The sequence below is a fragment of the Muscardinus avellanarius genome (assembly GCF_963383645.1).
Source record: "Muscardinus avellanarius genome assembly, chromosome: 21".
In the NCBI taxonomy this organism is placed as follows: Eukaryota; Metazoa; Chordata; class Mammalia; order Rodentia; family Gliridae; genus Muscardinus; species Muscardinus avellanarius.
Genome location: NC_137807.1, coordinates 17,997,003 through 18,566,713, shown reverse-complemented (window position 1 = coordinate 18,566,713; position 569,711 = coordinate 17,997,003). Strand labels below are relative to the sequence as shown.

General features: G+C 49.3%; 11 protein-coding genes across 18 annotated transcripts in view; 6 read left to right on the top strand and 5 right to left on the bottom strand.

Moving 5' to 3' along the window:
* CCDC117 (coiled-coil domain containing 117) overlaps positions 1–892 on the top strand; it is a gene marked incomplete at both ends in the record, with an annotated part of 13,113 nt that extends 12,221 nt beyond the window's left edge. For all 3 annotated transcript variants that reach the window (XM_080717351.1, XM_080717352.1, XM_080717350.1), the window contains one exon: positions 655–892. In XM_080717351.1, coding sequence (XP_080573477.1) covers positions 655–892 — 238 coding nt within the window. The remainder of the gene's footprint in view (positions 1–654) is intronic.
* A 9,761-nt stretch (positions 893–10,653) lies between these two features.
* XBP1 (X-box binding protein 1) lies at positions 10,654–17,274 on the bottom strand (the record flags this gene model as incomplete). Its single annotated transcript, XM_080717619.1, is given in 6 exon segments — positions 10,654–11,211; positions 11,480–11,587; positions 11,590–11,625; positions 14,155–14,289; positions 15,719–15,815; positions 17,075–17,274. Coding segments are annotated over 6 exon segments (1,134 nt in total).
* A 67,553-nt stretch (positions 17,275–84,827) lies between these two features.
* ZNRF3 (zinc and ring finger 3) lies at positions 84,828–255,818 on the top strand (the record flags this gene model as incomplete). Its single annotated transcript, XM_080717792.1, has 12 exons — positions 84,828–85,121; positions 184,581–184,706; positions 245,026–245,100; positions 245,930–246,061; positions 247,311–247,421; positions 248,536–248,703; positions 250,345–250,447; positions 251,502–253,202; positions 253,497–253,600; positions 254,139–254,208; positions 254,665–254,807; positions 255,732–255,818. 12 exons carry the CDS (start codon positions 84,828–84,830, stop codon positions 255,816–255,818), a joined length of 3,114 nt encoding a protein of 1,037 aa, XP_080573918.1.
* A 2,551-nt stretch (positions 255,819–258,369) lies between these two features.
* Positions 258,370–273,674, bottom strand: LOC308278165 (uncharacterized protein C22orf31; the record flags this gene model as incomplete). The annotated part of the gene is made up of 4 exons (XM_080717791.1): positions 258,370–258,807; positions 261,336–261,785; positions 271,740–271,842; positions 273,475–273,674. The coding sequence occupies 4 exons, from the start codon at positions 273,672–273,674 to the stop codon at positions 258,370–258,372; spliced, it is 1,191 nt and encodes a 396-aa protein (XP_080573917.1).
* Positions 273,673–338,683, top strand: KREMEN1 (kringle containing transmembrane protein 1; the record flags this gene model as incomplete). Of its 2 annotated transcripts, none has more annotated exons than XM_080717739.1 (9): positions 273,673–273,763; positions 300,378–300,540; positions 307,612–307,703; positions 327,664–327,788; positions 330,180–330,333; positions 333,377–333,709; positions 334,465–334,623; positions 337,300–337,384; positions 338,515–338,683. In XM_080717739.1, 9 exons carry the CDS (start codon positions 273,673–273,675, stop codon positions 338,681–338,683), a joined length of 1,371 nt encoding a protein of 456 aa, XP_080573865.1. The 2 variants fall into 2 exon arrangements, with proteins under 2 accessions (XP_080573865.1, XP_080573864.1); XM_080717738.1 differs by having other exon boundaries at positions 334,465–334,674.
* Positions 338,684–376,679: 37,996 nt separating this feature from the next.
* On the top strand, positions 376,680–424,706 carry EMID1 (EMI domain containing 1; the record flags this gene model as incomplete). 2 transcript variants are annotated; one of them, XM_080717740.1, is made up of 16 exons in its annotated part: positions 376,680–376,780; positions 384,591–384,704; positions 385,052–385,155; positions 396,162–396,245; positions 398,067–398,128; positions 399,721–399,841; positions 400,102–400,152; positions 401,792–401,881; positions 402,615–402,761; positions 404,652–404,750; positions 404,893–404,945; positions 406,522–406,584; positions 406,684–406,719; positions 409,625–409,669; positions 420,182–420,272; positions 424,579–424,706. In XM_080717740.1, the coding sequence occupies 16 exons, from the start codon at positions 376,680–376,682 to the stop codon at positions 424,704–424,706; spliced, it is 1,389 nt and encodes a 462-aa protein (XP_080573866.1). The 2 variants fall into 2 exon arrangements, with proteins under 2 accessions (XP_080573866.1, XP_080573867.1); XM_080717741.1 differs by lacking the exons at positions 400,102–400,152; positions 420,182–420,272 and adding an exon at positions 419,257–419,341 and having other exon boundaries at positions 396,168–396,245.
* A 1,075-nt stretch (positions 424,707–425,781) lies between these two features.
* On the bottom strand, positions 425,782–428,779 carry RHBDD3 (rhomboid domain containing 3; the record flags this gene model as incomplete). Its single annotated transcript, XM_080717413.1, has 5 exons — positions 428,601–428,779; positions 427,452–427,835; positions 426,424–426,586; positions 426,051–426,335; positions 425,782–425,956 (listed from the first exon to the last, which is right to left on the bottom strand). The coding sequence occupies exons 1-5, from the start codon at positions 428,746–428,748 to the stop codon at positions 425,782–425,784; spliced, it is 1,155 nt and encodes a 384-aa protein (XP_080573539.1). The 5' UTR covers positions 428,749–428,779.
* Positions 428,780–431,022: 2,243 nt separating this feature from the next.
* On the top strand, positions 431,023–468,670 carry EWSR1 (EWS RNA binding protein 1; the record flags this gene model as incomplete). Its single annotated transcript, XM_080717566.1, has 19 exons — positions 431,023–431,454; positions 431,555–431,798; positions 437,591–437,627; positions 437,757–437,808; positions 441,353–441,476; positions 441,863–441,880; positions 449,259–449,445; positions 454,117–454,284; positions 456,387–456,598; positions 458,643–458,823; positions 461,518–461,552; positions 462,081–462,113; positions 462,917–463,035; positions 464,851–464,980; positions 467,120–467,242; positions 467,562–467,724; positions 467,963–468,060; positions 468,273–468,525; positions 468,631–468,670. The coding sequence occupies 19 exons, from the start codon at positions 431,023–431,025 to the stop codon at positions 468,668–468,670; spliced, it is 2,649 nt and encodes an 882-aa protein (XP_080573692.1).
* An 8,948-nt stretch (positions 468,671–477,618) lies between these two features.
* On the top strand, positions 477,619–481,414 carry GAS2L1 (growth arrest specific 2 like 1; the record flags this gene model as incomplete). Its single annotated transcript, XM_080717909.1, is given in 6 exon segments — positions 477,619–478,251; positions 479,747–479,854; positions 479,948–480,044; positions 480,116–480,290; positions 480,533–481,371; positions 481,374–481,414. Coding segments are annotated over 6 exon segments (1,893 nt in total).
* Positions 481,415–482,149: 735 nt separating this feature from the next.
* On the bottom strand, positions 482,150–484,363 carry RASL10A (RAS like family 10 member A; the record flags this gene model as incomplete). The annotated part of the gene is made up of 3 exons (XM_080717505.1): positions 482,150–482,417; positions 482,668–482,792; positions 484,157–484,363. The coding sequence occupies 3 exons, from the start codon at positions 484,361–484,363 to the stop codon at positions 482,150–482,152; spliced, it is 600 nt and encodes a 199-aa protein (XP_080573631.1).
* Positions 484,364–491,453: 7,090 nt separating this feature from the next.
* On the bottom strand, positions 491,454–527,279 carry AP1B1 (adaptor related protein complex 1 subunit beta 1; the record flags this gene model as incomplete). Of its 4 annotated transcripts, XM_080717323.1 has the most annotated exons (21): positions 491,454–491,528; positions 492,447–492,601; positions 492,701–492,787; positions 493,473–493,557; positions 493,693–493,822; positions 495,304–495,449; positions 499,263–499,406; positions 499,919–499,939; positions 500,667–500,868; positions 501,423–501,682; positions 502,143–502,241; positions 504,009–504,174; positions 505,093–505,208; positions 506,116–506,211; positions 508,787–508,907; positions 512,394–512,615; positions 513,354–513,544; positions 515,522–515,767; positions 516,500–516,635; positions 522,011–522,116; positions 527,243–527,279. In XM_080717323.1, the coding sequence occupies 21 exons, from the start codon at positions 527,277–527,279 to the stop codon at positions 491,454–491,456; spliced, it is 2,841 nt and encodes a 946-aa protein (XP_080573449.1). The 4 variants fall into 4 exon arrangements, with proteins under 4 accessions (XP_080573449.1, XP_080573450.1, XP_080573451.1 ...); XM_080717324.1 differs by lacking the exon at positions 499,919–499,939; XM_080717325.1 differs by lacking the exon at positions 499,919–499,939 and having other exon boundaries at positions 495,304–495,389.
* Between the last annotated feature and the right edge of the window lie 42,432 nt (positions 527,280–569,711).

The window sequence follows — 569,711 nt, the reverse complement described above, 5'->3', positions numbered from 1 at the left end:
TCTATTTTTTTTTAATTTATTTATTTTTTGGTGGTACTGGGGATGGAATCCAGAGGGTTTTTTGTTTTGTTTTGTTTTAACCTCCAGGCTATACCCCCATACCTATTTTATACTTTATTTGGAAACAGGGTCTCAGTAAGCTGTTGAGAGTCTCACTAAGTAGCTGAGGCTGGCTTCAAACCTGTGCCATCCTCCAGTCTCAGCCTCCCAGGCGCGGAGATTACAGTGTGCACCACCACGCCCAGCTTTTTGAATGGCCTTTCTAAAAACCCATTTGTATTGTTCTAAATCACCTATTTAGGTGCCACTATCCATTAGTTCGTGTGTGTGTGTGTGTGTGTGTGTGTGTGTGTGTGTGTGTGTGTGTGTGTTGAGGATTAAACCCAGAAGCATTCTACCTCTGAACTACACTCACCCCCAGCCCTGCTTTTCTTTTTATTTCAAAACATGGTTTTGCTGTGCTGCTGGCTGAGTCTCACTGTTGCTGAGGCTGTCCTTGACCCTGCCTGTCTCACTACTGGGATTACAGGTGTGTGCTGCCACGTCCAGCTCCCATAGTTCTTTATCTGGGTATTAGATAGCAGATACTAACTTTGCAAGCTTGTATTTTCATGTCCTGAACTTTTTTATAAATATTTGTATTTTATATCTTAGGAGTCGTCCTTCTATGGAACTTGTGCTCTGGAAACCTCTCCCAGAACTCCTTTCTGACAAGCCAAAGCCATCATCTAATGCTAAGAACTACACGGGTGAGAGCCAAGCTAAGCATGCAGCTGCTGGGACTGCCTTTCCACAGAGAACTGAACTGTTCTTGGAGCCTCGGCAAACAGGGATGCCTCTTTACAGTAGTTTGGCAACAGCTGCTAGCACAGAAGAGGAAATGGAACTCTAGAAACCAGTTTCTACACTACAGCTGTCAAGTTGTAGAAGGCTTCTTCCTGTGCTTGTAATGAGCCTACTTGCGTAGCATAGGGACTTGAAAGTCATGTGAAACGGGTGTAATAATATCTCCACCTGTGATTTGGGGTGGGACTCTCTTTTTGGGTAGCCATGTATTGACTTCAACTTTTTGCCAAGGAAGCTTGTCTGAAGGGAAAAACAGTTTTCTAGCAGGCTTGTTCAAAGAATGTTATAGTGTCTTCAAAGGCAAGTAGAAAAGCTCTGCGGACAAGGTGACTCAAGTCACCTGTCTCCTTGTCTAAGGCATTGTATACCTGGACAACATTCTTGAGTTGGAGAAGAAGGGAGTCATGCTTTGTAGCTTTGAGCTTTTGTCGTGGTGACTGTATGAACGGAGAGCAGAAGGGAAGAAAATAGTAACATAAGCCTCCTGAGAACTCTGACAGAGGCCGTGAGACGTGTTTGTCAGTTGTCAGTCCAGTGTGGCTCTAGCTGTGAGGTTGTGGTCTGGAGTGCAAAGAAAAGGTTTTCCCCGAGGCTTTTGCCAAGTGCTCCTGTTGCTCCTTGGTCTCCTTGCATAACTGATGAGCCTGGCTCGGCAGTGTTTACAGCTTAATTAACTTTGAGTGGTAGTTTAAAAGATTGTGAGTAACCCATCTGCAGATTGCCTTTGGGAGAAGCATCCTTTTAATTAATCCTAAGGAAGTGCTGTGTCAGCCCTACCCAGCGTTGATAACCTGTGTAGTTAAAAAAGAAAAGGTTATGTTAGCAAGTTCAGTTTTTAAGTGTTGATTTCAAAAACAATGAGTGACTGAGAATATATGGGTAAGTGATATTGAGATTTACTGAAATAGCCAATTTGTCTGGTGCTTAAATTATTGTGCCGTAAGCCTAAGTTAGTAGAGAATAGTTTCCTGCCAGCAGGAAATCTTTACCTTCTTGAGTCCCTAAACCAGGCTCAAGATGTCCTTTGAGAATAACCAGGATTAAAGTTTTTAACTTCTCAGGAAGAGCTGTTCTGCGTGGCAAGGACTCACAGTGCAAAAGTAAACTGACAGTTCCTTCTTGCTACGGAACATCCACTCTAAGTTACTAATGAGGATGATCGTCTAATACTGGCCCTTTGATCACACAGCAGGAGACCACCCCAGTTCTTTTTGTATTCTAGGTTTCTTTTCCCTTTGTAGGAATCAGATACCTTTTGTAGAAAAAAAAAATTTGGTGTATGCCAAGTGGAAGTGAATTTATAGAAAAGAGCTTCCAGGCATTTATAAAACCCATGCTGAAAGCCCTCCCCATGTTACAGATGGAGAAGTCACAGTCTGTTAATTAGACTGTTTCTTCTCTTGCCTGTTCTGCTTTCTCTTTTTCTGTCTGGAGAGTCAGGAAAGGGATTAATGTTTAATATTTAAACAAAATATTTAATGTCTACACAGTAAAATTATTCAAACTTCAAACCAGTATTGAAACCAGTTGGAAACCAGCTAATAGTTTCTTAATCTCAAACTTAGAGATGAATGTAAACTGTATTCTGTTGAAATGTGCAAGTGTTTGATTCATGCCGTTTGAACAACTTTTGCCTTGAGGTCATTGTTTAATGGGACCAACTTGTAAAGTTTGTAGCCTTAAAGAAATCCCTGCGCTAACAGTTTGTTTTAGTACAACTCAAATATGTGAAGGGACTGCCTGGAGTTGAGAGTTAGTTCCAGCATTAGGGCGAAAGGGAGATGGCAGCCTTCCAAAGAAGGATCCAAGACACACCGAGACTTGCTGCTGTAGGAATTGCTGGTAGGCCTCTGATCGGAGGTCTGCGTGATGAAAAGGAGAGCCCCCAGCGAGGCTCCCACACAACAGGTGAATGGAGGGAGGTTACAGAGCTTGCTCCTGGTGTCGAGTTATCTACGTGGTAGTCACAGCTGCAGGAAAGTGGATGCTTAAGGCTCCTTTTGGACTTTATCTTCTTGCATATGTTGTACAAAACGTTCTTCATTCTTGTGGTGCTTACTCCTCTGAGCCGTCTCCGCAGGCCCACTGCCTCTGGGTATGGTTTTCTCTGGTGGCAAAGGCTTTGCTTTTGCCTTGAGGTTCCCAAGGGTGAGCAGATCTTTTCATTTGCACAGTTTTGCAGCATGGATCAAACATTGGCTTGATGGGCTAATGTGTGAAGAGAAAAGTATCTAAAGCAGGTGAGCTCTAATGAACAAATGTATATTTTCTCTTGAGTTTGAGTAGAGTGTATGTGTGTGTGTTGTTGTTTTTTTTAATAGAAGAAAGTAAATCCAGTTCTCACAAATACGAATCAGTTTAAAAAATATGCTACTCATTCTTGGACAGGTACAAATGTAGAGCTTAGAAAAATAACCAGGATAGGGCTTAAAACCATGAGAAAAATGTTTACCAGCAGGTTCATTGGTTATTTTGGACCTGGAACTTGGTTTTATTTTGTAATAGTGATAAAAATGTTGAGGTCTGGAAGATGCTGTCAATTTTAGTTTAAAATGAGAATCTGGTGTTTCTGTATTTTATCATTTTCAATAAAACTTAAGTGTTTTGGAAGTTTGGAGGCATTTGTATTCCTGCCTTCCTCTAAAGTGTAGTCGAGCTGGGCGTGGTGGCGCACACCTATAATCCCAGCGCTTTGGGAAGCTGAGACAGGAGGATCCCACAGGTTCAAAGCCAGCCTCAGCTATTTAGTGAGGCCCTGTTTCAAAATAAAGTATAAAATAGCCTGGGAGCATAGCCCAGAGGTAGAAAGTCCCTGGGTTCCACCCCTAGAACCACAAAAATAAAAAAAAATAAAGTGTAATCGAAGCAGCATTCATATCAGTGAGGGACTTTAAACTAACATGAAAGGATTACTAGGTTGAGATTAGTTATTTTTCAATATAACAGACTATGTTTTGCTATTCTAAAATCCAAGGGAGCTGGGCTTAGTGGTAATGCACACCTATGATCCTCGTAGCTTAGGGGCTAAGACAGGAGGATCCCACATTTGAAGCCAGCCTCAGCAACTTCCAGGCCCTCTGAAATTTACTGAGACCATAAAATAGGGATGGGGGTGTAGCTTGGATGTAAAATCCCCCTGGGTTCCATCCCCAGTAAATCTATGAGATGTCTTCCATTGAGAGCAGCTCACTGCCATAGAGTCAGTGTTGAGATGGTAGTCATGACAGTTAAAAATTGTTCAAAGGTGTAATTGGAAATGTATAAAGTCCACAGAGAGGGTTTAGGGGCCTTTAAGAATGGGGAACAGGAAGCCGGGTGCAGTGGCACACGCTTGTAATCCCAGCATTCGGGAGGCTGAGACAGGAGGATGGCGGTTCTCAGGCTGGCTCACCTACTTAGGCCCTGTTTCAAAATAAAGAATAAAAAATAGGGCTGGGGATGTCGCTAGGAGGTAGAATGCCCTGGGTCCCATCCCCAATACTGCAAAAAAGAATGGGGGACAGGAAAATTTATGGTGTCCAGTTACATGCTTCCTTTCTCAGTGTTGACAGATCACTGGGTGGCAGTATTGCTTACATATTTACAGTTGTTCTTTTTTTTTTTTTTTTTTTTTTTTGTGGTACTGGGGTTCCTGGAAGCCCTTCTACTTCCAGGCTACACTCCCAGACCTATTTTTATATTTTTATTTGGAAACAGGGTCTCTTATGCCAGAGCAAGCGGCTGGCTTTGAACCTGTGCGATCCTCCTGTCTCTGCCTCCCAAGCACGGGGATTACAAGCATGTGCCACCACACCCGGCTACAGTTGTTCTTTGATAAATGTGGATCCTGGCTTGTTGACCAAGGGGAGAGTTGAATTGCAGTTATAGAAAGCAAAGGGCATTGTTTGTTTTTTAACCAAAAATTGGAAACGGTCAGGTATGGTGGTGGACGCTTGTAATCCCAGTACTTGGGAGGTTGAGGATCTCAAATTCTTGGCCATCCTCAGCAACTTACTGAGGCCCTCTGCAACTTGGTAAGACCATTTGAAATAAAGAATTAAAAAAGCCAGGCGTGGTGGCGCACACTTGTAATCCCAGTGCTTGGGAGGCTGAGACAGGAGGATCGCACAGGTTCGAAACCAGCATCAGCTACTCAGTGAGGCTCTCAGCAACTTAGTGAGATCCTGTTTCCAAATAAAATATAAAATAGGTCTGGAAGTATAGCCCAGAGGCAGAAAGCCTCTTGGGTTCCACCCCCAGCACCACCAAAAAAATAAAAAATTAAAAACTAAATAAAAAGTGCCCTGGGATTCAGTCCCTAGTAACACACACCATACGCATGCACACACGCACACATGAATAAAAATAGGGCTGGGAAACCAGGCGTGCTAGTGCACGCTTGTAATCCCAGCATTTGGGAGGCTGAGACAGTATGATCACAGTTTGAAGACAGCCTCAGCTACAACTCAGTGAGACCCTGTTTCAATATAAAGAATAAAAAATAGGGCTGAGGATGCAGTTTGGAGGTAGAATGCACCTGGGTTTCACCCCCAGTACCGCAGAAAGAAAGAAAGAAAGAAAAAGAATAAAAAATAGGGCTGGAGGCGTAGCTCAGAGGTAGAATGCCCCTGAGTTCCATCCCCAGTATCATAAAGAAAAAAATTTTTTTAATTAAAAAATAGGGCTGAGGCCGGGCATGGTGGTGCACGCTTATAATCCCTGCGCTTGGAAGATGACAGGAGAATCGCACAGGTTCGAAGCCAGCTCCGCTGGCTTAAGAGACCCTGTTTCCAAATAAAAATGTATAAAAATAGGTCTGGGAGTGTGGCCTGGAGGTAGAAGGGTTTCCAGAAACCCCAGTACCACCAAAAAAAGGGGGGGGGGGGGCTGAGGGTGTAGCTTGGAAGTAGAATGCCCTGTTCAGTCCTCAGTATTGCAAAAATAAATAACTGGAAATGATAGCTGTGAGTTATTTAGAGGTCTAAAGCAAAAGCCTGAGTAGGTAGTGATGGCTAGTATATAAGCCAGTTCGCCAGCCCACCATTCTTTCCTTGATCAGTTCTGATATTTGTTTTTTGGTACTGGGGATTGAACCTAGGGGCTTTCTAGCTCCAATCTACAACCCCAACCTCCCCTTTTTTTTATTTGCAGTACTGGGGAATGAATCAAGGAGCATTTTACCTCTGAACTACACCCCCAGCCCTTTTTTTTTTTTTTTTTTTTTTTTTTGGTGGTGGTACTGGGGTTCCTGGAAATCCTTCTACCTCCAGGCTATACTCCCAGACCTATTTTATACTTTTATTTGGAATCAGGCTCTCTCAAGCCAGTGAGGCTGGCTTGAAACCAGCAAGATCCTCCTGTTTCCGCCTTCCAAGCGCGGGGATTACAAGCATGCGCCACCACGCCCGGCCTTATTCTTTACTTTGAAACAGGGTCACACTAAGTTGCTGAGAGCCTCACTAAGTAGCTGAGGCTGACCATGAACCAGTGATCTCCTTTCTCAGCCTCCCAAGTACTGGAATTACAAGCATGCACCACTACGCCTGGCTTTCCCCAACCCTTTTTAGTTGTTATTTTTAAATAGGGTCTAAATTGATGAGGCTGGCCTAAAACATGCAATCCTCCTGTCTCAGCTTCCCAAATACTGGGATTACAGTCCTGTGCTGCCATGTCCAACCAAGATTTAATTGAAATAATAAAATGTGGTTGAGAGCTGGATGCCTTGACATATGCCTGTAATCCCATCTACTCAGGAAGCTGAAGCAGGAGGATTGCAAGTTCAGGGCCAGCCTGGGCAGTTTAAGAAGACCCTGTCTCAAAAAGATAAAGCCAGGTGGGTGGTACATGCCTATAATTCCAGTACCTGGGAGGCTGAGATAGGGTCACAGGTGTGAAGCCAGCCTCAGCAATTTAGTGAACCTTACATCAAATTAGCAAGACCCTGGTTCCAAATAAAAAATAAAATAGGACTGGAGATGCAGCTCAGAGGCAAGCACCACAAAAATAAACAAATAAATGGCTAAGGATATAGCTCAGTGGTAGAGTATTCTTGGGTTCAATCCCCTGTATTGCAAAAAGGAAAAAGTACAGTTAAGGCAGTACAGTATTAAACTTCCTTGAGGCAGTATAGTTTTGTATATACAGTTTGATTTATCCTACCTCTGTTCATTCCTTCCTTGTCAGTGGCATTTTATTTTTTTATTTTCATTTTTTTTAACACTGGGGATAGAACCCAGGGGAATTCTACCTCCAAGCTATACCCCTAGCCCTATTTTTTATTCATTATTTTGAAACAGGGTCTCACTGAGTTGAGAAGCCTCACTAAGTAGCTGAAGCTGTCCTGGAACCGTGATCCTGCTGTCTCAGCTTCCGAATGCTGGGATTACAAGCGTGCGCCACCACACCCAGCTTTTGAAACAGGGTCTTTCTAAATTGCTGGGGCTGTCCTCAAACCTGCAGTCCTCCTATCTCAGCCTACCAAGTACTGGAATTAGGGAATTAGACATACACCACCACACCTGACTACCCCAGCATATGTGTGTGTGTGTGTGTGTGTGTGTGTGTGTGTGTGTGTGTGTGTGTGTGTGTGTGTGTTTTACTGGAGATGGAGATGGAATCCAGGGGCCTTCTAACTCCAAGTTACACCTCCAGACCTATGTTATATTTTATTTGGAAATACGGTCTCCCTAAGTTGCCAACAGCCTCATTAAGCTGCTGAGGCTAACTTTGAACCTGTAACCCTTCTGCCTCAGCCTCCCAAGTACTGGGATCACAGGCCTGTGCCACCATGTCCAGCTTCGTTTTTATTTTACTCTATTTTATTTTTTTGCAGTACTGAGAATGAAACCCATGGGCATTCTACATCTGAGCTACCCCCTCAGCCCTTTTTTTTATTCTTTATTTTGAACCAGGGTCTCACTAAGTTTCAGAGGGCCTCACTAAGTAGCTGAGGCTGTCCTTGAACCGCAGTCCTATCTCAGCCTCCCAAATGCTGGGATTACAAGCATGTACCACCACACCAGGCTTTTTTTCTTTTTTTAATTTTGAAACAGGATCTAAGTTGCTCAGGGCCTCCCTCCCTAAATTATTGCTAAAAGCCGGGCGTGGTGGCGCACGCTTGTAATCCCCGCACTTGGGAGGCTGAGACAGGAGGATCGCACAGGTTCGAAGCCAGCCTCGGCAATTTAGTGAGGCTCTCAGCAACTTGTGAGACCCTGTTTCCAAATAAAATATAAAATGGGACTGGGAGTATAGCCCGAAGGTAAAAAGCCTCTGGGTTCCACCCCTAGTACCACCCAAAAAAAAAAAATTTGCTAACGCTGAACTCTGACCTACAAGCCTCCTGTCTTAACCTCCCAAGTGCTGTGGTTGCAGGAGTGGACCTCCATGTTCAGTGGCAGTACTACTTTCTGCCTACCTCCCGCTCTCGCCTGTCTCCAGTAGCATATCTAGTAGATGAGCAGGGAGGCAGATGGATGTCTGCGTCACAAGCCTGGGAAAATGGCATCCACGCATCTTGTCACTTGCATCTTCTGTCCTAAGTATGGGACAACCTTTTGCATTTAGTAGAGATCTTGCTTTGGTTTTGTGAAAAGACCTTGATTTCAAGTTATAACCATTCAATTTGGTGTTTCAGTATGAAAATATTCTTGAATAGCAGGTGTTTTCAAGGCTTAGCACTGTAGTTAGTAATTTTTACCCATCTGTTCAGGAAATGAGAACGCTGACAATATACACAGTTACGTCTGGCTTGTCCTGTTAGCACAGCTGCCCCTTTCATATGCTGTCCCTGAATGTAAAAGACCCGGACCTCAACCTCCAGACGCCTGTGCTATTGCAGAAGAGACAGGAATGCATCTGTGTCTGCCTATTCCATCCCTAAATAGATTCCTGGCCCTGAAGTTCTCAGAATGTATCAGGTAAGATCATTTTCAAGCTTGGGGCAACTGGAGCGTCACAGAAACTCAGCCTAGGGTTGGGCTCTGCTTGCACCTGGGACTCTCCCTGACTTTTCTTCAAGTATGCTGGTGACACACTTCCACAACCAGCACTTGCCTTTGTGCTTGCTTTGCCTTGCTGTATGAGATTTTCTGAACACTTTTCCTTTTGTCCATTCATTCACTGACCTCCCCAGAGGTAGTATTAATAAGTAAGGAACACGTTTTATTTTTTTGGGGGGTGGTACTGGAGATGGAACACAGGAGCTTTTCTACCTCTGGATTATACTCCCAGACCTATTTTATACTTTATTTGGAAACGGTCTAAGTTGCCGAGGGCCTCACTCAGTAGCTGAGGCTGGCTTCGAACCTGTGCCATCCTCCTGTCTTAGCCTCCCAAGCGTGGGGATTACAAGCGTGCGCCACCACGCCCGGCTTTATTTTTTTTATTCTTTATTTTGAAACAGGATCTCACAGAGTTGCAAAGGGCCTAAGTAGCTGAGGCTGTCTACAAACCTCAATCCTCCTGTCTCAGCCTCCCAAATGCTGGGATTACAAGCATGTGCCACCATGCCCGGCTTTGTTGGAGAAAATCTCTTGAACAGATTTATTCTTTTATGAAACAAGCTCTTGTACAAATACAGCTCTATAAGAGATTGAAAACTTTCCAAAGTGGATTAGGAGATAAAAGCTAACATCCTCGTGCCTGGCTTATACCAGGTGCTTATAAAGCATCCTCTCTTGAGTCCTTTATAACCTTTAGAAGACGCCATTACTCCTCTTTACAGAGGAGGAAATACATGATCTATCTACCCAGGGTTAAACCCATCTCACCAGTGGCAGAGTTGCAATCAGGGAGTTTGAATCTAGAAAATGCTCTTAATCCCTATGATAATAGTAAGAGAAACCCAATATTTGATGGCATGTCCTACTCTAACATTTGTAAGATAGTGTAATAGGGTTCTAGCTCTGCCACTTACTAGCTGATACTGGTCAAGTAGGATAAAGAAACTCTCAGAAACAAAGTCTGCCCCGTTGTTGACACAGCATTTCGGCAGCCAGGAACCGAAGCAGGCGCTCATTGCAATGGGAAGCCTTAGCCACCCGACAAAGTGCCTGCTCGAGCCGGGCGTGGTGGCGCACGCCTGGAATCCCAGCATTCGGGAGGCTGAGACGGGAGGGTCGCAGATTGTGGACAGCCTCAGCTACTTAGGCCCTTCGTAATGCAGTGAGACCTTCTTTCAAAGATTAAAAATCAGGGCTGGAGGCATAGCTCAGAGGTAGAATGCCCCAGTACCGCCAAAAAAAAAAAAAAGTACCATGCTCACTTTAGTTGGATAAATTACTACTACAGCAAACAGTGAAAAAGTATCATGGCCCTAGAAGAAGTCAAAACACAGCACACTGCATTGCACTTTTTAATTGCGTGGGTAGTTTTAAATAAATGGAGAAAGCACCTTCCAGAAGCTACACTAGCAGAAGATTCCATCAAGCATTTACATAGTAAATTTCTATAATTTTACAAAAGATTCCTGATCTTTACTTGTACTGTACATGAGGGAGAAGCCCCTCAGGCAGTCGTTTTCTCTGCTTGCAGAAGCAAACTAAGGACCTGAAATGGGGGCAAGCCTGGGGTGCCGGGGGGAGAGAGATGACAGAGGGCCGTGAACCCATGTCTATTTTAAGACATGTCAAGCGAGTTATAGTAATATGTCTGAATACCTTGGATTGCTGGGTGTGAAAAGACAATACTCAGTCACCTATGAGGTTTTGATAGACAAATACTTTAAAGGAATCGTCTAGGGCCGTGCGCCCTCTGCTTTGGCTTTGGGGTCTCTGCTGTCCTGGGGTGATATCATCATGGGAAAGGGCAACGGTACTGGACCACGCCTTAGACACTAATTAGTTGAGGGAAGAGTTCATGGGCAAAAGTGTCCTCCCAAGGATGGTTTACACCAAGCGGGGAGGACATGTCGCTGAAGGGGGACGGGGCACCCTCGTATCCACAGTCACTGTACGCATCCAGCAGGCCGCAGGAGGGCTTCGGGCAGTGGCTGGAGGAGAGCAGGTCTGAGATACCCAGCTCTGGAATGAAGTCGTCTTCTGCAGGTTCTTCCTTCACTGACACAATGAATTCAGGGTGGTCGCTCTGTGAGGGGCTGGGAGGTGCTTCCTCGATTTTCACTACCACACTGCTTTGGCTCTCTGTCTCAGAGGGGATCTCCAAGACTAGAGGCTTGGTATACACGTGGTCAAAACGAATCAGTTCATTAATGGCTTCCAGCTTGGCTGGTGACGTCCCCACTGACAGAGGAAGGGAGGCTGATAAGGAACTCGGGCCTTCTGGGTGGGCCTCTGGGAGCTCCTCTGGGCTGGCAGACTCTGGGGAAGGACATCTGAAGAACATGACGGGGTCCAGCTGGTCCAGAATGCCCAACAGGATAGCAGACTGCAGGAGGCAAAACAAAACTGAGTGTGATTATGAGAGTGCATCTGGGAGTGTTCAGAGCACCGTCCGCACCGAGTTCCAGGAGATTAGTGTTGTGCTGTAAGGTGACCTGCTCTCTACGCCTCAGTCTTACAACCTGCTTCCCCAGGAACTAAGGAGGTGGTTGACTCCACCTCAGGCCTCCAAAGCTAACCTCCAGCCCTCCTCTGCCTGGTTAGGAATGTGTTGCCCATGGAGTGAACCAGTCACACACCTCTGAGGTTCCTACCTCAGAGTCTGAAGAGTCAGCGCCGTCAGGATCCACGGAGAGATGTTCTGGGGAGGTGACAACTGGGCCTGCACCTGCTGCAGAGGTGCACGTAGTCTGAGTGCTGCGGACTCAGCAGACCCGGCCACCAGCCTCGTTCCATTCCCCTGGGTGGAGAATGCAGGGTGAATAAAGAGCCCAGCATCCACACGGAAACACTCATCCTCTCAGCTCTCAAGACAGCTGGAAAACTTTTCCCTTATGGTACTGGGGATAGAACCCAGGAGCATAGTGAGACTCTGTTTTCAAATAAAATTAAAATATGGTTGGGAGAGTAACTTGGAGGCAGAATGCCCAGGTTTAATCCCCAGAATACCCCTCCCCTGCCACACACAGCCAGCCTGGCAACTTAGTGAGGCTCTCAATAACCCAGTGAGACCCTGTTTCCAAATAAGAAAGAAAATCGGGCTGGGGGAGCGTAGCTTGGAGGTAGAATGCCTCTGGGTTCAAACCCTAGTACCAAAACACAAAACCCATCAGCGCTGGAGCTGGGAATGGTGGCACATCCTATAATCCTTGTACTTGAGAGGCTGAGACGGGAAGACTGCAGCAAGTAGTAAGACTTGTATTAACATAGCAAGACCCTGTTTCAAAATAAAAAATGGGGCTAGTGTGTAGCCTAGAGGAAGAGTATCCCTGGGTTCAATCTCCAGTAACACATTGGACTGGGGAATAGCTCAGTGACAGAGCACATGCCTCACATGTGCAAAGTCCCGAGTTCAATCCCCAGCACAGCAAAGAAAAAAATAAAGATAAAATAAAGCAGCACTAAGTTACCATGCACTGGCCTCATACCTCTGATCCCATCTCAGCCTACCACGTACAGGGATGATAGACGTGTGCCGCCTTGCTTGACTTAAATAATATGTTTTGGAAGGGTTTGTTTTTGAGTACTAGGGATTGAACTGAGGGGGCATTCCATTTCTAAGATATATCCTCACCCAATTTTATTTTTTAGTGTGAAACAGGGCCTCACTATGTTGTAGACGATCTCACGAATCTGAGATCCTCTCATCTCAACCTCCCAAGAACTGGAATTACAAGTGTGTGCCACACCTGGCTCAATAGTGTGTGTGTGTGTGTGTGTGTGTGTGTGTGTGTGTGTGTGTGTATGTGTATATATATATTTTGTGTGTGTGTGGTACTACGGATGGAATCAGGGGCATTCTACCTCAGAGCTACACCCCCTGCCCTATTTTCTTCTTTTTTTTTCCTTTCTTTTTTTAATTTATTTTTATTGGTGCATTGTAATCATATATCACATTGGAATATAAGACTTGAGAGGATATACAAGCACTTTCTTTTTTTTTTATATTTTATTTGGAAACAAGGGTCTCACTAAGATGCTGAGAGCCTCATTAAGTAGCTGAGGCTGGCTTCAAACCTGTGCAATCCTCCTGTCTCAGCCTCCCAAGCGCTGGGATTAAAAGCCCACCATGCCGGCTTTTCTTTATTTTGCAACAGGTCTCACTGAGTTGCAAAGGTCCTCACTAAGTAGCTGAGGCTGTCCTTGAACCATGATCCTCCTTTCTTGGCCTCCCAAATGCTGGGATTACAAGCATGAGCCACCATGCCCAGCTCAATAGTTATGTTTTTAAGTTCTTTATCAATGCTTTCAGTTGGGCGTGGTAGTACATACCTGTAATCCCAGTATTTGGGAGGCTGACAGGAGGAGGTTTGAGGCCAGTCTCAGCAACTTAGCAAGACCCTTATTCCAAATAAAAAATAAAATTGGGCTGGGGATATAGCTGGGAGGTTGAATGCCTCTGAGTTCAATTCCCAGTACTACAAAAAAAAAAAAAAGCCTTAGCAAGTAGTGAGGCTCTCAGCAACTTATTAACACCCTCTTCCCAGATAAAATAGATGTAGCTCAGAGGTAGAAGGCCCCTGGGTTCTATCCCTAGTACTCCTCAAAAAAAAAAAACTTTTATAGGATAATAAAACTGTCCTGTTGCCAATCTTAGACCCCTTAAGTGCGGAGACTGAATTTGTCAATATCTGTAGAGGGCCGAACATCACGCTTCTCTCATCATCAGCAACACAATGAATTCTCTATTCATTCAGATTCGTCAACAAGTGCTAAAACCTCAGTAGCTTCCCAGGCCTGACCCGGCGGGCTTGCCTCCTCTGGCTCTCCTTGGTGTCTGCACAGCACATCTTGTGGGCTATTACTGTTGGCTGGAAAAGTCCTTGTTCTCAGGGAGCCATGCAGTGTTTTAATTGTCAGCACTACTATTCACTGCACACTGGAAAACTGAGTGTCACTAAAACAAAAGACATGCCGCCTGCATAGAAACGTCAGAAAATGCCAGGCACCGAAGTGCTGCCTATAATCCCAGTACTTGGGAGGCTAAGGCAGGACGATGGCAGATTCAAAGCCAGCCTCAGCAACTTAGTGAGGCTCTCAGCAACCTAGCCTGTTTGGAAGCCCTATTTCCAAATTAGAAATAAAACTAGCCTGGGGGGTAGCTTGGACTAGAATGCCTCTGGGCTCAATCCCCAGCACTACAAACAACTAGAAGAAATGTTGGAAAACCAGTCTCAAGAATGCTCCTGATAAGAGATCCAGAATGCAAAGTAATCTGAGTCCTGTCCCTGAGAACCAGGTCTCACATTCCGCACCAAAGGTGACTTACCTTGGCTTCTGCCTCTGCCTCCTCTTCAGTAACCAGGGCATCCATCCCCAAGCGCAATCTTAACTCCTGGTTCTCAATGACAAGGCCATGGGTTTTCTCTCGTAAAAGCTGATTTTCTAGCAAAAGTTTTTGGTTCTGGAAGAAAGTTTGTAAGAGGCTATTATTAGAACATCTAATCCTTTGACTTAATCTATGTAAGTTTAATCACAACTGGTATCTTTTTTCTTTTTTTTTGGTACTGAGGATTGAACCCAGGGACATTCTACTGAGCTACACCCCATGACCCCTCCACCCACCCACCCACCCCCATTTACTTTTGGTATGGGGATTGAGCCCAGGGACACTCTATCTTCAAGCTACGCCCTCAGAATTTTTATCTTGAAACAGGGTATGCCTAAGTTGCTGAGTTTAGCCTTGAACCTATGGTCCTCCTGTCTCATTCTTCCAAGCACTAGGATTACAGGCATGTGTCACCGCACCTGGTGGTTTCCTTCTTAAACTTCTGGAAAACTATATTTATGTAGTTGTTTTTGGTACATATTAGAAGGCTAAACTATCATTATGAGGAGGAGTTCCTTAGGAAGTGTCATTTCACGGGATCAAACAACATGATGCTGACAACTACAAATACAGACATCAGCACTGGGTGGCTTATACCTTTAGGTAGAATTTAAAATACCCTTTTTTTGCCGGGCGTGGTGGCGCACGCTTGTAATCCCCGCGCTTGGGAGGCAGAGACAGGAGGATCGCGCAGGTTCGAAGCCAGCCGCACGCGCTGGCTTAGGAGACCCTGTTTCCAAATAAAAAATGTAAAAATAGGTCTGGGAGTGTAGCCCGGAGGTAGAAGGGCTTCCAGGAACCCCAGAACCACCAAAAAAATAAATAAAATAAAATACCCTTTTTGAGAAAAATAAAAATGTCCCAGACAGGTGTGGTGACACACGCTTGTCATCTCAGCATTTGGGAGGCTGAGACTGGAGGATCACGGTTCATGGACAGCCTCAGCTACTGAGGGCCTCCACAAACTTAGTGAGACCCTGTTTCAAAATAAAGAATAAAAAACAGGGCAGGGGGTGTAGCTCAAAGGTCAAATGCCCCTGAGTTCCATCCCTAGATCCCCCCCCCAAAAAAAGTCCTATCTTCAACTGGCAAGTAATGAAGTCAAATTGGTAGTGGTAAACTATAATAGCTATATATTATTTATTGGGGGGGGATACTAGGGATTGAATACGGGGACATTCTACCACTGAGCTACATCCCCAAACCTATTTTATTTTATTTTATTTTTATTGTGAAATGGGGTCTAGGCCAAGCGTGGTGACACACGCCTAGGAGGCTGAAACAGGAGGATCACAGGTTGGAAGCCAGCCTCGGCAACTTAGCAAGGCTCTCAGCAACTAAGAAATAAAATCAGGTTGAAGGTGTAGCTTAGAATTAGAATGCCTCTGGGTTCGATCCCCAGTACCACAATTAACAAACAGACAAACTGGGCTGCATGTGTAGCTTAGAGGTAGAACAACCCTGGGTCCCATCCCTATTACCATAACCCTATCAGTGGTTTTACCTCTTCTTCCAAATCGACCACCTGCTGCTCTAGCTCACTCATCCTCGCTTTCTTCCGGTCTCTGGCGGTCTGTGCTGCCACCCTGTTTTTCAGTTTCCTGAGAAGAGAAGGAACAGCAGACTGAATCATCTCAAACCTCACTTAGGTCTACTTTTGAAAACTTGGACAGCTGGTGCTTTCATTTTACAATTTAAAAAAAAAAAAAGCAATGACATAACACACTTCGGATTCCTTCCCTCAATAAAAAACAAACAAGAAAGTGCAGCCTTTTGCCCGTCTAGCTTAAAGACTTGTGTTACTCTCTCCCATATGGTGACATCTACCTCTGTCATCGGATCACAGCACCCGGGCTGAATGCAAACAGGATGCATCTTGCGTCATAAGAATTTTTCCTCCTCCGCTACCCGCCCCCAACAGGATCCAACCGGGGCTGATTAAATCTAGGGAAGGTTGCAACAGCACCATGACTCGAGCCCAGCTCATCCTGCCAGCGGCTGCTAACCCGGATCTGAAATCCCAGGCAGAGCCAGGCGAGGTGGCACAGAAGGATCACAGCTTTTGAGGCCCTCCTCAATTTAGACCTAGTTTAAAAAAAAAGGGGGGGGGAGGAGGGGGTGTGACTCAGAGGTAGAATAGAATACCCCTGAGTTTCATTCCCAATGCAAAATAATGGTGGCACACACTTGTAAGCCCAGCATTCTGGAGGCTGAGACCGGATGATCGCGGTTCGTGGACAGCCTCAGCTACTCAGCGAAGCCTTTTCACAACTCAGACTCTATTTCAAAAATTAAAAAAAAAAAGACTAAAAAGTAGGGCTGGGAGTATAGCCCGGAGGTAGAATGAATGCCTCTGGGTTCCATCCCCAGTACCGCAAGGGGAAAAAAAAAAAAAATCCAAGCGGTGCCCTGACCGGCGGGCCCAGGTGTGCTGGAGGAGACATTTCATAAAGCATTAAAAAAAAAAAAAGCACAATTATCGCCCCAAGAATGGACATCTGCGAGGGTAAGCGCGGGGCACGTCCGCACATCCTCAGGAAGCGGGGACATTTTAAAAACTCCGAGACTGAGCCTGACCAGTGGGGTCCTACGGGGCTCTGAGCTTGGCAACAGCTGGCACTCCGGCCCTGAGCCTCTGCGGGGGTCAAGGCGCGGCTGGCCCGAGCTCAGAGGGGCCAGGCCACGCAGCAGGGCCCCGCACCCCCAGCTCGGGCCACCGCCAATGAAACCCATAAAGAGCGGTGCAAATCCTGCCGGCGGCGCGGACCCCACCCGGCGCCGGCCAGGCCTCGGCCGGCCTTCCCGCCCCGCCCTGCCCCGCCACGCCGGCCGCCGGCGCCCCCGCCCGGCCCTCGCCCACCTCCGCAGCGCCTTCTCCTCCGGGCTCAGGTGCGTGAGGCGCTGCCGCTTGCGCGCCTGCGGCGGGCCCCCGCCCGCGGCCTCGGGGCCGGGCACCATGAGCGGCACGGCCCCGGCGGCAGCCGAGGCGGGCTGGCCGGACAGCAGCAGGACTTTGGGGGCCCCAGCCGCCGGGCGCGGCGCCGCCGCCACCACCACCATGGCCTCGGTGCGTCTACGCCGCCGCCGCCGCCGCCGCCTCCCGGCCTCCAGCCCCGCCGCGCCCGGCTTTCTAGGGTCGTGGCCAAACGCGATTGGCCAGCGCTGAGTGACGCGCGGCCCATCTCGCCTCCCATTGGTCCGCAGGGGCGGGCGGGGCGGGGCCCGGGCGGCCAGCGTGGCAGCCGCTGACCGCGGCGCAGGGAGCCGGCCCTTTCCGCCGCAGGGAGCGGCTGTGAGCCTGGCGGGGCGGGCGGGGCCCGGGGCCTGCAGGGGGGGTCCTCTGCAAACCTACGGCCCCTCCCCAGGCGGACGCAATTTATGACCCAGAAAACCAGACGGGAATTTCAAACCCAGAGATGTGGGGACGGAGGGATTTTATTTTATTATATATATTTTTTTTTTAATTTTTTTTTTTAACCAAGACTAGGATAACAGAAGGTGACCTCAACCTGACCACTTTCCATATCTTGCGTCACTTCGGCCCCGTGGAGCGGAAAACCGAGACGGCGCAGATCCGGTCTTGCGTTAGGGGTAGAAAAACAAGAAACGGCAAAAAAATTCCTCGAAATGAGCATTTAAAAAGATCGCCCAGTACAAAACGAAGTTTAACATAGAGTGAGGGCTTAATAAGATCATCACCGGATAGTGGAAGAATAGTTTGCTTTATTTTGCATTTTTAAGCATAGAAATGAACATATATTATAACTTTTATTATTTAAATATTACTTAAACGTTTACTTTTTTTTTTTTTGCGGGTCTGGGGATGGAACCCAGGGGCATTCTATCTCAGAGCTACACCTCCAGTCCTATTTTTTAGTTTTTATTTTGAAACAGGGTCTCACTAAGTTGCAAAGGGCCTCACAAAGTAGCTGAGGCTGTCCGCGAACCGCCATCCTCCGGTCTCAACCTCCCTAATGCTGGGATTACAAGCGTGCGCCACCACACCCGGCAAATGTTTACTGTTAAAATCATAATTTTACCCAGACGTGGTGGCGCACGCTAGTAATCCCAGCGCTTGGGAGGCTGAGACAGGAGGATCGCACAGGTTCGAAGCCAGCCTCAGCTACTTAGTGAGGCTCTCAGCAACTTAGTGAGACCCTGTTTCCAAATAAATTATAAAATAGGTCTGGGAGTATAGCCCAGAGGTAGAAAGCCCCTGGGTTCCACCCCCAGTACCACAAAAAAAAAAAAGCACATATAAGCTATTATGGTGGCACATACCTATAATCCCAGTACCTGGGAGGCTGAGACAGGAGTATCGCAAATTCAACGTCAGCCTCAGCAACTCAGTGAGACTCAGCAAGCTAGCAAGACTCTGTTTCAAAACAAAAACTAAAATAGGGTTGTGGGTATAGCTTGCGGGCGGAATGCCTCTGGGTTCAGTCCCCAATAAAACATACACACCGCCGGGGCTGGATTCAAACCTGTGCAACCCTCCTGTCTCAGCCTCCCAAGCGCGGGGATTCCAAGCGTGAGCCACCACGCCCGGCTCATCCACACTTAAAAAAGGTTCCACTAGCCGGCCGGTGGCGCACGCTTGGGAGGAGGAGACAGGAGGATGGCGCAGGTTCCAAGCCAGCCACACTGGCTTAAGAGACACTGTTTCCAAATAAAAAAAATATATATATATATAAAAACAGGTCTGGGAGTGTAGCCCTGAAGTAGAAGGGTTTCCAGGAACCCCAGTACCACCAAAGGAAAAAAAAAAGATCTGAGAAGTCATGCAAGTATGTTATGCTCCCTTTTATCTATTAATTTAACACTTATTAATGCCATGAAAATAGCTGGCACTATGTAAGAAATCTCAGGAGAAAAATAAAAGAAATTTAAGCCTTTTAGGCATAAAACAAAAATACATACGGTTCTTTTTTTCTTTCTTTCTTGTGGTGCTGGGCATTAAATCCATAAGCATTCTACCTCTGAGCTCCACCCCAACCCTATTTCTGTTTGTTTTTTTGCTTTTCTTTTCAAACATGGTGTCACTGGGTTACTGAGATTCTTGCTAAATTGCTGAGACTGGTCTTAAACAAGCGCTTCTCCTGTCCCAGCTTCCCAAGTGCTGGGATTACAGGTGTGCACCACCACGCCCTGCACTGTGGTCCCTTTCATTTTTATTTTTATTTTTACTTATTTATTTTTTTTAGGTACTGGGGGTGGAACCCAGGGGTATTCTTCCTCTGAGCGACACCCCCAGCCCTATTATTTTTTTATTCTTTATTTTGAAACAGGGTCTCACTGAGTTAGTTGCAAAGGGCTTCACTAAGTAGCTGAGGCTGTCCCTGAACTCCAATCCTCCTGTCCCACCCTCAGGTCCCTTTTAACCCGGCAGGGTGAGACGGAGCAGCTCTGGGGGGAGGCTCAACTGCAGGGGCAGAGGAGGAACTTGATGGACCACATTTCAGTCCTGGCTAATGGGCTGAAATGGAATGTTGAGTTGTACTCACCAGCTTTTCTCAAGGCTTATCTTTATGACACTTTTTTTTTTTTTTTTTTGCAGTAATTGAAATTTACTTTTGTGTGTGTGTGTGGAGGGGGGTGGATCTGGGGATGGAACCCAGGGGCATTCGACCTCCAAGCTACACCCCCTGCCCTATTTTTTACTCTTTATTTTGAAACAAGGTCTCACTAAATTGCGGAGGGCCTCACTAAGTAGCTGAGGCTGTCTGCAAACTGCGATCCTCCAGTCTCAGCCTCCTGAATGCTGGGATTACAAGCCTGCGCCACCACGTCCGGCTGGAGTATTGGGAACTTAATCTAGGGGCATTCTACCTCTGAACTGCCCCTCAACTCTATTTTTCATTCTTTATTTTGAAACAGGGTCTTGCTAAGCTGCGGAGGGCCTAAGTAGCTGAGGCTGGCCACAAACTTGCAATCTTCCTGTCTTAGACTCCCAAGGACTGGGATTACAAGCGTGCATCACCATGCTCGGCTGACAAACATTTAAAATCATATTGCAAAGCCGGGCGTGGTGGCGCACGCTCGTCATCCCAGCGTTCGGGAGGCTGAGACCGGAGAATGGCGGTTCACAGACAGCCTCAGCTACTTAGCGAGGCCCTCCGCAGCTTAGTGAGATCCTGTTTCAAAATAAAGAATAAAAAACAGGGCAGGGGGTCGAATGCTCGGAGGTCGAATGCTCCTGGCTTTCATCCCCAGACCAGCAGAAAGAAAGAAAGAAAGAAAGAAAGAAAGAAAGAAAGAAAGAAAGAAAAGAAAAGAAAATCATACTGATCCACTGCAAATTGCTGTCCATGAAACTTTTTACGGTCAACTACAAGCCCTTAGCAGTTTCATATTTTCTGTGCAAGAGTAATCTGATAATTCTTGCGTCAGATGCCGCTAAACCATTTACTAGGCACCTGTGATAAGAATTATACAATATATATAATGCAAACTTCTCAGTCTTTTTTTGTTTGTTTGTTTTTTGTTTTGTTTTGTTTTGCTTTTGGTACTGGGCTTCCTGGAAGCCCTTCTACCTTCGGGCTACACTCCCAGACCTATTTTTTTATATATATTTTTTAAATTTGGAAACAAGGTGTCTTAAGCCAGCGAGGCTGGCTCCGAGCCAGCGCGATCCTCCTGTCTCCACCTCCCAAGAGCGGGGATTACAAGCGTGCGCCACCACGCCCAGCTAAATTCTCAGTCTTTTTACATATGAGAACAAATAAACCAGTAAAACGCTAAGTCTAGGAGCTGGGAGTGTAGCTCAGCGCTAGCGCCGTGCCTCGCATGCCCTGGACCGGAGGACCCATCTCCAGCCTTAAAGGAGAAAACAAAGCCATGCTTGGTGGTGCACACCTGTAATCCCAGTACTTGGGAAGCTGAGATAGGAGGTTTGAGGACAGCCTCAGCAACTTGGTGAGACTGGCAACCCTGTTTCAAAAAAAAAAAAAGGCTGGGATGTAACTCAGAGGTAGAAGAATGTCCTTGGTTTCAATTCTCAGTACAAAAAAAAAAAAAAAAAAAAAGATCCAGAACTAAATTAAGGAACTGCTCTGTCTTCTATGATATCCAGTAGCTACTGAGCATTTGAAATGTGGCCAATCTGAGTTTAGCCGTGCTTCACGGTTGCCCAATCATACAACAGTGTGACTACACATGTGAATATCACTGAAACCTACACCCAAAAGTGGTTAAGATGTTAGTGAGGCCTGGTGGCACACGCCTATAATCTTAGTACTTGGGAGGCTGAGGTAGGAGGATCACAAGTTTGAGGTCAGCGTAGGGCAGCTTAGAAAGACCCGGTTTCAAAATTAAAAAAATAAAATAGGGCTGTGATTGTAGCTCAGAGGTAGAATGACCCTGAGTTCGGCCTCGAGTACCAATGAACAAACAGACAAACAAACAAACATACACTAGAGCGACCCGGCCTCCAGGTTCCCTTGAGGCTGCGGCTCGCCATGTAGCCCGGTGCAGCCCTGTGTATAACTGGATGTTCTAGGCATAGAGGATTCCAGGAAGGTTCTTTCGGCGGGGAAGCCTCGACTTTTGCCTCTTGGCTTTATCCTCTTTCCTGGAGTGATGACGCAAGTTCCCAAACTCGAGAAGACTCGTTAGCCACATTGCAAGTATGAAGAAGAAAGTCACATGGTAAAGATGGGAGATGGGAGAGGGAGGAGGACTCCGCGGGCAGCCTCGGCAACTCGGAGAGACTGGCAGCAATCCAGCGAGACCCTGTTTCAAAATAAAAAAATAAAAATAGGGCTGGGGGTGTAGCTCGGAGGTAGAAAGCCTTTGGTTTCAATTCAGCTACTTAGTGAGGCCTTCCGCAACTCAGTGAGACCCTGTTTCAAAATAAAGAATAAAAAATAGGGCTGGGGGTATAGCTCGGAGGTAGAATGCCCCGGGGTTCCATCCCCAGACCCGAAAAGAAAAAAAAAAAAAGGATTGTGAAGACACCAAGGGCCTCTCACCCTCTCGAGGCAGCCCGCGTTTTCCCTTGAATGTGTGTCCCCACTTGTCCTAAATAAAACCTCTGTCTTTGTCTCTGATGTGTGCTGAAATTCTTTTCTGCCGAGGTAGACAAGGGAGCCGAGGAGTCCAAACCTGGGAACTCCTCAGCCCTCTCCACGGAATTATCCTGTTCTCCCATGACGAAAGGGGAGAAACAATCAGCTCAAGGCTGTGGACCACTCTCCAGCTTTTCACTGTCCCACACTGCAGTCCTGCTTCCTGGAATGTGCTTTTCCTCTTTTTTTTTTTTTTTTTTTTTTTTGGTGGTACTGGGGTTCCTGGAAGCCCTTCTACCTCCGGGCTACACTCCCAGACCTCTTTTTACATTTTTATTTGGAAACAGGGTCTCCTAAGCCAGTGCGCGTGGCTGGCTTTGAACCTGCGCGATCCTCCTGTCTCTGCCTCGGGGATTACAAGCGTGCCCACCACGCCTGGCTGTGTACTTCCTTTCTAAAATGCCACTGGTGGCCAGGCGTGTGGCACACGCTTGTAATCCCCGCGCTTGGGAGGCTGAGACAGGAGGATCGCACACAGGTTCGAAGCCAGCCTCAGCTACTTAGTGAGGATCTCAGCAACTTAGTGAGACCCTGTTTCTAAATAAAGTATAAAATAGGCCTGAGAGTGTAGTCCAGAGGTAGCCCCTGGGTTCCATCCCCAGTACCACAAAAAAATAAAAAATAGCCGGGCGTGGTGGCGCACGCTTGTAATCCCCGCGCTTGGGAGGCGGAGACAGGAGGATCGCGCAGGTTCGAAACCAGCCGCGCGCGCTGGATTAGGAAACCCTGTTTCCAAATAAAAATGTAAAAAATAGGTCTGGGAGTGTAGCCCGGAGGTAGAAGGGCTTCCAGGAAACCCAGTACCACCAAAAAAATAAAAAATAAAAATAAAAAAATAAAAATAAAAAATAAAAAATAAAAAAATAAAAGCCAGGTGTGGTGGCGCACGCTTGTAATTCCTGCACTTGGGAGGCTGAGACAGGAGGATCGTGCAGGTTCGAAGACAGCTTCAGCTACTTAGTGAGGCTCTCAGCAACTTAGTGAGACCCTGTTTCCAAATAAAATATAAAATAGGTCTGGGAGTATAGCCTGGAGGTAGAAGAGCCTCTGGGTTCCACCCCCAGTACTCAACAAATAAATAAATAAATAAATAATTGATTAATTTTAATTAATTTAAATGCCACTGGTAGTTCAAGGATGAAGGGAATAAACAGAGCTTGAATGTTTGAGTCAAACTAATATAACCTACAATCCTAGTACTTGGGAGACTGAAATGAGAGGATCACAGATTGGAGGCCAAATTACCAAGAACTTTTTTTCTTTTTGTGGTTCTGGGGATGAAACCCAGGGGCATTCTACCTCTAAGCTACACTCAGCCCTTTTTTATTTTTTATTCTTTATTTTGAAACAGGGTCTCACTAAGTTTCAAAGGCTTCGCTAAGTAGCTAAAGCTGTCTGAACTGCAATCCTCCTGTCTCAGCCTCTAAATACTGGGATTACAAACCTGCGCCACCACACCTGGCTTAGCAAGACGTGTGTGTGTGTGTGTGTGTGTGTGTGTGTGTGTGTGTGTGTGTTACTGAGGATGGAACCCAGGGGCATTCTACCTCTGAGCTACACCCCCAATCCTATTTATTCTTTTTTTATTTTATTAAAAAATTTTTTTGACGCCGGGCGTGGTGGCGCACGCTTGTAATCCCCGCGCTTGGGAGGCAGAGACAGGAGGATCGTGCAGGTTCGAAGCCAGCCGCGCGCGCTGGCTTAGGAGACCCTGTTTCCAAAAATGAAAATGTAAAAATAGGTCTGGGAGTGTAGCCCGGAGGTAGAAGGGCTTCCAGGAACCCCAGTACCACCAAAAAAAAAAAAAAAATTTTGGTACTAAGGATGGAACCCAGGGGTTTTCTACCTCCAGGCTACATTCCCAGACCTATTTTTATATTTTATTTGGAAACAGAGTCTCACTAAGTTGCTGAGCGCCTCACTAAGTAGCTGAGGCTGGCTTTGAACCTGTGTGATCCTCCTGTCTCAGCCTCCCAAGCGCTGGAATTACAAGCATATTCCACCATGCCTGACTTTATTTTTTATTTTTGATACAGGGTCTCACTGAGTTGCAAAGGGCCTCACTAAATAGCTGAGGCTGTCTAAGAACCGCACACATATCCAGCCTAATGCCATAATTTTGACACCCATTTTATTTATTTGTTTTGATTTGGTTCTGAGATTGAACTCAGAGGTGTATTACCTTTGAACTACACCCCCAGCCCTTTTTATTTATATATTTATGTATTTATTTATGTATTTATTTTTGTTTAGAAAAAAAGGTTTTGCTAAGCTGCTGAGACTGGTCTTGAACCTGCGATCCTCCTGGGTCAGCCTCTCAAGTACTGGGATTACAAGCCTGTGCCACCAGGACTGGCTCCAAGGTTGAATCCTAATTTTGCAGAAAGTGTTGTGCACACCCTTCTCTGTTTCCGTTTCCCCTAACATCAACTCTTCTGCCGGGCGTGGTGGTGCACGCATCCCCGCACTTGGGAGGCAGAGACAGGAGGATCGCGCAGGTTCGAAGCCAGCCATGCGCGCTGGCTTAGGAGACCCTGTTTCCAAATAAAAATGTAAAAATAGGTCTGGGAGTGTAGCCCGGAGGTAGGAGGGCTTCCAGGAACCCCAGTACCACCCAAAAAAAAAAAAATTAACTCTTAAATCATTATGGTACAGTTGTCACAACTAAGGAACCAACGACCTTCTAGAACCAGATGAAGTTGCCGGGCGTGGTGGCGCACGCTTGTCATCCCAGCATTCGGGAGGCTGAGGCAGGAGGACCCTGGTTTGCGGACAGCCTCGGCTACTTAGTGAGGCCCTCTGCAATTCAGTGAGACCTGGTTTCAAAATAAATAATAAAAAATAGGGCAGGGGGTGTAGCTTGGAGGTCGAATGCCCCTGGGTTCCATCCCCAGACCCACAAAATAAAAAAAAGAAAAAGAAACGGATGAAGTCATTTTGACTTGCAACAAATAGTGATCCTAATGTGTTTGATTTTACTAGTATGTTTTTACCTTATTTTATTTATTTTTCTTTGCAATGCTGGACATTGAACTCAGGAACTTGTAGATACTAGGCAAGTGATCTATCACTGAGCCACATACCCAGCCCTGGTATGTTCTGTGTGTGTGTGCGTGTGTGTGTGCGCGCGCACGCGCGCGTGTGTGTGTGTGTGTGTGTGTGTGTGTGTGTGTTCGTGTGTGGGTGTGTGGTACTGGTACTGGGGGTGGAACCCAGAGGCTTTTCTACCTCCAGGCTATCCTCCCAGACCTATTTTATATTTTATTTGGAAATAAAATAAAATATAAAATATTTTATAATATTTTATATTTTAAAATATTTTTAAAACTTAGTGAGGCTCTCACTAAGTTTCCGAGAGCCTCACTCAGTAGCTGAGGCTGGCTTCGAAACTGTGTGATCCTCCTGTCTCAGCCTCCCAAGTGCTGGGATTACAAGCGTGCCCACCACGCCTGGCTCCCTGGTATGTTCTTTTTTTTTTTTTTTTTTTTTTTTTGCGGGTCTGGGGATGAAACCCAAGGGCATTCGACCTCCGAGCTACACCCCCCGCCCTGTTTTTTATTCTTTATTTTGAAACCGGGTCTCACTGAGTTGCAGAGGGTCTCACTAAGTAGCTGAGGCTGTCCTCGAACCCCGATCCTCAGGTCCCAGCCTCCCTAATGCTGGGATTACAAGCATGGGCCACCACACCCGGCTTTGGTATGTTCTTAAAGAAGGGCAACTGAGAACTGTTTAAGTAATGCTGAGACTGTCATTATGACAAATGTGTACTTTGGTACTGTGGCTGCCCACCCCTTTCGGGAAAAGAGTTGCAACACTTCCTGAAGTTCCCTGGTGTGCATTAGGGTTCTAAGAAACACAGGCCTCCTTTGGCTTCTGCAAAGTGTCAGGAATTGAAAGAGCATACAGCAAAAGAAAAGATTCGTTGGAAAATTGCAAGCCCATAAGGCCAGTACTTGGGAGGCTGAGACAGAGGATTGAAGGTTTGAGGACAGCCTCAGCAACTTAGTGAGACACTGTACAAGTTACTGCAATGCTGCACTGGAGCTGGGCGTGGAGGCGCACGCTTGTCATCCCAGCATTTGGGAGGCTGAGACAGGAAGATCACGGTTCTTGGCCAGCCTCAGCTACTTAGTGAGGCCCTTTGCAGCTCAGTGAGACCCTGTTTCAAAATAAGAATAAAAAATAGGGCTGGGGGTATATCTCAGAGGTAGAATGTCCCTGGGTTCTATGCCCAATACTGCAAAAATAAAAAAATTAATGAATTATTTTTTTTTAGGTTGTCGAGCTTTACAGAGAATTCCCACACATTCCTCACTCAGTTGCACTTTTTCTTAACATTATTATCTTACATTACTGTGGTCTGTTTGTCAAAGACTAAGAAATCAACACTGACACATTGCTATTAATTAAATTAGCCTTTATATGAATTTTTCCAATTTTTTTGTTTTGGTTTGTTTTGTGGTTTTTTTGTACTGGAGATTGAACCCAGGGGCATTCTACTACTGGGCTACCCCCACCCCCGTCCTATTTTATTTATTTATTTATTTATTTATTTATTTATTTTATTTTGAAACAGAAGCAGAGCATGGTGGTATACACTTGTAATTCCAGTACCTGGGTGGCTGAGACAAGAGGATCGCAGGTTTGAGGCCAGCCTCAGCAAAGAGTGAAACTCTCATTAACCTAGCAAGACCCTGTTTCAAAATAAAAATAAAGATGGGTTGGAGGTATAGCTCAGGGGTAAAATGCCCCTGGGTTCAATCTTCAATGCCAAAGAAAGAAAGAAAGAGAGAAGGAAGGGAGGAAGGAAGGAAGGAAGGAGAAAGAAAAAAAGAGGAAAGAAAGAAAGAAAAGAAAGAGGAAAGAAAGAAAGAAAAAAAGAAGAAAGGAAGGAAGATAAATCCTGCATTGCTTTGATTACTTAGCTTCTAGATAATACATCTATTGTGGCAAAATGTTATGTGATTAATGTCAGTAAATGGTATTTATCTGAGTCAAGCTCAGTGGTGCAAGCCTGTGACCCCAGTATTTGGGAGGTTGAAACAGAATGATCGCAGGTTCAAGGCCAGCCTCAGTAACATGGGCCCTCAGCAACTTAGTGAGAACCTGCTTCAAAATAAAAAATAAAATAGAGCTGGAGATATAGTTTGGAGGTAGAATGCCCCTTGGTTCAATCCAAAGAACCAAAGAACCAAATTTTAAAAAATATATATCTTTCTCTGAAGAGCTGAATTGATACAAGTTCACTTTCTAGACAAAGATGACATTTCCTTTAGGTAATGCCAGGAGTGTTTGCTTGACCTGTCTCAAGGGAGGCTGGATTTCCTGAGAATGAAATGTTCAGCCTTTAAAAACAAAAGTTCCCCTTGTTTGTAACTGTGCATCTGATACTCACGGGGAGAAAGACAGCAGATGATATATTTTCAATTCTTTCATAGCTGGTTTTTTGGGGTCTTGTTGTTGTTGTTGTTGTTGTTGTTTTGCAGACATAGGGATTGAACCCAGGGAAATTCTACCTCTGAGCTACACTCCCAGCCCATTTTTCATTCTTCATTTAGAAACAGGGTCTCACTAAGTTGTGGAGGGCCTCACGATCCTCCCATCTCAGCCTTCTAAGTACTGGGATTACAAGTGGGCACCACCACGCCTGGCTTCCTTTGTAGTTTCTTAATGAAAACACCCAGGATTTATGTGGGTTTAAGAATTAGATGGTAAAATATAGACCAAACTCTGGCTTTGTTGACTCAAGGAGCAATGAGAAGGGAAGAATTTCAGGTTCAGAGGAAGGAGAATTGTTTGCTTCAGAGGAAACTGGAATAGTATATGATCCCTAAAGAAAAGGGGACACTAAATCATCACCTACTGAATGCTCCCTTTCTTGGCCACAAAAACCTCACCAAGATCAGGGGTCAGTGAGAGCAAGCTTGTCCAGATTACTATTATCGTGTGTGTGTGTGTGTGTGTGTGTGTGTGTGTGTGTGTGTTTCTGGGGATGAAACCCAGAGGGGATTCTAGCTCCAAGCTACACCCAGCCTATCTTATTTTTTATTTCGCAATAGGGTCTCCCTAGATTGCTGAATCTAAATTGTAGAGGCTGGCCTTGGACCTGTGGTCCGCCTGTCTCAGCCTCCCAAGTACTGGGATTCCGGGCATGCACCATGGGGCCCTCCCCTGGCTTTCTCCCAAGTGCTGGGAGTGAGGGCCAGGCAGTGCTGTCTGCGGAAAGCTGCTTCCTTGCGTGTGCGCCAAGAGAGACGCTCCTGGGGGTGCTGGTCAGACCCGCAAACTGAGCAAGCCGGTGTGGGTGACGTCGCTGCTTCACAGCCTAACCTGAGCCCTCTCCAAGCGGGGACAGGTGTGGAGCTGAGGTGCTGTGGGAAGGACGTGCGCCACCTGTCCGACAGCTGCCACTGGACGAGGCGCTGCTTGGCAAAGCACAGAACTCTTCCTGGAGCCGGCGTTCCCCAATTAAGCCCGGGTCTCGCAAGCTGTCTCTGCATACTTTCTTTGGCCTGTCTGCAATCTACCCACTGTCCTAGCGCAACTGGGCTGTGGAGGTGACAGACTTCCCTGCCCTCTGTTCTGTTCATGTTTCATTCCCAGATTTCTCTCTCTCTCTCTCTCTCTCCTCTCTCTCTCTCTCTCTCTCTCTCTCTCTCTCTCTCTCTCTCTCTCTCTCTCTCTCTCTCGCCATACTAGGGTTGGAACCCAGGGGCATTCTAACTCTAAGCTAGCTACACCCCCAGGCCTATTTCTTAGTCTTTATTTGGAAACAGGGTCTCACTGAGTTGCAAAGGGCCTCACTAAGTAGCTGAGGCTGTCCACAAACCACGATCCTCCTGTCTCAGCCTCCCAAGTACTGGGATTACAAGCGTGCGCCACCACGGCCGGCTAGTTCCCAGATCTCATACAAGTATTCACTGCTGCAAGATGTGGGCTGGGAGCTGGACCTGGTGACACACACTTGCAAATCCCAGTACTTGGGAGGCTGAGGCAGGAGGATTACAAATTTGAGACCAGACGTCAGGCGTGGGCACGCTTGTAATCCCCGCGCTTGGGAGGCAGAGACAGGAGGATCGCGCAGGTTCGAAGCCAGCCGCGCACGCTGGTTTAGGAGACCCTGTTTCCAAATAAAAATATAAAATAGGTCTGGGAGTGTAGACTGGACGTAGAAGGGCTTCCAGGAACCCCAGTAACACCAAAAAAAAAAAAAATATATATATATATATATATATATATATATATATATATATATATATATATATATTGAGACCAGCCCTAGCAACTTAGCAAGACCCTCCATTACTTAGTGAGATCGTTTTAAAAATTTAAAAAGGTAAAAATAGGGCTGAGGGTGTAGCTCAGAAATGGAATGCTCCTAGGCTGAATCCCCAGTACCAATAAAAGGAGGAAGAAATGTCGGGGGGGGGATGATACACAGTTATAATCCCAGTACTTGGGAGGGTCACATGTCCATGGCTCAGCAACCTCGTGAGGCCAGCCCCAGCAATTTAGTGAGCCCCTGTTTCAAAATAAAAGATAAGCCAGGTGTAGTGGCGCACACTTGTAATCCCAGCATTCAGGAGGCTGAAACCAGAGGATCGCGGTTCGCAGACAGCCTCAGCTACTTAGTGAGCCCCTCTGCAACTCAGTGAGACCTGGTTTCCAAATAACGAATAAAAAATAGGGCAGGGGGTGTAGCTCGGAGGTTGAAAGCACCTGGGTTCCCTCCCCAGACCCAAAAAAAAAAAAAGAATAAAAATAAATAGAGCTGGGGGTGCTTAAAGGTACAATGTCCCTGGGTTCCATCCCAGGTACCACAAAAATTAATTAAATTATATAAATAAAATAGGTCCAGGGGAGTAGCTTGGAGGTAGAATGCCCCTGGGTTCAACCACTCAGCACAAATAAATAAGTAAATAAACAAAATAAAGTATGTCTAAGCAGCTGGGTCCAGGGCACACACCTATGCTCCCACCTAAACTGAGAAACTGAGGCAGGAGTATTGCTTGAGCCCAGGAGTTCGGGCCAGCCCTGAGCAGCATAGTGACACACGGTTAACAGCAGCACGCTAGGCCGGGCGTGGTGGCGCACGCTTGTAATCCCCGCGCTTGGGAGGCGGAGACAGGAGGATCGCGCAGGTTCGAAGCCAGCCGCGCGCGCTGGCTTAGGAGACCCTGTTTCCAAATAAAAATGTAAAAAGAGGTCTGGGAGTGTAGCCCGGAGGTAGAAGGGCTTCCAGGAACCCCAGTACCACCAAAAAAAAAAAAAAAAAAAAAAAATACAACAGCACGCTGAGTACGGTGGTGCACACCTGTAATCCCAGGGATTGGGAAACTGAGACAGGGGACAACCTCAGCAACTCAGCCCCTCAGCAACTTGGTGAGACACTGTTTCAAAATAAAAAGAGGTCTGGGTGTGTAGCTCAGAGGTAGAATCACACACACACACACACACACACACACACACACACACAGTGAGTATAAATCACGATCATAGCTCACAGAGTGAGATGAGGTCAAGCAAGCGTGAAGCACACCTGAGCAGTGATACCTACTGGGCTTTCTCAGCCTCCCACAGCCTGAGAACAGAAAAATGCCTGCCTGGGTGGGCCAGACCTGGGACAAGCTGCCACTTATCTGCTCTGTTACCGTGACCTGAAATCAAATTCCCAGCAGAGGACTGTAAACATTAGCTGAGCACACAGGCCTGCGATTGCAGGGCGGGGCTTACTGAATGTCGGTGCTTGCCCCGCTGCTCTGCTGGGCAGAGTGTGGGAGTGTGGCTGTCATTTTGGGAAAGAAGACGGTGGGATCTGCAACTTTATTTTAGTTTCTCTTTTGTGGTACTAGGGATTGAACCCAAGAGTACTATGCCTCTGAACTACACCCCCAGTTCTTATTTTTTATTTTTTGTGGTGCTGGGGATTGAACTCAGGCACATTCTACCTCCGAGCTACACTTCCAGCCCTATTTTTTATTCTTTTGTGTGTGTCTGTGTGTGTGTGTGTCTGTGTGTGTGTGTGTGTGTGTGTGTGTGTGTGTGTGTGTGGTACTGGGGTTCCTGGAAACCCTTCTACCTCCGGGTTACATTCCCAGACCTATTTTTATACTTTATTTTATTTGGAAACAGGGTCTCCTAAGCCAGCGCGCGGGGCTGGCTTCGAACCTGCAAGATCCTCCTGCCTCCGCCTCCCAAGCGCGGGGATTACAAGCGTGCACCACCACGCCCAGCTATTTTTTATTTTATGTTTTGAAACAGGGTCTCACTGAGTTGCTAAGTAGCTGAAGCTGGGCCGGGCGTGGTGGCGCACGCTTGTAATCCCAGCATTTGGGAGGCTGAGACAGGAGGATCGCGCAGGTTCGAAGCCAGCCGCGCTGGCGTAAGAGACCCTGTTTCAAAAATATAAAATAGGTCTGGAAGTGTAGCCCGGAGGTAGAAGGGCTTCCAGGAACCCCAGTACCACCAAAAAAAAAAAATAATAATAAATAAATAAAAATATATTTAAAAAAATAGGTCTGGGAATGTAGCCCGGAGGTAAAAGGGCTTCCAGGAACCCCAGTACCACCAAAAAAAAAAAAAAAAAAACAGGTAAAATGTGACTGAATGCCTTGCATGCTCAAGGTGCTAGGTTTTATTTCAAGCACTACAAAATATTTTATCATTATTATTTTTAATATACTTTTATTGGTACATTATAGTCTCACATCATAATGTAAATCATGTTGACATACATGCACACAGCACTTGGTGGGCACCCCCAATAATATTTTCAAAATTTGACTCTGTTTAATGGGGCGTTGATGGCGCATGCCTATAATCCCAGTACTTGGGAGGCTGAGACAGGAGGATCGCAGGTTCAAGGCCAGCTTCAGCAATGTAGCAAAACTTTCAGCAACCTAGGAAGAAGACCCTGTGTCAAAACATAAAGGTCTGGGGATGTAGCTCAAAGGCAGAATGTCCCTGGGTCTCTGGGTTCAATCCCCAGTACACACCAAATAAATAAATAAATAAATAAATAAATAAAGCTGAGCATGGTGGTGCACACCCGTAATCCCAGCTATTGGGAGGCTGACACAGGAAGATTGCAGGTTTGAAGCCAGTATCATCCACCCAGCAAGATCCTGTTTCAAAATAAAACATTAAAAGGGCGGAGGATATATAGCTCAGAAGTAGAATTCCTCAGGGTTCAACCTTTAGTACCAAAACCAAAAAGAAAACAACCTAAAGAATGTATTATAGCCCAAAGGACTCACAATGTGTTCCAAAACTACCTGCCAATGTTTGTATTCTTGGTGGTTCACAGCCTCCTGAGTAGCAGAGAAATGGAAGATTAAATATTGATTTTGAGCTGTAAGATGTCGACTCTTAACTCTGCTGGATAAAGCAGTAATCTCTTCAAGGACTTTTTTTTTGTGTGTGTACTGAAGATTAACCCCAGGGACATTCTACCTCTGAGCTCCACCTCCAGCCCCGTTTTATTTTGAAACAGGGTCTCACTCAGTTGTTGAGGGCCTCGCTAAGTTACTGATGCTGCCTGGAACCTACCATCCTTCGATTCTCCCAAGTCCTGAGATTATACATGTGCACCATCACACCCCACACCCACCTCGCTGCTCGCTCGCTTGCTTGCTTGCTTGCTTGCTTGCTTTCTTTCTTTCTTTCTTTCTTTCTTTTTTTTTGTGGAACTGGAGGTGGAACCCAGGGGCATTCTACCTCCGAGCTACACTCTATTTTGAAACAGTCTCACTAAGTTGCAGAGGGCCTCACTAAGTAGCTGAGGCTGGCTATGAACCTGCGATCCTCCCGTCTCAGTCTTCCTAGTAGAGGAATTACAGGAGTGTATCATCCGCCTGGCTTTCATGGGCTCTGAAGGATGAGTACGAGTTTGGACAGCCAGGTGTGGCGGCACATGCTTGTAATCCCAGTACATGGGAGGCTGAGAGAGGAGGATCACAGGTTCAAAACCACCTTCAGCAGTTACGGAGGCCCTGAGCAACTTAGTGAGGCCCTTAGTGGGTAAAATAGGGTGATTTTAAGGAATAATTGTAATTGTATATGGTTAGGTTTTGGGGGAAGAAGGAGGGAGAAAATGGTCATTCCTTGCCTAAGTGAACTTTTATAGGCAGCTGCTTTAAAAAGGACTGAGATCTGATTATAGTCACATTTTCAAAATGTGCTTCCAAAACTTTAGACCTGACTCTGGTCTGTGCTGGGTTACAACCGCATAGAATTGTAACCAAAGACACTTGTGTCCATAAACATTAAAGAAATACATTTAAAAAAAAGAGCTAGGGGCCGGGCGTGGTGGCGCACGCTTGTAATCCCCGCGCTTGGGAGGCAGAGACAGGAGGATTGTGCAGGTTTGAAGCCAGCTGCGCGCGCTGGTTTAGGAGACCCTGTTTCCAAATAAAAATGTAAAAATAGGTCTGGGAGTGTAGCCTGGAGGTAGAAGGGCTTCCAGGAACCCCAGTACCACCAAAAAAAAAAAAAAAAAAAAAAAGAGCTAGGAGTATAGCTCAGAGGTACAGTGCCTCTGGGTTCAATCCCCAGTAACACACACACACATACACACACACACACACACACACACACACACACACGTTTGCACTGTTGGACATGGTGGCACACACTTGCAATTCTAGTACTTGGGAGGCTGAGACAGAAGGATTGTGAGTTTGTGGCCACCTCAGCAACTTAGTGAGACTCTGTTTCAAAAATAAAATAAAATAGGCCGGGCGTGGTGGCGCACACTTGTAATCCCCGCGCTTGGGAGGCGGAGACAGGAGGATCGCGCAGGTTCGAAGCCAGCCGCGCTGGCTTAAGAGACCCTGTTTCCAAATAAAAATATAAAAACAGGTCTGGGAGTATAGCCTGGAGGTAGAAAGCCCCTGGGTTTCACCCCAGTACCACTGAAAAAATTTTTTTAAATTAAAAAATAGCCAGGTGGGCTGGAATGTAGCTTAGTAGCAAAGATCTTGCCTGGCAAGTGCACCGCCCTGGGTTCAATCCCCAGTACAAAAAGACAAAAAAAAAAAAAAAAAAAAGACTCCCTTTAAATGTTATGGCCAGGCGTGGTGGCGCACGCTTGTAATCCCTGTGCTTGGGAAGCTGAGACAGGAGGATCGCGCAGGTTCAAAGCCAGCCGTGCTGGCTTAAGAGACCCTGTTTCTAAATAAAAAAGTATAAAATAGGTCTAGGAGCATAGCCCAGAGGTAGAAGAGTTTCCAGGAACCCCAGTACCACCAAAAATAAATAAATAACAAAATATAATAGGACCAGGGTGTAGCTCAGAGGCAGAATGTCCAGGGTTCAATCTCCGGTACCATCACACTTAAAAAAAGAGTTTGCATATGACTTAGCCTTCCTGCTCCTTCCTCCTTCCCCCTTCTCCCTGCTGAAGAAGCCAGATGCCACCTGGCACCTGAAATAAAACCTCAAGAAGGCAATAATGGTTCATCCGGTGCTAAAAATGACCCGAAACCAACACACACACACACAAACTGATTCAGCCTCTACACCTGCTACTGTCCCCAAGACTGTAATAGCCTTCTGAATGTCTGTAGACTTAAACTCTTAGCTCCTTAGCCCTGTCCCTTTCCTATGCGAACCTCTTCAAGAGCTCCAGCTTCTCTCTCTGTCTCTCTCTCTGTCTCTCAGTCTCTCTCTCTCTTTCTCTCGTACTAGAGATTGAAGCAGGAGACATTTATTTTACCTGCAAGCTACACCCCTAGCCCTAGGCCTTAGGGGCTTGCTACGTTGCTGAGGCCGGCCTCGAACCTGCAATCTTCCCATCTCAGGATCCCAAGAACTGGAATTACAGGCATATGCCACCACACCACTTCTCTTTTAACCAACAAGTTTTTTGTGTAAATATGGTACTGGGGATTGTAGCTAGAGGCATTTTATCTCTGAGCTATACCCCAGCCCTATTTTATTTTATTTTATTTTATTTTGCAGTACTGGGGATGGAACCCAGGGGCATTCCACCTCTGAGCTACACCCCTAGCCCTATTATTTATTTATTTATTTATTTATTTATTTATTTATTTATTTATTTATTTTTGGTGGTACTGGGGTTCCTGGAAACCTTCTAACTCCGGGCTACATTCCCAGACCTATTTTTTATATTTTTATTTGGAAACAGGGTCTCTTAAGCCAGCACGCTGGCTTCGAACCTGCGTGATCCTCCTGTCTCCGCCTCCCAAGCACAGAGATTACAAGCATGCCCAAGCGTGCACCACCACGCCCGGCATTTATTCTTTATTTAATTAATTTATTTATTTATTTATTTTTGGTGGTACTGGGGTGGAACCCAGAGGCTTTCTACCTCCAGGCTATACTCCCAGACCTATTTTATACTTTATTTGGAAACAGGGTCTCACTAAGTTGCTGAGAGCCTCACTAAGTAGCTGAGGCTGGCTTCGAACCTGTGTGATCCTCCTGTCTCAGCCTCCCAAGCACGGGGATTACAAGCGTGCGCCACCACACCCGGCGTTTATTCTTTATTTTAAAACTGGGTCTCACTGCGTTGCAAAGGACCTCACTAAGTAGCTGAGGCTGCCCACGAACCAGGATCCTCCTGTCTCAGCCTCCCAAATGCTGGGATCGCAAGCATGTGCCACCATGCCTGGCTTACTTTTTATTTTTGAAACTGGGTCTCAGCCGGGCGTGATGGTGCACGCTTGTAATTCGAGCATTCAGGAGGCTGAGACTGGAGGATTGCGGTTCGAGGACAGCCTCAGCTACTTAGTGAGGCCCTCCGCAACTTAGTCAGACACTGTTTCAAAAATAAAGAATAAAAAATAGGGCAGGGGGTATAGCTCGGAGGTCAACTGCCTCTGGGTTCCATCTCCAGACCCGCAATTAAAAAAAAAAAAAAAAAAAAAAGAAAGAAAGAAACTGGGTCTCACTAAGTGAGAGGACCTCATATGAGGTCGTTGAGGTTGGCTGTGATCCTGCAAGCCTCCTGTCTCATCTCCCAAATACTGGGATTACAGGCATGTGCCACCATACCCAGCAACAAACAGCTTTAAAGGGAATGGGGAGGCAGGAATAACAGGGAGAGAGAGAGAGAGAGAGAGAGAGAGAGAGAGAGAGAGAGAGAGCAGAGAGTTGTCCTCTCTTTCCCATCCCTTTTTGTGGTACTGAAGATTGACCTACAGGCCTACCACTGAGCTACACCCCAGCCTTTTATTGTTGGTGTGTGTGTGTGTGTGTGTGTGTGTGTGTGTGTGTGTGTGTGTCTGGGGATGGAACCCAGAGGCATTCGACCTCCAAACTATACCCCTGCCCTATTTTTTATTCTTTTATTTTGAAACCGGGTCTCACTGACTTGCAGAGGGCCTCACTAAGTAGCTGTCCGTGAACCGTTCTCCTCCAGGTCTCAGCCTCCCAAATGCTGGGATTACAAGCGTGCACCACCACGCCTGGCTGTTGTTACTAATTTTGGAACAGGGTCTTGCTGCTAAGTACCTGAGGCTGACCTTGAACCTGCTATCCTCCAGTCTCAGCCTCCCAAGTACTGGGATTACAGGCTTGGCCACCACGCCCGGTTTCTCCCCACCCCTTTCTTTGGCTTTCAGTTCTGCACCCTGCCACCTCCCCACATCTCTGCTTTGAGGGAGCTCTGGGTCTCTGGGCTTGGGCAGTTTTGTTCTTCTCCTAGAGGTCCCTGGAGAGGTCCCATCGGGCGCTGGAGACGTGGAGCCAGGCCCCGGGACCAGAGGAGGCTCGCTCCCCAGCCATCCAGCCCTGGCTTTGCTCAGAGAGACCTTTCTCACGGTTTCCTCTCTGCACCCCACTTGGCTCGGCAGGCCCAAGTCCACACCACCTCCTGGCCTTTCTCTCAGGTGCCGCCAGAGTGAGAAACGCACACGGAAGCACCTGGTGGACCTCAAAGGCTCGGCTGGCATCTGGCCTGGCAGCTCCTCTGACAGGTGTCACCCGGCTCCTGAGAGAGCAGCAGCTGACGAAATCCGGGGGCCCTGAAACCTCCTGCCAGGAAGCGCCTTGTTTGCAGATCCTGGTTCAGAACAGGAACTGCAGGTTGGACGCTGACCAGGGAGGTTCAGGGACCGGTTGTATGGATCTGCTTCTGCCCCCTGAAAAAGACGGCATCTGTCAATGTTTATACAGGGTGTGTGTGTGTGTGTGTGTGTGTGTGTGTGTGTGTGTGTGTTAGGGGTGTACTGGAGATTTTGTCCAGGGGCATTCTACCTCTGAGCGACACCTCCCAGCCTATATATATATATAGTTACTGAGAATGGAACCCAGGGGCTTTCTACCTAGGACTACACTTCCAGCCCTATTTTATAATTTGTTTGTTTGGAAACAGGGTCTTACTAAGTTGCTGAGAGCATGCGCCACCATAACCAGCTTTTATTTATTTATTTATTTTTTGAAGTAGGTTTTTGCTAAGTTTCTGAAGCTGGCCTCAAACTTGTGATCTTCCTGTCTCAGCCTCCTAAGTACTAGGATTGGATTATAGACATGCACTACGGCACTCGGCTTGTTTTTACAAAGTTAAATCTCCTTTATGTTTAGTATGGTGGCTCATGTTTGTAATCCCAGTACTTAGGGAGTTGAGATAAGAGGATTGCAGGTTCGAGACCAGCCTCAGCAACTTAGTGAGGCTCTCTGAAATTTAGTGAGACCCTGTTTCAAAATAAAAATATAAAGTAGAGCCGGGGGTATGGCCTTCACCTGGTCCCTGATTACATTTTTAGATGGAAACTGAAAACTTAAGTCAGGGTGTCTGAAACCAGCCAAAGAACGTCTCTTTCAGTCTCTCTTTCCACACCTCGGTTGGGGGTGTAGTTTACTGGAGCCTGGGTGACATTTGCTTTGCAAACAACAGCCCAGAAGCCAGGCAGAGTCCACACCTAGCGGAGTAAATAGCCCGGGACGCCCTGGCAGGACTCACCAGCTCCCCAGCGAAGCCTTGCGAGAGTCCGGCAGGAGAAGGGCCCAAGCTGGGAGCCCAGGACCCAGAGGTTCTGGTGCTGCTGTTATTAACACCTCGCCTCCCTGCTCCTGTCTGCAGAGTGCAGGAATCCAGCTTGATGGCAACCATGGTCCGAGGAGGAAGAGGAGGAGGAGGAGGAGGAGGAGGAGGAGGAGGAGGAGGAGGAGGAGGAACAGCCTTGTTAAGTTGCTGAGGGTCTTGTTAAGTTGCTGGGGCTGACTTCAAACCTGTAATCCTCCAGTCTCAGCCTTCCAAGTCCTGGGATTCCAGGCTGTGCCACCACGCCCTGGCTAGCACTGGGTAATTATTGACGAAACTGGTTCCTTCGGGCAGAGCACCTGGCAGATGCCTATCGCCTCCCTGATCAGTTGCTTGTGGGCAGCATAGGAAGGCTAAAAGTGACTGAGCCAGGATCCATCAGCAAACCCCGGGTCCAGCACCAGGCCTGCCCGGCTCCTGACAGTTCTCTTGGCCATGTCTGCCGAGAGGCCGGAGCTCTGAAGACCCCAGAGCGATGGGTACAGGCCCGGTTGCTAAGTCCTGCCCCGGGGCTGCACGAGCTTTTTGAGGGGGTGGGGGCACTCGACCTTTAGAAACCTTTGCACTTTGGACACAAATGGCCATTCTAGAATCACTGTGCTATGTCTTCAGTTGGAAACAGAACTAGGGACATTGTAGGCAGGCCACTAATGGGCTGTCTCCGTCACCTGGGTTAAGAGCCCTGACGGCTTTGAAGCTCTGGCTCCTCAACTTTCAAATGAGGCTTGGACTCCATGTTCTAGGAGAGCAGGGTGCCTCTGTGCCTATCAGTTTCCTCATCTGTAAAACTGGCAACATGGTGTGTGTGTGTGTGTGTGTGTGTGTGTGTGTGTGTGTGTGTGTGTGTGTGTGTTACTGGGGATTGAATCCAGGGCCGTTCTACCTTCAAGCTACACCCCCAGCCCAATTTTTTCTTTTCTTTTTTTTTTTTTTTTTTTTTTTTGCGGGTTTGGGGATGGAGCCTAGGGGCATTCAACCTCTGAGCTACAACCACATCCTATTTTTTATTCTTTATTTTGAAACAGGGTCTCACTAAGTTAAGGAGGACCTTACTAAGTAGCTGAGGCTGGCCACGAACCGCGATCCTCCAGTCTCAGCCTCCTGAATGCTGGGATTACAAGCATCGCCACCACACCCGGCTCCAATTTTCTTTCTTTCTTTCTTTCTTTCTTTCTTTCTTTCTTTCTTTCTTTCTTTCTGGGTCTGGGGATGGAACCCAGGGGTATTTCACCTCCGAGCTACATCCCCTGCCCTATTTTTTATTCTTTATTTTGAAACAGGGTCTCACTAAATTGCAGAGGCTGTCCGCAAACCATGATCCTCGGTCTCAGCCTCCCAAATGCTGGGATTACAAGCATGCGCCACCACGCCCGGCTTTATTTCTTTATTTTGAAACAAGATCTCATTAAGTTGTGGAGAGCCTCACTAAGTACCTGAGGCTGGCCATGAACCCATGATCCTCCTGTCTCAGCCTCCCAAGTGCTGGGATTACAAGCGTGCCCCACCATGCCTGGCTTCATTCTAAATTTTTTTCGGTACTGAGGATGGAACCCAGGGGCATTCTACCTCTGAGCTACACCCCCTTCCCTATTTTTTATTCTTTATTTTGAAACAGGGTCTCACTCAGTTGCAAAGGGCCTCACTAAGTAGCTGAGGCTGGCTTCGAACCTGCACGTGCAATCCTCCTGTCTCAGCCTCCCAAATGCTGGGATTATAAGCGTATGCCACCACGCCCGGCTTCATTCTAAAATTTTTAATTGCTCACTTACTGTGTGCCAAATATTACACTAGGTTGTGGGTACTAAGGATATGACGGTGAGTAGAAACCTGGTAAGAAAACAGCAGAAATTGTCTAATCCCAATACTTGGGACGCTGAGAAAGAAGGATTTTAGGTTCAAAGCCAGCCTCGGCAACTTAGTGAAGCTCTCAACAACTCAGCAAGACCCTGTTTCAAAATAAAAAGGGCTGCGGGTATAGCTCAGAGGTATAACGCCCCCAGGTTCAATTCCAATACCAAAAAAAAAGGGGGGCCTAGCAAAGAGACTACCTCATGACAAAATGTACTGCGAATCAGAAATCACATGTTTTACAAAGGTCTCAAAGGAATTCCTAGATTTGGTCCCCGTCCTCCCGAGTGTCGGTCTTCCTGTGGTTGAAACACCTGCTGCTCTTTCCAGGATGCTAACAATTACTTTGGTCTGTGCGCCACTGTTATTTGCAGAGGGATGCCAGCTGCGGGCTTCTCTCCTTCAGCACGGCCCACGCGTTGTGCTTTGTTGACAGGAGGATAAACCCGCCTGCGTCGCACGGAGGCCTTCAAGACGGTAGGCACGGGCGCCCTCTGCTCAGGAGGCAGCCAGGCGCCATCCTCGTTATCTTTAGCGATGCTTTCTTCCAGGCCCGGTCACCGGCTGACTTTTCATTTCATCTCGTGTTGTGTTTGGTCCTCCTCCCTTTCCTTCTCCGAGCCCAAGAGTCCTTTTAAACGATTCCTTTCTGCCCAGGAGACTTTACCAGACAGTAAAAAATTGATGAACCATAAAAAAGAAAAGGTTGGGCTGAAAGCAGATTCATGATCGCCAGGTGCTCCGGTCAGGGTGAGGGGAGATAATTGCTGTCATTGGGATGAAGTCACTTTTGGGGGTGTTAAAGGAAAATTTCTTAGACCAATTAAATTTAGTAGTACGTACGTATGAATGTGCTGGAGATCAAGCCAAGAAGCATTCTACTTGTGAGCTACACTCCTGGTCCTATTTTATTTTTATATTTGGAGACAGAGTTTCACAAAGTTGCTGAGGGCCAGGCATGGCGGCACATGCCTATAATTCGAGCACTTTGGAGGCTGAGACAGGTTTGAAGCCAGCCTCAGCAGCTTAGTGAGGCTCTGAGGAACTTACCGAGACCCCGTTTCCAAAAAAAGAAATAAAAAGGGCTAGGGTGTGAAGTTTGGAAGTAGAATGCCCCTGCATTCAATCCCCAGTAAACCTCCCCCTCTAAAAAAAAAAAAAAAAAAAAAAAGTTGCTGAGAGCCTCACTAAGCAGCTGAGGCAGGCTTCAAATCTGCGATCCGCCTGTTTCAGCCTCCCAAGGATTGGAATTACAAGTGCGTGCCATGATGTCTAGCTCCTTATCTATTTTTGGAGATTGGTATTGGAGATTGAACCCAGGGGCATCTGCCGCAGCCAGCCGGCAAAAGTACGGGTTCTGAAGAGAGGCGTGAGGATGAAGAATTCAACTCTTAGAATTCGATTCTCAGAATATTTCATTTTAATTCTAACGTGGGGGGCTGCCAGCCTACTTTACCCCTACTGGCCGACCCCTGCTCCTGGGTCAATATCTCTACTGGTCGACGACTACTCCTGGGCCAGTATTCTCTATTGAGCCGATGCTGGGTTTGTTTTTCCAGAGGTATTGATACAGTTACAGGTCAATCAACATCCTTGTGCTACCGCCACCAGAATACAATAAAGACCAGTCCAAAGCACATAGGTTAATCAGTATCCTCCTGCCATCACCATCTGATCTTTTCCCAGACCTTTTACTTTGAACTTTCCATGACCCCAAACCTTGTTGACTCTGGGCGAAGGACAGTCAGCAGAGTCAGAAATATTCAGGGGAAAGCCTTAATGGCTCCCCTCAGGCATCCAACCTCAGAGCTACATCCCAGCCCTGTTTTTTATTTCTTATTTGGAAACAGGGTCTCACTAGGTTACTGAAAGCCTCGCTGAATTGCTGAGGCTGGCTTTGAACCTGCCATCCTCCTGTCTCAGAGTCCCAAATACTGAAATTACAGAAGTGCGCTACCATGCCCAGATAATTTTGTTGTTGTTGTTGTTTTGAAAGAGAGTCTTGTTAGGTCGCTGAGAATCTCGCTATGTTGTTGAGGCTGTCCTCAAAACTGCAATCCTCTTGTCTCAACCTTCCAAGTATCAGGACTACAGGTATGCACCACCACACCCAGCTTACTAGAGATTATTTGAGCCAAGGGAAAGAAAACAAATAATTTGTGAATCGGGCAGTTCCCAGAACCAGAGGAGGTTCTGAGAACTCTGGCCAACAACATGAGATATTGTTTACAGAAAAAGGGAGGTGAGAGGAGCTGAGGGTGTAGCTCACAGGTAGAGCGTTTGCCCAGCGAGTGCGGGACCCTGGCTTCTATTCCCAGCACGACAAAACAACAGAAGAAGCAAGACAGAGGCGAGAAGGAGAAAAGAACTGGGCTGGCTATGGCCTGGCCAATCAACCAATCAGTTACAGCTTAGGTAGTTAATTGTTTACAGCCTCATTAGTTCATTGGCTACCGAGTCTTCCGCAGCCAACCGCAAGTCAATTACTACGACTGAACTGTACGGGATTGGTCTGTGGGTTCCCAGTGCTGGTGCCCGAGCCAAAGCCGTGCCGTCCTCCTGCAAAATACTAACCAGGGGCGATGAAAACCTTTTGGTACCGGAAACAGCAGTGGTTACACAATATCGTGGGTGTGCTTACTGCCACCGACCTACAGGTTTCACATAGATTGCTTTGGTTATGTGACTTTTGCTTAATTAAAAAACAGTTATGAGCTGGTGGTACACGCTTGTAATCCCAGCATGTGGGAGGCTGAGACAGAAGGACTGAGGTTCCCAAACAGCCTCAGCTACTTCGTGAGGCCCTTTGCAACTCAGTGAGACCCTGTTTCAAAATAAAGAATCAAAAATAGGGCTGAGGGTATAGCTCAGAGGTAGAATGCCCCTGGGTTCCATCCCCAGTACTGTAAAAAATAAACAACAACAACAACAACAACAACAACAACAACAACAAAACAAAAAAACAAGTACACCAGGCTTGGTGGTACACCCTTGTAATCCCCGTACTTGGGATGCTGAGACAGAAGGACCGCAGGTTCACAGCCAGCCGCACCTGCTTAGTGATACTCTCTGCAACTTAGTGAGACCCTGTTTTAAAATAAAGAATAAAAAATAGGGCTGGGGATGGAGCTCAGAGGTAGAATGTCCCTGGGTTCCATCCCCAGTACCACAGAAGAAAGGAAGGAAGGAAGGAAGGAAGGAAGGAAGGAAGGAAGGAAGGAAATCTTTTTAAAAGGGGTGGGGAGCTGGGCATGGCGGCACACATCTCTAATCTCAGTACTTGAGAGGCAGAGAGAGGAGGATCACAGTTCTCAACCAGTGAGGCAGGGTAGAGGACCTGGAAATAGGAGGAATTAAAAAGGCCATCTGCAATCCGGGTGTGGTGATTCACACCTTTAATCCCAGTACTTGGGAGGCTGAGACAGGAGGACCGCAGGTTCGAGGACAGCCTCAGCAAGCAGTGAGACCCTCAGCAACCTAGCAAGACCCTGTTTCCAAATAAGAAATAAAATTGGGCTGGGATGTAGCTCGAAGGTAGAATGCCCCTGGGTTCAGTCTCTGATACCAAAAAGATAAGTAGCCAGACGTCGTGACACACATCTGTAAATCCCAGTGCCACACACACACACACACACACACACACACACAGCCATTTGGGAGAGTTGAGAGACTGGTGCGGGGCAGGAAATCAACTCACCCACAAGACAATAATTCTAATTAAGAATTGAAATTCAGCAAAAGACATTGGTTCCCCCCAAACCCAATTGTGACAAATTGTAAAAGAGCAGATGCAGAATCTCAGTAGGTTTTTGTTTTTTTTTTGTTTTTTTTTTGTTTTTTTTGGTGGTGGTACTGGGGGTAAACCCAGAGGCTTTCTACCTCCGGGCTATACTCCCAGACCTTTTTTATATTTTATTTGGAAACAGGGTCTCACTGAGTTGCTGAGAGCCTCACTCAGTAGCTGAGGCCGGCTTCAAACCTGCGCGATCCTCCTGTCTCAGCCTCCCAGGCGCGGGGATTACAAGCGTGCGCCACCACGCCCCGGCGAGCTGTGTGCTTTATGGACGTTACTAATAGCTCACTTTATTTATTTATGTATGTATTTATTTATTTATTTATTTATTTATGGTGTTATGAATTGAACTCAGTGGCATTCTACCTCCAAGTTACACCCCCAGCCCTATTCTATTTCTTATTTGGAAACAGAGTCTCGCTAAGTTGCACAGGCTCACCGCGAACCTGCAATCCTCCTTTCTCAACCTCCCAAGTGTTAGGATTGCAGGCATGTGCCACGACTCCTGGCTATACCTCATTTTAGGGCCGGGCGTGATGGTGCACGCTTGTAATCCCAGCATTCGGGAGGCTGAGACAGGAGGACCGCGTTCGCAGTCAGGCTTGGCTACTTAGGGAGGCCCTTTGCAACTCAGTGAGACCCTGTTTCAAAATAAAGAATAAAAAATAGGGGGTGTAGCTCAGAGGTAGAATGCCTCTGTTTTTCATCCCCAGTAAAAACAAACAAAAACAAAATACCTAATTTTATTTTATTTTTATTTTTTATAGACCTCAGTTTTTGGGGGGTACTGGGGATGGAATCCAGGCATTTTATCTCAAAGCTATACTTCCAGCCCGATTTTATTTCTTATTTAGAAACAGGGTCTCACTAAGTTGCAGAGGGCCTCATTAAGTAGCTGTGGCTGTCCGCCAATTTACAATCCTCCTGTCTCAGCCTCCCAAGCACTGGGATTACAAACGTGCACCACCACGCCCTGCTTGGGACTTTTCTACGTCAATTTATTCCAGAGAACTTTATATGTATTGAGAGGAACAGGCACCCTCCCTAACGTAACACTGAGTGCCACCTCGCTCGGAGGGACCTTAACAAAGCCGTCACTGGCCCTGGCCCTGGATTCACATCCTGCTACAGCCGTTTGATTCTTGCCCCATCTATCTGCCTTGGCTGTGTGACTGGGTAAGTCGCTTAACCCTCATGGCAGGACTTCCTGTTAGTATAAAGCAAACGTGATAAGAGCACTCCTTATCTGGCCCTGTGCCAGAGCAGAGCATAAGAAAAACTGGCTGTACAGCATGGCACAGTGATCAGTACCCGAGGGTCGCAGGTTCAAGGCCAACCTCAACAGCTTATCGAGACCCTCGGCAACTTTGCAAGAGACGCTGTTTCTAACGAAAAATAATAATAAAATGGAAGCCGGGCGTGGTGGCGCAGGCTTGTAATCCTAGGGAGGCTGAGACAGGAGGATCGTGGTTCGCAGACAGCCTCAGCTACTTAGTGAGGCCCTTTGCAACTCAGTGAGACCCTGTTTCAAAATCAAAAATAAAAAATAGGACTGGGGGTGTAGCTCAGAGGTAGAATGCCCAATACAAAAAAGAAAAAGAAATTCTAGGATTAGAAATTATCAAATTGGGCCGGGCATGGTGGCGCAAGCTTGTAATCCCCGCGCTTGGGAGGCGGAGAGGCGGAGACAGGAGGATCCGGCTGGTTCCAAGCCAGCCTCCTTGGTTTAAGACACCCTGTTTCCAAATAAAAATATAAAATAGGTCTGGGAGGGTAGCCTGGAAGTAGAAGAGTTTCCAGGAACCCCAGACCACACACACACACAAAAGATCAAATTGCATGCCTTTTTCCTCTTTAGTAAAACTGATGAGCTGGGCGTGGTGATGCACGCTTGTAATCCCTGCGCTTGGGAGGCTGAGACAGGAGGATCGCGCAGGTTCGAAGCCAGCCTCAGCTACTTAGTGAGGTTCTCAGCAACTTAGTGAGACCCTGTTTTCAAATAAAGTATAAAATAGGTCTGGGAGTGTCCCCCAGAGGTAGAAAACCCCCTGGGTTCTACCCCAGTACCACAAAAACAAAACAAAACAAAACAAAAAAACTGACATTGATTTTGGAGCTCAGAGCACACAGCAGAAAGCAGGAAGAAAGCGGGGCAGGGGTCTTCTCCATGTCTACCATCTCCAACTCCTGGGGTTCCTGAGGAGCCACGATCCTGGGCCAGCCTCTTTTCTTGCCGTCCCACGTGATACGAGGCTGTGGGTTCCGGGAACCACACGCTGGCACCTTTCCAGATTCTCATGGCCCTTGAGCCCTGTCTCTGGAAGCGTCCAGCTCTCCTTTCCAAGTCCACACTGGTCCATCTTGTTCCCAGCCGCTCCCTCTGGCTTCCTGTAGGACTGCTTTGTGTTGGTGCTGGGGATGGAATCCAGGGCCACTCTATAGCCAAGCTACACCCCAGCCCTTTTTATGTTCATGTTGGAATAGAGTCTCATTAAATTGCCGAAGGTCTCAGTAAATTGTTGAGACTGTCCTCCAAGCTGTGGTCCTCCTCTCTCACACTCCCAAGTACAGGGATCATAGGGCTGTGCTACCTTGCCCAGATTATTTTATTTTATTTTGTTGTGGTACTAGGGTTTGAACCCAGGAGCATTTTACCCCCAAGCTACCCCCCAGCCCTATTTTTAATTTTTAATTTTTTTTTTTGTTTTTTTTTTTTTTGGTGGTACTGGGGTTCCTGGAAGCCCTTCTACCTCTGGGCTACACTCCCAGACCTATTTTTACATTTTATATTTGGAAACAGAGTCTCCTAAGCCAGCGCGCGGCTGGCTTCGAACCTTCGCGATCCTCCTGTCTCTGCCTCCCAAGCGCGGGGATGACAAGCGTGCGCCACCACGCCCGGCTTAATTTTTTATTTTGAAACAGAGTCTCACTAAGTTGCTGAGAGCCTCACTGAGTAGCTGAGGCTGACCATGAACCTGTGCGATCCTCCTGTCTCAGCCTCCCAATTACTGAAATTACAAGTGTGCGCCACCACACCTGGCTCTTGCTTTTTATTTTTATATGTTGAAACAGGGTCTCGCCAAGTTGCTGAGGCTGGCCTCGAACCTGTGACCTTTCTATCTCCGCTTCCCAAGTCCTGGTTGTTACTGGTGTTCCAGGCGTGCACCACCATCCTGGCTCTGGTCTGACTCTTGCTCAACACCTCCATTCCTGAACGAGACAGTTGGGCATTTCCCTGGATTTCCCCATCCAGAGCTCAAATTCCAGTTCCCCTGTACTGTGCACCTTACACCCCACAGCCGCAGGCCACCCACGCCCAGCCCAGCTCCTGAAACCTGGACAGAAACCGGGATCCACCTTGCATTACCAAAGGGGAAAAAATCACATTTTTAGAAAAATGGTCATACCTTGGCAATCTTGGCTTCTTTTTTATTGATCACTTGGGAAAAATTACTTATATTGTATAGACCCAAAGTGTTCACCAATTAGAACTGTAACTGGCACATAGTGGGCCTAAGGAAATAGTTCAAGAAACACAGAAGCCAGGCATGGTGGCACAGGCTAAGATGTGAGGGTAGCAGGTTGAGCACAGCATCATCAACTTAGTGGAACTCTCAGCAAGCTACGGAGACCTTGTTTCCAAACAAACAAACAAAAACAAAAAGGGTTAGGGGTGTAGCTTGGAGGTAGAAAACCTCTGAGTTCAATCCCCAATCGCCAGTACCAAAAAGAGAAAGAAATTCAGAAGTAAAATTTTAAGCGAGCCATAAAAACTATAGCAGTCATCTGGCGCGGTAAGTCAGGAAAGAGTTCTGTGAGCACCGCCGAGCTGTGGAGGGCAGATTTCACAGTTCTTAAGGATGAATAAAACTGCTGCACCCAAGAACCGGATGGTCCATGCTCACCACCAGGCCTGGACGTCTTTTAGCCATATCCAGAGATACAAACAAATGCTAGATTTTTCTCTGTGTACCATACTGGGGGTTGAACCCAGGGGCATTCTGCCTCTGAGCTACACTCTTAGCCCTTTTTATTTTGTATTTTGAAACAGGGTCTCACTAAATTGCAGAGGCCGGCCTCCAATCTGTGATTCTCGGGTCTCAACTTCCCAAGTACTGGAATTACAAGCATGGGCCACCACGCCCAGCTTTTAAATAAATTTAGAACTGAAATCAGGGCGTGGTGGCCCAGGCTTGTGATTTCAGCATTTGGGAGGCTGAAACAGGAGGATCCAGGTTCTCAGACAGCCTCAGCTACTTAGTGAGGCCCTTTGCAACTCAGTGAGACCCTGTTTCAAAATAAAGAATAATAAAAAAAAAATAGGGCTGGGGGTGTAGCTCAGAAATAGAATACCCCTGGGTTCCATCCCCAGTACTGCAAAAAAAAAAAAAAATTAGAACTGAAGACTATTCATTTGAGATTCCTCCTCCCCACCCCTCCTGCCCACTTTGGAACACCCCCAAGACTGCTGGTCTGAGCTTTTCCAGCCAACAACGCGGTCGTGCCATGACCTGAGATGCACTGAAACTTACTTTCCTCTCTCTGGAACCGCCTGCCCAGGATTCCTACCTTCTCGCTGCCCCAATATTTCCTAACGGATGTCAATTTTCCCCTGGGAAATTCCTGCTGACTCTGCAGCTCCTTGACTTGAGAAGTCTTTTAGCAACGTCTGTTCATTTTACTGTCTTAAAAAAAAAAAAAAAAAAAAAAAAGCTTCCAAGTCGGGGTTGGGGGTGGGGTTGGCTCACGCTTGTAATCTCAGTAACTGGGAGGCTGAGACAGAAGAATCACAGCCTCCCAAATACTGGGATTACAAGCAGGTGTCATCATGCCCAGCTTGTTTTTATGGTATTGGGGATTGAATCCAGGGATATCCTATCTCTGAGCTGTATACCCCCCTTTTTTTCTTGAGGTACTAGGGATGGAACCCAGGGGCATTCTACCTCTGAGCTATAACCTCAGCCCTATTTTTTTTTTGGGGGGGGGGGTGGTACTGGGGTTCCTGGAAACCCTTCTACCTCCGGGCTACACTCCCAGACCTACTATATATATATTTTTTTTTGTTTGTTTGTTTGTTTTGTTTTGTTTTGTTTTGTTTTGTTTTGTTTGAAACAGGGTCTCTTAAGCCAGAGCGGCTGTCTTCGAACCTGTGCAATCCTCCTATCTCCACCTCCCAAGCGTGGAAATTACAAGCGTGCGTCACCACGCCCGGTGCCCTATTTTTTTATTCTTTATTTTGGAACAGGGTCTCAATAAGTTGTGAAGGGCCTCACAAAGTAGCTGAGGCTGGTCAGGAACCTGCAATCCTCCTGTCTCAGCCTCCCAAGTACTGGGATGACAAGCGTGTGCCACCATGCCCGGCATACCCTGACCAATTTTATTTTTTATTTGGAAGCAGGGTCTTACTAAGTTGCTGAGGCTGTCCTAGAACCTGCCCTCCTCCTGTCTCAGCCTCCCAAGTGCTGGGGCCACAGGCGTGGGCCACTAGGCCCGGCTTATCTATGTGGCTTGAGCGGGCCCCTAGGTGTGATGGCTGGGTACCTTTACAGCACCGTAAGAACCTGGACCTCGCCGGGGCGGGGCTCAGTGCGCCGCGCTCTCTCATCTAACATGTGCGGAGTGCTCAGGCCGATCCTCAGGACCCAAAAACATACAAATAAATAACAAAGCAATAAAAAATTAGAGCTGGGTCCTTTTTTATGAGAAGTTGGTCCTTTATGGAATTCACAGTTGAGTAAGATTTTTCTTGTGGGGGGGATGGTCACTGGGGATTAAACCCAGAGGTATTTTAGCTTTGAGCCAAAGAACTAGTCCTTTTTAAAAAAAAAAATTATTATTATTATTTTTTGTACTAGAGATTAGACACAGGGGCATTCTACCTCCAAGATAAACCCCCAGTCCTTCTTTTCTTAATTAATTGACTTATTTATTTATTTATTTATTGGTACTGGGGATGGAACCCAGGGGCATTTTACCTCCAAGCTACACCCCCAGCCCAATTTTTCTGTCTTTATTTTGAAACAGGGTCTCACTGAGTTGCAAAGAGCCTCACTAAGTAACCGAGGCTGCCCATGAACCACGATCTTCTAGTCTTAGCCTCCCAAATGCTGTGATCACAAGTGTGCACCACCACGCCCAGCTATTTACTCATTTTATTTATTTATTTTTATTTTTTGTGATGCAGAAGATGGAACCCAGGGGCATTAAGCCTCCTAGCTACACCCCCCAGCCCTATTTTATTTTATTCTTTTTTTTTTTTAAACAGGGTCTCACTAAGTCAAGGAGGGCCTCACTAAGCAGCTGAGGCTGGCCACGAGCCCGAATCCTCCTGTCTCAGCCTCCCAAGTACTGGGATTACAAGTGTGCGCCACCAGGCCCTGGTTATTTTTATTTATTTATTTATTTATTTTAATTTTTTATTTATTTGTTTTTGCTAGTACTGGGGTTCCTGGAAACCCTTCTACCTCCAGGCTACACTCCCAGACCTATTTTATATTTTATTTGGAAACAGGGTCTCTTAAGCCAGCACGGCTGGCTTCGAACCTGCGTGATCCTCCTGTCTCCGCCTGCCAAGCGTGGGGATTACAAGCATGCGCCACCACGCCCGGCTTTATTTATTTATTTATTTATTTATTTATTTTGTGTGTGTGTGGTACTGGGGGTAGAACCCAGAGGCTTTCTACCTCTGGGCTATACTCCCAGACCTTTTTTATATTTTTTTTGGAAACAGAGTCTCACTAAGTTGCTGAGAGCCTCACTAAGCAGCTGAGGCTGGCTTCGAACCCGTGTGATCCTCCTGTCTCAGCCTCCCAAGCGTGGGGATTACAAGCGTGCACCATCACGCCCGGCTCTATTTTTATTTTTTGTACTAGGAATTAAACACAGGGGCAAGCCGGGCGTGGTGGCACAAGCTTGTAATCCCAGCATTCGGGAGGCTGAGACAGGAGGATCGTAGCTCACAGACAGCCTCAGCGACATAGTGAGGCCCTTTGCAACTCAGTGAGACCCTCTTTCAAAGATAAAGAATTTTAAAAAAATAGGGCTATGGATGTCGGTCGGAGGTAGAATGCCTCTGAATTCAATCCCCAATACCGCAAAAATAAATACACAATAAATAATAAAAGAGGAAAAAAGTTGGGAAAGGGTGTGTGTGTGTGTGTGTGTGTGTAAAATACCTCAATTTTGCCAAACAAGAATATTTGCCAAGGAAAATCATTTATTACCACTCGAAAGGGTAGAAGAACATGATCTCAGAACATAGGATTGTCTTTTATATTCAGTACATTAAGCTGTCTGGAAAGTGTCCTACATTGCCTTTAATTTCTCTTTTCTGGGGGGGGGGGGCAAAGAGCTGCAGCGCCCCCTGGTGGCCAGTCACTCACACTGCACACGCAAAGCGATGGCTAGTCCTATTACGCAGTTTCCCAAAATGGTTGGTTCACACACAGGTTTGGCCCAGTAAGAATCAAATTTGCCATTTTGTCAAACTTTTAAAATTTATCTTACAAATGTTCCTACAATTACACTAAGTAGCTGAAGCTGTCTGCGAACCATGATCCTCCTATCTCAGCCTGGTTTCTTTCTTTTTTATTTTTATTTTATTTTATTTTATTTTTTGCGGGTCTGGGGATGGAACCCAGGGGCATTTGACCTCTGAGCTACACCCCCTGCCCAATTTTTTATTCTTTATTTTGAAACAGGGTCTCACTGAGTTGCAGAGGGCCTCACTAAGTAGCTGAGGCTGTCCGCGAACTGCGATCCTCCGGTCTCAGCCTCCCGAATGCTGGGATGACAAGCGTGCGCCACCACGCCCGGCTCTTAATTTTTTTTTTTAAACAGGGTCTTTCTGGGTTGTGGAGTCTCACTACTGGCTGAAGCTGTTTTTGAATCTCTCATCCTCCTGTCTCAGCCTCCCAAGTTCTGGGATTTCAGGTGTGTACCACCATGCCCAGTTTACAATTTACTTTATTTTACTATATGTGAAGCCGAAGCAGGCACATAACTTACTTTCTCATTGGTGCTTGTGAGCCAGGTTTGGTGGCGCTCCCCTGTAATCCGACTTGGAAGGCTGCAACAGGAAGATCGCAGGTTCGAGAACAGCCTCAGCAAGCGGTAAGACTCTCATTAACCTAGTGAGGCCCTGTTTCAAAATAAAATAATAAAATAAGGCAGGGAGCCGGGCGTGGTGGCGCACGCTTGTCATCCCAGCATCCGGGAGGCTGAGACAGGAGGATCGTGGTTTGCGGACAGCCTCAGCTACTTAGTGAGGCTCTCTGCAACTCAGTGAGATTCTGTTTCAAAATAAATAATAAAAAATAGGGCAGGGGGTGTAGCTCGGAGGTCAAATGCCTCTGGGTTCCATCCCTAGACCCACACACACACACACCAAAAAAAGCTCATGGTCACATTTTTTTTTTTTTCCTTATTGTACTGGGGGGTTGAACCCAGGGGCATTCTACCTCCAAGCTGTTTATTTTATTTTATTTTATTTAGGTGGTACTGGGGTTCCTGGAAACCCTTCAATCTCCGGGCTACACTCCCAGACCTATTTTATATTTTTTATTTGGAAACAGGGTCTCTTAAGCCAGCGGAGTCTGGCTTCAAACCTGCACGATCCTCCTGTCTCCACCTCCCAAGCGCGGGGATGACAAGCGTGCGCCACCACGCCCGGCTTATTTTTTATGTTGAAACAGAGTCTCTTAGGTAGCTGAGGGTCTCTGTAAGTTGCTAAGGGTGACTTCAAACCTGTGATCCTCTTGTCTCAGCCTGCTGAGTACCACACCTGGATATAGCTTCATTCATCCTTCTCTGAAGGGTTCTCTTACTAAAGGAGGCTACGTTGCCAGGAGACGCCGAGGAGGTTAAGGAGTAAGCGTCCTAAGAGGCTGACTTAGGCGGTGGGGCCTGAAGCCCAGCTTCCTGGCATCAAGGTAGGACAAACTGTAGTGTAATAAGTTCTCCTGCCAGGTCCACTGGTGTACACCTGTGATCCCAGTACTTGGGAGAGAGAGACAGGAGGACCACAGGTTTGAGGCCAGCCTCAGCAACTCAGTGAGACCCAGATTAAAAAAAAAAGAAGTCTGGAGGTTTAGCTTAGAGGTAGTTCAATCCCCAGCACCAAAAATAAAAACTCCTGAACCCTCTGTGGGATAGGCTGGTTAGACTCTCCTGAGAGCGCAGTTTGCTAGGTTTCTTCCCGTCCTGCTTCTGTACTTCCCTGAAGGTCTCTCCCTGCGGTCTTTTCTCCGTGAATCAATTGCTTAAGAGTTCCTGTTCCTTCATTCTGAAAAACTAGCAAAGCCAGGCCTGATGGCGCACACCTGTGATCCCAGGACTTGGGCGGCTGAGACAGGAGGATCGCAGTTGGAGGACAGCCTCAACAATGTATTAAGACTCTCCGCAACCTAGGGAGACCCTGTTTCAAAGCAAAAAAATTATTTATTTATTTATTTATTTATTTATTTATTTAGTGGGTCTGGGGATGGAACCTAGGGGCATTTGACCTCCAAGCCACACCCCCCACCCTATATTTTATTCTTTATTTTGAAACAGTGTCTCACTAAGTTGCTGAGACTGTGAACTGCGATCCTCCTGTCTCAGCCTCCCGAATGCTGAGATTACAAGCGTGCACCACCACGCCTGGCAAAGCAAAAAATTTAAAAAGGGCTGGAGGTGTAGCTCACAGGTAGAATGCCCCAGGGTTCAATTGCCAGTACCCTCCCCCTTCAAAAAAATTTCTGGAGCCAGGCGTGGTAGCGTGCACTTGTCATCCCAGCGCTTGGGAGGCTGAGACAGGAGGATCGCACAGGTTCGAAGCCAGCCTCAGCTACTTAGTGAGGCTCTCAGCAACTTAGTGAGACCCTGTTTCCAAATAAACTATAAAATAGGTCTGGGAGTATATAGCCTGGAGGTAGAAAAGCCCCTGGGTTCCACCCCCAGTACCACACAAAAAAAATTCTGCCTTGGTCTTTGCTTCTAGGGGACCTGACCAGGCCTCTGCTATTTTTATTTTATTTTGTTTTGTTTTGTTTTATTTTATTTTTGGTACTGGGTGTGGAACCCAGGGACTTTCTACCTCCGGGCTACAATCCCAGATCTACTTTATACTTTATTTGGAAACAGGGTCTCACTAAGTTGCTGAGAGCCTCACTAAGTAGCTGAGGCTGGCTTCGAACCTATGAGATCCTCCTGTCTCAGCCTCCCAAGCACGGGGATTACAAGCGTGCGCCACCACGCCTGGCTGCCTCTGCTGTTTCGGATGTGGTTTTAGTGTGTCCCCCAAAGGCTCATGTGCTGGAAGCTGGGTCCCAGGGAGGCGACGTGCAGAGGTGGCGGAACCTCGAGAGCAGGGCCTGGAGATGCTGATTATGGCATCAGGACGCTGTGCTACAGAAGGACTGTTGAGGTTCCCTCAGGACCCTGGTGAATTCCCTCAAGAGGGGACTGAAGATAGGCATGGCTGCCCACCCCTATAATCCTGGTACCTGGGAGGCTAAGACAAGAGGATCACAGTGTTTGAGGCCAGCCTCAGCAACTAGTGAGGCCTCTGCAACTTAGTGAGACCCTGTTTTAATGTTTTTTTTTTTCCAGTACTGAGGATGGAACCCAGGGGCATTCTAACTCCGAGCTACAACTCCAGCCCAATTTTTTATTCTTTATTTTGAAGCAGGCTCTCACTGGGTTGCAAATGGCCTCACTAAGTAGCTGAGGCTGTCCACGAATAGCGATCCTCCTGTCTCAGCCTCCCAAATGCTGGGATTACAAGTGTGTGCCACCACACCCGGCTTCCTGTTTCAAAATTTAAAAGATGAAAATAGGGCTGAGGGTGTAGTTCAGAGGTAGAATGCCCCTGGCTTCAATTCCCAGTAATGCAAAGAAAATATAAAATAAAATAGGGCTGAGGGTGTAGTGTAGGTTGGAGGTAGAATGACCCAGGTTCAATCCCCAGTGCCACACAAACAAACAAACAAACAATTAAAAAAAAATAGGTCCAGGCGTGGTGGTGCATGCTTGGTACTCAAGAGGCGGAGACAGGAGGATCACTGGTTCACGGCCAGCCTCAGCAGCTTAGTGAGGCCCTCTGCAACTCAGTGAGACCCTGTTTCAAAATAAAGAATAAAGCCGGGCGTGGTGGCACAGGCTTGTAATCCCCACGCTTGGGAGGCAGAGACAGGAGGATCGCGCAGGTTGGAAGCCAGCCGCGCACGCTGGCTTAGGAGACCCTGTTTCCAAATACAAAATGTAAAAATAAGTCTGGGAGTGTAGCCTGGAGGTAGAAGGGCTTCCAGGAACCCCAGTACCACCAAAAAATAAAATAAAATAAAATAAAATAAAATAAAGAATAAGCTGGGCGTGGCGGCGCACGCTTGTTATCCCCGCACTTGGGAGGCAGAGACAGGAGGATCGCGCAGGTTCGAAGCCAGCCGCGTGCGCTGGCTTAAGAGACCCTGTTTCCAAAAATAAAATAGGTCTGGGAGTGTAGCCCAGAGGTAGAAGGGCTTCCAGGAACCCCAGTACCACCAAAATATAAAAAATAAAAAAAAAGAATAAAACAGGGTTGAGGGTTGTAGCTCAGAGGTAAAATGCCACTGGGTTCCATCCCCAGACCTGCAAAAAAATTTAATTAATTAATTAAATTAAATAGGATGTGGAGTGTAGTCCAGAGGTAGAATGCCCCTGGGTTCCATCCCCAGTAACACACACACACACACACACACACACACACACACACACACCTCAAAAGAGTAAGTTGTTCCAAATTGCGCTCACCCTTCAGAGACAGTTCGGGGGCTCCATGACTGTTGTTAGCTTGTGGTTTGAGAAGTAACTGTAGGTAGTAAGGGGACTGTATTATTCTGGAGTATTTTTATTTTAATTATTATTTGATTTTATTTTATTTGGTACTGGGGATGGAACCCAGGGGCATTCTACTTCAGAGCTACACCCCCAGCCCTTGTTTTAGTCTTTATTTTGAAACAGGGTCTCACTGAGTTACAGAGTGCTTCACTAAATAATAGCTGAGGCTGTCCTCGAACCGCAGTCCTCCTGTCTCAGCCTCCTAAATGCTGGGATTACAAGCATGCGCCACCATGCCCAGCTTTAATTATTTTTGTTTTGTTTTACTTTTACTTTGTCATGCTGAGCTACATCCACAACCCGGTTTTTTATTCTTATTTTGAAACAGGGTCTCACAAGTTGCTGAGCCTGGAGCGAACCTGTGATCCTCCTGTCTCAGCCTCCCAAGGACTGGGATTTCAGCTGATTATTTCTGTTTTTTGTTCTCTTTGTGGTGCTGGGGATTGAACCCAGGGGCATTCTACCTCCAAGTTACACCCGAGCCCGATTTTTTATTCTTTTTTATTTTTTATTTTTTTGGTGGTACTGGGGGTGGAACCCAGAAGCTTTCTACCTCTGGGCTATACTCCCAGACCTATTTTATATTTTATTTGGAAACAGGGTCTCACTAAGTTGCTGAGAGCCTCACTAAGTAGCTGAGGCTGGCTTCGAACCTGCATGATCCTCCTGTCTCAGCCTCCCAAGCACAGGGATTACAAGCGTGTGCCACCACGCCCAGCTTTTATTCTTTATTTTGAAACAGGGTCTCACTGAGTTGCAGAGGGTTTCACTAAGTAGCTGAGGCTGTCCGCGAGTCGCGATCCTCCCGTCTCAGCCTCCCAAATGCTGGGATTACAAGTGCGTGCCACCACGCCCGGCCCCCCCAGCCCTATTTTACTTCTTATTTTGAAACAGGGTCTCACTAAGTTGCAGAGCGCCTAAGTAGTTGGCCATGAACCTGCGAGCCTCCTTTCTCAGCCTCCCAAGTGCTGGGATTACAAGTATGCGCCACCACAGCCGGCTTATTATTATTTTGAAACAAGGTCTCACCAGGTTCATGAGAGTCTCACTATTTGTTGAGGCTGTCCTCAAACCTGCAATATTCCTGTCTCAGCCTCCCAGGTACCACAATGGTACTTGGGCCCCACTTCTGGGTTCTGGTCAGCATCTTGAGTAGGAAGATGTCAAAGTTTAGGACTCGCTCCCGTCTTGACTTCACCACTGAGGGGCCCATTCCCTGGTGGTTCCCTTCCCCCAGTCTGGATCTTGCTTTTCTCAACCATAAAATAAAGGGTGGCAAGTCCCCATTCTTTGGCGCTGGAAAATGGAGCGACTTGCTTAATGCGTTGTTCTTGTTTCTACCACTAGGGGGCAGTAGAACCTGCACTTTGGAATACTTTCCCTATTAGCAGCCGCTGCTCTTAGATATGCAATTCCATGCAGAATGGTTCCTGCTCTCCGCTCTGGTTCCCTGACCTCTCCCCGCATCTTGAGCTCATGAACTCTAGCTGCTGCTAAGCCAGAGACTCAAACTTCCATCAGCGAGAACAGGCTGAAGTGCCCGTGGAATCCTCATCTCCTGCTCTGGGATGGGTCATGGGTCATGTCTGTGGCTGGGAGATGGCAGGCAGCTAATACAGTGTCTGTCAACGAAAGGAGAGGAAGGAAGATGAAGCCCGAGGCTTTGTTTAGAAGAGAGAAGCAGTTTAGTAATAGGATCTTACTAAGTGTCCCACCGAGGCCAGGATGTGGTCGGAAGCTCATGGAGGCTGCGTAGAGTGGAGCCCAGGCCTGACTGCGAGGCCCTGTGCTGACCCAGCTTGCCCGGTGGTGTGTTGTGGGGCCTAGGGCAACCACTGCCCTCGCTAGCTCGCTCTCCTCTCCTCTCCTCTCCTCTCCTCTCCTCTCCTCTCCTCTCCTCTCCTCTCCTCTCCTCTCCTCTTCTCTTCTCTTCTCTCTCTCTCTCTCTCTCTCTCTCTCTCTCTCTCTCTCTTTATCTCTCTCTCTCTGGTACTGGTGATGGAATCCAGGGGCATTCGACCACCAAGCTACACCCCCGGCCCCATTTTTTATTCTTTATTTTGAAACAGGGTCTCACTAAGTTGCGGAGGGCCTCACTAAGTAGCTGAGGCTGGCCATGAACCCTGATCCTCCTGTCTCACCCTCCGGAATGCTGGGATTGCAAGCGTGCGCCACCACGCCCGGCTTGTTTTTTGTTTTGTTTTGTTTTGTCTTTGTGGTGCTGTGGATTGAACTGAGACATTCTCCCTCTGAGCTACACCGCCAGCCCGTATGTATGTATGTATGTATATATGTATTATGTATGTATGTATGAATGTATGTATGTATGTATTGTGGTACTGGGGATTGGACCCAGGGGCATTCTACCTCAGAGCTATACCCCCAGCCCTATTTTTATTCTTTATTTGAAAACAGTGAGGCAGGGCAGAGCCCTGGGAACAGGAAGAATGCAAGCGGCGTCTGCACCCCTTTCTGGGAGGCTGGGGGATGAGAGACTGGTGGGTGCCAGGGAATCGGCCTGAGCAGCCCACAGATAATCCTTCACATTAAGGATCACTGTGCAAAAGCCACTGGTCCCCAAAGCCCAATTCTGACCAGCCATAAGAGAACAGATGCAAAACCTCAGGAGGTTTCTAAGCCATTCCCCACGGGCTTCAAGATCACTTTCTTTTCAGGACACCCCTTTTTAGGGTGAAGCTGTTTCATCTTCTATCTTTTCCTCACCTAAAATAAACCTTTCACACTGGGCGTGGTGGCGCACGCTTGTAATTCCAGCATTTGGGAGGCTGAGACAGGAGGATCACGGTTCACAGCCAGCCTCAGCTGCTTGGTGAGGTCCTTATGCAACGCACTGAGACCCTGTTTCAAAAATAAAGAATAAACGCCGGGCGTGGTGGTGCGCGCTTGTAATCCCTGTTCTTAGTAGGCGGAGACAGGAGGATTGCGCAGGTTCGAAGCCAGCCTCACTGGCTTAAGAGACCCTGTTTCCAAATAAAAAATATAAAAAAAAATAGGTGTCTGGGAGTGTAGCCTGGAGGTAGAAGGGTTCCCAGGAACCCCAATGCCACAAAAAATAAATAAATAAATAAATAAATATAAATTTGAGGATGTAGCTCAGAGGTAGCACACCCCTGGGTTCAATCCCCAGTACTGCAAAATAAATATAAATAAATAAATAAACAAACAAACAAATAAATAAATAAGCTGGGTACAGTGACACATGTCTGTTATCCCAATACTTGGGAGATTGAAACTGGAGAGTCATAGGTTCATGGCCAGTCTCAGCAATTTAGTTGAAACTCTGCAACTTAGTGAGACCCTGTTTCAAAAGAAAAAATAATAACAGGCGTGGTGGTACACACTTGTAATCCTAGTACTTGGGAGGCTGAGACAGTAGGAGCGCAGGTTTGTAGCCAGCCTCAGCTACTTAATGAGGCCCTCAGCAACTTAGTAAGACCCTGTTTCCAAATAAAATATAAAATAGGTCTGGGAGTATAGCCCAGATATAGAAGGCCCCTGGGTTCCACCCCCCAAAGAATAAAAAATAGGACTGGGAGTGTAGCTCAGAGGTAGAATCCCCCGAGTTCCATTAAAGGCACCATAAAATAAAAAGTGTCAGCCAGCAGTGGTGGCGCACACTTGTAATCCCCGCGCTTGGGAGGCTGAGACAGGAGGATCAAAGCCAGCCTCAGCTACTTAGTGAGGCTCTCAGCAACGTATTGAGACCCTGTTTCCAAATAAAATATAAAATAGGTCTGGGAGTATAGCCCGGAGGTAGAAAGCCTCTGTGTTCCACCCCCAGTACCACCAATAAATAAATAAATAATAAAAAGTGTCATTTTACAACAGGTTTTGAATATAGTCATTAGCTCCCTTTTCTTTCTTTTTTAAATTGTTTAATTTTTTAGCCAGGCGTGGTGGCGCAGGTTTGTAATCCTCGCGCTTGGGAGGTGGAGACAAGAGGATCGCGCTGGTTCGAAGCCAGCCTCGCTGCCTTAAGAGACCCTGTTTCCAAATAAAAATATAAAATAGGTCTGGGAGTGTTGCCCGGAGGTAGAAGGGTTTCCAGGTACCCCAGTACCACCAAAAAATTAAATAAATAGTTTAATTTCTTAGTACTGGAGATTGAACTCAGGTTCTCAGGTATACTAGGCAACGTGATCTACTACCAAGCTAATTCCCTAGCCCTTTTATTTTTATTTATGTATATGTTTGTTTATTTATTTAGCGGTATTGGGGATGGAACGGGGGATTCTACCTCCGGGCTACATCCCCAGCCCTAATTTTTATTCTTTATTTTGAAACCGGCTCTCACTGAGTTGCAGAGGGCCTCACTAAGTAGCTGAGGCTGGCCGCAAACTGCGATCCTCCTGTCTCAGCCTCCCAAATGCTAGGATTATAAGCGTGGGCAACTATGCCCGGCTTCCCTAGCCCTTTTAATTTTCAGTTTGACACAGGGTCTCACTAAGTTTCTGAGGCTGGCCTCAAACTTGCAATACTAGTATCTCAGTCCCAAGTCCCTGAAATTACAGGCCTGTGCCACCGCTCCCAGCTTTGACTTTGTCTTATAATTACGTGGGATTTTTGTTGTTGTTTGTTTTTGCAGTACTGGGGATGGAACCCAGGGGCATTCTACCTCCCAGGTACACTCCAAACCATATTTTTTATTCTTTATTTTGAAACAGGGTCTCACTAAGTTGCAGAGGACCTCACTAAGTAGCTGAGGCTGGCCGTGAACCTGCAATCCTCCTGTCTCAGCCTCTCAAGTACTAAGATTACAAGCATGCACCATCATGCCCATATTACTTCTTATTTTGAAACAGGGTCTCACTTATTTGCGGAGGGCCTCACTAAGTAGCTGAGGCTGGCCACACACTTGTGATCCTCCTGTCTCAGCCTCCCAAGTACTGAGATCAAAAGTATGTACCACCATGCCATTAATTAATTAACTTATTTTTGGTAGTGGGGATTGAACTCAGAGGCATTCTACCTCCAATCTATACTCCCAATAAATTTTATTTCTCATTTGGAAACAGGGTTTCACTAGGTTTCTGAGAGCATCGCAATTGAGACTGGGTTTGACCCTGTCCGTGAACCCTGTTCCTCCTGTCTTAGCCTCCCAAGTACTGGAATTACAATCGTGTTTCACCACACCAGGCTTTTTTTCTTTTGTGCTACTGGGGATTGAACTCAGGGACATTCTACCTTTGAACTACACTCCCACCCCTATTTTATTTTTTATTTTGAAACAGAGCCTTGGTAGGTTGATAAGTCTTACTACTTGCTGAGGCTGTCATCAAACCTGTGATTCTCCTCGGATCGAATGCATCTGCGTTCCATCCCCAGACCTGCAAAAGAAAATTAAAAAAAATATTTAAAAATAGAGCTGGGGTATAGCCAGGAGATAGAAGGCCCTGGGTTTTATTCCCAGTAAAACACACACACACACACACACACACACACACACACACACACACACTACTCTACCTAGCTTGATTTTTATTATTCCCATAATAAAACTTTATAATTTTATTGCATCTCTGTATGTCTTTAAAAGAAGTGGTATTTTGTTTTGTTTTGTTTTGTTTTGGTGGTACTGGGGATGGAACCCAGAGGCTTTCTACCTTTGGGCTATACTCCCAGACCTATTTTTTATATTTTATTTGGAAACAGGGTCTCACTAAGTTGCTGAGAGCCTCACTAAGTAGCTGAGGCTGGCTTCGAACCTGTGCCATCCTCTTGTCTCAGCCTCCCAAGCACAGGGATTACAAGTGTGTGCCACTGTGCCCAGCTCTCAGTGAGACCTGTTTAAAAATAAAGAATAGCCGGGCGTGGTGGCGCACGCTTGTAATCCCCGCGCTTGGGAGGCGGAGACAGGAGGATCGCGCAGGTTCGAAGCCAGCCGCGCGCGCTGGCTTAGGAGACCCTGTTTCTAAATAAAAATATAAAAATAGGTCTGGGAGTGTAGCCCAGAGGTAGAAGGGCTTCCAGGAACCCCAGTACCACCAAAAAAAAAAAATAAAAAAATAAAATAAAATAAATTTAAAAAAATAAAATAAAGAATAAAAAATAGGGCTGGGGGTGTAGCTCAGAGGTAGAATGCCCCTGGGTTCCATCCCCAGTACTGCCAAAAAGAAAGAAAAGAAAAGAAAGAAAGAAAAAGAAGGAAGGAAGGAAGGAAGGATGGAAGGAAGGAAGAAAGGGAGGGAGGGAGAGAGGGTAAAAGCAATCAAGCTTCCACCCAAGGCAGAGAACTGGAGTGGGGACTCAGCCAAGCTGAGGGCAAGATGGCAGGTGTGCTAAGCATGTTCAGCCCGTGCCAGGAGCGGGGCAGTCCTGTCCCTGAGAAGCATGGCACTCTTCCAGGTCCGGGACGGTAGACAGCGGCCATGAAGGGCCAAACTGGAAGGCCCCTCGCTCCCAGTGTCCATGGTGGAGAGAGGCGGGAGCCCAGGAGCAGCCAGGGGCAGTGGGGAGGGCAAGGGAGAAGGAAGACAGTGGGTGATGGAGATAAGGAAGCCTGGGACCCAGAGGCTCAGGCTTTTGCAGTGGCCCCAAGGGAAATGGACTAATCTCAAAGAGACCGGCTCACCAAAGGAGGTGCCCCAGAGAGGCCCGCAGACTAAAGGACAATTCCAGAGGGGCAGAGGGAGGGCCCTGCGCTGTGGGCTGCTTTGATCTCTGAGTCACTTTGGCAGGAACAAAGCCTTGGGCACCGACTGGGTCATGTCTGTTTAAATAAAATTAAACACTGGGAGTAAATCATTAACTCACGGGAGAAACAAGCAGAGGTAGAGGCCAGATCTGCGGCACGGGACCTGAGAGCCGCAGGGATGTTGGGAAGAACTCTTGCCTTAGCTGGTACACCCGTAGCCCCAGTACTCGAGAGGCTGAGACAGGAGGATCACGCAACTTAGTGAAGTGCGCCACAATTTAATGAGACCCTGTTTCAAAATAAAAAATTAAATAAAGCGAGAGGTGTATCTCAGAGGTAAAATGCATCACACACACACACACACACACACACACACACACACACACACACACAACCAAACACCAGATCTCTCGCTTGTCAAAAGCTGCTGCTCGCGGCTCTCCTTGGCTAGTGCCAGGTGTTTGCTGAGCGCCTTCTCTGAGCAGGGTCAGTGCAGGTGCTGAGGGAACCGATGCCCAGTGACGATCAGAACCGAGCCTCGGCTCAGAGATGGGCAGGTCAGGGCTCGATCACCGTGAGCATCCACGTGCCAGCCCCCTGCCCACCGTGGCCTGTCTTTCCCTCTGAGGAAGGGAGAGGCTTATCTGCGCTCCACAGGCTCCTAGCTCTGGGAGGGGAAAGCAACTTGCCTCGGTCACACAGCTTGTCGGCAGTGGAGGAAAATAAACAGAAGCTGGTTTTTGCAAAAAGGAAGAAGTTACTGGGGTTTGAGGGTGTGTGGGTGTAAGCACAGCTGGGCCTTTTAAATATTTATTTATTTATTTATTTATTTATTTATTTTGTGGTACTGGGGGTGGAACCCAGGGGCTTTTCGACCTCCGGGCTATACTCCCAGACCTATTTTCTATTTTATTTGGAAACAGGGTCTCACTAAGTTGCTGAGAGCCTCACTAAGTAGCTGAGGCTGGCTTCGAACCTGTGATCCTCCGGTCTCCGCCTCCAGAATGCTGGGATTACAAGCGTGCGCCACCACACCCGGCTGATATTGTACTTTTATGCAAATCATTAAATTCCCCCTTTAGTCCCCTAAAGGCATTCTAAGTTGTTTTTCTATCACCATAAGTGAAAAGGTTCAATACGTCCTGTCTCTTTCCCATCCCAGACCTTCAATTTTTCCTTTCTCCAAACAATTCTGATAATTTTCATCTGCAACATTCCAGGAAAAAAAGTTGTGTGTGTACCAAAAGAAAAAAAAAATCGGGGAAAAATGTGTATGTGTACTTCCACAAAACAAATTAACTAAATAAGTAAAAGCAGCCCATATGTGGGTCGATGATGTGAACGTGCTGTGACTAATCTAATTCTACACACTCCAGGTTCATGGGAAAAAATACACCGGGAAATACTACATGGGTTGTGACATATGGGTCTGTATGTGTTGCCGAGGATCTCTTAAACTGCGGAGGCTAAACTGATGTGCCGGACCAGGCCTGTGATCCCAGTACTTGGAAGACTGAGACAGGAGGATCGCAGGTTTGAGGCTAGCCTCAGAAATTTAATGAGACCCTGTTTCCAAATGAAAAGAGCTGGGGGTATATCTTAGAAGTAGAATGCCCCTAGGTTCAATCCCTAGTAACACACACACACACACATTGCGGAGGCTGGCCTGGAACCTGTGATCCTCCTGTCTTGGCCTCCCAAGTGCTGGGATTATAGGCATGTATCACCATGGCCAATTTACTCTGTATTTTGTATATAGCAATGTTCTGGAATGTGTGTGTGTGTGTGTGTGTATTACTGGGGATTGAACCCAAGGGCATTCTACTCTGAGCTGCACCCTCAACCCTATTTTTTATTCTTTATTTTGAAACATGGTCTCATTAAGTTGTGGAGGGCTTCACTAAGTAGCTGAGGCTGGCCGTGAACCTGCGATCCTCCTGTCTCAACCTCCTACTGGGATTACAAGCGTGCACCTGGCCTGGAACTCTGTTTACTTCTATACCACAGATCTATATACTCTTAGGTGTATGTCTATTTTATTTCTAATTTTTGTAGAGTGTTCCATTAGTAGACGTATCATAACTTAAGATTTTTAAAACGTTACCTTGGAAAATTTCACCCACGTACAAAAGAGCGAATGGTATAATGGAGTTCCACAAACCCAACACCCAACTTCAATAATGAGCATCTGCCGATTTTGTTTCATTTTTCCTCCACCTGTTTTTTCTTGCCTATTTTATTGTTTTTATTCACTTATTTATTTTGTGGTACTGGGGATCGAACTCAGGGGCCTCCGACCAGTGGGATACACTGCAAGACCGATTTTATTTTTTATTTGGAAACAGAGTCTCACTAAGTTGCTGATGCTAGCTTCAAACATGCCATCCTCCTGTCTCAGTCTCCCAAGTACTGAGATTACAAGTGTGTGCCACCACGCCTGGCTCTCCATTTCAGCAGCATCATCATTATCATTATTATTATTATTATTATTAATTATTATTTCGCAGGTCTGGGGATGGAACTCAGGGGCATTTGACCCTCGAGCTACACCCCCTGTTCTATTTCTTATTCTTTATTTTGAGACAGGGTCTCACTAAGTTGCAGAGGGCCTCACTAAGTAGCTGAGGCTGTCAGCGAACGCTGCGATTACAAGCGTGCGCCACCACGCCCGGCTTCCATTTCATTATTTTGAAGCCAATTTAGGTTCAACGGTTCATACCTTGTCTTCTATTGGTGAATGCAGGCTGTTTCTACTTTTCAGGTTTTATGAACAATGGTATAATGAATGACTTTGTAAATAAATTTTTGCAGGCAGTTGTGAGGGGATCTATAAAATAAATTAACAGTCGAGCATGGTAGTATGCACCTGTAATCCTAGTACTTGGAGGATTGCAGATTTGAGACCAGCCTCAGCAATTTAGTAAGACCCTGCTTCAAAATTTATTTTATTTTTTTTTTAATTTTTGGTGGTACTGGGGGTGGAACCCAGAGGCTTTCTACCTCCGGGCTATACTCCCAGACCTATTTTATATTTTATTAGAAACAGGGTCTCACTAAGTTGCTGAGAGCCTCACTAAGTAGCTGAGGCTGGCTTCGAACCCGTGCGATCCTCCTGTCTCAGCCTCCCAAGCACGGGGATTACAAGCGTGCGCCACCATGCCCGGCTCTGCTTCAAAATTAAAAAAAAAAAAAAAAAAAAAAACCCGGGCATGCCGGGCATGGTGGCACACACTTGTAATCCCAGCATTTGGGAGGCCAAGACAGGAGGATCCAGATTCGCAGACATTCTCAGCTACTTAGCGTGGTTCTTTGCAACTCAGTGAGACCCTGTTTCAAAATAAAAAATAAAAAATTGGGCCGAGAGTGTAGCTCAGAGGTAGAATGCCCCCGGGTTCAATCACCAGTACCATACACACACACACACACACAAAAGCTGGGCATGATGGCACACACTTGTAATCCCAGTACTTGGGAGGCTGAGACAGGAGGATGGATGGCAGGTTTGCAGCCAGCCTCAGCTACTTAGTGAGGCCCTCTGAAATTTTGTGGAATCCTGTTTCAAAATAAAGAATAAAAAATAGGGCTGGGAGCCAGGCGTGTTGGCACACACTTGTAATCCCAGCATTCGGGTGGCTGAGACAGGAAGATCACGGTTCACGGACAGCCTCAGTTACTTAGTGAGGCCCTTTGCAACTCAGTGAGACCCTGTTTCAAAATAAAGAATAAAAAACAGGGCTAGGGGCTTAGCTCGGAGGTAGAATGCCCCTGGGTTCCATCCTCAGTAACACACACACACACACACACACACACACACACACACACAAATAGGTGGCACATGTTTGTAATCCCAGCATTTGAGAGGCTGAGACAGGAGGAAAGCCTCAGCACTTAGACCCTTTGCAACTCAGTAAGACCCTGTTTCAAAATAAAGAATAAAGAGCCGGGTGTGGTGGCGCACGCTTGTAATCCCAGCTTTCGAGAGGCTGAGACCAGAGGATCGCGATTCATTCGCGGACAGCCTCAGCTACTTAGCGAGGCCCTCTGCAACTCAATGAGAACCTGTTTCAAAATAAAGAATAAAAAATAGGGCAGGGGATGTGGCTCGGAGGTCGAATACCCCTGAGTTCCATCCCCAGACCCGCACACACACAAAAAAAAGAATAAAAAATAGAGCTGGGGGTGTAGCTTGGAGGTAGAAACCCCCGCGTTCCATCCCCAGTACCCCCCCAAAAAAAAGGATTGGGGGTGTAGCTTGAACATAGACTGTCTCTGTTTCAATTCCCAGTACCCATGACACACACAAGTTAACACTAATTGTCTTGTTTCACCCAAAGGATGCACAAATTCTCCAGTCGGATAGGTTTTGACAGACTGCAGTCTAAGATGCTCCCCAGTCCCCACGGTGCATTGTGGATTCTTTGGCAGTGTTCAAACCCCTTTCTCCTCTTTTCCCTTTAGGTTTGCTGTCTCCGGATTTTTATCTTCTTTCTTCTATCTTAGACGGAAGACCGAGAACTCGCCTAGAGCAAGGAAAAGTGTAAGAGCAAGAGATTAAGGCCACTCACATGGCCATTCTTGGGGAGGGATTGTCATCGACCTGGCAGCTGCGGCTACCCCGCGCCTGGAGGCTCTCGAGGACCAGGACCAGAGAAAGTGAAACTGCCCCAAGGCGGTGCTCCAGACACAAACAAAGCCGACCTGCAGGGTATCTCTCTGGCGTATCATGTTCCTGATCAGGGTTTACCTGTGGCCAGGTAGCACCTGAGCATAAGGGAGAAGGTATAGGCACATTTTTTTTTTTTTTTTTTTGGTGGTACTGGGGTTCCTGGAAGCCCTTCTACTTCCAGGCTACACTCCCAGACCTATTTTTATACTTTTTTATTTGAAAACAGGGTCTCTTAAACCCGGGGCTGGCTTCGAACCAGCCCGATCCTCCTGTCTCCGCCTCCCAAACGCGGGGATTACAAGCGTGCGCCACCACGCCCAGCATGCTGTATAATTTCAATAATCTATTAGTTGCAAGATCTAAGTCTTGGTTTTCTCCTTTTTCAGACAAATGGCAGTAATAAGAACACTGTTGTGTGATCTTTAAGATATCTCTCAGCGATAAAATGTGAGGCCTATCTACAGTCCAAGCACATTTGGAGATTAGTTTGTTGTCTTCTACATAGTATTTTTTTTTTTTTTTTTTTTTTTGGTGGTACTGGGGTTCCTGGAAGCCCTTCTACCTCCGGGCTACACTCCCAGACCTATTTTTGCATTTTTATTTGGAAACAGGGTCTCTTAAGCCAGCGCGCGGGGCTAGCTTCGAACCTGCGCGATCCTCCTGTCTCTGCCTCCCAAGCGCGGGGATTACAAGCGTGTGCCACCACGCCCGGCTACATAGTATTTTTTTAAATGCCTTCAAACTTAAATCATAAAGAACACTAAGTATTCATTGATTCACTTTTTTGTTATGGGTGAGTACTAGGGATTGAATCCATCCTCTACCTCCCAGTTACACCCCCAGCCCTTTTTTATTTTTATTACTATTTTTATTTTTTTGGCGGTATGGGGATGGAACCCAGGGGCATTCTAGCTCCGAGCTACACCTCCAGACCTATTTTTTATTCTTTACTTTGAAACAGAGTCTCACTAAGTTGCAGAGGGCCTCACTAAATAGATGAGGCTTTCTGGGAACCGCGATCCTCCTGTCTCAGCCTCCCAAGTGCTAGGATTACAAGCGTGGGCAACTATGCTCGGCTTCCCTAGCCCTTTTAATTTTCAGTTTGACACCACACCCAGCTCAGCAGCTGCATTTTCTATCTGGCTAAGTATAACAGCCACATTGCCCGGTGTAGTGGCGCACGACTGTAATCCCAGCATTTGGGAGGCTGAGACTGGAGGATCTCAGTTTGCAGACATCCTCAGCTATTTAGTGAGGCCCTCTGCAATTTAGTGAGCCCTGTTTCAAAATAAAGAATAAAAAAGCCGGTTGTGGTGGTGCACGCTTGTAATCCCAGCATTTGGGAGGCTGAGACCAGAGGATCGTGGTTCGCAGACAGCCTCAGCTACTTAGTGAGGCCCTTTGCAACTCAGTGCGACCCGGTTTCAAAATAAATAACACAAAAAAAAAATAGTGCAGGGGGTGTAGCTCGGTGGTCGAGTGCCCCTGGGTTCCATCCCCAGACCCGCAAAAAAAATAAAAATAAAAATAAAGAAAAAAAGAATAAAAAATAGGGCTGGGGGTGTAGTTTGGAGGTCGAATGTCCCTGGGTACCATCCCCAGACCTGCAAAAAAATAAAAATAAAAAATAAAAAATAATAGGATAACAGCCACACACAACTGAAAATCACACAGTCCTTGAGACAGGAGGATCGCAGGTTTGTGGACAGCCTCAGCTACGTAGTGAGGCCCTTCACAACTTAGTGAGACCCTATTTCCAAATAAAGAATAAAAAGAATAAAATGTAGCTCAGAGGTAGAATGTCCCTGGGTTCAATCCCCAGTACCACAAAAAAAAAAAAAAGAAAAAAACTTACACAGTCCTTATAGCTTGACACGCTAAAGCAGAAGACAAATCATAAATAATTTTCTCCTCCTCCTCCTCCTCCTCCTCCTACTCCTCCTTTTCCTTCTTCTTTGTGATACTAGAGATTGAACCCAAGGGTATTTTTACCTCTGAGTTATATCTCAGCCCTATTTTTTTTTAATTTTTATTTTGAAACAAGGTCTCACTAGTTTGATGAGAATCTCACTACTTGCTGAGGCTGTCTTCGAACCTGCAATCCTTCTGTCTCAGCCCAAGTACCAGGATTATAGGCATGTCCCACTACATCCAGGTGACAGATCTTTTTTTTTTTTCAACCTCCGAGCTACACCCCCTGCCCTATTTCTTATTCTTTTTTTTTCTTTTTTTTTTGGGGGGGGGTGGTACTGGGAATGGAACCCTTCTCCGGGCTACACTCCCAGACCCATTTTATATTTTTATTTGGAAACAGGGTCTCTTAAGCCAGCAAGGCTGGCTTCGAACCTGCGCGATCCTCCTGTCTCCGCCTCCCAAGCGCAGGGATTATAAGTGTGCACCACCATGCCTGGCTTACTTTTTATTTTTGAAACAGGGTCTCACCGAGTTGCGGGGGGCCTTACTAAATAGCTGAGGCTGTCCGTGAACCACGATCCTCTGGTCTCAGCCTTCCAAATGCTAGGATCGCAAGCGTGTGCCGCCACGGTAGCTCGGGGAATAGAGCTCTCTTTTGGCCATTGCGGTCCACGTGCCCATTTATGTTAGCATGTTAGGCTTTGTGACTGAGAGGCCCAGCCAGCAGAATGGGCAGGAAGGGGTGATGACCAATAGAAGCTGATACTCAGCCAATAACGCTACCTTCCTGCAAGCTGATATTGTTTTCCAGGCCTTTGGAATGGAGTCTACATTTCTACATTATCACCCAAACTCTTTTCTATCCTTAATTTGCTTCTGTGCCAAACCACCCGGTCCAATACAGCTGAACAAAAGCAAGTAATTGGCCTGTATTTCCTCTAGAGTTTTCTCCCAATTCTTTTTTTTAAATTTTTAATTAATTAATTTATTTATTTATTTATTTTTGGTGGTACTGGGGGTGGAACTCAGAGGCTTTCTACCTCTGGGCTATACTCTCAGACCCATTTTATATTTTATTTTGAAACAGGGTCTCACTAAGTTGCCGAGAGCCTCACTAAGTAGCTGAGGCTGGCTTCGAACCCGCACGATCCTCCTGTCTCAGCCTCCCAAGTGCGGGGATTACAAGCGGGCGCCACCACGCCCGGCTCTTTTTAATTTTCAAATAGAGGTATGATCAGCATAAAAGCAACCTGACTTATCAATCTTTTAAGAGTCCAATGACCCCTCATCCATCATTGGCCTTTCTTGGCCAAGCAGACATGTGATTACGCTTCCACTTCAATTAAACACTGCATCCTAAAGACCTGTGCCTCTCGTGGTGAAGGTGCTGCCCACAGGTACAACCGTCTCCTATAGATATTGCAGTATTTATACTTCCCGGATCCCGGAGCTTCTTTACCCGAATAGCCTGGAAGCAAGGGTTTTACTACTTGGCACAATCAGTATTTACTCTGTCGGATTTTTCTTCTGTGTCTCCTGAGCCAAAGTTGGTCTACAGATGTGTTTATTTAGCCCCCACACCAAACAAATCTCTAAAACCTATTGTGAGCCGGGCATGGTAGTGCATGCCTGTAATCCTAGTACTTGGGAGGCTGAGATAAGAGGATCAAAGCTTTTAAGACCAGCCTTGGCAATGTAGCAAGGCTCTCAGCCACCTAGTAAGACCCTGTTTCAAAATAAAACATAAAGCCGGGAGTGGTGGCGCACGCTTGCTACCCCAGCATTCGGGAGGCTGAGACCCGAGGATCGTGGTTCGCGGACAGCCTCAGCTACTTAGTGAGGCCCTCTGCAACTCAGTGAGACCCTGTTTAAAAATAAATAATAAAAAATAGGGCAGGAATGGAACCCAGGGGCATTCTACCTCCAAGCTACACCCCCTGCCCTATTTTTATTCTTTATTTTGAAACAGGGTCTCACTGAGTTGCGAAGGGTCTCACTAAGTAGCTGAGGCTGGCTGCGAACCGCAATCCTTGGGTCTCTGCCTCCCGAATGCTGGGATTACAAGCGTGCATCACCACGCCTGGCTTGGTCTCAGCAATTTAGCAAGATTCTCAGCAACTTAGTGAGGCCTGTATCAAAATAAAAAATAAAAAATATAAAAAGGACTGGGGGCATAGCATGAAGGTCAATCCCATTCACACACACACACACACACACACACACACACACACACACACACAGGGGTTTGGGGGTATAGCTGGAAGGTAGAATGCCCCTGATCAATCCTTAGTCCCGCGCATGCACACACACACACACACACACCTATTGTAAACATTTAAAATCCAGTAGATGAGTAAGCCTGGTGGCGCACACGTGTAATCCCAGTACTTGGGAGGCTGAAACAGGACGATCGCAGGTTTGCAGCCAGCCTCAGCAACCTTGTGAGGGCATCTTCAACTTAATGAGATCCTGTTTCAAAATAAACAATAAAATAGAATTGCTTCTTGGTCTTTCGACTAAAATCAAGTGCAGTAACAATAAAAGAATTAGTAACAAAAAAAGACTGAGGGTGGAGTTGTAGTCGAGAGGTAGAACGCCCTTGGGTTCAGTCCCCAGTACCACTACCACCAAAAAAAAAAAAAAATTCAGTAGATGCTGCAAATGAATCTGGGTTTTCTGGGTTTTCTCCCCCTCCCCTTCCTTCTTGTTTTCCTCCTCTTCTCCTTTTGTTGGGACACTAAGAACTTAGCTCAGAGGTATTCTATTTCTGAGCTACACCCCAGCCATTTTCTAATTTTTTTCTTTCTTTTATTTTTATTTTTTTGCAGTACTGGGGATGGAACCCAGGGGCATTCTACCTCCGAGCTACACCCCAGCCCTATTTTTTATTCTTTATTCTGAAACAGGGTCTCACTGAGTTGCAGAGGGCCTCGCTAAGTAGCTGAGGCTGGCCGCGAACCCAGATCCTCCTGTCTCAGCCTCCCAAGTGCTGGGATGACGAGCGTGCGCCGCCACGCCAGGCTCTACTTTTTTCATTTTGAAAGAGTGTCTTGCTGAGTTGCTGAGGGTCTCACTAAACTACTGAGGCTGGCCTCGAACCTGCGATCCTTTGTCTCAGCCTCTTAATTATTTGGATTACAGGTTTGAGCCATCATAGAAACCGGAAGGTCTGTCTGTGTATCCTGGGCCCGCATTCTCCTTAGCACCAGCATGCTGGAATAGTCCTCGAAGGCCATGTGGCCACACTCCCAAGGGGTTCTTATTGGAAGCCCATAGCCATTTCTCATTCATTGGCTGGTTATTTTTGCGTACACCTGGCCCACCTTAGCCACATTCCCTGCCCAGCCCCTGGAGCATTGTTTTGAGTTTGACTCCTGGTTGGGTGGCCATTGCAAATCAGGGACAGGTTGAAGCAAGGCTAAAACCACTGATGAGTCGGGGCCTAGATTGGCCTTCTGCCTCCAGGCTCCAAGTAGACGTAGATTGATGGTTATACTTCAAAGACAGAAGAGAGACTTCTAAGGGCTTTGAAAGAACTGCCGCTACTTGTCTGTTTAACAACTATTGTACCTTTCAAGAGAATTATATGATGTTTAAATACAATAAATGAAAGTTTCCAGAAATAGATTTAAATGTTGTGGAAGAATTCTAGCATGTCTTCAATTTGAATCACCTTATAGAAGCACGAGGAGATTCAAAGTCTTAAATTATTTTGCAAAATACTTAATGTGTACTTATATTTCATTGAAATCTTTTACTGACTTCTTTGTCTGTCTCACATAGTAATAAATGTTTGCAGAAGGAAGGACGAAAGGAAAAAGGGAAGGAAACTACTTGAATACAGGAACTGGCTGATCCATTTCTAAATTTATTTATTTATTTTTTTTCTGGGTGTGTTGTTACCTACTTGTAATTTCAGTCCTTGAGAGGCTAAGAGAGGAGGATTTCAGGTTTGAGGCCAACTTCAGCAACTTAATGAAACCCTGTTTTAAAATAAGAACTAAAGTAGGGCTAGGAGTGTAGCTCAAAGGTAGAATGTCCGTGGTTCCAATCTCTAGTATCAAAAAAACCCAAACTTAGCCGGGCGTGGTGGCGCACGCTTGTAATCCCCGCGCTTGGGAGGCTGAGACAGGAGGATCGCACAGGTTCGAAGCCAGCCTCAGCTACTTAGTGAGGCTCTCAGCAACTTAGTGAGACCCTGTTTCCAAATAAAATATAAAAAATAGGTCTGGAAGCATAGCCCGGAGGTAGAAAGCCTCTGGGTTCCACCCCCAGTACCACCAAAAAAAAAAAAAAAAAAAAAGTTCAAAAAAACTCAAACTTTAATTTTTAATTATTTTTGCACTACTCAGGATGGAACCCAGGGGCCTTCTATCTCTGAGCTACATCCCCAGCCCTATTTTTTATTCTTTATTTTGAAACAGAGTCTCACTAACTTGCAAAGAGCCTAAGTACCTGAGGCTGTCTGCGAACCTGTGATCCTCCTATCACAGCCTCCTCAATGCTGGGATTACAAGTGTGTGCCACCAGGCCCAGCCTAATCCCCCCCCCTCCCGTACTAGGGATGGAACCCAGGGGCATTCTACCTCTGAGCTACACCTCAAACCCTATTTTTTATACTTTATTTATTTATTTATTTATTTATTTATTTTGGGTACTGGGGATGGAACCCTTTTACCTCTGGGCTACACACCCAGACCTATTTTATATTTTTATTTGGAAACAGGATCTCTTAAGCCAGTGAGGCTGGCTTCAAACCTGCGCGATTCTCCTGTCTCCGCCTCTCAAGTGCCAGGGATTACAAGCATGCGCCACCACGCTGGGCTTTATTCTTTATTTTGAAACAGGGTCTACTGAGTTTCAAAAGGCCTCACTAAGTAGTAACTGAGGCAGTACACTTATAATCCCAGTACTTGGGAGGATAAGATAGGAGGATTGAAGGTTTGAGGTCAGTCTCAGCAATTTATTTATTTTTATTTTTATTTTATTTTATTTTTTTGCAGGTCTGGGGATGGAACCCAGGGGCATTCTACCTCCAAGATACACCCCCTGCCCTATTTTTATTCTTTATTTTGAAACAGGGTCTCACTGAGTTGCGAAGGGTCTCACTAAGTAGCTGAGGCTGGCTGTGAACTGCGATCCTTGGGTCTCAGCCTCCCAAATGCTGGGATTACAAGCATGCACCACCACGCCGGCTCCTAATTTTTAATTTTTTTTTTTTTTGGTAGTACTGGGGGTGGAACCCAGGGGTTTTCTACCTTTGGGCTATACTCCCAGACCTATTTTCTATTGTATTTGGAAACAGGGTCTCACTAAATTGCCTAAGTAGCTGAGGCTGGCTTCGAACCTGTGCGATCCTTCTGTGTCAGCCTCCCAAGTGCGGGGATTACAAGCATGCGTCACTATGCCCAGCTAATTTTTAATTTTTAATAAATTAGAAGTTGCCAAGATGGTTGGGTGTGGTGGTGCTTGCTTGTAAACCCAGCATTTGGGAGGCTGAGACAGGAGAATCTTGGTTCACAGACAGCCTAAGCTACTTACGCAATTTGCAACTCAGTGAGACCCTGTCTCAAAATAAAGAATAAAAAAATAGGGCTGGGGTTGTATCTTGGAGGTAGAATGCCCCTGGGTTCCATTCCCAGTATTACAAACAAAACAAAACTGAATGTGGTGGAACACACTTGTAATTCCGGTACTTGGGAGGCTAAGGCCAGAGAATGGCAGGTTTGTGGCCAGCCTCAGCTACATAGTGAGGCCCTCTGCAACTTAATGAGACCCTGTTTTAAAATTAAGAATAAAAATAGGGGTGGTGGAGAGTGGTGGTGCACGCTTTTAATCCCAGCTTTTGGGAGGCGGAGACAGGAGGTTTGCAGTTTGCTGACCGCCTCAACTACTTAGCGAGGAGGCCCTTTGCAACTCAGTGAGACCCTGTTTCAAAATAAAGAATAAAAAATAGGGCTGGGGGTTTAGCTCGGAGGTAGAGTGCCCCTGGGTTCCATCCGCAGTACTGCAAAGAAAAAAAAAAAAGGTCTGGGAGCTTATCGTGGGGGTAGAATGCCCCTGGGTCAATCCCCAGTACTACCAAAAAATAAACAAATAAATAAAAAATAAAAGTTGCAGAAATAGGACAGGAGGTCCTCTGTGCCCACTACCCAGCTTCCTCCAGTGTTGACATCTTTCATAACTACAGACCAATTTCTTTTTGTCTTCTTCCAATGGCCCAACTTCATCGGTGGTTAAAAAAGTTTGTTGACGCCGGGCGTGGTGGCGCACGCTTGTAATCCCCGCGCTTGGGAGGCAGAGACAGGAGGATCGCACAGGTTCGAAGCCAGCCCTGTTTCCAAAATGAAAATGTATTTGTTGAGTAGATTTGTTTGCATTTAGAAAATGAATGTTGGGTGCATTCATTTTGAGTCACCCCCTCATGCCATTTTGGCATGGGGCTGTATTTTTATTTTCTGTATTTCTATCTTTTAATAAACTTCTTTAAATCTTCAAAAAAAGAAAAAAGAAAATGAATGTTATTATCTGTTGACTTATCAGATTAAGCTCTTTATTTTATTATTACTTTTGACTACTAAATATATATGTGCATGGAGTAGGATTCAGTAAGTACAAAGCATAAACTGGGAAAGTAGATTTCCCTCCCTTCCCTGTCCCCCAGTCCCCCAGATACCTCCCCAAAAACCCTCATTTAAAGCCGGGCATGAAACTGTGCGTGGTGTCGCACGGTTGTATTCCCAGCACTCAGGAGGCTGAGGCAGGAGGATCCTGGTTTGAAGACAGCCTCAGCTACTTAAGTGAGGCCATTTGCAACTCAGTGAGACCCTGTTTCAAGAAGAAAAAATAGGGCTGGGGGTATAGCTCAGAAGTAGAAGGTCCCTGGGTTGCAACCCCAGTACAGAAAAAAAGCTAACTAATGTGTCCCATTATATATTAAATGAATATGGATCTACTATAATTTATTTAATTATTTCCTTGTTGATGGACACTTAGGTTGTTTATTTGACTTTTATTATTAAAAGCAATCCTTCAGCCGGGCATTGTGGCGCATGCTTGTAACCCCAGCATTCGGGAGGCTGAGACCGGAGGAAAGAAGGAATGTCTTCTCCCTTAGTCTCCAGAGGAATTCAACTCTGCCACTACCTAGACTTTTCTCCTAAGACTCATTTTGAATTTTGGACCTCCAGAATAAAAATACAATTTTCTCCTTGATAAAAAGGCACTTTTTAGTAGGAAAAAGATAAAGATGCAGGAACTATGGGCTGTCAAGAAGAACCTGGGTGGCAGGAGGATCGAGGTTCTCAAATAGCCTCAGATACTTGGTGAGGCCCTCCACAACCTAGTGAGACCCTGTTTCAAAATAAAGAATAAAAAATAGGGCAGGGGATATAGCTCGGAGTAGAATGCTCTTGGGTTTCATCTCTGGTATTGGAAAAAAAAAAAAGGCAATAATCCTTCAGTCAAGGTGTGTTGGTGCACTCTTGTAATCCCAGTACTTGGGAGGCTAAGACAGGATTGCAGGTTTTGGGGCGGCCTCAGCTACTTAGTGAGGCACTCCCACAGTTTAGTGAGACCTTGTTTCAAAATAGCTGGGCGTGGTGGCACTTGCTTATAATCCCAGCATTTGGGAGGCTGAGACAGGAGGATTGTACAGGTTCAAAACCAGCCTCAGTTACTTAGTGAGGCTTTCAGTAACTTAGTGAGACCCTGTTTCCAAATAAATTATAAAATAGGGTCGGGGTATAATTTGTAGTACCACACACACACACAAAAAAAAAAAAAAAAAAAGAAAAGAAAAGAAAAGAAAAAGAAAAAATAAGGCTAGAGATATAGCTTGGAGGTAGAATGCTCCTGGGTTCCACCCCCAGTATAAATAAATAAATAAATAAATAAATAAATAAATAAAACAATTCTTCAATTAATATATACATATCTGCTTTTGTTCAGCCCAGATTAAGTCTCTTTAGGTACTAAAGCATATATTTGTTTGTTTATTTATTTATTTATTTATTTATTTATTTACTATTGCTAGTAATGGAGGTATTCTATCTTTGAGCTCTGCCCCCGGCCCTAATTTTATTCTTTATTTTGAAACAGGGTCTCACCAAGTTGTGAAGGGCCTCATTAAGTAGCTAAGGCTGGCTGAGAACCTGCAATTCTCCTGTATCAGTCTCCCAAGTACTGGGATTGCAAGCATGCACCACCACATTTGCCTGCCATATTTTTATTTTTATTTGAAACAGGGTCTTGCTAGGTTGATGAAAGTCTCACTATTTGCAGAGGCTGTCCTCAAACTTGTGATCCTCCTGCCTCAATCTCCTAAGTACTGGGATTACCAGTGTGAGCCACCATGCTCAGCAGCCCTCAGCCTTATTTATTTATTTATTTATTGATTGATTGATTGTCATACTGGGGATTGAACTCAGGGGCATTCTGCTTCTAAGCTATATCCCCAGTCCCAAGTTTTATTTTTTATTTTGAAACAGATTTTCACTAAGTTTCAGGGGTCTCACTAAGTAGCTGAGGCTGGCCAAGAACCTGTGATCTTCCTGTCTCAGCCTCCCAATTACTGGGATTACAGGTGTGTGCTAGTGTGTCTGGCTTACTTATGAATTTATTTATTTATTTATTTACTTATTTATTTATTTTTGCAGGTCTGGGGATGGAACCCAGGGGCATTTGACCTCCGAGCTACACCCCCTGCCCTATTTTTTATTCTTTATTTTGAAACCGGGTCTCACTGAGTTGCAGAGGGCCTCACTAAGTAGCTGAGGCTGTCCGCGAACTGCGAACCTCCAGGTCTCAGCCTCCCAAGCGCGGGGATTACAAGCGTGCGCCACCACGCCCGGCTCTTTTCTATGAATTTAAATTGCTGCAACCAACTGCCCTATTTGGTCAAATAGGACTTTTTTATGGTACTGGGGGTTGAACCAACTCAGGGGTATTCCACCTACAAGGTACACTTTTGGCTATCTAATCTATCTATGTATCTATGGCTATCTAATCTATCTATCATCTATGTATTTTTTGTGGTACTGGTGATTGAGGGTCATTCTACCTACAAGCTACATTTCCAACCCTAGTTTTTAGTTTCTTTTTCTTTTTCTTTTTCTTTTTCATTACTGGGAATGGAACCCAGGGGTATTTGACCTCTGAGCTACACCCCCTGCCCTATTTTTTATTCTTTCTTTCTTTATTTATTTATTTTTTGGTGGTACTGGGGTTCCTGGAAGCCTGTCTATCTCCGGGCTACACTCCCAGACCTATTTTATTTTTGGAAACAGGGTCTCCTAAACCAGCGAGGCTGCCTTCGAACCTGCGCGATCCTCCTGTCTCTGCCTCCCAAACGTGGGGATTACAAGCGCGGGGATTACCACGCCCGGCTTTTATTCTTTATTTTGAAACAGGCTCTCACTGAGTTGCAGAGGGCCTCACTAAGTAGCTGAGGCTGTTAGCAAACAGCGATCCTCCCTTCTCAGCCTCCCAAATGCTGGGATTACAAGTGTGTGCCACCACGTCCGGGGTTTTCCTAGTTTTTATTCTTTATTTGAAAACGAGGTTTCACTAGGTGTCTGAAAGCCTCGCTACATTGTCAAAACTGGCTTTGAACCTGCAATCCTCCTGTCTCAGCCTGCCAAGTATTGGTATTACAAGAGTCCCGGCTTCTTTATCTCTTATTTATTTGAGATTATTTTCTCTTTCTTCCTTCCCTTTCTTTCCTTCTTGTATTGGGTAGGAACCCAGGGGCATTCTAGCTCTGAGCTATACTCCAGCCCTATTTTTTTTTGCAGTACTGGGGGTGGAATCCAGGGGCATTCTACCTCTGAGTGACATCCCCAGCCCTATTTCTTTTCTTTTCCTTCTTCCTTCCTTCCTTCCTTCCTTCCTTCCTTCCTTCCTTCCTTCCTCCCTCCCTCCCTCTCTCTCTCTCTTTCTCTCTCTTTATTTTTTGGTGGTACTGGGGGTGGAACCCAGAGGCTTTCTACCTCCGGGCTATACTCCCAGACCTTTTTTTATATTTTATTTGGAAACAGGATCTCACTAAGTTGCTGAAAGCCTCACTAAGTAGCTGAGGCTGGCTTCGAACCTGCGCGATCCTCCTGTCTCAGCCTCCCAAGCGTGGGGATTACAAGCGTGCGCAACCACTCCCGGCTTTTCATTCTTTATTTTGAAACAAGGTCTCACTGAGTTGCAAAGGGATTCACTAAGTAGCTGAGGCTGTCCAAGAACCAGGATCCTCCTGTGTCAGCCTCCCAAATGCTGGGATTACAAGCATGAGCTACCTCTCCTGGTTCTATTTTTTATTCTTTATTTTGAAACAAGGTCTCACTAAGTTGTAGAGGGCCTTACTGAGTAGCTGAGGCTGCTGCAAACCTGTGATCCTCCTTACTGTCTTAGCCTCCCAAGAACTGGGATTATAAGTATGCGCCATCATGCCCGGCATTATTTGAAGTTCTTTTCTATCTCCTTTTATTGCCTGACAGACTTTGGTGAAACTTCATTACTTGGTAAATACCTTGTTTTCTAGTCAGGAGAGGTGGCACATGCCTGTAATCCCAGAACTTGGGAGGCTGAGACAAAAGGATCACAGATTTGAGTCAGCAACTTAGACCCTGTTTCAAAATAAAATAGCGGGTCATAGTGGCACACGCTTTTAATCTAGTACCTATTGGGAGGCTGAGATAGGAGGATCGCAGGTTCACGGCCAGCCTCAGCTACTTAGTGAGGCCCTCCGAAATGTAGTGAGGCCGTTTTAAAACTAAAGAATAAAAAAAAAAAAATAAAGGCTGGGGTGTAGCTCAGAGGTAGAATGCCCCTGGGTTTGATCCCAGGTACCGCAAAAAAAATAAATACAAAATTAATAAATAAGCCGTGGTTGCGCACGTTTGTAATCCCCGCACTCGGGGAGGCGGAGACAGGAGGATCGAGCAGGTTCAAAGTCAGCTGCATTGGCTTAGGAGACCCTGTTTCCAAATAAAAATATAAAAATAGGTCTGGGAGTGTAGCCCGGAAGTAGAAGGGCTTCCGGGAACCCCAGTACCACCAAAAGGTAAATAAATAAAATAGAACTGAGGGTTTAGCTCAGAGTTAGAATGCCCCTGGGTTTAATCTCCAGTACCAACCAACCCAAGCCAAACCAAAACCTTTTCTAAACGTGTCTACAGTGCTGAGCAATGAATTATGGTGACCCCTGTGTTTCTGGCCATTGTCTCATTCACCATATCTTTCTTTAGGCTGAATTTTAGGAATCAAAACCAGTATCTTTTTTGACTGCCAGCTGGGTTTTCATCATAATTCTTGAGGGAAGTCGTCTTCTTCTTCACATTCAGAATTTATTTTGGTCCCAGGAAGACCAGTACTCCCAAGCAGCTGTCAACAAGCTGCTCCACATGTGTGCAAAATGGGAGGGATACACGTTGATGAGCTTATGGTGCATTTATTTTGCCATTCATTCATGCAACAGATATTTATTGAGAGTCTACTCTGGGCCCGGCAGCTTCGGCCAGAGTCGGCTAACAAGACGAAGGACCTTGCCACCATAGGCTTCTTTTCTGGCATGTATGTCTGTGGGCGTAGAGGAGAGACAGAAATAAGTAAGCGAATTATTTAGTATGTTAGAAGGTGATGAATGCCAAAGGGGTTGGAGGAGGCAGCCGAGGGAGGCTGGGAGTGGGGACGGAGAGCACACGGGAGTTTTAAATAGTCAGGGCAGGGCTTGGTGAGAGTGTTCGGCACTTTAGAGCAGAAGATAGCCTTCTGCAGTCGCCTCTGGACAAGTGTGTGTGAGTGTGGGTGTGTGTGAGTGTGGGTGTGTGTTTGCGTGAAAATACTATGGAAGCCCCTCCCCATTGAACCCTCATTTATTTGTTTGTTTATTTACTTACTTGTTTTGTGGTACTGGCGATTGAATCTGGGGGCATTTTATCTCCCAGCTGTACCCCCAGACTGGAGATGGAATCTAGGGCTTTCTATCTCTGAGTTATATCTCAGTCCTATTTTATTCTTTTATTTTGAAACAGAGTCTCACTATGTTGCTGAGGCTGGCCTTGAACCTGTGACCTGCTGTCTCAGTCTCTGAATTACTGGGATTACAGGTGTGTACCACCATGCCTGGCTTTTTATTATTTATTTATTTATTTTTTGTGGTACTGGGGTTCCTGGAAGCCCTTCCACCTCCAGGGTACACTCCCAGACATATATATATATATATATATATATATATATATATATATATATATATATTTTTTTTTTTTTTTATTCGGAAACAGGGTCTCTTAAGCCAGAGAGGCTGGCTTCGAACCTGCGTGATCCTCGTCTCAGCCTTCTAAGCACGGGGATTACAAGCGTGCGCCACCATACCCGGCATTTATTTTTTATTTTAAAACAGAGTTTTTCACTTAGTTGCTGAGGGCCTTACTAAATTGCTGAGGCTGGCTTAGAATCTGAGGTCCTCCTATCCCAGCCTCCCAAATTCTAGGGTTATAGGCATGCACCAGCACCACACCTGGCAAAGATGTGTTTTCTTTTCCTCTTTCTTTTTTGTGGTGCTAGGAATTGAATATAGGGGCATTCTACCTCCAGACTGCAACCTCAGCTCTATTTTATTTTTTATTTTGAAACAATGTCTTACTAAGTTGCAGAAGGCCTCAAGTTGCAGAGGCTAGCCTTGAACCTTCTATGCACCTGTCTCAGTTTCCCAAGTACTGAGATCACATGCATGCACCACCAAGCTTGATGTGTGTGTGTGTGTGTGTGTGTGTGTGTGTGTGTGTGTGTGTGGTACTGGGGATGGAACCCAGGGGCATTCTACCTCCCGACACTCCAGTCCTATTTTTTATTCTTTATTTTGAAACAGGGTCTCACTGAGTTGTAAAGGGCCTCACTAAACAGCTGAAGGTGTCCTTGAACTGCAATCCTTCTGTCTCAGCCTCCGGAATGCTGGCATTACAAGTGTGCGCCAACACGCCCAGCACTGATTTTTTTTTTTTTTTTTTTTTTTGGTGGTGGTACTGGGGTTCCTGGAAGCCCTTCTACCTCGGGGCTACACTCCCAGACCTATTTTTATATTTTCATTTTGGAAACAGGGTCTCCTAAACCAGCGCGCGGCTGGCTTCGAACCTGTGTGATCCTCCTGTCTCTGCCTCCCAAGCGCAGGGATTACAAGCGTGCGCCACTACGTCCGGCTTTTTTTTTTTTTTTTAAAGATGGGGTTTCACTAAGTTGCCCTGTGTGGTGCTCTCAATCTCCTGAACTCAAGCAATCATCCTGCCTCAGCTCCCCCAGTTTCGAAAGTATACATTTTAAAGCAGGGTGTGGTGACGCACTGTCATCCCAGCATTTGGGAGGCTGAGACTGGAGGATCACGGTTCGCGGACAGCCTCAGCTACATAGTGAGGCCCTCTGCAACTCAGTGAGACCCTGTTTCAAAATATAGAATAAAAAAATTGGGCAGGGGGTGTAGCTCGAAGGTCAAATGCCTCTGGGTTCCATCTCCAGACCAGCAAAAAAAAAAAAAAAATACAGTTTAGTAGTTTTCAGATATTTACAAAATGTACAACCAGCCAGATGTGGTAGCACACACCTGTAATCCCAGTACTTGGGAAGCTGAGACAGGAGGATCACAGGTTTGAAGTCAGCCTCAGCAATTTAGTGAGACTCTGTTTCCAAAAAGTAAGGGCTGGGGGTATAGTTTGGAGGTAGAATGATCCTGGGTTTAGGGGTATAGTTTGGAGGTAGAATGATCCTGGGTTTAATCCTCAGCACCATAACAAACACAATGTACAATCATTGCCATGATCTAATTCCAAAATTCTTCCTCCTCCTCCTCCTCCTCCTCCTCCTCCTCCTCCTCCTCCTCCTCCTCCTCCTCCTCCTCCTCCTTCTTCTTCTTCTTCTTCTTCTTCTTCTTCTTCTTCTTCTTCTTCTTCGTGATATTGGGGATTGAACCTAGAGGCACACTACCTCTTAGCTACACGCCCTGCCCGATTTTATTTATTTGAACTAGGTTGCTGAGAGCCTCACTAAGTTCCCGAGGGTGACTGGAACTGTGATAGCTCTCTCTTAGCCTCCCAAGTACTGGGATTACAGGCCTGTGCCACCACGCCTGGCTCCAAAATATTTTCAATACCTCCAAAAGAAACCCATTAGCAGTCACTATCCTTTTCTATTTCCTCCCGCCCTCTGGCAACCACTAACCCACTTTCTATCTCTATAGGCTCTGGGCATTTCCTATCAATGGAAACATAACTGTATGTTCCACTTCCCCTGTTTTCAGGGTTCATCTATGATGCGGTAAGTATGGATATTTCAACTCTCGGTGAATACGATCTCATTGTATGGATAACCATTTTTGTTTATTCATTCAGTAGAGGACGAGAGTGTCGCAAATGGGCTGAAGTAATTTCCTTCCCCCTTAAGGACTGGATGGAGTTTAGATGGGGACCGTCAGCACACAGTGCTCGAAGCAATCTCCCCGAAGGAAGGCTCGTTTTGGAGAAACCAAGAAGCCACTCACCCCAAAGTCCTACTTTTCCAGGAGCCTCCCCCCTGAGCTCTGGGTGGTTCAAAGGTGGTAACACAAAGCAAGCCGCGGACTTCTTTTCAAGTGTATTTTCTCCTCCACATTTTGAAGATATTTTTTCTTTAAAATGCGACCTTGGTAAGTTGTTGACTCAGGGAGGTCTCAATGACTTTTCCTTTTGTCTTTTAAGTATTTTGGGTGTGGTAGCAAGCAGAAGCAGAGCCCCCTAACCAAATATTTGCAAATATCGGAACAAATCTTTTCTGTCCGGTGAAGGAGTGCTCCCGAAGGAAGCAGGAATTGAACGTGACTTTCGAAGGAGGGCTTCGATCCTCATAAATAATATGAGAAAGAAAAAAAGGCCTGTTCGGCAGAGGGGCAGGGAATTAAGTTTTTCTGGTAGGTGACGGGAAACCCCAGGGTCCTGGCCTTTGGTATGTTAATTTGGCAGCCACCAGTCGGTGCGTGAGAAGAGGTTCTGCACGTGGTAAGACTCAGTTTCAGAACTCTCTGGAGGGGGTGGTGCATGACGTGTGGTCGCCAGGGCTGCAGAAAGATGAACTCCGGGAGACCCCCCCACCCCCCGGCTCCTCCCACTGAGAGCTTGGGGGTGGGGATGGAGGGCCTGGGGCCGGAGCCCAGACCCGCGGCAACTCTGGCTGAAGCTCCGGGGAGCCAGGAAGACCGAGGCCTCTCGCTCCCGAATGGCTCCAGGCTCCGGACCCCGGACCAGGACGCTCCTCGGCCGGGAGAAGGCTGCGGGCTCGGTTCCCGCCGAACCGCGGCCCCCTGGAGGAGCAATGTCGGCCGCGGGGCCCCGAGCGCGGCCGAGGGGGCGGAGCAGAGGCGGCGGGCGGGGCCGGAGCGCGGCCGAGGGGCGGGGCAAGATGGTGGAGGGGGCGTGGCGCGACGCCCGGGGGCGGGGCCTGGAGGGGCGGGGCGCGCCGGCCGCCGGCCCCGCCCCCGCCGCCCGAGGCGCGCCCGCCCCGCCTTCCCGCGCCCTGCAGCAGCGGCGGCGGCGGCGGCGGCGGAGCTCGGGGAGGGCGCGAGCGCGGGTCACGACGCCGCGGGGGCGGGGATAACCCCTCACGTGGAGCAGATGAAAGGGCCGCGGCGCGACGGCCGGGGGAGCGGAGCGCAGCCTGCGACCCACAAAGCCGCCGCCGCCGCCGCCGCCGCCGCCGCCGCGATGGGGCCGTAGGCGCCCGCCCGCCCGCGCTCGGTCCCGCCGGCCCGCGACTATGCCCGGCCGCGCCCGCCCTCCGCGCCCTCCCGCCGCAGGACCATGAGGCCGCGCTCGGGCGGGCGCGCGGGGGCCCCGGGCCGCCGCCGCCGCCGCCCCCGCCGCCGCCCCCGCGGCCCCCGCCGCCTGCCGCCGCCGCCGCCGCTGCCGCTGCTGCTCGGGCTGCTGCTGGCGGCCGCGGGCCCCGGCGCGGCGCGGGCCAAGGAGACGGCGTTCGTGGAGGTGGTGCTGTTCGAGTCGAGCCCGAGCGGCGACTACACCACCTACACCACCGGCCTCACGGGCCGCTTCTCGCGGGCCGGGGCCACGCTCAGCGCCGAGGGCGAGATCGTGCAGGTAGCTGCCGCCGCGGCCGCCACAAGATGGCTCCGGGGGCCCCGCGACCCCGCGGCGGGCGGGCGGCGGGCGGGCGGCGGGCGGCGGGCGGGCGGCGGGCAGTCCCGGGGCTACCTGTTGAGCGCCAACTTTGCAGAGACCGCGTCGCGGGCCGGGGCGCTCCCCGCGTGCACGCTGCGGCCCGGGGGCTGCCGACCTGCAGCCGCGCACCTGGGCGCCGACCCCCGGGTGCACGCGCGCGCGGCCGCGGGCGGGAGGTGGGGTCCGGGCGCCCCGGGTGGCGGTGCCGGGCAGCCCCCGCTGCGCGCCCCGGGCTGCAGAGGACGGAGGCGACCGCCTGCGCGCCCCTCGGCCCAGGACTGAGGTGGAGGCTGGCAGGTCCCGAGCCCGCCCGGTGACAGGGCCTCCACCCAGCTCCCCCGGGAGGGCACCGCGTTCCTTGTCGAGCCGGCGGGGGAGAGCCGGACCCCGTGCCCACTCGGTGGAGGAGGGATCTCCCTGGAAACCTCTGCCACGGGGAGCTGGCAGGTTTCCCGCTTCCTCGGCCACGGGCTTATCGACTTGTTAGACGGCCGGGGCACTGGTGGCCGCTCTTAAGCGCGCCTCTGGTGGGGGTGGTTTGAAATGGTCGGCTGGCCCTTCAACCATCTGGGGAGATGGGCTGGCTCCTGCGGGGCCTAAGCATTGGGCCTTGTGTACTTCACTCTGCGGCGAGTTATGAAGAGAACGGGACTGTAGGGAATGACCGCATAGCTGTCCAGGGTGTAGACAGCCTCTTCCTTTCCTCTTCTGATGTCGACTCAGAGCCCTGCCAGAGCTAATATAGCTCGGCTCCTTAGAGGTGTGTCCGTACAAAGTGAGAGGAGGTATCTCCGCTGCGATTAATCAGCCTTGCCGCACAGGGCTCTTATTCCCGTCTTAAACTCGTGCCTGACAAATGGAAGGGACACAGTTGATTGAGTTCTGTGACTACGGATGTTGGCACAGGCTTTCGGGCTTATTTCCTCCCCCCCCTATGTTCTGATCACCATCTCCAACATAAAAGCTTCAGAGCACATGCTTTGCAGAAGATTCCCAAACATTTCTATTGCAGCCTTCAAGAATAGTTGGAATCTTTTAAATCTCCCTTCTTGTGACTCCTTGTCTCCGAGGCTTTCACTCTGCCCTGATGGCTTTAGAAAAGTTTGATTTGCAGCCTTCCAAAGGGGAGGGGAAAGATGTTTTAGTGTGGCACTTCACCACTGGAAGGAGACTTTTGAAGTTTGTGATTTTTATCTGCAGTGTTTTAACTTGTACTCTTTATCCACGGTAGTTTGTCTGGCCAGCTCTCCATTAGGAGTAGGGCTATGCTTTGGAGTTCACTGTTGGGTTCACTATTTAATACAAAATTAGCAGTTTGAAAACACCATTCGTAACTACTTTATCCTTGTGAGTAGAGAGATAATGTATGCATTTGGCAGAAAGGAAAATATTCTCTTTCGAAACTTCTTGAAGTGCTTATCTAACTCTTTGTGGTCCAGTAGCCTAACCCCCCGCCACCCCCCCCCAAAAAAAAGAAATTAAGTCAACAGTTGCTAAGGAAAGAAAAATGACTTAATGATATTTAATAAGTTTACCTGTTAAGCAGTCACTAATAGCTGCCCCTAATTCTCTTACAACTGGAGTAATATTGGTGAGTTTATCAGCTGTCTGAATAGTCATTCCTTGGTGACTCTATAGCTTTAATAACTTTATTGTAACCAACTTGTTGAACTCTCTGTGTCCACAGATGGAGTGCAGTGTGGCTTTCAGCGTGTACAAAGGCTGGCATGCTTTTATTCTTCAAATACTGCCTATTTGAAGGAACTGTTGTGGCCCCTGTCTACCAGCCTTGAAAAAAAAATTTTTTTTTTTTTTAATGTAAGGAAAGCTGATGTTTTAGGACTGTTGAGAAGGAATATAAGGTGTGTGTGTGTGTGTGTGTGTGTGTGTGTGTGTGTGTGTGAGAGAGAGAGAGAGAGAGAGAGAGAGAGAATGAGAGTAGAAACAAATAGGTATCACCTTCAGGTTAATCAGGATTTCTAAGTCCTCTTGAACTTCTCAAAGCCTTTGACTTACTCTCTTAAAAACTTTGTGTGATTTTATGAACTTCAGAGTTTATTTTTTGATAACTAAAGCCAAATAGTAGCAATATAGCATTGCTTTTGTTATTTTCCGCGGGGGTTTTTATAACAATACTGTTCTTGGTGGAGAGGAGAAAAAAGCCTGTTTGAAAAGTCCCTCTGCTTTAAGAATTTTAAGATAAGACATTGGTTTGTAGTGCTGATTTTTTTTTCTTTTTCTATTATATACTAATGGAAGTATCTGTGTGTATATGTACATTTACACAGTAGATACCTTATCACGGGCTGGCTTGCTCAGCCACTTCTAATTAGAGTACCAGTTTAGTCCTTTGCTGGTTGGGGTAGGAAGAAGCCTGTTTGTGTGTATGGGGGATAGTAATTCAAATCTTGGGATTAGTCACTAAGACTATTGGTTCTCCCCTAGTACATTTTAAGCTTAAATAACTATCCCAGGTCACCAGTATAGTCTCTATGAAGAGACACTTTTTTTTTTTTTGATATGTCCATCTGTGAAAGCTGTAAGTAAAATATGTGGGTATGAGATTCTATTAATTACTATTATCTAATGCATGCAGCATTAAAGCTCATTTGCATGTATGAGTGTCAGGCATGTAGTTTTGAGTGCTGGAGGAGTTAATTATACTTTTGTAGGGCCGAAGTGTGGAACCTTAAAGGGTTTTTAGACATATTGATAACATATTTCATCTTTGAACCAATTTGTGGCCGTTAATGAGATCATTATCTGAAACTTTTAGACTTGGCTCTGCAGCCCACATGGTTGGAGATGTTACATAAAGGCCCGATTAAACACTGGCTAGTGGTATGTGGACTGGTTAAACAAACAAAGAAAATTTGCATTGCTAGAGATGAAAGATTGTTTTAAAGTGGAAATGCATTTTTTTCCCCCTTAAAGTCAAATATTTAGAAATGCTTGAGAAATTCATTTGTCGAAGGAATCCAGTGGTAGTAGGTTCTGTGTAACTTTAAAATCAGTCTTTCTGGATCCTAGGTTAAGAGCTTAATGGACATTAAGGAGGAAATCGATTCTTTTAGCTCTTAGGGGTGGGTGGAGAGCTGGGTGGCAGGTTAGTGAGGGTGATTGAGGTTCTTAAATATCCACTTTGAACCAAAAGCATCGCAGAGAATAATTTTGGGAAACTAATTCCTCTGCCTTGTTTCCTTGTCAGTGAATTTTTGCAGTTTTAGCATTTGATCAAATGCTTTCTTTTCATCTCCATTTTAAGTTAACAGGCCTGCCTCTAAAAATTGACTTGGCCTAATAGAACAATTACAGGCTGACAGCTGAACTGGATTTATGCAGAAAGGGATTGCTGACTGTCTTTTCTGATGGGCCTTCATGGGTTAAAGCCAAACATTTTGATTTTTTCGGGGGGGGGTAAATTAGGGCCATTGTTTGGTGACCTTATAAATTCTTAGGGGCTCTTATTTTTGGTGCTGTACCCTAGGATCTCATGGGAGTTCCTAATACAATTCTGAATATGTATGAAGACACACGTGGGAGGTAAATGTGGGGGTCTGTGGACTGAAGGGAAGGCAGCAACGGCTCCCGTTTATGAGCCTTTATTGTGACCATGGCACTGTGCCATGCATGCCACTTGGTAGCTCATCTTGTCCTGACATTAACATGAAATTAGCAGCATGGTTAGCCCATTTCTTGGAGGAGGAAACAGGCCGAGAGAGGTAAGTTCACTTCCTTAACCTCATACAGCTAGAAAATGATAAGACCTGGATTGAACCTGATCAGGTCTATCTGGCTACCTTGGTCTTACTTTTGTCAAATAAACAGAACTTGGCTGGTTACGGTGTGCGTGTCTATATGTTACTGGAGATTGGGCCCAGGGTATACCCCTAGTACTTTTTTACTTTGAAACAGAGTCTCACTAAGTTGCAGAAGGCTAAGTTGCTGAGGCTGGCTGTGAACCTGCGATCCTTCTGTTTCAGCCCCCCCCCCCCAAGTACTGGGGTTACAAGGATGCACCACCATGCTCAGCATGGTTAGGATTTTTTTTTTTTAATTTTTTTTAATTTTATTTTATTGGTGCACTGTATTCATACATCATAGTGGGATAGCATGGTTAGGATTTTGACATTAATTCAATCTAATTTTTTTTTGTTGTTGTTGTTTGTTTGTTTGTTTTTGGTACTGGGGATGGAACCCAGGGGCATTCTACCTCTGAACTACACCTACAGGCTTTTTTTTTTTTTTTTTTTTTTTGGTGGTACTGGGGTTCCTGGAAACCCTTCTACCTCTGGGCTACACTCCCAAAACTATTTTTATATATTTTCTTAAATTTGGAAACAGGGTCTCTTAAGCCAATGTGGCTGGCTTCGAACCAGCGCGATCCTCCTGTCTCCGCCTCCCAAGTGCGGGGATTACAAGCGTGCGCCACCATGCCCGGCCTATTTTTTATTCTTTATTTTGAAACCGGGTCTCACTGAGTTGCCAAGGGCCTCACTAAGTAGCAGCTGAGACTGCCCTCGAAACACGATCCTCCTGTCTCAGCCTCCTGAATGCTGGGATTAAAAGTGTGTGCCACCACGGTCATAGGAGTTCTGAAACCTGAGGGTCGCAGATTTCCAGAGATGGCCCATGAACCTTTGAAATGATACACATTCATTCTTGTGAATGAGCACTTTTTTCTGGAGAAAACATACAGCTTTACTTCTTGGGTAGTTTTATAGTGCTACCCCTCCCAAGATGAAAAGAACAGCTTCCGTCTAATGCTCGAATAGTCCAGCATGAAGAATTTGAGTGGCGTGGCATGGGGCTTAAATTGGCAAGAGTAGGCGGGAAGAGGTTTGCAGGTCCGCATGCCTCCCGAGCACATTCGTTTGATAGACCATTAACAGAAGCCCTTTTCTGTGTTGCTGTTGTATTCTGGTTTCTCATGGAGGCAGATGTGTACACGGGTAATTGATAATCTTTCCCTATTGGTTTTCCCATACAATTGTGTCCTTAGGCCCTAAGGCGTCCATTATCTACAATGAATCAACTTCTTTCCTGTGCACCTATCTCCTCCAGTTATGCACCAGTCACCCTTGGGATAAGTGAGAGCACTTAGATGAAGGGCACGGAGCTGATGATCTGAATGCAGGATTTGGGAGAGCAGCGTGTTCAGTTCATTCAGAAATGAAGTGGTGCATCTGTCAGTTGAAATCCTTAAGAGCAGCTCCTCATACCGTCCCTGGTGGACCTAGACCCCGGGGAGAGCAGGGCTGTTTATTTTTGTTCATCCCTGGACCCACCCCTGGGCCCTCTGTGCCTGTTACTTATCAGGCATTTGATACTTATTGAATGAATGATGGATTTAGGGTAAACATCAGACAGACAGCGCCTCTCGTGGGGTGGACTAATGAAAGAGACAGCTTCATTTGGCTCGGCTAATTAATTCCAGGATCACTCTCTCTTCTCTCCCACCTCCCTTCTCCCCTCGCTGGCTTGGAATGGAACCCAGGGTCTTCTGTATGCTAGGCAGACACGTTATCACTAAGCTATATCTTCAGCCCCATACTTTATCTTTTTGGTTGTTGTTATCAGAAGTTTGTTTGATTGGATGGAAAGGGCGGCTCTCTGGTTTTTGGACTAGTAGACCCCCGGGGTGGGGGGGGGAGATCATAATACCATGTTGTATGGGAGTGATCTCTGTGGGGCATGTGTGTTCCGAGCCAGATAGTTGGCATTATAAAAGTCTGAAGATATCTTTTTCCTGATAAAACCTAGAGTCCTGAGAAAGTCGTAATGCGGGCAGCTGCTATGGATAGAAAAATATTTGACTCTCTAGTGTCTCTGGGAGTAACCGTAAAGGCTTGGTATTCAGAATCATCATGAGTTGGAATATATGCCATGTGAAAATCTTGGCTTATGGTGATGTTTCCCTAGTACGGAGAATGTAGATTTGTAGTGCATGACAAAAATGATATTTACCAATCTCAGTGATCAAAAGAACCAGATGCAGTCCTTTAATGTTTTAGATAAGGAGACTGAAGTGCAGAGGGGTAAAGCACCTTGCCTAGGGCCATGTAGGAAGGGAAGAGACAAACTACCTTAAGACTGAGGTCTCCTGCTCCCAGGCTGCAGCCTTTCTCTCCCTGCAGAAGCATGCCTTAGGATCAGCTAAAGCCAGGCATTCTTCAGTTGTATACTGAGCTTGAGTGGTTACCTTTTTATTTTTAACCTCTAATTAATTTAGATTTTGACTCTTTAAGTCTTCCTCTGTCAGAGCTTTTAAAAATAGCTACTAAGCCGGGTGTGGTGCCGCACACTTGTAATCCTAGCATTTGGGAGGCTGAGACAGGAGGATCTTGGTTCACAGACAGTCTCAGCTACTTAGTGAGGCCCTTTTGCAACTCAGTGAGACTCTGTTTCAAAATAAAGAATCAAAAATAGGGCTGGAGGTGTTGCTCAAAGGTAGAAAGCCCCTGGTTCCACCTCCAGTACTGAAGAAAAATGAAAAAAAAAAAAAAAAAGCTACTAAGCCAGGTGTAGTGGCACATACCTGTAATCCCAGTACTTGGGATGCTGAGACTGGAGGATCACAGGTTTGAGGACAGCCTCAATAATGTAGTGCAACTCTCTGCAACCTAGTGAGACTATTTCAAAACAAAAAGTGAGCCAGGCATGGTGGCACACACTTGTAATCCCAGTACTTGGGAGGCTGAGATGGGAGGATTGCAGTTTTGTGGCCCATCTCAGCTACTTAGTGAGGCTCTCAGCAACTTAATGAGACCCCATTTCAAAATAAAGAATAAAAATGGGGCTGGAATTGTAGCTTAGAGATAGAATACCCCTGGGTTCCATTCTCAGTGCCATACGCACACAAGCCACTAGCTGGGCATGGTGGCATGTACCCGTAATTCCAGTACTTGGGAGGCTGAGGCAGGAGGATCACTTGAGCCCAGGAGTTAAAAGCCAGAAAGGAAGGAGAGAGGGAGCGAAGGGAGAAAGGAAGAAAAACTAATGGCCAGGTGCTTACGGGGCCAGGTTCTGGGCACAGTGCTTTGCTGTCATTTAACAGACAAGGTCGATGACGTTTATCACGTTTTTAGATGAGGAAGCTGAGAGCAGAGAGGTAAAGTCACTGTCAGAGTTAGAGTCCGTCGAAGCGCTGAGATGCAAGCCCTGGTCTGAGTCTAAGACATTCCTGCTCTCACAGGCTGCTTCACTTGGCACGTCTTGTGATGGGGTTATGTGAACTGATGATGGAGTTCAGAGTCGAATTTGAACCCGAAACGATTGGCCAGGAAACGGGTCTGTAACTCCAACCGAGAAAACCCCCAGCCCTCACACAGATTTATTTCCTTCCTTCCTTTCCATCTTTCTTCTTTTTTTAATTATAGAAGGCTCATTCCGACTTGTTTTTTCCACTGAGAGCCAGGCTGCCAAGTTTGGGAAGGGACCAGTGACTTGAAGTATACAACTGTCACTTGATGGCACTTCCGTTGTTTTTGGCGTTTGGGAAAGCTGGGAGGGCTGAAGTGCTCTGGCATTTAAAGGGATTTCTGGTGTGAGACACAGCTCCTTCCTGTGGCTGAGTTTTTAGAGCCATTTGGGAGTTGCCCGGCTTTCTCCCAAGAAGTTAGGTCCCATTTTCGTCACCTTTCTTTGCGCAGCCCTCACATTCCCTGAGCATTGATTAAGAGGCTTTAAGAACCTAGAGCTGTGGGTTCTCCCTGCTCCTTCCATCGGCAGACATTCTGCAGTGCCCTTGGTCCACCAGAGCCTGGATGGGGCGGGGCAAGGAACGTGGATGAGTAAGACTCAGTCCCTGCCTTTAGGCAGCAGAGTTCAGGGGCCAGACTGCAAGCAGTCAGTCACCAGCACGGGGACGTGTTCTGTCTGGTAGGACGGTCCGTAGGAGGCTGAGAAACCCTGGGAGAGGGAACCTCGCCCTGGTGCTGAGTTTGGCCTGGACGGCCCATTGTATGCCACAGCAGAATATGTGGATTTGAGCAGTCTGGTCTTCTCTGACTAATTTTTACCTGCTTTTTGAGGTTAAAGCTGATAACCCCTTTGTGGAGACATGTCTTTGTACCTGTCAAACAGAACAGGCAGGAGGTAAAGAGTGGAGGCTCTTTGTTCTATTTGTAGCCTGAACTAGATGTTTTAAAATCTGACTTTTAGCAGCTCTGTTGACTCATGATAGTGTGAAAAGAATAAGGTCAGCCGGCCCATTGTGGTTCAAAGGAGAGCATTTTATTTTTATTACTCTTAAGATGTGTTGTAAGACGTGATATTAATCCTCTTTTCTTCCTAGCAGCTGGTATGATACAGTTGTTTGGAAGTGAGTTGATTCAGGAGAAAAAAACACTTTGATGATTTTAGAAGTTCAGTGTAAAAAATGTTTGTGAGAATGAGAACTTCTGGCTGGGCGAGGTTCGCGGACAGCCTCAGCTACTTAGTGAGGCCCTCTGCAACTCAGTGAGACCCTGCTTCAAAATAAAGAACAAAAAATACGGTTGGGGGTGTAGGTCAGAGGTACTGGTTCCACCCCTAGTACCACACACACACACACACACACACACACACACACACACACACACACACAAAAGTACTTCTGGATTCCTGGGGCAGAAGCTGCTGCATTTTTTAAACTAAAAGAGCAAAGGACAGTTCAATTTCAAGTGTATGCAAGATTCCACCCAAGCTGGGCGTGGTGGTGCACACTTGTAATCCCGGTTCTTGGGAGGCTGAGACAGTAGGATCACAGGTTTGTGGCTAGCCTCAGCAGCTTAGGTCCTCTGCAACTTAATGACATCCTGTTTCAAAATAAAAAATAAAATTGCTGGGGATATTGCTTGATGGTAGAATGCTCCTGGGTTCAATCTCTAATTCCATAAAAAATATTTCATCCAATGCCGTAATAATTTAATTGAGACTTGATTTCTGTTTGAACTTTGAGTTAATTTTTTTGGGGGGGCGGGTCTGGGGATGGAACCCAGAAGCATTTGACCTCTGAACTACACCCCCTGCCCATTTTTTTTTTTTTTTTGGTGGTACTGGGGTTCCTGGAAGCCCTTCTACCTCTGGACTACATTCCCAGACCTATTTTATATTTTTATTTGGAAACAGGGTCTCCTAAGCCAGCGAGCGCGGCTGGCTTCGAACCTGCGCGATCCTCCTGTCTCTGCCTCCCAAGTGTGGGGATTACAAGCGTGTGCCACCACGCCCAGCTGCCCAATTTATTTTTATTCTTTATTTTGAAACAGGGTCTCACTGAGTTGCAGAGGGCCTCACTAAGTAGCTGAGGCTGGCCGTGAACCGCGATCCTCCTGTCTCAGCCTCCTGAATGCTGATTACAAGCCTGCACCACCACACCCGGCTTGAATTTGAGTTAATTTGAGTATGCTAATCTGTCAGCAGACAATTACTGGATTCCTATGGTAGGTACAGTCTAGAAAAGAAAAGGAGCTTTTATGCATCGTATTGTTGTTGCATTGGGGATGTTATTTCTCCGAGTTCTCCCGTACAAATGTGCCTTACTTTACAATTAACCTTACTTTACAAAGGAAACTGAGGCTGAGTCTATCTAAGTAAGTTTCTTAAGGCCACAGAACTGCGATTGAATTTGGAACTCGTGAAGCCAAAGCTCCTTGACCATTTGACTGAGGACCCAGATATATTTTAATATACCTGGTATATGTTTTAAGTGAAAGTGTTAGAACAAATTAGTTTTTCATTCTCTATAGTTAGGGCCCAAACTTTTCCTAAATTATATGTAGCTTATTTATTTATTTGGTGGTACTGGGGTTCCTGGGAACCCTTCTACCTCCGGGCTAAACTCCCAGACCTATTTTTATACTTTTTATTTTGGAAACAGTGTCTCTTAAGCCATCGTCGCTGGCTTCGAACCTACGCGATCTTCCTGTCTCTGCCTCCCAAGCGCCAAGCGTGCGCCACCATGCCCGGCATCTGTAGCTTTATTAAATTACGAAAACAATACTGATTTACTATAGAATACTTAGGAAATACAAAAAAATGTGAAAAAGAAAATCCTATCTACACATACCTCTGTTAACATTTTGCGTTTTAGAAGCTATTTTTCTCCCATGAGCTGGTAGTTTTTTTTTTTTTTCTTTTTTAGAGGCATTGGGGATTGAACCCAGGGGCATTTACCTCCAAGGTACACCCCCCAGGCCTTTATTTATTTATTTATTTTGAAACAAGGTCTCATTACGTTGCAGAGGGCCTTACTAAGTAGCTGAGGCTGTCCAAGAACCGTGATCATCCTGTCTCAGTCTCCTGAATCCTGGGATTACAAGTGCGCGCTGCCACTTAGACCCTGTTTCCAAATTAAAAAAAAAAAAGCTCTGGGAGTATAGCCCAGAGGTAGAAAGCCTCTGGGTTCCACCCCCAGTACCACTAAAAAAAATAAAAGCCACCATAAAACAACAAAAAACTTTCTAAGGTGAAAGTCTGTATATTCCTACCATTAGTAAATAGTGAAATCCTGACTTTTTTTTTTTTTGGTCTGTCACAAGATCTGAGTTATGGTTAGGTACATAGGTATCTGACATAGTATCTCAGTCGCCTGGGGAGGATGCTGCTACCTTTCCTGTTGTCTGGCTGTCCTGCCTCTTTCTCAGGGCAGACTTATGAGCAGCCTGGGTTCAGAAAGGCTGATTAAATGTTCTTGATTTCAGAGGGACAATGTCAGTTGCTGGTGGGCAGAGAGAGATACAAGGAAAGCTAAGCACCAGACTCTTGGAGGTGAGTCTAAATAGCAGGCCCAGCTGGGTGTGGTGGTTCACGTCTGTAGTCCCAGTACCTGGGAGGCTGAGACGGGAGGATCATAGATTCAAGGTCAGCCTCTGCAACTTGGTGAGACCCTTTTTCAAAATGTAAAAAATAAAAAGGGCGGTGGATGCAGCTCAGTGGTGGAATGCCCCTGGGTTTAATCCACAGTATGAATAGATAGGTAGCAGGCCCATAATGGGTTGAGAATGGCTTCTAGGTGTTTTGTTCCATTTCTGTAATATCGAGACATTTTATGTGCAGATCAACTCTTGTGGAAGAAAAAGATCTGGCAGTATTTGGTTCACCTTCTTGTGCGGTAACGTCTGCTCTGGTACAGTGGCTCCTCTCCCCTTCAGATGGAACATAAGCCCTCTAAGTCACAAGTTTCTGTGGCAGGGCCTGGCTGCTGCAGGCATTGGCATTTACTATACTTTCTATCTCTCTGAAAACTCTGAAGTTGAACTCTTTTAAGTTGTGCTTGGGGAATCTTCTTTATCTTCTTCCTCCAACATTGGTGTGTCAGATGTCCACCAGCAGACCCCAGGAGCCTCAGGTTATGCAGCTGGCCAAGGCTGAACTAGCCTCTCGTGTGACCAGAGTGCCTTTTTTACATCGGTATAGAAATTTCCATTTTCTCTTGGCTTTCTATTAATTAATATCTTGTGGTGCTTTCTACCCCTGATCTACACCCCCCAGCCCTTGTTACTTTTTATTTTGAAAACAGGGTCTTGCTAAATTGCATAGGGTCTCCCTGAGATGCTGGGGCTCTCACTAGGATTACAGGCATGTGCCACCGCACCTAGCTTCCTTGCTTTCTTTTAATTAGGCGGGTTACTCTGAGCTAATGGGCACCTTGAAAATGGTACCATTCCGCTCTCTTAGAGTGAGCACCTGTCAGCAAGGTCATTAGAGGAGCTGGGATTAGAACTCAGGTCTTAGGGTTCCCTAATGGTGGTCTTCCTAGAGCAGAATCCCACTGTTAGTGGTTGATTTTCAGAAAGTTTTCCATGAGCCTTGTTCTTTAGGGTCCCTGGCATGCTTTTACTAGTATTATCTTGGTTCATCTTATCTGGAGTACATTCTGCTTCAGAAGGCTGCCTGCCACTTAGGTGGTCCTGGCTGCCAAGGCTTGTCCCATACTTCATACAGAATGCTTTTCTTTGTACCCGATTGTATATTTCCCCTTAAATGCATTTGATATTGTGTGGTCAGCACCTTTGTATAATTTTTGGAATATCACTGGGTACCCGAAGACTTGGCATCTTTTCAGAAAGTGCCTCAGTCTTGGAATAGGCAGAGAGCAGCCAGCTACTGGCACATAAAAGAACGTTGCAAGCTTGACTTGCAAAGCTATTTCAACTTTTTTTGGTTGTATGTGGTGTCAGGGATTGAACTAAGGAGCATTCTACCCCTGAGCTATACCCCAGCCCTATTTTATGTTTTATTTTGAAGCTGTCTTACTAAGTTGCTGGTCTTCAACCTGTGATTCTCCTGTCACAGCCTCCTAAGTACTGGGATTACAGGCGTGGGCGTGGTTTCTGTTTCAGCTTTTTTTTTTTTTTTTTTTTTTTGGGTGGTACTGGGGGTGGAACCCAGAGGCTTTCTACCTTTGGGCTATACTCCCAGACCTTTTTTTAAAAATATTTTATTTGGAAACAGGGTCTCACTAAGTTGCTGAAAGCCTCACTAAGCAGCTGAGGCTGGCTTTGAACCCATGCGATCCTCCCATCTGCGCCTCCCAAGCACAGGGATTACAAGTGTGCGCCACCACGCCCGGCCTGTTTCAGCATTTAATCAAGTTAGCTTGTGGTCCAGGCAAAAGGAGGTGGTGTCCTCAAGATCCTGCTTGGCCTAGCCGGGCATGGTAGCGAACGCTTTTAATCCCAGCATTCAGGAGGCTGAAGGGGCATCACGGTTCGTGGATAGCCTCAGCTACTTAGTGAGGCCATTTGCAACTCAGTGAGAGCCTGTTTCAAAATAAAGAATAAAAAATAGGGCTTGGTGTGTAGTTTGGAGGTAGAATGCCCCTGGGTTCCATACCCAGTACCGCAGGGAAAAAAGAAAAAAAAAGTCAAGATTCTTCTTGGCTTGCCCTGCCTCTTGCTGGCCTTACTTCTTTGTGCCTGATGTTGTGCAGCTGTCTCTTACTCTCCTTCTTCCTATCAGCTCTTCTTTTTCCCACCAGATGCATATTTCTGAAGTAATCTTTGATCATATTCCAGTATTTGGGAGGCTGAGATAGGAGAATCGCAGGTTTGGAGGACAGCCTCTACAACTTAGTAATAAAGGGCCAGGCATGTAGCTCCAAGGTAGAGTGTTCACGGGTTCAGTTCCCAATCCCCCTACTCCACAAATAAACAAACAACCAACCCAAATCTTTTGTTATATCTAGTTGTTTGCTACTGAGCTAAGAGGGGACCTGGCCGGCTCTGAGACCTGGGTGTTTGAGGCCTTGATCCCTGAGTGGGTCCTGGGCTTTCCTCCCTTTGTGCATGCTTGCGTGTGTGCTTGCTTGCTTTCTCTTTCTTTCTTTATGTATTTATGTTTTTTTTTTTTTTTTTTTTTTGGTGGTACTGGGGTTCCTGGAAGCCCTTCTACCTCTGGGCTACACTCCCAGACCTATTTTCTGTATTTTTGAAACAGGGTCTCTTAAACCAGCACGGCTGGCCTCGATCCTCCTGCCTCTGCCTCCCAAGCGCAGGAATTACAAGCGTGCGCCACCACGCCCGGCTGTATTTATGTTTTTATTTTTGTGGTACTGGGGATGGAACCCAGGGACATTGTACCTCTGAGCTACCCAGCCCTATTTTTTTAGTGTTTTTAATTTCAAAACGGTCTCACTGAGTTGCAGAGGGCCTCGCTAAGTGGCTGAGCCTCCTGAATTCTGGCATTACAAGCGTGCGGCTCCGCGTCCGGCTTGTGCCTTTTATTTTGATTGTCTTTCTGTTGAATGCATTTCTACACCTCAACATCCCTGATCGCCATTTTTGCCTTCTACTCTTGTTACCCAGCTTCCACATCTGCAGCCAGACTTCCAGTCCTTCTCATCAGGAGTTTCCTAGTTCTACCAACCAGCCTATTCCTCTGAGCCAGAACACGCCATCCCTCTATTGCCTTGCATGTAAAACAGATACTGAACTAAAATGCCTCTAGACTGTCATACTTCGGGATAGCATAGTTAGAAGGATGTTAGCGTGGCCAGGAAAAGCTTGGCTCTTTGAGGAAGAACTTTCTATGGTTGTAGCAATTATTCACCAGCAGTTTTCAGACATGGGTGTGTCCTAGGACTATTCCAAATAGTCAGGATGGACCAGACTCACAAAATAATTTCACCTTGCCTGTGCTTTCTGGAATTCTGGAGAAGGGAGATTGGGTGGGGAGATGACACCCTCTGGCTCTGTTAGCCTGGTGTGTGGCTATCCTCGCCATGTTCTTCTGAGCATGTTGGGGAAGAGAACCTCACAGCCTGACCACAGACTTTAATAGATGTGTTTAATTTAAATATGTGCAGTATTTTGGTGTTACTTACAACTCTGAGCCAGTGTGGTGGCACACACTTGTAATCCTGGTACTTGGGAGGCGGAGACAGGAGGATCGCAGGTTTGAGGAAAGCATCAGCAAGTAGTGAGATTCTTAGCAACCTAGTGAGACCCGGTTTCAAAACAAACAAAATATTGCTGGGCGTGGTGGCGCACACTTGTAATCCCAGTACTTGGGAGGCTGAGACAGGAGGATTGCAGGTTCTTGGCCAGCCTCAGTTACTTAGTGAGGCCCTCTGCAACTCAGTGAGACTGTTAACAAATAAAGAATAAAAAATCGGGTTGGGGGTATAACTCGGAGGTAGAATACCCCTGGGTTCAGCCCCCAGCACCACACACACACACACACACACACACACACCCACACCCACACCCACCCAAAACTAAATAAAATAAAGAGCTGGGCGTGGTGGTGCACACTTGTAATCCCATCACCGAGACAGGAGGATCGCGGTGTATGGACAGCCTCAGCTACTTAGTGAGGGCCTCTGCAACTCAGTGAGACCCTGTTTCAAAATAAAGAATAAAAATAGGCTGGGAGTATAGCTGAAAGAAAAAATATAACCCAAAAAACAAAAGGAATAAAAAAATAGCCGGCTTGGTGGAGCACGCTTGTAATCCAGCATTCGGGAGGCTGAGACAGGAGGATCGTGGTTCGCAGACAGCCTCAGCTACTTAGTGAGGCCCTTTGCAACTCAGTGAGACCCTTTTTCATAATAAAGAATAAAAAATAGGGCTGGGGATGTCTCTCAGAGGTACAATGCCCCTGGGTTCCACCCCCAATACCACTAAATAAATAAATAAATAAATAAATAAATGAGGCTGGGGTATAGCTTGGAAGTAGAATGCCTTGAGTTTAATCCCCAGTACTGCAAAAATAAATGAATAAAAAAAATAATGGCTTGGGGTGTAGCTCAGAGGTGGAATGCCCCTGAGTTCAATCCCTGGTACCTCCCACCAAAAAACAGAGCAAAATAAAATAAAACTTAGGTACTTTGCAGGAACAGCAAAAGTTAATATGTAGCTTTAGAATGACTCCCAAAATAACTATATGTGAGTTATTAGTTAAATGTATACTGTATTCTTCAGACCCCCCCTCCCCAAAGCCCTAGCATGGGCTTTGATCTTGAAAAGTCCTGGTTGGGGAGCAGATTTTTAAAGCACTATAGTAGTATTTCTAAAGAGGCTATGCTGCCAGGCATGGTGGTGCACACTTGTAATCTCAGTACTAGGGAGATTGAGACAGGAGGATCGCAGGTTCGCAGCCAGCCTCGGCCACTTAGGCCCTCCACAACTTAGTGAGATCCTGTTTCAAAATAAAGAATAAAAAAATTAGCTGGGGGTGTAGCTTGGAGGTAGAATGCCCCTGGGTTCCATGCCCAGTACTGCAAAAAATAGGGGAAGAAAAAATAAAAAAGCCTCGCATGAATTTTACGTTTCATTTTAGTGAGCACTTAAGAGTTTTCTGCTCATTAGATTTTTCTGCTTTATTTAGTTGTGCATGTTGAGGCTCATGTATTTCGTTATTCTTCGGTTATTGTGGGACAGTGTCAAGTCCGTGGTATCAGGACCTTCAGGAGTATTTTAGAGTTTGTCTGTGATGTCTTGTACTTCTTTTGTTAGTGTTTTCATGGCCTGTTGCTCCAACAATGCTCCAGTGCCCATCAATAAATGTCACCCGCATTCTAGGTACTAAATGAGCAGATAATATATAGTTTGGAAGTTATTAGGTTTAAATCTCGAGGATACATATAAACTGGCTTGTGGCATTCAATGTGCCGTGTGGGTGATTTCTGGTTCCAGTGGCAATGGGAATTTTTGCATTTCCTGACTCTTGTGTTTAAATTTGCAGTCTCAACACTGCATCACCGTAGGTTTTCACATTTAATGGATATTTACGTTGAGCTGAGTTCTATATGAATGTGGTGGTTTCTGACTTGATTATAGCTTGCTGCGTATTATGGCCAGGAGTGCCCTACAGACAACAGAGCTGGCACAGGTCTCAGCATGCCAAGCCCCAGCGGATGTGGTTAGGGACCACGGTAACTGGTGACTTGGTTGTCATGCCAACCTTGTTTTCCGAAGGGGGAGGCTCTAAAAGAGCCATGGGCTGGGGGCAGAATAGTTCTGTATGAAATTATTCCCTATAGATGCTCTTGTAAGGTGATATTATAGAAAACCCTAGAATCCTTATTGTATACTAGATAGCATTAAGTTCTTTTTTTTCCCCCATACTAGGGATCGAACCCAGGAGCATCCTACCTCTGAGCTATACCCCTAGCCCTATTTTTTTATTCTCTATTTTGAAACGGGATCTCACTGAGTTGCAGAGGGCCTCACTAGTAGCGGCCAGCAAACCTGCTGTCCTCCTGTCTCAGCCTCCCAAGTACTGGGATTATAAGCATGCGCCACCATGCCCTGCTTGGCTTAGTTTTCTTTCTTAATATTCTTTTTTTTTTTTTTTTATGGTACTAGGGATGGAATCCAGGGGCGTTCTACCTCTGAGCTACACCTATTTTTTAGTCTTTTTATTTTATTTTTAGGTTTATAAAATAACCTTTATTTCCTAAAGCTAGTCTATGCACTACAGGAAACCAAAGCACGAGAAGCAAAGAGCAAAGCCATCAGTCACGAGCGGCATAGCTGGCCGTGACCTTCCCGTTCCTGTATGCATACACAACATGCCACGTGTGTGATCTAGACCTTAGCCCTGCTTATACATACACAACATGCCACTTGCGTGATCTAGACCTTAGCCCTGCTTATACATACACAACATGCCACGTGTGTGATCTAGACCTTAGCCCTGCTTATACATACACAACATGCCACGTGTGTGATCTAGACCTTAGCCCTGCTTATACATATGCAACGTGCCACGTGCGTGATCTAGACCTTAGCCCTGCTTATACATACGCAACGTGCCACGCGCGTGATCTAGACCTTAGCCCTGCTTATACATACGCAACGTGCCACGCGCGTGATCTAGACCTTAGCCCTGCTTATACATACGCAACGTGCCACGCGCGTGATCTAGACCTTAGCCCTGCTTATACATACACAACGTGCCACGTGTGTGATCTAGACCTTAGCCCTGCTTATACATACACAACGTGCCACGTGTGTGATCTAGACCTTAGCCCTGCTTATACATGCACAACGTGCCACGTGTGTGATCTAGACGTTAGCCCTGCTTATACATACACAACATGCCACTAGGTCGCAGTTGTACTGTGCTTGTCCGCACATCAGCATTCAATCCCAAATCCCAAAGCTACAAGAGTATTTTCGATAACCAAGGATATAGTGCAGCAAATCAGTCAGTTAAAAAACTTGTAATCCTGCCTTGGGCCGAAGTTTTCACTGAAGATAGAAATAAAAACAGGCCTTTGGATAGACGTATCGGCAGAGTTGAATAAAATACTACATTCTCTTAATGCTTGATTTAAAATGAGATATAAAGCAAGAGTATACCAGCGTGTTTCTAAGAATTATCAGATTTCTACTACTATCTTAGCCTGAAAGCGTGTTCCCAGTGAATTAAGGCGTTACTACGGAACAGCACAGAAGATGCACATACACCAGTGGCCCACATCAAGATCAAAATGGAAATCTGAGAACCCCCCGCCCCCCAATGCACTTGCTTCTGCCCCTCTGCAGCCAGCGGGGTGAACAAGCCCCGATACACACTGCCTGGGGGGTAACAATTCCATGCCCAAGATGCCCCTTTCTTAACAAATATGACAAGAAGGTCTTTACACATTGGCTAATTCACTAAGCTCTACTTATTACCATACGCTGGCACTTTGGGACATCTATGAAGTTGAGGTGTTAGGACATAAATGTGAACTTTGTGCACAGTGAACACAAGTACTTATCAAAAATACAAAAATATGAAATGCTTTACGAATTTGCGTATCATTCTTGTTCAGGGGCCGTGCTAATTTCTGTATCGTTCCAATTTTAGCATATGTGCTGCCGAAGTGAGCATGGTCTTTTTATTCTATTTTTTTTGCAGCACTGGGAATGGAACCCAGAAGCATTTTACCTCCAAGCTACACCCCCAGCCCTATTTTTTAGTCTTTGTTTTGAAACAGGGTCTCAGTGAGCTGCAAAGGGCCTCACTAAGTATCTGAGGCTGCCTGCGAAACGCGATCCTTCAGTCTCAGCCTCCCAAGTGCTGGGATCACAAGCGTGCACCACCACACTCGGCTTTCTTTTAATTTTTTTTTTTTTTTTTTTGGTGGTACTGGGGTTCCTGGAAGCCTTTCTACCTCCGGGCTACACTCCCAGACCCATTTTTATATATATTTTTGGAAACAGGGTCTCTTAAGCCAGTGCGGCTGGCTTCGAACCTGCGGGATCCTCCTGTCTCCGCCTCCCAAGCGCGGGGATTACAAGCGTGCGCCACCACGCCCGGCTTCTTTTAATTTTTGAAACATGGTCTCACTGAGTTGCAAGCGCCTCACTAGGTAGCTGAGGCTCTCCGTGAACTGTGATCCTCCAGTCTCTGCCTCCTGAATGCTGGGATTACAAGTGTGTGTGCCACCCCTCCTGGTCTTCTTATATTCTTTTGTAGCTGGGTGTAGAGGCCCTATTTCAAAATAAAGGATAAAAAAAAAAATAGGGCTGGGGGTGATAGGCTTTTCATGTAGGATGTCTTCCCTGCATGCTGGAGCCTGCCAGTATCCCTTGCCTTTTGGCTGACTGGGGGACGGAGGAAGAATAGAACTCTCCTTAATTCTTGCTTTCTTTTTTATTCTTTTTGGTACTGGGATTGGAGCCAAGGGACATTCTACTTCTGAGCTACACCCCCAGTCCTATTTTTTATTCTTTACTTTTGAAACAGGTTCTCACTAACTTGCAGAGGGCTTCACTAAGTAGCTGAGTCTGGCCACGAACCCTTGATCCTCCTGTCTCAGCCTCCCAAGTACTGAGATTATAAGTATGTGCCACCAAGCTTGCCCGGATCCTTATTTTCAATTCTCCCTTCTCCCCATCCTGAGACAGTCTTTCCTCATTCTTTTTTTTTTTTTTTTTTAATGGTATTGGTGATGGAACCCAGGGGCATTCTACTTCTGAGCTACACCCCCGGCCCTATTTTATTCTCTAGGGTGTCACTATGGCCTCACTAAGTTGCTGAGGCTGACTACAGACTCTTAACTACTGGGATTACAAGCATGTGCCACCATGCCGTTTCACTTTTCCTATTATATATTAGCAAAGATCATGGTTATAGGTGCCATCATCAGTAATTGGGATCTTGGGCCGATCTGCTCTCAGACTTTGGCAGCCGGGGCTGAGATGGGGAGCAGAGATGTGTGTTTAGTTTCCCCCTGCAATATTATTTACGCCTTTGCAAATGGTGTCTGGCATAATTCTGCAGTGCTTGGGTTAGTGTAGTTAAATGTCAGGAAGGGCCTAATAAGAATGGGATCCTAGAATGTAGAGTGGGAGAGGGCTTGTGGGTAAAAAGGTTTTAGTGCCTTTTTATTTTATTTTATTTTGTGGTACTGGACCTATTTTATATTTTATTTGGAATCAGAGTCTCACTAAGTTGCTGAGAGCCTCACTAAGTAGCTGAGGCTGGCTTTGAACCTGCGCCATCCTCATGTCTCAGCCTCCCAAGCACTGGGATTACAAGCGTGTGCCACCACGCCTGGCGTTCTAGTACCTTTTTAAGAAAGAGGACTGAGCTGCTGGAAGGTGTAGCCTGGCCAGAGTCTTATCTAGCTCAGGTAGTCTACTGCTGTGGGGGGCATCATGCAAAAAATCAACCCCCCTGCCTGCTTCAATGGAAACTATTTCAGAAGAGGAAATCCACCACAAATTTAATCTTTACTTATTAATTGGGAGTCAGTTGCAACACGCATTAGAGTGTAACCTCCTTAGGGGCAGGGCTCAGGTTTTAATCTTTTAGCATTTTACCACTTCAACTCAAAGGGCCTGTTTGTGCAAATTAGGAAAAGCTGACCTTTCCTCATATACAGCCATTTGTATCTTGTAAGATGTGAACAGTACCTACTGGGGTTGTGCAGTGCACAGGCCTGGCACCCTTATTCTCCCTCTCCCTGTTGTCTGATGTGGCACTTGTCTTCTGCGTTTCCCCCTCAGGAATCTGATTTGCTGCTTGTGATTTCTGAGATCCTTTCCTAGAAAGCTAAGGAACTATGTTAGAAGTCTGTATAGTTAGGAAACAAATACTCAAAAAGGTGGTGTCAGAACTCTAGTATGTGGATTCTTTTTTTCTATAGGACTGGGGATTGAACCCAGGGGCATTCTACCTCTGAGCTACAACCCCAGCCCTATTTTATTTTATTTTTTTGAAAAGGGTTTCACTAAGTTGCTGAGGGCCTTGCTAAAGTTGCCAGGGTGGGCTGCAGACCTGTGATCCTCCTGTCTCAGCCTCCCAAGTACTGGGATTATGGGTATGCACTGCCATGCCTGGCTTAATATGTAGATTCTTGGCATCTGCTTTGGCCATTTTTCTACTTGGTGTCGGCTCTTCTTTGAGCATAAGCTGAACTAGAACCTGAGGGTCTTGAATGTTTGGATAATGTATAAGTTAAAGGGTAGTCTTTGTGGAACAGAAGTGGCACCATCATTCCATGGGAGAAAATACACATATTCCTCATTAGATTTCAAGTTAACTTTTAGATTATAACATGTCTTGGGTGTAAGTTCTCTTTAGTTTTTATAGTTACATCTTTAGCCAACTGTATCTGAGAGGTTGGGAGGGACACTTGTGTGGCATCAGACATTGGCATGGCTGTTAGGAGCAGTGGTTTCCAACTTTGCAATGCAGATACCCAGCGTTTGCCAGGTTCCTGAAAGCATGTTGTAAGCTCTGCAGGAAGAAGTAGTGAGTTTCCTGGGATGATGGTAGACGCGGCAGAGTGCCTGGTTTGGATAGGGCTGCATCCCCGTGCTGCCGGGTACCTGCCATGGAAAAGCAGCGTTGCTTCTGGGTCTGTCTTCATCTATACCCTGGAGATAAGCCCTTCCTAGATACATTGCAAGGATTATACAAATTCCTGATAGTTTGTACCTGGTGTTTAGTCAGGAGAAGGATAAAGGAAAAAAAAAAACATCATTATGTTCCCTGCGTATACCTAACATTTACATTGTGATTCCAAACTAGTTGAAATTTTTTATTCTGAAGTTGTGGCATATCAAAGTTAAAGAATCCCAAAACATTAGTTCAGCGTGGGGGCGCATAGCTGTGGTCTCAGTACTGAAGCTGCTGAGACAGAAAGATCACAGGTTCAAGGCCAGCTTTAGCAATATCGTGAGATTTTCAGCAACCTAGTGAGACCCTGTATCAAAACAACAAAAATAAAAAGGACTGGAGTGTAGACGGGTGTGGTGGTGCACGTGTGTAATCCCAGCACTTGGGAGGCTGAGACAGGATCGCACAGGTTCGAAGCCAGCCTCAACTACTTAGTGAGGTTCTCAGCAACTTAGTGAGACCCTGTTTCTAAATAAAATATAAAATAGGTCTGGGAGTGTGGCCCAGAGGTAGAAAAGCCCCTGGGTTCCACTCCAGAATATCCCCCCCCCCACACACACACACGAACCCCAATATACTATTTATTGAGAAAGAAACAGCCTACTTTTGGAATTTTTTTTTTTTTTTATATGCTCACTGCTGTCTACTTGTACCAGTTTCCCTTCTCCCGCGGTGGGTCCAGGTGTCCCTAGGGTCTTTGTTCCTGCCTGACGCCCAGTTCTCTCTCCCTTCTGTGTCCTGGGAGGGTGCTTTGTTGCAGTGTTGCCGCTCAGCCTCCTTCCTGCAGTCGTATCACTGGCCGGGTGTGGAGCTCTGTCCTGTGGGAGTGTGTGCGCACACTCAGGGGAAGGGCGCTGTGAGGCCAACCCATCGTTGGGAACCACATGGTCTGTGTTTGGGCAAGGCTACTCTGAAGGGAAGCGGGGTAGTTGCTTTGCCTCTGGATTTGACCAGGGCACGTGGAATGCTGTGATACACTAAGGCCACGCTCTGGGGCCTAATTATGTGGCAGGCACACATGACTTCAGTGCTTGGTTTAATCCAGTATGCAATTTTGCCAAAGCAAATACTTGATTAATTTTAACCCCTCAAATTAGATACATTGACTTTTTCTAAAAATGGGAATGATTGGAGTGCATTGTGGGTTTTTAGCCCCCCTCCCCTAACCCTTCCCACCAAGACTGGGCTTGTGCATTCCTCTCCTTGAATGGAAAAGGTGATTTCTGTCACTGTCTACCTCCTTCTCTCACATTCCTGAGACTGGGCGATGGAAAGATGCCTCTTCTGTGAAGGGGCATTTGTGAGTGTGAGTGTGTGCTTTTTCCAAGGGGCTCTGTGTCTTCTTTCTTCAAGGTCAAAAAGGAGGATTTGCTATCCTGATGGAACTTTCCTGACTGGGGAGTCTTCTTGGCTCCTTGAAATTCTTTTTTTTTTTTTTTTTTTTGCCTTGTACTGGTGATCGGGCCAAGGGGAGCTCTGCCTCCCTAACCCTCCCCAGCCCTATTTTTCATTCTTTATTTTGAAACAACGTCTCACTAAGTTGCAGAGGGCCTCACTAAGTAGCTGAGGCTGGCTGAGAACCACGGTCTTCCTGTCTCAGCCTCCCTAATGCTAGGATTACAAGCGTGCGCCACCAAGCCCAGCAATAATTATTCTTGAGTTGCAGAGGGCCTCACTAAGTAGCTGAGGCTGGCTGTAAACCTGTGATTCTCCTTTCTCAGCCTCCCAAACACTGGGATTATAAGTGTGCAACACCACACCCAGCTTCTTTGCAGTTCTGATTCCGAATGTGTGCAGGAAAAACTGGTGACTTCCGTTAGTGCCCTCAAGTGTATCTGGGAGGCTTAGCCAAAATTTCTTGCGTGGCATGTGAGTGAGCCAGCGAGGTCAGCAGGCTTCTCCTCGGCACCCTGTACATCTCCTCAGACGGCAGCTCACAGGGTAGAATGAATCTGCGATGAGAAAGGGAGTTTATTCCTTACGTAAACTTGGAAAAGTTGCCTTCAGATAAGCAACCCAACCTCGTGTCAGAAGACATTTTTTGGTTAACCTCTTCCTTCATCACATGGTCTGAGGTGACCTGTTGGGATTTATCAGCTTTGACGTCCGAAGGTGCTGTTTTAGTACTTTTCTTTCACACCACAGGTTTCGAGACCAATTTAACCGGATTCTGTAGGGAGCATACTTTACAGCATTCTTAAAAGCTCGACAATCTTGAAAGAGTTAAACTCTTAATTAGCTCATTCCTAAGGCATTTAATGCCCTTATTAAAACTCAACTGCTTGTTCACTTTTTTTCTGTAGTGAATCAGATTTCTCGAGGAGCTGAGCCCTCTCTCCCCAGATCACAGGCTCACATGTTGAAGCTGGCAGTGCTAGAGGCGAGTTCCTATCTGTGTGACAGCATTTTTAATTTAACAGGACCGCCTTTGATGTTCCCAAATATTTATAGGCAGCTTTAGATCACTTCAGTGTGTGCTCGCTCTCTTTTCTTCTCTCTTTCTCTCAAACTGGAGCAAAAGTTCTTCCTCATGCAACAGCCTTCCTTTCATCCTGCTAGTTTATTTTTGTTTCCTTTGCAGCTTCGGTGAAGCTCCTTTGGCTGAATTCACACGTATGAGGTTGGCCCTTCTTTTCTGCTCTTTGGTAAAGGCCACCCCTCTCTGTCATTCTGCCAGGCCGAGATTGCTTAAGTTATTTCTCTCTGTCCCTTGACTTTCTTCTTTTTGTCCCCTGACATTCTAGAGGCTGAGTTCTTCTCTGATTTGGGTTAGGAATCTGCTTTCTGGCGTGGAGACCCTAGGTAGTGTGTGCAAAGGTGGCTCTTCATGGAACCTTTCCTGACCTCTGCAGGCTTGCTGTGTGTGGCCCTGCTGGACGCCTTGACTTATTGATACAGAACCAAAGACATTAGTCTCAGGGATGGGACAGACAATGTAGATTTGTTAAACCAAGAAGAAAAAGAAGAAGGAAACTTTGTACCAATCAAAACAAATGCCAGAACAGAGGACAGTGGTTTCTACAGCCTGGGCTCTGGGTAAACATTCTGCTTGTGAAACAATCCAAGTTATTGAACTTTCGGCTGCTGTTACTTACCTGGCCCTGGCAGGCAGGAGGCTGGAACATTTCATGACCCCCTTCCATGATCGCTGGTGCTGCCTCCTACTACATGGAAGCCTTGCAGGGCGGAAGGTCACACAGGTAGTTGATGGAATGTTTGAATGAATGAATGCTGTGTGTTAGACACTGTCCTTGGAACTTTATACTGTTTGTCTCTCTAGATCCTTGGGAGGATTTTGAGTGATAAGAGGTTTTTCTCCAGTTTTTTAAAGATGAAAACACCAAAGTACAGAGAGGCTTACCACAGCCAGTGACTGGAGATGCTGGTTGGAGTTGAAGACTGTCTACAGCCTCAGTGTAAGGCAGTTTGATGAACGTGGTCTGCTGATGCAGTGGTGGCTCGCTAATCTTTCATAGCCAAGAACCGCGTTGAGGCCAAAGTCTACAGTGTGTTGTATGCTGAGAGTTCAGAGCCGACCACGCTCTGGCCATGGAAGAGGCGCAGAGGTGGAGAGCACAGCCCTGGGGCCAGTTGCATCTGTGTTTGCACCCAGCTCTGCCACTGCCTGCCAGCGTGTGGCCTTGGCTCAGACACCCACCCTTTCTGAATGTCTGTTTCCTCATCTGTAGCATGGGTCCGCCACACGACATGTTAAGATTAAGTGAGATAATGTATGTAAACTAATACAGTAAATGCTTAACACATTTTCAGTGACTGTTGTGGCTACTGAATTGTCACCTTCAAGGAATTCAGGGTCCTATGGGAAGACAGGTCAATCAGCCATTAGAGCATAGCTTGTGACTGCATGCTGGCACTGGCCTATAATTAAGCCGTAGCAATTTAGCAAGACCTTCAGTAACTTAGGGGGAGACCCTGCTTCTAAATAAAAATGGGAAGACTAGAAGTATAGCTCAGAGGTAGAATACCCCTGGATTCACTCTCCAGCCACCCCCCACCCAAGAAGGATAACTTGCAGTTCTTGCTGAGAGTTGTGCTGAAGTTAGTAGGGGCCTAGGGCAGAGCCAGGGGTGCTGGCTAGGAGCTTCACATACTTTCTCTTAGCAGATGTATACTGACTGCTCATTCTGTGCCAGCTGGGGCCAATTGAACACCCTCCCCCCCCCCCAAATTTTTTTCACTTCCCTTCTAGGGGAAATCTGAGCTAAAATGTTAATTGCTACCTGGGGAAAGATTTTCTGGAGTCATTTTCCCATAAAACCCCAAGGTGCCAGTATCTTAGCCATAGCCCACTTGACAATTTGTATGGCCGCGTGGTGTCCTTCAACTATTTAATCTTTATCTACTATCTTCGAATTTTTCTGGTTCCTTCTACATGAGAACTTTCTGGTCCTGGAGAATGTAGTAGCAGCTTGCCAAAGGAGCAGGTGGTGACCGTTTTGTTACCCACGGTGCCCAGATGGTGTCCGTGCCTTCTCATGGTCTGGTTCCACAGGGATTTGTTGATAAGATTTTGTTTTGGTTTGGTTTTCCAACCCAGCACCATCTTCGTTACTGGCTCAATGGCTTTTTTTCTTCGTAGTTTCATTGCTTTAATGATGGGCTCTCTTGAAACATTAGTCCCATTCTCTACGCCCCAACACTATTCCAGCAGTGGGATGACTGGGCATTAGGACTTTCTTTTTGCCCACAGTATGTGGTCCACAGTGGATACCACATACTTTTACTTGTTGGGTTGATTGGTAACATATTTAATCTAGAACAAAAGATATATCTGCAAGGCACTATACTCTGTATACTTAATAACCCAAATAGACCTTTCTCTAAAGTAGATTTAAGGTCGTTTCTATGTCTTTTCTCTTGAGTTAGAGTTTTCAGTGGGAAGTGGGTGTTTTCTAAATACACAGTTAATTTGAAGCTGAGATAATGCTCTGATTACTTTTGGACTGTGAATAGTGACTTTTTATTTCACTCCTGAGGGCCACAAGGTTATTTTTTTAATATTCAAATTTGGTGTCTATGCTTTCTGTAAGTAGCATATTTAATTTCACGTTAGAACTAGCTTCTGTTTCACTGAAACAACTGATTGAGGGTTGCTTCGGAAAAAGGCCAAATGCCACAGAGGACACATCAGGTCTCCTCCCTCTCAGTCAGTAGAAGGCGGAGTGACCCCGGCTTTCTTTCTAAGGACCCTCCTCACCCTCTTACTTACCCTCTGCGGGCCCTCTCGGTGGCTTCCTCTTGTCCTCAGTAGGCAGTACGTACGGGTCACGCTGTGGATAAGGCAATAATGTCTGGGAAACGTCTTGAAGTGTGCAAGGCTGATGTGGAGGGGATGTGTAGGAGTTACTAACCAACAAATTTTTTTTTTTTTTTTTTTTTTTTTTGTGGGTCTGGGGGTGGAACCCAGGGGCATTCAACTTCTGGGCTACACCCTCTGCCCTATTTTTTATTCTTTATTTTGAAACAGGGTCTCACTGAGTTGCAGAGGGCCTCACTAAGTAGCTGAGGCTGTCTGCGAACCGCGATCCTCCTGCCTCAGCCTCCCGAATGCTGGGATGACAAGCGTGCATTACCACGCCCGGCACCAACAAAATTTATACACAAAGAAGTCCAGGAGGGCTGAATAAGTGCCATGGACACCACCTGTGGGTCCTATATGTAGTAATGCTTGAATTTCCTGATGATACTTACAGGGTATCAGTTGGCCCCCTGTCATATGGGGTGTGCCTGCACCCTTCCCCCTTCGGCTATCAAAACTAGAAGCAAAAACCTCAGCAGGCTAGCAGGATTGCTGGATGCAATTTGTTTCTGCTAAAGAAAGGAGAGCCTGAATTGGTAATATAGTTATAACACCTGTGCTTTCAGTCTAGGGTTTTAAAAATTAGTGATTAGATTTATCTGCCTGGGGAACCAGGTAAAGCTGATGGTCTAGTAGAGACCATGTGGTACCTAGGCAAGGGTCTAGTGTCCACATGTGTGTGGGGTGGGGGGGGTGGGGATTGAACCCATGGGCATTCTACTTCCAGTTCTATTTTATTTTTTATTTTGAAACAGGGTCTCACTCTGTTGTTGAGATTATCCTCAAACCTGAACTCCTCCTGTCTCAGCCTCCCAAGTACTGGAATTACAGGTGTGTGCCACCACACTGGGATCAGGTGGGATTTTTAGGTACACTTCTGTGAAGAAGCTCTTGATTTTTTTTTTTTTTTTTTTTTTTAATGGTACTGGGGATGGAACCCTTCTACCTCCGGGCTACACCCCCTGCCCTATTTCTTTTCTTTCTTTTTTTTTTTTTTGTGGGTCTGGGGAGGGAACCCAGGGGCATTCAACCTCCGAGCTATATACCCCCTGCCCTATTTTTTTATTCATTCTTTATTTTGAAACCAGGTCTCACTGAGTTGCAGAAGACCTCACTAAGTAGCTGAGGCTGTCTGCGAACCGTGATCCTCCGGTCTCAGCCTCCCGAATGCTGGGATTATAAACTTACGCCACCACGCCCAGCTAGCTTTTGATTTTTTTTTAACCACTTTTTTTTCTTTTTCTTTTTGTGGTACCAGGAATAGAGCCCAGGGGCTTTCTACCTCTGGGCTACACTCCCAGACCTATTTTATATTTGGAAACAGGGTCTCACTGAGTTGCTGAGAACTTAAGTAGCTGAGGCTGGCTTCAAACCTGTGTGATCCTCCTGTCTCAGCCTCCCAAGTGCTGGGATTACAAGCATGTGCCACCACACCTGGCTTTTTTTCTTTTTTTTTTTTTTTCTTTTAATTTGAACCACTTTCTAAAGCCTTGAAGTCCTTCTTAGTCTTAACTCTTAGCTGGCACCTATGTTTCCTAGCCTGTGTACACTGGAAGCTGCCTGGCATGGATGTGCTCATGGCAGAGTGGGGAGAGAGGAGAGGCCAGGTGAGGCATGGTGTGGGAGTCAGGAGACCCCATCTGCTTCCTGCTCTGCCACCTAAGTGGGTCCTGAGTGGAGCCACCTTCCCTGAGCCTTACACCCAACCCCATGTCTGTAAACTGGGGCTGTGGGGGCTCGGGGAAGGCTCCTGGAGGGCGTATGAAGGATCTGCAATTGGGTCTCAGGTATCTGGGTGGGAACAGGAGGAAGGAGAGAAGCACCCTAACTGGAACCTCAGGGAGGGGAGAGAACTTCAGATGGTAAGGATGCCTTCACATGCCAGGGACAAGTGTTTGACTTTTATCATAGAAACCAGTGGGTCCCACAGTCACAATGCAAATAATACTTTTGTGCATAGCTGGCTCTTTTTTTTTAATATAGGGAGAGAGAGGGGGGCAAGGGGGTTTCTTTGCTCTGTTGCAAGGCTGGCCTTGAATGTGAGATCCTCCTACCTTAGCCTCTGGAGTAGCTGGAATTAGAGGTGTGTGCCACTGTACCTGGCTAATTTTTTTTTTTTTTTTTTTTTTTTTGGCGGTACTGGGAAATGAACCCAGGGGCATTCTACCTGCGAGCTACACCCTAGCCCTATTTTATTTTTTATTTTGAAATAGGGTCTTGCTAAGTTACAGAGAGTCTCACTAAATAGCTGGGACTGGCCACGGACCTGTGATCCTCCTGTCTCAGCCTCCCCAGTTCTGGGATTACATGTGCCATCATACCTGGCACCCGGCTAGATTTTTGATGACACGACCTCCCTCCTGCCCCCTGTCCTCCAGCGGCACGGTTTGAAGTTACATTAATCCCCGCACAGCAGCCAGGGGTTCACTCAGGCAGCTCCCCAGCAGTCGCGCCTCATGAGAACAGCCAGGAATGTTAAGGGAGTTGGTGATGTCCTAGTGACAACATTGGGTTCACTTAATTAAAGCCAAATAAATCACAGGCCAACTTTGGCCTTTCACTGTTATTAGAAACAAATTGCTCTCCACCCTTGTACTCAGCTATTCATGACACCTTGGGGGAGCATTGCTGTTGTGGCGGTTGACCTTGGCCAGCTCGCTTTCATGATACATTTGAAATCTATCACGAGTACATAGAAACTTCTGGGGGGCGATATATCAGCCGCCTTTCAAGTTTTGCCCGTCACCTTTCAGACTGGGTTCTGTCTGTGGACCGCCTTGGACTTCGGCAGGGAGGCTGTGACTGTTCCCCATCCTGAGCCAGGCCCGTTAGGCTGGCTTGGATGTGTTTTTGATTATTGACAGGCCTTACTGTGGCTTCTCCCAAATGAATGAGGAATATATTTTTCTAAATCCAGCCAGTGTGCCAAATGAGCCGCACTGGGATAAACTCTGTTTGTTTACAAATTATGTAAGAGAAGGGCCTGGCCATTAAATTCTTCTGAGCCAGAATTCCTACCCCTCTTCAAAGTTGTAATCAAACTAAACAAACACTTTCCACAGGAACTAAGTCCTGCCAGAGGAATGGGAGCAGATGCTCCTGGGAGGCCTTCAGCAACTTTGGAATGTTTAAAGTAGAACTATGTAACCAAGGTGAAGCTGTTCCAGAAACACTGCTTGCTCTAGCCAGATCCAAAGCACGTGTCAGCTTTTTTATTTAGGGCAAGAGGTGCAGAATGAACTGGGCCAGCCCAGGCAGAATATTCTCTAGAATGTTTGATTTGGGGTTTTCTTCTGCCTCTTATAGTATCGGCTCCTGTGACCTTTATTCCTTTCTGCTTAACATATTTTATTTTTTGCTTGGTCTTTATCTCTTATCTTTGTGCCAGATTATATCTGAGGATCAAGGATCCCTCCTCTTAACCAAAGCACCCAATTACTGCTTCTCTGTCCCTTGGAAGGTTGTCATCTGCAGCACAGACACTCCAGGGGTGGGAGGCCGAGTCACACCTGGCCTTTGTGAGTGTCTCAGCGAGACCGGGACACTTGCTCCTCCTCAGTATTTTGGGCTAGACGATGACCCTGTAGGCTCAGGGGCAGTCTTCTAGCTCTCACTAACCTTGGTCTTTACCTAATGAGTCGATTAAATCATTTTGGCTTGGGGATGTTGTAAGTTTTCAGAATTCAGGTACACCTGTATTAAAATAGATGTATACTTTCTAAGGTCATCTGCAGTTTTCCCTGGGGTATGTCTGAGTTGAGCTTTTTGTCAGGCTGTCTTGTGAAGAATGCCAGTCTTACAGAATGTTCTATCACGGAAGGGTTCTGAAACGGGGTGGGGGTGGGGTTCTTGAGAAGAAACCCGGCATTTCATTAAAGATGAAATGGAGTTTCTTGAGAAGAAACTTGGCGTTTCCTTACCAGGTTCTTGTCTACGGTGAGCGAAGAATGACACCCGCAGACCGTAGGAAGGGGAGTAAAAGGTTTATTGGAAACAGCAGGGAATAGAGAAAAGTGGCCGAACACCCCTAAGGGGCTGTCAGAACTCTGAAGTCCAGCAGCTACCTTCAGGACAATATTTGAGGGTAGCCCAAGCCAAATGCCTTCAGTTGCAAGCTGCTTTCTCCCAGAGTCCACGCGATCTGCCAGAAAGGAATAGGGAAAGTGGCAGAACACCTCTAGGGCTATCAGGGCTCTGGTGTCCAGCAGCTGCCTTCAGGACAATACTTGAGGGTAGCCCAAGCCAAATGCCTTTAGTTGCAAGCTGCTTTCTCCCAGAGTCCACATGATCTGCCAGAAAGGAAGTGCAGGTCACCCTTAGGGGCCCTGGTCGGCCTTGATGTCCAGCAGAGGCCTTCAGGTCACTACCCGAGCCAGAAAGGAAGTGCAGGTCACCCCTAGGGGCCCTGGTCGGCCTTGATGTCCAGCAGAGGCCTTCAGGTCACTACCTGAGTGTAGCCCGGGCCAAGTGCCTTCATTGCACTCCACCTTCTCGCAAGGCTAATGTGACCTGCGAGAGAGAGAGAGAGAGAGAGAGAGAGAGAGGGAGGGAGGGAGGGAGGGAGGGAGGGAGGGAGGGAGGGAGGGAAAGAAAGAGAAAAAAGCTCCCCAAAGGGGAGGGGTTCCCAGAGTGGGTAACCATCCTGGTGACTGCACTAGGGGTTTATATATGTCTGCCTGTCCTCTAGTGCTTGGAGTTTGGGATTCTGGGAAGCAGCTCTCAGAATTTGCATAGGGTATTTGCATGTCCTTTGAAGGGTCTCCTTTCAGTAGGAGTGTCAGACTTGCTCCAGTGATGTCTCCTGGGTTTGTTGATTAGTAAACAGATGGTTTTGTGAAGCTTTGGTTTTTCTTATCTCTGATCCTTGGAAGAGCAGGAAATTAAGTTTTTTGTACCTGAGGCCTTTTCCCTATCTGCCTATTTCCTTTCTATCTCCTCAGCTCCATAGGAAACTAACTTTATAAAAATCGCTACTTTTCCATAATTCCCTTTTGGAGATTTATACTGCATGATAGTGAATTAATGGCTATAGGAAATTCTACTGAATAGAAACCTACTTTTATTCTATTTAATCTGCCATTTCCCAAATATATTTGATCATCAAACTCCTTTTTCTCCAAAGACCTAAAGTACGGGGGTGGGGGGGTGTTCTGCTCCAGGTACCTAGTATTAGGTTGGTTTAAGGTCTGTGCTTGTTGGGTTGATGTTCTTTTTTTTTTTTTTTTTTTTTTTTTTGTGGTACTGGGGTTCCTGGAAGCCCTTCTACCTCCGGGCTACACTCCCAGACCTATTTTATATTTTTGAAACAGGGTCTCTTACGCCAGCGCGGCTGGCTTCGAACCTGCGCGATCCTCCTGTCTCCGCCTCCCAAGCGCGGGGATTACAAGCGTGCGCCACCACACCCGGCGGGTTGATGTTCTTTTAAATTATGAGTGGAGTAGGCCAAGGCCCTGGTTACTTCCAGCTCAAGAACGCAGTGTAGTCATCACCACTGAGCATGGCTGGGATACCCTTCAGCTTTAATGGGAACATTTCAGTGCAGTGGCTTTGTGGTCCTTTCTGTAACTGAGTGTTAGGGTGTGGGTTGTCGTGTATAAAAGAGCCAGTAAGCAGTGCCTTTCTTTGAGGAATTCAATTTCTACCAGGGTGGGAAGAGTCATGAGTCAACAATCCTAGTGGCTAATGAGAATGGAGAGTGAGCCCACTCCCAGTGACCTGTCCTCTGGCATTTCATGGGGTGAAGGCAGCAGGAAGCCAGGGGCAGCCATAATTGTGATTTGACCAAGCGAGCTGTTTTCAATTTGCATAATTTATTTATTTTGCAGTACTGGGGCTGGAACCCAGGGGCCTTCTACCTCCGAGCTATACACCCTGCCCTATTTTTTATTCTTTACTTTGAAACAGGGCCTCGCTGAGTTGCAAAGGGCCTCACTAAGTAGCTGAGGCTGTCCGCGAACCGCGATCCTCCTGTCTCAGCCTCCCGAATGCCCCTGGGTTCCAACCCCACTACCGTTAAAAAAAAAAAAAAAAAATAAAATAAAATTGGGGTTGACCTACCTAGTGGGTATTGACCGCGGCTGAGCTCGCCTTGCCCGGTGCATCCAGCCTTTTTGCCTTAACAGCTTTTGGTAAGGCCCCAGGCCCTGTGGTTGCTTTAAGAATGGTGCTCAGCTTCTCAGTGTCTTCTCCTAGCCCCTCTACCTGCTCTCCTCCCATGGAGGAGGCGTTCTCCTTTTGCAAAGTACTGAGTGTCAGAAAGTTGTTCTTTGCACTGAATCAAACTTCTGCTCTTTGATTGCAGTGCTGCCTTAGAGCCACTATAACAAATCCCCACAGACTCAGTGGCTTAAACAATAGGAATTGTTTTCTCACAGTGCTGGAGGCTAGAAGTCCTGGATCAGGGTGACAGCAGGGTTGATTTCTGAGCCCTCCTAACTTGGCTCGTAAGGTGATAGTCTTTCTTTGTTTTTACCTGGTCTTCCCTCTGTAACTGTCCAGATTTCTTCTTAGAAAGTCTTGTTGGATCAGGACCTGTTTTATCCTGATGACGTCTTCAAGGACTTAATCGCCAGATAGTCACATTCTGAGGTACTAGGAATTGAACCTAGGGGACATTCTACCTCTGAGCTAAACCCCCAGCCTTTTCCTTTTTTTGCGATACTGGGATGGAACCCAGGAATATTCTACCTGCGAGCTACACTCCCAGCCCTATTTTTTTAGTCTGTCTGTCCATCCATCCATCCATCTGTCCTTCCTTCTTTCTTTCCTTCTTTATTTTTACAGTACTGGGGATGGAACCCAGGGGCATTATACCTCCGAGCTACACCCCCAGCCCTATTTTTTATTCTTTATTTTGAAACAGGGTCTCACTGAGTTGCAAAGGGCCTCACTAAGTAGCTGGAGGCCTTCTGCGAACCGCAATCCTCCTGTCTCGGGCTCCCAAATGCTGGGATTAGAAGTGCGCACCACCACGCCTGGCTCTGTTCTTTATTTTATTTATTAATTTATTTTGGTGGTACTGGGGTTCCTGGAAACCCTTCCTCTGGGCTACACTCCCAGACCTAGTTTTATACTTTTTATTTGGAAACGGTCTCTTTAAGCCAGCAAGGCTGGCTTCGAACCGGCATGGTCCTCCTGTCTCTTCCTCCCAAGCACAGGGATTACAAGCAAGCATGTGCCACCACGCCCGGCTCTATTCTTTATTTTTAAAACAGGGTCTCTCTGACTTGCAAAGGGCTTCACTAAGTAGCTGAGGCTGTCTTCCAATGGTGATCCTCCTGTCTTAGCCTCCCAAATGCTGGGATTAAAAGCATGCGCTACCACGCCCAGCACCCCAGCCTTTTTTATTGTTTATTTTGCAAGCAGGGCCTCACTAAGTTTCCGAGGCTATCCTCCACCCTGTGATCCTCCTGTCTCAGCTTCACTAGTACTGAAATGACAGCGTGCAGCACTGCACTCAGCTGTGATCAGCGTTTGGAGAGACACAACAGCCCATCACAGAGCCAGTGGGAAGGAGGGCGCTTCAGAATGTCCAAGGTGCGATCCTGTCGCCCTTCCCGCCATTAGGACGATACAGCTGTTTTCTCCTTCCCAAGCCCCTCTCCTGTTCTTTCCATTGTTTTTTTTTTTTTTTTTTTTTTTTGTGAGAAGTGGTTTTGAGGTCCCTCATCATCTTGGTTTTGAATTTGTTTCAGTTTAGGATGGCAAAGTGGAATATTTTGGACAGCTTTCAATATTCTAGATAGAATTTATTCTAATGTTCTGCCCCAGCAAACTGTTTTGATGATTTCTGAGAAATTTAAAGGTTAAAAATAGGCCTGTAGAGTTTCATTAGCAACTCTCCTTTTCAGTTTCGCCTGAATGTGCCTGACCGTGGCTACACGCACATACACACGTACCCGCGTGAGTTCAGTGATACAGACTCCGAGCCTTCCTTTGCTCTGGCATTAGTGTTGAGAGTCAAGAGCTCCAAAGCTAACCTCAGGGGCTTTCTACCTCCGGGCTACACTCCCAGCCCTTTTTTATGTTTTATTTGGAAACAGGGTCTCACTAAGTTGCTGAGAGCCTCACTAAGTAGCCTCACTAAGAGGCTGGCTTCAAACCTGCGTGATCCTCCTGTCTCAGCCTCCTAGGCGTGGGGATTACAGGCCTGCACCACCACCCCCAGCTTCCAAGGCTAAGTTTATTCTCTTCTTTCCTGTACTTCTCCAGTTTTAGGAGATCTAGTGAGAGGTATTTCAAAAGAACAAATGGTTGTGTAGGTCTTTTTTTTTTTTTTTTTTTTTAATCTTTTTAGGTATAATTGCTGTCTGGAGAGCCTAGAAGTAAGTCAGTTATTTGAGTGTAACTCATTTTAGATACAGTCTTAGGAGGCAAAGTTATAGTGTAATTAGATCTAAAATTCTAAGTAGCAGTCATTTTTGGGAATTGTTTACTTTTTGCCTCATCTTTTCTACTAGAAATTAAATGTCAAAGGGCTCTGTTTTGCAGCACATAGCAGGATGAAGTTAAGAAAATGTTTGTTGACTGACTAAGTGAACCCCTCTTAATTACAATTTTTTTTTTGTGTGTGGTATTGGGGATTGAACCCAGGGGTATTCTACTTCCAACCTATACTCCCAGCCCTGTTTTCTTTTTTTCTTTCTTTTTTTGGTCCTGGGGATGAAACTCAGGGGCATTCTTCCTCTGTGCTACACCCTCATCTCTATTTTATTTCTTTATTTTGAAACACAGCCTCACTGAGTTGTAGAGGGCCTTTCTAAAGTAGCTGAGGCTGGCCGGGAACCTGTGATTCTCCTGCTGCAGCCTCTCAAATGCTGGGATTACAAGTGTGTGGCGCCACGCCTAGTTGTTTTTATTTTGAAACAGGCTCTTGCTGCATTGCTGAGGCAGTCCTCAAACCTGCTATTGTCCTATCTTAGCCTTCCACTATGGCTGGCACTTTGTACTTACTTAATCAGAGTGTCCTGTGCTTAGAGCCTAGCAACTTTGAGCATAATATGCACTTGGGAGGCTGAGAGAAGAGGATTATACATTTGAGGCCAGCCCCAACTTTTTTTTTTTTTTTTTTTTTGCAGTACTGGGGATGGAACCCAGGGGCATTCTACCTCAAAGGTACACTCCCAGCCCTATTTTATTTTATTTTTTATTGTAAAACAGGGTCTCACTGAGTTACAGAGGGCCTCACTAAGTAGCTGAGGCTGTCCTCCTGTCTCAGCTCCCAAATGCTGGGATTACAAGTGTGCACCACCACACCCGGCCAGCCCCGGCAATTTAAAAGGCCCTCAGCAACTTAGTGAGATCTTGTTTCAAAATTAAAAATAGAGGCCGGGCAGGAGCATTGCACAGATTCGAAGCCAGCCTCAGCTACTGAGTGAGGCGCTCAGCAACTTAGTGAGACCCTGTTTCCAAATAAAGTTTAAAATAGGTCTGGGAGTATAGCTCGGAGGTAGAAAAGCCCCGGGTTCCACCCCCAGTACCACAAAATAAATAAATAATAAAATAATAAATAAAAATAGAGCTGGCATGGTGGCACATGCCTATAATCTCAGTACTTGGAAGGCTGAGACAGGAGGATTACAGGTTCTCAACCAGCCTCAGCAACACGAGGCCCCCTGCAACTTAGTGAGACCCCGTTTCAAAATAAACAGTAAAATAGGGCTGGGGGTGTGGCTCGGAGGTCGAGTGCCCCTGGGCTCCATCCCTAGTGTACTCCCTCACCCCCTTCATTTCTTGCGTTAAAAACCTAAGAAATGGCAACTTTGGGTTTACTCTGGCCGCTTTCCTAGTTCATTTTCCCTTTTGTTCGGTGTTGAGGGTTGAATCCAGCCGCGTGCGAGCGCCGCCCCTGAGCTCTGTCCCCAGCCTCTGCCTTCCTCTGCCTCCCATGAAGAGCCCCTTCAGTGTCGGTCTCTCTTCTGCTAACTTGTGGGTTGTAAATCCTGATTGATAGTTTTGACAGCCTTTTTCTCCTTCCTGTCATCTCTTTAGATGCAGTGTGATACTCTTAAGAGCTCCTTTCCTTGAAGATGCTTTGACTACACCGCCCAGGATTTCCAAATTGTAGCCCTTCGATCCCCAGGGCCCTGGCCCCACACAGCTGTTAGGTCCCCTCTGTTCTAGAGGCCCGACAACATTAAAAACACCAACTATTTATAGCATACTTTTCAGTGTCGGTAAATTATAGGCTGCCCTTGCCAGTGGGATGGGGCAAACATTGATCTGCCTGCAGCTCTGGGACTGTCTAGCAGCCCCAGCCAGGTGGCAGGAGCAGAGCCCCACCTGAGTGCTTCTGGGGCCTCACCTGTACATGCAGGTCGCGAAGCCTGCTGGGATGCCATGGAATTTTTAGTTACACTCCGTGTCCTTTGTGATGGAGTGGTTAGGGATTAAAGAAAAAAAAGAAAAAAAAAAGATACCGAGATATGTGATGTGCTCTGGTGAGAAGCCCGTGCTGATTTCACTGCCAGCTGCCCCGGTTATTTTGTTTTTAGCAGTCTGCGCATAGCCATTTAAGATGTAAGTCACTAGTGAGCTGGGGACTACCTCATGCACGTCCATTTAATCTTCCCTGGAGAGATCCTTTAAATTTCAGCCATGTAACTGAAGAACATTGACTCTAAATTTGGGTAAGTGTAATCTGTAGGGTAACAGCTTTTAAGTGTATGTAAAAGCTCTTTAAACAGCCTGGCAAAGTCTAGTTGTGGGTGTGTTCCCTCAGCCATGCGTATGAAGAGATCTCCTGGCCTAGCCATGCATGGCGAGGGCAGTCCCCCTCTCAAGGGCCCTGTGTAGGAAGGGCTGGATGCTGGAATAGTGCTGAAGGTATGCTCTTCCGGGGCCACCATACCAGCGTAGGTCCGGGGGTAGGTTTTATTGGGGTAGCTTTTGAGCTCTGCAGTTCTTCCAATGGTTCAGGGAGGGCTGGAGCAGCAGAAGAGGCCTGTTCTGTTAGCTGGAGTTTCCACTGAAGTGCTAACTGCTGGATGCTTACGAGGGTATTTATAACTAGCTGTTTGCGTGCTTAGAGGAACTGAGGCCCTGCCTTTTTGTAGTGGTTTCAGAGCTGTGACCTTGCTGTGGCCTTGAAAGGCAGGCCTGGGGATGGGTGGGGACTGGGGCCCAGCTCCCCACGACCTTGTTCTCCTATGCCCTGCCCTGCCCACCCGGCCAGTGGCCCTTTCAGGGTTAATTTCTCTGCTTTGGAAGCAGCTGGCCAGTTTACACTCCTCCCTGGGCTGTACAAAAATACTTCCTTTGAAGTGTTAGGAGAAGCGGTGAAGAGTAAAACCTGGTAAAGAACAAGTCTGGAGTGGGGCTTGAATGTACTTCTTTTCCAGGGCATTTGCCAGGATGAATCCCCAGCCTTCATCCTAACCTACCAGGCCGGGTGGTTCTTCTCAAGTAGTTTATAGCTTTGAGCCCAGTGCAGCTGTGTGTGTGTGTGTGTGTGTGTGTGTGTGTGTGTGTGTGTGTGTGCACGCACGTGTTTGCACGCTCAAGGAGAGAGGGTTAGAATGCTACTACAAGGAATCCCTTTGAAGGCACTTCTCCCTGGGGCTGCCCCCAGTGGGGGTGGTATCCTAGAGTATGTAGTCCCAAAGCAGTCCACACTGCTCTAGCTCCCAGCTGGAGCAGAAAAGCAGCACAGAGCCCACCAATTCAGGTGAGCAGTGGGCTCCACGTCAGTAGGCCTGGCTTCTCCCAACCTTGGCTTTCTTGTTAGCCAGGTAGAGCTGGCAGCCTCCACCATCAGGGTGTTTTAAGGACTCATGGAGAGCCGGGCGTGGTGGCGCAAGCTGGTAATCCCAGTGCTTGGGAGGCTGAGACAGGAGGATCACAGGCTTGAGACCAGCCTCAGCTACTTAGTGAGACCCTCCACAACTTAGTAAGACCCTGTTTCAAAATAAAGAATGAAAAATAGGGTTGGGGGTATAGTCAGAGGTAGAATGCCTCAGGGTTCAATCTTCAGTACCATAATAAATAAATAAACAAATACATAGTCGGGCGTGGTGGCGCATACCTGTAATCCTAGTACTTGGGAGGCTGAGACAAGGAGGAACACGGTTCTTGGACAGCCTCAGCTACTTAGATCCTTTGCAACTTACTGAAACCTGTTTACAAATAAAGAATAAAAAATAGGCCTGGGACTGTAGCTTGGAGGTAGAATGCCTCTGGGATCCATCCGCAGTACCACAAAATAAATAAGTGAATAAATAAATTAATTAAAAATAGGGCTGTGGGTGTAGGTTGGAAGGAGAATGTCCCTGGGTTCAACCTCTAGTAACACAAACATTAAAAAAAGAAGAAAAGAAAGAAAAAACAAAAGAAAGAAAAGAGAAAAAAAAAAAAGGCCCCATAGAGACACAGGAGCGGGAGCACCTAGAGAACGCACCAGAAGCTCCTCCAGCATAGGGCTGTTGACCAGAAATGGCATTTAGGATAAAGGGGCCGGAGAGAAGAATGCCAGAGCAGAAATGAGTCGGAACAAAGCTTGAATGTCTTCTTAATCCTTGAGTATTTGCAGCCGTGGAGGGGCTGGAGAGATGGGAGGAGAGGCAGCTGTTAGATTCTAGACAAGAATGCCAACCTGCTTCTCTCCACGGATGGGGCTGCGCACACTCTTTCTGGACTGGGATTAGCAGTCCCTCCTTCCTCAGGAAAGGCCCTCATGGATTTCTTATATCTTATCATGTTTACTTTGGGCTCTCTTAGATAAGGGATGAGGCCCACAGATTTAAAAATAATACCTTGTGGCTAACCCCTTTTTTTTTTTTTGGCAGTACTAGGGATTGAACCCAGGGGCATTTTACCTCTGAGCTGCACCCCCAGCCCTATTTTTCATTCTTTATTTTAAAATGGTCTCATTGAGTTGCAAAGGGCTTCACTAAGTAGCTGAGGCTGGCTGCTAACCATGATCCTCCTATCTCGGCCTCCAGCTTGCGCCACCACGCCCAGCTCCTCCGACTTTATGTCTTATTTGGACACAGGGTCTCGCAAAGTTTCTGAGAGCCTCACTGAGTTGCTGAGGCTGGCTTCGAACCTATGATTCTCCTGTTTTTAGCCTCCCAAGTATTGGGATTACAGGTGTGCACCACCATGCCCGACCCTTATTTGATCTTTTATTTGGGAAATGGTCTGCCGAGTTGCTAAGTACCTTGGAACCTGTGATCCTCCTGCCTCAGCCTTTCAAGTACTAGGATTACATGTAAGCCTGTGTGGCTTTCATTGCTGCCTTTGTCAGGCTCTGTGCTGAGCACCCAACGAGAAAGGCCTCATTTAGTTCTCATTAGCCCTGTGCTGTTAACTATTCTTCTCCCCACCTTATAAATGAGGAGACTGAGGCTGAAGAAGTGAAATGCCTTAACCAAAGGTTTCAGTACTTGCTGTCCTAGTATGGAAATACAGACCCAAAGTGCCTTTAGATCCTTACTCCTGCCTGCCTTCTTTTCTTTTCTCTTTTTCTTTTTTTCAGCACTAGGGATTGGACTCAGAGGCATTCTACCTCCGAGCTACACCCCCAACCCTATTTTTTATTCTTTATTTTGAAACAGGGTCTCAGCTGGGTGTGGTGGTACATGCCTATAATCCCAGTTCTTGGGAGGCTGAGACAGGAGGATTGCAGGTTCAAAGACAGCCTCAGCAAGTAGTGAGATTCTCATCAATCTAGCAAGACCCAGGAAGAAATAAAATTGGGCTGGGGTATACTTTGAAGGTAGAATGACTTTGGGTTCAATTCCCAGTACCATGAAAAAAGAAAAAAAGAAAAGAAACAAGGTCTCTAAATTGTGGAGGGCCTCACTAAAGAGCTGAGGCTGGCTATGAACCTGGGTTCCTTCTATCTAAACCTCTCAAGTACTGGGATTACGAGCGTGCCAACACATGAGTTTATAGGTTTTTGGTTTTGGTACTGGGGGTTGAACGCCTGGCTTTCTTATTTTCATTTTTATTTTTTGCAGTACTGAGGATGGAACCCAGGGGCATTCTACCTCCAAGCTACACCCCCGGCCCTATTTTTCATTCTTTATTTTGAAACAGGGTCTCACTGAGTTGCAAAGAGCCTCACTAAGTAGCTGAGGCTGTCTGCAAACCGTGATCCTCCGGTCTCAGCCTTCAGAATGCTGGGATTACAAGCGTGCGCCACCATGCCTGGCTTTTATTCTTTATTTTGAAACAGGGTCTCACTAAGTAGCTGAGGCTGTCTGAGAACTGTGATCCTCCGGTCTCAGCCTCTCAAATGCTGGGAATACAAGCGTGTGCCACCACGCCTAGCTCAATGGCTTTCTTGATTTTTTTCTTATTTTTGTAGGGATTGAACCCAGCGATTTCTCTACCTCTGAGCTATACCCCTAGCCATTTTTTATTTTTTGTTTTGAAACAGGGTCTTGCGAGGCCACTGCGAGTCTTGCTAAGTTGCTGAGGCTAGCCTCAAACCTGCAATTCTCCTGTGTCATCCTCCTAAATAGGTGGTGTATACCACCATGCTGGGCTCCTTTACTCTTCATAGAAGCGACAATGTAACTGGGCATAGTGGCGCACACTTGTAACCCCAGTGATAGGTCGGGTCCCTCTCTTCCCCCACAGTCGGTAGATATCGCCTGAAGGAGCCGGATTCAATCCTCAGCTCAAAAAAAAAAAAAAAAAAAAGATAAGATTTAATTCTGTGCCCCAAATCTGGTTGGGATCTGTTTTTAGGGAACAGAGTGGAACATTGAACTGTTCGTGCAGGCAGTTTTGACCCATGTTAGGTTCAGTGGTTGACTCTTATTGATCAGTTACGTTTGAATAAACATAAGTGTTTTTTGCCTTGTGGTTTCTGGAAGAGAACTTTTCTAAAGACTAATTCTAATGACTATGTCGCCTTTATAACATTAATTCTTTGAAAAGGAGGGAAGAGCCGGACATGGTGGCGCATGCTTGTAATCCCAGCTTGCAGACAGCCAAAGCTACTTGGCCTTCGCAACTCAGTGACACCCTGCTTCAAAAATAAATAAATAAGTAAGTAAATAGACTAAAAAATAGGGCTGGGGGTGTAGTTCAGAGGTAGAATGCCCCTGGGTTCCATCCCCAGTACCGAAAAAAAAAAAAAAAAAAAAAAAAAGGGAGATGGTTTTAGTTCTGTAGCTGAGGCTTTCCTGCAGGTGAAGATCTTGGTGTTGGCGATGGCAGGCAGCTGCACCTCTAGTAATCCTTCGTTTTTCCTTAGCCTAGAACCAGAGTTGGCCATTTTTTTTTCAAGGGGCTTGAATTCTGTTTGTGATCCTCTTCAGCTCACAAGGGGGGAAACTGAGTTATTTGCTCCCAGTCAAACATGGGGCCAGACACAGGGCCAGCCTGGCAGGTTCCCAGTCCACTGGCCACATGCCTGTCCTTTTCACCTGAATTTCAAACAGGAGGGAAGATGAAAGGAACAGAAATGACAAGTCAGAGGAGTAGGAGGCTCTCGTTTGCAAACAGTTCCTTTTGATCTTCACCCCTTTGTTTAAAAAAAAAAAAAAGCCCCACACACAAAACCGCAACTGGTAGCCTGAGCACACGGCTCCCTCCCGATCATCTGGGGGCAGCCATTTCTCTTTTAAGTGGAAGCCCCCCAGCCCCAGTGGTCTGTTTCACTTAGTGCCCCACACCCCTCTCCCTTCTGCTTCTCGGCTGCCAGATGTCATGCTCTTCTTCACAAATCTTTCCTAGCTTTTTACTGTTTATGGGATGGAATCTCAACCCTGCCTTACCTTAATATTCTAAAGCCCTTGGCTTTTTGCTCCCGTTCTGTCTTTGCAGTTGGGTATCTTCCAGAACCACTCACCTATCCAAGTGGTTCCCCTAAACAGGCTTTGGGTTTTATTTACATTTTTGCCCACATTTTGCCTGCCTCTCCCTCCATCCCTTCCTTCCTTCCTCACTGGGGATGGAACCCAGGGATCTTCTATCTCCAGGCTACACTCTCAGACCTATTTTATATTATTTGGAAACAGGGTCTCACTAAGTTTCTGAGAGCCTCACTAAGTAGCTGAGGCTGGCTTCGAATCTGCGTGGTCCTCCTGCCTTAGCCTCCTAAGTACTGATATTACAAGTGTGTGCCACCACGCCCAGCTTCTTTTTTTTTTTTTATTATTATTAAACTAGAGGTTGAACAGGGACACCTGAGTTATATATCCTCAGACCTATTTAATTTTTAAATTTTGAAACAGGGTTTCACTGGGTTTCTGAGTCTTGTAAGTTGTCAAGGCTGGCCTAGAACCTGTGATTTTCCTGTCGCAGGCTCCCCAGCACTGGGATTACAGGTGTACATCACCATGCCTGGCTCCTGCCCATCTTTCAAGGCTGTTGCCTCCAGAAAGCTCTCCTACACCACTGTAGCACCCAGTTGTCTCCTGCCTCTGAACTTGAAACAGCTGGATCTGGCTGCTCATTTGGCATCTAATAATATGTTATTTTGTGTTGTTTAGTGTTCAGGTGTGTCTGTCTCCCCAGCTGGATCGCAAGCTCCCTGAGGTCCAGGGCACCTTTGCAACTAGCTGCCTGTGTTGTCTGCAGCATTGTCCAGGGCCTAGAGCGGATGCTATGCAAAGATCTGGGGCTGAAGTGCTGATTTTTTGGGTTTGGGTGGTGCTACTGAGGATGGAGTCCCGGGGCATTCTACCTCCCAGCTACACCCTCAGCCCTATTTTTTATTCTTTATTTTGAAACTGGGTCTCACTAGGTTGCAAAGGGCCTCACTAAGTAGCTGAGGATGTCCTTGAACCAGGTGCCACCACACCCAGCTCACTGGAATTTTTAATTTGACCTTGCTGTGCCTGCTGGCCCAGGTTTGTAATCCCAGTACTTGGGAGGCCCAGAAAGGAGGATCACAGGTTTGAGGACATTTTCAGCAAATAGAGACTGTCATCAACTTAGTATGAACCTATTTCAAAATAAAATAAAATAGGGCTGGGGAGGGAGTAGCTCAGAGGTAGAATGCTCCTCAGTTCAATTTTCAGTACCAAAGAGTGAGAGTCAGAGAGAAAGAAAATGACCTCCCCAAGCTGCATCCACCTGTAAGGGAAGGGTCTGCCTTCTGCTTCCTTTGGAATTCTGGCCGTGATCAAACCTAGCGGTCCTGGTCCATGTCCCTTCCTAGTTAACTCCTGTGCCAGATCAGTTCCAGTTCCTGCTTGCATCCCTTCTCCTTTTTGTCATTTCCCCCTTTTTTTGTATTCCTGAGTTCAGTTAATAGATCTCCTCTTTTTTTTTGGGGGGGGGAGAAGATTGGGGATTGAGCCCAGGGGCATTTCTACCTCAGAGCTATATAGAGCTGGGCACTATTTTATTTTTATTTATTTATTTATTTATTTATTTATTTATTTATTTATTTAGGTACTGGGGTTCCTGGAAGCCCTTCTACCTCCGGGCTACACTCCCAGAACTTTTTTTTTTTTTTAATTTTTAATTTGGAAACAGGGTCTCCTAAGCTAGCGCACGCGGCTGGCTTCGAACCTGCGCGATCCTCCAGTCTCTGCCTCCCAAGCGCGGGGATTATAAGCGTGCGCCACCACGCCTGGCTTATTTTTCATTTTGTTTTTGATTTTGAGTTTGATTTTTTTTTTTTTTTTTTTTTTTTTTTTTGCGGGTCTGGGGATGGAACCCAGGAGCATTCGACCTCCGAGTTACACCCCCTGCCCTATTTTTTTATTCTTTATTTTGAAACAGGGTCTCACTGAGTTGCGAAGGGCCTCACTAAGTAGCTGAGGCTGTCCGCGAACTGCGATCCTCCTGTCTCAGCCTCCTGAATGCTGGGATTACAAGTGTGCACCACCACGCCCGGCTTATTTTTCATTTTGAAATGGTCTCACTGAGTTGCTCAGGCTGTGGTCTCGAACTTGCAGTTTTTTGGTCTCAGCCAAATACTGGAATTATAGGTGTGCGCTACCACACCTGTACAGTGCCTCTCCATTTTTAAAATGCAGAAACAGGTTGGGAGGGGCTAGGTGACTTACCTAAGGCGTAATTGAGTAAGGAGCGCCACTGGCCTGTGACCAGCGCAGAGGTGTGCCGGCCCCTTGGTGGCCCTGCAGCGTGATGTTGGGAGTGCAGTGGTTTGTCAAGGGCCTGTAGGTCTTGGAGGAAAGGAATGCCCACATGAAGCACCCGGGATCGCTTATTCCAGGGCCCTTTCTAATTTGACTTCCATAGGTAACGGATTGGGTTTTTGTTGGTTTTGCCGTACTGGGATTGAACCTAGGACCTGGCACATCTACCAGCGAACTACACCCCCAGCCTTTTTTGTTTTGAGACAGCCTTAAGTCGCCTAAGCTGGTCTCAAACTTGAGATCCTCCTCTCTCAGCCTCCCATGCAGCTGGGATTATCTGAGTGTACCATGGTGCCCAGAAAATAATGGATTCTGAGAGCAGGTTCTGATATTTCCTCAGTTTTGGTGTATTTGTGGATATTTTTTCCAGCGAGGTGGACCCTATTTCCCCATACATGTTAAAGAGCCCCTGCAGGGGCTGATGCCTTCTCCTCTCCCCTGCAGGGATTGTACAGGAAAAGCAGGGTCTGGTAGTTCCAGTGACTATCCCTGGGACACGATAGGAAAGTTGGACGTAACCTACTATCACTCTATCCGGTTGCAGACTGCTTTTTCCTTCTGAAATTAAGTGTCTGTGAGGGATAAAAATAGCAAATAGGGTTAGAGGTTAGTTTCACTCTCAAGCTCTTATTGTAGAAATGTGCACTTAAGGACATAGGAAGGTGTACTGCACAATGCATCTACACACACACACACACACACACACACACACACACACACACACACACACACACACCAGCTCTGTCCCCTTTAGCAACTGTCAGTGTCTGGTCCTCTGTGTTATCTACTCCCAAAACAAAAACAGCTATATCATTTTTTTCTGTAGATATTTCATTATCTCTAAAAGATAGAGATACTTAAAAATTGCAAGGCTAGCCCCATAAGCAGAAAATGTTAAGGTAGTGATGTGTTCTCTTCCTGAAGGCTCGAGCACCGAGTGTCCGTGCACTGGCAGTGGGTGTGGGGCGGGTTCCAGGGGAGCCTGAGCCATGGAGCGGTGGGGACAGAGCAGGGAGGTGCTTCTGCCCTGGCCGGGAGATCGCGATCTTGGATCTGGGATCGGTGTGGGCGCAGTGGATGGTATCGGCTTTGCCCCGGGGCGGGAACCACAAGATCAAAGGCGCCGCGCACTGGGGCGCTTCAAAGCCGCCAGAGCAGCCCGGATTGATGCCCAGACGAGAGCGCTCTGCTGATGTAATCTAGCCAGTGAGACAGGTTCTTTTTCTTTTTTCTTTTTCTTTTTTTTTTAAATTTAAACAAAGACACCTCTTGTTTGTTTAGCGAGGTGAAGCGTGTGGCACGGAGGGCAGGCGGCTTCTGGAGGGCTCAGCCAGGCCTGGTGGCTCCAGGGTCCAACAGGAATGCTGCACGTGGCTAGATTTCAGGCCGGCATGCAGATTTTCCATTAAAGCCGACCTATTTCTGCTACGAAAATTTTTCTCCTCCCTTTCTTAGGGTGGTCAGATTTGTTCCCAAGTGACATTCTTGGGATTTGAAAGTGGAATCCCCTGGTGGAGGCACGTGGTATACACCCAGGTGGGGAGTTGTCTGTGGGCTGCCTTTAGCCTGCCTGCCTCTGGCTGGAACTAGGGAGGGATCTGTCTGTCTGTCTCTTCCCCAAAGGTGTGAGGGGCTTGCCAGAGGCTGTGTATGTGTATATGTGTATGTATATAGATATAGATACATTGATATGCAAAAGAATAGATACATGTGAAACCCAAGTGTATGCATATCCATCTTGCTTAGATATTTTAATGAATGTGAAAGCACTCTTCTTACTTACTTTCTTTCTTCCCCTTCCTTTTGTGGCCCCTGAGATTAAAACCAGGGGCATTCTCTGTCCAAGCTACAGCCCCAGCCCTGTTTTATTTTTTGTTTTGAAATAGAGTTTTGCCAGGTTTTTGAGAGTCTTTCTAAATTGCTGAGGCAGGTCTTGAACCGGTGATCCTTCTATCTCGGCCTCCCTCTACTGGATTATAGGCAATATGTCACTACATCGGCTTGTGAGTAGTGGTTTTTTTTTTTTTTTTGGTGGTACTGGTGATTGAACCCAGGGTCATTCTACCTCCAAGGTACACCTCCAGCCCTATTTTATTTTTTTATTTTGAAACAAGGTCTCACTAAGTTGCTGAAGCCTATTTAAGTAGCTGAGGCTGACCGTGAACCTGCGATCCTCCTATCTCAGCCTTCCAAGTACTGGAATTACAAGCATGCACCCCCACACCTGCAATAAACAGCATTTAATTAAAAATTTTTTTTCGAATAGAACAAGTCATGTTTCTTGAAATAGTGTAAACTTTGTGCTTTGGTGACGGGGGATTCTATTTGAGGTGGTGAAGTCAGTGAATCCTAAATGATAACCTTTTCACAGAAGGACTTTAGTTTTCTCTTGCAAACCTCTCAAAGGGTTCTGGAAGCCTGGAGCATTTTGACTTATACATAAAATGAGTAAGTTTTGCAAAGTTAAGATGGGCCACGCACAATTAACTGCAGTTAGACTGGCTTTTTATGAGATCTTCTTTTTCACTGCTTTGCTTTGTACCCTCAAAACAAATTGGTATATGAGTGTGAGTGTGTAAGTGTGTGCAGTCTTTTGGAATAGAAGCAGCACTTTCTGTACTGTTGTGAACAGGAGTTGAATAGGATCTAATGCTTCGTAGAATGGCTCCTTTCTCACATGACAGTATATTTTAGTTTCAACCTGTAGCTCCGTGCGTAAGGGCCTTGAACCTCATATATGTTTTCATTTCAAGATGTGTGTACATGCACAAAGGAACATCTTTAGAAGAATGACCACATTTTACAGTGGTCTCCCTCGGGCTCCGGGGTGCAGGAGGCCTGTGACATGAGTCACCTGCCGACTGTACCTTTTGTGGCTGCTAAGTTGTTTTATTTTGCTATAATTAAAGAAGGCAGCTACCTAGCTTTTTAGTTCTGAGGTCAAGACCATCAGTCTCCAGTTTGGTTACTTTTAGAGACCTTTATTTTTGTACAGCCCAGAGTTGTGATCCCTTGATAACTGGGATTGGATTGGCGTCTTCCTACCTTTTTTCTTGCTCTGTATTTAAATCTTGCCCGATTCTTTTATTTTGGAGTTTTTAAGCCCATAAGAAAGTTGAATGAATGGTTCATTATATGGCAAAATTTTTACATTTGTTCAATTTGTATTCTCTCTTACACACATAGTTTTTTTTTACACATCTTTTTTACCTTTTTTTCTTTGTAGTACTAGGGATTGAACTCAGGGGCATTTTACTACGAGCTATACCTATACCCCTAGCCCCATTTTTATATGAAACAAGGTCTCACTAAGTTGTAGAAGGCCTCACTAAGTAGTTGAGGCTGGCTGGGAACCTGTGATCATCCTGTCTCAGCCTCCCAAGTACTAGGCTTACAAGTATGCCCTACCATACTGGGATTTATTCCTTTTTTTTTTTTTTTTTTGTGGTACTGGGGATGGATCCTAGGGGCATTATTTCTCCACGCTACACCCCCAGCACTATTTTCTTATTTTGAAACAGGGTCTCACTGAGTTGCAAAGGGACTCATTAAGTAGTAGCTGAGGCTCTCAGCAAACCTGCAATCCTCCTGTCTCAGCCTCCCAAATGCTGGGATTATAAACTTGTGCCACCACACCTGGCTTATTTATTTTTTAACCCCTATTTTTTGCATAAACTATTTGAAAGTTGTCAATATCATGACAATTTATTTCTCAGTACTCCAGCATATATCTGCTAAGTCTAAGGACATAACCACTAACCATCATCACACACAAGTTGACATGTTTAAATTTACTTATCTCAAAAATGCCTCTTATAGCTGGATTTTAAAAATCCAGGATTCAAGTCAGGCTTGGTGGCACACGCTTGTAATCCCAGTACTTGGGAGTTTGAGACAAGAGGATTTCAGGTTCAAGACCAGCCTCAGCTACTTAGTGAGGCTCTCAACAACTTAGTGAGACCCTGTTTCCAAATAAAATAAAAAATAGGTCTGGGGACATAGCCCAAAGGTAGAAGGCCCCTGGGTTCCATCCTTAATACCCCACTCTCCCCCAAAAAATCCAGGATTCATTTAAAATTTTCATATGGTATTTAACTTTTTGTTTGTTTTTAGATGGTGCTGGAGATTAAACTCATGGCCTCACACATGCAAAGTAACTTTTAAAAATATCTGTATTGCATACATTTACCAAAATGCCAATAGGAAGCAAAATATAAGGAAAAACTCCTCTCCCGGTTCTACTACTCTGGGAAACCAAACCAATTTCAGTTTTCTGTCTCTTCTGTTCTTTAAAAATGAAACATTGGACTGAATTTTTAGTTCATTTTTATAACCACCTGTGAGATAATTGGAGGTATCAGGGAATGCTGGAGGAGGAGGAGGAGGAGGAGGAGGAGGAGGAGGAGGAGGAGGACGACGACGACGACAACGATGACGACGACAGCAAAACTGATCAAAACTGTTGTGCTGTTTTACCACAAAAGCAGAAATTGTGGTCTCTGAAAATTCTTGCCCAGAGATTTGGAGTTTTATTGAGAATTATCAGGAAGCCAGGGGCCTTGTTTTAAGCAAGTGGGGGAGGTCAACTTTTTCTTTTGTTAGTTCAAAATCTGACTTCTTTTGATGATGTAAGAGTGTCTGTAGATCCCAGTATTTCTTTTCCCCTTAGACCATCCAGGTCTATCTCAGTACTGTTGACATTTGGAAGTGAGTAATTTTAGGATTGTAAAAACATAGCAGGATGCTGAGCACATCCCAGGCCTCTGCCTGGCAGATACCAGTAGTAAAACTCCCTTTCCAGTTATAACAACCAGAAATGTTGCTACACACTGCCATATGTCTTCTGGTGGACAGGAGGAGGCAGATTTGACCCTCATTTGAGAACCATTGCTAGAGATTCTTTCTTTCTTTCTTTCTTTCTTTCTTTCTTTCTTTCTTTCTTTCTTTCTTTCTTTCTTTCTTTTTTCTTTTTCCTTTTTTTGTTGCAGCACTGGGGATGGAACCCAGCCTTAGAGGTTCTTGAGGGTTAATTATTGAGCTACAGCTTACTGTGCTAGTGTCAAATTTCTATGGAGTCTTTCTTTCTTTCTTTCTTTCTTTCTTTCTTTCTTTCTTTCTTTCTTTCTTTCTTTCTTTCTTTCTTTCTTTCTTTCTTTCTGTGGTTCTGGGAATGGAACCCAAGAGCATTCGACTTCTGAGATACAGCCCCTGCCCTATTTTTTTTTTTTTCTTTTATTCTTTACTTTGAAACAGGGTCTCACTGAGTTGCGGAGGGCCTCACTAAGTAGCTGAGGCTGTCTGTGAACCGCGATCCTCCCGTCTCACCCTCCCGAATGCTAGAATTACAAGCGTGCACCACTTTAGCAGAAGCCTTGTTATCTGATGTTGTTGGCATCTGTAGATGTTTGAGTAGTTGAAAAAGGTCAGTTAGAGATGGATATGGTGATACCTACTTGGAATTCTAGTACTTGGGAGACTAAGACAGGAGAATCACAAATTTGAGCCCCGCCTCAGCAACTAATACCCTCAGCAACTCTTAGCCAAGACCTTGTTTCAAAACAAGCAGAATTGAGATGTAGCTCGGAGGTAGAGTGACCCTGGGTTTCACTATCAGTACCCCCCAAAAAAAAGAAGGAAGGAAGGTCGGTCGGTCAGGTTGAAGTAGGAAATGATTAAGAAAAAAAGTAATAGGGGGGAGAGAGAGAGAGAGGGTGGGGGGGGGAGAGAGAGAGTGAGTGAGTGTGTGTGTGTGTGTGTGTGTGTGTGTGTGTGTGTGTGTGTGTGTGTATGTGTTACTGGGTATCTGAGCTACACTCCCAGCCCTCTTTTATATTTTTGTTTTGAAACAAGGATTCACTAATTTGCTGAGGGGCTTAAGTTGCTGAGGCTGGCCACAAACTTGAGATCTCCTTTTTCAGCCTCTCAAGTACTGGGATTATTAGCACGCAACACCACGCCTGGCTAAAAAGAATTATGTTTTAAATTAAGGGGTTGGAGTGTAGTTTAGTGTTAGAGTGTAGGCTTAGTGTACTTTAGGTCCCGGATTCAATCCCTAGCACCAAAAAAAGTTAAATTAAGGTACATAAGTGTATATACAAACCCAGGCCTTTGCAAACGGAACCTTTCATGTGAGTTTCTTAGAGATTTACATTACTGATCTATCACAATTTACATTTAAAATTTCTATTTTGAATAGCTGAGTAAAACTTACACTTGTAAAGTTACCAGGAGACTTTTAGAATTTTAGTTATTTTTCCTTTATGTTCTGAAAAGTTGTACTTAGATCTTGGCATCTATTACAGAATTTCTTGCTAATATTTAATCTTTCTAAAACACTTGGCTTAATGTTCTCAGAATAAAACTCTGGTTTTTTTTTTGGTTATTTTTCTCTCTCTCTTTCTCTCTCTCTCTTTTTTTTTTTTTTTTTTTTTTTTTGCCTCCAAGCTACACCCCCAGCCCTGTTTTTTATTCTTTGGTTGGAAACAGGGTTTCACTGATTTGCAAAGGGCCTAAGTAGCTGAGGCTGTCCACGAACCATGATCCTCCTGTCTCAGCCTCCCAAATGCTAGGATTACAAGCGTGCGCCACCACGCCCGGGCGTGGCCTGGCTTTAAAACTCTTGTTTCTTGCATTATTATTGAGTTAACTACAGAAGGTGAGTTGACCTCTAGAGTTCTAGAAACACAGCTCAGCTGGTGGGAGCAGTAGTCTGTGGGGCTACTACAGAGTAATTTCCTGGCCAAGAGTCTTCACTGGCAACAGACTCCAGGCAGTAGTTAGTTGGAAGGTCTGCTAATAGCCTCATCTATATTCTGAAGTGCAGAAATGGCCCCCCCGGGGCAAGTAGGTGGTGCCCTCTCTAAGACTGTGCCTCCTGAGGAGTCAGAAGATGGAGTTGAAGAGCCAGTACTTTGAATTTCTTTTTGGATTTGGGGCGTCCCGTTAGTGGCCTCATGCCTCAGGTTGCTAATCTTTCAATGCATAATAATAATAATGTCTTAACTACTAAGCAGTTGTCCTGTAGGTTACACGCGGGCTGTGTAGCAGGAAATGCCTTTGTAAGTGTTCCATGGGATACTCCTTCGTTATTAATGAGCCCGTTATTGCTGAGCCCGAGAATGGATCATTCTCTCGAGGATGTGTCGGCCGCCTCTTACTCTTTGACCACAGAGCACTTGAACAGTAAGAGCTTTTGGTTAGGAGAGGAAATGGAGGAAGCTTTCTTCAGGGCAGATTTATACCCGCGGCTGAGCCGATGGCTTTGAGCTCCTACCATGTGATGGTGAAGGTGTATTGCGGGCCTGAGTCTTTATCACAGTCTTGCTTGAATGGAGCTAACTGGTTTCCCTGTGATGAGTCCTGAGAACAGGCAGGCAGTCCTGGGGTTGGCTGAAGTATGAGAGGCCGTCCTTTCTCATCACCGTCCTTTACCCCTGCTTCAGTGTTCAAAGCGAGTGATGTCCTGAAGCCTGACCCACCTGGAGGAAAAGAACTAATTATTTCAGTGCAACATTTTAGAGTCTTCCCAAAAAAGCAGATTTTTTTTTTTTAATGATGCTGCTTTCCTTCTTTCAGTGATTCATCAGCAAATTGACCAAAGTTGGAGCCGTCTGCCAGAATTTGTGTCATCAAATGGTTGGATAAGCCTTGTACTGGTGTTCATATCTCAAAGGACCTTTCGTGGTATTTCATGCATTGAAACCGAGCCGTGTCAAATGGAGCTGATCCTGTTGCTCTTCATAATCTTTCCCCCTGGTCTCCAGAGAAAGCTAGAACCTTCCAGTCTTGGTCCAGTAGCTGAATATGGTACTTTGTGAATATTTGTAAAACCTAAAGCAGAGAAATAGGGTAGCAGTTAACATGAGGGGAAATGTGGAATTATTGACACAAAGCCATCTCAGGTTAGAAGGTATAGCACAGACTTTGCTTTTAGGCCAGCATTGCTGTTTTGCTGTAGAACTTGACAAGAGGGTAATCAATCAGAGAGGCTTCTACACTCTTTGGGAACACCATCCATCTACCCATATCCATCCATCCATCCATCCATCCATCCATCCATCCATCCATCCATCCATCCATCCATCCATCCGAGGTACTCTGTAAGTCACTAAGGATACTTTAGTGGAAAAGGATCCCTGACCTTGTGGAGCCAACATTGAACCAGGGAGACTTAGTACATCACTGTCCTGAAATCTAGGCTAGATGTATCTAAAAACAGAAATGAAACAAACAAACCTTGTAATTGAGAAACAGCTATACTTCAGTCAAATGGCAAACTGCAGGTGAGGCTCCTGTGGTCAGAAAGGCAGAGGTGTGAGGAGACCCTGAGCTCGGTGATGCCTAATATAGGCGGGCAGTGAGAGAACCGGGTCAAGAGCATTGCTGGTCATTGGCCAGGCCTGGGTTACCTTGTTACCAGGTCCATGTGTGGCATTTGTGTGTGACAGACAAGTGTGTTTGGCACCTGTAGCCAAGGTCTGGTACTATCTTATCCTGCTCAAGCATGACAAGAAGACCTACTCAGCCTTGCATGGGGGCATCTCTGTCAATAATGAAGAAACCACAGAATCCAAGAACTGGGTGGGGCAGTGGATGCGGGAACAGTTTATGCTTATCTTAGGGGAGGCCTGGCCCCTCTTTATAGCTTTGGTTTTCTTATCTATAAAATGAAGCCTGTATATCAAAAGGTCTTTCCAGGTTCAATTTATTTTTATTTATTTATTTTTTGTGTTGCTGGGGGTTGAACCCAGGAGCATTCTACCTCTGAGCTATACCCCTAGCCTGATTTTTTTTTTTTTTTTTTTTACTCTTTATTTTGAAACAGGATCTCACTAAGTTGCAGAGGGCCTCACTAAGTACCCGAGGCTGGCCGCAAACCTGGATCATCCTGTTTCAGCCTCCCACGTATTGGGGGTTACAAGCGTGTACCACCAATGCCCGCTTCCAGGTTCAATTAAAAAAATTTTTTCCCCTTTTTTCTTTTTGGTGGTACTAGGGATGAAACCCAGGAGCCTTCTATTTCTGGGCTACATCCCCAGACCTATTTTTTATGTTTTATTTGGAAACAGGGTCTCACTAAGCTTCTGAGAGCCTCACTAAACTGCTAAAGCTGGTTTTGAACCTGCACTCCTTCTGTCTCGGCCTCCCAAGCACTGGGATCACAAGCTTGTAACACCAGGCCTGGCAAAAAATAAACAAATCTTACTATTGAGTAAAAGTAACTGGTTGCCTCTGATTGGTTATCCTCATGAAAAGAGGGGCCTGACCCTTCCTGGTTCCCCTTACCTTTGGAGTAAGTGCAGAATGACGGGATCCTATTGGCATGCACAGAATTTTAGGCAATGTGAGAGTGTAGTAATGATCCAGCGATACTGGGTCCTCATGTTAGTGTCCTTATAATCTGTCATCAATCTCGACCTAAGGAATTGCTGCCCTGAAAACTTGGGCCCGGCTGACCCATATGCTGGCCGTGGCTGGTTCTCCTTAAGAACTGTCAACCAAATAGTTGCTCCTCAGGAGCTCTGTGGCCTTCTTCAGCGCAGTAAAGCTTCAGGATATGTCCTCCCTGAGAGATCCTGTTTGTTCTCTTCTTTCTTCCCCATGCTCCTTTCCTTTTCTGTCCACCTTAAAGGAAGAGAGTAAAACTGCTAATTACATGTAAGTAAAAGATTGCCAGGGTTTATTGGGATCAAGTGTTGTGAGGGTCTCTGTGTTCCACCTGTAAGAGTGGCCACATCTTCTAAAGTGCATTATTTAATTTTCTAGATTGAATCCAGGGGCATTTTCCTTCTGAACTATACCCTAGCCCTATTCATTTATTTATTTATTTTGAAACGGCGTTACCAAGTTATGGAGGACCTTGCCAAGATGCTAAGGTTGGCTGAGAACCTGTGATCCTTCTATCTTAGCCTCCCAAGTATTGAGATTACAGGCATGTGCCATCATGCCTAGCTCATTTTGTGCTTTTTTTTTTTTTTTTTTTTGTGGTACTGGGGTTCCTGGAAGCCCTTCTATCTCCGGGCTACACTCCCAGACCTATTTTATATTTTTGAAACGGGGTCTCTTACGCCAGCACAGCTGGCTTCGAACCTGAGCTATCCTCCTGTCTCTGCCTCCCAAGCGTGGTGATTACAAGCGTACGCCACCATGCCCGGCCCTATTTTATTTTTTCGAAACAGGGTCTCTTACGCCAGCACAGCTGGCTTCTAACATGCGCGATCCTCCTGTCTCCGCCTCCCAAGCGTGGGGATTGCAAGCGTACGCCACCACGCCCGGCCAGTTTGTGCTTTTAAAAATATAAACACACACACATTCTTCCAAAGTTATTTCCCATCTCCATCATAATCTTTTCTTTCTTCTCCTTAATTTTCCTAAAAATTATTGGTATCTACTTAGAAAACTGGAGGGTTGTACATTAGAGATGTTTAAAAATGAAGCTGGGCGTGGTGTCGCACGCTTGTAATCCCAGCATTTGGGAGGCTGAGACAGGAGGATCACAGCTCACAGCCAGCCTCAGCTACTTAGTGAGGCCCTTTGCAACTTAGTGAGATCCTGTTTCAAAATAAAGAATAAAAAATCGGGCTGGGGGTGTAGCTCAGAGGTAGAATACCCCTGGGTTCCATCCCCAGACCTGCAAAAAAAGAAAACAAACAAACAAAAAAACAAAACACTTTGAGCCAGGTCTGGTGGCACAAGCTTGTAATCCCAGGATTTGGGAATCTGAGACAGGAGGATTGCAGGCTCACAGCCAGCCTCAGAAATTTAGTGAGGCTCTCAGCAACTTAGACCCTGTTTCCAAATAAAGTATAAAATAGGTCTGGGAGTGTAGTCCGGAGGTAGAAAAGCCCCTGGGTTTCACCTTCAGTACCAAAAAAAAAAAAAAAAAAAAAATCAAGTGCATTTCTGAACCTCAGCGATGCAGCCTTGTTCCTGACGGCCAGAGTCCAGTTGAGCTGAAGTTCGAGTCTGCCAGTGCTCTACTCTGCCACATCAGCTTGTTAACCAAAGGGGTTCCTCTGTCGTGATCTGGTATTAGCGATTCCTCGAAACAGTTTCTGGCATGCAAGGATGCTTGCACAGAATGAGAACAGACATTAGGCCGCAACAAAGATTCTTAATTATAGCCAAAGAAACATTGGGCTTGTTACGTAGAGTTTACACTCTTAAGTCCCCCGCCCCAGATCTGGATCTGGGGTAGAATGTTGCAGTGCTGATTTCTCTGTGTAATAACAAAATGGTACCTCTTCCTTTTTGGGATGCTTATTTGAGTCGCTTCGTGGAAACCGAGTGATATGGGTGCAACTGAGTGCTTTCTGCTTAAGGACCTGGGATATTAATGCTCTCCAGGCAATGCACTTATATTTAGGAGATGCTTACGGGAGGTGCTGCTGTACTGCAGATGTGTTTATTTGGTTATTAACAAAAGACTGGGTGACCCAGAAACTTAAACTCTGAGAAGAACAAAAGTACTTTCAACCTTACAGATGGGGAGGTCCCGGAGGCTCTTGAATGGCCCCTCTGGAGTGCTTTCTTTGCCACCTCGCTGCTTGGGAGCGGTGGCGCCTAATAGCTTCCCAGCCTAACGGCCTCATAACATTTTAGTCTGTCTGTACATAGAGTGCTTTGGAGTGGCCATTTCTCTCTGCCTCTTATTTACTCTCAAACGCCCCTTGGAAAGAGAGCTGATGAGGTGCATTGAGCCTTGGCATTAAAGGCTGTTCATTGTTAGTCATCACTCCGCTCTCCTGTACTTCTGGCCTTAATTTTTTGTTAAAAAAATCATTTTAAAGAATTGCTCCTATAATGAAGAAGACATACTTATTAAAATCTAAGTGAAAAATTATTTGTATATTGAGAAGGGAAGCCCTCCCATACCACCACGACTTCCTGGGTGTCTTTTTTTTCTATATATTTATCTACACTCACACGTGGTTTTGCATACATGGGGTTTATGGTATACATCTGCTATTAGAGTTGCTGGCCCAGGGCTTTCCTGAAGTTAGGGCACTTTAGGTTCATAATAAGTTACCCCCGTCTTGGCTCACAGTTCAGATGGTGTGAGGCAGGACACATTTGAAGGCACTTGGAGAGTGGCGCTTAAGCCTGCAGGTTTCTCTTCTCACATAAACTTCAGGTTGGCCCACTTACTGGATATGCCTGTCACAGTTCTTCATTCTTTGTCTTGTTCCCCCAATAGGTCTGTCTCTTCTAGCGTGGAATTTCTGCCGAGCTCCATTTCTTCCCAAGACATAAGCACACAGACCCCTTTGTGGGAGCGTTTTAAGCTTGCCTTTGGCCTGCCCTTTGCTCCTAGAGGTACCATTGCGAGTACCCCAACCACAAGAACAGAAGCACAGTTCTGGCCAAAATCAGGCCTCATTGTTTTCTGGTTTCTGGTTGTCAACTCTGGCACTTTGTTGTTTGGGAGTCTGCCCATGTCCTTGGTACCCTTGGCCACTCTAGGTAGTTGTCCCGAAGCACACTCATGAGGATCCACTCCTTGAGGTGGACTGCTGTCTTTGCGGATGAAGCATTGTGCGGTGAGGTGACCGCAGCAGCACCGCAGACACCGATCTGGCCGCCACCTGGTCAGCCTGCCACCTCCGTCCGTCTCTTCCACGGTCGGTGGATGCCAGCCGCTGGTGGCTGCAGGTCATGATTTTCTACAGTCAGTCGATGTTCTTAAATTTGGTTATAGGGTCACTTCACCAGCAGCAAGGCACTCTCTTAGCATCTCCAGAGAGGGTCCCCATCTGAGTTCCCAGCTGGGAGAGGGTGTTTGCTTCAAGAAGCACCACCTGCACTTGGTCTTTTGCCACAGATGCCACATAACCACACCAGCAGTCTTTCCCCATGCCTTCGTGGAGTGAGGCAGCTCAGAGGTGCAGGCTGCACGGTCGCAGCAACATGGGAAGCCATGCTCCCTGTTCTCAAACGTGGATTTCTCTGCACCCATCACTTCCTCTCACGTGCCGTTGTTCTTCAAGGAACATTTCATCGGAGTGTCCACTCACTCATGCACCCATATTCACACGAAGGCCCTTCAGCCATAGGCCCACCCTGATTAGGGAGAACAGGCTCTTAAATGCTGTATTCTCCTTACCCTAGGGTACAAACTGCTCTCACTCAGCCACCACCCAGACCCAGAGACCCGGGCTCTTTCACGCCTGGTCTGGCTTTCCTGTCTACCTGTAAAGCCTGGGCATTGAGGCTGCCATGTTCACCCAACATGCCACACTTTTGTGGTCTCTTACCATGACGACATGCTTTTTCCAGCCCAGGAGTCCACCAGCAGCCTGCCTTGGTGGAGCACGGCACTCAGCACCTGCTCTCTATCCCTGGAAACGTGCCCTGAATAGCTGCTTGGTCGTGGGTGGGTTACTTCTGACCAGTTTACACTCTCTTCTACTTCAGCATGTCTTGGTGCCGCCATTCTTTCTCTCTCTCCCTCTCTCTCTCTTTTGTTCTTTCCTTTCTTTCTTTGTACTGGGGGTGAACCCAAGGGCTTTTCTACCTCTCAGCTATATACTCTCAGACCTCTTTAAACTTTATTTGGAAACAGGGTCTCACTAAGTTGCTGAGAGCCTCACTAAGTAGCTGAGGCTGGCTTCGAACCTGTGCGATCATCCTGTCGCAGCCTCTCAAGCGCGGGGATTACTAGTGTGCGCCCCCATGCCCGGTTTTTATTCTTTATTTTTGAAACAAGGTCTCACTGAGTTGCAAGGGGCCTCACTAAGTAGCCAAGGCCATCCGCCAACTGTGATCCTCTGGTCTCCACCTCCTGAATGCTGGGATTACAAGCATGTGCCACCATGCCCAGCACTAAAGGTTTAATTTCTACTTTTTTCTTTTCCATGGCTTTCATACAGTTTTGCTAAAAGGGAAAATTAGCCCCTTGAATGCCTCTAAGTGGAGCTGAAATAAAATCTTCGCGGGGGTTATATATACTTCCAGACTGTGGAACAGTTGAAGAATAACATGAGGAGCCATTCCGGACCTAACATGGTACCTGGTTCATCAGAGATACTGCCACTTACAGGTTTAGGATTCGTTTTAAATTATAAAGATGAGCCTACCTCTTAAACAGTTAGTCATCGTGCTCTGGCTAATGCTCTTAATGTAAAAGGAGACTAGAGGCCATAAATTTGAGATGGAGAAGAAGGGAGAGGAGGGGGGGGAGGGAGTTCATCTGCCAATGAACTTCTTTATGGCAAAACGACTTTTTCCTAAAAAGTGCATGTATGTGTGTGTGTGCTTCCACGCCAGACTGGTTTGTCTGAGTGTTTTCTCTGTAAGCATTAGGAGGACCCCATGGGGGCTGGCTCACAGGGAGTGGCCAGCGCCTGCGTCCCAGGGCACTTGCCGCCGTGTCCGGGCGTGTGGCGGCTCTTAAAATGCTGCTCATCCATCAACACACTGACCCCTTTTCGGGTTTCATTGTCCTATTGTTTTGATTATAAAAGTGGCACTTGTTACAAAACCAGTTTCTGTGATCTAGAGTAGCACCCTGGAACTTTTGTGTGCCCCAGAATCACTTGGCCCCACCCCTTGAGTGTCTGTTTCAGTAGCTCTGGGTGGGGCCTGAGAATTTGCATTTTTAACAGGTTCCCAGATGCCGCTGCTGCTGATTTGGCAACAGCCCTTTGAAAAACATGATATATAAGGTACAAGGAAATGAATATCATCTTCAGTCTCACCATTCTCAGAGAATGGTGGTTAACATTTTAGGGTTTAATGAATGTGAGCATACTTGTACGGGCATATTCTTAAGAGCAGTGAGGTGGTGCTGCATGTAGTATTGTTTTTATAAGCAACATCCTTTTTATTTTGAAATAGTTTTAGATCTATAGAAAAGTTCCAAAGATAAAAAGAGAGCTCCTGTATACCTTGCACCCAGTTTTTCTTGTTAATAACTTATACTTTTATGGAACGTTTGTTATAGCAAAGGAACCAGCATTGTTATGTTACTGTTAACTTGTGATTCAAATAGAACCTTTCCTCCCATCCCACTTTTCATAGATTTCAGGGTATTTTTCTACACATTTATATATGCGTATAATTACATATACACACCTGCCCGTCCATCTTATTTTGGGACACGGATTTTCCAATTAAATATGTTTTAAAAGTTCTTTTAAAGCCAGGTATGGTGGCACATGCTTGTAATCCCAGCTTTTGGGAAGCTGAGACAGGAGGACTGTGGCTCACAGCCTCAGCTTCTTAGTGAGGTCCTTTGCAACTCAGTGAGACTCTGTTTCAAAATGAAAAATAAGCTGGGCGTGGTGTCTCACGCTTGTAATCCCAGCATTTGGGAGGCTGAGACCAGAGGATTGCGGTTCGCGGACAGCCTCAGCTACTTAGTGAGGCCCTGTGTAACTTAGTGAGACCCTATTTCAAAATAAAGAATTAAAAATAGGGCAGGGGGTGTAGGTCGGAGGTTGAATGCCCCTGGGTTCCACCCCAAGTACCGCAAAAAAAAAAAAAAAAAAAAAAAAAAAAGGGCCGAGGGTGTATCTTGGAGATAGAACCCCCCTGGGTTCCATTCCCCCAAAAAAGTTGTTGTACATTAGTTTTTCTTGCTCTGTCTCAATTTTTAGGGGCAAGAGGTGGTCCTAGGCATGGAACCCAGGGGCATTGTACCTCTAAGCTACACCCTTTGCCCTTTAAAAAAATTATTTTTAAAACTTTCAAGCAGGTCTTACTAGGTTTTTGAGAATCTTGCTAATTGCTGAGGCTGTCCTTGAACCTGCAACCTTCCTGATCACCCTTCCAAATATGGGGATTACAGGCATGCACCACGATGATAGCTGCCTTGTTTCTTAATGGACAGCACATACTGTTTTTTGTGCTCTTTTAAATTTTAATATATCTTATCTGTTTCCAGATTTTAAAACTAGCAGATTAAAGGTCAGGTCTGACACACTTCTCTTTTATCTTTCATGGGAGGTTAGAGATTATTTGCCCAACTCTGTGGAGTTCTTAGCGTGTTCCAGGCAGTGCCGAGCACTTAGGATATATTATCTGTTTTACTAATCAAAACAGTCTTATGAAACAGGTATCATTATATTCCTGTTAACAGATGAGGAAACCAAGGGTCAGGGAGGTTAAGCGAGCAAACCCTTTGAGAGCTTTCTGTTTGAAGCGGGCTCTCCGTATTTTGGGTCCCGTGAGTGACGGAGCTTAGTGTGCACACTGCTTGTTCAGCCTTCTTGTGCCACACCTAATGCTGCAGTATGAATGTGAAGGCCGTCTGTCTTAAGGAACTCAGTCTAGATAGGAAAGGAAATAATATAGTAGCAAATAATTATATATACATATTATACTAGGAGTCAAAAGTTGTAAGAGGTTGCAGAGTGCGTTTCTTTTGTGTGTGTGGTACTGGGAATTGAACCTAGGAACATTCGACCTCCAAGCTATATTCCCAACCCTTTTTATTTTCTTATTTTGAAACAAGGTCTCACCAAGTTGCAGAGGGCCTCACTAAGTTGCTGAGGCTGGCCAAGAACCTGCAGTCTTCCTGTCTTGGCCTCCCAAGAACTGGGATTACAGGCGTGTACCACCACACCCTGTCAAAGTGTTTTCTTTTTTATTGGTGCTGGGAATTGTACTCAGGGGCATTCAACTTCCAAGCTACATGCCCAGAGTTATTTTAATTTTTTTTGGAAACAGGGTCGCACTAAGTTGCTGAGAGCCTCACTAAATTTCTAAGGCTGGCTGTGAGCCTGCAATCCTCCTGTCTCAGATTCCCAAATCCTGGGATTACAAGCTTGTGCCACCATGCCTGGCTCAAAGGTTTATTTATTTATTTATTTTTTTGCAGGTCTGGGGATGGAACCCAGGGGCATTTGACCTGAGTTACATCCCTGCCCTATTTTTTATTCTTTATTTTGAAACAGGGTTTCACTAAGTTGCAGAGAGCCTCACTAAGTAGCTGAGGCTGGCCACAAACCGCGACCCTCCAGTCTCAGCCTCTGGAATTCTGGGATTACAAGCGTGTGCCACCACGCCCAGCTGTCAAAGTGGGTTTTTGATGTCTTAAAGAATCCCCTGAAGGGGATGTGTGCCTGGAGCCGTGGTGGTACCGCTGGAAGTGCAAGTGCTCCTGAAGTTAGATGGGGTCACACTCCGATAACCCATTGTACATTGGAGTGAAATGCTGAGATTACAAATGCTGAGATTACAGCGTGCGCTACCATGCCCCCCAGCTTATATTTATTTATTTATTTATTTATTTATTTATTTATTTATTTATTTATTTTGGTGGTACAGGGGTTCCTGGAAGCCATTCTACCTCCGGGCTACACTCCCACGGGCTACACTCCCAGACCTAGTTTTTAACTTTATGTGGAAACAGGGTCTCTTAAACCAGCAAGGCTGGCTCCAAACCAGCGCGATCCTCCTGTCTCTGCCTCCCAAGCGCGGGGATTACAAGCGTGCGCCACCACGCCCGGCAGTTTTTTGGTGGTACTGAGGTTCCTGGAAGCCCGTCTATCTCCGGGCTACACTCCCAGACCTATTTTATTTTTGGAAACAGGGTCTCCTAAACCAGCGTGGCTGGCTTTGAACCTGCGCGATCCTCCTGTCTCTGCCTCCCAAGCGCCGGGATTACAAGCGTGCGCCACCACGCCCAGCCTTATATTTTTTTTGAAACAGGGTCTCTTACGCCAGCGTGGCTGGTTTCGAACCTGTGCGATCCTCCTGTCTCCGCCTCCCAAGCGCGGGGATTACAAACGTGCGCCACCACACCTGGCTTATTTTTTATTTTTTGAAACTGGGTCTCATTAAGTTGCAGAGGGCCTCACTAAGGACCTGAGGCTGGCCACGAACTCGCCATCCTCCTGTCTCAGCCTCCCGGGTACTGAGATTATAAGGGTGTACCACCGTGCCTGGCTAAAACCATGTTTCAAAATTAAAATAAAAATAGTCCTGGTGGTGTAGCTCACGGGTAGAATGCTCCTGGGTTCAATCCCCAGCGTGCCTCCCCTCCCCAAATAGATGGCATAAAATGCTTCAATTACTGTGTGTAAGCTGGAAGAAATCTCAGACCATGCTAGCTTTGCCCTTCCATGTGGGACATGGATTTTCAACGGGATTCCAGTCCTGGAACCATTTGTGTGTGAACCTGTATCCCTCCGAACCGCTCAGCTATTTTAGGAAGTGTTTTTTGAACAAACCTTGGCTTTTTTAAGGGTCTGAGCACCTTTTCCATGGGACTTGTCAACTGCTGGGTGGTACAGACACAGAGGGCACGGGTAAGGACATACAGATGTGCCCTCCTCTGTTGTGGCCTGACTCCTACCGTGAAATCTCCTAAAACCAACAGGTGGACTTTCTCTTTCTGAAAGAGAAAGGAGACCCAGCATGGCCTTAGGGAACAACCAGGAACTGAGTGAGTGATGGAGACCAAGCTTTGAGTCCCCTTTCTTCTCATTCCTGTACCTCGTAGTTGTAGTTCATCTCTGGAAAGACTGTGGCCTGGAAGACCTGCGCTCTCCACAGCTGGTGACCTGAGCAAGTCTCTGGACACCTCAGGGCCATTTTCCAGAGTGAGGGAGCAGGACTTGATTCTCTAGAGGTCTCTTAGATCTCAGATGTGACTACCTGAGGCTCCTTTTGGGGGCTGCTGACTCTGTTGACTTTTGTATCTTACATTTGGAAAAATGAGAATAATTTCTACTCGAGGCATGCTCTCAAATTTATCTTTTGAGTCTTACTCCATGCTGAGGGCTGTCCTTGAACTTGCAATCCTCCCGTCTCGGCCTCCCAAATACTGGGATTACAAGTGTGCGCCATCACACTTTGCTCTCAGAGTCATCTATTTAGAGTCTGCGAACCAGTGGCAGGTTCCTTCGTGGAGAAGGGGGCATGTTAGGCTAAAGATGGCGAGTATTCTATCAGGAGATGATCGAGTTTGTACTGAGGTGGTCCTTAAAGCTGGCATTTTCCCTTTTGTCACCAGTGGCTCCTCTTTCCGTAACTGAGCTTAATCTGACCACCTCTCAGATTTGTTGGGAGATTTGACTAGTACTTAAAAGGCATGTTTAGGAAAGACTCTTTTCTCTGTTTCTTTTCCCCTACTTCCTCAATGAACAGCCCAGAACTACCAGGTTTGATGTTCCCCTGGGCAGCTGCTGTGAGTCTGATGTTTTCTCTCCCTTCCTCCTCCTCCTGTCCTCCCCCCGCCGCCCCCATTCTGGCTCCACTCTGAAGGGAGCTGCACCTCTGTGGTTCTTCTGCAGCTGCTGGACTTTGATGAGGACATGCTTGCTGCCTCTACACTCGCTTCCCGTAGCAACCGGTCCCTTGACGATGACCTCTTGCTGTTTGCCTGTTGTCTCTCATGTTGGATTATAGATGGGAGGTTTACCAGGCTGGGGGTAGGGGCCTGCTGTTAGCACGTTCATTTAGGGTTCCCAGCGTCCCTCAGCCTGTATTTTCTCTCTCTAAAATATGAGGTTGGAGAGGGGATGTGCGGCATGTGTGCACTTGCTCATGAAGGGGGTGTCAGTGCTGACTTCAGCAGAATATTAAGTTTGTAGGATGGTCCTAGTTGTGAGCTAATTTGGAAATTGACCCTGTGGTGGTGATTAAGGCTACTTGATTTACCTCTCATCTTACTATAATGTGATTGACACAGAGGCAGGGGGGAGGAACATCATTTATTTCCCTTTAACCTAACGAAAGTGTGTGTCAGCACCAAACTCCCCTCCTGATGTAATATGAATTCTGGAAATTGCCAAGTTACCTAAATCTCCATGCATTTTAGTGCCACTGTTTTCCCCCAAAGCATCAAATTTTATCTCCTTATTCAAAGCTGCAGAGTCTCGTGGCACGTGGCCCTCGCCCTGTGTGGACCGCTAGGATGTGCACTTCTGATTAGCTCGTGTACTTGCCTAGCACAAGGTGTGGACTAGAACACTGGGAGGCGGGGACTCCAAGGGAACCCTGGAGTAGAGCAAAACAAGCAAGCAGATGGTCTGATCTCTTCAAATCGCAAACGCCATAACGGAATCACTCAGTTTTATAAAAAGGTACAGGGAGGAAGGGCTGTTTGTAGCAGTGGTCTTAAATATTCATACTCCTTAATGAAATTGATTTTTCTTTTAAGAATTTATCTTTCAGAACACTCTATTTTTGTTCAACTAAAAAGATTATTTTGGTGTGTGTGTGTGTGTGTGTGTGTGTGTGTGTGTGTGTGTGTGAGTGATATACAGGAAGAAAAAAAAGATCATAAAACTATATCCCCCAACATTTTTGGTAATGGGATTTTCGATGCTCTAATTTTCTTCATATTCCAGGTATTATAAATTGAGAATATTTATTTTAATTGATTCTTCATCTCCCCAGAAGGTTTTTTTTTGTTTTGTTTTGTTTTTTTTTGGTGGTACTGGGGTTCCTGGAAGCCCTTCTACCTCCGGGCTACACTCCCAGACCTATTTTACATTTTTATTTGGAAACAGGGTCTCATAAGCCAGCGCGGCTGGCTTCGAACCTGCGCAATCCTCCTGTCTCCGCCTCCCAAGCGCGGGGATGACAAGCGTGCCCACCACGCCCGGCTCCCCAAAAGTATTTTGAGAATATTTTATCTAAAGGTAAGTAAGCAAGAAAATGCCTTTGCTCTTTTTGTTGTTGTTGTTGTTGTTGTTGGGATTCATATGTGTGTGTGTGTGTGTGTGTGTGTGTGTGTGTGTGTAATTAAAGCCATCATCATTCTTTGTGTGAGAAATGCCTTTGTGGTATTAAAAGTTGCAAGTTTGTCCAAAGGACGGTGCATCTTTTTGCAGGGACTCACTAAAATAATTCATCACCCTTCTATAAACATGCACTGATACCTGACTTCAGAATGACTTACTAGCTTATGGGGATTGGTGTTTGATCTGCTTATTTATAACAAAATCTAGGATTATTCATTTGCTAAAGGTGGATAAATGACAGTGGACCTGGGAGCCCTTCTGTTTGTTGGTGATTTGAATAATTAGTTATGGACCCATCTTCATTTGGAAATGTTTGTGATCTGAGAAGAATGAAGACTGTTAGCAGGTGCTGGTTCCATGAGCAGGTTTTTCGAGGGGCCTCAGAGTGGTAGGAGAAGGACTTGGGACTAGACTGCATTTGTGTTTGCTGCTGAGGGGCGACATGTCCGTGTTCTGTGTCTTTTCTTTTTTTAAGTACTGGGGATCTTTGACTGTGAGATTGATTAAGTTAGAACATGAGTAGCTATAAAATCACAGGCTGAGAAGCTTTAGGCTTCCCTGGCTCTCACTGTCACCAATGACCTGAGAAATCCTTAAGGCTGGAGAAAGATAAATACTAAGTAGCCATGTCTGGGGAAGCTGTTGAGAGGCCCATTTCAAGTGTTGAAACGTGACTTAGAGTTGGTTGTTTTGCAAGGGGCTCATGCTTTTAGCACTTCTGTCTTGACTCATGGGAACGCACAGGTGTCTAGGTAGAACGCTCTTTCATTGGAACCCTGTTATCACCCATGTACTGCTGAATAATATACCGTGCAGCTAGACCACATTTTATTATCAGCTCATCAGTTAATGGGACATTTGGGTCGTTCCCACTCTTTGATTATTATGAGTAATGCTTCCATGAACATTCTTGTACAAGTTTGTATGGGCATATGTTTGTTTCTCTTACGTATATGCTTAGGAGTGGTATTGCTGGGCCATACAGGCACCCTGCATTTCATGTTTCGAAGAACTGCCAGTTTGTTTTTCAATAGGGCCGCGTCACTTGACATTCCTATCAGCAGTGTATGAAGATTCTAATTTCACCATGTCCGCACACTTGCTATTACTTAATCTTTTTGATGATAGCCATCCTGAAGTAGTAGGTGTGAAGTGGTATCTCATTGTGGGTTTGTCTTGTTTTGTTTTTTGTGGTTCAGGGGATTGAACCCTGGGACATTCTACCTCCAAGCTATACTCCCAGCCCTATTTTATTCTTTATTTGGAAACAGGACCTCACTAAGTTGCTGAGGCTGGCTTCAAATCTACAATCCTCCTGTCTCAGCCTCCCAGGTACTAGTATTAAAGGCATATGCCACCATACCCAGCTATCCAGCTCTTTTATTTTTAACTTTTTGTTTATGTATTTATTTATTGTGGCACCAGGGATGTAACCCAGGGACATCCTACCTCCGAGCTACACCCCCCAGCCCTGTTTTTTATTTTAAGGCAGGGTCTCACTTGGTTGCTGAGAGTTTAGTTCTGCTGAGGCTGTCCTCAAACCTGTGATCCTCCTGTCTCAGCATCCGCCACCACGCCTGGCTGATACAATTGTTTTGTAAGCTCTTATTTCTCTATTATCCAAAACTGGCAGCATAGACTTGCATAGTCTAAGCATCAAAATATATATAGTGCTTCGTACCTTATAACTATACCATCCTTTCCTGTCTTTAGCAGTATGTAAGATCCGAAAGCTGTAACCAGTGAGGATCCTTTGTGTTTTTTTTTGTTTTGTTTTGTTTTTAGGTACTGGGGTTGGAACCCAGGGGCATTCTACTTTCTACTTCTGAGGTACACCCCCAGACCTATTTTTTTTTATTCTTTATTTTGAAACAGGTTCTCATTGAGTTGCAAAGGGCCTCACTAAGTAGCTGAGGCTTTCTACAAATCCAGATCCTCCTGTCTCAGCCTCCTAAATGCTGGGATTATAAGCATGTGTCACCACGCCCGGCCGGCTGATCTTTTTTTTTTTTTTTTTTGGTGGTACTGGGGGTGGAGCCCAGGGGCTTTCTAGCTCCGGGCTACACTTCCAGACCTATTTTATACTTTATTTGGAAACAGGGTCTCACTAAGTTGCTGAGAGCCTCACTCAGTAGCTGAGGCTGGCCTCGAACCTGCGTGATCCTCCTGTCTCAGCCTCCCAAGCGTGGGGATGACAAGCATGCGCCACCACGCCCAGCCCGGCTGATCTTTTGAAAAATAAAATGCTTTCTCATCTGCTCCTTTCTTTTCTCCTAAGGAAAGACACTCTTTGCTTCCATCTTTGCCAAATGTGCTATTTCCTTTATTTCATGTTTCAAGTTAAAAAGAAGACAGTGGCCCTCTAGGGCCTTCCTCGGTAGCTCGCTCTCAGGACACGCACTCGCTATACTGGAACCCTTGACTGGTGTCTAGTTCAAGCCCAGCCCAGTGGCTGTCAGTGACCCCGCCCTTGCCATGTGAATCCTCACTGAACGGCATGAGGCCACAACTTGGTAGTTCATGGAACTGTAAGGTGAGCCCAGTTTCCCAGCCAATTATGACTCCGTCTAAAGCTGTAGCCGGGCCATTAATGTATTTTGCGCCTTGTCCTCTTTTATATCTTGCCAAACTCTGAGAGTCTACTGTATAGCTACTGGCAACAGGCCCCTGCCAAAACGGTCTATGAACGTATCGTTTTACACCTCACTTTTTCTTGTTTCCCCTGGGATGGCCCCTCGCCTGTGCTGCTCTCTTTTACGTCTTTCCACCCATTTGGAAAAAAAAATATTTATTTAACTTATTCCTGCACATGAAATTACGGACTTTATGCTTCTATTTTTTTTTTTCTCTTTGTGAAAGAGATGTTAATGATGAAATGCTGGTATTTTCTTATAATGTCCTGCCTTTTTTCCACTGCTAGTGCGTCTCCTTAGGACCCTCTTAAGGGTTGAACTCCGTTCCCCCAAAATTTGGGAGGAGGGCATTTATAGGGCAATCAAATTAAAATGAGGTCTTCAGAGCGAGCCCTAAGCCAGTGTGGCCTGTGTCCTTCTAAAAAGGGGTAATTTGAGCCAGGTGTGGTGGTGCACGTTTGCAATCCCAGCATTCCTTTGCAATCCCAGCATTCGGGAGGCTGAGACATGAGGAGCGTGGTTCTCAAACAGCCTCAGCTCCTTAGTGAGGCCCTTTGCAACTCAGACCCTGTTTCAAAATAAAGATTAAGCCGGGCATAGTGGCGCACACTTGTAATACCAGTGCTTGGGAGGCTGAGACAGGAGGATCACGCAGGTTCGAAGCCAGCTTTAGCTACTTAGTGAGACCCTGTTTCCAAATAGAGTATAAAAATAGGTCTGGGAGTATACCCCGGAGGTAGAAAAGCCCCTGGGTTCCACTCCCAGCACCACAAAAACAAACAAACAAACAAACGAAAGAAAGAAAGAATAAAAAAAATAGGGCTGAGAGTGTCGCTTGGAGATAAAATGCCCGTGGGTTCCATCCCCAGTGCCACCAAAAATTTAAAATAAAATGAAAAAATAAATAAATAAAAAGGGGTAATTTGAATGCAGACACACACATAGGGAGAATGTCCTGTGGACAGGGAGGCAGTAGTGGCCCGGGGAAGGCTTCTACGGGCCAAGAATCACCGAAGAATGCCAGCAGTCCACCAGAAGCCAGGGAGAAGACATTGAGTGGATTTCCATTAACAGCCCTCAGACGAGACCAACTGCCCCACCGTGATCTCAGACTTCTAGCCCCCGGACTGGGAGACAGTGAATTTCTCTACTTAAGCCACCCAGACTGTGGTACTCGTTGTGGCAGCACTAGGGCAGACTGTGGTACTCGTTGTGGCAGCACTAGGGCAACACTAGGGTACCCTCTTGTGTTAGTGCAGCCAGGTGTGGAGGAGGAGGATGGCTGGAGGAGAGGGTGCTGGGGACTGTGGCTATCTTTGGCCCCCTTCTCCCTTTCTCTTTTTCTCTCTCTGCTTTCTGGATGGACACTGTGAGGTGACAGCGGCTTTTCCTCTGCTATGGCCTGTCACCCAACCATTTCTGTCCAAGAGCCGGCCAATCATGGACTGACCTCTGAAGTCTTGAACCCCCAATAAACCTTTCTTCCTATAAGTTGGTGCTTGTAAGGTATTTTGGTCGTAGCAGCTACAGAAAAGCTGGTTAAAACAAGGCCATTGCTACTGCCTATGGCCCTGTGTTTCTTGCTCTGTAGGTCACACCATGGGTGGTTTCCCAGGGTGACCTGTGCTCAAGGTGGAGGACAGCGTCTTCTGGAAGGATGGATAGAGGCCAGTGGCCCCAGAGACAGGCGCCTACACATATCTGCTTCCATTCTGCTGCCCATACCTCTTCTCCCTACACTGGTTGGAGATGTTGACATCGGGCTGGCCTCCACTTGCTTCCCCTTTTCCCTGGAGCCAGGAGCACTGAGCCAGCACGACTCTGTCTAGTTTTATTTTCTCCAAGTGCTTTCTCCATGGGACCCTCCTGCGGGTTCCCAGCTGACCGCCGATCTGCACCACACGGCTAGGAGAAGTGGCCAAGAAAAGCGAGCTGCTGGAATGCCCAGGGCCCCGAAATATTACTCTTCGTGGTAGTTTGGTTCTTGCCAGGATGTCCTTGTAAAACTTTTATGAAGATGTTGTTGTACTTGCATTGGAGGTTGAAAACTGCTGTTAACCTTGGAGGTTGAAAATTGCTTGCTAAGTGCCCTGTCCCCCAGGAATGTGGGACACTGAGGAGGCGCTTGCGGCCCTCCCTTCTGGATGGGTACTCTGCTGTAGCAGCTGCCTGCGCAGAAAGTTGAGCTGGATAGCTGGATTAAAGAACATCAGCTAGGCCTTTGTTTAAAAATATTTAAAATATGTTTGAACCTCCCTTTATCAACAATGAACAGCTCCTTTCAGCAGAGAGAGGTTTTTTCATTTCCATGTTTTTTTACAGTTTTGTTTGGTTCTTTTGTATATTAGCGACTTTGGAAAAGTGTTCCCATTGACGTTTTGAAAACCCAAGTACAAAAGGCATTGCTTAGTTACATTCTATTTTGCTTAAGGGAAAAGAGCAGTTTAGGTCCATTAAGAACATAGAGATTGTCTCGGGCTTCAGTTAATTCTTTTCTGGTGTGGAGCTTTGACAATTAAAAATCAAAAACATGTTTGAGGATGTGCATATTTAAAATTTTTCTGGAACTTCTCAGGAGGACACGGAGGTATATTTGTAATGAGAATAAGCTTTGAAAGTTACAAAGAAGTAAGTGAGGGTCTTATGTCAGGGTCTGCTGGTATGAGAGCCCGCGAGCATTAACCCACTAAGAATCCTTAACTATTAGGTATTTTGATTTAAATGTCAGAATAAGGTAGCATTTTCCTAAAACAAGAGCCGGGCTTTCCCTTCCCTTCCTCTGTGATGATCCCAGAACATATTGGGTTTCTGCTAACTTCAGATCATCTTTGGGCGTCTTCCCAGTGTTATTAGAAACCCGAGCTCCTCTGAGTGCATGCAGGAGGGGCTGGCATGTTGCACAAGTCCGGGGGCCCCATTCATCTTGCAGCGCCCGGAGTAGCCCAGGGAGTCCTGGGCATTGGGTGGCTGGAGGCCCTGCATGCAGTTGCTAATGGTGGGTGGAGGTCCCTGCTTCTTGGACCTATTAATATGTAATTATTTTTAGAAACAAATCCTAGCCACGCCCCTGGTAGTATCTGCCTAAACCAGATCATTCATCTTAATGAGTATTTGGCCAACTCAGGGTTTTAGGTTTGCCCTCCAGCCTCTGGCTCGGCCACTACTCAGCCACCACTTGACAGGAGTGAGGCCACAGCCAGGGAGAGATCAGTCTGGAGAATTACTGTCTCTCAGGGTTGCTTTGAAGTTACTGAGAGGCAACCCTGACTAGGCAAAGGTTGTGCTTATATTTCTTCTCTCTACACCTTTCTTCCCCAATGTTCCTGTCTTTCATTTGATTCTGGAGGCTAGAATCTGAGTGAAGAACATAAGGGAGCTTTACGTTAAGGATTCTGGAATATTTCAAAAGTTTCAGGGCTTTCAGCTGAGCTTAGTGACATGCCACCAGTTGTCAAGGTGCCATTATATCATGAAAGGATATTTCTCTCCAGCTAGTCATACACCGGCCATTAATCAGATATTTAACAAGCGGCTCTTACATATACTAGATTGAATATATGCCCCTTCCATTATTGTAGGTCAGGACTGGTTGGATATTGGCAGTTGGTCATGGCCCTGCTTGGAGAGGCCTTTTTAGAAGACCAGGGACCAGGACCTGCATGACCTTTGCAGGGCTGGGATTGCCTTTGGCACTCACTTCCTTGTGACATTGGAGGCCACTCACCCTCATTGTGTTGGGTAAATGCCTCTGGAAATGGGGGAGATCGTGGTTTCACATGATAGTTCTTTTTGTGTGGTCCTGGGATTGAACCCAAGGACATTCTACCTCTGAGTACACCCTCATCCCTATTTTTTATTTTTATTTTGAAACAGTCTCACTGAGTTGTTGGGAGACCAACCTCACTAAGTAGCTAAGGACGGCCTTGAATCTGAGATTCTCCTGTCTCGGTCTCTCAAGTACTGGGATTACAAGCATGCGCCATCACACCTGGTTTATGGGGTTGTTTGCTTACTTATTGCAGTACTGGAGATGGAACCCAGGGGCATTCTACCTCCGAGATACCTCCCAGCCCTATTTTTTTTATTCTTTATTTTGAAACAGGGTCTCCCCGAGTTGCAAAGGGCCTCACTAAGTAGCTGTGGCTGTGAACCTCCTGTCTCAGCCTCCCAAATGCTGGGATTCCTAGCTTGCCTGGCTTGGGGTTGTTTTAAAGGTGAAATATATTCATGACTAGAAAGGGCCTGACAAACAGCTCACTCTTTCTCCCGTAGGAAGAAAGACTTGTCTGCAAAGGAGGGGACCGTTTGTTTTTTAAAGTGATTTGGTCTGATAGTTTCCTTGCTAACTTGTTGAACCTTGAGCTGAGCAAAAAATTAATTGCCCAAAGAAATACATGAGGTCAGCAAGGAGGACTCCGTGCACTCCTCCTTTGACTTTACCTGCAAGAGAACTGAGCAAGGCATCCAGCCTCCTGAGACCTCTCTGGGTATTACTCAGCATCCTCTTAAGGAGGAAGGGCCCTTTTGCTTCAGACCTGGGGTGTAAATAGTATCAGAGGGCTTGGGGGTTAGCCTGGGATAGTTCTAGAGAAAAATAGAGCCTGACAACTATTAATCTTTTTCCACCCCAAAATGTAGCCCTAGAGTTCTCAGCAGTCCGTTGTGGCCCAAGAGGTCTAGGTTGACCACGCCTCCCTTCCATCTTGATTTGCTATGAAGGTGGGTTTGAATGAAATCTCGAGAAGGCAGTGTGCCTGTTGTGCAGGATATGGGGGTTTTCCTTAAGGCGGTCTCTGTTTGGAAGCAGAATTACAGAGCAGGTAGAGACCCACAGAGCACCTCTGGGTCTGTCACAACCCTAGGCTTTAGGGTTTAGAGCCAAAGATGGTACTTACCAAATTCCATCTTTGTCAAGGGGTTTTACAGTGTTGAAATTTTGCTTTGGTGTCACTGGTTACAAGATAAGACTAAGAGTTACAAAATTCCAAGCTGAGGGTCATCACCCAGTTGAATCCTTGGGCACGCTTCACATGCATGGCACCTGTCACAATGCCTGTCACCCAAAGTGTGGCAGTAACTTTGATTGTGGTTGCAAATTTCCAAGTTGTTTTCCATTGGATAATGATTGTGTGTGTGTGTGTGTGTGTGTGTGTGTGTGTTTTACTTGGGATTGAACCCAGGGGCATTCTACCTTTGAGCTGCACCCACAGCCCTATTTATTCTTTTATTTTGAAACAAGGTCTCACCAATTTGGGAAGGGCCTCACTAAGTTGCCAAGGCTGTTCGTGAACCTGCAATCCTCCTGTCTCAGCCTCCCAAGTACTGAGATTACAAGTGTGCGCCACCATGCCCAGCAGTACGTAACTCTGAGGCCTTGCACTGAATTTGGTAGTTTCTTATGAGATGGTACCATGTTTAGAGATGGGAATAAAGGCACTGAGTTTTGGATGTGGAGAACTTGGGTGAGTGGGTCGTCCAAGAGGATGCTTTCAGAAGCACGACTGTTCGAGATTACAATTTTTGGGGAGTAAAATGTTGTGTGTCCTGAAATGTAGTAATCATCTGGTCTATCAGAAATTATTTGAGTCCCTACTAGGAGGGTAGTCAAGCAGTGATCGAAGCCCCATGTGGTGGTGCACACCCGTATTCCCAGTCCTTTGCAGGCTGAGACAGGAGGACCACAGTCTTGAGGCCGGCCTCAGTACCTAGAGAGACCTTCAGCAACTTAGTGAAATCCTTTTTCAAAATAAAAAGGGCTGGGGGTATAGCTTGAAGGTCGAATGTCCATGAGTTCAATCCGTCGTACCTCCCTTCCTCCCCCCAAACCAAACACACACACACACACACACACACACACACACACACACACACACACTGATTGATAAGTTTAGGAGCAAAACTGATATGGCAATTAAGGGCAGCAGCTGGGCCAGGGGGGTCAGAGAGTCTGGTTGGAACGTGGCCCAGCCGCCTCTGTTATGTCATCGCCTGGTTGTGTCACCTCCCGAGCCCAGGTTCATTGCGTGGCACGGTCACCTCTCTCTCACCCACCTCACACGGGGAGGAGGCCGTTGTGACCTGAATTATGAAATACAAAGGCTGCACATCTGACGCGTTGCCTCCGATGGGGCAGGGCGTGAGGGTGGCCTCAAGGGCACAGAGGACACCAGGAGCCTCAGGCTCAGGACCAGTCTTGCTCTTCTCTTGCCGGCCGAGGATACCAGAGTGATTCCATTTCCTTTGTTAGACACATTCCCCAGTTTGGCTTCTCGTTTACCTCATGGCAAACAAATGACTGTTGAGAGTGGAATGAATAGGATGGATCGTGTACACTGTGCTTGCCTCCATCCCCGCAGGGAGTGAATGGGACTTTGGGGCCTTGGCAACGCGAGCATCTGCTTCTCACCACGGAGAAACAGATTCGCTTCGAAGCCAGCACCCATTCTGGTAGGAAACCTCTCACTGATCGTAAGGACGATAACTCTCATCCTTCTCAAGGGAAGATTGAGTTGCTTCTCAAGTGTATCTTGCAACCTTGGATGAAAATTCTGATTTCAGCCGGGCGCGGTGGCGCACGCTTGTCATCCCCGCGCTTGGGAGGCGGAGACGGGAGGATCGCGCTGGTTCGGAGCCAGCCTTGCTGGCTTAAGAGACCCTGTTTCCAAATAAAAATATAAAATAGGTCTGGGAGTGTAGCCTGGAGGTAGAAGGGCTTCCAGGAACCCCAGTACCACCAAAAAGAAAAAAGAAAAAAAGAAAATTCTGATTTCGTCGGAAGGCCAGAGCTCAGAAACAAGAAAGCGCAGGCAGTTATTCTTAGACGTGGAGGGCAGCTCAGTTAATACAAGTGTCTAGCCAGTAGCTCCATGGCTCCTGAGTGGAAAATGACCCTGAGCTGCGGAATCCAGGCAGGTGGGGGAACATCTTCCCCTCTTAATACCACACCTATTAGCTGCTGCTTCCTCTTTCCTCCTTTTCTCTCCCTCTCTAGAAGAACAGTCCATTCCGGAATGACGGTGAACTTCTGGCCTGGGTAGACCCAGTACTGTTAAAAAAAAAAAAAAAAAATTGGGGCAGTAGTATGTATTTCGTGTGGTTCTTCCCAATAGTAACTCTTGCATCTGAATCGGGACTTCTGTCTGCAGGTATTATAGACTGAATGTGTGTCATTCCCTCCAGCCCAGTTCCGATATTAAGACCCTACCCCCAATGTGATACTGTTTGGAGAGGGAGCTTGTAGGAGATAACTCGGATTAGTCGTTTCCCCTCCTTCTGTGGACAAAGAAGAGGTCACATGAGCACTAACAAGATGGTGGCCACCCACTAGCCTAGAAAGAATCCTCAGAATGAAGCCTGCCTCGCTTAGCCCTTTGACTTCCAGCATCCAGAACTGTGAGAAATGCATTTCTGTCGGTTAAGCCATCCACGCGGTGCTATTCTGTTATGGCGGCCTCACAAACTGATACCTCAGATAAAAAGTAGGAAGTCTGGTTTGAATATGTTCTACTCTTGATCTGTCTTTTGTTCAGATATATTGAGGCAAGCCCCCCCCCCCCAGTAGTATATACTGTAGGCATCTTTGCAGAAGGAAGGCAAAGACAGAGAGGGTTATTTATTGTCTATCTCAGCAGGTACATCTGCTCTAGGTTTTAGTCTCTCTATTCTACCAAGAGTAAGTTTTGTGAAGCAAAGAACCTCTTTTATACAAGTAGCCTTGAAAAGGCATTGTTTCTTAGGTTCTTGAGTTTTCCCTGGCCTAGTTCTCAGTCGGGCCCGAATCAGAAAGGAAATGTCCTTTTTGTTTGGGAACTAACTGAGGCTGCCAGGGATGGAGCGGTCAGCACTGGGAGCCTCCTGACTGGTAGGGCTCATTTCCATGGTTGGGTTGTAGAGCTCATAGTAGAGTTATTGACTCTTTCTAGAATGGCTTGAACTCAGTAATTTTTCTCTTTAACAAAAAGCAAATGTATCTTATTTGAGATACTTATATTTGACAAAGTAGCCATTTAAATAGGCAGTGCATAGTAAATTGACAAAGGTATTCATTTGTGAAACCCTCAGTATAATAAAGATGCAGAACAATTTCTTCATTATCCCTGAAAATTTCTTTTTTTTTTTTTCTTTTTTCTTTTTTCCTTTTTGTTGGGTATTGGGAATGGAACTTGGGGGCTTTCTACTTCCAGGCTTGGAAGTAGATAAAGCAAAAAAAATTTTATTGTTTTATTTGGAAACAGAGTCTTGCTAAGTTGTTGAGAGCCTAAGTTTCTGGTTTCTGAGGCTGGCTTCAAACCTGAGATCATTTTTATTTTTATTTTTTGGTGGTACTGGGGGTGGAACCCAGGGGCTTTCTCCTCCGGGCTATACTCCCAGACCTATTTTATACTTTATTTGCAAACGGGGTCTCACTAAGTAGCTGAGGCTGGCTTCGAACCTTTGCGATCCACCTGTCTCAGCCTCCCAAGCGCGGGGATTACAGGTGTTCGCCACTACAAACTTGAGATCTTTCTGTCTCAACCTCCCAAATACTGGGATCACAGGCGTGTACGACCAGGCCCAGCTAAAATTTCTCTTTTTTTTTTTTATAGTTCTCCACAGCTGAGCCCAGACAGTTACCGATCTGCTTCTGTCACTATAGTTTATATATTCAGGAATTTCACACAAGCAAAAACATGCACTATAGTTGGGCGTGGTGGCGCACGCTTGTAATCCCAGTACTTAGAGGCTGAGACAGGAGGATGGCACCGGTTTGAAGCCAACCTCAGCTACTTAGACCCTGTTTCCAAATAAAATATAAAAATAGGTCTGAGAGTGTAGCCTGGAGGTAGAAGGCAATCAAACCAAACCAACAAAAAAACCCATGCATCATGTCCTGTCTTTTGGAGTGATAGAAGGAAGTGGGTTTTTTTTAAGGTTCGTCTATGTTGTAGCATGTGTTGCTTTTTCTCGTTGAGTAGTCGTCCTTTGTGTGGTGTGCCACAGTTATCCATTTCCCTGTTAATCGATACTGGATTGTTTCCTTTTTTGGAGTATTAACATAAAACTGCTGTGGATTTTTCTGGGGGGAGTGATCATGGATATTGAATCCACAGGCTACACCCTCGGCCCTATTTTATTATTTTTATTTTGAAACAAGGTTTCACTAAGATGCAGAGGACCTCACTAAATTACTGAAAATAGCCGCTTGCAAGCCTGCTATCAGCCTCCCAGTAAACGTGCCACCACACCTGGCTTGCTATAGATTTTTTTTTTTTTTTTTTTTTTTTTTTTGGTGGTACTGGGTTTCCTGGAAGCCCTTCTACCTCCGGGCTACACTCCCAGACCTATTTTTATATTTTTATTTGGAAACAGGGTCTCCTAAGCCAGCGCGCGCGGCTGGCTTCGAACCTGCGCGATCCTCCTGTTTCTGCCTCCCGAGTGCGGAGATTACAAGCGTGCACTACCACACCCAGCAGAAATGCCAAACTCTTACACCGAGGAACGATGCACTTTGGAAACGCATCCTAAAAGCAGTGTGCAGGTTTCTTATTGTTGTACATTCCTGCTAACACTTCATATTATCAGTCTTTTAATTTTAGCCACTCTAATGGGGTATGTAGCTGCATCTTATGGTTTTATTTTGTATTTCTCTGATGACTAATATTGTTGAACATCTTTTCATGTGCTCATTCTCTCCCTTCCCCCCCCCCTCTCTCGGTACTGGGGGGGGGGGTAGAACCCAGGTGCTTTCTCTGAGAGCTATACTCCCAGACCTATTTATATTTTATTTTGGAAACAGGGTCTCACTAAGTTGCTGAGAGCCTCACTAAGTAGCTGAGGCTGGCTTCGAACCTGTGCGATCCTTCTGTCTCAGCCTCCCAAGCGCGGGGATTACAAGTGTGCGCCACCACGCCCGGCTCCTATCTCTTCTTTGTGGGGTCTCTTTTCAAATATTTTATCTTTAATTAGGCTGACTGTATCCCCCCCCGCCCTCTCAGTACCAGGTATTGAACACAGGGGCATTCTACTTCTTTTTTTTTTTTTGGTGGTACTGGGGTTCCTGGAAGCCCTTCTACCTCCGGGCTACACTCCCAGACCTATTTTTACATTTTCATTTTGGAAACAGGGTCTCCTAAGCCAGCGCGCGCGGCTGGCTTCGAACCTGCGCGATCCTCCTGTCTCCGCCTCCCAAGCGCAGGGATTACAAGCGTGCGCCACCACGCCCGGCAAGGGGCATTCTACTTCTGAGCTAACATCCCCAGCCCTATTTTTTATTTTGAAACAGGACCTCCTCACTAAGTAGCTGAGGCTGTCTATGAGCCTGTGGTCCTCCTGTCTCAGCCTCACCAAATACTGGGATTACAGGTGTGAACCACCACACCTTGTTTGTGTTTTCATCATTGAGTTTTGAGAGTTCTTTATATATCCTAGATTCTAACCCTCAGTTCTCTTTGAGTTTTACAGTAATTACTTTATTTTTGTAGTTAGATGATAAGGCGTTATCTTCATTTTAGTTTTAAAAGCTGAACTCCCAAAAAAATCCTGTCCTAATTTTTCTCATGTCAGGTAATGACATTTCTATCCTTGGAGCCATCCCTGGCTCTTCTTTTTCACTTGCCCATATATATCTAACGTATCAACACGTCCTGCAGGCTCTCCAGGTACAACCCCTTCCCACCACCTCTACTGCTTCTACCCTTTCTGTGAGTTATTGCAAGAGCCTCCTGTTTTCCCTTCTGCCCACTTCCCACGGCCACCTGTCTCTCCCCAGCACAGCAGCCAGAGCTGTCCGGTTAAAGCATGCCAGACCATCTTACAGTTCTTTTCAGAATTCGCTCTGACTTCTCAGCTGACTTCCAGAGGGTTATAAGATCCTTTCTGTTTGGCGTGCCCGGCCTGTCTTCCCTTTTCTCTTCACAAGTCACCTTGCGCACGTGTCCCAGCCACACGGCCCTTCTTGCTGTTCTTTAGACCCACCAGACCTGCCGCAGCTGTTTTGCACTTGCACTTGCTCTTGTTTTTTTTTTTTTTTTTTTTGTCTGGAATAGTTTTCGGTCCCCTGGTATGGCTCTTAAGTCTGCTTAAATATCACTTTCTGCTCAGTGTGTAAGTTTAATTTTGAACCAGTTCTCCAACCCCCTTCCAAATACCAAATATAAAATTAGAGTTGTACTTATGCTCACAAGATAAACATGTGCATGAAAGAAAAGCAAGACACAAAGATGGATGCTGAAGCCACAGTTGTGCTGTGTGTTGAGTCTGCAGGTAGGCTGGGATGCTAGGAGCTCCACCCTGGAGGAGTGGTGGGAGCCGAAAGTAGCCCCTGTGGGGAAGAGACTGGAGCCAGGCTCACTGCTTAAAAACCAGCTCTGGGACGGGCTGCGGCAGTGGAAGGGGCTAAACACTGGACAGTTGCCCCTCAGATGAAGCTTAGGGCAGCAGGAAGGAGCAGATACAACCTTACAGCCTGCTTGGGGGCCAAGGTCAACCTGGAGGATGGTGACTGATAGGTACCAGTGCTTCTAGGTTGTGAAGTCCTTATCTGTTAATATAAGACCTGTTCCTGGGGGAAGTAACCGAAAAAAACTGTTGGAAAAGTAAAGAGAGGAATATCTGCCCTACCCCAGTCCCTCAACTGACTGACTTCACAAGTTTGCAAACTTGAATTTAAAAAGACTGGGGCCAGGGGCTAGAGCAAGAAAAGAAAGACAGCTAGGAGGAGGGGTGTAGTTCATTTGCGCAGGCAGTGTGCTCAGTGCACACAAGGCCCTGGGTAATGACACTTCTGGCCTCTGTCAGCCCCCCCCCCCCAATAAAAAAGAAGAGGATGGAAGAGAAAATATAGCCAGGGAAATCAAGAATAGGAGATTAAAACTAAGCAGCCTGACAACAGCCCCCTTGCCCCAGGCTCTTTTTATCTCAAAGCAATACCCCAGCACTATGCATGCATGCATGCATACATGTATACATGTATGTATTTGTCTTCTTAAAGCAGCATCTGGCTAGGTTGCTGAGAGTCTTGATACTTGCTGAGACTGTCCCCCAACCTGCAGTCTTCCTGTTTCAGCCTCCCAAGGATTGGAATTACAAGCATGAGCCACTATACCTGGGCTGGGGTGTGTGTGTGTGTGTGTGTGTGTGTATGCATGTATGTGATGTCACTGGGGAATGAACCCAGGAGCATTCTCTAAGCCTATACCCCCAGTTTATTTTCTTTCTTTATTTTATCTTGAAGCAGACACACTAAATTAACACTGGCCTCAAATTTGTAACCTTCCTACCTCAGCCTCCCGAGTACTAGGATTACAGGCATGCACCACCATGCCTGGCTGATGACAACTTTACACTGTGTCTTTAGAGCCAGACATGGTGGTGCACACTTGTAATCCCAGCATTTGGGAAGCTGAGCCAGGAGGATCTCTGCTCGCGGACAGCCTCAGCTAACTTAGGCTGTTTTCAACTCAGTGAGACCCTGTTTCAAAATAAAGAATAAGAAATAGGGCTGGGGGTGAGGTATAGCTCAGAGGTAGAATGCCCCTGGGTTCCATTCCCAGTGCTGCTAAAAAAAAAAGAAAAGAAAAAAGAAAAAAGAAAAGAGAATAGTGTCTTTAGAATGATAGAAAGAAGGAATTGCATAAATAAGAAAATATGGAACAGTCAGAAGAAATATAAGTAGATGGGTGTGAATAAAAGAATACCATGCAAATGTTAGAAAAAAATAGATGCCAGGCCTTGTAGTGCATGCTGTAATCTCAGCACTTGGGAGGCTGAGACAGGAGGGTTGAAGGTTTGAGGCCAGTCTCAGCTAATTAGGCTCTACATAACTTAGACCCTGTTTCAAAATAAAGAATAAGAAATAGGGATGGGATCGGGCAAGCTTGCAATCCCAGTACTTGGGAGGCTGAGACAGGAGGATCTCAGGTTGGTGGCCAGACTTAGCAACTTGTAATGCCCTATTTCAAAATAAAGAATAAAATATAGGGCTGGGGGTGTAGCTTGAAGGTAGAATGCCCCTAGGTTCACTTCCCAGTACTGCCAAAAAAAAAAAAAAGGCATTTAAACTTAAATCTTTATGATAACATACAGGTAGGATTGGTGAACTGGAAAGGATGCTGAGGAATATGCTAGTTGCATAAAGGAAAGACATCTTGACGGAGTAGTTGAGAGACCAGATGTGATCAGTGTCCCAGGGAAAGAAAATAAGGGTCATGGCAGACAAACGTCATTCAGAGAGATGAGGCTGAGAATTTTCTAGAAGTGAAGGAAGATACGCGTATTCAGATCAAAAACACAAAGTGCTTTGCTTAACAGTATTAATAAAATCTATAAAACTTCTCCCAGATACGTTGCAGTAAAATAAAATAGCTCAATATAGGAATTAAACAAAAATCTCCAAAGCTACTAAAGATAAGTGGCCCGTGAAGAAGTGACAATTTAAGGGTTGTTTTTATCCATGACTCTACCTCGTTTTAAGCTTTAATCCTAAATAATAAAGCGGTAGGTTATTGCTCACGCTCCACTTGAAAGGCTTGGCTCTGGCCACAAATTAAGTCTTTGAGAGACTTAAGCGAGGTCTGTGTTCGCGTGCCCCGCCCCCCTGTGTTATCCTCCATATAGAAAATCGTACACATTGAGGCGTTTCCTCGTTTTCAAAGATGAAGAGCCGCGGTGCTCAAGGGCTAAGTGATGTACTGCAGCCACAGTTGTCAAGGATAAGGACAGGCTGCGGTCCAGAGCCCACGCTCTGTCCACCTCGCGTCAGGGTAGTACACACCTGCGTTCCTGGCACTTGTGAGATAGGAGGATTGCAGGTTCGCAGCCAGCCTTAGCTATTTAGTGAGGCCCTCAGAATGCCCCTGGGTTTAATCCCTAGTTCCACAAAATAAGTAAATTAATTAAACAAATAGTTAAAAGTTACCATAAGTGGTATATTTGTGGCTTAGGTTTTTTAGGTGTTCATAAATGGGATTATGGAGCATAATGGATTAAGAATGGAAGAAAAGGAAAGCACAGAAAGAAAGGGAGGGAAGAAAGAAAGACCTACTTAAAGTACTGGGGATGGAACCCAGGGGCATTTGACCCCCCAGCCACATCCCCTTCCCTGTTTTTTATTCTTTATTTTGAAACATGGTCTCAGTGATTTGCAAAGGGCCTCACTAGGTGAGGCTGGCCACAAAACTGCAAAAATACGGAACCTTTGCAGAATTCATAATTAGGCTTTTGTAGTCAAAGATTTGGGGAAAATATCTGAAAGCAGACAAGAGGTGTGTAGGAAGATGACTAGTATATAGAGTGTGTTCTTGGTTATGGGGGCCATGAGTGGATTTATTATGTAGTAAAGTCATCAAGTTTATACTAAGAAATCAGGGATTGAGGTATAATGCAGTAATACGTCAATACCTGGACGTTCGCACACTAGAGAAAGGAGCAGCATTTCCTTTCTCTTCCTGCAAAATGGGACTAAGACCTTGGATTGGTGTTCTCACTTCCACTGCTGCATCTGACCTCATTGGTCCAGGGTTTGGCTGAGCATGTTCTGGCTTTGTGGACTCCTAAATTTGGGCCTTTGACCGGTGGAGGAAGGGGCCGCTGAAGCTTAGTTTGTCCAACACCTTACTTGTGAACCAGGTGTGAACTTTCCCACTGAGAGAGGGGTTTACCCACCCAGCTAGAGACCTTGGTTATGCAGATCCCTTGATAGCCCTTCTCTGTTTCATTGTTGCCCTTTACCAAAGCCAACTAAATATAAGACACTGGAGACTGAAACTGTTCTTAGCCTATAATATACTGGATAGAATGTTACTTTCTTTTCCAGCAGCCTGGAAGAAACAGGATATATTTGATGTCTACTGTGGCAGGGGTCTTCTTTATTGGGGGGGGGTACTAGAAATGGACCTCAGAGGCATTCTATCCAGAGCTATATTATTTTTGTGGCACTAGGGATGGAACCAGGGGCATTCTACCTCTGAGCTATACCTCCCCCCTATTTTTTCCCTTTATTTTGAAACAGGGTCTCACTGAGTTGCACAAAGGGCCTTACTAAGTAGCTGAGGCTGTCTGTAAACCATGATCCTCCTGTCTCAGCCTCCTAAATGCTGGGATTACAAGTGTGTTCCAGCTATTTTATTTTTATTTGGAAACAGGGTCTCACTGGGTTGCAGAGAGTCTCGATATGTTGTTGAGACCATCCTTTGACCTGCGATCGTCCTGTCTCAGTCTCCCAAGTATTGGGATTACAGACGTGCGCCACCACACCTGGCTTGCGGCAGGCTTCTAAACAGCCCAGCCTCATGAAGCTACCTAGCTTTAAGTCTCATCTCTGCCATTTACCTGTGTGTGACCTTAAGCAAACTGCTCAATCTCTTTGACTGGGCTTCCTCATCTATAAAACAGAAGTGTCTACCTCAGAGGTGATTGTGAGGATCGGATGAGTTAATACCTATAAAACTAGCGGAGCAGGGCCTGCAACCTGGCAAGCATGGCGAACGTTAGCAGTTGGTATTATCTTTTCTGATTTCTTAGTGGTTGCCTTAGGCTCTGCTCTAGGTGTGTAACATGTTATCTCTCATCTTTACAATGTCGCTATTGACATATTGACATTTTTATGCGAGGGTGACGACACGAGGAATTCTGGCTTCTCTAGAAGGCTGACCCAAGAGGGGTTGGTCTGCGTGGGTCTACAGCTTTGCTCATCGCCCTGGATCCTGCTGCTTTCACTTAAGACAGGTCCTGGGAAACAGCCCTGTCCTCTCTACCTAAAACGTTGGTAGTGTTCAGGTGGGAGTTGGGTACGCCCTTTTATCAAGCACACAGGCCAGGGCCTTACTGATTCAGCGGGTAATCCCAGTACTTGGGAGACTGAGAGGAGGATCGCAGGTTTGTGGCCAGCCTCAGCAACTTAGTGAGACCGACCCTGTTTCAAAATAAAAATAAAATAGGGCTAGAGGTGTAGCTCAGAGAAAAAATACCCCTGACTCCCCATCCCTAGGACCACCATAAAAGGGGGAGGGGTACAAGCCACTGTTTGATTTAGACACTGTTTTTTACGTTGACAGCAGACGGAAGGGTAGCCAAAGGGGCCAGCTCTCCTGGGCTTTGTCCTTCATAATGACTGAAACTGAAGAGGCCAGATGAGTGCGAGGTGTGGTGTGGGGCCTTCTGCAAGTCTGTTCTAAAGTGGGGCAGGGCAGGTGACAGTCTATGACAGCCGTCTGGGAGAGTGGAGGTGGCTTCCAAGTGCACTTCATGATCCCCCCAGCCTTTGTCCGGGTGACCTCTGTGGATCTGTGGCAGGGTGAGCGAGTATTCCCTCCCTCCTGGCCTGCGGGCCTACAGGGGCTGCATCCTGAATCACTTGGGCCTCCTTATCTAACGTCTACCCTGGTGTATATCAGAGCTAGTGAACTTTCTAGGCATAAATGTCAGATTCACCCAACAGGATAGAGACCAGCATCGAGTGTTACTTATTTTTTTTGTATGTGTCTTTTACACACACATGTTCACACAGCATGGCCTTGCCCTCACAGAAACATGATAAATACAGATCTCTTTGTATGAACTTAGAGCCAGCTGGAAGAGCCCAGCAGCTTGTCTCTTTTCTGACAACCTGGCAGTCACCCGCTCTCAACGCTTTGGCCGGGGTGGGGGTGGTAACACAAAGCAAATGGTCTGAACAAAATGTCCAGGGGGTCACTTTACTTCCTTTTAATCATTCATCACTGCTCTTATATGCCACACACTGCCACACTTACAAGGTGTCTTGGTGCTGATGAATGTGGGTTTAGGGAGGGGCTTTCACAGGACCAGCGGGCCGACCCACCTGGGTTATGACCTCCCCTGTCCACTCTTCTTTGAGCAGCACTTTTATAAGCAGACATAGTCAGACATAGATGGCTTAGCAAGTTGAGGAATGGGCACGAAGCTGCCCGAGCTTGTGTCATAATTCCTGATATATAGTGGCTGTCTCCAAGGAGCCCACAGCACGGCTCAGACATTATCTCAATCCTCCCAAAACCCCCATGAGGTAGGCAGGTGGCGGGCATTCCCCTCACGCTCAGGATCAGAGAGAATGGGGCTCCTCTGCGACTCGCCCAAGGTCACACAGGGCGGCAGAATCCAGCATATAATTTATTGCTTTTAACGCTTGAGCCTGTGGTTTCCCCCCTCCCCGCCCCCTCTCCCCGCTAGGAGCAGACTATGGAGGAATATTGTAATCGGGTGATTTTCATCAGTGGCCCTTCCTGAAGTGCTCTTGGCTTTCCTTGGGTTTGGAAACTTACCCAAGCAATTACAGAGAAGCAGAGACCGGAATGAGGTCAGTGTAGCCTCTGGTTCTAGCTCATGCGCCCTAAGAGGGCCTTTCCCTTCCTCACCGATGTCCTGCCTGCCTGCCGTCTTTGTGCCGTGTGTCTTGCTTGCTTCTGTGGTCTTGGGAACACTGGATGGAGGTAGTGCTGACCCACCCAGCTGCCCTCCACGGTGTCCCCCGCCAGGCTGTGTGGTTTTCATTGTTCATGGCGCTCGCTGTTGGGCTGGGCCCTTCTCCCCGCTGCCTTGACCCTGATCTGATGATCTACCACTCTTCATCCAGCCCCGGACTCCTTCCTCACTGACAACGCCGACTTGTGCCATCTCCCTGAGCTAGTAAAAAGAGAAAGTCATTGACTGGATGGTGGAGCTCAGCGCCATCCTTTTATGACACCAAGCAAGCCACGGAGAAGACTAGAGTCTCACCGTGTTTACCCTTTATTTGTATAATTCTTTAGTAACAGCTTTATTGGGGTATAATTCACATGCCATAGAATTCACCTATATAAAGTATACAATCCAGTGTACTGGATTGTATACTTTACTGGATTTGTACTGGATTTATTTTTGGTATACTTTAGTATATTCATGGAGTTCTCCAACCATCATCACAATCCATTTTAAAATATTTTATTCACCTCCAAAAGAAATCCTGTACCTTCTGGCTCTTCCCTCCCTGCTTTTCCATTTACCTCGTACACTTCCCAGGCCTAAGCAACCACTAATCTACTTTATGTCCGTACATGTTTCCCTTTTGTGGACTTCCATAAAAGATGTGGACCTCGGAGCCATGTGTAGTTCGTATATGCCTATAATCCCAGTACTTTGTTATTTATTTATTTATTTGTGTATTTATTTATTTATTTTTGGTAGTACTGGGGTTCCTGGAAGCCCTTCTACCTCCGGGCTACACTCCCAGACCTATTTTTACATTTTTATTTGGAAACAGGGTCTCCTAAGCCAGCGCACAAGGCTAGCTTCGAACCTGCGCGATCCTCCTGTCTCTGCCTCCCAAGCTCGGGGATGCGTGCGCCACCGCACCCAGCTAATCCCAGTACTTTGGAGGCTGAGATAGGAGGATCACAGGTTGGAGGCTAGCTCTAGCAATTTAGTGAGACCCTGTTTCAAAATAAATGAAAATAGTTAGGGATATAGCTCAGAGGCAAAACGCTCGTGGGGCATTTGGGTTATTTTCATCTTTGAGCTATTATAAATAATGTTACTATAAACATTCATGTGTGTATATATGTTTTCATTTCTCTTGAGGATATATCTAGGGGTAGAATTGCTGTGGCAAACACTAATTGTATGTTTAATTGTTTGAGGAACTTCCAGAATGTTTTCCAGAGCAGCTGTTCCATTCTGCATTTTTATCAGCAGTGTGTAAGGGTTCTCATTTCCCCACGTCCCAGCCAATACTTGCTATTATCCATCTTTTTTATTATACCATCCTAGTGAGTATGAAATGGTATCTCATTGTGGTTTTGTTTTGCATTTTCTTGAAGACTAATGAGCAGCTTTTCATGTGCTTATTAGCAGTTGTATATCTTTTTTGGTGAATTATCTATTTAGATCTTTTGCCCAGCTTTAATTGGATAATGTGTCTTTTTAATTATTGAATTGTAAGAGCTCTTTCTGTATTTCAGATAAAGTCCAGCGTACCTATTTTTCCTTTGGTTGCTTGTTTTTGGTATCATGTCTGTTTGTTCATCTTTCCTGATCAGAGCACACAGATTCTTTGTATCTAATCCTTAAGAATATAAACAAGTTTGGAAAGGTCAGTGGTGCCCTTCAAATGGGGTAACAAGGCTTGGGTGTTACGTGACTCTTCCAAGGTCCCAAGGAAGTGACAGCCTGGACGCAGCTCAGGCCAGCACGGCCCGAAGCCCGTGTTCATCATAGCTCAGCGTGAGCAAGGTTCCTGATGAGAGTCAACATGCGACACAGGCTCTGCTCTTAGGCGTAGACGCTGCCGTGCCTGCTTGCCACACTGTTAAGAATCCCCTTCTCAGAACAATTGCTTGGCAAATGTCAGATCAGTCCTCCCATAGTAATTTCTGTGTTCTTCTAATTAGAGATACTTCCTAGAAACAAGCAGAGAGTCTTGATTGGGAGGTAGTGAACCTGCCTCTCAAAGGCCTACCTCACTTTGCATTCAGAAAACGAGGTCAGGGGACCTTGTCTTTATTTTTTAAAGACCCTTGACTTGCCCTTTATTGTAGTAGTTGGAGGATATGTATTTTCAGGCATCTGGTGAATGGAATTTTTAGTTTTGTTTTTGTTCTGTGTATTTTTGACTCTTTTGCATGTGAGAGAAAGGAGATGAAATGATGGGGAAACTTTGTTTCTATGGTCAGTTGGTCCTCTTGGAATAACTGGAACTGAACTGCTCTTATCATTGATTAAAATAGCATTCATTGTGGATTTTGCCTGGGTGCTGTGTTACGATGTCTCAGCACCTGCAGGTAGCCTGCCCGCCCTTGGGAACCAGTGTGTCCTGTACGCAGTGCTGTTTGCCTTGTGCCGGGCTCCCAGCTTACGCGGGAGCTTTCTCTGGGAAAGCCTTCTCTGGCCAGCCCTCGAACACAGACGTGTTTGTTGTGGGAAAGTAGCACATCTCACACTTGATGTGTGTTACCTCCTAGACCTGCCATTTGTTGCTGTTTTGTGGTTCTGCGGGTGGAGCCCGGGGGCTTTTCTACCTCTGGGCTATACTCCCAGACCTGTTTTATACTCTCTTTGGAAATGGGGTCTCACCAAGTTGCTGAGAACCTCACTAAGTAGCCGAGGCTGGCTTCGAACCCGTGCGATCCTCCTGTCTCAGCCTCCCAAGCGCTGGGATTACAAGCGCGCGCCATCGCGCCCGGCACATTTGTTGTTTTAACTCTGTCATCCACAGAGTGTGATTTATACAAAGAAAGTTCTGCCAACTGTACTGATCCAAATACATTGCAGTATAGGAGGGCTTAGGACTTCCTTGCTCAGTGTCCATCCACAGAGCAAGTGGTGAGCAAATGTTGATATGGATGAATATGAGAATTCCCCAAAGATAAATCTCCATATCCTTATTCCGGAACCCATTAGCTTTTACTTTATTTTATTTTATTTTTTGGTACTGGGGGGACTGAACCCAGGAGCATTCTACCTCTGAGCTATACCCCCAACCCTGTTGATTGATTGATTGATCCTGGAGATTGAACTCAGAGGCATTCTGCCTTCAAGCTATACCTTCAGCCTAATTTTATTTCTTATTTGGAAACAGGGTCTCGCTAGGTTGATGAGTCTCACTACTTGCTGAGGCTGTTCTCGAACCTGTGATCCTTCTGTCTCAGCCTCTCAAATACTGGGATTATAGGTGTGTGCCACCATGCCCCACCCCAGACCACCTGTTTACTTTTAAAAGTCTTTGTTTCCTTTCAGTTGGAGGCCAGATGCAGATGTGATTTTTAAGTAATTCTGTACACATTAACTTTTCTTAAAATTCTGTTAACGTTTTGTTTTTTAAACTATTATCTTCTTTTGGTACAGAGGAACCAAATAGGATATTTGTGGGTTTTCTCTAAAAAGTAGCACCCTTTGGGAGATTCTAGCTGAGTGAAAACCAGATTTATCAGTGGAGAGGTATTGGTTTAATCCTAAGGCATATCCATTTGGAATTCTCCAACAAATAGCAGCCACAGCCAGCTCCTGTTTGTGTGTGGGGTGGTTTCCATCCCCATTGCAGGTGCCTCCCTTGGTATGACCAATGTTCAGATTCTTCTGGATTCTAGATCCATAAAAAAAAGTTTAGGAGCCGGGCGTGGTGGCTCACGCTTGTCATCCCAGCATTTGGGAGGCTAAGACCAGAGGCTCGCGGTTCGCAGACAGCCTCAGCTACTTAGTGAGGCCCTCCGTAACTTAGTGAGACCCTGTTTCAAAGAATAAAAATAGGGCAGGGGGTGTAGCTCAGAGGTCGAATGCCCCTGGGTTCCATCCCCAGACCCGTTAAAAAAAAAAAAAAAGTTTAGGTGTTAAAGAGCTACCCATTTCTTTGTGAGTAGAAGAAAAATATCCCTATGACTCAAGAGAAAAATGGGTGGAGCTGTCTTTTTTTTTTTTTTTTTCTATTCTTCACATAAATTATAAGTCTTGATCCTAGCCACCACACCTTTAAGAAAAGATCTGGACGGTTTGATGGCAGCGACACCCTACCCTGGCTGACTGCCGGGAAAGGACAAAAGGAAGGAAGTTTCCGTTTTAAATCCCCAGGAATTTTTGGTGAGATAATATTACTGAGTGAAATGTCTCGTCCTCCTGTTAGTTCAGTGTATGGCTCCTGTGTAACAGTAACCCACTTAGAAGCAGGCGGCCCTTTTGAAGTTATTTTAAACCCTCAGGCAAGTGTAGAGATATCTTAACCTTGGATAAAAGCACCACTAGCCCTGGTTTCAGTTTTGCCCTTCAGACATGTGGAAAGTGCTGCAGTGTATCTCAAGGATTTTGTGCTGGAAGCTTCTAAAGGAGCTGGTCTTGGTTTCAGAGTCTGGCTTGATGGACCATACTCAAGGGAACACAGTTCTTTTTCCCCAGATCTGTAACTTTGCCTGACATAGTCTTTTGACTTAGACGTTCCCATGGATTCCTTGTCCATTAACAAAACAGTGAAACCAGGGTTGGCAGGCCCTGAGAAATTTGAAGAAGGCCCGTTTTCATATTGCAGCCTAAGAGCAGTTGTTCCATCCCGTTGTACCAGAGGCGGTCATGTGTGCGTCGCTGGTTGTCAGTCGTTTGCGTTAGCTGCCCCTCCCTTGGAAAGGGTTTGTTAACTGCCTCTTCTAGAGCCTTAGATCTGCGTCTTGGAGAAGATTGGGGCTTCCCAGAGTAGTCACCCTCTTATTTTATTGTACCTGTCATCTCTCGTGACACCTAAATCCGTAGTTCTCTGGTGCCGCCTGGGAGTTGGTTTTTTGGATGTGAGGGTGGTAAAGCTGCTGCGTCTTTCTCCCCCTGCGCCACCCCCGTGCTCCCTGGGCCAGGTTCTAAGTGGCCCAGAGCAGCCATTCCGGCCAGGCCTCCCTTCCAGTGTCCACTGTGTTGTGAGGGGAGCCTGAGGACTCTCTCTTGGGTGTGACAGTTTCTCTCCTTGTGGAGGAAGACCCATGGGATCTGTTTAGGCCATCTGAAGGAAGGGCTTACGTCTAACAGTGCATAAAGTCTTTTTGTGTGTGTTTGTTTTTCGAATACTGGGGGTGGAACACAGAGACATCCTACCTCTGAGCTACACCCCCAGCCCTATTTTTTATTTTTTATTTTGAAACAGGGTCTCACTGAGTTGCGAAGGGCCTCACTAAGTAGCTGAGGCTGTCCGCGAACCGTGATCCTCCTGCCTCAGTCTCCCAAATACTGGGATTACAAATGTGCGCCACCACGCCCAGCTCTTCAGAAGGGTTTTGATCAAAGCAATACACCTACCTGCACATTCATAAAGAGGCGAAGAATAAATTGGGTGCACCTGTAATGCCAGCTCCTTGGGAGGCTGAGGCAAGAGCTGAGTGTTCAGAAAACACCCCCCAGCCCTATTTTATTTTTATTTTGATACAGGCTCTCACCAAGTTGCAGAGGGCCTTGCTAAGTTGCTGAAGCTGGCCATGAACCTGTGATTCTCTTGTGTCAGATTCCCAAGCACTGGGATGACAAGCGTGCACCACATCTCCTGGCTTCAAAATAAAAATTTAAAAAGGCTGGGGATGCCGTGTGTGGTGGCCCACGCTTGTAATCCCAGCATTTGGGAATGAGACAGGAGAATTGCAGTTTGTGGACAGCCTCAGCTACTTAGGCCCTTTGCAACTAACTCAGCGAGACCCTGTTTCAAAAATTAAAAAAAAAAAAAAAAACCTAAAAAATAGGACTGGGGGCATAGCTCAGAGGTAGAATGCCCTGGTTTCCATCCCCAGTACTGCCAAAAAAAAAAAAAAAAAAAGCTGGAAATGTAGTGTAGCTCAGTGGTAAAGTATCCTTGTTTAATCCTCAGTATCACAGTACAAAGAAGAAAAAAAAAAAGACAAAAAGTACTTCATAGTTTAGATAAAAAAGAGTATTCTACTGTCTGCCCTTTGCCATCCCTGATTTCTGTTGCCAGAGGCAACTATTTTCAATCCTTTAGTGGTTTTTCTGCTCTTTACCTCTGTGTGAATATTTTCTTTCTTTTTTCCTGGGGATGGAATCCAGGGGCTTTCTACCTCTGGGCTACGCTCCCAGACCTGTTTTTTTTAAAAAAACATTTTATTAGAAACAGTGTCTAGCTAAGTTGCTGAGAGCCTCACTCAGTAGCTGAGGCTGGCTTCGAACCTGCACGATCCTCCTGTCTCCGCATCCCAAGCGCGGGGATGACAAGCGTGCGCCACCACGCCCGGCTTGTATTTTCATTTTAAAGTTGACTTTTTGGCTTCCTGCTATGGAAAGATGAAGGGCTGGGTCGTGTACTCCACGTGTCCCATGTCTGCATCCTTTCTATATAGTTATATCACAGTTCTTGTTGCTATCAGGACATTGCCCTGGCTGGCGGTATTCTCCGCCAGGCTGTGCAGACCATACCCAGATTATGGTTTCAATTCTGGAGTAATTTTTGTTTTTCTTTCTGGAGTCCATGGCTGTGTGTCATTCTCCCTCCCCGATTCCTGTGACTTCGTCTTTATAACTTTCACATTTCTTCTCCGGTTCAGAGCTATAAAACTCCTCTCGGTACCAACAGATCCGCTGGGATGGTCCAGGGTTTGCCGCCCGCGTGGCTCTCCTGCGGCCCTCGCCTTCTGGTCTCCTTGGGATGGGTCCCGTTTCTCGTTTCCTCCGGATGCCTTCTGCCTGGTCCCGGGCTTGCCTCTTCCTTCGTTTAGTCCCTTAAATCTGAAGCTGCTGGTAGTAGCTTCAGAGAGTGGACCTGGGCAGGACGTTTTGAGATTTGGGGTTCTTTTGGGGGATCGAGGGGCATCTTCTATGCTCCTTCTCCCTCCACTGCCTTTGGGAGGCCTGTCTTCAGCTCGTCTGAGTGCGGGAGGGGCAGCAGCCTTGGGGCAGTTACATATAGGATGCGTTGGCTGGCCGGCCAGGGAATGTCTGATGACTTGTTAATCAACAAATGTGCGAGGGGGCCTTTTAAAGTTCATAGAACACTTTAATTAAGCCCTGACTTATTTGTGCTGGTCCCTGATTTAGCGAAGCAGAAACCCAAGTGGCTTCACCAAGAACAAAGCGGGAGGCATGGCAGCAGGCCTGCCCCGGAAGCCACAGGCTGCTCACCAGCAGTCCTTTACTGAGCACCTGTTGGTTGGAGACTGTGGTGTAAATAGGGACCTCCATAAATACAGTCCTTCTGGAAGCATCTGCTTAGATGTGTGCCTTGTAAGAGGCAGGAGTGAGATGCAGACACAAGATTGCAGATTCCAAAGTTATCATTCTTTCCATCCCTCTGTTCCCAACACCGCTTGGGACAAAACAAGGGACCAGAGAGCAAGAGCCGCACGCCAACGCCGGCCCGCGCCAACGCCGGCCCGCGCCAACGCCGGCCCGCGCCAACGCCGGCCCGCGCCAACGCTGGCCCTCACGGGAAGGGGCTGCGGCACTTCCCCTGCAGCTGACTTCAGCAGATGCAGGCCCCCTCGAGTGTGTGTTCTCGTTAGGACAAGATCAGGGTTATAACACAGATCACACTCTGGTGCGTGTGTGCGTGGGCGCCTGTGTGTTACCGGGGTTAGAACTGAGGCATTCTATCTCTGAGCCCTAGCCCTTTAAAAAAAAAAGTGGCGTTTTTTTTTTTTAAACAGGGTCTCACTGTGTTGCTGAGAGTGTCACTGATTTGCTGAGGCTGACCTCAAACCTCTGATCCTCTTGTCTCAGCCTCTCGAGACTAGGATTACAAATGTGCACTCTCACGCCCAGTCGACACGTCCTTGTCCTTTGTAGCTTCTCATTCGTATGAGGTTCTTCTGTGGATACACCCCAAGAATCGTGCTTCTCTTCTTGCTGCAGGCTGGTCTTCCATTTCCTAGAAATGGAAGAAGAAAACACTAAACGTTTAGTCCACTCTTCGTCAAGTTCCATTGTAGAGTGGAGTCTATTAGATTGTTTTCATTAATATTTCTTTCTTTTCTTTTGGTGGTACTGGGGGTGGAAGCCAGAGGCTTTCTACCTCCGGGCTATACTCCCAGACCTATTTTCTATTTTATTTGGAAACACGTTCTCACTAAATTGCTGAGAGCCTCACTAAGTAAGTAGCTGAGGCTGGCTTTGAACCTGCGTGATCCTCCTGTCTCAGCCTCCCAAGCGCTGGGATTACAAGCGTGCCCACCACGCCTGGCTGTATTTCTTTCTTGTGTCTCTGAATTCTTATACATAACTGAACTATATTTATTTAGTTAGTACTTCCGCGGGCATTCTACCTCAAAGCTACACCCCCATCCCTTTTTATTTTCTTCTTCTTATGTTATTATTTTATTATTTATATTTATTTATTTTTTTGCTGTACTAGGAATGGAACCCAGGGACATCTTACCTCCAAGCGACACTTCCAGCCCTCTTTTTTTACTCTTTATTTTCAAACAGGGTCTCACTGAGTTGCAGAGGGCCTCACTAAGTAATAGCTGAGGCTGTCCTCGAACCGCAGTCCTCCTGTCTCAGCCTCGCAAATGCTGGGATGACAAGCGTGCCCACCGCGCCCGGCTTATTTTTTATTTTGAAAGAGGGTCTTGCTGGGTTGCTGAGAGTCTCACTGTCCTGAGGCTGTCCTCAAAGCTATGATCCTCCTGTCTCAGTCTCCCACATATTGGGACTACAGGTGTGAACCACCATGCCCGGCTTGATTCAGCCACTCGTTAGTCTTAAAAATATTAAAGCAAAGGCTGGGCATGGTGGTGGACACTTGTAATCCCTGCGCTTGGGAGGCGGAGACAGGAGGATAATGCAGGTTCGAAGCCAGCCTCCCTGGCTTAAGAGACCCTGTTTCCAAATAAAAATATAAAAAATAGGTCTGGGAGTGTAGCCCGGAGGTAGAAGGGTTTCCAGGAACCCCAGTACCAAAAAAAAAAAAAAAAAAAGTAAAGCAAGCCAGGCATGGTGGCACACACCTGTAATCCCAGTACTTGGGAGGCTAAGACAGGAGGATTGCAGATTCGTAGCCAGCCTCAACAACTTAGACCCTGTTTCCAAATAAAAAATAGATCTGGACGTGTAGCTCTGAGGTAGAATGCCCCTGCGTTTACTCCCTTGTACCATAAAAATAGTAAGGCAGCAACTTCTTAAATTTCAAACATCCAATTAAAGTCAACCCTCCTCATCTGAACAGTTTAAGAAAGTAAACTCAGAAATGGCTGGTGTGTGTGTGTGTGTGTGGGGTGGTGGTGGTGGTGGTGGTGGTGGTGGTGGTGGTGGTGGTGGTGGTGGTGATAGAACCGAAGGGCCTTCTGCCTCTGGACTACACCCCTAGATCTGTTTCATTTCTTATTTGGAAACAGGGCCTCACTGAGTTGCTGAGGCTGGCCACAAATCTGCAACCCTCATGTCTTAGCCTCCCAAGTACTGGGATTACAAGCATATGCCACCATACCCAGCTAGAAATGACTGTAATTTTTAAATGCTTATGAGCCACATAAAGTTCAGATTAACATACTTAAATGTGATAGCGGAAGCACCCAAAGATTCAATTGGAAAGACTGGGTAGAAGGATTCAAGACCCATACCCAGGTCCTGTATGCCGTGAGGCTGAATGACAGCAGCCAGGGTGAACACAGGCAAACAAGGGAGTGTGGTTTGTGCGTGTTGCCTGTGTAGAGCAATGGTGTAGAAACTGAACCTTGAGGAGACTACGAGAATTTCGAATGTAGGAAGTCTTAATCTGCAGAGATGCTTGCTATCTAGAAAAAGACCTTGAAGGAGCCCAGCATGGTGGCACATGCCTAGAGTCCCAGTACTTGGGAGACTGAAACAGGAGGATCAGCCTCAGCCGCTTGGCAAGATGCTTTGCAGCAACTCAGTGAGACCATATTTCAGAATAAAATAATAGAAATAGAAATGCCTAGGGGTGTAGCTCAGAGGTAAAATGTCCCTAAATTTAATCCCCAGTGCCCCCCCTACAGACAGAATTTCTTAGTGGATAATAGAAATAAAAGTTTGTCTTTCAAAGTGACACTGATAATAGTATTTTTTTAATTTAATGAGTTAAATTGTAATTAAAGCTCTTGTACAGACTTCTGAGAATACACACAGAATGAATCTCTAATGGGCATTGTTGGGGCAAAATCAGCAGAATTGTCTCAGAACATGGATGTGCTATCCTTCGTTTAGGTTTGATTTCGGCAACATGATACCAAGAGTCATTTTTCAAACAAAAAGACTCCCACTTTGCCCAAAGTTCTCCTAACCCTTTGGTATCGGAAGAGAAGGAGCTCGGGCTGGGGGTGGGAAGATGGCAAGGATGGTTGGTGGGTTTCCAGCCCTGTGAGAAATGATTTTGGTGGCAAATAACCCACACTAGCCAGTTGCACTCAGTAGCACTTTAGACAGATTCTTTTTGGTTTTTAAGACTGACCCCATTCAGAAGTCAACACCTTTGACAGGGCTGATGCACTGAGCTGCTAACAGTCACACGGGTGTCAGCAGAAGAGCAGAGAGGGCGGTCAGAGGAGAGCGTGGCGAGAGGGTCTGGCATGAAGTGCAGCCCAGGGCGCTGGCCCGACACACCTGAGCGGACCCTGACAGGCCTGAGGGATCCCTGGGTGTGTTTGCCGCTTACATAGTTCAGACGTCCACGTGCCTGGCAGCGTGCTCTTGGCATGCCTTTCCTGTGCCACTGAGTTCCGCTTCTCCACAGCTCGAACCTCTGGCCCAGCCAGGCCCACCTGCTCCCACGATGGCTTCAGCGGTTAGTCCTGCCTCGCCCTCTCCACACCGGCTGCCTCCCAGGCCTCTCCTCCTCTCCAGCCGCTCTTGGCCGTCCCGCCACCGCCGTTCACTGTGGCCTGTGCTTTTGCATCATGAGTCTTCTGCTTTTGAGAACATTTAGCTTTGCCTTGGATCATGTGTACCGTAGGTTTATTCTCACATAAAGAGAATAATGTGCGTGTGGACTCTCCCTGACAGCTAATATGCGTCCCATGAAAGAGCGTGATCATATCACACGGAACGAGTGTATAGTCAGAGTAGGAAATGGTGGTTTCAGCAAAGGTTTAAAGCCTTTTTGTTTTTAAGCCATAGTCTCCTGCACAGTCCCTACGGAGTGTTTCTCAGCATTATTTACTTGTGCAAGAATCTCCCCCCCCCCTTTTTTTTTTGGTGGTACTGGGGGTGGAACCCAGAGGCTTTCTACCTCTGGGCTATACTCCCAGACCCATTTTATATTTTATTTTGAAACAGGGTCTCACTAAGTTGCTGAGAGCCTCACTAAGTAGCTGAGGCTGGCTTCGAACCTGTGCGATCCTCCTGTCTCAGCCTCCCAAGCGCGGGGATTACAAGCGTGCGCCACCACGCCCGGCTAAGAACCCATTTTTTAAACGTGTGGCCAGTGTTCTGCCTGACACAGTTTCCAGAAGGGCTGCTGTGACTGGCTTCTGTTCTCAGGAGTGGAAAGTATAGTGACCTCCACCAGGGACCCTCGCCCTAGCTGAGCGCAGCCAAGCAGGCTGCAGTAATTTCTGAGTAAACTCCTACCTCAGTTGTTCAATATATATATTGTACTGGAGATGGAATCCAGGGGCATTCTACCTCTGACCTATACTCCCAATTCTATTTCTTATTTATTTATTTATTTGTTTGTTTGTTTGTTTATTTATTTATTTATTTATTTATTTATTTATTTATTTTGGTGGTCCTGGGGATAGAACACAGGGGCCTCTACCTCCAGGCTATGCCCCTGACCCATTTTATATTTTATTTTGAAACAAGGTCTCAGTAAGTTGCAGAGAGCCTCACTAAGTAGCTGAGGCTTGCCACGAACCTGAGATCCTCCTGTCTCAGCCTCCCAAGTACCGGGATCACAAGTGTGCGCCACCACACCCGGCTTGTTCAGTTTTTTTATTGTGGTAAAATTCATGTAAAACCCACTCTTTTAGCCATTTAAAAGCATGCAGTTTGGTGGCATCTAGTATGTCCAGAGTGTTGTGCAACCATCACCACCACGTAGTTCCAGAACATTTTCATCACCCCCAGGAGGAAACCGGACCCCTTACACAGTCACTCCCCGTTCTCCTCACCCATGGCAAACACTGCTCTGCTCTCTGTCTCTGAGGATTTGCCTATTCTGAACATTTTGTGTAAATGGGCTTGTAAAATATGCGACCGTATGTGCCAGGCTTCTTCTCATTAGTAGTTTTGGTAAAGATACAAGGTCTTAGACTGGCTGATAACTCAGCTCCTCCAAAGCAGCTCTTTATCACTGACCAAGCCCCATAAGTAATACAAACCAGCCATCTAGCTGGAGATCTCCTGGCCACATGGGTGGGTCAGGAACATGGAAAAGGGTCAGAAACATGGCGGCCACTGCTGTGACTTGCCGTGCAACCTCAGGACGCCGGCTTGAGCCCTTTCCTCAGTCAGCCGGCGATCATCCTCACTCATTCTCTCTTAGGAAAGCTCAGCATTTCAGGCTATACACCCTCATTTAATAATTCTAGAACATCCCAGGGTAGGCTGAACCCTGCAGGGGCACACTGGGGGGAAGGTTGTACTGTTCACTATACAGAAACCTCACTGGTTCTTTGGGCAAACTCTTTGAGCCTGGGGGCTCATGCAAAATTTGGATATCCCAAGGGTCCCTCCATTTCTTGAAATTCCCAGGAGATGGGATACTCACCCCCTATAAAGACAGCTGCTGAGCTGGGTGTGGTGGTGCACACTTGTAATCCTAGTACTTGGGAGGCTAAAACTGGAGACTCAGGTTTGAGGCCACCCTCAGCACTTGAGTGAGGTCCTGCTTCTAAAATTTAAAAAATAAATAAAAATAAAAAGGACTAGAAATGTAGCTTGGAGGTAGAATACCCCAGGTTAAATCCCAGTACCAAAAAACAGACAACTGCTGGCAGCCCCGTGCTTGGCATCAGTGAGCCCTCACTTGACTTACGGGCTTGTGCAACCCCTTCCTTCTGCATTAGTCCGTGGAATTCAAGTTCTCTTGGGGAGTTTTACCCTTTGTCCTCCCCTCATTTTTCCGCTGCCCGCAGGGGTGTCCCCTACCTCCATACCCGTTTTCTGTCACCATCTTCTGCCTGAGCCTGTGATAAGAACCTGTGTGCTGTCTTGGTGTCCCACCCTCCTTGTAGTTTTTGAGCCTTTCTCTATAGCTTCTTAGTGTAGACCGCGGTCACTTCTGCTGATCAGTTGGGCCTCGTCTTCCCTTCCATGTGCTCTCGTGGCGGTCCTTCCTCAGGACTGGAGTAACAGACTCCCCTGAGCACCCTTCAGAGCTCACTTGAGACTCGGACTTGCCACACATCCAAAGGCATATCTCCTTTACACACGGCGCTGGGCTCACCAGACTCTTGAGTAGTCATGTTGTCCACAGGATTTCCTCTTTCCAGATTATTGTTAGAGGTTCAGTAATAGAATTGTAAGCACAACCCCTAGGATTGCTCTGTTTTCCAGGCTTTTACCTGAGGAAATTTGGTCATACTCCATCCATTTCTCAGTAACCAAGAGCCTTTAAATAGCCTACTAGGTGCAGTGATGATTCTGACATATCTCTAGTTGTCCCCCTGTAAAGTCTTGGAAATCTCTCCAGGTCCTCTTGACGTTGAGCTATTTAGTTGGCGCTTGTATGTGAGTTTATACTGTTCCTCTTTCCCTACCTCCTATCGGTGGTCCCCTTTGGATGACCACTACTTACAAAGCGGAGGGAGGGAGGGAGAGGGAGAGACAAACTGCCTTGCAGTCTCGCCCTGTTGTGTTTATCCTGGTGCCTAGCTCATTGTACTGAAATAGGATTGCCCAGGGGTTGAAAAACTCTCCTACATGACAGATTGAAGCTTTGAGGTTACTTTGGCTGGAGTCTGGGAAGTGTACAGCATGAGTCAAGCATATCTTTCCATTTTGTCTCCTAGATGCACCCATTGGGCCTGTGTAATAACAATGATGAAGAGGACTTGTATGAATATGGCTGGGTAGGAGTGGTGAAGCTGGAACAGCCAGAATTGGACCCAAAACCATGTCTCACTGTCCTGGGCAAGGTAAGCGCCTAGACCCCGAATTGCTGCCGCCGTTCTGCCTGGTTGGAATGCAGCGGTTTCCCCAAGTTTACAATATTGGTTATGGAGAAGAACCAGGCTGGCACAGCGCCCCCTCCTGGCTGAAGTCCTGTGAGTGGAGGCCCAGACAGCACAGCAGCCGCCACAGTGCTTAGCCCTGGGGAGCCGCCGGCCTCAGAGTCCCTTTCCTGGTGGGTAGTCTTGGGCCAGCTGCTTCCCCTCAAGGAGTGCTTCCTGTCTGAAACGGGTTGATAATAGGAATTCACGATACTTTATCTTACAACCTTGGTGCCAAATATCTCAAAATTCTGTGATTTGGGCTGTTTAGAAAGGTATTAAGGTACACGCATTTTCTCTTAAGTTACCTTCAGGGCATCTGGAGCAGCACTCAGCAATCACACATTTGTGTTTGTGTAGCAGACCATCAGGATATTCACATTAAGTAGGGTATCTAAAATTTAAGTGGCCTCACGTTAGCTCAAGGTAGCCTTTGCTTTCAAACGATTTCAGGTCCATTAAGTTTTGCTGCCAAGTAAGTTATGGAAAGGGTTTTGGATGTGAGAGCTTGTTTGGTTTCAGAATGGCAGACAGCAATTATGGTCCTGTGTTAGAACTTACCTCATCGGGTGGTTTAGGAGGCGAATTGACGGATGCAAATGTCTCATGCAAGAGCAAGCCCAAAAGACATTTGCTGCCACTGGCCACCGTCATCTGTGTAGAAGTACTCAAAAAGACTTTATCTGAGAGGGTCAGTATTACTTCTGACTGCACTATAAGACAAAAATAAATTTACTTTGGAGAGCTATCCATCAAAGACTTTAAATTACAACAGGTAACAACCTGTTTTAAAGTAGAACGTTATGTTAAAAGGAAAAGTTCAGAGAAAGTTATTTGAATTTTTGGTTGGAGGAGAAGTAGTATCCCCTGAGGGTAGCCTCACCGCTGGGCCTTTTTTCTATTCTCAAAAGCTGTTCTAATTACTGTGGGGAGAGAGCTGTGGGGGAAACTCCTGGTTCCTGACATCTTAGGCTGGCTTGGGAGATTCAAGCAGAAGACTTAGTTTTGATGCGGAGAGCTGGGGGGGGGGGGGCTTTCCTAGACTTGAGGAAGACCCCATGGGTGGTTTCTGAAGGAACGTTGGTCCCAGAAATTCTCACAAATCAAATCTATTTATTTATTTATTTATTTATTTATTTATTGGTGGTGGTACTGGGGTTCGTGGAAGCCCTTCTGCCTCCGGGCTACACTCCCAGACCCATTTTATATTTTTATTTGGAAACAGGGTCTCTTAAGCCAGCGCAGCTGGGTTCCAACCTGTGCGATCCCCGTCTCCACCTCCCAAGCACGCTCGGCTTATTTTTTAATTTTTAAAATAAATTTTTTTTGTGGTGCTTGGAATTGAACTCAGGGGCATTCTATCTCCAAGCTACACCCCCTGCTCTATTTTTTATTCTCTAATTTGAAACAGAGTCTCACTAAGTTGCAGAGGGCCTCACTAAGTAGCTGAGGCTGTCCGTGAACCGCGAACCTCCGGTCCCAGCCTCCAAATGCTGGGGTTACAAGCGTGCGCCACCACGCTCAGCTCACCCAGTCCTTTCTTTGTTTTTTGTTTGAATCAGAATCTCTCTAGGTTGTTGAGCGTCTCTTTACGTTGCTGAGGCTGTCCTTGAACCTGCCATCCTCCTGTCTCAGCTTCCCAGGTACTGGGATTACAGGTGTGCACCATCACGTCTGGCTTGAATCTAATTTGTTTGTGATTTTGGTGTGCCTTTCGTCTTCTGAGTAGCGTTGGGGTACTTGTCAAGTTTCTTCTTCTTTCATTGGTGGTGGTGGTGGTGGTGGTGGTGGTGGTGGTGGTGGTGGGCACATGAATGATCACCTGTTTGGTTTACAGTTAGAGTCACAAAGTTGAATCGCGGTGTCATAGGGGGCTCGGGCCCTGGTACCTCATCATTTAAATAATTCACTAGAGCTGCTTAATGGTAATAGGAGAGCAGTGACCCTCTTGAGAATATTTTCCTAGGAGAAATGCCAGCTGCACCCAAAGGTTGGGAACAGTGCTATCCTTGTCGGTATTTGGCTCTATTGGACTCCTTTCTTCTGTACTTAAGCTGCCACCTTGCAGCACTCAGCCGCTTAACTTTGCAGGCTGGGGCTCTAGCTTTATTCCTGTGTGTCTATTAATGGGTCGGAGCAAGTTTTACAGGTCACCCTGTTGTTCTCCCGTGGTTTAGCGGCGGGAGCACTTGTTAAAATTGCTCAAGGAACTCAACTAATTTCCTCCTCTGCCTGGAATAGTCCTGCCCTGGTTTTACTTGGAGAGTTTTGTATGGTTTGGCCTGCTGGCCTGTGACTCCAGGAGAACTGGAAGCCTTAGACATATATTGAATCATTAGGTACTTCCAGGGTTGATTCCTTCACTCAGTAGCTATTGAATGTGTGGTTCTGCCTGCCCGAGAGCAGCAGCCCCCATGATTCTCTTTACAGGCAGCATTTCCACAGGTTGGTTGTTGTCCTTTGTCTTGGAGTTGACACCTGAGTGAAATCATTAGCCAAAGAGCTTGGTCCAGACCAACTAAGATGATTTCACCTTTGCTCCAAGTCGGGCTCAGTATAGGAGATGTAATGAGTCTGATCTGCCCATCCTTCTGTCTCTTTACATGTTTATCTCTGTCTCTCTTTCTCGTCTTCTTAAAATGTAGTTATTTCCAGCTTCAGTTTTATTAACTTTGGGGTGTGTGTGTGCGCGCGTGCGTGCGTGCAGGAGCGAAAGATTAGGGTTTGTTTTTTACTAGGAAAGTAAAGTAATCCTCATAGACAGATCAGTTCTTGGCTCTCAGTGGCCATGGCAAGAAGAGGCGTACAGCACAGTGAGACACGGAAGGCATAGGAAGAGAACTGGGGTGTCTCAGTGTTAGGGCATTGGCCTAGAATGCATGAGCCCTGGGTTCAATCTCCAGCACTGCAAAAATAAAGTTATAAGGCATTAGAAAGAAATGTGGAGCCGGGCATGGTGGCTCACGCTTGTAATCCCAGCATTCGGGAGGCTGAGACCGGAGGATCGCAGTTCTCCTCAGCTACTTAGTGAGGCCCTCTGCAACAGCTCGGAGGTCAAATGCCCCTGGGTTCCATCCCCGGACCCACAAAAAAAAAAAAAAAAAAAGAAGAAGAAGAAATGGGGGCCAGTGCGGGTGCAGGTGAAGGGACTCTTGGCTTGATGTTGAGACTTGTAGAAAAGCTTAAGGGGAGGGCTCTGTCAGCCACAGCGTGCCCGGCATTCAGAAAAGCCTGTGGGAGACCAGGGGAGGGTGAGACGTGGCCCCTTCTTCCTCCCCATCACCTATGCTTGCCACCCACCCGCCCACAGAAAATGCCACGGGGCACAGCCTTGAAATAAGAGAATGTCCTAAATTAAAAAAAAAAAAAAGTGCCTCTCTAGGAGTTCAAGTAAAGTTTCATTTTAAAAGCAAAAGACATAAACTCATCACCTGGGTTTATTACCGAAAGCTTTTGAACTCCTCAGAAAAGAACACTATAAACTCATGAGAGAGAAAATGATTTATGGTCCCCTCCTCCTAATCTTTTTGGTTCCATAGAAGGAGGTGCAGACAGTAGATGAGCTGGAGAGACAGCGTTGGCGTGAGGGCGAGCTCCCGCAGCTAGCAGCAGGCCAGGCACAGGCCAGGGCTTTCGGCGCTCCAGGCCTTCTTTTCACTTAATGCAAAGAGGCTGTTCTGGGTCTCTTGCTCTTCTAATATTTTGAGCTTCTGGATCAGATTTAAAATCTTTTCCTAATATTTGAGTGTGGGGGGATTCTAACTATGGCACTGAAAGACAGACTCCATTACCTGTGACAGTTTAAGTCCTAGGAAATTAAAATAATAAAATTGACATTTCTGGGCAGCTTGCATTGAAAAGAAAGGGTCTTAAATCATCTCCAAAGTGCAGGGGTCTGTGTTTATGCCCCAGGCATTTTAACCCTTCAATTCAGCCAGTGTTTATTAAGCATCTCATGTGGCTACAAAGAATTTTTTTTACGAATTTTTTATTGCACATAAATGGTATACACTTAAACTATATTTGGTGCCCTCTCCCCCCGCCCCCGTTTTCCCGTCCTTCCTCCCACCAATGGTTGTCCAGGGTAACCATGTCATATTCATAATTTTACACATATTCAGATGTAGACCCTCATTAGTCAAGATCAGCCTTCCTCCTCTCCTATCTTTTCATTCAAACTTTGCTGGTATTTCCCCTCCATTATCTGGAGTCCCACTGGTATCCTCTGTGTTTTCTAGTTTGGGCATATTAGAGGAAACATATGTACCTTCTTCTTTCTTCTGTGCTTGGTTGATCTCACTTAACATAATGTTCTCCAGGACTTTCCATCTTCTTGCAAATGGTATAATTTTGTTCTTCTTTATGGCTGAATAGAATTCCATTGTGTGTATTTCCCAAAGTTTTGCTATCCATTCATCTGATGATGGAGATCTGGGTTGGTTCCATATTTTGGCTATTACGAATTGTGCTGCTGTGAACATAGGTATGCATATGTTGCTGTAATTCTCTGAATTCAACCCCTTTGGAAAGATACCCAGGAGTGGTAGAGCTGGATCATATGGTGGATCTATTCCCACCTTTCTTAGGAGTCTCCACACAGATCTCCATAGTGGCTGAACTAGTTTGCACTCCCACCAGCAGTGTAAAAGAGTTCCTCTCTCCCCACATCCTCACCAGCATTTGTTGTTATTTGATTTCTTTATGCTTACCACTCTGACTGGGGTTAGATGGAATCTCAGTGTAGTTTTGATTTGCATCTCCCTGATGGCCAGTGATGTAGAACATCTTTTCATGTATGGCTACAAAGAATTTAGAAAGTCTGCTTTGATAGTTTTGACTTCTGTAACCCATCAACCTCACAGGCCCTGATTCTGTAACTCCAGGCAGAATAGAATCAGCTCCTTCCGGGGCTGAAGAGGCCAATGTGAGGAAGTTAACAAAAAGAAAGGCAAGGAATGTCATGCTGGAGACCCGCCTGGCCTGAGCTACCTCCACGAGGACTTTGATTCTTCATGCCTTACTCATTTGTGAAGCGGGGCCGATGCTTCCTTTGACATTTCCTTGGGCCCCCCTGGGATGTTTGTGAGCACTTGGCTTAGAGCCTGGTTCATGGCAGGTGAGCGTGTGAAAACTCACTGCATGTGGGGTGCCCACCATGTGCTGGGAGCTTTACATACAGTGTCTCCTCTGACTGTCAGACTGCCTCTGAGATCCTGACCACATTCCCACGTCAGGCCAAGGAAATCAAGTCCCAGAGACAAGCTGTGCATGAGTCAACCCCACAACAGCTCCAAAAGCCAAGAGCTCACCAGGCGTGGTGGCTCACACTTGTAATCCCAGCATTCGGGAGGCTGAAACCGGAGGATTGTGGTTCGCGGACAGCCTCAGCTACTTAGTGAGGCCCTCTGCAACTCAGTGAGACCCTGTTTCAAAATAAAGAATAAAAATAGGGCAGGGTATGTGACTCGGAGGTCAAATGCCCCTGGGTTCCATCCCCAGACCCACAAAAAAAAAAAAAAATAGGGCAGGGGCTGTAGCTCAGAGGTCGAATGCCCCCTGGGTTCCAGACCTGCCCCCCCCCCCAAAAAAAAAAGCCAAGCGCTAAAATAAAACCATTCTACTGAGTCACTAATCTTAGTTTCTTCTTAGCCAGTTTTTCTGGATAAAAATCAGAAGGTTTTCACAATAATCACAGACTTGGTCAGTTCACAGTCCATGGACAGAAAAGGGAATTTGCTCTGATTGTCCTAGGCTGTGCCATAGAACCATGTCTGGCTGCTGCTGCTGCAGAGCGGCTCCCTCCTGGGCTGGGGTGCTCCCCCGCCTTCCCTGCACATCTGCAGCACTCTGCCCTGCACCTTGTTTTGAGTCTGAAAGATTCCAGAAATGGGCTTCATTGGCCCATTTTGCATCAGGCGCTCATCTCTAGGTCACTGGGCTGAGGGGCTGGGACCACACTGGAACGGAGCCCGCCCCACATTGCCGTGTGGAAAGCAGGAGGAATGGTTTGTTCTCCGGAAGAGAGCTAGTAGGGGGCAGTGCTGGGCTGTCACCCCTTAAACCCCTGCAGTGACCGAGCCCTGAGTTTCTCCCAGTCACCCAGAGGAGAGGGTCGTGGTCTGTGTGTACTGCAGGCAGCACCTCCTCTCACGAGTGAAGAAAAGCTAGTCTACACAGACTGGAGGCAGGTGGTATACCAAGAGGGCCGTGTGGCATGGAGGTATACGGAGAGGTGAGCAGGGCAGGAGAAGCTTCAGAACAGGGCATAAAAGCAAGCAAGGGGGTTCTTCAGTGTGTCGGAATTTGTAGGGAAGGAAGAGGCTTTCAGGTCAAGGAGTTTGGTCTCCATTCTCTATGTAGCAGGGAGCCACTGAAGGCTTCTGGGTGTGCACGCCAGCAATCCCAGTGCTTGGGAGGCTGAGACAGGAGGGTTGCAGGTTCAGGGACAGTGTCAGCAAGCAGTGAGACTCTCATCAACCTAGCAAGACCCTATTTCAAAACAAAATAAAATAGAGCTGGGGGTATAGCTTGAAGGTAGAATGCTCCTGGGCGTAATCCCTCGTGTCCCCCACCAACACATGCACACAGGCATGTGTCGTACGGTCCAGCTGTGTGTGTTCAGTTGGCAGGGGTATCTGAGCTGGATGGGAGGGCAGATCGGGTCACTCTTTGCTGCTGGATGTTTTGAGGGACTGAGTCTAGACGGCACTTGTTGCTAATGCTTGGGTGAGGCTCAGGCCAGTGGCATTGCTTTGGACACCACACGCCTACTTTCTGTCCTCCCCGTTTGTGTGAGGCAGATGTGCACACGTAGAAGCAGCATGGCCAGCCGAGTGGCCAGGAGGAAGAGCACTGTCTGTGCGCAGGAGAGCCACTCTAATCCCAGCTCTTCCAATGAGCAGTGGGTAACGTGGTGTGAGAGACTGACCGAGCTTGAAGCCCTGTTGAGCCCAACCGCTCTTGTGCAGCCCTCAGAGTGTGTTGAAACTTTATCGCAAGGAACAAATAAAGGCCCTGATAACTAAGATGACCAGAAGACAGTCTGAAGAAGGTTCACATTTTCAGGATGGTTGGAGGATAGGGAGCATGTAATGGTTAAGACCAAACAGCCTGGCTTTAAACCCCTGACTTGCTCTTACTCCAACCCAGTGCACCAAAGAAAGCAATGGCTCTATCTTCTCTTTCTCTCTTCCTCCAGTTTCTTTTAGCATTTAGAGTTGTATTACTTAGTCAACTCCATAGAGACAGAATTATGGCTGCTGGGGTCTAGAGACAGGGAAGACTGGGGTATTGCCGTGTAATGGGTATAGAGTTTCAGTTTGGAAAGATGAGAACGTTCTGGAGGTGGATGGTGGTCATGGTTGAGTGTGAATTACTGGTAAAAATAATAACTTGCAGCCGGGCGTGGTGGTGCACGCTTGTAATCCCCGCACTTGGGAGGCGGAGACAGGAGGATTACACAGGTTCGAAGCCAGCCTCTCTGGCTTAAGAGACCCTGTGTCCGAAAAAATATAAAATAGGTCTGGGAGTGTAACCCGGAGGTAGAAGGGTTCCATCCCCAGTACCCCTCCCCCAAAATAATAACTTGCTTACTACATATATCACAATAAAATGTGTGGCATCACAAATCATTTCATGGTAGGATAGCAATGGATGTTCCTGAGGTGGTTACGTATGGTCCCATCATGAATGGATGACTGATACCATGGAGTCCTGGTAGAAAAGAGAAACGAAATGGTACAGGACTACAGGTGCAGTGAAGACAGAAGCCATATCTTCCTTTGCACACCGCTACTCCTGGGAAAGTTTTTTACGTATCTTCCAAATAGCGGCTCTTAAAATAGAAATTCTGTTTAAAGAGAAAACAGACTCTTATTTCTGTTCTCTTTCATGATACAGTGGATAGAGCACTGGAAAATGAAACTATAACTGAAAGGCAAAGACCTTCTCCACCAAACATTAGCCAGAACCCAAGGAGTAATACAGTGATGGACTTAGTGGTCCTGAAAGGAAGAAAAGGACTCGGAATAACTCGGGAAGGTTTTGACAAATCTCCCTGCTGGGCATTGCCTCACCGGAATCCGTAGTAAAAGGCGAAGCCTGCGGAGTCGTGGTATCGGTGTTCATCTAGCACAGCGCTTCTCAGAGTATGGCTAGGGGGCCTGTTAGGGGGCCTCCAGGTTCTCAACAAGGGGATCTGTAAGGTCAGAACAATTTTCATAAGATCCAAGTGCTGCATTGTATCTGATGATTTCATCCTTCTGACAACTACCGGAATGTATACTTACCGGAATGTATACTGTGCCACAATGCCTGACTAAAAATTGGTTTTAATTTTTGATGTGTAAAAAGAGTTATAAGCTACATAGACAGAGGTTCTTGAGGGTCTTAATAATTTTTGTGAAAATGGAATGAGATCTGAAACTTGATTTCACCAACCTGGCATCTGTGTTCGTGTTGCAAGAGCTTGGCCGAGCTCTGTGGCTTTAAAACGTCAGTGGAGGAAGCCGGGCGTGGTGGCGCACGCTTGTAATCCCCGCGCTTGGGAGGCTGAGACAGGAAGATCGCACAGGTTCGAAGCCAGCCTCAGCTACTTAGTGAGGCTCTTGGCAACTTAGTGAGACCCTGTTTCCAAATAAAATAGAAAATAGGTCTGGGAGTATACCCCGGAGGTAGAAAGCCTCTGGGTTCCACCCCAGTACCACCAAAAATAAATAAATAAAAAATAAAAACAAAACGTCAGTGGAAGATGAGCAGAAACTAGCAGACAATACAGGAAACAGAGGTGACTGCATTGCCGTGAAGGGACCCGACCTGCCCCACTGGAGTTAAATGAGTATTGGAAATTTGAGTAAAACCAGTGGATTACTTTTTTTTCACATTTAATAGTAATGACCAGACAATTAATTTGAAGAACCTAAGCAAAGATCTTACTATCTTTGAGGCTTGGTTTGGGATATAACCTTCATCCTTGACCTTCTAGGACAGGACTTACCTGAATGGGCTTTTATGCGAGGCAGGAACTTGTAGGGCTATAAGTAAGCCACAAAGTTGTCTGAAAGCTGTGCAGGTATCGGTCACAGATTGGTATTTCCCAGGATACCCGAGCGCCCTGGTCCTTAAGCCAAGCCCAACTTAACACTCCTCAGTATGAGATGCCCATCTCAAGAGGATTGGTGGGAAGAAATCCTTGGGTCTGACGTGCTGTGGGAGAGGAGGGAGAGTGGCTGACTGTCCCAGGGTCCCAGAGGCAGCGGCTGCACATCGCAGGTCAGAGGCTCACATCCTGAACACAGGTAGCACAGCTGCAGCCCGGTGCCCCGGCGTCCCTGGGGGCGCTCTGCAAGTTCTAGGATCTCCCACCTGTGTCAGACCTTTCAGAGTCCACTGTTGCAGTAGTTGTCAAAATAAGAGTCAGTGTCCAGAGACATTCTAGGTCTTCAAACAAAAATGTTGGGGGGTGAGGTTTACTGGCATCTAGTTGCTGCTCAGCACCGTCCAGTGCACAGGACAGCCACCACAACAAAGACTGATCTACAATTATGACTTGTCAATTACAAATAAAGAAAACGGAATAATCTGGCCTCAGATGTTGATAGTGTTGAGGTGGGAAAAGCCCTGTTTTGTCATGATATCGAAGTTTTATCTCTTTAAATTCCACTGGGTATGGTGACACGCACTTGTAATTCTAATTAACTGGGAAGGCTGAGATGGGAGGATTGAAGGTTCAAAACCAGCCTCCCAATTTAGTCTCTCGGCAACCTAGTGAGACCCAGTTTCCAAATAAGAAAATAAAACTGGGCTGGGGGTGTAAGCTCAGAGGCGGAATGCATCAGGGTTCAATTACTAGTACCAAAAGAGTTTAAATTTTAGTTCTTCCTCTATCTTCTCTGTCTGCCCCATTGGCCTCCTTTGTAATGAAGGTCCATGGAGCCTTTGTGCTGCGTTCTGTGGGATGAAGGGAAGTGTTGTAGCACACTGGTGTGTCCGTGGATGCACTGAGCCTAGCCATGAGGCTGCTCAGCCTGGGTGCAGATGCTCGACCTCCTCAGCGGAAGCTGGGTGACTTTGGTCCACTTAATGTGTCCCTGCTTCTCTTTAGCCATATCCTCCCCCCTTCCTGTGTGTGTGTGTGTGTTTACTGGGGACTGAACCCAGGGGCATTCTACCTCTGAGCTACACCCCTGGCCCAGTTTTATTTTTTTATTTGGAAACAGGGTCCCACTAAGTTGCTAAGACCCTCACTATATTATATTGCCAGGACTGTCCTGATACCTACCATCCTCTTGTTTTAGCCTCCCAAGCACTGGGATTACAGGCATGCACCACCATGCCTGGCCATATCCCCTTCAGTAAAGAGAGTTGTGAAGACTTAAAAAAAAAAATAATAATAATAAGTATACCAAGTTCTTAGAAATGCAACAAATTTCAGTTTTCCTCCCTTCTCTAAAAATGCTTTTACCAAATGAATGAGACCCTTTTCTCTAATGTGAGCCAAGGTGGATTTCTTATTGAGGAAGAAGTTGGAAGGCTCTGCAGATTTATTTTAAGAAACACTTGGGTAAATATCTCCCATATTTGGTTAAAAAGGAAAGCAAGAAAGGAACTTAGTAAAAGAAACCAAATCAGGAGGACAAGATTGGCATGATATGAATGGAAAAACTCAAGGAATACCACTTTCCTTTTTGAGGTCAAGTGTCAGATTTAAAAGTCACAAACTATTTTTATTTATTTATTTATTTTTTTACTTAGAATTGAACCTAGAGGCATTCTACCAACTACAACCCAGCCCGATTTTATGTCTTATTTGGAAACAAGGTCTCAATAGGTTGCTGAGAGCCTCACTAAGTTGCCGAGGCTGGCTTTGAATCTGCAATCTATATCATAATACAACATAATACTTTTTTTTTTTAAACTAGATCAGAGACATTTTCAGCTATAACGAGCTAATAACTAAAAACATTATTTGAAACCCACTGGGAGGCTTAAGGGAGTTTTGAAGATAGAGCGGCTAGAACAAAACAGTGTGTCTGCCAACCTGAGGAGCACCGGTATCTGGCCACCTCCCGGGGACGCGAGGCTCTCGTGGCAGTCCTTGCCACGGTCCTCACCCATTGAGCCAGGCTCTGCGCAGAGCAAGGGGCGTAAGTGAGGCTAACCCAGAAAACAAACAGAGCAGCTGAAAAGCCCATCAGAAATAGCTCTAAACTTGACTGCTTTGGGGAGGCTGTTTAAAGTATAAAAGAAGTTAGAACCTAATACGTTCAGTCATCATAATATCAGAAAGTGGCAGCACCAGGTTGGTTGGCTACAATCTTTCATACCTGAAAATAAGCCCCAAAGTCCCATTTGCTCTCTGTCCTCATTCACCTGGTCTTGCGCATGCATTAACCCCCTGAGCAACAGTCTCTGGTCTGTCGGGGGCATTTCGGGTTGAGGAAGCTGCCTTGACAGTGGCAGTGTGCAGCTGGTTTGCTATCTGCGAAGCCTCTGGAAACCGCCTCCCCAAGCCAGCGGTCTTGTATAGCGCATGTGTAGAAGAGAGCCACACCCCTCGCTTGGGCACAGATTCCCACTGAGTGCAGGGGCAAGAGGAATGGGGGCACTGGACACAGCCTGGTTGTCGGCCTCGATCACAAGACCTCAGACTCCAGACAAATGGCGTTTCATTTCTTTATCTGTCTTTTGCGCTTGGTTCCTTTCCATAAGAACCCTATTTTATTTGATACAAAGTATAGAGGGCCATTCTGTTGGTGACCTTACTTCCCAAATCAAACTGGGTTGTGTAGTCTGATTGATACAGATCTCCCTGGTATTATTTATAAAATAACAAAATTTTTGATAGATCCCAGTTGTTCTAAATGCCTTTGGTTCAAAGCGCTGATACATTCCAGTTGCTCAAAGTACGGCAAGATTCCATTCGGCCTGAAAAACTGCTATTTCTTGTATTTTATAAAAGAACTTCACCACTGGGCTTGGTGGCACAAGCTTGTAATCCCAGTACTTAGGAGACTGAGACAGGAAAGTCACAGGTTCGTTGCCAGCCTTAGTATCTTAGTGAGGCCTTCCACAACTTGGTGAGACCTTGTTTTAAAATAAAATAATAAAATAGGGCTGGGAGTGTAGCTCAGAGGTAGAATGCTCCTGCCTGGGTTCAATCCCCAGTACCACCCCCCACACACACACACACAAAGAAATTGTCTTCACTATTTTACACTAATCTATGGGGGGGAGAACCTCAGAGGAAAGAGTATGGAATAAATATACTTTGTTACCTTTTATTTCCAAAATCAAGTTTTAAAGTGTTTAGCTTAAAAAATAACTCTGAGTTTTTGTTGTTGTTGTTGTTGTTGTTGTTGTTGTTGTTGTTGTTGTTGTTTTGCGGTACTGAGGGTAGAACCCAGGGGCATTCTACCTCTGAGCTACACCCCCAGACCTATTTTTTATTTATTTTGAAACAGGTCTCACTGAGTTGCAGAGGGCCTCACTAAGTAGCTGAGGCTGTCCGCGAACCGCGATCCTTCTGTCTCATTCCCAATGCTGGGATTACAAATGTGCACTACCACGCCCAGCTGTAAAGCTCTGTTTTGTTTTGTTTTTTTCTTTTTGTAAACATAGTAGGTTGTTTTTTAAATCAGTTTCTTTGTGTTTTTCTGTTTTTGTTTTTGGGGGGCAGTTATTTGGTTTGACACTGGGGACTGAGCCCAGGGTCATTCTCCCTTTAAGCTACACACTCCCCCATCTCTCCACCTTTTAAATTCTGAAACAGAGTCTTGCTAAATTGGTGAGGTCTCTCCAAATTGTTGAGGCTGGCCTGAACCCGTGATCCTCCTATCTCAACCTCCCAAGTACTAGGATTATAGACATGCGCCACCACACCTGGCTTTTTTTATTTTTTATTTTTTTAATGTTTTAATTGATAAAAATCTTGCCGGGCATGGTGATACAGGCTTGAAATCTCAGTACTTGGGGGGCTGAGACAGGAAAGATAGCAAGTTTGCAGCCAGCTTCAGCTACTTAGTGAGACCCTTCACAACTTAGTGAGACCCTGTTTCAGAATAAAGAATAAGGGGTAGAAATGTAGCACAGGGGTAGAGTGCTTGCCTAGCCTGCAGAGGCTCTGGGTTCCGTGCTCAGCAACACCAAAAATAAAGTCTTTAAAAAATAAAGAATAATCTGGGCGTGGTGGCGCACGCTTGTCATCCCAGCATTCGGGAGGCTGAGACCAGAGGATCGCAGTTCACAGACAGCTTCAGCTACTTAGTGAGGCCCTGTTTCAAAATAAAGAATAAAGCCGGGCGTGGTGGCGCATGCTTGTAATACCCGCGCTTGGGAGGCGGAGACAGGAGGATCGCGCAGGTTCGAAGCCAGCCGCGCGCGCTGGCTTAGGAGACCCTGTTTCCAAATAAAAAATATAAAAATAGGTCTGGGAGTGTAGCCCGGAGGTAGAAGGGCTTCCAGGAACCCTAGTACCACCAAAAAAATAAAATAAAGAATAAGCTGGGCATGGTGGCGCACGCTTGTCATCCCAGCATTCGGGAGGCTGAGACCAGAGGATCGCAGTTCGCAGACAGCTTCGGCTACTTAGTGAGACCCTGTTTCAAAATAAAGAATAAAACTGGGCATGGTGGCACACGCTTGTAATCCCCGCGCTTGGGAGGCGGAGACAGGAGGATCGCGCAGGTTCAAAGCCAGCCGTGCTGGCATAAGAGACCCTGTTTCAAAAATATAAATAGGTCTGGGAGTGTAGCCCGGAGGTAGAAGGGCTTCCAGAAACCCCAGTACCACCCCCCCCCAAAAAAAAAAATAAATAAAAAATAAAAACTAGGGCTGGGGTATATCACTTGGAGGTAGAATGCCCCTGGGTTCCATCCCCAGTACCGCCAAAAAAGGAAGGAAGGCAGGCAGGCAAGCAAGCAAGCCGGGCATGGTGTTGCACGCTTGTAATAGGGCAGGGGTATAGCTCAGAGGTTGAATGCCCTGGGTTCCATCCCCAGACCTGCAAAAAAAAAAAAGAAAAAGAAAGAATAAAAAATAGAGCTGGGGGTATCGCTCAGAGGTAGAATGCCTCTGGGCTCCATACCCAGTACTGTTAAAAAAAAAAAAAAAAAAAAAGAAGGAAAGAAAGAAAAAAGAAAAATAATGATAAAATCTTAACTTTCTTATACTTTTATTTATTTATTTTGTGGGGGGGGGATGGGGATTGAACCCAGGGGCATTTTACTTCTGAGCTACACCCCAGCCCTGTTTGTTTGTTTGTTTGTTTGTTTGTTTGTTTGTTTGTTGCAGTGCTGAGGATGAAACCCAGCATCATTCTACCTCTGAGTTATAACACCACCCCATTTTTAATTCTTTATTTTGAAACAGGGTTTGAGTTGCAAAAGGCCTCACTAAGTAGCTGAGGCTGGCGGTGAACCGCAGTCCTCCTGTCTCAGCCTTCCAAGTACTGGGATCACAGACATGTGGTACCATGTCCGACATTATTGGTTTTTTGTTTTTTGTTTTCTGTTTTTTCGGGGGGGTGTCTAGGGATGGACCCCAGGGGCATTCTATCTCCAAGCTATACCCCCTGCCCTATTTCTTATTCTTTATTTTGAAACAGGGTCTCACTAAGTTGCAGAGAGCCTCACTAAGTAGCTGAAGCTATCTCAGCCTCCTGAATGCTGGGATTACAAGCGTGTGCCACCATGCCCGGCTCCATTCTTTATTTGTGAAACAGGGTCTCAATAAATTGCTGATGGCCTCACTAGTAGCTGAGGCTGGCCGCAAACCTGGCATCCTTCTCTACTTGCCAGCCTCCCAAGTACTGGGATTACAAGCATGCGCCACCATGCCCGGCAACCTATTAGATTTGTGTGCAAGTTTTATGTAAGATAACAGGTTTTACTGACATATAGTAACTCTAGGTTTCACTTTTTATAGAACTGCCAAATGGTTTAAAACAGTGGCTATATTATTCTTCTTTTCTACCAGCAGTGTATGAGGGTTCCAGTCCATCCACAACCTCACCAACTCTTTTTCTTACCTGTCTTTGATTATAGCTATCCTGCTGCTTATGAAGAGGTATCTCATTGTGGTTTTGATTTGTATTTCCTTGCTGAGTGATGGTGTTGGAGCATCTTTTTGTGTGCTTTTTGAGTTTTTGTATCGTTTTGGTGAAATATCTGCTCAGATCCTTTGCCCATTTCTGATTGGGTACTTTTGTTACTGAGTTGTAGGAGTTCTTAATAAAAAGCCCTTTATATAAGTCCTTTACTTACATACGTTTTTGAAAATATTTTCTCCAGCTGCATGGGTTAGTTTTTCACTGCTTTGATGTTCTCTTGCAGCACAAAGCTTCTCATTCCAATTCCAGTGAAGTCCAGTTTATTTTTTCTTTGGATGCTTGTGATTTTGGTGCCATATCTAAGTAAGGAAGGCTCATTTTTATACTGAGACCCCACTAGTTGTCCTTTTGGTGGTATTTCACATAGTCTGTATATTTAAGATCCTCCTGGAATGCCTAATAAAATTTTTTATTCTCTCTTGTCCTCGCAAAGCTTTTTAGTAGAGGACTAGGATACATTGGTCTCTCTTCATTATGGTCCCTATCTTGACCCAGCTTCTAAGATGTTTTTATTTCTCCCAGTATATCTGAACCCTTTTGTGGCAGGAGGAGGGTAAATCCTTAGGCACACCGGTGGTCATTGCTCCTTCAGTTCCAGCTCAGTAGCTGAATGGCAAGGTTAAAAAATTGTAAAGACCAGAGAGCTGCTGCTGTGTGTCCTTGTTTTTAGTTAACGATGGTTGTGGAATAGACTGACCCACCAATTCCTAGAATCCTAAGAAGTACGCATAAGAGTGAACACGCTCCTGCCAACCAGCCCTAGGCAGACCTGGTTTCTTAGGAGCTTAAAGTTATATTCCATCGGTTCTAAGGGAAGACAAGATAGTCTATCAAAATAAATAGAGTTGCATGGCGGGGTGGTCACGCACGCTTGTAATCCTAGCATTGGGGAGGCTGAGACAGGAGGATCGTGGTTCATGAACAGACTCAGCTACTTAGTAAGGCCCTGTGCACCTCAGTGAGACCCTGTTTCAAAATAAAAGATAAAAATAGGGCCAGGGGTGTAACTCCGAGGTAGAGTGTTCCTGGGTTCCATCCCCAGTACCATAAATAAATTAATAAATAATAAATAAATAAATAAATAAAGTTGCTATTTTAAAACCTAATGTTATAGGAAGGACATAGGTGACAAGAGACAGCTGTCAGTAAGTCTCCCACCCCTGCCCAGGGGCTTAATGCCTTTGAAAAGAGAACAACTCAAAATTTCCATCTGAGAATGTTCAAGATCTGAAAAAATGTTTTCAAAATAATTCTTCTCTGAAGAGTTTGCTGATGAGCGCCAGACTGAAAACAACTGTGGCTGGGCCCTTGTTCTCAGAAGGGGGTGTACATGTGGGTAGGGAATCATTAACCAGGATTCTGCGCTCCTAAGAAGAGCACCGACAGGCAGTGCAGGGGCTTTCACTGGGTTCTGCCCATAAACCACAGCCCGTCTGGAAGGTCTGACCATTCAGCCTCGGCAAGGGCGTGCTTCCGCAACTGCCCAGCAGGAGCAGGAGCTGATGGACAGGTCCTCACTGCAAAGGGAGATGGTTGGGTGGTGGCTTCACGCCTGCTAGACCTGAGACTGTTTTCCCAAGTTCTTTTTCATAATGCTAGAAACACTGCAAAAAGAAAAAAAAAATGCAGTTATTTATGGATCTTTTCTATCATCTTAAGTTTATCTAAAACATTTCCAATTCTGTTTGTTGTTTGAGCGCCCCATCTTTTTTCTCCTACTCAGACCCTCTGCTGATGTGACAATGCAGTTGACTTTTTTTTTTTTTTTGGTGGTACTGGGGTTCCTGGAAACCCTTCTGCCTCGGGTTACACTCCCAGAACTATTTTTTTTTATACTTTTTTATTTGGAAACAGGGTCTCGTAAGCTTCAAACCTACGCGATCCTCCTGTCTCCGCCTCCCAAGCGTGGGGATTACAAGCGTGTGCCACCACGCCCGGCTGCAGTTGACTTTTATAGAATGGTTATGTAAAAAAAATAAATGCATTGACTACCACACAGAATTTTTACTTGGCCTGGAAATTGACTCTTAAAATGTCAAATTAGAATCCTTTTTTTTTTTTTTGGTACTGGGAGTGGAACCCAGTGGCTTTCTTTCTACCTCTGGGCTATACTCCCAGACCTTTTTAATATTTTATTTGGAAACAGGGTCTCACTAAGTTGCTGAAAGCCTCACTAAGTAGCTGAGGCTGGCTTCAAACCTGTGCAATCCTCCTGTCTCAGCCTCCCAAGTGCGGGGATTACAAGCGTGTGCCACCACGCCCAGCTAGAATCCTTTTTTTTTTTTTTTTTTCAACAGCATTGCCTGTACATTTTCTTTCAACCATCTACTCTAACCCAATGAACACACACAAAAGACAAATCCAGTATACACTATCTTTTAAGAAGTGGTAGAGCTGTATAAAGCTATATCTCTTAAGCCAGGTGTGGTGGCGCACACTTGTAATCCCAACACTTGGGAGGCTGAGACAGGAGGATTGCGCAGGTTCAAAGCCAGCCTCCGCTACTAAGTGAGGCGCTCAGCAACTTAGTGAGATGCTGTTTCCAAATAAAATATAAAATAGGTCTGGGAGTGTAGCCTGGAGGTAGAAAGCCCCTGGGTTCCCACCCCCAGTACCACAAAAAACAAAACAAACAAAAAAACACCTCTATCTCTTACCAGCCCTCCCCTGTTCCAGATCCCCCCCCCCCACACTGTCATCTTGCTGAGGTTGGGCTCTCTTCTGTGAATAAGAGAAAATGAGAAGATTGCCTGTTTTAGGCAATCCAGGTGTGTTTCAGAGATTTAGTTAAGAAGTCAAGTAAATATTTTGGCAGCCCAACAAAGGTAAGAAGGGAGAATGCACCTAATGGGCTTCTCAAATTACAGGCCTGTCCAAACACCACCTTCCTCCAGAGAAGCTGGTCAGGGGCAAAGCCTGCCCTGCTCAGCAGCAGCCCGCGGCCAGAGAAGTGGGCTTTGCTCTTTGCTGGCCCTGGCCCTGAGCCAGGGAGGACACTGATGTTGTCAGGCTGACTCAAGGGAAAAGATTCTCATCAGTAAGTGAAAATTCTTTCCTTCTTAACAGATTCTAATCACACTGCTTCCACTTCCTCCCTGTGGGGGGAAAAAAAATCCCAGGAAGCCTTTTCCCCCTTTTAAATCGGAACCCTGAAGAGACAGGCAGGCATCTCCAAAGGAGACTTCTTCAGTGTTACTTCATCCATCACTAGAGTCAGGAAGCAGATAGGGAGGGAAGGGGACCCAGAAGTAGCATGCAACTGGTCTTCAGGGTTCAGGGTTGAGGATACCCCCCAGGCCTGCCAGTCTAGGAGCCTTCTCTGACTCTTGGCTTAAGAGCAGTGACATCGAGAGGGAAGGAGCTCTGACTCATTTGTGGCATGTCTCCTTTTACTAAGGCCGACTTAAAAGCCACCTCTCTTCCTCGCCCTCCCCCATGGCTTCCACTAGATCACCTTGGCAGGGCCTCATCCCGCGGAGCGGGCGGGAGGAGGCGGAGGCGGGAGGAGGGCTGAGCGGCGGCCCCTTTGATCACCTCCCGCCCGGTTCCAGGCCCTGCTGCCAGCAGGCCAGCCAGAAGCCCGGCTCAACTGATCTGATGAGGTGCTGAATAGGACCCGAGGGGCAGTGACGAGCGAGAAGAAAGCCTCGGGAATGAAAAGGAAACCCCGTGAACCTGCTCGCCTTCACTGGCCGGATTTTCCTACAGGGAGCCGCTCAGTTCCTGCCAGCCCGGAGCTGCCTGCCCCTCACCCTGGCCCCTCCGGTCTCCGCTTTTCAGTCCCTGTGTGTGTTTTGTGTTTGAATCACTGCTGCTCTCCCGGGTTCTCAGGCTGGGAACCCACTGCGCCTGTTTCCATGGTCACTGGGAAGCTCCGAGCACCATGTGCTTCAAAGGGAACCCACCCCCAGCGCCACCACTGCCTGCCCTAGGCGGAGGCACAGTAAGCAGCTCCTCCAGGCCAGGCCGCTGACCTGTGCCAGCCAGGAGGAGGGCCTTGCCTTTGCCAAGCCCGGCTGTACAGCCTCACAGAAGCACCCTCAGCAGTCCAAGTGGGTGTGCACACACTTGTGACCCGCGAGTCCTCACCTGCCCCTGGTGGGTTTTTAGAGGATGTAGAGATTGTAGATTGGGAAGAGAGCAGTGCCCTTTCCCACATCCCTCTGTTTAGGATCCTTGCCAAAACTGAAGAAAAGAGGGAAGCTCTAATCCCCTTAGAGGAACAGAGGGGGCCTCTTCTGGGAGGGGAGAGCGGAGGAGGAAGACTTGGACTGGGGAAGGCGGGGGAGGTGGAGCGCAGGTGAAGCATCCCGCAGAGGATGGCGCTGTGGGAGCACTAGCTGCCTGTCTCCACAGCCAAGATGAGAAGCTAGTGACTGCGCGCCTTTCCAAGGGCTAGCGGTGGCTGAGCAGTGGCTGCCTGTCAGGTTGAAGTTTGGTTTTGCTTGTCTGTTGAGTCATGCAGGGAAATGAAGCCTCTCACATCTTCCTGATGAGAAAGAGGCAGCGATTAGTGATTTGGAGGGCCGCTCCAAATGCTTCTGTGACACTCAAGTTCAAAGAGCATCCTTAGCAGCTTAGCGAGACCCTGTTTCAAAATTAAAAAAAAAATAAAAAGGGCTAGGGATGTAGCTCAGAGGTAGAATGGCCCTGGGTTCAATCCCCAGTACAAAAAAAAAAAAAAAGATCATCCTCTGAGGAACTTGCATTTTAGATTTTTTCTTTTTTTTGGGGGGGGGGTGTCTGGGGATGGAATCCAGGGGCATTCTACCTCCAAGCTACACCCCCAGCCCTATTTTCTACTCTTTATTTTGAAACAGGGTCTCGCTGAGTTGCAGAGGGCCTCACTAAGTAGCCTAGGCTGTCCGCGAACCGCAATCCTCCGGTCTCAGCCTCCTAAATGCTGGGATTACGAGCGTGCACCGCCACGCCTGGCGCATTTTAGATTTTAGATGCAAGCCTGCCCCCTACCTTGCAGCTCACCGTGTTAATTTCTGCCTTGGGCTTCGTGGGCTACTGTGAGTTGTGTGGGAGATTGTATTCTCGGTGTTACTTTGATTGAAGGTCTGTTTTGCCTGATGTTCCCTGGTCATTGTTGGTTCCTTGTATTCCAGAGAGGTTGCCTGTCCCTTTCCAGCTGTGGGAGTGCAGAGGGTTCCATTTAGAAGATGCTTTCAGTAGTTCCGCCACATGGCTTTCTGTGTTTATAGTGATGGAAGTTCTGAGGCATTTCAGATTCGCCTCTTTAATTACTAGAAGAAAATTTACTTTGCATCTACTATGTGTCAGGTGTTTGTACATAATACCCATAATCCTTGCTCATCTCAAGAGGGAATGGTACTAGACTGTTCTATTAACACAGGGACGGAGGGTACCGAAAGACTGGAGTCACTTGTGTTTACAAGTTTGTTTGCAAACATGTAGCTGGTTTGGCAGAGGTAGGTGGGAGCCCAGGACTGCCCACTGCCTCCTGTACTCTCTGGGGATAAAGCCCCTGGCTTCAGCGAAAGGCTTTGTTCAACATCATGGGTTTCTCTCCTGTAGCTTTTAATTACTTTCAGTCTTTCTGTTTTCCTTTTGTGCATTTTCCCCTTCCATAGACATTTTATTTCTTGCATATCAGCAAAAATATCTGAAGTTATACCTCTCTCCTTTGTATGCCCCAACACTAAGGAAGGAAATGAGAGTGTAAAACAGTTTCTCTGTACTCAAAAATGCCATCATCACGGGTCCCCTTGGTGGGCAGAATGTGTCCCCACCGCGTCCTTGCTCGTGGCAGGCGAAGGCCCTGGATAGTTCCGGGTCAGCCGAGACGCTGTCTCGTTCCAGAGCATGGTGGCTGTGGAGCCTTCTGAGGAGGAATTTGCCGTTGCTGATACATGCTCTCCTGGGTGACGGCTTCGCTCATCCCATGTTCTGAGCCAGCTCTCCAAGGATTCGATATTGAACTTGATGTGCAGGAAGTAATGGTGGCTTGATCTAACTTCAAGGCTGAATGAATATATTTCTCTGTGTTCTCTGAACATAACACACACTCTCTTTCTCTCTCTCCCCCTCTGTGTGTGCGTGTGCGTGTGTGTGTGTGTGTGTGTGTGTGTGTGTGTGTGTGTTACTCAGGATTGCATCCATGGATGTTCTACCTCCAAACCATCCCCAAAATGGTTTTATTTTTCCAGTGAAAACATGTGTGATACTCAAAATTGTATCGTTTTGTTTGTTTCTTAATAAGGATGCATTAAAATATATGTTTAAAGCCCAGAGCAGTGGCATACACCTGTAATCACAGCTGCATGGGAGGCTAAGGCAAGAGAATCACAAGTGTAAGGCCAGCGTAGGTAACATAACAGAACTCCATCTCAGCATAAACAAACAGGGCTGCGGACGTAGGTACTCCTGGGCTCAATCCCTAATATTGAGATGAGGGGGAAAAGTGTATATATGCTTGAGAAAAATGTTTTGTTGATTTTATAAATAAAATGCTGTATTTTCAGTGTTTATTATCAATCAAATGCTCATTGTAAATTCTTATTTTTCTTTCTTTTTTTTTTCTTTCTTTTTTTGGTGGTACTGGGGGTGGAACCCAGAGGCTTTCTACCTCCGGGCTATACTCCCAGACCTATTTTATATTTTATTTGGAAACAGGGTCTCATTAAGTTGCTGAGAGCCTCACTCAGTAGCTGAGGCTGGCTTTGAACCTGTGCGATCCTCCTGTCTCAGCCTCCCAAGCGCGGGGATTACAAACGTCGCCACCACGCCCGGCTAATTCTTATTTTCTCTCAACTTATTCTGCCAATAATAGACCTTTCTAACTGGGTAAAAATGCTGTGCATTAAAAAGTCAAATGGGCCGGGCGTGGTGGCGCACACTTGTAATCCCCACACTTGGGAGGCGGAGACAGGAGGATCACACAGGATCCAAGTCAGTCGAGCTGGTTTAAGAGACCCTGTTTCCAAATAAAAGATATAAAATAGGCCTGGGAGTGTAGCCTGGAGGTAGAAGGGCTTCCAGGAACCCCAGTACCACCCCCCCCAAAAAAAAAAAAAAACAGTCAAATGGTCAAACCAGGCGTGGTGGCACACACTTTTAATCCTAGCATTCGGGAGGCTGAGACCAGAGGATCGCTGTTCACAGACAGCCTCAGCTACCTAGTGAAGCCCTCTGCAACTTAGTGCGACCTGTTTCAAAATACAGAATAAGGGAGCCGGGTGTGGTGGCACACACTTGTAATCTCAGCACTTAGAAGGCTGAGACAGGAGGATCGCACAGATTTGAAGCCAGCCTCGGCTACTGAGTGAGGCTCTCAGCAACTTAGTGAGACCTGTTTCCAAATAAGTATAAAATAAGTCTGGGAGTATAGCCCGGAGATAGAAAAAGCCCCTGGGTTCCACCCCTAGTACCACCAAAAGAGTAAAAAATAGGGCTGGGGTGTAGCTCGGAAGTCAAATGCCCCTGGGTTCCATCCCTAGACCCCAACACACACTCAAAGTCAAATGGTAAAAAACCAAGATTTAAAAAAAAAAAAAAAAAGCAGAGAAAGTGGCTATTTAAATATTACTAAATCTTGCTGGGCGTGGTGGCGAACACTTATAATCCCAGAGCTTGGGAGGCTGAGACAGGAGGACCACACAGGTTTGAAGCCAGCCTCAGCTACTCAGACTCTCAGCAACTTAGTGAGACCCTGTTTCCAAATAAAGTATAAAATAAGTCTGGGAGTATAGCCTGGAGATAGAAAAAGCCTCTGGGTTCTACCCTCTCAGTACCACCAATAAATAAATAAATATCACTAAAACTTGTTATTAAAACCACTTTAGCTTGTCTGAACAAAAAATGCCATTGAAGGGTAAATACCCGTATCATTTAAATGATACCTAGCAAAATGTTTCACTGAGATTCTGTCTCAGGAACAGGAAGAACTAATACTATCTTAAGTTTTATAAAAAAAATTTTCTTCATCACTTTGATGTAAAACTTTAAGGGTGAAAACACACACAAAATGCCTTTAGAAAGCCATACTTAAAATTCCTGATACACATTAGTTTCTCTTTAGTGACTGGAAATCCTTATTTCTTTAGAAAATATTACTTATCTGCTGACACGCACAACCTGTCCAGTAATTCATTAACTACTCAACTCAAGATTTATTAGGTAAGCCTCACAATTACTTTTATGTAGTAAAAGGAAATTGACTTTTTAGGGCATAAAACTTAGAGAAATTATTAAATAATATTCTAATTAGAGGCAAATGACTCACACTACAAATAATACTAGTCTGAGCAATGTTACTACTTCTAAAATCTAAGTTTCAAGGTTTATTTTTCATTCAATACAAAAATGATCTTGTTTACACTATTAACTGTTAACTGCCCCAAAACTATTTTAAAACTTAAAATATCTTTTGTTAAAGAGCAGATTAAAAGAAATGCTTCTCGAGCCAGGTGTGGTGGCGCATACTTGTAATCCCAGCATTCGGGAGGCTGAGACTGGAGGAACATGGTTCACGGACAGCCTCAGCTAGTGAGGCCCTCCACAACTCAGTGAGACCCGGTTTCAAAATAAAGAATAAAAAATAGGGCAGGGGGGTATAGCTTGGAGGTCGAATGCCCCTGGGTTCCATCCCCAGACCCGCAAAAAAAAAAAAGACCTCTCTCTCTCTCTCTCTCTCTCTCTCTCTCTCTCTCTCTCTTTTTTCTTTCTCTTTCTTTTTGCAGGTCTGGGACATTCGGTCCATGGACAGCCTCAGCTCCTGCTCAGTAAGACCCTGTTTCAAAATAAAGAATAAAAAATAGGGCTGGGGGTGTACCTTGGAGGTAGAATGCCCTGGGTTCTATCCCCAGTACTGCAAAAAACAAAAATTATAATTTAAAAAAAATAAAAAGAGAATAAAATGTGATGCAAATATCTGATAGTTTTCTCTGTAAGCTACTTTCCATATATAAAGCTATAGTCTTCTAATTCTTTTAAAAAGGAAACTTTCTACATTGCTGCATGCAGTAATTTCACTGTTCATTCCTGACTACAACGCAGTCTTCAAATCTTCTCAATAAGCTTGATGTATCTTTTCAGGATTTCTCCAGTAAGTCCGCTGGTCGAATTTTTAGCAGCCTGTAGTCCTTCAGTAGACTTGTGAAGGTCTTTAATAACCGATGATAAAGCTTCTGGGTTAATTCCTTGTTCACAAAGCCATACACAAATAGAGTTAACATATCTAAGCCAGTATTCAAAATTCTTGAAGCCTCAAGCAGAACGTCCACGATCTCCCTCCTCACGCTCAGATTTGCCGTGCATCGTCGCGGCCACTCGCCACGGTGGAGGCTCAGGAGGCCTTATTCTTTATTTTGAAACAGGATCTCACTAAGTTGCAAAAGGCCTCACAGGTTGCTCAGGCTGACCACAAACCTGCGGTCTTCCTGTCTCTGTCTCCCAAGTACTGGGATTACAAGTGTGCACCACGACACCAGGCTCTCTGAACAGAACTCAGTGGGAAGAAACGTGAGGTGGCCTGGGTCTCGTTCGTGTATTGTAGGAGGAGTGTACACTGGTGGCTCCCTGACTAGAATTCCATGGTTCTTCTAAAGAAGAATACTGGTTTTTAATCAGTTGCTCTAACGACTGTCCTTGTGGGCATCTTAATGGAAGGATTGGGACGGTTGGGCATTTCTTAGCACTTGCAGTTGATTCTCCATATCAATTTCTGTGGCTGTAGCCAAGCACAGTGGCACACCTGTAATCCCAATACTTGGGAGACAGAGACAGGAAGATCACAGGTTCAAGGCTAGCAGGCAGTAACTTAGACCCAGTTTCCAAATAAAAGATAAAGTAGGTCTGGAGGTGTAACTCGGAGGAAGAATCCCCCTGGCTTAATCTCCCAGCACTACAAATTCTCTGGGTGTTTTAATCTAGGGAATAAGTTAATCCTTTTTGTTAACCAAGATGACTTATATAGCTGTGGGCCAGGGCTTAGAAGCCAAGGTATAGATGTCTAGGATGTTAAATTTCCTTCATGTCTCTGGATTGGAGCTCTCCAAACCCTTCTTTGCCCTGGGTGCCCTGGACCCTTGATAACCAGCAGTCAGCTTGGGCATACCCACAGCATGGGGAGGGAATCAGGAATCTTTCAGGTCTTGGTTTAGACATCACTTTTTCCTGAAAGTCTTCTGGAGCAGTAGTGTGGCAGCAGGGACAACTCCAGAAAAGAGGTAACAGAAAACTCAAGCCTTCGAGAATAACTAGGCTTGGAGGAAGAGGAGGGAACTCCAGGGGTGGAGCCAGCAGGAGCCGTGTAACTTTTGGCATGTCCCAGAACCAGTGGACTGGGCCCAAGGGTCTGAGCAGACAGAAGATCCCCTCCATAAGGAGGAAGCATCTGGGGGGAGCAGACGAGGAGCATGAGATGGGAGGGAAGGGAGCAGGCTCCCAGCACAGGGAACAGGCTGTGCTGTCTAGAAATAGCTTGCCTATTTCTGGAAATTTCTATGGCATTACTGTTCTATAGCAATTTAACTAAAAGAGGAATAAAACTTTGCAAATGTGTTAGAGTCTTTAAAACTAAAAGAAAAAAATTTTTTTTCTGATGCTAGGGATGGCACACAGGGCCTCATGCATGCTAAGCACACATTCCTCCAGAGAGTCACACCCCATAGCCCAAATTCAGGAGAAGTTTTACTTGCAGGCACCAAGGTGGTACTGCCAGTCAACACAAAACACAAACAAGGCTCCAATTTCCTCCCTTTATGATGCTAATTTTTTAACTTTTATTCTCCTTTTCTTCTCTCTTTAAAAAAATTGTAGTTAAAGGGCCAGGCAAGGTGGTACACACTTGTAATCCCAGTACTTGGGAGACTGAGACAGGAGGACCCAGGTTCACAGCCAGCCTCGGTTACTTAGTGAGGCATTCCACAACTTAGTGAGACCCTGTTTCAAAATAAAATTTAAAAAATTGGGCTGGGAGTGTAACTTGGAGGTAAAATGCCCCTGGGTGTAATCTCCAGCACCACCAAAAAAGAAAAGGGAGGGAGGGAGGGAGGGAGAGAGGGAAAGAAAGGAAGCAAGAGAGAGAAAGAGAGAAAGAAAAAAAAAAAAGAAATTGTTGTTAAGCCCAGCGTGTTAGCTCTCACTTGTAATCCTAGTACTTGGGAGGCTAAGAAAGGAGGTGCAGCCAGCCTCAGTTATTTAGTGAGGCCCTCCCAACTTGTGAGACTCTTTCAAAATAAAGAATGAGACAGATGTTGTGGTTACACTTGTAATTCCAGCATTTGGGAGGCTGAAACAAGAGGATCACGGTTCACAGACAGCCTCAGCTACTTAGTGAGTTCCTTTGCAGCTCAGTGAGACCCTGTTTCAAAATAAAGACTATGTCGGGCATGGTGGCGCACGCTTTTAATCCCAGCACTTGGGAGGCTGAGACAGGAGGATCGCACAGGTTCCAAGCCAGCCTCAGCTACTTAGTGAGGCTTCCAGCAACGTAGTGAGACCCTGTTTCCAAAAAAGTATAAAATAGGTCTGGGAGTATAGCCTGGAGGTAGAAAGCCCCTGGATTCCACCCCAGTACCACCCAAAAATAAATAAATAATAAATAATAAATAAATAAATAAATAAATAAATAAATATTAAAGAATAGGGCTGGAGGTGTAGCTTGGAGGTAGAATGCCTCTGGGTTCCAACCCCAGTATCTCATAAATAAATAATAAATAAATAAATAGAAAAATAGGACAGCATATGTAGCTCAGAGGTAGAACACCTCTGGGTTCAATCCCCATTAACATGCAGAAAAAATGTAGTTAAAATGGCAAATCATGTGTATATTTAAGTTTGTGTGTGTGTGTGTGTGTGTGTGTGTGTGTGTGTGTGTGTGTGTCTGGGGATGGAGCCCAGGGGCATTTGACCTCCGAGCTACACCCCCTGCCCAATTTTTCTTTATTTTCAAACCGGGTCCACTGAGTTGCAGAGGGCCTCACTAAGTAGCTGAGGCTGTCCGCAAACCACTATCCTCTGGTCTCAGCCTCCCAAATGCTGGGATTACAGGTGTGCTCCACCAAGCCCAGCTTTTAAGTATCTTTAATAAAGTACATATTTCTTTAGCATTAAGTACATTCACATTTTTGTGCAACCATCCTCACTGACCATCTTCAGAACTTTTTCATCTTCCCTAACTGAAACATTCCCTGTTTCGGCCTTTCAGACGATCCCCAGCCACCACCATTTTTACTTTCTCTACGTATTTAACTACTCTGGGTACCTCAGATGAGTGGAATCATGTTTGTCCTTTGACTGGCTTTATCATGTGTGTCAAGGTTTGTCCAACTGTAATGTATATTAGAATTTCCTTATTTTTTATTGTTGAAGTTAATATATTCCATTGTATGTGTAGACCACTTTTTGTTTATCTGTTTGGCCATTGAATACTTAGGTTGTTTCCTCGTTTGGGCTATGTGAATAATGCTGCTGTCAACACAAGTACACAAATGTCTCTTTAAGACCCTCCTTTTGAGCCTTTGAGTTATAAACTCTTCCCAGAAGTAGAATTGTTGGGTGAAGAGAACCCACTATACCACTTCCCACAATGGCTGCTCCATTTTATTTTCCCATCAGAGAAGTCCAAGGGTTTCACCTCCGCCACATCCGGTTACCACTTCTTTTCTGGGGTGTGTGTGTGTGTGTGTGTGTGTGTAGAGGCTATTTTAACTGATAAAAAGTGGCAGCTCATTGTGGTTTAGATTTATATTTTCCTAATAGTTAGCGATCTTAAGCATCACATCATTTTGCATGCTTGTTTTTTTGTTTTTTTGTTTTTTTGTTTTTTTTTTTGCAAGTCTGGGGATGGAACCCAGGGGCATTCTACCTTCGAGCTACACCCCCAGCCCTATTTTTTATTCTTTATTCTGAAACAGGGTCTCACTGAGTTGCGGAGGGCCTCACTAAGTAGCTGAGGCTATCTGCAAACCGCGATCCTCCGGTCTCAGCCTCCCAAATGCTGGGATGACAAGCGTGCACTTCTCTGGAGAATGACCATTCATATCTTTTGCCCAGTTTTTAATCAGATTGTCTTTTTGTCATTGAGTTTTAGGAATTCTGTATATATTCTGGGTAATAATGTCTTTTTGGACATGTGACTTGCAAATATTTTTCTCCCAGTCTGTGAGTTGCCCTTTCACTTTTTAACAGCAATCCTTTGATGTACAAATGTTTTTAATTTTTTTATTGCCTATGCTTTCATGTCTCTTCTCACGCCACTTTCTCTCTCTGTCTTTTTAAATCCTCACCCAACAATTTTTTTCACATGTAGAAGATTACACAGACACATCTTTTACTCAGTGCTGGTTTGTCAATGACTGTTGTCCTGAGAATTACAGAAAGGAAAAGAATTGTTGCTTCCTGAGCCAGTCTCTCAGGGCTCTCCTTGATGTATTAGGAGATGGGCTCTGGAGCCACACAGGAGGTCCCCTGGGTTGGCCACAGGGGTCCAGCAAGCTGGCTACACTATTCTGTGGTCAAGCTCTTGCAAATGGGGAGCTGCTGTCCGACTCCATGGCCAGCTGCCACCAGCTCCATGGTGTGAATGGTGAGGAAGTGGGGGCTGGCGGCTGGCGGAGCTCCAGGATGCAGCCTTTGCTGGCAGGGAACCAAGGCAGAGGGGAAAAAACACTGTGTCCGAGAGAAATAATGCTAGCTCCAAAACATAGAATTCAAGTTTAAAAGAAAATTTTTAAGGATTTTTCAACCAAACTGTGCTTTTATCTTTTAAGCTCTGAATGGGAGATTGTTCATACAGCTAAGCTGGCTGTAGAAGCCAGGCCAGTTAAAACAATATGTAGGCAGTGCTCCTGCAAGTAACCAGAAACTGTTGGCTCAAAGGAGTCCAAATGGAGGGACCGACCTGCTGGGAGACGTTTTCCAAGTAACTCCAAGCAACGGCCTGAATGTAAATCCTCCTGCTGGGGAATGGCACTTTGGCAAATGAAGACCCTAATTAGAGATGGAAGGGTTTCTATTTTGTTTTTCTTTAATCCTTACCCTGGGGCTTTTGCAGGGCCGCCATGTCTCTGCTTGTGTGCAAAGAAATTTCCAGCTTCTCTTTGTAACAAGATACTCTTTTGGGAAAGCAGCAACAAGCCTACAATGTGGGCCCACCACAGCCAGGGACCCCGTAACCAGCATAATCCAAACAGAGAGTTTGGGCTGGGCCAGAGTGGCTGGGTCACCTGGGTTGGCCAGTTGTTCGAAGATGTTGGCCAAGTTGGAGTTTATGCTGTTCCTTCCCCATGAGACACCAATTCCCTGCTCAGGCTGCAAGTGAAGTTTCTTCACTTCCAGAGAACAGAAGCATGAGCAGAACGCAGAGCAGTAAGGGCGCGCCGTGGCCCAAGGCACCAAGACCAGGGCTGAGCTGAAGTGGGCATGGGGCCGTTACGCTCCAGCCTTCCTCTTGAGTCTGGCTGTTGGCTCCAGACACTGAAGCAGAGGGGCTCTAGGGGCTCTCTCCAGAAGTATCAGAGAGGTGGAGAACCTGCCTGTGCCCGTGCCATTTGTTATAGGTGCTGCATTGACTCTCCTTGTGCCTGCAGGGGCTTAGACCAGTGTCCCCACGCTCTGTCTCTCCTTGGCCCTGGGATGGCAGAGGAGCAGAGCCTCTCTAGGCCCAAAGCGTCAAGCTGCCAGTAAATCTTAAGCCAGTTTGGGATAGTTCTAGATAACTAGAGTGAAAATCAGAGTACAAATCTGTTTTCTTTCTGTGGTGCTGGGAATTGAAGTCAGGGCCTCACCCATGCTAGGCAAGGACTCTACCACTGACCCTTTTCAGGGTCTGAGAGTCAGTCAGTTCTTTGAGTTACCATCTTTCACAATGGTAGGTATGATTGAAGAGACTGGAGACTTGTGCGTCTTAAGTATTTTTACCCATCAGTGGAGGACTGTTAACTTATTTGTTATCAAATTCATAGCTTAGTGCAGAATGCACAGTTAAGTGGCTGTAAAAAAAACTTAAAGAATAAAAAATAGAGCTCGGGGTGAAGCCTGGAAGTAAAATGCTCTTGGGTTCTATCCCCAGTACTGGGAAAAAAAAAAAAAAAACTTGTGAGGAAATGAGGATGGAGCTCAGTAATAGAGCACTTGCCTAGCATGCATGAGACTCTGGGTTCCATCACTAGCACCACTCTCGTGCACACACAACTTGCGAGGGAAATTTGCATGTTTTTGAGGCAAATACAGGATGCTTCTCCTAAGCAGCATCAGAGCTCTTGACTGGCCTCCTTTTTTTTTTTTTTTTTTTTTTTTTTTTTTTTTTTTTCAGGTCTGGGGATGGAACCCAGGGGCATTTGACCTCCGAGCTACACCCCCTGCCCTATTTTTTATTCTTTATTTTGAAACCAGGTCTCACTGAGTTGCAGAGGGCCTCACTAAGCATTAGCTGAGGCTGTCCGCGAACCGCGATCCTCCCGTCTCAGCCTCCCAAATGCTGGGATGACAAGCGTGCGCCACCACGCCCAGCTATCTCTTGACCGGCCTCCATCCCAACAGAGTGTTTAAAATTCACAACCCTAGAAGCTCCTGGATATGTTGCTTGAAAGATGAATGCTCAACTCAGCAGAAGGAACCTACCCGTAGACACCAGCCACAGCCCTGTCCAGGTCCCACGTTAGCTGCAGACTGCCTGCTCTTTGTGGGCCATCTCAGCTCTCCTTGGCACATCAGTTCTGCCCTTTGGCTTAGTCAGGCCTACAGAGAGTGGTTGTTCCAGTTCTGCATACGTGACAGGACAGACAGACAGGTTACTAGCCAATAGTCTGCGTCCCTCCCGTTGTTGAGAAGCTCACATCTGCCAAAGAGCCACCCATTCTGGTTGCCATGTGCTGAAAGAATATGTGTCTGCTAGCCAGGCGAGTTGTGCACACTTGTAATCCCAGTACTTGGGAGGCTGAGGCAGGAGGATCGCAGGTTCTCGGCCAGTCTCAGCTACATAGTGAGGCCCTCTGCAACTTAGGGAGAACCTACTTCAAAATGAAGAGCAAGCCGGGCGTGGTGGCGCACGCTTGTAATCCCCGCTCTTGGGAGGCGGAAACAGAAGGATTGCGCAGGTTCAAAGCCAGCCTCGCTGGCTTAAGAGACCCTGTTTCCAAATTATATATATATATATATATATATATATACATAGTAAGTTTGGGAGTGTAGCCCAGAGGTAGAAGGGTTTCCAGGAACCCCAGTACCACCAAAAAAAAAAAAGAAGAAGAAGAAGAACAATAAGCCAGGTGTGGTGGCACCTGCTTGTAATCACAGCATTTGGGAGGCTGACACAGGATTGTGCAGGTTCGCAGCCAGCCCCAGCTACTTAGGCCCTTCACAACTCAGTGAGACCCTGTTTCAAAATAAAGAATAAAAAATAGAGCTGGGCATGTCGCTCAGAGATAGAATGCCCCTGGGTTCCATCCTCAGTACTGCAATATAAATAAATAAAATAGCCGGGCGTGGTGGCGCACGCTTGTAATCTCCGCGCTTGGGAGGCAGAGACAGGAGGATCGTGCAGGCAGGTTCGAAGCCAGCCGCGCGCGCTGGCTTAGGAGACCCTGTTTCCAAATAAAAATGTAAAAATAGGTCTGGGAGTATAGCCCGGAGGTAGAAGGGCTTCCGGGAACCCCAGTACCACCAAAAAAAAAAAAAAAAAGAGAGAGAGACCTTAATTTTGTCAAGTTATACTCATAGCTAATTCAAAGGTGAATCAAACTGAAATGGGGGTGGGAGGGGGCCACTGGTAATTTGTATGTCAGCTCGCTCTTGTACCTAAGGAATAGTTCACACCATTTCTTTAAACTTGTGATAACTGCCACTGTAAAACTGGACTCAGGCCAAGCATGGTAATGCACATCTTTAATCCCAAGTACTTGGGAGGCTGAGACAGGAGGATTGCAGGTTTGAGGATAGTCTCAGCAAGTAGTGAGACTCTCATCAACCTAATGAGACCTTGTTTATAAGTAAAAATAGGAGCCGGGCGTGGTGGCGCAGGCTTGTAACCCCAGCATTCTGGAGGTTCAAGGACAGCCTTGGCTACTTAGTGAGGCCCTCCGCAACTTAGACCCTGTTTCAAAATAAAGAATAAAAATAGGGCTGGGGATGTAGCTAGGAGGTCAAATGTCCCTGGGTTCCATCCCCTGGCCCACAATAGATGATAGATACTAAGAACAAAAAATAGGAACGGGGTGTTGCTTGGAGGTAGAATGTCCCTGGGTTCCATCCCTAGTAATGAACAAAAAATCTTGTCTACAGGAAGAGCTGAGAAATATCACTCTGACCATCACCATAGGTTTTCTTTTTAATTGTGTCTTCTCCCCTTCTACTTTGTGTCTTTTCCACCTTCTACTTTAGCAGTGACTCAATTGATGTCACCCAATTGTCCGAGGCACTTGATAATGCCCCTCTGCAGTTCCCCCAGTAGCCACAGCCCTCTGCCTATGTGAGTTGTAGTATGGGCTTGGGTTTTGTGTTTCTCGATGTAAACAGGATCCCTGCACCCAGAGCACAGAAGCTAGGCTCACAGGCCATCTTGCTGCAGCACAGAGGCCCAAGCCTCCTATCTGCATCTACAGGTAGCCCAGATCTAATGAGCGTGACTCCCTGGCTCATTTCTGAAGCTCAGCCTAGAAGAATAGATTGTGTCTGTGGAATTCTGCATACATTTTTAAGGGCACCGATGGCCTAGGCCGTGTGCTAGACTCTGCTGATACAAGTTAGAAGAGAGAAGTTACCTGCCGCCATGAGCCTCCTGATGAGTAGAAGGACCAAGAGACAACCGGCATGTAACTACTACACACATGGCAGGGTCACTGCAGATTGTGATGTGGCTGAGAGACTAGCAGATGGAGGGACAGGGTTGGGGAGTCTGTGGCTGGGCTGCCAGGGCCCAGGACCCACAGTCAGGGTTCCGGTTCCTGCAGGCAGAGGGAGACCGTGGGCACCGCCCGCCCACCTCCAAGCTCACCTGCCTCCAGTCTGTGGTCTGTTGTGCACGTCTGCTCGAGGTGTGCTCCTTTGCTGCTTGTCATTCCTGTCATTTTCAAACCCTTCAAACAGCACTTCACTGCCATATTAGGTCTGAGCATCTGCAAAGTAATGACAGGAAGGCACCCAGCCTTCCAGAAAGCTAGCTGCTTTATTTTAGGTATCTTATTAAATATGATCTACTTGACTGTTTTGTGACAATTGCTTTAAACTCTCAGAAAGTTGCATAATATGTGTGTTTTGTAAAAGGATGTACATATAAAACCTTTATTTTACCAATGAAGGTTAAATTGTCTAAAACTTAGCATTTTGGGTTGTTTTCATGCTTAGTGTAGCCCGATAAGCCCAAAGTTTGATTTAAATCCAGTCCTTGTGTTTTACTTTGGGGTCATGTTCTTCCTTCCAAGCTGCTTTCTCTCTTCCAGTGGTCTTAACAGGGGAGGGGTCTCCCATGTATCTTAGAAGAAAGCTAGCGTGTGGCCCTGGGTCAGCTCTCTAGCACGCTCCCTCAACAAAGGGGAGAGAGGAAAAAGCGCTGATCAAAACTAAAACTGGCTTGGCTGGTGAGGTATCAAAAATGTTGCAAGAGGTTAAGTGATCGTGACTAAATGATGTCACCGCGGAAGGTCACTGTCACAGCTCGTGCAGACTGCCCGGTGTACTGACCTCCCCTTGACATGAAAATTCAGAAACCAGACCGACCAGATGTTATCTTGGACGTGTTTGGAAAGGTGACGTTGTATTTGAGCACCTTGAAGGAAGATGAGAACCTAAAGAAGGGTTGTAGTGAGAGAGAGAACTTTCTCCTTGGGTGGGGGGGGGGTGGTGAGAAAACAGGGGTTACCTAGGGCAGGGTTGGGGGGACTGCTAGCAAATAAAAGATTATACTAGAACCCACTTTCTTTGTTCTCCTAGGTAAAGTCTTGTTAACACTAAATAATTACAGTAGAAAAAGCCGGAATGAGGCATCCTTTCTCTTATTCAATGAAGGTTAATTTAACCTTACGGTTAAATGCCCCGTGGCATTTGAGATAGAGCTTAAATTTAGGAAATTTTGCAAATTACCTGTTAGAGCTGGGCGTGGTGGCGCACTCTTGTAATCCCCGCGCTTGGGTTTGAAGCCAGCCGCGCTGGCTTAAGAGACCCGGTTTCCAAATTTAAAAAAATATTTAAAAAGGCCGGGCGTGGTGGCGCACGCTTGTAATCCTCGCGCTTGGGAGGCAGAGACAGGAGGATCATACAGGTTCGAAGCCAGCCGTGTGCGCTGGCTTAGGAGACCCTGTTTCCAAATATAAATGTAAAAATAGGTCTGGGAGTGTAGCCCAGAGGTAGAAGGGCTTCCAGGAACCCCAGTACCACCAAAAAAATAAATAAATAAAATAAAATAAAATAATATTAAAAAAAATAGGTCTGGGAGTGTAACCTGGAGGTAGAAGGGTTTCTAGGAACCCCAGTACCACCAAAAAAAGAAAAAAAATTACCTATTAGAGGCTATGGAGCGACCTCTTAGGATTTCTTCATTTATTTTTGTGGTACTCCTCTGAGCTATGTACCCAATCTTTTTTTTTTTTTTTAAACAGGGTTTTTCTAGGTTGCTGAGAGTCTCAAAGACTGATCTTGAACCTGCAATCCTTCTGTCTCAATTTCCCAGATATTGGAATTACAGATGTGTACCACCATGCCCAGCGACCTCTTAGTATTTAAGAGTGATTACTGGTTAATACAGAAGTTTCAAAGGACACGTTTCCATATTCATATTTTTAAAAGTTGCCTCTGCTCAGACAGCTGGCCTGTGTCGGGATGTGCTGTGAGCAGAGTAGGACTGTATCTCAGGGCATGTGACTTCAGCCAGAGGTGCCCACTAGCAACCTAGAGTTGTGCCCAGTGGCGCACCGCGTCTCAGCAACACGTTTTCATCCAAGAGACCTGAAACAGAAAGAACTTTCCTAGAGAGAAAGGTTGTCTGCGTCTGATACTCCGTCAAGGTGAAACTGCAGCGATGGCCCTTTGTCCCACAAATGGTCTTTGGAGCGGGGCCAGTGAGAGGCACCGACAGACAGCCTGACTCTGGGGTGGAGTGTTTTCCAGGAGAGTTCTGTGTCATTTATGCAGGACAAAAGATGGGAAGCACTGGCGACAGGGTAAACTTGCACCGTGTTCTACTTACCAAGTAGTCGCCAACACTTCATTTGGAAGATTTAATGTAAACATTCCAAATTTCTACCTTCTCTTGAAAAAGCACAGTGTCTGGCAGTACTGGTATCCCCTGGACCTCCAGTAAAGGAAACCCCAGCTCTGGAAGTCACCCATCAGGCTGGTGTACTGTCCCGCTGCCAGGGTCCCCACTGTCCTCCTCACACAGCAGCGCACGTCCACTGCCATCAGTCTTACTCGTGGCCCTGTGGGCAATTAGATTTTCGGTCTGCTGTGATTCTCAGCGGCTGAGGGAATGCCAGTAAGGTTGTCTGTATGAATCAGGTATGAACACAGTCCGATATTTTCTGACCATCAGACAATATGAAACAGGACCCAGGGTGGATTAGCAGACTTCTTTTATGCTTCCAACAAGCACTACAAGACTAACACAGAGTGAGTGTATGACTGGTCACCCAAGCTGAGACACCTAAGAGAAGGGAGGCTCGTGCAACTATGGTGGGAGAACAGCGCGAACTGGGGCCACCTCGGGCCTGTGAGGACAGGACACGTGGTGACCCTCCGCCTGTGGCACGCAAGAACAGGAAGCTTGCGGAGGGTGCACTGTTGTGGAGATGGTTCTAGAAAAAGGGAGGGCACTGCAGAGAAAGGGTGGGTTCTTGAGGATGGAAAGGGCTTTGAGATGTAGATGGGTCCGGGAGAGCAGTTGAGATTAAAAAAATAATAACCTATGTAGCAGCCAGAAGTATTTTTGTGCCTCCCTTTTTCTGAAATGGGGAGACTCTGTAGCTGGAGTGCTTGGTGCTTGGAGGCAGGTGCTAGGAGAGGAAAGAGGCCAGGTAGACTGCGTCCAAACTAGGCTGAGTCTTAAACATTGCACGAGGAGTCCTGCAAAGGGCGAGAGGACGTCACGTACGGGATGGACTGGAGAGACTGGAGGCAGGAACACTTGCCAGGCAGAGGAGCCAGGAACCCGCGACGGAGATAGGACTGAGCGCATTGGATGTGGAGAGGGGAGGGGTTGTGAGAAGAGGGGAGAAGATGTGGCTTTCTCAGTTCCCATGGTGATGGTTCCAGAAACCTAGGTTTAGGAGAAACTTGTGACTTTGATTTTGGTCGTATTGAATTGGAGCCCTGGAATTTAAGGAAAAGAGGGTCTGGGCTCGAGATAAGGTTGAAAAATTGCTAGCATTCAACCCCAAAGTCTGGAAGGAGCTCTAGGAGAAATTAGAATAGGAAAAGGAAGTGGCCCAGCATAGGACTCGGTGGGAAATTGCTGAGCGGAACTTAAGAGTCAGCAGAGCTGGGCTGCGAGTGCCCCTCGGTGGCAGAGCACTTGCCTGGTGTGGGCAAGGTGTCCTGGATTTGATCCTCAACACTGGAAGGGAGAGGTAGGCTCATGAAGGGAGCCCCAAGATATGAGAGAAAAGAGAAACTGGCTTAGGAGTACAAAGTAACCTGAACAGGGTGGTGGAAGAGCTCAGAGAACAATTCAGGTAACGTAGCACAACCTCATGGTGCGTATCAGTTACCTTTTGCTGCATAACAAACTAGCCTTAAAATTTAGTATTTAGCTGGGCGTGGTGGCGCACGCTTGGAATCCCTGCATTTGGGAGGCTGAGACAGGAAGTCACGCAGGTTCGAAGCCAGCCTCAGCTATTTAGTGAGGCTCTTAGCAACTCAGTTGAGACCCTGTTTCCAAATAAAAATATAAAATAGGTAAGGAGTGTAGCCTGGAGGTAGAAGGCCCTGGGTTCCATCCCCAGTACCACACACAAAAAAAATAAATTAAAAATTTGCATCCAGAAGACACTTGTTCTCATCTGCTCATGACTCCATGGTTTGGCTGAACAGTTCTGGTCTGGACCAGCATGCTGACCTCTGTAGCTAGCTGGGCCTCTAAAATTCTGCTGGGCCCAAATGGTGCAAGATGGCCTCGCTCGTGCTCGGGCCCCCACCTGGGATGGTGTGCTCACTCATCATCCAGTAGCTAGCTCAGACTCCTTCACATGGAGATCTCGGGCTTCACAGCAGCAAGAGAAGCAAGAAGCCGCGCTTTCCAAACCTCCACTCATGTTGTATTTGCTCACGTCCCTTAGGCAAAGCAAGTCACTGGCCAAGCCCAGCTCCAAGGGCTGGGGAAGCAAACTCCTCTCTTACTAGAGGAAACACCAAACATGGTGGGCATTTTTTCAACAAGAGGGGCCAATTTCTTACGCTTGGCAGGAAGAGAGAGGTGACTCTTCAGGTCAGTCGTGTACCTTCCTTGAGCCAGGAGGGACTGAAGATCACAGGTATCCACCTGCCTCCTGAAGATTTACATACTTGCAGAGATTATTTCATTTCTGCTGCAAATGAAAGCAGAAGCATGAAGGCAGCGCATCAGAAACCAGTGCCACTCTTACCGCACTAAGGTGCTAACTGAAGAAACGGAGAAGGCTGGACGTGGTGACGCACGCTTCTAATCCCAGGACTTGAGAGGCTGAGACAGGAAGATCACAGGCTCGCAGCCAGCCTCAGCAACCTCGTGAGACCCTGTTTCAACATAAAGAATAAAAATTAAGGCTGAGGGTGTATAGCTTGGTGGTAGAATGCCTCTGGATTCAATCCCTAGTACCACCCCCACCCTCAAAACAAAAAAGGAAGAAAGAAAAAGAGAAGAAATGGATAATACCCCATTCAAACCTGGATCCTGAGTCCCCTTGCTCTGTGCAGTACTGTTGGACCTGCAGCAGTCAGCACCCAGTGGCACTGCTCACTGAAGTCCAGACCAATGAGTACACAGCATGGTGGCTGTTAATTGGCACCTACTGTGTGCCCAAGCCATGTCAAGCACCTGAAGCATGAACTATTTGATACCCTCAGTAACTCTATAAAGTGCTATTACCATCCCAGTTTTACAGATAAGAAACCAAGGCACAAATATTAAGTGACTTACCCAAAGGTATCTATCTAGTAAGTGATAAAACCAGATCTAAAAAGTGTCAGACCACTGAGCTTCCCGGCCTGGCCAGAGGTAGCAGGTTATCCACTCGCTACACACATCACACGCCGCAGTCCTGATTCTCTCATCTCGATGAAGCATTCTCTAATGTAATACTGACCTGGGATCGGCCCTACTGCTGGCCCCCTTCCCCATTCACCCAGAGTCACTGGAAGATTTAAAACACTTAAGACTTTTAGCTGTCAGGAGGAGGTATCATCTTCTCAGTCTATATAATAATTTTCAAACTGGCTATCTTAACAATATTCACAAGATAATGGATAATGTGTCATGTTGTAATAGTTTTGCTTGTAAGCAGTAAGGGCACTGATGGGAAAAGAATAGTTATGCATTCTCTCCCAGCCCCAGGATGTTTTTCTATTGAAGTATAATAGACATATGATAGACATGATAGATTTAGACTGGGCAATTTGATAAAGTTTGACCTATATTCCCCATGAAACCATCTCTACGAGCAAGGTGGACATTCCCGACCCTCCCCCAAAGTCCCCTCCATCCCCCTTTGCAGTTCCCCTCCCTCCCCCACCCCTCTTGCCTATCCCTCCCCGGTGCCCAGCTAGTGATCTGCTTTCTTCTCTGCAGGTGAGTTTGCATTTTATGTACTTTTATATGAATGGGATCGGACAGCATGTATCTTTAATCATACTTTCACTCAGCATAATTATTTCGAGATTCATTCCTGTTGGTGGTGTGTGTCAGCAGTCCATTCCTCTTTAAACTTTTGCAAATTTTAAAGAAGAGAGAACACTGCTGTTCTTGCTCTGAACTTGGGCCAGGACTGTTGAAATTGCCTAAAAATTATACATTAACCAGCTAATGGCAGTGATGAGTTAATCTGTAACTCCATCTGTTAACTGTTAACATGACCCCCCCAGACCTCTCCTCCTCTCGACTGTCAGACCCTAATTCTAGACACACTTTTTCTTAAAGCAAAAACGGAAGCCGAGCCCAGGGGCTGGGGGAGGCAGGGTCTGAACCTCTGCTGGTCCCCGCCCATCCTTGTGACTTGACGCAGCTTATTCTCATGGCAGCGCACTGCAGGGCTGCGTATGTGACCACGTGGCCCGCAAGCCTGTAGCGTGGTGTGTTCCGTTAGGAACTCTGGCTTTAGTCAACTGTCTTATAATTTGAATTATGCAACTGTCCAGGTCACACTAGAATCAAACTCAGTATGTTGAGGAAATTATTGTTGAAAAGTACTCATTTAGCTGCGTGCTTGTAATCCAGCGCTTGGGAGGCTGAGACAGGAGGATCACACAGGTTCGAAGCCGGCCTCAGCTACTCAGTGAGGCTCTCAGCAACTTAGTGAGACTCTGTTTCCAAATAAAGTATAAGATAGGTCTGGGAGTGTAGCTCGGAGGCAGAAAAGCCCCTGGGTTCTACCCCTAGTACCACACAAAAAAAGTACTCATTTAGCTGAGTATGGTGGCGCATGCTTATAACCCCAGTACTTGGGAGGTTGAGACAGGAGGATCACAGGTTCATGGCCAGCCTCAACTACTTAATAAGGCCCTCTACAACTTAGACCCTGTTTCAAATAAAGAATTAAAAAATAGGGCTGGAGCCAGGCGTGGTGGCGCACGTTTGTAATCCCTGCACTTGGGAGGCTGAGACAGGAGGATCCAGGTTCACAACCAGCATCAGCTACTTGGGCCCTTTGCAACTCAGAGAGACCTTGTTTCAAAATAAAGAATAAAAATAGGGCTGGGATGTCGATCGGAGGTAGAATCCCCCTGGGTTCCATCCCCAGTACTGGAAAAGAAAAATGAAATGTAGCTTGGAGATAGATTGACCCTGAGTTCAATCCCCAGTATGCAAAAAGAAAAAAAGAAGAAAAAGTACTCATTTTTAAGTGGGTTTTTGTGTGTGAACAAGTATGGGTGTGTGTATTACTGGAGATTGAACCAGTGGCATTCTACCTCTGAGTTACACTCACAGCCCTATTTTTTTTTTCTTTATTTTGAAACAGGGTCTTACTGAGTTGCTAAGGGCCTGGGATTACAAGCGTGTGCCACCACGTCTGACAACAAATTCATTTTTAATTTATTAGACTGGGCATGGGGTTGCATGCCTATAATCCCAGCTACTCGAGAAGCAGAGGCAGGAGGATCACAAGTTTGTGGTCAGCCTGGACAATTTAGTGAGCCCCTGCCTCAAAATAAAAACGAAAGGGACTGAGATATACCCAGTAGTAGAGCACCCCTGGGTTCAATCCCTATCACCAAACAAAAACCAAAAATAAAGAAGTGTGGCTTCACATCTCTTAATATAAGAATGTTCTAAGCCAGGTGTGGTGTAGCATTTGAGAGACCGAGACAGAAGGATCACGATTCGCGGCCAGCCTCAGCTACTTAGTGAGGCCCTTTGCAACTCAGTGAGACCCAGTTTCAAAATAAAGAATAAAAAATAGGACTGGTGTTATAGCTTGGAAGTAAAATGCCCCTGGGTTCCATCCCCAGTACCACCAAGGGGAAGAAAACAAGTTCTAAGCAGGTGTAGTAGCATACTCCTATAATCCCAGTACTTGGGAGGCTGAGACAGGAAGATTACAAATTCAAGGACAGCCTCAGTAAATAGTTAGACTCTCATCAACCTAGCAAGTCCCCATTTCAAAATAAAAAGAAATTGGGCCTGGGGGTGTAGCTCAGAGTTAAAATGCCCCCTTGGTTCAGTTCCAGTAACAAACACACATTCATATTTTCTCTCTTTCTGTCTCTGTCTCTGTCTCTCTCATAGCTAGGCCTATAATCTCAATACTTGGGAGGCTGAGACAGATGAATCACAAGTTCAAGGTTAGTCTTGGCAATTTAGTGCAAGCTTGTTTCAAAATAATAATTAAAAGCTGGGTATCATGGTACATACCTGTAATTGTAGTACTTGGAAGGCTGAGACGGGAGGATCACAGGTTCACACTCATCCTTAGCAACTTAATGAAACCCTATTTCCAAATAAAAAGTAGGGCTGGAAGTGTAGCTCAGAGACAGAATGCCCTGAATTTAATTCCTAACAATCTGCACCAGCACCAAAAAAAAAGTTCTAGTAATGTTTGCTTGAAATAATCCACAAAAATGTTTTTTTAAGGCCGGGCGTGGTGGCGCACGCTTGTAATCCCCGCGCTTGGGAGGCTGAGACAGGAGGATCACGCAGGTTCGAAGCCAGCCTCAGCTACTTAGTGAGGTTCTCAGCAACTTAGTGAGACCCTGTTTCCAAATAAAATATTAAATAGGTCTGGGAGTATAGCCCAGAGGTAGGAGGCCTCTGGGTTCCACCAAAAAAAAAAAAAAAAAAAAAAAATGTTTTTTTAACTAACATACTAGTATTTTTAACATTATTTTTGGAAAACTAACATTAGGTACCCCTAAGTTCTAATTCCCTAACAAAAACTCAGACATTGCAGAACTTAATGGACCGTAAAAAGTAGAGGGGCAGGGTTGGCCGGATGCAGTTGGCTCTGAGTGGAATGCCCTCCCCTGCTGCCAGCATACCCTGACCTCAGGAAAGTCATGGCCTTCTTTGCAAACCTCAGACATGGGACTAGGTGTGCTTTTATCCCACTCCAGAACTATGGGGCACTTAACCAATTCAGATGGACCAGAGTCAGGGTCGCTGCTGCCTAAGAACACCCTGTGCACAAGGGCTGCAGGACAGGAGACGCAGGCTCGGTCTTGGGCGTGCCACAGGGCTCCCACGACAGGGGAAGCAGTGTCAGTTGTTCCGTGTGGGACAGGCTGACACACTCTCATCTTCAAAGGGAGTCGTTTGTGGTCCTCTCGGTTTGGCTCACAGTCCTTCCTTCTGTCTCACCTCCTGGAGGGAGGGCTTGCAGTTTGATTTGCCTAGCCACTAAGTGCCGTCGCCAGTCCCAGGCACCTGCCTGAGAGCTGGAGACCTCTTGAGCCAGTGTTAGCATATTCTGCAATCACTACTCTCTTTTTTTTTTTTTTTTTTTTTTAGAGAGGGGTGTTGCATCAAGCTTATAGTTGTGGCACTCTCACACTCTCGCGCGCGCCCGCCCCTCCCCCCCCCTCTGCTTACCTACAAACCAGACTGCCACACTCTTGGACCATAAAACAAAGCGTAAGCACCCTGGATCATGACCCCGCTCTTTTCCTGTTCTTCTTTTGAGACTTCCCAAGAGGAAGGGCTCCAGGTAATTGATAGATTATCCCTGATTCCCGTGATGTACTTTTTTACTCTTTCCTTTTCCTGGGATTAAGCTGTTCCTTTGCAAGATGTTCTTTTCTTAATGACAGTCATTTACCTAGTGTTGACCAAAGGAAGTGACCTGGCCCAGCTCCACCTTTCTGTGGCTCAGTCTCCTGAGTCTCCTTCATTGTGATGACTTTCAAAGGCATTCGCTGTGGTCTTTCAGGTTTCTGTGCTGTTAAAGGCTATCACTATACTGTAAAATTAATCTGTCTTCCTATAACAATAATTGCCCGTATATTTCTTGGTAGGTATGAGGATGGGTGTTGAGTAGGTGTTTAATACTTGCTGAGTAAGGGTTCCCAAACAGCAGGCCTGCACCATTGAGGTGCACTGTTTGCAGCTTAACCAGTTGGGGTCTGAAGGAAAGCGGAGATAGATGGACCCTGAAGTCCTTGTGGGTCTGGGGATGGAACCCAGGGGCATTCAACCTCCGCGCTACACCACCTACCCTGGGGATGGAACCCTTCTGCCTCCAGGCTACACTCCCAGACCTATTTTTGTATTTTTTTTTTTAATTTGGAAACAGGGTCTCTTAAGCCAGCAAGGCTGGCTTCAAACCTGCACCATCCACCTGTCTCCGCCTCCCAAGCACAGGGATTACAAGCATGCGCCACCACGCCCGATGTTGTTCTTTATTTTGAAACAGGGTCTCACTGACTTGCAAAGGGGCTCACTAAGTAGCTGAGGCTGTCCGCGAACCACGATCCTCCAGTCTCAGCCTCCCAAATGCTGGGATTAGAAGCTTATTCTCCCTTTCTTCTTGCTGTCCTGTGAAGTTTCTGGCCTTCAGGGCTCTTACCTCTGGCTGTGCCTGTAGGATTCCGACTGCAATTTCTAGAGGTCCATGAGACAGGATTAGGTTTATTAGGCATCCAGTTGTACCCTCCTGGTAGATGCTCAATAAATAGTCTTTAAACTAGTGAATCCTGGAAAAGACCAACAGAATAAGGCATTTTGCCTGGAAATACAGGTCCAGACCTTGTATGAAAGTTAGGGAACACCTTCCAAGAAAATAAAATTTTTACATAACAAAAAAAAAACGAACCCAGAACTACACTGTTGGCATGCTGACTGCGACCAAGAAAAAGGGTAGGCGCTAATGGTAAGTCTATTAATTCATATATCTGCCTTGTGAGTGGACTATGTGAAACCACCACACACCAAAGGTGTTCTTGCCAGTCTCTTCCTCTGTGCTACTTGATGTGACCACAGGGTCTGCCATCTATCTCCACCAGCACTTCAGGTATCCAGCTCCTGGCCAGCCCTCTCTTCTCTTTATTCGGGCTGTCTGGCCTCCAAGAAGCCCTTCCCGACCACCCCCTACCCCACTAAAAGCTCCTCTGTTCTCGACCTGTCTGAGTTAAGCATCTTCAGGTTGGGCCCACACAGTTGATCCACCTGACCCTCTCGTTGGTCTAGTTCCGTTTCTTCAGCCCCATAGATTGTCTGCACCCACTGGTTTGGAGTCCAGACAGAGGCATCGGGAGCTTGAGCCAAGGAGTAGGAAACACTGGAGACAGTTGTTGCACGCCCGGCACTTGGTAGGGGTGCCTGGGAGCATCTTTTCCCTCCAGCCACCATCAGGTCTTGGGCAGGGAAGGCCAGCTTGGTGCCTGTTCCACTTTTCTCCTTCCCTTTCCATCATCACTACCATTGTGATGGCTATTAATAAACAGAGGGCCAGGACTGGAATGCACTTGGGAAAAAACAAGAGTGTACGGACAAAACGACCTTCAGCTGTTGACTCGTAGAAGCATAACACTTGTTCTTTGAATTAGACCCTAAAATATGACCTTTCTGGTTTAACTCAGTGTCCAGCCTGTCGCATGATCTCAGTTGCTATAGCAGGAACTCCTCTCACACATCCCACCCTGTCCCTATCACCAACATTGCTCCGAATGGCAAAGCTGTTACAACTTACTCCAGAGAAGTAGATACTTGTTGGAGGTTGACGTGCAAGTTCAATTACTGGGTCAGCTCAGCTCAGAGTGTATTTAAGGGCTTAATTCAAAAAGACATGTGTTTCTTGAAAGAAAAATGGGACTTAAACATGAAAATGATGTCCTTGAGATACTCATCTTTTCTCGTTTTTATCAGACTCTTACAATAGAAGAGCCTTCTGGAGCTTGCATTCTGCTGCTCTGTTCTGACAGGGTGGAGACCCCTGTGCAGGGTCCTGGGGCTCCTGTGGAAGAAAAGCCAGAGGCTTGCAGCTGGAAGCCAGGAGTCAGCTGTGAGCGCCAAAACCTTCCCCTCTCTGGGATAGACCATTGCCTTTGTGCCCACGTGTGTGTGCCTGCTGGGTCCCAGGGACCATGCCTAGAGCTGGTGGCCAGAGGACACCTGTGATAAAAGCTGCCAGATGCACCTCAGGCCAGTTCTCCTCAATCATTTTCAGGAAGGAGTTTTTTTTTTCTTTTTGTTTTGTTTCAGTTTTAGTCTCTGGTACTGGGAATTGAACTCAGAGGCATTCTACCTCTGAGCTATACCCTCAGCCCTTTTTATTTTTTACCTAGAAACAGGTCTCACTAAGTTGCTGAGGCTGGCCAAGAACTGCAATCCTCCAGTCTCAGCTTCCCAAGAACTAGGATTACAGGTGTGCACCACTGCACCTGCTTGCTGACGACTTTTATTTTTATTTATTTATTTTTTTGGGGGTACTGGGATTCCTGGAAACCCTTCTACCTCAGAGCTACACTCCCAGACCCCTATTTTTATAGATTTTTTATTTGAAAACAGGGTTTTTTTGTTTTGTTTTGTTTGGGGTTTTTTGTTGTCGGTTTTTTTTTTTTTTTTTTTTGGTGGTACTGGGGTTCCTAGAAGCCCTTCTACCTCTGGGCTACACTCCCAGACCTACTTTTTATATTTTTATTTGGAAACAGGGTCTCTTAAGCCAGGTGGCTTCGAACCTGCGCTATCCTCCTGTCTCCGCCTCCCAAGTGCGGGGATTACAAGCGTGCACCACCACGCCCGGCATTGCTGACAACTTTTATAAAGGGAGTTTCAAAAACAAGGGACTTCAAATTGGTCAGGATAAGAGGATAAGAGCTAGCTAGAGTTTTCTTGTGGGACTAGAAAGTATAACACTCATATATGCTGGTAATGGAATGCTTGGAGGTTAAGCACTCGTGTTCACATATGTGCACCCAGCTCCACTGTGCTTGACTTTAGACATGCCTGGCAGGAGATGAGGATTGCTCTGGTCTGGGATTATAGAAAGGGCATAGGTCAAATGTCAAATTCTGTGGCTGTGACCATGGATGGGCCAGTTAGCTCATCTTTACAGCTCCCGCTGTAACATAGGGACCAGCACTGCCTCCTTGCAGAGTTGCTGTGTAGACTCCATCCTGTCTGAAAGCGCTGAGTACTTGCCTTGAGTGTGAGTGGTACTTTCTTACTTGCTGCTCTTGGAGGCTCACACTGGAGCAGGCGTTCCCTCCATGACGTCAGGAACGTGCTTAAGGCCAAGTCTCTGGCCACAGGTTGAGAAGTCTGAGGGAAGCCCCTTCTATGCCATGCCAGGATCCCCCAAGATAACCAGTACTGGCTTCCAGCCCTTCTTTCTAGAGCCATCCTCCTGGAGACACAGTGGCAGCACCCCCCTTCCCAAGGAGGATGGAGGCAGCTTGACCTTGTATGCTCGGGGGCCACCTGCATGTGTTTGAGCCCTTCGGAGTGGTAGGTGATCTACAGTCAGTTTCCTCCGCACTGACTTGCTCTGGCAAGGGACTCCTAGGAAGTAAATTTCATGGGAAGCTTAACCTTTGAGGTCTTATGAAGGTGTAAATATTAAGCTAGAAAAGTAAGGTATGTTGTATCTAATAATTTCTTAGCTCGAGTCTCAAGTCCCAGTGATGTCTCAGGCAAGTAAATTTTTATCCAGATTACCTTAATAAAAATAAGAGGCCAGTGTGCCGGGCGTGGCGGTGCACGCTTGTAATCCCCGCACTTGGGAGGCGGAGACAAGGAGGATTGCCCAGATTCGAAGCCAGCTGCGCTGGCTTGAGACCCTGTTTCCAAATAAAAAGTATAAAATAGGTCTGGGAGTGTAGCCCTGAGGTAGAAGGGTTTCCAGGAACCCCAGTACCACCACCAAAAAAAAAAAAAAGAGGCCGGACGTGGTGGCGCATACTTGTAATCCCAGCATTCAGGAGGTGAGGGAAGACCGGAGGATCGTGGTTCATGGACAACCTCAGCTACTTAGTGAGGCCCTTCACAACTCAGTGAGACCCTATTTCAAAAAATAAAAAAGACTAAAAAATAGGACGAAGGGTGTAGCTCAGAGGTAGAATGTCCCTGGGTTCCATCCCCAGTACCGCAAAAAAAAAAAAAAAAAAAAAAAAAAAATTATGTAGGCCCAATAATCCTACTTTTTTCTTCAGTTTACTATCTGATTTGGGAATTCTGCAACTCCTTCCTTTGCCTCCTAAACATTGCTGGGGTGCCCGTTAAATACCTGAACAGCCAGGCATGGTTGGTGCACACTTCACCCCAGTACTTGGGAGACTTGAGACAGGAGAATCACAGGTTTGCAGCCAGCCTCAGCTAGTGAGGCCTTCCACAACTTAATGAGACCTTGTTTCAAAATAAAGAATAAAGCCGGGCATGGTGGCGCACACTTGTAATCCCAGCATTTGGGAGGCAGAGACAGGAGAATCACGGTTTACCGCCAGCCTCAGCTACTTAGTGAGGCCTTCTGCAACTTAGTGAGACCTTGTTTCAAAATAAAAAATAAATTTTAAAAAATAGGGCTGGGGGTCTTGGAGGTAGAATGCCCCTGGGTTTCATTCCCAGTACCCAAAAAATAAAAATTAAAATTAAAAATAGGGCTGAAGTGTAGCTCAAAGGTAGAATGCCACTGGGTTCAATCCCAAATAACACACACACAAAAATAGGTGCCTGAGCTACATTAGTTCCGCTGTCAGGACATGCAGCCAGAGGCTCTCTGAGCTTTGGGGTTTTATCAGTGGTTCTCCGACCTACCACCTACCTGAATTTTAAAATGTGACTGGGAAACCTTTAGAAAAATATTGCTGCCACGATTCCATGCATTCCACATACATCAAATCATCCTCTCTAGGGCTGAGGCCCACAGATGGTTAATTTTTGTTAACACCCGCACCCTGTCAACTCCAAGACCATGGCTGCAGAAGTGGCAGGCCTGTCCTCCGAAGAATGGCTCTAAGGTGTTTAAACTTTGGAGGTTCCCGGTGTTCCTAAGCTTGATTCTGCCACCTAATTAACACTTGTTTAATTAGTTGCCACATATAGACAAAGCAGTGGTTCTTCTTGAAGTTTCTAGTTGCTGACTTCATAAAAGTTTGGCCTAGCCGGGCGTGGTGGCGCACGCTTGTAATCCCCGCGTTTGGGAGGCTGAGACAGGAGGATCGCACGGGTTCGAAGCCAACCTCAGCTACTTAGTGAGGCTCTCAGCAACTTAGTGAGACCCTGTTTCCAAAAAAGTATAAAATAGGTCTGGGAGTATAGCCCGGAGGTAGAAAGCCTCTGGGTTCCACCCCCAGTACCACCACCAAAAAAATAAAAAAAAAGTTTGGCCTAAAGTGGGATTTTGGGAAACTCAGCCCACGATACCGGCGTCCAAGTTCTTCCAAGTTTCTCTTCCTGTCCCCGATAGTCTACAGCTGATCTTGTATAATATCCCTTCCCTAGCAGTATGGATGAAACGGGAGGGCGTGGATGGGCTCTCCGAGGTTTTTGGTGCTCCTTGTCAGGTGTTAAGACAAAGAGGATCATTGTGTTTCTTGGAACTGATCTAGAAGTCTATGTTTAAGATTAAGGTCTAGGGAAACGTTTCCGTTTGACACCCAGTAGTTTCTGATTGTGCAAAGGGCACCAACCTGTGCAAAGCGCCGCAGCTCGGCTGCGGACTCCAGCCTCTTCTGCTGGCTCCTTTAATTAGGAGAGATTAAGTGGGGGCTGCTACATATTTTGAGAATAAATAACACTGTTTAAACTTAGGCAGCCTTAACCACTAACTTAACCGCTGGATTCTCGCTGCAACACGTCTCCTAAATAGATCAGCATAATCTTAACTAGGACTTAAAATACCTCGTCTTTGTTCCGGAGCTCAGAACCTGCAGCCCATGGGAGCCTTTGGAGACTTAATGACTTTAATTATGTCAAGAAATATCTTCTCCCGGTGGGGAGGGGTGCGGCCAGCAAGGGGAGGGCACTTTCTGGGTTGGAGAAGGCGGATGGGGCCCGCCCCTAAGGCTAGACCTCTGGGGAGGGGTATAGTGTGGGGAAGCTAGGCTGGGGGAAAGGAGGGACCCTGGGAGGGGTGCGGGTGGAGGGGGCAGAGAAGAGGTGGAGAGGGAGGAGGGGCCTGGGGGGCAGGTCTCAAGTGGGGGTGTTGGCCGCAGGGCCTCCCAGTTCTGAGCTGTGTTTGTGGCTTCCGAGCTTTGATCTCCTGCCAGGGAAACCTGGAAGGTCATGCCGGGCTGCAGCGAAGCCCTGGAGCCAGGAGCTGGCGGAGCGGGCTGCGCGGGGCCACCCACTCCTGGGGAAAGGACCCTGCCCTGCCCCCAGGGCTTCCTTCCCAGCCCCCCTCACCTTTGGGGCCATTTTGTGATTTGGTTTCCTTTAGGCCGTGGATTTGAGGCTGCAAGCCCTAAAAGTAAACTAGGCAGATGCCCTACAAGTTGGGCTAGATAAAAATCATCTGTGGTGTATGCACTTTAGAAGGAACCAGGCTATTTCTGTTAAGCCATGCCCCCCACACCAACCTGCCCAGTACAAATTACCAAGCGCGCGAGTGATTCGTTCTCGCCTCCCACCTCTTCTAACACCGCCCCCTCCTTGGCACCAGGTTTTTCGCACCAGTTACCCATGTGCTCTGGTGTGTGACCTCATTTCCTGTGGAATGAAAGGTTTCTGTCGGAAAACAGGGCCTTGGTGAGACAGGCTTTGAGAGCCCCCTTGCCTGGCTCCAGTGTCCCGTGTCATGCGATGACTCATGCTTCAGGGAACAACAGCTGACCAGAATGTGCAAGACCAGACCGGAGCCTGGGTGGTCACTGCTAAGCGAGAACTAAGGGAGAGGGAAGGAAAAAGTGAGAGTTGAGGGTTAAGAACCGGCCTCCAGAGGGAGGCGCATACAGGCCCCAGTGTGCCCGGCTATTTGGGTGGGGGTAGGACTGCCCAGCCTGACCTGGGGCAGGGCCTGGCTAGTGGGTGTCCGTAGGTGTCAGCAGTGCGGGATCAGACCCCACAGCAAGGCACACGGGGCTTGTTACTGCTGCTTTGCGTTCGTGTAGGCACAGGCCTTAGGTGGCTGTATCTAAAGCCGGCGCGTTGGTCTCTGAGTACCCAATTAGGCCATCGTTGAGTTAGGAACTCTGAGGCTGTGAGCATGTGCCCGTCTTTGCACCTGGTGGGAAGAGCTGGCCCAGGCCCTCGCTTTCCTCAGCTGCAGGTTAAGTCAGGGAAAGCCAGGGAGCCCTAGTGATAATGGGCAGAAGCTAGAAAAACATGTCTGGTTCAGTCTGTCCTGTGAACATGTCAGAGGGTCGTTTTTGACTGACTGTGGGCTGGTTGTAGGTACTGAGGGATGTTCGGGTTCCCCCAGAGAGGGGAACTAACCGCCAGAGTGCTCAGGCTTTTCCAAGAGCTTTGAGATGCAGAGAGAGACCCATGGGAAGGAAGGGCCGCTTTGAGAGGCTCCGCTCAAGGCTGGTCCAAGCCAAATGCCTGCCTTAGAGGTAACAGCCAATAAAAGAGCCCACAACAAACACAACAGCAGAAGGTGGTGGGGCTAATAAACCTAATTCGGAGCTTTTTTTTTTTTTTTTTTAATACTGGGGATAGAACCCCAGGGGCATTCTGCCTATCTCTGAGCTACACCAGTCCTATTTTTTATTCTTTATGTTGAAACAGGGTCTCACTGAGTTGCAAAGGTTCTAAGTAGCTGAAGCTGTCCACAAACCACGATCCTCCTGTCTCAGCCTCCTAAATGCTGGGATTATAAGCATACACCACCACACCCGGCTTCAAATTCTGGGGTATGGCCGGGCGTGGTGGCGCACGCTTGTAATCCCTGTGCTTGGGAGGCAGACAGGAGGATCGCGCTGGCTCAGGAGACCCTGTTTCCAAATAAAAATGTAAAAATAGGTCTGGGAGTGTAGCCCGGAGGTAGAAGGGCTTCCAGGAACCCCAGTACCACTAAAAAAATAATAAAACAAATTCTGGGGTGTGGTGACACACACTTGTAATCCCAGTACTTAGGAGGTTGAGACAGGAGGATTGTGGTTTGCTGACAGCCTCAGTTACTTAGTGAGGCCCTCTGCAACTTAGACTGTATCAAAATAAGGAATAAAAAATAGGGCTAGGGTGTAGCTTGGAGGTGAATGCCCCTGGGTTCCATCCCCAGTACTGCAAAAAAAAAAAAAAAAAAAAGGTGTAAGCAATATTGAGTTTATGAATTTCTAATAGAGCTGGGCATGGTGGCACACATCTACAATTCCAGCACTTGGGAAGCTGAGACGGGAGAATTGCAGGTTTGAGACCAGCCTCAGCAACTTAAGACTCTCAGTAACCTAGTGAGACCTTGTTTCAAAACAAAATAGAAGCCAGGCGTGGTGATACACGCTTGTAATCCCAGCATTCAGGAAGTAGAGACCAGAGAGAGGATCACGGTTTGTGGACAGCCTCAGCTACTTAGGGAAGCCCTTCATAACTCAGTGAAACCCTGTATCAAAAAAAAAAAATAAAGAAGACTAAAAAATAGGGCTGGGGGTGTAGCTCAGAGGTAGAATGCCCCTGAGTTCTATCCCCAGTACCACAAAAATAAATAAATAAATAAGTAAATAAATAAACTAAAAATAGGGTTGGGTGGTATAGCTCGGAGGTAGAATGCCCCTGGGTTCCATCCCCTGTACTGCAAAAATAAATGAATAATATTTTTTAAAAACATAAAGATAGGGGTGTGGCTCAAGGGTAAGAATGCTCCCTCCGTTCAATCCCCAGTCAAACACACGCACACACAAAGTCTGGTAGAGAATAGATCTTTCTGGACTAAAGAATCAAAGAAGCCAGGAGCTATTTAGGCAGCTGGGGAGGGAGCTGGGGTCAGGGCTGTACGTAGCAGGGCCCAGGTGATCTGGTTTTCTTGAGGTCCATCAACAAGCATTCCTTGTCCAGTGCCAGGCCTTTTGCTGGATTCTGGGAGAAGTCTGATAATTTGAAGTAAACAATTACAGTGTGATGTCATAAGTACCGCAGCTGGCACCCAGAGGAAGGCCGCAGGGAGTCCTGTCTGCAAGGATAATGCCTCCTCCCCGCCTAAAAGAGTTGGAAGAGGTGAAGAGGAGTGGGAGGGGAGGGGCGCGTGCCTGAGTGGGAAGCACCTGGAAGTTGGGTCCCGTGAGACCAGGCGTTGGGACGTTGGATTGGGAAGAGTAACAGGAAGCCATATCGTGGTCAAGCGCCGTGCAGAGAGTGGGCTCAGGGCAGCCTGGGTGGGGACAAGGTGACGTGGTGGCAGCAATGGGGATGGAAAACGCAACCAGGAGATTTGGAAGACGGAACCAGTCTACTTGGGAAATGACAGCTGTAGGGGAGACAGGGCAGGGAGGGCAAGGGGCACCCTGGAGGAAGCCCAAGCTGGAAGAAAGTTAAGGACCACAGAAAGGCTCGGCCCATGGCAGGACTGCCTTCATGTATCCCATCGGGCTGGGCAAGAACTAGCTAGCACGCCCAGGCCAGCATGCTCTGCTCCGCACAGCAGTGATGCGGGATCATGGGACCGGGCCTGGGCCCCGGTGTCAGTCCTGACTCTTGACAGTCGTGGCGTCTGCCCCTGGAGCCAGGCTGCTATATGGAAGCTGTTGTGTGCCCAAGGAGAACCCATGGAATGCCCCCCACCCAGTGCCCTCGTCCCACTCCTTGCTAAGCAAGATCGCTTTAGCCAAGACCGAAGTGTACTTCAGGTCCAGGCCCATGTCTTCTTTGGGATGCCTGGAGCATGGTTGCCCCTCTCGCATTGTCAGAAGGAACTGTTGTTGGATGTTTTCATACCAGTAACTACCTCATTGAAATTGTGGGTGTGCCGGGCGTGGTGGCACATGCTTGTAATCCCAGCGCTTGGGAGGCTGAGACAAGAGGATCGCACGGGTTCGAAGCCAGCCTCAGCTACTTCAAAATTACTACTTAGTGAGGCTCTCAGCAACTTAGTGAGACCCTGTTTCCAAATAAAATATAAAATAGATCTGAGAGTATAGCCCAGAGGTAGAAAGCCCCTGGGTTCCACCCCCCCAGTACCACACACACACAAAGTAAAATAGGGCTGGGGGGTGTAGCTCAGAGGTAGAATGCCTCTGGGTTCCATCCCTACTACCACAAAAAGAAAATTGTGGGTGTATGTATCATTTAGTAATTAGCTTCCAGATCAAAGTGTAAAACCTCCATCATGCCCCACCACCCTCTCTCCCTGCGAGAATGAGGAAGAGGCAGATGAGGGGGTATTCTTCCTGCCTGGACATACCATCCTTCGTGGAGCATTGGTCCCAAAGCCTGCTTCGGGGAGGGAGGTCATTGACAGGCACTAATCAAAAGAATCCTGTGTCAAAAAAAAAAGTTTAGGATGCTGGGTGAGGAGGGAGCAGTCACGGGTGGCTCTAGAACATGCAGCATCTCCTAAAGGACACCGACCAGGAAGAGCTGTCGTCCTCTTGGCGCACTTTGAGCAAGGTCATATAGAGGCATGAGATTAGTGATCGCAGTTTTTTTGGGGGGTGGTACTGGGGTTCCTGGAAGCCCTTCTACCTCCAGGTTACACTCCCAGACCTATTTTTATATATTTTTTTATTTGAAGACAGGGTCTCTGAAGCCAGTGCGGCTGGCTTCAAACCTGCGCGATCCTCCTGTCTCTGCCTCCCAAGCGTGGGGATTACAAGCGTGCGCCACCACACCCAGCTGATCTCAGTTTTTTAACCCACTTAATCTTGGAACTTGACACTGACTCCCTAGTGACCCCCACCTCCAGAGACGTCTCTGCTGGCACAACAGGCAGCAGGCGTGCTCTGAGACGACAAAGGTCTGTGCCCGGCTTGCTCTTCACTGCTCCTGTCCCCAGGGCCTAGCACTAGTGACTGGTTAATAACTATTCTTGAAAAACTCAATTAATAAGTGATAATGCAAGAAGAATTAACTGCGTTAATGGGTGAGTATGAACCGTGCCCATGGTGATCTGCCTTGCTAGGCGTTGTGGGACGCACAAACGTGGTCTGTGAGATCTACCTCGTGGCTTCTCAGACTCTCTGAGACTCCAGGGATATGCCTGGCACCCAGGCAGGGTATGTGCTTTATGGGCTGTCTGTATCCTTTCACTCCCAGGGCCACTCAACTATTTTGAGGGCACATACTGCCAAACTGAGTACAATCTGAAAATGTGGGTGTCCCCCTTGCTGCTTGCCAAGGGGATAGTCATTAAATAAGTTCCGGTACAGCCATAGAGTGGAGTTGTATATGTAGCAGCTGAGGAGAATGAAAAATTTTCCACATTAGCCAGGCGTGGTGGGCACGCTTATAATCCCAGCATTCGGGAGGCTGAGACCGGAGGATCACGGTTCACAGCCAGCCTCAGCTACTACTTTGCAGGGCCCTTTGCAACTCAGTGAGACCCTGTTTCAAAATAAAGAATAAAAAATAGGGCTGGGATGGAGCTTAGAGGTGGAATGCCCCTGGGGTCCATTCCCAATACTGCAAAAAAAAAAAAAAAATCCCACATTAATTGCTGAGTTACAGGAGAAAATAGCAGGGCATGGAACTGTTTGTATACATCCTATTTATTTATTTACTTATTGTTTTCGGTACTGGGGAGGCAACTCAAGGGCATCATATCTCCAAGCTACACCTCCAGCCCTATTTTTTATTCTTTGTTTTGAAACAGGATCTCACTGAGTTGCAGAGGGCCTAAGTAGCTGAGGCTGTCTATGAACTGCGATCCCCTTGTCTCGGCCTCCCAAATGCTGGGATTACAAGCGTGCACCACCACTCCCAGCTCTTATCATATTTTTGATCCTGGAGGTTGAACCCAAAGACGTTCTATCTCCAGATACACCCCCAACCCTATTTTGTGTGTGTTATTCTGGGGATTGTACCCAGGACATTTTACCTCCAAGCTGTACCCCCCACTGCCGTTGTTTTGAAACAGGGTCTCACTAGATTGAGAGTCTCACTACTTGCTGAAGCTGTCCTCCAACTTGGGACCCTCCTGTCTCAGCCTCCCAAGTACTGGGATTACAAGCATGCGCCACCACGCCCGGCTCTGTTTTATTTTTGAAACAGGATCTTGCTAAGTTGCTAAAGGGCCTCATCAAGTTCCTGAAGCTAGCCTCCAACCTGCCGTCGTCCCAGCTCAGCTCCAAGGACTGGGATTGAATTAAAGGAGACTGTCGGCAGCCTAGTGAGACCCTATCGTATTGTATTTTATTTTCAAAAAATATAATAGCCTGGCATGATGGCACACGCTTGTAATCCCAGCACTTAGGAGGCTGAGACCAGGAGGATGGCTCAGGTTCAAAGCCAGCTTCAGCTACTTAGGCTCTCAGCAACTTAGTGAGACCCTGTTTTCTTTTTTGTTGTTTTTTGTGGTACTGGGCTTCCTGGAAACCCTACCCTACTACCTCCGGGCTACACCCCCAGACCTATTTTTATATTTTTTTATTTGGAAACAGGGTCTCTTAAGCCAGAGGCTGGTTTCGAACCTGCGCGAACCTCCTGTCTCCGCCTCCCAAGCGTAAGGATTACAAGCGTGCGCCACCACGCCCGGCAAGACCCTGTTTTCAAATAACACATAAAATGGGTCTAGCAGTATAGCCCTGAGGTAGAAAGCCCCTGGGTTCCACCCCCAGTACATAAAATAGTGGGGGTGTGGTTCAGAGGTAGAATGCCCCAGGGTTCAATTCCCACTAACACACACACACACACACACACACACACACACACACACAGTACTACTCACCACCACTACACCACCCACACTCGCCCCCAAATACCCCCCACCCCCGCCAAACTATAAGGGATCAGTGGAACCCAGGGACTTTTCTACCTCCAGGCTACACCCCCAAACCTATTTTATACTTTATTTGGAAACAGGGTCTCACTAAGTTGCTGAGAGCCTCACTAAGTAAGTAGCTGAGGCTGGCTTTTGAACCTGAGCCATCCTCCTATCTCAGCCTCCCAAGCGCTGGGATTACAAGCATGCGCCAGCTGGGTGTGATAATGCACACTTTTAATCCCAGTACTCGGGAGACTGAGACAGGAAGATTACAGGTTTGGCCAGCCTCGGCAATTTAGCAAGCCCCTTCACAACTTAGTGAAACCTGTTTCGACATAAAAAATAAAATAGAAGCCGGGTGTGGTAGTGGATGCTTGTCATCCCAGCATTTGGGAGGTGGAGACAGGGGGATCGCAGTTCACAGCCAGCCTCCGCTACTACTTAGTGAGACCCTTTGGAACTCAGTGAGACCCTGTTTCAAACTAAAGAATCAAAATAGGGCTTGGGGGATCACTCGGAGATAGAATCCCCCTGGGTTCCATCCCCAGTACCACAAAACATAAAATAGGGCTGGGGTGTAGCTCAGAGGTAGAATGCCGCTAGGTACAATCCTCAGAATTGCGCATACCTGTAATTCCAGTAGGAGGATCACAGGTTCAAAGCCAGCCTCAGCAACTTAGTGAGGCTCTTAGCAATTTAGCAAGACCCTGTTTCCAAATAAAGTAGGACTAGAGGTGCAGCTCAAAGGTAGAGTACCCCTTGGTTCAGTCTTCAGCACCCTCAAAAAATCTTTTATTGTAGCCGGGCGCGGTGGCGCACACTTGTAATCCCTCACTTGGGAGGCGGAGACAGGAGGATTGCCCGCAGGTTCGAAGCCAGCCTCGCTGGTTTAAGAGACCCTGTTTCCAAATAAAAATATAAAATAGGTCTGGGAGTGTAGCCCGGAGGTAGAGGGGTTTCCAGGAACCCCCAGTACCACCAAAATATATATGTATATGTATTTTATTGTAAAGATTTACAATCAGACCGGGGCATGGTGGTGTACACTTGTAATCCCAGCATTTGGAAGGCTGAGACTGGAGGATCACGGTTCGAGGACAGCCTCAGCTAATGTTTAGTGAGGCCCTTTGCAACTCAGTGAGACCCTGTTTTAAAGTAAAGAATAAAAAGAAAAATAGGGCTGGGGGTGTAGCTCGGAGATAGAAGCTCCTGGGTTCTATCCCCAGCACTGCAAAAAAAAAAAAAAAAAAAAAAAAAAAGACTTACAATCTGGATTGTAATTCAGTGGTAGAGCATTTGCCTAGAAAGCAATGGAGCCGTGGGCTTAATCCCCAGCACCACAAAAACCAAGAAAACATACTTTTAGGCCTGTCCGGGTCATGCCTCATCTGGACCCTCCAACCCCTTGAGACTTTCACGTTTCTGGAAGCCTGAGGAGGCCACGTGGCTGAGCAGCCTCCTAGAGGCACCTTCCCAGGAAGGCATCCCCAGCCTTTCATCCTGCTGCTGCCGGGCTCCAGGTGCACCAGCATCAAAGCGGGAGGGACCGGTGCTCCCTGTCAGGACGGATCTGAAGGCACATTCCCCACGGTGCCGTTTGAAATGCCTGATCACGGAACGAAAGCCAGGTGAAGGAGCAAGAGGCCCGTTGATTTCCCCATCTGAGGAAGGTGTTTGCGCAGAACACTGGGACACCTGCCACCTGTGCAGAAAACACACCTACGTAGCTGCCTCTGGGCTTCACAAGGGTCGGCCTCACAGCGAGGTCTGCGAGCGTAATGGAGATTGCCACCTTGCTGCACCCTTGAAGTCTGCCACCCGGGGGGCATCCTCTTGCTGGAGGAGGTGGCAGAGCCATGGCTGTTCTTAGTCACCCTGGAGGAGTGGCCAAGACTGGGAACTGCCAGGGATCATAGCATAATGACAGACACCTGCCTCCTTTGATTTTTTTTTTTTTTTTTTTTTTTTTTTTTTTTGCGGGTCTGGGTATGGAACCCAGGGGCATTTAACCTCCGAGCTATACCCCCTGCCCTATTTTTTATTCTTTATTTTGAAACCGGGTCTCACTGAGTTGCGGAGGACCTCACTAAGTAGCTGAGGCTGTCCGCGAACCGCCATCCTCCCGGCTCAGCCTCCCAAATGCTGGGATTACAAGTGTGCCCACCACGCCCGGCTTGACACCTGCCTCCTTTTACAGACGATGGAACTGAAGTTGGGGCTGAAAGAGTCAGTAGCTTGCCCAGGAACAGCTCCCGGATTGATTGACTTCTCGCTCCTAGCACAGCCCTCTGTCAGTGAAACCGAGACTTTATTATTTTTTTATTTTTTGGTGGTACTGGGATTCCTGGAAGCCCTTCTACCTCCAGGCTACACTCCCAGACCTATTTTTATACTTTATTTGGAAACAGGGTCTCTTAAGCCAGCATGGCTGGCTTCGAACCTGCGCGATCCTCCTGTCTCCGCCTCCCAGGCGCGGGGATGACAAGCGTGCGCCACCACGCCCGGCGAAACCGAGACTTTCATACAGTGAATCTCAAAAAAAAAGTCTTTTAAATCTCTTTTTTAACCACCAATCCGTTTGCAGCAGTGACGCTTTCCAGCATCCACAGCTGTGTGGTGTGCATCCGGCTCCTGGCCCTGGGTGGGGGGCGGCGGGCCCCGGCTGGACCCGCAGGTCCGGGAGCCCCGCGCTGGCCAGGGAGGAGCAGGGCCTTGGTGCTGCCTGCTGTGGCCTCGGGCCGGGCAGGGGGCCGCAGAGGCGCCCCAGGCCCAAGGAGCTGGGTCTCCGGGACGCAGCAGAGGGGGCCGCCCGAGCCCGAGGAAGACACTGATGGAAACGGATGTACAACAAAGACAGATCTTGCACAGCACCCTAGGGTGCCAGAGCTTCTCAGACGAGGAACTTGCCGCATCCCAAGCTTGTGGCTGAAGCTGATGTTGGTCCTGCTTGTTAGGTACAAAGCGCAGCAAGTTGGCTTAAAAAGCTACGTGGTGAGGCTGCCCTCTAGTGGCCCAGCGGAGTCATGAGTCTGGCCACATTCTCGTCACCCATGTTCAGAGTGGCGATGCCTATGGAAGGAAATCAGATCTTATTTTTTCTCAAGCCCTCATGCCTGCGGTAACTCTGTTGACCTCTTAACGCCAGCCATTATGTGCCCATCGTATCACAGGCTGGGTTTTGTGTTTTATTTCCTCCCACACTTTTTAGAGGATTTAGTTCCCAAACGAAATTCTCGCTCCTAAAAGCAAGAGCCTGCCTTCGTGTTCTTCCTCTGCTCCTGCCCTGTCGTCCACTTGGCCAGACATGAAATTAGGAGGTTCACTGGAATGGAAAGGAATCTATCCCCAGCCCCACCCCCAAAAAAGAATCCGTCACCTCTCATTTGTCTCTAACCGTCTAATCTCGCCTCTCTGCTCGGTAGTTCTCCAAGTGGTTGAATCATCCGAATCCCTCAGAAAGCTGCTAGGCCTCGGTTTCCTGGGCCCACTCCAGCCCTGCTGAATCAGTCGCTGTGGTCGGAGCCAGGAAATCTGCTTTACAAACTTCCCAAGTGGTTTCTGATGTGCCGCCAGGTTTGGCAGCCAACTGCTCCAAGTCCCTGTGTACAATCATTCCCCGGTGTTTCCCCCGACAGTGTCTCCAGAGGTCTTCAGCTGGTGTCACTTATTAAAACTGACCATTCTGAGATTCATTCAGAAATAACATGCCATTCCAACTAGGTGACAGGGGAAGAAAGAAAGGACCACAGAGACAGACCAAAGGCCTTTGCCTTGGCTGCCGGGGCTTTTGTGTTCGTAGAAGAAAACACTGAAACTAACGTCTCTATGCAGCTTGTTGATCTGTAAGTGTTCATGTTTGGGCTGGGTAGGGAGACAGAGGCCCACTGGGTACCTAGTCTCCTAGTTTTACCTATTAGAAGTCAGTTTGGAGCCGGACGTGGTGGCGCACGCTTGTAATCCCCGCGCTTGGGAGGCTGAGACAGGAGGATCACACGGGTTCGAAGCCAGCCTCAGCTACTTAGTGAGGCCCTCAGCACCTTAGTGAGACCCTGTTTCCAAATAAAATATAAAAAAGGTCTGGAAGTATAGCTCGGAGGTAGAAAGCCTCTGGGTTCCACCCCTAGTACCACCAAAAAACAAAAAAAGTCAGTTTGGTTCTCGAGATAACCGTGTAAGGTAGGTGGCATTGTTTCCCTGCCCCCTTTTTATGGTTCTGGAGATTGAATCCCAGCCCCATTATTTTTTTGAAGCAGGTCTCACTCCATTAATGAGTCTCACTGCTTGCTGAGGCTGCCCTAAAACCTTTGATCCTTCTGTCTCAGCCTTCCAAGTACTGGGATTACAGGCGTGTGCCTTCATGCACGGCTCTCCCCTTTTTACAAATGAGAATGTTGAGGCTTAAGAAAGTTGAATGCCAAGCGTGGTGGCTCATGCTTGTAATCCCTGTACTTGGGAGGGTGAGACAGGAGGATCGCAGGTTCAAGGCCAGCTTCAGCAACTTAGGCCCGCTGCAACCTTTCAAGACCCTATTTCAAAATAAAGAATAACATGGGGCTGGAAGCATAGCTCAGAGGTAGAATATTCCCAGGTTCAGTCCCCAGTACCACAAAGAAGAAGAAGAAGAATAGTTATTTAGTTGGGTAACTTGCCCAAAGTCACATCAGTTAGTTATTGTCAGTCTACATTTGAATACAAGTTTGTTTCCAAGGCTGGCCTTGGTAAGGTTAGAGTACCAGAGTTACCAACCCGCTCTTTTTTTCTCCTCCAGGCCAAGCGCGCAGTGCAGCGGGGAGCTACTGCAGTTATCTTTGATGTGTCTGAAAACCCAGAAGCCATCGACCAGGTAAACGGGACGGGCTAAGCCTACATCCCCAAGAGAAGCGTCAGCTACCACAGGGGAGCTCACCTGGCCCACTCACGATCCTGGCACCCGCCTCTGGGCCTTTGCACTTGCCCACTGGAGTTAGATGTGTATGAAGCACATCAGACCTGAGGGAGGCGCGTTGGAAGGGCTAAGCACCAGGGGGTTGGGGGTCACAGGCATTTTCAAAGACCCTTTAGGGAGCCACGTTTGGTGGCGCACGCTTGTCATCACAGCATTTGGGAAGCCAAGACGGGAGGATCCGGGTTCGCAGCCAGGCCCAGCTACTTAGTGAGGCCCTCCGCAACATAGTGAGACCCCATTTCAAAATGAAGAATACAAGCTTGGCGTGGTGGCGCACGCTTGTCATCCCAGCATTTGGAAGGCTGAGACAGGAGGATCTAGGTTCACGGATATCCTCAGCTACTTCGTGAGGCCCTTTGCAACTCAGTGAGGCCTTGTTTCAAAATAAAGAGTAAAAAAATAGGCTGGATATAGCTTAGAGGTAGAATGCCCCTGGGTTCCATACCCAGAACTGAGGGGGGTGGGGGTGATCCATCAGGGCCTCCAGGCTGCCCAGCCTTATGCAACAGGCATCATCCTCGGCCCATCCCATCCAGGACCCCCACAGCCGTGGTGCTCAGCGATTGCAGAGATTCCCAGACAGGGATTTCGTGGGGTATTTTTTCCCTCTAGCCTTTTTCTCTTACTGCTTGCTGGTTGGTGCCGGGGGTGGAGCCCAGAGCCTTGTGCATATGAGGCGAGCACTCTGCCCTGAGTCGCATCCTCAGGGCCTTCTCTCCTTCCTCAGCTAAACCAGGGCTCCGAAGACCCCCTCAAGAGGCCAGTGGTGTACGTGAAGGGCGCAGACGCCATCAAGCTGATGAACATTGTCAACAAGCAGAAGGTGGCTCGAGCCAGGATCCAGCACCGCCCTCCTCGAGTGAGCACCCATGCCGGCGCGTAGCCGCGGCCTCTGTTTCGTGGGCTTTGTGCTTTCACCTCTGTCCGCTTTCTTCTGAAATGCCAGTGCCCCAGGTTCCTTTAGGGAACCATATTCCTTTCGCCCACTTCTCTTATAGAGATGGAGAAAATCTTTCCAGAAATAGATGGCTGCTGCAGAGACGTCTTCGGCCTCTTCCTTGTAGCACTCCCTCCTGCTGACCTCGGCCTTCCTCCTTCCCTTCCCATCTTCCTCTGAGAGCCAAACTGAGGGGCAGAGGAACACCCAGTACTGGGGTTCCCAGCTCTCCCTCCCTCCCTCCATGTGATCTGGGCACTAGTGACAAAGCCCACACGGCCTTCTTCCCGTAAGGAGAATTGCCTTCATGCAAGTCCCCAACTCTCAGCTGAGTCAGGACAAGTTAGGTTGCAACTGGGATTGCCTTTCATGGACAGTCAGCAGCACTCGGGCTTCTTTTCAGTGTGTCGAAGGGACCCTGCTTGTTGTTAATTCTCATCCATCCGGCATCTTCTGCCCCCTTCCAGCTGAAATACTCTAGGGACCTGGGGCTGGGTCCTCCTTAAAATTCCTTTCCTCCTCTCCACAGGTGGAGGGGTGATGCTTCTTTTGCGTGTGCGAGGCATCCCATTAGCATAGCTCTGCTACGGGCTAAACACACGTCCTGAGGGAGGCGTCTTCAAGTGGTAGAGACCACGTGCTGTGGGGGGAAAGATAGCCAAAACTAGAGGGATTTTGCAGAACTGACTTACTGGCTTCTTTTTAAAGGAAAAAGGCGGCTTTGGTAAATATGACTCACTGTAGTGGAAGCTGGTGTTTGTGGAAGCAGCGTACAGTTTTCTGAGTTGTTGTAAACCGTTAATTATACGGTTAGTAATCACTGTTCCCTCAAAACATGACACTCACTCCTTTGTCCCATAAATGGGATTATTTGTGTTTATTTGGAGGTGCCTTTCTTACTGGTTACAGCAAACTTTGCGCTCTTCCACGGGGATGGGGACTGTCATGGGCTGTAGGAATCGAGTTCTGAGACCACTGCAGGCCTCCCCCGTTACAGCAAGAGCACTACCTGGGCCGGGAGAGCACGTGTGTGCGGATGAGCGGAAGGCCAGGCGTTCCCTGCACTGGGGGAGGGGGAGCCCGTCCTTCTCCTGACCGGGGCTGACAGCCTGTGCGCCCGTTGCCAGGCTGCAGACAGGCTTTGACTCATTGTGCTTGTGTTCTTTTCAAGCAACCCACCGAGTACTTCGACATGGGAATTTTCCTGGCTTTCTTCGTCGTTGTCTCCTTGGTCTGCCTCATCCTCCTCGTCAAAATCAAGCTGAAGCAGCGACGCAGCCAGGTAACCCTCCAGAGCGGCTGAGAACATGGGCCCTGTTGCTGGTAAAAGCCAGGGCTTGGTCTGCCTCCTGCATGGGCCTGAGCTCCCAGCCCGTAGCCGAGAAAGAGGCAGGCTTTCCGCACAGTGCCTTTACTGTCCCATAACGGCCAGGCCCACAAAGGCCCAGCCTGGGGATGTTTCCGGCTAGGTGTTTAGAGTAAATGTTTAAAGAAATGTTTCCCTAGAGCCTTGCTTCCCAAACAAATCTGGGCACCCTCAGCACCTGGAAGCTGGGTGGAAATGCAGAGACCCAGGCCCAGCCCCACTTGCTGAATCCAGGCCTGCATCTCCCATGGTCTCTGGGTGATTCTTATAAACAGTGCAGCCACGGTGGCACTCCAGCCAGCATATTACCATGTGCTTCCGGAAAAGATTTGGGTGTGAGGGGTGGCAGAGGACAGGCAAGAATGGACTCAGATGTGTGGCACTGGAATGCCTGAGACAGCCGGGGCGTGGTGGTGCACGCTTGTAATCCCTGCATTTGAGAGGCTGAGACAGGAGGATCACAGTTCACAGACAGCCTCAGCTACTTAGTGAGGCCCTTTGCAACTCAGTGAGACCGCTTCAAAATCCAGAATAAAAAAATAGGGCTGGGGGTGTAGCTCAGAGATAGAATGCCCCTGGGTCCCATCCCTAGTGCCACCAAAAAAAAAAAAAAAAAAAAATGCCCCAAGAGAGAGATGGTGGCGATGAAGGGCGTCCCAACAGAGCCAGGCGGATGCTCACAGACTCACAGGCACTGGCTGCCTCACTCACCCTCACAGCTCCCTCAACATAGAGGAGAAGCCTTTGGCATACAGGGGTCTGTCAACTCAGAGCCTTACAGAGCTGAGAAGCCGCAGGGCCAGGGAACTGAAGAAGACACTGCCTTCACCATGAGGGTGAGACCTCGGCTAGTGCCGCCACTCTAGGGAGTCTAGGCTGATGGCATGGGCACGACAGGCCAAGTTTTGAGTGATGTCTCAAAAGTCTGTTCTAGGTGCCTATCCCAGGACACCTGGTGCCGGGGCCCTGAGGGTGGCTACCACCATGAGTATGCACCAGCTCTTAACACTGCCCCTGTTCTGCCGTGCAGAATTCCATGAACAGGCTGGCCGTGCAGGCTCTGGAGAAGATGGAAACCAGAAAGTTCAACTCTAAGAGCAAGGGGCGCCGGGAGGGGAGCTGTGGGGCCCTGGACACCCTCAGCAGCAGTTCCACGTCCGACTGTGCCATCTGCCTGGAGAAATACATTGATGGAGAGGTAGTGGCAGATGCAGGGCCTGTCTGGGTCTGGGGGAGGGGTGGACAGGTCGGGGGAGGCACCGGGGTCTGCAGTGGCCTAGGGGCTGCAACAGCCAGGTTCTAGGGCATGCTTAAGACAGCCTAACCATTTCCCCAGGGGGGAGGGAGAGAGAGTGCAGTGCTCTCCCGATGATCCAGCTGAATGCAGGCAATTTCATAAGCTGACCAGAAATAGAAAGTAGGAGGCTGAGACCAGAGGATCACAGCTTCAAGGACAGCCTCAGCAAGTAGTAAGACTCTCTTCAATCTAGCAAGACCATGTTTCCAAAAAAGAAGTAAAATCGGGCTGGGGAATGTAGCTCGAACGTAGAATGCTTCTGAGTTTCAATCCCCTGCACCACGAAAAAAGAGAAAGAAAAAGAAATTGGGCCAGAAAATGTCTGGTTTTAAGATGGTTCAGAACCAGGTGCATTATAGGATTGCAGGCGCATTCCTAGAATCAGTACTTTGAGAAGCTGAGACAGGAGGATCACAGGTTTGAAGGTAGCCTCAGCAACTTAGCAAGACCCTGTTTCAAAATGAAATAAATAAAGAGTTGGGGTGTAGCTCAGAGATAGAATGCCCCTAAGTTCAGTCCACAGTACCAAAAGAAAAAAGAGAGAAAGAGAGGGTACATTCATTTCGAGTCACCCCCCATGCCATTTTGGCATGGGGCTGTATTTTTATTTTCTGTATTTCTATCTTTCTAATAAACTTCTTTAAATCTTTAAAAAAAAAAAAAAGAGAGAGAGAGAGAAAGAGAACGTTCACACATATTGCCTTTAGAATCTCTTCTGAAACCTCTTAATACTTGACATAGTATTTTTTACAAAGGGACAAGGATTTTTTTCTTACAGGTGTTTATTTTGAAAGTTTCAAACCTTCAGAAAAGTTGTGAGGGTGGCACGATGAGCGACATACGTTATTCACTTAGAATCACCCTCGTTAACACATTGTTACCGCCATTCACTCGATGGATGGATGGATGGAGGATGCATGCATGCACGCACACAATGTGGGCGGGGAGCAAAGCCCTGACGTCACAGAACTGGAGACAGACTGTGGGCTTCTCTCCCTGGCTCAGTGGGTTCTAGCTTTGTGAACTGGAGCAGGAGGCTCCATTCCCTGTGCCTGCACTTCTGACACAGGCACAGGGCAGACTAGTACTCCAGGTGGTCACACAAAGGCTGCTTGAAAACGTGCAGGTGTGCCAGGCATGGTGGGACACAGGATCTCAGTACTTGGGAAGCTGAGATGGGAGGATTGCAGGTTTGAGAACAGCCTCGGCCTTCAGTAATTTAGCAAGAACCTGTTACATAAAAAAACAAAAAGGAAGCCAAGTGAGATGGCACACACTTGTAATCCTAGCACTTGGAGGATTGAGACCAGATGATCACAGTTCATGGACAGCCTCTGCAACTTAGTGAGACCCTATCTCAAAAAAAAAAAAAAAGAAAAAGAAAAGAAAGAAATTACAGGCGAATCCTCTTGGCATTCTGTCAGACAAGCTGTCTTAATTTGAACGTTACTATATCAGGATGGTCAGAAAAAGCAAAGTAAAATTGGCAGCCCCTGACCCCGTGCGCTCCCCTCAGTCTGTGTCCCCTTTCTCCCTTCCCAGGAGCTGCGAGTGATCCCCTGTACGCACCGGTTTCACAGGAAGTGTGTGGACCCATGGCTGCTGCAGCACCACACCTGCCCCCACTGTCGCCACAACATCATAGGTAACTGCCGCCCGTGCTCGCCAGTGCTGAACAGCCAGGCGAGCCCTGCCCGCCCAGGCCAGGAGCGGCAGGCTGGTGAGCAAGGCATCACACAGCGCTGCCTTCTGAACTGGAAGACAGCTGCCAGCCCTTCAGAAAGCTTGGCATTAAGAATCAAATCGCCCTGCAGCTCAGCATGGTGGTGCCTGCCTGTAATCCCAGTACTTGGGGAGGCTGAGGCAGGAGGATCACCGATTTGAAACCAGCCTCAGCAATTTAGTGAGACCCTTAGCACCCTAGTCAGACCCTGTTTCAAAAAATACATATATTTTTTAAGGGCTGGGGGGTGTAACTTGGTAGAATACCCTGGGGTTCAGTCCCCAGTACCACAAAAAGAAGAACAACCACCACCACCACCACCCTGAGGGGGCTGGAGTGTAAGCCAGCCATGGCTTGTCCGAACTTTCAGTTGGCAATTTTGCCCCCGCGGTTCCCTGGAGAAGGTTGGAATCATCCCCGCAGGGCCCATAGTTTCTTAACGTAGAAAAGGCTCCCAGATACGGTGCTTGCCGAGCACGGTTAAAGGCCTGAGCACCACACGTACACACTCCATCCCAAGCTCAAGGTTGGGCTTCACGTTAAATGGCGCCCTGGCCTTGGCAAAGTGCATGGCCTCCAGGTCTGAGGCCCCCTGTCTGTAGCAGGATGGCAGTAAGGATGCTCACCATGCCCATACCACAGGCTGGTTCACGGGCCCACGGAGATGCCCGGTGTTCAGTGGCTCACACCGCTGCTTCGCGTGGGGGAGGAGACACTTTGACCTTTGAGCCCTTCTTACTCTCTGTAGACTGGTGCGCGCAGAGCATGAGGTGCTAGACGGCCCTTCTGGGAGTGACCGCCTTTCACGCAGGAGGCAGGCTGGCCTCAGTTTGACAGCTTAGGATGTGGCGGGGTGTACGAACCGGCACCCTGGCCCATGGCCCAGCAGGCTGCTTGGGCCTCTGCTCTTCTATGCCTCTGGCCCCGATACCCGTATGCTCAGTCCTGCTCACCTGTTTCCTTTGCCTCTCCCCAGAACCAAAGGGAAACCCAGGAGCCGTGTGTGTGGAGACCAGCAGCCTTGCACGCAGCCGGCAGCAGAGGGTGACCCTGCCGGTACATTACCCTGGCCGTGTGCACAGGACCAACGCCATCCCAGCCTACCCCACGAGGACAAGCATGGACTCCCACGGGAACCCTGTCACGCTGCTCACCATGGACCGGCACGGGGAGCAGGGCCTCTATTCTCCACCGACCCCCACCTACATCCGCGGCTACCCGCCCCTGCACCTGGACCACACCCTGGCCACGCACCGCTGCAGCCTGGAGCACCGGGCCTTCTCACCCGCCCACCCCTTCCGCAGGCCCAAGTTCAGCGGCCGCAGCTTCTCCAAGGCAGCTTGCTTCTCCCAGTATGAGACTATGTACCAACACTACTACTTCCAGGGCCTCAGCTACCCGGAGCAAGAGGGCCAGCCCCCGCCCAGCCTCGCGCCCCGGAGCTCGTCCCGTGCCTTCACCCCCAGCGGCGGCGGCCTGCTCTTCCCCACCGTGGTGCACGTGGCCCCGCCCTCCCACCTGGAGAGCGGCAGCACCTCCAGCTTCAGCTGCTATCACGGCCACCGCTCCGTGTGCAGTGGCTACCTGGCCGACGGCCCGGGCAGTGACAGCAGCAGCAGCTCTGGCCAGTGCCACTGCTCCTCCAGTGACTCGGTGGTGGACTGCGCCGAGGTCAGCAACCAGGGCGTGTACGGGAGCTGCTCCACCTTCCGCAGCTCCCTCAGCAGTGACTACGACCCCTTCGTCTACCGCAGCCGGAGCCCCTGTCGCAGCAGCGAGGCCGGGGGCTCGGGCCGGGGGCCGGCCGGGGGCCTGGAGGGCTCCCCGCCACTGGAGGAGCTCCCGGCCGCACACGGCCACGGTGCTGAGCGGGGAGAGCCGTGGCCGGGCCCTGCCTCTCCCTCGGGGGACCAACTGTCCACCTGCAGCCTGGACATGAACTACAGCAGCAACTCCTCGCTGGAGCACAGGGGACCCAACAGCTCTACCTCAGAAGTGGGGCTTGAGGCCTCTCCCGGGGCCGCCCTGGACCTCAGGAGGACCTGGAAGAGGGGCCGGGAGGGGCCTTCGTGTGCCTGTTGCTGCGAGCCTCAGCCCCCCACCCCCGGCACAGGGGCGGCTGGCGGGGGCGGCTCCTTGTTCCTTGGGGCCTCCTTCCGTGAGGGCTGCGGTCCTGCGGAGGGTGATCCGCAGTCCGGGAGCTCCCAGGGCCTGTACGGCCTCCACCCAGACCATTTGCCCAGGACAGATGGGGCGAAATATGAGGGCCTGCCCTGCTGCTTCTATGAAGAGAAGCAGGTGGCCCGCGGCGGGGGTGGGGGCGGCGGCTGCTCCGAGGACTACTCGGTGAGCGTGCAGTACGCCCTCGCCGCGGAGCCCCCGCCCAGCTGCTGCCCAGGGGCCCGGGACCTGAGCCGGCGTATCCCCATCATTCCGGAGGACGCGGGCTGCGACCTGGGCCTGCCCCTAGACTGCCAAGGGGCCCGCAGCCCTGGCCCCTGGGGCGGGACCCTGGGTCTGGGCGCCCTGCGGCCCCACGGGGGCCTGGGAACGGCCTGGGATGAGGAGCAGGGTCCGTGCCACCCAGCCGAGGTGTCGTCGGGTGCCATCGGGGCCAGCCTCCCCAGCGTCTGCCAGGACACTCAGGAGTCAAGCACACCAGCCCCTGAAGGTACAGGTGAGAAGGGGAGAGGGAAGTGGGCCTTTCCTCCACCCTCTCCTGGATGACCTTTGAACACTGCCTGCCTGGTACCTTCCTCTGAATCCCAGACCCAGTGAGCCCGCTTTCCATGCCCTTGCTTGCAGTCTTGGCCACAGACACCCTTCAAGTCACACCCGCACATGCGCACACAGCACTCCCTTTATGACCTGCCATTACCTCTAGAATCTTGAAAACCCTCCAGCCATGGCCTGTCTGCTCTCTGCCATGTTTGTTGCTTTAGCTCCTGTGGCCTTTGACCTACCCCTCCAGCGGCCAAGCTCATTTCAGCCCAATTCCAGTCCGAATGCCCCTCCAGGCCACTGGCATCCTCCCCCACTGGCTTCTGGAGCCCCCCGAGCTGGCTGCTGTTGGAGGTCTGTGAGCTGGGAGAGGGGGCTCCCGGTGCCTGCCCCACGCGGTGTGCACCTCACTCAGTACACATGGCTTTTGTATGCCGTGTCATGTTCTCATGCCAGCTACAGCCTTCCAGAAGGCTCCGAGATGAGGCTGGCACCTCGGAGATAGTAGGGGTGTGTGTGTGTGTGTGTGTGTGTGTGTGTGTGTGTGTCCATCCCCTGAGAGTTGAACCAGGGTGTTCTACCCTGAGCTATACCCCCAGCCCTTTTTTATTTTTTATTTCAAAACAGGGTCTCACTAAGTTGCTGAGGTTGGCCTCAAACCTGCGATCTTGCTTCAGCCTCCCAAGTGCTGGGCTGACAGCTGTGTTCTAACAGACCGAGGCCCTCACAAAGAGGCTGAGCCTCAGCTTCTTATCATACACACAGTCATCCACCATCGTGAGCTGTCGCTTCCTCGGAGCCTGCCACAGCAGGGGATGGGCACTGTCTCCTTGTCTGGTGCCCAAGCTCGGTGCCAGCTCCCTCCCCTGATGACTTCTCGTTTCTCTCCCAGGAACAGAGTCTCACCCAGGAGGCGGCAGTGGCACGGGATCCTGAGCTCAGGAGGAACTCTAACCTGCAAAGTGGGAACTATACGGAGACTCCAAACTGACTTCCTTCAGAAAAGAAAAAAGAAAAAAATTTTTTTAGCTTTGACAAACACACAAACGTGGTAATAAAGAGAGCCCTCCTTCTCAACCCAAAATGTGAGCCGCCCGTGGCAAGCCCCGCCCCCATTAACAACCGACAGACAAAATTCTCTGAGTCCTTTGCCTCTTTTGATAACGTGATTCTTCTGTTTTGTAACGTGTGTGCTCGGGGTTCTGAGGTGTGTGGGATTGAGTTCTCTGCTTTTTTTTTTTAAGATATTATATGTAAATGTAAAGTTATTTAAATATATATTTTAAAGAACCCTAACCACCAACTTTTGCTAAAAAAGAAATCACTGCTGCATTGAATGAACCACACATGTGTAGATACTGTCGTCTCCCTGGAGGGAGCTCAGGCCTTCGTAAAGCTCAGGGCTACCCCTGCCTTAGAAGTGAACCAGAAACTTGAAGTAAAGCTAGCCAATAGGGTACAAACTCTGAGGAACAGTGAGCGCCGCCTCTTTCTCCTCGCCGTGGCAGATCAGAGGATACAAGCTGTCAGGTCTTCTCTTCACCCGCACCTTCAGCAGGCGGTGAGGATGGCAAGGGACAGGCCAGAAGGTCTGTGGTGCTGAGCGTCCTGGCGGCGCCATTGCTGCGCGCGCCCCAGGCTGGCGGGCGCTTCGCCCGGGCGCCTCGATCTGTCCCTTCAGCTCATCATCCCAATAAAACGAGACCTTGGCGGAGGCCCCAGTTACAAGAGGGCAGTGTCCCTGGGGTCCTCTGCCTGAACGCTGACCCCCACGCCCCTGGGGCAGGGAAGAGGAAGGTCTTCCTCCAGTGGTCCTGACTTTGCAATCCTTTGCAAATAGAGTTCGGGCTTCCTACTGCTGGCTGCAGAAATGGCTTGTGGGGGTGTATGGGGCACACACCCAGGAGGAATGTAGTTTTGTGGCCTTGGTGTCCAGTGGGGCCGGGGGAACATGCCTTCCACACACACAGCAGCACGCCACCCCCGGGGACGGGCTGGGGCCCGGGCCGCCTGTGTGCGTGTGTAGGGCGGCCCTGCCCCTCCCTGCTGCTTCCTCGGGCCGCCCTTGGGGGCGCTCTCCGACCCCACGGGGTGTGCACTGAGCTCCGTTTGATATTTCCCTATCCCATTCCCCCACGGAAGCACCGCTTCAGGGTCATTCAGCCCTCTGCCTTGTGGCTGACTCATCTCGCCTGCAAATGTCTACTATCCTGTCTACCTAATGCACTATTATGTATTGATTCTCCGTGAGACAGAGACTGTCACATAGTTTAGACCCAAAGGGTAGGTTTTTGTATCTTTTTCCAGCCATTTGTTAGTTTGTTTGTTTGTTTGTAGAGGAGGGAGAGTTTTTAAAACCCAAACCGTTTTGTTGTTTTAAATATATTTCATTTTTAAAAGGGAGAATCTATTTAAAACTACTTAAGATCAGGGACTGTCAGCCTTTTTGTCCAGTGTGCTTTTGCTCTTCCTCTCTTCCCCGTAGCGGACACTAATCGCCCCAGCCCTCGTGTCCACTCACCCCTCTGGTGGCGTTTGCTCACTCATCCAGCAGGTTTTTGTTGCCGTCTGAAAAAGTTTGGCCACGCGGGCTGTCAGGAGACCCTGCTGGGCCCTCCCTAGTCAGGCTCACAGGGAGTCAAGCATGTTTTGAATGAAATCTCACTGGATCTTTAAAACCCTAGCCTACGATGAGGAAATTGACTTGTTTCTAGCCAAGATTTGACAGGGAAAAGGAGGGGGGAAAAATTCCCAGCATCGAATGATCCAGCCATTTGTGGTGAGATTTGTCCTCCATCCCTAGGGTCCGGTCCCTTGGGGGCTGCCCTCCCGGGCTGTGCCCAGCACACCTGTTGGAGAGGTTGTGAGAAGCTGCCAAGCTGTTGACATGCGATCGGGGCCGCCTTTATTTCTGGGGCCAGGAGTAGCAGCTGCCGAGGACAACAGCTTGCATTACATGGCTTTCGGGAAAGGGAGGAGGCATGGCTTTTAACACGAACTGCAGAAAGCAGCTTGTCATTGTTGAGATTTTTTTGTTGTTGTTTGTGGTTTTGCTTTTTTGTTTTAATGCCTTTGAGTGCATATTATCTTCCTTGTCTGAAACTGTACCCCCCAAAGCGGCTTTCTTTAGCCTCGTCTGGAAAGCCACTCCTCAAAAGTCTTAAGTAATAAACAGATGAGTAGAGAATTTGGCTGCCGCCGGACCTGTTAAAAAAGCGCATCCGGTTTTCATTTAAAGAGTCATAACTGCAGACGACAAAAAAGAAGTGCATTTACTTTGTGATTTATAGATGGTAGAGAGAAATCTTAAAAACTGAAACGTCAACCATCGTCTTCCACATGTGGGTCAGGCCATCACACAGGAAGGTCACCAAAATAAAATAACCGATTTTCCCGTCTTATCACCATTTAAGTCAAGAGTGTCTTCTTCGAAGCTCTGGGACTCTGTTCATGGCGACGAGTACCTTTTTCAGTGGACTCTTGGTGGTACATGGTGGTTTTCTTGCCAGGGAGCTGGAGCAGCCCACTTTCCACTGGGAATCCCCAGGCCCCCAGGTCGGCCATGTCAGTGGGGCATGTGAGGCCTGGCCCCGGGGTAGAGGACAACGATGTAAACCGAAGAGTTCTAGAACCCGCTGGAAAGTGGAAGTTGGGCATTCTGACCAATGAGGCGCCGCCTTGTGGCCACAGCCCCAGGGCGCTGGTTTAGCGCCCGCCCCTCCCCTCTAGTGCAGGCCACTTTCCTAGGCTTCATCTGTGCCTCTGCTGGCCACTGGAGGCTCACACCGGACTAATGCTTTTAAAAATGAGGTCTAAAACAGAATTCCTAACCAAGAGAACTGTCCTTAAAACAACTGCCTTTTTTCTATTCTTTATAGAAACTATTGTGTTGGTCTAACGAGGCACTATTTTAAGAGTTTTTTTTTTAATTAATTTCTCCCATGGCACTTAAGAGAGATTTTTGTAAAGACTTTGCTGTAAAGATTTTGTAAGAAAATGGTCTAAGGGCTCTTTTTCCAACATTACCATTTTTTTAAAAAAATGTTTTAAAAGCTAGAAAACAACTTATGTATATTCTGTATATGTATAGCAGCACATTTCATTTATGGAAATATGTTCTCAGAATATTTATTTACTAATATATTTATCTTAAGCCATGTCTTATGTTTGAGTGTGACATTGTTGGAATAATCATTGGCGATGACTAACACGAGGCCCTGTAAATACATGATAATTGCACACGGATTTTACATATTTGCAGACCAAAAATGATTTAAAATGAGTTGTAGTCTTCTATGGTTTTGTAACAAATTGTACAAACGACTGTAAAAAAAAGAAATACAATTTTATCAAGCGTTCGTGTTGTGGCGCTGTGTCAGTTAAGGTCTCCGACTCCACCAAGAGGGGCTTTGCCTGGGCAGGCCAGTTCAGCTGCCCACGTCCTATATTTATGGGCACATGCATAGATATTCCTCTCCTCTCAGCATAGGGTCCAGGTAATGGGCATCTCTGCAGTGATGGGCGAGCATCTGCCAGGGGCCATGCAGGTGTATTTCCCCGAGGTGGTAATTTGGCTCTGCGTGTGGAAGGAACTAGGGAAAGAGGTAGCCGATGACCAAGGGCCTAGCAGTCCACTTTTTAAAAATAAGGGTGCCGGGCGTGGTGGCGCACGCTTATAATCCCCGTGCTTGGGAGGCCGAAACAGGAGGATCGCGCAGGTTTGAAGCCAGATTGCTGGGCATGGTGGCACACACCATGTACTCGGGAGGCTGAGATAGGAGGATCTTAACCCCCGTACTTGGGAGGCTGGGACAGGAGGATGGCAGGTTCGAGGACAGCCTCAGCAACTTAGACCCTGTTTCTAAACAACAAATAAAACAGGGCTGGGGGTGTGGCTCAGAAATAGAATACTCTTGGGTTCAATCCCTAGTACCCCCCCAAACACACACACACACACACACGTAATCATGAGTAGATTAGTCTTGAGTACATCCCATAGTTTCAATAGTTTCCCCCGGAGGGCAGTCGCTAATTTGTGAAGCACTCAAGATTACTTGGAAGGTGCAAAGTGGCATTTATTTTTCAGACCAGCCAGCAGAGTATCTTAATCTCATGAGTTCCTATTATTTGTTACTCTTTATCCTGGGCCACTTCTTGGGCACAGACTCCCCGGGCATGCCCAGCCACTTCCTGCTGGACAGCAGGTCCTTCTGCCCATCCCCGAGGGCGGAAGCCTGACCACACAGAGCTTCCCGAAGCTTCTGTTTAATGGCCTTGCCCAGCTCCAGGCTGTACCTCTTGGGGGTTCCAGAAGGATTCCACAGCATGGGCTCGACCACAGCGCGGTACAGAGCCTGGTAACCCGCTGTGGGGAGGCCGTGGATGGTCAGTGTGTCCGACACCTGCGCTCGCAGCGGGGCTGCAGGAAGCAGAGCGTGGCCCGTCCAGGTCGCTGTCCCACACGCCTGGGCCAGTGCTTGGGTGGCAGCCACGTGTTCGGCATATCTGTCCTCAAGATCTTGGCAGACTGCTACTTTTTTCTCCTTTGAACTCTCTTTGCTCTAGCCAGGAAGAAAGCAGAGAAGTCAAAACTAAAACTTGAGAAGCTCGGAACAATTATCTGGGATTTGTGTCTCCGAGTCCTGGTTACAGGAACACCAACGTTTGTCTAGCATGTTCTAGTTAACTGAATTTCTTTATGTGTACCACCGCGTGTGTTCCCTATGGCCCTGTTAGGTCAGCAGGAGCCAGCTTGAAAGGCAGGGAAATTGGTTGCTGAGGCTGGAAATTGGTTTGCCCAAGGCCACACAGAGAGGAGGTTAATAACAGCTGTCATCTATTGACTGCCACGGAGGATTCTAATTATTTACTCTGTGCCAGACTGTTCAAAAGCCTTTTGCATGTGTTAACGCATGCAATCTTTATGAAACCCTATAAGGGAGAAGCCATTACCCCCTCAATTTATATAAAAATCAAGAACCAAGCCAGGTATGGTGGCACAAACCCATAATCCCAGAACTTGGGAGGTTGAGACAGGAGGATCACAATTTGAGGCCAGCCTCAGCAATCTAGTGAGACCTTATTTCAAAACAAAAAATTAAAAGGGCCGGGCATGGTGGCACACACTTGTAATCTCAGCATTTGAGAGGCAGAGACCAGAGGATCGCAGTTCGTGGACAGCCTCAGCTACTTAGGCTCTTCGCAACTCAGTGAGACCCTGTTTCAAAATGAAGACTAAAAGTCAGGCATGGTGGCGCACGCTTGTAATCCCAGCACTTGGGAGGCTGAGACAGGAGGATCGCGCAGGTTCGAAGCCAGCCTCAGCTACTTAGGCTCTCAGCAACTTAGTGAGACCCTGTTTCCAAATAAAGTATAAAATAGGTCTGGGAGTATAGCCCGGAGGTAGAAAAGTCCCTGGGTTTTTTCCCCAAGTACTACAAAATAATAAATAAATATAGACTAAAAAATAAGGCTGGGGTGTCGCTCAGAGGTAGAATGCCCCTGGGTTCTATTCCCAGTACCGCAAAAAAAAAAAAAAAAAAAAAAGCCAGGCGTGGTGGCCCATGTTTGTCATCCCAGCATTTGGGAGGATGAGACCAGAGGATCACGGTTCACGGACAACCTTAGCTACTTAGTGAGGCCTTCTGCAACTCAGTGAGACCCGGTTTCAAAATAAAGAATAAAAAATAGGGCAGGGGGTGTAGCTCAGAGGTTGAATGCCCCTGGGTTCCATCCCCAGACCCACAAAAAAAAAAAAAAAGTTTTACCTGTGGTAGCACATGTCTTTAATTCCAGTACATGCAAGGCTGAGACAGGAGGATCACAGGTTCAAAGCCAGCCTCAGCAACTTAGTGAGACCCTACTACAAAATAAAAAAATGAAATAGGGTTGGGAGTTGTAGCTCAGAGGCAGGAGGTTCGATCCTGAGTACCACCAAAACAAACAGGGCTGGAGACAGCTCCTTGGTAGAACACTTTATCACCACTACAGCTGAATAAATAAATGCGCGGACCTAGATTTAGTGCTCTGTCCGCTCTTATCATGGGGCTCCCTCTCACCCCAGTCCTGTTTCAGTTTTAGAAATTTTTTCTCTTGGTATAAACCTCTTCTTGGGAGTACTTGGGAGGCTGAGACAGGAGGATCACAGCCTGAGCCACATAGCAAGACTTTGAGCAAACTAGTGAGATCCTGTTCTAAAAACAAAAGAATAAAATAAAATGAAATTGGGCTGGGGGCGTAGTTTGGAGGTAAAATGCCTGAGTTCAATCGTAAATAAAACTCTACAGCATTAAACATTCTCCTTCTTGACCTTTTTGCTCTCCCCACCCATCACATTTTCTTGTGTGTGTGTGTGTGTGGTGCTGGAGATGGAACCCAGGTGCATTCTACCTCCGAGCTACATCCCCAGCCTGATTTTGTATTCTTTTTTCTTTCTTTTTTTTTTTCTTTTTTGTGGTACTGGGGATGAAACCCAGGGACATTCTACCTCCAAGCAATGCTGCCTGCCCTATTTTTTATTCTTTATTTTGAAACAGGGTCTCACTGAGTTGCTGAGAGCCTCACTAAGTAGCTGAGGCTGGCTTCGAACCTGTGCAATCCTCCCGTCTCAGCCTCCCAAGTGCTGGGATTAGGCTCTGTATTCTTTATTTTTTATTTATTTATTTACTTATTTATTTATTTATTTATTTATTTTGTGGGTCTAGGGATGGAACCCAGGGGCACTCGACCTCTTAGCTACGCCCCCTGCCCTATTTTTTATTCTTTATTTTGAAACAGGATCTCTCTAAGTTGCAGAGGGCCTCACTAAGTAGCTGAGGCTGTCCCCGAACTGGGATCCTCCCATCTCAGCCTCCCGAATGCTGGGATTACAAGCATGCTGGGATTACAAGCGTGCGCCACCACGCCCCGGCTTGTATTCTTTATTTTGAAACAAGTTCTCACTAAGTTGTGGAGGGCCTCACTGAGTACCTGAGGCTGACCTCGGATCTGGATCCTCCTGTCTCCGCCTCTCAAGTACTGGGATTACAAGCGTGTGCCACCATGCCCGGCCCCACCCATCACATTCGCTCCGCCACTGGCCACGGCCTACCTCTCTGATGCTTCCTGCAGGCCTTCTGTGTCCGGGGGAAGCCGGCAGCTGCTCTGCTGACCGCCCGCTCTTGGATCCCATGGTGCTTCTCATCCTGGCCCGCTGGGTGGCTTTTGCTGTCGCATTGTCCCTGGGCTTAAGTCCCTTCAAGGGCTTTGCTTCTCCAAACTTGGAAGGTACTGGGCGGCCTTTATCCTTCAATTGCCTCCTGAGCACAAGCTTTACCAGGGAGAATGAAGTGGAAAGTGACGGGTTCTTCACCACTTCCCAGCAAGAGGTGGTACCTGGTGCCGGGCCCGGGATGTCCTGCTTCGCGCATGTTCTGGCGGTCCAGATGTTGGCGAGAGCTGGCGAGACCACATAGCAGTCCTGAAGCCTAGTGTTCAGTAAGATGGACTGTCGGAGCCTGTAGGTGGGGATGCTGGGGTCCTGTCTCACAAAGATGGGGTGCTTGAATTAGAAAGGAAGTAAAAGTCATCAAAAAGACCAGCTCCCAAGCAGAGACTAGAACGTCTACGTGGCAGCTAAGTATTAACATCTTTCCAGGGACCACTGCTCCGCCCCTTCCACACGGTCCTCAGGAAGCTCGCTCTGTCCTTACTCCAGCTCACCAAGACCTTTTTTATACCACATAAGGAAGATACAGATGGGATCTTTACAAAGTCAGTGATATTCAGACTTTCAGAGAACATAGCATGCTGGGGCAGGAAGCCGGAGGTCAGGGAGGGTTTGTTAGGAATGGAAGCCACGCCTGTGTGTGTGTGTGTGTGTGTGTGTGTGTGTGTGTGTGTGTGTGGTACTGGAGGTGGAACCCAAGGGCGTGCTACCTCCAAGCTACATCCTCAGCCATATTTTTTTTAAACAGGGTCTCCTTAGGTTGATGACGGTCTCACTACTTGCTGAGGCTGTCCTTGAACCTGCGATCCTCCCGTCTCAGCCTCCCAAGTACTGGGATGATGGGCATGCACCACCACGCCCGGCTCCTCCATCCAAGACTCCTTTATGAGCTGTCATCACTTCTCAACCACACTCCAGCCCCAAATGACAACACGTAAGGCCTGCCAGACCCCAAAGACACCTTCTAACCAGACTGCCAGGAGCCAAGGAAAGCCACTGAGAAGGGAAATTTCCCCTGGGGTCCACAAAGGCACAGCATAAATGAGGCTTGCTCCCGTTCTCTGGGACAAGAAAACCATTTGCCCTGATTAGAATCACACACTTAAAGAAACCTGGCATTCTAAGAAATGTCATCTATAAAAAAAATGAAATCACCTTACCATATTTCGGTTGCCTTAAACTTTATTTTAGCTAGCTTAGTAGGGGGAAGAAAGATCTATTTTCTTTTTTTTCTCTTGTTTTTTTTGTTTTGTTTAGTCTTAATATTTCTAGTCAGTCTCTCTCTGCCTCAGTCATGCACGGGCGAATTGCTGTTTGTTTGAATTTGGGCTTACATGCAGGCAGTTTTGAGCCTTTATCTCCAGTATTTGTGATGTCACCTTGGTTTGTGAGGTGGGTGTGGATGGGTGTTACATCATCAGGTTTTAGAGTTAAATTATCTTGGGAGAAGTTCTATTTTGTTATACTCACAGCCTCAGGAACTTCTGAAGTCTTCCTCTGACCCAGAATGACTTGAGTGAAGGTCTTAATGTTCTTAAGAAGCACGCTTGGCATGAACTATGCAGTCCAGACCGTGGACATGCTAGTGAGATGGACTCCTCCTCCTCCTCCTCCTCCTCCTCCTCCCCTCCTCCTCCCCCCCTCCTCCCCCTCCTCCTCCTTTTTTTCTTCTTCTTGTGGCACTAGGGATGGAACCCAGGAGCATTCTACCTCGGAGCTACACTCCCAGCCCTATTTTATTTTATTTTTATTTATTTTTTATTTTTTTATTTTTTTGCGGTCCTGGGGATGGAAGCCAGGGGCTTTCTACTTCCAAGCTAAACCCCAGCCCTATGTTTTATTCTTTATTTTTGAAACAAGGTCTCACCGAGTTGCGGAGGGCCTCACTAAGTAGCTGAGGCTGTCCGCGAACCGCGATCCTCCGGTCTCAGCCTCCCAAATGCTGGGATTACAAGCGTGCACCACCACGCCCGGCTCCTATTTTATTTTTTGTATTTTTTATTTTGAAACACAGGGTCTCACTAGGTTGCTGAGACTGTCCTCAAACGTGTGGTCCTCGTGTCTCAGCCTCCCAAGTACTGGGATTACAGGCATGTGCCACCACACCCAGCAAGACGGATCCTTATATGTGCAAAATGCCCTCCTCCATGCATATAAAGAAAGTACTGTTCATGTCTCAGAAAAAAACAGGCATGGTGGTGCACGCCTATGATCCCAGTATTTGGGAAGCCAAGACAAGAAGATGGCAGGTTTGAGACCAGCCTTAGCAACTTAGCAAGACTCTGTTTTGAAATAAAAAATAAAATAAATGGCTGAGGGTATTGCTCATAGGTAAAATGTCCCTGGGTTCAGCCAGGAGCAGTTGCACCTGCCTGTAATATCAGTCCATCAGGACATAAGAGGCTCAGACAGAAGGATGCTAAGTTTGTGGCCAGCCTCATCTAGTTAGTGAGGTCCTCCACAAGTACATACAACCCTGTTTCAAAATAAAGAAGAAGCTGGGCACGCTGGCCCCTATATGTAATCCCAGTACTTGGGCGGCAGAGACAGGAGGATCACAAGTTTGTGGCCAGCCTCAGCAACTTGTGGGGCCTCCACAACTTAGTGAAACCCTGTTTCAAAAGAAAGAATAAGGGCCGGGCGTGGTGGCGCACGCTTGTAATTCCTGTGCTTGGGAGGCAGAGGCAGGAGGATCGAGGCCAGCCGCGCTGGTTTAAGAGACCCTGTTTCAAAAATACAGAAAATAAGGTCTGGGAGTGTAGCCCAGAGGTAGAAGGGCTTCCAGGAACCCCAGTACCACCAAAAAAAAAAAGAAGAAGAAGAAGAATATAGGGCTGGGAGTATAGCTCAGAGATAGAATGCCCCTGGGTTCAATTCCCAACACCATAAATAAATAAATAAATAAATAAATAAATAAATAAATAAATAAATAAAACAGGGCTGGGGGTACAGCTTTGAGATAGAATGCCTCTTGATTCAATCCCCAGTACCACCAAGAAGGAGGAGGAGGAGGAAGAGGAGGAGGAGGAGGACGACGACGACGACTGTTCCTGGGTTCAATCTCCAGTACAAAAAAAAATATCAGAATAGCTGCCAATGTTAGGGACCAGAAATGAAAGAACGCGTTCCTGCAGCCCTGGGCATCTCTCCCTGGGTGTCTTTCCCAGGGAGCCTCCATGTTTTCTGGAATGTGGTTTTATTTTACATCCCATGGCAAATGCAGTAATTAGAGCCGTTCACAGCGTCAAGAGCTTGAACGGAGAACAAAGCGGCCTCTTCCTGGGAACTCTTGGGCAATACCTTGCTCCTTATCAGGTGCTGGCCCTGTTGGTGGTTTTGATTTTTTTTTTCAAACGCAAAATGCCAAAGGAGGCTCCCTCCCCCGGGGAAGGGGAGGAATGAAGGAAGAGCCGAGTGTGCAGCTGGCGGTGGCTCCTGGAATGGCTTGGCCGTCTGCGGATGCCCAGTGCTGTCCCCGAGGGGATCAAAGCCTACGGGCCGACCGACCGCAGGCTGCGGTCGCACCACCTCCGGCCACGGCAGCTGGACGCACAGAGCCCACGAGGACAATGGTGCCATTCATTGAACAGTCCTGGCCTCAGCTCGCAAGAGGTGGTCAGCTGCCGAGCAGGGCTCTGGAAAGGCTTTGCCTTTAGGAAGAGTCTGCGAATGTCCGGAGGCTGAGCAGGAAAGCATCCTTCCAAAACCAGGGAATCTTGGAGAGATGGCACCAGGCTCTTGGACTTCCTGGAAATTACCATCTGCATTCAATTCTGGGGTGGGGGAGGTACTAGGGATTGAACCCGGGGGCACTCTGCCACTGAGCTACACCCCCCAGCCCTTTTTTAATTTATTAATTCATTCACTTATTGCGGTACTGGGGATTAAACTCAGAGATGTTCTGCCTCTGAGCTATACCCCTGGCCCTGTTTTTGGTTTCTTTTTTTTTTTTTTTTTGGTGGTACTGGGGTTCCTGGAAACCCTTCTACTTCTGGGCTACACTCCCAAACCTATTTTTGTACTTTTTTATTTGGAAACAGGGTCTCTTAAGCCAGCACAGCTGGCTTCGAACCTGCCCTGCTCGATCTCCTGTCTCCGCCTCCCAAGCCGGGGCTTACAAGCTGCGCCACCACGCCCGGCACTGTTTTAGTTTTTTTATTTTGAAACCTGTGATCCTCCTGTCTCAGCCACCCAAGAACTGGAATTATAGGTGTGAGCCACCACGCCCAGTTTGACATGATTTCTGTTGATAATAATAATGCCCTTGATTATTATTATTAACAAGTGATTTTACTAATAAAAATGGTAAAATTTTATAATAAACAGAAATGTGTACTTTTTGTGTGTGTGTGGGTCTGGGGATGGAACCCAGAGCCATTTAACCTCCAAGCTACACCCCCTGCCCAATTTTTTATTCTTTATTTTGAAACTGGGTCTCACTGAGTTGCAGAGGGCCTCACTAAGTCGCTGAGGCTGTCTGCAAACCTGCAAACCGTGATCCTCCAGTCTCAGCCTCCCGAATGCTGGGATTACAAGCATGCCCACCACACCTGGCTCAAATACTATTTTGTTAACGTTGTTTATATTGTAGCTAGTTCACTCATCTAGCCCTCTCCGTGGGCCCTAGATATTATCTTTGTAACACAGCCTTCATATGCATTTATGGAGTGTATGAAGCCAAATAAGTAACGAGACTGTTGAACTTGGGGAATATATGTGATCTGAACTGGGTATTATACCCTTTCTTTCTTTGTGACCTATCTTTCTTTCTTTCTTTCTTTCTTTCTTTCCTTCTCTTTCTTGGTGCCAGGTATTGAACCCAGGAGCATTCTATCTCAGAGCTACACCCCCAGCCTTATTTTATTTTTATTCTGAAACAGGGTCTCACCAAGTTGCTGAGGACCTCCCTAAATTGCTGTGCCTGGCCTTAAACCTGCGATCCTCCCGTCTCTACCTTCTAAGTACTAGGATTACAGGTATTAGCTACACATGACTATGATATGTCGCCCCTAAATATTAAGTCCTATTAAGATAGAATTTAGCTGGGCAAGTCAGGTATGGTGGCGCATGCTTGTAATCTCAGCATTCGGGAGGCTGAGACAGGAGGATCACGGTTCGCGGACAGCCTCAGCTATTTAGTGAGGCCCTCTGCAACTCAGTGAGACCCGGTTTCAAAATAAAGAATAAAAAATAGGGCTGGGGGTGGGTGTAGCTCAGAGGTCAAATGCCCCTTGATTCAATTCCTAGTATAGAAAAAAAAAAAGAATTATAATCAGGATGGCCAGGTGTGGTGACACATATCTGTAGTCCCAGACCTTGGGAGGTTGAGACATAAGGATCACAGATTTGAGGACAGCCTCAGCAAGCAGTAAGACCCTCATCAACCTAGCAAGACCCTGTTTCAAAATAAAAATAGGATTGGTGGTATAGCGCGAAGGTAGAATGCCCCTGGGTTCAACCCCTAATACCACAAAAATAAAAATAAAAACAGTCATCCAGGAAGCCTCTGGTCTGGAGTCCTGAAACCGTGGGAAGAGTTACCATCCTTGGTGCCGACATTCTGTCCAGTGACCTTGGAACTGAGACAGTCAGGCTTCCATGTCGCTGAAAGGCTGTTTCTCCATGTGAGGTTTCTATGAAGCTTTTATTTTGGGGTGGGGGGGGACTAGGGATTGAACCCAGTGGTGTTCTACCTCTGAGTTACAATCCCAGCCCTTTTTTTTTTTTTCCTTTTGAAATGGGGTCTTGCTTTGCTGAGAATCTCACTACTTGTTGAGGCTGTCCTTGAACCTGTGATCCTCCTGTCTCAGCCTCCCAGGTCTGGCATCACAGACACAAGCCACCATGCCCAGCTCTATGAAGCTTTTTTTTTTTTTTTTTGCAGTACTGAGGATGGTATTCTACCTCCGAGCGACACCCCCAGCCCTAGTTTTTCGTCTTTATTTCGAAACAGCCTTACTGAGTGCAAAGGGCCTCACTAAGTAGCCGAGGCTGGCCAAGAACCAGGATCTTCTTGTCTCCCGAATGCTGAGATTAAAGCGTGAGTCACCACGCCCAGCTTCTCTGAAGCTTTTGAATTTGGTTCTGCTGAGCTCAGTCTACATAACCTTGATTTTTCCACCCATCTTTTGGAACTGCGTTCTTGACGTATCTTAAATCAGTGCTTCTATTTGGAAACGCATCTGCCCATCTTTGATGTGTAGCCAAGTTCTTTTCGTAGTATTTTTAGCTCCTATAATCTTTCTTTTCTCTTTCCTTTTTTCTTTTCAGTGTACCTTAGCTCTTGTTCTCTTTCTGGAGGCTCAGCTAATCAAGAAGTTGAGCCCAGCATGGTAGGGCAGGCCTGTAATCACAGGCCTGGGGAGGCTGAGACAGGAGGATCACAGATTCAAAGCAACTTAGTGAGATCCTGTTTCCAAATAAAAAGAATAAAAGGGGTTAGGGGTGTAGCTCTTGAGTAGAACCCCTCCACAAAGAAGAAGAGGAAGAAGAAGAAAGAGGAGGAGGAAGAGGAGGAGGAGGAGAGAAGAAAGAGAGAAGAGTTGTTGGGCTCCCCTTTTTTTTTCAGTACTGGGGATGGAACCCAGGGGCATTCTACCTCCAAGCAACACCCTCAACCCTTTTTTTTTATTCTTTATTTTGAAACACGGTCTCACTGAGTTGCAAAGGGCCTCACTAGGTAAGTAGTAGCTGAGGCTGTCCGCGAACCATGATCCCCCTCTCTCAGCCTCCCAAATGCTGGGATTAAGAGCGTGAGCCACCACCCCCGGCTGTTGGGCCCATTTCTGTGAATTCTTACCTCCCCCTTTTGTAGCCCCACCCTGCAACTCCCAGTGGAATCACTGTTTCTCAGTGCCTCAGAAGATGTTCTTGTTAACATCCCAACAGCAAACTCCCGCGCCCACGTGGGAACATATCTGAGGTTTTTGATGCAGAAAAGAACTTGGGAAAGAGAGAAAATGTGAAAAGATTCCTGAGCTATGATGCGGACTCCGGGGGCCAGTGATTCGGACCACATGTGCTGAATGTCGCCAGTCTCCCCGTCCTCCTCATCCTCCCGGTCCTCCCCGTCCTCCCTGCCTTGCTCCCCGCCCCTGGCTCCCTTCCCTCACTTCCCACCCGAGCATGCCCAGCTGGAAGCCGTGCCGACACCTAGCGTTCACTGTATTCCAGACCAGATCCGTCGTCCTCCCTTGTCCCCACTTTGTTCTCCCAAACTTTCCAGCACTAGACGCCTGAGACAGAAACCTGGGACACAGGATCAATAACCATATGTTGCTGAGCCAAACCTGAGTTCGAAGGGAAATCAAGACTATGAATCTCCTTCCCCCACCCCATCCTAGGGATCAAACCCAGGGTAATTCTATTTCTGAGCTGTACCCCCAGCTCTTTTTGCTTTTAACAAAGGTCTTGCTAAGTTGTTAAAGCTGGTCTCAAACCCATGACTCCCCTGTGTCAATACTAGGATTACAGGTGTGTGGCACCACCACGCCAGCTTCTCCTTTTTTTTTTTTTTTTTTTATTGTGGTACTGGGGGTGGAACCCAGGGGCTTTTCTACCTCCGTTTACACTCCCAGACCTATTTTATACTTCATTTGGAAACAGGGTCTCACTAAGTTTCCGAGAGCCTCACTCAGTAGCTGAGGCTGGCTTCGAACCTATGCGATCCTCCTGCCTCAGCCTCCCAAGCGCGGGGATGACAAGCGTGCGTCACCACGCCCGGCTTCCCTTTTACATGTTTAGCCGGAGTTAATATTCACTTTTCTACCCTAATCCCAACCGTGGACCACGCAATATGTTGGTGACAGAGCCCTGTAAAGATGGGGAGAGATTCACCGTGGTGTGCAGCAAGCCTGGAGCCCCCTGCCTAGGTCAGAGCCCACCCCACCACCAGGTAAAGTGGGCAAGATATTTAAGCCTCTGTATATGGGGGTGGGAGGTGGAAGGGTGCTTCTCTCCTAAAGCTACTAGAAATATATAGTTTAACCAGAGTTAAATTGTGCAGTGCTGAGTAAAATCCTCAGCACATGTTCACTATTGTTATTGTTATTATTATTATTATCATCGTGTGTGTGTGTGTGTGTGTGTGTGTGTGTGTGTGTGTGTTACTGGGGATGGAACCCAGGGGTCTTCTACCTCTGGGCTATAACCTCAGACCTATTTTTTTGTGTGTATGTGTGGTACTGGGGATGGAACCCAGGGGCATTCAACCTCCAAGCTACACCCCCAGCCCTATTTTTTATTCTTTATTTTGAAACACGGTCTCACTGAGTTGTGAAGGGCCTCATTAAGTAGCCGAAGCTGTCTGCAAATTGCAATTTTTCAGTCTCAGACTTCTGAATGCTGGGATTACAAGCGTACGCCACCACGCCCAGCTCCCAGGCCTTTTTTTTTTTTTTTTTTTTTTTTTTTGCGAATCTGGGGATGGAACCCAGGGGCATTCAACCTCCAAGCTACACCCCCTGCTCTATTTTTTATTCTTTATTTTGAAACAGGGTCTCACTAAGTTGCAGAGGGCCTCACTGAGTTGCAGAGGGCCACACTAAGGCTGTCCGCGAACCGCGATCCTCCTGACTCAGCCTCCTGAATACTGAGATTGCAAGTGTGCACCACCAAGCCCAGCTCCCAGGCCTATTTTTTTAAAACATATATTTTATTTGGAAACAGAGCCTCACTAAGTAGCTTCAACCCTTTGTGGTCCTCCTGTCTCAGCCTCCCAAGACAGGCATGTGCCACCAGGCCGCCTGCTGTTGCCCCTGTAACCGCCCAGTGCGCTCTCCATAACGCAGCTGTCCTTCAGGCAGAAGCACCCCAAGTGGAGGGTCCAGCATGCTGGACTGACCCCAACTCCACCACCTTGGGGCTCTCAGCTTCTTGGTACCTGCTCCCTGGAGCAGGACAGACAGACACCAACACCTTCTAGTAGCCCACAGGCCGCAGTTAATGTCCTCACTCTTTCCATGAAATAAAGCTGCTAAACACCCCAGGCATGTGAGGCATTGAAATGAATATCTCAGGCTGCTCCCGCCAGAGGCCAGGACCACATGGCTGAGTGAAAGACCTTGAGCTCTTAAGCGCCATGACCTGTACACACTGGCTGTATTTTTAGCCTCCTGTGCACTATTTCCATCACCTGTGCCTGGCTTGAAACTGGACAAGAGAAGATGGGGGTGGGGAAGCCTAGAGGGATGCCTCCTCCTCCTTCTCCTCCTCCTCTTCTTCTCCTAGTGGTTTGGGGATTGAACTCAGGGGCATTCTACCTCCAGGCTACACCCCCAGCCCTTTTTATTTGTTTTGATTGGAAATAGGGTCCTGTCTAGATTGGTGCAAGTCTCACTCCTGAGGCTGTCCTTGAACCTGCAATCCTCCTGTCTCAGCCTCCCAAGGACCTGGATTACAGGCATATACCACCACACCGAGCAGCTGCTCCTCCTCCTCTTCTCCTCCTCCTCCTCTTCCTCCTCCTCCTCCATTTTTAGGTACTGAGTGAGGATTGAACCCATGGGGGTTCTACTTCTGAGCGAATCACCTAGCCCTATTTGTTTTTGAAGCAGGGTCTAAGTTACCTTGAACTACTTATCCTCCATCAGCCTCCCAAGTAGTGTGGGGTTGCTTCTCAGGCAGCCCGAGGCAGCAGGACCTCACCCCTTGCTGAGCCCGTAGGGGTGCACCGCCTGCGTGGCCATGCCGGTCCCAAAGCCCGGGAGGCCCTACGTGTGCTTCAGTGCGCTGCTGTGAATCTCTTGAAATCGTTAATAAGTTTGAACAGAGGACGCGGTGTTTTCACTTCTCACTGGGCCTAGCAAATTACTCAGCGGGTCCTCGTTGTACGCAAGGGGGAGAGAAAGCCTAATGCAGGCTGGAGGGGCCGAGGCCAGCCCAGCAGGCCCGCCTTCCTCCAGGGGGCAGGGCAGCCCCAAGCTACAGCCGGGAGGCCGGGATGGCCAGCGGACGTCCAGCATCGGGGTCCCGAATGGAGTGCGGCTGGGGCTGGGGGACTGGGGGGCTGGGGGGCTGGCTTTGCCCCGCACTCCAGCCAGGAGCCCGGAGGACTCAGGAACTCGGGAAAGGCAGCGAAACAAAAGACCCGACAAGATTCTTCTTGCCAAGCGCTGGGTCCCGTGGGTGGGGAGGGGCGACCCCAGGCCTGGAGGCCGCGCCCCGGGAGCAGGTGTGCGCGTGGGGGGTGGGGGGCGCGGGCGGGAGGCGGGCGGGCCCTGGGCGCGGCGAGCGGGCACCCCAGGGCAGGTGCCCGCCCCCACCCCCCCGCCGGGCGCAGGCCCGCACTTGCCAGCCGGGCCGGGACTTGAAAGCGCCCGGGCCGCCCCAACCTGCCCCGCCGGCGTTGGCGTGGGGTTTTAGGCGGGAGCGGTAGGAAAATCCCCTCCGCCTGGGGGAGCGCAGGGGAGGGGGTCGGGTGCGGCTGGGGAAGCCCTGGGGCCCGGAGTGGGCATCGCAGCCCGTTCATCCAGGGGCCTTCGCCATGGGCAAGCCACCTGCGCCTCTGTTTCCTATTTTGCAGATGGCTGGTGCCCGGACAGATCAGGAAATGTGTCCTAGTTGACACAATGTGTGATGGCGTCCTGAACCCGGGCTCAGCACGCTGCTTCCTTTGTGGTCGCGAGACTGGGCACCGAGAAAGAAACCCCATGCGCGCAGGTCCCCTACCGCCAGAGCTGGGTGGGGGCGCACGCCTGCAATACAGTGCGAGGAGGCCGAGGCAGGAGGATCGCGGTTCGCGGACAGCCTCAGCTACTTAGTGAGGCCCTGGGCAACTCAGTGAGACCCTGTTTCAAAATAAAATAGGGCTGCGGGGTGTGGCTCCGAGGTGGAGTCAGGAGGCTGGTCTCCACAATTTAGTAAGACTCTCAGCAACTTAGACCCTTTTCAAAATAATAAAATAAAATAAAAAGGCCGGCGTGGTGGTGCACGCTTGTAATCCCAGCATTCCGGAGGCTGGGACGGGAGGATCCCCGTTCGCGGACAGCCTCAGCTACTAAGCGAGGCCCTTCGCAACTGAGACCCTGATTCGAAATTAGAAAGAATTAAAAAAAAAAAAAATAGGGCTAGGGGTGTCGCTCGGATGTAGAATACTCCTGGGTTCCATCTCTGGTACTGCAAAATAAACAAATAAATAAATAGGGCTGGAGGTGTTGCTCAGAGGTAGAATGCCCTTGGGTTCAATCCCCAGTACAAAACAAAACAAAAAAAGCCCACTAAATTAGATAATGCATAGTAACTTTGTGTATGTGGTACTGGGGATTGAATCCATTATAACTGATATTATTGTTATAATTATTCTGGGGATAGAACCCAGGGGCATTCTCCCTCGGAGTTACGCCCCCAGCCCCTTTTATTTTATTTTTGTTTGCTTGTTTTTGCAGAACTGGGGATCGGACAACCCAGGGGTATTCTATCTCTGAGCCCCACCCCACCCAGCCCTATGTTTTATTCTTTTTTATTTTTTATTTTCAGTACTGGGGTAGGAGCCCAGGGGCATTCTACCTCCGAGCTAAGCCTCCAGCCTACTTTTTATTGTTTCTTTTGACACAGGGCCTCACTAAGTAGCTGAGGCTGTCTGTCCTGTCTCAGCCTCCCAAATGCTGGGATGACAAGCGTGCGCCCGGCTCTTATTCTTTATTTCTGAGCAGCTCTCACTGAGTTGCGGAGGGCCTCACTAAGCAGCGGAGGCTGCCTTCGAACGTGCGATCCTCCTGTCTCAGTCGGCCAAGTCCTGGGATTAAAGTTGGGCCAGCACACTAAACTCTAAGACAATCGCGATGGGGGGTCGGTGCTACCATCGCCCCCCTTTAACAGAAGAGGACATTTGAGGCCGAGTTGTATTTCCTTTGAGCCCGCACGCGGCCTTGCAGGGAGGTCACGGGGTGGGACGCGAACCGGGGACCCTTCCGTGAGCCGCCCCAAGCGGGGAAACGCGGCCTTGCAGCCGCTGCCCCGGAGACTGCCCACGTGCTGGCCATCCCCGCGTGGGACCGCGCCGGGCCCTGACTCCGCCCCTCACCTGCTGGCCACGCCCCGCGGCCTGGGGGCGGGGCTTCGGGGGCGGGGCGCGCCGTGGCTCCGCCCCTCGGGCCGGGCGGGCGGGCGGGCGGGCCGGGGCGGGGCCGCGCTCCGGGCTCCCGCTCCCATGGCCGCCCCCGGCTGCCGGCGCTGCCCCCTCTCCCCCGGGCCGCGCCCCGGGGCCCCGCACTGACGGCCCATGGCGCCGCCCGCCGCCCGCCTGGCCCTGCTCTCCGCCGCCGCGCTCGCGCTGGCCGCCCGGCCCGCGCCCGGCCCCGGCCCCCGCCCCGGTGAGTGAGCGAGCGACCCCGGGACCCCCGCCCGGGCCCCGCCCGAGCCCCCCACGCCCGGGAGGGGCTCGGCCCGGGGCCCCCGCCGCCCACCCGCCCACCCTCCAGCTCGGCGGGGACCCCCGCAGCGAGAGGGGCGGGGGGGGCGCCCAGCAGGACGCCGGCCCGCAGCCCGCGGACAGGTGCCCGCTGCCCAGGCCACGGCCGGCGGGCTCTCGAGGTGGCCTGCGATGGCAGCCGGGCTGGCTGCGCCCAGCCCACCCTCCCCAAGCGGAGGAGCCGCCCGAGGGCCCCGCAGGTTGCTTGGGTGCTGGCCTGGGTGAAAAGGGCCGGGAAGGGTTTATTGCGGGTCCGCCTGAGGGGGGGAGAAGGTTACTGGGCTCCCCAGCCAAAGTCGGAGACTGTGATTCTTTGGAAAGACAGGATTTCGCTGGTGAAAGCAAACTCGGCGCGGATGAGTGGAGACAGCCTTGCTTTCATTTCTCTGGGCCTCCGTTTCCTCGTCTGTAACGGGGTGGGGGGTGAGTACTCTCAGGCAGGGTCTCGTGAAGATTAAATGGTATACTACTGTAGGTAGCACACCCACATATAGGCGGCAGTCGGTAAGCTACTTTAATAATATGTTTTATAGTGCCTCGCAGTCCCCCGGGCGCTGAGACACCCCATTTACCCTGGGAATGCCGCGACCCCCCCCCCCCGAATCTCTGTGAAAGGCCAAGCTTGGCCTTAGATCAGTGGAGTGAGGGTCCCTGGGTGCTGTAAACCTGAGGCTCGGTAAGTGCGTTCTGAGTGATGCTGCCTTCTACGGGACTACAAAATGATCACTCCTCCTGTTTCTGTACAGAGGAGGGAGGGAGGGACATTCTGAGAGCCAGGATATGTCAACGTAACTGTAACCTAGTAACCCCCGAGCTCCCCTTCGCCATCTGTGTGTTCAGGATTTAATGTCCTCTGCAGAGAGGTATGGGTGGAAATAGACTGGTTCCCCTGCTGGAAAGGGCAGCCTAGTAACTCTGGAAAGTATAAAGCGGGCCAACCCTCCTCTGTTTAAGCTTGTTGAAAAGCTCCAACACAGTTTAAACCCCCAATCAATCAATCAATCAATCTCTCTCTCTCTTTCCCTCTCTCCTTGTGTGGTACTAGGGATTGAACCCAGGGGCATTCTACCTCCGAGCTACACCCCCAGCCCTATTTTTTATTCTTTATTTGGAAACAAGGTCTCACCGAGTTGCAGAGGGGCCTCACGAAGTGACCAAGGCTGGCGGTGAACCCGCAGTTCTCCTATCTCGGGCTCCCAGGTATTGGGCTTACAAGCGTGGGCCACCAAGCCTACCTTAAGCTTCAAATCTTGGCATGCTTTTATTTAGGAGTCTGGCTAACCATGGGACACGATGTGCGATAAGAGGCCCCTTTCTCAACTCAGAGCCTCACCAGCTTGGCTTCAGAGCCTCCTGGTACGTCTGTGTCTTTGTGACTTCCTTCCCAGATTCGGAAGCAGTTTCAGAGATGTACCCCATGGGCCTCAGCATCGGATCCCATCAGGAGCCTACCCACTAGTTTGTTAAATCCTTTCCAATAAAAAACACGTTTTACGCTGAGGACATGCCAAGCCTGCCATTTCATATTTTGTGATACTGTAATTTTCTCTAAAATTTTGTGGATGGAAAAAATTATCCCAATACTTATATTCTGCACAGTTTGGTAATATTTAAATTGCTGGTGGTTTGCATTTTTGAATGCTGACTTTATAAAAACAGTTAGCTCATTCCCCATCAATGCTACTTCTAATTACAGCGTGGAGACAACCCCAGATGCTCTCCCTTCTCTCCATCCCTCCTTTGAGATTCTCTGAAGTTCCCTCCCTTCTTTCACAACTGATAAGAAGATAGAAGTTAATGGTAAAATCTAGAGTGTCCTCTGGAGGAAGAAGGCAGCCAGAGCCATGGGGCCCAAGGGCTCTCTCTAGTGGGCTCCCATCTGGAATGTACTCACCTTCAGTGGAGGGTGAAGCAGGCTCGGTGGACTTAAGCTACTGGAGTACTCTGCCTAAGGCAAACTACTTTCTCAGGTTTTCTTTTTACTACACTGAGGCCCTTAGGTGTGCAGGGCAGCGCTTCTCCACTCAGGTTACAGTGTCTTTTATCTTACAGTGTCTTCTCCTCGATCTCCTCATCTGGAATTTGTCCCATTAGTCAATAGTATGTCTTGCTATAAAAACTATACATTCAGGCCAGGTATGGTGTCCCACATTTGTAATCCCGGTATTTGGGGAGGCTAAGACAGGAGGTACACAGGTTTGAGGCCAGCCTCAGAAATTTAGCGAGACCTTGTTTCAAAATAAAAAATAAAATAGGGCTGAGGGTATAGTCTCAGAGGTAGAATGGCCCTGGGTTCAATCCTAGTGTCCCCACCCCACCCCAGTCCTGTGAATTCAGATGACAGAGGGGGCTTCACGCTCTCTGTAGAGTCCCTGCCCCTTTTGAGGACTTCATTAGTGCTGATAGAATTACCTGTCCACGCCGGGCGTGGTGGGCACGCTTGTAATCCCCGCGCTTGGGAGGCGGAGACAGGAGGATCGCACAGGTTCGAAGCCAGCCGCGCTGGCGTAAGAGACCCTGTTTCAAAAATATATATTAAAAAAATAGGTCTGGGAGTGTAGCCCGGAGGTAGAAGGGCTTCTAGGAACCCCAGGACCACCAAAAAAAAAAAAAAAAAAAAAGAATTACCTGTCCACAACATGGGGACTGGAGTAGGAGGTTGAAGCAGGTCGACCTGCTTAGGAGTTACTTGCATGCTCTGAGCCTATTTTAATATACACCATTTTGAGCTGGGCATGGTGGCGATACCTGTAGTCCCAGTACTTGGGAGGGAGGATGCTCTTGGGTTTGATCCTCAGGACCACAAAGCAAACAAACAAACAAATAAATAAATACCTAATTTTGACCTGACACTAGAGAACCCTGACTCTTTTGTGAAAATTTATTTTGGCCCCTAGACAAATAATTGAAATGTCTGAGATGTGCAGTGGGCCCTTTTATGTATCCTACAGCAAGAAAGCATTTTACTTAGGCTTACCGCCAATCATCAGTGAGTTTGATATAGACATTATTGATCAGTGTGTGCTCGATATAGACATTATTGATACACTCATGGTGTAGCATGGTTGGACCAAAACCAGTACATTATTAGCTGGTCAAGTGCTGTGCCACTGAGCCGCTCTTTCTGTTTTCTTTTTTTGGTCCTGAGATGGAGTCCAGGGGCACTCTACCTCTGAGCTGTACCCCAGCCCTTTTTATGGTGTTTTATTTTATTTTATTTTTATATTTATTTATTTATTTGGTGGTACTGGGGGTGGAACCCAGAGGCTTTCTACCTCCAGGCTATACTCTCAAACCTTTTTGTATATTTTATTTGGAACCAGGGTCTCACTGAGTTGCTGAGAGCCTCACTAAGTAGCTGAGGCTGGCTTCGAACCCGCGCGATCCTCCTGTCTCAGCCTCCCAAGCGCGGGGATTACGAGCGGGCGCCACTACGCCCGGTTTGGTGTTTTATTTTAAACAGGGTCGGCCTGAGTTGCTGAGGGTAACTTCAGACCTGATGTTCCTGCCTCCGTCTCTTGAGTGGCTAGCATGACAGGTGTGCCAGCTGCACCCAGCTATTTTACCATGTTTAGTTAAGAGTTGTTAAGCCTGGAATGCTACCTGAGCTCTAGGTCAACTGTGTGCAAACATCTTTATAAGGGGTAAGACAGTCAATAATTTGGGCTTGTGGGCCACTTGCCATTTCTGTTGCAGTTGCTATGTTCTAAGGAAACCTTACGGACATTGAAATGTTTTAAAATTATATATGTCTATGTTTGCATATATCTACATGTTCAAATGCATGCATGTGATTGCACACATATACACATGTGCGCGCGCACACACACACACACACCCTTCCAGGGGCATTCTACCACTGAGCTACATCCTTGGCCTTTTATTTATTTATTTATTTTTCTTGTGGCACTGACAATTAAACCCAAGAATATTCTACCTCTAAGCTGCACCTTTAGTATGTCTGTGTGTCTGTGTGTGTATATGTATATATATATATATATATATTTTTTTTTTTTTTTTGCAGTACTGGAAATGGAACCCAGGGGCATTCTATCTTCAAACTATACCCCCAGCCCTATTTTTTATTCTTCATTTTGAAACAGGGTCTCACTGAGTTGCAAAGGGCCTCACTAAGTAGCTAAGGCTGGCTGCAAACCACGATCCTCCTGTTTCAGCCTCCCTAATGCTGGGATTACAAGTGTGTGCCACCACCACACTCAGCCCTATTTTATATTTTATTTTTATTTATTTTTTTACTTTTTTTGCCATACTGGAGATTGAGCCCAGGGGCATTATATCTCCAAGCTAGACATACCCCCAGCCCTGCAGTATTGGGGATTGAGACCAGGGGCATTCTACCTCCGAGCTACACCTTCAGCCCTATTTTTTATTCTTCATTTTGAAACAGGGTCTCACTGAGTTGCAAAGGGCCTCACTAAATAGCTGAGGCTGTCCGCGAACCGCGATCCTCCTGTTTTAACCTCCCAAATGCTGGGATTACAAGCGTGCGCCAGCACAGCCGGCTTATTCTTTTCATTTTGAAACAGCATCTCAGTAAGTTGCAGAGGGTCTCACTAAGTAGCTGAGGCTGGCCGTGAACCCAGATCCTTCTGTCTCAGCCTCCCAAATACGGGGATTACGAGCGTGCTACTGCACCTGGCTTCTCAGCCCGATTTTTTATTCTTTATTTTATTTTATTTTATTTTATTTTTTTTGGTACTGGGGTTCCTGGAAGCCCTTCTTCCTCCGGGCTATACTCCCAGACCTATTTTATATTTTTGAAACAGGGTCTCTTACGCCAGCGCCGCTGGCTTCGAACCTGCGCGATCCTCCTGTCTCCGCCTCCCAAGCGCGGGGATTACAAGCGTGCGCCACCACGCCCGGCTATTCTTTATTTTGAAACAGGGTCTCACTAAGTTGTGGAGGGCCTCACTAAGTATCTGAGACTGGCCACGAACCTGTGATCCTTTTGTCTTAGCCTCCCAAGTACTGGGATTACAAACATGTACCACCACACCCAGCTCTGTTTTTCATTTTTGAAATAAGGTCTCATTAAGTTGCCGAGGGCAGCTTAAGTTGCTGAGGCTGTTCTAGTAACCGTGATCCTCCTGTCTCAGCCTCCCAAATACAGGCAAGTCTCACCACATCTGGCTTTTATTTCTTGTTTTGAAACAAGGTCTTGCTGAATTGCCAAGGCTGGCTTTGAACTTGGGATACTCCTGCCTCAGCCTCCTGAGTAGATGGAATTACAGATAATTTTCATAGATCATGAAATATTGTCTGTTGATTTTTTTCAAAAAAAAAATCCAGTCTTGGTTTGTAAGACATACAAAAGCAGGCAGTGAGTTGGGCGTGGTGGCACATGCCTGTAATTCTAGTATTTGGGAGACTGAGGCAGGAGGACTGCAGATCAGAGGCCAGCCTCAGTAACATAGCAAGACCCTCAGGAACCTATCAAGACCCTGTTTCAAAACAAAAAATAAAAAGTGCTGGAGGAGCCAGGCATTAATCCCAATACTTGGGAGGCTGAGATAGGAGGATCACAGGTTTGGGGGCAGTTTCAGCAAGTAGTGAGATTCTCATTAACCTAGTGAGACCTTGTTTCAAATTTAAAAAAATAAAGTAGGATGAGGGGTATAGCTCAGAAGTAGAATGCCCCTGGGTTCGGTCCCCAGTACCATACACACGTACACACAAAAAGAGCTGGGGTGTAGCTTGGAGGTGGAGTTGAGTGCTGAGTACCACACACAAAGACACACACACACACACACACACACACAGAAAACTGGCAGTGGGTAAGATTTGATCCACAGGCTATAGTTTACCAAGTCCTGCTCAAGATCCATCGTATTGATTTTTTCAGCATTGTCTGGTCTGGAAAAAGTGGCAAGGAGTCTTGATTTAGGAAAACGTATGCACTTTTTACCATTTACTCTGTGTGTGTGTGTGTGTGTGTGTGTGTGTGTGTGTGTGTTACTAGAGATTGAGCCCGGAGTCATTCTGTACCCCCAGCCTTATTTTATTTTTTTATTTTATAACAGTGTCTTGCTACATTGCGGTCCTGCTACCCTCCTGTCTTAGGTTCCCAAGTATTGGGGTTACAGGTATGTGCCACCACGCCCAGCTTACCATTTGCTATTAGCTTTACGATGCATATGGGAGTTAGGTATTGTGGTGTGCAGCTGTAGTCCTGGTTATTCAGGAGGATCGCTTGAGCCCAGGAGTTCAAGGCCAGCCTGGCAAGCAAGATGAGAAAAAAGAGATACCTACGAAAGAAATGATTAATATGGTAAATTTTGTTTTACCATACCCCCGGATCTTTATAAGGTTTTATTTATTTTATTTATTGTGGTACTGGGAGTCAACCTGTGGAATTTCTACCTCTGAGCTATACCCCCAGCCCTATTTTTTATTTTGAAATAGGGACTGGTTAAATTACTACTCCCTGAGTAGGAGTGGTGGCGCACACTTGTCATCCCAGCATCTGGGAGGCTGAGACAGGAGTATCCGGGTTCACGGACAGCCTCAGCTACTTAGTGAGGCCCTCCGCAACTCAGTGAGACCCTGTTTCAAAATAAAGAATAAAAAATAGGGCAGGGGGTGGAGCTCAGAGGTCAAATGCCCTTGGGTTCCATCCTCAGTACAAAAAAACAAAACAACAACAAAAAAAACACACAAAAAAACACTCCCTGGCCTTGAACCTGCAATCCTCCTGTCTGTCTCAGCCTCCCATGTACTGGGATTACAGGCATGTGCCACTATGCCTGGCTAATAAGACTTTTTAAAAAACACTTTAAAGGGAAATTTAATGTGGTTCAGTGTGCTCTACAGAAAGAAAACAGCGCCTGCTGTGGCCCCACGTGTGTTCATCCAGCTGTGTCTGCAGATGTGACTTGGAACAAACCTTTGAGAGATCTGTTTCTCAGAGGAAAGTCCAGGCAGCAGGTGGCACCAGCCTGGAAGACCTAGAAAAACAGCCAGGAAGGAAGGAAGGAAGGAAGGAAGGAAGGAAGGAAGGAAGGAAGGAAGGAAGGAAGGTTTTGTGGCTTTCCCAAGCAGTTTTTTATTTTCATGGTTTTATTGTCGTATTGAGTGGTCTTTTCAGAACAACAACAATGTGCTTAGCGTGGCCAGTTATTTTGTTTTAATTAAAACATTTTTGAGAAAACAAAATGAAACATTCAAACATACCAAGCTGATTGTGTTTGTGCCGTGGAACAGTTAATGCAAACCACTTGAGAGAGGCGGACGGTTGGGGCCGTAGCTTTTGTCTGAATTTCTGCCTCCCAAATAGGGACAGTGCGGCGGGAAGTGAACGTGCCCCTTAGAAACCACCCGCCGGCTTCGCAGGCAGGCCTCACCCTGCGCCTGCTCCTCGTGGCTGCGGCCAGTGTGCCCATGGCCGGCTCGGCCTTGGGACTCCGGCCGGAGCCCGGAGTGCCCACCTCGGAGGCCCGGTCTGTGGCCGCTCCGCTCTCCGTCCCCCTCTGGTCCTCTCTGTCTCCCTCCCAAGATGGAGTGCCTCTTCGTTGCACCGTAGCCTAGACTTGTGCCAGAGTGAAGGGAAGGAGGCTGGGCGCTAGCAGGCGCGCCGCGGGCAAGGGTTCAGGCCGCCTCTCTCCCTCCCGCTTCTGGGGCAGGACCCTCTCCAGCCTGCCCCACCGACGGGCCAGACTTCTGACTTCTCTTGCCATGGGTTTCATCCCTGGCAAGTAGCCAAGGCATTAAACTTTTATTGTTCAGTTTACCACAAGGGCGGGGCCCGCTCCTCGTGGGCTGAGGAGGCTGCAGGCGCTTCCAAACCCCGGTGTCACACCACATTAGCAACTGCAGGCTCTGAGGGCTGGATTTCTTTCAGTTTGGTTAGATTCTTGGTTAGAACCAGAATGTATGCTCACACTCAAAGCTTTAAAGCGAGGAAATAGTAATGACACCGTAAGCAACTTTTAAAGATGATTCATGACCGTCACAGCTACCAGCACATATGACTGACCCTGTATGTTTTTTTTTTTTTTAAATATCGTCCCAACAGTTATTTTAAATATGGCCGTGCAGGCATGGAGGGAGGGAGGATTGAAGGCCCTTATTTCCCTGAAGTGGCACAGCAACATGGCGACCAAGTGGTTCTCTTCTAGAATAGTAGAGATTGTCAGCCAATCCCATCGCAGTATGTAAATTACTTGCTGCTGTTCAATCTATAAAAATTCATCTTCAAAGAAAATTATTGGGCTGGTAAAAATATTTTTAATAATGACCACAGAAGCCATATTTGTTTTCCTTTGATGTTCTTCCGAAGACTCTTCTGGTTCTAATCAGATTGTTCCCACATAAAATACAGTGGAAATCTACAATAATAAAATCCCTATTCCTACGTCTATGGGGAAATAAACAGGATGGGACTGTCTTTTTAAGGGGCTTTCCCCTTCCCTTTCCCCAGACTCAAAGCCGCTATTACTGGTGGGTGTTTTGGCATCAGTTAAGGGCCTTCAATCCTTCCCTCCCTCCATGTTTCGCTCTTTCATTAAAGTGTTTCTGTTGTCTAATTATATCCTTTCAATCAAATTAGAGACTGCAGCATCTGGAGAGGGCCCTAACTGCTGCCATCTGCACCTCGTACAGACAGGCCTTTTCAGCCGAGAAGCACCCAACTTCCAAATGGCAGGAAGAGATTTAGAAGACGTTTAGTTGGAGGGGAGGTTAACTTAAAAGGAATGTCTTCAAAGGCTGGGTGTGATGCCTCCTCGCCGTGATGGATGCACGGCCGCGCGGGGCTCTTTGGCTGGGCTCACCAAACAGTCTATCGTTCCTGGCGGATGGAGGGTCCCTGATCATCTTAGCTGAGATGAAGAGGCCTTCTCTCCTCCCCGGTACAGTTTCGCAGGGGCCTTGGCCCAGCTGAGAATGTCTCCCTTGAGAAAAAATCCTTTGTTAATTGGCCACTGGTTAATGGACTTGACACTTGCTGTTTATTTGACCATTTCTTCTAACTCGGTGATTTTAACCGGAGGAGATTCTGCCCCCAGGGGACGTTTTGCAATACTTGGAAGCATTTTCGACTGTCACAACCAAGGGAGTGCTATTAGCTCTCCAACAGGTAGAAGCCGGGCGTGCTGACCTGCATCCTAGAATGCGCAGGACAGCCCGCCCACACGCCAGGAATTACCCAGCCCGGAGTGTCAGAGAATCGTGATGTCCCCTCACTGTGACCCAGTGAGAGGTTCCATCTTTTCTTCACTCTTAAAATAGATACTTCAGTTCCACATCCAAGCTCCACTAGCATGTCTGCAGACGTTGTCTCAGAAACCTAAAAAGCGTAAGGAGGTCTGTGATTCACCTTTCTGCTCTCTCTGGAGTGGGATTGCCAGATTAAATACAGGATGCCCACTTAAATTTGATTTTCAGATAAACACCAACTCGCTTTTTAGTATAAGTCTGTCTCGTGCAGTATTTGGGAATATTTCTTTTTAAAAATTATGGGGGAAGGGGATGGGGTGGGAATTGGGTAAGGGTTCAATGAGTGATGTGTGCACGTATGCCGCTAGCATCTTTTACTCCATTAAGATGTATGAATGCAGCCGGATGTGGCGGCGCACGCTTGTAATCCCCGCGTTTGGGAGGCTGAGACAGGAGGATCGCACAGGTTCAAAGTCAGCCTTAACTACTTAGTGAGGCTCTCAGCAACTTAGTGAGACCCTGTTTCCAAATAAAAATATAAAATAGGTCTGGGAGTATATCCCGGAGGTAGGAAGCCCCTGAGTTCTACCTCCAGTACCACCAAAAAAAAAAAAAAAAGTATGAATACAGCCGGGCGTGGTGGCGCACTCTTCTAATCCCAGCATTCGGGAGGCTGAGAGCAGAGGATCGCGGTTCGCGGACAGCCTCGGCTACTTAGTGAGACCCTGCTTCAAAATAAAGAATAAAAAATAGAGCAGAGGATGTAGCTCAGAGGTCGAATGCCCCTGGATTCCATGCCCAGACCTGAAAAAAAAAAAAACACCAAAAAAGATGTATGAATACAGTGTACCAATAAGAAATTTTAAAAAGAATAAAAAATATTCAGTAATTGTGTTAGGGTTAGGGAAAAAGATTACTTAGTATTTATCTAAATTTTATTTTTTGGTTCTGGGGATTGAATCCAGGGCATTCGACCTCTGATATATATACCTCCAGCTGATTTTCTTTCTTGTTTGGAAACAAGGTGTCATTAGGTCGCTGAGAATCTCCCTAAGTTGCTGCGTCTGGCTTTGAACCTGCAATCCTTCTGGCTCCACCTCCCAAGTACTGGGATTACAAGTGTTCACCACCATGTCCGGCTTTTCGAAATTCAAATTTAACTGAGCATCCTGTACTTTGTGTGTGTGTGGGGGTGGGGGGCACTGGGGATTGAACCCAGAGGCATTTTACCTCTGAGCTAAACCCCCAGCCCGATTTTATTTCTTATTTGGAAACAGGGTCTTACTAAGTCGAGGGGGACCTCGCCGAGTTGTCAAGGCTGGCTTCGAACCTGCGGCCCTTCTGCCTCAGCCTCCCAAGTACTGGGATTACAAGCGTGCGCCACCACACCCGGCCATCTTGTACTTTTATTTGCTGATTCTGGCAATCCTACTCAAGATCCATAAAATACTACATGAAACCCTCAAACTTAAACACTCAAAGTGACTCTCTTGCCATCATCTGCCTTATTCTTACTTCTCTTGGTGGTGAAGATGTCAGCCCTGCCAGTTCCTGACTGTTTATAAATCAGTGCTACACCAAGTCCCCCTTCTGCTCTAAACAGTCTCCCTGTTCAAAATGTCTGAAGCCTCTCTCTCTCTGTCTGTCTCTCCCTCTCTCTGTCTCTCTCTCTGTGTCTCTCTCTCTGTCTCTGTCTCTCTCTGTCTCTGTCTCTTGAGGTTTTCTTGTTTCTTTTGTTTTGTTTTGTGGTACTGGGGATGGAACCCAAGGGCATTCTACCCGCAAGCCACACCCCAGCCCTATATTTTTTTTATTCTTTATTTTGAAACAGGGTCTCACTGAGTTGCAAAGGGCCTAAGTAGTAGCTGAGGCTGTCTGCAAACCACAGTCCTCCTGTCTCAGCCTCCCAAACTCTGGAATTACAATAGTGTACCTTCACCGCCCTACTGTAAAGCCCATCTCTTAGTCATACTTTTATGTTGGGACCACTTAACAAGTGCTTATAAAATCCCTACTGTGTGCCCAGCATGCCTGACTCAGCCTACCACCTCCTTGCTCCGGGGTTTCCTCTGAGGATGTGCTCTGGAGAAACCTGGTCTACCTGGCTCAGATACTCACGTGGGAGCGCCTGCGTTACTTGTCCATCCGTGTCGGCAAAGGAAAGCAGAAAAGCCCAGGGTCTGGCTCTTGTGGAGCATGGGCCATTCCCTCTTAGGAATTTTCTTGCCCTCTGATGTTAAATAGATTATAGGCAGTACTGATAAAAACTTGTCCATCTGGGTGTGATGGCCCACGCTTGTAATCTCAGCACTTGGGAGGCAGAGACCGGAGGATCGCGGTTCACAGACAGCCTCAGCTAACTTAGCGAGGCCCTTCGCAATTCAGCGAGACCCTGTTTCAAAAATAAAAAGACTAGAGCCGGGCATGGTGGAACATGCTTGTAATCCCAGAGGATGAGGCAAGAGGATTGTGCAGGTTCGCAGCCAGCCTCAGCTACTTAGTGAGGCCCTTTGCAACTCAGTGAGACCCTGTTTCAAAACATAAAGAATAAAAAATAGGGCTGGGGGTGTTACTCAGAGATAGAGTGCCTCTGGGTTCCATCCCCAGTACCATAAATAAATAAATAAAGTAAGTAAGTAAGTAATAAAATAAGAAATAAAAAGACTGAAAAATAGGGCTAGAGGTATACCTCAGAGGTTCAATGTCCCTGGGTTCCAAACCCAGCACCACAAAAAAAAAAAAAAAATTGTTTAGAAAGCTGGTTTATATCAGTTTATCTGATCTTTACTGATTGAGATCTTCAGACAGTATAAAGTAGGATTGCTCAAGGGATATAACAGGTAAGGCAAGGTACATGTTTGAGCCAGGCGTCTCCTGCTTAAAGCAGTCCCAGAATATAAAATGCGTGTCCATTAAGAAGGGGGTCACTTGGTACTTAGGAGGCTGAGACAGACTTAACTTAGTGAGACACTGTTTCACATTTACAAACAGAGCCGGGTGTGGTGGCGCACACTTGGAATCCCAGCCTTCGGGAGGCTGAGACAGGAGGATCGCGGTTCGTGGCCAGCCTCAGCTACTTAGGGAGGCCCTTCTCAACTCAGTGAGACCCTGTTTCAAGAAATAAGAAGACTAAAAAATAGGGCTGGGGATGTAGCTCGGAGGTAGAATGCCCCTGGGTTCCATCCCCGGTTTCGCGCGCGCGTGCGCACACACACACACACACACACACACATACACACAATTACAAAGAGCTGGGGTGTAGCGCAGGTACAATGCCCCTGAGGTCAACTCATACCAAAAAAAAAAAAAAAAAAGGAAGGGGTCACAGCACAGTGGCACACACCTGTAATCTCAAAAACTCAGGAGACTGAGGCAGAAGGATCACAAGTTTGAGGCCAGCCTTAGCCACTTAGCAAGATCCTGTTTCAAAATAAAAAATAAAGCCAGGTGTGGTGACACATGACTATAATCCCAGTACTTGGGAGGCTGAGAAAGGAGGATTGCTACAGACTCAGCAAGTAGTGAGACTCTCATCAACTTAGTGAGACCCTGTTACAAAATAAAAATAAAGCAAGTTTGGGGTACAGCCTTAAGGTAGAATGCCTCTGTGTTTAATGCCTAGTAACACACACGCACAGACACACACACACACACACACACACACACTCACCCATACGCACACACACTCACATACTAATAATCATCATCGTCAAAATAAAAAGGGCTAGGAGCTGGGCGTGGTGGCGCACGCTTGTAATCCCAGCGCTTGGGAGGCTGAGACAGGAGGATCGCACAGGTTCGAAGCCAGCCTCAACTACTTAGTGAGGCTCTCAGCAACTTAGTGAGACCCTGTTTCCAAAATAAAGAATAAGCCGGGCGTGGTGGCGCACGCTTGTCATCCCAGCATTTGGGAGGCTGAGACAGGAGGATCGAGGTTTGAGGACAGCCTCAGCTACTACTTAGGCCCTTTGCAAATCAGTGAGACCCTGTTTCAAAATAAAAAATAAAATATAGGGCTGGGGGTGTCACTCAGAGGTAAAATGACCCTGGGCTCTATCCCCAGTACCAAAAAAAAAAAAAAAAAAAAAAAGAAAAGAAAAGAAAAAAGAAAAAGAAAAGAGCTGGGGATGCAGCTCAGTGGTAGAGTACTGCTGAGTCCAGTGCCCGGTACTGTTGAAAAAAGGAGGAGCATCAGATATTTCCACCATTACAAAAAGCCTTACCGCCAGTTCCTTTAAAGAGCATAGTACTTTGGTTTAAATGGGTTGCTGGGGGCTGGGTGTGTGCTTAGCCTGGCTACAGTCCCCAGCACCAAAATAATGTGCGGATGGGTGGGACCAGGAATATAGCCTAGCGGTTGAGCACTCGTCCAGACTGCACGAGACCGAGTTCAGACTCCAGCACGGGGCTGGGGGCAGTAAAATGATTAAGAGACTCACAGACCAGTGGGGCAGGGCGAGGCGCTTCTTTGATCACCGTTCAAGATAAGCCAGTGCTGTCGTGTCTGCGGCAGCAGGTGACTTGTTCTAGATCCCCTGGTTCCTGTCTGTTCTAGGCCCAGCCTTGCAAGTTTACCTCTTGCCTGGTTTTCTTAGACTGACTTATAACAGAGATATTGCCCACCAGAAAGCTGAGACTTGAAGCTTTAAAATGTCTTCTGCTTGCCGGGCGTGGTGGCGCACGCTTGTCATCCCCGCGCTGGGGAGGCGGAGACAGGAGGATCGCGCAGGTTCAAAGCCAGCCGCGCGCGCTGGCTTAGGAGACCCTGTTTCCAAAATGAAAATGTAAAAATAGGTCTGGGAGTGTAGCCCCGAGGTAGAAGGGCTTCCAGGAACCCCAGTACCACCAAAAAAAAAAAAAAAAAAAAAGTCTTCTGCCTTCTGTTTCCTTATGCAGACGATTTCCAGTATGAATTTCTTCTTCAAGATTAAGGAGGTTGCCGGGCGCGGTGGTGCATGCTTGTCATCCCAGCCTTCAGGAGGAGGCTGAGACCGGAGGATCGCGGTTCGCGGACAGCCTCAGCTACTTAGTGAGGCCCTCCGCAACTCAGTGAGACCCTGTTTCAAAAATAAAGAATAAAAAATAGGGCAGGGGGTGTAGCTCGGAGGTCAAACGCCCCTGAGTTCCATCCCCAAACCCGCAAAAAAAAAAAAAAAAAAAAAGATTAAGGAGGCTGTTTATTTATAAATAAATATTGAAATTAGATCCATTTGTACTGGCATATTACGTAGACAGACAAATGTTATACATCATCAAAGTGTGGTAGAATAGATTGTGCTGGTGCTGGCAGTAAAATACTTCCAGGGACTTTGGTTAATTAATGACAAATTTTCTTCTGTTGAGTTCTGCTGAGTCGGAGACTTCTCACGGAGTCCCTTCCTAAACTGAGGTTTGGCTTAATCTCTCCGTATACGTCATAGAATTAGATGCTGATAGGTTAATAGTTCTCTCTCTCTCTCAGTGGTAGAGTTTGCTTAGCCTGCGTGATACTCGGAGCTCTGTCTCCAGCACACAGAAAAGAAAAAACCCAACTATCTTCTTTTTTCTTTTGGCGGTACTGGGGTTCCTGGAAGCCCTTCTACCTCCGGGCTACACATCCAGACCTATTATATATATATATATATATATATATATATATATATATATTTTTTTTTTTTTTTTTTTTTTTTTTTTTAAATTTGGAAACAGGGTCTCTTAAGCCAGCACGGCTGGCTCCAAACCAGCGCGATCCCCCCGTCTCCGCCTCCCAAGCGAGGGGATTACAAGCGTGCCCACCACGCCCGGCCCAACTATCTTTTTTTATGCGTGTGGTACTGGGGGTGGAATCTAGGGACCTTCACCTCCGCACTACATCTCAGCCCTCTTCTATCTTTTATTTGGAAACAGGGTCTCATGCCTTGCTATCCTCTGCTTCCCGAGTTCTGGGATTGCAGGCGTGCGCCACCACGTCCAGCTCCCCAACTATGATAAATAGAAATTTCTCAGGCACGACTGCATATTCCAGTTGGCTATTCCTGGCAAAAACACATGTACTTCCCAGTGACAGCCATGGCATGTTTGCGATGGGCCCTGCCTGGGGAGGGGGGTGTCCATCCTCAAGACAAGAGCCAGATGGCAACAAAGGTGCCCAAGCTGTTCCAGTTTGGACCTTCTCTGCCTTAACAATTGTTTCATAATTTTTCCTTTTTTTCATTTTGCAGTACTGAGGATTAAACCCAGGGGCATTTTGCCTCTGAGCTACACCATCCAACCCCATTTTATTTTTTTATACTGAAACAGGGTTTCACTAAGTCACTAAGGGCCTCGCTAAGTTTCTGAGGCTGGCCTTGAACTGGCCGTCCTCCTCTCCCAGCCTCCCAAGTATTAGGATGACAGGCGTGTGCCACCTTGCCCAGCTGTTTCTTGAGTCTTTACTTAGCAAAAATGAGGTGTTTGCTATGCCTCTATGAAGTGTTTTCCTGAGTCTTCTGCTAACTCTAGTCCTGGCCTTCATATATGTTCAGTTTTTCTTGGAATGGTTGAAGTAATACAATATTTCATCTGTCAATAGAAATGAATAAATTAGAGGTTCAAATGGAAGACCTCAAGTCCCTTTCCAAAAGTATAAATTCTTTAGTCAAAACAACTTTGAGAAGCATGGCCTTTTCTTCTGTGACTTGTGGGTGTGTGTCGGGGGTGCTGGGAATTGAACCCAGGCCTTTGTGCGTGCCGAGCATGTGCTTGACTCCTGAGCTACATTCCCAAACCCCAGTTAGCGTTCTTAAGTACACTGTCTCCCTAAATGAAAAGGAAGATCTAAAAGATAATTTAATGGGAAAACTACTGATGCTTAAAAAATTACAGTGAATAGCCAGGTGTGGGGTGCAGGTTTGTAATCCCAGCATTCAGGAGGCTGAGACAGGTGCATTCAGGATTTCGGCCAGCCTCAGCTACTTAGTGAGAGGCCCTTGCAACTCAGTGAGACCCTGTTTCAAAATAAGGAATAAAAAATGGGACTGTGTGTATAGCTTGGAGGTAGTATGCCCCTGGGTTCAATCCCCAGTCCCACCAAAAATAAAAAATAAAAATAACAGTGATTATTTATGTAGTAATTCCACTTTGGGCAAAAGTATAGCTTGTTCTAGGGCCATTTTGCACTGTTAATGTATAATCCAAGAACATAGCACATGACTGTCTTGATTTTTTTTTTTTTTTTTTTGTGGTACTGGGGTTCCTGGAAACCCTTCTACCTCCAGACTACACTCCCAGACCCATTTTTATATTTTTATTTGGAGACAGGGTCTCTTAAGCCAGCGCGGCTGACTTCAAACCTAAACGATCCTCCTGTCTCCGCCTCCCAAGCGCAGGGATTACAAGGTGCGCCACCACGCCCGGCTTTATTCTTTATTTTTAAACAGGTCTCATTGAGTTGCTAAGGTCCTCACTAAGTAGTAGCTGTCTGTGAACCGCGATCCTCCTGTCTCAACCTCCCCAATGCTGGGATTACAAGCCTGCACAACCACGCCTGGCACTAGGTGATTTTGTAACAGATCTCACTCAGATATCATATTATCACATCTGTAAACATTCAGAATGTATGTCCAAATGATAAGAATTTTCAAAAACACAGTGAACAGTACCATTATTACACCTAAAAAAAATTAATAAATTCTAGAAGTCATCAGGTACCTAAACATTGTTCAAATGTTCCTGGTTTTTCTTGTCAGTACTTTTCACAGTTCAGTCAGGATCAATACAAGGTGCGCTCAGATGGCGTGAATCTTAAGTCCCTACTATCCGGTTTCTTCTCTTTTTTCTTTCTTGTTGGGGTCCATTTGTTGACAATGTCATTTCTTAGGTGTCTCTTCAGAGGGAGGGCCCACATGGGAGGCACGTTGGGTTTTTTGGTCACAGAATTCTTCCTTTATTAGAGAAGTATGTAGAATTTGAGAATTTTAATCAACCCAGGCTTTTGAGTCTTAATTCTATTTTGTTAGATTTTTAATTTTATTTTTTTTGCGGGTCTGGGGATGGAATCCAGGGGCATTTGACCTCTGAGCCACACCCTCTGCCCTATTTTTTATTCTTTATTTTGAAACCGGGTCTCACTGAGTTGCTGAGAGCCTCACTAAGTAGCTGAGGCTGTCCCCGAACCACGATCCTCCTGTCTCCACCTCCCAAGTGCGGGGATTACGAGCGTGCGCCACCACGCCCGGCTTATTTTGTTAGATCTTGACATTGTATGTTTAGAGTAAAGGGATCTTGAGAGCATACGAGTCAAGTCTCCTCATTTTGCAGATGAAAACATGGATAAAGCCAAGGCCTTAGGTGTCTGTGTTATTTTCTCAGATTGAACCATGTCAGCTACTTACCTGGTTGTCTGGAGCCTTCCTCTTTATTCTACTGACTCTCAGCATGTGTAGAGGGCACCCTGCGCTGCCCCCTCTCTGCCTTAGGCCTGATAGCCTCCTTCCTATGTCACAGGATCAGTGCTCTTGGGAGGAGCACGGGTGAGCACTGGTCATGAGCACTCATCATGAGAGATGGGAGGCCTACCTGTCAGGTAGGTCAGGGTTGGGACCTGCCACCCCAGGGTCACAGGCCCCTTACCATAGGCTGTGCATAACTAAAATCAGTACCTCGTAGTTCGTTGGCTGTCTCGGAGCAAAGGGCAGCTAGCTCAGGAGCGTGGGCTTTGACGATATCTCTACAGGTTCCCACCGGGTGCCATTCTCTAGTTGAAATCCCAAAGAACAGAAAATATTCCCACTCTGCTGCTCTTTTAAGATGCTAAATTTAATGTGTATTGCTTCATGTTAACTTCACACTGAGCTGAAAACAGCCAGGTTCTTCCAACATCAGATCAGTAGAGGAGCTGAACTGCCCCACACAGAGTGGACACTGAACTCTGAGGGAGTAAAGTAAGCCGGGATGCTCACGAGAATCACGGATAGAGACTTGACTATATGTGATTCTGCCGGAAAACCAGGAATCTTCTAGACTCGAATAAGAAAAACATTCTGTTTCTAAATGGTGCGCCTTTGGACAAATAATGTGTTAGCTTTTTATTACTGTGACAAATACCTGAGATAATCAACTTATAAAGACAGAAGGTTGGTTTTAGTTCATTTTAGAGGTCACAGCCCCACTGCTTTTGGACTGGAGCGAGGCCACTCATCACGGGGGGCATGCCCTGTGGAACAGAGCTGCTCCCCTCACAGCTAGGAAGTGAGAGAGAGGAAGAGGAAGGGGCAGGGCCCCATACTCCCTGGCTGTCTTTATTATTATTATTATTATTATTATTATTATTACATTTATTTATTTATTTATTTTTTGCAGTACTGAGGATGGAACCCAGGGGCATTCTACCTCTGAGTGACACCCCCAGCCCTATTAGTAAGGCTTTCTATCTCCAGGCTATACTCCCAGACCTATTTTATACTTTATTTGGAAACAGGATCTCAGTAAGTTGCAGAGGGCCTCACTCAGTAGCTGAGGCTGGCTTCGTACCTTTGCGATCCTCTTGTCTCAGCCTCCCAAGTGCGGGGATTACAAGCGCACACGCCACTACACCCAGCTCCCAGCCCTACTTTTTAGTCTATTTATTTATTTATTTATTTATTTATTTATTTATTTATTTTGGTGGTACTGGGGTTCCTGGAAGCCCGTCTATCTCCGGGCTACACTCCCAGACCTATTTTATTTTTGGAAACAGGGTCTCCTAAGCCAGTGCGGCTGGCTTCGAACCTGTGCGATCCTCCTGTCTCTGCCTCCCAAGCGCGGGGATTACAAGCGTGCGCCACCACGCCCGGCCTAGTCTTTTTATTTTTTGAAACAGTGTCTCACTGAGTTGCAAAGGAGCCTCACTAAGTAGCGAGGCTGGCTTTGAACCTGTGTGATCCTCCTGTCTCAGCCTCCCAGGCGCGGGGATTACAAGCGTGCCCACCACGCCTGGCTCATATATGCTTTTAAGCCTGATGATAGCCTGATAAGTTTGAACAAGATTGTCGTGGTTGTGTGCTCACCTGCTCATATTATTACTGCCTTTCGGAGCTATTTTTATGGACCACAATAAACTATATTATCATGATGGTTACAGTATTTCCAAACTTGTAATAAAGTTTGACTGTATACTTTTATGATTACATAATGATAATGATTCTTGGATAGCCTACTATGTGCTGGGGCTATGCTTGCATATCCCCTAGTTGTTCTGACTCCCTTGAGCTGTAGATAATAGATAGAACCCCCACTTTGCCAGCGCAGAAACTGAGGGCCAGCGGTGAACCGGGAGGCTAAAGCCTGACTCCAGAGCCTGGCGTGTGTTTTCCTCACTGGCTCACTTTGTTGCTGGTTTCCTTGATATCCTGATAAGAGCTTTCTTAGCTAATTTATTTTTCCTTTACAGTGCTGGGGGTCGAACCCAGGGGCATTGTGCCTCCAAGGTATACAAGCTATACAAGCCCTATTTTTTGTTCTTTATTTTAGCGTGGTCTCACTAGGGCCTCACTAAGTAGCTGAGGTTTTTCTCAAACTTGCCATCCTCCTGTCTCAGCCTCCCAAGTACTGGGGTTACAAGCCTGTGCCACCACGCCCAGCTTATTGTTTCTCTTTTCTTTTCTTTTTTTTTTTTTTAGCTTTTTTGCAGCCTCACAGGCTATAGCGCAGTCATTGCTGCCAAGTATGAAATGCTCCAGCTCCAAATGTCCTCTGTCTACACACAGTAACCTGGTCTGTCCACACGAACGTGCTGGGGACTTCCATAGTCCTAGCCCTAGTATGGGCCTCTGTCCTCAGTTCCAGTCTTGTGTAGCCTTCTGCATTTTCTGCATCCACTCTCAGTTGTCTAAGAGGTGTCTCAGACATAAAGCATCCAAAGCCGAACCCTGGATTTCCCAAACACTCCTCCTGAAGATGCTTCTTCAGGGTAGGAAACAGCACCACTACTCACCCGGCTTCCAGGCCCAACTCCCTGCAGCAATTCCTTGCCACCCCCTTCCCTCAGACCCTGTGTTCACATGCCCAGCAAAGCTATTTTTGGCTCTACCTTCAAAATATATCTAGGGCTTGGGGTATAGCTCAGTGGTGAAGTGTGTGCTTAGTGTGCACCAAAGCCCTGATTTCCCAGCACCAGGAAACACACACACACACACACACACACACACACACACATTTTGGTACCCATAGCTACCAGCCACCATCCTAGTTCAAGTGAGCCTTCTACATGATCCGCTAACTGATATTCCTGCAGAATTCTTACCTCTGCAATTCTTCCTCTTAGCAGATAGACAGTTATATTAAAAGATAAGTCAGAGCCGGGCGTGGTGGCGCACGCTTGTAATCCCAGCATTGGGGAGGCTGAGACCTGGAGGATCACAGTTCACAGACAGCCTCAGGTACTTAGTGAGGCCCTCTGCAACTCAGTGAGACCAGGTTTCAAAATAAAGAATAAAGCCGGGCGTGGTGGTGCACGCTTGTCATCCCTGCGCTTGGGAGGCAGAGACGAGAGGATCGCACTGGTTCGAGGCCAGTCTCAGCTGGTTTAAGAGACCCTGTTTCCAAATAAAATAACCCGGAGTGTAACCCGGAGATAGAAGGGTTTCCAGGAACCCCAGTACCACACACACACAAAAAAGACAAAATAAAGAATAAAAAATAGGGCAGGGGGTGTAGCTCAGAGGTAGAATGCCCCTGGGCTCCATCCCCAGACCCGCAAAAAAGAAGAAAAAAAGTTAAGTTGGGTCATGCCATTTAGTTTTTGTTTTGTTTTGTTTTGTTTTTGTGTGGTCCTAGGGATTGAACTCAGGGGCACTCCACCTCTGAACTACACCCCCAGCCCTTTGTATTATTATTTTGCTATGTCACTGCAGCTGACTTTGAACCCACGATCCTCTTGTTTCAGCCTCCCAATTACTGGGATTACAGGCATGTGCCACCACACCTGACTCCATTTATTTATTTACATATATTTTTAGTGGTATTGGGGATTGAACCCAGGTCATTGTGTCTCTAAGCTATGCCCCCAGCCCTTTTTGTTTTTTGTTTTGAGACAGGATCTTGCTAGTTGCCAAGAGGAGCAGATTGATAGTGCCCAGTCCTGGGGAGCACCGTGCCCCTGGCAGGGCTTCGCACCCACCCTGCCCTCTACCAGCAGCGTCCTTCCCAGCGCCTTCACCCTCGCGCCCTCCCTCCCCCGCCGTGCTCCTTTCCAGGACCCTGGCCTATCCATGTGCTTGCTAGTTTTGCGTGGCTTCTTATGTGCCCATTTCCCTGTTAGCAGGTGAGCCCCATGAGCCAGCGACTTTATCACCACCGTAGCCCCAGTGCTGTGAACTGTCAGGCCCCTGGTAAATACTGAACAGATATTTGCTGGATAAATTAATGACTAGTATCCTAGACATTAAGTCTTTGCCGCCACACAGTCTCTTTCACTGGATACATAAATATACAAGGGGCCACGGGCCTCATTTTGTGTTTTTAGTGTTTAAGCCGCTCCGTTTTTACCTAGCTAAAGCTTGTGTCCGTTTTTGAGCAGTAGAAAAGAAGGGAGTGTGGTGGCACAGGCCTGTAACCCTAGTACTTGGGAGGCTGAAACAGGAGAGTCACAGTTCGAAGCCAGCCTCAGCAACTGAGCTTTTTGTTTCAAAGTAAAAAACAAAATAGGGCTAGGGGTGCAGCTCAGAGGTAGAATGCCTCTGGGTTCAACCTCCAGTGCCAAGGGGGGGTGGGAGAAGGAAGGGAAGGTCCTCATAACATACCCCAGTGTTCTGATGAAATCAAGACGCATAGATAACCTTAAATCCAGAACACTCTTGTTTGGTTTTCTGTGTGTGTGTGTGTGTGTGTGTGTGTGTGTGTGTGTGTGTGTTACTGGGGGTGGAACCCAGAGGCTTTCTACCTCCGGGCTATACTCCCAGACCTATTTTTGGAAACAGGGTCTCACTAAGTTGCCGAGAGCCTCACTAAGTGGCTGAGGCTGGCTTCGAACCTGTGCGATCCTCCTGTCTCAGCCTCACAAGCGCGGGGATGACAAGCGTGCGCCACCAAGCCCGGCTTTTGTTTGGTTTTCTTGCTTTTCCCCACAGTTGATATGCACTAGGCAAGTCCGGTGCAAACAAAAATCATGAAAACCTGGTACGCTGCCTTTGTTTCTCTAGTGCAACTGAGAATAAGATTGGGTCCCAGAGGAACAAACCAAGACAGACACGCCTGCTCTCGGCTCCCGCAACCCATTCATGAGTATGTTCTGTGTGTGGATGGCTGCCGCGCTCTTCTGCTTTGCAAAGCAAGCTGTCTGTGAGTTCTGGGAATGAGACCCACGGTCGCTGCCTGTGACCTGCGGCTGCCCATTGGTTGACCTGCGTTTCTGCCTCCTGGGTCGCTCCTCACCACCTTTGTAAAAAAATCTTTTTGTTTAAGGGGTTCTTTTCTTTTCTTTTCTTTGTCTTTTTTGATCCGGGGATCGAACCCAGAGCACTGCACCTGCAAAGCAGACGCTTTGCCACATACATCCCGACCCCATAAATCTGTTTTTTTTTTAATTGTATATAGTTAAGGTGTGCAACATGATGTTTTAATGTGTACAATCTGATGGGAGAAAAATGTATTAACACTTTGCAATTAAAATCCTAGCAGTTGGCAAAGGTTGGCTTGTATTCTTAGAATCATCTAATCTTGGCTCCCAAACAGAACCATCTGGGTAGCCTTTTAGACATACAGGTTCCCAGCCAGGCATCATGGCGCCACCACCTATAAGCTCAGCACTTGGGAGGTTGAGACAGGAGGATCACAGGTTCACAGCCAGCCTCAGCATCTTAGCGAGGCCCTCCACAATTTAGGCCCTCTTTCTTTTCTTTCTTTTCTTTTTTTTTTTTTTTTTTTTTTTTCAGTAGTGGGGATGGAACCCAGGGGCATTCTACCCTCAGCCCTATTTTTTGTTCTTTATTTTGAAACAGGGTCTTGCTGAGTTGCAAAGGGCCTAAGTAGTAGCTGAGGCTGTCTGCTAACAGGCCCTGTTTAAAAAAAATACACACACACACACACACACACACACACATAGGACTGGGGCTGTGTAGCTCAGAGATAGGATATGCTGGGTTCACACCCCAATACCACCAAAACAAAAGAAAGAAAGAGAGGAGAAATAAATAAATAATAAGTAAGTAATAAATAATGAAATTCAGGCTCCCAGATTCCACTGTAGTCCAGGGTTAGATGCACACAATACGTATTGTATTGTATGCATCTCTGTCTCCCTGATAGACAGTGAATACAGCAGGCCTTCCTATCCAGCCTGGTTTGGTTGACTCGGTGGGCGATGCACAGGGCTGATCGTATGTTCCTAGTAATAATAAGTGCTTTGAAGCAAACAAGGGCAGGAACGAGGCGATGGGGAGGTAACACCAGGCGACAATGGGAAATATTAGAGGAGGAAGGTCTTGGGCAGGAAATGGTGCGGCACTGTCACAGAATTAAAGCAGACCAGCAGTGTGCCTGGAGCACAGCTGGTGACCAGGAGGAGAGCCCAGGTGCCTGGGGAAGGGGCTGGGGCCGCATCACGGAGGCCTTGGAACCCCCCCCCCCCCGAGTTGGGTTTTGTGCACAGCGCTTTTGCTCTGAGATGAGAAGGGGGACAAAGTGTCATCAAGGGTGGAGGGGGAGACAGTGTTTAAGTCAGCGTGTAAGAAAGTCAACAGGAGCTGGCATGGTGGTCACGCTTGTCATCCCAGCATTTGAGAGGCTGAGACAGGAGGATCGCGGTTCACAGGCAGCCTCAGCTGCTTAGTGAGGCCCTGTTTCAAAATAAAGAATAAAATAATAGGGCTGGGGTGTATCTCAGAGGTAGAATGTCCCTGGGTTCCATCTCCAGTATTGCAAGAAAAAAAGGAAGAAAGGAAGAAAAGAAAGAAAGAAAGAGAAAGAAAAAAGAAGAAAAGAAAGTCAACAGGGCTTGCTGGGGAGCTGGGTGAGGAAGAGGATGGAGAGCACGGGTGGCGGCGAGAGGGTTCTGCTAGACACAGTGCAGGATGTGGCCACAGGCCTGGACTGGCTGTTAATCCAAGTATATTAAAGAATACTTTTCGGCCCAGCATGGTGGTGCATGCCTGTTATCCCAGTACTTGGGAGGCTGAGACAAGAGGATTGAAGGTTCACGGCCAGCCTCAGCAGCTTAGTGAGGCCCTGCTTCCAAATAAAAATCAAAATAGGTCGGGGGTGTAGCTCAGAAGTAAAATGCACCTGGATTCCATCCCCAGGACCACAAAAAGGAAAAAAAAAAAAGAATACCTTTCTTCTGGGTTGGTGAGTTGACATGTGTAAAGCTCTGAGGGCAGCTTGGCCCGCGGTCAAGTGCTATGTAAATATTAGGACCGATGCGGACGAGGGGACTCGCCCAAGGTTGCGCAGCTGGCCGGCAGCGTCGGCACAGGAAGCCGGGCCGGCCGCGGCTGCGCCTATGTCCTGGCACGCCGGGCCGCTTCCAGCTGCTGCCCTTGAACTTCACGCAGACTCTCGGTAGAGAGTTTGGTCGTCACGGCACATGATGAGTCACACTTACTGTCACACACGAGTGTGGCACCGAGCAGGATCCAGTTGCCGGGGTTTTCTGTGGAGCCTAAAATTTCAGATTCTTTTGCTTATCCATAAAGCAATGCCATTCCAGACAAAACACTGGGTCTGGATGCTGGGAGGAGGGGTGCTGAAGGAGGAGGAGTATTCTGTGGATCGTTGAGTTTTTTATTTTCTTTTTCTTTTTTGTAGTACTGAGGAATTGAACCCAGGGGCATTCTACCTCTAAGCTACACACTAAGTAGCTGAGGCTGGTTGTGAACCTGTGATCCTTCTGTCTCAGTAATCTCCCAAGTACTAGGATTACAAGTGTGTGCAACCGTGCCTGGTCTACTCCAGATCTTTTTGTGTGTGTGGGGGTGGGGGGGTCTGGAGATGGAACCCAGGGGCATTTGACCTCTGAGCTACATCCCCTGCCCAATTTTTTATTCTTTATTTTGAAACAGGGTCTCACTGAGTTGTAGAGGGCCTCACCAAGTAGCTGAGGCTGTCTGCGAACCGCGATCCTCTGGTCTCGGCCTCCCGAATGCTGGGATTACAAGTGTGCGCCACCACGCCCGGCTACTCCAGATCTTTTTATTTTGAAATGGGGTCTTGCTAAGTTGCTGAGGCTGGCCTTGAACTTGTGGTCCTCCTATCTCAGTCTCCCAAGTGCTAGAGAATTACAGGCATGCGCCCATGCCTGGCTAGGTTTTCTATATTAAAAGAAATGTCTCCCACAGTCTGGATGTGCTCGTGCTGGCCACACGCCCACTAGGCCAGAGTAGGCACGACACTTAGGAGTCCAGAATCCCGGAAGTTATAGGTCACCGTGCACCGGGAGAAGGAGTGGAGTAAAGCGGGGCCTGTTCGTGTCACCCCCAGGCCGTCAGGTTTCTGGTGATACATCCTAAGAAGTGTTTGAAGCGCTTCTCCCTGTCAGTTTCAACTAAGCTAATTTTGAGAAATGGCTCTTTGTACTGTGCCTTTCTCATGAACCTCTGGGAGTTTAATGCGTACAATATGTGTGTGTGTGGTGGGGGATCCTGTCGGCCTCAGCTCCCAGCCCCCGGAGTCTGGAAACAGCTTTCAGCAGCCCATGATTGCACCTGCAAGAATTTGTCATTTAATGAAATAGGACCCCAGACTGTTTTCAGTGTGTCCTGCAGGGAAGAATTTCAGAAAGAGGGGAGACAGCCTGCCACGCCGACCCTCCCCTCCTCGGTCGACTGCCTGGTTGTTGCACCTCTGTCTCAGGCAGCGTGGGGAGGGCTGTTCCTCATTATCTGGGAATGTGAGTCATTCCCAGACTGTGATTGGGATTCCAAAGCATCGCTGTGTCCGATGGTCTTATTAAATCCAAGCGTCCGTGTAGCCTCTCAGACTGTAGGAGAGCTCAGTTACGGCAGGCGACCTGGTTCTAGTTACCGCACTGGGACGCTGGCGAGGGCAGTGACCCCCTCCGAGTACCCAGGATTCCACACGCGGGGCTGTTGCCAACGGTCCCCAGGCTTGGGGGTTTCCTGGTTCACTTCATGGGCTTCAGGACATTTCGGCTTCCTGTTTATCTCTTGTTGGAATCTGCACACTGTCCTCTGGTCCCAACAGGCCAGATTAGCCAAGAAAGAAGCGTTTGCAGGGTACCTCCTAGGCTCACTCAGCCCCAGCACTTGTGTCTAGCTGCACCGCGTCCAGGATCCTGCAAGACACTATCCATTTCCAGCTTGGTCCAAACAAAACACAAAACACCAACCAGAGAGGGAGGAAACTATAAACGTTGCCAGAAGATTAGTACGCTCTGTCTGTCTTTTTCCTAGAGTGTTTCACAGCCAATGGTGCAGATTATAGGGGGACCCAGAACTGGACGGCCGTGCGAGGCGGGAAGCCATGTCTGTTCTGGAATGAGACTTTCCAGCACCCGTACAACACTCTCAAGTACCCCAATGGGGAGGGCGGCCTCGGGGAGCACAACTACTGCAGGTAAGATGGGGCCGTCTTTCTTCCTTCCTTCCTTCCTTCCTTCCTTCCTTCCTTCCTTCCTTCTTTCCTTCCTTTCTTTCTTTCCTTATTGTGGTGCAGGGGATGGAACCCAGGGGGCATTCTACCTCCAATCTACACCCCCAGCCCTATTTTTTAATCTTTATTTTGAAACCAGGTCTCACTGAGTTGCGGAGGGCCTCACTAAGTAGCTGAGGCTGTCACGAACCGCGATCCTCCGGTCTCAGCCTCCCGAATGCTGGGATGACAAGTGTGCGCCACCACGCCCGGCTTATTCTTTATTTTGAAACAGGGTCTCACTGATTTGCAAAGGGCCTCACTAAGTAGTTGAGACTGTTCGCCAAATGTGATCCTCCTGTCTCAGCCTCCCAATGCTGAGATTACAAGTGTGTGTGTGTGTGTGTGTGTACACCACATAAGGCCTGGTTTATTTTATTCTTTATTTTGAAACAAAGTCTTACTAAGTAGTAGAGAGCCAGGGCAAACCTGCGATCCTCCTATCTCAGCCTTCCAAGTATTGGTGGTGTACCCAACCATACCCAGCCCATCTTTGTTTTGTTTTGTTTTGTTTTGGTGGTACTGGGGATGGAATCCTTCTACCTCTAGGCTACACTCCCAGACCTATTTTATATTTTATTTGGAAACAGGGTCTTTTAAGCCAGCCAGCAAGGCTGGCTTCGAACCTGCACTATCCTCCTGTCTCCGCCTCCCAAGCGAGGGGATTATAAGCATGTGCCACCACGTCCATCTTTATTTTTTTAATTAAATTTTTTTTCCATGGTGGTGCAACTTAGGAGCCCTCCACAACTTAGTGAGACCCTGTTTCAAAAATAAAGAATAAGCCGGTAGTGGTGGCGCACACTTGTAATTCCTGTGCTTGGGAGGCAGAGATAGGAGGATTGCAGAGGTTCGAAGCCAGCCTCTCTGGCGTAAGAGACCCTGTTTCAAAATATAAAAAAACAAATAGGTCTGGGATTGTCGCCTGCAGGTAGAAGGGTTTCTAGGAACCCCAGTACCACCAAAAAAAAAAAAAAAAAAAGGGCTGGGGGTGTAGCTTGGAGGTAGAATGCCCCTGGATTCTATCCCCAGTAGAAAAAAAAAAAAAAAAATTGGAGCTAGGAGTGGTGGCACACGCTTGTAATCCCATTATTTGGGAGGCTGAGACAGGAGGATAACAGTTCTCAGGCCACCTCAGTTACTTAGCAAGGCCCTTTGCAACTCAACGGAGACTGTTTTAAAATAATAAAAAATCGCCTAGTGTGGTGGCACACGCTAGTAATCTCAGCGCTTGGGAGGCTGGGACAGGAGGATCGCACAGGTTCAAAGCAGCTTCAGATACTTAGTGAGGCTCTCAGCAACTTAATGAGACCCTGTTTCCGAATAAAGTATAGAACAGGTGTGGGAGTATAGCCTGGAGGTAGAAAGCCCCCTGGGTTCTGCCCCCAGTACCACCAAAATAATATAATAATAATTAATAATAATAATAATAATAATAATAATAATAAATAATATGGACCTGGGTTCCATCCCCAGAACTGGAAAAAAAAAATTAGTACTGGGGACTAGGGCATCAGCTGCTGAGCTATACTCCCAGTTCTTTTCATTTTCTCTTTTGGAACAGGGTCTTATTAAGTTACCAAGACTCTTGCTAAGTTGCCGAGGCTGGCTGTGAACCTGCAACCCTTCTATTTTAACCTCCCAAGTACTGGGATTCCAGGTGTGTGCCACTGGCCTGTCTTGTAAAAAATCTCTTATCTCTTTTTCTATCCCTGCTCATGAGTAAGAAAAGTTTTCTTGTCTCCTTCGGGCCAGCTCAGAAAGCCTTTCCTGTCACTATTTTAAAACTCTTCATCAAGCCGGGCGTGGCAGCGCACACTTGTAATCCCAGCATTTGGGAGGCTGAGACAGGGGGATCGTGGTTTGAGGACAGCCTCAGCTACTAGCGAGGCCTTTTGCAACTCGGTGAGACCCTGTTTCAAAATAAAGAATAAAATTAGGGCTGGGAGTATAGCTTGGAAGTAGACTGCCCCTGGGTTTTCATCCCCAGTACCGCAAACAAAGCAAAACAACAAAACAACAAAAAACCCTTCTCATCCCACCTTACAAACACAGTCTGACGCTATTTCTCAGCATGGCTTGCTTTGGTACTGGTACCCAGATCACTACTGTCCAGTCTTTCTATCTGATCACCAACTTGTTTTTTTTTTAATTTTTTTTTATGTGGTACTAGTGATTGAACCCAGGGGCAGTCTACCTCCAAGATAGATCCCCATCCCTATTTTTTATTTTTTATTTTGAAACAGGGTCTCACTAAGTTGCACAGAGCCTCACTAAGTATACCTGAGGCTGTCCACAAACCCAGATCCTCCTGTCTTAGCCTCCCAAGTACTGGGATTACAAGCGTGCGCCACAATGCCCAGCTGGGAGGCCTTTTTTAATTAACTACCAGTAGACAATTCAGATAACAAAATGCAGTGTTTACACCATTGCTATGTTAAAACTCTTTATCCAAAACCTCCCTTCTTAGCCGGACGTGGTGACGCATGCTTGTCATCCCCGCGCTTGGGAGGCTGAGACAGGAGGATCGCACAGTTTCGAAGCCAGCCTCAGCTACTTAGTGAGGCTCTTGGCAACTTAGTGAGACCCTGTTTCCAAATAAAATATAAAATAGATCTGGGAGTATAGCCCGGAGGTTGAAAGCCTCTGGGTTCATCCCCAGTACTACCCCAAAAAAAAAAAAAAACCAAAAAAAAACTCCCTTCTGCCTCTTAGCAAAAGAGGCTGCCTGTCTCATTCAACCTCCAGCCAGACCAGGATAACCTCGGGCACATCTGCATTTATCACATTTGTACTGTGGCCGCTTTTCAGTGGACTCAGGTGGTATTGTTTTTGTTTTTAGAGCTGGGCTTTGCTCTGTGGCCCAGGCTCGTATTGAACTCAAGATCTCAAGTCGTCCTCCTGATGCATCTACCAGGCCTTGGTAGCAAGAGCTGTTAATCTCACATCTGTGGCATATTCATGGCTTTTCTAGAAAGATGATCCGTGGCTTTGAAGAGATGCTCAGAGTTAACCGTGACTGGAAACAAGTGAGGAATCGGTGGTGCGCAGGGACCAGAGCAGAGACTAAGCACCTTCCGCTGTACCTCTCAGCTACTTGCACTCGAGGTCCTGGTAATATGACTCATGGCTGAGGAACGTGTTAAATTTAATCATTATTAGGACAGGTGCAGGGGCTGCCTCTTGAGCCCCTGGGACAGGGAAGAATGATTTCAGAACTCCGCACCGTGTCCCTGTCCTGCTGCTATGTTGGCATTTCAACCATATCGGTGCCAGCTGAGCCAACACGCCTACTCCTGTGTTGCGTGGGCCACGCTGTTTGCCTTCGGTCTCCAAGCACCTCTGCTTAACACTCGGGTCCTTGGGCTCAGCCTGAAGCCCCCAGGCACACCATGTGTTCCTCACCCTGCACCTTCAGCTGTGTGAGTGTGTGTCTAGGAACTGGGCCTGCCCGGTTTTATTTTTATGTTGCTATCAGGCCTCTCTAAATTGCCAGGGGTGGTCTGGAATGTGCGATCCTCTTGTGTCAGCCTCTCAAGTACAAGGTTCACAAGTGTATGCCGCCACACCTAGCTAAGAGCTCCTATTTTTAAGTTTGACTCTAAGGTAAATTTTAAATTTTCAGTAAGGCTTAACTTCTATGAAAAACATAAAAAGAATAGATTGGCACCCCTGTCTCTATCCAGGCTCCCTGAAACACATCAGTAAGTGTTCATTAAAAGCACCAAAAGCCGGCTGTAATCCCAGTACTTGAAAGACTGAGACAGGAGGATCGCAGGTTCGTGGCCAGCCTCAGCTACTGAGTGAGGCTCTCTGCAACTTAGTGAGATCTTGTTTCAAAGTAAAGAATAAAAAAATAAGGCTTAGGGTATAGCTCGTAGGTAGAATGCCCCTGGTTTCCATCCCCAGTACTGCTAAAAAAAAAAAAAAAAGAAAAGAAAAGAAAAGAAAAGGTGGGGGGTGGAGGGCCAGGACTGCCTTTCTCCTGAGCCTCAGCAGACACAACTCTCTCCTTTGATTTCATGGAATGTACCAGACCTGAATTACCAGTTTATACTTCAGAAAGGCAGGGTGCAGTTGTCGATTGTTATCACATCAGAGTCCAGGCCTTTTGTTGTAGCACGGCAGTGAAGTAAGGATGAATTTGCTTGGTCTGTATGGAGCTATTCTGCTGCTTTTCAGAGTGGCCTTGACATTGAGAATAAACAGTTGTTTTCCAAGGGCTTTACCCAATACTACATCAAAGGAAAACCACAGCGGAGGCTGTTTAAAGAAGGGCCTTGTGAGTCCTCCCACTTTGATTTCGCAGCTGACACCCGACACCGTGTTTGTCTGGTGGACTCTTCAGACCCCTCCCCGCTGGGGGCTGGGCCTGAGGTGTCTGGAGGGGGGGGTAGAGGAGTTGGTGCTGGCACCTGCCTTTGGGCACAAGAAATAAAGGGACCCTTTGTGCCCGGGGAAGCTTATCTTTTAGGCCACACAATAGGCTTATCCCACCCAGGCTCCGCTGCTGGGGTCTTTGTGCCCATGTCCGGCCTAACCAGGCGCGTCAAGTTTCCAGTATCTGAGTCTAAATGACAGGCTGGGGGGGCTTCTCTGTGTCCAGCAGCCCTGCCATCTGCTCACACACTCCAGCAGCCAGCAGCCTCACGGCAGAGCTGAGTAGAGAGACCCTGAAGGGCCTTGGTCCCAAGCTGTCTTCATTTAGGAATGTGAGAATAAATCTTTAAAAAATATTATTGCCACATCAGAAGTTAGTGCCAGAATGACAAGGTCACAGGTTCTAACTGCAACTCTAGCACTTTTTGAGAATTGATCTGAGGGGTCATTGTTTTGAAGAAGGTTTAGGACCTATTTCTTTCTCTTTTTTCTTTCTTTTTTTTTTTTTTTCTTCTTTTTTGGTGGTACTGGGGATGGAACACAGGGACTTTCTACCTCTGGGCTATCCTCCCAGACCTGTTTGGAAACAGGGTCTCACTAAATTGCTGAGAGCCTAAGTAGCTGAGGCTGGCTTCGAACCTGTGCGATCCTCCTGTCTCAGCCTCCCAAGCGCGGGGATGACAAACTGCGCCGCACGCCCGGCTGGTTTGGGACCTATTTCTATCAAATGTGAGCTGGCCCACGTGATGCTGGTGGGAGCTTGTCAGCAGAGTCTATATCATGTGAATTTGATTTTACTGTTTAAAAAATTACACAGTTGAGCCAGACACAGTGGTACTCGCCTGTCATCCCAGAATTTGGGAGGCTGTAACAGGAAGATTGCAAGCTCGAAGCCAGCCTCAGCAACTTAGTGACACCCTGTTTCATAATAAAAATTAAAATGAGTCTGGGGTGTAGTTCAGAGGTAGAAAGCCCCTGGGTTCCATTCCCAGTAACACACACACACACACACACACACACAAATTACGCAGTGAAATTTTTCTTATGGAGGAAATTTAAAAAAGTAAAGAGAACCAGAAAAGAAAAAAAGTGAAAATCACCAGTAGTCTTGAGATAGGAATTCGGGGATACATAAAAAGAAAGATGCACAGAACCTCAAAAGAACTAACAAAAACCGAAAACCAGGCGTGGGGCACATTGTAATCCCAGTACTTAGGAGACTGAGACAGGAGGATGGCAAGTTTGTGGCCAGCCTCAGCAACTTAGTGAGAGGGCTGAGGGGTATGTCTCAGAGGATGCCCCTGGGTTCCATCCCCAGTAACACACACACACACACACACACACACACACACGGAAGTGGGGGAGGAGAACTGGGTCTCAGCAAAAGTCTCACTAAGCTGCTAAGACTGGCCTCAAACCTCCCCAGAACTGAGATTGCAGGTATGTGCCACCATGTCCAGCATAATTTTTTTATTAACAGGGTATTACCAAGTTGCTAAGGGTCTCACTAAGTTGCTGAGGCTGGCCTCAAACTTGAGATTCTCCTTTCTCAGCCTTCTAAGTACTGGGATCAGAGGCATGCATCACTATACCTGGCTTGGATAAACCATATTTATTTAACCATTTCTTTATGTTGGATATATATTAGATATGTTTAGATATTTGCTATTCCAACTTTTTTTTTTTTTTTTTTTTGCAGTACTGGGGATGGAACCCAGGGGCATTCTACCTCTGAGTGACACCTCCAGCCCTATTTTTTATTCTTTATTTTGAAACAGGGTCTCACTGAATTGCAGAGGGCCTCACCAAGTAGTATCTGAGGCTGTCCTCGAACCGGAGTCATCCTGTCTCAGCCTCCTGAATGCTGGGATTACAAGTGTGTGCCAGCACGCCCAGCTTTTTTTTCTTTTTCTTTTTTTTTTTTTTTTTTTTTGCAGTACTGGGGATGGGGATGGAACCCAGGGGCATTCTACCTCCGAGCTACACCCTCAGCCCTATTTTGAAACAGGGTCTCACTGAGTTGCAAAGGGCCTCACTAAGTAGCTGAGGCTGCCTTCGAACTGCGATCCTCCTTTCTCATTTCGCATTCAAATCTCCATGTCTGGCACGACGGGCCAGTGACCAGTTGCCCTCGATGTGCGGCAGCGGATCTGTTCTCATCCTCACTCACGTTTCCCAACCTCTGAAATGCATGTCAAAGTGGACAGGCTTGCTCACATGGTTTTGCCATGTTTTTCTTCTTGGTAAGAGGTAGCATTGAGATACAAAGTACTTACTAGAAATAACAGAGAACCAAAGTCATTCCTTCTTTGTAAAACTGAAGAGGAAGGAGCCAGGTGGTTTAAAATATCAATAATTGATGAGCATAATGGCACAAACCTCTAATCCTAGTACTTGGGAGAATGAGACAGAAGGATTGCAGGTTCAAGGCCAGCCTCAGCAACTTAGCAAGACCCGCAACAACCTAGTAAGACCCCGTTTCAATGTAAAAATGAAAAAGGGCCAGGGGACGTAGAGCACCCCTGGATTCAGTCTCTGGTACAATAAAAAGATAAGTAAATAAACAAACAAATACATACATCAGCAATGTCATCGAGGTGTCCTTTCCTCCAACAGGAACCCAGATGGAGACGTGAGTCCGTGGTGCTATGTAGCGGAGCACGAGGATGGCGTCTACTGGAAGTACTGCGAGATCCCTGCCTGCCAGAGTAAGACTGCGCCGTGCGAGGCCTCTGGGTGCAGGGTGGAGGCCACCCAGAGGGCAAGCAGTGGAGGCTGTGGAGTTCAGGAGGAAGGCCCAAGGGAAAGCTGGCCTGGGCTGATGGTTTTCACTTCTCTTGTTGAGGCTTTTCAGGGATAAGAATGCCCATGTCCTCAGCGCCCTGTCCTGTGGGTATTACCAGATGGGTAAGCCCAGTGAGAATTCCTACTTTTAGTTAGTTTCCTTATGCTGATTCTTTCATGGGTAAAAAAGGTCAGTAGCTCAGTAATAGGCTGGAAGAGAAAAAAGTATTGCGCACTTCTGTTTTTGTGTTTTATCTTACTGGGAATTGAACCCCAGGGACATTCTACCTCTGAGCTACACCCCAGCCCTTTTTATTTTTTATTTTAAAACAGAGTCTCAGCCGGGCGTGGTGGCTCACGCTTGTAATCCCAGCATTTGGGAGGCTGAAACCTGATGACCGTGGTTCGCAGACAGCCTCAGCTACTTAGGCCCTCCGGAACTCAGTGAGACCCTGTTTCAAAATAAAGAATTAAAAATAGGGCAGGGGGTGTAGCTTGGAGGTCAAATGCCCCTGAGTTCCATCCCCAGACCCAAAGATAAATAAATAAATAAATAAACAAACAAACAGAGTCTTACTAAGTTGCTAAAGCTAGCCTTGAATTTGTGATCCTCGTGTTTCAGCCTCCCAAGAGCTGGAATTTCAGCTGTGTGTCACCACCATGTCCAGTATTGCACTTTCTGAAATGAATTTTGGGATACACTTTTTTGGAATGAACCTCTCTCAGCACAGTGAAACTATTTTATGACAACTGGTTATTGTTTGGTTTAGAACAGATCCCCTGAAAACCGATACTTAGTAAATAGTGCACTAAAGACCATACAAAGCCCGTATGACCTTCTTTTACCCACATTAGGCTTTTGTAATAATTCTCAACCAGCTTCTTCAGCCTTTTACTGGAAGGCCTATCTTCGAACTGTCTCGTTCATTATTTCCTGTATTTAGTGTTTATTATATGCGAAATACAGAGGCAAAAGGCTACCCTGGCCTTTAGGGAGTGTTGATACAGAGGGGATCTTAAAAAGAGACTTTAAAATAAGATGGAAATATTGTAGAAAAAGCTTTTACTGAAGGTTCAAAGTGTGGGAGCCAGCACTACATATAGGGCCATCTCTCAGCTTCTGACAGGGATGGGTTCTGTGACCCCTGTCAGGTACCCAAACCACAGATGCTCAAATCCCTTATTTAAAATGGTGTAGTACACCGGGCGTGGTGGCGCACGCTCGTAATCCCCGCGCTTGGGACAGGAGGATCGCGCAGGTTCGAAGCCAGCCGCACGCGCTGGCTTAGGAGACCCTGTTTTCAAATAAAAATGTAAAAATAGGTCTGGGAGTGTAGCCTGGAGGTAGAAGGGCTTCCAGGAACCCCAGTATCACAAATAAATAAATAAATAAATAAATAAATAAATAAATAAATAAATAATAAAATGGTGTAGTATAAGCTGGGCGTGGTGACATGCACTCGTAATCCCAGTAACGGGGAGGCTGAAGTAGGGGGATCACAGGTTCACAGCCAGCCTCAGCAACTTAGACCCTCTACAACTTAGTGAAACTCTGTTTCAAAAAATAATAATAACAGGGCTGGGGGAGTAGCTGAGAGGTAGCCCCTGGGCTCCTTCCCCAGCGCCACACACAAAAGGTGAACAGGTGCAGTATTTGCATATAACCCCTGCACATCCTCCCGTGTTTTAAATTGTCTCCAGATTACATATAATACCTGATACAACATGAATGTTGTAGAGAGCATTGTTATATTGTACAATTGAGGGAATCATTATAAGGAAATATATCAGTGGGGGGTTTCCCCAAATATTTTCTAGCCATGATGAGTTGAATCCGTGGACACAGGAGTGGGTACAGAGCTTGTGGATACAGAGGGTCAGCTGTACAAGAAACTTACTAATGTGGTATTTAGAATATGTATTCATATCTTGTTATTTTTTCTGTGTGGTACTGGGGGTGGAACCCAGGGGCTTTTCTTCCTGCAGGCTATACTCCCAGACCTGTTTTATACTTTACTTGAAAACAGGGTCTCACTAAGTTGCTGAGAGCCTCACTAAGTAGCTGAGGCTGGCTTCGAACCCGTGCGATCCTCCTGTCTCAGCCTCCCAAGTGCTGGGATTATAAGCATGAGCCACCATGCCTGGCTGTGTGTTCATATTTTAAATTTAAAAATATTGTGTGTGTGTGTGGTGCTGGGCATGGAGCCCACAGTCTCACACATCCCAGCAAGTGCCCTGTATCCCTAGAATACATTTTTAAATTTTATTTATTTATTTATTTATTTATTTATTTATTTATTTATTTATTTTTGTGGTACTGGGGATTGAACCCAGGGGCATTCTACCTCCAAGCTACACTACCAGCCCTACTTTTTTTATTTTTTATTTTATTTTATTTTTTTGTGGTGGTGGTACTGGGGGTGGAACCCAGAGGCTTTCTACCTCCAGGCTATACTCCCAGACCTTTTTTATATTTTATTTGGAAACAGGGTCTCACTAAGTTGCTGGAAGCCTCACTAAGTAGCTGAGGCTGGCTTCGAACCTGCGCGATCCTCCTGTCTCAGCCTCCCAAGTGCGGGGATTACAAGCGTGTGCCACCATGCCCGGCTTATTCTTTATTTTGAAACAGGATCTCACTAAGTTGCGGAGGGCCACCCTCACTAGGTAGCTGGGGCTGGCGATGAACCTGCAGTCCTGTCTTAGCCTCCCAATAGATACTTTTTTTTTTTTCTTTTGGTGGTACTGGGGATGGAACCCTTCTACCTCCAGGCTACACTCCCAGAACTTTTTTTTTTTTTAATTTTAGAAACAGGGTCTCTTAAGCCAGCGAGACTGGCTTCGAACCTGTGAGATCCTCCTGTCTCTGCCTCCCAAGCGCAGTGTGCCACCACGCCTGGCTAGATACATTTTTAAATATGCCAAAGGAGCCGGGCATGGTGGCGCACGCTTGTAATCCCAGCATTCAGGAGGCTAAGACCAGAGGATCACGGTTCACGGACAGCCTCAGCTACTTAGTGAGGCCCTCCACAACTTAGTGAGACCAGGTTTCAAAATAAAGAATAAAAAATAGGGCAAGGGATGTAGCTCGGAGGTCAAATGCCCCCTGGGTTCCATCCCCAGACCCTCAAAAAAATAAAATAAAATAAATATGCCAAAGGAGCAGGGTTTCTCAGCATCTGAAGCTGGAGAAGGAAGGTTCATGTCTAAGGAGACTGCAGATTATTTTTTCCTTGTGATTTAAGCCTATTCTTGGCCTGCCACCCTACCCCTCCTCAGGCCAGGAGGCTCGTATATCTGGTGCGACATAGCAGTGTATGTGGGACCCGGGACCCGTTTCCCCATGCTTAGAGCAGTGGTCTGAATTCTGATGCTTCAAAGCTGAAGGCAGAGGCTGCCGTCCACGGCCACCGACTCCGGCACTTGCATCGAGTGAAGCCAGCCTCTGAACACCACCGCGCATGGCCGCCAGGCCCGGCCCACTGTCTCCCCGGCGGAGCGGGCCTCCATTCAGTCCCCAAATTGAGAAAACTGCGAAGACCAGAAGAATGGGCTTTTGCTCAGTCTGCTTAATCAGATTTTTAAGTGAAAAAACATCTCATTTGGCTGTCACTGTATAAAGAAGGAAGGGGCGGGAGGAGGAAAGCAGATTCCTCGGTCCATTTGCTCTACACAAAGATGGCCTTTTACCACGGGCCTGTGTCATGCTCAGGAGTGCTGAGGGGGGATTTCAATCTGGGCACTTCTATGTGCAAAGATAATCTCCAACTCCCATTTATAAAATATAGTTTGGGCCAGTAGGACTGATTCATATGGTCACTGAAACTAGGTTCCAGAAGAGTAAATTATAACAAAATAATACAAACCACCTTGTATATCTGTGGTTTGTAATATTCACCCAGTATTGGGCACTATCTCCCAGAAGTCAAATTAAATATTATTTTCTTTTTTTCTAGCACTTGATAACCCCGCATAGTCTGGGTAAAGATACCTGCGTGTGGGAATGAGGACGCTGTAGTGCCTGGCTAGGGAGATGGAAGCAGTAGTAGTGGTATCTGGCTTCGTTGTTTGTAAACCTTTCTTCTGTCCTGTGGGTGGGTACCAGGACTCTGCTGTCAGGCTGAAACTCAGACCTGGGGTCAGGCAGAACACTGTGCTTCCAGGGTGTGTCAGATTAACAGAGTTGAGCATTCATAGGAGCCGGGCGTGGTGGCCCACGCCTATAATCCCAGCTTTTGGGAGGCTGAGGCAGGAGGATCGCACAGGTTCGAAGCCAGCCTCAGCTACTTAGTGAGGCTCTCAGCAACTCAGTGAGACCCTGTTTCAAAATAAAGAATAAAAAATAGGACCGGGAATGTATATCTGAGGTAGCATGCCCCTGGGTTCCATTCCCAGTACCGGGAAAAAAAAAAAAAAAAAAGGTATTCAGAGCAGCCTGGTGGATTTACTAGAGATCCATCTTGCCTGTTTTAGGCCAGTTTTGCCCCATTTCTGGATGCAGTCATAATTGTCATGACTAATACCGATCCTCTGTGTGAAGCCTGCTATTCATGATTAGCATTGGACTTGTCATACAGGAAAAGGCCTGTGACACCATCAGGTTCTGGAAGGTTCATATCCGCATCTAACCGGCCCAGCAGGAGCCAGGGGGATGGGCGTGTAGGGCTGAATGGTGGGCCACTGTGTGGAGACGGAACCTCTGCCCCTTGGCCGGCCGCGGGAGGGGCCGCAAGGAGCAGGAGGCGGCGGTGAAGCGGGGTTTGAGAAGGGCGAGGAGACAGCTGACCTGGCTCTGAAGTGGCAGGAGTTACCCTCAAACTGCGGCTGCCAGTATGTTTCTTTTTTTTCTTTTCTCTTTTTGCAGTACTGGGGATGGAACCCATCTTACCTCCGAGGAATACGCCCAGCCCTATTTTTTATTCTTTAATTTGAAACAGGGTCCCACTGAGTTGCAAAGGGCTCACTAAGTAGCCGAGGCTGTCTGGGAACCCGGATGCTCCTGCCTCAGCCTCCTGAATTATTATTATTATTATTATTATTATTATTATTATTATTTTGGTAGTACTGGGGTTTCTGGGAACCCTCTACCTCTGGGCTACACTCCCAGACCAATATATATATATATATATATATATATATATATATATATATATATATATATTATATATATATTATATATATTTTTATTTTTTTTTTTAATTTTTTTTGAAACAGGGTCTCTTAAGCCAGCGCGGCTGACTTCGAACCTGCGTGATCCTCCTGTCTCCGCCTCCCAAGCGCGGGGATGACAAGCGTGCGCCACCACACCCGGCTAAGTTCCAGTTATTAAAACTATTATTTGACGTTATTAAAACAACTCATTATTGAAATAGTTATTAAAGTTTAAAATCACAAGAGGTCTAGATGTACTTAGAAGTTGCTGGCCTTGACAGATGACATTTTTAAGCGCTGACCACATACCAGACCTTGGATGGTGCGAACTGCAGCCCGTGGGAAGCCTCCAGTCTGGGACAGGAAACACACGCGTGAACAGATGTGCACACTCAAGAGGTTCTTTTGGGAGGCAGGCAGAAGGTCTGCGCACCATCTGTCCATCAAGAGGCCTCTGGAAGGAGTGCCTTTAAACTGCACAGTGTGGGCCCCTGAGGTTGTATTGAAATTCAGATTCCTATTCAGCAGGGCCAGCGTGTCCACTCCTCACAGAGCTGCGGGACCCCCTGCAGGTAGCGAGGCTCTAGAAGCCACGCTGGGTGGGGTGGAGGTGAAGGAGCAGGACTGTTCCCATGGGCGCGAGCTCGCAGGCTCTGATGGGCTCCAAGCTGCTGTTGCCGAAACCTAGATTTTAAGATGGAAGGAGCAGCCGGGCGCGGTGGTGCATGCTTGTCATCCCAGCATTTGGGAGGCTGAGACCAGAGGATAAAGGTTCGCGGACAGCCTCAGCTACTTAGTGAGGCCCTCTGCAACTCAGTGAGACCCGGTTTCAAAATAAAGAATAAAAAATAGGGCAGGGGGTGTAGCTTGGAGGTCGAATGCCCCTGGGTTCCATCCCCAGACCCGCAAAAAAAAAAAGAAAAGAAAGAAAGAAAGAAAGAAAAAAGAAAAGGCGCAAAAGGCGAGGTCTGAGAAGACAGCGAGAAGACCAGATGGTGGAGGGACTGATGGAGTTTGGAGCCCAGGGAGATGGAGAGGGATGTGTCCAAAGGCGACATTTCCCCGGCTTCTGACGCCTGTGTGAAGGATCCGGGCTGCGCTCACTCCTCTCCGGCCCGTAGACGTCCTGCAGTGATCGTATCATTCAGTGGACCAGCCGAGAGCATGTCAGCCCCGAGGAGCCCCGTTAAAAGGAGCTGGTGACGTCCTTTTAACTAAGCAGAGGCTCTGGCCTGGTTAAAATGATGCGCTTCTCCTCAGCCGTTAGCATTCACCTTCCAGCAATGCAGCCCAAAGCCCAGGACTTGAAAGCTTCCCTCGGGAGCCTTCCCTAGCGAGCCTTCCCTGGCGAGGGTTTCAGGAGCTGCCTCAAGTGTTGGCGGAGGAAGCCTCGGCGCTCTGGCCGCGGGGGTCAGAGCGTCTCAGAGAAAATGTCTTCTTCCGTCAGCACTCCCGGCATCCCAATGTCAGTGCTGCTGCCTAGTACTTTTCTTTTCTTTTCTTTTCTTTTCTTTTCTTTTCTTTTCTTTTCTTTTCTTCTTTCTTTCTTTCTTTCTTTCTTTCTTTCTTTTTTTGGTGGTACTGGGGTGGAACCCAGAGGCTTTCTACCTTCGGGCTCTACTCCCAGGCCTATTTTTTATACTTTATTTGGAAACGGGGTCTCTAAGTTGCTGAGAGCCTCACTAAGTAGCTGAGGCTGGCTTCTAATCCGTGCAATCCTCCTGTCTCAGCCTCCCAAGCGCGGGGATTACAAGCGCGCGCCACCACACCCGGCTGCCTCGTACTTTCACCCACTGTCGAGTGCCAAATACCAAGCACTCACTTGCATTATCTTACTGTCTCAGCCAGGCGGGGGGAGTAGGGGGTGTGTCCACTCTCCCGCTGCCATCTTTCAGAGGAGAAAATCAAAGCTAGATGTTTACAGTATTTGATGAGGATTAAACTCTGAGCCAAACTGGATTTGAATCTAGGACTCTTTTTGGTTTTTGGTTTTGTTTTTTGTAGTAGTAGGAATTGAACCCAGGGGTATTCTACCACTGAGCTACAGCCTCACCCTCTTTATTTTGAAACAGTATCTCACTGAGTTGCTGAGAGCCTCACTGAGTTACTGAGGCTGCCTCAAACCTGCGATCTTCCTGTCTCAGCCTCCCAAGTTCTAGGATGACAGGCGTGCGCCACCGCACCACAGCCAGCCGAATCCAGGACTCTTGATAGCAAGACCAGTGGCTTTTCCTTCTAGTATTTGAAAACAGCCTCATATCTTTTACTTCCTTGGAAACGAGGACTCTGGGATGGAGCCGGGCTACCACTGAGGTCATTCTTCAAATTTTTCTTTGTGTATTGTTTGGGAATTAAAGTTTGAAATCCGGATAGTATGCTGAATTATTAAGATTGCCTTTCTGACATTGTGGAAACCAGAGGATTAGCTCAGTGGCGACAGAGGGTCTGCAGCTCGTGCTGTGAACCCCACGTCATTCTCTTTTCTTCTCTGGGTTTGGGAAACCCTGAGCCCTGGGAGTAGAACAGGCCACAGTGGTATCCAGGAAGCATCCGCTGCAAAACTCCTCCGCAGAATGCTGGGCGTCTCTGTGGGTATTCCCTGCAGAGTTCTCAGGTGTCCCTGAGAACAGCTGGGCCCCTCTGCACCCGTAGCCCTCCAGGCCGCAGGGCCTTTCCCCACGCGGCTTCACCGCTGGGCTTGAAGCTGGCCTCGCCTCAGAAGACACAGCTCTGTTCACCATTTGTGAAGTGAAACCTCCACTTTCCTCCAGGCCAAACCGTACGGAAAGCAGCATGGGTAATATAAACTATGCAGACTAGGTGTTTAGTATCTATCTCTCGTGTGTTTTGATTACAGTTACTTAATATTTTTGTTTGTTAAGTAACCATTGAAGCCATCCAGCCTCTCCAAATGGGCATGGTCAGGATCCGTTTTTAGTCGTGTTTAGTCTCGCTGTTGTGTGTGGTTTGAAGCTGTTCGAGGGCAGTAGCAGGGGGAGCTCTGAGTTTCTGTGAAGGAAGGTTAGAGAGGGGACCGGAAGCTGTACTTTGACAACAGGCCGCCCTGGTTTTCCTTGGACCATGTGTTGCATGTCGAATGTGATGATGGGGTTTCTGGTTGACCTCCTCCCAGCCTCTCCTTGGCAGCCACTAAAAGGAGCCATGCATCTCCACACTCCACCTCCATCAGTGGGGGCCAGACAGGTGCTCACTAAGTACTCTTTTTTGTGGGGTACTGGGGATGGAACCCAGGAGACTCTACCTCCGAGCTACAGCCCCAGCCCTATTTTTTATTTTTTATATGGAGAAAGGGCCTCACTGAGTTGCAAAGGGCCTCACTAAGTAGCTGAGGCTGTCTGCGAACCACGATCCTCCTGTCTCAGCCTCCCAAATGCTGGGATTACAAGCGTGCGCCACCACGCCTGGCTCAATAAGTGTTTCTTATGAGGTAGGATGCTAGGTGTGAGAAGACCGGCACTGCGGAAAGACCGTGGGGTGGGGAGAGGTGGCTGGAGGCTGGAGGGAGGAAGGGCTCAGGATGGGTGTGCAGTGGATCGACGCTGCCTGGAGAAACAGAAAGGACCCAGGTCACAACTGGGAAGCCCAGAGACCAGCTGGGTGGACGTGTGAAGGTCCTGTTAGGGAATGGGCTGCAGGGAGGAGTCCTGAGGAGAGGACGGGTTGAGACTTCCAAATGCAGGGATACGGGCCTAGGCTCTGACGGACACAGTGGGAAGAGACAGGAGGGTAAATGCAACCGTGCTTAGGAGGAAGACACAGCTTTTTTTTTTTTTCTTTTTTGGAATTGAACCCAGAAGCATTTTACCTCGAAGCTACGCCCCCAACCTGATTTTATTTCTTTATTTGGAAACAGGGTCTCACTCGGTTTCTGAGAGCCTACTACGTTGCCGAGGCTGGTTTTGAACCTGTGAGCTCCTGGCTCAGCCTCCCAAGCCCTGGGATTACAAGTGTGTGCCACTGTGCCCAGCTCGGAAGACAACTTGCTGGCCAGGGGGATGGATATACACCAGAAGGAACAGCATAAAGATGGCTCTGTGGCTCCTTGCCTGTTCCTGGGGAAAGCCGAGCCCACAAACTGCGCTTTTCTTCCCAGAGACACAGCCGTATCTTTCCTTTTGAACTTGAACTGATGCTATCAGGGAGTTTCAGTTATTTATTACCTCGTGACAAGCCACCCACTTAAGTGACTTAAACAGCAGCTGCTGTTTCCCCACTTCTGCGGGCTGGCTGGGCTTCAGCCAGGAGGCCCTGCGACTCACCTGGGCTTGGTCAGGTGGTTGCAGGCACCTGGGGACTCTGCTGCGGCCAGGATGTCCGGGATGGCTTCCAGTCTCTACCTGGAGGCCTCTCTTTGTAGAATGTGTTCAGGCTTCTCATGGTGGCTGGGTTCCCTGAGAGAGGGAGCAGTTCTCTTAAGGCAAGAACTCAGAAGTCCACCCTACTCTACTGACCAGAGCAAGTTGCAAGGCCAGTGTAGACCTAAGAGGAGGGGAAGTCAAGTCCAACTTTTTGTGTGGGTGTGGTACTGGGGATTGAACCCAGGGGCATTCTACCTCTGGTCTATGCCAGCCCTATTTTAGTCTTTTTTTTTTTTTTCTTGCGGGTCTGGGGATGGAACCCAGGGGCATTCAACCTCAGAGCTACACCCCTCTGCCCTATTTTTTTTATTCTTTATTTTGAAACAGGGTCTCACTAAGTAGCTGAGGCTGTCCACGAACCGCGATCCGCCAGGTCTCAGCCTCCCGAATGCTGGGATTACAAGCGTGCGCCACCACGCCCGGCTTATTTTATTCTTTATTGAGACAGGGTCTCACTGAGTTGCTGAGGATGGCCATGAACCTGCGATCCTCCTGTCTCAGCCTCCCAAGTACTGGGATTGCAGGCATGTGCCACCACACCTGGCTCAGCTCCAACCCTTAGGCATGAGCAATACACACGTGAGTAAAGGAAGGGGGGATCTTCAAAGCCTCCTTCGGAGACTACCAGATGAAATCAGCAAAATTAAGCTTCAGAGAAGGACACTCGACCAGCAGGGAACTCTCACTGTGACACATCTGGGCTGTGTGGGGTCAGGGCCTCTAAGAACACTCTGCCTTTCCTTAAGGTAAAATCTCACAGAGGAAGAAAAGTTGTACGTATGTATTTATTTATATAGTGGTACTAACTATTGAACCGAGGGGTGTCATACACTGAGCTATACCCCCAGCCCTATTTTTTTTTTTTTTTTTTTTGGTGATACTGGAGGTAGAACCCAGAGGCTTTCTACCTCCGGGCTATACTCCCAGACCTATTTTATATTTTATTTGGAAACAGGGTCTCACTAAGTTGCTGAGAGCCTCACTAAGTAGCTAAGGCTGGCTTCGAACCCGTGCGATCCTCCTGTCTCAGCCTCCCAAGCGCGGGGATTACAAGCGTGCGCCACCACGCCCGGCTCCTATTTTATTTTTTATTTTGAGACATAGTCTCACTAAATTGTTGTGGCTGGCCTTGAACCCGTGATCCTCCTGTCTCAGCCTCCCAGATACTGGGATTACAGGGATGCTCTATCTTACCTGCCACTGATATGAGACTCAGAGGCACACAGTAAATCTTCTGAAAGACTCGAGTGACCAACAAGGAGCGTTTTATGATAATAGATATATTTATAGATTAGGATGGGGCCACCTTGCGATAAGGACTTGGACCGAGATGGCGCTGTCAGAGTGGAACTGAAGTTGCAGGTGGACAGGACAGGGCGGAGGCGCTCGTGCTCACGGGCCAGAAGAGTGAGTCCACACCAGACCCCTCAGCGCTCTGAAGGAAGTGCTCAGAATGGTTGGTCCTCTCGTCATCTCAAGTTTTCTTGTTCTTGTTCCATGGGAGAGAGAAATCAGTTACGAGGCGTCAACACAGGGTCCCTGGGTCCAAAGATGGAATTGACACAGGGCTAAAGGGCACTTATTTTTATTTTTTATTTTTTGGTGGTACTGGTGACGGAACCCTTCTACCTCCGGGCTACACTCCCAGACCTATTTTATATTTTATTTGGAAACGGGGTCTCTTAAGCCAGCAAGGCTGGCTTCGAACCTGCGCGATCCTCCTGTCTCCGCCTCCCAAGCGCGGGGAGCGTGCGCCACCAGGCCCGGCTGAAGGGCACTTTTTTTGTGTGGTACTGGGGGTGGAACCCAGGGGCTTTTCTACCTCAGGGCTACACTCCCAGACCTTTTTTTTTTTTTCAACTTTCTTTTGAAACAGGGTCTCACTGAGTTGCAGAGGCCTGGCCGTGAACCGCGATCCTCCGGTCTCAGCCTCCCGAGCGTGCCCCCGCGCCCGGGGCGTGTGTCCTTGCACCTCTCTGGGCACACGGCTCCCTTCCCTGCCTCTCTCTCAGCTTCGTGTCCATTCTCCTTCCTCTCCGTGGGCCAGCAGCATCAGCTCACGTGGCCCAAGCGCGACTTTGGTGGCCTCTGCTCTGACTTGACACATGCCCACAGCCCAGTGCTTGTAGTTCACTCGCTCACTGGATCCCAGTGCCAGCGTCCTGAGAGAGAGACTCTGGTGGCCTCAGCTGCGGCCAGAGGATGGGTCTTCGGTTCCGCCCCCACCAGCAGCAGTCCTGGGAGTAGCCGTTCTGAACAGCTGCCAAGGCCAGAGGTAGTTCTCAGCCCTGGAGGCCCACGGAGGCGTGTGCAGCGCCTTCACAGCACAGCCGGTTGTATGCAGATGTCCTGGGCAGCTAGAAACCTGCCTGGGACTTCTCAGCAGTTACCTGGGAGAGGAAAAGAACCGCAGTTTCTGGATTAATCAGGAGGACAGACCATCTCCCCTCAGGCCATCTCCCTCCCCAGATTTTCACCTTGGTCAAGAATTTTGAATGTCAGAGGAGAATTGCGGTACAGTAGCCCCCCTTAGGTGCTGTTGCAATTTCTGCAGTTTCAGTTATCTATGGTCAGCCATGGTCTGAAATACTGAAATATTAAATGAAAAATTCTAGCCTGGCATGCTGTTGCAAAATCCCAGCAACTCAGGAATTTACAGGAGGAGGTCACTATTTCAAGGTGAGCCTGGGCAACTTAGTCAGACTCTATTTCAAAATAAGAAAAATAAAAAAGGAGCTGGGATGAAGTTCAGTGGTAGATAGTCCCTGGGTTTGATTCTCAGTACTACAAAAAGAAAAAAAAAATAGATCAATAAATGAAAATTTCCAGTGCTGGGCATGGTGATACATGCCTGTAGTTACAGCTACTCAGAAGTCTAAGGCTAGCCGGGCGTGGTGGCGCACGCTTGTGATCCCGGCACTTGGGAGGCTGAGATAGGAGGCACTTGGGAGGCTGAGATAGGAGGATCGCACAGGTTCGAAGCCAGCCTCAGCTACTTAGTGAGGCTCTCAGCAACGTGGTGAGACCCTGTTTCCAAATAAAATATAAAATAGGTCTGGGAGTATAGCTTGGAGGTAGAAAGCCTCTGAGTTCCACCCCCAGTACCACCACCAAAAAAAAAAAAAAAAAAAAAGTCTAAGGCTAAGGGAGATTGCTTGACCCAAGCAATCTTGAGGCCAGCCTGGGTAACATAGTGAGGTCCTTAAAAAAAAAAAATAAGGGAATTTTTTTTTTTTAAATAAAGGAAAAACTCCTGAAATAAACTTTTTTTTTTAATACTGGGGATTAAACTAATGGAAGTTCCACTTCCAAGCTTTTTACCCCCGTGCCATTTTTTATTTATTTTTTGTTTTGAAACTAGGTCTTACCAGGCATGGTAGCACATACCTGTAATCCTAGTACTTGGGAGGCTAACACAGGAGGATCACAGGTTTGAGGCCAGCCTCAGTGATATAGCAAGACTCTTAGCAACCTATCAAGACCCTCTTTCCAAACAAAAAATAAGAGCGGGCCAGTGGCGCAATGGATAACGCGTCTGACTTCGGATCAGAAGATTCAAGACCCTCTTTCCAAACAAAAAATAAAAGAGCTGGGGCCGTAGTTCAGGGGTAGAAGGCCCCGGGGTTCAATCCCCAGTACCACATACACGCACACTCCAGAGAGGGGGGAGGGCGAGGGAGAGGGAGAGGAGACAGGTTCTCACGAGGTCGCTGACAGTCTTGCTAAACAGCTGAGGCTGGTCTCGAATCTGCGACCCTCCTGTCTCAGCCTCCCACGTACTGATTATAGGCATGTGCCGCCACGCCCAGCTCAAAAATAAACAATTTTAACAATTTGTGAATTTTAACCTCTGCCATTGTAAGTAGTGTGAGGACTCTCGCACTGTCCGGCTCCATCTCTCCTTGGACCGCGTCTCCCCGTGGCCAGCGTATCCGGCTCTGTGTGCAGCCATCAAGCCTCTCCGTGGCCATCTCGGCCACCAGAGTGGTTGTCACAGCATCATGGCGCTCATGTTCAAATCGCCCTTGTTTAACGTAATAACAACCCCAAAGCTCGCGAGTAGTGATGCTGGCACATCAGCTGTGCCAAAGAGAAGCCACAGAGAGCTTTCTTTAAGTGAAAAGGTGAAAGTTCCCAACTTAATACGGAAAGGAAAAGAATCGTTGCCAGCATTGCTAAGAAAAATTGCAAGGAAGGAGAAAGAAATCTGTGTTCATTTTGCTGTCCTGCCTCAAACTGCAAAAGTTAAAGCCACAGCGTGTGATAAGGTCTTAGTCAAGATGGAAAAAGCATCAGATTTATGTATGTTTATACAGGAAAAAAATGACAGGCTTCAATACTATCTGTGGTTTTGGGCGTCTCTGAGTGTCTTGGAGCGTATCCCTTGCAGATAAGGGGGTCTACTGTAATTAATTGTCAAGAGTTCGGAAGCCTCAACTATGATAAACAAGGGGTCCATTTGTATGTTAAGATGTTTTTTAAAAATTGAAAGTGATGAAGCCTCTTGGGTAAAAGGAAAAAATGCATGACCAGGCCACAAGGACTTTAAAGTGGCCTTGAAAGTAAGAAAGAATTGGAGAACAAATATCCTTTTTCAAATGGGCTTTTCCTCCCTGCTTCTGGGAAGAGCTAAGGGTGGGACACCGCCTGGAAATCACTCAGTTGACCAGGAACGCATCTGAAGTCAACACGATGCGGCTTCCGGGCCACGCTTTCCAGGACAGTCAGAGCAGCGGCAGCCCAGGGCGGACGCGCTGCGGAGGCTCCCTCGGTGCAGAGTGGCGAGGAACCAGATGTGTAAAAATTCAATCTGGGGCTGGGCTGTAGCTCAGTGGAAAGGCAGTTCACTGGCATGTGTGAGGCCCTGGGTTTGATCTTCAGCAATGCAAAGAAAAAAAAATTTCATCTTGAATCTCAAGGAGTCACTTTATTTAGCTCCCGAGGGTGGCCCTGTAAAAAGAGAAGGCAGCCAGACATAGTGGCGCATGCTTGTAATCCCAGTACTCGGGAGGCCGAGACAGGAGGATCGCAGGCTCACGGCCGGCCTCAGCTGTTCAGTGAAGCCCTCTGCAATTTAGTGAAACCCTGTCTCAAAATAAATAATAAGAAAAACCAGGTGTGGTGGCGCACGCTTGTAATTCCAGCATTTGGGAGGCTGAGACGGGAGGATCATGGTTCGAGGACAGCCTCAGGTACTACTTAGCGAGGCCCTTTGCAACTCACTGAGACCCTGTTTCAAAAAAAAAAGAAGAAAAAATAGGGCTGGGGGTGTAGCTCGGAAGTAGAATGCCCCTGGGTTCCATCCCCAGTACCGCAAATAATAATAATAATAATAATAATAATAATAATAATAATATAGCTGGAGTATAGCTCAGAGGTAAAATGCCCCTGGGTTCAATCCCCAGAATTCCCAGTCTCTCTCTCTCTCTCTCTCTCTCTCTCTCTCTCTCTCTCTCTCTCCCTCCCTCCCTCCCTCCCTCTCCCTCTCTCTCTGTCTTTCATATACACACATACAAAAAAAAACAGGTTAAAAAAAAGGACAAAAAAAAAACAGGATAAAACAGAGAAAAGCAGAAACATCAAGGAAAAAACTCATAGAGTGGGGTTCTGCAAGCCCAGAGTCCACCCCTGCCTTTCAGTTCCAGTGTGTGCATTCCTGTGCAATCCCCTTCACCCTGTTAAGTTGGTTTTTGTCTAATAGGAACAACGTCAGCCAGGTATGGTGGCGCACGCCTGTAATTCTAGCACTTGAGAGGCTGAGACACGAGGATTGCAGTTTCAAGGCCAGAGGTAGCAACCTAGCAAGACCTCGTTTCAAATTAAAAATAGGGCTCAGGGTATAGCTCAGGGGTAGAATGCCCCTGAGTTCAATCCCCAGGACCAAACAATAAAAAACAAGAACATCGTCTCTCTGCCTTCTCAGAAGGGCTGGGCAAGCACTTCCTGTCGGAGGACCTACAAGAGGTCCACTGGACGCTATGCAGATCAATATCTTAATATCCAGAAAAACCATGTTCTCGGGTGGCTGCCTTTGGTTTTGTCTTTTATTTATTTATTTTATTCTTTATTCTTTATTTTTATTTTTTATTTTTTTAATTTAATTTTTTATTGGTGCATTGTACTCATACATCATATTGGGGTAAAATCCTTGTGTGTACACACGTGTACACATCACTGATTTGGTTTTGTCTTTTATTTATTTTATTCTTTATTCTTTATTTTTATTTTTTATTTTTTAATTTAATTTTTTATTGGTGCATTGTACTCATACATCATATTGGGGTAAAATCCTTGTGTGTACACACGTGTACACATCACTGATTTGGTTTTGTCTTTTAAATCAATGCTGTTTTACTTTGCTGTTACTCAGCAGGCTGTCCTTGGTTGTGTGGTAGATGATAAAAACCTTCTTATAGTAATGACAGTAAGCCCTCCTTATACAGTGCGCGCTTGCCAAGCCCTGTGGTGTTCTCTTTATGACACTCTCTCATCTGATTTCTCACAAGAACCCTTGGGGGCCTGTATTGTTCCTCCCTCCACTGTTTATGAAGAGGGGGTCAGAAGGCAAAGATAGAGGGCCGATGTTCCCTCAGGGCTGCCTCACTGCAGGGTGCTGGCTGCTCCCGGGCATGCGGTGTGCCTTCAGGACATTGCCAATGTCAGGAATGGAACAAGCTTAATAATTTGCAGGCTCCGGCACGCATCGCACCAAGTGGGGTGCATAAGGACGTTCCGTCTTCCAGACGCCACTTCCTTTTCTTTTTGAGACATTCAGGCTGGTCTTGAGCTCCGGGGCTCAAGTTAATCCTTCTGCCTCAGCCTCTCAAGTAGCCAGTAGGCACATGCCACCACCACACCCAGCTTCTTTTTTGGGGGAGAGGGACTGGGGATTGAACCCAGAGGCATTCTACCTTTGAGCTACACCCTCAGCCTTAGAGATGCTTAACTCCCTGCAGTGATTTAAGCCCTAAGCCCAGACGTTCACAAGCTAGGCCCCACTGAACACTGGGCTCCTACGGCCTAAAGCAATTCTGTTTACATTTGCTGCTATAGAGACTTGGTTTGTTTCCGAAAGATGCATTTTGGCGTTTGTGTGGTGAGCCACATTTGTTATATTTGAACCGTACGTGACGCAAGGGAGAATTCACCACTTGGCTTCGAGGGGAAGGGTGAGCGCTTGGGTCAGCGGAGGGGCCTCCTGCCAGCTTAGAAGGAGCTAGTCAGCTGGTCACGTTCTCCCATAAAGCCGCGGTCAGGTGTTGGCCCGGGTGGAGTACCCTCCGAAGCCTGCCTGGGGAGAGGCCCGCTTCCCAGCTCATCGAGCGATGACTTTGTGGACTGTGGGGCTGAAAGGCTGTTATTTGTGCTGCTGTAACACAGCACCACAGACCAGGGGGCTTAAATGATAGACGTTGGTTTCTTGCAGTTCTAGGGGCTGGGAGGTTCAAGGTCGGGGTGCTGGCAGACCCAGTGTCTGCTGAGGCTCCTCTCTGGTTTGCTGATGACACCTTCTTGCTGTGTCCTCCGTGGCAGAAAGAGAGAGGACCCTGGACTTCTCTTCTCAAAGTGCAAGAGCCCCATTGTGGGTGCAACCCTCACAACCTCACCTAACCCGGTTTACCTCCCCGGCCCCGCCCTGGGGATGCCATGACAGTGGGGTTCACTTATGCATGGGATAGGGAAGGTAAAAGGGGGGGGACACTTTTTTCTGTATGTTCATACACTTCACTTCCGACACCAGTATGTGGCTTTTTCCCAATCCAGTCAATTATCCAACTCTCTAGATGCCAACTGAGTGTCCTATAGTGAATATGATACTGGCTGCCCAGAGTTAGTGCACACTCACAGGTTAAGGCTCAGTCCCCCAATCTGTACCCACTCTCAGTCCTTGGTTACCCACACTTTTGTGCAACTTAGCTTTAGACCTCCTCCTCAGGTTCAGTAATTTGCAATTTAGTGAGACCTTCAGCGATAGAGTGCCCCGGGGTTCAATCATCAGTACCAAAAAAGAAAAAGGAGTCTGTGAGCATGGGACCTTGGGTCACATAAGGGATGTTTTTATTATTATTATTATTATTATTATTGTTATTGTTATTGTTATTATTATTTTGCGGGTCTGGGGATGGAACCCAGGGGCATTCAACCTTCAAGCTACACCCCCTGCCCGATTTTGTATTCTTTATTTTGAGACAGGGTCTCACTAAGTAGCTAAGGCTGTCCGTGAAGCGAACCACGATCCTCCAGTCTCAGCCTCCCGAATGCTGGGATTACAAGCGTGCGCCACCACGCCCAGCTTCACATAAGGGATTTTTTTTGTTTTGTTTTGTTTTGTTTGTTTTTGGTGGTGCTGGGGGCAGAACCCAGGGGCTTTCTACCTCCAGGCTATACTCCCAGACCTATTTTATATTTTTTTAATTTGGAAACAGGGTCTTACTATGTTGCTGAGAGCCTCACTAACTAAGTAGCTGAGGCTGGCTTCGAACCCGTGTGATCCTCCTGTCTCAGCCTCCCAAGGGCGGGGATTACAAGCATGTGCCACCACGCCCGGCCATAAGGGATGTTTTAGATGTGGTTGAAGATTTTGAGATAGAAACCGGTTGCAGTGGCACACGCCTGAAATCCCAGGACTTGGTTGGCTGGGACAGAGGATTGCAGATTTGAGGCCAGCCTCAGCAACTTAGTGAGACCCTGTTTCAAAATAAAAAAAGGAGGAGGATATAGCTCAGAGGTAAAATACTCCTGGGTTCTATCCCCATTCAAAAAAAAAAAAGGATTTTGAGATGGAGAAATTATCCTGGATTATCTACATGGGCCCTGTGTAATCACAGGGTTCAGTGAAAGGTAGGAGGATCGGAGTCCGAGAAAAAGAGGTGGCAGAGAGGAAAGGAGAGGCGCCAGTGGGAGAAGGGAGGCTGCGGCTGCAAGCCAAGGGACACGGGCAGCGTGTGGCAGACGCAGAAGGCGAGGGGCAGGTTCCTGCCTTGAGCCGCCAGGAGACTCGCTGCTCACCCTTTGCCTTAGCAGTAGAGACCCCTGAGTACTTCCGGCCCCCTGATCTGAAACACAGTAAATGTATGTTATTATAAGCAGTAAGTTTGTGGTACATTTTCCCAGCAGCAGTAGAAAGCTAATTTACTCACGAAAGACCTTGGGAAATCCTGTGGGCTTTTTTTTTTTTTTTTTTTTTGCGGTACCGGGGATGGAACCCAGGGGCACCCGAGCTACACCCAGCCCTATTTTTTTTAGCTTTTTTATTTTTTGAAACAGGATCTCACTGAGTTGCAAAGGGCCTCACTAAGTAGTTGAGGCTGTCCTTGAACCCAGATCCTCCAGTCTCCAATGCTGGGATTACAAGCCTGTGCCACCACACCCAGCCTTCCTTTGGCCCTTTTTTAAGGAAAAGGGGGTTTAGGTCCAAAGTAGAGGAAGGTTGCCTTCCAAGGGCTTTTCCTGCTCTTGGTGGCTTTGAAAAATAATTTACATCTTGTAGCTTTTCTATTTTTAGGAAACATTTTTGTTCTCTTCTGTACTAACTTGAGAATTGATGAGGTAAAAAGAAAAAAGAAAAGAAAAGAAAACTTAGGTTTAAGTCAGAGTCAGGAGGACCACAGGTTCAGGGCCAGCCTTAACAACTTAGAGAGACCCTCAATAATGAAGACCCTCAAGCAATAAGATCTTGTTTCAAAACGGAAAGGGCTGGGGGCCGGGCGCGGTGGCACTCTCTTGAAATCCCAGCATCTGGGAGGCTGAGACAGGAGGATCGCGGATCGTGGACCGCCTCAGATACTTAGGCCCTCTGCAACTCAGTGAGACCCTGTTTCAAAATAAAGAATTAAAACTAGGACTGGAGGTGTAGCTCAGAGGTAGAATGCCCCTGGGTTCAATCCCCAGTACCCCCCGCCAAAAACGAGAGAGAGAGCCGGGCATGGTGGCGCACGCTTGTAATCCCCGCACTTGGGAGGCAGAGACAGGAGGATCGCGCATGTTCAAAGCCAGCTGCGCACGCTGGCTTAGGAGACCCTGTTTCCAAATAAAAATGTAAAAATAGGTCTGGGAGTGTAGCCCGGAGGTAGAAGGGCTTCCAGGAACCCCAGTACCACAAAGAGAGAGAGACAGACAGACAGACAGACAGACAGACAGACAGACAGACACCAGGTCTCACGTAGCCTTCAAAATAAAACAAAAGCACAGTACATAACAGAGAACACTGGGGCTGTTTTTAAAGCTTGTTGCCTGCTCTTTATTTGTACCTCAAGAGTGGAAATATTAGCTGAGATAAAAGTACCTGGCATGAAGTCTTTTCCCTTCTTGATGGTTCACAGCCAGATGTTGTGACATTTTTTTTCTTTTCCTCTAGTGCCTGGAAACCTTGGCTGCTATAAAGACCATGGGAACCCGCCTCCTCTAACTGGCACCAGTAAAACGTCCAACAAACTGACTATACAAACCTGCATCAGCTTTTGCCGGAGCCAGAGGTTCAAGGTAACACAGCTCTGTGGCTGTAGAGTGGTAGAAAAAGATACCGTACAGAAGTTTGCTGAGGTAACTGAAAAATATGTCTGAATTTAAAGTTTAAAAAAAAGGCTCGCCGGGCGTGGTGGCGCACGCTTGTAATCCCCGCGCTTGGGAGGCTGAGACAGGAGGATTGCACGGGTTCAAAGCCAGCCTCAGCTACTGAGTGAGGCTCTCAGTAACTTAGTGAGACCCTGTTTCCAAATAAAATATAAAATAGGTCTGGGAGCATAGCCCGGAGGTAGAGAGCCCCTGGGTTCCACCCCCAGTACCACAAAAAAAAAAAAAAAAGGCCCTCACAGCATACAACTACTTCCCTGCCAAGGAAAAAGTAGAGAGGAGGGGGCTAGGAATTCAGGCGATGCTCTTGTTTAAAGACTAGGAGAAACAGGGAAAGTCCCAAGAGCTGCATCCTGTTCGACCTCCCAGCACAAGGCATCCGCTTGTCCCATTGTGTTTTGTGAGCTGGGACCTCGTGGCTCTTAGAGAATCTGAGGATAAGCCAAGACCCTGGTTTGCTTCCTTGACCGGTGACTGTGCACCCCCCGACTCACCAGTCCAAATGTTTGCCTTCTTTTCTGCCCATTCCTGTATCTGAAAATCATCCCTTAATCATTAAGGTTTATTACATTAATAAACCTTTATTAATTGTTTATTAATGCTATTGTTTATTACATCAATAAAAGAGAAAAAAAGATCCTTCCCTCCCTCCCTCATTCCCTCCTTCCTTAATAATTCAGTCTAAATTGGGCATGGTGGTACACGCCTGTAGTCCCAGTACTTTGGAGACTGAGACAGAAGGATCACAGGTTCAAGAACAGCCTCCGCAAGTAGTGAGACTGTCAGCAAGTTACTAAGATGCTGTTAAAAATAAAAGGTAGCCGGGCGTGGTGGCGCACGCTTGTCATCCCTGCGCTTGGGAGGCGGAGACAGGAGGATCGCGCAGGTTCGAAGCCAGCCGTGCTGGCGTAAGAGACCCTGTTTCAAAAATATAAAATAGGTCTGGGAGTGTAGCCCGGAGGAAGAAGGGCTTCCAGGAACCCCAGTACCACCAAAAAAAAAAAAAAAAAAAAAAAGGTAGGGAGCCAGGCGTGGTGGTAATCCCAGTACTTGGGAGACTGAGATAGGAAGATCACTGGTTCTTGGCCAGCCTCAGCTACTTAGTGAAGCCCTTTGCAACTCAGTGAGACCCTGTTTTAAAATAAAGAATAAAAAATAGGGTGGGGTATAACTCGCAGGTAGAATGTCCCTGGGTTCTATCCCCAGTACCTAAAAAAAAAAAAAAGGCTGAGGGTATAGCTCAAAGGAGAATGCCCCTGAGTTCAATCCCCAGTGCCACAAAAAATAGAAGGAGAAAGAAAGAAAAGAAAAGAAAAAAGAAAATCCGCCTTTCAGCAATCATCATAGTGATAATTGATTGAAGGAACATGTATAAAGGTATGTAAAAGCCGGGCGTGGTGGCGCACACTTGTAATCTCAGCATTTGGGAGGCTGAGATAGGAGGATTGCAGTTCACGGACAGCCTCAGCTACTTAGTGAGGCCCTTTGCAACTCGGTGAGACCCTGTTTCAAAATAAAGGAGGAAAGAAAGGACCCAATAGATGAACAAACCGTGGTGCATCTATACAGTGGGCTTGGTTAGCAATAAAAACTTTGATAACTACACCAGTTTGGATGTACCTACACCAATTTGAATGGATCTCAAAGACTTGCAGCGTAAAATAGCCAGTCTCCAAGGCCGTATACTGTATGATTCCACTTTATTACTTTTCAAAAAGATGGAACCAGTAGTAGAAAACTGGCCAGTGTTGTCAGGAGAAGTGGTTACGGGTGGGGCTTTTATAGCAATAGCACAGGGAAGGCTATTGGAGTGGCACAGCCGTTCTGTATCCTGATTGTACCCTCAGTTGCACAAATCTACACAAGTGTTAAAATTTATAGAACTATATACCAAAATACTATGTGGGAATGTAAAAGATGAAACACAGGTTTTAATGGGGCCTATAATGAGCTTGCCATGAGGATTACCTATAAAGCCCTTACTACCTGGCACACAGTAAACAGTCAATAAAATGTTTAACTCTTGTTATTATCAGTGTTTCAAGTTTATGAGATTTTATCCTCTTTAAAACTTAATTAAATACAGCAGAAAGTCAAACATTCACACAGGACGCTCACTGACAGGGAGAAGCTTGGTGATGTGTGGTGTGTGCACCTGCCAGGAGGCAGTTTGTGTTAGTAGAGGGAGCAGGGTCAGGCCGGGCGAGGCCGCCTGTGGGGCCCGACCTGGCCGGGCTCCTTGGGGCCAGCGCCTGGCCCCCTGACGCGCGCGTGTGCTGTGCTGCTTCTCTGATTTGGCAGTTTGCTGGGATGGAGTCAGGCTACGCTTGCTTCTGCGGGAACAATCTCGATTACTGGAAGTACGGCGAGGCGGCCAGCACCGAGTGCAACAGCGTCTGCTTTGGGGACCACACCCAGCCCTGTGGCGGAGACGGCAGGATCATCCTCTTCGACAGTGAGTGTGCCCTTGGACCAGTCCTGCTCCTTCCTTCCTTGTCAGCACTTAGGAAATGCCGACCAGACAACCCTGGGAAGATACAGCCCTGAATGTGTAGGCTGAGCCCCGCCCTGAGGGCGGGCAGAGCTCAGCAAGTGGCCGCCCAGGTGGCTTGGGGCTCTGAGCAAGCGCGGGCCTGTGGTGAACTCCTAGACAGCCCAGAAAAGTTGGCCTTTCTAATTTCACGTTATTGCCAGGGCTCTCACTGCCCAAGAGCCACGGCACCCTGAAGATGGGGGTGTGGGTGTGGATGCGGGTGTGTGAGGATGAGTGTGGGGGTTCGCTACCTGTTTTCTGCTTTAAACAGAATGTAGTGTTGGTTAAAATGGAGAGTGGGATGTGGAGAAGCCAGACCTCTCTACAGCACTGGTGCAAGCCGGGCGTGGTGGCGCACGCTTGTAATCCCCGCGCTTGGGAGGCTGAGACAGGAGGATGGCGCAGGTTCAAAGCCAGCCTCGGCTACTTAGTGAAGCTCTCAGCAACTTAGTGAGACCCTGTTTCCAAATAAAGAATAATAAATAGGGCTAGGGGTATAACTCAGAGAGGTAGGATGCCTCTGGGTTCTAGCACTGAAAAAAAAAAAGGTAAAAAAATAAAAGGGCTAGTGGTGTTACTCAGTGGTAGAACACCCCTGGGTTCAATCCTTTCCCATCCTCAGGCACAGACAGGACGTGACACTGGGCTGTCGGGGTGAGGCCTGTCTAGCATTCCTGCCTACGCCTCTTCTCCCCGACAGCCACATCAGCCACGGTTTGCAGTGGATCTTAGGAAAGAGAGTTTCCCGCTCTTCCCCGGGGTGACAGACCTCTGGTTTGCAGAATCCTAAGCCCAGGAGAACTCATGATTCCAGGTGTTGGTGCCTTTAGCTTCTGCCCTTGCCTGGTTACTTGGCAGGAAGGAGTCTCCTACACATCTCCCGTGGCCCTGTGAAGCCAAAAGGGTTGTTTCCCCGCCCCGGCAGCCAAAGGCTGTACAGGAAGCAGGCACGGTCTGGTGCTTGTCGCTCCGCGGCGCCTGTCACCTCCTGTGCACCTGTGTCGCTGAGCGGAGGCCCTGGCCTGCTGCCAGCGCTCAGTGGAGGCCTGTGCAGAATAGCTCCCAGGGACTGCAGACCCGTCATGTCGGCTCCAGGAACATCCCCAGAGAGGAGCCCACACGCAGCCCGCTGGGGCTCCTGAGGTGCAGCTGCTTTCTTCCTCCTGGGACCTCTGGAGGTCACTTCTTTCTCCCACACTCAGTCATAGATGAATCCGTCTACATAAGAATTAAAGTCCTTGATATCTTCAGACCTCAGTCTCTGAGTTCTGAGCTTTTTTTTTTTTTTTTCATTACTAGGATGAAAAAAAGATTTAATTTTTTTTCTCTTTTTTTCTTCTTCCTTTTTTTTCTTTCTGGTACTGGGGATTGAACCCAGTGGCATTCTACCTCTGTATTATATCCCCAGCCCTATTTTTATTATTTTACTTTGAAACAGGGTCTTTCTGGTTGATGAGAGTCTCACTACTTGCTGAAGCTGACCTCAAACCGGTAGTCCTCCTGTCTCAGCCACCCAAGTACCGGTATTACAGGTGTGCACCACCATGCCTGGCCAAAACCAGCTTTATGAATCCTGGCTTTAAGCTGTGCGTGGTAGTGCACACTTATAACCCCAATACTTGAGAGGCCAAGGCAGGAGGATCGCAGGTTTGCAGTCAGCCTCGGCAACAGACTTTGAGACCCTGTTTCAAAGTAAAATAATAAAATAGGACTGAGGCTGTAGCTCAGAGATAAAATCCCCCTGGGTTTCATCCCCAGTACCAAATAACTAAATAAATCCCAGCTTTATAGCTGAGTGCACACTTGTAATCCCAGTACTTGGGAAACAGAGATAGGAGGATCGAAGGCTTGAGGTAAGTACAACGTAACTCGGTAAGACCCTGATGCAAAATTTTAAAAAATAATAATAATTTAAGGGTTGGGGGCACAGTTTAGTGGCAGAACACCTCTAGCTTCAATCCTCAGTACCACACACACAAAAATTATAGCCGTATGTTTCCTCCCAAGGCCTTGTTTACATATTACCACATAAAATAGGAAGTGGGCTAGACATGATGGCACATGTCTGTCATCCTAGTACTTGGGAGGGTGAGACAGGAGGATTGCAGGCTCACGGCAGGCCTCGGCAATTTATTGAGACTCTGTTTCAAAATAAAAACTAAGCTGGGCATGGTGATATACACTTGTAACCCCAGTACTTGAGAGGCTGAGATAGGAGGGTCGCAGTTTGAGGATAACCTCAGCAAGTAGTGAGACTCTCATCAATCTAGCGAGACCCTGTTTCCAAATAAAAATAAAATAGGGCTGGGGGTGTAGCTCAGAGATAAAATGCCCCTGGGTTCCATCCCCGGTACCACATATACACACATTTATACACACATCCATCCATACATACATACAGGAAGTTGTCATATCCCCTTCCTGGAGCTGTCAGTCACAGAGTCCAGAGAATTCACGTGTGCCCAGCACACAGGAATGAGTCCTGTCTTTCCCCTGAGTGGAAAGTCATTTCTTGCCGCAGTTTCCCCCTTGAAACACAAGTGTGGACTCCTCACATGAGCAATGCCCTTCAAAGACATGGGCCCTCCGAGCAGCTGCAAAGCCCGCCTCAGCTCCTCCAGAGCCTGCCCTGCCAGGAGACCCGAGTGCGGCCCTGTCTTCAAGTCATCAGCGTGGACGCTGCAGCCTGGCAGTGAAGTGTGGGTCGCATGGCCTGCCGGTTCCTGCCCAGACTCTGGCTCCAGCCCAGCCCCAGCTGAGGCCCCCGGCTGTGCATAATCCTAAAGTCTCCTGGGCAGAAACAAAAGGTTTCCAGGCCATTTGTTGAGCGGTTTAAATGATCCCTTTTGTGATTTGATCCTGAAACCTGAGATAAGGTTTTGTGGATAATATCCCAAGTGGGGTCACGTTCCCCAGGAAGAGTCCAGCCCTGGACTCAGGCCTGCCGTCTGCTCCTCTTCTGCAGCTCTCGTGGGCGCCTGCGGCGGAAACTATTCAGCCATGACGTCCGTGGTCTACTCCCCCGACTTCCCCGACACCTACGCCACGGGCCGGGTCTGCTACTGGACCATTCGGGTTCCCGGAGCCTCCCACATCCACTTCAGCTTCACCCTGTTTGACATCAGGGATTCCGCAGACATGGTGGAGCTGCTGGACGGCTACACTCACCGCGTGCTGGCCCGCTTCAGCGGGAGGAACCGCCCGCCTCTGTCCTTCAACGTCTCTCTGGATTTCGTCATTTTGTACTTCTTTTCTGATCGCATCAATCAGGCCCAGGGATTCGCTGTCTTATACCAAGGTAGGACAGTCTTGCCTCCTGGGCCTGGCCAGGCGCCTGGCTTCCCTCCGCGGTGGCTTTCTAACCCGAGTGGTGCTGGCTGGGTGGACTTGGCCCCGCGCGGTGGCTCCCCGCCTCCCGCTTCCCACTGCCATGCCTCCTTTCTGCTGTGTCTGTAGTGCTCATTAGTTTTTAGGGAGAGCTGAAAGAACAGATGAAAGAAAGATCTGAGATGGGCAGGATGGGAAATCCTCGAGGCCACTGGCTGCATCGTCCCGTCTCTCCAAGACCTGGCCAGTCCCAAAGACTGACTGGCCGTCTTCAGACCCTCCCAAACTGGAGCTGCACCCTGTGACCCACTACTGGGAACACGTGTGTGCCAGGCATGACTCCGCCAGCACCCAAGACAGACGGCATCGAGGCTAGTCCTCGTCCTCAGTGGCAGAGCCGCAGGAGATGGGGGAAGAGGCCTCCCCTGCAGGTGGGACAGACTGAGGAGGTCGGATTGGGTCTATAGATAGGGAGGAAGAAGACCTTCGGGAAGAGGGAGAAACAGCTGCAAAGGACGGGTAGAAAAACTAGAAAGCAGGTTCTGAATCGGTGAAGAGGCCAGGCACCTGCCACCCACACCCACACCCACCGCCCGACAGGCCCAGCGGACGGGATCATCCCAGAGCTGAACAGAGGAAGGGCCTCCTCTTGACATCCCGCCTCTCCTGCGCGTGGCACTCCTGGTGTCCATGGGTTTCCCCAGTTAATCCCTTTTGATCTTCCAGCTGTCAAGGAAGAACTGCCGCAGGAGAGGTCCACTGTCAACCAGTCGCTGGCCGAGGTGATCACAGAGCAGGCCAACCTCAGCGTCAGCGCCGCCCGCTCCTCCAAAGTTCTCTACGTCATCACCACCAGCCCCAGCCATCCGCCCCAGACCGTCCCAGGTAGCAATTCCTGGACACCATCGGTAGGGGCTGGCAGCCACAGAGTTGAAGGTAGCACTCTCTGCAGCTGCAGAAACAAAAGCGCTCTTGGGTGTCTCATTGGCAGGTTGGGTACCGCCTCTGTGACCTGCAGTTTGTCCTGGCCTTTAAGGAAACTGTTCTCATTCACTTGAGAGAAAAGGGTTGCTTCCAAAGATCCGGCCTTCTGAATATCGTGATTACTCAGCTAATCCAGTGTTCCATTATACAAAGATAATCACTTTTTTTTTTTTTTTTTTTGGTGGTACTGGGGTTCCTCGAAGCCCTTCTACCTCCGGGCTACACTCCCAGACCTATTTTTTTTTTATATATTTTTATTTGGAAACAGGGTCTCTTAAGCCAGCTCCCACAGCTGACTTCGAACCTGTGCGATCCTCCTGTCTCCGCCTCCCAAGCACGGGGATTACAAGCGTGCGCCGCCACGCCCGGCAAAAGATAATTACTTTAAGATCATCTTTCTAGCACCCCTGGTTGTAACTCCCTAATTCATTGACATTTGCAAGAAATGAATTCAGCCAGGCGTGGCGGTGCTTGTCTGCAATCCCAATACTTGGGAGACTGAGACAGGAGGATTGCGGATTCAAGAACAGCTTCAGCAACTTAGAAAAACTCTCAGCAACCTAGCAAAACCTCATTTCAAAACAAAAGTTAAAAAAAAAAAAAAAGGCTGAGAGCCATGAATGGTGTCGCACACTTGTAATCCCAGCATTTGGGAGGCTGAGACCTGAGGATTGGGGTTTGCAGACAGCCTCAGCTACTTAGTGAGATGCTGTTTCAAACTAAAGAATAAAAAATAGGGCTGACGCTGGGTGTGGTGGCACACGCTTGTAATCCCCGCGCTTGAGAGGCTAAGACAGGAGGATCACGCTGGTTCGGAGCCAGCCTCGCTGGCATAAGAGACCCTGTTTCCACATAAAAAAAGTAAAAAATAGGTCTGGGAGTGTAGCCCATGGGAGTGTATCCCGGAGGTAGAAGGGCTTCCAGGAACCCCAGTACCACCAAAAAAAAAAAAAAAAAATGGCTGGGAATGTAGCTCAGAGGTAGAATGCCCCTGGGTTCCATCCCCAGTTCTGGAAGAAAAAAAAAAGTAACGATGTGAGCTATTAAGGCTCAGAGCCAAGCATGGTGGCGCACGCTTGTAATCCCCATGCTTGGGAGGCTGAGACAGGAGGATCACACAGGTTCGAAGCCAGCCTGAGCTACTGAGTGAGGCTCTCAGCAACTTAGTGAGACCCTATTTCCAAATAAAATATAAAATAGGTCTGGGAGTGTAGCCCGGAGGTAGAAAGACGCTAGGTGCCACCCCCAGTACCACCAAAGGAAAAAAAAGAAAAGGCTCAGAGGACAGAGAGTGGCCAATGAGCTTCTGTGACTGAGTTGCTAACTTGGTGTGGTGTGTACTTCCCTGGTCCGTGTGTGTGTGTGTGTGTGTGTGTGTGTGTGTGTGTGTACCTGGGGATGGAACCCAGGGGTATTCTATCACTGAGCTACACCCCCAGCCCTATTTTGTATTCTTTTTATTTTGAGTTCAAAGGGTCTCACTAAGTAGCTGAGGCTGTCTGTGAACCGTGATCCTCCTGTCTCAGCTCCCGAATGCTGGGATTACAAGCGTGCGCCACCACACCCAGTTTGGTCCCTTTTTTCTTTTTTTCCTTTTTCTTTCTTTCTTTCTTTCTTTCTTTCTTTTTTTTTTTTTTTTTTTTTTTTGCCATAGAGGTGGCACCTGTATCAGCTGATAGAGCTGAGATGATCAGCTGTGACTCAGCCTAGAAGTTTCTGTTGTTTGTTTGGTTGGGTTTTTTTGTTGTTGTTTTTGTGGTACTGCAGGGGTGGAACCCAGGGACTTTCTACCTCCGAGCTATCCTCCCAGCCCTATTTTATATTTTATTTGTAAACAGGGTCTCACTAAGTTGCTGAGAACCTCACTAAGTAGCTGAGGCTGGCTTCGAACCTGTGCGATCCTCCTGTCTCAGCCTCCCAAGTGCGGGGATTACAAGCCTGCGCCACCACACCTGGCTTTGTTTGTTTGTGTGTGTGTGTGGTACTGGGGGTGGAACCCAGAGGCTTTCTACCTGTGGGCTATACTCCCAGCCCTATTTTATATTTTATTTGGAAACAGGGTCTCACTAAGTTGCTGAGAGCCTCACTAAGCAGCTGAGGCTGGCTTCGAACCCGTGCGGTCCTCCTGTCTCAGCCTCCCAAGCGTGGGGATTACAAGGGTGCGCCACCACGCCCGGCTCAGCCTAGAAATTTCCACACTGCTCCCCTGCCCCCGACAGTCAGGGAGGAGGGGCTCTGCAGCACTTGTCCTGCAGCGCGGCTGTGGGTCCCAGTAGGATGGTGCAGGTCACGTGGCTCCCTGCTGAGATGGGAACTCCCAAGGCCCCAAGACATTCTGCGCCTCACTGGTGCCACGGTGGTCACAGTGGTGGAGACAGAACATCCCCCCGACTCTGAGTCCAGTGCACTTTGGATCGTGCTAGACAGAGACGCGAGGGAGGAGACAGGAGAGCCAGGCCGTCCGCGGCTCTGACACTGCCCGCTGGCCACCCCCACTTGGAGCTCCGTGGCCAGGCCTGCACTCAGAGCCGCGGCCTCCTGTGAAAACCAGAGCACAAACTGTCTCTTCCCTTACAGGATGGACTGTGTACGGCCTGGCTACCCTCCTCATTCTCACGGTCACAGCCATCGTGGCCAAGGTGCTCCTGCATGTCACATTCAAGTGAGTATGGGGTCCGGGAGGGGCTCACGGCTCCTGCTTCTGCGCTTTGTGTCACCGTAGGATCAGAACTGAGATTCCAGGGCTGCGTGCAGGACACACCATGAGGTGTAGACACTTCTCCTCCACGGAGGGAAGTGTGCAGCTGGACAAATCTCACTAAGGCCGAGGCTTTGACAGTGCTCCCGTGCTCAAAGGAAATGCTTACAGGGGAGACTGAGGTAGTCCTGGCATCAAAAGCAACAATTTCTGTTTTTCCCTTAGAGAGATTTTTATGCAACACTAAAGATTCTTGGGAAGCCGGGCGTGGTGGCGCACGCTTGTCATCCCAGCATCTGGGAGGCTGAGACAGGAGGATGGCGGTTCACAAACAACCTCAGCTACTGCTTAGTGAGGGCCTTTGCGACTCAGTGAGACCCTGTTTCAAAATAAAGAATAAAAAATAGGGCTGGGGGTGTAGCTCAGAGATAAAATGCCCCTGGGTTCCATCCCCAGTACCAAAAAAAAAAAAAAAAAAAGATTCTTGGGAAATATCATGCCTACTTCTTGTTAACTTCTAAAAATTGGAGCCGGGCGTGGTGGCACACGCTTGTAAGCCAAGCATTTGGGAGGTTGAGACAGGAGGATCATGGTTCATGGACAACCTCAGCTACTTAGGCCCTTTGGAACTTAGTGAGACCCTGTTTCAAAATAAAGAATAAAAAATAGGGCTAGGTGTGTAGCTCGGAGGTAAAATGCCACTGGGTTCCATCCCCAGTACCACACACACACAAAAAAAGTCCTTCAGATACATAGAAGGCCATTAGGTCTTTCCCAAAACCTTGCTGTACCATGGGCATACCGTCATCGGGTGCTTTGTTCTTTTGTGTGTGTGTGTGTGCAGTATTGGGAATAGAACCCAGGGGCATTAAACCTCTAAGCTACACCCCTAGCCCTATTTTTTTATTCTTTATTTTGACACAGGGTCTCACTAAATTGCAGAGGACCTCACTAAGTAGCTGAGGCTGGCCACGAACCTGCAATCCTTTTGTCTCAGTCTCCCAAGTATTGGGATTACAAGTGTGCGGCACCACGCCTGGCTTGAGTGCTTTGTTCTGATCTGCTTGAAAACATAGGTTCTCCTTGTTTGACAGATCCCATCATGTGCCTGCTCCAGGGGGCCTTCGGGATTGCCATCAGCCAGGGGCGTCAGGGGAGATATGGAGCATTTTTTACAAGCCTTCTACTTCAATTTCCATCTTTAAGAAGAAGCTCAAGGGTCAGAGTCAACAAGATGACCGCAATCCCCTTGTGAGTGACTGAACCCCGACCGTGCCTGGACATGAGGGCCGTCTCGAGCTCAGGGCTGCTGGGTGGACCTCCCCTGTGGTCCTCTGAGCGACTCTCCCCTGCCTCTCCCTCTGCCTGGGCCTCTTGGAGGCCCTCCTGCGGCCTGGGAAGGGCTGCCGAGCTGCAGGGTGGGCACAGCCCCCACTGCTCATGCTTCACCAGCTGCACTGAGGAAAGAGACTCATGGCCCAGGGCCTGGCCCTGACAGAGGTGGTCACTGCCGACACTGGCTCAGGTACATTCTAGACGACTGTCGGGTGGTGGGTAGAGTTAGTATCTGTTGAGTTTTTCTCAGTTCTCTATTTTGTTCATACACAGATCAGTTTTCCCTGGTCTTTAGAGTTTGGAACAGAGTCAGACTAGAAGAATTCTCAGGTTTTCTTGAAGACTGGCCTAGTCCTGTGTACAAGTGTGGACTCCTGGGCATTAGCACCCCAAAGTGTAAAGAGGGTGGCGCTCTCTGCTGCCCCGGAGCCCTGCTCTCCAGGTGCTAGAACAGGAGGGCCCAGGAAGGGGGTCTTATGATCCCATTCATGTCAAACTCAATGCCTTAGCCAGGCATGGTGGTGCGTGCCTGTAATCTCAGTGTTTGGGAGGCTGAGAGAGGTTTTGCAGGTTTGAGGACAGCTTCAGCAATGGAGCAAGACCTGTTTCAAAATTAAAAAAAAAAAGAGGTTGGGGTGTAGCTCAGAGGAGAACCCCCCCCCCCCGAGTTCAACCCCCATCACCAAAAAGAAAAAAGATACCTTCCATACAGGCTCTTTTCTAGAGGTTTCCTTCCATGGCTTCTGCTGAGCAGGCTGGAGGAGTGGCCTGGGAGGAGCCCACGGTCCCCTGGAGGCGCTCACAGGCTCACGGGTGCCTGGAATTGGATTTATCTGGCCCGGCCCCAGCAGCTCATGGCCCTGCAGAGCCTGGCCAGGCCGTTTTCTCTGCATCCTCAGCTGGCTCTCAGTTCAGAACAGGGAGTGTAAGCCTGGGGTGCAGCTGGGGTGCGCCGTGCCTCCCATGGCACACGCCGGACGGCCGTGGACTCTGCGCTTCTTGGTGGGGCTGGGAGCGATGCCGCGGAAGCCAAAGGTTCTTGTCCCCAGCACACCTGCTCTGTCCTTCACAGGGAAGTGACTGCTGAGGCTTGCATGAGAAGGGAAGGCTTGAGAGCCGGAGCCCCAGATAGGCCAGAAGCCGAGTGCCCCAGCTGCAGCGGCGCTGGCTGAGAGGAGGTGCCACCTCCACTGTAGGGGCCCCACCACCCAGAAGCAGGCTCTGTGGACAGCCGCCGAGGACAGCGGCCTCCACACCTGGCTTCCACACCCCTCCTTGGCATAGCACTCTGTCCCCAGCCCCCAACCACTGCCTGCTGCTGCCTGCCCTGGGGTACTGGCCACCCCAGCGGGAGGACGGATGGTTGGATGGGGCCATCTGGGAAGTGTCCATGAGGAGAGGAGAGGCCCAGCCACACAGGTCCAGGGAGATGTTCAGAGCCCAGGGCAGAGGGTGTCGGGGGAGTGGGACGGTATCCACGTCTCTTGCCTGTGAGGCCACCCTGCTGCCCTCTCTCACCCGGGAGCAGCTGTCACAGGCCCCGGGTGTGGAGACAGGCCTGTCATGCACAGGGACCACTGGGAACAGACGGACCCCATGTCTCCTTCAAGCCATTCATGGCTTTTGTGGGATCCGCTCTCAACATGGCGGCAGGTGTGTGTGGTGCCGAGGGTGCTGTGTGGAGCACAGAGGGAGTGTGGAAACCAGGAAGGGCCGCCTAGCCAGGGCCAACTGTTTGGCTGCCCCTGGCCTCCAGCCTTGGGCCTCCTGCGGGCCCGCCTGCCCTGGGGCCAGGCCTGGCCAGCGTGCATCTGAGCTGAGCTATGGCAGCCCTTCTTAGAGGCCCCAGGGAAAGCAGGTGGTGCCCCAAACCCTCCTCAGGACGGTATGGGGGGAGGAGGCCAGCCTCCATCACACCCGGCTGTGGCCCTAAGACCTGCCAGCAGCACACGCCGAGGGCCTTGACAGCCAAACAGACACCCCAGTAGAGAGACAGGTGCACTTCCAGGAGCTCCCACAGAAGCCACTCTTGGGCCTTAGAATGCTGCCAGAGGGGAAGGCTGGAGGTGACTGGGAAGGGGGCCTAAAGAACATAAATGGCTACACATAAAGGACGGAGAGGGAGGGGAGCCTCTCCCACGGACAGCGGACCTGCGCCCCTCCCTAGCCCTGACACGTCTGGTGCCCAGGCCACCTTCTCACATGCACCCACAGAGGGCCCTCAGCAGCCCAGCCAGGCACCCCAGGCTGCTGCGCCCAGCCTCTGGCCTGAGAAGGCCCAAGTAGGCCCCAGAGCCCTGCGCCCTTCCCCGCTGGCCGGGCCACTCGCGGGAAGGGGCGAGGACAGCCTGAGGCCTCTGCATGAGCCGGGTGACCTGGTGCTCAGACTTCTCAAGTGTGGGCAGCCAGCAGTCTCCAGTCTCCAGAGCCCAAGCACCTGCACGCACACAGTCCCAGCCCTCAGGTCGAACCTGGGGCTGCCCACACCCCACTGGCAACCTGCGCAGGAGTCTGCCTGACCCATCCACGCTCGGCGGCTGGTCAGACACCAGCAGGGCACATGGTAAGCCGTCGCAGCCCGCAGGGCACCGCACACTTCATCTCCACAGAGCACTTAGCGGTGGACACTCGGAAGCCGCCCTCGTCGGCTGGCCGGGCAGCCCCCACTCGGCGCCGGGCAGGGCCTTCTCGGTTCCGGTCTCCTGTGCGGTGTTGGATGTCTTGTTACTACGGTGGGAATTTGTACCTGTCAGTTGTTTCTCTGGTGTCTATTTACCTTCCTCACTGTCTACCTCCTGGCCGGGTCAGCTCAGCTGTCCTGGCGTGGGGTGTTTCCAAGCTTTCGGGCTCCTTCCTCTGCCTGCAGACCCCCAGCACCTCCGCACAGGCTCCCCTCTCCCTCTCCCCAGGCAGAATGGGCAGGACAGTCAGGGCCTGCAGTCCAGGTGAGAAGGGAGGGCGGAGGCCCTGCACCTGCCCGGGGCTCCCGGGGCTCCAGCACCCAGCCCTTCCCACAGCCAACCTCGCCTTCCAGCAGGGATCTTGACTTTGGATGACAAGGCTTTATTTGTAAATATGCTCTTAATATGCAACTTTGAGAATAAAATAGGAACATCATGTATTTTAAATATAAAATGAAGTGTGACGCACTGTATACAATTTAATATATATTTTTAGGATTTGTTATTTAAGAAAATGGAATGTAATGGTACTTAACTTTTACAAAAGAGAAAAATGTTATTTTTACTGTCTGGAGAAAATAAATATTCTCATTGTTGTAGAAACCATGGTGTGCTCTAGGCTACTTTTTTATGAGTTATTGAGTTACTTTTTTATATATTCCTCTAGAGACTGGCATGATAGGAAGGTGTCCTACATTTTTTTTATACCCAGCCCTATTTTTTTTATTTCTTTATTTGGAAACAGGGTCTCAGGTTTCTGAGAGCCTTCCTATGTTGCAGAGGCTGGCTTTGAACCTGCTATCCCCCCTCCCATCTCAGTCTTCCAGGTACTAGAATTGCAGGTGTGCACCACCACACCCGGCCTTCAAGTTGTTGAAGTGGTCCTTGAACCTGTGATCTTCCTGTCTGAACCTGGGATCACAGATGTGCACTGCCACTGTGACGCCCGGTTCCTACTTGGGGTTCTCAACTCTTCTCCCACCAGTTCTCGCCCCTAGCCTCCTTTCTCCTGGTAGCGTCCCTGGATTTCCTCTGGCCTCGCCACGGCTCTGATCAGTTGCTCTTCAGCTGGAAGGGTCAGCGCCGCACCGAGGGGCCAGGGGATGGTCAAAGGAGTGCAGGGCTCCATCAGAGAGATCCAGGCTTGACCTGGCCTCCAGCCCGCAGTGCCCTTCTCAGCCTCAGCTTCCCCACCTGGAAGAGGTCATCTGTACCTCAGGAGACTGGGGAGACCAGGCGAGGAAATGTCTCCCAAGTGGAGCTTTACTTGTCTCTCAGAGCACCCTGTCTCTCCCCCCACCCTGAGCTCGGGACCCTACGGCCTCGCCCCCGAAGTAGCTAGGAATAAACGAGGTGTGGTAGACGCCTGTAACCCCAGCATTTGGGAGGTTCAGACAGGAGGATCACAGGTTCGTGGCCAGCATGCAGTAATTTAGCAGGATCCCGTTTCAAAATGAAAAAAAGAAGGGGTAGAGATAACAACTCGATGGCAGACTGCCTGGGTTCAATACCCAGTACCACACAAAACAGTAGGCAGGTCTAGAGCCCCATCACCACATCTAGTTCAATACTTCTGTTGTTTTTTGTGGTACTAGGGATTGAACCCAGGGGCATCGTATTTCTGGATTACACCCCAGCCCTGTTTTATTTTTTATTATTTTTATTTTATTTATTTATTTACTTATTGTTGCGGATCTGGGGATGGAACCCAGAGGCATTTGACCTCCAAGCTATACCCCCCTGCCCAATTTTTTATTCTTTTATTTTGAAACAGGGTCTCACTGAGTTGCGGAGGGCCTCACCAAGTAGCTGAGGCTGTCCACAAACAGCAATCCTCCAAGTCTCAGCCTCCCAAATGGCGTGCTGACTCACTTACTTTTATTTATTTATTATTTATTTATTTATTTATTTATGGTGGTACTGGGGTTCCTGGAAGCCCCTCTACCTCCGGGCTACACTCCCAGACCTATTTTATACTTTGAAACAGGGTCTCTTACGCCAGCGCGGCTGGCTTCGAAACTGCGTGATCCTCCTTTCTCTGCCTCCCAAGCGCGGGGATTACAAGCGTGTGCCACCACGCCCGGCCTTACTTTTTATTTTGAAACAGGGTCTTGCTAAGGCTGGCCTCGAACGTGTGGCCCTCCTGTCTCAACCTCCCAAGTACGGGGATCACCGGCGTGCAGATTCCTTCCCATTTAGCACTACTGACGGAGCCCAGATCCCTGCCTCCATGAGCTCGGGCCAGCAGGGGTGAACAAGAGGCCGCTGAAGGGTTCAGCACAGGAGCGCCGTGAGGTTCCCAGGTTAGAAGAGTTTCTCCATGCACATGGAAAACCAGGCTGGAGCGGGTAGGAGCAGGGCCAGGAGACCCATCGGGAGTCTTCAAGATACACAGGTTCAGCCAAGGGACACCAGAGAGGGAAGGCGGCACCCCCACAGGCCAGCCCAGCCCACACTTAGGACCCTGGATGAGGAACCCACGTGCCAGCGGGCAAGCTCAGGACCTGCCTTTGTGGTGCTTTGGTTGCATACCTGCGTATGCTTTCATATGGCTGTTCCTTTTGTTCTAGAGCAGAGCTGGGGCTAAGAGCAAAGCGTCGTCTAGGATGCTGCTCAGACTTTCTGACCGGGCGTGGGGGGAGAAGAGGGGTCACTCCGAGATAAGGAACGCCGGGCCTCAGGTGTGAGAGAAAACCTAATGCACCCCATCTGCGCAAAGTCCAGTGACGTCCATGGGCCGTGGAGGGCGAGCTGCCCAAGCTTGGACTGCCCGAGACCTGCGTGAGGGTCTGCCCAGGAGAGCAGCTGATGGAGACCCTTGTGTGTGTGTTGTTAGGGCGATCCCCACAAGCTGGTGGGGACAGGCGAGAGGGCCAGGCGCAGCAGGAGAAGAGCCTCCCAGGAGCCCCGGACCTGCAGTGCAGCAGCTTCTGACCTGACCAGTTCGGAGCAAATAGACCACTGGTCCTGAGTCCTAATTCCAACTTCTCTGGAGCTGATTTAGCCCATTTCATTTCTCAGGTCCAGCCGGATTTGCTAGGGTTAAGGTTCTTGGAGAAAAGGAGGCATGGGCCAGTGTAACAAAAGAATCCCAAGCTGGGCACAGTGGTGCACACCTTTATTTTTTGTTTGTTTGTTTGTCTTGTTTTGTTTTTTGTTTTTGTTCTTGGTGGTACTGGGGGTGGAACCCAGAGGCTTTCTACCTCCAGGCTATATTTGGAAGGGTCTCACTGAGTTGCAGAGAGCCTCACTAAGTAGCTGAGGCTGGCTTTGAACCTGCGCGATCCTCCTGTCTCAGCCTCCCAAGCGCGGGGATTACAAGCGCGCGCCACCACGCCCGGCTCGACACCTTTAATCCCAATACATGGGAGGCTGAGACAGGAGGATCGTAGGTTCAAGGCCCACCTCAGCAACTTTGCAAGAACCTCTGCAACTTAGTGAGATCCTGTTTCAAACAAAAAAATAAAATAGGGTTTGGATTGTGGCTTAGAGGTAGAACGCCTCTGGGTTCAATCCCTAGTACCAAAAAATAAAAATAAAAATAAAAAGAAGCATCCCCATCTCATAAAGATCTGTTTCTCAGAGTGTGGTGCCTGGGGAACCCTTGTGCCTGATCAGAATTCTGGTAAGGTTCCAGACCTTCCACATCAGACCCTGGAGGCTTCCCTGTGGTCCTAGTGCTCACGAACCCCACCATCACTTTGATTTGCTGGAGAAACCTGGCCGCGGAACTGGGTGTGGTGGCGCACGCTTGTAATCCCAACATTCAGGAGGCTGAGACAGGTGGATCGCAGTACGTGGACAGCCTTCAGCTTCTTAATGAGGCCCTCTGCAACTCAGTGAGACCCTGTTTCAAAAGAAAGAATAAAAAATAGCTCAGAGGGTGTAGCTCAGAGGTCGAATGCCCCTGGGTTCTATCCCCAGACCCGCAAAAACAAAAAAAACAACAAAAAAAAACCTGGCTGCAGTCACCTCTTGTGCAGTGAATGGTCCCCACACTGAAGCTGAGTAAGGCTCCCATCGCCACCTCCTTCACCCACAGAGGTGTGTTGGACACTCGTGTGCAAAGACTGTCTCAGCCAGTGATGCAACACGGGGCCGAGATGCACGGTGGGGAGGTGTGGGAGCCATGTGCCTGTGCTCCAGAGGCCTCCTAAATCTGGGCCTCGCCCTGACCATCGTCCTCCCCACCCACTCCCGCCCCAGCCAGACACAGCTGCCGCCCTCCCAGCGTGACAGCACCTTTGCAGGCCAGATCTCTGCACTTCCCCTCTCTGTCCTCCCATGAAGGAAAATATTTTTAATGGCAGGAAATGACTGGCAGAAAACAAACGGTGGCCTCGCTGGTGAATCCCAGACAGACTGGGCAGGGACAGAAATAACACCGCAGGGCGTCCTGCTGAAAGAGCCCTTTCTGGGCTGGGCATGGTGGCATACCCCAGTAATCCCAGTACTGGGGAGGCTAAAACAGGAGGGTCTGGTTCAAGCCCAGCCTCAGCAACACTGTTCCAAAATAAAAGATTGAATAGAAGCTGGGCATGGTGGCGCACGCTTGTAATCCCAGCACTTGGGAGGCTGAGACGGGAGAATCGCGGTTCGCGAACAGCCTCAGCTTCTTAGGCCCTTTATAACTCAGTGAGCCCCTGTTTCAAAATAAAGAATAAAAAATAGGGCTGGGGGTGTAGCTCAGAGGTAGAATGCCCCTGGGTTCCGTCCCTAGTACCAAAAAAAACAAAAAACAAAACACACACACACACACGAATAGAGCCAGGTGTGGTGGCGCACACTTGCAATCCCAGTACTTAGGAGGCAGAGATGGGTTCGTGGCCAACTTCAGTTACTTAGTGAGGCCCTCCAGAACTTAGTGAGACCCTGTTTCCAAATAAAATATAAAAAAGGGCTGGGAGTATATCCCGGAGGTAGAAAGTCCCTGGGTTCCACCCCCAGGACCACAAAAAATAATAATAATACTAAAATAAAATAAGAAAAAATAGGGCTGAGGGTGTAGCTCGGAGGTAGAATGCCCCTGGATTCCATCACCAGTATCACAAAAAAATTAATTAATTAATTAATTAAAATAGGACTGAGGGTGTTAGCTCAGAGGTAAAATGCTCCTAGATTCAATCTCCAGTGCAAAAACAGAAAGAAAGAAAAAAAGAAAAGTAACTCTTTGAATCATGGGACAGTGTGGTCTGGAAAAGAGCCCTGGAGCCTCCGAGTGGACGTCAGGGGCCGCTGACCTTGACCTCGCATGCCAACAGCCCTCCTCCTGTCCCCCTCCCCGGCCAGCACCAGGGCAGTTTCAGCTTCATCTTCGGTCTGGCAACAAAGGCTCTTCTTCCTGGCAGAGGAAAGGGGCTGGACAAAGGTGACCTTGTCTCCCCGCTCGCTCGGGAACCGCGTGACCATCGCTTCTCCCCACTGGGCCGTCGGTGCGTGAAACTGCAGACGGTCTCTGGGCGGCAGAGAACTGGGAAGCTTTTATTCCTCTGGGGTGGGGCTGGGTCCCCACGGGGGTTGTTTTTGCTCAGCTGAAAGGGACATTTGGGGATAGAATTGTTCAACCTCAGGAAGCGGCAGCGTTTGCCCATGGCTGGCAATCTTCATTCCTGGGAGCCACTCGGCCCCCACTGAGTGGGTCTGCGCCTGGCAACTGGGGCAGGCGGTGGCCGGCTGGGCTGGACGTGGGCCAGTCTGTGTCCGGGAGGCTGTCTCCAGGACAGCCCGGCGGCGGGGACGCCCGCGGTGGTGGTTGCCAGGCTCTGGAATGGACCCCTTAGCTCTGGGTGGCTGGGCTGGGAAGCCCGGGCTCTTCAGGGGGACCAAGAGCCAAGCTTGAGGTCCTCGCCCCTCGGGTCTGACAGCATGCGGCCTTTCGCCATCATAAACCCACAGGTTCCATTTATTTCACGATTCAGAGAGTCCACTGTTGCCCCTGAGGCCACCAAACTGATACCAGTGCAATTGGGCGCCGGCTGCTCTGTGTCATCATCGTGAGCGGAGGTTGGTTTGCTTGCCTGGGCCAAGGGGGCCAAAGACAGCGGCCAGGAGCGCACAGGGGGTCAAACCTCACATTCAGCCAACTGGGGGCAGCTTGCGGACCTACGGCGCTAAGAAAAGCAGTTGACTCTAAGTAGCAGTAGTAATGGCTCCCGTTTCTGCAGCGCCTGCGTGTCAGACGTGGTGCCACTGGACAGACACTACTGAATCCATCTGGGTGACATCCCAACAGAGCCGGGCATGGAGGGCGCGCTTGTCAGCCCAGTGCTTGGGAGGCTGCGATGGGAGGATCACAGCCAGCCTCAGCTGCTTAGTGAGGTCGTCCACAACTTAGTGAAGCCCTGTTTAGACATTTAAAAAGAATAAAATAGGGCCGGGGATGTAGCTAAGAGGTAGAACGCCCCTGAGTTGCGTCCCTAATCACACACGCACACAAGCCGGGCGTGGTGGTGCATGCTTGTAATCCCAGTAGTTTGTTTTAAAATAAAGAATAAAAAATAGCCGGGCATGGTGGTGCACACTTGTAATCCCAGCATTCAGGAGGCTGAGACCAGATGATGGCCAGTTCACAGACAGCCTCAGCTACTTTCTGAGACTCTGTTTCAAAAATAAAAAATAAGCCGGGCGTGGTGGCGCACGCTTGTAATCCCCGCGCTTGGGAGGCTGAGACAGGAGGATCGCGCAGGTTCGAAGCCAGCCTCAGCTATTCAACGAGGCTCTCCGCAACTTAGTGAGACCCTGTTTCCAAATAAAATATAAAATGGGTCTGGGAGTATAGCCCAGAGGTAGAAAGCCTCTGGGTTCCACCTCCAGTACCACCAAAAAAAAATAAAAATAAAAATAAAAAATAAATAAAAAATAGGGCAGGGGGTATAACAAAGAGGTCGAATGCCTTGAGTTCCATCCCCATACCCACACACAAAAAAAAGAGGCTAAGAACTAAAATTGTATTACAATATGTGTGTGTGTGTATGTGTAATAGAACCTTTTAATAGGACATATATGTGTGTGTGTTCATATATAATTTTTTTCAATAAAACCCTGGAGCACTCTATCCCTAAGCTACATCCCCAACCCTTTATATTCCTTTCTTTACTTTTTTTCTTTTTTCAGAAATGGGGATTAAGCCGGGCGTGGTGGCGCACACTTGTAATCCCCGCGCTTGGGAGGCTGAGACAGGAGGATTGTGCAGGTTCGAAGCCAGCCTCAGCTGGCTTAAGAGACCCTGTTTCCAAATAAAATATAAAATAGGCCTGGAAGTGTAGCCTGGAGGTAGAAGCCCCCTGGGTTCCATCCCCAGTACCACCAAAAAAAAAAAAAAAAAAAAAAAAAAAAAAAAAGAAATGGGGGTTAAATCCAGGAGGCTTTCCTACCTTCGAGCTATACCCCCAGCCCTATTTTTCATTCTTTAGTTTGAAACAGGGTCTCACTCATTTGTAGAGGGCCTCACTAAGTAGCTGAGGCTGGCTGCAAACCTGTGCGATCCTCCTGTCTCAGCCTCCCAAGTACAGGGAGCGTGGGCCACCACGCCCGGCTTTATTTCTTATTTTGAGACAAGGTCTCACTAAGTTGTCCAGGCTGATCCTCCTACCTCGGCCTCCTGAGTAGCTGGCATTGCCACCTAACCCAGTTTGTTTAATATTTTAGGCCTTATAGACCATACGGTCCCTGTCACTACTAACTCTGGTGGGGTGACTATTCACTGGGACCCTTGGCAAACAGGCCACCACACGCTTTGGGGCCGTTGAGGCCCCTGCCGAGGAGGAGGGCTTGAGGACCACCAGGCCCCTGTATTATAAGCCACAGATGATATGTAAATAAATGAGCATAGTCCTGTTCCAGTAAAATTTGATGGATACCAAAACTTGAATTTTATTTTATTTATTTATTTATTTTTTGGTGGTACTGGGAACAGAACCCAGGGGCCTTCTACCTCCGGGCTACACTCCCAGACCTATTTTATATTTTATTTGGAAACAGGGTATCTTAAGCCAGCTGAGGCTGGCTTCGAACCTGCGCAATCCTCCTGTCTCAGCCTCCCAAGCGCTGGGATTACAAGCGTGCACTACCACGCCAGGCAAAACTTGAATTTTATATAACTCTCACATGTTTCAGAAGTACTATGCTTACGATCCCCCCCAGCAATTAAAAAACATAAAAGCCATTAGCTTGAGGGCCAGACAGAAACAGACGGCAACCCCGCGGGCCGCACTGCAGACTCCTGTGCTCAGCAAACCATGTTGATGTTACGGAGGCTGGAACCCAGCGGGGCCTCCCTCCCAGCCCCAGCCCTTTTTAAATTTTGAAACGTGTCTCATCAAGGTGCTGAGGGCCTCGCTAAGTGGCTGGGGCTGGCTTCCAACCTGCAATCCTCCTGTCTCAGTCTCCAAGTACTGGGATCTAGGCCTGCACCACCAGAGCCCAGCTGTGAACCGATTTTTGCATGGCGGTCTTAACCCTCACAACAATTTCATGGGTTCGGCGCCGTTTCCACCCCCACTTGTCAGATGAGGAGGCTCTGTTTGAATTGCAGAGAAAGAAGAAGGGGAGCAGGAGGGGCCCCAGGCCTTGGAGGCGCCCAGGCCCTGGGTCAGCAGAGGTGGGGCCTGCCCTCTGGCTCCCCGCGCGGCGGAGGCCCCGCTCAGGACAGCTGGCGGCGCATTGTTCAGCGTCTCCCGGGCTCCTAATTACAACCAGTTCCCACCCTCGGCAATTCTTTGCTCCGTGGCTCATACCAGCCAGTTGGAATCGTCCCCCAGACTCCAGCCAAGCGCTGGGCGAGAGTCGCACCCCCTTTCCCGGGTCGGGAGTCCTCCAGTCTCCTAGAAACCTGCCTTTCTTCCCGGTCCCAAAGGTGGGCATTCAGGATTTGCCATTCAATCTCTCAGTAAACGGGGAAACTGAGCCTGGCCACCATTGTTGTTGTTGGTGGTGGTGGTGATGGTGGTGATGGTGGTGGTGGTGGTGGTGGTGGTGGTGGTGTGTGTGTGTGTGTGTGTGTGTGTGTGTGTGTGTGTTACTGGAGAATGAACCCAGGGCATACTATCTGAGCTCCCACCCCAGTCCTACTTTTTATTTATTTTTTATTGTGAAACAGGGCCTCGCTGACGTGCTGAAGCTGGGATTACAGGCGTGAGCCGCCAGCCTGGCTCTGCCGTGGTTCCTCTTACCCACCTATTGTATGTGTATGGGGGTCCTGGGGTGGGACCCAGGGGCATCCTACCTCTGAGCCACGCCCCAGCCCTATTATTATTTATTTTTATTTGGAAACAGGGCCTCGCTAAATTGCTGAGTTTCGCCCAATGCATCTGATGCATGTCTTTCTTTGATGAAAGCTTCTCAGGACTGGATCTAATGAGTGAAAAAACCTGCTGTCTCCCTGCCTGCAGCGGATTTCATTGTGTTGCTTCAGATCAGGGAATGGATACAGATTTGGGGTGCCGCCCTATTTTCAAGGCTCCAGGGGACAGATTAAGGCTAAATGGGCATGCAATCAGCCTCCCCTGCCCTCAGGAGCGCAGCCTCCTCGCGCCCCGCAGGTGCCCGAGCAGAAAAGGCTTCTATTCCAGCGCCACCCCGTGGTAAGACTGGAGATCTGCAGGAAAAGGCCGGCCCTGAACCGGAACACCACGCAATCCTCTCCTTGGGTTCAGTCATGGTGGTGCACTGCTGCAGTCCCAGTACTTGGGAGACTGAGACAGGAGGATCGTAGGCTCAAGACCAGCCTCAGTCATATAAAGAGATCCTCGGCAACCTAGCGAGACCCTGTTTCAAAACCAAAAATAGCCGGGCGTGGTGGCGCACGCTTGTAACCCCAGCATTTAGGAGGTTGAGACAGAAGGATCGCGGTTCGTAGACAGCTACTTAGTGAGATCCTTTGCAACTCAGTGAGACTCTGTTAAAAATAAATAATAAAAAATAGGGCTGGGGGTGTAGCTCAGAGGTAGAGTGCCCCTGGGTTCAATCCCCAGTACCGCCAAAAAAATTATGAATATATATGTACCTTTATATATATAATAAAATAGGGCTGGGTCTATAGCTCGGAAGTAGAATGTCCCTGGGTTCTATCACCAATAACACACGCACGCGCGCACACACACACACGTGCGTGCCTGTGCCACAAGTTTCTTGGCCTCCAGCCCCTGGTCCTGGATCTTGCCCCAGACCTCTTCCTCTCGTCATGGCGCCTTAGAAGCTCCAATTTGCTGAGGTCGTGTCCCCAGAACCCAGAGTTGCTTTTGTTTGTTTGTTTATTATTTTGCAGTACCAGGGATCAAACCCAGGGACGTTCCACACACCAGCTACACCCCCAGACCTATTTTTGTTGTTGTTTCTTTCTTTTTTTTTTTTTTTTTTTTTTTGGTGGTACTGGGGATGGAACCCAGAGGCTTTCTACCTCCGGGCTATACTCCCAGCCCTATTTTATATTTTATTTGGAAACAGGGTCTCACTGAGTTGCTGAAAGCCTCACTCAGTAGCTGAGGCTGTCCGCGAACCGCGATCCTCCGGTCTCAGTCTCCCGAATGCTGGAATTACAAGCGTGCACCACCACACCCGACTTGTGAAAATTTTTTAAAATAATACACAGACATTTCTCTCTCTTTTTTTTTTTTTTTTTTTTTTTTTTTTGGTGGTACTGGGGTTCCTGGAAGCTCTTCTACCTCCGGGCTACACTCCCAGACCTATTTTTACATTTTTATTTGGAAACAGGGTCTCCTAAGCCAGCGCGCGTGGCTGGCTTCGAACCTGCGCGATCCTCCTGTCTCTGCCTCCCAAGCGCGGGGATTACAAGCGTGCGCCACCACGCCCGGCATACACAGACATTTCTGCAAAGCCACAGGCACACTGGTAAGTCCACGCAAGCTCCCTTTGCGGGTCCCTCTAGAACAAGAGGAAGGGGAGGGGACAGGAACACTCACATTTTATTTGATGCATTACATGTGGCTTGAATCTCTAACATTCATGAGTTACATGTGCTATTTGGAAAATAAGATGTACCCTGATGATTAAAAAAAAAAAAACTTGGCAGGCACGAGAGAGAAAAGAAAAACGTTAAGTCTCATCTCTGTGCTCAGAAGAACGCGGTCCAAACACTGGCGGGGTGTCCAGATCAGACCAGGAGTGCCATGGGCCATCGTGTCCCCGGTGTGGCCAGGACACCTGGAGCCCAGCCGGAGCTGCCGCACCTGTGCTGCCCAGCGCCGCCCTCCCGAGTGGCCTCAGGGACACCTGCTGGGGCCAGGCGCCTCCCGAGGGTTCCAAGACACTGGGCCCCTAAGCCCTAAGTTATTTTGTTAACTACACAGTAAACATGCCCGGGCCCCCTGGCCTCTTGCAGCACAAATGTTCTTTGGAAAGACGGGAAAAGAAAGGCCTTTGCAAGTTCTCCCAGAGCAGATGGGCACCACGTCAGCAATTAACCCTCGGCAAAGTGGGTGTCTGATCTCCCGCCAGCAGGGCCGCGGCAGGTTGCGGGGGGCTGAGGAGGGCGTGTGCAGCCTCTTGGCGCTGGATGGGCCTTCAAGGCCCTGGAACGCTCTCTGGAAAGGATGCCAGCTGCATCTTGAAAACTCCCAATTAGGCGCTAGGGACCGACCCCAGAGAGTCTCCCACGCTGTCCTCGGGGCCCTGCCGCAGGAGCCGGGCACGTGCCCGTGGCAGGTACTGGGTCATGAGGGAGGACCTGGAAACTGAACCAGAGGCGTCCGACCTCTGAGCTACACCCAGCAGGCTGTAGTTAGTTTTTTGTGGGTTTTTGTTGTTGTTGTTGTTGTTGTTGTTGTTGTTTATTTGTGTTTCTGTTTTTGCGGGTCTGCGGATGGAACCCAGAGGCATTTGATCTCCGAGCTATACTCCCTGCCCTATTTTTAATTTTAATTTTTTTGTTGCACTGGGGGTGGAACCCAGGAGCTTTTCTACCTCCAGGCTACACTCCCAGACCTATTTTATACTTTATTTGGAAACAGGGTCTCACTAAGTTGCTGAGAGCCTCACTAAGTAGCTGAGGCTGGCTTCAAACCTGTGCGATCCTCCTGTCTCAGCCTCCCAAGAGCAGGGATTACAAGCGTGCGCCACCACGCCCAGCCCTTTATTCTTTATTTTGAAACAGGCTATCTGCAAATCGCAATCCTCCGGTCTCAGCCTCCTGAATGTTGGGATCACAGGCGTGTGCCGCCATGCCCCGGCTTATAGTTAGTTTTTAAATAGCTTCTCACCAAGTTTCTGAGGGCTTTGCAAAGTTGCTGAGGCTGGCCTTGAACCTACATTCCTCCTGTTTTAGCCTCCCAGGTGTGCACCACCATGCTCAGCCCAGCCACATTGTCTTTTCCTTTTTTCCTCAAACTGAGGATGGAACCCAGGAGCGTTCAACCTTCGAGCTCCACCCTCAGCCTTATTTTTTATTCTTTATTTGGAAACAGGGTCTCACTGAGTTGCAAACGGCCTAAGTAGCTGAGGATGTCCGTGAAGTGCAATCCTCCTGTCTCAGCCTCCCAAATGCTGGGATTATATGAGTGGACCACCACGCCAGACTGCATCCTTACTTTATAGCCCCCACTTCTCATGAGAACTAACTAACCCTATTATCTCAGAACTTGGGAGGCTGAGACCGGAAGATCAGGGTCACGGATTGAAAACCAGCCTCAGCAACTTAGAGGAACCCTAATAAATACAACAACAACAACAAAAATATTGCTCAGATGTAGACTGTCCCCAAGTTCAATCCCTATCCACCCAAACACACACACACACACACACACACACACACACACACACACATACACACACACCTTGCTGTCTTGCTGTCATTTTTTATTGAGCACTTACTGTGTGCCAGGCACTGTGTAACCACACGTATTAGTTATCTTCTGCTGCATAACAAGCAATCCCAAAGTTTAGCTTTTTTTCTTTTTCTTTTTCTTTTCTTTTTTTTTTTTTTTTTTTTTTGCATACTGAGGATGGAACCCAGGGGCATTCTACCACTTTTTTTTTTTTTTTTGGTGGTAGTACTGGGGTTCCTGGAAACCCTTCTAATTCAGGGCTATACTCCCAGACCTATTTCATACTTTTTTTTAAATTTGGAAACTGTCTCCTAAGCCAGCGCGGCTGGCTTCGAACCTGCACAATCCTCCTGTCTCTGCCTCCTATGTGCGGGGATTACAAGTGTGCGCCACCACACCCGGCCTTTTTTATTCTTTATTTTTTTGAAACCAGGTCTCACTGAGTTGCAGAGGGCCTCACTAAGTAGCTGAGGCTGTCCGTGAACCGTGATCCTCCAGTCTCAGCCTCCTGAATGCTGGGATTACAAGCCTGCGCCACCACGCCTGGCTAGCATCTTTAAACAATTATCACTCTCTCGTTTCTCTGGGTCCCGGGGCATTCTAAACCACCTGAGTGGTTCTGGTTTGAAGCCTCCTGATAAGTTGGGTCCCTCCCCCACGTGATCTCCCAGCGGAACCCTGGAGGTCAGAAGCGGAGATATCGCAAGACTCTAGGTGCCTCGAGACTCCAAACATCGCGAGACTCCAGATGTTGCGAGAGAATTGGCATGCCTATAAAACAGCGGTGCCTCCGATCCCCACGTGACTCACAGAACTGTGTGCCACTCTCCAGACGCATGGCCGGCGGTCTCCATGGCCGGCTGACTCTCCGGAGGGGCCGGGCCCCAATAAAACAGCCGTCTCTGATAACCCGGTTGGTGTTTTTACCTCCCTCCTAAACTCCCTAGCTCTATTTTCTTTTCTTTTCTTTTTTTTTTTTTTTTTTTTTTTTGCGGGTCTGGGGATGGAACCCAGAGGCATTCAACCTCCGAGCTACACCCCCTGCCCTATTTTTTATTCTTTATTTTGAAACCAGGTCTCACTGAGTTGCAGAGGGCCTCACTAAGTAGCTGAGGCTGTCCGCGAACCGTGATCCTCCGGTCTCAGCCTCCTGAATGCTGGGATTACAAGCGTGCGCCACCACGCCCGGCTTTAGCTCTATTTTCAACCTAACACCTCCTGTAAAGTTGGAGTCAAGACACAGTCACCTGAGGGCTTGACCAAGCTGGAGGACCCGCTCCCAAGATGGCGCACTCGTACAGCTGGCAAATAGGTGCAAACCGTTGAGTGGAACCCTGCGTTTCCTACCGCTGGAGCCTCTCTGTCCACCACAGGGCTGCTGGGATATCCTCTAGGCATGGTAGCCGGCTTCCCCCAGAACAAATGATCCAGGAGAGTGGAGGAGAAGGTGCGGGGCCTTTCACGACAGCCTCAGAAATCACACTCCACATTTTCACGGTTTCCTATTAGGATGAGGTCGCCCTCATCGGTGTGGGGCAGCGCAGCAGGGCTTGGGTACCAGGCGGGCATCTCGGCCACTCTCACCCCGGAGGCTGCCTACAGCCACGTGCTACCTTGCGTGAGCTTCTGTGGTTATCGCAACCAGGTTGGTGGTAATATCTTCCCCACTCAGAAGAGGGAACTTGGCTCAAGACCAGACCACTCACGCAGCGGCCCTGGGCTGTGACCCCGGCTGTCCTTTCGTAGTCCCCTCCCTGTGATCAGGATGACAGAACCGAGAAGCAACAGAAATGTTCACAAAGCCTTGCCGGGCGTGGTGGCGCACGCTTGTCATCCCCGCGCTTGGGAGGCGGAGACAGGAGGATCGGGCAGGTTCGAGGCCAGCCTTGTGCGCTGGCTTAGGAGACCCTGTTTCCAAATAAAATATAAAATAGGTCTAGGAGTGTAGCCCGGAGGTAGAAGGCCCCTGGGTTCCATCCCCAGTACCACCAAAAAATAAAAAATAAATAAATAAATAAAAGTTCCCCCTCTTTTTTGTGGTACTGAGGACTGAACCCAGAGGCATTCTGCCTCCAAGCTACACGCCAGCCCAGTTTGAGTATTTATTTGGATGCAGGGTCTCCTTAGGTGGCTGAGAGCCTTGCTAAATTACCTAGCCTGCCTGTGAACCTCCTCCTATCTCAGCCTTCCAAGTACTGGGATTACACGCATGTACCACCATGCCCGGCTCTTATATTTTTTTTAATTTATTTATTTTTTTCAGTACTGGAAACTGAACTTAGGGGAATTCTGCCTTTGAGTTAAACCCTCCAGCCCCATTTTTTATTCTTTATTTTGAAACAAGTTCTCTTTAAGTCAAGGAGGGCTTCACTAAGTAGCTGAGATTGGCCACAAACCTGTGATCCTTCTGTCCCAGCCTCCCAGGTACTGGATTACAAGCTTTTTTTTTTTTTTTTTTTTTTTTTGGGTGGTACTGGGGTTCCTGGAAGCCCTTCTACCTCTGGGCTACACTCCCAGACCTATTTTCTGTATTTTTGAAACAGGGTCTCTTAAACCATCGCGGCTGGCCTCGATCCTCCTGCCTCTGCCTCCCAAGCGCAGGAATTACAAGCGTGCGCCACCACACCCGGCCAAGCTTTTATATTTTATTTTGAAACAGAGTTTCACTGAGTTGCTGAGCCTGGCTGAGAACCTACAATACAGTCCTCCTGTCTCAGTCCCCCAAGTACTGGGATTACAGGCATGTGCCTCCAAGCCTGCCTTGTTTTTGTTTTTGGTACAGGAGATTAAACCAAGATATACCCCCAGCGCTTTTATTTATTTATTTATTTATTTATTTATTTATTTATTTATTTCGGGTCTGGGGATGGAACCTAGGGGCATTCGACCTCCAAACTACACCCCCTGCCCTATTTTTTTTTTATTCTTTTATTTTGAAACTGGGTCTGAGTTGTAGAGGGCCTCACTAAGTAGCTGAGACTGTCTGCGAACCAGGATCCTCCAGTCTCAGCCTCCCGAATGCTGGGATTACAAGCGTGCACCACCACGCCCGGCAATTATTTATTTATTTATTTATTTATCTTTTTTTTGTGGGTCTGGGGATGGAACCCAGGGGCACACCCCCAGCCCTGTTTTTACTTATTATAATTATTATAATAATTATTATTATTAATTTTGAGACAGGATCTCACTGAGCTGCAAAGGGCCTCACTAAGTAGTAGCTGAGGCTGTTCTCGAATCGCGATCCTCCCGTCTCAGCCTCCCAAATGCTGGGATTACAAGCGTGCGCTACCATGCCTGGCCCGCTTTTATTTTTTACTTTGAAACAGGATTTTCCTAATTTGCTGAGGGGCTTGCTAAGTTGCTAGGGCTAGCCTTGAACCTGTGATCCTCCCGTCTCAGCCTCCCAAATATTGGGATTATATATGTGCACCACCATGCCCAGAGGCTCCTTGCTTGCACTTATTTATTGGGTACTGGGGATTGAATCCAATGGGCATTCTACTCCTAGGCTATACCTCCAGTACAACCACAGGGTTTTACTAAATTACTGGGGCTGGCCTCCAACCTGTAATCCTCTTGTCTCAGCCTTCCAAGTACTGGGGTTATAGGTGTGTGCCACCACACCAGACTCCCAACCCTTTTTTTATTTTTTATTTTGAAACAGGGTCTCGCTAAGTTGCTAAGGGTCTTGCTAAACTGCTGAGGCTGGCCTCCAACTTGCCATCTTCCTGTCTTAGCCTCCCAAGTATTAGGTTACAGGCATGAGCCAGTACGTTGGCTCCCATCTTCTCTTGACCCTCGGTCACAGGAGATGGAGTTCTCAGGAAGCCGTGAGACCCGAGATCAAAGGTTTTTACTGTTCTTCCCTTCCTGCCCAGGCGGATGCGGCTGGTCCTGCTTCCTGTCTTCTGCAGCGGGCAGGCGGGGGTTTCTATAACTACCCGGGCTGTTTGCATTCTGCCTGGATGTGACTCACCTGCTCCCAGCCCAGAGGGGCTGCTGAAAACACAGCCAGGCCAGAGCGGACCCATCTTTCCTGGCTCTCCCTGGGCAGATACGGAGTCATGGCAGCCTGTCCCAGTGGCGCCCGTCTCCTGAGACAGGACCAAGGGGGACCCGGCCATGTCTTTCTGGCCTCCTCTGTCCCCTCGTGGAAACGGCACCCAGGAAGCAGCTGCGAGGCAGCGGGCAGGCACCCACAGGCCCCCAGCCTGGCGGCAGTGTGGTCCTCTGCAGGGCCCCGTGAAGCCTGTGATTTTGCTGGGGACCAGTGGTCACAGCTGTCTAATCCCAAGGGGGGCGTCCCAGCATGGGCTTTTCTGAGTCAGCCAGAGCCAATGCCAGATGATTTCCTGTTTGTCCATCCTTATGCCTGCATCTTGCTGGGGACCTCGAGGGAGCGGAGTGAGCTGAGCCCCACCCCTGAGACCCGACCATGCTTACTTCTTTTTTTTTTTTTTTTTTCTGCAAGTCTGGGGATAGAACCCAGGGGCATTCTACCTCCAAGCTACACTCCCAGCCCTATTTAGGGCCTCGCTAAGTAGCTGAGGCTGGCTTCGAACCCGGATCCTCCGGTCTCCGCCTCCCGAATGCTGGGTTTATTCTTTATTTTGAAACAGGTTCTCACTGAGTTGTGGAGGGCCTCACTAAGTAGCTGAGGCTGGCTTCGAACCCGGATCCTCTGGTCTCAGCCTCCCGAATGCTGGGATGACGAGCGAGTGCGCCACCACACCCGGCTTATGCTTACTTCTTAGGAATGTGTGGTGCTGAGGATGGAACCCAGGGGCGTTCACCTCCAAGTTGCAATCCCAGCCGTACTTTTATTATTATTATTATTATTATTATTATTATTATTATTATTATTATTTTGAAATAGAGTTTTAGAGAGTCTAGCTAAGTTCTCAAACCTATGATCCTCCTGTCTCTGCCCCCCAAGTACAGGGATTACAGTTGTATGCCCCTCCACCGATCCCATTTAGAAGGGCAAAACCTTGGGGACCCATCCAATTGCCGCGAATGGCTCCACCTCTAATTATAGCCCTGGGAGCAGGTTTCAATATGTAAATTTGGGGTGGCACATCCAGACCTTTGCACCCAGACATGCTTGGCATCCCGGAGAAGCTGGAGAGATGGAGTGATTTTCCTGTGGCGCCTCCAGGGGGCGCAGAGCCTGCCAGCGTCTGGGCTTCTGACTCCTGGTCCCCAGGCTGTGGGAGAAGGCATTTCTGTTGTTTTAGCCACTAAATATGTGGTAATTTGCCATGGTAGAAATGCACAACATGGATAAATCTTAAAATACTTAGGTCAAATGAAAGAAGCCAGACCCAAAAAAAGTACACATGATACAATTCTGTTTATATAATTTTATTTATTTATTTTGCGGTGCTGAGAGATTGAACCCAAGGGCATGCTACCAATGAGCTACACTCCCAGCTCTTTTCTTTTCTTTTGGTGGTACTGGGGATTTGGTGGTTACCAGGGGCACTCTACCTCATAGCTACATTCCCAATCCTATTTTTTTATTCTTTATTTTGAAACAGGGTCTCACTGAGTTGCAAAGGGCCTCACAAAGTAGCTGAGGCTGTCTGCGAACCCCGATCCTCCTGTCTCAGCCTCCCAAATGCTGGGATGACAAGCGTGCTCCCTCATGTCCGGCTTATTTTTTATTTTGAAACAGGGTCTACATAAGTTGCTGCAAGCCTTGCTAAACTGTTCAGGCTGGCCTCGAACCTGGGATCCCCCTGTCTCAGCCTCCCAAGTACTGGGATTGCAGGTGGATGTCACCGCATCCAGCTAAGGTCTCATCTTCAGCCAGAACACAAGTCCCCTTTCCTTTCTCTGGTTAATTCCCCTCAGCCTTTGGTTTTCTGCCTACAAAGATTTTCTTTGAGCAGAGCACAAGCGCATACCTGTAATCTCAGTACTTGGGAGGCTGAGGTGGGAGGGCAATTTGGAGGCCAGCCTCAGCAATTTAGCGAGGCCATGTTTCAAAGTAAAAAATAAAAAGGTAGCCAGGCGTGGTGGCACACGCTTGTAATCCCCGCGCTTGGGAGGCAGAGACAGGAGGATCGCGCAGGTTCGAAGCCAGCCGCACGTGCTGGCTTAGGAGACCCTGTTTCCAAATTTAAAAAGTATAAAAAATAGGTCTAGGAGTGTAGCCCGGAGGTAGAAGGGCTTCCAGGAAGTAGAAGGGCTTCCAGGAACCCCAGTACCACCAAAAAAAAAAAAAAAAAAAAAAAGGTAGAATGTCCCTGGGTTCAATCCCTAATACAAAAAAAATGGGAGGGTTTCTTTGAGCTGTAGGCCCTAAGCCTGCCATGTAAATAAGGCAGTCCTCGCTGACTACACACACCAGGCCTCCTGCCCCTCCAGCACTTACGTCTCCCGTGGCCTTTTCCTTAGGTCTGCGTTGGCTTCCTGCATCCATCACCCACAGCCCGGGCTTAGGCGCGGATTGGGCGCGCGTGGGCCGAGTAGGCCGTGGCCACGGCCACTCGGGCCACAGAGCTGCTATTGACTCTCCTGGAGATTAAAGTTCACCACGTTTCACCCGGCAGGAAAAATTCCAAGCTGCCAGGAATTCAGACCCACACACACACACACGACTCTTCGAAGAAGACATCGAGACAATCCGCGCTTTGTCGGGCCTGTGGGAGTCTCAGTGACGCGGAGGGAGGAGCCAGTCGAAAATCAGTCGCTTTTTGAAAACCATCAGCTCAAGAAATTAAGGATTCTGCCGGCGTGCCCTGAATTTCTGGGCCCAGCAATTAATTCCTTCTAGATTAAAGGATTGTTGTGTTTCTGATACATTATTATGCGGAGTAGGCTTACTGCGAATTTAAAAACTTGTACCAGAATCCTCATTAACCGGGACCCTTTATCTGTGTGCAACTTCTAGAAGAGACTGGCTGCTGGAAAGTGAGCTGGGGCACCCCGAAACTGCCTCCCAGGGGCGTTCTAACGTGCAGCCCGGCTGTTCTGCGTGCACGGGGTCACGGCCGTTCCTCACCATGTACGGGCACCGCTGGGCACTGTACCCCGCCTCACAGGGCCTCACCTGCCCCGCCAGGCAGCCTCGATGACTGTGCCCTGCTTACAGGTGAGGAGGCAGGCTGAGGCGGAGGCCTCGCCCCGGCGATGTCTGACCACAAGGCTTCACGGTCCACCGCACTCTGTGTGCCCAACGAGGCAGCTCTGCACACAGGTAACAGCCCCGAGGCCTTTTGTCCTTTTCGCACTAGGTATTGAGCCCAGGAGCATGCTACATCCCCAGCCCTTTTACCTTTTCATGTCTGTGTGTGTGTGTGTGTGTGTGTGTGTGCTGTGGATTGAACTCAGGGGCATTCTACCTCTGAGCCATACTCCCAGCTCTATTTTATTTATTTATTTATTTATTTATTTATTTATTTATTTATTATTCATTTATTTATTTTTGTGTGGTACTGGGAGTGGAACCCAGGGGCTTTTCTACCTCTGGGCTACACTCCCAGACTTATTTTATACTTTATTTGGAAACAGGGTCTCACTAAGTTGCTGAGGCTGGCTTTGAGCTTGTGCGATCCTCCTGTCTCAGCCTCCCAAGTACTGGGGTTACAAGCCTCTACCACTATGCCAGCTGTGAGACCCTATTTAATTTTTTTTTGTGTGTGTGTGTGGTACTGGGGATGGAACCCAGTGGTATTCTACCCTCAAGTGACACCCCCAGTCCTAATTTTTATTCTTTGTTTTGAAACAGGGTTTTACTGAGGAGCAAAGGGCCTAAATTGCTGAGGTTGTCTGCAAACCGCGATCCTCCTGTCTCAGCCTCCCAAATGCTGGGATTATAAGCGTGTGCCACCACACCTGGCTCTGTGAAACCCTATTTAAGAAAATAGAAAAATGGTGCTAGGCGTGTATCTTAGAGGTAGAACGCCCCTAGGTTCAATCCCCAGTACCAAAAAGCAAAAAAAAAAAAAAAAAGTAAACCCTGGCAGCAACATTTTGAGGTAAATCCCATTACATTCATTCTACAGGTAAGAAAGCCCAAACAAGGAAGTGACATTACAACCCAAGGTCACTCAGAACATTCCAGAACCCGGGTTCAAGGCAGGACCACCGGCTCCAGGCCTCGGCCTCCCTGGCTCCTGCGCCGCCGTGGCCACAGAGGGAGCGGCCCCCTTCTCTGGGCACTTTCCACAGTTCTGCTCCGATTCCCTGCCAGGGGACGACAAACAGGATCCAGATGGCGGTTCCCGACTGACTCGAAACCCCTCTGCAGAGTTTCCAAATGTGTCCCAGACGGCTGCCTCAGTGTCTGGTGCCCTCCTGCCGGGCAGCGGGTGGGAAGAGCAGCCGTCCTTGGCACGGGCCTGGACAGTGAGCGGGAGCTGGAGACGCTCGGCCCCAGAATTTAGTTGGTCTCCAAGCGCCCTGCAAGGCCCAGTTTCTTCAGCCAGTGAGATCCATCTTCTTCCTGCTGAATTCATTTCCCGGGGCTGCCATAACCACAAACTGAGGGGCTTAACCGACAGAAAGTTTTGGTCTCATCATTTGGGCGACTGGAGCTGGGTGTGGTGGCGCGCAGCTGTAATCCTAGTACTTGAATGGCTGGGACAAGAGGGTTGTAGGTTCGAGACCAGCCTTGGCAATTTAGCAAGACCGTCAGCAACCTAGTGACACCCTGTTTCAAAACAAGAAATAAAAAAGGGTAGGTAGGTGTGGTGGCACCTGCCTATAACCCCATCCTCGGGAGGCTGAGACAGGAGGATTGCAGGTTAAAGACCAGCCTCAGCAACCTGTGACCCTTCTTCTGACCCTGTGTCAGAAGAAGAAATGAAATAGGGTTGGGGTGTAGCCCAGAGGTAGAATGCCCTGGGCTCAATCTCCAGTACCAAATAATCATCATAATCTTAATTTGGGCAGCTGGAATCAGGTGGTGGTGCATGCTTGTAATCCCAGCGCTTGGGAGGCTGAGACAGGAGGATCACGGTTCGAGGACAGCCTCAGCTACTTAGTGAGGCCCTCTGCAACTCAGTGAGACCCTGTATCAAAATAAAGACTAAAGCCCAGTGTGGTGGCTCACACTTGTAATCCCCGCACTTGGGAGGCTGAGACAGGAGGATCGCACAGGTTCGAAGCCAGCCTCAGCTACTTAGTGAGGCTCTCAGCAATTTAGTGAGACCCTGTTTCCAAATAAAGTATAAAATAGGTCTGGGAGTATAGCCCGGAGGTAGAAAAGCCCCTGGGTTCCACCCCCAGTACCAAAAAAAAAAAAAAAAAAAAAAAAAAAAACTTAAACTGAGCCGGGCATTGTAGCACAAATTTATAATCCCAGTATTTGGGAAGCTGAGACAGGAGGATCACAGGTTTGAAGCCAGCCTCAGCAACTTAGTAAGGTCCTCTGCAACTGAGTGAGACCTTGTTTCAACTAAAAATTAAACAGGGCTGAGGGTGCAGCTCAGAAGTAGAATGCCCCTGGGTTCAATTCCCAGTATCAAAAAAAAATTTTTAATCAGAAAAATAAAACTGTTTGAGATGTAGTTTAGTGATAAAGAGCTCCTTAGGTTTGAATTCTAGTACAATGGAGGTGGGAGAGAGACAGAAGGGGGGAGGAGAGAGAGAGAGACAGAGAGAGAGGGAGAGAGAGTGCTATTCAATATGGGTTAGAAATAAAACCACCTCAAAGGACCGACAGTTAAGAGAAAAAAGAATTTTCAACAATGTGTGTGGGGGGGAGATATTCAAAGGACTGGACCTTTACTTTCTTTGGCAAAGAAAAAAAAAAAGGAAAAGGAGAAAAAAAAACCCTCAAAAACCCCTGAGGAATCATTATGCTAAGGTGGATGGATTGTGGGTGTTTCACTTTCTTGTTAAAAACTCCTTTGGTGAATATTGTTATTATAACGTTTCACCACTAAAAAGATTCTAAGAAACCGCAGCAGAATTACTGATGCAAAAGCATGATTTTGTGGAACTCAGCAGTTCTTAAGAAGAGCACAGCCAAAAAGGCTTTCGCCTCCTTTCCAGTCTCTTCCAAGAACTGGCTTCATATGACGAGCCCGAGCAGGCCGAGCCACAGGCCAGGGAGCCGAGCCGCACCGCGGTGCGAGGCCCGCCTCGGAAACACGGGCAAGAGGAGCGAGGCCAGCCGTGGGGGCGCCCTTGTCATCCCAGCATTCTGGAGGCGGAGACAGGAGGATCAAGGTTCGCAGACAGCCTCAGCTACCCAGGGAGGCCCTCTGCAACTCAGTGAGACCCGGTTTCAAAATAAAGAATAAAAAATAGGGCAGGGGATGTAGCTTGGAGGTTGAATGCTCTTGGGTTCCATCCCCAGACCCGCAAAAATAAATAAATAAATAAATTAATTTAATTAAATTAAAAATAAAAAAAGACTAAAAAATAGGGCAGGGGGTGTAGCTCAGAGGTAAAATGCCCCTGTACTGGAAAAAAAAAAAAAAAAAGGGGTTTTCTTTAAAATCATTGTGAAAGCATTTGAGATTTAAAAGCGCACGCTTGTAATCCCCGTGCTTGGGAGGCGGAGACAGGAGGATCGCGCAGGTTTGAAGCCAGCCGCATGCGCTGGCTTAGGAGACCCAGTTTCCAAAATGAAAATGTAAAAACAGGTCTGGGAGTGTAGCCCGGAGGTAGAAGGGCTTCCAGGAACCCCAGTACCACCAAAAAAAAAAAAAAAAAACAGGGTCTCATTAAGTTGTGGAGGGCCTCACTGAGTAGCTGAGTCTGGCCAAGACCCTTCAATCCGCCTATCTCATCCTCCCAAGTACTGGGATTACAGGCCTGTGCCACCACGCCCAGCTAGGTTCTTTATTACAAAAATTATTATTATAGTATCCAGGGGTGGTAGCACACACCTGTAATCTCAGTACTTGGGAGGCTGAGACAGGAGGATCATGGTTTGAGGCCAGCCTCAGCAACATAGCAAAGCCCTCAGCAACTTAGTGAGGCCTTGTTTCAAAATAATAAATAAAAAGGGATTGGGGTATAGCTCGAAGGTAGAATGTCCCTGGGTTCAATCCCCAGCACCCCCCCACACACAATTATTATAAACTTTCCTTATTAAACAGTGACAGACAATTCTAATATTTACACTGTCTTAAAAAGAGTTATGCATATTATTCTAAAATGTACTATTAAAACCAATTTTGTTTTATTTATTTATTATTTTTGTGGTACTGGGGATAGAACCCTGGGAAATTCTACCTTAGAGCGACACCCCCAGCCTTTTTTTTTTTTCTACCTCCGAGCTATACCCCCAGCCCTATTTTTTATTCTTTATTTTGAAACAGGGTCTCACTAAGTTGCAGAGGGCCTCACTAAGTAGCTGAGGCTGGCCTCAAACCATGATTCTCCTGTCTCAGCCTCCCGAATGCTGAGATTACAAGCATATACCACCACACCCGGCTTAAAGCCAATTTTAATCAGCAACTTAATGAGACCTTGTTTCAAAATTTAAAAAAAGGACTCAGCTCAGAGGTAGAATGTCTCTGGGTTTGATTCCCAAGGCCCATTGCCCCAGAAGGGGAACACTTAATGAAAACTTAAATTGAAAACCGAACATGTTGTCACACACTTGTAATCCCAGTATTTAGGACGCTGAAACAGGAAGATCCCAGGTTCAAGGGCAGCCTCAACAATGTAGCAAGACTCTCATCAACTAGCGAGACTGACTTAAAGTAAAAATAAAATAGAAATGCTCAGCATGGTGGCGCACGCTTGTAATCCCCGCGCTTGGGAGGCGGAGACAGGAGGATCGCACAGGTTCGAAGCCAGCCGCCCTGGCTTAAGAGACCCTGTTTACGAATAAAAAATATTAAAAATAGGTGTCTGGGAGTGTAGCCACGAGATAGAAGGGTTTCCCAGGAACCCCAGTACCACCAAAAAATAAAATAAAACTAAGGGTTCAGCTCAGAGGCCAAATATCCCTGGGTTCAATCCTAGGCACCACAAAACGCACACACACACACACACACACACACACACAGTCTTGACATTACAACCTTTCCCGACACCTATAGCACTAGAGCATCCCAACCCTCTTCCCACAAATATAAACTGTCCCTGTATTTCTTTATAGTCTTCTCAAAGGCAAGACGCCACCTAGTGGCAGAACCTCTTAATTGCAGGCAGAGTGCCAGCTGGGCAAAGCCAAGTAATGAGTGAATCATAGGTCTAAATGCAATAGAGGAGCCATCCCCGAGCCAGTTCCATGAATCCAGACAATGAATGCATGATATGTCTAAGTGCAATGTCGCTTCTAAGGAAGAGTTTTGAATTTTTTTGTGGTACTGAGAATGGAACCCAGGGGCATCATAACTCCGAGCTACACCCCCAGCCCTATTTTTTATTTTTTATTTTGAAACAGGATCTCAAGTTGCAGAGGGCCTCACTAAGTAGCTGAGGCTGGCTTCGAACCTGTGCGATCCTCCTGTCTCAGCCTCCTAAGAGCGGGGATTAAGAGCGCGCACCACCACGCCCGGCTTATATTTTTTTATTTTTATTTTTATTTTTGGTGGTACTGGGGTTCCTGGAAGCCTTTCTACCTCTGGGCTACACTCCCAGACCTATTTTATATTTCTTTTATTTGGAAACAGGGTTTCTTAAGCCAGCGAGGCTGGCTCTGAACCAGCATAATCCTCCTGTCTCCACCTCCCAAGCGCAGGGATTACACCACACCCAGCTAGTTTTTTAATTTTGAAGCAGGTCTTACTAAATTGCTTACTAATTGCTTGTTAAGTTGCTGAGGGTAGCCTCAAACCTGGAATCCTCCTGTCTCAGCATCCCAGGTACTAGGATTATAGGTGTTCACCACCACACTGTGCCTTATTTATTTATTTTTATTTTTTTATTTTTTTATTTTTTTGCGGGTCTGGGGATGAAACCCAGGGGCATTCGACCTCCGAGCTACAGCTCCTGCCCTATTTTTTATTCTTTATTTTTATTCTTTATTTTGAAACCGGGTCTCACTGAGTTGCAGAGGCCTCACTAAGTAGCTGAGGCTGTCCGAGAACCGCGATCCTCCTGTCTCAGCCTCCCAAATGCTGGGATGACAAGCGTGCCCACCGCGCCCGGCTCACATGCCTTATTTAAGTGCTTCTCATAGCTGGGCATAGATAGTGCCGCACGCGCTTGTAATCCCAGTACTTGGGAGGCTGAGACAGGAGGATCGCAGGTTTGCAGCCAACCTCAGCTACTTAGTGAGGCTCTGTTTAACTTAGTGAAACCCTGTTTCAAAATAAAGAATAAAAAAATCGGGCTGGGAGTATAGCTTGGAGGTAGAATGCCTCTGGGTTCAATCCCTGGTACCACACACAAAAATTAAATAAATAAACAAACAAATGCTTCTCACAGTAAGTAACCTGCCCTGATACAAGTGTGTGCTATCCCCACTGTCAGGTGAAAGCACCGCAGCTCAGACAGGGGAAGCAACTTGGTCAACGTCATACAGCAAGGGAAACATAGACTTGGAGCAAGTGCAGCAGTCGGGCCCCTGGCGGAAGCAGGTGGCTGGGCCTGGGGACGTCTTACCCGCTGGCACGGCAGCGTAGGTGGGCTGGCAGGCCCCGTTGGGAGGGAAGTGGGCTTGTGCCGGGTGCCAGGACCGATACCCCCTGGCCTATCCTGGCTGCCTGCTTGAGCCAGAGCTTCACTCCCGCCCTGACTCTGCTAGTAGCTGACTGCCCTCTGGGGCCTCCCTTTCCCGGCGACCCCTCCTGGGGCTGGCTGTGAGCACAGGGATGGAGGTGCAGCGCCAGTTCGGTGGGAAGCAGGTCAGGAGGTCCCCTCCAGCCGGTCAGGAGGTCCCCTCCAGCCGTCCCTCCCTTCCCAACCTCCTGAGCGCCCCTGTCCTCTCTCCCACCCCCGCCTTCCTCCTTCAGTCTCTCTTCTTGCCCCCCTTTTCCTTTTCTCTCTCCCTGGGACCAGGGGAGGACGCAGCCAACGTCAGCCTCAGGTAGCTCCTGCAGACATGGGGGCGGCCCACTCGGGACAGGCCTCTTTCCCTCTGGCCATGGCTCCCCCGCTAAGTAGCCTCCACTCAGCTGCATGGGGAGGAGCCCGGGCCAGGCCCGCTGAGGACCAGAGACCAAGGTCCTTGCTGGGAGAGCAGGGGAGCTACCTCCACCGTTCAGGCACCCCCAGAGGGTCAGCAGCTGAGTCAGCCGTGGCCTGCCCTGTAGGCCCTCCCTGGAGGAAGAGGTCCACACAGAAGCCTCACCCCACCCTGGGGTCTCCCAGGCTGCTGCCAATGGCTGCCAGAACCCAGAGGCGTGAGAGCTGCTGTTCTGTGCGCACACACACACACACACACACACACACACACACACACACACGTGCATGCCGCTCAAAACCCTGATTTCATTTTTGGGGGCAAAGGGTGACCATTCTATGCATACTTTTGGGTATTAACTTTTTCAGACTGTGTAAAAGGACCCAGAATGCCACCCTCAGCCACTCAGCGCCTTCCCAAGAGGGTTCACTCCCAGCTTCTGGGGTAGTGTACGCAACCCTGAGATGTGGGAAACTGCAGTCTATTCAGAGTTGGGCAACCTCCACCTTTATCTGATCCCCAAATATTTTTTTCATCCTAAAAAGAAACCCCAGCTGGTTGTGGTGGCACAAACCTGTAATCCCAGTACTCGGGAGAGTGAAACTGGAGGACGGCAGTTTTGAGGCCAGCCTCAATAACTTAGACCCTCAGCAACTTAGCAAGGTCCTATTTCAAGATGAAAAATGCAAAGGGATGGAGTGGTGACTCAGAGATGGAATGCCCCTGGGTTCACTCTCTAGTACTAACCCAAACAAACAAAAACAAACCAGAAAAGAAGAATTTAAGTCGCTGGACACGGTGGCACAGGCTGGTAATTCCAGGGCTTAGGAGGCTGAGAGAAAGGGACCACAGGTTCAAGGCCAGCGTGCAGAAATTTAGCAAGACTCTGTTTCAAAAAAATAAATAAATAAATAAAATAAAATAAGCCGGGCGTGGTGGCGCACGCTTGTAATCCCAGCGCTTGGGAGGCTGAGACGGGAGGATGGCACAGGTTCGAAGCCAGCCTCAGCTACTTAGTGAGACCCTGTTTCCAAATGAAATATAAAATGGGTCTGGGAGTATAGCCCAAAGATAGAAAGCCCCTGGGTTCCACCCCCAGAATACAAATAAAATAAAATATAAAATAATATAAGCTGGGGGTGTAGCTCAGATATAGAACTTCCCTAGATTTAATCCCCAATACAAAAAAAAAAACAAAAACCCAGGAACTCAAGCTCCGGGCATCAGCTCAGCAAAGTACCATCTTGTTGTGGTTTTCATTACTATTGCTTTTCTTTCTTTCTTTTTTAATTTTTTTATTGGTGCTTTGTAGTCATACATATTTATTTATTTATTTATTTATTTATTTATTTATTTATTGCAGGTCTGGGAATGGAACCCAGGGGCATTCAACCTCCAAGCTACACCCTCTGCCCTATTTTTTAATTCTTTATTTTATTCTTTATTTTGAAACAGGGTCTCACTGAGTTGCAGAGGGCCTTGCTAAGTAGCTGAGGCTGTCCGCGAACCGCGATCCTCCTGTCTCAGCCTCCCGAATGCTGGGATTACGAGTGCGCCACCACGCCTGGCTTTTGTAGTCCTACATCTTAATGGAGTTCAAGATAGTAGAGGCAGACATTTGCGCAGCACCTCGCTGGCCCTTCCCCAATTCCCGCCCCTCTGCTGCTTCTCTAGGAGTAAACGTGCGGCCCTGGCGTTCGGAGCTAGCTAGCTATTCACAACTTTTGTCCGTTTATCTTTTGGGTAATTGATCAAATGTTATTGATTTGTAAGAACTCTTAACATGTGGAGGGAATTCGCCTTTTTATCTGATCTATGTGTTACAAATTTTTCCACAGTTAATCAAATCAGTTTTTTCCCATGAGGAAAATTTTACATGCCCAAATGTGTCCTGTACGGCTTCCGGGTTTATATCTTTCCTAGAACTCTTAGATTCCAAACAGGGCCCATCATCTATGCCTATTTATGATCCTTCCGGAGAAGCAGATAAATCAGCAGATAGCTCGGCACAGAAGGCTGTGACTGTGGAGGCCGGTGGACTGGGGTCAGCCCTGGGGTGTGGCCTGGCGTTTTCCTACCAGGTGAGGGGGCGTCTGAGGAGGGCTGGCGGCAGGCCAAGAGGGGGTGGGAGAGCCTGTGGTCGATGGAGAGAGCAGGGTGGGCGCAGGGTGGGCTCAGGGTGGACACAGGGTGGACACAGGGTGGGCAGGGAGGTCACAGGGCTCTCCAGGATCCTGCTCACTGGAAGGGTCCCAGAGGAGGTAAGAGGTCACCAGGTGACCAGGGCAGGGGAGGGGTCTGGACGGGACAGAGCTGGATGGCACACTGAGAGAGCTTATGCCCATGTATGTATGTATGTATGTATATGATTGAATCTGAACCCAGGAGCATTCTACTGAGCTACACCCCAGCCCTATTTTTTTTTTTTTTTTTTGGTGGTGGCACTGGGGGCGGAACACAGGGGCTTTCTACCTCTGGACTATACTACCAGACCTATTTTCTATATTTTATTTGGCAACAGGGTCTCACTAAGTTGCTGAGAGCCTCACTAAGTAGCTGAGGCTGGCTTTGAACCTGTGTGATTCTCCTGTCTCAGCCTTCCAAGACAGGGGATTACAAGTGTGCGCTACCATGCCCGGCTCCCAGCCTTATTTTTAATTCTTTATTTTGAAACAGGGTCTCACTGAGGCATAAAGGGCCTCACTAAGTAGCTGAAGCTGTTGTCGAACAGAGATCCTTCTATCTCAGTCTCCCAAATGCTGGGATTACAAGCGTGTGCCACCACGCCCAGCTCGTGTGTGTGTGTGTGTGTGTGTGTGTGTGTGTGTGTGTATTCAATATGTATATATATGATTGAATCTGAATCCAGGGGCATTCTACCTCCACACTACACCCCCAGCTCTATTTTTATTTTGAAACAGAGTCTCGCTAGGTTGATGAGAGTCAGTGTTACTTGCCGAGGCTGTCCGCAAACCTGTGATCCTCCTGTCTCAGCCTCCCAAGTACTGAGATTACAAGTGTGCACCACCATGCCGGGCTTTTTATTTGTTTTGAAACGGGGTCTCTCTAAGTGGCTGAGGCAGGTGTTGAACCTGTGGCCCTCCTCAAGCCTCCCAAGTACTAAAATTACAGGTGTGCACCACCAAGCCCAGCATTCCCTGCTATTCTAGGTCTCCTCCATCCTCTGAGAACCACCTCCCCAGAGCTAAGACCCACCTCACCTGTTCCTACTCCTTCCAGATCCATCTACCCCGGGGAATGCATGGCCCTCCCCCTCCAGATGCCTCCAGTAGGGAGTGGCTGCTGCCTCCTTGGAGCTGGGAGATGGAATCTGTCCACGATCTGCAGAACCAAACAACCCCTTTACCAACTAAAAGTGGACTACCAGCTGGGCGTGGTGGTATACCCTTGTAATCCTAGCATTCGGGAGGCTGAGACAGGAGGATCGTGGCTTAAGGACAGCTCCACCTACTTAGTGAGGCCCTTTGCAACTCAGTGAGACCCTGGATTCCATCCCCAGTACTGCAAAAAAGAAAAGAAAGAATGAATGAATGAAAATAGGGTTGGGGGTATACCTCAGTGGAAGAATGCCCCTGGGTTCAATCTCCAGTACTGAAAAAAAAAAAAAAAAGGTGGATCACCAGCAATATAGGGAAGGAATCTCTGTTAATACCCCCCTTTTATTTACATTAAACAATTAAACATGGCTGGGCATGATTACGCCTGTAATCCCAGTTCTTGGGAGGCTGACAGGAAGATCACAGGTTGGAAGCCAGCCTCAGCAGCCTAGCAAGATCCGTTTCAAATTAAGAAAGAAAGAGAGAGAGAGAGAGAGAGAAAGAAAGAAAGAAAGAAAGAAGGAAGGAAGAAGGAAGAGGTATGGGAATATAGAGCACCGTTAGGTTCAACTCTCAGTACCCCCCACACACACACACAAATACACAGAGCAGTCATTCACAGTCCAGTCTGAACGAGCCAGCACCTCCTTGCTCTGCTGCCTAGCTCCAGGGCCGCGCCTAGCTCCAGGGCCGCGCCTAGCTCCAGGGCCACGCCTAGCTCCAGGGCCGTGCTGTCGGGTTTTGCAGGAGAGGTACCGGAAGAGACGCTGCGTCCCTGGGAGAGGCAGGAGGCACAGAGGCGCAGGCCACGCTGGCCAGAGGGAAAGTTCCCAAGGTAGGGAAGTAGGAACACACATTAGGAAAAAGGCCTCTCCTCCCTCCTCACTCCAGCCAGCAAAGTGCCCAGGTCAGGACAGTGCCCCGGTCCTCCTATCGCCCTCCGTTCCCAGATGGGGGAACTGAGGCCCAGAGACTCTCTCTAGAAGATGCAAAACACCCAGACCTCCTGACCCCAAAGGTGCCTGCCACGCTTGCCAGTGCCCGGCCCCGACATGCGGTGACCTCCCCCAGCCACCCAAAGGAGGACCCACCTCTGGAGGACTAGGGACGCCCGTGCATGGGGCCCCTAATTTATGCTTGTCGGACAGCTCCCTCCCTCCCTCCAGCTCCGGTCCCAGCTCTGAGGAAGGAATGCTCCGGGTGAGGAGGGCAGCTTTGCGGAGCATAAATAACTCTAGGCAGCTGCCGGCCCTGGGTCCCCCAGCGCCCAGCTTGACCCGGTGGTGCCAGTCCCAAGGGGCAGCAGGGCCGACCCCCCCATCACAGGCGCAGAGCAGCCTTGGCCCTAACCTGGGAGCTCTGGGAAGCCCCCAGCCCTGCCCTTGCAGGATGGGGCTAAGGGCCATCAGGCTGGGGCCCCGGGAACTAGATCAGGGGCTCTGCACCTCTGGGCCGCCCAGTTCCTTCCTGGCCTCCAGCAGAGTTACGATGTAGGGGGTGATCAGATGGGGCTCAGGAGCTGGTGTGTGACCCGCACTAGCATGGGGGGCAGCCCTGCTGGGGAGGCTGGCCCTTGGGACCTCGGCCCAGCAGAGCTCCCTGGGGAGGGAGGCTGTGGCCAGGTTTGTTTGTTAGGGGGAGAGAAGCATTTCCTGTTTGGACTGGGCGGCGGGGGTGGGTCAGGGAATCTTGTGTGTGTCCCTGTGTGGTCCTGCGCGTGTGGGTCCCGGCCTGCGCCTGTGTCCATATGTTCTCCCAGCCTCTGCGGCCCCCGCAGGGGGGGGGGGGCAAATCTGAGCCAAGGTCTCCCTCACCCCAAAGAAGCCAGCTAAAGGGGAGGGGCGGAGAGTCCAGGGGTCAGCACACAGTGCCCACCAGAAGGGACTCGAGAGGGTGCCTTTGCCCCAGCGCCCCACCTGGGGACAATATGGCTGCCTCCGGGGTGGCGGACAGAGGGAGAAAATCAAGGGCAAAATGCTTAGACCAGCGCTCCGAACAGAAGCTGCTGTCCTTTCTGGCGGTTGTGGTTGGTCTTGGCAGCAGAGGGGACCAGGGCCCCAGGGGGAGGCCCTGCGACCTCAAGCCAGCCGGCTGCTCTCCTCCCTGTCTCAGCAAACGCTGAGACCTCAAATGGCCAAAACCCAGGTCCCGCAGCATTTCCTGCCTCTGCTCAGTGAGGTCAGAGGACCAGATTGCAGGCTGCCATGGCAGCCAGGGAAGCGAGCCCCACGAAGGGGAATGGTGGCTGAGACAGGAGGACTGAAAGTTTGCGGGCAGCTTCAGCAACGTGGCAAGACCCTGTTTCAAAATTTTAAAAAAGCCAGGCGTGGTGGCACACACTTGTAATCCCCGTCCTTGGGGAGCTGAGACAGGAGGATCACACGGGTTCAAAGCCAGCCTCAGCTACTTAGTGAGGCTCTCAGCAACTTAGTGAGACCCTGTTTCCAAATAAAGTATAAAATAGGTCTGGGAGTATAGTCTGGAGGTAGAAAAGCCCCTGGGTTCCACTTCCAGTACCACCAAAATAAGTAAATAAATAAATAAATAATAAAATTAAGAAGAGAACTGAGGATGTAGCTTGGAGGGTTCGACCTTCAGTACCACAAGCAAAAAGGGGGTGGGGGGCCTTAAGCCGGGCATGGTGGTACATGCCTGAACCCCAGCACTTATGAGACTGAGACAGGAGCATTGCAGATTCGAAGCCAGCCTCAGCAACTTAGTGAGACCCTGTTTCAAAATAAAAAATGAAACAGCGCTGGGGGTGCAGCTCAGAGGTAGAATGTTCTCCAGGTTCAATCCCCAGCGCCGCAGGAAAATGGGGGTTTGGGCTGTGTCTGTGATCCTTGAAAGGACACTTCCCAGGAGTATGAGCTGTTGTGCGGGATGGATTGTTAAAAAAAAAAAAAGGCCCTACGACCTTCTATGACCTTCTTCAGGCAGGGAAACCTGGCTCAGAGATGGGCAATAACTGGCCTCAGGCCACACAGCTCCTTGCGGTTACTCTGGAATCCATACCTAGGACTGCGGGCAGCAAGCCTGTGTAACCCACCAAGCTGTATTGACACAGGTTTGGCTCAGGAGGAAAGTGTGTGTGTGTGTGTGTGTGTGTGTGTGTTTTACTGGGAATGGAACCCGGAAGCACTCTACCTCTGAGCTACACCCCCAGCTCTATTTTTTATTTTTTGTGTTGAGCCAGGGTCTCACTAAGTTGCAGAGGGCCTCGCTGAATTGCAGAGGCTGGCCTTGAACCTTCCATTCTCAGCTTCTCAAGTATTGGGATTATCTGTATGGAAACTCTCTTTGATGTGAAAATGTAGCTGGGGGTGGTGGCACAGGCTTGTAACCTCAGCATTTAGGAGGCTGAGACAGGAGGATCTTGGTTCGCAGACAGCCTCAACTACTACTTAGTGAGGCCCTCTGCAACTCAGTGAGACTCTGTTTCAAAATAAAGGATAAGCCGGGCGTGGTGGCGCACGCTTGTAATCCCAGCGCTTGGGAGGCAGAGACAGGAGGATCGCGCAGGTTCGGAGCCAGCCTCACTGGCTTAAGAGACCCTGTTTCCAAATAAAAAGTATAAAATAGGTCTGGGAGTGTAGCCCGGAGGTAGAAGGGCTTCCAGGAACCCCAGTACCACCAAAAAAACAAAAAACAAAAAAACAAAACAAAGGATAAGAAGTAGGGCTGGGGGTGTAGCTTGGAGGTAGACTGCCCCTGGGTTCCATCCCCAGAACTGCAAAAATAAATAAATAATAAATAAATAAATAAATAAATAAATGTAGACACAGCTTCTGCCCGGAGGGCCCTTGCTGGGAAAGGGGTCTTCTGCGCTATCCCCAGCGATGCCATGACTCAGGAGCATCTTAGACATGTCACTTGTGGGACCAGCAATGACCCTCATTCTGTGGCGCCCATCTGGAGTCTCAGACACCTCTGGGTCCCTCGCGTCACGGAGGCCACTGTCCACTGTTCCTTCCTGAACAGCTGCGCGCTCTTCAAAGCGTCCCTTGGGGATGAGGATCTTTGCTCCCAGCCACTTGACATGGACCTCAGAGAGGCCTCAGATCCTCTGGGACGCGACCCCTCAAGAGCAAAGGGCCCCGGTAGGGGAGCGCTCGGTTGCTCTTCTAGCTGTGCTGAAGTCAGGAGCCAAACTCGGTGTGGTGGCGCAGCTTGTAATCCCTGCGCTTGGGAGGCTGAGACAGGAAGACTGCACAGGTTCGAAGCCAGCCTCAGCTACTTAGGCTCTCAGCAACTCAGGGAGACCCTGTTTCAAAATAAAGTATAAAATAGGTCTGGGAGTATAGTCCAGAGGTAGAAAAGCCTCTAGGTTCCACTCCCAGCAGGAGAGAGAGAGACAGACAGACAGACAGACACACGAGCTAAGCAGGAGCTAAGCTGGGTCTCTTCGGGGCCAGTGATACGACGCACAGTAGGTGCATCAATCTCTCAGGGGTGAGAGGGAGGGGGCTCCCGGAGGGGCAAAGCTGGCACTGTGGCCGAAGTGCTGTCCACTCTCGTGCCGAGCTGTGGTTAGGCGCTGACTACTCTGAACTCCGATGGGGGTTCAAATCCCGACTCTGCCAGCCGCTGCCAGGTTCCTCGAGGTGAATGGCACCTCCCACTTCCCAAGTGGAGACAGGTGTGGACGCTGCGCTTCTGGGGCCGGCCCGGGAGGGGGCTGCGCGCGCCCGGCCTCGCTTCCCTCATCTGCGTCCTGGGGGCGAGTGCGCCCCGGCCCCGGGCGGCTCCGTGGGATGGAGGCGCCCCCGCGGGCGGGGCACGTGGGGAGGCCGGGTCCCCGCGTCCTGGCCTCGGAGGGCGTCTGGGCAGGGGTCCCGCGGCTCCTTCCGGGTTGGCGCGGGGGCGGGTTTCGGGGTCCTGCCCGGACCTGGGGGCGTGGCCTGTGTTGTGGGCGTGGCCTGGGCGGGCGGGCGTGGCCTGTGTTGTGGGCGTGGCCTGGGCGGGCGTGGCCTGGGCGGGTGGGCGGGGCTGAGCGCCGCGCTGGGAGCCGCTCGCGCGTGCAGGCCGGGGGCGGCGGCGCGGGGCGCGGGGCGCGGAGGGCGCGGAGGGCGGCGGCGCAGCATGGGCGGCCCGCGGGCCTGGGCGCTGCTCTGCCTCGGGCTCCTGCTCCCGGGAGGCGGCGCCGCGTGGAGCGTCGGGGGCGCCCCGTTCTCCGGACGCAGGTAAGGGCTCCCCCTCCGCGCCTGCCCGGGATCGGGACTGGGAGAGCGGCGCGATCCCGGGACCGCGAGGGCGACCCCGTCCCGCCCTCCGTGCCAGTCCGGCCACCCCGCGATCTGCGCCGGCCCAGGCTCCCGGGGGTGCAGGGCCCCCCTTAGCCAAGAGCCCGGAGCCCGCAGCCTCCCCCACTCCCTCCTCCGCAGGAGAAGCACAGGGCGCAGTGATAGCGACCCCCCCCCATTTCTGTCTCCCCGATCCCCCTGCACGTGATAAAAGCCCGGGACACCCCATAGCCGACCCTCTGGGACCCCCTCCTCTTTCCCCGGCTCCTGTCTTTTTTTTTTTTTTTTTTTTTTTTTTTTAGTAGCCCAGCTATTTATTTCCCTTAGAGGAAGGACTGGGGTGGAGCCTCCCCAGTGGGTCAGGGTCAGAGGCTCCCCCCGGACCTGGCATTTTGGACAGAGCACTTGGTCTTCCTGCTGCTCCTCTGGCAGCCAGAACATTCCCTCTGCAGCCTTTGGAGAGTGTTCAGTACCTGCCCCTCGGGGACCCTTTATACAGGGCATCATCGTTAATCCTGCAAAAACTGAAGGGGAGACTGTCCCATCCAACAGATGCCCAGACTGAGGCCAGAGAACAGCATAATCCAGGCTCCCGGAACTGGGGTGCACACCTCTCTTTCTGGCCTAGTGCCAGTGTGTGAAGCTGACCTGTCTGTGGGTCCTGCCCGGGCCCCTCTCTAGGCCAGCCCCTGTTGTCCAAGGCAGACAATGTGGAGGACTGGCCACCCTCTCCAGCCTTTTCATCCCATTCAGAGGCCGGCCCAGCCCCCGCCCCCTCCGGCCTCGATTCTTTAATTCTTTTCAGAAATTCCCCTTTGCCCGTGGTCAGGGGCCAGCCTGCCCCCGCTGGGCTAGCAGAAGTAGGGGACATGGACAGGCCCGGGGGACAAGAGTTGCCAAGGCATTCGGAGTCCAGAAGGGCAGTTATCTGAGATGGGATGAACCTGTGGCAGCCACCACCTACTGCGTGCCGAGCACGGCTGGCTAGATAGGGCACTTTGCCTGTCTCTATTGCCCCCGCCCAGCTCTTCCCGGCTGCTCCGGGGGCAGGCGCAGTGTGAGCCCCTGGCAGGCCGGGTGTTCAGATGGCAGAGATGAGGAGCTCCCAAGCCCAGGGTGACGTCCAGGGAGGTCAGAGCCTGGACCGCCTCCTGCCAGGCCAAGGCAGGGCTTACCAGCCTGCGCTCCTCGGCCCGCAGAGTGTCCTGGGCTGGGAACAGGATGGTCAGATGGGGTGATGATGGCCGGCGTCGTCACCCCATCTTTTTGCAAAAGGCCCAGTGGCCGAAGCATCACAAAAGCCCTCTTGCTGCCGTTTTACAGATAGGAGCCTGGAGTGGAGGAAGAGAAGCATCCAAGACCTGGTGGGCCTCTTTGCAAAGCCAGTGTCTCTTTCTGGACAACAGAGAGGCAGAGAGCTGCCTGCTTGGGAGGCTGGGAGAGTTCGCGGGTCACGGATAGGAGTTCGGGGCTCTGCACAGACAGGGATTTGCTCCAGACTCCGTCACCCGTTTGCTGCGAGACAGTCATGGCTCGAGTCTCAGTTCTTGTCTTTTTCTCATCTCCGGCTTGGGGGGCCTGTTTGGGAAGTGGCCAGTCCTGCGTGGAATCGGTGCAGGCCTTGCGCTCCGGCCACCGCCACAGCGAAGGGAAGAGACCTGGAGCCGAGGACTCCTTGATCCCTGGCTGCCAGGCCCTCCCCTTTGGCCCCGTCCCAGCCGCTGGAGACCGCAGAGGGAAGTCTCTTCCCATCAGCCCTCCCTCCACCCCCAGCCAGGCGCCCCGGGCACCCCTTGGCAGCTGAGGGGCCAAAGGCAGAAAAGAGGCTTTGTGCCTGGGGAGGGGGTCAGGGAATGGGGGCCGCCTCCATTCCCAGGAATTTGGTGAGACTTTGAGACCTGGGAACTAGGGTGCCCAGGGGCTGTGCAGAGCTACCTTGACCTGTGGATGCCCCTGCCAGCCTCCCAGGCCCCTGTAGAGCTGATGCTTGTTCTTCTGAGGTCTTTCCTAGCCTGACCCCCCATTTATCTTTCATTTATTTGTGTGTGTGTGTGTGTGTGTGTGTGAGTGTTACTAGAGTTTGAGCCCAGGGCCATTCTACCTCTGAGCTACACCCCCAGCCCTATTTTTTTATTCTTTATTTTGAAACAGTGTCTCACTGAGTTGCAAAGGACCTCACTAAGTAGCTGAGGCTGTCCCTGAACTGAGATCCTCCTCCTGTCTTAGCCTCCCAGATGCTGGGATTACAAGTGTGAGCCACCACGCCACGGCATGGGGCTCCCATTTTATTTTTTATTCTGAAACAGAACCTCGCTAAGTTGCCGAGGGTCTCGCTAGAGCATTAAGGCTGGCCTCTAACTTGCACTCCTCCTGACTCAGCCTCCCAAGTACTGGGATCATAGGCATGTGCCTCCACACCTGGCCTGAGCCCCACTTTCTTGGAACTGTTCATCTCAGCTGGGCGAGGTGGCTCACGCTTGTAATCCCAGCGCTTGGAAGGCTGAGACAGGAGGATCGCGCAGGTTCCAAGCCAGCCTCAGCTACTGAGTGAGGCTCTCAGCAACTTAGTGAGACCCTGTTTCAAAATAAAGTATTAACTAGGTCTGGGAGTATAGCCTGGAGGCAGAAAAACCCCTGGGTTCCACCCTCAGTGCCACCAAAACAAAAAACAAACAAACAAAAAAGAACTGTTCATCTCAGCCCTGTGTCTGATGGCTCTCGACTCCAAGCCATCGTCAGCAGTGTCCTGGTCCAGGCTGTAGCCCAGCAGTCCTGGCTTCCTTAGGGTAAATCCTAGGACCAGGGAGAACACAGAACCCCAACAGGAGCACCGGCCCCAGCTCCTCCCAGGGGCTCTGGGCCCAGCTCTGTGCCCACATGTGCTGGAATCCTCAGCCCCAGGGGAGCCCCTGGGCCCCAGCTGCTAAGGGGTGGGCCCTGCATCTGGCCTGGCATCCCAGGCCAGGAGCAGGGATTAAGCACCGTGGTGAGGCTTTGTAGGAGACCCCCCAGGCAGGCGGAGGCCATTCTGCTCTCCCATTTGCAGATGGACAAGGTGAGGTCAGAGAGGGTCAGGCCTCGTCCAAGGTCACCGATTTAGGAAGCGGCTGGGCCAAGACTGGAAGTCCGCCCGCCCGGTAGTGGGGCCCTGGCTGCCTCCCCACCCCACCCGCCCGTCTCCCGTTCTTCCCTCTCCTTTTCATAAGGGCCCTTGGCCCCAGGCCCGCTTGGCTGCCTCTTGCAATTAGCCCCTATCGCTGTTCCGGATCACAGCCCTGGGCTCTGTGGAGACAAAGTCCCCGGCCCCTCGTGGCAGAGAGTGGAGGGCGGGTGTGGGGGGACCGGAGAGGGGTGGCCGGTGCCAGGCTGAGCTGGTCTGGCCTGTTTTCTCCCCTCCCAGCAGCTTCTAGGGGCCCCAGAGGTGCTGAGTGGGCAGACGACGCAGGGGGGAGGGACCCTGTGCCATCTCCTCCCAGCGCCTGCCCTCTCCCCACCTCACCTCCCAGCCTGGGCAGCTAATTGCTAATCACACCCCAGGGAAGGAGTGAGTGCCAGGGATGGAGGCAGAGTGTCAGGCTGCACACCCATTTCTGGGAACCTCAGGTCCTGGTTCCTCTGCTCAGGGCCGCTGTCTGTTCTCGTTTAGTCACTCAGCAAACATCCCTGAGCATCCTTGGCCTGACCCCCACACTGACGTAGCCCCCGCCAGACCCTTCCCCACTCCTGCTGGAGGGAGTAAAGCTTAGGGCCACCATGAGAAGGCTTCTGGGCTGAGACCAAAGGACAAATAAGAGTTTGTCAGGACAAGGGCAAGGCTTTGCAGACAGAGCGACCCCCAGTTGCGCAGATCACAAGCAGGAGAGGGGCAGCAGGAGTGTGCAGCGGTGCGGCAGCCAGAGGTGAGGATTGGAGCAGGTGGGGCCTGGAGGGCAGTGGGGCGCCGTGCTGGACCGGATTCCCTAGCAACATTAGGTCCGTTATTTAATTTTTGTGTGTGTGTGATACTGGAGGTGGAACCCAGGGTCTTTCTACCTCCGGGCTATACTCTCAGACCCATTTTATATTTTATTTGGAAACAGGGTCTCACTAAGTTGCTGAGAGCCTCACTAAGTAGCTGAGGCTGGCTTCGAACCTGCACAATCCTCCTGTCTCAGCCTCCCAAGCGTGGGGATTACAAGCGTGCGCCACCACGCCCGGTTAAGGTCCATTCTTTACAAAAAGCCTCCCTCCTCCTGCACCTGGAAATGGACCGAGGGGCAGGACCCTCGAGGAGCTTGGGCCTATCACAACCCATCTCCCAGGCCTGGTCCAGGGACTGGGAAGGGGGTGTGCATGCGTGTGTGAACACACAGGGCTCTGCGTGTCACTGCACTGACATCTGCAAGAGCGAGGTCATCTTGCCGGCCTGTGACTGGGAGAGGTGTGTGTGCGAGTGTGCACGTGTGTCATGGGCGAGGCACGTGGTCTCGTGCGTGCTTGTATGGACACACGCAGAGATCACAGCCTCAGCCTGCCTGTGTCCGCAGGAGAGGGCACGAGTTCAGACACATCTGCGGGGAGGAGGGTCATTTCTGCAGCTGCCTGCCCCTCTGGACTTGCCTCGGCCTGTGTGACGAGCATGCGTTTCTTGCATCTGCACATGTGCACACGGCACATGCATTTGTGAATGTTTCCGTGTGTGTGCTCACTGCTGTGCTGGTTGTGTGCGCATCTGCCCGTGTGAGCGTGCGTTTGAGTGTGCCCGTGTGGTTGCCTGTGTGTGCGTGCGTGCGTGTGTGCACTGGTGTGGCGGATTCATCCTGTGCCTAGGAGCCTCTCCTGTGTCCTGGGCTTCCACCTCTGCCCTGTTGCTCCCTCCCTGTTTCCCTTCCCTCTTTGTTGGCTGCCCCTGGACCAGCCTGGAGAAGCCACAGAGGCTGCAGCGAGTGTCCAGGCCCCTGAGATTGTACTCCAGGTTTCATGCATCTTGGTGGGGGGAGCCGCAATTCACATCAGGTCCCCAAAGGTGTTTCTGTCCCATCTCCAAACAGAGCCCCATCGAGCTCAAAACCACAGCTGTAGGGACCCAAGGCTCTGCAGGGTGGGAAGTCTTCTTTTGTGTTTTGGCATTGAATTGAATTGAGGATTGAATCCAGGGGTGTCCTACCTTTGAGCTACACCCTCGGCCCTATTTTATTTTTTATTTGGAAACGGTCTCGCTAAGTTGCTGGCAACCTCGCTAAGTTGCTGAGGCTGGTTTCAAACCTGTGATTCTCCCGGCTCAGCCTCCAAAGTACTGACATTACAGGTGTGTGCCACCACACCTGGCTCCCTGGGCCTTTTTTTATTTATTATTTTGAAACAGTGACTCACCATTATCATGCGATGGCCAGAAACCTTCCATCCTCTGGCCTCAGCTTCCCAAGTACTGGGTACAGGTGTGCGCTGCCACGCCTGGCTCTGTTGCCCAGGTTGGCCTCGAACTCCTGACTTACGTGGTCTTTCTGCCCCAGCCTTTTGAGGATCTGGGACTGCAGGTGTGTCACCGCAAGTAACGAGGGAGCATCACAGAGGCCACCTGGTCATGTCCCTCCCTTTCTTCCCCCATAGCCCAGCCCTTGGGACTGTGGTGCCCACACCCGCGGACGATCCCTCCCACCCACAGGCCTTTGCTCCTGCCCCGGGCAGACCAGACAGGTACCTGTCATGTTGGATTGGCTGGAGGTGCCAGCCTGTCCCCCTCTGCTGGCGTGGGAGAGGACAGGCCCGCCTCACGCACCCTCGTGTCTCCTCCGACGGCAGGATGCACAGTGTTCTAAGCACAGAGGACTGTCTTCTCCAGACGCCACCTGAGGTCGTATCGCACTTAGTGTAGGTTGAGAGTATTTATAGCCAGGCGTGGTGGTCCATGCCTGTGATCCCAGTACCTGGGAGGCTGAGAAAGGAGGATCTCAGAAACAGGACACCCTGTTTCCAAATAAGAAATAAAACCAGACTGGTGGTATAACTTGGAGGTAAAATGCCTCTGGGTTTAATCCCCAGTACCCTCCCAAAAATAAGTAAATAAATTAAAAGCTGGGCATGGTGGCACATACCTGTAATCCTAGTATTTCAGAGGCTGAGACAGGAGGATTGCAGATTGGAGACCAGCCTCCGCAAGTTAGACTCTCAGCAACCTAGCGAGACCTTGTTTCAAAATAAAAAATAGAGCTGGTGTAGCTCAGAGGTAGAATGCCTCTGGGTTCAACTTCCCATACAAACAAATAAATAAATAGAACTGGGAGTATCACCTAGAGGTAGAATGCCTCTGGGTTCAATTCTTAGTATTAAAAAAAAAAAGTGTATCATCCTCCAATAGTGAACCAGAATGGTGCCCCCCATTGTAGAGGAGAAATTGAGGCTCAGATGAAGACGGTTGCTCATGCCTCCAGGCTAGTGCATGGAAAACCGGATTTGATCCCAGGAATGTGGACGGCCCAGCCTGGCCTCTGACTCCATCCCAGAGGCCTCAGCCCCCTCTCCTCCCATCTCCGCAAGCCACGGTCCATGGCTCTGTGAAGGTCCCCCTGGGAACCTGCTGACCTTGGGCCCAAAGCCACAAAGGGAAGTGTGGTACGGTGGGGGGCCCAGGCTGGGAAAGGTCACCCGAAACCATCCCTCCTTCCCCTCCCAGACAGAAACCACAGGCCCGTGACCCCGTGCAGGGCCGAGGGCCGCTGAGCACCTGGAATGTCCGGGTCATCATGGAGGTACCACGCCCACTGGAAGGAGAAAGCCTTCGGTGGGAACCAGGGCTCCCTGGAGCTGGTCTCTGGGACCCTGGGGAAGTCCTTACATCTCTCTGGGCCATGCTAGAGTCCGTGCAGGAGGAAGAGACCCTGCAGGTGGTCAAGCTGGCAGAAGGGACAGTTCTTCAGGCCCATGAAGCGGCAGAGGTGCAGGAGCTCCTGGCCAGCTGTCCTGTGGCCCCAGGGCCAGGTGCTCACCACTGCGCCGCTGGGAATGGCACAAAACTGAGAACAGCCTGAACAGCCATGGGACCCCAGGGCAGAAAACCAGACACCAGGGCAGAGCCCAAGGGCACTGCGTGCTGACCCGAGAACCGACCAGTTATGGGGAAAGTAAGCACGGTTACAGAGTACTCGCAGTTCCGTGAAAGTGAGGGAAGCCAGGCCTGGTGGCACACCCTGTGGTCCCAGTATTTGGAAGGCTGAGACAGGAGGATCACAGGTTCAAGGCCAGTCTCAGCTACTCAGTGAGACCCTGTTTCAAAATAAAACAGGGCTAGCCGGGCGTGGTGGCACACGCTTGTAATCCCAGCTGAGACCTGGAGGATCGCGGTTCGCGGACAGCCTCAGCTACTTAGTGAGGCCCTCTGCAACTCAGTGAGACCCTTTTTCAAAATCAAGAATAAAAAATAGGGCTGGTAGACTGCCTCTGGCTTCAGTACCAAAAACAAAAAAGAGACTTCAGCCCACAGTGCGGGGCGAGGTGCAAGGGCAGCGCAGGCGGGTCGAGGTTGGAGAGGAGAGGTCAGGAGGGAGAACTCTGGGGAAGGTTCTCCTCTCCCACCTTGCTGCTGGCTCGCTCCCCACGGCTCCCCCAGGGCATGGAATTCACCCCTAGCTGCACGGAGATGCCACCAACAGCCCCAAAGGACTGAGAGCGCTGGCCTCTCTCCGCCCGGAGCCTCGGGCCTCCTCGCCCATCCTCCTGGAGCCCTGGGCAGCACTGCGCCCACACCCGAGCTTCCTCTCTGGCTCTCTTTCAGGAACTGGTGCTCCTATGTGGTGACCCGGACCATCTCGTGCCACGTGCAAAATGGCACGTACCTTCAGCGCGTGCTACAGAACTGTCCCTGGCCCATGAGCTGCCCGGGGAGCAGGTGAGTGCGGCCACAGCAGAGGAGCTCAGGGCTCCCCTGGAGAAGGCAGCAGAGCCCGGGCAAAGGCCCGGGGAGGGGCGTGCAGGCCACCACTGGCCCCCACGGGTGGCGGGGCGCAAAGAGCACTAGCCCAGTCAGGCAGCATCCCAGCCAGCAGGGGGCGCTGTCCAGTTGGTACCCAGAGCCCCGTGTCCAGGGGCTCCTGGGACGCTAAATCCCAGACCACAGGAGGAGAGACTCAGAGGGGTCTGGAGGTGACAGGACCCTGGGCTTGTCCCCCCGGGCCTCCAAGGCAGTGAAGTGGCCGTGGGCGACCCCGTCTGAGCCGGGCCGCTGGACACTTTCAGCTACAGAACCGTGGTGAGGCCCACGTACAAGGTGACGTACAAGACGGTGACCGCTCGCGAGTGGAGGTGCTGCCCTGGCCATTCGGGAGTGAGCTGCGAGGAAGGTAGGCTGCCTGGCCGTGCCAGTGGACCGCGTGGCCTCGGTGGGTGTGCAGCAGCAGTAACTGTTGCTAAGTCTGGAGACGCCGCGCGGGAGCCGGCTTCACAGCGCTGTTGGCGACAGGGTGGCTCGGACACTGTTGGTGCCTGCCGACCCATTACCGTGACCCCTCACCTCTTGGGGTCTCTCGGGACCCATAGGAGGATTTCACACGTGTTGCCCCAGTCACGTTTGAAGTTGTGCTTGGTGTGTTGGTCAGCTTTCCATCACTATAACAAAAATAACTGAGATAATCCACGTATACAGCAAAAAGGTCTACTTGGGCTCACGGTTTGGAGCTTCTGGCCGGTGATCAGTTGGGCCTATGGCTCAGCATCACATCATGGCTGGGGCACTCCTCGTGGCCAGGAAGGGAAGAAAAGCAAGGAGGGGGCGGGGCTCTTCTACCCCTCAAGGGCACACCCCAATGACCTAGAGACCTCCCACGAGGCTCCACCTCCCAATAGCCACCCAAGGATCAAGCCCGTAAGACATGGGCCTCCCACAGACATGGCGGCTTGGGGAAAGCCCAGCCACCATTTCCACAGGACACGGTGCCACGTGAAGCAGAGGGACACTTCAGTTGGCTCTGTGGGTCAGGGAGGTGGGGATGCTTCCCACCCTGCAGCGAGAAGCCCAAGGCCCAGGAAGGTGCTGAACACATTCCCGCTTGGCTCTGGGGCTCTGTCTCCATGGCTCCACTCCCTCGGGCCTCGGACAGACTCAGGGATCCTGATTCCAGGAGCAGGGACGTGCAAAAACACAGCCTCTGGATTAGGGGGCCTGGTGCTAGCGGAGGCCACCGCTCACAGGTTCTGCTACTTTTTTTTTGGGGGGGAGGGGATACTGGGGATAGAATCCAGAGCCACCCCCAGCCCTATTTTATTTTATTTATTAATTATTTTGGTGGTACTGGGGATGGAAACCAGGGGCCTTCTACCTCTGGGCTATACTCCCAGACCTATTTTATATTTTATTTGGAAACAGGGTCTCTTAAGCCAGCTGAGGCTGGCTTCGAACCTACACGATCCTCCTGTCTCCGCCTCCCAAGCGCGGGGATTACAAGCGTGCGCCACCATGCCCAGCCATTTTTATTTTATATTTGGAAACAGGGTCTCACTAAATTGCTGAGAATCTTGCTCAGTTGCTGAGGCTGGCCTCAAACCTGCAATCTTCCTGTCTTAGCCTACCAAGTACTGGGATTATAGGGGTGCACCACCTTGCCCACTTTATTGGGGCTTCATGAGAGATTTATAACCACACGGTTCACAGATGAGGCGACTGAGGCCCTGAGAGGCAGAGTCAAAGCCCCAGAGTGTCACCGGGACTGGGTGGGGCAGAACTCTCCAAGAGGCACGAAAGGGAGCTGGTCCAGCAGGGTCAGTGGCGGGGTCTCCAGAGGAGCCGGGCAGGGAACTGGGTGGCTGGAGAGAGCGGAGCCATCAGTGTCAAAGCCCTGAGGACACCCGATGCAGCAAGGAGATTGGGAACAGCGCCCTCTCCCCGCGCATGGGAAGAAGCGGCTGCCAAGGAGGCCAGAGGAGCTGGGAGCAGATCCACAGCCTGGGCCCCAAAGGCCGTTTGGCCCTGGGCCCGCCCAAGAGTACACCTTCATGGAGTGGGCGAGGGCAGAGGGCGGGTGGGGGCAGGGGCCCTTTCTTTTTTTGGCAGGTCTGGGGATGGAACCCAGGGGCATTCGACCTCTGAGCTACACCCCCCTGCCCTATTTTTTATTCTTTTTTTTTTTTTTTTGAGGGTCTGGAGATGGAACCCAGAGGCATTTGACCTCCGAGCTAAACCTCCTGCCCAATTTTTTATTCTTTATTTTGAAACAGGGTCTCACTGAGTTGCAAAGGGCCTCCCTAAGTAGCTGAGGCTGTCCGCGAACTGCGATCCTCTGGTCTCAGCTTCCCGAATGCTGGGATTACAAGTGTGTGCCACCACGCCCGGGCTTTATTCTTTATTTTATTTTGTTTTATTTTTTGCGGGTCTGGGGATGGAAGCCAGAGGCATTCAACCTCTGAGCTACAGCCCCTGCCCTATTTTTTATTCTTTATTTTGAAACTAGGTCTCACTGAGTTGCAGAGGGCCTCACTAAGTAGCTGAGGCTGCCCACGAACCGCAATCCTCCCTCCGGCCTCAGCCGGGATTACAAGCGTGCACCATCACGCCCAGCTTTATTCTTTTTTTTTTTTTTTTTTTTGGTGGTACTGGGAGTGGAATCCAGAGGCTTTCTACCTCCGGACTATACTCCCAGAACTATTTTTTATATTTTATTTGGAAACAGGATCTCACTAAGTTGCTGAGAACCTCACTAAGTAGCTGAGGCTGGCTTCGAACCAGTGTGATCCTCCTGTCTCAGCCTCCCAAGCACGGGGATTACAAGTGTGCGCTGCCATGCCCAGCTTTATTCTTTATTTTGAAACAGGGTCTCACTAAGTTGCAGAGGGCCTCACTAAGTAGTAGCTGAGGCTGTACACGAACTGGGATCCTCAGGTCTCAGCCTCCTGAATGGTGGAATTACAAGTGTGCACCACCACTTCTGGCTCAGGGACCCTCTCTGAGTCCTGCCCTGGGAGCTCTGCTCATCTTGGCGGGCAGGGGGCACCAGATGAGCCAACCCTGATGGCTGCTGGCTCCATCAGCAGGGCCTTCGGCCTGCTGGGAGAGGACTCTCCAGAGTCTCACGGGCCAGGTCAGCTCTGCCACTGACCGGCCTCCCTGTGCGTTATGGTACAAGTCAGAGCGCAGGAGCCGGGCAGGGGGCTGCGGGCTGGGGTCGGGTGACGTCCCTTGGCCACTCGGAGGGCGCCTTGGCTAATGGGCGCGTGCACTTGCCGTAGCCGAGGGCCTGTGCTGCCTCAGTGTCCCCGCCAATGAAGTGGGCTGGACGGGACGAAGCGGGGAAGACCCCTCGGGTGCCTGGGAGCCCGTGGTGGGCACCACGTCATGGCCGATGGGACGGAACGGGAACTCTCCCACCACAGGCTGCAGCTAAGGAAAGGGAAGCCAGAAAGCAGGTGGTCAGGCCTGAATGTTCTGGAAACTGCTCTGCCGGGGCCCAGGGATGGAGGGCGAGGCCTCTGTCACAGCTGATTCAGGCCGGACTCCCCCAGCTGTTTCCCCTGGCGCCGGTGAGCCTGGTGGCCTGCCCATGGCTGCCGCCTGACCCTGGGCCCACAGGACTGCACCCCCAGGCAGCCAGGGATAAGCCGCAAAAGAAAGGGAACACCCTTCCTTCCGAGCCAGGCCTGGGTCAGTGTGCTGGGCTGTGTGACTTGAGGCCACTCACTTTATCTCTCTGAACCTGGGCCTCATCCGTAAGTCACCCAGGGTTGAGAAGTACGCAGGTGTGCCTGACCCGAGTGGGTGCTCCCTAGATGGCCTCCTCTTCCCCTCTGACCTCTGTGCTGGGAATTCTGTGGCGACCCAGCAGACAGCCCTGCCTCCGGCATCCGGGGCCCCTCTTCTCAGTCTTCTCAGTCAGTGGCTCAACAAACAGGCCCCAAGCCTCGGGATTCGAGGCTGGCAGGCTCCGGCGGAGGACTGTACGCCGCATTTGGCCCTGGTTTTCTCATCTGAAGAATGGCTTCGTTCACGCAGAGCCAGCACGTGAGGACGGGCTCGCTTGACGCGCTTGATGACCCGAGAGGTTGGGGTGGAAAGAAGCCCTAGGCAGCCAGGCATGGTGGCGCACACCTGTAATCCCAGGACGTGGGAGGCTGAAACCTCGCAGGTTCGAGGCCAGCCTCAGCAGCTAGTGAGACTCTCATCAACCTAGAGAGACCCTGTTTTGAAATAAAAATAAAATAGGGAGTCAGGCGTGGTGGCACACACTTGTAATCCCAGCATTTGGGAGGCAGAGACGAGGATAACAGTTCGCGGCCAGCCTCAGCTACTTAGTGAGGCCCTCTGCAAACTCAGTGAGACCCTGTTCAAATTAAAGAATAAAAGCCAGGCATGATGGCGCGTGCCTGTCATCCCAACATTCGGGAAGCAGAGACCGGAGGATCGTGTTTCACAGAAACCCTCAGCTACTTAGTGAGGCCCTTCGCAACTCAGCGAGACCCTATTTCAAAAATAAAAAGACTAGCCGGGCGTGGTGGCACACGCTTGTAATCCTAGCATTCGGGAGGCTGAGACCAGAGGATTGCGGTTCGAGGACAGCTTCAGCTACTTAGTGAGACACTCTGCAACTTAGTGAGACCCTGTTTCAAAATTAAAAAAAAAAAAACAATAAAAATAGGGTAGGGGTGTAGCTCGGAGGTCAAATGCCCCTGGGTTCCATCCCCAAATCCGCAAAAATAAAAATAAAAATTTTAAATAAAAATTAAAAAAAAAATAAAAAGACTAAAAAATAGGGCTGGGGGTGTAGCTCAGAGGTAGAATGCCCCTGAGATCCATCCCCAGTACCGGAAAATAATAATAATAATAATGAAACGGGGTTTCTTGAGAAGAAACACGGTGTTTCCTTAAGATCAAAGGGAGTTTGTTGAGAAGAAACTTGGCGTTTCCTTACTGGGTTCTTGTCTACGGTCAGTGAAGAATGACACCTGCAAGCCGGGCGTGGTGGCGCACATTGTAATCCCCATGCTTGGGAGGCTGAGTCAGGAGGATCACACAGGTTCGAAGCCAGCCTCAGCTACTTAGTGAGGCTCTCAGCAACTTAGTGAGACCCTGTTTCCAAATAAAGTATAAAATAGATCTGGGAGTGTAGCCCGGAGGTAGAAAGCTTCTGGGTTCCACCCCTAGCATCACACACACACAAAAAAGGAATGACACCCGCAGACTGCGGGAAGGGGAGTTTATTGGAGGCAGCAGGGAATAGGGAAAAGTGGCCGGGGCTGTCGGAACTCTGAAATCCAGCAGCTGCCTTCAGGACAATACTTGAGGGTAGCCCCAGCGGAATGCCTTCAGTTGCCAGAAAGGAATAGGGAAAGTGGCAGAACACCCCTAAGGGCTTTCGGGGCTCTGGTGTCCAGTAGCTGCCTTCAGGTCACTACCCAAGTGTATCCCAGGCCAAGTGCCTTCAATTGCACTCCACCTTCTCTCAAACGCGACCTGCAAGAGAGAGAGAAGCTCCCCAACAGGGAGGGGTTCCCAGAGTGGGTAACTGTCCTGGTGGCTGGTCTAGGGGTTTATATATGTCTGCCTGTCCTCTATTGCTTGGAGTTTGGGATTCTGGGAAGCAGCTCTCAGAATTTGCATAGGGTATTTGCATGTCCTTTGAAGGGTCTCCTTTTAGTAGGAGTGTCAGACTTGCTCCAGTGATGTCTCCTGGGTTTGTTGATTAGTAAACAGATGGTTTTGTGAAGCTTTGGTCTTCTTATCTCTGAACCTTAGAAGAGCTGGTCTCTTTTAGAAGCCTTGGAAGTTATGTTTTTTCTACCAAGGCCTCTTCCCTATCTGCCTACTTCCTATTTTACCTCCTCAATAATAATAATAAAATAAAATCAGGCTGAGGGTGTAGTGTAGAGGTAGAATGTCCCTGGGCTTAACAGAAAGAAAGAAAGAAAGAAAGAAAGAAAGAAAGAAAGAAAGAAAGAAAGAAAGAAAGAAAGAAAGAAAGGAAGGAAGAAAGAAAGATATAAAACAGGGCTGGGGATGTTGCTCAGAGAAAGAATGCCCCTGAGTTCCATCCCCAGTACCACAAAAAGGGGGGGGGGGGATTCTACGTAGCCAGGCATAGTAGTGCACGCCTGTATACCTGTAATCTCAGGACTTGAGATGTGGAGACAAGAGGGTTGCAGGTTTGAGGCCAGTCCCAGCAACTTAGCAAGAATCCTTTTCAAAATAAAAAATATTCACTAGGGTTGGAGGTGTAGCTCAGATGCAGAATGCTCCAGGGTTCAGTCCCCAGTACCCCCACCCCTCACACACACACACACACACACACACACACATAGACCAGCCGACTCACTGGGCACAGGAGAGGCAGGAGTGAGGCCCCGCTGGCCATGCCCCGCCCCCCGCCCTGGCAGAGGGGCTGTGTGGCTGGGAGGGACTTGGCCGGGATCTCACCTGGCTGCCTGCTCATGGAAACAATGGGGCTCACTGGAAACAATGGGTGAGGAAGGGCCAGGGGCAGAGTGTGCCTCTTAGGCCAGAGCAGGCGCCATGGCCTCCGGGCGGAGCCTGCCAACCACCTTCTCCGGGCCTGGGTGGGGCGGCTGCAGTCACTCCCAGGTCTCCTTGGCACTGGGGGCTCCCTGCAGACAAATCTCTTACCCGGCAGCTCCATGGTCCAGATGGTAAAAATGAGGCTTGGAGAGGGGACCTGCCTCGCATGAGGTCACACAGCAAGTAGGCTCTAGGCCAGCTTTCTCCCCAGGACTCTGACCCAAGGTCTGTGGCATCCCCTGCCCCGGCCCTCCTACAGCAGTGACGGCAGTGGCCAGGACAGCCACCCCGGAGTCCATCCCCAGTGCCAGAAATAAAAAAAAAGCTCCAGGCGCATGTGTTGGTGCACACCTGCAATCCAGTCCTTGGGAGCCTGAGACAGGAGGATCACAGGTTCCAGGATAGCCTTAGCAAATAGAGAGATTGTCATCAACCTGGCAAGACCCTGTTTCCAAATAACAGTTTCAAAAATAGGACCAGGGGAAGCCGGGCGTGGTGGCGCACGCTTATAGTCCCCGCGCTTGGGAGGCTGAGACAGGAGGATCGCATGGGTTCGAAGCCAGCCTCAGCTACTTAGTGAGGCTCTCAGCAACTTAGTGAGACCCTGTTTCCAAATAAAATATAAAAAAAGGTCTGGGAGTATAGCCCGGAGGTAGAAAGCCTCTGGGTTCCACCCCCAGTACCACACACACACACAAAAAAAATAGGACCAGGGGTGTAGCTCAGAGGTACAGTGTTCCTGTGTTCAATCCCCAGTACCACAAAAATAGAAAGAAAGAAGGAAAGAAAGAAAGAAAGAAAGATCAGAGAATAGCTTGTACCTACAATCCTAGTACTTGGGAGGCTCAGGCAGGATTGCAGATTCAAGTCTCAGCCATGGAAGGACCCTCAGTAAGGTGCTGGGACATTGTTTTAAAATAAAATAGAGATAGGGGTGTAGCTCAGAGATAGAATGCCTCTGGGTTCCATCTCCAGTAGTAAAATAAGAAAAAAGAAGCTGGGTGTGTTGGCACATGCCTGTTATTTCAGTGCTTGGGAGGCCGAGACGGGGAGATCACGGGTTAGAGGCCAGACTCAGTAACTTAGTGAGACCTGCTTCAAAAACAAAAAACAGAGCCGGGCGTGGTGGTGCACGCTTGCAATCCCAGCATTTGGGAGGAGGCTGAGACAGGCAGATAGCAGTTCAAAGATAGCCTCAACTACTTAGGCTCTTTTTTTAACCTTTTTTTTTTTTTTTTTTTTTTTTGGTGGTACTGGGGTTCCTGGAAGCCCTTCTACCTCCGGGCTACACTCCCAGACCTGTTTTATATTTTTACTTAGAAACAGGGTCTCCTAAGCCGGCGCACGCGGCTGGCTTTAAACCTGCGCGATCCTCCTGTCTCTGCCTCCCAAGCGCGGGGATTACAAGCGTGCGTCACCACGCCCGGCTTACTTAGGCTCTTTGAAACTCAGTGAGACTCAGTGAGACCCTGTTTCAAAATAAAAAATAATAAATAGCCGGGCGTGGTGGCGCACGCTTGTAATTCCTGCACTTGGGAGGCAGAGACAGGAGGATCGCGCCGGTCTGAAGCCAGCCACGCTGGCTTAAGAGACCCTGTTTCCAAATAAAAAGTATAAAATAGGTCTGGGAGTGTAGCCCAGAGGTAGAAGGGTTTCCAGGAACCCCAGTACCACAAAAAAAAAGAAAGAAAGAAAGAAAGAAAGAAAGAAAGAAAGAAAGAAAGAAAGAATAAATAGGGCTTGGGGTGTAGCTTGGAGGTAGAATGCCCCTGGGTTCCATCCCCAACACCGCTAAATAAATAAAATTAAATGGGCTAGGGGTATAGCTCAGGTAGAATGCCCATGGGTTCAATTCTCAGTACCACAGAAAGAGAGGAGAGAGAGAGAGAGAGAGAGAGAGAGAGAGAGAGAGAGAGGAAAAACATAGGTCAGGGTCAGGGGCTCGCCCCTCCTCATGACCCCTGCGCTGCCCCTGCTCCCCTCTTAGCACGCATGTCCCCTCCCCATTCCTCACAGCCTGCCCTCCATGGCGGAGAAGCAGAGAAGGGACATTTGCAAAGCTCCCACAGCCCACACTTCTCCGCGGTCCAGCAGGGGCCAGGTGCGGAGCGACCCGCACTCTGCCCTGCAGACCCGGTGCTGAGCTGACCGGCACCGCCCGCCCTGTCCGCGCCCTCCACGCCCGCTGTCCCAGGCTGGGCCGCCGCCTCCTCCCAGCCTGGCCCCTGCACTAATTGGGGCAGCTGACCACCAGGACCCGGCCTCCCTCCCTCCCTCGGCCCCGACCTGCCCTGGTCACACCACAGCCCCAGTTCGGGGCATGAGCGGAGTGGAGACTTCACCCGCCCCAAAGAGGGAGCTGGGCCAGACCCAGACAAGCCTGGAGGCCGAGGCTGGGCAGGCTGGGCTTCTTGGAGCACTGACCCTCACCCCTGGCCTGGCCACCAGCCGGCCCTCAGCAAATATTTACATTCTCAAAGCAAGTTCCCACAGGAGGCCCGGGCTGGGCTGCCTCACTGAGCCCTGCAGGCCTGGGGGGCCAGATCCGAATGACGGAGCCCCCCTCGGGCCTCAGCTGGCTCAGAAACTCTCAGAGGCGGAGCACTGGGATCCTCACACTTTTATGCTCCCATTTCTAGTCCAGGGCAGGCCTGGAAGCCCAGTCCCCATGGGCAGGGCAGGCACCCCCTCAGTGGGCTTTAGTGTTCTCATTGGGGCGCCAAGAGGACCCCAGGAGACAGGCTTGGCACCGTGGGGTAAGGGAGGGGGCTGCGTTAGGGCAAGACGAGGAACTGCAGAGAGCACTCAGAGGCGGAGACAGGCTATGATGGAAGCTTCCAGGAGGCCTTTGAACTGGTGGGGCCCAGGTGTATACAGAGGCTGGCTCCGAACCAGCGGGATCCTCCTGTCTCTGCCTCCCAAGCGCGGGGATTACAAGCGTGCGCCACCCTGCCTGGCTTTATTTTTTATTTTTTTTTTTTATTTTTATTTCTTTGAGGGTCTGGGGATGGAATCCAGGGGCTTTTGGCCTCCGAGCTACACTCCCTGCCCAATTTTTTAGTCTTTATCTTGAAACAGGGTCTCACTGAGTTGCAGAGGGCCTCACTAAGTAGCTGAGGCTGTCCGCGAACCGCGATCCTCCTGTCTCAGCCTCCCGAATGCTGGGGTTACAAGTGTGTGCCACCACGCATTCTTTTCTAACTGAAATTTGCAATGACGTTGCGCTCCCCTCCACCTGCGCTGCTGGCCCAGGGGCGCTTCTGTCCGTCTTTGTAGTTCTCTCTGGCTCCCAGAGAAATACCCCAAGACAAACTGGTTGAAAGAAGAATTTCTAGCCACGAGTTTACCAATTACCAACTCAGGGACACCATCGTGGGACACGAGAACACTGATGCTTATTTGCAAGGCTTCATATCCTTTGCCTGCTTGAAATTATTTTTCAGCTCTTGATTTAATCAACCCAGGTGTTACTGGAGCCCTTGAGATCCAGCTGGGTACCTGGCACTTTCTTGGCACAGGCTGGACAAGGCCCCTGCCTCTCTGGGGCTGGTGCTCCAGCCAGGGTAGACACTGGCAGTTGACTGGGTGTCTGGTCTATCAATAACATGTGGAAGGACCCGGGCGTGGCGGCGCACGCTTGTAGTCCCAGCACTTGGGAGGTTGAGACAGGAGGATCACAAATTTGAGGACGAGCAACTCGGTGATATCCTGAGCACTTAACCAGGCCCTGTTTCAAAGTAAAAAATAAAAAAGGGCTGGGGGTGTAGCTCCAAGGTAGAATGCCCCTGGGCTCAGTGCCCAGTTCCACAAATAAATAAATGAAATAACAAGACTGTCATTTAGAAAGTGCCTAGCACGTACCAGAGCTTGCCGGGAGCGCGAAACAAGACTCAGCTGTTGTCACCCCGCTCTTAGGACTGAGCGGGGGGGTGGTTCTCCGTTCTCTCTAGCCCCTGCTCCACTGCAGGTTGGCGGACGGCGGTGGACTTGCCCTGCACCTGGGCAAATCACAGGCCCCTGGCGACGGTGTGCTGGGGAGGCAGCTGGGCAGAGGAGGCCCCACAATGGGACCAGGATGGGGCCTGGCAGGCTCCCCGCTGGGGACCGGCCAGGGAGCCAAGTCTGGTTTGAGTTCCCTGCGCCTCTCACTCTGCGCCCCAACCCCAACCCGCAGCCCAGGTCGAGCTGCCAGGCCTGAGCTTTATTTGGGTCTTGTCTCCCCCCCACCCCCCAGATGACACTTTGTGGCCTTAAAAGGCAGGCCCCAGGGGCCGAAGGGAGCTCTGCTGCCTGGCTCAAAGCCCCTCCAGCTGTGGTCCCCACCCCTGGCTTGGCCAGCCTGTCCCTCCAGCTGTGCTGACAGCCAGGCCTGGAACTGACAGCCAGCCCCCTGGTTCCCATTTAAGAGGCGGGTCTGCCTGGACCCGCCTGTTTCTTCTCACCAAGCGGGGCAGGGCGAGAGAGGAGGGTGACAGTCACGGCCCTGTTTATTGAGCGCCTACTGTGTGCCTGTTCCTGTGTGTGCACAGCGGGCGCTCTGTACACATTCACCACCCTCCCGCCAGCCTGGGAGGGACAGAGGCCACGTGTCCCACTTTACAGGTGGCAAACAGGCAGGTGGGGGACGCGACCTTGCTGATTAACCCCAAACTCTTGACCCGTGAGGCCAGCGAGGGTCCTGGGGGAGCCCCAGCCCTATCCCCGCCCCACTGCCAGCGCCCTCAGCAGCCCGTCGGGTGGCTGGCTCGTAGCGCTCCACGGCTTCGTGCTGTGTGCTGCACTTCTCAGGGCTGGGGACCCCTGGGGCGCCGGAGCAGCTGCCGCACAGGCCCTCATCCTGCCGCCCTTCAGTTGCAGGCGTCTCTGGCTTCGGGGACGCCCCGTGGTCAAGCAGCGCCTTGCGACGGATGGCGCTCCGTCCCGCGGCCTTCTCAGGTGGGTCCTAGGGCGGCTCCTCGCGGTCCGGGATGGGGGGCACCACGCTGGAAGGTCAAGGACAGCAACCATCCCCTCTTCCCTACCCAGGCCAAAGAGCCTCAAGGGGAGAGGAAGGGCCCCCAAAGACAAATCTGTCCCAGGTCTTGGCACCCCAAGACCCATGACCCCTGGATTCTTGCACATGCAGGTACAAGCCCCCAGTTTCTCTTTTAATTTAACCTCCATTTTTGTATTTTCGTAGTGTCTGCATCATGCAAGGCACTTTCTGAAACCAGCTCCTTTTTTTTTTTTTTTTTTTTTTTTGGTGGTACCTCCGGGCTACACTCCCAGATCTATTTTATATTTTTTTATTTGGAAACAGGGTCTCTTAAGCCAGCGAGGCTGGCTCCGAACCAGCGCGATCCTCCTGTCTCCGCCTCCCAAGTGCGGGGATTACAAGCGTGCGCCACCATGCCCGGCTGTCGCCAGCTCCTTTAACCCCACAGCTCTGCCAGCCGTGGTGACACACCTGTGATCCCAGTACCTGGGAGGCTGAGACAGGAGGATCCAGGGTTAACCGCCAGCTTCAGCAACTTAGCCCTCCACAACGCAGTGAGACTGTTTAAAATTAAAGAATAAAATAGGGCGTGGTATATACCTCAAGGTATAGCCCCTGGGTTCAATCCTAGTTCCAAAATAAAATTAAATAAATAAAATAGGGCTGTAAAGCCGGGCGTGGTGGCGCACATTTGTAATCCCCGCGCTTGGGAGGCTGAGACAGGAGGATCGCACAGGTTCAAAGCCAGCCTCAGCTGCTTAGTGAGGCTCTCAGCAACTTAGTGGGACCCTGTTTCCAAAAAAATATAAAATGGGTCTGGGAGTATAGCCCGGAGGTAGAAAGCCTCTGGGTTCTACCCCCAGTACCACCAAAAAAAAAAAAAAAAAAAAATAGGGCTGTAGTTGCAGCTCAACGGTAGCGTACCTCTGGGTTCAATCCCCAAAAGCAAAAAAAAAAAAAAAAAGAAAAAGAAAAAAAGAGGAAACCAAAGACACAGGCCCTCCCCAGTCCTAAGTCCCGTAACCAGGAGCAGGCCACACCTGGGCTGGACCCTCTCTGCCGCTATCTTGCTGCGGGGTGTGGTGGCGCATGCTTGTCATCCCAGCATTTGGGAGGCTGAGACAGGAGGATTGCAGTTCGAGGACAGTCTCAGCTACTTAGTGAGGCCTTCTGCAACTGAGTGAGACCCTGTTTCAAAATAAAGAATAAAAATAGGGCTGTGGGTGTAGCTTGGAGGTTGAATGCCCCTGGGTTCCATCCCCAGTACTGCAAAAATAACAATAAAGACACCCGCTGCTGCTTGTTGGAGCCCAGGTTCCCCTGAGGATCAAGAGACCAGCTGGGAGAGGCTCAGTGGCCCTCACTGCCCTAAATGACAGGTGTCTTCCAGAGGTGGCTGGGGCTGGACTGTGGTTCTGTGGGAGGGCCAGAGGGTGGCGCTCATAAGCCAGCCCTGCCCAGACTGATGTCTTGGTCCCTAAGGCTGGCCGGTCCATGCCCCAGCCCCACCCAGAAAATAGCAGAATTTCCCACCCTGACTTCTGGAAAAGGGTCTTCTCCCCAGACCCTGCTCTGGGGAGTAACACCCAGGTCCACATCATAGCCTCAAAATCCAGGAGTGCGGCCCGCCCCATTCTGCAGTGATTGACAGCCCCTCACCGCACTGGGCTCCCAAAGCGGGGGCATCAGGTGTCCTGTCTCCTCCCTCTGTCCCCACGCACAGGGGCTGAGGGCTCTGGGGGGCACCTGGGACGCCAGCCCAGCCTTCTCTCTCCCCGCAGGCTGCTTCAACTGCAGCAAAGTGTCGGAGCTGACGGAGCGGCTGAAGGTGCTGGAAGCCAAGGTGAGTGCGCTGCTCCCCCTGCCCAGCCTCCTGCCGGCTGCGTCATAGCCTGCCTTCTGCCACCCTCGGGCTCCCCTCACACCGGCCAGCCTGCCCTCGCAGCCCTCCAGCCCCCCAGGAGGCGCGCTCTGCTGCCAGCCACATGGGCGCAGGCACAGCCCAGAGCCCGCACCCCGTCCCCTCCTCCCTCAGCTGTCTCTGCACTGACCCCCATCTGCTGGCTGCAAAACCAAACATCTGCCACACAGCTCAAACTTTGGGATTAAAAAGTCTTTAAAAATTACAAAATAGGATGGGAAACAAAGATGATAATGATGATGATTTCGTCCGGAGGATTGAGTGCAGAGGCAGGCCACCTCCAAGATATGCCCCAGTCCAATTCCCTTTAGGAACTGGGGGGATTGAACCCAGGGGCTTTTTTTTTTTTTCTTTTTTCGGTACTGAGGATGGAACCTGGGGGCATTCTACCTCCGAGCTATACCTCTAGCCCAATATTTTATTCTTTATTTTGAAACAGGGTCTCTCTAAGTTGTGGAGGGCCTCACTAAACAGCTGAGGCTGGCTGAGAACCCAGATCCTCTTATCTCAGCCTCCCAAGTAGTGGGATTACAAGTGTGCGCCACCAAGCCCAGCTTTTTATTCTTGTGGGTTTTGTTTGTTTGTTTTTGGTGGTACTGGGAATGAAACCCAGGGGCATTCTACGTCCAGCCTCCACCCCCAGCCCTATTTTTGATACTTTCTTTCTTCTTATTTATTTTTTATTTTTTGCAGTACTGGGGATGGAACCCAGGGGCATTCTATCTCCAAGCTATACCCCCCAGCCCTATTTTTTATTCTTTTTTGCAGGTCTGAGGATGGAACCCAGGGGTGTTCTGTCTCCAAGCTATTCCCCCAGTCCTATTTTTGATCTTTTATTTTGAAACAGGGTCTTACACTGAGTTGCAGAGGGCCTCGCTAAGTAACTGAGGCTGGCTGCAAACCGTGATACTTCTATCTCAGCCTCCAAATGCTGGGATTACAAGCGTGCATGCTCCACCATGCCCGGCAATTCATTCATCCTCCCTCCCTCCCTCCCTTCCTTTCTTCCTTCCTTCCTTTCTGAAACAGGGTCTCACTGAGTTGCAAAGGCCTCACTAAGTAGCAGAATCTGTCAGCAAACCTCCATCCTCTTGTCTCAGCCTCCCAAATGCTAGGATTATAAGCGTGCACCACCATGCCCGGCTAACTCAATTATTTCTTAAGAACATACTGTACACAAAACTCAGAAAGCACAAGAGTGTGCCACCATGCCCAGCTCCCGAGTTCAATTCTGAGCAACACACACACACACACACACACACACACACACACGCACAGAACTGCGTGGCCAGCACCAGGACAGCTCAACTCGGGCTCAGCGTGGCATGCAGTGACTCTTCCACAGTGCAGGCTGTGGGTTGCATGCTCTGAAAAATACGGCCAAGTTCTGAGCCCCCGGGAGCCCAGCCTTCCCCTCCGGGGGCTCTGCTGGCCCGGGGCCTCCTACCCCTCCCCACCCAGGGCCTGTCCTTGGTGAGCCCTGGCCACGCCCATCCCTGTCCTTCTGCCCACAGGTGGCTGTGCTGGCCGACACAGAGCGGGCTGTGCCCCCCACCCCGGCTATTCATGAGGACCCTCCTGCACTCTGGGGCTCCCCAGCTGCACAGGGCAGCCCTGGAGATGGAGGCCTGGAGGGTGAGTGGACCAGGCAGGAAGCATGCTCCCCTGTGGGGATCATGGCCCAGGACTGACTCCAGTCTCCACGCTGCCTATGACCCCCTGGCGGGACTCATTCTTCTGGGCTCGCCATGGACCCCACAGGACGACCTCAGGGGCTCCCGAGCACTGGGGTCCAGGAGGCTCAGTAGCCCCTGCCTGGGTAGAGATGGTTTGGGGGACACTGGATGACTCTCATTCCTGACCCAACAAGGACCCCTTCTTCCCTCTCATGCCAGGGCTACCAAGAGCAGGAGAGAGCATGCGGGCCCCGCTGCTGCCTCGAGAAGGTAAGTGCTGGCCGGGAAGGAATGGCAGAGCCAGGGCAGAGGTCCAAAGCCAGTCCTGGCTGGGTGTGGGAGTGTGTCTGTAATCCCAGTACTTGGGAGGCTGAGCCAGGAGGATCACAGGCTGGAGGACAGCCTCAGCTACTTAGTTAGATGCTTGGCAATTTAGCAAAGCTCTGTTTTAAAAGAAAAAGTAAGCCGGGCATGGTGGCACACGCTTGTAATCCCCGCACTTGGGAGGCGGAGACAGGAGGATCGCGCAGGTTCGAAGCCAGCTGTGCTGGCTTAGGAGACCCTGTTTCCAGATAAAAAAAATATAAAAAAATAGGTGTCTGGGAGTGTAGCCCGGCAGTAGAAGGGTTTCCAGGAACCCCAGTACCACAAAAAAAAAAAAAAGGAAAAAAGAAAAAGAAATAAAAGAAAAGAAAAGGTAAGCTGGGCATGGTGGCGCACACTTGTAATCCCAGTACTTGAGAGGCTGAGACAGGAGGATCCCATGGGTTTGAACCTAGCCTCAGCTACTTAGTGAGGCTCTCAGCAAGTTAGTGAGACACTGTTTCCAAATAAAATATAAGATAGGGCCAGGAGTGGTGGCGCACGCTTGTAATCCCAGCATTCGGGAGGCTGAGACAGGAGGATCACGGTTCACAGACAGCCTCAGCTACTTAGTGAGGCCCTCTGCAACTCAGTGAGACCCTGTTACAAAATAAAGAAAAAAAAATTGGGCAGAGGGAGTAGCTCAGAGGTCGAATGCCTCTAGGTTCCATTCCCAGACCTGCAAAAAAATAAAAAATAAAAAATAAAATAAAATAGGTCAGCCGGGCATGGTGGTGCACAGTTGTAATTTTTTTGTGGTACTGGAGACTGGAGATGGAGCCCATGGGTGCTCTACCTCTGAACTATACCCACAGCACTATTTTTGTTTTGTTTCTATTTGTTTTGCGGCACTGGGGATGGAGCCCAGGGGTATTCTACCTCCGAGATACACCCCCAGTCCTTTTTTTAAGTCTTTTTAATTTTTGAAACAGGGTCTCACTTCACTGAGTTGCGAAGGGCCTCACTAAGTAACTGAGGTGGCCGCAAACCGCGATCCTCTGGTCTCCGCCTCCTGAATGCTGGGATTACAAGCATGTGCCACCACGCCTGGTTTGATTCTTATTTTTTTTTTTTTTTTTTTTTGTGGTACTGGGGATTGAACTCAGGGACATTCTACTTCCGAGCTATACCCGCAACCCTATTTTTTATTCTTTAAAACAGGGTCTCACTGAGTTACAAAGGACCTCACTAAGTAGCTAAGGCTGTCCATGAACCATGATCCTCCTGTCTCAGCCTTCCAAAATAAGAAAATAAAGAGGACTTTATTTTCTCTTTATTTTCCTGTCTCTTTTATTTCCTATTTATATCCTGTCCTTGGGGAGCCCTGGCCACGCCCATCCCTGTCCTTCTGCCCACAGGTGGCTGTGCTGGCCGACACAGAGCGGGCTGTGCCCCCCACCCCGGCTATTTATTTTCCTGTGGGGATAGCTTAGAGGTTCAGTTCTCAGTAAAACACACACACACACACACACACACACACACACACACACACACACACACACAACGTCCGTCCTGAGTTGCTAACCTGATGTTCTCTATGCACCAGACCGACTTGGTACTCGGGGGCTGCCGGGGCCCACTGGTCCCAAGGGAGAAACTGGCAGCCGGGGTCCCACAGGAACCAGAGGCCCCCCAGGTGAGTGCCCTCAGTGTCTCGTGTCTCCCCAGGTCCTTGGCCATCCACTGCCAGCAGATCCAGGCTGGGACCTTCTTCTCCAACTCTGACATAGCCAGGGTGGCCTGGTCCCTTCTGCCCCCTTGCCTCTCCCTCACCAGCCCCAACCACGCCTGCACTCTTGACTGGTCTGGCGCATGCTCACTTGGGAATGGGGTGGGGTGAGCCCCATCCGTGTCCTTTGGGAGCTCCCAGACCAGTAGAGGGGGTCTTGGCAGAGGAGATGCACCAGTGCCCGCCCCCTGGGACCGGGTCCTAGGGAGATGCTGGGTGCAGGTCAGTCTGGAGGGATGGAGGACCGCATGCTGTGTGCACGCTCCTGATAGGTGGCCAGGGAGGCAGGCCTAGGGCCAGAGTCCTCTCCTGACCACGTTCCCAGGCAGCCATGTTTTTACCCATCGAGACCCCCCTGGTTCTTCCTGCCTGTGTACACCCAACCCCCGCAATCTTTTTTTTTTTTTTTTTTTTTTGGTGGTCCTGGGGGTGGAACCCAGGGGCTTTCTACCTCTGGGCCATACTCCCAGACCTATTTTATATTTTATTTGGAAACAGGGTTTCATTAAGTTGCTGAGAGCCTCACTAAGTAGCCAAGGCTGGCTTCGAACCTGTGCAATCCTCCTATCTCAGCCTCCCAAGCGTGGGGATTACAAGCATGCGCCACCATGTCCAGCCAACCTCTGCAATCTCACTGCAGGTCCACAGGGCCCCCCTGGGAGCCCCGGCCAGGCGGGAGCTGTGGGCAGCCCTGGAGAGAGGGGACCGCCAGGCCCACCAGGCCCTCCTGGCCCCCCGGGGCCTCCAGCCCCCATCGGGCCGCCTCATGCCCGGCTCTCCCAGCATGGTGAGTCCCCTGGGTTCCGGCAGGTGTGGGAGGTTGGTGGTAGGACTGGAGTAACCATCAGCTGGGCCAGCTCGCCCACAGCAGGCCCCGCATCACCAGCTGGCTAGCAGGTGTTGTTGTCCTCCCATCACAGATGAAGGAAGCCAGCTGATAGTCAAGGCCAAAGTCCTGCCCCATGCTCCGGGAGGCCCGCCTCCTGCCTCATAGCCAGCCTGGCCTGTGCAGGCGCTGCGGGCTCAGAGCGTGGCGTGTAGGTTCCCCCGACCTACAGCAAGTCCTTGGTGCATGACTGGCACCAACCATCCATCCATCCATCCACCCACCCATCCATCCACCCACCCATCCAACCATCCACTCATCCAACCATCCATCCATCCATCTACCCATCTAACCATCCACCCATCCACCCATCCATCCATCCACCCTTTCAACCATCCATTCATCCATCCATCCAACCATCCATCCATCCATCCATCTAACCACCCACCCATCTATCCATCCACCCACCCACCCATCCACCCATCCAACCATCCATCCAACCATCCATCCATCCACCCATCCATCCATCCATCCATCCACCCATCCATCCATCCAACCACCCACCCACCCATCCATCCAACCACCCACCCATCATCCATCCATCCATCCAACCATCCATCCATCCATCCATCCATCCATCCAACCATCCATCTAACCATCCATCCATCCATCCATCCATCCACCCACCCATCCACCCATCCAACCATCCATCCATCCACCCATCCAACCATCCATCCATCCAACCACCCACCCATCCATCCATCCAACCACCCATCCATCCATCCATCCATCCATCCATCCAACCATCCATCCATCCATCCATCCACCCATCCAACCATCCATCCATCCATCCATCCATCTAACCACCCACCCACCCATCCATCCAACCACCCACCCATCCAACCATCCATCCATCCATCCATCCATCCACCCATCCATCCATCCACCCACCCATCCACCCATCCAACCACCCACCCATCCACCCATCCATCCCTCCACCCACCCATCCACCCATCCAACCACCCACTCATCCAACCATCCATCCATCCATCCATCCATCCATCCATCCATCCATCTAACCACCCACCCACCCATCCATCCAACCACCCACCCATCCACCCATCCATCCATCCACCCACCCATCCACCCATCCAACCACCCACCCATCCAACCATCCATCCATCCATCCATCCATCCATCCATCCATCTAACCACCCACCCACCCATCCATCCAACCACCCACCCATCCACCCATCCATCCATCTACCCACCCATCCACCCATCCAACCATCCATCCATCCACCCACCCATCCATCCATCCATCCATCCATCCATCCATCTAACCACCCACCCACCCATCCATCCAACCACCCATCCATCCATCCATCCATCCATCCATCCATCCATCCATCTAACCACCCACCCATCCATCCATTCAACCACCCACCCATCCATCCAACCATCCATCCATCCATCCATGTATCCCATTCCTGCTCCAAGCCGCAGCTCCCTCCTCTCTACAGTGGGGACCGTGACTGCGTCCGCCTCCCAGAGCGCCCTAATCCACATGCGCACAGCCTGGGACACTGCAGATAGTCAATAAATGGCATCCTTTGCTATTATTCTTCCTTTGACAAGTGACACTACAGGCCCAGAAGCAGACCATCCTTCTGGATATTACCAGGTAGACAGCTGCAGCGTTAGAACCCAGGTCTCCCGTGCGATGGTCGCCCTGGCCCCCAGTCTCCCCACGCCCTCCCCGGGAGCAGGCGCCCGTGGCCCCTGCAGGCTGCACTGCTCAGGGGACATTTGGAGCTGACCCCACTGCTCACTCACCATCTCCTTTCCCAGGGGACCCGCTGCTGTCCAACACCTTCACCGAGACCAGCAGCCATTGGCCCCAAGGGCCCGCTGGGCCCCCAGGTCCCCCTGGCCCCCCAGGACCCATGGGTAAGTTGAGTCCAGGCCTGCTGCCAGGGGTGGGATTGATAATTGGCAGTGGGATTTGAGCTGTGGTCTCAGGAGGCAGCTGGCAGGGGACTTCTTGACATTGTACCCTGTTCCCCTTTGAGGGCATTCTGTCTTATTCCAGGTCCCCCTGGATCTCCTGGCCCAATAGGTGTCCCTGGGAGTCCTGGACATATGGTGAGTCCTTCTCCAAGTACTCTCATCCATGTGTCCATCCATCCATCCACCATCCATCCACCCTCCATCCATCCACCATCCATCCATCCACCATCCATCCACCATCCATCCATCCATCCACCATCCATCCATCCATCCATCCATCCATCCACCATCCATCCATCCATCCATCCACCCTCCCTCCATCCATCCATCCATCCACCATCTATCCACCATCCATCCACCATCCACCCATCCATCCACCATCCATCCATCCATCCACCATTCATCCATCCATCTACCATCCATCCATCCATCCATTCACCATCCATCCACCATCCATCCATCCACCCTCCATCCATCCATCCATCCACCATCCGTCCGTCCATCCATCTACCATCCATCCATCCATCCATCCAACAAGTACTTGCTGAGCATCTGACCGTTTGTCATGCACACTACTTTTTATAAACCTTCTCATTCAGTTCATATAATGAAAGCCAGGTGCATACCCATAATCCCAGTACTTGGGAGGTTGTGACAGGAGGATCCCAAATTCAAGGACAGCCTCAGCTATTTAGTAAGGCCTTCACAACTTCGTGAGACCCTGTCTCAAAATAAAGAATGAAAATAGGACTGGGGGTTTATCTCAGAGGTAGAATGCCCCCTGGGTTCAATCCCCAGTACTGCAAAAAACAAAACAAAGCAAAAAACCAATTAATATAATGAAAGTTGGAGGCACACCTGTAATCTCAGTACTTTGGAGGCTGAGATAGGAGGATCTCAAGTTCAAGGACAACCTTAACAATGTAGAGAGACTCTCATTAATCTAGTGAGACCCTGTTTTAAAACAAAAGTTAAAAAAAGGGGGGGGCTGGGGTGAGCTGGGTGTGTATTGCATGCTTGTAATCCCAATACTTGGGAGGCTGAAATAGGAGGATCACATTTGCAGCCAGGCTCAGCTACTTAGTGAGGCTCTCTAAAACTTAGACCCTTTTTTAAAGTAAAGAATAAAAAATGGGGGTATATCTTGGAGGTAGAATGCCCCTGGGTTCAATTCCCAGTACCACACACACCAAAAAATTAATAAATAAATAAAAGCCGGGCCTGGTGGCACATGCTTGTAATCCCAATACTTAAGAGGCTGAGCCAGGAGGATCGTGGTTCACAGCCAGCCTCAGCTACTTAGTGAGGCCCTCCAAAACTTACTGAGACCCTGTCTCAAATTAAAAAAAAAATAAAACAAAACGGGTCTGGGGATGTAGCTCAGAGATAAAATGCCCCTGAGCTCAACCCCCAGTACCACACACACAAAAAAAAATAAAAAATAAATAAAATAAACAATGAAAGAATTCACGAAACAAGAAGAAAGTATTGTTACTGCCTAAAGCCAAGAAAAGCGGAGCTCCTTGCCCTGACGCCGTGGCCAGCCAGGCATCCTGGGTTGGGTGGGGACCCTCAGTCTCTTCACACAGACCTGTTGGGACTGCCCACTCCATGGGGGGCATTGCGTGCATGCTGAGGCCAGGCCCAGCTGGGGCTCCCTCCCGGAGCCCCTGCCCTCTCCAGCCCACCAAGGCCCTGTCTTGTTGCTCAGGGACCCCCAGGCCCCACCGGACCCAAAGGAATCCCTGGCCACCCAGGAGAGAAGGGCGAGAGAGTGAGTACCAGGTGGCCGCAACGGGGGCGTTGGGGGCACTCTGGGGGCCATGGGTCAGACCCCCAAGAGCTAACCTCACTCCTCTCCCCACCCACACAGGGACTGCCCGGCCCCCAAGGCTCCACGGGGCAGCAGGTAAGTGCTTGCCCTGGCCCACCCCTCCCAGGCCCCACAGGCCCAGAGCCCCGACCTCCAGCAGACAGCTGCGCTCTCTCAGCTCCTCCTGTCTCCGGGATCCGGGGCCCGGCCATGCTAAGTCCATTGCTCAGTATCTTTTCTTTCTTTTGCTACATATCTCTTTGACCTTTGTCTTTTTTTCTTTTTATTTATTTTTGCGGGTCTGGGGATGGAACCCAGAGGCATTTGACCTCCGAGGTACACCCCCTGCCCTATTTTTTATTCTCTATTTTTTAACAGGGTCTCACTGAGTTGCAGAGGGCCTCACAAAGTGCCGAGGCTGTCCGCGAACCGCCATCCTCTGGTCTTGGCCTCCCCAATGCTGGGATGACAGGCGTGTGCCACCACGCCCGGCCGACCCTGTGTTTCTTTAGCTCTTATTGTAGATCTATCCATTTCTCCTTTTAATTCAGTCAATATTAATTTTTTGAATCATTGTTATTAGTCACGTACGTACATGTTTAGGGTTTCCTTCCTCTTTTTATCTTTATGGAATTCACATCTTTATGGCAACGCTGTTTGTTCTGAATTCAGTATTTCTTGCTATTTTTTTTTTTTTTGTGTGTGTGTGTGTGTGTGTTACTGGGAATTGAACCCAGGGGCTTTCTACCTCTGAACTACACCCCCAGCCCTATTTCTTATTCTTTATTTTGAAACAGAGTCTCACTGAGTTGCAAAGGGCCTCACTAAGTAGCTGAGGCTGGCCACGAACCTGCAATCCTTCGGTCTCCGCCTCCCGAATGCTGGGGTTACAAGCATGTGTACTATGCTTGGCTGTCACATCAGCTTTTATAAAAAAAAAAATGCTTGGTGTTTGCTTGTTATATATGTATTTTTTTTATCATTTTCTTTCAGCCTGCCTGTGTCTTTATAAAGTACATCTTTCATAAACAACATATAATTTGACGTGTGTGTGTGTGTGTGGTGTGTGTGTGTGTGTGTGTGTGTGTGTGTGTGTGTGTGTCTGGTATTGAGGATCAAACCCAGGAGCATTTTACTCCAAGCTATATCCTCAGCCTTTCTTTCTTTCTTTCTTTCTTTCTTTCTTTCTTTCTTTCTTTATTTATTTATTTATTTATTTATTTTTCTGGTACCAGGGATGGAACCTGGGGCATTCTACCTCCAGGCTACACCCCAGCCCTATTTTTTTTTTTTTTTTTTTGGCGGATCTGGGGATGAAACCTAGGGGCATTCGACCTCCAAGCTATACCCCTTGCCCTGTTTTTTTTTTTTTTTTTTTTAATTCTTTATTTTGAAACAGGGTCTCTCTAAGTTACGGAGTGCCTCACTAAGTAGCTGAGACTATCCGCAAACCATGAATCTCTGGTCTCAGTCTCCCAAATGCTGGTATTACAAGCGTGCACAACCACGCCCAGCTTCCCAGCCCTATTATTTATTCTTTATTTTATTTATTTATTATTTTGTGGTACTGGGGATGGAACCCAGGGGCTTTTCTACCTCTGGGCTATACTCCCAGACCTATTTTATATTTTATTTGGAAACAGGGTCTCACTGAGTTGCTGAGAGCCTCACTAAGTAGCTGAGGCTGGCTTCGAACCTGTGCGATCCTCCTGTCTCCGCCTCCCAAGTGCTGGGATGACAAGCGTGCACCACCACGCCCGACTTATTCTTAATTTTGAAACAGGGTCTCACTGAGTTGCAAAGGGCCTCACTAAGTAGCTGAAGCTAGCCAGGAACCTGCGATCCTCCTGTCTCTGCCACCATGCCTGGCCCCATTTGGATTTTGTCTGTGGTCCTAGGAAGGATCTCTATTCCGAGATGTCATCTTCAATCCCAGGCGTTTATTCCTCTGGAAATTCATTAGAAAGCCTCATGTTAAACCAAAGCCCGGCGCGGCGCTGCACGCTTCCAATCTCAGCATTTGGGAGGCTGAGACGGGAGGATCACAGTTCAAGGACAGCCTCAGCTACTACTTAGTGAGGCCCTCTGCAACTCAGTGAGACAGACCGTTTCAAAATAAAGAATAAAAAAATAGGGCTGGGGGTATAGCTCGGAGGTAGAATGCCCCTGGCTTCCATCCCCAGTACTAATAATACTAATACTAATAATAATAATAATAAAAACCGAGCATGGTGGCACACGCGTGTAATCCCAGTACTTGGGAAGCTGAGACAAGAGGATTTGGGTTCATGGCCAGCCTCAGCTACTTAGTGAGGCCCTCCGCAACTTAGTGAGACCCTGTTTCAAAATAAAGAATAAAAAATAGGGCAGGGGGTGTAGCTCAAAGGTCGAATGCCCCTGGGTTCCTTCCCCAGACCCACCCCCCCAAAAAAAATAGGCCTGGGGGTGTAGCTCGGAGGTAGAATGCCCCTGGGTTCTATCCCCAGTACCTCAAATAATAATAATAAAAAGTAATTAATAATAATAATAATAATAATAATAATAACCAGGCATGGTGTCACACGCGTGTAATCCCAGTACTTGGGAAGCTGAGATAAGAGGATTTGGGTTCATGGCTAGCCTTAGCTACTTAGTGAGGCCCTCCGCAACTTAGTGAGACCCTGTTTCAAAATAAAGAATAAAAAATAGGGCTGGGAGTGTAGCTCAGAGGAAGAATGCTCCTGGAAACAGGGTCTCGGTTGATGAGAGCATCACTACCTGCTGAGGCTGTCCTTGAACCTGCGATCCTCTTGTCTCAGCCTTCCAAGCACCACGTTTACAGGCAGGTGCCACCACGCCTGGCTTCCCCTCCCTTTTTTGTGTATTTGTGTTGCCAGGGAGTGAACCAAGGCTTCAGTGACTGTACCACCAGCCTCTCTCCCTCCGTCCTCCCTCTTTCTGTCCTCCCTCCTGCCTCCTCTCCTTCCTGCCTTACATCTGCTTTCTCTGCTTCTCCTTGCAGGGAGCACCAGGCCCCAGAGGAGACCCTGGTGAGAAGAGCCACTGGGTAAGTGCTGGTCCAGCCCTGGCCTCCCCTGCCTTCTGCCTCCTGGGTCTGCTCTCATCAGTGGGCCCCTGTAGTGGGGGCCCTGCCCACCCCTACCTTAGCCTGATCTCCCCGGTCTGAGCCTTGGCAGTTCCCAGCCCAGCCCTCTCCCCATCCTGGCACCCGCCCTGGGGGGCCAGCCCCATCACGGGCTTCTCCATCTCCACCTCCTGCCGTGCCCTTCAAGGCTGGGGTGGCCCTGCCTCTTCCTGCTGAGTCGTTTGGGTTGGCCCTGGCCAGTCTGCTTCCCCACGTCCACGTCCACGTCCCCTCCCAGCCAGGCCTGGGGCTTCTGTGCCTATCCACAAGAAAGGGGCGCTGTGGTGCACACCTGGAATCCCAGTACTTGGGAGGCTGAGACAGGAGATTGAGGCCAATCTCAGCAATTTAGGCCCCCTAGAAACTTGGTGAGATCCTATCTCAACATAAAAAAGTCCTTAAGAAAGGGCTGGGAGTGTAGCTTGGAGGTAGAATGTCCCTGGGTTCAATCCCTAGTACTAAAAAAAAATTTTTTAAATGTATACTGGGCATGGTGGTACACACCTGTAATCCCAGTACTTGGAAGGCTGAGACAGGAGAATCTCAGGTTTGAGGCCAGCCTCAGTAACTTAGTGTGGCCCTGTTTAAAAAAAAGGGCTGGGGGTATAGCTCAGAGGTAGAAGGCCTTTGGTTTCAATCCCCAGTGCCACAAACAAAACAAAACCCTTAAAAAGAAAGGGAATCATAAACACAGTGTCTTCCCCACACGGAAGAACAGGACAAGGCCCTTATAGAGGTCCGTGGTAGAACACTTGTCTGGCCTGTGTGAGGCCCTGGGGTGATCCTCAGAGCCACAAAAAAGAATCAAGCCATGACACGTAGGCAGGGAGGCCCAGAAACAGTGAGGTGCACGGAGACCCCACGGTAAAAGGGCCAGGCGAGCTACGTCGCACCCTACGCACAGGACACCCAGCCATCACGGGTGTGTGGCCTGGCTCAGGAGGCCAGCCACCCAACCTCACTGTACCCCGAAGTCCTGAGATACCACGAGGTCCTAGGTACTGCGGAATACGTGGGAGACCGTGAGGGGCCAGGGAAGCCCAGAAACTGTCACATGCAAAGGAAAACTGTGGGGAAAGATGAGCGGTCCTAGGCACCATTTTCTATACAAAGGAAATCGCAGGCCTGGTGTCTTTCTTATCCCTGCAATCCTAGCTACACGGGAGGCTGAGGCAGGAGGACCACAAGTCTGAGGCCAACTCGGGCAGCATAGCAAAACCCTGGCTCAAAATAAGAAGGGTGGGGACGGAGCCCAGTGGTAGGATACTCCTGGGTTCAATCCCACCAAAAATAAAGAAGAAATCTCATGAGTCGCGTGGGGTCCGAAACCTTCACAATCTATATTGGAGATAACTGCAGTGACCAGATGTCAGGACCTAGAAATCCACTCCCCAAAGAGACACACGAGAGCAGGGCCAGGACCCAGACGTCACCGTGTCCCCGAGTCCCATGGGGACCTGGACACCATCACCGACACAGGAGACGCTTGGGGAGTGGACTGGGCAGGCAGACTCCTCCACAGAACAGGCCGCTCCGCCCCCTCCCCGCGCAGTGTGGCTGGCTGGGGCACCCTGCTTCCTCCAGCCAGTCGGTAGTTAGGGTGTGGACAGTGCCTGCCTGCCCTGCTGTCGGTTCCTGATCGCGGGGTCAGTGATGGATACAGCCGTGGGAACCCCCCATCCTGCACGAGACCTCCTCGACTTCTGGGGCCCGCTACCTCTCAGACCCGCTACTTGCTGCCCTCTCGCGATTCCTCCCGCCTCACCCTCTGTGGCTCCAGGGCCTCTCAAGAATACTTCCAGAGCCAGGCATGGTGGAGCATGCTTGTAATACTAGTACACGGGAGGCTGAGACAGGAAGATCCCAGGTTTGAAGCCAGCCTCAGCTACTTAGTGAGGCCCTGTGCAAGTTAGTGAGACCATTTCAGAATAAAAAATAGGATTGGTGATATAGCTGAGAGGTGGACACCCCTAGGTTCAATTCCAGTAACAACAAGAAAATAAAGCCAGGCGTGTTGGCACACACCTGCAATCCCAGGACTTGGGAGACTGCGACAGGAGGATCCCAGGCTCGAGGACAGCCTCAGCTACTTATCAAGGCCTTTCACAACTCAGTGAGACCTAATTCAAACATAAAAAGACTAAAAAGTGGGGCTGGGAGTGTAGCTCGGGTGGAATGCCCCCGGGTTCCATCCTCAGTACAGGAAGGAAGGACTGTGGTCATGAGCCAGGCTGAATCAGGCGAGGCCCATGTGCGCCCAGCCTCCGCCCCGGCAGTTTGCTGTGCAGTTCCTCTGGGGAGCCCTGGCCGGGGTCCGGATGCCTGGGCTCCCCCAGACCAGGCCCCCCTGTGGAGCCCCAGGAGGTCGCAGGGCCCTGCTTGTCCACCGTCCTCCCCCTGGTCCACCTGCCCGTCTGCCCCGCTGGCTGCCTGCCTGGGAGGGGGCCTGCTGGGCTGGGGTTGCATGAAGCTTTGGGGCTGGGGACTAGCCGTGCGGGAGGCCTGCGGGATGGCGCCTGTGCTGGGAGCGCCTGCGCGGTGCACGCTCCACCCACCAAGGCTCAGCGTCCTGCAGAACCGCCGCCGGGCGAGGCCGTGGCTCGGCAGTGACACCCAGTGGTCATGTGGTGAAGTGCAGGAGCTGGCCGGCGCCCCTCCAGACAGACAGCTTCACCCCTATTCAGACTGGGAAACAGAGGCTCACCTCTTCAGAGAAAAGCGTGGCCACGCTCAAACCGGAGCCCGGGATTTTAAGCCCCCAGGGTGGCCGGGGAGCCAGCTGCCATTCCCCAAGCACCTCTGTGGGTGCCAGGTCCAGGGTTGGGCACTGTAGACACAGGAGCAGTGTAAACAAAGTCCCCCTCCTCAGAGTGGTTCACCGTGGGCTGCGGGAGGCATGCAATCAGCAGTCACAGGACGGAGGGAGTCAGCTGTGATGGGACTATAGTATCCTGGAGGAGATGGACTAGGCCTGAAATGTGCATAGCCATGCACAGGTGCTCGAATGGAGGTGTGGGGACAGTATGTGCAAAGGCCCCGTGGCTAGAGTGAGTCCGGGGTATTGTAGGAGCTGCACATACTTTGAGGGGGAGCATGACGGGCAAGGAGTGAGACAGAAGCCAATGGGACTTTTAGGATTTAGGTCATGTTAAGGAATTTGAACATGTTCTTTCTTAGGGCATCCGGGAGTCAATGAGGTGCTCATAAGCAGAAAAGTGATGTGGTCATATTTTTCTGTGCAAAATGTCCCTGTGGTTGTCATGGAGAACAGAGGAGAGAATGGACAACAGGGAGAAGCAGAAAGGGAAGAGACAGGAAGCCACCGTGGTCGCCCTGGTGCGCCTGGGGCTAGAACCACAGTACAGCAGAAAAGATGGGAGAAGTGGAGCTTGCGACTCCCGGCCGCTGCTGTGGCCACGAAGGGGGCATGAGGAGTCAGGGAGGCTCAAATTAGCAAAAGAGAAGAAGGAGCCGGGCGTGGTGGCACACACTTGTAATCCCAGCATTCGGGAGGCTGAGACTGGAGGGTCGCTGTTCACGGACAGTCTCAGCTAATGCTTAGTGGGGCCCTCTGCAACTTAGTGAGACCCTGTTTCAAAATAAAGAATAAAAAATAGGGCAGGGGGTGTAGCTCGGAGGTCAAATGCCCCTGGGCCCTGGGTTCCATCCCCAGACCCTCAAAAAAAAAAAAAAAAGAATAAAAAATAGGGCTGGGGGTGTAGCTTGAAGTGAGACTGCCCCTGGGTTCCATCCCCAGTACCACCAAAAAAAAAAAAAAAAAAAAAATGGAAGCTGGGCGCGATGGCGCATGCCTGTAATACCAGTACTTGGGAGGCTGAGGCAGGAGGATCGCAGGTTCTCAGCCAGCCTCAGCTACTTAGTGAGGCCCTCCACCAACTCACTGAGATTCTGTTTCTAAATAAAATAAAATAAAATAGGGATGGGGGTGGAGCTCAGAGGTAAAATGCCCCTCGGTTCAATCTTAAGTACCACCCAAAAAAAAAAAGTTCAACCTGGGTAAATGACGTTTAGCACACACCTCTAATGCTAGCTACTCAGGAGGCTGAGGCAGGAGGATTACAAGTTGGGCAACACAGTGAGATCCTGTCTCAAAATAAAAAGTGTTGGGGATGTAGCTCAGTGCTCCACTAGCGTGCACAGTGCCTTGGGTTGGAGGCCCAGTAACACACACACACACACACACACACACACACACGCTCAAATATACAAAAAAGTTAATGCAATGAGTATTCTTCTGACTCTTCTTTATTTTATTAATTAATTAATTAATTAATTTAGGTACTGGAGATTGAACCCAGAATTCTAGCTCCAAGCTATACCTCCAACCGTTTTTATTTTTTTATATTTATTATTGCTTTCTTCCTTTCTTTTCATTTTTTCTTTTCTTTTTTTTTTTTTTTTCAATACTCAGGATGGATCCCAGGGGCATTCTACCTCTGAGCAACACCCTCATCCCTATTTTTTATTCTTTATTTTGAAACAAGGTCTCACTGAGTTGCAAAGGGCCTCACTAAGTAGCTGAGGCTGTCTGTGAACCGTGATCCTCCTGTCTCAGCCTCCCGAATGCTGGGATTACAAGCCTGCGCCACCACGCCTGGCTCCCAGCCCTTTTTATTTATTTATTTTATTTATTTATTTTTGCGGTACTGCAGATGGAACCCAGGGATATTCTACCTTCGAGCTACACTCCCAGCCCTACTTTTTATTCTTTTATTATTTTGCAAAAGGGTCTCACTGAATTGCAAAGGGCCTCATTAAGTAGCTGAGACTGTGAACCATGATCCTCCTGTCTCAGCCTCCCCGATGCTGGGATTACAAGCGTGCCCCACCACGCCCAGCTTTTTTTTTTTTTTAGGTGGGTCTCACGAGCTGGGTGTGGTGACACATGCCTGTAATCCCAGTGTTTGGGAGGCTGAGACAAGAGGATCATAGGTTCGTGGCCAGCCTCGGCTACTTTTTTTTTTTTTTTTTGGTGGTACTGGGGTTCCTGGAAGCCCTTCTACCTCCAGGCTACACTCCCAGACACCTACTTTTTATATTTTTATTTGGAAACAGGGTCTCTTAAACCAGCGCGGCTGGTTTTTTTTTTTTTTTTTTTTTTTTTGGTGGTACTGGGGTTCCTGGAAGCCCTTCTACCTCTGGGCTACACTCCCAGACCTATTTTTTATATTTTTATTTGGAAACAGGGTCTCTTAAGCCAGCGCGGCTGACTTCGAACCTGCGCGATCCTCCTGTCTCCGCCTCCCAAGCGCGGGGATTACAGGCGTGCGCCACCACGCCCGGCGGCGCGGCTGGTTTTGAACCTGCGTGATCCTCCTGTCTCTGCCTCCCAAGCACGGGGATTATAAGCGTGCGCCACCACACCCGGCTACTCAGTTCTTTTTATTTTTTATTTTGAGACAGGGTCTCAGTAAATTGCTCGACGTGGCCTTGAACCCGTGAACCTCCTACTTGCAGTCGCCTTAGTAACTAGGAATACTAGTGTAAGTCACAGCACTTGGCTCTGGCCCTTGTTTGATTGTTTTGTGGTACTGGTGATGGCACTCAGAGGCATTCTACCTCTGAGCTACACCCCTTGCCCTATTTTTAATTCTTTTTTTTTTTTTTTTTTTTTTTTTTTTTTTGCGGGTCTGAGGATGGAACCCAGGGGCATTCGACCTCTGAGCTACACCCCCTGCCCTATTTTTTTTTATTCTTTATTTTGAAACTGGGTCTCACTGAGTTGCCGAGGGCCTCACTAAGTAGCTGAGGCTGTCCGCGAACCGTGATCCTCCTGTCTCAGCTTCCCGAATGCTGGGATTACAAGCGTGCATCACCACACCTGGCTGGCACTTATTTGTTTGTTTGTTTGTTTATTTTTGCGGTACCAGGGATGGAACCCAGGGGAAGCTGAGACAGGAGGATGGCAGCCTAGAGGCCAGCCTCAGCAACTTAGAGAGATCCTGTTTCAAAATAAAAGACAAAAGAGCCAGGCGTGGTGGAGCACACTTAAAATCCCAGTGCTTGGGAGGCTGAAACAGGAGGATTGCACGGGTTCAAAGCCAGCCTCAGCTACTTAGTGAGGCTCTCAGTAACTTAGTGAGACCCTGTTTCCAAATAAAATAGAAAATAGGTCTGGGAGTATAGCCCAAAGGTAGAAAGCCTCTGGGTTCTACCCCCAGTACCACCAAAAATAAAAAATAAATAAATACAATAAAATAAAATATAAAATATATAAGAAAGGTCTGGGAGTGTAGCCCAGAGGAAGAAAGCCCCTGGATTCTATCCCCAGTACCACACACACCAATAAAAAGTGGGCTGGGTGTAGCTCAGAGGTATACTGCCCTTGGGGGTTCCATCCCCAGGGGCAGTATAAATAAAGTTTTTTTTTTTGCCCCAGGGGCAAAAATAAAGTTCTATTAATTTTTTAATTTTATTTTTGGTACTAGGTACTGAAACCCAGGGGCATTCTACCTCCTAGATAACACCTCCAGCCATTTGTTGTTTTTTTTTAAATGGTCTCACTAAATTGTTGAGGGTCTTGCTAAATTGCTTAGGGTGGCTTCAAATCTGTGATTCTCCTGCCTCAATCCCAAGTACTGGGATTACAGGCATGTACCACCATGTCCAGTTTATTTATTTTAGATTTTCAGTACTGGGAATTGAACCCAGGTACTTGTGCTCTCCCACTGAATGACTCCCCTAGCCCCAAAGCTCTTTGTGTGTGTGTGTGGGGGGGTACTAGATGTTGAATCCAAGAGCATTCTACCTCTAAGCTATACCTCCAGCCCTATTTTATTTATTTTGATACATGGTCTCAAACTGGGCGTGGTGGCCCAAGCTTATATCCCAGTACAGGGGAGGCTGAGACAGAAGGATCTCGGGTTTACAGTCAATCTCAGCTATTTAGTGAGGTCCCCTGCAACTTAGACCCTGTTTCAAAATAAAAAGTTAGATCCGGGTGTGGTGACGCACACTTGTAATCCCAGCATTCGGGAGGCTGAGATCAGGATCCCAGCATCAGGATCGTGGTTCACGGACAGCCTCAGCTACTTAGTGAGGTCCTCTGCAACTCAGTGAGACCCTGTTTCCAAATAAAGATAAATGTAGGGCTGAGGGTACAGCTCGGAGGTAGAATGCCCCTGGGTTCCATATCTGGTATTGCAAAATAATAATAAAAATTAAAATTAAAAGTTAAGCCGGGCATGGTGGCACAAGCTTGTAATCCCAGCATTCAGAAGGCTGAGACCAGAGGATCGCGGTTCGCAGACGGCCTCAGCTACTTAGTGAGGCCCTCTGCAACTCAGTAGGACCCAGTTTCAAAATAAAGAATTAAAAGTAGGGCAGGGGGTGTAGCTCAGAGGTCGAATAAATAAATAAATAAATAGTTAGAGCTGGGTGTGGTGGTACACACTTCGAATCCTAGCATTTGGGAAACTGAAACAAGAGGATCATGGTTCACAGACAGCCTCAGCTATTTAGTGAAGTCCTCTGCATCTTATTGAGACCCTGTTTCAAAATAAAGAAATAAAAATAGGGGCCAGGCATGGTAATGCATGCTTGTAATCCCAGCATTTGGGAGACTGAGACTGGAGGATCATGGTTCGTGGACAGCCTCAGCTACTTAGTGAGGCCCTCTGCAACTTAGTGAGACCCTGTTTCAAAATGAAAACTAAAAATTAGGGCAGGGGGTGTATCTCGGAGGTCCAATGCCCCTGGGTTCCATCCCCAGACTCGCAAAAATAAAATAAAAATAAAGAATAAGAAATTGGGCTGGGAGTGTAGCTCAGAGATAGAATACCCTTGGGTTCCATCCCTAGTAGCACCAAAAAAAAAAAAAAGTAGGGCTAGGGTTGTAGCTTGGTGGCAGAATTCCCCTGGGTCCCATCTGCGCCCAGTACCGGAAAAAAAAAAAAAATAATAATAATAAAATAAAAAATAAAAAGTTAAAAATAGGGCTGGGGGTGTAGCTCAGAGGTAGAATATCCTTGAGTTCCATCCCCAGTATTAAAAAAAAAAAAAAAAAAGGCTCTCACTAAGTCGCAGAGGGACTTGCTAAGTTGCTGGGGCTGGCTGTGAACCTGCGGCCCTCCTGCATCCTCGGCCTCAGCTTCCTAAGTACTGGATTGCGGGTGTGCACCACCGCACCCAGCATCTTTTTTTTTTTTTTAATCCAAGATCTGGCCAAGGTTTACTCGTGGCATTGGTCGTCAGGTCTCTTGCAGTCTAGCACAGGCCCCATGCCCTTTGCGTTCTCTCTCCCCCTTTCCTTCTGTGAACGGCCCATAGTGTCGATTTGTTCCTCGAGATTCGATGCCCTTGGCAGGAGCACCTTCAGTTCCAGCATATCAGGAAGCCCATGAGGTCAGCATGCCCTGCGCTTTGTGCTGGGAATGACTTAGCCTCATATATCATCCTGCTCCTGTGATACCTGAAGGGGGGTTATTCTGACAAGAGGCCATGGTGTCTCTGGGAAAAAGAATCACTGGCCAGGCCGGGCGTGGTGACGCACGCTTGTAATCCCCGCTCTTGGGAGGCTGAGACAGGAGGATCGCACAGGTTTGAAGCCAGCCTCAGCTACTTAGTGAGGCTCTCGGCAACATAGTAAGACCCTGTTTCCAAATAAAATATAAAATAGGTCTGGGAGTATAGCCCGGAGGTAGAAAGCCTCTGGGTTCCACCCCGAGTACCACAAAAAAAAAAAAAAAAAAAAAAAAGACTCACTGGCCAGTTGGCAGCCTGTGGGTGTGGGTAGCCCAAGCCATCTGGTACCTATAGGACCACTGACATAGAGGGACAGCCCCCCCCACAGTGGACGCGTTAGCAGGCCTCTCAGTCACGTAGATGCTTTTATGGACAACTGTGCTGAAAGATTCAGTTGTCATTATACAAATCTGCATATTAAAAATCCCTTCACTTAGCCTGTCGTAGGTAAAGGATGCTGAAAGAGACCGCTAATGGGCGTGGTGGCACATGCCTGCAATCCCAGTGCAGGAGACTGAGACAGGAGGATCGCAGGTTTGAGGACAGTCCCGGCAACTTGACAAAGCCTTTAGAAACTTAGTGAGACCCTGTTTCAAAATAAAAACAAAAAGCACCCAAATAAAACCCAAAACATAGATGGCAGCCTGGAATGCAGCAGAGCCATGCCGGGGACGTGGAAGCAGCCGAGGCTGGGCTACAGAGACTGGAGGGCCCCAGGGCTGCCTCTGGGTTGACTGGCATGGCTGACTCGAGCGGCTGCCGTGCACCTGCGGATGGGCGTCCCCCCCTCGCAGCGGCAGGATTTGTCGCCAGCTGGGACTGGATGGACGTTGCAGGGTCCTCTGGGGGTGGCTTCCGCCTGCCTTGTCCCTCCTGGTCTTGTTCTGGCTGTCCGTGGCCTGGGCTGTGGCAGGTGGTGCGGGCCGCAGGCGCATGTCCCGGGTGGGGCCTGGGCCACCGACAGGCTTTGCGGGGTCCCCTCCCCTGTCCCCCGTCACGGCTGCATCTGTCTCTTTCCTCTGCAGGGGGAGGGGTTGCACCAACTACGCGAGGCTTTGAAGATTTTAGCTGAAAGGGTTTTAATCTTGGAAACAATGATTGGGCTCTATGGTGAGTAGAGACAGACAGACCGACAGCCTTCCCCACGCCCTCCTGGGGCGCAGTCGCCCGAGCCCCATCATGAGGCCGGAGAAGGTGCTGCCCCGAGAGGCTGAGACCACCCCGTCTCAGTGACTGGGCCCCTCCTCCACAGGTGAAGGGGAGCCTAGCAACCCAGGCCCCTGCCGCAGGTCACACCTGGGCCTCCAGGCACTGTGGGTAATAGGGTCTCCAGGCCTGCAGGGCACCAGAGATGACAGACTTTGAGTTTGGAAGAAATGCTGGGCAGTGGAACCAAACGCTAGATCAGCAAAGGATTGTGGGTAACAAAGCCTGATTCCAGCAGTGCAGGGGATCATGGGTAATGCAATCGGGGCCCAGGCCCACAGGAGGACTGTGGGTAATAAGTCTAGACTCAAGTTCTAGAGAAATCATAGCTGACAGACCTCGCAGGACAGCAGGTCATGAAGCTAGGCTTCAGAAGAGCAGGGGACTGTGGGTGACGGGCCTCAGGGGACTCTGAGTAATACACCACCTGCCTTCTGGCTCTGCTCCCCCTTAAGCCTCCAGAGGCTGTCGCAGGGCTGGCCCTCCTGCCCCAGGTGTCTCCCTTGCCGCTCCCACGAGGGTCCTCCTAACCTGTCCTGCAGTTTCCTTGTGGGAGTCCAGGCGGCCAGCCCCTCGTCCCAGGCCTTGGCCCCAGCTTCAAACCCATCGGTCACTTGAGGACCCCGGCAGGCCTGTCACCAGGTTCCTGTCCTGAGGCCACCGGCCCCGCCCGCCCCGTCCCTGCGCTCCGGCCTGGCCCTGCAGGCCAGACCCGCACCGTCCGCTCTTCTCGTCTCCCGTCAGCCTTCTAGTTTACAGAGCTTCCTGCGGCAGCAGGCTCAGCTGGAGCTCCTGGCCAGACGGGTCACCCTGCTGGAAGCCATCATCTGGCCAGGTAATGCAGGGCGGGCGAGCAGGGGCGGCCCTTTCCTGGAGGGCCTGGGCCTGAGGGAGCGTCTCCCGACGCGGTGCAGCAGATGAGCCTGCTGCAGCAAGGGCTCCAGCAACTAGTTCTCAGTGAATGAGCCTGCGCCAGGCACAGCCCCACCCACAGAGCTTAGGGAGCTGGGGCTGCCCTGGCACCGACGCCGAGGTGAGGGATACCAAGGCGGAGCACCAAGTGCTTCTGGCCTGGGCCCAGTGGTGAGGGCAGTCAGGGAGGGCTACCTGGAGGAGGTGGGGTCTCAGTGGACACCCGAGGGAAGATGAGGGGAGAGTGAACAGGCACAGGAAGAGCAAAGGCCAAGAGGCCCGCAGAGCCCAGAGGACTCGCTCCTCGAGGTCGCTGAGAGGTAAGAGCCGAGGCTGGCAGGGTCCAGGTTGAGAAGGTGCTAGAAGGTGGGCTGGGGTGGCCTGGGAGCACGTTAGACTCCAGGGGGCAGTACCTGTGCGGGAGAGAGGCTAGGTGCTGTCCCTCTCCTTGGTAAGAGGCCCCAGCCGCCCGTCTCACAGCCCTGCGAGCCGGTCAGTGCGCACAGGCCTTGACATCACACCCATTCCCACATCTGTCCTGTAAAAGCAGCAGCTGAGGCCCCAGGTGGGAAGGAGAGTCCAGGAGCCAGCCGAGACCCCTTCATTCTGGGAAACTCCCGGCAAGCCGGGCATGGTGGCGCACACCTGTGATCCCGGCACTTGGGAGGCTGAGACAGAATCCCAGCTTTGCGGCCAGCCTCGGCGAGTAGTGAGACCCTGTTTCAAAATAAAAATAAAAGCTGGGCGTGGTGGCGCACACTTGTAATCCCAGCGCTTGGGAGACTGAGATAGGAGGATCGCACAGTCTCAAAGCCATCAGCTACTTAGTGAGGTCCTCCACAACTTAGTGAGACCCTGTTTCAAAATAAAGAATAAAACACAGGGCAGGGGGTATAGCTCAGAGGTCAAATGCCCCTGGGTTCCATCCCATCCCCAGGCCCGCCAAAAAAAAAAAAAAAAAAGTCTGGGAATATAACCCAGAGCCAGAAAAGCCCTTGGGTTCCACCCTCAGTACCACAAAATAATAATAATAATAATAATAATAATAATAATAATAATAATATAAGAAAATAGAGCTGGAGCTGGTCGTGGTGGCGCACGCTTGTAATCCCAGTATCTGGGAGGCTGAGACAGGAGGATCTGGGTTTTTGTGGTCAGCCTTAGCTACTTAGTGAAGCCCTTGGCAACTCAGTGAGACCTTGTTTCAAAACAAAGAATATAAAATAGAGTTGGGGGTGGAGGTCTGAGATAGAATGCCCCTGGGTTCCATCCCCAGTACCACAAAAAAAAGAAAAAAAAAAGGGGAAAAAAAGAAAATAGAGCTGGAGGTATAGCTTGGAGGTAGAATGCCTCTGGGTTCAACCCCCAGTACCACACACACACACACACACACACACACACACACACACACACTTCCGCACACCGGGCTCGGCTAGGTGCCGGTGCTGAGCAGCCGGTTCCTGCCATGGGGAGCGGCCCCTCCGTGGCAGGAGGTCCCTGGCATCTCTGGAGATTTGGCGGGTGGGAACACCTAAAGATGTAGATGAGGAACAGTCCCTTCTCACTGGGGGCTGGAGACTATGTCCTGGAAGAGGGGACACTCGCACGGGTCCTGGAGGCTTCCTGGGTGTGCGTGGACGGTGGGTGGGGGTCCTGCCCAGAGTCCTGCTTGGGAGTTTGTGCAGTCCGCTTCCGGAGCCCCTCTCACCGACCTTGGCGGCTAACTTCTAGAAACTTCAGTGACGTGTCTCCCACACCTCCACCCCCACCCATCCGGTGACTGGAGGAGCCAGGCAGGCCCGCGCCCCCCCCCCCAGAAGGAACACTCCTGCCCTGAGGCCAGTTGGCACCAGCCCTCATGTCCCCCCGGAACCAAAGACAAGGACCAAACCCCTGGTTCTCAGCACCTTTTTAGCAAGTGCCAGGCACCCAGTGTCCATGCCCCTGCCGGTGGCCATTAGCCCAGAGAGTGGCCCTTTAAGCCAGCTTGGGCCAGGGCCCGGAGGGACAGGTGCAGGACGAGGGAAACAGAAAGAAAGAGACGCAACTCTGGCTGAGGCCTGGCTCAGTGGTAGCATGCTTGCCTAGCATGCCTGCTGGGGCCCTGGGTTCCATGCCCGTTACACACGCATGCACGCGTGTACACACACATGATACTCGTGTTTGGGTTATAATCAATCCGGACTGATGATAACAGCTAACACCTGTCTGGAACACCTGGGCTGGAGGATTTACATGAACCATCTCCAGTCCTTAAAATAAGCTTGCCAGAGCTGGGCACGGTGGTGCATGCCTGGAATCTTAGTGCTTGGGAGGCTGAGACAAGAGGATCACAGGTTGAAGGGTAGTCTCTGAAATGTAACGAGACTCTCAACAACCTCGTGAGACTAGGTTTCAAAAACTAAGCCAGGTAAGTCGGGTGTGGTGGTGCACGCTTGTAATCCCAGCATTCGGGAGACTGAGGCAGGAGGATGGCGGTTCACGGACAGTCTCAACTACTACTTAGTGAGACCCTGTTTCAAAATAATAAAAAAAAAAAATAGGGCTGGGTGTAGCTCGGAGGTAGAATGCCCTGGGTTCCATCCCCAGTACCACAAAAAAACCAAAACAAAGCCATATAAACCAGGCGTGGTGGCACATGATTGTAATCCCAGGATGTGGGAGGCTGAGAGCAGAGGATCATGGTTTGCAGACAGCCTCAGCTACTTAGTGAGGCCCTTTGTAACCCTGTTTCAAAATAAAGAATAAAAAATAGGGCTGGAAGCTGGGCGTGGTGGCACATGCTTGTAATCCCAGCATTCAGGAGGCTGAGACCGGAGGATCACTTGTTTGTGGACAGCCTCAGCTACTTAGTGAGGCCCTCTGCAACTCAGTGAGACCCTGTTTCAAAATAAAGAATAAAAAATAGGGCAGGGGGTGTAGCTCAGAGGTAGAATGTCCCTGGGTTCCAACCCCAGACCCACAAAAAATAATAGGGCTGTGGGTATAGCTCGGATGTAGAATTCCCCTGGGTTCAATCCCTGGTACCGCAAAAATAAATAAATAAATAAATAAATAAATAAATAAATAAATAAATAAATAAATAGCTCTGGGGATGTAACTCAGAGGTATAATACCCCTGGGTTCAATCCCCAGTTCCACAAAAAGTAAAATAAGGCAGGGGGTGTGGTTCAATCATTAGTACCACAAATAATGACAATAATAAGCTTGCCAAGTGGGCAGTGCCCATTTAACAGAAGAAGAAACAGGCTCAGGGGGCCTCTGTGCCTCCCTCGGGGTCAGTCCTCCAAAGTTCTGGCTCATTTGGTCTCACCAGCAAAACACCGCCTGCTGGCTGGGTGCTGAAATGAGATCACATCCCGGCCAGCTTTTAGTGACCAAAAGCAGGGAACACCTGGCTGGAATAGGAGTCCAGCATTTACCATGAAAGCCACTTCCCACTCCAATCACTTTAGGCCGCTCATCACAAGATAAGTGTGACCACTGTGACCACATGAGCACTATCTGCACTTCCCAGATGAGGCTGGGGGCCAGTGGCTTGCCCAGGGCCACCTCACTGGGGCATCGTGGGACCGGGACTCGACCCTAGTTGGGATTGGAGCCACCATGCCACCCTCTTGCATGCTGTGACACGGGGCACAGGACAGCCTTGGCAGTGGCTGCCCTGCCTGTCTGCCCTGGAGCCCGGCAGCGCAGCCCACTGCCCGGAAGCGCCCTCTGCAGGGAGCTGGTGCACACCACCGTCCAGGGTCTGCTCAGGGACCGGCTTTGCAAGCTGGGCCCAGTCCCCATCCAGGGCCTCTCCTCCCGGAAGGTCCTTTTCCCGCCAGAAAACCAGCCTATCCTGACCTGCATTTGACTTTGGGCGGGACTGCAGTGGCGGTCACAGGAGGCTTCCTGGGGGAGGCAGCTCCTGCTCTGTTTTAAAGGATTAGGAGTTTTTCAGGCAGCAAGAATGCCAGTTCATTTTCCCTCTCCCCTGCTTCTGTCCAGGTGGGGTGTATCCCACCACAGCCCATAGGCACTGACATCAATACTGGTGGAGGCGCCTGGGCCTTCAGTTTATCTGGAAATGTCCCTGGTGGTGGTACTTATTGTATCCCGGGCTCCGGGGATCTTTACACCTAGCGGAGGGTATCCAGCCCCGCCACACCCCAGGGGCCCCGGGGAGGTGGGCACCCAACGCGGACCTCTCTAACATGGCCTCTCCTTCTCATTCCCTCCGGCAGAACCAGAGCTGGGGTCCGGGGCAGGTCCTGGCGGTACAGGCACCCCCAGCCTCCTCCGGGGCAAGAGGGGAGGACACGCAGCCAACTACCGGATCGTGGCCCCCAGGAGCCGGAAGGAGAGCGGCTGAGGGTGGCGGTGGCCCCTCAGGGTGGGCCAGGCCAGGTCCCCTACCTAGCTGGGCCTGGCCAGCCACCTCCAGGGACCACCAGTTCCTATTTATTAATGTCCTCAGGGTCTCTTCTGCCACGTAGGCCTTAGAGGTAGGCCAGGCTCAGCCCCGTCACCTTATACATGACTGAGGAGCAGGAGTGACAGCCTAGGCGGGAGGGGAGGCTTCACCCGGCCCCAGGCCTCAGTTTCCCTCCGTAAAATGGGGTGGTCCAGGCCTTCAAGGAGGGGTGGAGGAATGAGGGCCGTCTCCTCGCCCACTGTCTGAGCATCCAGGCCCAAAGGTGCTGTGGAATCCAGGGTCTGGAGCCTGGCCCAGCCCTCAGCAGATGCAGGGGGGACAGCCTCCCCCTCCTCAGCCTAACTTTGGGGAGCCCTCTGTGCCTCCTCTCTTTATTTCCTGGTGCTGGGTTCCCAACCCTGAGGCGGAGCCACCTCATCTCTGAATGATTGGGGGTTCCTTGCCTCAGTTTTGATCCCCAAGCCCCCATCTCCTCCTGTGTCCCAGGTTGGGAGTGGGGGCATGGAGAGGAAGGGGCTCTCTGCTCCCCCAAATACATGTGGGACAGGAGGCGATAGATGTGCTCTGGCCAATAAAGGCCCCACCGATTCCACCTGGCCTGGCCTCTGTGTGCCTAGCTGGGCTGTGGGGAGGCCGAGCGAGAAGTCGGTCAAGAACAGCGGTGAGGCCTTTGGCAGAGGGCCAGCGGGCACTGCGGCACATGCTCCCTGGGGCAAGAGGCCAGGTCAGGGACGCGCCGGAGCTGCTCTCCCGCGAGTTCCCCTTCCCTCACAGCTCCCCGTTCACGCATTCACCCGGTGCCTACAGAGTCCCACACAGCCGCTGCCTCCAGGGAGGTCCAGGTGGAAAACAACTGGCTTTTATTCCAAACAAGTACCAGGCAGCATGCTGGGGGGGGGGGGCTCTCTTGCCGCTGGGTGTCCCTCCACCCCACTGTGCTCCTCAGTAGACAGAGCAGGGGCTCGAGCTACCCACTCTCAGGCCAGGCCTGTGCCCCCACCCTCTGCCTGGACTAGGGGGGCCCAGGGCCCTTGGGGTGCATAGCCCCTGCCCCCTCGGCCACCAGGGACTCAGTGTCTACCTGCCCCCCAACCAGCAGTGACACAGCACCCTCCACCCGCCCAGTGGCCGCTAGTGCCACCACGGCTTGCTCGGTGGGGAAGCCCATGCGTTCCAGCTGCTGCAGCCTGGGGGAGGAAGGGGGAGGAAGGGTAAGGAGGACGTGTCAGGGCTGCACTGGCCACCCACTCCAGGGGCCCTGCCCCCGCAGCCCTGCCTTACCGCAGAGAGGAGACGGAGGACTTGGACAGCCACTGTGGGCTCTGGGGCCCCTGGGCTGGCCCGTCAAGGAGTGAGGCCTGGATCCCCTCCTGCAGCAACTGCTCGTCCAGAGCCGCCCATATCTGGGTCCCTGGGGGGATGCTGGTCCCAGGCCAGTCCAGACCTGCCTCTGCACCCTCCCAGGTCAGCTGCATGGGCCCCAGGCTGTGCGGGAGCCAGGCTGAGCCTTCACTGTGGGACCAGGGGGTGGGGGGAACCAGGTTCGGAGGTTTGGGGATGGCAGGCCTGCAGGGCAGAAGCAGAGAGGTCTGACTGCCTGCCACAGCCGCCACCATGTCCACCGCCAGGGATGGGGCGACGACCGCACTCTCACCTCGCTCCTGTGGGATGGGTGATGGGCAGTTCAGCCACGCTACCCGGGGTGGGCAGGAGCCTCAGTGGCCAGCACCCAGCCAGGGTCCTGCACAAGATGCCCTCCTGCAGCACCCGCAGTCGCTGATCTGAGAGCTCCAGCCACCGGAAGGCCCCAGCAGCATCTGTCTGCCCAGGGCAGGGCGGCTGGTCAAGGAAAACCCAAACCAGGTGGGGGTGGGGGTGGGGGTGCGAGTGGGCCCGCCCTGCATGCCAAGCCCCAGGCCAAGCGTGTGCCAGGCTTTCCCTCGCTGCAGTCTTGCAGGAGCGCACCATCGCCTGTCAGCAGCAGAGGCAGAGGAGCCTGAAGCGACTCGGCCAAAGAGGCTGTGCCTCCCCCAGAACCTGGCTCTCCCCAGCCTCAGCCCCCCTAGGGCTGCGTGTCTGCTCAGGTCTGTGACTTCCAAGAAAAAGGGTCCCAGCAATACCCGCTGCTGCCCTCAGCCAGCCACCCACTCCCATAGACCCGGGCAGCCCGAGTCGCCGGCCAGAAACAGCCTCCTCCCTCAGAAGCCTGCAGTGGGTCAGTCTCCTGTCTCTGGAGCACTCTTTCCCCCCAAAGGGCATTAAGCATCCTTGAAACAAAAGCCTGTGTTCAAGGCACGTGCCCCACATGGTCCCTCGCAGTCCCAGAGGGCCCAGGCTTGTCCCCACCCTGGCCTTTGCATTTCTGAGCCTGGCCCACACTCTCCTCTTCACCTCACTTCTACAGGACTCAGACGTCACCTTTTTGGCAGGACCCAGGTTAGTGGCCCTCGGGCCACCTTGGTTCCCCATGGGAACTCTTCGCTTGTCGTTGGCGCCTCCACCTGCTCTGAACCCCAAGTGGGCAGCCCGGAGCATGGCCCCGCGGGGACGCTCCCAGGCCATGTGCACGGCCACCTGGAGTTGCCGGTCCCAAGCCTTTGTGCCATTTCTTTCCCAGGCACCCAGGGAGCCCAGCCACACAACCCACAGGTCCGCACAGGCCCTGGCTCTGGCAAAGGATACAGGCCAGGCCAGCGAGGAGGCCACAGAGGAGCTGCAGGAAGGGAGGCTCGGAGCTGAGCAGCGGGGTCAGGGCGAGCAGCAGCCAGGGCAAGAGCCACGGAGGCAGGGCCCCCCAGGAGCGTCTAGGGTGCTGGCCCTGCCCTGCCAGCATGGCCAGGTGGACGGGCATGTACCCACAGCCACCAGCTGCACCAGGTACCCCGAGGCCTGCCAGCAGCACCGCCAGCAGGCCAGCGGCCAGGGAGAGCAGGGCGGAGGCATGCAGGAACCGCAGCGTGCCCAGGCGGCACTCCTGCGGCCAGCCCAGAGCAGGCAGGAGCAGCAGACTCAGGAGTAGGCTGGGGAGGGCCGTGTGGCCCAGGGCGTGGGTCAGGAGCCGGTGCACTGGGAGAGAGAAGGGGCTCATGTGCCCTCCAAGGCTGGACCAGGTGCGCCAGATGGGGTGGTTTCCCTCCACCAGGCCACCTGCCAAGCCAGTGTGCCCACCACCAGCACCTAATCACTGGCGGAGGAGACCAGGGCTTCCTAATGCCGTGGCAACAACCCTGTGACATTAAACACAACGAACTGCAACCCGTCGCTTACTGGGTCTTCTGACTAGCAACCAGCCGCGAGCACTTCCTCTGCCCCAGGCACGGTGAGGGTGCTCTGTGCACGGTACCAAATCCGTCACACCCAGCCGGAGCGCTCAGGAGACTGCCTGCTTCCATCCTGAAGCCACTACACTCGCCCACGTGTGACCCAGACAAACTGCTTGGCTCCTCTGAGCATCATTCAGGTTTCTCAAACATCAACCGAAGCCGTTGTTATTGGGCAGTGGGCTCAGCTGGGGTCCGCGAACCCTCAGCACCCTTCCCCATCCCCGTGCTTAGCTGAAAGTCATAGTTCTGTTTTAAGGGAAGGCTGTCAGAAAGGGACACTGTCAGAAGAGAACTCCCACCCCCGGGACCCCTCCCCTCCCTGCTGAGCCCTCGGCCAGGTCCTCTGTCCTCCTTGGCAGTGGATGAGCTGGGCACGCTCCTGACAAAGGGAGACCTTCCCTAAGGCCCTGGGTCCCTTCCCTGCTTGACCACTGCAGGGTGCAGGCTGCTCCCGCCAACTGCTCTCGGGCCCTACGGGAAGTCTCCAGCATCCTCCTGGGGCCCTCACCCTGCCAGGGGTCCAGCAGCAGCTCCGGGGCTAGGGTGAGGCTGGGGCCGGCCCCCACCAGCCACAGGCTACCCATCAGCAGCATGAGGACTGAGGAGGCCAGGGGCAGCGGCTGGGACAGCAGGCCAGGGGGGTCCCTGGCCTGCATAGCGTGGTTGAGATGTCAAGGGAGGTCCTGGGGCTGTTTGCTGGGGAAAAAGGAAAGCAACCATTATTACTGCAGATTTTATCTCACTGACCACCTGTTGCTACCTTCTCAACAGCCTCCTTTCACAGAGGTAAGGCGGGCCGAGCAGCTGGAGCTCAGACCACCATGGGTGCTTCTTAGCCATCTTCCCATTTCACCTGCTATGTGAGAGGACGGCAGGTGACCAGGATAGTCCTGAGGCCAGACGGGACCTGGAGGGGCCCCCATGGGAAGGGCACACTCAAGACCATCTCTAGCCTTTGGCTTCCCTCCCTCCTCCCCTCCACCGCCTCAGGGATCCAGGGTTCAGTTACCCTGGACCAAGCAGCAGAGGCCAGCCCATGGACAACCAGATGGGGGAGTGGGTGGCACAGAAGGGCTGGATTAGTCAGCGGCAATCCCACACGCTGAGCCATACAAAGTGACCAGGGACGGAGGCATCTCCTCCCCAACCCTGTGCACAGCCCCTCCAGCCCAGCACCCTGTCACAGGAAGGTTCCAGTATCTCTTCCCTCTCTTTCTGCTGTGTGCCACTGGGCAAGTTTCCCAACCTCTGAGCCTTCCCTTCCTCCTCTCTGAAATAAGGATTATGCTCATCCTTTTTCATTGGATGATGAAAAAAAAGAAATAGGCGAAGGCAGGACTCAGCCCACAGCTCCTGCCCAATAAACCACGGCCATCCCCATTAATTGTGGGAGGTACCAGTTGGCCCGAAGAAGGCCTCAGTATGGAGACCGCTGGTCGAGCCTAGCTGGTTCAACTCAGGGCCCTACATGTGACCGGTCCTACCCACCAGTCTCCCCTGTCCTCCAGGCCCCAGACCCTGAGGGAGCTCCTTCACTAAGCCAGGCCTGTCTCAAGATTCCTACCGAGCTAATTCGGAACAGAAGGCAGGATCCCAGAGAGACAAGAAGGGTGCTGAGTTGACTTTGCCAAGGGCATCCTTGGCATCACTTTCTGCAGGAAAACGTGGAAAACTCCTCTGCCTGCAATGTCTTTCCCTCCAACAGGCAAACTCCTATTCACCCTTAAAAGCCCAGCTCAAAATAAGTGCTCTCTTCCTGTTCTCTGGCCCCCTTACATCATGGATCTTACCCTATCTCATGACCCCAGCTCGAAGTGTCTCCTTTGGCACGTGGTTTGCTTGGCCAGGGGGAGGGAACTCATCCCCCAAGTTCACCAGGGTACTATTGGCGCAGAGCTGGTGCTTGATGTGTCCAGTGAAGGAAGGAAACCAGCTTGGCTCCCGGTTCCGCTCGAGAATTTGGGGTGAGCTTTGCCTAGAGGCAGGGTCCAGGAGCCACTGCAAGCTTCCTCCTTCACCCTCAGCATCCCACACCTGGGCGCCCCACCCAGGGGCACACAGAACTGGTACTCAGGATCTTAGTTTATGAAACGGGGCTGTGCGTCATCAGGCCCTGCCTACCTCTCTGAGAATCCAGGTGGAGAGAAAGGGAAGTCAAGGGCAGGGAAGATCCTTCCGGGTGATGGGCAGAGTGGGGGGCGGGGGTCCCAGGGTCTGGGTCAAATTCAGCTTTGTGACTTTGGGAAAAGCACTCAGTCGTCTTGGGCCTCGGTTTCTCCTTCTGTTAAAACGAGGGTAGGGGATGAGGATGCTTCTTAAAGGGCTTTCTCAAGCCCGACCGTTACTGGGGGGGCGTTCGGGGGTCCCGCCCAGCCGACCGGCCGCGGCCCCTCCCCGCCGGCCGGGCCGCGCGTCCGAGGTACTCACCGCGGAGCGCGCCCCCCGCCCGGCCCGCAGCCCGAGCCCGAGCCCCGGCGCGCGGGCGAGCGCGTGACTGCGGCCGCGGGGCCCGCGCCAGCCCCCCGCCGCCGATTAGTCAGCAGTTGCTCGGGGCCCGCGCCTCCCCCGCCGGCCTCCGCTTCCCCCGGGCCGCGCTCTTGCGCGACGCTCCCTGGAGCCGCCGGGCGCAACCATCGCGGGCGGCGGGCGGGGGGCGCGGACCCGGGCTCGCGGCCGCCGCGCTCGGCTCGTATCCCGCCGCCCGCGGGCGACTCGGGCAAGGCGCGTCCGCCGCGGCCTCCGGGGGCCCGGGCCGGCGAGGGCCCCGCGCGCCCCGCCCCGAGCCCCGCCCCGCGCGCGCCCCGCCCCGCGCACCCCCGCGCCCGCCGTGGTAGCGCCCGAGCTGCGCGCGGCGCGCCTGCGCAGTGCGGCGCCTGGAGGGAAAGCGAGAGGGAGACGGACGTTGAGAGAACGAGGAGGAAGGAGAGAAAATGGCGTCCACGGGTGAGTGCGGCGGGGCCGCGGCCGCGCCGCCGGCGGCCGGGACGCCCGAGCCGGGCCGCCCGTCGCTGGGGGGCCCGGGGTGGGCGCGGGGGCGGCGGGGAGGGCCGGGGTCCCCGCCGCGGCCCCGCGAGTCGGCCGCGCTCCCTCCCCTCCCCCACCGGCGGGCCGGTTCTGGAACCTTCCGGCCCGGGCGCGCGGTGGGGCCGCGGCGGCGGCGGCGGGGGCGCGCGGGCCGCCCCGGGGCCTCCATTGTGTGCGGCCGCGGCCCCGCGCCGCCGCCGCCACGTGGGCGGGGCCTGGCCCGGGGGCCCGCGTGGACGGCCGGGCGGGCGGGCGGGGGCCGCGGGAACCCGGGGCGGCCCGGGAGGAGAGGCCCCGGGCGGGGAGGCGCCGCCGCCCGCACCGGACCCGCGCCCCGGGCCGCGCGGCCTCTCGGAGCCCGCCCCTCCCCCTCTGCCTCTCCCTTGAACTCGCCGCTTTTTATGTTTCGGCGTGAACCGGCCTCTTCCTTTTCCCCAGAAAGCCATTAAGCGGCTTCCCGGGGCCCCTTCGCAGCCGCCGCCGAGGGAGAGCGGTTGTATAACCAGGCCGGCCTGGATCGGGAGGTCAGAAATGCTCCCGGGAAGAAATCTTTGGTTTCTGCGGCCCCGGAGGAACAAAAAGCCGGAGCTGGCCTATGAATCAGGCCTGGGCCGCCGTCTTGCACGGTTGTTCGCCCGCGTCAGGCCGACGGGCATGTTTATTTCGTGGGCCGATAAATCAGGCGAGGGAAAGGAGGCGTCGGGCCGGCTCCGAAAGAAAAAGCCCGGCGTGGAGCCCTCGACGGCAGCGGGAAGGGTGGACCTCGCCAGCCCGAGGGGGGCAGCCCAGCCTTCACCTGCCCTTTGCAGCCAGTTGGTTCACGCAGCGCGGTTTTGGGGAGGGTGGAGTGTTTTTTGCCTGGGGGCGGGGTATTCTTAGATACCCTGATTCTCCCGGGCGCTAGAGGCAGTGAGCTAAAAGGAAGACCGGACGAGCTTTGGGTCCTTCCGAATTTTATTTTGGAAATATCCCAGCATCCAGCGAGTGGAGGGCAATTTAAGAACTCCCCATCTTTGTGATCAGGAAACAGGTACATGTTGGCTCTTGGTGCCAGGCTACCAGGAATGTCCCTAGAAGAGGACTTTGAAATACCACATTCCAAGACATCTTGTTTGGAAGTGACTTTTTCGGTGTCCTTTCAAGTCTCTTGCACCATAAAGTCCGAGAGGGCAAATGTGTAGAAATTTTTTTGAGGTGCAACATGGCCTTTGTTTTTTTTTAAAAGCAAGCTTTTGTTTGCTGGTAATCACTGTGTACTGAATTAGTACAAGTGTGGCTTACATAGGTACACGGTATTAGGCCCTGCTGAGAGACTTTTGGGGGAGTCACACAATTTATCTGAACCCATCCTGTAAAATGTAGGAGTTTGGCTAGACCTTTTAAAAGTTTCTCCAGCTAGGTGTGGTAGTACACACCTGTAATCCCAGTACTTGGGAGGCTGAAACGGGAGGGTCACAGGTTCAAAGCCAGCCTGAGTAATTTAGCAAGAGCCCGTTGTAAAATAAAAGAGGCAGGGGGTGTCGTTCAGAGGTAGAATGCCTCTGGATTCAGTACCCAGTAATAAGTAAAAAGCTCAGCTGAACTGAGATGGCACTTGCCTGTGATCCCAAAATTACAGAATCACAGGCTCGTGGCCAGCCTCAGCTGGTAGTGATATTCTCGTTCATCCACCTAGTGAGGCCCTGTTTCAAAACAAAAAAAATAAAATTGGGTTGGGGGGTTAGAGCTCAGGTAGAATGCCCCTGGGTTCAGTCCCAAATACTACTCAAAAAAAGGAAAGAAGACTTCTCAAGCCCTTCCGGCCTTAGAGCAAAACATTTCAGCCCCAACAAAGCTGCCCCACGCTGACTTGAATGCATTATGTAGTCTGAAGCTCTAAATCTCTACTGAAGTAGTGGCTTCCCTGTAGGATCTCACCACTGCCGTGGTAATGGTTGGTGACCTCTCATCCGTGTCCTGTGGTGAGGTACCTGCAGCATGTGTCCATCTTAGAATTACAATGCGGGCTCCTAAGCAAGCACCATTCAGACCAAGACATAGAGCGCTACCAGCACTCTAGATTACAGCTCTTCTCCTCAGCCTGTGCTATATTTATTAGTAAAGTTGCATTTGGGATTAAAAACAAACACAACTGGTTGTTTAATAATCTGACCTGTGTGTAACCGTAGCATGTTTGAAGCCAGTTGATGTTTGTGTGCTGTAGATAAGCTTAAGTTCTCATGAAGCAAATGTGCTGCCTCCCTTAGCCACCAGTGTAGGGCCACATCATCTGGTTTCGTGCTGATCTGAGGTCATTAGCTGTTATTTATCAGCTTTGCCAATTTTATGTTTTACATAACTGCTCTTGTGTAAAAGTCTTGCAAACATTGAGCTACATCTCATTTTTTCATGCTGAAACCTCAGCAAAATGTAGGCTAAAATACTTGATTTTAGATGCTTTGCTATGTTTATTTTGTGCATGCTAAGCTGGGCTTGGTGGTGGCACACTCTTGTCATCCCAGCATTCGGGAGGCTGATACCTGAGGATCTCAGTTCGCGGACAGCCTCAGCTACTTAGTGAGGCCCTCTGCAACTCAGTGAGACCCAGTTTAAAAATAAAGAATAAAAAATAGAGCAGGGGGTGTAGCTCGGAGATCGAATGCCCCTGGTGGGTTCCATCCCCAGACCCACAACAAACGAAAGCAAAAACAAAAAGAAAATGCTTTGAAAATGTCTTAGGTCAATTTTTCATCATAGAGAGCCCTTGAGCAGTGGATTTGATAATACTGGGTGATTCAGGGTATTCAGAGGAAGGAAAGTAATCAAGTGAACAGCAGAAGTAGAAAAACAAGCCATTTTAAAGAGGTGGAGTCAGCAGGGCATGGTGGCACACGCTTGTAATCCTAGCATTTGGGAGGCTGAGACAGGAGGATTGCCATTCACGGACAACCTCAGCTACTTAGTGAGGCCCTTTGCAACTCAGTGAGACCCTGTTTCAAAAATAAAGAATAAAAAATAGGGCTGGGGTTATAGCTTGGAGGTAGAATGCCCCTGGGTTCCATCCCCAGTACTGCTAAATAAATAAATAGGGGGAGTCTGCAAACTACTCTCAGGCTAGGAGATTGTGAGGCATTTTTGGATGCATGGAGTGGGGGAGAATCCCTCCATGAAGAACTAAGATGTTAGCAGGGCCTGGTCGTGCATGCTAATACTTGGGAGGCTGAGACCAGAGGGTTGCAAGTTCCAGAACAGTCTCAGCAAATAGTGAGGCTCTCATTAACCTAGGGAGATCCCGTTTCCAAATAAAAATAAGATAGGTCTGGGGTGTAGTTTGGAGGTAGAATGCCCCTGTGTTCAATCCCCAGTGCCCCCCCCAACACACACACACAAAGAACTGAGATACCAACTGTTGCTTTTGGATGAGGGATCTTTCTTATTGGAAAAGAAAAGACCCTTTTGTTCTGTCTTGATGGCAGTGCTGTCTCAAACCTTGAACAGGATATGTATTCTTGTGGAGAGAAAAGAAGTGGGCAGAATTTTTAAAAATAATTAACTGCCTTTTGGGGGGAGCCTAAATTTATATAACTTCAGTAGTGCTGTGAAAGCTTCTTAGCTGTTTATTATTTTTTCTTACTACTTGTAGTCTCTTGTTCATCAGTATAAACACTTGTTCAATTTGGTAAATTTCATGTGAAAAAAATCAAAGGCTGATTTATTTATTTTGCGGTACTAGGAATGGAACCCAGGGGCATTCTACCTCTGAGCTACACCACCAGCCCTATTTTTTATTTTAAAAGGGTTTCAGTGAATTGCAAAGGACCTCACTAAGTAGCTGGGGCTGTCGGTGAACCATGATCCTCCAGTCTCAGCCTCCCAAGTGCTGGGATTACACGCGTGCACTACCACTTCCCTTTTTTTGTTTTTTGAAAAAGGGTCTCACTAATAATTGAGGCTGTCAGCAAACTGCATTCCTCTTGTCTCCCTCCCAAATGCTGGTGCTGTCACGCCAGGCCCATAGCAGGCTGTGTGTGTGTGTGTGTGTGTGTGTGTGTGTGTGTGTGTGGTATTGGGGTTCCTGGAAGCCCTTCTACCTCTGGGCTACACAACCAGACCTTTTTTTTTTTTTTTTTTTTTTTAACAGGGTCTCTCAAGCCAGCAAGGCTGGCTTCGAACCTGTGGGATCCTCCTGTCTCCGACTCCCAGGTGCAGGGATTACAAGCGTTGCTACCACGCCCAGCATTAACAGGCTTTTTTTTTTTTTTTTTGGGTGGTACTGGGGTTCCTGGAAGCCCTTCTACCTCCGGGCTACACTCCCAGACCTATTTTTACATTTTTATTTGGAAACAGGGTCTCCTAAGCCAGTGTGCGCAGCTGGCTTCGAACCTGCGCGATCCTCCTGTCTCTGCCTCCCAAGCGCGGGGATTACAAGCGTGCGCCACCACGCCCAGCGAACAGGCTTATTTAAAGCAAAGAGAATCTGATGTTGGGGGGTGCTCTATTTTTATTTTTTTGGCTCCTGGGATAGAACCCAGGGTATTTTTCCTGAGTTCCACTCCCAGCCCAATTTTTCATTCTTAATTTTGAAACATGATCTCACCGCGTTACCGAGAGCCTTACAAGTTCCTGAGGCTGGCCACGAACCTGTGGTCCTCCTGTCTCAGCAAGCCTGTGCCACCACACCCAGCTCCTATCTATTTATTTATTTATTTATTTATTTATTTATTTATGCCATTGCTGGAGATGGAAGCCAGGGGTATTCTACCTCTTGAGTCACATCCCCGGCCCTATTTTTTTTTTTTTTTTTTTTTTTTTTTTTTTTTTTTACTTGGCGGTACTGGGTATGGAACCCAGGGGCATTGTACCTCCAAGCAGTACCCCCAGTTCTATTTTTTAGACTTTCTAATCTTGAAACAGTCTCACTGAGATGATGCAAAGGGCCTCACTAAGTAGCTGAGGCTGTCTGCAAACCTTGATCATCCTGTGATCATCATTACTCCTGTCTCAGCCTCCCAAATGCTGGGATTATAAGCGTGCTCCACCATGCTAGCTTTTTTTTTTTTTTTTTTTTTACATCTTGGAATAAGGTCTCACTGAATTGCTAAAGTCCTTGGTAAGTTGCTGAGGATGGCTTTGAACCAGCAATACTTTTGAGTCTCAGCCTCCCAAGAGTACTGGGATTGCAGGCATGTGTTACCATGCCCAGCTTCCCCCCCCCCTTTTTTTTTTTTTTTTTTTTTTTTTTTTTTCCTAGCTCCCTTTTTAAGTTCACTTTGGGATTTATTTTACTTTTTGCCATACTGGGAATTGAACCCAGGGGCATTCTACCTCCGAGGTGCACCCCCAGCTCTATTTTTGTTCTTTATTTTGAAACCGGATCTCACTGAGTTGTGGAGAGCCTCACTAAGTAGCTGAGGCTGGCTTCAAACCAGTAATCCTTCTGTTTCAGCTTCCCAAGTACTGGGATTACAAACATGCACTGCCACGCCCAGTTTATATCTAGTTGTTTTGTTTTTGGTGGTACTGGGGATTCCTGGAAGCCCTTCTACCTCCAGGCTACACTCCCAGACCTGTTTTTTATATTTTTATTTGGAAACAGGGTCAATAAGCCAGCGCGGCTGGCTTCGAACCCGTGCGATCCTCCTGTCTCTGCCTCCCAAGCGCGGGGTTACAAGCGTGCCCACCACGCCCAGCTATATCTAGCTTTTGAGTTACTCTACAGATGCATCTCTGACCCAGTCAGCAGACTCTTTAAAACGCTAGGTGGTAATGACTATCCTTGTTTTTTGTCATTTCAATTTGCCGTCATTGTTCAGGAATTAGGATTTGTCTCACTTCCTAAAGTGGGGGAGTGGTAGAAAAAGTTTCTCAGGAAGTGCAGCTACTTGTATGATCAGTCTGATGTTAAGCATTGTAATAGTGTTGCGTGTGTGTGTGTGTGTGTGTGTGTACTGGGGTGGAAGCTAGGGGCTTTTCTACCTCCAGGCTATCCTCCCAGACCTGTTTTTGTACTTCATTTGAAAACAGAGTCTCACTAAGTTGCTGAGCCTCACTAAGTAGCAGAGGCTGGCTTTGAACGTGTGACCCTCCTGTCTCAGCCTCCCAAGCACGGGGATTACAAGCGTGCAGCACCACATCCAGCTCACATGCTTCCTTTTTATTGAAGAAAAAGCAGCATATTTTGAGGTCTTGAATGATGAGCGTGCATTTGAAATGAAAGCCTGTGGGAAAGGGGGTTTTGTGATTGTGAGAACTTGAATAGCATCACTGCCAAACCAGCTGTTCTTGGCCTAGTTAGCTAGTGCCATATTCCAGTTTCTGAGTTTAACTGGCTTAAACTTAATTGTTTTGGTTTGGTGTTGAGAAATATTCAGACTACCTGTGACGGCTGTAGGTCCCCTCTGAAGTTAACGAATCCTTGCCGCCCGAATTCCTTCCCCTTTTCCTCTTAGCCGTGTCTTTGCTGACTTTACACTGTTTTCTCCTTGTTTCCTCTAGATTACAGTACCTACAGCCAAGCTGCAGCCCAGCAGGGGTAAGTCAGTCTTTTATGACAGTGTTTTGTCTGTGAATGTTTGAGTGTGGAGTCTCCTATAGTTGTATAAAGTGTAGTAGTAGAATCAGAATGTTCTATATTCAATTCTTGCACTTCATTCTTTTGCAGCTACAGCGCTTACACCGCCCAGCCAACTCAAGGATATGCACAGACCACCCAGGTAATTGTTGAGATAATTATATGTAGCTACGTCTCCAAGCATAATGTCTCTATTGGCCATTAAAATAATATTTAACTTTTTTTAAGTAACAGGAAATACTAATAGTACTTTATGTGTAGTCATTGAAAACTCAGGAATTTTCATTTTTCAGTGGAGTTACAAAAGGCTCTATTCTGCCTTCATAAGTGAAAACATCTCTGGATGTGTGGTGGTACACGCTTATAATCCCAGTACTTGGGAGACCGAGATAAGAGGATCTCAGGTTCATGGCTAACCTCAGCAACACAAGGCCTTCTGCAATTTTGTGAGACCTGTTTCGAAATAAGTAGGGCATGGTGGTGCATGCTTGTGATCCGAGGTTGAGACTGGAGGATTGCGGAGAGCCTCAGCTACTTAGGCTCTATGCAACTCAGTGAAACCCTATTTCTCCCCCCACCCCCTTTACTAGGGATGGAACCCAGAAGCATTCTACCTCCAAGCTACACACCCAGCCCTGTTTTTATTTATTTATTTGTTTATTTTGTGGATCTGAGGGTGGAACCCAGGAACATTCAACCTCTGAGGTACACCCCCTGCCCTATTTTTTTATTCTTTATTTTGAAACAGGGTCTCACTAAGTTACAGAGGGCCTCGCTAAGTAGTAGAGACTATCCGTGAACCCTGATCCTTCAGTCTCAGCCTCCCGAATTCTGAGATTAAAACAGTGCTCACCACGCCTGGCTTATTCTTTATTTTGTAGCGGGGTCTCACTGAGTTGAAAGGACCTCACTGAATAACTGAGGCTATCCACAAACCGCAATCCTCCCGTCTCAGCCTCCTGAATGCTGGGATTCAAGTGTGCACCACCATGCCTGGCTCTGAGACCCTTTTTCAAAAAGTAAAGAATAAAATATCGGGCTGGGGGTGTAGCTTGCAGGGAGAATGCCCCTGGGCCCTGGGTTCAATCCTCAGTACCGCTAAATAAATTAATTAAATAAATAAATAAATCCCCAGTACCGCAAATTAAACAAACAATAAAAATAGGGCCTGGGAAGCCAGGTGTGGTGGCACACATTTGTAATCCCAGCATTTGAGAGGCTGAGACTGGAAGATCGTGGTTCACAAACAGCCTCAGCTACTTAGGCCCTTTGCAACTCAGATCCTGTTTCAAAATAAAGAAAAAAATGGGGCTGGGGGTGTAGCTTGGACGTTGAATGCCTCTGAGTTCCATCCCCAGTACCTCGTGCCCTCCCCCCCCAAAAAAAAAAAATAGGGCCTGGGGTGTGGCTCAGAGGCAGAATGCCCTTGGGTTTAGTCCTCACAATGAATGAATGAATTCTAAATCTTGGGGAGTGGCTTTCCATTACTTTCTAAGCTCTATCATTTCTCAAGTTAGGTACCCTGTCCCATGTTTGTTCTTCTGCGTGCTATTATGTTTGTTTGCGAGTCTGGAGCTGGAACCCAGAGGCATTTGACCTCCGAGCTACATCCCCTGCCCAATTTTTTGTTTGTTTGTTTGTTTGTTTCGTGGTACTGGGGTTCCTGGAAACCCTTCTACCTCCGGGCCACACTTCCAGACCTATTTTATACTTTTTTATTTGGAAACAGGGTCTCTTAAGCCAGTGCACGCGGCTGGCTTCGAACCTGCGCGATCCTCCTGTCTCCGCCTCCCAAGCGCAGGGATTACAAGCGTGCGCCACCACGCCCGGCCCATCTTTATTTAAAACAGGGTCTCACTGAGTTGCGAGGGGCCTCACTAAGTAGCTGAGGCTGTCCGCGAACCACGATCCTCAGGTCTCAGCCTCCCGAATGCTGGGATTACAAGTGTGCCACTATTATGTTTATTTAACTTAATCATTTTATCAGTTCTGCAAGAGAAAATGATAATTTTTGACCAGATGAGAAAATTGCAGTTTGTAGAGAATAAATAACTTGCCAATGGTGGCACTGTAAGTACTGGGGCGTACTCTAAAAGTAATGGCTCCCTGCCTCTAGAGAGTCCTGTATTATTTCAAGTACATGAATTTGCACTTAAAAAATTAGAAATTACATTTCTTTCTTTTTTGTGGTGGTGGTACTACGGATGGAACCCCTTCTCCGGGCTATACTCCCAGGTCTATTTTATATTTTTATTTGGAAATAGGGTCTCTTAATTAAGCCAGCAAGACTGGCTTCAAACCTACGCGATCCTCCTGTCTCTGCCTCCCAAGCGTGGGGATTACAAGCATGTGCCACTACACCCGGCATTTTATTCTTTATTTTGAAACAGCATCTCACTAAATAAGCTGGGGCTGTCCGCAAATCACGATCCTCCAGTCTCAGCCTCCTGAGTGCTGTGATTACAAGCGTGAGCCACCACACGTGGCTGTAATTAGCCTTCTTTAATATAATCTCAAATTCTGAAATGATCCATGCCATAAAGTAAATACTTTTTTGTTTTTATTTATTTTATTTATTTATTTTGGGTAGTTTGGGGGTGGAACCCAGAGGCCTTCTCCTCTGGGCTATACTCCCAGGCCTGTTTTATATTTTATTTGGAAACAGGGTCTCACCAAGTTGCTAAGAGCCTCCCAAGCCCGGGGATTATAAGCGTGCGCCACCACCATGCTTGGCTAAAGTAGCTACTAATAATGCATGGTAACACTTTCTAGAACAGGCAGAATGTGATGTCTGGCAAATCTTACACAACTGGTCATTAAACTAAATTTACAATAAGATTTTGCTAATATCTGAAAGTACAGCTCATTCCTTGCTTGACTTCTACTTATTATTGAGGTCCAAGTTCAAAAGACAGTAGTCTTAATATTACCATAAAGAACATTCAGTTTTCTGGTTCATGTTCTTTGAAATATTGTAATACTTTTAGTCTTTGTGTCGTGCTGAAAATCTGTTTTTCAAATTTATCTGGCAATTTTTAGCCACATCCTGATTTTCTTTTCTACTTGTCCATTTTGTCTTTCTAATCATTTGTTTCCAGTTGCTGAGACTGTGATGGACTAAGTGCTGTCAGTTATACACCTGTGCCCTTATGGTGGTTCCATTGAGAGTATCTCATTAACTTCCTGTATGGCTAAGTTAGGTTTTGCCTATTTATTTCAGAAACTTTGTGTAACTTTGTTAAACTGTGAGCAAATCAGATAGTAAGCATGCTATTTATTTATTTATTTATTTATTTATTGAAGGTTTGGGGTTGGAACCCAGGAGCATTCAACCTCTGAACTGCACCCCCTGCCCTATTTTTTATTCTTTATTTTGAAACAGGGTCTCACACTAAGTTGCAAAAAAGTCTTTTCAAAAGCCAGGCATGGTGGTGCATGCTTGTGATCCCAGTACTTGGAATGCTGAGAAAGGATTGCACAGCTTTGAAGCCAGCCTCTCGACAACTTAGTTGAGACCCTGTTTCCAAAGAAAATATAAAATAGGTGTGGGAGTGTAGCCTGAAGGTAGAAAGCCCCTGGGTTTCATCCCTAGTACCACAAAAGTGGGGGGAGTATTTTCAACTATGGTTCTCCATTTAGAACTTAGAAATAAGTCCATTTTTCTCTGTGCATTTCTCTTGGAGCAGGCATATGGGCAACAAAGCTATGGAACCTATGGACAGCCGACAGACGTCAGCTATACCCAGGCTCAGAGCACTGCCACCTATGGGCAGACCGCGTACGCAGCCTCCTATGGACAGCCTCCCACTGGTAAGGCAGGCCCGGAGGGCTTCCGGTCGGGCTGGATGTGCGGCCTTTGCCAAGAGGCTTGTTGCTCTTGTTCTTGGTTATAGATTCTGATCTTTTATTCTAAAAAAGGGGTTTTTGTTGTTTCTGGGGGTTTTTTTTTCCCCCCTTTCATAAATTCTCCTTGAAGGATAAAGGATGTGGGTGGGATAAATTCCAAGAAAGAAAATAACTTTTAACTTTTACACTACTGAATAATCTCAAAAGGAAGACTAAAATTGTGTGCTATTGCTTAATACTGAGTAAGAATGAGCCTTCTAAAACTGAGCTGCTTGAATATCAAACTGGTTTTCACATCTGTTTCCTTCATCTGATAGTACCCTCTACTTTTTGTTTTGTGCTTTCCACAGTAGAAGGGACCAGTACAGGTTTGACTATCCTGCTCATTCTTGCATGGGAAATGCTCTCCATCTTGTCTAACCCTGTAATGTTAACCCTCTAGGTGTTTTCATTTGTTTAACCCCCAGACTTCTAACATCACACACAAGGTGCTAACGAAAAAACTTTCAGATTCTTGTCCTTTATGATTTGGGGAAAGGTTTTATTTAACATGTCTTTTTATCAAGCCTTAATAATAGTAGTTCACCTTCCCAAAGGTATTTCAGATGATTACTTACCAGTTGATTTCCTGCTATTCCCTGAAGGATGGATTGCATGATTAGATTTATTTAGAGAAGCTCACTGCCACCATGCATGTATCATGTTTGTCTGTTGTTGGTTTCCAGTTCAGACACATTTTATTTTCTGTTTTAAGTGTTAGGAATTATTTTAATTCATAGTATGTCATACACACACATACACACATTTATATATATTTCAGGAAGCCAAAAGAACAAACTATTGTATCTGATAGTGAGGTTGAGTGAAGTATGTGATAAATCAGTGACATTTTTGTGTGTGTGGTGCTGGGGATTGAACTCCCAGGGGCGTTCTCCCTCCGAGATATCACCCCAGCCTGATTGTTTTATTCTTTTTATTTTTGTTTGTTTGTTTATATATTTTATGGTGCTGGGGGTTGAACCCAGAAGTATTCTACCTTTGGACTATACCCCCAGCCCAATTTATTCATTTACTTAATTTTGCAGTGCTGGGGATAAAACCAAGGGGCATTGTACCTTCGAGCTGCACCCCCAGCCTTTTTTTTTTTTTTTTTTTTAATTCTTTATTTTGAAACAGTGTCTCACTGAGTTGCAAAGGGACTAAGTAGCTAAGGCTTTCTAGGAACCTCAATCCTTCTCTCTCAGCCTCCCAAATGCTGGGATTATAAGCGTGTGCCACCACGCTGGGCTTCCATTTTATGTTTTATTTAGAAATAGAGTCTCGCTAGGTTGATGAGAGTCTACTTGGTGAGGCTGTTCTCGAACCTGTGATCCTCCTGTGTCTCAGCTTGCCAAGTACAGTGATTACAGGGGATGCTCCACCACACCCAGGTCAAAACACTTTTTGGTGAGGGGCAAGTCTGGGGATGGAACCCAGGGGCATTTGTCCTCCGAGCTATACCCCCTGCCCAATTTTTCATTCTTTCTTTTGAAACAGGCCCTCTGCAACTCAGTGAGACCCTAAGTAAGTAGCTGAGGCTGTCCGGGAACCATGATCCTCCGGTCTCAGCCTCCCGAATGCTGGTTTACAAGCATGTGCCACCACGCCTGGCTTCAAAACATTTTTTTTTTTCCAGTACTGGAGATTGAACACAGGGCATTCTACCTCCGAGCTATGCCCCCAGCCCTATTTTTTATTCTTTGTTTTGAAACAGGGTCTCACTGAGTTGCAAAGGACCTCACTAAGTAGCTGAAGCTGTCAGTGAACCACGATCCTCCTGTCTCAGCCTCCCAAATGCTGGAATTACAAGTGTGTGCCAACACACCCAGCTTCTGACTCAGTTTTGAGACAGGGTCTCTTTAAGTTGCAGAGGGTCTCAATAAGTAACTGAGGCTGTCTGCGAACCCACATCCTCCTGTCTTAGCCTCCCAAGTATAGTGGGATTACAAGCGCGCACCACCACACCCAGCTCCCTGTAACTTTTTTTTAAATTCATTTAGTGTTATATGATGGTTCAGGCTCCCTACTTCCCCTATTTTTATAACATAAGGTTTTAATATAAAAAGTTTTGAAGGTGTAAAAGTTATTTTCCAACTATCTTTAGTTCTGTAAATTTTATTATTTATTTTTGCAGTAACGGGGATGAAACCCAGGGGCGTTCTACTTCCAAGCTACACTCCTAGTCCTATATTTTATTCTTTATTTTGAAACATGGTCTCACTGAGTTGCAGAGGGCCTCACTTAAGTAGCTGAGGCTGACCTCAAACCACAATCCTCGTCTCTGCCTCCAAAATGCTGGGATTACAAGTGTGCTCACCATGCCCAGCTGCGCTGTGTGTGTGTGTGTGTGTGTGTGTGTGTGTGTGTGTGTGTGTGTGTGTGTGTGTGTTGTACTGGGGATGGAACCCAGGGGCATTCTTCCTCCAAATTTTTTTATTATTCATTTTGAAACAGGGTCTCACTGAGTTGCAAAGGGCCTCACTAAGTAGTTGCGGCTGTTTGCAAACCATGATCCTGTTTCATCCTCCCAAATGCTGGGATTACAAGCATGAGCCAACAAGCCCGGCTTTTTGCACAGAATTTTTAAATCTTTTATTTTTTTCTTCTTCTTTTGCACTGAGGTATGAACCTAGTGGATTTCTGAGGTTTGATCTCTGAGCTACAGCCCCAGCTCAATTTTATTTTTATTTTGAAAGAGTCTCAACTAGGTTGATGAGAGTCTCACTACTTGCTCAGACTGTCCTTGAACCTGCTATCCTTCAGCCTCCCAGGTACTGGTATAACAAGAGTGTGCCACCGCTCCTGGCTCTATGCTGCCTTTAATTTTTTATTTTTTGGTGGTACTAGGAATTGAACCCAAGGGCATTTTACCTCCAATCTATACCCTAACCCTTTTTTTGGTAATGGTACTAGGGGTAGAACCTAGGGGCATTCTACCTCCAAGCTACACCCCCAACCCAACCCTATTTTTTATTCTTGATTTTGAAACAGGGTCTCACTAAGTAGCTGAGGCTGGCCTCGAACCTGTGATACTCCTGCTCAGCCTCCCAAGTACTGGGATTACCAGGGTGCGCCATAACGCCTGGCTCCATGCTGCCTTTTGCATGTGCAGGTATAATGACCATAGGGAATGTATAAAAATACAAAATTTTCTTCCAGGATCTTATTACGTTGAACTTCAGGGAAAAGGGGGGCTGTATATCTATTTTAACTTGTATACAAAGAATTCATAAACTTAAGTTTTGCTGTTCAGCTGGAACAGTTTGATGGGTTTGTGTAACGCTTCTTGCCACCTCTTTCCATCAGGTCATCAACACATAGTAGATGTGTGTTGTCTTTTTTCTGTTGGTCTTTTTCTGTTGAAACATTTTGCTCTTGATTTTGCTTGGCTGCTTCTATGAGTATAATAGATGAAAAGATAACCCAGTGTCTTTTACTAGAATCTTTAGCACTATAAGGTTCTAACTATTGCTGCCCAGCTTTATGACATGTTGTTATTCTAATCAGTGTCAGTTTTTTGTTCTTCTAAGTCTTACAGATGGTGTGTTGTTATGTAGGGAGAGAAATCTTTACTGGTAATATAGTAGATAGAATTAGATTCTAGTTATTTTATTTTATTTTTTTTTTTTTTTTTTGCATCACTGGGGGTAGAACCCAGGTACATTCTACTTCCAAGCTACACCCCAGCCCTATTTCATATTCTTTATTTTGGAACAGGGTCTCACTGAGTTGGAAAGGGTCTCATTAAGTAGCCAAGGCTGTCCGAAAACCACGATCCTCCTGTCTCAGCCTCCCAAATGCTATGATTACAGCCACCACACCCAGTTAGATTCCAGTTAATTTTACTTTTTGTGGTGCTGAGGATTGAACCTAGGGGCTTTCTACCTCCAAGCTATACCCATAGCCCAATATTTTATCCTTTAATTTGGTGGTTTTGGGTATGTATGTGTGTGGTACTGGGGGTGGAACCCAGAGGCTTTATATTTTATTTGGAAACAGGGGCTCACTAAGTTGCTGAGAGCCTAAGTAGCTGAGGCTGGCTTCGAACCTGTGCGATTCTCCTGTCTCAGCCTCCCAAGTACTGAGATTACAAGCTTGAGCCACCACGCCCAGCTAAGATTATACTTTAGATCATCTGAAAAGATGATTAGGAGGGGGTGTGATGGGCCAGCATTTGGGAGGCTGAGACAGGAGGATCTCAGTTCAAGGACAGCCTCTGCTACTTCTTAGGCCCTTTGCAAGTCAGTGAGACCCTGTTTCAAAATAAAGAATAAAAATTAGGGGTAGGGGTGTAAAGGGATTGAATGTCCCTGGGTTCCATCCCCAGTACAGAAGAAAACAAAGAAGTTAAAGCCGAGTGAAGTAGTACACTTCTGTAATTCCAGTGACTCTGGTAGGAGTCAGGATTAAAAGCTTGAGTCCACGCCCGCCACTGTGGCACGTGCTTGCAATCCTAGTATTTGGGAGACTGAGACAGGAGGATTACAGGTTCAAGGACAGTCTTAAGACTTTCATCAACCTAGGGAGACCTTATTTCCAAATAAAATCTGTCTGGAGGAGTAGCTAGGAGGTATGATGCCTCTGGGTTCAATCCCCAGTAGGAATTTTAAAAAGCTTGAGGCCAGCCTGGGCAACTTAGTGAGACCTTCTCCAAATAAATAAAATTAAAGAAGCTAAGTGTGGTGGCCTCGGGAATTTGTGCTTGTAATCTTGGTATTTGGGAGGCTGAGACAAGAGGGTCACGGGATCGAGGAGAGCAGTCTTAGCAAGTAGTGAGATTTTAGTCTGGTGAGACCCTATTACCAAATAAAATCGGAACTGGGCGTGGCAGCTCACACTTGTAATCACAGTTCTTAGGAGGCTGAAATAGAAGGACCATAGGTTCGTGGCCAGCCACGGCTACTTACTGAGGCCCTCTGCAACTTAGTAAGACCCTGTTTTAAAATAAAGAATAAAAATTAGGGCTGGGGGTATCGTTTGGAGGTAAATGGCCTTGGGTTCCATCCCCAATAATAAGTGAATAAATAAATACTGACCTCTGAATAAGGTTTGGGGTTTGTTTTCTTTCTTTTTTGCTGGTCTGGGGATGGAACCCAGGGGCATTCCATCTCTGAGCTACACCCTTATTTTTTGTTTTTTATTTTGTTTTGTTTTGTTTTTGGTGGTACTGGGGATCCTGGAAGCCCTTATACCTCCAGGCTACACTAAGTAGCGAGGGCCTCACTAAGTAGCTGAGGCTGTCTGCAAATGGCGATCTGGTTTCAGCCTCTCAAATGCTGGGATTACAAGCGTGCGCCACCATGCCCAGTTTTCTCACAATTTTATCATGTAGAAAACATTACCTTTTAAAGGTTTGTTTGGAAAGTACTGTTTAGTTGAAAGTGATTTACCAAAGAAGTTAAATAAAAACTTATAACATGGATATAATTTGTGATGATCGTTATGAATCAGTTGCCATTTCCAGTCTTGGTGCTAATAACACTCTTTCAGGAGGGATGGAACCCAGGGGCCTGTTACCTCTGGGCTATACCCCTACACCTTTTTTCTTATTTGGAAACCCGTCTCACTAAATTGCTGAGGCTGACTTCAAACCTGTGGTCTTCCTGGTCCAGCCTCCCAAGTACTGGGATTACAAGTGTGAGCCACCATGCCCATCAATCATTTTTTACTTGGCGCCTGAAATAAAATTAACAGTTCCTAGAGCTCAATCAAATGTTAACATCTCCCACTAAAATAAACATATGTTCTCTAGAATTTCCATTTTCCTTAAACACGAACTATTCATAACACAATACTTGTAACTGAGCAAAAATAATTAAATGAATTACTAAACAGATTACAGGGTATAAAGGCTTAAAATAGTACCTGCATCATCATTTAGTGTTTTTTGTTTTGGTTTTTTGGGTGGTAGTGGTGGTGGTTGTTGTTTGTTTTTGTGTGGGTTTGGAAATGGAATCCAGGGGTATTTGATCTCTGAGCTACACCCCCTGCCCTGTTTTTTATTCTATTTATTTATTTATTTATTTTGGTGGTACTGGGGATGGAACCCTTCTACCTCCAGGCTATATTCCCAGACCTATTATATATTTTTGGAAACAGGGTCTCAAGCCAGCAAGGCTGGCCCCAAACCCGGCTATTCTTTATTTTGAAACAGGGTCTCACTAAGTAGCTGAGGCTGTCAGCTAACCGCAATCCTTTGGTCTCAGCCTCTTGAATGCTGGGATTATAAGCATGCGCCGCCACACCCAGCTCATTTAGCTGTTTTAAAATGCTATATCTCCTAGCCAGGCGTGGTGGTGAACGCTTGTAATCCCCACGCTTGGGAGGCTAAGACAGGATCGCGCGGGTTCAAAGCCAGCCTCAGCTACTTAGTGAGGCTTTTAGCAACTTAGTGAGACCCTGTTTCCAAATAAAATGTTTAAAAAAAAAAAAAGGTCTGGGAATATATCCCAGAGGTAGAAAGCCTCTGGGTTCCACCCCTAGTACCACCAATAAATAAATAAATAAATAAATAAATATAAAATAAAATGCTGTATCTTTTACCTTCCTTTCTGTGGAACTTTTTATTTTCTCATTGAGGGTGTGTGTGTGTGTGTGTGTGTGTGTGTGTGTGTGTGTGTGTGTGTGTGTTGTACTGGGGGGTGGACGTCAGAGGCATTCTACCTCACAGCTACATCCCCAGCCCTATTTTTTATTTGAAACAGAGTCTCACTAAGTTGTAAGTAGAAGGCCTCATTAAGTAGCTGGGCTTAGCCTTGAACCTATGATCATCCCTAGTACTGGGATTACAAGGGTTTGCCACCAAGCCGGGTTTCTTGAGGTTTGGTTGGTTGGTGAGTTGGTTTTTGCAGTCTGGGGATGGAACCCAGGGGCTTGCTACCTCCGGGCTATACTCCCAGACCTATTTTATACTTTATTTGGAAACAGGGTCTCACTAAGTTTCTGAGAGCCTCACTAAATTGCTGGGGCTGGCTTCGAACCTGCACCATCCTGTTTCAGCCTCCCAAGTACTGGGATTAATAATCGTGCGCCACCACACCCAGCTTCTTAAGGGTTTTTTGACATAGATTTATGTGTCAATTGAGAAACTTGTCAAAGAAGCCTGCTAGCAAAATCGGTCATGGCACAGATATGTAATCCCAGTACTTGGGAGGCTGAGACAGGATGACAAGTTAAGGTCAACCTCAGCAACTTAGCAAGGCCCTGATTTGAAATAAAGGGCTGGGGTGCAGCTCAGAGATAGAAAGCCCTTGGGTGTAGTCTTTAGCCCTTTTCCACCCCATCACATTCAGCAGAGTCAGCAAAAAGTCTTGTTTTTTGTTGTTTTTAATTGACTACCTTCAAGAGGATGCAAAAGAAAGCCTGTGGGGTTTTTTGTTTTGTTTTTCTGGTACTAGGAATTGAACTTGGGTCATTCTACCTCTGAGCTATGCCCCAGCCTTATTTTTTATTCTTTATTTTGAAACAGGGTCTCACTAAGTAACCGAGGCTGGCCACCAACCAGGATCCTCCTGTCTCCGCCTCCCAAGTACTGAGACTACAAGTGTGCATCACCATGCCCAGCTTAGAAAGCCTATTTTTGGGGGTGTAACTCAGTTATACTGGATTCAACCCCTAGTACCATAAAAAATTTAAGTGAATTTTGTGCAGATTTTTCTGTTTCCAGGTGTTGGGGCAGACTTCTAACCCAGCTTTCCTTTGTCCTAGGCTATACTACCCCAGCGGCCCCGCAGGCATACAGCCAGCCTGTGCAGGGGTACGGCACTGGTGCTTATGACACCACCACCGCTACGGTCACCACCACCCAGGCCTCCTACGCGGCCCAGTCTGCATATGGCACACAGCCTGCTTACCCAGCCTATGGGCAGCAGCCAGCAGCCACTGCACCCGCGAGGTAAGGCCACGTTCACTTACTCATCAGCCGCAGGTTCCAGAGGAAGAACAACTCTGTATACTTAGGGAATTTGTGACTTGGTTTCCTGTTAATAGTTACCCTCACATACTCTTAGCTATTGGCTGTGTTCTCACGGTCACTGAACTAACTAGTGTGCTGGAACACACCACAAAGGTATCTTTCATTTAGCAGTGAAATGCCTTCCAAGGGCCAAAATGAGGAATAGACTCAAATAAGATTGGTTTTAGAACCTACTCTGGGACAGGAGGAGCCTATTCATTTTGCTTTTCTAAACCCAAAAGAAAATTAAGCGTATCTTTCTTCACAACTGAGCTACTCGTGAATTTGTACTTTCTTTTCTTTGGTTTGATTGACCCTGTAAATGAATAACTGTTTTCCCTTTGGGGAAAAACATGGTAGTTCATAATACCGGAGGGAGGGGTAGCATCATGTGATCCAAGAAATAGTCTTATGAGGGCTGGGGTATAGTGTAGCGATGGAGTTCTCGCCGGTATGCATGAGGCCCTGGGTTCATTCTCAGCACCGGAAAAAGAAGAACTCCTGTGGCCCATGTTAGTAAGAGACACCATGTCTGGGTAGGTTACTTCCTCAGTTTAAACAGTTGGTGTTCTTTAAGTTCTATAAAGGCATAGTGATAAATAGTCATAGGCAAGTATAAATTCTTAACTGGGTACCCAGTTATGGAGTGATTATTAAACCCAACAAAGCTAACACTCTATGACTGGTTAGCAGGTAAATAGTATGCGTTACCTAACAGAAGATTTCAGGTCTTTGCTTTAGAAAATGCACTTAGGTGGCCTCTGCATACAGTCTTGAAGGAACACTGAATTCTGATTTGAATGAAGATTTTTTTTAGGGAATAAACGAGATCAACCTGTAACCTAGACTTTTTATCTGCTATAGAGGTAAGAAATTAGCTCTGGCAAACATGTGAAATTACTTCTAAAATACACAGTGAGTAATCAGAGCCACTTGGTAGTTTACACATGTTAGACAACCTGTGTAGTGACGTTAAACTAACTGGCTAGCCGGGTGTGGTGGCACACGCTTGTAATCCCAGTACTTGAGAGGCTGAGACAGGAGGATTGCTGTTCGCAGCCAGCCTCAGCCACTTAGTGAGGCCCTCTGCAACTTAGTGAGAACCTGTTTAAGAATAAAATAGACCAGGCGTGGTGGCGCATGCTTGTAATCCCAGCATTCGGGAGGCTGAGACCGGAGGATCGCGGTTCACAGACAGCCTCAGCTACTTTAATGAGGCCCTCTGCAACTCAGTGAGACCCTGTTTCAAACTAAAGAATAAAAAATTGGGCAGGGGGTATAGCTCGGGGGTCAAATGCCTCTCTGGGTTCCAGCCCCAAACCTGCAAAAAAAAAAAAGAATAAAATAGGCTGGGCATGGTAGCATGTGCTTGTAATCCTAGCATTTGAGAGGCTGAGGCAGGAGGATCCTGGTTTGCAGACAGCCTCAGCAACTTGGTGAGGCCCTTTGTAACTCAGACGCTGTTTCAAAATGAAAAATATAGGTAGGGCATGGTGGTGCACACTTGTAATCTCAGCGTGCGGGAGGCTGAGGCAGAAGGATCGTGGTTCATGGATAGCCTCAGCTACTTAGGCCCTCCACAACTTAGACCCTGTTTCAAGAAATAAAGAATAAGCCAGGCGTGGTGGTGCATGCTTGTAATCCCCCCGCTTGAGAGGGGAGACGGGAGGATCATGCAGGTTCGAAGCCAGCCGCTCTGGCTTAAGAGACCCTGTTTCCAAATCAAGTATAAAAATTGGCTGGGAGTGTAGGCCGGAGGTTGAAGGGTTTCCAAAAACCCCAGTACCACCTAAAGGAAGGGAGGAAGGAAGGAAGGAAGGAAGGAGAAAGAAGAATAAAAATTAGGGCTGGGGTTGTAGCTTGAAGGTAGAATGCCCCTGGGTTCCATCCCCAGTACCACACACACACACACACACACACACACACACACACACACACACACACACACAAAACTTGCGGATTCCTAGATGGGCCCCATTTCAATTGCCCAAGGCATTTTACAGTGTTATCAAATATACTCTGTTGTAACAGTATATGGAAGCCATACTAGCATGTCTATATCCTCTGCTGGGCATTCGACCTCCCAAGCCCATCCCACCCCACCCCCGTTTTGTATTCTTTACTTTGAAACAGGGTCTCAGTAGCAGAGGCTGTCGACGAACCACAATCCTCTGGTCTCAGCCCCCTGAATGCTGGGATTACAAGCGTGCACCACTATGCCCAGCTCTTAATTTTTATTTTATTTTATTTTTTGGTGCTGGGGGTGAAATCCATGGGCCTTCTACCTCCGGGCTGCTTTTACATTTTATTTGGAAACAGGATGTCACTAAGTTGCTGAGCGCCTCACTAGGTAGCTGAGGCTGGCTTCAAACCTGTGTGATCCTATCTCAGCCTCCCAAGTACTGGGATTACAAGCATGTGCCACCACACCCGGCTTTCTTAGGTTAGGTCTTTGATGAAAAAATTACTTTAGCTCGCTCTGTTACCGCCTTGGTGCAGACTGTAAGGGCTGAGAGGTATAGACACCCTTGGGGATTTTCACCCTTGGAATTGGGATTGATTTTCATCGCCGAACGGGTGCTTCCTAGTTCATCTGAGCATAAGGGGAAAGGGTATCTACTTCCTACCTTAACCTCTATTTTTCTGTTATGGAGACTCTAAGACAGTATTAGATTAATATTCTATGGCCGCCAAAAACGAGGGAATTTTTTTTCCCCGGTACTGGGGGTGGAACCCAGGGGCATTCTACCTCTGAACTACACCCTCAGCCTTGTGTTTTATTCTATATTTTGAAACCAGGTGTCACTGAGTTTCAGAGGTCCTAAATTACTGAGACTGGCTTTGAACACGTGATCATCCTGTCTACTACACTCCAGGAAATGCTTTCTCTAGTCTGCTATTGTGCATCTTTTTTTTTTTTTTTTTTTTTTTTTTTTTTTTTTTTTACTGTCCCAGGAGCATTCTACCTCCGAAGGCTCCCACCCTACACACCGTTTTATTTATTTTTTTGTGGTACTGGAAGTCAAGCCCAGGAGCTTTCTATCTCCGGACTACAGTCCCGGACCTATTTTATACTTGGAAACAGGGTCTCATCAAGTAGCTAAGGCTGGCTTTGGCTTTGAACCTTGTGATCCTCCTATCTCGACCTCCCAGGGATGGGATTACAAGCATGCACCACCACATCCAGCTTCCACTTTATTTATTTATTTTTTATTATTTTATTTTGTGGTGGTGGTGGTGGTGGTGGTGGTGGTACTGGGAATGGAACCCAGGGGCCTTCTACCTCTGGGCTATACTCCCAGACCTTTTTTTTTTTTTTTTTTTTTTTTTTGAAACAGGGTCTCTTAAACCAGCTGAGGCTGGCTTCGAACCTGCGTGATCCTCCTTTTTCAGCCTCCCAAGCGCAGGGATTACAAGCATGCGCCACCATGCCCAGCTTCCGCTTTTTTTTTTTTTTTTTTTTTTTTTAATGGGGCAGGACACAAACCTGTGATCCTCCTGTTTTAGCCTCCCATGTACTAGAATTATGGGTGTATGCCACCATGCCTGGCTTCTAGTCTGTTTGGTGTTTTCGTTTTGTTTTTAGTACTGTGGGTTAAGTCCAGAGTCGTTCAGCCTCTGAGCTAAACCCCAACCCTATTTGCCATTTTTTAAATTTGAAACTGGCACTTTCTAAATTTCTGAGGCTGGCATGCAACCTGCAATCCTTCTGTCTCAGCCTCCCAACTACTGAGATTACAGGCATGTGCCATTATGCCTGGCTTAGTCTGCTCTTAATAAGATACATAAACCCACATAAACCCATGGATATCCTAAATTTATGATGCTAGATTTATAAATGATCCAAATTTTAGTGTGTTTTTTTGTTTTTTGGCAGTACTGGGAATGGAACCCAGGAGCATTCTTACCTCCGAGCTACACCCGCAGCCCTGTTTTTTCTATATTTTGAAACAGTCTCACTAAGTTGCAGAGGGCTTCACTAAGTAGCTGTGGCTTTTCACAAACTGTGATATTCCTGTCTCAGCCTCCCAAATACTGGCATTACCAGCATGGGTCACCATGCTCAGCTTGCTAAATTTCTTTAGCTGGGTGTGGTGGCGCTTGCTTGTAATCCCAGTACTTGGGAGGCTGAGACAAGAGGATTACAGGATAAAGGGCAGCCTCATCTACTTAGTCCCTTTGCAACTCAGTGAGATCCTGTTTCAAAATAAAGAATAAAAAAAAATAGAGCTTAGCTCAGAGGTAGAATGTCCCTGGGTTCAATGCCCAGTTCTGCCAAGAAATATAAAAATTCTACAGTTCACTCTGAGAAAAAGTTTTTCTTCCTTAACCAATCATGTCCTTTCCTGTATCACTTTATTTGGCAACACACAATGACCTGCCTTTTATAAGTTAATATGGAATTAATGGGCTGTGTTGATAACTGTTGTGTGGATGTGATCCTAATTCTCTTATAGCAAATACTTTTGGACCAGCACTGGGATTGATATACTTCATATTTATGTAGTTCCAAGCTCAGTCCTAATATTGCATGTTGCTCATAGATTTGTAGAATTTTTACCTAAAAGTTTTGTGATTAAAGGACAAACTCTATTTTATTTCTTCTTCTAGACCACAGGATGGTAACAAGCCCGCTGAGACTAGTCAACCTCAATCTAGCACAGGGGGTTATAACCAGCCCAGCCTAGGATACGGACAGAGTAACTACAGTTATCCCCAGGTTCCTGGGAGCTACCCCATGCAGCCAGTCACCGCGCCGCCATCCTATCCTCCTACCAGGTCAGTCTTGCCTCTTTGTGAACAGTGAGCTAATAGAATAACAAAACCGGTTTTAAGTTCTTGACCAGCTTCTCTGGCTTCCTCGGGTACAATTTGTTGTCTAATTCCCAGTAATAACTGATCATGTATAGTTATATTCAAACCTTAGTCCTCGGTTCCCATAGCTGTGCTTGGCACCAATAACTATTCTCTAGGAATACAGATAAAAACATTTTTGCCACTCTAGATTCCCCCCACCTTAATTTTGTGCTTTTTTTTGTTTGTTTGTTTGTTTTGTTTTTTTGTTTGTTTGTTTGTTTTTTGTTTTTTTGTTTTGTTTTTTTGGTGGTACTAGGGTTCCTGGAAGCCCTTCTACCTCCGGGCTACACTCCCAGACCTATTTTAACTTAGAAGAATGAGAAGGAGATGTTTAGATAGAACCATCTTCTCCAGTGCAGTCATGATGGGCAAACATTTTTTTTTTTTTTTCAGTGCTGGGAATGGAACCCAGGGGGCAGTCTGCCTCCAAGCGACACCCCCAGCCTTTTTTTTTTTTTTTTTTTTTTTTTTTTTTTTTTTTTTGGTATTTTCAAATCAGGGTCTCACTCAGTTGCAAAGAACCTTGCTTATGTAGCTGACGCTATTCGCGAACCCGGATCCTCCAGTCTCAGCCTCCCGAATGCTGGGATTGCAAGCGTGCGCCACCACACCCGGCAGTCTTTTTATTTTTGAAACAGGGTCTGAGTTGCAAAGGGCCTAAGTAGCTGAGGCTTCCTGTGAACTGCAATTCTCCTGTGTTAGCCTCCCAAATGCTGGGATTACAAGCGTGCACAGCCATGCCTGGCTTGGTTTCTTTAAAATAGAAAAAGAGCTGCAAGTTTTTTAACTCATGTCTAATTTGAAGTAGGTTTAAAAGAATAGACTGAAATGTGTTCCTAAGCGGTTAACCTAGTTTTGTAAAAGTAATAGTTCCTTTTTTGCACTCATTTTATCAGTTTAAACATTAAAATTTATCACACCTGGAAGTTTTAGGACCAAATACCAGATGACTGGGTAAGTATACTGAGTTTACAGTTTAGAAAAGTGCTTCACCATACCCTGCTATAATGGCTGGTGGTGTTTTTGTTTTGTGTTTGTTTGTTTGTTTGTTTGCGGATATGGGGATGGAGCCCAGGGGCATATGATTTCCGAGCTACACCCCCTGCCCTATTTTTTAGTCTTTATTTTGAAATCGGGTCTCACTGAGTAGCTGAGGCTGTCCGCGAACGGCCATCCTCCAGTCTCAGCCTCCGAATGCTGGGGTTACAAGCATGCGCCACCACGCCCAGCAATGGCTGTTTTTTTGTTTGCTTTTTTTTATTTTATTTTATTTTTTTCTTGCAGTACTGGGAATCAAACCAAGGGGCCTTCTACCTCCCGCTACACCCCAGCCAGCCTTTTTGTTTGCTTTTTGTTTGTACTGGAAGTGTTTCAAAATATCTGGTCTTAAGCCTGGAGTGGTGGTGCACACTTATAATCCCAGCATTTGGGAGTCTGAGACAGGAGGATCACAGTTTGCAGACAATCTCAGCTACTTAGTGAGGCCCTTTGCAACTCAGTGAGACCCTGCTTCAAAGTAAAGAATAAAAAATAGGATTTGGGAGGCTGAGACAGGAGGATCGCAGTTTGAGGACAGCCTCAGCTACTTAGTGAGACCCTGTTTCAAAATAAAGAATCAAAAAATAGGGCTGGGGGTGTTGCTCATAGGTAGAATGCCCCTGGGTTCTATCCCAAGTATGCGGGGGGGGGGGCTCTCTTAAATTGCTGCGACTTTCCTCAAACAATGTGATTCTCATGACTCTACCTCCCAGGTACTGAGATTACCTGCAGCCTTGGTTTAAATGCATTTGGAGGATCTAAGCGAAGGCTCCTAAGGGTATACAGAGGGCTTGTTATACCATCACTCTTCTCCTCACTTAGAGCTTTATTGTTCTATATATTTAAATATATCCTGTTGAATATATACTGTTAAATATAACTGCATTTTTAGGAATGTCTATGCTATCCATGAATGTCTCCTATTCAGGGGTTTGGAGAATTAACAAGCCTTCTTCCTAATAAACTTTTTTCTTTCTTTCTTTCAGCTATTCTTCTACACAGCCGACTAGTTATGATCAGAGCAGTTACTCTCAGCAGAACACCTATGGGCAGCCGAGCAGCTATGGACAGCAGAGTAGCTATGGCCAGCAAAGCAGCTATGGGCAGCAGCCGCCCACTAGTTACCCCCCCCAGGCTGGATCCTACAGCCAGGCTCCAAGTCAATATAGCCAGCAGAGCAGCAGCTACGGGCAGCAGAGTGAGTTGCTAAGTGAGAAACCAAATAAGAGTAACTGTGCTTGGAGTTTCTGGAGATGGGAATGTGCTTTGCGATTGTGTACTGTGGAATTCAGGTCTCTCTAGAGAGAACATCTCAGCTAACAGCTTACATGTCCCAAGAAAGATTGCAGTGCTTTCTTTTCTTCACAATGATTATCATTATACTTTAAAAGACCAAAAAATTTTTTAGGCAGCTAGCCCTGCTCTTTGTACACATTAATATGCAGTGAGTGAAGCCAGCATTCTTCATGGCCTGCCACCCCAAGTCATTGAGAGAGAGCCGGCAGGCAGTTGTTGAAGGGTATTTTGGTAGGTGAAAACTATGTGATTAATTAGTTTGTGTTTATATCCATAAAGCAAAAGGAAAATCTTCGCAAAATATTTCAGGATTGAAGTCTGTGAGCTATACCCCAGCAGCCTCCCTTTTTTTTTTTTTTTTTTTTTTTTTTAACAGGATTTTTAAACTTTTTTCTGTGGAGTCTTTTTTTGTGTGTGGGGGGGGTTGTGTGTGTGTGTGTGTGCTAGGGATATGACCAGGGCCTCATAAAAGCATATGCTCTACCACTGAGCTGTATATGCTGCCCTAATACTTGGAGTCTTCCGTGCATAGAGGAGTACCTAATGACCCAAAACTGTCTTCACAATGTCATTTCTACCTGGATTTTTGTGACACTTATTTATTTTTGCTTTTGTTATCATGGAACTGAGAATTAAATACAGAGACAGTTTATTTTATTATGAAGCAGGGTCTTGTTAGGTTGCCAAGAATCTTGCTATATTGCTGAAGTTGTCCTGAAACCCGTGATGTTCCTGTCTCAGCCTCCCAAGTGCTGGGGTTATAGGCATGTGTCACCATTCCCGGCTTGATGATTATTCTTTTTAAACTAAATTCCATATATGGGCATGTGTTGTTATGAAAATGAAGTGGGTAGTGCTTTTTTTTTTCTTTTTTTTTTCCCCCGGGTCTGGAGGTGGAACCCAGGGGCATTTGACCTCCGAGCTACACCCCCTGCCCTATTTTTTTATTCTTTATTTTGAAACCGGGTCTCGCTGAGTTGTCGAGGGCCTCACTAAGTAGCTGAGGCTGTCCATGAACCGTGATCCCTCCTGTCTCAGCCTCCCGGATGCTGGGATTACAAGCGTGCACCACCACGCCCGGCTTGGGTAGTGCTTCTTTTTTTTGTGTGTGTGTGTGTGTGTGTGTGTGTGTGTGTGTGTGTGTGTGTGTGTGTGTGTGGTACTGTACTGCGGTTCCTGGAAGCCCTTCTACCTCCGGGATACCCTCCCAGACCTATTTTTATACTTTTTTTTTTTAATTTGGAAACAGGGTCTCTTAAGCCAGCACGGCTGGCTTCGAACCTGCGCGATGCGATCCTCCTGTCTCCGCCTCCCAAGTGTGGGGATTACAAGCGTGCCCACCACGCCCAGACTAGGGAAGTGCTTCTTGATAGACCCTCAGTAACATGCTAATGCCCTAAGAAACTTGGCTCTGTTTTCATTTCTGAAATAAAAAGAAGCTGCTTTTGGTGACATCTTAGAATACAGAACTCTTAAAAACTTTGTGCTTGCCAGAGAGCATTTTGGTTTAGAAATGGTTAATTCTAGGCTAATTACACAAGGTAATTAGAGCCTTGATGAACCAGTAGTTTTTATTGAATTTAAAAGAGCCTACGGAGCCGGGCATGGTGGCACACGCTTGTAATCCCAGCATTCGGGAGGCTGAGACCGGAGGATCGCGGTTCGCGGACAGCCTCAGCTACTTAGTGAGGCCCTCCACAACTCATTGAAACCTGGTTTCAAAGTAAAGAATAAAAAACAGGGCTGAGGGTGTAGCTCTGAGGTAGAATGCCCCTGGATTTCATTCCCCAATACCACCAAAAAAAAAAAAGCCTACCGATTAAGGATAATTAATTGTGGTGTAAAGAAGATGGTTCTTTGTTAAGTGCCTATGATACCAGGAGAACATATTTCAGGCAACCGTGTGAATGCTGGTCCATGGCTTACAGATGTGACTCTTTCCTCAGGTTCATTCCGACAGGACCACCCCAGTAGCATGGGTGTTTATGGGCAGGAGTCTGGAGGATTTTCCGGACCAGGAGAGAACCGGAGCATGAGTGGCCCTGATAACCGGGGCAGGGGAAGAGGGGGATTTGATCGTGGAGGCATGAGCAGAGGTGGGCGGGGAGGAGGACGCGGTGGAATGGGGTAAGAGCAAACCTTTTCTCCTTTTACCTAATTTTGTTTCATCCATAGGATTTTCAATGGAAAGAAGGGACTGAAAGACAGGAAATTTATTCTACATTTCCATGGACAATCTGTTGAGCTCAAGCCATCTTCTAAAACATGGAAATGTCATCATTGTGGCAAATATTAAGTGGCAGTTTGCTTTTTTCCTGCCAGTATACCTTGTGGGGTTGGGGAAAACAAAGAATTGTTTTGAAGCTAGAGCTTTCAGTTCCCTTCATGGTTTCCAGAGGTGAAAAGCCTCTGTGGGTGATAGCTTTGGGATGGAACACACACAACCCTTCTAACAACCTTAAGTTTTTAACTAACGCCTCTGAATGGTTGTCTTGAAAAACTGGTGTATATACCGCAGGAAAGGAATGCAGCTGTTCCCCCCGCAATGTTTTTCCCCCAAGTTCTGTTTGTGCTCAGAATTGTTGAACATAGTGATGAAGATCTTGATCTCACAACCTTGAGCTATGGCCTCAGGTGCACCTGATGTATGGAGCTTGGTTGCAACACAAAAATCCAGTAACTTTTTTTTTTTTAGAGTAATGTGTATAAATATAGGATCACTCCTTGTTGGAGATTTTGAAAGTCTAAATCGGTTTGACCATTTTGATAGATGGCACAATCTGGTTTAGAAAACTTTGTTTAGATGAATAACATGACCCTGCCACCTCTGCCTGCCCCTCCCTCCCTTCTCCCATCCATCCCCTCTTTCCTTCCTGGTGTCTGTACTTTGATGAAGGTGAGATAAAATGTTTATGGTTAACATAATCCAGAAGGTTTAGTTCTGTGTGTGTTCTGTCCCTATATAAACTAGTTTAAAAAAAAAAAAAGTTATGCAGAGTGTTAGTATAAATTGAATTTGATATCACCGTTCAAGGAAAAATTAAATATTTCTTTTTTGTAGATAGACTACAAAATTAAACAGATAAAATGTTGATCCTTTAGTTTTGTATTAGCAAATGTCTTTACTACTGAAAGTTAATATTGTTTTGGAAATTCTGCATAACTTTAAAAAGTCTTCAGTGAAATCTTTATTGGAAAAACAGTCATTGTCTAACATGCAAAAATTGATGAATAATTCGGTATAAAGTAAAACTAGTCTTCCAGTTTGGAGAATATTGTTCCGTTATAAAGGTTTCACTTCTTAATGGATGTTTTAAAATAGACATAGACACTTGAAATTGCTATCATCACCTCAAATCACCTAGAATTGTTAGTAATTTTCAGTCGCAAAAGCAATTTGAAATTGACGCATTGCAATACTCTGGAGTATTGATTCTACTGATTTTGCTAGCCTATCGTTAGCGGCCCTTCCCTACAGACTTGCTGCAGACTGCTGGCAGTCTGTGGTCCTGTGGGGCCGGGCGGCCGCTCCCCCGCTCTTTTTGCTGGGTGTGGTGATGGTTTTCAGTGTCTTGTGCAGGTAAGGCGCTCAGTGTTGTTAACATGCCCTTTTTCATTGCCTCAGTATTTTGATATTTTCATTGGCTGTTAAACGTGGAAACTTTTTAACATGCTTTGTCGCATTTATATGCTACAGGTTACAAAGTGAGAGCCTTGTATACACTTCAATACTTAAAAAGTACCCGTACTCAGTACTCAGCCGGCAGCATAATGAAAAGTGGGACTAGACACGAGTGCATATGGAGAGGAAAAATATGCATAGGATATTTTTAACAGTGTGGTCATTGTGTAAATGGAGTCCCTCTGTGACTTTGGTAACGCTACTGTTGTTGGTAATGGACCCGAGAGGTATATGCTCTAGCATTGTGTAACGTGAAAGTGTGAACTGTGTAAGAGAGAGCGCTCATGGTGTGTACTTTTAAAAGGAGACAAAGCTGCATGCAACAGCTCGAAATTGTATATCAAGGTATTAAAGGTGCAATACTGGTTAGAAAGGCCTCGGCCGCCTCCTGGGGAGCTGTCTCTAATCTTCAGGCCTAACCCCAAAACGCTGAATTCGTGCTCTCCCCTCCTGTCTTGAGAATATGTGATCTTACAGTGCCTTAGTCATTATTTTTAACTTATCTGTCTATAAAGTTGCACCCCCCCAGTCCGTTGAGCCTTGGTATTTGTTGTAAATTCTCCTTTCACAGCGATTCTTAAATCCACTAGTGCCCTGAACTCTGTATGGCTCTATGCCGAAGACTGGCTGGACGCGTCCTGATGTATGTTGTAGGCATTTAATGTGGTTGTCTCCTGCTTGATGACATTGTGACTCGTTAGGAAGCCCAGGGCCTCGCTGGGCTCCCATGGAGAAGTCGAGGGTGCACCTTTATGAGCATGGGAAGTTCATCACAGCAGCCACCTCTGCTTGCTCCTCCTCTCTACACCAACCTCTCCTGGTTTTTCAGCTGATGGGGGTGGGTGTTTGGGATCTAGTTTTTTTCTCCCTGATTTGCCAAGTATTGCACTATTAATACCAGTCCCCGAAATGAAAGGAACCAACCACACTGGTGTATACAATCAGACAAGCAAGGTTGTATATTAAGGAAGTTTGAGCAAGCTGCCCTGAAGAAAGGCATAGTGACGAGCTGAGAGAGATGCATTGTTTGGAGATGTGTTTAGCCAGTGCCCTTCTTCCCCACGAGCCCCCCCAAGGCTCAGAGCGGTACTGGCTTTTAAAGGGAAAGGCCTTCATTTCTTCGTTTATCCCCCCAGCAGCGCTGGAGAGCGAGGTGGCTTCAATAAGCCTGGTGGTAAGTTTTTGAGTATTACCATGGATAGTGTTTAAAAAAAATACAGTCTTTAGAAAACTATAATTTTTATTACTTTCCTAAGTGGTTTAAAAATGATCTATACAAAAGAGACTTAATGGGTACTGCCGGCATTGTCTTAGGGGTAATAAGGTTAACCTATGGTAACAAAACAAAGGGTAACTTGAAGTATTGAGCAACTGCTTCTGTAATATGGGGGAGAATACAGTTTTTAAATTTGGTTTATTTGGAGGAAAATTTTTGACTTATAGTTAACTAATTTGGCATATAAGCATTGCAAGTGTTTTTGGTTAATGGTTTAGAAACAAACCAGCAAAGAAAAAAGCAAACCCTAGCAAACCTTTCACAAATGTTAAAAAGGCACTGCTCCATTTTAGCAGTGTGGGTCGTTTTGAATTTAATGAAGCCCCATCAAATGGTGGTGTAGTAGATAGCTATGTGTGTTTGTTAGGTCTGTAGCTTGCAAGACGTGCACTAATAAAATTTTATATGATCTTTCCTGGTTGGCAGGACCCATGGACGAAGGACCAGATCTTGATCTAGGTAATTTTGAACTCTTGAGCTCTTTGTTGTGTTCTGTAGCTAGCTATGTGCTGGTGTTCACACCCAGTGGCCAGCATGCTCTTCTTGCATTCCTTCCTTCTCTGTGTGTGTGACTGGGGATTGAACTCAGCGCGTTCTATCTTCAAGCTGTACTTGAATATACTTATACAGCCCAATTTTATTTATTTAGAAACAGGGTCTTGCTGCATTCTTAGGAATGTCGCGTCCTCCCAAGTATAGGAATAACAATGGTGTGTCACCAGCCCAGCCGGGATTTATTTATTTATTTTATGGGTCTGGGGGTGGAACCCAGGGGCATTCAACCACCAAGCTATACCTCCCTGCCTTTTTTTTTTTTTTTTTTTTTTTTTTTTTTCCTTCTGAAACAGGGTCTCACTGAGTTGCAGGGGGCCTCACTAAAATAGCTGAAGCTGTCCGCAAACCGTGATCCTCCTGTCTCAGCCTCCTGAATGCTAGGATTGCAAGCGTGTGCCACCACGCCTGGCTCCCAGCCCTGTTTTTTATTCCTTGTTTTGAAGCACGATCTCACTGAGTTGCAAAGGGCCTCACTAGGTAGCTGAGGCTGTCCTCGGACCATGATTTTCCTGTCTCAGCCTCCCAAATGCTGGGATTACAAGCGTGTGCCACCATGCCCGGCCCTGGGATTTCCTTTATTAATAATCATTTGCTCATGATTCACTTAAAGTAGACTAAAAATTGCATGGTGTTGTTGTTAGTTTGGTGGTTTTCTTAGATTTGTGGTGCTGTGAGACAGTGACTCTTCTGTGTTGTCTCTCTGGAAGGCCCTCCTGTAGACCCTGATGAGGATTCTGACAACAGCGCAGTTTATGTGCAAGGATTAAACGACAGTGTGACTCTTGATGATCTGGCAGACTTCTTTAAGCAGTGTGGGGTGGTTAAGGTAAGTAAAGCCTACCCAGGTGGCTTTTAGGGGGTTGGTGTAGATTTATTTCTGAAGTTCCCTCACATTTCTTTCTGGACATTTTCTGGTTTATTCCTTAAAATACCCATCTCTGGAGCCGGGCGTGGTGACACACACTTGTGATCGCAGTACTTAGGAGGCTGAGACGGAAGGATCACAGGTTTGAAATAGCCTCAGCAACTTAACAAGGCCCTCTCCAAGTTAGTGAGACCCTGTTTCAAAATAAAATAGGGTTAGGCCAGGTGTGGTGGCACACGCTTGTAATCCCATTATTTGGGAGACTGACAGGAGGATCATGGTTCGCAGACAGCCTCAGCTAGTTAGTGCGGCCCTTTGCAACTCAGACCTTGTTTCAAAATAAGGAATAAAAAATAGGACTGGGGGTGTAGCTCGGAGGTAGAATGCCCCCGGGTTTCATCCCCAGTACCACAAAAATAAAATATGGTCAAGTGTGTAGCAATGCTTGCATAGAGTATGCATGGCCTTGAATGAGTTCACCCCCCTCCCCAGTACTATCTTTCCCACCACCACCCCCTGTTTAGAAAAAGATAGCCACTTTTTTTATGCAGAGCTGGGGGTCGAGCCCAGGGGCACTCAACCTCTGTGCTACACCTTTAGCTTTATTGGGGATGGACCCCAGAGGCATTCTATCTCCCGAGTGACACCTCAGCCCTTTTTTTTTTTTTTTTTTTTTTTTTTTTTTTTTTTTTTTTTTTTTTTTTTTTGCGGGTCTGGGGGTGGGTGGAACCCAGGGGCATTTAACCTCTGCGCTACACCCCCTGACCTGTTTTTTTTTTTTTTTTTTTTTTTTTTTTTTTTTTTTTAATCTTTATTTTGAAACCGGGTCTCACTGAGTTGCAGAAGGCCTCACTAAGTAGCTGAGGCTGCCTGCCTGTCTGTGAACCACGATCCTCCAGTCTCAGCCTCCCAAATGCTGGGATTATAAGCGTGCGACACCACACCGGCTTTATTCTTTATTCTGAAACAAGGTCTCGCTGAGTTGCATAGGGCTTCACTAAGTATCTGAGGCTGTTCACGAACCACGATCCTTCTGTCTCAGCCTCCCAAACTGGGATTACAAGGGTGCTCCACCACGCGCCACACACACACACACACACACACACACACACACACACAGCTCTGGAGATGGAACCCAGGGGCCTTTGACCTCGGAACTCTACCCCCTGCCCTGTTTTTTATTCTTTAATAAACAGGGTCTCAGTGAATTGCAGAGGGTTTCACTAAGTAGCTGAGCCTTTCTGCAAACCACGATCCTCCTGTCCCAGTCTTCCAAATGTATCACCATTCCTGGCTTTTTTTTTTTTTTTTTTTTTTTTTTTTTCCATTTTGAAACAGGGCCTCATTAACTAGCTAAGGCTAGCTATGAACTTGGGATCCTTTTGTCTCAGCCTCCTACGTATTGAGATTACAAGTATGTACCACCACACCTGGCTTTGTTTTTATTTTTCAGAGTCTCTCTAGGTTGATGAGTATCTCGTTACTTTCTAGGATTGTCTTAGAACCTGTGATCTTCCTGTCTCAGCTTCCCAAGTATTGGGATTACAGTTGCTATACCCAGCTTGTTTTATTTTGGAACAGAGTCTAGCTAGGTTAATGGGAGTCCACTACTTGCTAAGCCTGGCCTTGATCCTTCTATCTCAGTCTCCTAAGTACTGTGATTGCCTGCGTGTGCCTACCACACCCAGCTTCTGGGGGCTTTTCCGAATCTAACCTTTTCTTCACAAACTAGTACATGGTCATCATCACATCTTAACTGTGCTGTTTTACATGTAGATGAACAAGAGAACTGGGCAGCCCATGATCCACATCTACCTGGACAAGGAGACGGGGAAGCCCAAAGGCGACGCCACCGTGTCCTACGAAGACCCGCCGACTGCCAAGGCCGCTGTGGAGTGGTTTGATGGTAGGCTGGGAATTCTTCACCTGGTCACACACGGGCCTCCCAGCTGGGGGTGGCAGCGCACACTTGTACAAGTACTTGGGAGGCTGAGACGGAGGAGCACAGGTCCAAGGGCAGCCTCAACAAGTAATGAGACTCATCTGTCTAACGAGACCCTGTTTCAAAATAAAATAAAAATTGGGTTAGGGTGTAGCTCGGAGGTAGACTTGTGCATTGGTTCAGTCCCCAGTGCCCCCCAAAAATGTTCGCATCTGTTAACTTGAAGAAGAGAGACTTAAACAGACATGGAGGTACGTGCTTGTAATCCTTGGGAGGCTGAGACCAGAGGATCGTGGGTCACGGACATCCTCAGCTACTTAGTGAAGCCCTCCCTCCATAATAGTGAGACCCTGTTTCAAAATAAATTTTAAAAAAGCCGGGCATGGTGGCACACGCTTGTAGTAATCCCAGAATTCCGGCAGGCTGAGACAGGAGGGTCGCAGTTTGCAGGACAGCGTCAGCTATTTAGTGAGGCCTTGTGCATCTCAATGAGACCCTGTTTCAAAATAATAAAAAATAGGGCAGGAGGTGTAGCTCAGAGATCAAATGCCCCTGGGTTCCATCCTCAGACCCACACACACAAAAAAAAAGAATAAAAATAATAGAGCAGGGAGCCAGGCATGGTGGCACATACTTGTAATCCCAGCATTCAGGAGGCTGAGACTGGAGGATCGCGGTTCACGGACAGCCTCAGCTACTTAGTGAGGCCCTCTGCAACTCAGCGAGACCTGCTTTCAAAATAAAGATTAAAAAAATAGGACAGAGGGTGAAGCTCGGAGGTTGACTGCCCCTGGATTCCATCCCCAGACCTGCAAAAAAGGGGGGGGCAAGGATGAGGTTGGACACGGTGGTATAAGCTTGTAATCCCAGCTCTTGGGAGGCTGAGACAGGATTGCACAGGTTCAAAGCCAGCCTCAGCTAGCGAGGCTCTCAGCAACTTAGTGAGACCCTGTTTCCAAATAAAAGAATAGGTCTGGGAGTTTAGCCCAGAGGTAGAAAGCCTCTGGATTCCACCTCCAGTACCACCAAAAGGGGGGGGGTTGCAAGGATGTGGCTCAGATAGAATGCCCCTGGGTTCATTCCCTATACCACAAAAGAAGGAAGGAAAGGTCTTAGTAATGTTCGGTGCTTTTAGGTGGTGATTCTCTGAAGTTCCAGGGACAAAGGACAGATGAGCTCTCCAATGTGGTGAGGGCATGGCAAGGAGGAGGATCTTGTGAGCCATAGGAGCATGGAGGCCTGCTTGCTTCTGGGGGATGCTCTGTGCCTGTGTCTTTTCAACTGTGAAGGCCTAGTCCTGATTCTGGATTTGGAGATGCCTTTATTTTCAAGCACTATTAAAGATTTCCCTTAGCTGGGCGTAGTGGTGTACTCTTGTAATCCCAGCATTTGGGAGGCTGAAGCAGGAGGATTGTAGTTCAGGGACAGCCTCAACTACTACTTAATGAGGCCGTTTGCAATTCAGTGAGAGACCCTGTTCCAAAACAAAGAAAAATACGGCTGGGGGTATATAGCTCAGTGGTAGAAAGCTCCCCTGGGTATCATCCCCAGTACCACAAAAAATACTAATAATAAAGATTTAACTTGCCTACAACTACAAATATTTCTCTAAGCAGATATTATTAGAAGGCCCTTTGAATGAACCATCTTGGGTCTGGGGTGTAGACAGAACGCCAGCTTAGTATGCAAAAGCTCTATGTTCCATCTACAACACAAAATACCTGCCAGAACCTACCTCTCTAATCCCAGCTACTAGAGGGTTTGAGACAGGAGGGTGGCAGGTTCAAGGCCAGTGTGCAGTGACTTAGCAGGTGCTGTCTATAAGAAACAATATACTGGGGCTGTCACTTGACTGTAGAACACTTCAAGGTTCAGTCCCAGTACCACCAAAACGTTTTTTTGTTTTGTTTTTTGCTTTTTCCCCTCTGGCTTTACCAGAAAACATCTTGGAGGTTATGGCAGACCTGATGGCTGTGGGGATGGTGAGGTTGTAAGGTGTGGCGTTGGTGGGGAAGGAGGAAGAGGCCCACTTTCTTGAGTCCCTTGCTTGGGAGGGAAGGTTGGCGTTTGGAGGTAACTGGTGTTCTGTTGATCTTGTTTCAGGAAAAGATTTTCAAGGGAGCAAACTGAAAGTCTCTCTGGCTCGGAAGAAGCCCCCAATGAATAGCATGCGCGGTGGCATGCCGCCGCGGGAGGGCAGAGGGATGCCGCCGCCGCTCCGTGGAGGTACTTGCTGCGTGCACTGAGGTGCTCCTCTTGGCTTGAGCACGCTTTCTGCCCTTGATAGAGTGAAGACGAATGAGAAGGTGTGGCGCTGCGGCGCTGGGCTGCCGAGGTTGCAGGACACGGGCTGGTGGGTTAGGGAGCCAGATGCCAGGCAGCGGCCGCTCCTGCTGTTGATTTGTTCTGCTTTGGTGCCGTGGTCTGTCCTGTAGGACTTGTGGGAGCTAAGGGCTGGTGGGAGGGAGGGGGCAGCACGCGGACAAGTGTGTTTCTGTACCGGAGCTGGTTTTACACAAAGGTGATGGGTGGTTTCCTGTTGCAGGTCCAGGTGGCCCAGGAGGTCCTGGGGGGCCCATGGGCCGTATGGGAGGTCGTGGAGGAGACAGAGGTGGCTTTCCCCCAAGAGGACCCCGAGGTTCCCGAGGGAACCCCTCTGGAGGAGGAAACGTCCAGCACCGAGCTGGAGACTGGCAGTGTCCCAACCCGTATGTATGCTTCTGGCAAACTGATGCCTACTGCCTCCTCCCCTGCTCCCCTCTGGAAAGCACTGCAGACACCTGTAGCAGTTGGCTGGTAGCCCTGGTGCCTGAGGGTGGGGCGGGCCAGCTGCTCCTCTGGTCCCGCGGAGGCCCTTGAGTAGGCACATCCCTGCTTGGGGGTCACCTTTGCTCACCCGCGTTTTTGTTCCCTTGGTGATTTCTCCTGTGATGTGACTTCTCACAGGGGTTGTGGAAACCAGAACTTCGCCTGGAGAACGGAATGTAACCAGTGCAAGGCCCCGAAGCCCGAGGGCTTCCTCCCACCGCCCTTCCCACCCCCGGGTAGGTGCTGGCCCTCCTCGCCTCAGGGCTTGGTAAACCAGAGCTTCCTGCTGCTAAGAACCAGCACTTAACAGTGCCATTTCTAAATGCTCGCCCAGATGTTAAGATTTGAGGAGAGACGTTTGGTTTTGCTCTGGGTGGGGGAAGTAGATCCCTCCACAGTGAGTCCACGGGCCTCCGTCCACTCTTCTGCCTACCCTTGCTTACCTCAGGTGGTGACCGGGGCAGAGGTGGCCCTGGTGGCATGCGGGGAGGAAGAGGTGGCCTCATGGACCGCGGTGGACCCGGTGGAATGTTCAGAGGTGGTCGTGGTGGAGACAGAGGTGGCTTCCGTGGTGGCCGTGGCATGGATCGAGGTGGCTTTGGCGGAGGAAGACGGGGTGGTCCGGGAGGGCCCCCTGGGCCTTTGATGGAACAGATGGGAGGAAGAAGAGGCGGACGCGGAGGACCCGGAAAGATGGATAAGTACGTGTGGGAGGACGCGGCCCCGTGCCGGGACGAGGTGTGGGCCATCTTGCGGGGCGCGGGCCTGCCGCTCTCCATCCTAACCAGACGCTCTTTGCCTTGCAGAGGAGAGCACCGTCAGGAACGCAGAGACCGGCCCTACTAGACACTGAGACCCGCAGAGCTGCATTGACTACCAGATTTATTTTTTAAACCAGAAAATGTTTTAAATTTATAATTCCATATTTATAATGTTGGCCACAACATTATGATTATTCCTTGTCTGTACTTTAGTATTTTTCACCATTTGTGAAGAAACATTAAAACAAGTTAAATGGTAGTGTGCCGAGTTTTTTTTCCTTTAAAGATGGTTGTTTAACTAAGACTTAACCATGGGAACCCCTGTGCGCATGCTCAGTGTCATTGTGGAGAACCAAGAGGGCCTCTAACTGTAACAATGTTCATGGTTGTGATGTTTTTTTTTTAAATAAAATTCCAAATGTTTATAAACAGTTATCCTTCTCGGCTTGTGTTGCGCGCCTCCCGGGCAGTAAAGTGCATACAAGTGGACAGCCCGTTTGTGTGTGGGTGTGGAATGGTCGGGACTTGAACCGGACAGTGAGCTGGTTACGGAAACCCACGCTGGCCCGCGCGTCCTGCTCGGAAAAGATCTGTCCAGGGAGGCGGTGGCTTGGGAGGTTCGAGTGGGCACACCCCCGTGAGGCTGAGGCAGGAGGATCGCAGGTTCACGGCCAGCCTCGGCTACTCAGGCCTTGGCAACTCAGACCCTGTTTCAAAATAAAGAATAAAAAGTAGGGCTGGGGTGTCTCTCAGAGGTGAATGCCCCTGGGTGCCATCCCCAGTACTGCAGAAAAAAAGAATAAATTTTTTCCGTTCTGACTTTCTGGGTGGGAAAGCGGACTAGACTAGTGTAGCCCGCGGGACGCAGCAGGAGCCCACCCACATCCCCTGGGGTGCGCCAGGGCGTTCTCTGCCCCTGTCCTTCCAGCAGCCTGTGTCCCCCACCCCTCCGCATCTCTGCTGTTTCCTCTTGGCTGCGTCATTCCTCCGCTCCCTCTGGAAAGCCCCGGCCTGCCACCATTTCCCTGTCCCCTTCTATGAGGAAGGCTGCCGCTTCCCTCTTGCCACCGCTGCTCCCTTTCTAGAACCTGCTTAAGGCTGAGGCCATACTTTCGCCAAAACGCATCTCACCAAAGCTCTCAGCATCGTGGTCTCTGGTCGTCGTCTTCCTGGCCCTAATGCAGAGGCCCGAGGCCACGGGAGGCTCCTCTGCACGAGGGATTCCCACAGGCTGCACCTTCTGGCACCACCTCCGCCTGCTCCACCCCATCCCATCTCGCGCCCAAATTTGGCGCCACCTGCTCACCCCCGCTGCGCCCAGTCCTCAGCTACCCTAGAAGCCTCCACCAGGTGGCAACTCCACACACTCTCCAATTGGAGGCTGGAGTGACTTGACAAAAAATGGCCATCTTGCCACTGGGCTTGCTGACCCCAGCCTGGCTCCCGGCCAGTGCACTTCCTCCAAGGGCCCAGAGGAGACTCCTGCCTCAGGGAGTCCTAAGGGGACAGGGACAGGTCACTGGAACACTGCAGGTGAGAGGAAGAAGTCCCAGGAGTCTGTTCCAAACTCTGCAAGGGTTCCCCCCCCCCCCCCCCGTACTGGAGGTGGAACCCAGGGGCATTTTACTTTGTAGCTACACCCCCAGCCCTATTTTTTATTTTTATTTTGAAACAGGGTCTCAGTAGCTGAGGCTGTCAAACCACGATCCTCCTGTCTCAGCCTCCTGAATGCTGGGGTTACAAGCCCGTGTGCCCCCACACCCAGTTTGCTAGGGCTCTTGATGGTTCACAGAGTAAAAATTCCCAGCCAGGTGACCCCACCTGGTACAAGTCTATAATCCCAGTACTTGGGAGGCTGAGTCAGGAGGAGCTTAGGTTTGAGTATAGCCTTAGCAAGTAGTGAGACCCTGTTTCAAAATTAAAATTGGAGCCGGGCATGGTGGCGTACGCTTGTAATCCCAGCATTCAGGAGGCTGAGACAGGAGGATCTCAGTTCGCTAACAGCCTCAGCTACTTAGGCCCTCTGCAACTTAGACCCTGTTCCAAAATAAAGAAGAAAAAATAGGGCTGGGGTGCACCTCAAAGGTAGAATGCCGCTGTATTCTATCCCCAGTACTGCAAAAAATTAAAAATTAAAAAATCGGGCTAGGGGTATATCTCAGAGGTAGAAGTCCCTGGGTTCAGTCCTCAGTACCAAAAAAATAAAAATTCTCCACACAGCCTCACGGTCCCAGTAGGCCACACCACACAGGCCTGGGCAAAGGTTGTGCAGTCAGTGCAGAGTCTGATCTGTGCCCCATACCACGTGGACGGGCTCACGAGGCGTGTCTCCCTGCCCCAAGCAGTGGCTACAGAGGCTGGCAGCTGGCCCTGCGGCCCATCCAGCCCACTCCGGGGCTGGAGCAGGCAGGGAGGTAGGGAAGCCAGCACTGTCTGGCTTTCTGGTTTTGCTTCTTTCTCTTGGGCACAGTAGACTGGGGGATGGGAGGACATGTCCCACAGCCAAGGCAGGTGCCGCTCCCCAGCAAGGGCCCTTAAAGCGTCCAGTCTCTCGCTCATCCTGCCCTGGGCTCCTACCCGGTGTAGCCTGTAGGGCTCTGATTAACCCAACCGGCGCGCCAGGTTCCTGCCACTGAGGGTTTTGCTTGAAGCCTCAGGGACATCATCAGACCTCCAACTGCAAGAAAGGGCAGGCGGCTGCTCGCCGGCACCAGAGTGGCTGCGAGAGACCTGCCTGGCAGGTGCGGTGGGGCCCAGCCTCTGCGACCCAGGGGCCTACGCAGAGGCAGATGCGCTCAAGGCATCCATCACCAGCCCTGGGGCCCTCTTTCTTTATTGTGTCCAACACTTTCCTTGGTTCTGCAAAAATCACGAGAGGCATCGAGGAACAACCCAGTCACCAAGTACCAGAAGGACCAGAGCCAAGGTCTCTGTGATCACCGTATTGCCACGCTCCCTGCGTCAGAATCCTGTAGGCTGTGGCCTGCAAAGGGCTCTGGTCCCAGGCCCGGCGGCGGCCCTGGAGAGGCAGAGGAGCCCCTTCCGTCGCCCTGCGGGCACCCCTGGGCCGGGGCCACACTGAGCTGGACTGTGGTGCTATTCTACACAGGTCTGTGCTTCGACCGCCACTTGCCCTCCCAACTTACACAACTAGGGCGGGAGGCTCGGCGCCTGCCCCAAACTGCAGCAAGATAAGTGCAGGCAGGTGTCACCTTCCTGCACAGACACCGAATGTGCGTGTGCCTCACCCTCTGCAGGCCTCAGTTTCCCCAAGTTGTAAAATGAGAGAACATCTAAAAATATCATTGTGAGCCGGGCGTGGTGGCGCATGCTTGTAATCCCCGCGCTTGGGAGGCTGACAGGAGGATCGCACGGGTTCAAAGCCAGCCTCAGCTACTTAGTGAGGCTCTCAGCAACTTAGTGAGACCCTGTTTCCAAATAAAATATAAAATAGGTCTGGGAGTGTAGCCCAGAGGTAGAAAGCCTCTCGGTTCCACCCCAGTACCACCAAAAATTAAAAGAAATTAAAGTATTGATTAATAAATAAAATGCGGCGCGTTTCTCCGGGGTACACAGATATATGCGGGAGTCCAGTATGGGTGATATGGATGCCTTTATTCGTCCAGAGTCGGCCGTCCGCCATCGCGGGCAGCTCCCTTGGGCGGCAGAACGGCAGCAAGAGAGCACGGCGTCCGTCTCTCTGTGAGTCCCCAGTGTCTGAGGTAGCCGTGGCTACCTTAAATCGAGGGGAGTGGTCTCCTCTGTGGGAATCACGGAGCTCTGCCTCCTAGCTTCCGGCCCCGCCCCCTGCGGGCAGCGGCCCAGACCTTTCGAGTATCATCATTTTTTTTTTTTTTTTTTTTTTTTTGCAGTACCAGGGATGGAACCCAAGGGCGTTGTACCTCCAAGCTACACCTCCAACCCTAGTTTTTAGTATTTATTTATTTATTTATTTATTTATTTATTGCAGTACTGGGGATGGAGCCCAGGGGCATTCTACCTCTCAGCTACATCCCCAGCCCTATTTTATAGGTGGTTTTTTTTTTTGAATTTTTGTTTTTTGGGTTTTTTTTTTGTTTTGTTTTTTGGTTGGTTTTTTTTTTTTTTTGGTGGTACTGGGGTTCCTGGAAACTCTTCTACCTCCGGGCTACACTCCCAGACCTATTTTATACTTTTTTATTTGGAAACAGGGTCTCTCAAGCCAGTGTGGCTGGCTTCGAACCTGTGCAGTCCTCCTGTCTCTGCCTCCCAAGCGTGGGGATTACAAGCGTGCGCCACCACACCTGGCAGTATTTTTGTTTTGTTTTGTTTTGGGTGGTACTGGGGGTGGAACCCAGACCCATTTTACATTTTATTTGGAAATAGGGTCTCACTAAGTTGCTGAGAGCCTCACTAAGTAGCTAAGGCTGGCTTCGAACCTGCACGATCCTCCTGTCTCAGCCTCCCAAGCGCGGGGATTACAAGCGTGCGCCACCACGCTCGGCTTTTTTTTTTTTTTTTTTTTTTTTAAACAGGGTCTCAGTGAGTTACAAGGGGGCCTCACTAAGTAGCTGAGGTTTTATTTTGTTTTGTGGATCTGGAGATGGAACCCAGAGGCATTTGACCTCCTAGCTACACCCCCAGCCCTAGTTTTTATTCTTTATTTTGAAACAGGGTTTCACTGAGTTGCAGAGGCCTCACTAAGTAGCTGAGGCTGTCCGCAAACCGCGATCCTCTGGTTTCAGCCTCCCAAATGCTGGGATTACAAGTGTGCGCCACCATGGCTGGCTGAGCTGAGGTTGTTTGAGAATTGCATTCCTCCAGCCTCTGCCTCCCGAAAGCTGGGATTACAAGCGTGCACCAACACACCTGGCCTATTTTTATTTATTTATTTATTTATTTGCGGTACTGGGGATGAAACCCGGGGCATTTGACCTCCGAGCTACACCCCTTGTCCTATTTTTTTATTCTTTTTTTTTTTTTTTTTGCAGGTTTGGGAATGGAACCCAGGGGCATGCGACCTCCGAGCTACACCCCCTGCCCTATATATATATATTTTTTTTTTTTTTTTGAAACCTGGTCTCACTGAGTTGCAGAGGGCCTCACTTAGTAGCTGAGGCTGTGTGCAAACCGCGATCCCCTGTTCTCAGCCTCCCAAATGCTGGGATTACAAGTGTGAGCCACCACGCCCGGCTTTTATTCTTTATTTTGAAACTGGGTCTCACTGAGTTGTAAAGGACCCAAGTACCTGAGGCTGTCCACGTATCGCGATCCTCCCGAATGCTGGGATTACAAGCGTGCGCCACCATACCCTGCTCCCCTGCCCTGTTTTTTATTCTTTATTTTGAAACAGGGTCTCACTAAATTGCGGAGGACCTCACTGAGTAGCTGAGGCTGTCCGCTAACTGTGATCCTCCTGTCTCAGCCTCCCGAATGCTGGGAATACAAGCGTGCGCCACCACGCCCAGCTTTTTTTAATTTTTTTATTAAAAATTTTTTTTTTTTGGTACTGGGGATGGAACCCAGGGGTATTCTGCCTCCAAGCTCCACCCTCAGCCCTATTTTTTATTTTTTATTTTGAAACAGGGCCTCACTAAGTTTTGAAGGGCCTAAATAGCTGAGGCTGTCTGAAAACCCACAATCCTCTTGTCTCAGCCTCCCAAGTACTGAGATTACAACGTGAGCTACCACGCCAGGCTTCCTATTTTTAATTCTTTATTTTGTTTTGAGATAGGGTCTCCCTAAGTTGCAGAGGGCCTTACTAAGTAGTTGAGGCTGGCTGTGAACGGCAGCCTCCCAAGTACTAGTGGTACAAGTATGTACCACCATGCCTGGTTGACCAGGGTATTTCAAGGATTAAATTTAGTATCAGCCATGAGCAGGGGTAGTGGTGCATACCTGTAATTTCAGTACATGAGATGCTGAGACAGGAGGGTCAAGGGTTCAAGGACAGCCTCAGAGACTCAAAATTAACAAAAAAATAAAATAGAGGCCGGGTGAGCCGGGTGTGGTGGTGCAGGCTTGTAATCCCAGCATTCAGGAGGCTGAGGCTGGAGGATCGTGGTTTGCGGACAGCCTCAGCTACTTAGTGAGGCCCTCTGCAACTCAGTGAGACTGGGTTTCAAAATAAAGAATAAAAAATAGGGCAGGGGGTGTAGCTCGGAGGTCCAATGACCCAGGGTTCTATCCCCAGACCCACACACACAAAAAAAAGATTGAGACCCAGCGTGGTGGCGCAGGCTTGTATTCCTGCGCTTGGGAGGCTGAGACAGGAGGCTCACATAGGTTCGAAGCCAGCCTCAGCTACTTAGTGAGATCCTGTTTCCTTTTTTTTTTTTTTTTTTTTTTAATTTGGTGGCACTGGGGGTAGAACCCTGAGGCTTCCTACGTCTGGGCTATACTCCCAGACCTATTTTATATTTTATTTGGAAACAAGATCTCACTAAGTTGCTGAGAGCCTAAGTAGCTGAGGCTGGCTTTGAGCCTGTGCGATCCTCCTGTTTCAGCCTCCAAAGCGCCGGGATTACGCCGGGCGTGGTGGCACAGGCTTGTAATCCCTGCGCTTGGGAGGCGGAGACAGGAGGATTGCACAGGTTCCAAAGCCAGTCTCGCTGGCTTAAGAGACCCTGTTTCCAAATAAAAATATAAAAATAGGTCTGGGAGTGTAGCCTGGAGGTAGAAGGGCTTCATGAAACCCCAGTATCACCACACACACAAAAAAGTAGACTCTTAGCAACCTAAGACCCCATTTCAAAATAAATATTTTGAGACCCCATTTCAAAATAAAATAGGGCTGGGAGTAGAATGCCCCTGAATTCAGTCCCCAGTAACCCCCCACGTAAATAAATAAAAGAGGCTTTTGAATCCACCTTCCATGGATATCCCATCAGGATACAGGCACCAAAGAGGGCCTAGCACACAGTAGGTGTTCAACAAACACCCCTGATCCTTTTTTTTTTTTTTTTTTTTTTTTGGTATTGGGGATGGAACCCAGGGGCATTGTACCTTCAAACTACACTCCCAGCCTTATTGTTTAGTCTTTTTTTTTTTTTTTTTTTTTTTTTTTTTTTGTGGGTCTGGGGATGGATCCCAGGGCATTCAACTTCAGAGCTACAGCCCCTGCCCTATTTTTTATTCTTTATTTTGAAACAGGGTCTCACTGAGTTGCAGAGAGCCTCACTAAGTAGCTGAGGCTGTCCACGAACTGCGATCCTCTGGTCTCAGCCTCCCGAATGCTGGGATGACAAGCGTGCGCCACCAAGCCCGGCTTATATTCTTTATTTGGAAACAGGGTCTCACTGAGTTGCAAAGGGCCTCATTAAGTCGCTGAGGCTGTCCTCCAGCCGCCATTCTCCTGTCTCAGCCTCCCAAATGCCGGGATTACCAGCGTGTGCCAACGCGCCTGGCCTTGGCCTGTCTTGTTAGTTTCGAAGCTGGGTCTCACTGGGTTGCAGAAGGCCACGCTAAGTAGCTGAGGCTGCCTGCGACCCACGATTCTCCAGTCTCAGCCTCCCAAGTGCTGGGATCACCAGCGTGGGCCAGGCCGGGCCACCCCTGATCCTTGGACGAGGACGTCCACGTGTCCTGTTCAAGGCCCATCACTGCCTCCCGCCTGGGCCCCGGCCTGGGGATGAGAGCGTCCCTCCGGGCGGGGAGCACGGGCAGTCCCCATGCCAAGGACGCAGGGCGGCCTGGCTGGGCAGGGCCCCATTAAAGCCCTGAGCAGCCCGGCTCGGCCCCACCCCGCGGCAGGGCTGCAGCCCGGCCCGGCGGCCGCAGCAGGGGCAGGATGTCCCGCCGACCGGCCAGGTCCCTCCTCTGCAGTTCCACAGGAGCCAGCGGGTTAACCCTCCCGGGCCTGGAAGCCTGGCTATCTGGCCCGGGGGTGGGGGGGCGCCGGGGACGGTGACTCTGCAGCCCCTATCGCTTCCTGACTTCATCTGCGGAGGGCGCTCCGGGGAGGACGGACCCGCGGCCCGGTCCGCGCCCCCGCGCCGGCGGTCACGCGGGAGGCCGGCGGGGGGGCGCACAGCCCCGCCCCTCCCGCGCCCGGCGCGCGGCGCCTTTAAGAGCGTCGCCCCGCCCCCGCGGCCGGATCCGAGTCCCGGGAGGCGGCGCGGGGCCGGGCGCCGGACGGTGGCCCCCGCCGGGGCGATGCTCCCGCGGCCGCGGGCGGAGCCAGGTGAGCGCGGCGCCGGCTCCGCAGCCTCAGCTTCCCCATCTGTGAAATGGAGACCGTGCCGGGCGTCCCGCCCCGGCCCCGGTGCTTGATGGCAGCCGTCGGGGGAGAGGGGCCTGCCCGGCGGACGGGGGGGGGGCGCCCGGCTCTCGGGGGGGTGGTAGGGGGGGCTCGGCGTGCTTCGGGTCTCCAGGGCCCGGCGGGCCGTGCGGCCACAGGCCGGCCGGGGAGCGGGCTGCAGCCACCCCGGGCCCAGGCCGGAGCCCAGCAGCGGCCGGACTGCCCTGCGGCGGCAGAAGGACCCGCTGAACCCTGGAGGCAGGTGGTTTGGTTTCCCCGTCCTGGGGGTGGCCCCCCAGGGCCTGCACGCGCTAGGCAGGCCTCTGCCGCCGGGCTGCACCCCCGGCCTTATTTTATTTGCAGGCAGGGTCTTCTTTTTGGTGGTGGTACTGGGAGTGGAACCCAGAGGCTTTCTACCTCCGGGCTATACTCCCAGACCCATTTTATATTTTATTTGGAAACAGGGTCTAAGTTGCTGAGAGCCTCACTGGGTAGCTGAGGCTGGCTTCGATCCTCCTGTCGCAGCCTCCCAAGCGCGCGCCACCACGCCCGGCTTTGCAGGCCGGGTCTTGCTCAGCTGCCCAGGCTGCCCTGGAGTTTGCCGTCCTCCCAGACGGTTAGGTAACCAGGGAATGCTGCTGTGCCCATTTCAGAGATGGAGCGCCGGAGGCAGAGAGGTTTCTCGCAGCCTGAACGTCAAGCAGGCCTTTGTCCCGGGACAAAGCAGGCCGGTGCGGGTGGGATCCCTGCGGGGTCCTCAGAGCAGTCCTGACCCCGTGTCCTCACTCACCCACAGTGACTCGGCTGGCCCGGGCATGGCGGACCCAGTGGCGGGCATCGCAGGCTCAGCGGCCAAGAGCGTGCGGCCGTTCCGCTCCAGCGAGGCCTACGTGGAGGCCATGAAGGAGGACCTGGCAGAGTGGCTGAACGCCTTGTACGGCCTGGGTCTGCCTGGCGGTGGCGAGGGCTTCCTGGCGGGCTTGGCCACAGGCACGACCCTGTGCCAGCATGCCAACGCTGTCACCGAGGCCGCCCGCGCCTTGGCGGCCGCCCGCCCAACCCGAGGTGTGGCCTTCCAGGCCCACAGCGTGGCGCCCGGCTCCTTCGTGGCCCGGGACAACGTGGCCACCTTCATCGGCTGGTGCCGCACGGAGCTGGGAGTGCCCGAGGTGCTCATGTTCGAGACCGAGGACCTGGTTCTACGCAAGAACGAGAAGAGTGTGGTGCTGTGCCTGCTGGAGGTGGCGCGCCGCGGGGCCCGCCTCGGCCTGCTGGCCCCCCGCCTGGTGCAGTTCGAACAGGAGATCGAGCAGGAACTGCGGGCTGCGCCCCCGGGCCCCGACGCCCCTGCTGCTGGGGAGGACGCCTCCGGAGCCGCCACCGCGCCAGGGGTGCCCAGCCGTGGGCCCCGCATGACCCTCAGTGACCTGCGCAACCTAGATGAGTTGGTGAGTGCGCCCGCGATCACACACTGGGCGGCCCGACGCCGGCCTGCTCCCCTGGCCACTCTGGTATCTGCAGGACAGCCCGCCCCACAGAAGGGGTGTACGTGTTAAGTGCCAAGTATAGCTGCCCTCAAGGAAGTGGGTAGGCCCAGGGGGGGGGTGTCACACAGCGCAGCCGGGCTGGGATAGCACCCCGGTTCTTTGATTGCCCCTTCTTTTGCATATTTAAGGTATACGCAGCTGGGCAGGGTGGTGCACACCTGTAATCCCAGTATTTGTGCAGCTGAAACAGGAGGATCGCAGGTTCAAAGCCAGCAGGTTCAAAGCCAGCCTCGCAACTTAGTGAGTCCCTATTTCCAAACTAAAAATACAAGGGTATAGCTTAGAATGCCCTTGGGTTCAATCCTCAGTACCAAAAAAAAAAAAAAAAAAAAAAAAGAGGCCGGGCCCGGTGGCGCACGCTTGTCATCCCAGCATTTGGGAGGCTGAGACCGGAGGATCGCGGTTCGCGGACAGCCTCAGCTACTTAGTGAGGCCCTCTGCAACTCAATGAGACCCGGTTTCAAAATAAAAAAATAAAAAACAGGGCAGGGAGTGTAGCTTGGAGGTCAAATGCCCCTGGGTTCCATCCCCAGACCCGAAAAAAAAAAAAAAAAAAAAAGAAAGAAAGAAAAAAGTATACCTCCCAAGTGCTGGCACAGCGTGCACAGCCTGGGCCGGCTGCCTGGTGCATAGTGGGCACTCAGTGAGCATCGGGCCCAGTGCTGGGAAGCCAGTCCCTTGCTGCGGCTGGTGGGAACAGGAGGGCCTGTTGCAGCTGCGACCCTGCTTGGAGGTGCTGGGCACTGCCCCCATCTCCCTCCTCCTCTCCCAGGGCCGAAGTGTCCCTGCCACCCCCGCAGCTGGGCCAAGAGTTTCCTTCTTATCTGGAGGTCAGGACTGGGATGTGCCTGCCCAGGAGGCGGCACCCCACCCCGGCCCGGGCCACGCAGGCCCCACCTGCTCATTTCCTCTGCCACCGGGGGCAGGGAGGCCGGCGGGGCCTCCCACAGCCCGCCTGGCAGCTCCGCCCCGTGCCATGTATGTGGTTGTGTGACTGCCAGGCGGGGGCGCGGCCTGTGTCCCACATGTCTGTGTCTAAGATCCCCGGGCCTGGTGTGCAGCCGGGGGCATGGGGCCCTGCGTTCATGTCCTGTGACTCCTGGGGGTAGTGAGGACGGGCTCCAGGGCTGCCCCGGGATTAGGACCTTTGAGGAGGTCCTCTTGGGGTCCCAGGCCCCAGCTACCATGCCCCATCGTCTCACCCTGGTCAGCTTCCTGCTGACCAGGCCCTGAGCGCAGGGCTGGAGAAGGCCCTGTGTCCAAGCTGCCCCACCCCCGGGAGCCACAGCCTCCAGCCCCCGGAAGGACTTACTTCCTCCTGACCCTGGAGCTGCTGACTGGTAATCCCGGAGGAGGGCCTTGACCCCTGACCTCCACCCCTCCTCTCTGGCCCCAGGTGAGGGAGGTCCTGGGCCGCTGCACCTGCCCAGACCAGTTTCCCATGATCAAGGTCTCGGAGGGCAAGTACCGCGTGGGAGACTCCAGCCTGCTCATCTTCGTCAGGGTAAGCCCGGGCTGCCCGCGCTGGACACCCCGGCCTGGCCACCGCGGCCGGGGGTGGGGTGGGGGGCTCAGCGCTGACCCCGCCCCTCCGCAGGTGCTGCGGAGCCACGTGATGGTGCGCGTGGGCGGCGGCTGGGACACCCTGGAGCACTACCTGGACAAGCACGACCCCTGCCGCTGCGCCTCCGCCGGTCAGTCCCGCCCCCTCCCCAGGGCCCTCCCCCGGGGCCGGCCCCTCACCGGCCACCACCTCTCTCCGCAGCCCACCGCCCCGCCCCGCCGCGGCCCCGCACCTTCTCCCCGCAGAGGGTGTCGCCCGCCCCCAGCCCCCGCCCTGGCAGCCCCGTCGCGGGGGCCGAGCGGAGGGGCTCGCGGCCCGAGGTGACCGCCGCCGTCGGTCCCCGAGCCCCGAGGGAGGGGCCCGAGACCCCGCCCAGGTGAGCCGCGGGAGCGGGGCGGGGGCGGCGGCCGGGCTGGAGCCGTGACTCACACCCTGGGAAAAGTTCCCGTGGGCGGGGGCGGGCTGGCTTCCCGTCTCCATGGCAACCCGACCCAAGCCACAACACAGCTGGGGCGGCGGCCCGGCCGAGCCGGGCTTCCCCCGGGCCGCGCTGGGGGGGGGCGGCGGCCGCCCTGGACGCCCCCAGGCCGACGCCCCTCGTGCCCGTCTCGTGCCCAGGCCCCGGGACCCGCCGCCCCGCGCCCGCCGCCCCTCGGGGGACAGCGACTCCTCGGCGTCCTCGGCCCAGAGCGCGCCCCCCGCCGGGCCCCGCCGGGAGCGGCCCAGCCGGCGGCCGCCCGCGCCCCGCAGCCAGTCCCGGGAGCGCCCGGCGCCGGGGCGGCCGCGGGGGGCGCAGGGGGCGCGGGCGGCCCCGCCCGGCCCGGCCCGAAGGGCGCGCAGCCAGAGCCGCGCCGCGCCGCCCGTGCTGCTGGTGCGCCGGGAGCGCGGCGGGCAGCACTCGGTGCCGCGGGGCGCGGGGGGCGCGGGCCGGAGCCCCCCGCGGACGCCCCCGCCGCGCCGCGCCGCGGGGCCGGAGCCGGGCGCGCCCGCCAGCGCCTTCCGCGCGCCGCTGCAGCTGGACCCGCAGCAGGAGCGGCGGCTGCTCCGCCGGCTGGAGGAGGAGTTCCTGGCCAACGCCCGCGCCCTCGAGGCCGCGGCCGGCCCGGCGCCCGACCCGCCGGCCCCCGACTCGGCCTACTGCTCCTCCAGCTCGTCCTCGTCGTCCCTCTGCGTCCTGGGCGCCAAGGGCGGCGCGCCCGGGGACGCGGCCCGCGCGGCCAACGGGCTGCCCGCGCCCCGCAGCCACGCCCTGTCCAGCTCGTCCGACGAAGGCAGCCCCGGCCTCGGCCCGGGGGGGGCGCCGCCGGAGGCCCCCGGGAGCCCCGCGGCCGGCCCGGAGCCCTCGCGGACCTGGGCCCGGGGTCGGATGGACACGCAGCCGGACCGCAAACCCTCGCGCATCCCCACCCCGCGGGGCCCCCGCCGCCCGTCTGGACCCGCGGAGCCCGGGGCCTGGCAGCCCCCGCCACCCCCAGGGCCGAGCCGGATTCCCGAATGTGACGGGCCGGCCTAGCTGCTCGCGGGCCCCCCCCCCTCCTCTTCCTCTGTGGCCTTAACCCGCCCTCCGCATCAGGGAGCCCCCTCCTCTTGAGGACCAGACCTCACGGGACCACGCGGCACAATGGGACCTCGGTTGTACATTCCGCTCGGGGGACGCGTTGCTATTTAATTACTAATATTATTGAATGCCTTAGAGGAGGCCGGCCAGCCCGGTGTCCTGAGGACCTGTGCTCCAGGCAGAGCCTCTCCACAGTAAAGTTTTTCTCCGGCCACCTGTCTGTTTCTTGGGGACTGGGCTTTGGGGCCAAAACGCCCTTTTGACGGTCTTCTCTTTGAGTTGGGACTCTGAAGTTAACTGCCGGGGGCAGAGGCGAGCCCACCGCCCTAACTCAAGCTGAAAAAGCTCCTTCCGGCCCTTCCTAGAACGGCAATTCCAGGTGTATTTAAATTGTTTTTTATTACCTCGCGGGAGGTGTGGCTTAATGAGTGTGTCCAATGAAGCGCTAGGAGCCGTCCGGGTGCTTCCAATCAAATTCATGGCCAAGCTCTCTCCGTCCAGGAGCCCAATGAGATCCCAGAAAAGGCTGATCTTGTCCAATGGGCGTGGGGGTCTGCGTCCCATGAAGTTCAGAGGGGGCTGTCGCCCAGGACACTGGTGGGAGCTCTCCTTATCCAATCAGGGAGCAGATTTCCTCGTCCAATCGGAGTGAGGTTGGGCACGCTCGTCCAATGCAGTCACATGAGGCTGCAGCGCGCCGGGTGCAGCGCCCCCTGCAGGCGTAGGGCCGGGTGCGCGGGGCGTGCGCGCACCAGAGCGCAGCGCAGGAGCTCGCGGAAGAGGCGCAGCACGTGCCAGTTGTACTTGGCCGAGCACTCGAGGTAGCCGCAGCGCCAGCCCCTTCGCACCAGGGCGGCCAGTGCACGCCGAGGTCCAAAGCGCAGCCGCTGCCGGTCCCGCTTGTTGCCCACCACCAGGATAGGTGCTTCGGGTGCACCCGCTGGCCTGGGGGGCCGGATGGGAATAAGGTGCGGTTCTGGGGACCCCATGGTGGAGACACCCTCCCGTGAACGTTTGGACGGAGGTGCAAACCCTCGTATGGCCAGAGACCCCCAGCCAACGCCAAGCCCGTGTCCAGTCCCCTGGGCAAAGGCCTGAGCCTGCAGCCCCAAGACCTGGCCCAGGTCGATGGGATGAACCTACCCGCCCTGGGCAAAGACCAGACCGCGCTCCCGCAGCCCCTGCAAGCCCGCACCTGGTCTCGGCGATGCGCTGCCGCAGGGCCTTCACGTAATCGAAACTGTCCGGGCTGCAGATGTCGTAGACCAGCACGAAGGCGTCAGTGTCCTGCAAGCTCCAGTCCTTAGGGTCGGGAGACTCCTGGGGGAGGGAGGACAGGACCCGCGGAAGTCCTCTGCGCTCCTGCTGCTCCCTAGCCCTCTGCAGGAGCTCGGCCCTGAACCCCCCCCCCCTGTCCATCCCCAGCCTCAGCCACCCCTGTCCATCCCCGTGTGCACTCCCCCAAGCTCCCTGGGCCCTACAGTCTCAGGTCGCCAAGGTTAAATGTTCCAAATCCTGCCTGAAGCCCAAGCAGCCACGGGTCCTCCACCCCTGGCCTCCTCTCCACTCTGCCGTTTGTTTTCCTTTTCTTGCTCCCAGCTTTCCTGAGCTGGCTCCTGAGGGCCACCCTCCTCCCTAGCCACCCTTGCTGGTTACTACTGCTGTCAAGACTAATGCAGGCCATCCCTCCACCCCCAACACGCGCGCGCGCGCGCGCGCACACACACACACACACACACACACACACACACACACACACACACGACTCTCCCACTCTCCCAGCTGCCCGTGTAAGCCTTTGGCTAAGACCCTGCTGTTCCTCCACCTGGATATTTCACCGTCCTTACTGGAAGCTCCACTCAGCCTCCCAGGTTCAGCTCAACCCGCACCCCCTCTAGAAGGCCCTGAGGACCCCTGCCTGCTGTACCTCCAGCCTCCTCAGCCTCCCAGGTTCAGCTCAACCCGCACCCCCTCTAGAAGGCCCTGAGGACCCCTGCCTGCTGTACCTCCAGCCTCCTCAGCCTCCCAGGTTCAGCTCAACCCGCACCCCCTCTAGAAGGCCCTGAGGACCCCTGCCTGCTGTACCTCCAGCCTCCTCAGCCTCCCAGGTTCAGCTCAACCCGCACCCCCTCTAGAAGGCCCTGAGGACCCCTGCCTGCTGTACCTCCAGCCTCCTCAGCCTCCCAGGTTCAGCTCAACCCGCACCCCCTCTAGAAGGCCCTGAGGACCCCTGCCTGCTGTACCTCCAGCCTCCAGCTCCAGAGACCGGAGGTCCGGGCCAGGTGTGGTGGTGTGGGCCTGTCACCTCAGTACGCAGGAGGCTGACACAGGAGGACCACAATTCACCAGCGCCCGACAACCTAGCAAGACCCTCAGAAGTGAATGCCCCCGGGTTCAATCCTCAGTACAAAAAAAAAAAAAAAAAAAATTGGATGTCTGAACTGGACTTTGCATGAATGTAGACATTTAGTAAATGAGTCTTTGGCCCAGGTCACAGGAATGAGGGAGCGAGTCTGGCGGGACCCCGGTCCCTCTGGGGCTCGGCGCAGGACCCAGGCAGCGGCTGCACCCCCAGGGCGCCAGGCCAGCCGGCCACGGGCTGGTCCAGGGCGCAGAGACGCGGGGACACCCGGGGCCGGGCCGCCCAGCGCGGCCCCCCCTCGCCCGCCCGCCGCCCCCCCTACCTGGGGCCCCCCCGGGCCCGCGGCGCCCCCGTCGCGGATGCTCAGGTCGTAGACGGCGCCGTCGAGCAGCACGGCCGGCCGGTAGAGGCGGGGTCCGTCCGTGGGCCGGTGGCGCTCGGGGTAGTCGCCGAACAGGAACTGGCGGATGATGGCCGTCTTGCCCACGCCCGGGGCGCCCAGGACGGCCACCCGCAGGCTGCCCCCCATGGCGGGCGCCGGGCGGCCTCACGCGGAGCGCGGGCGGCGGCGCGCAGACCCCGCCTCCCGGGCCCCGCCCGCGCCCGCGCCGCGCCGGGGGGGTCCGGGGGCGGCACCGCTCCGCCGTCCCGGGCCGCCGGGGCCGGAGCCCGCGCTGCCCATCGCGCCCGCGTGACCTTGGCACCGCCGCACTGCGCCCGGGCCACCTCCCGGGACCTGCGCGGAGCCCGGCCTCCCCCGCGCCTCCCTCCGAGCGCCAGCCGGGCGTGCACGCGGAGGAAACTGAGGCTGGGGGCGCCCTGCAGGGAGCTGGGGCAGCGCCCCGAGCCCGAGCCCCTCCCCAACAGGCGGCGGCGGAAAATATAGGAAGATCCAGAGGCTGACTCCGGAGCCCCCAGCAAGAAAAACCCGGGCAGGACCAGACAGCCCGACAGGGTGCCTGCAGCAGGGTGGGAGGGTCGAGTTTATTTACCCCCGGCCTTGTTCCCCAAAGAAAGGGAAGCACCTCAAGCACCCAGGAGTCTGGAAAGTGAAACTCTTAAGAAGCCGGCGTGGAGGTCCACGCTTGGAATCCCAGCGCCTGGGAGGCTGGGGCAGAGGGATGGCGGCTCGCAGACAGCCTCGGGTGCTTAGGGAGGCCCTCTGCAACTCCGTTGAGACCCTCTTTCAAAAAATAATTTAAGAAACGGGTGTAGAGGGAGGTGTAGCTCGAAGGTAGAATGCCCTAGGTTTCATTCCCAGTAACGCAAAAAATAAAAATAGGGCTGGGAGTGTAGCTAGGAGGGATGATGCCTCTGGGTTGCCTCCTCAGTACCGCAATAAATAAAAATATAAATAAATAAATAAATAAATAAATAAATAAATAAATAAATAAAATATAAGAGGGAGGCTGAGACTTGGAGGATCACGGTTCCCCGGCAGCCTCGGCTACTTAGTGAGGCCCTCTGCAACTTAGTGAGGCCCTGTTTCAAAATAAAGACTAAAAAATAGGGCGTGGTGGCGCACGCTTGTAATCCCCGCGCTTGGGAGGCAGAGACAGGAGGATCGCGCAGGTTCGAAGCCAGCCTCGCACGCTGACTTAGGAGACCCTGTTTCCAAATTAAAAAAAAAAAAGTAAAAATAGGTCTGGGAGTGTAGCCCGGAGGTAGAAGGGCTTCCAGGAACCCCAGTACCACCAAAAAAAAAAAAAAAAAGAAAGAAAGAAAGAATAAAAAGAAAAAGAAAAAGAAAACAGGGTCCTGTCTCAACCTTCCAAGTATTGAGATTAAGGTGTGTCATTACGCCTGGCTTTTATTTTTTATTTTGAAGCAGGGTGTCATTGTCCTTGAACCGCTTATTCTGCCTCAGGCTCCCATATTCTGGGACTGCAGGTGTGTTCTACCACACGTCCGGCCCCTCCTTTGCAATGATGGACCAGGAACGGCCACAGGCTCCCAGCTTCTCGTGTCCCCTGCTGCGCTCAGGACAGCATCACCAGGAGCACTTCCTGTTGACCTGGACCGTGGTGTGCAAGTCCTGACTCTGGCTGCCTGCTCACCGGGTCTCAGAGAGATGCTGGGATTTGCTCCAGGTGGGCCAACAGGAAGGGAGGAAGGGACCAGAACTCAGGCCTCTGGGCTCCAGAACCTTTTCTACCTCCAAACTACATCCCCAGCTTTTTTTTTTTTTTTTTTTTTTTTAATCAGTACTGGGGATTGAACCCAAGGGCATTCTACCTCTGAGCTGTACTCCCAGCCCTACTTTTTACTCTTATTTTTATTTTTATTTTTTTTTTTTGCGGTACTGGGGTTCCTGGAAGCCCTTCTACCTCCGGGCTACACTCCCAGACCTATTTTTTACATTTTTATTTGGAAACAGGGTCTCCTAAGACAGCACACGCGGCTGGCTTCGAACCTGCGCAATCCTCCTGTCTCTGCCTCCTAAGCGTGGGGATTACAAGCGTGCGCCACCACACTCGGCTTATTTTTTAATTAAAAAAATATTTTGTGTGTGTGTGTGGTTCTGGGGTTCCTGGAAACCCTTCTACCTCTGGGCTACACTCCCAGACACCTATTTTTAATATTTTTATTTGGACACAGGGTCTTTTAAGCCAGCACGGGTTCCAACCCTGGTACTGAAAAAAAGAAAGAGAAGAAAGAAAGAAAAGAAATAAAAATCAGGCACTCGGGGTATAGCTTGAAGGTAGAACACTCCTGGGTTCAATCTCCAGTACCACACACACAAAAGAAATAAATAAAGCCGGGTGTGGTTGCGCACACTTGTAATCCCAGCATTCAGGAGGCTGAGACTGGAGGATCGCAGTTTGTGAACAGCCTCAGCTACTTAGGCCCTCTGCAACTCAGTGAGAGCCTGTTTCAAAATAAAGAATAAAAAATTGGACTGGGGGTGTAGCTCGGAGGTTGAATGCCCCTGGGTTCCATCCCCAGACCCACAAAACACAGACACAAGCCAGGCATGGTGGCGCACGCTTGTAATCCCAGCATTCGGGAGGCTGAGACCAGAGGAACGCGGTTCACAGACAGCCTCAGCTACTTAGTGAGGCCCTCTGCAACTCAGTGAGACCCGGTTTCAGAATAAAAAATAGGGCAGGGGGTGTAGCTCAGAGATTGAATGCCCCTGGGTTCCAACCCAAGACCCATGAAACAAAACAAAACAAACAAACAAAAAAAACCCACAAAGACACACACACACATAAACACACACACACAAATAAAAAAAGAAAAAAAAGCACTTTTTGTAAAAAAGCAGAAATCAATAAATAGTCAAATTCTTTGGTTCAGAACAGAATCTAGAAAACACCCAAATACATGAAAATTCAATATATGATAAAATGGCATTTTAAATCTGTGGGGGAAAGATGAATTATTCAGTATACAGTGCAGATACATCTGGGTAACCATCTGGGGAAAGGGGAAGTTGGATCCCTACCTCACTCCCACACAGCCCAGATGGAGCAGGAGTGGAAGGCAAGCAGGACCCGCAAACACTAGGAAGGCGGGGGCCAAGCCGCGGCGCCTGCAGCCAGGAGGCAGCAGCAGGACCGCCTGGCCAGCTTCAGCAACTTAGTGCCCTCTGCAACTCAGAGAGACCCTGCCTCACACTAAAGAATAGTAAGCAGGGCGTGGTGGCGCAAGCTTGTAATCCCTGCGCTTGGGAGGCGGAGATAGGAGGATCGCGCAGGTTCGAAGCCAGCCGCACTGGTTTAAGAGACCCTGTTTCCAAAAATAAAAAATAGGTCTGGGAGTGTGGCCTGGAGGTAGAAGGGCTTCCAGGAACCCCAGTACCACCAAAAAAAAAAAAAAAAAAAGAATAGTAATAATAAAAAAGGATTAGTGGAGCTCAGAAGTAGAATGCCCCGCAAGCTTGTAATCCCTGCGCTTGGGAGGCAGAGATAGGAGGATCGCACAGGTTCGAAGCCAGCCTCGCTGGCTTAAGAGACCCTGTTTCCAAATAAAAATATAAAAAAATAGGCCTGCAGGTTCGAAGCCAGCCGCACTGGTTTAAGAGACCCTGTTTCCAAAAATAAAAAATAGGTCTGGGAGTGTGGCCTGGAGGTAGAAGGGCTTCCAGGAACCCCAGTACCACCAAAAAAAAAAAAAAAAAAGAATAGTAATAATAAAAAAGGATTAGTGGAGCTCAGAAGTAGAATGCCCCGCAAGCTTGTAATCCCTGCGCTTGGGAGGCAGAGATAGGAGGATCGCACAGGTTCGAAGCCAGCCTCGCTGGCTTAAGAGACCCTGTTTCCAAATAAAAATATAAAAAAATAGGCCTGGGACTGTAGACCAGAGGTAGAAGGGCTTCCAGGAACCCCAGTACCACCAAAAAAATAAAATAAAAAATAAAAAATAAAAATTTAGCCGGGCGTGCGTGGTGGCGAACGCTTGTAATCCCAGCATTCAGGAGGCTGAGACCTGGAGGATCGTGGTTCGCCGACAGCCTCAGCTACTTAGTGAGGCCCTCTAAAGAATAAAAAATAGGGCAGGGGTGTAGCTCGAAGGTTGAATGCCTCTGGGTTCCATATCCAGACCCCCCCCCCACACACACACAAAAATATATATATATATATAAAATAAATAAAAAATAAAAATAGGGCTGGCTTCGAAACTGCGGGATCCTCCTGTCTCTGCCTCCCAAGCGCGGGGATTACAAGCGTGTGCCACCACGCCCGGCCCCAGAGGCTTTCTTTCAACCTCCGAGCTACAGCCTCTGCTCTCTTTTTTTTTTTTTTTTTTGGTGGTATTGGGGTTCTTGGAAGCCCTTCTGCCTCCGGGCCACACTCCCAGACCTATTTTATATATATTTTTAATTTGGAAACAGGGTCTCTTGAGCCAGCGAGGCTGGCTCCGAACCAGCGCGATCCTCCTGTCTCCGCCTCCCAAATGCTGGGATTACAAGCGTGCGCCACCACGCCCGGCTCCTATTTTTTATTCTTTAATTTGAAACCGGGTCTCACTGAGTTGCAGAGGACCCCACTAAGTAGCTGAGGCTGTCTGCCAACCGTGATCTTCTGGTCTCAGCCTCCTGAATGCTGGGATTACAAGCGTGCGCCACCACGCCTGGTTCCTCTTTTATTCTTTGAAAGAGAGTCTCACTGAGTTGCTGAGGCCAGCCGTGAACCTGCAGTCCTCTGTCTCAGCCTCCCAAGTTCTGGGATTTCAGGTGTGTGCCACCATGCTCAGCTTTTTTGCCCCGATGCTGGGGCTGGAGCCCAGGGCCTCACACATGCGAGGCAGGCCCCCTTCAATGAGCTCCACCCCGTCCCTAGAACTAAGGTCTACTGCGTGTCCAAGAGCAGGGGTGTGTGTGAAGGAACTGATGGTCCAGGGTCCGAGGGCCTGGCTGATGATGGACCAGCCGCCCAAAGAATACGGACATGGGTTGGTGATACCGATAGGGAAAGCGCTCCAGAAATTACTGTCGGGTAAAAGCAGAAGCGTGGCCTGGGGACGGAGTCCAGCTGTAGAACTTTTGCCTACTTAGTGCATATGGGTTCCATCCGCAAATTAAAAACGAAAATCAGGTGCTATCATGCGAAGCTGTCTAGGTGTGCCGCCACTTCTTTTTGTGTGTGTGTGGCGCTGGGGGTTGAACCCAAGGATTCAACCTGGGGATTCTACCTCTGAGCTACACCCTCAGCCCTATTTTTTATTCTTTATTTTGAAACAGGGTCTCACTGAGTTGCAGAGGGCTTCACTAGGTAGCTGAGGCTGTCTCGGAACCGTGATCCTCCTCTCTCTCAGTCTCCCTAACACTGGAATTACAAGCATGGGCTACCATACCTGGCTCCAATTTTTCTTAAGATCCAGGCTCAGAGGTAGAGTGCCTCTAGGTTCCATCCCCAGTACCGCAAAAAAAAAAAAAAAAAAAAAAAAAAAAAGGAAGAACTGGGTGTGGTGGATTAAATGTTTGGGAGGCTGAGACAGGAGGATGACAGGTTTGAGGACGCCCTTAGCACTTTAGCAAGACCCCAGCCGGGCGCGGTGGGCACGCTTGTCATCCCAGCATTCAGGAGGCTGAGACAGGAGGATCACGGTTCCTGGACAGCCTCAGCTACTCAGTGAGGCCTCTGTAACTTAGTGAGACTGTTTCAAAATAAAGAATAAAAAATAGGGAGTGGGTGTAGCTCGGAGGTAGAATGCCTCTGGGTTCAACCTCTAGTTCCAAAATAAAATACCCTGGGGTACCTCCCAAGCTGCAGGACCCAAGGGCCTACGGGCCTGGAGGAGGCACGGTCAGGAGGGCGGGGCAGGGCGAGGGCTGGGCTGGCCCAGCACACTTCCCTAAGGCCTGGAGGCCTGCGCAGCCATGCGGCGACGCCCCCGTGTGGCACTCCAGGCTTGCAAGCTGTGCCCGGATGCTGGGCCCTCTTGATGCTGAGTGGGTAGACGAGGGGCAGAGCCACGTGAGACCCTGCCCAGGCACCTGAGCCGTGTCGGCCTAGATTGGCAGGAAAACCCAAGGACGAGCTGACCAGTCCACTCCCTCTAGCCAAGCCAGCCAGCCCATCCCCACACAGGCCACTTGTCTCGGCCTCCTGCTGCCCATCCTCACTCCAGGGCCACGTGGCATGCCCGAGGGCTGCCCAGACCCTTGGCCCCTCACCAGAGCCTCTCCTACTCCGCTCACGCAGCAGGGAGCCGGGGGAAACCAAAGGGGAGGGAACACCAGCCCTCAGCCGGGAGGAGTGGGGTCAGCAGTGGGGATGCCAGGGAGACGGGTAGCGCCTCAGCTGGCACACGGCTCAAGGCCAGGACGCCCGCTCAGAAGCGCCTTGGACCTGACACACCGGCCAGGGACACACTTTATCATTTTATTCACTTTCTCTTTTTGAAAATAAGAAACATACAATATACACTTTCTATTCATATATATTAGCTGTAGTCGCCGCAGGGTCAATCACGCCCTGGCCACGGGAGGCAGTTTGCGATCCTGACCTTGCGGAGGGAAAGAAGCGGCGGTGACTGCCAAAAGCAGAATCTCTTTATTATCAAACAGAGAGACGGGCAACCTAGTGCCAGGGGAGGGTGCCGGGCAACCCAGGCGGGAAGCGGCCTGTCCTGCAGCCCCAGCCCCGTCTCGCCGAGGACACGGAGGTACGAGCAGTGACCGTCCTCAGGTGGCATGGCTGCTGGGGCTCTGCCTGCAGTGCTGGGTGGCGGGGCAGTTCTGCCCTCTGCCCTGGACCCCAACTTCTGACAGGGCAGCTCCCTGGCGTCCAGGACCCTCCCCACACACCCACATGGAGGTGGCGGGGAGGCCCTTAACAGCATCCAAGATACTGGGCAGCGGCTGCCCCCTAGGAGCCGGGGACAGGCCCGCCTCGCCAGCACGGGAGGGGAGAGGCTCGCGACCCGCCCAGCTCCTGTCCCACTCTGGCTGCCTTTGGTCCCTCCCACCTGGCCCCAGGTCAGCAGCAATGGAGGGGGAGGCAACCAGCATGGGGTACAGAGATTTCACCCAGGAGGGTCCACCTGCCCTAGGATCGTGCAGCCAGGAGAGGGGAGCCCCTAGGTGACCTGCCCAGCCCCGCTCATGAGGTGCTGCCACCCCAGGGCTCCTTGACAGGGCTGGCAGAGGCTGGGGTGGGCGCTGTTGGGCCTCAGTTCTTGAGGATGGTCTCGTAGGCCTGGTACACGTGCTGGGACACCTCTGGTGCTCGACACTTCAGGGATAGCTGCAGGGGAGAGGCCAGGACAGTGCTCAGTCCTGGGGCTCCTCTTCAGAGGGACCGGGAGAGCGTAAGGTGCACACGCAGCCTGGTGGCTGCTGAGCGGGCAGAGGGGAGGCATTGCAGCCAGCAGGAAGCCATGCACTTGCAGCCTGCACCCCTGCTGTCAGCCCCAGGAGAGCCCACCGCCAGGCCATGCGAGGCGCAAGCAGGAGGCGGCCGGGAGCACGGGCCCCGCAGCCCGGGAGGTCTGGGGTCCTCAGGGTGAGGCTGCGGGCCGAGGGCAGGAGGGAGCAGTGGGCAGAGGGTGTATTCTAGAGACTCTCGAGCGCTGGCTGAGACTAGGCCTGGAGAGTGCAGGCCGGGGGAGAGGCCGCCCCACACAGCCCTGGGCCTCCCTGCAGGGCCGTGCACGCAGTGTGTGGCCCTGGCTGGAGAGCACAGGCGCGGGGGCCTGTGTGCCCATCTGCCGTGGGAGGAGCAGGAGAGGGTGTGGACAATATGGCTGGGAGGATGGGGAGGAAGAGAAAGGCAGTCTGCTAACCTCCAGGTCCTGTCCCACGGCACCAGCAGGGAGGTGGACAGCAGCAACCGAACACGGAGACAGAAATTACCACCACCGGAGGCCGCCGCAGCCCTCCCCAGAGCGGCCACCACGGGGTGCGGGGAGAAGCAAAGCCTGGGGCTCTGGCGCTGGAGCAGCGGTGCCCCACAGAAGCCACGAGGCTGGAGTTAGCGTTCTCAGGCGCTCACACACCAGGAGGGCCAGAGTGCCCGTGCCCAGCGCCACCACCTCCCAGCCTGGGGCCTCATCTGGACCACTTGGGGGCTGAATTGGAATGTCCTGAAGGGCCCTTTCAGAACAGAACTGACTGGCATTCTCCCTAGGCTCGGAGGGGCCGCCTGGCCGGGGTTGGGGCTCACCGTGAGGCTGGGGCTGCCGGGCTGGACCCGCAGCTCCGCCAGCACCCAGATGCCGTTGGTCAGCTTCAGGGACTGGTACAGCATGTCCTGGCCCTCCACGTTCCTCTTGGCCACGGTGAAGATGTTGCTGCTCTGTAGCCTGCTGCTCGCGGCCTCTGTGGGGTCAGGGGCCGTGCCCGGCGTCAGCAATGGCAGGCTGTACAGTGATGGCCGTGCACCCCTGGGGCTGGCTTGGGGCTTTTGGAAGTCCTCACCTGCGTTGAGGGGACAGTCTCTAATCTGGAACTGGGTTTCATTCTCATTGGGAATGTCTTTCCACGTGGCCAGGAACATCTGCCGGTCTGCAGGGCGAGGTGAGAGATGGGGCCCTAATAATCCTTTGCGGGGCCCTCAACAGGAGGTGGCGGAAGTGGGTCTGGCCTTTAATGTGCCACCTGAGGATGGGCGCTAGCTCCTCCACAACCCTGCTCAGCTCAGAGAGAAGGCCCCCGGGCAGCTGCCAGATACCCCCAAGTCCCCACCTCTCCTTCCCTCCGCATCCCCACAGCTGCGCTCTGCTCCTCTGGCCCTGAACGGCCACTGTGTGTGTGGCTGGGGGTTAAACCCAGGGGCATTCTACCTCTGAGCTACACCCCAGCCCTATTTTTTATTTTGAAACGAGGTCTCACTGAGTTGCAAAGGGCCTAAGTAGCTGAGGCTGTCCAGGAACTGTGATCCTCCTGTCTCAGCCTCCCAAATAATGGGATTACAAGCGTGTGCCACCACGCCCAGCCGAATGGCCACTTCTTAGCCACAGCCAGGGCTGCTGTGGTGAGACGGGGACTCAGTGCAGGTGGGCGGGGCTGAGCCTCCCTGCGCGGGGCCCACGAGGCAGAGGGCACCAGGCATGAGGCATGCCCAGGTCCTGCCAGCGGTGCGATGAGGCTGAGGAGCAAGCCAGGGAGCTGTGAGCGGGACAGCTGCGCCGCGGCGAGGCCCGGCCCTGGTGCGCCCCGCGGCTCAGGCCCCGCTGGTTGCATGACTCACCCATCTTCCCGTCCTCCACAAAGAGGATGTGCAGTGGGTACAAGGTGCTGAAGTAGAAGACATCGATGTTGTTCTTCACCGCCACCTAGGCATGGGGCCCGTCAGGCCTGGCTCCACAGCCGCCTGAGGCCCCGCAGGACTGCCCCGGGCCCTGCCCACCCTCTGCCAGGCTAGGGTCCCTCCCTGGGGCCAGGGGCAGGTGGGCCTCGCTGGGACACACCTGGAGGTTGTTCAGAGGCTCCATCTTCATGACGGAGCCCACCGTGTTGAGAGGCAAGGAAATCTCCACGGTCTGGTTGGGGCTGAGTGGCGCGTGCACCTGGAGGGGAGCGGCGGGGGCCAGGCCAAAGCTGGGGAGAGAGAAGCCCCCGCGGGGACGGCAGGGGAGCGGGTGCTGACACGGGATAGGTGGGCTCTTCCCCAAGCTGGCCTCTCCCTGGACGCCCCCCCCCCCCCCGTGGCGGTGGCAGCCTGGACGGGAGCCCTGGAGACCATGTGCCCCGCCTGGCTGTGGCCAAAGCCCAGCTCTGCTCCTTCTCTGCTCTGGTCCTGAGAGGTGCAGCCCAGCCCAGCCCTGAAGAGCTCCACTTGATACAGGGGCCGGGACTGCACTAACTTAACTGTGGCCGCCCAAGTCTGCTGCCAAGGCCCACCTCCCAGGAGGCTGGACCCAAAGCAAGCCCAGACTTCCTTGTGCTGGACAGGCCAGGTCACGTGGGGCCACAGATTCAGCCTCCCAAATAATGCCAAATAAAGCCCTGCTTCTCTGAAGCGCAGCATGTGGGCATGAGCCCCAGTTAGGAAGAGCCCCTCACGTGAGGATGCGCCACAGGCTCCTGAAGTTAGGCGAGTCGTATGGACGGGACCTGGACTGAGCGCTCTGTGGGCTCAGGCTGGGTGTGTGCCAGCATGCCAAACCTATCCTCGCAAAGCCAAGGACGGGGACGTGGGGCCTCAGGAGGACAGGCCCACGTCCAGCCCTCCATGTCAACTGGACCTCTAAGTATCCGCACCTGGCCCCAGCTGTGCTCTCTACCCACGAGGACAGTCAAACTTGCCTAGACCCAGCGGACAGTCCTGTGGGGACCCTAGGCTACAGGGTGCCTCGGCCCCGCGGGCTTTCCTGGGAGTTCCACCACAGCCAGCTGCGTGGCCCTAGGCAAGGTGCCCTCTATCCCCAGGTACCGCGACCAGTTAAACAGGGGAAATGACATCACGTTTACTGGGCGGCGGGTGGTGCCACTGAGACAACACGTGCTACCCCGGAAGGGCTGAGTGCATGGTAGGTTTGCCCCGAGCCATGGTTGGGACCACCCCCAGCAGCTGGGAGAGCCTCCAGGGCTCCGGGGTCCCCTGGGGAGTGGCAGGGCTGCCCAGCGTCTGGCTGCCAGGGGTCGGGCCGGGCTCTCCAAGGGGGCAGCCCCTTCAGTCAACTTCTTAGAGGCTCAGTTTGCTCATCACTGGAGCCGCTCAGGAAGAGGGATCATCAGGAGGGGCTGCGTGGGTCCCCAGAGAGCCCTGGCCTAGCTGGCCTGGCGGGTGAGGGGCCTGGGCAGCCGCCATCGCTCCAGAGGCCCTGGCTATCTGACCTGGGGCCATTCCCCACCTGTCTTCTTGGTGGCCCTGACACAGGAGGCACCAGAGCCCGGAGAGGCCTGCGATCCAAGCCACAGGCTGGCTGGGGCTAGAGGAGGGACATGCCCTTCCCACCTGGGCTGGCGCTGTGGAGCCCTGTCAAGTGGCCACTGGGGAAAGGCCACTGCAGTCAAGAGCCTTGGCCTGAGCCCTGCCCGCAGGCCGGTGTGGACTCTCGGCTGGCCTGGGAGCTCACCTGTTGCGATTAAACTGGATGGCAAAGTCCGTCATGACCTGCAGGGCTTTGTTGGTCAGCTGCAGGTCCATGGAGATGGAGCCCACCTGGCGGGTGAAGGTGCCCGAGATCTCCAGCCCCTTGGCCTTCATGGCTGGGAGCCAGACCTGCAGACAGAGGGCAGGGCAGGGCTGGTGGATGCCTTTTCCCAGCAGCCCACATGGGGCTCCTTTTCCTTTTTCCTGAATGTCCCTCCCAGATCAACCATGCCTGCCCTCACCACTAAGGAACCACCAGGTATCTTTTTCTCTCTTTGTGGTACAGGAATTAAACTCAGGGACAGTCTACCTCCATGCTGCACCCCCAGCCCTTTTTATTTTGAAACAGGGTCTCACTAAGTTGCTGGGCTGGCCTCAAACCTGTGATCCTCCTGTCTCAGCCTTCCAAGTTCTGGGATTACTGACATGCACCACCACACCCAGCCATAACCAGGTATCTCAGAGTGAGCCGATCCCGCGCCCCACCTAGGGCTGGCCACCGTGCGGCCACCAGACAGTCAGGGATGGAGCAGCACTTGGTGTGCTCAAGGACGACCGGGTCTTCAGAGGTCAGAGAAGTAAACACGCAGGAAGCAGGGCCGAGGGAGGCAGCGAGACAGGCCCGCCAGCCTCCTGACAAATCAAGGACGTGGCATCCTGGACCCTGGCCAGCGTCTGAGTCTGCCCTGGCCGTCACAGCCTGTCCTCCCTGCATGAGGCTGCCTGACCAAGGACAGTGCCCAAAGGGCCTCCTACTTGACGGGCCATCGCTGCTTGGCGACCTTGCCAACAGTCTCAGCCCAAGAGCTGCCCGCCTCCAGGCCCTCGTGGCCCCGTGACAGAGGCGGGTGAAGGCGGCCTGTGCGCCCGCCTGTCCTGCTCGGGGCCTGGAGGGAAGGGCTTTGCTCTTATCTTCTCATCCTGGTTCAGTCTGGCGTGGAGCTGATGTCCAGGGCGCAGGCACAGGACGCACAGCAGGGGTTACAGCCCTGCCTGCGAAGGCATCGCCGCTGTCGCCCTGTGGACACGAGCAGATCCTCTAGGGCTGCCAGTCCCCTTGGGTGACTCACTGGCCCCTCGTGTCAAGAGGCTCCGGTCGAGCTGGGCGTGGTGGCGCACACTTGTCATCCCAGAATTCGGGAGGCTGAGACAGGAGGATCTGGGGTCGTGGACAGCCTCAGCTACTTAGTGAGGCCCTCTGCAACTCAGTGAGACCCTGTTTCAAAATGAAGAATAAAAAATAGGGCTGGGAGAGTAGCTCTGAGGTAAAATGCCCCTGGGTTCCATCCCCAGTGCCTAAAAAAAAAAAAAAAAAAAAAAAAAAGTCTCCAGTCCCAGCAAATCTCCCTGGCAGCCGTGCGGCCCAAGTCTGGCCAATGCCACTTCCTACACCTGCCTGCGGGCCTCCACTCCTGCTCCAGGGACCCGCCTAGGCCTGTGCTGCCGCCCTCCCCAGATCCCCTCCCTGGGTGCCGGCGCCATCAGGCAGCGCCCCATTGCCTTTCTCAGCAGCCAGAGGCGGCTTGTAAAATGCAAGTGTGTTCATGGCGTCCTGGAACACACCTTTCAATCTTGCAGTGCTGCCTCCACGCCCGGGCCCAATCCAGGCGAGACCCCACACCATCAGTCTCTGCTTGGAAGCCCCCACCTCACCTGGCCGGCCCTCTGCATTATGCCCTGGAGACGTGGGCTGGGCACCTGCCTTGGTTCCCAGCTGACTGGCATCAGGGAGCAGGGAGAGCCCTGCCCTGGCCCAGGCTGGCGCCCGCCCCGCCTACCCACCAGGCCCTGGTTCTCTCTCCCCACCTCTCCCTCTTTTCTATCTTTCTATGCGTCGTCACTGGGGTAGTGAGCGCTAGGCAAGCTGGTATCACCAAGCTACACTCCCAGCCATTTTTTTAAAAATATTTTTTCCTTTGGTATTAGGAATTGAAACCAGAAGCTTTCTACCTCTGATCTACACCCTCAGCCATATTTTATTTTTTATTTTGAGACAGGGTCTCACTAAGTTGCAGAGGGCCTCACAAAGTTGTTGAGGCTGGCTAAAAACCTGGGATCCTCCCGTCTCAGCCTCCTAAGTACTAGGATCAAAAACATGGGCCACCAAACCCGGTACTCCTAGATCTTTTTATTTTTACATTGAAGCAGGGTCTTGCTAAGTTGCTGAAGCTGGTCCTGACCTGCAATCCTTCTGTCTCCCCCTCCTGAGTACTGGGATTATAGGTGTGCACCACCATGCCAGCCAGCTCATGGTTTTACGTTGCTGGTAGCTGTGGGTGCTGGTAGAAGCAGCACCGCCGGGCCAAGTCATCCCATCCTGCCTCCCCTGAGACACTGGGCTCCCATGGGTGTAGGCCGGCGTGTGCCTTAGTCCACAGCACCCATGCTGTGTTCTCTGGTCCTGTGGATGATTAGCAACCCGGGATGTTAAGGCCTGTGCAGACAGGGTTAAGGAGCAGTCACAAAGATGTGTCCCCGTCCTGAGCTCAGTTCCAGGCACTGTCCCTCCCAGCACTGTCTATGGCAGAGGCGCGTGGATTTCTCAGCTGTGCGCTGGGAGGACAGCATGAGGCACAGGGGACGCGTGGGAGGGTGTGTGGACGGCTGGCACATTGCCTGCTGCGCACTGACACTCGGCAGAGCTGCTGTCCCGGAGGCTCTTGGGAGCCAGACTGTGCGGGGGTGGCCTGGGGTCCTGGCGCCACCACGGCAGGCACAGCTAGCACCTCCCTGTCCCCTAAAGCCACCTGCAGAGTGCTCCAGGGAGGGTAGCTCCGTGGTGGTGGGGATCTGACGCTGACCATGTGGTCCACCTGGGCTCTCCTGGCTCCAGGACCCCTATCCTCACACCCTGAGCTCAGGACCCCGTGTCCATCTCATCTCAGCACCGCCTGTCGCCTGGTTGCTCAAGTCAGAACATCCTGGGGCGCTCCAGCCCATCCCCCACAAGCTCCTGTCCCTGCCCGGCGCCAGCAGTGCCCTGCCAGTCTCTTTGGGCTCCACAGCCAGAGCCGCTCCTAAGTGCAAATCAGGCTCAGTGCTCAGCTCAACCCGTTCAACGGCTCTCACTGGACTCAGCTGGCCCCGGGACCGCGCCCTTCTATGCGAATCTCTGGTCTAGCTAGGGGTCCCAGGGTGCTGCTACGCTGGGTAGCAGAGTGGGTACTTGCAGGGCATCTCCAGGTGGAACAATGTCTCGTGGGCTGGAATCAAGAATGCTGAACATTCTGCCACACGGACAACTGTTCCCACAACAAGCAACTGTCTGTATTTGTGGAGCATTTTCTGCATGATGTGTGAGCACTTGTGTGTATGTACTCACATGTATGTACATAAGTACACACACACACACACACACACACACACGCTGAAATTCCCAGGAGTGTGAGCCAAGGGGAGCCTGCTCTTTGTCTCATTCAGAACTCAACTGGAAATCAGTGACTGTCTCAGAAACGCACAGCACGGTGGTCACAGCATGCGCGGTGCCCAAGCTGTCACACCACGCGCTGCTGTCCAACCTCGGCCCATGTCTGGGGCCAGCAGCGAGCGGGCCTAGGCGCTTGCAACACCGAGACACACTGGTGTCCTCTTGCCTTTGTCTTCCTTATGCAGTGATGGCATCTGTTTTTTAAATTCTACATGCAGGCAGGCTGTGCCATCCACCGATTTTCTTTGGGGTAAAGAAGGGGACAATGTAAAATGTCCTTCATAGCCGAGATGCTGGGTCTCATGGTGCCCAGAGGCGGCCAGGTGTGCTCAGCTAACCCCGGCTGGCCTGTGCGCAGCCAGCCCTGCTCTGGGAAGCCTCCACACCCGTGGGCTCCCACGCCGGCTTCTCTCAGCAGCGCTGGCTTGAGCCAACTCCCTGACAGGGGCCGCTGAGGGAGCCACGCGCCAGACTCCAACTTCTCCTTCCCGCCCCGAGGGAGGCGAGGCACTTACTGCTTTGGGAGCCACGTAGAACCCTGACAGGGTGCCCACACCACTGGTCAGGTCAAAGAGGTCACTCAGGCCACTGCTGGTGGGTGCTCCTAGCCTCGCTGGTACTGCTGCTGCTGGGGGAGGCCCAAAGCTGGTGTCTCCAATCTGGAAAGGAAGAGGAAGGGTCAGAGGCAGGCACCAGAGGTAGGGCCCTGAGGGGCGTGGAGTGCTTGGGAACAGTGGGGGTGGGCGAGATGGGCTCCGAGTGGGCAGAAGGGAGGCCAAGTCTGCCCGTGCCCTGCAAGCCTGAATCTTAGAGGTGACCTGTGAAGGACTCAGCCCAGGGACGGGAGGGACCCCACGCACTACCGGGCTTGCTGTGCTCAGCAGGCCACAGCTCTCGTCCAGGAGAGGCACTGTGGGGACCGAGGGGGCCTGCAACCCTCTGGACAACAAAGCAGTCTGTCATGGGCGGAGAGAACGGAGCGAAGAATTCACGGGTATAGGGCCCAGTAGCAACTGGATGCCGGGAGATCAAAGCAGAGGCTGCTGGAACACCACACAGGGCTCGGCATGGGAGGACTGCTATGCCATCGCCCGCCCCTTGGGATGCTGGGCCAGAGCTCGGAGGAGGATCAGCAGGAACGAAGGCTTGGTGACACGGGGGTGAACCGTACCCCTTCAGGCTCATCCCCCATCTCCCAGCGGAAGCAGGCAGGGTGAAGAGAACAGGCAGCGACATGCAGACAGAAAAGCCAAGAAGGACGACATAGAGAGACAAGAGAGAGGGAGAGAGAGATTAGTCAACTGTGGCCCAAGATAAGCTTGGTTTGAGGCCCTGGCTCTGGCCCTCGGGAGGGCATGCCCCCGCAGCCTCGCCCGCCACCCTGGCTTCCTGTGCCACAGCCCTTCCTGCCCTGGCCCCACCGGGGCTGACGGCCTGACTCCTGTCTGCACTGTAACCCTGTGCACCTGAGCTGGGTCTGGGAGACTCAGCTGCCCACACATGGCCCCGAGGCTGCCTGAAGCAGCCCTGGGGAGACGCCAGACCACAGAGGGCAAGTCTGTCCTGAGCTCTCTGGAGCCTTTCCCGAGAGGCCTGGCTGGGCTGCAGACCCCGACTGGCATAGCCTTATGGTGAGTGGACACCGGTCTGGTTGCTCGAACGCAGGACATCCCCATAGGACAAAGCCAACTGCAGACAGAACTGAAGGAAGGGGCCAGGATGGCCCTGAGCAGGCCAGCCAGGGAGTCAAGCTGGCCTCTGCACTTAGTAGCAGAAAGCAGCCGGGTCTTCTCAGCTCACCTCCTCTTCAGCAGGGAGCGACACGCTCACCCACGTGACACAGGCAAGGACTGGCGAGTGCCAGGCGGAGCAGGCGATGAAGAACACTGCCACCACCACCCCTGGGGCCCAGGACATACCAGGCTGTCAAGGCCACCGCCAAGAAGGTCCACAGCTCCCATCTGCACTGAGGAGGCGGCCAGCGGTGGGCCGCTCACTGGGGGCCCGAGGTCCAGGTTGAGGAGGTCGCCCAGCAGGTCGCCCTGGGTGGGGATGACATCTGGCTGCTCGCCAGCGGGGGCTCCAGTAGGGGCCGTCTCAGGGCTCTCCGTGCTCTCGCTCCTGCTAGACACAGAAGGGAGGTCAGCCAGCGGTGCTAGGCCTCCCGGGACGTCTCCTTGCTGTCCTCGTGGACCCTCCGCCGCCCCATTTGCAGGTTTGACCCATCTTTGAGGCTCTCCACAGGTGTGAGGGAAAGGGGAGGCCATCTGTGTTTACTCTGTGGCCTGCGCTAAGGAGGGAACTAGATTCCTGTCCTCGAGGACACCGTCATCAGACCAGACCAGCCACCCGGAGGCAGCAGAAGAGGGGGAGAACATGGCTCTGGGGGCAGACAGCTGGGTCTGAGCCTTAGCTCTGCTAATGGTGGGGTCCTGCAGGTCAAGCTCTCCGGGCCTACTGTCCCCTCTGCTAAACGGGGCCATTTTCTCTTAGATGCTAACGGATCAAATGAGGCCATCCAGCGCACACCTGGATGTGCTGGGTAGAAGGTCACTAGAATCATGCTTTGCCTCAAGACTCAGGCCTTGCCGGGGAAGCCGCACAAGGCCGGAGTGCCTGTGCCACAGGACAGAGGGAGCAGGCGGGAGGCACAGTCCATGACCGGCCGTACTCACGAGGCGGTGCGGGGTGGCAGGCTCTTGTGCACCACACCCCGGCCCCCCTCCACAAAGGCGCTGGGTGGCTTATGGTAGACGGAGGCCAGGGTGCCGATGTAGCAGATAAGCTCGTCCAGCAGTGTGGGCTCAATGAGGTCCGTCTCTTCAGAGATGAGAGGCTTCTCGGCCAACACCACTTCCTTGGCAGCCACGGGGTCCGTGGAGAGCAGGCGCCAGTAGATGTAGCCACGGTCCCGCAGGTCTGGGTTATCTGAGTCCTTGAGTGGGGGGAGAAGGCCATGAAGCTCCTCCCCACGCGAGGCCAGGAGACGCTCCTGCAGCCAGCATCTGGGTGTGGTCACAGGGCTGGCAGCGGCAGCAATCCTGAGCGCGTCCTGAGCCTATGTCTGACTGCTTCAGTGGACACATCCCGGCCCCGGCTCGCCCCTGTAGTTCTCCCTCTTGCCCCCGCAGGCCCTGAGCATGCCTGTCTCCATTTCCCCCTGCCATACGAGTCTGCCTGAAAACACCCTGCTGCCCCAGACTCCCTCTCCCCCCATTTGTAGTCTGTCTCAGCTTCACTTTGAGACTCCGGGTGCCCTGAAGGGAGGGTCTTCGGATTACTCTGGGGCCACACTCCCAGGGGTAAGACTGACTCCCAGGCCTGGCTTCTGGGACCGATGCTCCCCCTTGCTGCAGCGAGGCTGTGAGGGCCCAGTGGGGAGGCTGGGTACACACCTGGGTGGCCAAACTGAGGACCTGCTGCACCAGCTCTTGGGTCTCTGTTGGCTTCTTCAGGAAGAGCTTCACAATGGCTGTCAGCAGCTGCAGCTGGACCTGCAGGGGGGACAGAGGGAAGAATGCGGGGCTTCACTTGGGAAACCAAATAATGGTTTGGGAGGACAAGGGGTTCAAAGTCCCTGGAAACCAAGAACGGCTTTTGCAGGTTTGGGGATGGCCACGAGATAGGCTAGTGCAGCAGGGCGCTGATGCTGCTGAGGGGCATAGCCCTGTGTCAATCTCAGGAAAGAGCTGGGCACTGTACTACTGCTGCCCAGGCAGGCTCCTCGACACCTGTCAGAGCCTCAGGTCCATAGGACCACAGAGGCTCGCAGCTTCAAGGGGCGGTATGTGGTCGGATGTGGCGGTGCATGCTGTAATCCCAGTACGCGGGAGGCTGATACAGGAGGACTTCCGGTTGGAGGTCAGTTTTAGCAACTTAATGAGACGAGACCACAAGAAAAAGTAAAATAGGGCTGGGATGTAGCTCAGAGGCAGAATGCCCCTCAGCTCAATCTCTAGTGACCCCCCAAAAAAGGGCAGCACACGTGGCTGGTATGCTTCAAGGGACTGACAAGGGCAGCGATGGTGCCATCAAGGCCCCGGTGGTAAGCCGGGCTGTCACGGAAGAACGGAGTACCTCCACCAGCCTTTCTTTCACTTGGAATCCTCTTGCCACCCGCAGATCTCGTGCCGACAACCACCCCCAGGCCCAGTTGCTGCATCTCCTCCCACACCCCACCGTGCCAGAAGGCGGGCTGTCCCGTGGTGCTGAGCTCCCCTGGCCAGGGCCACCGCTGTATGTCTAGTACCGCCGAGTCTGCTGCCTGATGTACGGCAGGCATCTAGACTCTCGCTGACTGAAAATGCATTCATACGAAGCCAGTTCACTACACATGGTCCTTCCTTAGCCTCAGCTCACTACTGCCAGCCCTGGGATCAGAGGGCAGCCTGAGGAAATGCCAAAGAAAGGTCTCTGGCGGGAAGGTGGGCGGAGCGATGCTGGCTGCATCTCTTGGAGCTGTCCAGCAGGAGGGTGCAGGTAGACACAAACAGCTTAATTACCTAGTACACAGGGCAGGTGACTGCAGGGGCAGAATGGGGGGCTGCGGCGCGCTCCTGGGATTCAGCACCCAATATCCTTGCGATATGGAAATCGCCAATAAAAGGCCCCCAAATGCAAAAAACAGGTGTATTCTGCCTCTGAGCTACACCTCCAGCCCTATTTTACTCTTTTATTTGGAACCGGTCTCAATAGGTTGCGGAGGGCCTTGCTAAGTAGCTAAGACTGGCAGAACACCTGTGATCCTCCTGTTTCAGCCTCCCAAGTAGTGAGGTCACAAGTGTGGGCCACTAGGCTCTTCTGAACCTTTTCAATTGTTTTTGTTGTTGTTGCAGGACTGGGGATAACAACCTCAGTCTACCTCTGAGCTACACCCCCAGCCCAATTTTTTATTCTTTACTTTGAAACAGGATCTCACTGAGTTGCAAATGGCCTAAGTAGCTGAGGCTGGCCATGAACCGTGATCCTGTCTCAGCCTCCCCAATGTTGGGATTAGAAGCATGCAGCACCACGCCCAGCTCTGAATCTTTTCAATTTTGAACAAAGTCAATTGATTACCTACCCAAAGAAAAGACAAAGTTAAACCCAGAGACTTGCCCATCTTCCACGCACAGCAGCATGGCCTGTCTCCCATATCTTCCGTGGCTAAGGAAAAGGGGCCGCAGGAGCCCTGCGAGCCAGTGTCTACACTGCGATGCAGTGAGGGGAGGGCTAGGGCAGGGGGAGCTGCCAGCCGTCGCGCACTGACCACGAAGGCTCACCTGGGTGCTCTCGTCGTGGAAGCCCTCAAGGAAGCTCTCCAGCAGCTCGTCTGCATTGTCAATCCGTTCGGCGTACTCGCCTACGATCCAGATCATGGCCGCCCGGGCCTCGGGCTCGTCCAGGGAGTCCAGGTTCTCGCACAGTGTGGCGATGACACTCTCATACCTGGGAGAGCAGGGCACCGTCAGCGTGTGACACTGAGAAAGCCTGCGCCAGACGGGCGGTGGCCACGGGACAGGCGCAGCCAGGAACCCCGAGAGGTGGGCTCCCTTCTGTCCCTTCTGGTACTGGGGATTGAACACAGGGGTGCTCTACCACTAAGCTATATCCCAAGACCTTTTATTTTGTTTTATAGTGTGTGTGTGTGTGTGTGTGTGTGTGTGTGTCTATGTGTGTGTGTGTATGTGTGGTAGGGATAGAACCCAGGGGCAGTCTACCTCTGAGCTACACCTTAGCCCTGTTTTTTTTTTACTTTTACTTTGAAACGGGCTCACTGAGTTACAAGGGGTCTCACTAAGTAGTTGAGGCTGTCTGCAAATCACGATCCTCCTGTCTCAGCCTCCCAAATGCTGGGATTACAAGCCTGTGCCACCACACCCAGCTCCTTCTATTTTGAGAAAAGGCCTATGTTGCTTGGGCTGCCCTTAAACTTGTGATTCTCTTGCCTCAGCTCTGGGATTTGAGTTTTTTTTGGTGTGTGTGTGTGTGTGGTACTGGGGATGGAACCCAAGGGCATTCTACCTCCAAGCTACACCCCTCAGCCCTATTTTTTATTCTTTATTTTGAAACAGGGTCTCACTGAGTTGCAAAGGGCCTCACTAAGTAGTAGCTGAGGCTGTCCACGAACCACGATCCTCTTGTCTCAGCCTCCCAAATGCCAGGATTACAAGTGTGCACCACCATACTCAGCAGGATTTGAGTTTTATCTGCTACATGGTAGCTCTTATTTTGGCCTTGGGGAGCAGAGGAGGGCCAGCTCAGGGATAAAAGAAAAAACAAGAGACAAAAGGAAGCAAGGAGGAGGGAGGCCCCTCATGGGCCCCACACAGCCGACTGTCCTCACTGGGTGACGCGAGGACCTACTTGTTGGGGTACTTGCGGAAGATGTCCTTAATGACCACGATGGCTTCCTGGACCACATAGTTGACCTTAGTCTGGATCAGATCCAGCAGTGTGCTCACGCAGCGTTCTGCAGATTGCTGTGGGAGGAAGAGGACGAGGGTCTGGGTAAGGTCCCCGGACCCCTTTCCAACAGAGCTGCCATGACCCCGCCTGAACCACGGAGCCTAGGTCACTAGTCACCCCCTTCCTCATCACAGCGCAAAAACAGAACTCCCTGCTAACGGGGTGGGTGACAAGTGGAGAACAAGCGCTAATCACGGCCAAGCAGACAAGCGCGACTGGAGAACAGGCGCTAATCATGGCTGGGGCTGGCACGGCCAAGCAGACAGGCGCGACTGGAGAACAGGCAGCGCTCCCGGAGCGGGAGGTCCCTGGAGCTCTTCCAGGCTGAGCGGCAAGGCAGAGTGACTCCACCTCAGCCTGACCAACTGCTCTTACTTTTTTTGGGGGAAAAAAAAAAAAAAAGGACTTTGTGGCCCAAAGCACTCATGAGGTTTCTGTGTGGGCCAGCCTTGTGGGCAGGGCTTCTGGGGTGGCATCACAAGCACCAAAGGGAAAAGCCTTACAACGCCTCACGGGTCAGGGCTGTCCCGGGATCTGCCGGGCCCAAGAGGACTCATTTAAGGGCAGTCTAGCTCTGGGTCAAGGAACACCTCCCTCAGTAGGGAAGGGGAGGAGTGAAGTCCCAGGACACGGGGTATGGAGCAGCCTGGGGGATTGGAGCCTCTGGGCACCTGCACCAGGATATACCGAAGCAGCTAACTGGCAGAGCCCCTGCTCCGAAGCTCCGTGGGAAGAAGCTAAGTCTCCCAGGGCCCCAGCTCCTACGGCTGCAGGAGAACGCTGATTATTAACTTCATCCACATCAACCCTGGTGACCCGGGGGTCTCCTGAGACACAGTGGCGGGCAGATTCTGCAGCGTCAGCCCGGTGGCAGCTCCCCACCTCTCCCCCAGCCCAGGAAGGGTCTCAGGGCCTCCTCACCTCCACCTTGATGGCGCAGCGGCCGATGGCGCGCACGGCCTTCCGTACAAAATCCACATCCACTTCCGTCGCATACTCTTTCAGCTCGGCCAACACCTGGGACCCAAACCAGACCCTCTTAGAACACTGCTGGGCTGCAGAATGCAGGGCCCCAGAGGAATGGATTCTCCTCCTACTCCAGGGGGACTATGCGGTGCTCCCAAAGGGGAGGCCGGGAATGACTAAACGGACGGCTGGACAATAATTGGTTTAGGACCATCTAGGTAATACTACCATTGTTTTGTCTGTGTGTGTGATATAGAAGTTGAATTCAGGGCCTCACATGCTAGGTAACTGCTTTATCAGTGGGCTAGACCTCCAAACCTTTTATTATTTTTATTTTGAGAAAGGGTCTCACTAAGTTGCCCAGGCTGGCTCTGAACTTACGATCTTCCTGCTTCAGTCTCCCAAGTAGCTGGGATTGTAAGCATGTACCACTATGCCTGTCTTGGAAAAACATGTTCAGTTTTAATTTTTTGGGCAGTATTGTGGACTGAACCCAGGGGCACTCTATCACTGAACTATATGGCTGAACCCAGGATCTCAATAAGATGCCAAAATGGTTTTGAACTTGCAATCCTCCTGCCTCAGGAAAACATTCTTTCTCTTTTTCTTTTGAGGTACCAGGGACTGAACGCAGGGGCCTTCTACCTCCAAGCTGCACCCTCATCCCTATTTTTCATCTTTTTTTTTTTTTTTTTTGCGGGTCTGGGGGTGGAACCCAGGGGGATTCGACCTCTGAGCTGCACCTCCTGCCCTGTTTTTTTTTTTTTTTGGCGGGTGTGGGGATGGGATCCAGGGGCATTTGACCTCTGAGCTACACCCCCTGCCCTATTTTTATTCTTTATTTTGAAACAGGGTCTTACTAAGTTACAGAGGGCCTCACTAAGTAGCTGAAGCTGTCCATGAACCGCGATCCTCCTGTCTCAGCCTCCCGAATGCTAGGATTACAAGCGTGTGCCACCACGCCCGGCTTCCTGCCCTATTTTTTATTCTTTATTTTGAAACCGGGTCTCACTGAGTTGCAGAGGGCCTCACTAAGTAGCTGAGGCTGTCCACAAACCACGATCCGATCCTCCAGTCTCAGCCTCCCAAATGCTGGGATTATAAGCATGCTTATATTCTTTATTTTGAAATAGGGTCTCACTAAGTAGCTGAGGCTGGCTTTGAACCTGAAATCCTCCTGTCTCCGCCTCCCTAGTACTGGGATTACAAGCATGTACTGTCACACCTGGCTCTTTCTTTCCTTTTTTTTTTTTTTTTTTTTTTTTTTGCGTGTGGTTCTGGGAATTAAACCCAGGGGCATTCTATCTCTGAAAGTCAGCCATGGTGGAATGTCTGTAATTCCAGTACTTGGGAGGCTGAGAAAGAAGGATCTCATGTTTGAGGGCAGCCTCAGCAACATAGCAAGCTTCTTAGCAACCAAGTGAGACCCTGTTTCCAAACTAAGAATAATAAGGGCAAGGCTAGCTTAAAGGTAGAATGGTAGGAAAGGTAGAAAAAAAAAAGCTGGGTGTGGTGGCACACCTGTAATCCAAGTACTTGGGAGGCTGAGACAGGAGGGTCACAGGTTCATAGCCAGCCTCAGCAACATAGAAAGACTCTTAGCAATCTAAGGAGACCCTGTTTCTAAATAAGAAATAAAATCGGAGCCAGGCGTGGTGGTGCACACTTGATATCCCCGCGCTTGGGAGCCAGAGACAGGAGGATCGTACAGGTTTGAAGTCAGCCTTGCTGGCTTAAGAGACCCTGTTTCCAAATTTAAAAAATAGAAAAATAGCCGGGCGTGATGGCGCACGCTTGTAATCCCGCTTGGGAGGCAGAGACAGGAGGATCTCGCAGGTTCGAAGCCAGGTGTGCTGGCATAAGAGATCCTGCTTCAAAAATAAAAAATAGGTCTGGGAGTGTAGTCCAGAGGTAGAAGGGCTTCCAGGAACCTCAGTACCACCGGAAAAAAAAAAAAAAAAAAAAAAGGTCTGGGAGTGTAGCCCAGAGGTAGAAGGGCTCCATCCCCAGTACCACCAAGGGGGGGAAAATCAGGCTAGGGGTATGGCTCTAAGGTAGAACGTCTCTTGCCTCTGGATTCAATACACACACACACACACACACACACACACACACACACACACACACACACGAAAACAGGGTCTCATATTCTGCTAAATATCGAACCCCTGTGATCTCTGGTCTTCTTTTTATTTATTTATTTTTGTGGTACTGGGGATGGAACACAGGGGCCTTCTCCTTCCAGGCTATACCCCCCAGACATGTTTTTATTTTTTATTTGGAAACAAGATCTTGCTAAGTTGTTGAGGCTGGCTTTGAACCTGTGATCCTTCTGTTGTAGCCTCCCAAGAATTGGGATTACAAGTGTGTGGCACCACCCCCAGTGTTCCTTCAGTCTTCTTACTGGTATCATAGATAGGCATATGCCGCTGTGTTGCGCCCAGTTGAGAACGTTCTTTAGTCATAAAAGTACTAGTTTTTTTTTTTTTTTAAACAGAACTCTAGGCCCCACGCTAAACACTCTCCATAAGATGAACTATGACTGTAAGAACGATGAGTTGGCCCAGAGACCAAAGCCAGTGGGCAACAGAGATGAACCGCATGCCTGGACCACTGCCCTGCTCACCTGGGCGATGTTGGCCTGTGAGGCCAAGCGGATCATGATATCCAGCTTCTCCAGTTTCACGTAGATGGGGTCATTGTACTTCACGAAGAAGACCTTCATCTCATGCTTCAGGATCTCAGGCCTGGAGGCAGGACAGATGCCCAGAGAGCAAAAAGCAAGGCACAAGCCCTGTGAGAAAACCCTCCACATCTACTGGGACCTTTCTGGGATTGGAGGTGGAGCCTGACATCCAGGGAAGCAGAGCCCCACCGGGGCTGCGTGTTCCTAGGCAGAGGGCCCACTGACAGTCTGGGCGAGGTTCTGCCTGGCTACTGCCCACACGATCACATCTCAGGAAGGGAGGAGGGAGTGCAGCGAGACACAGTTCACATTCGAGGGCAGCAGGCAAAGGGCGAGGGCTCCAATGTCAGCTTGTGACCTTGGGCCTGTTTCCTCACCTGTGAAATGGGAATGACCCTGTATAGGAAAGTGTTACCACAATAGGCCTGGATCTGCTAATCCTAGAAAGGCCTGGCGTATCATGACAGACTTCTGGAGCATTTGCCTTGTTCTTTGAATCACGGTGGCTGACTGTACCTTGACTATCTGTACAGTGTGTGTGTGTGGAGGGGGGTTGGGAGGGATTGAACCCATGGGCATTCGACCTCCAAGCCACACCCTCAGTCCTATTTTAGTTATTTATTTTTTAATTTTTTTAATGGGACCCAGGGGCATTTGGCTTTCAAGCTATACCCCCACTCTGTTTTTTTTTTTTAATTCTTTATTTTGAAACAGGGTCTCACTAAGTAGCTGAGGCTGTCCGCGAACTGCGATCCTCAGGTCTCGGCCTCCCGAATGCTGGGATTACAAATGTGCACCACCATGCCTGGCCCTATTTTATTTTTTACTTTGAAACAGGGTCTCACTAGGTTGCTAGGGCTAGCCTCGAAACTGTGCTCTTTCTGTCTCAGCTTCCCAAGTACTGGGATTACAAGGTGTGTGCCACTATACCTGGCTAACAATGTTTTAGGCTCAACGTTTGCATTCCGTCTTGGAACTGGACACTTTGGTGGCTTCCCCCAGTAAAAACCATGGGTGCTCAAGGCTGCCCTGGGCAGAAAACCCCCACACGCTCCTGTACTTTGTTGCTGGGGGAGGAGCAGGGTCTGTGGGGCACCCGAGGTAGAAGGGACCAGGCAGAAGCCTTCTGTGGATCCCCCACTCCGTCTCTGCCCTCATGATCCAGCTGCACTGCTCCAATACACCTCAGCCAGGAGAACAACCGTATGTTGCATCCTGTGGGACTTGCTGGTAACCCCCACCCCCACCCCGTGAGGAGCCTGTCGCGCTCCAGGACCACAGGCTGGGGAGCGAGAGGATGGTCTCTGCATCAGGACTTGGTAAAAGTTGCCTGACCATGCTTCAGGGCAGGGCCAGGTCACGCCCGAGCAGCATGGACAACTTCTTAAGAGATTTACCATGTTAAATATAGCTCAGCAAGCTTTCCTGCTGATCTGGATCTACAAGTCCCCATGCCTTATTAAATCCAGTGCCCCAAGGGCAGTGGTGTGTCAGACCTACACTGCAACGTGGAGGCTAGACACCTGGACAGCGGTCCCCAGCACCTCCCAGATCTTCAGGATGTCCCAGTCCTACCAGTACCTCTGGGCCCGAGAGCGTACTGAGAGCCAGGCTGAAGCCACAACAAGGAGGTGTGCCGACCCCAGGAGGTCCTGCTCTCTGGAGCCCTGCAGTCGGCAGCGGGCCAGCTGAGGTTTCTGCTGAGTCCCGAGTGCCGAGTGAACCATAGACCAAAAAGGCAAGCGGACTCGGGGCCGAGCCTAACCCTAGGCAGGGCTCCCTCCCTCCAAACCCCTCCGAGAGCCCGCAGACCCAGCGCTGGCCAGGCTGTCCCAGCCCTGCCCGCCCAGGGGCTGCCCCTTCCCGTGGGAGCCGTGGACACGTTCACGGGCGGCGGGGACACAGGCCACGTGGCACTGATGGTGTCACTCTGCCGCCCCCAGGCCGCAGGGCTGCCAAGTCCCAGGGCTCCTCACTGTGCCAGTCCTCCAGCCTCAGTGAATGCCAGAGCTCTGGACTCTGCCTCCAGGAATAACGGGACCACACTCCTACACCCACTCCTGAAAGGGTTTTTTTGCAGTACTGGGGATGGAAACCAGGGGCACTCTACCTCCAAGCTACACCCCCGGCCCTATTTTTTATTCTTTATTTTGAAACAGGGTCTCACTGAGTTGTTAAGGGCTTCTGTAAGTAACTGAAGCTGTCCAAGAACCGCTATCCTCCAGTCTCAGCCTCCTAAATGCTGGAATTACAAGCGTGTGCCGCCATGCCCGGCATCCTGAAAGGTTTTGTGGGCTGGGAGAAGCCCCACAGTAAAACCTCTGTATGTGTGATACTAGGGATTGAACTCAGGGTTGTCCTACCTCTGAGCTATACCACAGACCTATTTTTTATTTTAAAATGGGGTCTCGAAGCCGGGCATGGTGGTATACCCTTGTAATGCCAGTATCTGGGAGGCTGAGACGAGAGGATGGCAGGTTTGTGGCCAGCCTCAGCTACTTAGTGAGGCCCTCTGCAACTAAGACCCTGTTTCAAAATAAAGAATATAAAAGAGGAGTCAAGCATGGTGGTGCATACTTGTAACAATGCCCCTGAATTCCATCCCCAGTACCAAAAAAAAAAAAAAAGGGCTGGGGAGTGTAGCTCAGATGTAGAATGCCCTGAGTTCACTGAGTGTGGTGGCACACACTAGTAATCCCAGCATTTGGGAGGCTGAAACAGGAGGACTGCGGTTCAAAGACAACTTCTGCTACTTAGTGAGGCCCTTTGCAACTTGAAACAGTGAGACCCTGTTTCAAAAATAAAGAATAAAAAAAATAGGGCTGAGAGTATAACTCAGAGAATGCCCATGGTTTCCATCACCAATACAGAACAAACAAACAAAAAAACCCTGGGTTCAATCCCTAGCACTGTCTTCCCAAATTAATTAATTGATTAAAATATTAAAATAAGCCAGGCGTGGTGGCGCACGCTTGTAATCCCCACGCTTGGGAGGTGGAGAAAGGAGGATGGCGCAGGTTCGAAGCCAGCCTCACTGGCTTAAGAGACCCTGTTTCCAAATAAAATATAAAATAGGTCTAGAAGTGTAGCACGGAGGTAGAAGGATTCCATCCCCAGTACCACAAAAAATAAAAATAAAGTAAAATAAAATAAAATGGGGTCTCTCCAAGTTGCAGGGACTGGCTTGAATTTGTAACCCTCCTGTCTCAGCTTTCTACAGCTAGCCCCAGGCTAATCTTTACCTAACCTGCGCCCTGAGGCTGAACTGGGCTTCTCAACCTTGGCACTGTTGACATTTTGAGCCAAAAGGTCTCTTGTTGTGGGGAACCACCCATCAGTGTAGTGCCCACCACCGCAATCCTCCTGTCTCAGCCTCCCAAGGGCAGGGATTACAAGTGTGTGCCACCATGCCCAGCAAGCGGCCTCCACTCTAACAACCACTTCTGACGCAGCGGGGTGAAGGTGTCCTGGTGGAGGATCCCGGGGTAAGGCGTCCTGAGAGGAGCCCGTGCCCAGCGCTGCACACGCACAGGTGGAGGCTCGGTACCTCTTCTGCACGATGAGGTTGATGTTGCGCAGAGCCACGTACTGCAGCTCCGGCTCGGCCGACAGCAGCGTGACCAGTGGCGGGGCCAGCTTCTTGAGCAGCGTGCCGTAGTAGTCCAGGTCCTTGGACAGCATCTCCATGAACTTCATGAGCACCTTCACGGCGGACAGCACCACGGCGGAGTTGGCGTGGGACAGCCGAGGCGTGACCCGCTCACAGATGCTGCGGGCCAGCCGTGCCGGTGGGGAAGAGAAGCAGACATGGGGATGCGTCCTGTATCTGGTCAGCAAAGCAACTCGCCTTCTGGGGTAGATCTAGCTCGTGGCCTGCTGCCTGCTAACTGGCCAGGCTCCAGCCACCCTGGGCCTCAGTTTCCTCCTCTACACAGCTATATGCCTGCTTCACAGGGCTGCTGGCTTTAAGTGAGATAATGCACGTAAAGATTCATCACAGTGCTTGGTACGTAGTTAATGCTCACCAATGGTCAGGTCCCTCCCCTCCCCTACTGCCAGGGCATTCAAATAGGGCAGGACTGCGTTACGAGTCGAGAGCCAGGCGAGGCCAGTGGGTGACCTGCAATATTCCCTCCACCTTTCTAGCCACATCCCCCCATTTTCAAGACGGTAGGTGAAGATGAGACATCTGCCAGAGAATTGCTTTCAAGACTATCTAATGTCTGAAAAGCCCCCAGCAAAGCCAGGCACACAGTGAGAATTCAGGGAATTACACCAACCATCTCCTTGGCTCAGGCCCGGTGACAAGGATCCTTGTCAGCTCCCAGGTCTGGGCCTGCAGCACACAGGGAGCAGGCTGCCTGGAGCCACACTACTGCCCACCAGCTCTGGAGGGATGGGAAGTGGGCTGGCTTCCTCAAGGCAGGCGGAAGGGGCGAGGGCAGCTTGCAAGGAGCCCCCGGTGCACCAGGTCCAGCTAGGCTGGCCAGCAAGGGCGCCTGCTCACCTCTGGGCCTCGCGGTCATCCTTGGGGGTGTAGTTGGCCAGGCAGTCCAGGATGAAGATCTGGCCCCACTCAGTGCATTCGTTCAGGGCTGTCAGCAGCTTGTTAATGGACTGTGGGTTCAGGTCAAGCAGGTTGCTGCTGGGGTGAGACTCGGCAATCTCCGAAAGGGCGGCCACTGCGTTCGCCACCACCTGGTGTAGAGGGCAGAAGGGCAGAGGCCGGGCAGAGAGGCTAATGTCACTGGTTGGCTAGAGGTGGGACATCCTAAAGGAGTACCACCCTGTGGGCAGGGCCGGAGCCTCAACAAGGCCGCTCCAACCAGCTCACTGCTTAATGGCAGGTGCCATTAAGACAAAACAAAACAGCCAGGCATGGTGGGCACTTGCAATCCTAGTACTTGGGAGGCTGTGACAGGACGACTGAATGCACGTCCAAGTCTTGCCTCAGAAACTTGTGAGGCCCTCTGCAACTTAGTGAGACCTGTTTAAAAAATAAAGAATAGCCAGTCGTGGTGGCACACGCTTGTAATCCAGTACTTGGGAGGCTGAGACAAGAGGATTGCAGGTTCGAAGCAAGCCTCAGCAACTAAGCGAGGCTGTTTCCAAATAGGTCTGAGGGTCTAGCCCAAAGATAGAAGGCCCCTCGGTTCTATCCTCAGTACCACACCAAAAAAAAAAAAAAAAAAAAAAAAAAAAAAAAGTAATAAGAATAAATAAAGAATAAAGTCAGGCGTGGTAGTGCATGCTTGTAATTCCAGTACTTGGGAGGCTTAAACAGAAGGATCTCAGTTCGTGGCCAGCCTCAGCTACTTAGTGAGACCCTCCGCAACTTAGTGAGACCCTTTTTCAAAATAAAGAATAAACCAGAAGCCAGGTGTGGTGGCACATGCTTGTAATCCCAGCATTCTAGAGGCTGAGACAGGAGGATTACGGTTTGAGGACAGCCTCAGCTACTTAGTGAGGCCCTTTGAACTCAGTAGACCCTGTTTCAAAATAAAGAATAAAAAATAGGGCTGGGGGGCCAGGCATGGTGGCACAAGCTTGTAATCCTAGCATTCGGGAGGTGTAGACAGGAGGACTGTGGTTCATGGGCAGCCTCAGCTACTTAGTGAGGCCCTTCACAACTCAGTGAAACCCTGTTTAAAAAAAAAAAAGACTAAAAAATAGGGCTCAGGGTGTAGCTCGGAGGAAGAATGTCTCTGGGTTCCATCTCCCGTACCGGAAAAGAAAAAAAAAAAAAAAAAAAAAAAAAAAGAATAAGCCAGGCATGGTGGCACACGCTTGTAATCCCAGCATTTGAGCATTTGGGAGGCTGAGGCAGGAAGATCTTGGTTCTTGGTTTGTGACCAGCCTCAGCTATTTGGTGAGGCCCTTTATAACTTAGTGAGACTGTTTCAAAATAAAAAATAAATGCCCTTGGATTCAATCTCCAGTACTTCGGAAGGGAAAGAAAAAAAAACAAAAACCAGGGCTGGGAGTGAAGCTCAGAGGTAGAATGCCCCTGGGTTCAATCCCCAGTACTACACGGTACTATGATCTGGTACCCTGGTCAGACATTGTGTGGGGGCTCTGCACAAAAAATATGTCTTAAAAGAAAAAGACCAGCCGGGCATGGTGGCGCACACTTATAATCCCCATGCTTGGGAGGTTGAGACAGGAGGATCACATAGGTTCAAAGCCAGCCTCAGCTACTTAGTGAGGCTCTCAGCAACTTAGTGAGACCCTGTTTCCAAATAAAATATAAAATTAGGTGTGGGAGTACAGCCCAGAAGTAGAAAAACCCCTGGGTTCCAGAAACCCCCAGTAGCACACACAAAAAAAATGAGTCTGGAAGTATATCTTGGAAGTAGAATGCACCTGGGTTCCATCCCCGGTACTGCATTAAAATAAATAAATAAATAATAAATAAAAGCAAAAACAAAGCTCCAGCTCCGCATCTGGCAGTTGGACCAGCCTAACACAAGGGCCTTGTCTGCCAGCCACAACAGCCCATTTCCAGGTGTCAACTGTGCTTGTCAGAGCCGCAGATCCCTGCAGACCCCTAGGGCTGGGCTGGGGTACAGCGGGCTTGCCGGGTAATGCCTTTAGGAACTGGGGACTGGGGGGTGGAGGGGCAAGCCACGGTCTCCCCTGCGACCCAGCAGGGGACAAGTGAGCGGCAGTGCCTACCATGGGGTTGGAGTCAGAGATGAGATCCTTCAGCGTATCCAGGAAGCCCTGGTCCTCCACCAGCTGGGCGTTGATGTCGTGGAGCTTGGCCACGCACACGGCCGCCGTCTTGCGCACATACGGATCCTCGTCCTTCAGGCACTTCCGGAGTGGCTCGCACAGGTACTCTGTGATCTTGTCAACTCGGATGCAGCCCATGGTCCGCACAGCCAGGGCCCGGATGAGGGGGTTGGGGTCCTCACAGTCCTGAGGGGAACCAGCCACAGGCCAGAGCAGGAGCAAAATGAGCCTCCTGTGGCCCCTATTCTTCCTGGTTGCAGCTCAAGCGCCATCAGGTGGCGGCTCTGGGAACTGCACAATCACCCCAGGTAGTGCCTTGCCACAGATGCACTGGGCCTGGCCAGATACTGTGCGGGGCTTCGCACAGCGTCCCCTCTGATCCTCACAGCACCACAGTCCTGGCCCCACTTCAAGGGTGAGGAAACAAGGCTTTCAGGACGTTCACCCGACATCAGGGAGCAAGCTGTGATTCAAACCCGCTGCCACCTAGAGCTACAACCTCCAGTCTTTGACCTGACATCCTACACAAGCATCAGAGGGGCTGGGTGGGGGCTGAGGCTCGAGGCCTCGCTGTCCGCACCAGGAGGGCAGGAAGTGTCAAGCGGAGCGTCTGGAAGGGAAAGGACAGCTCTCGGACACTTGCTGGCCTCTGTCCGAGAGAAGGGTGCAGGCAGCGGCCACTGAGGGCTGTGGTATCAACAGGCTGGCACAGCCTTACAGGGAATGAGGCGGGCAGGCCTCCTTCAGGGGTCCGCAGGTAGAGAGAGCTCTGCTGGAGGAAGAGGCCCTGGCCAGGCAGGCAGAGGTCATCTGAGCATCTGGAAGGGAGCCCAAGTTTCAACACAGGGCCCCACCTCAGAGACCAAGGACCACGGAGCAGTGAGCAGCCCCTGGCTCTCCCAGCAAGCTCCTGCTCACCTTCACAAAGGTGTTGACAGCCATGATGGCCATGTCAGGCTGACTCTTGGCATAGTTCATCAGGTACAGGTACACCAGCTTCTTCAGCTCCAGGTTATCCGTCTGCATGCAGTTCACCACGTCGGGGAAGAGGGCACTGCAAGGACAAACATGCCGGCGAGCGGGTGAGGACAGCAGGGCCCTGAGGCAGCTGACTGAGGCGCAGGGGCAGTGGGTGGGAAGGGGAAAAGTCAGACAGGGCTCCCTCCCGGTGAAAGGGAGGGCAAAGCACGCGCTCACCACGAACACCTGAGAACAGAAATGGACACCCAACGGGGAGGGTTTTTGTTCAGTATTGTGGATGGAAGCCAGGGGCATCTGACCCCCGAGCCACATCCCCAGCCCTATTTTTTACTCTTTATTTTGAAACAGGGTCTCACTAAGTTGCAGAGGGCCTTACTGAGTAGCTGAGGCTGTCCGCGAACCGTGATCCTCCTGTCTCAGTTTTCCAAATGCTGGGATCACAAGTGTGCACCACCATGCCCAGTTCCTCAGTGGGGAGTTTTTTTTTTTGTTTTTTTTTTTGCGGGTCTGGGGATGGAACCCAGGGGCATTTGACCTCCGAGCTACACCCCCTGCCCTATTTTTTCTTTATTTTGAAACCGGGTCTCACTGAGTTGCTGAAGGCCTCACTAAGTAGCTGAGGCTGTCCGCGAACCGCGATCCTCCAGGTCTCGGCCTCCCAAATGCTGGGATTACAAGCGTGCGCCACCACGCCTGGCTCAGTGGGTAATTTTAAAAGCAAAAAGGCCTTTGTTCTTTTCTGTGGGGTCCAAATGTGAGCTCTAGAGCCTGCCAACCCAGCTCTGCCTTTTGCCTGCTCTATGACACCGGGAAACTTCCCCCGAGACTAGGCTTACAGGTGTGCACCACCACACTCGGCCTCAGTTTCTTCATTTGTTAAGAAAGGCCCAACAGCACGCCAGGAGTGGTGGTGCACGCTTTAATCCCTGCACTTGGGAGGCGGAGACAGGAGGATCATGCAGGTTCGAAGCACCCTGTTTCCAAATAAAATATAAAAAAACAAGTCTGGAGTGTAGCCCAGAGGTAGAAGGGTTTTCAGGAACCCCAGTACCACCAAAAAAAAAAAAAAAAAAAAGCCCAACAGCAACACCTTGGATGGGGACGTAGCTCAGTGACAGTCTGCCTAGATTGTTTGAATGCTGCATTCAATTCCAACACCAAAAAAAATAAATAAATAAATAAAATAAAAAATAAAAAAAAAGAAAGAAACTCATGTTACAAGGCCCTTGAGATAATTAAACAAGACAGTATCCTTAAGGTACCTTATCCTTACTGTCTGGGAATATTTAATAAATAAAAAGCATTCTTTTTTCTTCCCTGATACTTAACATGACCCTTATATTACCTACATGTCATATTACCTGCCTGAGGAGCCAGGTTTGACTCTAAAGTCTGTGCTCATGAACCCTTCTGTACTGCGTAGAACCATGTGCAACATCCCCACAGGCCCTTTTGAGATGTGAGATATGGCTAGAGACCCGTCTTTGGAACCATGACCTCTCCTTCCATTTTTTACGCTTTTATTTGGCAAGGATATGGCAATATAAGAGACTTAAGAAGTCCGACAAAATTCCTGAGCCCCCAAAGGCAGGAGTCTGACCGGGGTTGAAAGGATGCTTCTGTGAGGGAGATGACTTGCTGGAGGGACTGGGAGCGGGAGGTGGAGTGAGCGCCGAGCCAACTCTGTGGCAGGGGAACGAAGATGCCTCCTCTGTGAGGAGCAAGTGCCCCAGGGGAAGGACAGCAGCTTTGTCTGGGAGGAGCTGGATGGCAGGAGGCCCAGTTTCCCGCAGACGCCGGGTCCCCTTGCCCTCGGCCCTCCTGGGCCGCCGCAGGAGGGCCTTGCTGAGGGCAAGGCGCGGGCAAGCTTGAGCGATGGGATTCTGCAAGGCACCCGATAGGGAGCTGCCCCTCAACAGCACCAGGCCCGCAAGGGCACAGGACATGGTCCCAACAAAGGCAGGCTGGATTTGGATTTCAGAGGGGCCGGGGGGACTGAGTTCTCTAGTTATGCCATTAACCACCTGACTCTGAGGCAGTCATTCCCCTTTTTTTCATTTCTTTGGCAGTAAAAACATTACCTATGAGAGGAATTGTAAGGAACTACTGAGAAAATATATCTGAAAGTGTTCTATGGACTCCAACACAGTATTTTTTTTTCTTTTTTGGTACTGGGGATTGAACCCAGGGGTATTCTACCTCTGAGTCTTATTGTTTTTTGTTTTGTTTTTGTGTGGTACTGAGGATGGAACCCAGAGGGCTTCTACCTCCGGGCTACACTCCCAGACCTAATATATATATATATATATATATATATATATATATATATATATATATATATACACACACACACATATACATATACATATCTTTTTTTTTTAATTTGGAAACAGGGTCTTGCTAAGTTGCTGAGAGCCTCACTATGTAGCTGAGGCTGTTCTTTCTTTCTTTCTTTCTTTCTTCTTTCTTTCTTTTTCTTTGGTGGTACTGGGGTTCCTGGAAACCCTTCTACCTCTGGGCTACACTCCTGGACATCTATTTTTTTATTATTTTATCTGGAAACAGGGTCTCTTAAGCCAGAGAGGCTGGCTTCGAACCTGCGCAATCCTCCTGTCTCAGCCTCCCAAGCGCAGGGATTATAAGCGTGTGCTACCACTCCCGGCTAATTTTTTTTTTTAAAGGGTCTCACTGAGTTGCTGTAGGCCTCACCAAGTTGCTGAGGTTAGCTTCAAATCTGAGATTCTCCTATCTCGGCCTCCCAAGTACTGGGATTAGAGGTGTGTACACCATGCCTGGCTCACACACTGCAAAAATACTGAGTTGCTATAAAATCTGTCCCTGCCTTTAGGGTCTTCACAACCTGATGGACAACAAATGAACACAATATGAGGACAATGTAGAATTCAGTACTGGGTGAGTGCTAAATTCAGGGCAATAGGCTAGGTGATGACGGAAGGGAGAAGGTAGAATTTGGATTTTGTTTTGTGGTACGGGGCTTGAATATAGGAGCATTCTCCCTCCAAGCTATATCCCTAGCCCTATTTAATTTTTTATTTGGAAACAGGGCCTCACTAAGAGACTGGGATTGCAGGCGTGCACCACCACGCCCAGCTTGGATGGGTTTAAAGAATGGGAAAACAAGCTGAACAAATGGACTTTCCAGGCAGAGGAGAAAGCGCAAGCAAAGGTGTGTGCAGCGCCCTTCTGCATGTGATCTGGTCCTGCCATTAGGTGCGAACTGCTGGCAAATGAGAGAAATATAATCTGCAGGTGTGTTTTACTTAGAACACTGTGTGTGTGTGTGTGTGTGTGTGTGTGTGTGTGTGTGTGTGTAACATTATCTGGCAATTTAAAACAGGGATCATTTAGCCGGGCGTGGTGGCTCACGCTTGTAATCCCAGCATTTGGGAGGCTGAGACAGGAGGATCGCAGTTTGCAGACAGCCTCAGCCTCTTAGTGAGGCCCTTTGCAACTCAGTGAGACCCTGTTTCAAAATAAAGAATTAAAAGTAGGTCTGGAGTGCTCAGAGGTAGAACACCCCTGGGTTCCAATCCCCAGTACTGCAAACATACAAACAAACAAAAAACAAAAGGGGAGCATGGAAAGTTCCAAGCTGGGCGTGAAGCTTTTCATGTGGTGGAGAGTGCCTGCAATCCTAGGACTTAAGAGGCTGAGACAGGAGGATCAGAGGATCACAGGCTGCAAGCCAGCCTTAGCAATTTAGTGAAGCTCTCCAAAACTTAGTAAGACCCTGTTTCAAAATAAAATAAAATAGGGCTGGGGGTGTAGCTTGGAGGTAGAATGTCCCTGGGTTCCATCTCGACTGCCACACACACAAAATAAAATAAAATAAAAGTCCCAGCCAAGTGTGGTGGAACAAGCCTGTAATCCCAATACTTGTGAGGCTGAGACAGGAGGATTTCAGTTTTCAGGTTAACATGAGGTAACTTAGCAAAACTGGTGTGTGTGTGTGTGTGTGTGTGTGTGTGTGTGTGTGTGTGTGTGTATTTTATTTATTTATTTATTTTTTTGGTGGTACTGGGGATGGAACCTCTGGGCTACACTCCCAAACCTATTTTATATTTTATTTAGAAACAGGGTCTCTTAAGCCGGCGAGGCTGGCTTCGAACCTGCGTGATATTCCTGTCTCCTAAGCATGGGGATTACAAGCGTGCGCCACCACGACTGTCTGGTTTGTATTTTTTATTTCTTTGCAGTACAGGGAATGGAACCCATGGGCATTCTACCTCAAGCTATACCCCCAGCCCTATTTTATATTCTGTATTTTGAAATAAGGTCTCACTGAGTTGCAAAGGCTTTACTTTAGCTGAGGCTGTCTGCAAACCACGATCCTTTTGTCTCAGCCTCTCAAATGCTGGGATTACAAACATGTACCACCATGCTCGCCTGCAAAACTGTGTTTCTAAATAAATAATAATATAGGGCTGAGCCGGGCGTGATGGCGCACACTTGTAATCCCAGCGCCTGGGAGGCTGAAAGGCAGATTGCATAGGTTTGAAGCCAGCCTCAGCTACTTAGTAAGGCTCTCAGCAACTTAGTTAGACCCCGTTTCCAAATAAAATATAAAATAGGTCTGGGAGTATAGTCTGGAGGTAGAAAGCCCATGGGTTCTACCCCCAGTACCACCAAAAAATAAATAAATAAATAAATAAAATAGGGCTGGGGGTGTAGCTCAGAGGTAGAAGCCCCTGAGTTCAATACCTAGTACTAAAAAAATTTAAAAAAGAGAAAAAAGAAAAGCTAAAATTTGTGGTGGTATAGGCCTGCAATCCTAATACTTGGAAGGCTGACACAGGAGGAACACAAGTTTGAGACTATCCTGGGTAGCTTAGTGAGACCTTGTTTCAAAATAAAACATAATCTTGCCAGGTGTGGTGGCGCACGCTTGTAATCCCCGTGCTTGGCAGGTGGAGACAGGAGGATCGCGCAGGTTCAAAGCCAGACTTGCTGGCTTAAGAGACCCTGTTTCCAAATAAAAATATAAAATAGGTCTGGGAGTGTAGCCCGGAGGTAGAAGGGTTCCATCCCTAGTACCACCAAAAAATAAAAAATAAAAAAATAATAAGGGCTGGGGTATAGCTCAAAGGTAGAGCATGCTGGGTTCAATCCCCTGTATCACATATACACAAACGAATGAAAGTTCCAGGTTTCTTGTTGCTTTTAAAAGCCGAGAGACCTGGTCACACGGCGCCCCAGAGCTCCTGATCAGGCCTGCACCGCGTCCACTCACCGCCACCGCCTCTTCCACCCAGCCCACTTCCCTGGCCCACTGGCACCGCCAGCGCCGGAGCCGTGGCTCCTGTGAGGCTTCTGGCTTGGCAAGCAGGTTCCCGGAGGGAGCTGTGAGCGGAGGTGAGGGTCTCTGAACAGGCCAAGGGGAAGCCCACACAGGAGCGCTGCGCCCCTACCCCGCCATGGCCTGCACACCTCACATCTTTGCCCACGGTCATGGACGCAATCACTTTCTTTACCGCCTCCTTCTTCTTCTCCTTCTTGTCACTGTTGAGCTCTGCCTTCAGCTCGAAGATCTCCCCTGAGGAAAGGAGACAGGCATGAGAGACCAGTCCTCACCCATCCCCGGGGCCTCTCCCCACCTTCCCAGGAGCTAGAGAGGAAAGGCAGCTACTGCGATGGAAACTTGGGGCCAGAGTGCTCGGAACTGACGGGACTGTGGAGGCTTCAAAGGTTCTGGGGACACAAAAGCACAGGCAGGGCCCGCTCACCCCGGCTGCTAAGACGCAGAAAAAGCCACAGCGCCCGTGACCTCACCCAGAGGGGCCACCAGGACTGCACAGAGCTGGTTCACTGGCGCCCACGAGCAGGCTTTCCTGTCTGCCTAGCACCTCGAGTTCAAACAGCTTGCTCAGGGTTTCACTTCCTGAACCACAGGGGGTGCGGAGCTTGGAAGATGGGAATTCAGCTGCCCTTCAAGGGCTCCATCCAGCATGTCGTAACTGAGTCTTAGGAACGTGATGGAGTTGAGTGAGGGCAACAAGACAGGAGGATCACAGGCTTGTGGCCAGCCTCGGCAACTTAGTCAGACTGGCAGCAACTTTAGTGAGGCCCTGTTTTAAAAAAAAAAAAGGGCTGGGCATGGTGGTGCATGCTTGTAATCCCAGCATTCAGGAGGCTGAGACTGGAGGATTGCGGTTCGAGGACAACCTCAGCTACTTAGGCCCTTTGCAACTCAGTGAGATCCTGTTTCAAAATAAAGAATAAAAAATAGAGCTGAAGGTGCAGCTAGGAGGTAGTATGCTCCTGGGTTCCATCCCCAGTACTGCTAAATAAATAAATAAATAAAATAAAAAAATAGGGCTGTCCCTGAGTTCAATCCCTAGCAACACACACACACACACACACACACACACACACACACACACACACACACACACACACAGTTTTTGGCCAGGCACAATGGTTTGAGACCAGCACTGGCAGCTTAGCAAGAACCTGTTTCAAAACAAAAAAGGATGGGGCATGGTGGCCCACACATGCCTGTAATCCCAGTACCTGGGAAGCCAACTCAGGATGATTGCAGGTTCGAGAACAGCCTCAGAAGTAGTGAGGCTCTCATCAACCTATTGAAACAGGTTTTAAGGCTTTTAACCTTAAAATAAGTTAATACAAGTAGAGGGCCAGCCGGGTGTGGTGGCGCATGCGTGTAATCCCAGTACTTGGGAGGCTGAGGCAAAAGGATCGCAGCCTTCCAAGACCAGGAGTACAGACCTGTGCCACCACACCCCACGAAGCTCTACTTCTAGGTTTCTTTGTGGAGTAAGAGTCCTCGGCTTCCTTTTCGAGTTACTTGGGGGTATAGAAGTGAAGCAGAGGGAAAGTACAGATAAAGCTCTGGATGGACTTCTAAGTCCATAAGGTGGATTTATGACTTTAATGACAAAGGAAAACAAAGCCAGGCAGCGTGGTGCACACCTGCAGTCCCAGTACTTGGGAGGCTGAGGCAGGTCTGCAGCCAGCTTCAGCATCTTAGCAAGACCTGCAGCAATCTAGAGGGATCTTGTTTATTTTTTAAAATAGGGGTGAGGGTATAACTTGAAGGTCGAATGCCCCTGGGTTCAATCCCCAGTACCAGAAAAAGGGAAAATGGTGGGTTTTCATCATGACTGAACAATGAGGTGCTCAGCAGAGAATATGAGAAGAGAGACAGCAAACATGTGGATAAAAGAAAGCGTGATGAGAGCAGGGCCCGGGCAAGGCCAGCCTGAGGATATTGCTCAACAGAGCCAGCAGGAATCTGCAGATCTTGCAGTTCCAATTTATCAGGGAACACGTGCCTTTTTCCTGCAAGAGAGCAGGGGACCATGTCTGGTTGCTCTGAAATCCAAAAGACTTAGGATGACCCTGACCCTGGACCCTCAGAGCTGCGCTGTCCCTGCTATCCTTCAAGCCTGTGGCCAGTATGGTAACAGTGCCATCCACGGAGAGGCCTAGGCCGGAGTCACCTCAGCCCGAGAAGGCTGGGAGGCTGAACGGGGATCTGTCTGCCTCTGAAACACCTCCTCTCTAACCAGCCCCCAGTGAAGGCAGTAGCAGGCCCAACTCCCCAGCCAGGTACACGGGGTCCAGTTCTCGTGCTCCCAAAGCTAACCTCCGGCACTGCCAGGTCTCAGCAGAGGTCTGGTCCTGCCTCCCTGCCTCCCTTCAGTCCTTTTTTAGAATCTGGTCCAGACCTTGCCTTGCTTAAAAGCCATCGATGGCCAAGAGTGGTGGGGCACACCTGCAATCCCAGTACTTGAAAGGCTGAGACAGGAGAATCACAGGTTCAAGACCAGCCTCAGCAACCTGGCAAGACACTGTTTCAAAAAATAAAAAATAAAAAGGGCCAGGGATGTAGCTCTCTGAGGCAGACTACCTCTGGGTCCAATCCCTAATGCTGCAAAAACAAAAATAAAACAAAAACAATGATATTATATTCAAGATACTTACCAGGCAAATCAATCAATCAATCAATCTCTGTGTGTGTGGGGGGGGTACTAAGGATTGAACTCAGGAATTCTATCTCTGAGCTACATCCCTAGCTCTATTTTATTTATTTATTTTTTGCAGTACTGGGGATGGAACCCAGGGGTAATCTACCTCTGAGATTCACCCCCAGCCCTAATTTTTATTCTTTTTTTTTTTTGGGTGGTACTGGGGGTGGAACCCAGAGGCCTTCTACCTCTGGGCTATACTCCCAGACCTATTTTATATTTTATCTGGAAACAGGGTCTAAGTTGCTGAGCCTCACTCAGTAGCTGAGGCTGGCTTCGAACCTGTGCAATCCTCCTGTCTCAGCCTCCCAAGCGCGGGGATTACAAGCGTGCGCCACCACGCCTGGCTATTTTTTATTCTTTATTTTTGAAACAGGGTCTCACTGAGCTACAAAGGGCCTCACTGAGTAGCTGAGGCTGTCTGGGAACCCAGATCCTCCTGTCTCAGCCTCCCAAATGCTGGGATTACAAGCGTGCACCACCACGCCCAGCTCCCTAGCTCTATTTTATTTTATATTTTTGTTGTTGTTGTTTGTGGTACTGGGGATTAAACCCAGGAGCCTTCTACCTATGAGTCTTAGTTTTGATTCTTTATTTTGAAACAGGGTTCCACTAAGTTGCCGAGAGCCTCACTAAGTAGCTGAGGCTGGCTTTTAACCTGAACTCCTCCTGTCTAAGCCTTCCAAGTAGTGGGATTACAAGTGTGCACCATCATGCCTGCCTTATTTTTTATTCTGAAACAGGGCCTCACTAAGTTATTACATGCCATCCTCCACCTATCTTAGCCTCCCAAGTACTGGTATAGAGGCCTGTGCCAGCACACACAACCAGGCCATCTTCCCTCGGATGCTCTCCCCAGAAGGAAACCCCTCGCCTACACTGCAATCCAGCCAGACTGAGCTCCGCCTGTCGGGTGAGCCCACGGCCTCTGCCTCTTCTTGCGTCGCGCTCCTCTAACGTGGCGTGGTGTCTGGCCTTCTGGATGAATCATGGGAACAGCACTCGCTTGCTCTCCTTCCCACACCCCCTCTACCTGGCAGCTCCACCTGGAGTTTCCCTGCAGCCCCTGTACCCACTACCCTTTTTGCTATTGTTACTGGGTATTAAACCTAGGGAGGTGCTACCTCCAAGCTCCACCTCTGGCCCTTTTTATTTTGAAACAAAGTCTCACTAAGTTGCAGAGGCTGGTCTTGAACCTGCAATCCTCCTATCTCAGCCTCCCAAATCCTGGGATTACAGGTGCAGGTCACCATGCCAACCATACCCTTTACTGTGACTGCTACCTAAGACTGTCTCCCCAGCTCCAGATCAAGCGAAGCTACCTCAGATGCTCTGCCAGTCTCTTCCACTGAACATGGCAGGTGAACAATAAAAGTCAGGTGGAGCCGGGCACGATGCAGCGAGCCTATAGTGCCCGCTACTTGGGAGGTCAAGGAGGGAGGATTGCTTGAACTCAGGATTTTGAGCCTCACTTGAGAAACACAGTGAGACCCCATCTCTTAAAAACAAAACAGAACAAAAGAAGAGACCAAAAGAAAATGTCCACTGAGAGACAGACTTTGGGATGTGGCTCAGATGATTTAACAAGAGACTCTGTCCCTCTGCTCAACAGGCACATGTCAGTCTTTTTTTTTTTTTTTTTTTTGGTGGTACTGGGAAGCCCTTCTACCTCCGGGCTAGACTCCCAGACCTATTTTTACATTTTATATTTGGAAACAGGGTCTCCTAAGCCAGCGTGCGTGGCTGGCTTCGAACCTGCGTGATCCTCCTGTCTCTGCCTCCCAAGCGCGGGGATTACAAGCGTGCGCCACCACGCCCGGCTCACATGTCAATCTTACTTGGAAGGAAGGAGAGGGAAGAAAGGGAGGATTACAGGGCTCAAGCATACTTGCCAGCTACAATATCCTTCATTTCCTTATAAGCAGGAAAAAAAATCTGAAATCCCCATTGAGTAGCAGAGCTTAGCAAATTTCTGTGTAGCAGCGCAACTGCCTTAATATTATGTCATTAGAACTGCTGGGAAATCTTTATGATAATGTCACATAAAAACAGGATGAGAACTCTGACTGCAACCTTAAAAAATATGTGTTCATAGATAAGAACCGCACGCACGCAAACACATGCGCACGTGGACACACACAAAGTGGGACTTCTGATAGGATTGTGTTTCTTTATCTCCAGGAAAAAAACATAATATTTAACTATTTTAAGCCATCGAGAACAAAAAGGGTTTCTTTTTCGCCATGCTTGAGCTAATGCAATTCCTTCCCGAATTCTAAAAGGAGCAATCAGTTTCTCACACCATCAGCAGTTCAACTTTTTTTTGTGTGTGTGTGTGTGTGTGGTACTGGGGGTGGGACCCAGGGGCTTTTCTACCTCTGGGCTATACTCCCAGACTTATTTTATACTTTATTTGGAAACAGGGTCTCCCTAAGTTGCCGAGAGCCTCACTCAGTAGCCGAGGCTGGCCTCGAACCTGCGCGATCCTCCTGTCTCCGCCTCCCACGCGCGGGGATGACAAGCGCGCGCCACCACGCCAGCTCAGCAGTTCAGCTTTCTGAGCTCTCCACAAGGTAGCGTGCCAGGCCATTCCCGGCAGTCCCCCGGGGCTTCCCCAGGCAGCAAGCAGAAGGATGAGGCAGAGGAGGAGGAGCCCGTGAAGGAAACATACCTTTCTTGGTAGTAGTGAAATATTTGGAGTCGGTCATTTTGGTCCCTTATCTGTGGCCACACTCTGCAAGACAGAAGGAAGACGTGACTGAGCTGTGCTCCTTCAGTTGACAGCCGGGGCGTGGGCCGCACTGGAGGAGGGGAGGAGAGCTGCTTATCGCTCTGCAGCCCTGGGACCAAGGGCCTCATGTATGCGAGGCAAGCTCCCTACCACTGGCCATATCCCCAGCCTTATTTTTCTTTTGAGACAGGATCTCACTAAATCACCCGGGCTGGCCTCCATTTGTCATCCTCCATTTGTCATCCTCCTACCCGAGCCTCCAGGGTCAGGGGATCTAGGCGGTACCATCACATCCTGATAACTGTTCATCTCTTTATCACTGCTTAGCTCTTTTTGGATAAGAGGGATGGAACCCAGGGGCATTCTACCTCTGAGCTCCTATCTATCTATCTATCTATCTATCTATTTATTATGCGGGCGGGTCTGGGGATGAAACCCAGGGGCATTTGACCTCTGAGCTACACCCCCTGCCCTATTTTTTATTCTTTATTTTGAAACCGGGTCTCACTGAGTTGCGGAGGGCCTCACTAAGTAGCTGAGGCTGTCCGCGAACCACGATCCTCCAGTCTCAGCCTCCCAAATGCTGGGATGACAAGCGTACACCACCATGCTCGGCCCTACATTTATTTATTCATTATTATTATTTATTATTGTTATTATTAGTGGTGGTACTGGGGTCCCTGGGAACCCTTCTACCTCTGGGCTACACTCCCAGACCTATTTTGTACTTTTTTAAATTTGGAAACAGGGTCTCTTAAACCAGCACGGCGGCTGGCTTCAAACCTGCTCGATCCTGTCTCCGCCTCCCAAGCACAGGGATTACAAGTGTGCGCCACCATGCCCGGCCTTATGTTTATTTTGAAACAGGTCTCACTAAGTTGCTGAGGGCCTCAATAAGTTGCTGAGACTGTCCTTGAATCTATGAGCCTCAAGTCTCAGCCTCCGCAGTACTGAGATTATATGTGTGTACCACCATACCTAACTCCCATAGCCCCTTTCTATTTATTTATTTACTCATTTATTTTTGTGATAGTACCAGAGATTGAACCCAGGGACATTCTATTTCTGAGCTACATCCTAGTCCTATTTTTTATTCTTTAGTTTGAAAGAGAGTCTCACTAAGTTGCAGAAGGCCTCACCAAGTAGCTGAGGCTGGCCGAGAACCTGTGATATTTGTCTCAGCCTCCCAAGTACTGGGATTACAAGCACGCACCATGCCTGGCATTTATTTATTTATTTATTTAGGTACTGGGGATTGAATTTAGAGGCATTCTACCGCCCATCTCCGCCCCCAGCTGGATTTTATTTCTTTATTTGGAAACAATGTCTCAGTAAGTTGCTGAGGGCCTCATTACATTGCAGAGGCTGCTCTGAACCTGCCATCCTCCTGTCTCAGCCTCCTCAGTATTGCGATTACAAGCTGCACCACCATGCTTGGCTTCTGTGTTTTTTTTTGGGGGGGGGGAGTAGTGGGGATGGAACCCAGGGTCTTTCTACTTCCGGGCTACATCCCCAGACCTATTTTATATTTTATTTGGAAACAGGATCTCACTAAGTTGCTGAGAGCCTAAGTAGCTGAGGCTGGCTTCGAACCTACTCGATCCTCCTGTCTCAGCCTCCCAAGTACTGAGATTACAAGCCTGCGCCACCATGTCTGGCTCTGTTTTATTTTTATTATTATTATTACTTTTTGGTGGTACTGGGGGTGGAACCCAGAGGCTTTCTACCTCTGGGCTATACTCTGAGACCTATTTTATATTTTATTTGGAAACAGGGTCTCACTAAGTTGCTGAGAGCCTCACTAAGTAGCTGAGGCTGGCTTCGAACCCGTGCGATCCTCCTGTCTCAGCCTCCCAAGCGCGGGGATTACAAGCGTGCGCCACCACGCCCGGCTAGGGCAATGGTTTTCAACTCCATTTACTAATGAGGAGAAAGGCTCAGGGACATGCAGGAGGCTGCTCCAGGTCACGTGGCTGGCAGGCGCTGGGCTGGAGACCACCTCCGGTCAGCCCCAGCCCAGAGCTGTGCTCCATCTGAGGAGGAAGGGCCCTGACTAAGACAAAGTCCAGAAAGACAGGCCTCTGAGGTCCGCCTTCCAATCTACCTGCAGTGTTCTGTGGTACAGAAAAGCACACCAGCCTCCAAGACAACGAGGAAAACTGTGCGTGTCAGGTGGCGGGAGAGGTGCCCGGCTGAGGTTTCCTTTCAGTGACCCCGGGAAGCCAGTGTAGACCCTCTCTATGTTGATTAATTCCTTAGTGAACACCACTAGGACACAGGAATGAAGACTTCGCTGCCAAAGCAGGGTGTAGGAATATAGCGTTGAACTTCCCAGCTGCGCTGCAGCACTGCAGAGGGACAGTGCCTCTCCTATGGGAACTGCAGGAAATACAGGTCCTGGCGGGGGGCTTCACCTCGCCGGTCCTCACAGCACGAGCCGCGATTGCAGACCAAGGCCCCACGTGGCCTCCTCACCGCTGCCACCTCCCCTTCACGGCCAGCCCAGGCCTCGCAGTCACAAGCAAGCGTTCAGTTGACAGTTGTTGAAAGAAAAGCGACTGCTTGGCAATCCAGGGAGCTCGGCCGCCTGCTGGCAGCCCCGCTGCAAGGAGCCGGCACTGGCTTCTGACAGGAACTTAACTAAACGTCTCCCCCAGCCCCGGGCCCGGACACATACATAAAGCCATCTTATCAGAGAAACCCTACCAACCTAGGGCTTCTTTCTGAAACTATGAGGATGAGCAGGTAAGAGAGAAGATGGGCTGGCGCGGCGGCGCACGGCATTCGGGAGGTGGAGACCAGAGGATCGGGTTCACAGACGGCCTCAGCTACTTAGCGAGGCCTTTCGCAACTCTGTGAGACCCTGTTTCCAAAAAAAAAAAAACTCACAACAAAAACAACAAAAATTAGGGCTGGGGGTGTAGCTCAGAGATACAGTGCCCCTGGGTTCCATCCCCAGTACCAAAAACAGAACAAGTGTCACACAGTAATGGGCTGTGTGGTTCCAGAAGTCACAGATTTGAGAGTAACTGACAAGTGCCCAAAACAGAAAGTGCCCGGATGTTCAAGGTTAAGCCGAGTCTAAGAGGAGGGATGACTGAAGGCAGAGACACACAGTAAGTACCACACGAAGTCCTCTGACCTTACACCCAGCAGAAAATAAAAGTGAACAGAGTAGAGCCGGGCGTGTGGCACACGCTGCGATCCCAGTACTTGGGAGGCCGAGACAGGAGGATCGCAGGTTGCCGGCCGGCCTCCTGAGTGAGGCCCTTTGCAATTTAGTGAGACCCTGTTTCAAAATAAAGAACAAAACATAGGGCTAAGGGTGGTGTTTGGAGGCAGAATGCCCCAGGTTCCATCCCCAGTATTGCAAAGTAATAAAAATATAAAAAATAGAGCCGGGTGTGGTGGCACACGCTTGTAATCCCAGTCCTCGAGAGGCCAAGACAGGAGGATCCAGGTTCATGGCCAGCCTTGGCTACTTAGTAAGGCCCTCAGCAACCTAATAGAGCCTGTTTCCAAATAAAGAATAAAAAACTGGGCTGGGGGTGGAGCTTGGAGGAAGAATGCCCCTGGGATCAATCCCATACCACACACTAAATAAATAAATGTGAGTAAAGCAAACCCACCAAGATGGCCACTTGGGGCTGCACAGGAGGCTCCTTCTCCAGCAGGGGGGCTGGCAGGGCACCACAGGACACCCAGGGGCCCAGGCTCCGGGAAACAACCTGCCTGGCAGATGAGAAAGCGGTAGAAAAGCTCTTCTCACTGTGTGTGCTACTCTGTGTGTGTGTGCATGCTGTGTGTGCGTGCTTGTGCATGCACTGTGTGTGGCGCTGGGGATTAAACTCTGGGGTGCTGTCACTAAATTGTTGAGAGTCTCTTAAATTGCTAAGAAGTAGCCGGGCGTGTCTCATACCCTTGTAATCCCAGCATTTGAGAGGCTGAGGCTGGGGATCAAGGTTCCCCGGACAGTCTCAACTGCTTAGTGAAGGCCTTCACATCTTAGTGAGACCTTGTTTCAAAATAAAGAATAAGCCAGGTGTGTTGGCACATGCTTGTAATCCCAGCATTTGGGAGGCTGAGATAGGAGGACTGAAGGTTAAAGGACAGCCTCAACAAGTAGTGAGACTCTCAGCCCTGGGGAGACCCTGTTTCTTTTCTTTTTTTTCTTTCTTTTTTTTTTTTTTTTTGCAGTACTGGCATGGAACACAGGGACATTCTATCTCCGAGCTACACCCCAGCCCTATTTTTTTATTCTTTATATTGAAACAGGGTCTCACTGAGTTGCAAAGGACCTCACTAAGTAGACGCTGAGGTCCTTGAATCGCGATCCTCCTGTTTCGGCCTCCCAAATGCTGGGATAAAAAGTGTGCGCCATCACACCCGGATTGACCCTGTTTCAAAACACACACAAAAAAGGACTGGGAGTATACCTAGGAGGTAGAATGCCCTAGGCCCAATCCCTGGCACCAAAATAAATAAATAAATAAATAAAATAAAATAAAAAAGTAAATAATCAAGGCTGGCTCAGAGGTAGATTGTCTCTGGGTTCAACCTTCCCCCCAGTACGTAGGTACATACATATGTAAAATACAAACTAGAGTGGTGCTGGGCTCACGGCTGAGCTTTGGAAGATGTTTTTCTTTACAGGTGCTAAGCAGCTGAGCCCTCAGAAACCTGGGCTGCTTCTGGAGTATTTCGTGACCCCCCTGCAGAGGCCCAGGGGACTGATTGATGGTGCAGCCACATACAGGAAACCAGAGGAGGAGAAGGCTGGGAAGAGTGGAAGGCCGCCTCAAAGCAAAGTGGAAAACCCAAACAGCTCACTCCACGGCGCGCGCTCCCACAGCCTGTCTGTGAGGAAGGCAGGCGACCTCCTCGTCCTTTCTGCTGTGAGCTTCCTTGCGCGGTGCCCGTCCTGTGGTTGCCTCTGGGAGGCCCGTGCAAGAGAGATTTTGACATCCTCTCTGCAGGAGTGGAAAAACCCTACAGCTCCGTCCTCAAGGAGCTGCTGGGACTTGCAGATGCCAGGGGAGATGTGTGCTTCCTGGCACTGCCCAGCTAGCTGTCCATATACGTCGCACCCCTACCCCATGGAGGCCAAAGGGCTAAGGCCGTGTTCTCTGACACAGCTGATCAGGAACATGAGCTGCAACTGAAAGCAGGATGGCCGATCCGGGCAAGAAAAAGCCCAGGGCTGGAAGTGCCAGGGCAGGTCGAAAGAGGCAAAAATTAAAGCGAATTTAGTTAGAACCTGCTCTGGGCCGTGCAAGGAGTCACCTGCACTGAGACAGCATTCTGGGCTGGACCCCTCCGGTTTGGGGTTTACAGGCTAAGGAATGCCTCAAGGGGACGGCACAGGCAAAATTAAAAGAGGGCACCCCTGGGACAACTGGATTTCCCAAGGATCTTCTTGTCTCTACCTCATCCACTTTCTCACACCCACAGAAGACAATGACTTTGATGCCACACTGCAAAGCCAGTTCCTGTAAATCTCAATTTTCAGACTTAGAGAAAAGGAACCAAGTAAGAAAGCCTGAAATAAAATTTTCTCTTAAGTTTGCTCAAATAATAAAGAAACCACTGGTGACAATCACTGACACACTGACCAGAAACAAAGATATAATCAAAGAGTGGAAAAATTGGGCCCTAGGAAGAAAGGAAGAAAAAAAATTGGTAAAAAGGAATGTTTCAAGCCAGGTGTGGTAGCCCACACTTGTAATCCCAGCATTTGGGAGGCTAAGACAGGAGGACTGCACAAGTTTGAAGCCAGCCTCAGCTACTTAGTGAGGCCCTTAGTGAGGGTGTCGAACAGAGGTAGAATGTCTCTGGGTTCCATCCCCAGTACCACAAAAAAAAAAAAAAAAAACGGTCTAGCCGGGCATGGTGGAGCACACTTGTCATCCCAGCATTTGGGAGGCTGAGACAGGAGGATCACAGGTTCAAGGACAGCCATAGCAACTTAGCAAGACTCTAACAACCCAGTGAAACAGTTTTAAAACAAAAATCTAATGCTGGGTGTGGTGGCGCATGCTTGTAATCCCAGCATTCGGGAGGCTGAGACAGAAGGATCGCGGTTGGCGGATAGCCTCAGCTACTTAGTGATGCCCTCTGCAACTCAGTGAGACCATTTCAAAATAAAGAATAAAAAATAGGGCTGGGGGTATAGCTTGGAGGTAGAATGGTAGAATGCCCCTGGGTTCCATCTCCAGTATTGCCAAGAGAAAAAAAAGTTTCTACCTAAACTGGCATAGTGGTGCATACCTTTCACCCTAGTACTTGGGAGACTGAGACTGGAGAATCACAGGTTAAAAGCCAGTGCCAGCAATTTAGTGAGGCCCTCTGCAACTTAGACCCTGTTTCAAAATAAAAAATAAAATAGGGCTTAGGATGTAGCTCAGAGGTAGAATGCTCCTGGGTTCAATCTCCAGTATCGTCCCCACTCCACACACACTTTCCTATCTAAAGGTTTTAGACAGCAGCCCCTAAAGTTAGGATATACTTTAAAAAAGTCCTCGCCGGGCTTGTGGCATACGCGTAATCCCAGTGCTTGGGAGGCTGAGACAGGAGGATCGCACAGGTTTGAAGCCAGCCTCAGCTACTGAGTGAGGCTCTCAGCACCTTAGTGACACCCTGTTTCCAAATAAAGTATAAAATAAGCCTGGGAGTATAGCTGGAGGTAGAAAAGCCCCTGGGTTCCACCCCCAGTACCACCACCACCACCAAAAAAAAAAAAAAAAAAAAAAGCTGTAAAAAATAAAGAGTAGCCAGGCGTGGTGGTGCACGCTTTTCTGGGAGTATAGCCCAGAGGTAGAAAAGCCACTGAGTTCCACCCCCAGTACCAAAAAAAAAAAAAAAAAAAGACTAAAAAATAGGGTGAGAAGGTGTAGCTCGGAGGTAGAATGCTCCTGGGTTCCAACACTAGTACCAAAAAAAAAAAAAAGGAACTATAAAGAAAAGAATGGTAAAGGATATAGACATTTCACAGAAATACAAACTATAATGAAATACCATCTATCAGCTACAAGACTGATAAAGACTTAAAGGCCTGCTGGGCCTGGTGGTATACGCTTGTAATCCAGTGCTTGGGAGGCTGAGACAGGTAGATCACAGGTTCGCAGCCAGCCTCAGCTACATGGTGAGGCCCTCCACAACTTAATGAGACCCTGTTTCAAAATAAAAAAATAAAAGCTGGGCGTGGATGAGACCGGAGGATTGCGGTTCACGGACAGCCTCAGCTACTAAGTGAGGCCCTCCGCAACTCAGTGAGACCTGGTTTCAAAATAAAGCATTAAAAATAGGGCAGGGGGTGTAGCTCAGAGGTCAAATGCCCCTGGGTTCCATCCCCAGACCCGCAAAAAAAAAAAAAAAAAAAAAAGGAATAAAAAATAGGGCTGGGGATATAACTCAGAGGTAGAACGCCCGATTTCAATCTCTAGCACCACAAAATAAATAAATGAATACTTAAAGTCTAAAAATGCCAGGCGTGGCGGTGCATGCCTGTAATCCTAGCACTTGGGGGTCTGAGGTCTGAGATGGAAGGATTGTGGTTTGTGGCCAGCCTCAGCTACACACTTAATAAATCTGTTAAAAAAAAAAAAAAAGCCAGGCGTGGAGGCACACGCTTGTAAATTCCAGCATTTGGAAGGCTGAGACCGGAGGATCGGGGTTCACAGACAGCCTCAGCTACTTAGTAAGGCCCTCTCCAACTTAGTGAGACCCTGTTTAAAAATAAAAGCATAGCCGGGCGTGGTGGCGCACGCTTGTAATCCCCGGGCTTGGGAGGCGGAGACAGGAGGATCGCGCTGGTTCGAAGCCAGCCTCGCTGGCTTAAGAGACTGTTTCCACATAAAAATGTTAAAAAAATAGGTCTGGGAGTGTAGCCCGTGGGAGTGTATCCCGGAGGTAGAAGGGCTTCCAGGAACCCCAGTACCACAAAAAATAAATAAATAAATAAATAAATAAATAAATAAATAAATAAAAAATAAAAGCATAAAAAAAAGGTTTGGGGGTGTAACTCAGAGGTCAAATGCCCCTGGGTTCCATCCCCAAACCTGCAAAAAAAAAAAAAAAAAAAAAAAAGAAAGAAAGAAACCCAGCATGGTGGCATAGGTTTGTAATCCCAATACAGACAGGAGGATTGAAGGTACGGAGCCAGCCTTAGTGAGGCCTTCTGCAACTCAGTGAGAACCCATTTTACTTTTTCTGTGTGTGTGGTACTAGGGGCTGAACTCAGGGGCATTCTACCTCTGAGTACATCTCCAGCCCTACTCTATTCTTTTATTTTGCAACACAGTCTCACTAAATTGCTGAGGCTGGCCTTGAGCCTGTCATCCCTGTTTCGGCCTCCCAAGCACTAGAATTACAAGTGTGTGCCACCACACCCAGCTAGCATTTACCTTTTTATAACTTGAAAATTTTGGCCTGTGTGCAAGCATTACATGCTTTAAACACAAAGTTAATAAAAAAGATAAATCTACCCAAATTTCTCCTCCCACCCTGTGCTCATTCTTAACCTCAGCTTCACCTCTGCATCCAAAGGGTGCAGGCCTCCCGTGAGGAGACCCGGCCACTTCTCAGACTTCGCTGCCGCCCTCCTCACCCTTCCATTTGGCATCTGTCCTACTTAATGCCAGCACTCCAGGCTGGCACTACGCCTGGCACATTCCAGGAGATAGCCAAACTGTTAGTTGGCACAAGGAATTAAAAGATGGGTTCCCAGAGAAGCTACAAGATCAAGAGCTGGTAACCAGGTGAAGGCAAGAGAGCGAGGCCCCGTTTCAAAACAGAAAAGGCTGGGAGTGCAGCTCAGAGGTAGGCCACCCCTGGGTGCAATCCCCAGCCAGCCACTCTGCCTGCCTGTGTCTGTCTGTCTGCCCCCCCCCCTCTCTCATACATCATACTCATACACACACACACACACACACACACACACACACACACACACACACACCAAGGTGATCCAATGCCAAGATGGCTGACAGGAAGTCTGACTTTGCCACCAAAATAGCTCTGCAACCCTGGGCAAACTCTCCTATCTCTGCCCTTTAATTGTTGAATGAAAATTCAAACAGATCAATGACTTTTCAAGCCCATCTCCGAGAAAGAGAGGTGTGTGTGTGTGTCTTTATCCAGGGGCATTCTATGTTCAAACTATACCCCTCAGCCTTTTTTTTTTTTTGGTGGTACTGGGGTTGGAACCCAGAGGCTTTCTACCTCCGAGCTATACTCCCAGACCCATTTTATAGTTTATTTGGAAACAGGGTCTCACTAAGTTGCTGAGAGCCTCACTAAGTAGCTGAGGCTGGCTTCAAACCTGCGCGATCCTCCTGTCTCTGCCTCCCAAGCCCGGGGATTACAAGCGTGAGCCACCACGCCCAGCTAGCCCCCCCACCCACCCACCCTCTGAGGATGGAACCCAGGGGCATGCATCACCATGACCAGCTAATTCTTTGTTTTGAAACAGTGTTTCACTAGTGTCTGAGCCTCCTAAGTACTGGGATTACAGGAGTGAGCCACAAGGCCCATTTTAAATTTTGAAACAGGGTTTCACTAAACTCTGGAGATACTTCCTGAATGCTCAGGCAGGACTCCAACCTGTGAGCCCCCTCATCCTCCTGTCTCAGCCTCCCAAGTGCGGGGATGACAAACTCGTGCCACCAAGCCCAGCTCTAGGCTCTGTGCTTTCAGTTCAATTTCAAGAACAGACTGATTCATCTCATAAATAGTCCCCAACTAGCCCGGCATGGGGGTGCACATTTCTAATTCCAGCATTTGGGAGGCTGAGAAGGGAGGTTCGCAGGCAGCCTCAGCTACGTAGTGAGGCCCTTTGCAATGCAGTAAGACTGTTTCAAAATTAAGAATAAAAAATAGGGCAGGGGCTGGGCGTGGTAGCACACCCTTGTAATTCCCGCGCTTGGGAGGTAGAGACAGGAGGATCGCACAGGTTTGAAGCCAACCTCTCTGGCTTAAAAGACCCTGTTTCAAAAAAAAGAAAAAAATATATATATGTATATATATATGTGTGTGTGTGTATGTGTGTGTGTGTGTGTGTGTGTGTGTGTCTGGGAGTGTAGCCCAGAGGTAGAAGGGTCCCATCCACAGTACCACCAAAAAAAAAAAAAAAGTCCCTGACTGTGCCATGCCCCCATGGAGCTTAGAGTGTGACAGAAATGATTCCTAGCCCAACAGTCTTCTTTTATTGTATTTTTTGTGGGGTGCTGGGATGGAACCCAGGGCCTTGCACATGGCAGGCAAGAGCTCTACCACTGAGCTACATCCCACCTAACAGCCTTTTTCTTTTCTTTTTTTCTTCTTCTTTTTTTTTTTTTTTTTGGTGGTACTGGGGGTGGAACCCAGAGGCTTTCTACCTCCGGGCTATACTCCCAGACCTATTTTATATTTTATTTGGAAACAGGGTCTCACTAAGTTGCTGAGAGCCTCACTAAGTAGCTGAGGCTGGCTTCTAACCTGCGTGATCCTCCTTTTAAAAAGGAAAGGGTCAGGCCAGGCGTGGTGGCGCACGCTTGTAATCCCCATGCTTGGGAGGCTAAGACAGGAGGATGGCACAGGTTAGAAGCCAGCTTTGCTGGCTTAAGAGATCCTGCTTCCAAAATAAAAATATAAAATAGGTCTGGGAGTGTAGCCCGGAGGTAGAAGGGTTTCCAGGAACCCTAGTACCACCAAAAAAAATAAAAAATAAATAAAAAGGAAAGGATCACTGGATGTGGTGGCGCACACTTATAATCGAGCCAGCTTCGGCACTTTAGTGAAACCTGCAATTTAGTCACACCCTCTTTCAAAATAAAATTAAATAAATAAATGGGATAAAAAAGGGTCCTTCAGGTAAGTTCTAAAGTTCACTTTACAGGCAGGAAAGCAGGAAAGGTGAACTTGAAGATTAGCAGGTGAGTCAGCAGCAGGAAGCCAGGTTTCAGGCTTTCCCTCGGGACAACATGGCCCCCGATCTCAGGCGGGCAGGCTTTCTGAAGATACTGCAGTAGCTACAAGAACACAAGCCGGGCTCATCGGCTCGGCACGAAATACGGAACAAAGGTGGCCACGGCAGGGGCAAAGGCATATGCCAGGCACTAAGCAGGAGAGGGAGAGAGGGCTTTCCTTTTCTCTTTCTCTCTCTTTTTTTTTTTTTTTGGTACTGGAGATGGAACCCAGGGGCAGTCTACCTCTGAACTACACCCCCAGCCCTATTTTATTCTTTTACTTTGAAACAGGGTCTTGCTAAATTGCTGAGGCTGGCCACGAACCTGCAATCCTCCTGTCTCAGCCTCCCAAGCACTGGGATTACAGCCATGTGTCACAGTGCTGGCTTTAAAGAGGTTTTTTTTTTTTTTTTTGGTACTGGGAATGGAACCCAGGGACATTCTACCTCTGAGCTACACCCCCAGCCCTATTATTTTGAAACAGAGTCTCACTGAGTTGCAAAGGGCTTCACTAAGTAGCTGAGGTTGGCTGTGAACTGTGCTCCTCCTGTCTCAGCTTTACAAATGCTAAGATTATAGGCCTGCACTAGCACGCCAGGCCAAGCTTTAAATATAGTCTTCACAATAACCTGTGTAGAGCCAGGAACGGTGACACAATCTTGTAATCCCAGTACTTGGGAGGCTGAGATAGGAGGATCACAGAGTTCATGGCCAGCCTCAGCTACTGATTGAGGCCCTCTGTAAATTAGCAAATCCTGTTTCAAAATAAAGAATAAAAAATAGGACTGGGAGCCCAGCATAGTGGTGCACACTTATAACTCCAGTACTTGGGAGGCTGAGACAGGAGGATTGCAGGTTTGTGGTCAGCCTTAACTACTTAGTGAGGCCCTCCACAACCTAGTGAGACCCTATTTAAAAATAAAAAAATAAGCCGGGTGTGGTGGCACATGCTTGTAATCCCTGCGCTTGGGAGGCGGAGACAGGAGGATCGCGCTGGTTCGGAGCCAGCCACGCATGCTGGTTTAAGAGACCCTGTTTCCAAATACAAAAAAATATAAAATAGGTCTGGGAGTATAGCCCAGAGGTAGAAGGGCTTCCAGGAACCCCAGTACCACCAAATTAATTAATTAATTAATTTAAAAAATAAATAATAAAAAAAATAAAAAAATAAGGCCGGGGGTATAGTTCGGAGGTAGAATTCCTCTGGGTTCAATTTCCAGTACTGATAAAAGAAAAAAAAAAGGGCTGGGGGTATAGCTCAAAGATAAAATGCCCCTGGTTTCAAACCCCAGTACCACAGAAAACTCCCCCCAAAAAAAATCTGAGCTGGGCGTGGTAGCCCACGCTTGTAATCCCAGAATTTGGGAGGCTGCGGACAGGAGGATCTCTGTCGCAGCAGCCTCAGTTACTTAGTGAGGCTCTTTGTAACTCAGTGAGACCCTGTTTCAAAATAAAAAATAAGCCAGGTGTGGTGGCGCACACTTGTAATCCCCGCACTTGGGAGGCTGAGACAGGAGGATCGCACAGATTCGAAGCCAGCCTCAGCTACTTAGTGAGGCTCTTAACAACTTAGTGAGACCCTGTTTCCAAATAAAGTATAAAATAGGTCTGGGAGTATAGACTGGAGATAGAAAAGCCCCTGGGTTCCACCCCTAGTACCACAATAAATAAATAAATAAATAAATAAATAAATAAATAAATAGCTAGCTAGCTAGCTAGCTAGCTAGCTGGGTGTGGTGGCGCACACTTGTAATACCAGCACTTAGGAGGCTGAGACAGGAGGATCGCACAGGTTCGAAGCCAGCCTCAGCTACTTAGTGAGGTTCTCAGCAACTTGGTGAGACCCTGTTTCCAAATAAAGTATATAACAGGCCTGGGAGTATAGCCCGGAGGTAGAAAGCCCCTGGGTTCCACCCTTCAGTACCACACACACACACACACACACACACACAAAATCTGTATAGAAGGTTTTCATAACATCCCAGCTCACAAGTGAGGAAACTAAGGTCCAGAGAGGTCAAACATTGTCTGGAATCACAGAGCAAATAGTGGTGCTGCCGGGCGTGGTGGCGCATGCTCGTAATCCCAGCACTTGGGAGGCTGAGACAGGAGAATCAGGGTTCAGGATCAGGACCAGACTCAGCTACTTAAGTGGGGCCCTCCACAGCTTAGTGAGAATAAAAAATAGGGCAGGGGCTGTAGCTTGGAGGTCAAATGCCCTTGGGTTCCATCCCCAGACCTGGGGGCGGGGGAGGTGTTATCAAGCCGGGCGTGGTGGCGCACGCTTGTAATCCCTCCCCCCCCCCCCCCCCCCCCCCCCCCCCGCGCTTGGGAGGCAGAGACAGGAGGATCGCGCTGGTTCGAAGCCAGCGCTGGTTCGAAGCCAGCCGCGCGTGCTGGCTTAGGAGACCCTGTTTCCAAATAAAAATGTAAAAATAGGTCTGGGAGTGTAGCCCGGAGGTAGAAGGGCTTCCAGGAACCCCAGTACCACCAAAAAAAAAAAGGTGGTATCAACACTGTACCACTGCTGCATGATGAGGCCCTACTCTGTCCAGCAAGCAGCAGCTCCTCTCTGGATAAGGCTCTGATAGGATCTCACCCATGCCTGGGGCCCGGGTAGGTAAACTGGGCTGCCGTGCATACCTGCGGTCCGTCCAATGTTGAAGGGCAGGTTATTTTAGGGCTGGCCCATTGACCTCAGACAGGAGCATCCAGTTTGGTGACACGCCTCGTGAAAGCCTGTCTGGAGAGGTCTGCCAAGTCCTGGGCCTCCCGGGATTTGCATGAAAACTGATTAATCATAATCAATCTCCTCAGGCCCACTCGATGACAAGCCTGCGCCACACACCTGGCTCTTTCACCTCTCTGAAGTCTTAAGTTTTGAGCCGAGGGCAATGGCGCACATTTGTAATCCCAGCACTTGGGAGGCCGAGACAGGAGGATCGCACAGGATCGAAGCCAGCCTCAGCTACTTAGTGAGGCTCTCAGCAACTTAGTGAGACCCTGTTTCCAAATAAAACATAAAAAAGGGCTGGGGGTGTAGCCAGGAAGTAGAAAGCCCCTGGGTTCCACCCCCAGTACCAAAAAAAAAAAAAAAAAAAAGCCATCATCTCATCCAGGCCTTCTCTGACCACTTTAAAGTGGTAGACCCCTCTACCCAATCCTAATCCTCCTTCCCTCTTCACCTTCAAAGCATTTATCACCTACATACCAAAAAAGTAGACATTGTCTACTTTTCTCCTTCCGTAATGCAAATTCCATGACAGGAAAGATTTTTCTGGTTTGGTCTTTACTGTACTCTTACCTGCTGTTTTCATAACAAGCCAATAGTAGGTCTTAATATTTTATTTTATTTATTTATTTATTTTGTGGGTTTGGGGATGGAACCCAGGGGCATTTGACCTCCGAGATACACCCCCTGCCCTACTTTTTTTTTTTAATTCTTTATTTTGAAACCAGGTCTCACTGAGTTGCAGAGGGCCTCACTAAGTAGCTGAGGCTGTCCGCGAACTGCCATCCTCAGGTCTCAGCCTCCCGAATGCTGGGATGACAAGCGTGCGCCACCATGCCCGGCAATATTTTAATAACTGGTGCTCAGTTCCCTTCTTGGGGAAGGTTCATCTGCTGTAATGTAGAGAAAGACTCCCAAGATTCCTCCCTGTTAGTCAGCCGGGTCAGACACACTCGCCCTGGTTCTCAATCTCTTCTGACTACACAGGTACAATGGAGCACACATCTATCATTGCAGGGACTGGAAAGCTAAGGCAGAAGGACCACAAGTCTGAGGCCAGCCTCGGTGACTCAAGTGAGACTCTATCTAAAAATAAAAATAAGCTGGGCGTGGTGGCGCATGCTTGTAATCCCAGCATTTGGGAGGCTGAGACAGGGGATCCGGGTTCGCAGCCTTAGTGAGGCCCTTTGCAACTCTGAGACCCTGTTTCAAAATAAAGAATAAAAAATAGGGCTGGGGTGTAGCTCAGAGGTACAATGACCCTGGGTTCCATCCCCAGTACCACAAAAATAAATAAAATAAAAAATAAAAACTAAGAAAGTCTGGGGATGTGGCTTGATGGTAGCGCCGCAGGGTACAATCCCCAGTTATGCAAAAAAAGAAAAAAGTTTGAAAACCACCTCAGCAGGGCATGGTGGTGCACGCTTGTAATCCCAGCATTGGGCGACGGAGACCGGAGGATCATGTAGCTCAGAGGTAGAATGCCCCTGGGTTCATCCCCAGACCTCCCCCTGCAAAAAAGAAAGAAAAAAAGAAAACACCACTTCCCCAGCCCACTTTACAGTCAACAAGTGGAAGGTAAGTACATAAATGATTAAGAGCAAGAAGAAAGGGCAGAGCAGCAGGGCAGATGGGAACATCTAGGAAGGGAGAGATGTCCAGGCTGCTCCCTTCAGTGACGCCAGCTCAGAGAGGGAGCCGACGGCAGGTGCAGGCGGGCTCCCGGGCTCTGGTTGGCGGCCAGGCCTCCCTCCCTAGAGCCTCGAGGTTCTCACGGCCCTGCGCTTGCGCAGCCTCCCGCCTGGCTTAGCCGCTCCTGCTCTACTGGGGCTGCCCGGCTTATCCTCAAATCTCGGCGTAGATGACGTCACTTCACGGATACCCACTGTCTTAAGAAGGCATCCTCTGATCTCCCTCTGGCCCCCTGGTAAATACATTTTCCATGTATTTACTAGGCACCTTTCATGTGACAGAAGCCACTGCCCACACTGGGGAGGCAGCAGTGGAGAAGAGAGAAATCCTTCCCTCCAAGGTGTTCACCTCCTAATGTGGGACAGATACTCTAAGGAAGATAAAGTAAATTGTGTATCTCAGAGAGTGGTGGATATACGGGGAAGGAGGACAGGGAGCACGGAGCCGAGGAAGGGAGGCTGAAATTTAAGTGGGTGGCCACAGAAGGCCTCCCTGCCAGGCAAAAGAAAGACTCCAGGGGGCCAGGGCTGTAGTCAGCAGTCCAGCGCTTGCCGGGCACGCACAAGGCTGGGTTACTCCCCAGCACAGCATAAAGGAACTGGGACAAAGCGGCCTGGCCCGTGTGAAGCAGGAGTGGCTGGGGGCGCAATGAGGGGCAGCGGGTTACAAGGAGAGTTTGAGACCCCCGGCAAGATGAGGACTCCAGCTTTTACTCGGAGTGAGCGGAGAGCCGGGGGTGGGGGGTTCCTGAACAGGGTCCTGAGATCTTAAGATTTTTGTTTTTGATACAGGGGATTGAATCCATGGGCATTCTACCTCTAAACTTCAGCCCTATTTTATTTATTTAGAAACAGGGTCTTAATAAATTGCTAAGGCTAGCCTCAAACCTTCGATGCTATCTCAGCCTCCCAAGTGGCTGCCTATCAGCTTTTCTAATCATTTTATTGGTTTTCTCCTCTTCTTTTGCTTTAGGAGGAGGAGGCTATACTGGGGATTGAACACAGGGTGTTTACCACTGAGCCATGTCCCTAGCAGCCCTTTTCTTTTTTTTTTCTTTCTTTATTTTCTTCTTTGTGTGTGTGTGTGTGTGTGTGTGTGTGTGTGTGTGTGTATGATACTAGGGATTGAAGGTAGGGACAGTCTACCTCTGAGTTACAATCCCAGCCTTATTTTATTTTTACTTTTTATTTTTATTTATTTTGTTTTGTTTTGCCGTACTGGGGGTGGAACCCACGGCCATTCTACCTCTGAACTACACCTCAGCCCTATTTTTTACTCTTCATTTTTGAAACAGGGTCTGATTTGTAAAGGGCCTCACTAAGTAGCTGAAGCTCTTTGCAAACCGTGATCCTCCTGTCTTAGCCTCCCAAATGCTGAGATTACAAGCATGTGCCACCACGCCTGGCTATCTTATTTTACTTTATTTTTTGGTACTGGGGATGGAACCCAGTGGCATTCTACCTCTGAGCTACACCCTCAGCCCTAGTTTTTATTCTTTATTTTGAAACAGGGTCTCACTGAGGGCCTAAGCAGCTGAGGCTGGTTGAAAACCCGGATCCTCCTGTCTCAGCCTCCCAAATGCTGGGATTATAAGCACGTGCCACCACGCTCGGCTACTTATTTTTACTTTTTAAAACAGGGCCTTGTTAGGTTGATGAGAGTCTCACTACTTACTGAGGCTGTCCCTGAGCCTGTGATCCTACTGTCTCAACCTCCCAAGTACTAGGATTACAGGCGTGCACCACCACCTAGCAGCTGTTTTATTTACTTAATTTTTTGCGGGTCTGGGGATGGAACCCAGAGGCATTCGACCTCCGAGCTACACCCCCTGCCCTATTTTTTATTCAAGGCAAGGAGGGTGTGGTTAAAAAGTATCTGCTAGCAGGCAATATACTTTTTTATTTTATTTATTTTGAAACAGGGTCTCACTGAGTTACAGAGGACCTCACTAAGTAGCTGAGGTTATCCTCGAACCGCGATCCTCCGGTCTCAACCTCCCAAATGCTGGGATTACAAGCTTGCACCACTATGGCTTATTTTTTTTATTTTGAAACAAAGTCTCATTCAGTTGTTGAGGCTAGCCTCAAACTGTTAATCCTCCTGCCTCAGCCTCTCAAATAGGTGGATTTTAAGGCATGTGCCACCATGGCCCTTGCTTTCTATTTCTGCTTTGTCTCTCTCCCCAGTGAAAAAGCAGCCTGACAGCAGAAATTATGTCTGCCTTGTTCACTTACGGGCAGAGCCCAGTGCCTGGGCCTGGCCAGATCTCAATACAGGCTGAAGGAATGAGTGCTGGACTTAGGAAGTCTCTGTTCCCACCATCTAACACCCCGCAGCTCAACCCTCCAAGATAAAAGATGACAGAAACAGCCCCAGCCGCTGGCTCTGCTGCAACTGCCACTCCACCCTCCCTGTGCCCAAGCTCCTAAAGGCGAGGAGGGTGTGGTTAAAAAGCATCTGCCAGCAGGCAAGTGGGCGTGGTGGTGCTCCGCTCTAATCCCAGGACTTGGGAGGCTGGGACAGGAGAATTGTAGGTTCCTAGCCAGCCTCAGCAACTTAGCGAGGCCCCCCACAACCTGATGAGACCCTGTTTATTTATTTATTTATTTATTTACTTATTTTTGGTGGTACTGGAGGTGGAACCCAGAGGCTTTCTACCTCCGGGCTATACTCCCAGACCCATTTTATATTTTATTTGGAAACAGGGTCTCACTAAGTTGCTGAGAGCCTCACTAAGTAGCTGAGGCTGGCTTCGAACCCGGGCGATCCTCCTGCCTCAGCCTCCCAAGCGCGGGAATTACAAGCGTGTGCCACCACGCCCGGCAAGAGACCCTGTTTTAAAACAAAAAATAAAACAGGGCTGGGATGTAGCTCAGAATACGATGATCCTGGGTTCAATCTCAAGTACCACAAAAAAAAAAAAAAAAAAAAAAAAAGGATCTGCCGCCAGCGGGGCATGGTGGTGTATCCCTACAGTCCCTGAGGAGGTTGAGATAGGAGGATCAAGGTTCAAGGAAAGCCTCAGCAACTAAATGAGACCCTCAGCAACTTCGCAAGACCCTGTTTCAAAATAAAATAGGGGTGGGAATGAAATGTAGCTCAAAGACAGAATGCCCTGAGCCCAGCCTCCAATACCTCACATATGCACCCAAGTCTAGCACTCAATCTATTAGACCTCTGTAGCAGCCAGCTGTTGAAGTGCTTGAATACTGAAGGGCTGGTTTTAAAATTCTGAGAGCTGACTTCCAAACCTACCATTTCCCAGCTCAGTGTCCCTGGGAAGACAGATGGTTACCCAGGACCAGTACCTAAGGCATTTCAGCGGATGAGCTCTAACCTCTGCAGCCAACCCTTCAGAGGTAGAGGTCACACACGCTCTAACTGGAACCAGGAACAGCGTCCAACCAGGCAGGGGCACTCACGACGGAGGTCAGGCCTACAGTTAAAGATCTGAAGATCATGCTTGGGAGAGCCCAGAACCATGGGCAAACCCCGTGGCTGCACTAGAGGGGGCAATCCAAGAATAAGGCTCGTGAGGCTAAAAACAAGCCAACACTGCGCCGAGCGTGGCGGCGCGCGCTTGTAATTCCAGTACTTGGGAGGCCGAGACAGGAGGACTGCAGGTTCGAAGCCAGCCTCAGCTGCTCAGTGAGGCTCTCAGCAACTTAGTGAGACCCTGTTTCCAAATAAAATATAAAATTGGCCGGGCGTAGTGGCGCACGCTTGTCATCCCAGCATTCGGGAGGCTGAGACCGGAGGATCGCGGTTCGCGGACAGCCTCAGCTACTTAGTGAGACCCGGTTTCAAATTAAAGAATAAAAACTAGGGCAGGGGGTGTAGCTCGGAGGTCGCATGCCCCTGGGTTCCATCCCAAAACCCACAAAAAATAAATAAATAAATAAGATAAAATTGGTCTGCAGGTGTAGTCCAGAGATAGAAGACCCTGAGTCCCCTCCCTAGTACAAAAAACAAACAAACCCAAGTGACATGAGCAAAGCCCTGGCGGTGCCCAGCCCACCCAGTGCGCTTGACAACTGTTAGCCACTGTTCCAGCCCACACGGAGAGTTTGCCACCTCCCTGCTCCCAGCCAAGCCCCAAGCAGCTGGAGACCCCGAGGTGCTGTGGAGACCAGATGGCGAAAGCACCGGCGGTTCCAGGGTAGTTCATCCCACCCGTCAGATTTCTCCCTGCCACCTGGGGAGGACACGAGGATGGACATCACTGGGAAGCCAAGGAGCGCTAAGAGGTCAATGAGACATTCATTTGTTCACTGACTGTTCTCTGCACACTGCCTCTGCGCCAGGCATCCACTAGGTGCTGGATACAATGCAGGACAAGTTCCTGTGAAGCATTAAGAACTCCTTGCGGCCGGGCGTGGTGGCGCACGCTTGTCGTCCCAGCATTTGGGAGGCAGAGGATCGTGGTTCGCGGACAGCCTCAGCTACTTAGCGGGGCCCTTCACAACTCAGTGAGACTGTGTTTAAAAGTAAAGAATAAATATGGCTGGGGCTGTACCTTGGAGATAGAATGCCCCTGGGTTCCATCCCCAGTACTGTAAAAAAAACAAAAAAAAGAACTAACTCTTTACTAAGAAGATAAGCAAGCCAGGTGTGGTGGCGAATGCCTGTAATCCAAGTGCTTGGGAGATTTCAGGTTTGAGGACAGCCTCAGCAACTTAAGCAAAACGCTGTTCCCAAATAAAAAATATAAAAGGTCTGAAGTGCTGCTTGGAGATAGGGTGCCCCTCGGTTCAATCCCCAGCATCAAAAAATTCTCTTATGGGGTGGGGGTTTGTAGTTTAAGAGAGTACTTGCCTACCTAATACCAAAAACACAAAACAACAACAAAAGGGGACAGTCAAGTGAACAGATAAGCACACCCACACCACTGTGGTCACTGGCCAGGACAGGAGAGAGGGCACCTGGCTCAGGTCTGGGGTGGGGAGATCACAAGGGAAACGCCCCAGTAGTGCTGCAGCAAGGGGCCTGGTGCGGGCAGCAGGAAACGGGCAGAGATAGAAAGGGAAGAAAGCAAGGGCGGAGCTTGCAGATGGGGCCAGCGCTGAGTGTGCCTGGAGGGGCGAGTGGATAGGGCAGGGGAGGGGGAGCCCCGCTAAGTGCCCAGCTGAGGAATGGGAGCTTTAGCCTATGGCCAAGGAGCCGTGAATAAATTTTCAAGCAGGGTTTGTTTGTTTTGTTGAACACAGAGGCATTCTATCTCCAAGCTATACACCAGCCCTTTTTAATTTTTTTGAAACAGCATTTCTCTGGATTGATGAGAACCCCACTACTTGCTGAGGCGGTCCTTGATCCCGAGATTCACCTGTCCCAGCCTCTCAAGTACTGGGATTACAGGCGTGTGCCAACACACCCAGCACCCGCCCCCAGTCCTTTTTAGGTTTTTATTGTGAACCAGGGTCTCCCTATGTTGCTGAGAGTCTCACTAGATTACTAGGGCTGTCCTCAAACCTGCAATTCAACATCGCAGCTTCTCTCCTAAATCCTGGGATTACAGGCATGTACCATCATGCCTGGCTTCCAGGGTGCTTTTTGTTTTTTTAAAGACTTCCCAAATACTCAACTGCTCGGGTGATAGCTTTCTCTCTTAAGTATTTGTTCCTCTCTGTGTGAAGGCATAAAGAAAAATCTCTTCTAGAGCCGGGTGTGGTGGCGCACGCTTGTAATCCCCGCGCTTGGGAGGCTGAGACAAAAGGATCACGCAGGTTCGAAGCCAGCCTCAGCTACTGAGTGAGGCTCTCAGCAACTTAGTGAGACCCTGTTTCCAGATAAAGTATAAAATAGATCTGGGAGTACAGACCGGAGGTAGAAAGCCTCTGGGTTCCACCCCCAGTACCACATACAAAAAAAAAAAAAAAAAAAAAAAAAAAAAAAAAAAAAAAAAAAAAAAAAAAAACAAAAAACCTCTTCTGGCCTTTAATAATGAGAAGACTTGTTCAAAAAAATAAACATCTTCACCAAGCATGGTGGTGCACACTTGTAATCCCAGTTCTCGGGAGGCTGAGACAGGAGGATCGCAGGTTCAAAGACAGCCCTGCTGGCTTAAGAGACCCTGTTTCCAAATAAAAATATAAAATGGGTCTGGGAGTGTACCCAGAGGTAGAAGGGTTTCCAGGAACCCCAGTACCACTAAATAAATAAGTGAGTGAATGAATGAATGGAAGGAAGGAAGGAAGGAAGAAAGAGGCTGGGCTTGGTAACGCAAGCTTGTAATCCCAGCATTCGGGAGGCTGAGACTGGAGGATAGCGGTTCGAGGACTACCGCAGCTACTTAGTGAGGCCCTCTGCAACTCAGTGAGACCTGACTTCAAAATAAAGAATTAAAAAATAGGGCTGGGGGTGTAGCTTGGAGGTAGATGCCCCTGGGTTCCATCCCCACACCTGCAAAAAAAAAAAAAAAAAGAATAAAAAGAAGGGTTGGAGGCATAGCTCAGAGGTAGAATGCCCCTGCGTCCCATCCTCAGTACCGCAAAACAAAAAAATAAATTAATTAAAAAAACCCAAACCCAAACCCAAGCCATGCTTGCTTACCGTCAGCACTTTAGGCTTTCAGCCAGCTTTGAGGGTTTTCTGGGAAGTGAGCAGTTAAAACTTGCAGGTTTTGAAAACTGCTAGAAAAAGAGCAAAGTCTGATGACTTAGCTTGTTCTGAAATACTTTTAGGAAGTAAAAGAAGGGTAGGAAAAGTTCTGAGTGCAAAAAGGTCTCTTTCTGCAGAAGAAGAAACACCCAGCCGGCCAGGGCTGCCAGCCTTCCTCAGGCACGGGCCCCAGCAGACCAAAGCTGGCTTAGGGTCCGGGCACCCGCCACAGTAACTGGTTCTGCACAACTTCCTCATCGTACCCCTCCAGACAAATCAGCTGAGCTGGGGTTGGAGCCCGGGGCTGCTGACGGAGCCAGTGCTGCTTCCTTCTCTCCCTGAGCCCTTCAAGCCACTCAAGGGCGAGGGGACCGGTGGCCCACACTCCACAGGTGATCCCCACACAACCTCTGGGGGTCTGGTTCTCTGAGAACTAGTGACGCTGCCCCTCATGACAGTTTCTAAGAGGCCAATGGGCTCCACTGGGGACAAGGAGCCAGGTGCACGGAGCTCTGCTCATGTTCCAACCATCTGCGACAGGTCCCTTTATCTCCAATCCTCCCCTGGAAGGATGGGGATTAGGTAGCAATATTAAGTTTCTGTGAATTCAATGGAAGTAGGGGAACAGATCAGAGTCTTTTCTTTAAGTAACTACAGTAATATTTATATACAGTTTTCTTCAGAAGCATGTGGAAACCTTCAATGGATTCATGAGGCGTACTGCACCCAAGAGTGGGTAGGAAGGTTGATCTTTTTCACACTGCTGGTAAGATAAACTGAGGCTGAACTGGAGCAGGTGAATATCTGAAAAGGAATAAGACTCAAACTCAGAGCCTAGCCCCCCGGTCACCAAACCATCTCACCATCTTCTAGGTAAGATATATTCATCCGGAGCAAGATGACACAGACCTGTACATTCTTCAGAAAGGCAAAGACTCTCCCCCTGCATACACTATTCCAGATCCTAGGCCCAAAAGATCTCCTAGGGGTTACGTGGCTCCTCTCTTTTCATTGAGAAAGGAAGGTAGCTCGACCACTCCCAGGAGAGGTCTGGATAGGGACATCACAGATGACCTGTATTGTATCTTACAGCTCCCAATCTTTAGGAAAATCTTAAACTCTTGCCTGAAAAGGTAAATCACTTATAGCACCAGCCCGCAGGACTGTTTCTTTCTCAAGAGAGTGAATCGAAGCCCTGTGGCAAGATCAGAGAAAGAAGCCATAGGGTAGCACACCTGGAATCCCAATCGTTGGGAGGCTGAGACGGGAAGACCGCAGGTTCAAGGACAGTTTTAGCAAGACCCTCAGTAACTTAGGAGATGCTGTTTCAAAATTTAAAAGGTCAGTGGTCTGGCTCAGAGGTAGGATACCCCTGAGTTCAATCCCCTGAACCAAAAAAACATAAGAATAAGGCTCTATGTTGACAAAAATCGAAACAAACAGAACTGCAGCTTAAAATAATAAAGTTCCAACACTCCAGATTGCTCAGTTTTCCTTATCTCTGCATATTTTATTATTATTATTTTTTTGGTACTAGAAACTGAACCCAGAGCAATTTACCTCCCAGTTACACCCCCAGCCCTTTTTTTTTTTATCTTAAGACAGGGTCTGGATAAGATGCTGATGCTGGCTTCAAACCTACAATCCTCCTGCCTAAGGCTCCCAAGTACCAGTTGTCTGTGCACTTTACCTGTCCCTGGAAACCTAGGTAGGGACCCTGGTTCTGCCTCTACTGCCCACCTGACCTTCCTTGTATGATTTAACCTCTATGCTTCCGTGATGAGTGGATAAAATGGGTAAAGAAACAGTAGCTATCCTACACGGTTGCCGAGAGGTTTAAACGCGGCACTGTAAGTAACGCGCTTAGCCTCGTACCAAGTAGGAGCTGAATAACCGGTAGCTGGCGTTCCTGTTAGTGTGTTTTAGCATTATTACAGGTGTCCCCATTCCGTCAACGTGTCCCTGAGGATGCAAGACAACAAATCCTAGCCTACCAAGAAGCTGCGGCGCAGGGCCATTTCTTGATCTTCCCCCTTCTCTGGGATCCCTGGCAAAGACGCGAGGCCCTGAACGACGACGAGGCTCCAGGATGGCCCGGGGTGAGCGCGCGGGGGAAACCAGAGCCGGAAGTTTCCCCGGCGCCGGAGCCGAGTTCCTCCCGGCCTGGGTCCAGGAGTCCCGGGCGGGCGCCCCGGGCGGGCTGCGGACCTGCGGCGGCGGGAGGCGGCCGCCCGGCGTGCGCCGATGAATGACCCCGCCGCCCTCCCGCCGGGTCTCCGCCGGGCCCGCCGCTCGCGCCCCCCGCGCGGCGTCCTCTCCGTGACCTCCGACCCCGCAACCCCCTCACCTCGGACGCCGGGACTGCGCGCCCCCTTCTGCCCCTGCCTCACCCGGCGCCCCGTTTCCTCACCCGCAGGTCTGAACGGCTCCCCGCGCTGCGGTTCGGTTCGGTTCGGCAGCAAAATGTCCGCGGCCTCCTCCTCCTCCTCCTCCTCCTCCTCCTCCGGCTCTCCCGGCACGTCCGTGCAGCCAGCCGCTCCAAGACCCGCGGCTGTCACCTGCCGGGCGGAAGTGAGCGGCCCACGCGCGGGCACTTCCGGTGGACGCACGGGCTGGGGGCGGGCTCAAGGGCACACCGGGCGTGGGCGTGGTTGAAGGGGCGTGGTCGGGGGCGTGGTCTCTGCGCGCTGGCGGGCTGCGCCTCCGTCTCCCTTAGAGCGCTAAGGTGCTTGGGAGGCTGAGACAGGAGGATCGCACGGGTTCGAAGCCAGCCTCAGCTACTTAGTGAGGCTCTCAGCAACTTAGTGAGACCCTGTTTCCAAATAAAGTATAAAACAGGTCTGGGAGTATAGCCCAGAGGTAGAAAGCCTCTGGGTTCCACCCCCAGTACCACCAAATAAAAAAATAAATAAATAAAGCTAGGCAGCTGGCTAGTTGGTGGAGCCAGAAAGGTCAGAGGGACTTTTTGAGGTCTTTTTCTGGGTTACCGGCAGGGAAACTGAGACCTTGAGAGAGGCGGGGTTTTATCCAAGGTCACTCGCCCTATGAATGGGAGCATCACAATTAGACCTGTTATCTAAACCCAAGACGGAAGCCGCCCTGCTACTGTTTCTGGGTAGACCTTAGAGAATTCAGCATTCCTGGAGAAAACGTCAGACCCTCCGAGGAACTGTTACCGAACTTCTTAATGTGCTGTTTCCCTTTGCCAGGACCTCGGTAGCTACTGCCACAATTCACTTTCTCACGCTTCCAGATAATTTCTGTTCATCCCTTTAAGATACTTTATAAAATCTACTCCTTAAAGGTGTTTTATTTGCACTGTAGAGAACTGGAAATATACTAGGAAAAAAAGAATCATGCGCAATCCTATTGCCCTAGGACAATCGCTTTAAATATTTTGCTGAAGCCAGGCCTGGTGGCACACACTTGTAATCCCAGTACTTGGGAACTTGGGAGGCTGAGACAGGAGGATCACTTGTTCCTGCCTAGCCTCATCTACTTAGTGAAGCCCTCTGCAACTTAGTAAGACACTGTTTCAAACTTAAAAATAAAAAATAGCCTGGCTGTGGTGGCACACACGTGTAATCCCAACATTCCGGAGGCTGAGACAGGATTGCAGTTTGCAGACAACCTCAGCTACTAGTGAGGCCCTTTGCAACTCAGTGAGACCCTGTTTCAAAATAAAGAATAAAAAATAAGCCGGGCGTGGTGGCGCACACTTGTAATCCCAGCATTTGGGAGGCTGAGACCAGAGGATCTGGTTCATGGACAGCCTCAGCTACTTAGTGAGGCCCTTTGCAACTTAGTGAGACCCTGTTTCAAAATAAAGAATAAAAAATAGGGCAGGGGTATAGCTCAGAGGTCAAATGCCTCTGGGTTCCATCTCCAGATCCGCAAAATAAATAAATAAATAAATAAATAAATAAATAAATAAATAAATAAATAAATAAATAAATGGGCTTGAGGTGTCTCTTGGAGGTAGAATGCCCCTGGGACAGGAGAATCACAGGTTCACCACCAGCCTCAACTACTTAGTGAGGTCTTCTGCAACTTAGTGAGATTCTTTTTCAAATAAAATAATTAAGCCGGGCGTGGTGGCTCACGCTTGTAATCCCAGTGCTTGGGAGGCTGAGACAGGAGGATCACAGGTTCGAAGCCAGCCTCAGCTACTTAGTGAGCCTCTCAGCAACTTAGTGAGACTCTGTTTCCAAATAAAATACAAAATAGGTCTGGGAGTGTAGCCCAAAGGTAGAAAGCCTCTGGGTTCCATCCCTAGCATGAAAGAAAGAAAGGAAGAAAGAAAGAAAGAAAGAAAGAAAGAAAGAAAGAAAGAAAGAAAGAAAGGAAGGAAGGGAGAAAGACTGACTTTTAAATATAGGGCGGGGATGTAACACAGAAGTAGAATATCCCTAGTAAAATGCCTCTGGACTTAAGCCGGGCATGGCGGCGCACGCTTGTAATCCCCGCGCTTGGGAGGCAGAGACAGGAGGATCGCGCAGGTTCGAAGCCAGCCGCGCGCGCTGGCTTAGGAGACCCTGTTTCCAAATAAAAATGTCAAAATAGGTCTGGGAGTGTAACCTGGAGGTAGAAGGGCTCCCAGGAACCCCAGTACCACCAAAAAAAAAAAAAAAAAAAAAAAAAAAAAAAAAAAAAGAATGCCTCTAGACTCAATCCCCAGTACTAAAATTTTTTTGTAAATCCTTAAATCCTCTTAGACTTCACATATCATATGGTTATTTTACTGGTTTTTTTTTTTGTTGTTTTTTTGTGGTACTGGAGATTGAACCCAGGTGCATTCTGAATACTGCAGAGCTAACATCCGCAGCCCTGTTTTTTTTATTCTTTATTTTGAAACAGGGTCTCACTAAGTTGTAGACGGCCTTACTAAGTAGCCGAGGCTGGCTTTGAATCTGCGATCCTCCTGTCTCAGCCTCCCAAATACTGGGACTACAAGGGTGCGCCACCATGCTCACCTTATTTTTAATTTTGAATCAGGGTCTTGCTAAGTTGCTGAGACTGGCCTCGACCCTGTGATCCTCCTGCCCTATGACGTAGAAGCTGTTTTACTGGGAATATAGGTGTGCCCCACCTTGTCAGGGCAGAGGACACTTTTTTTTTTTTTTTGCAGTACTGGGGATGGAACCCAGGGGCAGTCTACCTCCAAGCTACACCCCAGCCCTATATTTTATTCTATTTATTTATTCATTTGTTTATTTATTTATTTTGGTACTGGGGGTGGAACCCAGGGGCATTCTACCTCCAAGCTACACTCCAAGCCCTATATTTTATTCTATTTATTTATTTATTTATTTAGGTACTAGGGGTGGAACCCAAGGGCTTTTCTACCTCCAGGCTATACTCCAGACCTATTTTATACTTTATTTGGAAAGAGGGTGTCACTAAGTTGCTGAGAGCCTCACTAAGTAGCTGAGGCTGGCTTTGAACCTGTGCGACCCTCCTGTCTCAGCCTCCCAAGTGCTGGGATTAGAAGCATGCGCCACCACGCCCGGCTCCTATATTTTATACTTTATTTTGAAGCAAGGTCTCATCTCACTGAGTTGCAAAGGGCCTCACTAAATAGCTGAGACTTTCCGTGTACAGCGATCCTCCGGTGTCAGCCTCCCAAGGACTGGGATTACAGGAGGATTCAAGGCTAGCCTCAGGTTCAAGGCCAGCCTCAGCAACTTGGTGAGACCCTTAGCAATTTAGCAAGATCCTGCTTCAAAATTAAAATAAAATAGGGCTTGGGGTTGTAGCTTGGAGATAGAATGTCCTTAGGTTTGATCCTCAGTACCAAAAATTAAAAAATAAAAACAAATAGCCGGGCATGGTGGCGCACGCTTGTAATCCCAGCATCGGGAGGCTGAGACCGGAAGATCGCGGTTCGCGGTCAGCCTCAGCTACTTAGTGAGGCCCTCTGCAACTCAGTGAGACACAGTTTCAAAATAAAGAATAAAAAAAAATAGGGCAGGGGGTGTGGCTTGGAGGTCGAATGCCCCTGAGTTACATCCCCAGACCCGCAAAGAAAAAAAATAAATAAATAAAAACAAATAAAAAGCATGTGTTACTTCTACTTAAGCCAACTATCTTGGGGACACAACCATGAACAGGTTATGGGATAATCCCTCCTTGTGTCTCACAGTTGAGCACAGGAGGAAGAGAAAATAAGGGATGCCGAGATTACTTTCTTCTCCTCGGCATCTGCGTGAAGAATTTCCCACGCAGGAAATTGGCTAAGCTTCAAGGAGGCGGAGCCCCGAGGGGAAGTGTTGTCTCTGGCCAAAGTACTCCCCCACTCTTAGATATTCTTTCATAACTACTATTCTGTTGGTAATGATTCTTTTAACTTTCCACACGAATTGCTCCAGTGATGTAAGATCAGGACTGTGAGAGAAACTGAGTCCGTGGAAAATAAATTTTCTAGTAATTTGTCTAAGCTTCTAAACGCCCTCGGCTTTGCTCAAATGGTAATAAAATCTAGTCAGAATTCAGATGCAGTGGAAGCATTCCAGTCACAGTAATTACAAACGCAGATTTCCCCTCTATCTCTGACCTTCATTCTAATCATTAACCTAGGTAAAAGACTTAAGAGTCAGCTGAAACCATTAGCCCTAAAAGGGAGGCAACCCTGCCTCTGTTTACCCCTCTCCTTGTGATCCTGCCTAAATACAGAGAAGATAAACTTTGTGTGTGACATCAAAGCAGCCTAGTTGATGAGCAGCTAATACTGCCCAATACAATAGAGCTGAAGGCTAGGAAGATTTTTGACCTTTACACCCAGTATGTGTGCTTCCCAAAACAGGGAGGTGCCACGTGGCTAAGAAATGGATATGTCAGAACAAAGGACAGATATAATAAATGTGTAAGTGTGAAAGAAAGGAACTATGGTGAGAATAAGAAAGCATTTTTGTATGAATAAGAGCCTATCCTAAGATTGTCCCAAATGGGAAAGAGAGAATCAGGGTAATCAGAAAAGAAAAGGAAGTTGCAGAGGGTCAGTGATAGGAATATAGATTATTAAAAGAGGAATAGGCTTCTAATAAGCCTATCGTTTGAGGAAAAGTGCTCAGCAGCTAGAGAAGTACATCTGACAACTAAATCTAAGAACTTCATGTTATTTTTTGGTGTTTACCTGCTAAACTGTGTTGTGAGCTTGCTTAAGCTTTCAGACTTTAGAAGGTAATGCAGATGAAACCCGGGAGACCTCCATCGCATCCCCCTGGATCGCCATATCTCCCCATGCCTGCCATATGGACTAAGCCCTAAGAATGGAAAGTTCCGAAGAGTTAAAGAAGATTCCATGAGAGGCCATATTCTCCAAGCCCTGGGCATGCCTGTGTCTTCTGGAATTTGCCCTTTGGGGTCACCTGTCTGCAAGGGCAGGGGGCTCAAGGGCAGGGGGCTGGATTCCCGACGAGTTTTTTTTACTTTGTTTACATGTCCTTCACTATTGATTTGGGGTGATTACACTCCTTTCTTTCTTTTTTTTTTTTTTACTATTAATCTCACTGGTGAAGGATATAAATTTTCTGGGTTCTTGTAATAAAGTGTCAATCGCGCAAAAGGCTTTTGTCCATGTCAGATTCTTTCACCTTTAGCGCCGTGAATAGGAACTTAAAGGAATTTATTTCATAAAAGGGAAAGAATCGCTGCAGATAAGTGGCTGCAGAACTGCACCCGAATCCTTTGCCCATCTTTCTGAGAAAATCAATCTCGAGCATATTCAGTGCTGGATTTATTATTCCCGACTGAGCCAGTCTGCTGCAAAGGGACACATTAGAACTCTGAGTGACTGGCAAGACCAGGACTGCCCAGAACCGTGGGCACAAACAGCCTGGTAAAGCCACAGAAGGCTGCCTGGAAGAGGAGACATCACTTTATTTTTTATTTTGTTATTTTTTTGGTGGTACTGGGGTTCCTGGAAGCCCTTCTACCTCCAGGCTACACTCCCAGACCTATTTTATATTTTTTTATTTGGAAACAGGGTCTTTTAAGCCAGTGAGGCTGGCTTCAAATCTGCGCAACCCTCCTGTCTCCGCCTCCCAAGCGCAGGGATGACAAGCGTGCCCACCGCGCCCTGCGAGACATCACTTTAAACATGAAGGATGAGGTCACGGTACTACTAATAGTTACCGTGACCCAGCCACTGTGCAAAGCTCCCCCCAGTAGAGAGGAAAAAAGAGGCCGGTGGGCAGAACTGATTTCTCCTCTCCTTCCCCGCCGGCCTGGACTCTCCACAGATCAGCTGGGCAGAAGAACTAAGATACAGTCCTAATAAGAGGAGACACGGGTCAGTGCCAAAGGCTTGGCCATTACAGGTTGCAGAGGAGACACAAGTGTGGAAGGGAGGCCTCTAAGGGGGCTTTGGCCCCATCCCCAATCCCAGCAGGCCACACTGCCTGAGCAAGTCAGTTACCATCAGATGCTGACCGCTACCCAAGCACAGCAGCGTGCTCCTGTCATCCCAGTCCTTGCCACGGTCGAGACAGGAGGATTGCAGATTGAGACCAGCCCCGCCAATTTAACAAGACTGTCAGCAACCTAGCAAGAACAAAGGGGTCGGGGTGCAGCTCAGAGGTAGGATGCCCTTGGGTGCCACCTTAGTACCACAACCACCACCACAACAAGCTGGGCTGGGGGCACAGCTCAGCGGTAAAATTCTTACTCGGCATGTGTGGGGCCCAAGGTGCACGGCACCAAGCAAAATGAAACAACAAAGCCGGGCGTGGTGGCGCAGGCTCCTAATCCCCGCGCTTGGGAGGCAGAGACAGGAGGGTCATGCTGGCTAAGAGATCTGTTTCCAAATTAAAATCTATCTATCTATATATACACACAAATATATATATATATTTAGGTCTGGGAGTGTAGCCCGGAGGTAGAAGGGTTTGCAGGAACCCCAGTACCACCAATAAGTAAGTAAACAAACAAACAAACAAACAACAAAGAAAAGCTGGGCATGGCGGTCCATGCTTGTAATTCCAGTACTTAGGAGGCTGAGACAGGAGGATTGCAGGTTTAAGGACAGCTTCAGCAACCTAGCGAGACCCTATTTCCAAATAAAAAATAAGAAGCCGAAGCCAGGCATGGTGGCGCACGCTTGTAATCCCAGCATTCGGGAGGCTGAGACCGGAGGATCACGGTTCACGGACAGCCTCAGCTACTTAGTGAGGCCCTCTGCAACTCAGTGAGACCCGGTTTCAAAATAAAGAATTAAGAAAATAGGGCTGGGGGTGTAGCTCAGAGGTCGAATGCTCCTGGATTCCATCCCCAGAGCCCCCCTCCCCCCCAAAAAAAAGAAGCCGGGCGTGGTGGTGCAGGGTTGTAATCCCAGCATTCGGGAGGCTGAGACTGAAGGATCATGGTTTCTGGACAGCCTCAGCTACTTAGTGAGGCCCTCTGCAACTCAGTGACACCTTGTTTCAAAATAAAGAACAAAAAATAGGGCTGGAGGTATAGCTTGGAGGTAGAATGCCCCTGGGTTCCAGTCTCAGTACCACAAAATAAATAAATTAAATAAATAAATAAAATAGGGCTGGGGGTGCAGCTGGGAGGTAGAATGCCTCTAAGTTCAATTTTTTTTTTTTTTTTGAGAAAAGATTCTACACCTGCAGCTAGAACAGGCACGGCTGTAACATGCACACCTGCCTGGCCCTAAGACCCCGGGCCCAGGAGGAGTTCCTTGCCCAGGGATGGACAGAGCCTACCAGTGAGGGCCAAGTCCACCCGGCGAGAGAGAGTCGGCTTCCCCCAGCAAAAAACAGCACTTTCTCGTTGGAGGAAGAAGTTTTTAAACTTTTCCCTGAGTCTACTCAATTTTTTGTTGTTTATACTGGTACTGGGGAATTGAACCCAGGGGCATTCTGCCTCTGAGCTACACTTCCAGTCCTTTTTTATTTTTTTATGAGGAAATAGGGTCTTGCTAGGTGGCTGAAGCTGTCCTCAAACCTGCAATCCTCCCATCTCAGCCTCCTAAGTACTGGGGTTACAAGTGTGTCCCACCATGCCCAGCTTTTCAGTTATTTTATTTTATTTTATTTTATTTTTTATTTATTATTTTCAGGTCTGGGGCTGGAACCCAGGGGCATTCGACCTCCGAACACTCCCTGCCCTGTATTTTATTCCTTATTTTGAAAATGGGTCTCACTGAGTTGCAGAGGGTCTCACTAAGTAGCTGAGGCTGTCCGTGAACCACGATCCTCCGTTCTCAGTTTCCCAAGTGCCGGGATTACAAGCGTGCGCCACCACACCTGGCTTGTTTTATTTTTAAAATATAAAATAAAATAGGGCTAGGGCTATAGCTCAGCAATGTAGAACATCCCTGGGTTCAATACCATTACCACCAAAAAATAAAAAAAAGCCAGGTGTGGTGGCCCACACTTGTAATCCCAGTACTTAGAGGATCACAGGCTTTCAGCCAGCCTCAGCTACTTAGTGAGGCCCTCCACAACTTAGAACCTGTTTCAAAATAAAGAATAAAAAAATAGGCCTTGGAGCCAGGTGTGGTGGCACATGCTTTTAATCCCAGCATTCAGGAGGCTGAGACAGGAGGTTTGTGGTTCATGGACAGCCTCAGCTACTACTTAATGGGGCCCTTTGCAACTCAGTGAGACCCTTTTTCAAAATAAAAGAATAAAAAATAGGGTTGATGGTGTTGCTCAGAGGTAGAATCTATCCTAGTATAGAAAAAAAAAAAAAAAGCCGGGCGTGGTGGCGCAGAGGATCGCGGTTTGCGGACAGCCTCAGCTACTTAGTGAGGCCCTCCGCAACTCAGTGAGACCCTGTTTCAAAATAAAGAATAAAAAATAGGGCAGGGGGTGTAGCTCGGAGGTCGAATGCCCCTGGGTTCCATCCCCAGACCCCCCCCCCCAAAAAAAAATAGAGCTGAGGGTATCACTCAGAGGTAAAATGCCCCTGGGTTCCATCCCCAGTTCTGAAAAGAATATAAATAAATAAATAAATAAATAAATAAATAAATAAATAAATAAATAAATAAATAAATAAAACAAGCAAGCAAGCAAGCAAGCAAACTGGGGTGTAGCTTGGAGGCAGAATGGCCCAAAGTTCGATTCCCAGTACCACAAAAAATAAAACGAAATGAAAAGAATTGCGTCTATACAGTACAAAATGTAGTAACTTTTCTTCTTGCGATTATTCCTTTAACAATACAGTATAACAACTATTTCCATGGCATTTGTGTTGTATTAGGTATCGTAAGTCATCCTCAGATGATATAAAGTACACAGGAAGACGTGTATAAGTATTTTTTTTTTTTCGGGTCTGGGGATGGAACCCAGGGTCATTCGACCTCCGAGCTACACCTCCAGCCTTATTTTTTATTCTTTATTTTGAAACAGGTTCTCACTAAGTTGTGGAGGACCTCACTAAGTAGCTGAGGCTGGCTGCGAACCTATGACCCTCCAAATACTGGGATTACAAGTGTAGGCCACCACACCTGGCTATTTTTTAATTTTTGGTGGTACTGGGTATTGAACCCAGGAATGTTCTACACCGCTGAGCTATAGCCCTAGCCCTATTTTATTTAACTTATTTTATTTATTTATTTTCCAGTACTGAGGATGGAATTTAGGGAAATTCTACCTCTGAGCTACACCCCCAGCCTTATTTTTTATTCTTTATTTTGAAACAGGGTCTCACTGAGTTGCAAAGGGCCTCACTAAGTAGCTAAGGCTGTCTGTAAGTAGCTGAGGCTGTCTGCGAACTGTGATCCTCCTGTCTCAGCCTCCCGAATACTGGGATGACAGGCGTGAACATCCAGGTGTGGTGGCACACGCATGCCATCCCAGTATTTGGGAGGCTGAGACAGGAGGATCATGGTTCATGGACAGCCTTAGCTACTTAATGAGGCCCTCTGTAACTCAGTGAGACCCTGTTTCAAAATAAGAATAAAAAAATAGGGCTGGAGGCCGGGCGTGGTGGCGCACGCTTGTAATCCCCATGCTTGGGAGGCTGAGACAGGAAGATTGCATGGGTTTGAAGCCAGCCTCAGCTACTTAGTGAGGCTCTCAGCAACTTAGTGAGACCCTGTTTCCAAATAAAATATAAAAAAGGTCTGAGAGTATAGCCTGGAGGTAGAAAGCCCCTGGGTTCCTCCCCCAGTACCACAAAAAAAAAAAAAAATAGGGCTGGGGGTGTAGGTTGGAGGTAGAATGCCCCTGGGTTCCATCTCTAGTACCACAAAAAGAAAAGAAAAACATAAAAATACTTAAAGAAACTGAGACTGGCAGTGAACTTGTGATCCTCCTGTCTCGACCCCTCAATTACTGGAATAAAAAATGTGCTCAACTGCCAGGCGTGGTGGCGCACGCTTGTAATCCCCTCGCTTGGGAGGCTGAGACAGGAGGATCGCGCAGGTTTGAATCCAGCCTCAGCTACTTAGTGAGGCTCTCAGCAACTTAGTGAGACCCTGTTTCCAAATAAAATATAAAATAGGTCTGGGAGTATAGCCCGGAGGTAGAAACACCCTGGGTCCCACCCCCAGTACCACAACAAAAATAGGGTCATGATTCACAAAAACAAACCTCAGCTACTTAGTGAGGCCCTTTGCTACTCAGAGACCCTGTTTCCAAATAAAGAATAAAAATTAATCTGGGGGTGTATCTCAGAGGTAGAATGCCCCGGGGTCAATCCCCAGCACCACCAAAAAAGGGGCTCCTTGAGCATCCATGGATTCTGGTACCCATGGGGATGCTGACCAAGCCCCCACCGATACCAACCAAGGGTCTACTGAAGGTTGGACGAATCAAACGCACTCTTCTTTCCCTCTGCACCCACTGGAGGGCGACATGTACCACAAATAGCCCAGGCCCAAAGCCAGCTGTCTGTGTGCCAAGTTTCTAGACTCTTCTTCCTATGTGAATACTAATCCTTGGTTCCAGTCTCTCTCTCTCTCTCTCTCTCTCTCTCTCTCTCTCTCTCTCTCTCTCTCTCTCTCCTTCTTTCTTTCTTTTCTCTCTTTCTTTCTCTCTCTCTCATGTTTTGGTACTGGGCGTTGAACCCAGGGGCATTCTACCTCCGAGCTATACTCCTAGCCCTATTTTTTCTTCTTTATTTTGAAACAGGGTCTCACTGAGTTGCAGAGGGCCTCACTAAGTAGCTGAGGTTGTCCTTGAACCTGAGCCTCCCGAATGCTGGGATTACAAGAGTGCGCCACCACGCCCGGCTAGACGTTTTCTGCTGGCTGCTTTGGGTTGTTTTTTTTTTTTTTTTTTTTTTTTTATCTTTCTAACCTTTAAAAGTTGCAGCTTCTTCATGGAAGGAGGCAGGAGGTGACTGGCAGTGTCACTGACACCAGGCACCGTATCTGCCAAGGACGGGCCACTTCATGTTCTCCTCACCCAACCAGTTGGGAGGCCCCACAGGCTGGGGCCCTCCTTGGCCTCCTCTCTCCCGGCTGCAAATGCCCCAGTGTGTCATCCCTGGCTTCCCTGGGAGCAAGATTCTGCCTACTGCCAAGGCTGCCTACCAAAGCAAGTGCTCCGGGCCCTCAGGGCCCCGGGCTGAGCCACCCCCTCAACCAAAAGGACTTGGATTAGCCGGGCTGGGGGGGGCACATGCCTATAATCCTAGTACTTGGGAGGCTAAGACAGGAAGATTGTAGGTTTGAGGCCAGCCTCAGCAACTTGCTGAGGCCTTACAAAATTTACTCAGACCCTGCTTCAAAATAAAAAATAAATCCGGGCGTGGTGGCACAAATTTATAATCCCCGCGCTTGGGAGACAGAGACAGGAGGATCGCGCAGGTTTGAAGCCAGCTGTGCTGGCTTAAGAGACCCTATTTCCAAATAAAAAGTATAAAATAGGTCTGGGAGTGTAGCCCGGAGGTAGAAGGGCTTCCAGGAACCCCAGTACCACCAAAAATAAATAAGCAAATAAAAATAAAAACTAAAATAGGGCTAGGCGTGCGTGGTCGTGCACACTTGTAATCCCAGTACTTGGAAGACTGAGGCAGGAGGATCGCAGGTTGGAGGTCAGCCTCAGATACTTAGTGAGGCCTCTGCAACTGAGATTCTGTTTCAAGATAAAGACTAAAAAATAGGGCTGGGGGTGTAACTCGGAGGTAGAATGTCCCTGGGTTACATCCCCAGTACTGAAAAAAAAAAAAAAAAAGAAAAAAAAGGGCAGTCAGAAGCCAAGAGTGATAGTGTACCTTTGTAATCCCAGTACTTGGTAGACTGAAACAGAAGGATAGCAGGTTCAAAGCCAGCCTCAGCAACTTAGAACTTAGTGAGGCTCTCAGCAACTTAGTGACACCCAGTTTCCAAATTTAAAAAAAAAAAAAGCCGGGCATGCTGGCACAACTTGTAATCCTAGCATTTGGAAGGCTTAGACAGGAGGAATGTGTTTTGCGGACAGCCTCAACTACTTAGTGAGGCCCTCTGCAACTCAGTGAGACCTTGTTTCAAAAATAAAGAATAAAAAAATAGGGCTGGGGGTGTAGCTCAGAGATAGAATGCCTCTGGGTTCAATCCCCAGTACCGCAAATAATAATAATGTTAATAATAATAATAATAATAATAAATAATAGGTCTGATGATGTGGCCTGGAAGTAGAAAGCCCCTGGGTTCTGTCCCTAGTACCACAATAAGTAAGTAAGTAAGTAAATAAATAAATAAATAAATAAATAAATAAATAAATAAAAAGGCCAAGGTCGAGCCAGGCCTGGTGGTGTAAACTTGTAATCCCAATATTTGGGAGGCTGAGACAGGAGGATTGCGGTTTGTGGACAGCGTCAGCTTCTTAGTGATGCCCTGTGCAACTCAGTGAGACCCTCTTTCAAAATAAAGAATTAAAAATAGGGCTGAGGGTGTAGTTCAGAGGTAGAGTGCCCCTGAGTTCCATTTCCAGTAAAAAAAAAAAAAAAAAAAAAGAATAAAAGAATTTAAAACAAAGACTGGGGGTGTAGCTTGGAGGTAGAATGCCCCTGGATCCTGGATTCCATCCCCAGTACCACAAAAAGGGGGGGACATGATGTAGTTCAGAGGTAGAATGCCCTCAGGTTCAGTCCTAATTATAGAAAAAAAAAAAAAAAAGCTTGTTGTTTTCTGTATAGAGTCTCCCTTGCTGCGTTCCTGGGCAGCCCGGCTGCACTACTGACATGCCCAAAGGATAGAGCTGTGCCCTCCTAAGAATCACCGAGGAATGAGCAGGCTTTTTTTTTTTTTTTTTTTTTTTGGCACTGGGGATGGAACCCAGGGGCATTCTAACTCTGAGCTACATCTTCGGTCATATTTTTTATTCTTGATTTTGAAACAGGGTCTCACTAAGCTGCAGGGGGCCTCACTAAGTAGCTGAGGCTGGCTTCGAACTTGTGCGATCCTCCTGTCTCAGCTTCCCTAGCGCTGGGCCCAGTCCTATTTTTATTCTTTAATTAATTAATTAATTAATTTTTGGTGGTACTGAGGATGGAACCCAGGGGCTTTCTACCTCCGGGCTACATTCCCATGCCCGGCTTTTTATTCTTTATTTTGAAACAGGGGCTCATTGAGTTGCAAAAGTAGCTGAGGCTGTCTGAGAACCATGATCCTCCTGTCTCAACCTCTCAAATGCTGGGATTACAACGTGCGCCATCACGCCCAGCGAGCCTGGGTAATTTAGTGAGATCCTGTTTCAAAAAAATAAAGAGCTGGGCGTGGTGGTGCACGCTTGTAATCCCAGTGCCTGGGAGGCTGAGACAGGAGGATCACACAAGTTCGAAGCCAGCCTCAGCTACTTAGTGAGGCTCTCAGCAACTTAGACCCTGTTTCAAAATAAAATATAAAATAGGTCTAGGAACACAGTCTGGAGGTAGAAAAGCCCCTGGGTTCCACCCCCAGTACCACACACACACAAAATCAGATCCTCCACACCATAAGTAAGGCACTTAATAAAGTGGGGTACCCTGGAACTGGTGTGATCTGGGTACAAAACTGAAGGTGAAACTCTATGGTTAACCCCCCTATCCCCCAGGGTCTCGCTGTGCTCCCAGGAACGGGGTCCAGGTCTCAGTGCCCAGTGGACCCTGCTTGAGCGTCCACTTCCTGCTGGTAAAGTCCAAACACACAAGTCCCTGCTCTGCAGCGGTGGCCTTCGATGGCCACTAGGGGGCACTAAAGCCACATTCAGAAAGGCAGGCTTTTTTTTTTTTTTTTTTTTTTTTTTTTTTTGCGGGACTGGGAGTGGAATCCAGGGTATTCGGACCTCCGAGCTACACCCCCTGCCCTATATTTTATTCTTTATTTTGAAACCGGGTCTCACTGAGTTGCAGAGGGCCTCACTAAGTAGCTGAGGCTGTTCGCGAACCGTGATCCTCCTGTCTCAGCCTCCCGAATGCTGGGATTACAAGCGTGCGCCACCACACCTGGCTCTATACTTTATTTGGAAACAGGGTCTCTCTAAGTTGTTAAGAGCCTCACTAAGTAGCTGAGGCTGGCTTCGAACCTGTGCGATCCCGTTGTCTCAGCCTCCCAAGTGCTGGGATTTCAAGTGTGCGCTACCACGCCCGGCTATCCTTTTATTTAAAAAAAAAAAAAAAAAAAAAAAAAACAGGGTCTCACCGAGTTGCAAAGGGCCTCACTAAGTTGCTGAGGCTGGTCGTGAACCGTGAGCCTCCTTTCTCAAACTCTGGAATGCTGAAATCATAAGTGTGCGCCACCACGTCTGGCAGGAAGACCGTCTTATCCTAGGGGTGCCAGGGCTCTGGGAGGCAAGAAAGAAGAATCCAGCAAGAGTAGGAGGGGGCTCCTGGATGTCTCCAACACTGAGCAAGGCAGCCCCGGCAACCGGCAGGAGCTCTGGGTGCCCTGGCTCTTGCCACCCGCCTTGGGCAGCTGGGAGCACAGAGCGGGGGTGGTGACATCCTCACCCCCACCGGCCACAGTCCTGAGCAGCCTGAGGTGCCCTGCGGGGCAGGAGGCTGGACAGGACAGGCCTCCGACACACAAGCCTCTGTTACTCCGCTGCTGATTACCGACTGCAATCCACTGACTCCTGTTCAGGCCTCAGTTTCTCCACCTGTACTAAGAGGGGGCTGGATTTAATGATCACTCAGGTGGCTTCTGGTCTACTAGTAATAATGGTGGTTATGGTGTCGATGGCAGTGGTGCCATTTCCCCCAAACCCACCATGTGCTAGACCCCGTGCAAAAATTGTTTAAGTGGCCGGGCGTGGTGGCTCACGCTTGTAATCCCCGCATTCGGGAGGCTGAGACCGGAGGATTGTGGTTCATGGACAGCTTCAGCTACTTAGTGAGGTCCTTTGCAACTCAGTGAGACCCTGTTTCAAATAAAGAATTAAAAAAAATAGGGCTGGGGGTGTAGCTCAGAGGTAGAGTGCCGTTGGGTTTCATCCCCAGTACTGCAAAAAAAAAAAAAAATGTTTAAGTGGACCATCTCCCTTAGTCAGCACAGTAACCCCATGGGGGCAGACACAGATATCAGCCCCATTTCAGAGATAAGGACACAGGAGGCTCAGGATCCAAGTTCAGGATCCCAGCTGGGAGGAGCAGCTGCTGCTGGGAGGAGCCTGGCCCAGAATCACACAGGCCTGGCCTTGGTGCCAGGCACTGCCAGGTCACAGGCTGCATGACCCCAGCAGGGCACCTGCCCCTTGCATGCTTCTGTCCCCTCGACGTCCACCCCACAGGACACAGGGCTGCCACGTGGACCAAAGGAGGTGAGATGTCATGCTTGCTGCACAGAGCGCTTGGTGCATAGACATCAATCCTGGGAACAATTAAATGCCAGGCACAGTGGCACATTTCTGCAATCCCACTTGGTTGACTGAGACATGAGCGTCCCAGGTTTAAGGCCATCCTCAGCAACTTTTTGTTGTTGTTGCTGTTGTTGTTGTGGTACTGAGGGTGGAACCCAGGGGCTTTTCTACCTCCAGGCTATACTCCCAGACCTACTTTATACTTTATTATTTATTCTTTAATTAATTTATTAATTAAATTATTTATTTTTGGTGGTACTGAGGGTGGAACCCAGGGGCTTTCTACCTCCGGGCTACATTCCCAGACCTATTTTATATTTTATTTGGAAAGAGGGTCTCGCTAAGTTGCCGAGAGCCTCACTAAGTAGCTGAGGCTGGCTTCGAACCTGCACAAACCTCCTGTCTCAGCCTCCCAAGCGCTGGAATTACAAGCGTGCGCCACCGCCTCTGGCCAGCCTCAGCCAACTTGGGGAGACCCTGTTTCAAAGTAAAAAAGAAAAATGCAAAAGAGTGGTGGTGCACACTTGTAATTCCAGTACTAGGGACGCTGAGACAAGAGGGTCACAGGTTCATGGTCAGCCTCAGGAATGTATTTAGGCCCTCCAGGACTTAGTAAGACCCTGTTTCAGCCTCTCAAGTTCTGAGGATTACAGGTATGCACCACCACGCCTGGCTAAAAACTGCTTTTGTTTTTGTTTTGTTTTTATTTTTACAAATTGTTTTTCTGAGGCATAGTGGTGCATGCCTGTAATCCTAGCACTCAGAAGGCTGAGACAGGACGATTACAGTTAGAAGGTCACCCTCAACCAAGTTAGCAAAGCCCTCAGAAACTTAGCGAGACCCTGTTTCAAAATAAAAAGTAAGATAGGGCTGGGGGTATAGCTTAGAGATGTGTTATAGCTTAGAGATGGAATGTCCCTGGGTTCCATCACCAATGCAAAAAATAAAATAAAATAAAAAAGTAAAGAAAGAAACAATATTACTCACAGCCAAAGCGACAGCATCCTGGCGCCCAGCGCTCTGCCAGGGTCTGTGCCCAGGTGCGCAGGTTTCAGGCCTGCCCCTCATGCACCCCAGTGCCCAAGGCCTGCGCCCAGAGGGCTCCCCGGGGCCCGCAGAGCCAGCCCCGCGGCAAGCACTGCAGGCTCTCCGGGCACTGCGCCAGGCTTTTTGTCTGGAACTTTCCCAGGCTCCAGGCAGCTGTAAATGAGGCTCAGCCCGGGATCTTGGGCAGGCTGACTTCCTCTGCGGCTGCTGCTTCTCTCCCAGCCAGGGCAGGGTGCCCGGGACCAGACAACTGCAGGATCCTCGTCCTTGTCCCAAGGCCGTGTGGGGGGTGTCCCCACTCACCCGCCTGGCTTCCTTACTCTCTCAGGTTCATTTCCCCATCTGAAAAAGATGGGGTCCGCTCCAGATGAGAGACAGACAGACAGACAGACAGGGATTAACCCCTAGTCCTGTCTTTTTCTCCTTCCTCCCTTTCTTCCTTCTTTCCTTCCTCCCTCCCTCTCTTTCCCTCCCTTTCTCGATACTGAGAATTGAACCTCTGACCTACACCCCCAGGCCTATTTTATTTTTTATTTTGAAACAGGGTCTCACTGAGTTGCAGAGGGTCTCACTAAGTTTCTGAGGCTGGCTTGTATCTTAAGATCCTGATAAAAGTCATAACTACTATCTCTAAAAAAAATACTCACAGAGTTGGGTGTGGTGGTGCACGCTTGTAATCCTAGTAGTTGGAAAGCTGAGGCAGGAGGATCACAGGTTTGAAGCCAGCCTCAGCAATTTAGTGAGACCCTCTTTCCAAATAAAAAATAAAATAGGTCTGGGGGTGTACCCCAGAGGTAGAAGGCCCCTGGGTCCATCCCAAGTATGAAAGAATAAAAAGAAAGAAAAGGAGAGAAAAGAAAAGAAAGGAAAGGGGAAGAAAAGAAAAAAAAAAAAAGGCCTAGCTGAGCGTGGTGGGCACACTTGTAATCCCAGCATTTAGGAGACTGAGATCAGAGGATCGCAGTTTGTGGATAGCCTCAGCTACTACTTAGTGAGGCCCTTTGCAACTTAGTGAGACTCTGCTTCAAAATAAATAATAAAAACATAGGGCTAGCCGGGCGTGGTGGCGTACGCTTGTAATCCCCGCGCTTGGGAGGCGGAGACAGGAGGATCACGCAGGTTCAAAGCGCGCTGGCGTAAGAGACCCTGTTTCAAAAAAAATATAAAATAGGTCTGGGAGTGTAGCCCGGAGGTAGAAGGGCTTCCAGGAACCCCAGTACCACCAAAAAAAAAAAAAAAACATAGGACTGGCGGTGTATGTTGGAGATAGACTGCTCCTGGGTTCCATCCCCAGTACTGCAAAAAAAAAAAAAAAACAAAAACCCAAAACCAAAAACCAAAAAACAAACAAAAAACCTCGCAGACATACACATATGAGATAGATTTTTTTATTTTCAGTACTAGGGAATTAACTCAGGGGCTCATTTTTTTTGGGGGGGTACTGTGGATGAAACTCAGAGGTGTTCCACCTCCAAGCTACACCCCCAGCCCTAATTTTCATTCTTTATTTTCTGTTGGTTTATTTATTTATGTTTTGAGGTACTGAGGGTGGAACCCAGGGGTTGTCTACCTCCGGGCTATACTCCCAGACTTATTTTATACTTTATTTGGAAACAGGGTCTCACTAAGTTGCCGAGATCCTCACTAAGTAGCTGAGGCTGGCTTCGAACCTGTGCGATCCTCCTGTCTCA